The sequence below is a fragment of the Zalophus californianus genome, chromosome 10 (genome assembly GCF_009762305.2).
Source record: "Zalophus californianus isolate mZalCal1 chromosome 10, mZalCal1.pri.v2, whole genome shotgun sequence".
In the NCBI taxonomy this organism is placed as follows: Eukaryota; Metazoa; Chordata; class Mammalia; order Carnivora; family Otariidae; genus Zalophus; species Zalophus californianus.
Genome location: NC_045604.1, coordinates 84140786 through 84581639, shown reverse-complemented (window position 1 = coordinate 84581639; position 440854 = coordinate 84140786). Strand labels below are relative to the sequence as shown.

At 43.9% G+C, this 440854-nt stretch overlaps 8 protein-coding genes, 1 long non-coding RNA gene and 1 other non-coding gene across 36 annotated transcripts; 5 read left to right on the top strand and 5 right to left on the bottom strand.

The window, feature by feature from the left end:
* Positions 1-8178: 8178 nt before the first annotated feature.
* GPRC5B (G protein-coupled receptor class C group 5 member B) lies at positions 8179-28200 on the top strand. The gene is made up of 4 exons (XM_027610284.2): positions 8179-8361; positions 15889-16902; positions 25165-25277; positions 26614-28200. The coding sequence occupies exons 2-4, from the start codon at positions 15897-15899 to the stop codon at positions 26656-26658; spliced, it is 1164 nt and encodes a 387-aa protein (XP_027466085.1). The 5' UTR covers positions 8179-8361; positions 15889-15896; the 3' UTR covers positions 26659-28200.
* Positions 28201-28549: 349 nt separating this feature from the next.
* On the bottom strand, positions 28550-151363 carry IQCK (IQ motif containing K). Of its 4 annotated transcripts, XR_003522934.2 has the most exons (10): positions 151063-151359; positions 142634-142698; positions 140904-141033; positions 139688-139785; positions 116984-117036; positions 116778-116855; positions 95780-95864; positions 65450-65561; positions 30537-30646; positions 28550-30334 (listed from the first exon to the last, which is right to left on the bottom strand). XR_003522934.2 is itself a non-coding variant. In XM_027610285.2 (9 exons), the coding sequence occupies exons 1-9, from the start codon at positions 151247-151249 to the stop codon at positions 30591-30593; spliced, it is 864 nt and encodes a 287-aa protein (XP_027466086.1). In that variant the 5' UTR covers positions 151250-151359; the 3' UTR covers positions 28550-30590. The 4 variants fall into 4 exon arrangements, 3 of the variants coding, with proteins under 3 accessions (XP_027466086.1, XP_027466089.1, XP_027466088.1); XM_027610285.2 differs by having other exon boundaries at positions 28550-30646; XM_027610287.1 differs by lacking the exons at positions 28550-30334; positions 30537-30646; positions 65450-65561 and adding an exon at positions 85392-87778 and having other exon boundaries at positions 151063-151362.
* KNOP1 (lysine rich nucleolar protein 1) lies at positions 151271-188580 on the top strand. Of its 5 annotated transcripts, XR_003522933.1 has the most exons (7): positions 151272-151398; positions 154057-154979; positions 158699-158767; positions 165968-166045; positions 168672-169160; positions 178842-178888; positions 188456-188580. XR_003522933.1 is itself a non-coding variant. In XM_027610282.2 (6 exons), the coding sequence occupies exons 3-6, from the start codon at positions 154059-154061 to the stop codon at positions 168981-168983; spliced, it is 1380 nt and encodes a 459-aa protein (XP_027466083.1). In that variant the 5' UTR covers positions 151352-151398; positions 152076-152136; positions 154057-154058; the 3' UTR covers positions 168984-172814. The 5 variants fall into 5 exon arrangements, 4 of the variants coding, with proteins under 4 accessions (XP_027466084.1, XP_027466081.1, XP_027466083.1 ...); XM_027610282.2 differs by lacking the exons at positions 178842-178888; positions 188456-188580 and adding an exon at positions 152076-152136 and having other exon boundaries at positions 151352-151398; positions 168672-172814; XM_027610280.2 differs by lacking the exons at positions 178842-178888; positions 188456-188580 and having other exon boundaries at positions 168672-172814.
* VPS35L (VPS35 endosomal protein sorting factor like) lies at positions 179528-297971 on the bottom strand. 5 transcript variants are annotated; one of them, XM_027610276.2, is made up of 31 exons: positions 297864-297964; positions 289444-289543; positions 286857-287012; positions 284245-284367; positions 282044-282068; positions 279235-279311; positions 275784-275912; positions 268294-268378; positions 261353-261412; positions 255494-255590; positions 254738-254785; positions 253301-253394; positions 249417-249494; positions 248801-248923; positions 239264-239310; positions 238199-238310; positions 237565-237681; positions 235135-235188; positions 231675-231755; positions 228953-229015; positions 227688-227773; positions 225987-226067; positions 223794-223857; positions 221348-221446; positions 219736-219813; positions 218838-218952; positions 202490-202629; positions 194466-194631; positions 189716-189834; positions 183596-183742; positions 182751-183069 (listed from the first exon to the last, which is right to left on the bottom strand). In XM_027610276.2, exons 1-31 carry the CDS (start codon positions 297878-297880, stop codon positions 182971-182973), a joined length of 2880 nt encoding a protein of 959 aa, XP_027466077.1. In that variant the 5' UTR covers positions 297881-297964; the 3' UTR covers positions 182751-182970. The 5 variants fall into 5 exon arrangements, 4 of the variants coding, with proteins under 4 accessions (XP_027466077.1, XP_027466076.1, XP_027466078.1 ...); XR_003522932.2 differs by lacking the exon at positions 202490-202629 and having other exon boundaries at positions 179528-183069; positions 297864-297970; XM_027610275.2 differs by lacking the exons at positions 182751-183069; positions 183596-183742 and having other exon boundaries at positions 189398-189834; positions 297864-297971.
* On the top strand, positions 197356-211150 carry LOC113931969. Its single transcript, XR_003522935.2, has 3 exons — positions 197356-197700; positions 202026-202142; positions 207587-211150. It is a non-coding gene; the product is annotated as an uncharacterized LOC113931969 (long non-coding RNA).
* LOC113933818 lies at positions 260093-260228 on the bottom strand. The gene has a single exon (XR_003523514.2). It is a non-coding gene; the product is annotated as a U4 spliceosomal RNA (small nuclear RNA).
* Positions 297972-301328: 3357 nt separating the features above from the next.
* On the bottom strand, positions 301329-328003 carry CCP110 (centriolar coiled-coil protein 110). 6 transcript variants are annotated; one of them, XM_027611815.2, is made up of 16 exons: positions 327808-328003; positions 325804-325949; positions 323483-323638; positions 318924-319052; positions 314751-316401; positions 312531-312661; positions 311675-311852; positions 310990-311129; positions 310637-310753; positions 310182-310283; positions 309662-309778; positions 308093-308166; positions 307484-307546; positions 306103-306162; positions 305521-305606; positions 301329-303276 (listed from the first exon to the last, which is right to left on the bottom strand). In XM_027611815.2, exons 3-16 carry the CDS (start codon positions 323621-323623, stop codon positions 303224-303226), a joined length of 3042 nt encoding a protein of 1013 aa, XP_027467616.2. In that variant the 5' UTR covers positions 323624-323638; positions 325804-325949; positions 327808-328003; the 3' UTR covers positions 301329-303223. The 6 variants fall into 6 exon arrangements, with proteins under 6 accessions (XP_027467616.2, XP_027467618.2, XP_027467621.2 ...); XM_027611817.2 differs by having other exon boundaries at positions 312531-312658; XM_027611820.2 differs by having other exon boundaries at positions 315186-316401.
* Positions 328004-329495: 1492 nt separating this feature from the next.
* GDE1 (glycerophosphodiester phosphodiesterase 1) lies at positions 329496-370130 on the top strand. Of its 3 annotated transcripts, none has more exons than XM_027609895.1 (6): positions 329496-329913; positions 346490-346665; positions 349919-350024; positions 352504-352596; positions 354897-355108; positions 369469-370130. In XM_027609895.1, the coding sequence occupies exons 1-6, from the start codon at positions 329653-329655 to the stop codon at positions 369560-369562; spliced, it is 942 nt and encodes a 313-aa protein (XP_027465696.1). In that variant the 5' UTR covers positions 329496-329652; the 3' UTR covers positions 369563-370130. The 3 variants fall into 3 exon arrangements, with proteins under 3 accessions (XP_027465696.1, XP_027465695.1, XP_027465697.1); XM_027609894.1 differs by lacking the exon at positions 369469-370130 and adding an exon at positions 356613-358948; XM_027609896.2 differs by lacking the exon at positions 369469-370130 and adding an exon at positions 356613-358947 and having other exon boundaries at positions 329776-329913; positions 346494-346665.
* TMC5 (transmembrane channel like 5) lies at positions 363051-440617 on the bottom strand. 9 transcript variants are annotated; one of them, XM_027609889.2, is made up of 22 exons: positions 440600-440617; positions 438286-439017; positions 408503-409365; positions 405915-406087; positions 401129-401218; positions 395673-395772; positions 393106-393193; positions 392414-392662; positions 389469-389620; positions 386972-387116; positions 385744-385899; positions 381855-382006; positions 379622-379700; positions 378526-378623; positions 376374-376469; positions 373301-373376; positions 372979-373112; positions 370592-370765; positions 369338-369416; positions 366863-366967; positions 365646-365688; positions 363051-364881 (listed from the first exon to the last, which is right to left on the bottom strand). In XM_027609889.2, exons 3-22 carry the CDS (start codon positions 409291-409293, stop codon positions 364835-364837), a joined length of 3027 nt encoding a protein of 1008 aa, XP_027465690.2. In that variant the 5' UTR covers positions 409294-409365; positions 438286-439017; positions 440600-440617; the 3' UTR covers positions 363051-364834. The 9 variants fall into 9 exon arrangements, with proteins under 9 accessions (XP_027465690.2, XP_027465685.2, XP_027465684.2 ...); XM_027609884.2 differs by lacking the exons at positions 438286-439017; positions 440600-440617 and adding exons at positions 427187-427343; positions 427879-428087; XM_027609883.2 differs by lacking the exons at positions 438286-439017; positions 440600-440617 and adding an exon at positions 431038-431352.
* Positions 384509-385035, top strand: LOC113931983 (ubiquitin-conjugating enzyme E2 variant 1-like; the record flags this gene model as incomplete). The annotated part of the gene is made up of 1 exon (XM_035721998.1): positions 384509-385035. A coding segment is annotated over one exon (393 nt), but the record flags the coding sequence as incomplete, so codon positions are not given.
* Positions 440618-440854: the final 237 nt, after the last annotated feature.

Here is a 440854-nt window from a genome sequence, read left to right as displayed (position 1 = left end):
GAGCTGTTGTACCATGACCAATACTATAAAGAAAAGCAAAGAAAGGAAGTGAAGGGGTTGGCGGTCTTGGTCTTCCCAGGACCTCCTCAGTCCCTGTGCAAGCCATGTTGGTCTTCCCTGGCAGGCGAGACTGACCAGGTGAGATTTGCTAAAATCCAGACACATCAGCTCCCTGTTCTCTCTCTAACTGCAGATGAGTCAGTCCTCAGACCATCTCAGTCACGGGCTGAATGTTGGTGTCCTCCCCAAATCCACACGTTGAAGCCCTACTCCCAAAATGTGATAGTATTAGAAGGTGGAGCCTTTGGGAGGTGATTAGGGTTGGTTGAGTCAGGACAGTGCTGCCCCATGATGAGACTAGAGCCCTTGTAAGAAGAGAGAGACAGCCCAGAGCGCCCTCTCTCGCCAAGTGAGGATACAGCAGGAAAGCAGCTGTCTACGAGCCAGGAAGAGAATCCTCACCAGGAACCCAATTGTGCTGGCCCCCTGATCTTGGACTTCCAGCCTCAGAACCATGAGAAATAAATGTCTGTGGTTCATAAGCTACTCAATCTGTGGCATTTTGCTATAGGAGCCCATGTGGACTAAGACAATCTCCCTCCTAGCAGCCAGAGTGGAAATTGCAGAACATGCCTCAGATGGAGTAACCCTGCTGAAACCTTTGGGGGGCCCCACTGCCCTCAGCACAGACCTACACCCCTTCCCACAAGGCACAGGGTACCAGCCCTTTCTACCCTTCCACCCTCCTCTAGGGCTGCCCCCTGCTCTGCTCCAGCTACCGTGGCCTTCTTTCAGCTCCACAGATGCCACCCAGGCCTTTGCCCATGTGGTTCCCTACACCCACAGGGCCATTTTCCTCATCTTTCACACAGCTAGGTGCTGAATGCACTCAGCCTCCAGGGGTCAGCTTCAGTGTCACTGCCTCCGTGAAACCTGCTCTGATTTCCCAAGTCAGAGATAAGAACCTTCCTCTGAGCACCTGGGGCCCCATGCTACCTCTCTCAGAACAGGTACTCAATCTCTTATAACTATCTATTCATGGTAGCATGAGTCAGAGTCCCAGCAGAAGAGATGACGCATTAGAAATAGGACAGTGTGGAAAATGGGGCTGGGCTGGGCTGGATGTCCAGGTGGCACACTCACATGGCTGTTGGCTGCATGCTCAGCAGGGGCTGTCGACCACAGCACGTCAGTTTGCCATCATGGGGCCTCTCCATGTGACTTGGGGTTCCCACAGCATGACAGCCAGGTTCCAGAGGAGTGTCCCAAGCATGTGGAAGCAGAAGTTTCCGGTCCCAAAAGGTCCTGTCTTGGAAGTTGTACAGCATTACTTCCAGCACATCCCACTGTTCAAACAGATGCAAGCCTGGCCCTGATTCAAGGGGAAGGGAAATAGATTTCACCTCTTGATGGGAGGAATAACCAGAATGTAGAGCTTATCTTTTTTTTTAATTTTTTTGAAAGATTTTATTTATTTATTTGACAGAGAGAGACACAGCGAGAGAGGGAACACAAGCAGGGGGAGTGGGAGAGGGAGAGGCAGGCTTCCCGCGGAGCAGGGAGCCCGATGCGGGGCTCAATCCCAGGACCCCGGGACCATGACCTGAGCCGAAGGCAGACGCTTAACGACTGAGCCACCCAGGCACCCCCCCCCTTTTTTTAATTTTAATTGAAATGCATCTGACATGCACTTACACAACATTGTGTAAATAAAAGGTGTACAACATGTTAATTTGATACATGAATATGTTGTCATATGATTGCCGTTGTAGTGATAATTAGCACCTCTATCACGCTGCCTAATTACCGTTCCTTTTTTTTTTAAAGATTTTATTTATTTGAGAGAGAGAGAGCACATGAGAGGGGGGAGGGTCAGAGGGAGAAGCAGACTCCCCGCTGAGCAGGGAGCCCGATGTGGGACTCGATCCCGGGACTCCAGGATCATGACCTGAGCCGAAGGCAGTCGCTTAACCGACTGAGCCACCCAGGCGCCCTACCGTTCCTTTTTAGTGGTTGGAATAATTGAGTTCCAGTCTCTTAGCAAGTTTGCTGATTATAATACAATACTGTTGTCTATATTCACTAGACTGTACATTGGATCTCTAGGACTTATTTACAACTCATTGCAAGTCTGCCCCCTTACACATCATCCGTCCTATCTCTCCTGCCCCCATCCCCTGGTAGCCACCATTTTCATCTTTGTTTTAATGAGTTTGGCTTTTTTAGACCACATATAAATGATGTCACACGGTACTTGTCTTTCTCCGACTTACCTTACTTAACATATATCCTCAAGGTCCTTAATCCACTACAAGGGTCTATTTACAAAGGAGCCAGTAACAAAGATATAGGTTGGGGGGGGGCACCTGGGTGGCTCAGTTGGTTAAGCGACTGCCTTCGGCTCAGGTCATGATCCTGGAGTCCCGGGATCAAGTCCCACATCGGGCCCCCTGCTCAGCGGGGGGTCTGCTTCTCCCTCTGACCCTCTTCCCTCTCATGTTCTCTGTCTCTCATTCTCTCTCTCAAATAAATAAATAAAATCTTTAAAAAAAAAAGATATAGGTTGGGGGGCCCTCTTTTATATGATAGTGTGTTGTCATCTGGGGTTAGTGGTAGCAGAACTGTTACTACCCCAGGTCTGAAGGGTCACAAGAAAGGAGTGGTTACCAGAACCCAAAGGAGAAAGATCCATGTGGAAATGGCTGCCCCACAAAAATGATTGACTTTCAATTGCAGACCACAGCCAGCCCAAGGCATAAGGAGGGAGCCAATAAATACTTTGACCTCAGTCTCCTCCCTCCCTTCAGGGCTTCCCTTGGCCAGGGCTTCCCTTGGCCAAGCCCAACTAGAAGCTGGAGGACAGGCAGCCCACTGAGACCATCCACAGAGCTCAGCTTCCTGGCTCAAAGAGCAGGGCAGACAGTGGATCTAGAAGGACGGAAAGAAATAGGCACATGTCCATCTTCTCTACCAGATTGGAGACTCCTGGAAGACTGGTACCATTTAATCGGTTGTGGAAGGCCTGGCTATGCTACAGAAACAATCCTCAGTACCCAGTTGCATAAAAGAGCAAAGTTTCTTGTTCATACAAATGGGCCTCATGGGGATCTGCTCACCATGGTTACCCAGGCACCCAGAGCCCCAGAAGGATCCCAAGTCTGGCAGGGCAATCACCATTCTGCACGGTGCCAGAGAAAAGAGAGCACTGGAGGTCTTCAGCCAACCATGAAATCATTTTCCTGGCAGTGACACCAGTCATTCCTGCCACAAGTCACTGGTGAACAGAGGTCACAGGACCTTCCCACCTGCAAAGAGCCTCGTGGTGCAATCCTACCACACATCCAGAAGGCAGCAAGCTGGGAATGTTGGGTGAATAGCTCTAACAACCTGCTTTCCATTGCACCCCTGGCACTCAGCAGAGCACCTTGGTAATGTTTGTTGACTGACTAAATGACTATGATAGCAGGTCCATTCTCCTGTTGGCCACAGAGAATAGATGGGTAAGAATAACTCACTGGGCTACTTGCTCACCAAAGTGACCTTCAGATAGAAAAAGTATAACAGTAAAAAGCATTATAAGAAAATGGATAAATATTCATTGTTTACTTATTCACTCAACGTGTATCTATTGAGCACCTCCCCCATGTGCCTGGAAGTTTCTAGACCCCATGTATTCCAGTATTTGAGTAGGAAAGGCCTCTATCACTCAAGATTCTTGTTTGTAAGCAACAGAGACTGGCTCTGACTAATTAAGCAATAACAGTATTTGGCTAAAAGATATTGGGGGACTTCTGGAATCATCTATACCCAATGGGGCCAGGAGAGAAGTTGGAGTCTCCCACAGCAGGGGCGCTAGGGAGGTCATAGGACAGAGGAAGCCCCACCCTTGGCCTTTTCTAGTTTTCTCTTGCATGGCAGCTGCCCTGGCTGATGACAGACACATTTCCTCTGCTCTGTCCTTTTCTGTCTCCTGCCCCAGCTCCTGGTTACTTCCCTTGTCCTGACTCACTTCACCATCTCTGCCTGTCTCCCCCATTACATAATTGTCTCCTGTCCCAGGGGCCCTTACGTAACCCATGTCACCTCAGGCTTCCATCCCCACCTCAGCCTCACCTGTCTGGTACAATATTTCACAGTTGGGTGGGCCAAGCCCTCAGCAAGTACGTGGTGGGAAGGGGGCGGGGGACGGGGAGGGGGAGGAGGAAGCATTCTTCATCCCAGCAGAGGGACTGGACAAAACTCAACTGGCAGGAACGAGATCTGGAGGAACCTCTTCGGCACACGAAGGCTTAGCGCATGGACTGTTGTCAGAGGGACTCAAGCTGGCTTTCTGTGCCTCAACTTCCAATTCTGTAAAATGTCTGCATCTTCAAATTCACTGCAGGACCATCCACAATAGTCAAGACATAAAAACAACCTAAGTGTCCATTGACAGATGAATGGACAAAGAAAGTGGGGTGTATATATACAATGGAATATTATTCAGCCTGAAAAAAAAGAGGAACTCCTGTCATTCATGATACCATGGACGAACCTAGAGGACATTATGCTAAGTAAAATACACCAGACACAGAAAGACAAAAACTGCACAATCTCACTTATATGATGAATCTAAAAAAAACTGAACTCATAGAAGCGGAGAGGTAGGGGCGCCTGGGTGGCTCAGTCGGTTGAGCATCCAACTCTTGGTTTCAGCTCAGGTCATGGTCTCAGGGTCATAGGATCGAGCCCTGCATCAGGCTCTGTGCTCAGTGCAGAATCTGTTTGAGATTTTCTCTCTCTCCCTCTGCCCTCTGCCCCTCCCCCTGCTCTCTCTTGCAAATAAATAAATAAATCTTAAAAAAAAAAAAGTGGAGAGTAGATCAGTGGTTCCCAAGAGCTGGAGGGTGGGGGAAATGGGGTAATGTTGGTCAAAGGGAAATTCTCAGTTATAAGAATAAGTTCTGAGGATCTAATGCACAGCGTGCTGACTGTAGTTAATAATACTATATTACATGCTTGAAATTTGCTAAGAGAATAGATCTTCAGTGTTTTGACCACAGAAGAACAAAGAGCAAAACAAAACTATGAAAGGTGATTGATGTGTTAATTAACTTGATTGTGGTAATCATTTTATAATGTATATGCATGTCAAATGATCATGTTGTACACCTTGAATATATACAATTTTGTCATACCTCAGTCAAGTTAGAAGAATAATTTTAAAATAAAATAAAATGGGGAGGGGCACCTGGGTGGTGCAGTCATTAAGCATCCAACTCTTGGTTTCAGCTCAGGTCATGATCTCAAGGTCGTGAGATCGAGCCCCACATTGGGCTAAGCGCTCAGTGTAGAGTCTGCTTGAGATTCTCTCTCCCTCTCCCTCAGGCCCTTCTGCCTGTGCTCTCTCTCTCTAAAATAAATAAATCTTAAAATTTAATTTAATTTAAAATGTAATTTAATTAAAAACTGACATTTCAGTTCCACAGTCATACTAGTCACATATAAAGTGCTCAACAGGGATGTCTGGTGGCTCAGTCAGTTAAGCATCTGCTTTTGGCTCAGGTCATGATCCCAGGGTCCTGAGATTGAGTCCCACATCAGGCTCCCTCCTCAGTGCGGAGCCTGCTTCTTCCTCTGCCTGCCGCTCCCCCTGTTTGTGCTCCCTCTCTCTCTCTGACAAATAAAAATAAAATCTTAAAAAAAATAATTAAAAATAAAGTGCTCAATAGCCACACGTGGCTAGTGGCTGCTATACCTGACAGCACAGATACAGAACACTGCCATCATTGGGGCGCCTGGGTGGCTCAGTCAGTTAAGCATCTGACTCTTGATTTTGGCTCAAGTCATGATCTCAGGGTGGTGAGATCAAGCACCACCTGGAGCCCTGCGTGTGGAACCCAGAGTCTGCTGGAGATTCTTTACCTCTCCCTCTCCCTCCCCCTCTGCCCCTCTCCCACCCCTTCCCCCATTCTACCCCCCTGCACGTGTTCTCTCTCTTTCTAAAATACATAAATAGGGGCGCCTGGGTGGCTCAGTTGGTTAAGTGTCTGCCTTCGGCTCAGGTCACGATCCCAGAATCCTGGGATCGAGCTCTGTGTTGGGCTCCCTGCATTGGCCTGCTTCTCCCTCTCATACTCCTGTTCCTTATGTTCCCTTCTCTCACTTCTCTCTCTCTGTCAAATAAATAAATAAAATCTTTTAAAAAAAAAAATCTTGTCAAACCTACCCCAGTCCTCCCTCCACACAATTTTTTTCCTCGAGCTTTATTGATATACAACTGACATATAATATTGTGCAAGTTTAAGGTATACAATGTAATGATTTGATATATGTATCTATTACAAAATGATTACACAATAAGGTTGGTTAAGGTATCCATCACCTCACATAGTTACAGTTTTTTTTGGTGAGGTGAGGTGAGAACTATATATATGTGTGTGTGTATATATATATATATATATATATACACACACACATATATATATACATATACACATATATATATAAAATCTCCACAGCAGAAAAAAGCCCCTGTCCTAGATATATTATATATATATATCTCCATGTGCCAGACTCTACATAAATCACTTTACATTTATCATGTGTTTAACCTTCACAACAACCCCAACAGGCATGTACTCCGAAAGTTATCTTCATTTTGCAATTTGCAAGAAACTGACGCTTAGAGTGAACTTACCCACGTTTACACAGGAAAGGATCTCGGCGTCAGTTCCACTGGGTACCACCAGGTGGCAGTGCCTATCAATTTTCCAATTACGCAGTCCGGCGGGAACGCTGAAGAGGGGTCTTCCCGTAAATAATGTTCGCCTACTGAATGCCAGGCATTGTTCTTAGGCGTTGAGGATACGTCGGCAAATAAAACAGGAAAATTGTTCTGCCTTTCCCTTCCATTTTTCCGTTCGTGGAGGTGTGTAAGTGGCCTGACCAGGAGAAAATCGGCTTGTGTGGGCAGGAACTGAGGGGCCGGAGGCTCGCGGGAAGTGATGAAAATAATTTGAAAGGTCTGCGGTCATCAAAGATCAGGGCATACAACTACCCCCAGGAGGGAATATTATTCTTATTCTGCAGCCCACCTTCCTGCCTCCTTATCCCCACTCCACCTCAGGGAGGTAGGGAGCAGGGGTCACCTCCCTGTCCTGTCTTGTAGGACCGGGATGGGGGAGGAGGGAGGTGGTCTCACTCTGAGAAACCAGAGTGGTGAGTCCTTAAAGTTCTGGGTTTGGAGGGGGGGAGCTTGAACATCTGAAAGTCACCGAGGGAACCAACCCCGTGGGTGTGCTGGACCGCAGCCCCCCAAGCCCCATCTGGGCAATGCTGATCTCGGACAGCCTGGTGGATCAGAAGCCAGACTCAGTGGCGAGGAACGAGGCTGTCTGGGACCCCTCCTTCAAGCCGCTGCTGCGGCCGTCTCGCGGGCGTGCATCCCGACTGTACCCTGAGCGTCTGCGGAGCCAGTGGTCCCCCGGACAGCTGGATGTGTGCCGCCGGGGAGAGTGGTGGACGTGTGTGTACGTGGGTGATGTGTGCAGCGTTGGTGGTGGCGATCCTGCGTAAGGACCTACGTGAGGGGTGCACTCTGTGAACGTGCATGTTTGGGGTAGTCAAGGACTCAAGGGTTGAGCAATGTGCGCAAAGGAACAGGGACAAGTTGGGGCGGGGTGGGGGGAATGGAGTGTGCCCAGGCGGACACCCGGTAGAGGATACCAAGCCGCGCCGGTTGGGATCCTTCGCCACGCGCGCTGCGGGATCCTTTCTGTGTTGAGGACCTGTGCTTGTCGGTTGAGGGGAAGTTACTGTTTGTGAACCCACGTTGGAGAGTGTCATAGGCGGAAAAAAGCCCCTGTACTAGGACACTCGTGGGAGTATCCCTCTGTGTGTGTGTTCCTGCAAATGAATCAACTTGGGGATATGTCCGGTGCGTCTGGACTGCTTATGGGTGCACTGTGGATGTGGAGGGAATGTCTCCAAATCTGGGACCGTGGAAGGAGGTCGTCTCAGCGCTGAGGGCAAGGAGCTTGGGGCTTGCGCTGGTGGAGAAGGTGGAGAGACGCAGAGCCGTTGGCCCTGGGTTCAGCAAGTTGCAGCCTGCTGGGCAGGAGCCATGGGCGGAGCTGGATGCCCCGAGGGGCGGGGGCGGAGGGGGCGGGCCAGCTAGAGGGGCGGGGCCGCCGCGGCTGCAGCAACGCGGGTCCGGCCAGGGGGCGCCTCGCGCGGCAGCGGCTCGCGAGGGCGATGCAGTGAGACAGGACCCGCGGGCGGGCAGGCTCGCGCGGGGCTGGGGCCGCGGCCGCGCTGCAGAGATGTGACTTGAGGCCGAGAACCAGCAGGAGCGTCGGCGCTGCGAGGCCGCGGGGGTCGGTGAGTGCGAGGCGCGCCGATGGGGTGGAGGGCGCTGCTAGGACCCCAGAAACTTTTACCGCCGTGGACTTCGGAGAACTGGGGAGTCTGCTTCTTGTGCCCCTCTAAGCCCCCCCGGGGCGTTAGTCTGCTGAGGAAGATGGGGGATCGGGGAGAGGGGGAACCACAGTGAGGCCGGAGAAGAGCTGCAGAGGGCGGGGGGAGGGGAGGGCTGGAGACCTTTATGCCGGGGGCGGGGGGTGGAGGAGGAGAGGGTGCTGTGTACCCGGACCAGGTGGTGATCCAAGTCTCTGATCGCAGGTAAAGGACAGCTGGGAGTAGTGTGCGGGAGTCCAGCCGTACCCGAGTGACTCGTCGTGGGAGGGGAGCCGCGGGCAGGTCCCGGGGCCGCGTGCTCAGCCCGTGGGGGCTGACCGCAGGGCAGACGGGGAGCTCTGGTTATAAGGACCCGGCTTTGGGGGTGAGCGGCCGCACCTGCCGCAGGGACTGGGGGCCAGGCTCGCAACCGGCGATGCCTGTGCACTACGGGACAAGGGAACACTGCAGGAGGAAAAGAGGCAGAGCTGAGACCTGGGGCTGAGGGGCAAACGAGAGGCGGCTGCATACAATGGCGGGGGGGTTGGCGTTTCTATTCCGACCAGGCTGGGGCTGAGGACTAGCCGTGTGCTGTGGTGCGTTCGCTGTCCTTGGAGGACACGGGCTCCCAGCCCCGCACATCCCGGGATCCCTACCGCCCGCACGGGGCCTGGGCCCGGGGGAGCTGGTTAGCCATCCGGGGAGCAGGGCGCCGACCTTGCCACAGAGGACGGCCCCAGCGCAGCTCGCGAGTTCGTTCCCTGGCTGTCGCTCTGTCACACCCAGGCCTAGCCAGTCAACCCCCTCCCAACTCGTCCCCCGTTCGCTAAGGGGGCGGCTCCTTGGAGCTCGGACAAAGGCCCCTGGAGTGTGGCGGGCAGCGGCGTCCCTGTCTGGGGCCCCGGCCCACGCGCCACATTGGCTACCCAACTGGGCCAGGATGGGGGACACTTGAGCAGAGCCCAGGAGGAACTGGGGGTCCTCGAAAAGACAAGAGAAGTGAGGGAAAAGTGAGGGAAGGACCTGGCACAAAAGCCATGGAACTTCAGCCAGGGACCCTTGATTTAGAAGTTTCCTCGGTGGGGTGGGGGCTTTCGGTGCATTGGGACTTCCAGTGAAGCTGCATGCAAATAGCATGTAAATAGAATGCAAATCATCATCTGTTGGTTGGGAGCCCTCCACGAGGCCAGTTTTGTTTGTAGGCTGTGGAGTGAAGGGTTTTCTATCTGTTCCCTGCTCTAAGTCTGAAAAGGGGTCAGCTGAGTGGAGAAGGAGAAAAATGGAAGGGGAAAGAAGTCGCCATTTGGGGCAGGCAGCAAGACAAGCAGTGTTGTTAGAAAGAGAAGCTTCAAACCCTTACTGCTTAATTTGTTCTTTCAGTAAATGTACCAGCTAGAGATCTGGGGTTGGGGCACTACAGTGTAAAGAATGGACAAGCCCCTGCTCTCAGGGCACTGGCCAGGTGGGTGAACAAATAAATAGCTAAATAAGTAAGTAAATAGTAAGTAGATGGAACTTCTAATTGGGGTAAGGGCTGCCAGGAAAATAAAACAGGAAGATGTCAAAGTGATGAGGGTTCGTGTATGTGGGGAAGACGGTTCTCAGGAGTGATATTTTTGTCGAGCCTGGCAAGATGGAGGGCCCACCTCTGGGAGATCTTGGGGGACCACTGCGCAGGCAGAGGGCACTGTAAATGCAAAGGCTTGGAGGTGGGAATGAGTTTAGCACTGAACAAAGGCCATTGTGGCTGGAGCTCGGAGGCAGATGTGGAGGGGGTGGGTGGGAGAGGGGGTGGTAGGGCAGAGCACGATCTTTTGGGCCATGGAAAGGAGTTTAGGTTTTATTCGCCATGGGCCAGTGAACCCTTGGAGGGTTTTGATTAGGAAGCCAAGGGATCTGATTTTTTAAAAGCTCCCCTGACCTAAACACGGAGATGGAAAGCAGCTCCCCTTTCATTCTGCCTCTGGGGATGGCGAGGCGCCGGGAGCCTCTGAGGGGCTCCGTCTGGCTGGTGGGGACCGTCTTAAGCCTGTGCTGTCCTGTGAACCCACTTGGGGAGCGGCTAGGGTTTTTAAAATTCACTCTCCACTTTGAGGCAGTTCTTGTCCACCTTAAGTGGCCCTCACCCAGAGCCCTTGGCTCCATAAGCACTTCATGCAGAGCTTCCTGGGGGTTCTGAGTTAGTCACATTTTTTTCTCCGAATTACCGCCCAAGAGGAACCATCCACCCCTGAACGGACAGCCAAGGATGCAATTTGCATTTAAATGATTGCTTTTATTTACAGGATTGGAGCTGCTTTGCATATTCATGGATCATGGAGCTTGTGTTCTGGCAACCCTGTTTACTAACCTAGGAGGGTTATTAAATTCAAGGGCCCCCAAATAGGCTGGTGGTCTGGGCAACATTAGGAAATGAAGATAATGCGATGGTATAACTTGGAAAAGATATCAGAGGGTGAGATTGTGGGTCTGGGAAAGAGCTTAATGTCAGGAACCTTGTAACAGTTTAATCTCGCAGAGCAGGGAATGCACCATCGACTATAAGGGAGTGGGCTGCGACAGAGTGTAATGCTGGGGTGCGTGGGGAGACTGTTTCCACAGCCTCATCCTGGCCTTCTGCCAGGTATGGGGTGAGGGCTCAAACCAGAGGTGCAGTGTAAAGGCCTTGGGTCAGGAGTTGGGAGAAATGAGTTCTAGTCCAGCTTGGCCTGCGAATTCCAGTAAGCCTCTGGCCAAGCTGCCTCACCTCTCATTTTCCCAACAGGAAGGACGATGGAATCATGACTGTCTTTTTAATAAGCAGGGATCCTGTGGGCCAAGCACCTTGTGGAGTATTTTTCATGTACTTTTCACACTGGCTTTGTGAAGGCAGCACTATCTTTATCTTTTATAGAGGAAGAGACCTAGGGTCAGAGAGGTTAAGTAATGCCCCATGTCACATCGTTAGGTCTGGCTTCACTCCCATTGAGGGCCTCCACTCTAGAGGAGACTGATGAAAGTATAAATTCTGTGCCAGGCATTCACCCAGGTACCGATCTACTGACTATGCCCAGGAGTAGGAAAACCCCCTCCCCGTCTGCTCATTTTCTTTCTTTCCCTTCCATGTTCTAGCATCTCCCCCATATCTTGTACCTCTTCATATGGGTAGTGGGTGGATGGGGACACTTATTTCCCAAGAGAATGGCCAGTGTCTGGTCTCTGGGTGTCCTTGCTCTGACTTCTTGACAGAGAGACCCAGTTTCAGGGCTCCCAGGCTGGCCTGGGTTTCCCATGGGAAAACCACCTTCACAGTGAGGCTTCCGCTTAGAGCACCTGCTTTGGGGATCAGGTGAGTTTAGAGGTTCCCAGGGCAGACCATCACCAAAGGCATCTCCCATTCGCACCACCTCAGGGACCGCTTTGCCTGGTGTGATGGGGGAGGCTGGAAACCAGTAATGGACCAACACCGGGGTGGGGGGAGCCCCTTTCCCACCCCATCTCCACGGCAACTGCTCCCCCAGAAAAGCAGTCAGCAAAGTTCATAACCTCTGACAAGGGAATATTTGCCAATCATTTCTATTTATTTAACAGACAGTTTATGTAAGTGCTTATCTGTGTCAACCCCACAGGATGGGTACCATTAACACCTCTAGTTTTGCAGAGAAGGACACTGAGGCCAGAAGGGTAAAATCAGTTTGTCCAGGGTCACAAGGTACTAGCAGGTGGCAGGGGCAGAACTTGAAACCTGAAGATCTCTCGGAAGTTCTCCCTGCTGCTAGCCTGGCCTGTGGCCTTCAGGCAGGCAGCACTGTCCTCACACAAGGAACCTTGCCTGCATTCTTTCCAGCCTCTGTAGGCCCCGGCTCGTGGAGAAATGGAGTGTGTTGCTCCACCACCTGCCAGAGGCTTCTGGCCCCTCTGCGGGTGGGGGGTGGTGGACAGAGAGAGAGACAGAGAGAGTGTGTGTGTGTGTGTGTGTGTGTGTGAGAGAGAGACAGAGAGAGAAAGATCGTGTATTTAAGAGCCTCTGAATGAGTCACATTTCTGGGAGCCTGCCTGGCAGCAGAGGTAATTAGTATGTGAGCTGAGGCTTGTGCATTCGTTCACATTTGTTCATTCCTCCTTTTGAGGAGCCGCACGCCTACATCCCATGGGTTTGTTGCCATATATTCCATCCCGTCCTGATCAGCCTTGCCTGCGGCTGACTTGAAACCTCTAATCTGGCATTGTTCAGTTTGGGATTCCTGGAGAACTGCTCTTTTGGTGGGAGGAAGCACCAAGTGCCTGATGCGGCAGGATGGGGCTTACCTGACAAGTGGGTACCACCTGCTTGGTCTCTGGCAGGGTTGGTGAGGCAGAACGTCTGGGGGCCGTGGCTCCTGGCTTCCCCGCTGCATAGGTCCAAGGTTCTCACACCTCGGTGTGGCCAAGCAACTGAGCGCACTTGGGGCTTGCTTGCCGGGCTTGTTGAAATGGAGGGGGCTAGGCGCACCCCCCCGAGAGTCTGCATTTCCAGCGAGCACCCAGGTGACACTGCTGCTGTTGTCCGTCTGAGGATCAAACTTTGACTCGAACCTTTCAGGCCGTCTGTTCTTTCCTCTGTAAGACAGCAATGAGCACACCCGTCCTTCTGGGGTAACATGAGGGTTGAGACCACTTTTACCAATCATCTGGTTCGGCAGCTGGGCTGTGAGCCCTGCCCGAGTGGCAGGTGCTAGTGAGTCAATGCAGAACAAGACAGACAAAGCCCTGGACGTGGGGGCGGGGGGGGGACACACCCAGAGGGTAATAAAATATTTGGAAATTGTGGCACATGCTACAAAGACAAAAATCAGAAGTACTGGTGTAGAGCATAATGGGGGACAGGAGAGATTGGCCAGCAAAGGGCTCACTTACCAGGTGACATTTCTAGAGCCCAGGTCTGTAGTAAGAGCCCAAGTAACAAGAGTACAATTGTTTGCTGCCTGGTTCTACCACTTTCTAGTTGTGTGACCTCCAAAAAGCCAGCTGACCTCCATGTTTTATTTCCTTTAAAACAGAAATCATAATAGTAATTGCCACATGGTGTCATTGTGCAGACTATAAGGCGTTAGTATGTGCGAAGTACATAAAAGCGTACCTACAGTGTGGTGAGCACTATGGGTTAGTTATTGTCATGGTTCCTCTGGCCGTCGTAGAAAACTCTGGGGGGCAATTCTGAACCCCCAGCAATCCTAGATGAGCCAGATTCAGCTTCATCCTGTGAGGCAGTGATCAGCCCTCATGATCATCCTAGACATTGTTCTGTAGAGTGGGGTGGCTGTCACCTCCTGGGCATCCTTAACGACGATAATGATCCACTAGAGACAACTGGACCCCACTAAAGCTCCTGGCTGCCATTGGTTACATCCACATGCCTAGACATTGGGTAGGGAGGACTTCCTGGAAGAAGGGGGGCCACATGATGTGGGAGGAATCATAGAACTTCTTTGTTGGCAAGTAACTCAAACCCAGCTCAGACTGGCCTAATCCAAAAAAGGGAAGTTTATTGGCTGGATGAATAGTGGCTGGACCATGAGTCTTGACGGCCAACATGTGGCTGCATCCTTACCCCTAATTTGCTTGAGTGGAATGCTGGGGTGCATGTTTAAGAAGCATCTCTTGCCAGATGCCTTCTGCTCTGAACCTGCCTTTCTCTCATCGAGAGGCAAAGGTGACAGTCCCTATAGCACAAGGCTCCTTCTCATTTGGCGGCATCAATAATTTATCCCAGTCAATGGCTTCACAGCCAAGGCAGGATCAGAGCTGCTCCTGGAATCCCGTAAAGGAGCAAGAGGGAGAGAGGTGGTCGATACTGCATTTACTTAGGGAAGCCCCAGGGAGGCACCGGAGCTGCCTGGATGTGGCTGGCTACGGTCTCACACCCGGGTGGAGCGAAGGCAGTAGGTCCAGTTTGAGCCGTCTGGAAACAGGCCTGAGAGCCGAGCTGTGGGGGCTGGAGCTTTCTGAAGGGTAGGCTCCATTCAAAAGTGAAGAGCTGGTGGCGGTAGGGGCAGAGGAAAGAGTCCCGGTGAACGAGCCTCTCACTCATTTGACATCCACCAAGCATCACCTCTGTGCCAGCACGGTGCTAGTGCTTGAGTCCACACCAGTGGTGTCATCCTGGTGATTGTGCCCCCACAGGGGACATTTGGCAATGTCAGAAGATTTTTGGGTTGGGGGAGTGGGTGTGCTACGGGCATCTAGGGGATAGAGGCCAAGGGTACTGCTGAGTAGCCTACCGTGCACAGGACAGCCAAGGAGAGTCAGACCCGCAATGTCAACGATACCAAGGTGAGAAGCCCTGGTATACCCTGATGAACCAGACAGTGTCCCTGTCCTCCTGCATCTTGCAGCGGAGAAAGACAGGGAAAAGAGCAAGAAGGGAATGCGAGAAACAAAGTAGACAGGCAAGGGGAAAAAAAAAAAGACAGAGACGATTAGAGCAAAGAAAGAAGTAGAATAAGAGGCTCTGGTGAAGAGGAATGGGGCTGTGACCTTGGCCAAGGTCTGAGAGGGTGACAGGAGGTGGGGGTGAAGAGCAGTTTTCCCAGCATTGGGGGTTGGGGGTGTTTAAGCAGAGGGAGCAGGGAGGCAATATGGGACTTGGGTTAAGCCCGTCTGCCATGGTTGCTGTGTGGAGTCCTGCTTTCATGGGGGCCCGAAGGAGCGCCGAGGGGAATCCTGCAGGGAGGGAGACAGGGGAGAGACAGACAGGGGTGCAGTGAGGATGGGTTCTCTGGAGATCTTTGGGGGAGATCTGAGGGGCGAGGGAAAGGGGAAACCCAGGACACTAGTTCATTTCACCTTCATCATCCGGGTACACTGTGTTTGGAAATGAGGGCAAGCTTTAGGAGCCGGGTGGTATGACCTTGGGCAAGTGTCCTAACCTCCTGGAGACCCTGTTTTGTCACCAGTGTAAGGACTGGATGTGCCCAGTGCCTGGCTTAGAGTGAGGCGTGGGTAAATACTAAGCCGTTACCATTTAGAGACTGAAAAGAGGCAGTGCATACCATTCTCAGCACAGTGCTGGGCTCATGTCTGTCTCTTCAAAGTTTTGTTTTCATTCCCTTATTTTTGAAGAGGTCAGACATAGCACAGAATATAAAAATCAGAGAGTACAAAAGAGTATACAGAGAGAGTGGATCTCTCTCTCTCACCCTCTTCAGCCACTAGCAATAATGATTCATGAGTGTTCACTGTGCGAAATCAAGGTTGCAGGTGGGAGTCGGAATCAGGGTCCTGTACCTCCCCCACTCCTGCCCAGGGGCTGTACCTTCTGGAGAAAGGGCTGCCTTTTTCTGACCCGTCAAAGGTGCCTCATGGGCCAGCAGGTTCGAAATGAGGTGGGTCTTAAAAGAAGTCAGGAAAGTGGGAATCTTACAGTGAACTGGTCTTTTTCTCCCTCCAAACATCTCCCCCGTCCTCAATATTCTGGAACCTCTCCGGCCTCAGAGAGAAAGATGAAAACCCACCAGGTTCTCGCCTTCCTCCTACTCTTCATGATCGCCTCCGGGGCTTCTGAGAACGCCAGCACGTCCCGGGGCTGTGGACTGGATCTCCTCCCTCAGTACGTGTCCCTCTGCGACCTGGACACCATCTGGGGCATCGTGGTGGAGGCGGTGGCTGGGGCGGGCGCCCTGATCACGCTGCTCCTGATGCTCATCCTGCTGGTGCGGCTGCCATTTATCAAGGACAAGGAGAAGAAGGACCCCGTGGGCCTCCACTTCCTCTTCCTCCTGGGGACCCTGGGCCTCTTCGGGCTGACGTTCGCCTTCATCATCCGGGAGGACGAGACTATCTGCGCCGTCCGCCGGTTCCTCTGGGGAGTCCTCTTCGCGCTCTGCTTCTCCTGCCTGCTGAGCCAGGCATGGCGCGTGCGGAGGCTGGTGCGCCACGGCAAGAGCCCCTCGGGCTGGCAGCTGGTGGGCGTGGCGCTGTGCCTGATGCTCGTGCAGGTCATCATCGCCATCGAGTGGCTGGTGCTCACCGTGCTGCGCGACGCCAAGCCAGCCTGCGCCTACGAGCCCATGGACTTCGTAATGGCCCTCATCTACGACATGGTACTGCTCGTGGCCGCCCTGGGGCTGGCGCTCTTCACGCTGTGCGGCAAGTTCAGGAAGTGGAAGCAGAACGGGGCCTGCGTCCTGGTCACGGCATTCCTCTCCGTGCTCATCTGGGTGGCCTGGATGACCATGTACCTCTTTGGCAACGCCGAGCTGCGGCAGGCAGATGCCTGGGGCGACCCCACCTTGGCCATCACCCTGGTGGCCAGCGGCTGGGTCTTCGTCATCTTCCACGCCATCCCGGAGATCCACTGCACCATTCTGCCAGCCCCGCAGGAGAACACGCCCAACTACTTCGACACCTCGCAGCCCAGGATGCGGGAGACGGCGTTTGAGGAGGACGTGCCGCTGCCACGCACCTACATGGAGAACAAGGCCTTCTCCATGGACGAACACAATGCAGGTAAAAGGGGTCGCCACCCTGCGGGGTTAGGCTCTGGGCCCATTTGCCCCCAAAGGACTCCCTTCTCCCTCTCTAGTGGGGATGGGTGGTCCCCGGGGCAGTCCTGGCAGATGGGAGCCGGCAAACATTGGCCCCCCCTGGTACTTCAGCTGGCCCAGAGATGGATTTTTATTCGGCATTTTTCCCCATCTGTTGCCAACTAATTTAATATCAAAATCCAGGTTTTGCACCTCTTTTGGAAAGTCAGCTCTGTCAGTGCTGGGTTGACATTCCCACCTGGCAATAGCTGTCTGGAGCTGATCTGAACCAGTGTATGCTGGAAGGTTCTACCTCTCAGGAGTTGGGGCTGCTCCTTTGTTTGTTTGTTGTCATTTTCATTCCGGTGTAAAAACATACAGTGTTATATTAGTTTCAGGGGTACAACGTAGTGATTCAACAGCTCCATGTATTACTCTGTGCTCATCAGGATTAGTGGACTGTTGATCCCCTTCAGCTATTTCACCATTCCCTCTGCCCCCAACACCCAACCTCCTCCCTGGTAACCATCTGCTCTCTCTAGTTAAGAATCTGTTTTTTCGTTTGTCTCTCCCCCCCCCCCCCACTTTGTTTGTTTTGTTTCTTAAATTCCACATATGAGTGAAATCATATGGTATTTGTCTTTCTCCGACTGGTTTATTTCTCTTAGCATTCTACTCTGTAGAGAGTTGCAAATGGCAAGATTTCGTTCTTTTTATGGCTGAATAATATTCCATAATATATATACTACATCTTCTTTATCCACTCATCTATTGATGTACATTTGAGTTGCCACTGCGGAGAACAGTATGGAGGTTCCCCAAAAAATTAAAAACAGGGGCGCCTCGGTGGCTCAGTCAGTTGCGTGTCTGCCTTTGGCTGGGGTTGTGATCTCAGGGTCCTGGGATCGAGTCCTATGTGGGGCTCCTTGCTCAGCGGGGAGTCTGCATCTCCCTCCCCCTCTGCCCCTCCCCTGCTCTCTCTCAAATAAATAAATAAAATCTTTTTTTTTTTTTTTAAAGATTTTATTTATTTATTTGAGATCGAGAGAATGAGAGATAGAGAGCACGAGAGGGAAGAGAGTCAGAGGGAGAAGCCGACTCCCTGCTGAGCAGGGAGCCCGATGCGGGACTCGATCCCGGGACTCCAGGATCATGACCTGAGCCGAAGGCAGTCGCTTAACCAACTGAGCCACCCAGGCGCCCAATAAATAAAATCTTTTAAAAAAATTAAAAATAGAACCACCCTATGATCCAGTAATTGGATTGCATTCCTGGCTGTTTACCCAAAGAAAATGAACATTAATTCGAAGGGCTATAGACACCCCTGTGGTTACTGCAGCATTATTTACAATCGCCAAATTATGGAAGCAGCCCAAGCGGCCGTTCCTTTAGATGGGGATCCATTTTGTGTTTACCACCCTCCCCACCACTCCCTATTGCTCCCTGACCCAGCTGCTAGAACATACTAACATTAATTCCCTGGCTACCTGGAAGTGTGTGAGTTTGTAGTGCAGGTGCTAGATGGATGCAGGGGATACTGGGGGCAATGTTTGTATCTCCTCCCCACCTCCGTCATTCAGGATTGTATGAATTGGTCCCCGGAGTCAGAGGCCCGGATTCAAGTCCTGCCCTCTGTTCTTCCTAGACGTGTGGCTTTGAGCAAACTGCTTTACCTCTCTCAGCCTCAGTTTTTCCCATCTGTAAAACAGAAATAATGAGAGAATGTACCTCTAGAAGTGATATCCTCAGGGTCTCCCCCAGGACCTGGCATGCTGGATGTGTGTCTTGGTTGGGTTCCCCTGAAAGCAGAGCCTGAGACTTGGGTGCAGTTGACTTACTCGGGAGGTGTTCCCTGCAGGGGAGAGGTGGGGGGAGTGGGTAATGAGACCAGGAAGGCAGAAGCAACTAGACAAGTACATCAATGAGCTGGTTCCCGCTGTGGGCAGCTGGGGCTCGGTCCTGACAGGGATGCATGCAGAACGAGCCTCAGACTTGATCTTCCAAATCAGGGGAGGCTGCAGCATTCGCTGCCTGTCTCCCACTCCCATTGCCATGTCCCCCATTACTCTGGCTAAGTAAGTACTGCTGGCTTCTGAGAGGTTTGGTGGGCACGAGAGGTGGAGGCTGTCTGGGTACCCAGGACTGTCCATCACCCCTGCAGTGGGATTCGGAGGTGAGCCTGGAGGATGTGGTGCAGGCACTCAGAGCCCCTGCGGCAGATGCTTCCCAAGTATCTGTTCGAGTCATTACTTCAAGTGAGTCGGCTAGGTTCCCAGCACTTGAGATTCAATAAAGTTGCCTTTTCTCGGTTGCCTGAGGATTGATCAGGAGCTGTAATAATAATAATAATAATAATAATAATAATAATAATAATGACATTAACAGTAGCAGTAGAGGAGGAGGTGGTGGTCCTGATTACCTAGTATAGTCATTGCTTCCTGAGCATTAACTGTGTGCCAGGTACTATTCTAAGTCTTTAACCTCCCTTGCTGCACCCAGTGAGAAGGTCCTGTTATTATCCCCATCTTAGAGATGAATAAATGGAGACTCTGAGAGGTTCGGTAACTTGCCAAGGACATAAACCTAGGAGGTGGCCCATTTCCAGAGGGCCATGCTCCCCTTTTCAGTGCTGCTCACCCAGGCAGCTGGGCAGTGTTCACCGGCAGGTCATGACTGCAGAGTCAGCCTTGTGGGGTTGATTGCTGAGTGCATCCTGTCTGTCCCTTGCCGACGGGGGGGGAGCACGTCGAGCCATCAGATCCTCAAAGGTCACCCAGAGCCCTCCCCACCTGCCCAGTTTCCTCTGTGCCTCCGGCTCCCCACCAGACCCACAGGAGGGAACACCAATGGCCCCACCCGTGGATAGGGCTAGAAACCCTGGTGTGGTCTTTAACAGAGCTGTTTCAGCCTTACTAGAAAGCCCCAGACCAGCAAGCCCATGTTTGTCAAAGGATTTAGCAGGAATGAGTGTCAGCTCGTGTTGCCAGGACAAGGTGGGGGTCAGGATGGGGATCATCACTGTGAGCCCAGAGGGCCCTCCAGGGAATATCATGAGCAGAGGTCAGGAGCCTGGCTGGTTCCTGGGGTCTGGTGGAACCCTCTCTTCCCTGGCTCCTTCTGGACCAGAATCCTCTTTATATAAGACCCATGGACTCCCCCTGGACCTCAAAGGTAGTGGGAACTTCTGAAATGGATGTGCACTTTTGTACGTTCATTGGGGAATTTTTGTCTATCACTTTGTCAAATTCTCAAAGCCGTCTGTGACCCCCAGAAGGCTAAGAATCAGTGTTATTGAACCTGATGGTCTAGTTTACTTGCAGTGAAAAATGGGGATGCTAGAATGACCCAACTAGTAGGGTCTTCAAAAGTAAGGATGGCTAACCCTTAGCAGGTGCTTACCATGGGCCAGTTACCATTCTGAGCATTTTAGTGGCTAATCTCATTTAATCCCTATGATAACCCATTGAAGTCCATTTTGCAGACAGGAAATTGAGGCACAGAAAGGCTATGTGTCTTGCCTAAGAGGCAGAGCCAGGGTTTGAGCTCACGCAGGCTGGTTCCAGAGCCCCTGTGCTTGATTTGTCTACCACAGAATTACTCATCTTTCCTCAAAACACTTTAGTGACCCTGAGCTCATGATGTACAGGATTACTTGTGCATTGAGGAGACAGGGTTTATCTGTCCCATTTTATTTTATTTTTTTTTTATTTATTTTTTTTTTTTTAAAGATTTTATTTATTTATTTGATAGAGACAGACACAGCGAGAGAGGGAACACAAGCAGGGGGAGAGGGAGAGGGAGAAGCAGGCTTCCCGCGGAGCAGGGAGCCTGATGCGGGGTTCGATCCCAGGACGCTGGGATCATGACCTGAGCCGAAGGCAGACGCTTAACGACTGAGCCACCCAGGCGCCCCTATCTGTCCCATTTTATAGAGCAGGAAACTGAGGTCCAGCTCACACTCTTAAGAGCAGGGAGGGGAGAAGTTGGTTTTCCACTATGTGCATTTTTTTCTTAGGAAAATGCAGCCAATCCTTCCTATCCACATAAGATCCAGAGATCAAAGGGATCTGGGACCCAGGTCAGAACCAGCAGTACCAGGGCTAGCACGCTGGATGATGGGGGTGGGGTGGGGGCCCTAGAGGTGCCCCCACCCCCATCTATTTCACACTGACACATTCCAAAGCCAGGGAAGTTGTCTTTCTGTCCCCTTTCTTTTCCAAAATAAAACCAGTTTTATCATTCCATTTTGGTGACAAAAACTAGAATAATCAAGTATAAGTTTCAGCAAGTAAAAATAACAAAAATTGCTCAAAATCCCATTGCCCAAAAGCAGCTACTGCTGTTTGCTTTCATCTTGCCAGACATCGCTCAGTGAGCACACAGTCTCTCTCCTTCCCTCCCTCTCTCTCTTACACACACACATGCACACACACACAATCCCATAGACTGGTTCTTAACCTAGCTGTACATTTGGGCAGCTTAAAAAAATTACCAGTGCCTGACCCCTCATTCTGGCTAAGTCTGCTTGGGTTTAGGGTTCTCAAGCTCACCAAGTGAGTTGAAGATGTAACCACTGATCTAAGTAGTGTGCTTAAATCAGTATCGTACCAGGTCAGTGACTGCAGAGCTATAGTATCCTTTTCATGATGCAGAGCTTTCCTTGGGCACAATAATTTATTTTTCTGATCCTCAGCTGGTGGCTATTCCATTTGTTTGTGGCTTTCCATATAAGTAATGCTGCCGTGAACAGTCATCTTTGTGCCCTTGATCAATTAACTTCTTGCAAGACAAAAGAAAAAAAAATTCCTAGACATGCATAAAAGAGTCTGCACCTTTAAATCTTGATATATACTGCCAGATGGCCCCCTAAAAGTTAAACTAATTTACTGCCCGCCCCCCCTACTTAATAACTGTATGAGAGCTCCATTTCTTCACTCACCTTGGATATTGTCAGACTTTGTTTTAATAGCCCTGTTTTGGATCATCCCAAATGTGTGCCCACCAAAATTCTCACGGGACCAGGCAGGGTGGGCCCCAGGCAAAGCCAATTCCCTCAGAAAGTTCACATGGGCTAAATTGGAGTCCTGGCTAGGATTGTTGTTCTAGAAACCCTTGCTTTGCTGGCTGGGGAACATCTGGGCATGTTACCTTGCCATTATGAGAATAACTCGTGTCATCTTTGATGCTGACCTCAGCCAGCTTGTATTTTAGGGAACCAGGCCCTACCAGGGCCTTGCCCAGGAGTTACAGTTGGCTCTCTTTATTTTGCATTTTAGCCAGCCAGCCTTTTGGGCTCTCTTCCCTTGAGAGTCAATCCCTGACGTCCTCAAGAGATGGGAAGGGCATTCCCCAGGTGGCCTGTGGCTCAGTCAAGCCCCAGTGGCTTCTGCTCCCAGATTGCCTTACCCTGAATGAGATCCCAGGTGTATACCACTTCATCAGCCTCCTGCTTATTAATAAGTATCAGCCAAGGCATGAGGTATGTGATAAAAGATTAAAATGCACCGAAGGATGTAGCACCTCAGATCACATCTTGGAAAGTGTTAACGAGGCATATTAAATGTTCACCTTTCAAAGGAGCAATAAAGACAAGCATTCTTTCTTTTAGGGGATTTGGGCTCTCAGATCTCATTAGGACCAAGGGCTATTTAAAATCTGACTCTTAGCTTCCCTGTGCAAGGCCCTGAATCAGCTTTGAGGGGAGGGCCAATCTAGCCTCACCTGCAGAGTCTGGATAGAAGGCTGGCATTCAACCTAAAAACTTAGATTCCTGTGGGGACGCTCTTAGGGATGAGCCCTGCTTGCCTTTCACAGCCGACCCAGGTCAGAGTGGGGTGTTAGGTGGGACCCTTGTAGTTGCAAGTAATAAAAAATCTGATTTGAACTGGCTTAAGCAAAAACAAAACGACAACAAAAAGCAAACATACTGGGGATCGGGCTACAGGAATCATTAGGTCAAGGAGGCTCGGGTGATGACCAGATTTGATCTTCCTCCATCTCTTGGCCCTGTTAGGATCATGGCAGCCCACAACTCTAGGCTTACACAGAGTCCCAGTGGAAAAGAGGAACGTTTCCCCAGGATGCTTGAGCAAAAATCCCAGAGTTGGCTCTGATTGGACCTAATTGGCCAGACTGAAATCACATACTAACCTCAGGCCAGGGTAGAAGGCGGTCATAGCCAACACTTGGGGCCAAGGCACCCACAGATGGCCAGTAGAGTAGAGCCTTTGTTTGAGGAAAATGTGTTGGGGTCAGATTCCCTCACCACAGCTGGCCGGGTCTGTGCGTTATAAGGAAAGCAGTGCTATTGGGTGCTCCCTCTCTTCAAGCAGGTGTAGGCTAGGACTTGAGACTAGTAAGAGCCCATGAACTACCTCTTCTGCCCTCTGGTGCTCCTCCCTGGCTCCCCCTTCTCTACTTCCTGGGAGAGGTATCTCCTTGCTCAGCTCATGCATAACTAGCTGCTTGAAGGCTTGGATGGAGCTGCTAAAGCAAAGGAGGTATACCTGTGTCTGGAGACATTCATTACGACCATGCCTGTTTCTTTGGTCCAGCTCGGGCTGAGCTGTCCCTCTCTAATGTCACTTAAACTCAAGTTGCTTCTAAGTAACTAAGTGTGATGGTTAAAAACAGTATTAGAAGCCAGCATCGTGTGATGGTTAAGAACACAGATTCTCTGCCTGGGTTTTGAATGCTGGTTCTGCCTCTTTCCAGCTGTGTGACCTTGGGCTAGTGACTTAATCTCTCTGTGCCCCGTGTAAAGTGGAAAAAAGGAAAGTACCTATTATGCTATAAAGCAGAGTCCCTGCTGAGTGTGGAGCCCCCCATGCGACGCAGGGCTCCGGGGGCGGGGGGGAGGCTCAATCCCACGACTGTGCGATCTGTCGTGACATGAGCTGAAATCAGGAGTTGGAGGCTTAAGTGACTGAGCCACCCGAGTGCCCCTCTTCGGAGAAGAGTTTAAGTGAGGCTTTTCTTAGCAAAGCAAGATTAGTGCCTTCAATGAGAATGAAAATAATAGAGTCTGTGTTACAACTGAGATGGACTTTTGTTTTCAATAGTGCTCCTACATTCTGTATTGGCTTTTAATAGGCTATTTTTTAGAGCAATTTTAGTTTTACCGAAAAAATTGAGCAGGAATTACAGGGAGTTCCCACATGCCCCTATTATTAACAGTTTGCATTAGTGGTACATTTGTTACAGTTGATGAATCAATATTGATACATTATTATTAACTAAAGTCCACAATTTACATTTTAGAGCACACTCTTTTGTTTGTGCAGTTCTGCAGATTTGGATGGATGGGTAATGTCATCTTTGTACCATTATAGTATCATAAAGAATAATTTCACTGCCCTAAAAATGCACCATGCTCTCCACCTGTTCCTCACCGCCTCCTCTCCCCCACAATCTTGAGTCTTTACTTTCTCTGTCCCTTTGCCTCTTGCAGAATATCATAGTTGGAATCACACAGTATATAGCTCTTACACACTGGCTTCTTTCACTTAGCAATATGCATTTGTCTCTTCCATGTCTTGTGGAATTTGGGTCTTCTCTGCAAAAAAGGGAAATTTGGATCTCTCAAAGGACACAGCAAATAGGAAACGCCATTTACCCACCTCTCTTAGGTTAAAAAGTGCTGACATATTTTGCCGTCTCTGCTACGGCTGTCCCTTTTTTCCTGTTTAGAAACACCCTGCCGCGGGGGGGGGGGGGGTTGGAGTCCCTGTGTTCTCTTCCCCGTCACTTTCCCATGAGGACGGCCTCTATCATGTACTTGATGTCCACATTCTTAGGGTTGTCTGCCTCTCTGTATCCAGAAACAGTGACGGGTGTTGAACGGTGTGATGTTGAACTTGGCATGAATGTGGTGAGAGAGGAAACCTGTGTGGTGAGAGAGGAGACCTTTGAGGGATGCAGAGGTGCTTCCTTGCCTCCCAGGGCCTGCAGGGGTTTGGGGGGCAGGGTAGAGGCTCTACCCTGCCCCCCACCCCGGCAGCAAGCGCCCTGGATTCTACAAACTTCCCAACCCCACTGAGATGGGTCATGCTCCAAGAGAGCCAGAGAACAAAGCCCCATTGTGACTTTTGTTTTGAATCTGGCTTGTGACAATGGGGAGGGGTGGGGGGTGAGGGGGTAATGTGTGCCGGGAGCATGGTGTTGATGCAGGGGAAGAAAACAAAATCTCTGGGTTGTTTTTTGTTTTTTGTTTTGGTGTTGTGTTGCTGCTTCCTACCTCCCTCAGCTCTCCGAACAGCGGGATTTCGCAATGGCAGCTTGGGAAACAGACCGAGCGCTCCGTTTAGAAGCAATGTCTATCAGCCCACTGAGATGGCCGTTGTGCTCAATGGAGGGACTGTAAGTATCAAGAGGTGATGTTTTGGCTGGAAGCCCAAGAGCAGTCAGTGTTGGGGGCAGCTTCACTGGGGGCATCCTGCTCTGTGGAGGCTGCTTACGGGCCCCGCACACACACTGGCTCAAGTGGACACCCCTTGCAGCTAGAATGCATGCAGTGCTTCCATTTCTCTTTGCCTCTCTACCCCCTTTCTCCACGCACGGAAGATCCACCTATACTTAGTGAACCATCTGTGGATTCGTTCGAAAGAGTCCCTATTTCTTGGGGCTCTTGTGCCCAGTGAGTTCTGGCTTTCATTATTGCAGAAGGTGCCTAGCCCCCTTCCTGGGAGGTGACTTTTAGGAAAAGCCCAGAGTTGTGAAACCTCTGGCAGATTTTGCTAACACCCAACCTAGCGTACCCCCCCAACCCCCCACCCCGTCTCTGTGACCCAGCTGGGTGCCGGGTTCCCCCACCTCCACTCCTTAAAAGATGTCTTAAGAAATTGGAGTGATTATCATTTCTCTCCTGCGAGCACAAAAACAGGTTTTACTATCTGATGCCAAACAGACCTTCAGCAGAATTGTCATTGTTTACATTTTGCCTCTGTGCAATTACATCATTTTGTTTCTCCAGCAATCCAAAGACACACTGTCATTCCCACATTTAATTTCCAAACATAGCTACATGCTTCTTTCAGAAACAATGCATAAAGCCAGTTTACACGTGTAAATTGGACTTCCATTCCTATATCATGTGCCAATTCCATAACTCAACCTGAGCTTTTTTTCCTTTCTTTTCCTTTTTTTAAATGTAAGTCGGGGATGGTCTTTGATCTCTGGAGGGAACTTGGGTTTTCCTGGCCTTTTGAATGGTATGCGAGGCATTGGTTTGCACTGGTTTGGAACAGGCTCAAAGACAAATAGACTCGCAGATTTGCTTTCTGAAAACCCCCTGCCATCCCTTGGGCTGTTTTATTGTCCGGTGCCAAGACAAAGCTTGACTCGAAAGCATTCGGCCTGTGGTTATAATAAATAGTTAGAAAATGGCCCCATCAGTCACTCTGAAGCCCTCCTGGTCTCTTCAAGGCCAGTGGGTATAAAAACACCCTGGACTTAGAAAAAAGCAAAGTGGGTTTCTGAGTGAGGAGACATTCATTTGGGGTGCATGATTACAGAAAAGGGGACCCGGCCTTCCCAAGAACAGAGCAGCATCACACACACAACGGTTGCCGCTTTTCTTGGGAATTATTCAGCCCCTTAGGAAAAACCAAGGTAATTTGGCACATTGTTAACGAATTGGTTTCTGATGTTGACTTTGCAAAGCACAAAGTTCTTAGTGTGTTATCCTTGTTTCCAGATACCAACTGCTCCGCCAAGTTACACTGGAAGACACCTCTGGTGAAAGACTTTAAGTTCCAGAGAATAAGAATCTCTCTTACCGATTTTATTCCCTGGCTGTGTCTTTCTTGAGGGAGAAATCAGTAATAGTAGCCGAACAAGGCTGCCTCACAGCCAGGAGATCTAGAAATCCTACACAAGGGGATTTCGTGTAAATGTGAACACTGCTGAACCGAAAAGCTAACACCGACTGCCCTCCCGTCCCCTGCCAACGACACACACACGCACACACACACACACGTAATACCAAACCAACCTCAATCCCTGCAAACTAAAGCAAAGCTAATTGCAAATAGTATAGGCTCACTCGAAAATGTGGCTGGGAAGACTGTTTCATCCTCTGGGGGTAGAACAGAACCAAATTCACAGCCGGTGGGCCTGGCTGGTGTTGGTTGATTGTGGGGGGTCCCCACACCATTGCCCCTCCCCAGCACGTGCTGGACCCCAGGTGGCCTTTTGGAGATGCCTGTTTCATTGGGAGGACTAATGGGGACTTTTCCACCAGCTTGCCTGTTGGTTTGCACATTTCAGGGGGCTCAGGAGCAGTTAAGGAGTGGTGGGTGTGATTCCAAGGTGAGGCCCAGCCGCATCACAGGATGAGCTGTTACAGCCAGTAGTTGGGGGAGGGACCCCGGCATGTGCCAACGAAGAGAAGGCTCTCTGGGAGGTGAAGTGACCGTCACATTTAGAAAGTGGTGACCCACCACTGTTCCCTCTGTGGGCCTCCTGCTGCAGGGCTACAGCAGAAAAGCAGGCCTGCCTCCCTCCGTGGTGGAGCCAGAGCGATATTCCTGCTTGGGGCAACAGTCTCTTTCCCTTGATGAGCTCTCCCTCGACCTGCTCTTGCTGTGCTCCCCAACCCCGAGCCCTTTCCCAGTTTTAGTCCCATGTTCATTTCCAAAGCTCAGATGGGCCATCAGCTGACAGCAACCCCCGCCCCACCGGGTTGGCAGGCCAGAAGGCAGGTGCCATAGCGATTCTCCACGATGATGTCACGTGGCAGGGCGTCCCAGGGGAGAGAGCACACGCTGCTGCCTAGCATGTGAGTTCCTGGGTGTTGGGACGCGGACGGAGTGCAAGTTCCAGGGACGGGTGGAGCGCTCCGGGGATTCTTGCTGCTTTTGGAGGGTATGTGGGACATGTTTTGACATGGTTTTCTGTAAGTTCCATGAAAATGGCTCTCTTCAAAGCCCATCGTTTCTGTCATGGTTTCCATCTGTCCTAAGCAAGTCATTCCTTTGTTATTTGGCATTTCGAACATCTCGGCCATTCAAAAGCCCCATGTTCTCTGCACTGTTTGGCCAGCATAATCACTAGCAGTGGGGGATGCCAAGAGTTTTAACTTGACGGCATGAAATGTATAAATGAGGGTGAGCCCTTTGGCATATACTCTAATGACTATATTGCTTTTTCTATAAAACAACCCATAAGCCTTTAACCTTTAAAGAAAATGAAAAAGGTTAGTGTTTGGGGGTGGGGGGAACTGACCTCTTCATAAACCAGTATGTCTGAGCTGTTTTAATAAACCTTCTGATTTTTCTCAAGGCCCTAGTCTCTGCTGTGTCCCGTCCTCGCCACGATCCCCCCTCCCCCCTGCAACCTTGCAGAGCAACAGGGTAAACAAGCCAATTTGGCCCTCCCTATGTGGCCTTCCTCCCAGTTTTCCTTCCAACTAGTGCATTTCCTTGTGTTGCCACGCATGAGGAGGAAAAAGCATGGGACCAGAATGCCACCCCTACCAGACCTTTGGGAAACAGCCCCACCCCTGCCCAGAGCATGTGCTTGCTTCTAGAGAATCAGATTCCAATCCTCTGTTCAAGGAGCGTCATTGGTGGACTGGAAACCGGGCGTATTGGGGAAGAGAGGGAGGGAAAGAAGCTAGGACCTGGGGTGGGGATGGGGGTGGTGGCTGCATGCAGACCCAGCATTGTGAAAATACAGAAATCTCCAAACACCTCGGTCTAGTCCGATGAAAAACGACAGCAATACACATTCTCGTGCCAGGAAATGGTTGCTTACCCGCCCCCCCCCCCCACCCCGCTCTCTGGAGTCCTTTGGAGCGCTCTGATCCCATCAGTGATTCTGCAAGAGTCCCCCCTCCCACCCCTTGCAGAAGGGAGCAATTGACCTGATCGTTTTCTCTCTCAGTTCTTGGTGGTCCGGGCATATAAGGTGAGCACAGCGTAAATGGCTACAGGGGGAAAGTCACGTTTCACCGACATAAAAACGGAACCAGGTTTGAGCCATGGGAAACCTCACTTAATGAGACCTTTTCTCCCTCCCTTTCTTTTTAAATCTCTGATACGTTATTGCACTTCTGGGTTTTGTTTTATTTTGGGTTTAAGGTTGAGAGTGGGCTGGATGCCCTCCCAATGGGGCAGAGGTGGGGAGTGAGAGCAGAGAACTGGTATCTTTCTAATGACTCCACCTAAAGGGTACAAAGAGACCTCTTTGCCAAGAGACTGTGGCTGCCAGTTGCCCCCACGGAGCAAACTTTAAATACAAAATCAAGTGGCACCTCTGTTTATGTAAACAACACTTGTTGAGGGAAAATGACCTGAAGGAGAGCATCTGTGATCAAAATACCTAATTGTAAGCACAAATCTTTCTGTGTCTGGTTATTAAAATCACTCTGGGACTATAACAGCCACGCTTGTCCCCCCTTTTAATAGAAAATGGTCATTCTATCCTGGATTTCTCCACTGGATATGGAGGGTGGGGAGCGAGGGAATCAGCTCAGAGAATTGGCAAACTGGAAAAATCTGGGGATCCCGTGCTTTTAGCACAGATTCCATCAGGGCCCACCGAACAAGGATAAACTTGGAGTGGTCTTCCAGGTCGGCCAGTGCTGAGTTAAACCCCAAACTGAAAGGGAGCGTTGTGGCTTTTATAATCCAATGATGCAATGATTATACCAGCTTACAAGAGTTCTCAGCAGGTGCTTTTTATTAATTGATAAAGAGCTAAAGCTCATTTTTGATAGATAATATATATTTATTAAATGTATTAATGTGTGTTTTATAATGTACCTTTATCCTCCCCTGGCTGACTGTTGCATACTTATTAAAAAAAAATCGTGAAAGAAATTTCAAGACAATCAATGTGTACCATAAATGACTGTATATAAATATTACAAATTTAAAGGTTGTAAAGCATGGGCAGATAGGTTTTATTTTCAAAATGCTGTTCTTAACACAAAAATAAAGGCTTTACTATTTACTTAAGATGTGTGGTAGCTTGTCAAAACCACCCAGAATAACTATGAGGCTTTTGGATTTGCCTGGAGGCTAAGTCTGTGGCATTTTGAATGGGGGAATCCTGGTTAACAGCAAACCGCAGAACAAATGAGGGTAATAAGTTAGCTTACCCAGCAAATGAGGAACTTTCTATGGTACTTTGGGGACTTGATAACCAAAGTCCTTTGTCTGGGTTTAAGTGTCTCAGCTTGTTGGGTTTGCAGTCAGGGTTAAAAGAGTCCGTCTCCTTTGGAAATGGTCGTAGGCAGTATGTCTTTTTTTTATGAAAAGAATACTCACCAGATAAACTTAAAACCCACGGCAGAGGTTTGGGACTTAAATTTAAGCAGCCAAAGTGGGAAACTGGTATCTAAAGCGCTTCAACATCTCTTGGAACTAGAGCTTGTTGTACATTTTAACTGCAGTTGGTGTAGAAGAATATACCTGAAGCACCGAAGAAATAATAATGGATAAAAAATAAAATTTGGAGATAATGCAGAAAGTTTAGATTCGTACTCTCGTAGGATAAACTATATGCACTAAAGCATGTTTGCAACAAATCCTATCTTGTGCAGAAAAGATTCTGTTCACATGTACCAAATCTAGTCGTTAAAAAAAATCAACAAAGAGGAAGCATAATTTGTACATTTTCCTCACGTAGGGTTATCGAAGCTCCGAAGGGAAAAGATCCCACCAGTGGTTAAGGTGGTGGAGTCTTAGGTGCAACCTCCTCCTCATCCTCCATTTTGCATTTCACTGCAAAGAAATGAAAGAGAAAGTCGGAATCGATTTACATACCTAGACAGACTTGTCATTTTGCAAACAGCAAACTTTGATGTGTGGAGGTCCATGACACCGAAACCCACTGAGAACCCGCTATGGTTCTGGCACCACGGATCCACCGGGGAAGAACACAGGGCCATTGTGCTTCAAGGAAGGAATCTAAAGCTTCAAAACCATGTAATGTTTGTGGCCATTCTTTTTTCCCCCAGTTTTATTGAAAAGTAATCGACATACACCACTAAGTTTAAGTCAGATAGCACGATGGTTTGATTTACGTATATGGTGAAACAGTTACTATAATAGGTTCAGCTGACCCCCATCTTCTCATACAGATCCAATAACAAGAAAAGAAAAAAAGGAAAGTCTTGTGATGACAACACTTGGGACCTACTCTCTTCCCAACTTTCCTAGGCATCATAGAGCTGTAGCCATCATGTTGTACATTAGGGTCCTAGTTCTGATTTATCATGTAACTGGGAAGTTTATATCGTCCCTGGGAACCACAAGTCTGATCTCTCTTCCTGTGAGTTTGGGTTTTGTTTTTTGTTTAGATTCCACATATAAATGAGGTCATACAGTACTTGTCTTTCTCTACCTGACTTGTTTTACTTAGCATAATGCCTTCAAAGTCCATCACAGCCATTCTTAATTTAGTTCAGTAGAAGGTCAAAAGTGTGCTTTGCAGGTCGGGGGACTGAAGAAAGGAAGTTTTGCTGAAGATGATGACAGATTCCAGGCTCTTGACTCTGCCCAATCTGTCACCACTCACCTTGCTCCCCCCACCCACCCAAAATTAAAAACTCAGGATAACACTGGGGTGAATACAAGGTCAAAAGGGAATCTTTTCTAGTCTTTCATGGTCTGGAAAAGAATGTGATCCGGGGGATTTCCTGCATCGGCCAAACAGGAAAGTTGGCAGAACACAGGACTGCACAACTTATAAGGGAAATTGTCCCAATAGGGAAAAGCCCCTCTGCTAGAAAAATAGGGAAACCCAGTCCCCCAGGGTGGGGCGGGGATCCTTTTACAAAGACCCTCTCATTAGAAAAAATTTTTTTTAAGATTTTACTCATTTATTAGAAAGCATGCGCTCGTGCAAGTGGGGGGCAGGGCAGGGAGGGAGAGGGAGAGAATCGAGAATCTCAAGCAGACTCTGTGCTGAGCACGGAGCCCAAAGCAGGGCTTGATCTCAGAACCCAAGATCATGACCTTAGCTGAAATCAAGAGTTGGTCGCTTAACCAACTGAGCCACCCAGGCGCCCCCAAGAAAGACCCACTCGTTTTTAGTAAGTCTGCTTCTAGTGCTCAAGTGCGTGTCCTGGACATTAATGCCTGAAGGTTCTTCTGAGTAAGATCACGGGCTCTGGTCACACATGGAGAGCAGTGTTCTAGCAGAAAGGATGTTGTTACCGTGTAAGGCCCAAGCGTGGAGTGAGGCGGGGACACCACGATGTGCAACACAGTTACTTGCTGTTGGAAGTGGACTGAAAAGCTTTCAGCAGCCTAAGCTAGTACAGCAGTCTTCAAGCTGGGGCTACACAAAGACTTTATAAGGGTATTTGGTCATGGTTTGTTCAAAAAAAGTCCCACTCCAAATCCACAGCTGTGACGGTGTGGACTTGCAGTCGGTGGGGTTTATATGTGATCCCCTTTCCTAACTCTCCCAGTCCTGGCATTGCCAAGTGTGGGAAAAATCCCCAGGTGCCAAACAAGGAGGCAGTTTGTCCCCCAGAGTCTCCTTTCTATGTTTAATAACTATCAAAAGCTATAGTGTATTTATTTGGCTTTATGAATTACTACTGACTGTATTAATAACTCAAACCAGAAAAAGTATTTTTAATACTTAGAACCTGTGGTCCCCGGAAATTTTAAAGAATTGTTTTGAGTGTACACACCTTTTTTGTCCATATAATATGGAAGTTCTATGGGTAACCACCGTGAATACCCTATGTGTGTCTAGATCCTGTTGACGACGACGAACCTTCAAAGCCAAGGATGCGCTACACCTCTGTAGGTGCTTTCCCAGGATCCTGCTAATCCATGATGTGATCCGGATGGGAATGTTTAGCAACTGAGTGGGCATGACAGATTCCCGACTTGTAGCATTTGCCAATTTCCGTAGTCGATTTTAAGCTACCAGAGTTGACCACATAATACAGAGTTGGGAGGAGGTCTGCTCCACCTGATGGAACAGCTCAGTACAGGGCTGCTCTGGGTCCGGACAGGGAGGTATGCAGGGAAACCTCAGGGGCAAGATGGTGCTCTAGGCAGGGTTAAGGGGAGCAGCAACGTTCCCAGAATCACTGGGAACCTGTTAGAAATGCAAATCCGCTGCTCCACCCCAGACCTAAAGAATCAGAGACAGTGGAGCCCAGCCAGTTCATGTTTTTAATAAGCCCCCCCAGGTGATGATGGATACAAGTTAGAGTTTGATCCACTGCCACTGGCTTCTCCACCCTGGCTGCATTTAAGAATCACCCGGGCCACGTCTGAAGCCTATTAGTGCCTGTCTCACCCAAGACATTCTGATCTAATTGGTCTGAGGCCCAGGTAGTCAGAGTTCCCATATGTTGCTACTGTTCAGCCACAGTTGAGAAACCCAAACTAGGGTTGGAGTCCCTTTAAAAAAACATGACCATAAAGACCCTCACAGCAGTTCAGAAGAGCCTAGAGTTCCCCTCAATGTCTCAAAATCGAAGCAGTTTGAGTGACTCTCTGGCCTACAGCTGGCTGACAGACGCTAAAGGCTACCAAAAGCCAGAGAGGGAAGGAAGGGTTGGCTGCTGGGAAGAATCCAGCCCTTGGGTTTCCTGTTCCTCAGCCCTGCCCAAAGGAAGAACTCACCTTAGTCCCAGTATCACCCAATTACTGCCCAGGCCTTGATAACCTCTCTTAGCCACCCCTGCACTTCGGCTTCGCCTGGGAAAAAAGCCCTTAATTATCTCTTCCAGATGATTACACAAAAATCTTGAGAAAGGGATGCTAGGACCGCTCCTCCAAATTGAAAAAACACTAGCTAGAGTTGGTGGACTGGAAATAACAGTGGACGTGGAGCCTCATGATGGAATCACCTGGGGAGCTTTGAACATTCTCAATGCCCAGCCCAACCCTGGCCAGTCAGGTCAGTCTTGGGGGTGGGGACTGTCCATTGGTGTCACCACATTAGAAAAGTGGCGTTACCAAGTGAAACTGGATATGCACGCTCCCCGCCGTTTGCACGCCTGCATCCATCCCCTGGGGAAGCGCTTGCACACATGTTCTGGGCCACATGGATTAAGACGTCCATGATAGCAGAAAGCTGCAAACAACCCAAATGTCTATCAACAGCTGACTGAATAAATAAATCATGGTCTACTTAAACGGTGAGTATACGGCAGTGAACATGAATAAACCACAGCTACACCTGTCACCTTAGATTAGCTCCCCAATGTTGAAGGAAAGGTAGAAGCCACAGTGTAATACGTACAGTGCGATTCTATTTCCAGCCAATCTAAATACCAAGGAGTGCCTTTAAAGATGAGAAAAACTCTGAAGAGAGGCAAGAGAACAGGAGGTGCCTGGCTGGCTCAGTGAGTAGAGCATGCGACTCTTGATCTCGGGGTTGTAAGTTCGAGCCCCATGTTGGGGGTAGAAATGACTTAAAAATAAAATCTTAAAAAAAAAAAGGCAAAGCGAACAATTAGCACAAAAGTCAGAGCAAGTGGCTTCACTGGGAGAGGAGAAGCTTGAGAGGTGTCGACAGTATTCTATTTCCTTAACTGGGATGGTAGTTAAAAGTGTTTGCCTCATAGTTATATGTACTTTGCAGTCACTATTGTATGACTATTTCCCCCACCCCCAAAAAACAGGTAAAAAGAAATAAATATGGTAGTATATTACTTGAAATTACGAAGTCAACTAATAAAGGAACAGAAAAGAACAATGTAACTGCTTTGGGAGGGCAGAGATGGAGTATAAGTGAACTAGTCCTCATCTGTCATAGCAGGAAATCAGCAGATAACGTCTAAAATCATATCTATCAGGGGCGCCTGGGTGGCTCAGTCGTTCGGCGTCTGCCTTCGGCTCTGGTCATGATCCCAGGGTCCTGGGATCGAGCCCCGCATCGGGCTCCTTTCTCCGCAGGGAGCCCGCTTCTCCCTCTCCCACTCCCCCTTGCTTGTGTTCCCTCTCTTGCTGTCTCCCTCTGTCAAATAAATAAATTAAAAATCTTTAAAAAAATCATATCTATCATATCTAAAATCAAAGTATCCAGAGAGAAAGAGCTAAGAGTTCAAAGTGATTGCTGTAGCAGAGGGTGACACAAAGATGATGCTCATTATGGCCTTCTGTACATCCTGTACAGCAGTCCCCCTTTGTCCTCGGGGGACAGGTTCCAAGACCCCCAGTGGATGCTCATAACCACAGATAAGGCAGGGGGGGGGGGTACTATCTTTTAACTGTGGGAACCATGTGCAGGGATCACTTTGCTAAAAGTTAAGAAACAGATTAAAGTCTCCCCTTCGTGGTTTTCTTCCTTGTCTTGGCACAACAGAGCCTTGCACACGTAGGTCCGCTGGTGGGTAAAGGGAGGGAGCCAGGGCGGAGGCAGCAGGGGAGAAGCAGGTAGCGATGACTGAAGGAAAGAAGCTGGTTTCCATTTTAGTTTAGAGACATCATCATGGTTGGCCTCCAACACCAACAGACAGATGCCTCCGTGCCCCTGCACCGTCCTTGTCCCCCTCAGCAGGCTGGTGCGCAGCCAGTTCCGGAAGGGCTGGAGAGTGGAAAATCCCAGAGACATGAGCCAGCCCTTCAGCTTCAATTAAAGGCAGTGTGACAAGAAAGGCCCTGCATACTAATGAGACTTGCTTACAGTTTCCTCCCCTCGGTCACCCTCCTTCTCTCCTGTTCCCGTCAGTGGCCGGGCTGAGAACGCCACACAGCTGGGAGAAACTGCCTAAGGCTTGGGACACAGGAAATTCAGGGGCCATGGGGTCATCCAGCCACTCATTTGGGTTGCCCAGATGTGGCCTCAGCATAAAGGGATCACCTGGGACAGACCCCTGAGCTGCTCCAGACCTTCAGAATCAGATCTCCAGGAGTGAATCCTGGGAATCAGCATCCCGCACCTCTGTGCTTTGAGTGATCCTTCTGAAGTGACAAGTTTGGGAAAGAGCACTCTGTCACTCAGCCAGCACTCAGCACCTGTCTCCTGAGGGCCCAGGTGTTAGATGGTGCTGGGAGGAGCAAACAAGACAAGGCCTGCAAAGTGTTTGGCACTGAGTCCGATCCAGAGTTAGGCACTCAGTAAATATTACCTATTATTATTTTTAGGACATAGTCTTTGATCTCAAGGAGCTCGCAGTCCAGAGGGGGAAGCAGAAAAATAAACAGGGAATTATAAGAACCAAGAGATGTGCACACACCATAGGAAGAAGTTGTTCCAATAAATGTCCATCCGTCACACAGCTATGGACCCATAACAGCTCTGCATTCTGAGTTAGTAAGAGGAGCCTGGTTCACACTCTCAAGTCAGCAATATACTTAAGAAGCCTTAAAGCATTAATTTGTTATCCAGTTAGCACAGTTTCTAGGATTCAAGGTAAATAATACAAGCAAACACTTCTGTGGCACTGACTGAGCCCTTTACACGTATGAAGTGATGTAAGTGCCGTGATTTTCCCCAGCCTGACAGACAAGGAGACCGAGGTACACAGGTCATGTGGCTTGCCCAAGGTCACACCGTGGGCTGTCTGGCTCCTGCATTCATGCTCTTAACCCCTGCAAGGTCATGGTCTCTCAGTGTGTCTCGCCTGGTAGATGAACATTTCTATACTCAAAGATACCATAACGAGGCCTGCAGACAAAGGTGTTCGCTAACACATCGTTTTACCACAAAAACAGCTTGGGAACCACCTAAAGGCCCAACAATCGGGGAATGATTAGGTATCTGATAATTTATAAACTTGGTAAAATATACGAAGCCGTGATGCTTTTGCCAAGTTTGAAGGAAGAGGGAGAAATGTCACGTGGAACACAGTGAGGCACATTTTCTGTAAATTTTGATGATGCAAATTTAAAATTCCTCAATACCAAAAGTTAACATTGTCTCCAAGGGGGACACCAAGGCTCTGTCTGTTGGTGTTGGAAGCCAAACGTGATGATGTTTCTAAGGGTAAAATGGAAACCAGTTTCTTTCATTCACTCAACTCTGCCCCTTTTTTACCTCCTATACCTTTCTAAAAAAATTTTTTTTGGAAAACAAATGATTCCTGTTTTATATTTATTCCTGGTTGAGGCCTTCCAAAGTACACCCTTAAAATGTTTTTGGGGGGGCTCCTGGGTGGCTCAGTCGTTAATCGGCTGCCTTCGGCTCAGGTCATGATCCCAGGGTCCTGGGATTGAGCCCCACATTGGGCTCTCTGCTCGGCGGGAAGCCTGCTTCTCCCTCTCCCACTCTCCCTGCTTGTGTTCCCTCTCTCACTGTCTCTCTCTCTGCGTCGAATAAATAAATAAAATCTTTAAAAATAAATAAATAAATAAATAAATAAAATCGTTAAGAAAAAAGTTTTTTTTAATATTTATTTATCTATTTCAGAGAGAGGAAAAGAGAGTGTGCCTGAGCGCACACGAGTAGGGGGAGGGGCAGAGGGCAAGAGAGAGCGAGTCTTTTTTTTTTTTTTTTTAAGATTTTATTTATTTATTTGACAGAGAGATAGTGAGAGCAGGAACACAAGCAGGGGGAGTGAGAGAGGGAGAAGCAGGCTTCCCGCCGAACAGGGAGCCCGATGGGGGACTCGATTCCAGGACCCCGGGATCATGACCTGAGCCGAAGGCAGACGCTTAACGACGCTTAACGACGCTTAACGACTGAGCCACCCAGGCGCCCGAGAGAGCGAGTCTTAAGCACACTGGTGCTCAGCGTAGAGCCCCAAGCAGGGCTTGATCTCACCACCCTGAGATCACTACCTGAGCTGAAACCAAGAGTCTGACAGCTAATTTCACCACCCAGGAGCCCCAAGGGGATAATGTATTTAAAGTGCCTGGTGCAAGGATTGACACATAGTGGATACTCAACTAATGTGACTTTCTTTCTCCTACCCGGACTGTAGAAATATCAGCGGTAATGCTGCTAGAGAGCTCACTTAGCATTTTTATTTTTTTATTTTATTTTATTTTTTTAAAGATTTATTTATTTATTAGAGAGCGAGAGAAAGAGAGAGAGAGCGCATGAGAGGGGGGAGGGTCAGAGGGCGAAGCAGACTCCCCGCTGAGGAGGGAGCCCGATGCGGGACTCGATCCAGACACTCCAGGATCATGAACCAAGCCGAAGGCAGTCGCTTAACCAACTGAGCCACCCAGGCGCCCTCGCTTAGCATTTTTAAAAATTCATAGCTTGTCACTCATCTGCAAGTTATTTCTCTTGCAAGCTCACTATCAAACACAGTTAAGAACTTGAAAGTAAGCAGAAGTCAGTGTAGATGCTCTGAAATGCATGCCCCAAACTCTGCTGTGTTGGTTCTAGGAGAGCCTCTGCAGCCTCTCTCAGAGCATGTGTGCTCATTTTTTAAATCTCATTCTGGCAAACGGAGCTATCAGATATCCCAAGAGTATAACTGAGTTTAGGAACACAATGGTGTGTCCCCACAGCGGATAATCACATGAAAACAGTGTGCAACATCGTTAGATGTCAAGGAAATTAAAGGCATGATGAGATAGCTAGCACACATCCACCCACCCACCAGGATGGTTTCAATGAAAGAGACTCACCATACCAAGTGTTAGCAAGGACGCAGAGCAACTGGAAAGCTCAGGCACCACTAGTGCGAATGGGAAATGGTGCAACCATTTTAGAAAAGGACTTGGCAGTATCCTCTAAAATCAAATATTATGTATACTCCCAGACCCATCAATTCCACTCCTGGGTAGTCTGTAACTGAAGTGAGCCAGAAAACATATACAAGGACATTCATAATAGCAGCATTTTTCATAATAGCCAAAAACTGGGTACGACTCAAGTGTTCATCAGTAAAGTGAATGGATATACAGAATGTAATAATATTCATATGAAAGCATTCTACACATCAGTGAAAAAGAGCAAACTGCTGTTATCCTCAACAATCTGGCTGAATCTTCCAGACAACGCTCAGCAAAAGCAGCCAGGCACAAAGAAGTTCGTCCTAACAATAAAAAAATTAAAAAAAAAAAAAAAAAGAAGTTCGTCCTGTGTTGTCCATTTATACAACGTTAGAGAATAAGCAAAACACTTCCATGGTTTTAGGAGTCAAAATAGAGTTTGCTTTGGGGTTGGGGGCTGCTGACCTGGTGGGGGCACGAGAGAGCCCGCAGAGGGGCTGGACCAGTCTTTATCTTGATCTGGGTGGTGGTTATGCCAGGGTATACATACATAGAAGTTCACTTAAGTTTTACTTCCTTTAACAAATTAAAATTAAATAAATTGGAAGATGGGGAGGAAGAGAATAAAGATCTGAGGACCTTTTAATTCAGATCCAGGGCCAAAAGTCTTAGGTGCCTCTGCAGTCCCTAGGAGGGACTTGCAACAGAATATTAACAATATCACATAATTAATCAAGAAACTTGCATTAATTGAATGCTGAACATTATGTTCATTTATCGTCTCATTCAATCTCCCCAGCCACTCTGGGAGGTAGATGCTATCATTATTGCCATTTTAATGATGAGAAAACTAAGGCTCAGAGACACTAAGCAACTTGCTCAAGATCACAGAGCTAAGTAAATGGGCATGCCAAGATTCTTTTTTTTTTTTTTTTTTTTAAAGATTTATTTATTTATTTGAGAGAGAGAGAATGAGAGAGAGAGAGTACATGAGAGGGGGGAGGGTCAGAGGGAGAAGCAGGCTCCCTTACTGAGCAGGGAGCCCGATGTGGGACTCGATCCCGGGACTCTGGGATCATGACCTGAGCCGAAGGCAGTCGCTTAACCAACTGCCAAGATTCTAAGCCTGGTCTATCTGAGTTCAAAATCCACGGTCTAAACCATCAAGTCATAGCACCACAGTAAGAATTGGGGTCCCTGATCCTGACCCAGAACCATCCATTGGAGCTTACAGTCATGTTTCATACTTTCCAATTAGGAAGGCAGGGGATATACAATATGTGTTACCAAGCTTTTATTTCTCTTCTGCTTTAGTGGACTGAATTTTAAAAATCAGGTTATTTTTCCACTATAAAAACAAAACATAGCCCTTATAGAACATTGGAAGAACACAGAAAAAGTGTAAAAATAATAAACAAAAGTAACTCCATGTCTCCCCAGTGGAAGAACAAATGGTGAAAGATTTTTTTTTCTAAAAAGAAATATATGTTGACGTTCGAGGGGTAAACGCCAGTAGTCTGATAAGTTTACCTCCCTTTCTTAACAGTGTCAGACGTTGGGCTGCATTATTTTAAGGAAAGTTGAGCTTTTTGGAAGCCACAAGGCATTGGGGAGAATTTGACAGTCTTGAATGTGCAATAATTAAGCCTTATTGTGGACTTCTAAACAGTGTTACTAAAGTAAATTCAGTGAAGTCTCCTTGAAGGCAGTATTTTAAATGGGAACATTTGGTGCTGGAAGCGACAACATTGGTTATATTGAGACAGAAACATGGGGATTATCAGATTTTGACCCTGTAAAGTATCTGGATTCCTGGAAAGGAAGATATTTAATAAAAGGCTTATTTTTTTATAAGTGAGGCCCTGATGGGGGAAAGGAACCACCAAGACAAAACCAGTGACAGGGGCATCAGAGCAGAGCGTAGTTGCTCAGAGCACACCTTCTAGAACCAGAATCCTACCATCATTTACCCACTGAGTGACCTGAGCACATCTCTGTAGCCCTTGGAGGCCTCAGCTCCCTCCAGGACAATAACACCTTACTCTCAGTGGCATGAAGGTCCATCACCCAGCACATAGTACGTGCTCAATAAAAATCTTTTTTTTTTTTTAAGACTGTATTTATTTATTTGACACAGACAGTGAGATCACAAGCAGGGGGAGCTGCAGAGGAACAGGGAGAAGCAGGCTTCCCGCTGAGCAGGGAGCCTGATGTGGGGCTCCAACCCAGGACCCTGGGGTCATGACCCAAGTCGAAGGCAGATGCCCACACCCAGGTGCCCCTAAAGATTATATTTTTAAGTAATCTTTACACCCAACTAACAACTCTGAGATCAAGAGTTGCCTGCTCTACCGACTAAGCCAGTCGGGCACCCCTCAATGAAATTATTATTTTTTTAAATATTTCATTTATTTATTTGAGAGAGTGCACACAAGAGGCGGGGTGGGGTGGGGGAGCAGCAGAGGGAGAGGGAGAAACAGACTCTGCTGAGCAGGGAGCCCGACACAGGGCTCCATCCCAGGAGCCCGGGATCATGACCTGAGCCGAAGGCAGATGCTTAACAACTGAGCCACCCAGGTGCCCCAGTGAAATTATTTCTTAATCATACAAGTAATAGAGTATCTGTAGAAAAACTGGAAAATATGCTATTTTCAAACAGATATTTAAATTCATTTTCTTTAAGTCATGTGAGTAAGCTTTATGTGCTATTCCTATGCCTATATCTCTATAAGCATTTTCTCTCCACATCTCAATTCCCGAGGGTAGGTCCATTTAGCTGAATTGCATCAAGACTGGAGCTTCAGCACAGCCAATTACACCGCCACCATCCACTAGGTTGCCCTTCAAAATTCAGTGTCTTCAAAAGTCTAGTGAGTCATGGGTGTGAATGAACAGACGAACCCCATCAGCCACGTCTTGTGACTTTTTAATTTATCTCTGCATTCTCAGCTGCCGCTGCCAAGACTGAGCCTTTAGAAATATCTCCAGCATTTTGAATTAGCCTGGGTATAAACATTCTCATCCAGTTCAGACTGGCAGAAGCTCGAATATTAAATGTTGCCTTTAAGCGAAAAGGAAACAAATCCTCCAGTTTATTTTTAAGCAGTTCCTTTGTAAGTGTAACAATTTAATAACTAATCAAGAAATCATTTCAATCTGTACTGAGGGATTGGAGCTGTATTCACTCATTATATTAGTGCTTGGTACAGAACCCAGAGCAGACAGGGCTCAAGTCAAGAAGCCCCAAGGACTAAGAAACCAAACTTATCAAACGTTAAAAAGGGGGCTGGGAAATAACAAACCAAGAGTTTCAACCACAGTGTTCTTCCTAGTATGAAGAATACTGAAAAGAAAACGTGAATGTTTCCATCCATGGATATTGGTGAGAAACATATTTACCTCCAAACAAAACTCTGTTTTAGAAAGGATTACTCATAACACTTATGTCATTCTTTTTTTTTTTTTTAAGATTTTATTTATTTGACAGAGAGAAACACAGTGAGAGCAGGAACACAAGCAGCGGGAGTGGGAGAGGGAGAAGCAGACTCCCCACTGTGCAGGGAGCCCGATGCGGGGCTCGATCCCAGGACCCTAGGATCATGACCTGAGCTGAAGGCAGATGCTTAACGACTGAGCCACCCAGGCGCCCCCTATGTCATTCTTAATCCATAAATGTCTACTAAATGCATCCACTTCTGTCCATTCCCACTGCCAACCGGTCACTAATCTGTCCCCCACCTGCGGCCACATCCATCTTTCTAAATAGCCCATCTGATGCTGCCACTGCTCAGCTAAAACCCTTTAAAGGCTCCCTGCTGCCCTCAGGATCAAGTCCACAGTCTTTAACAAGGTCCGTGAGGCCATTGCTTGCTCCCGGCTGCCCTGTCACCCTGCATTCTGCTTTTGCCACACAGGCCTTCTTTCAGTCCCCCTTCCAGGCTCAGGGTCTTTACTTAAGTTCCTTTCTCATTCTGGAAAGCCCTCCCTGCCACTCACATCTAGTTAATTCCCAGCTCAATTCTGATCTCAGCCTAGGGGAACCTAGTCAAATTCCCCTGCTAGTCTCTGGTAGCACCCTGAACTTCTTTGAAGCACTCATCATGGTTTGTAATCAAGCACTTGTGTGATTACTGGAATAGTGTCTGGTTCCCCCACTAGACTTTGGGTCTCCAGGAGAGCAAGGTGTTGGTGTATGGTCTCCATTGTATCCCCTGCACCTGGAACTGTCCAGTCCACCCCCAGAGCAGGTGCTTGATCAATTCGTGTTGACCTAATTAAGGAAACCTACCCTAGCTTCCTTTTGTAAGCCCCAACCACCCTCTCTCTCTGCCTCTAGGAAACAAAAGGACACACATCTTTCCTGGGAAAAGAACATCCAGACTTTAGTATCAGAGAGGTGTTTGCATTTGGGCTCAGCACTTACCCAGCACACCCTAGGCTCAGTCATTAACCTTCTCAAAGCTTCTGTTGCCTTGCCTATAACAGTGGGTTCCCAGGCGCCTGGGTGGCTCAGTTGTTAAGCGACTGCCTTCGGCTCAGGTCATGATCCTGGAGTCCCAGGATCGAGTCCCGCATCGGGCTCCCTGCTCAGCAGGGAGTCTGCTTCTCCCTCTGACCCAACCCCCCCTCATGCTCTCTCTCTCTCTCATTCTCTCTCTCAAAATAAATAAAATCTTAAAAAAAAAAACAAAAAACAGTGGGTTCCCCATGGATCTTATTGCACAAGTAATCTTAATATTCAAATACATTAACTGAGGTCACATACAAAAGTCCACCAGAAGAATGATGACACAACAGATACAACAGGTGCATAATAATAAATGGTAGTTCTTGGGGCGCCTAGGTGGCTCAGTCAGTTAAGCGTCTGCGTTTGGCTCAGGTTATGATCCCAGCGTCCTGGGATTGAGCCCCACATCAGGCTTCCTGCTCAGCGGTGAGTCTGCTTCTCCCTCTTCCTCTCCCCCTGTGATCTCTCTCACTCTTGCTCTCGCTCAAATAAATAAAATCTTAAAAACAATAATAATAAATGGTAATTCTTGTCATTGTTCAAACTGCTGTGTACCTGCTTTCCTAGGCTAAGCCCCTTTAGCGCCTGCTGTCTCTACAAAGTTATCCAAAGCAACAAAATATGTTGGGGGCCTGCTGCCTTCCTTTTTGCATTCCTTTGTCAGCCTCCACTGTGTGCTTGTTGATGCTAGCCCAAAAACTGTGAACATGCCAGACAGAGCTATTGCTCTCTTGGAGCTAATCCATGTTTTAATTAAAAGATAAGTGTTTTCAATATGTAAACAATATCTTCCATAGCTACACAAATGGAATTAAACCATCCCATGGCCATTGCCGAGAAATGATTCTAAGAAACTAATCTGAAATACATACAAAGATTTAGGAATGAAGGCATCTATTTGGTGCATGATATTTAAAACCCTGTTCTTTGGCTAAAGTGAGAAACATTTAATGTCCACGCTATTTTTTAAAAAAATATACTCTTTAAAAAATTTTTTTAAGTAATCTCTACACCCAATGTGGGACTCAAACTCAAAACCCCAAGATCAAGAGTCGCATGCTCCACCAACTGAGCCAGCCAGGCGCCCCTAAGGTCTCCTCATTATGATTGCAATTCCCAAGCTGATAGGAAAGACCTGAATGTCAGAGCATCATCTCCATTTCGGCTACCTGTTGCAACTTTTAATGTCGCTAGCAACAGTAACAACAACGATGAAAATAATAATAATAATTATTATAGGAGCACCTGGGCGGCTCAGTTGGTTAAGCGTCTGACTCTTGATCTCAGCTCAGGTCTTGATCTCAGGGTGGTGAGTTCAAGCCTCACGTTGGGCTCCACGCTGGGCATGAGTCTACTTAAATAATAAAAACATAAAAAATAACTCTAAGTACTATTTATTGAGTCATATGTGTGCTAGGCCATTTAGCCCTACATTCCTTTAATCTCCAAAACAACTCTACTATTATTATCTGAATTTTTCAGATAAGAACATTGAGGCTGAGAAACGTTAGTGACTTCTCTAAGTTGCAAATGTGAGATTTGACTGTTATTTGTGCCGATTCTGCTGCTTTTAGGGAAAGCATCTCAAAGTTTGAATGAAAAGATGAATGTTTTCAATTTGTAAAAATACCTCATAGCTTCACAAATAAAATTAAACTCTCTTAGGTATGAAGGCAGCCATGGTGTCAATATTTAGAATGGTGAAGTTCAGAAAGAAGTGTCCAGTAGGAAGATAACTAAATATGTAAAATAAGTTTATAATATATATTTTTCAATGGAGAGTTAGGGACATGCGAAAATACTTGTTATGGAGTATGATTTCATTGATGTAAAATTAAAGATAAAGTTGCATTTTCAAAAACATTGACAATAAAAGATGACAATTGGACACTCAAAGGTCCCTGAATTGCCAAAAACAATCTCAAAAAAAAAGAAAGTTGGAGGACTTGAATTTCCTGAATTAAAAACTTATTATAAAGATACAGTGATGGAGACTATGTGGTACTAGCGTAAGAACAGACATATAGATCAATAGAATAGAATTGAAAGTCCAGAAATAAGCCCTTACATTCGTGTTCAACTGATTTTCAACAAAGGTGCCAAGATCACTTCAATGGGGAAAGAAGAGTCTCTTCAACAAGTGTTGCTGGACACCTGCAGAGCCACATGTAAAAAGATGGAGTTGGAACCTTCCCTTAGGCCACATACAAAAATTAACTCAAAATGGGCCAAAGACTTAAATGAAACCACTTGAAATATACAACTCTTAGAAAAAAATAAATCTCCATGACCTTGGATTAGGCCATGGTTTCTTAGATATGATACCAAGAGCACAAGCAACAAATGAAAAAATAAACTGGATGTCATCAAAATTAAAAACTCTTGTGCTTCAAGACACCAAGAAAGTGAAAAGACAGCCCACAAAACTGCAAATTATGTATCTAATAAGAAACTTGTGTCTAGAATATACAAGGAACTCTTACAGCTCAACAATAAAATCATAATCCAACTTAAAAAGGCAAAGGATCTGAATAGACATTTCTCCAAAAAAGATATACAAATGGCCAATAAGCACATGAAAAGATGCTCAACATCATTAGGCATCAGGGAAACATAAATCAAACCACAATGGGATACCACTTCACACTCACTAGGATGGCTAGAACCCAACAGACAGCTAATAACGAGTGTTGGCAGGGATGTGCAAAAATTGGAACTCTCATCCATTGCTGGTGGGAACGTAAAATGGTTTAGCCACTCTGAATACAGTCTGCCAGTTCCTCAAACAATTGAATCTAGAGTTACCATATGACTCGGCAATTCCACTCCTATGTATTTACCCAAGAGAAATGAAAATGCATGTTCACACAAAACCAGTTCATTAATGTTCATAGAAGCATTATTCAAAATAGCCCCCAAATGGAAATGACTCAAATGTCCATCAACTGATGAAGAGGTGAATAAGATGTGATACATCCAGGCGCCTGGGTGGCTGAGTCGTTAAGCATCTGCCTTCGGCTCTGGTCGTGATCCCAGGGTCCTGGGATTGAGCCCGCATCTGGCTCCCTGCTCAGTGGGAAGCCTGCTTCTCCCTCTCCCACTCCCCCTGCTTGTATTCCCTCCCTTGCTGTCTCTCTCTCTGTCAAGTAAATAAATAAAATCTTTAAAAAAAAAAAAGATGTGATACATCCATACCATGGACTATTATTCAGTCATGTTATGAGCTGACTTGTGTTCCCCCTCAAATTCATATGGTAAAGCCCCAAACCCCTCAAGTGACTATATTGGAAATAGAGCCTTTAAGGAGGTGATTAAGATTAATGAGGTCAGGGCGCCTGGGTGGCTCAGATGGTTAAGTGTCTGCCTTCGGCTCAGGTCATGATCCCAGGGTCCTGGGATCGAGTCCCGCATCGGGCTCCCTGCTCAGTGCAGAGCCTGCTTCTCCCTCTCCCTCTGCCATTCCCTCTGCTTGTGCTCTTCTGTCTATCTCTCTGTCAAATAAATAAATAAAATCTTTATTAAAAAAAGATTAAAAAAGAAAAGATTAATGAGGTCATAAGGGTCGAGCCCTAATCCCATAGAACTGGTAGTGTCCTAAGAAGAGGAAGAGTTACAGAGGTCTCCCTCCACTATGTGAAGATCAAGCTGGGAGGCAGCTTCTGCAAGCCTGTAGGAGAGCTCTCACCAGAACCTGACCATGTCGGCACCCTGATCTCCAACTCCCGGCCTCCAGCACTGTGGGAAAATGTTGTTTAAGCCAGCTAGTCTGTGGTATGTTGTTACGGCAGCCTAAGCTGACTAATACAGGCCATAAAAAGAAATGAAGTATAGATAAATGCTATGACATGGATGGACCTTGAAAACATTGTGCTGAGTGAAATAAACCAGTCACGAAGGCAACTCTACATAGAGACTGGAAAGTAAATTAGTCGTTTTCTGGGGCTGGGAGGAAGGGGGCGGTCTTAGGGAGTTATGGCTAAGGGGAATAGCGTTTCTTTGTGACATGAAAAGATGCTAAAACTGATTGCAGTCACGGTTGCAAATTCTGTGAAAATACTAAAAGTTACTGTCTTGTACACTTTGAATTGTATGACATATGAATTATATCTCAGTAAAGCTGTTTTTAAGAAAGAAAGAAGACCTTTCAGTAGTGGTCATCTCCGGGTGGTGAGACTTGTAATGACCAACTTTTTTGTTCAACTTGCCACAAAGGGCAATTATTGCTTCTTTTTTGCAATTATTACTTTTATAATCCGTTAAGAAGAAAGTTACTTTCAAAAATTTCATGAAAACAAAGGCCAGCAGTATTCTCCTTTCCTCCAAGGCTGATAAAACTCACACCTCTGCAAGAGTCGGGTACACCCTAATGACAACTCCCCCTGGACCAGGCTTCTCAGTGTTTCGTGTTCTTTCATATATACGATCTCATGTGAGATTCACAACTTCTGTGTTGTAAACAAGGCAGATGCCCATTTTCTTTCTGAATGTATTTATATCTTGCCTTCTCCCTAAAAGGATTTGAGATAATTCATGACAAAATATAGTAATAAAAATAGAAAGAAAAAAAAAAGAAAACCAAGTCCAAAGAGAAATGAATTCAGATACAGTAGCCTGAAGAGCCAATGAGCCGTTATACAAGAGCTTTAAATTGAACTCTGAAGTTCCTGGCAGAAGAGGTAAACAGGGAAAGTTAGGGAAGAAGCAAACCATTTCCTCAAGGGAAGCAACATTTTTCCTGGCACCGTGTGCTGGATAAGATTTCTCAGATGAGGATTTATTTATGTAAAAGGATTCGATGGAGTTTGACCCTAACGACATTTTTCCAGAAGATGCCGAAGTACATTCAATATGGCTGTTTCCTAGAGCTACCCTGCTTTCGTAAGCCAAAGATACACAGTTTTGTAAGCCAAAGACAGGGCGAATTCAGGTTAAATCTAAGATCAGAGGACCCGAGTTTATCTGATATAATCCAGTGGTTTTTATATTTGCAAACTGCCACCTACAATAAGAAATACAATTTACATTGCTTTAATAGTACACAAACACACACACCTGAAACTAAACTTTCACCGATGAGCATTCCCTTACTATAAACAATACATACTAATATTTTCTGATCTACTTGTTTATTTTTTAAAGATTTTATTTATTTATTTTAGAGAGAGAGAGAGTACGAACCAGGGGAGGGGCAGAGGGAGGAGAGAGAATCCCAAGCAGATGCCACACTGAGTGCAGAGCCCCACTCAGGGCTGGATCTCAGGACCCTGAGATCACAACGTGAGCCAAAATCAAGAATCGGGCGTTCAACTGACTGAGCCATCCAACCCCTACTCTTTTATTTTTTAAATGCTGTGGCAACCCACTAATTGATTTCACCATCCATAGTGGGAAAATGGCTCTAATATGCTTCAAAATTTGTATGGTTTACAGTAGTCACTGATCATTACTGAGCACCTAATGTGTATGAGACATTGGACCAAGCATGTTACATGCACTGTCTCATACAGGTCTCTTTGGGATCCAGTGAGGGGAGTACTTTTATTATTTCCATTGTACAGATGAAGAAACTAAAGCATAGAGAGGTTCAGTAACTTGCTCAAGGTCACAGAGCCAGTGAGAATCTGCAGGTAAGCGTGAGCTCAAGTCTTTTAACTCAAATGACCTCTCAGTTGGACTTTAAGAGGGGTGTTAATTTCATTTCACAGTTAAAAGATGGAAGATCAGAAAGGTTAAGTGCCTTGCTCAAAGACACACAGCTAGGAAGCTTCCAAGCAGGGTTTGAAGGTACATCTTGGGACTCCAAGCCGTGGACTTTTTCTGCCATCATTAGCTGCTCTCTCTGGACAGCTTCAAACGTCACTTTGAAACCTCTTAAGAGACAAGTCTCTAGATGCCCGAAAAGCAAATGAGGGCAACTCTGATGCACATGGCAACGGGAGGACATTACATAAGACTCAGTTACTGCTACCTCCCTCCTACTCAGATGGGACAAAATAAGGCACTTTTAAACAATTTTTCTAGGGGCACCTGAATGGCTTGGTCAGTTAGGCGTCTGCCTTCAGCTCAGTTCATGATCCCAGGGGCCTAGGATCAAGTCCTGCATCGGGTTCCCTGCTCAGCAGGGAGCCTGCTTCTTCCTCTACCTCTGCCATCAGCACCACCCCCTCCTCTTGCCCCCCGCTTGTGCTCTCTGGCTCTCTCCATCTCTCTGTCAAATAAATAAATAAAATCTTTTAAAAAAAAGTTTTTCTACATACCAAAGTATTAGCGACAGTGTTGGTGGGTAACTTTTCTGATCTCTTGATGCTTTCCTGTATTTTCATCATGAGAATGTATTACTTTGATAAGGGAACAGTTTTTAAATTAGTTTAAAAGGGATCAGCCTGCCCTTCTTAACATCTAGCTTCCATAGCTCTTTACCTTGAAAATTTTCCATGTCCTGGACTAATGAGAGTTGAATCTAGAAATTGGCAAGACACTTGAGCTACTCAGATCCTAAATTTAGATCCTAAGGGCGAATACCATGCCTCAACAGGGCTGGACTGGCACTCAGAGGGAGAAGGCGGGACAATTAGGCGGGCGGGACCACTGTCCTTTAAACTAGGCTAACAGGCATAGAGGGACATGGGCTTCTTGCCCTCAGTGATTTAATCAGAGGTTGGATCCTGATGGATTTCATATGAAACCAAACACCAACAAATTTCTCCCAAGCATTTGAACTCCATAAATAACATCTGTGCATTGCAGCATAATGAGGTGGGGAAGAGGAAGGACTCTGGAATCTGGCTGTCTGGCTTTGCCGCTTCTTTGCTGTGGGGCCCTCGCTACACAGTTCAACCTCTTTGTGCCTCAGTTTCTTCATCTATAAAATGGGGACCATAGTAGTACCCGCTTCACAGGGCTGCTGTGAAGACTGAGTCCCTGTTAAGGAAACACTTGGAAAAGTGTTTGCCTCATAGTAAGCACACAGTGAATAGGAACAGCCTGTGTTACTATTTTAGAAAACATAAATCACCAAAAAGGGAAAATAATCGCCTGCATTTCTATTTTAGGAAAAAAACCCAAAACAGGCAGAAATCAATCAACCCATCAATCACCAGCATTACTACCACTTAGAAATAATCACTATATCAGGGTGCCTGGCTGGCTCAGTTGGAAAAGCATGTGACTCTTGATCTCAGGGTTGTGAGTTTGAGCCCCACGTTGGGTGTAGAGATTACTAAAAAAAACAACAACAACAAACCAAATTAAAAAAAAAAAATCACTATTAACATTTTGGGTTTATATTCTAGTAGACTTTTCTCTTTGCCCATTTATATATTATGTGTAAGCATATGCCTTCCCTTTATTCGTTTGTGTGTGCGTTTGCTTGCTTGCTTGGAAACAGTTCCATTTACTTGTCCTTGGAGTGTTTACCAAGCTAGATAATTTGGGAAGGGGATTATGAAACACAGATTCATTCATTAATCAACAAATAGTTCTTGAGCATCTACCATGTGCTGGGCACTGTTCTAGGTGCTAGGGATAGAGCAGTGAACAAAACAGGAAGGAAAAACAAAAAGTCCCTGCTATTATAGAATTTAAATTGTATGGTTACACAGACAATAAACAAAATAAATCTTTAAAATCCTGGGTGATTCAAAAGAATTAAACACTTGGAAAAAAATTATGAGTAAGTTATGTGTATCACGTAGTCAAAGACAATTTGTAAAGGAACTAGTACAGTTAACTACAACATATAAGCAGCCCCGTGTAACGCACACAGGAAACATGGCACCATCCCAGGAGTCAGCTTCCTCCAGATCCTTCAGCACAGCTGGAAGGGCAGCCATGACTTGTTTCTTTATTCCTGTGAAGCTGCAAAGAAGGGGTGGCACCCACACCAAGTTCTTGATCTATGCCCACCAGACACAGCATGTTGTAATAAAAGTTTGGAAGAGGTTAGCTCTTTTTGAGTCACCCGGTACAGAACATGTTGGATGGGGACAAGCAGGGCAGAGGGGTGGGGAAACAAGGGTGGTCAGGGAGGACTCACTAAGGAGGTGACATTAAGCAGAGACTCATGGAGGTGACAGAGCATCAGCCACGAGGATGTTTGGGATCTGCGCCTTCATTTTTTCTCTCGGTTTCTTTTTTAAAGATTTATTTATGGGCGCCTGGGTGGCTCAGATGGTTAAGCGTCTGCCTTCGGCTCAGGTCATGATCCCGGGGTCCTGGGATCAAGTCCCGCATCGGGCTCTCTGCTCCTTGGGAGCCTGCTTCTCCCTCTGCTTCTCTCTCTCTTTTTCTCTCCCTCTCTGTCTCCCTCTCTCTCTCTCCCTCTGTCTCTCATGAATAAATAAATAAAATCTTTAAAAAAATAAAGATTTATTTATTTGAGAGAGAGAGTGGGGGAGAGGGGCAGAGGGAGAGAGAGAGAGAGAGAATCTTAAGCAGACTCCCCATTGAGTGAGGAGCCCAACGTGGGGCTCGATCTCACGACCCTGAGATCATGACCTGAGCCAAAGTCAAGAGTCAGACGCTTAACCCACAGAGCCACCCAGGTGCCCCCTTTTTCTCTCAGCTTTTTATTGTGGTAAAATACACATAAAATTTACCATCTTAACCATTTTCAGGCATACAGTTCACCGGTATTAAGTATCTTCATATTGTTGTGCAACCATCACCACCATCCATCCGCATGATTGTTTTCATCTTGCAAAAACTGAAACTCTGTGCCCATTAAACAAGAATTCCCCATTCTCCCCTCCACTCAGCCCCTGGCAACTACTGTTCTACTTTCTGTCTCTATGAATTTGATTACTCTAAGTACCTCTTGTAAGTGGAGTCATACAGGATTTGTCCTTTTGTGACTGGCTTATTTCACTCAGCACAATGCCATCAAGTTTCATCCATGTTATAGCAGGTGTCAGAACTTCCTTCCTTTTTAAAGATTTTTTTTTTTATTACTTATTTTTGAGACAGCGAGAGAGGGAACACAAGCAGGGGGAGGGTCAGAGGGAGAAGCAGACTCCCTGCCAAGCAGGGAGCCCGAGGCGGGGCTCAATTCCAGGACCCCAGGATCATGACCTGAGCCAAAGGCAGACGCTTAACGACTGAGCCACCCAGGCGCCCCCTTCCTTCCTTTTTAAAGCTGAATGATATTTCACTGTATGTATAGACGACATTTTCCTTATCCATTCATTTATTGATAGACACTTGGGGTGCTTCCAACCTTTTGGCTATTGTAAATAATGCTGCTATGAATATGGTGCACAAATATCCCTTCAAGACTCTTCTTTCAGTTTTTTTTGTGTACATAACAAGAAGTGGAATTGCTGAATCATATGGTGATTCCTTTTTAAATTTTTTTAAGGAACCACTTTGGCTATTTTACCATTTTACATTCCTACCAACAATGCGTAAGGACTCCAATTCTCCATATCCTCACAAACATGTATTATCTTCTGGGGGATTTTTGATAGTGTCCATCCTGTTGGGAATGGGGTGGTCTGTGCCTTCATTTTAATTTTTTTCATAGCAGCTTTATTGAAATATGAGTCACATACCATACAATACACCCATTTAAAGCACACAGTTCAGTGGTTTTCAGTAGAGTCACAGATGTGTGTAATCATCACCACAATCAATTTCACTATTCCTCACCCCTAAACGAAACCCCATACCCTTTTGCTATTCCCCTCCATTCCCTCAGCCCTAGGCAACCACTGATTTACTTTCTGTCTCTGTGGATTTGCCTATTCTGGACATTTCATATAAATGAAATCATATACTATGTGGTCTTTTTGATGTCTGGCTCTTTGCACTTGCATAATGCTTTCAAGGTCCATCCATGTTGGAGCAGGCACCCATCCTTCATTCCTTCTCATAGTGTGGCCTTCATTTCTCTATTGAACACCTTCCGAGCTTTTGGAGAGCATTAATTCCAGACTTCTCCCTCAGCCTACAAGTCCATGGACTGACTGAAAGAAAGGTTGTGAGAACAGTAAGGCAGTATGATGTTGTGGAAAGTTCTAAATTTCCTCAGCTTTGCCGCTATCGTCTGTACGACCAAAGGTGAGAGACTTTACCTCTGAGACACTCTCCTGCCCTGAAAGATAAGGGTAATAACAGTTTGTACTAATTGAATTTATTGTGAAGATGAGAAATAATATCTGTAAGGTGCCTGGAACATCAGAGGCATTCAATAAATTGAGCTTTCGTGAGGACCATGGATCTCTGAAGACCATCAAGGGTGGGCAGCTCAGGATATAGGCAACACTTACCCTGCAGGCCAAGATACCACACAGCAGCAGGGAATTCCCATTGCCCTCCCTTTTTTAGCTCCTACTTTCATTCAGAGTCACCCCTGAGTGTGATGGACCCAAATATGGTGATAAGAAAGGCCCTCAGTCTAGAATATACGCTTCCTACTCCTCAAATACATGATCAAACAAAAATCTCCTTTAAACATCCCTGTGCTTCCCCCCCAAACTCTCCTAAATGGCCGAATACCCAATCCATCTTTTCCTCTTCCCCCTCTCAACATCTAAACTTCCCAGTTACTCTCTGGCCCTCAACTATCCCACCCTACTCTCTCCAACAAATGCCCAGAATGTTCACCATCTTACTGTTTTTGCCTTCAGTCTTGAGACCAAACTCCCAAGGCCAACCATCACCACCAAGACAATATCAAGTTTCCCAAGGTTTGCATCTGCTCAGCAATAGGCCTCTTGCCCAGGGGGCAGGAGATTCTACAGCAAACACCTATTGGATTTCTTGTTTATAGAGATTTCCTGGTTTATTCCTTCCATTTTTCAAAGGAGAAAGCAAAGTCCATTGACCTGGTAAATTGCCGAGGTGGGCCAAGAACTCAGATCCCTGAATTTTGATCCAAATGAAGTTGCATTCGTGAGAAGAGATTCGCAAAGGAAGATTTTGGGTCCAAAATCTATCCCTATTGCTGGGAACTTGCAACTAATCCACAGTATCAGGATTTTGCTGATGTGGTTACAACACATTCTCTACTAAGAATAAACCCGTGTAATCACTTTCTCTGGCCTCTAGCCTGACACATCTTAAAATTTCTCCCAAGGGATGCTAATCTGCAGCCAGGAGGGAGAACCACTGCTATAGGTAAATTACCTGGAATAAAAATTTTATATATATTTCTTGACAGCTTAAAAAATATTACCCAAACCAGCTACCAGTTATTGACCATTCACTCTGTGCCAGGGGTCTGTTTAATAGCATACAATGGCATTTAATCGTATTTGATCCTCACAGGAGCCCTCTGCAATAGGCCCTAATTGTTCCCATTATAACAGACAAGCAAACTGGGCCTTGAGAGGATGAGCAACTGGCCCATGACCTCACTGATGGTAAGGGGCAGGACCCTGGTTCTGTCAGACCCCAAAGCCAATAGTCTTTTTTTTTTTTTTTTTTTTTTTAAAGATTTTATTCTATTTATTTGACAGATAGAGACATAGCAAGAGAGGGAACACAAGCAGGGGGAGTGGGAGAGGGAGAAGCAGGCTTCCCGCTGAGCGGGGAGCCCGATGCGGGGCTCGATCCCAGGACCCTGGGATCATGACCTGAGCCGAAGGCAGACGCTTAACGACTGAGCCACCCAGGCGCCCCAAAGCCAATAGTCTTAATAGCAGCATGTATTAGCCATATATGGCTAATCATTTATCAGTCACTTCTTATTATGAGCCAGGCACTATTCCAGTTCATTTAGTCCTCCCCAAACCCTACAGGGTTGTTCCTCATATCAGTATTTCCCACTTTACTGCCTTGCAAACTGAGTCAGAGAGAGATTAAGCAAACTTCACAAGGTCACAGCTGTTGATAAGTGGGAAATTTAATCCAATCTGGTTCCAGGAGACTTCCAGAAGTTGGTAGGTTTACCTAGATCCTACCAAAGCATTCTGCATTTACAGAACTGCAAAGAAGAATGCTCGGCAATCAGATGAAGGAACGAAGCTACGGAAGTTGGAAGTATCCATTTACATAAACTTAAATTTGGGATCTTGAACTTGTGGGACAGACCATTTAAAAAAAGGAAATCACCTGTTACTTTACTTTTTAATTTCAGCAGAATAGTAGGAGATCTTTGAGCATTTCAATAGAAGGCATGTCCTAGCTGTGCAGACTTTTACAAATTTTTAATGAAAAAATATGTATGAAAGTTGATGTCATCCAAACATCTCCACCCACCGGTGAGTCTTAAAAATACAACCGATGAAAGTAATATCAAGGCATGACATCACTAGATTTCTTTTAATCAAATTTTTATTTCTTTTGCACGTTAAAATGGAGAAGGAACTAAGGTTTGAGGAGATATAAGAGAAAAAATTAAGATGAAAGTGAAACCTCAGAGTTATTGATATATTTCTTCTTAAAGAGCCATGGTATTATCAAAGCAATGACCTCATTTCGAATTATTCCTGAGGCATAATCATTCTCATTTTACAAGTAGGGAAAATGAAACACAAAGATTACATCGCCCATCAAAAGTTCCAAAGTGGGTTGGTGGCATTAAGGGCTAATTGATGCAACAGTTTTGGATGACAATATGGCGATCACTGTCTAAACTTAATATACATATGTCCTTTGAACCAGCAATTTCATTCCTATGACTTTATCCTATAAAAATACTTCTTTAAGTAAGCAAGAATAAATCTACAAAAATGTCCATGGAAGTATTGTTCATAATACAAACTGAATATCCATTTATAGGGATTGGCTTAAAAAAAAAAAGTATAGTACAGATTTATCATTTTTATGGACCCACAAAAAATGAGAGTGATCTATATATATTGGCATGTGTGATATTGTGATTTATATTAAGAAACGTGTATTTGTCTTCGTCTGCATTTCTGGCGTAGAGCTCCTAAAAACCCTTGGAATTTCCCAAGTGAGGAGGACAGCCGAAGGTGTCTTTTGTTATGTTTATAAGTGACTTTTGGACCCACCCAAGGATGGCTGGTTGCCAGGAAAACCAACCAAGTGATTAGAGGGTTAGAAACTTTCAGTCCCACCCCACTGACTTCCAGGGAGGGAAAAGACACTGGAGGTTGAATCAATCACCAATGGCCAATGATTTAATCAAACGTGCCTATTCAACGAAGCCTCCATAAAAACCCAAAGGACAGGGTTCAGAGACTTCCAGATAGGGATGCCAGAACAATTCAGACCATGGGCCACCATGGCAAGCCCCAAACTCCGTGAGGACAGTAGCTCCTTTGTTTGGGACCTCTCTCTCTCTCTCTCTCTCACTTTTATCTCTCCATCTGGCTGCTGATTCGTATCCTTTAATATATCCTCTGTAATAAACCAGTAATCTAGTGAGTAAACTAGTTTCCTGAGTTCTGCGAGCTGCCCCAGGAAATTAATTGAACCCAATGAGGGGGTTGTGGGAAGCTCCAAACTGCTCCTGCCAGTCAGAAGCACAGGTAACAGGGCGCCTGGGTGGCTCAGTCATTGGGTGTCTTGCTTTCAGCTTGGGTCATGAACACAGAGTCCTGGGATCGAGCCCCACATTGGGCTCCCTGCTCAGTGGGAAGCCTGCTTCTCCCCTCTCACTCCCCCTGTTGTGTTCCCTCTCTCGCTGTCTCTCTCTCTGTCAAATAAAATAAATAATAATAAAAATCTTAAAAAAAAAAAAAAAGCACAGGTAACAACCTGGACCTAGGATTGCCTCAAGTGGGGGCGGTTCTGCATCACAGAGCCCTTAACCTGTGGGGTCTGATGCTATCTCTGGGTCGATGTGTGCCAGAGTTGAGTTGAACTCTCCAGCTCAGCTGGTGTTGGAGAATCACTTCTCGGTGGTGTAGAACCATCCCCCCATGTTGGAATTGGTATTAGAACTTTTGGCATGAAAAGATGTCAATGATGCGTTGCCAAGTGAAGGAATACAGGGTATATAATACAATTCTGTGTATATAAATATATATGCATATATATTTATATATAGATAGATGAAGAAACCCGATGGGTAGACCCACTCAGTAGTAATTGCCTCTGGAAAATAAGTCACTGATTATTTTAACATGTATCATTGTTATGTGATAGATGATGTTTGTTAGTGACAGCGGGCTATAGCTAATGCCAGAATCCACCTCCTGAGCCACAGGCTAGTGTTCTCTGCCCCCGGCTATCCTCTTCGGTGGTGAAGCCCTTCCCTGCTGCTCATCTATAGACGAGCAGGGTATTTGGAAGGAGGGAGAAAAGAACATCCTCATCCTTACCCACTTAGCTCTGGCTTTCTGCTCTAATGGAAATGTCTCCCAGAAACATGTTTATAGATCCTGCAGCCCTGGGACTAGGGACTCAGCCTCCCCTATCTCCAAACCTCCCCTATCCAATGGCCTGTGGCTGTTTCAGTGTTAGTGTGCAGGGTGGCAGGCTGGCCAGATGCTGCCCACCGTCCAGCCTGGGGGTCCTGGTACCCTGCTGGGAAGATTTGCACTGGGTCAACATGTGCTTTTGGGCACATAGGTTCAAATAATTGGACAACATGGTACGAGATGGCCTTGGGTTCCCTGGCATCAGGCAGATCTGGGTTTAAGTCCCTGGTCTTGCCCTACTGGCTGTGACCTTGTGTGAGTCATAGTCTCCTGGCCCTGGTTTCCTCATCTGTACAACGGGGATAATGTCCTTTCTCTGAGAAAGGAGGTGTGAGGAGTACATGGAAACATCAAGTGCTTAGTACAGTGGCTGGCACATGGTATGTGCCCAATAAGCTACAGCTACTTCTTAGTTTCAGACCTCCTTCTCTGCTCTAAGAACTAAGTTCCAGGAGTATCCTAAGGTCATAAGCATGTAGTGTGGCCAAGATGAGGTACTTATTTTAAGACTATCCTTAAAACCCAATCCTAAGAGTTAAGATTTGTCATTACAATCTAAACTTAAAATACTAGATTTATTTATTTAAAAAAAAATACTAAATTTAAAGTCAGAAAAAGAAATTTCTCTGGTTTCTACCCTGACCCTCACCCTAGGCTTTGTCTTTTCCCAGTGGCCTCTTAACGAAAGAAAAAATCTCAGTTCAGGAGTAAGTGTGCTTCCAAGAAAATTCTTCATCTTGGAAGACACAAACAATACAATGATCCTATTTTTTTCATTGTTGTGGCTTCTAGGAAGCTCAGAGCCACATTTCTGTTTATTACAGGAACATTTTCGAGGTTATTAGTCACATTGCATAATGTATTAGGGAAGCGCCAGTTGTTTCCTGAACAACTAGCTTGTCTTTTTTCTTACAGTCACTGTGAATTATGTAACAGATCCTATTTCCCTGTTTTGTCTCTAAAAAATCTTTAGCAAGTATAGGACTTGGAGTATTTTGCTTACTACATTTTGTGGCTTAACTTTTTCTTGACTTTTAATTTTTCCCCAACCCAATTACCACATTTATCTAAAAATGTTATATTATACAAGTTTCTGTAAGATACCGCAAAGCACTCTTGGAATGAGGTAGGGAATAAACAGGTAAGCAAACAAAAGTAAATAACTGATTTCCTTTGACAGGTCAACCTCCTCCATCCCTTTCTTTAAAATATCAGTAAGAAGTGATAAAGTCATTTAAAGAGTATTTACACATATAAAGAATACACACACACAAATGTAACCCTATGTTATAGGAACAATTTCTATGGCTTTTTTCTTCCTACTCATACTAGATTTCAAAATAAAATATGGCCATTCAATTGCGAGGCACATTTGAAAACAATTACTGAGTATATGAAGCTAAAAATAGGCTATTAATCGAGAAGGGATTTTTGACCACATCTCAAAAATGACTTAGGCATTTTGTTTGGAATTACATTGGCTGCAATTCTTGTCACACACATTTTAAAATAATTCCGGCAACTGTCCCGATGGAGAGAGACTCGAGGATAACTTCACACCATTTCTGTCCTAGAAGAAAATCCTGTTTGGGAGGGCCTCTGACTCAGTGTAACGTGAGATGAGCTATATATGACCACGACTCTACCCTGACAGCTGACACTATTCTCCCTCAGACCTCCTGTCTGCACCAAGGTTGCTCCAAGAAATGAACTTGGCAAAATTTATTCATACTATAAATACCAGAACACAATATGGATAAAATGGCATCCAGTCAAAAAACATATTACGTTCGTTTGTTGGATTTGTACACAGATCAGTGTGTGGGTTTTTTAAATAAAGTTGAAAAACCATTTTTATTTGCAATCATTCCATTTTTTTCTTTTCCGCAAGTCTAAAGGAGAGCTAGCATGTGTTTAACATCAATTGCTTCATCAGAGGTCTTTGGGGTCTAATTACAGTGTCACCTTGGCGGGGGGGGGGGGGGGTTATTTTCTAAACCTTCACATTACCCAAATTCATAAGGTTTAAAACAGGAAGTAACTCAGTAGTGCCCGAGTGTAAGAAAATGATTCAGCTCAGCAACACAGGAAGGGAACAATTTCCCATGCTGGGCAGGTTGTACCCTCTTCCTAGCAATTCAGCCCCTACTTAGGGGCTCCAGTTAACACAAACAGCAAGAATCCAAGGCTTAGGTCATAAGAAATAGGATAAGCAGTGTGTCATGTTCAGGAGGATTCCTGAGAGGTTGAGTCTGACAGTAGAACTCAAGGGAGCATCTTCTCTCTCCGTGTCTCTCCCCGGGGTGTGTTAGAACGCTGGACAGTAAAAGGGAACACCTGGGCCCTTTCTCTGGCTGTGTGACCTTGGGCAAATCCCTCGACCTCCTTGGGCCTCTACTAACTCATCTGTAAATGAAGCCCAGAGCTCCATCCACCATACATGTGTAGACTGCATGCTCTGTGCCAGGCCCTGTGCTAGGCTGGGGGACATCACAATAAATAAGACAAACACAGTCCCCTCATGGAACCCCATGGAACTTAGAGTCCAGTGGAGGAGAGCAACAAGGTTGTTTAAAAGCACACAGATATTTTAATAATACTAATCACGACAATAACCAGCATTTGTGGGAACAATGTGCCAGGACTTGTTCTAAAGATCATCTCTTGTAAGCTTTTAACAACCACATTGAGAGACAGGTACTATTAGTCCCGTTTTGTACATGGGACAACTGAGGCTTAATGAAGTTAACTAGATCAGGGCTGCACGCATTCCAAAACCCAGTCCTTTACCCACTGCACTGTACCGACTTCTTCTTGGCTGACCACAGTTCCAGGACAGTGTTTAGCACTGGCTTTTTTACCTGAAGGCCATTTCACAGTCTTATTGTAAGTGGGAAATTTATCCATGAATTCCCACTGGGGCATTTCCTGAACCCCATCTTGTTTGGAAATGATGGCTCCTCCTGGAGCCCTGCAAAGGCTGCAGCGGACGAGCAGCAGGTGGCCCAGATGGGAATGCTTTCAGTGGCCCCCCCCCCATAGCTGGATGACACTCACTAAATCCCTGCTGCTCACCCTGCTACACAGCAAGCCAAATCAATCTGTCAACCGACAGCAAATCAACTCAAAAGAATAAGAAACAACAGAAATAAATAGGCACGCTGCACTTTCCCTGACCTTTAAACTGATTACAGCCTTGATTGTCTTCCAATTTTGAAGTGAAATGAAACGGCAGTTGTGCATGGAAGAGAGGCCTGAGCTGAGCCTGCCCGCAACAGCTCAAGGGCTAGCAAGGGTTAAACCATAACAAGGCTTTCACACCGCCAGTTTGATGAGCTCTTACTCCGCACCCGGCACTGTCTGTATGCAGGCTCATTTAAGCCTCAGGACTGGACCCGCTCATCCATTTATTTATTCACTCACTTGATCATTCAACCAATATTTATTTGGTGCTCACTTTGTGCCAGGCACTGTCCTAGGACAGGTCTTTGTCCTCAGGAAACTTATATTTTAATAAGGAAGACACATAACTGCCAATAAACAAATAACAGATGGACTTCTCTTGCCCGGGGCTCAGGGCATGCAGGCTTAGAGGATGCCACATTTTACTTATTTACTTTTATTTTTTTTATGAATTGCTCTATTTCATATTTTATTTTATCTTATCTTATCTTATTTATTTTATTTTTTGGAGGACTCCACATTTTAAAGCGAACACAAAGCAACTGCAGACCCGGCACCTCCTTAGGGTATCAACTCTGGCTGACCAGTAGAACCTGGAAACTTAATATTAACACAGACGCCCGGGGCCCATCCCAAAACCATCAGGTCAGAACCTGTGGAGGTGCGGCACTGGTATTTTTTGACTTCTAATTTTGAAATACTTTTGACTTTACAGAAAAGCTGCAATAATCATCCACAGAGCCCCCCAAGTTCACCAGTAGTTTATACTGTGCCTTACTTAACCATTTTTTCTCTGCATATGCATATGTACACGTGTGTTACATTCTTTTTTTCTGCATCATTTGAGGTTAAGCTACATATCATATCCATTGATTCCTAAAACCTTTTTCAGCATGTATCTTAAGAATAAAGTGGTTTCTCTTTTTTTTAAGATTTTGTTTTTGGGGCACCTGGGTGGCTCAGTCAGTTAAGTGTCTGCCTTTGGTTCAGGTTATGATCTCAGGATCCTGGGATCGAGCCCTGCATCAGGCTCCCTGCTCAGTGGGGAGCTTGCTTCTTCCTTTCCCTCAGCAGCTCCCCCTGCTTGTGCTCTCTCTTTCCCTCTCTCAAATAAATAAATAAAATCTTCTAAAAAATGAGGAAATTTGATAGTGCTATGTAGTTATTTATATAAAGCCTATATTCAAAGTTTGCTAATTGTCTCAATGTCTTTCATAGAAATTTTTCTCCATCCAGGATCCAGTCTAAGATCATGTGTTGTGTTTAGCTGTCATGTCCTCTTGGTTCTCCTTTAATCTTGGTCTTTCTTGACATTGGCATTTTTTAAGAGTCCAAATCAGTTACTTTGGTGCGTGTCCTTCAATTTGGGCTTGTCCAATGTTTCCCCATGATTAGATTCAAGTTATGCATTTTGACAGGAATAGTGCATAAGCATATGTGATGAGTGTCCTTCTTAGTATATCATACCAGAGGGCACATTATGTCAGCTTGTTCCAATATTGGTGATATAATTTTGAACTGAAGGTGGGTCTGCCAGGTTTTTCTAATACAGAGTTAGTATTTTTCCCTTTGTTTAATGACTACTTTGTAGAGGGATATTTTGAGACTCTAAATATCATATTCCTCATCAAACTTTCACTCAATGGTTTTAGCAAGTACTGATGATTCTTGCCTGAGTTAATTATTTACTAATATGGTTACAAGATGGTGACTTTTTAATTTCATTCTACTTTCTAAATGTATTAGTTGGCATTCCAATGTAAGGAAAACTACCTCTTCTCCCTCACTTATTTTCAATGAGTTATAATTCATTGCTGTCATTGTTAATTTTTTTAAAAGATTTATTTCTTTATTTGAGAGAGAGTGCACGAGCAAGGGGAGGGGCAGAGGGAGAGAGGGAGAGGGGAAACACACTCCCTGCTGAGCGGGGAGCCCCACGACACTGGGGCTCCATCTCATGACCCTGAGATCATGACCTGAGCCAAAACCAAGAGTTGGATGCTTAACCGACTGAGACACCCAGGAGCCCCACCGTCACTGTTAATTTTGACACTTAAATTGTCCCAGATATGCTCACTAAAACTCCTATCAAGCTAGAGCCTGTATTCTTTTCCCATGTCCCCATCTTTATTTTCTAGCATAAGATGTTCTAGGCTTATCTTCTACTTTCCTTGCCCCAGCCCTGGAATCAGCCATTTCTCTAAGAAACTAATTCTGTTTAGAATGAGGGGTACTTAGAAACCAAGATCTGGGTACTAAGAGTGCTCATTGCTTCTAGGATTTTCTGTCAATGGCACTGGTATTTTTAGAAAGCTCCCAAGATGATTCAAATGTGCAGCCAGTACTGAGAACCACTGTCTATGAAGAAGGGGCCCAATCATTACCTAAGTCGATGGCTCTGGGAAGGAAAGAGGGAGAAGAAATTATAGGATCTATGGAGTAGTGGACCAAAGTAGTATTTTTCAAAGCATGAGTAAAGACACATTGAAGGATAAAGGCCATGAAATTGATTTACTGGGTCATGTCCAGCATTAAAAAAATCAAAAACAAAACCTCAACAGGAGAATATATACTAGATTCTAATATGAATTACAATAAATTTATTATAATAAATTTCTTACTGGGTCACAGCCCAAAAAGATTGAGAATTACTGGCCTAAAGAAGAGTACTGTGCTTTTCTCTCCTCTCTTAGACAAGAATGGGTGCTTCCCCCAACTCAAGTCCTAAGGCAAGGGAGGGAAAATCCAAGAGAACAACTTAAAAAGATTGAAGGTGTCTCATTATTCGGTTGAACAACTGCTTTGAGGGTAGATTTACATCCAGATCATTCCTCTATGCCTATCTGAGGAGGGTCAATGTAATCTGGGTAGACACAGTGGGGCAGAGAGAAGGAGGGCCATGGAGAAGTCTGCATGTCCCCCACTGGTTTCCTGTGGGTCAGGCAGACACCGGGAGATCACTTAAACGATCTTCGTAATGCCCTGACCAAGAGGGCTGGCCACTGGGTAAGGAGACCCTGGGAGCAAAAGGCTAGGCAGAGGTGGGATCTGAAGTGGTGGTGGTAGAGGTAGAGACAGAGCCAGATCCCCACAGGGGTGTTTTGCCACCTACTGTTTCCCCCCCAGGAAGAATCATATGAAATACAGGGGTCAGAGAGTCAGCATGGAGACGCCTGCCCACAGGACACGAGTGGTAGCCTTAGCCAGGACACAGTAGCAGCCAAGGGAGGATCACAACAGACAGTGAAGAGATGGATGCCCCCTGTATCTCCCTCCTTCCCACCCATCCCACTGGAGGAGAAAGGGATCTGGAAGAGGCCAGTGTAGAAGTGTGAAAGATCTACCCTTCTTTCCCCCACTCCCATCCCCACCGATGGAGGGCAGAGGGGGTTGGGTAAGCACTAAATTAGATCTGAGATTGAAATTTTAAACTAGACTGGGCTTTCTGAAATTAGAACATACTGAAAAGACACAGAATCCACCCCATATGCAAGGGATTGGAAAGAGAGGTTCGAGAAAACACGGTTGAAGACAGTTTCTGGGGAGAAGAAGCAGCTTTTGTTTAGAGCCAGCCATGCTGGGACTGTTCAGTAGACTGGTTCCTGGTCCCTGGGGAAGACCCCTTGAGGAGGTAATGCCCCAGGCCTGGAAGATGAGAAGTAGCTGGGGATGGGTGATTTGACAGAAAAAAAAAACAACAGAAAGTACAGAGTCCCCCTGGTGAGGGAGGCACTGGCATATGACAAGAACAGAAAAGTCTGGAAGGGCTGCAGCCTAGTGATGGGGGACAGGTACAGGGCAGGATGGGGAGGTGAGGGGACTCAAAGTATGGATGACCTGTAGCCTGCTGAGGTGAGGAGGATTATTTTTTCATAAATTGCAAAGTATCATGAACTTATTTAAAAGATTCCAACAGTGCACCTCTTCCACCCTTGTCCAAATCCTAAAGGTGACTATCATTACTGTATTCTTCCAGGCTGTTTAGACATCTCCATGTTTCCATGTATATACTTTTAATATGGCTGAAAATTTATGTTTCTGTGATTCTTTCCCCTTGATAATATATCACGAATCTCCTTCCATGTTGTTGGTTGAATAAATGATGCTAAATCCATAACATGCAATTGTTAAACTTCATGATACTACTCTCTAGTTGTGACCAGAATGATGTTCTGAGTATGTTCAGTGACAAGGTAGATTATGTGACAGAATGTAACAATGTAGAATCCAACCTTTAATAAAATATGTGTGGATATTTATTTGTACCTGTTTGCACTGGAAAAAGTATAGCAGGATATATACCCAAATATTAACAGTGGTGGGATTTCTGTTTGTTCCCCTTTTCTTGGCTGCTGTTTTTCTAATTTTCCTATTGTAAATATGTAGTAACTTAAAAGTTTTATAATAAAATATGTGGAAAGCAAATAGGACAAAATGGTGACACCTGCATATGACAGGTGACAGGTGCTTGTTATTCTTTGTACATCAGTGTGTGTGTGTGCACATGTTTAATTTCTCACAAAAGGGGAGAGAACAAGCATAATGCATCATTTCAGTTCAGACACACAATCAACAACTTAAAACAGATAACCACCCATCACACTGATGGACACCGTGCTTCCAAACTGAGGGGTTATCCTTGATGTCTTATAGCTTAAACAAAAAGACCTGCAGACACAGGATGACACTGAGTTTGTCCCTGAGTGAGGCAAATAGCCTGTAAATTATCACATCACCTCTGTCATTCCAGAGCAGAATCTTAATATGCAGCCACTTCCCCCCCCTCCCCCCCCCCCCACACAAACTGAGTTCCCTGCAGACGCAAGAACCCGACAAGAACTCAGAGGGCTTCCTTCTTGAGCCTGGGCTAAGACGCAGGCTTTCCTAAATAAACTAAGGGCTGTGAATCAAACAACTGACCTTTCTGTTCTTGTTTGGCCCAGAAAATCTTGACTCGCTCGCGAATATGCTTGTCTTCACGCAGTTTCTTCTGCCACTGACGCAACTCTTGAATCTCAGGATCACACCGAACCTGGAAAACGCCCACAAAGCTTTAGTTCATTTTCAAAAAATACCTCTATGCATTAGCTTGTTAACTTTGCATGGAAAATCATTTACAAACTAATTGGATATGCTTTGGATTCTAAGTGAATCAGTGTTCTAAATGATTTATCTAAACTCCTACAGCTTATGTAATATTTGAGTGTAAATGAGGTTGTGTGAGGATTTGCTATAATAATGGTAGGTTGAGAACATTCTAGATCTGTGCTGTCCAACAGAAACATGATGTGGCCACCTGTGAAATTTTAAATTTCCTTGCAGTTTCATTTTAAGGAAAAAAGAGCTGGTGAGATTTTTTTTTTAAAGATTTTATTTATTTATTTGATAGAGAGAGAGATACAGCGAGAGAGGGAGCACAAGCAGGGGGAGTGGGAGAGGGAGAAGCAGGCTTCCTGCTGAGCAGGGAGCCCGATGCGGGGCTCGATCCCAGGACCCTGGGATCAGGACCTGAGCTGAAGGCAGACGGTTAACGACTGAGCCACCCAGGTGCCCCCGGTGAGATTATTTTTAAGAATATATTTTATTTAACCTCAAAGATTCAAAATATTATTTCAACATGTAATCAATACAAAAATTATTTATGGGATATTTTACTCTCTGTTTTCCATACTAAATCTTCAACATCTAGTGTATTTTACAGTTACAGCACGTCTCTGTTTGGGCTAGACACATTTCAAGTGCTCAATGATCGCATATAACTGGTGGCTACTATATTGGTTCTAGAAGAATCACAGTCAATGTATTAATCACAGTTCCGTTTAATACCAATTGACTGAGCGCCTATTGCATACTGGGGTTTGTGCTAGACATTGGCAATAAAGAGATTATTGATGATAATTTGAATTATTTAAGTTTTATTTTATTATTCCATAGCTCATATTTATTGTGCACTTATGTTCCAGGCGTTAAGTATTTTACAAGTATTTTAACCATCAAAACACCCAGTAAGACAAGAATGATTATGCCCATTTTACAGCTGAAGAAACTGGGTTTAGGCAGCTTGCTGAGTTGCAGAGCTAAGAAATGGTGCTGAGATTCAAACACAGGCAGACTGTCCCAGCTGCCCTTGAGGGGCTGAGAATCTAGTAGGGGACACAGAGTATACAGGAATAAGATCAACAAGGTGTGGTAAGAGTAAGGATATCGGTGAATACAAGGGAATACGGAGGAGGAACTAAACTCAGCCTGGAGCGATCAGGAAACACTTCATGGAGGAAATGACATCTGGGCTGAGTTTTGAAGCATAAACTAGAGTTAGCCATGGAGAGAAGGTGGGTAGAGTGTAATGGTGGTCCAGTTCTGCTTATTGTGATCATGTCACAAAGCCAGGGCCCAACCTCCTGCTGTTTTAGACCAGCACTGGATCTTCAGACTTCCTGCTCTGATCATTGGGATCCAAGCTTCCTGGACTAGTTTTCGAAAAGTCCTGTTGTCCTCTAGAAGGGTCCTCCCATGGCTTTTTATAACTAGGAAACTTGGGGGGGGGGGCAATGTTGGGTTTGGGATGATCGCAATCCCTTTCCCTTCTAGAAAGTTCCTGAGTTCTTTATATGCAAATTGATACCCTGCACCAGAGCTCTACTCACTAAGAGGCATTTGGAGAGACGGCCTTAAAAATAAAGTCCTTCCTATTACTTCCTCTCCCAGGGCATGGAGTGCCTTGGTTGTCTTAAGAAAACTACTCAAGTGATTTTTTTCCAAAATAAAAAAGACAGTTTCCTGCTGAACTTATAAATGACAGCTATGCTTGCTTAAAGGAAAAGAAAATATACAATTTATCTATAAATATGTATTTTTAAAGTTACACATACAAAGGACCATATACATATATATTTTATATGTATATTGTGTGTGTATATACATATCAAGTACTTTGTATATAAAGTATACACATATACCAGTATAATGTTATGCAAATTTCAGAGAGTAAAATGGCCCTATATTAATGTCATAGAACATAAGGTAATCCCCCAAATCTTTTAAATTACAAACCAATGTTTTTATAGTGTTTCCTAAAGTCTTATGTTCAAAAGATTAGACACCTTCAATATCTCTGTTCTGGGGGCTGAGCAAGCCCAAACCCTCCTGGGCAGCTAAAAAAGGGATTACCCACATCTTTCCCACCAGCTTCTGTTTATTTGGATCCAAGCACACAGAAATCCCCCCATTTCTGCACGGTGACAACTGATACCCTTAATGATAATAAATGTGAAGGATCTTCTGAATCACTAAAGAAAGGTTAACACTAATTATAATCAGCAAGTTGACTAGGTTTTCTTTTATTTATTTATTTATTTAATTTAATTTTATTTTTTTTAAAGATTTTATTTATTTGTCAGAGAGAGAGAGAGAGAGAGAAAGCACAAGCAGGGGGAGCGGCAGGCAAAGGGAGAAGCAGGCTTCCTGCTGAGCAGGGAGCCCGATGCAGGACTCGATCCCAGGACCCTGAGATCATCACCTGAGCCGAAGGCAGTCGCTTAACCAACTGAGCCACCCAGGCGTTCCTCTTTTTTTTTTTTTTTTTTTTTTAGATTTTATTTATTTGAGAGAGAGAGAGAGTACATGAGAGGGGGAAGGGTCAGTGGGAGAAGCAGACTCCCCGCTGAGCCTGATGCTGGACTCGATCCTGGGATTCCAGGATCATGACCTGAACTGAAGGCAGTCGCTTAACCAGCTGAGCCACCCAGGTGCCCCGACTAGGTTTTCTTCTAGTCAAATTATTTCTGCATAACTGAGGTATTCTTAAAGTTTGAAAGGACACACAGAGTGTGGGTTCCTTTAGGGAAGAAGTAAAATGGGGGAAGGGGCTTTCACTTTTTACTCTGTATTTTTCTACTTGGATTGTTTGGGGTGTTTACAATGAGCATATATTGTTTCAGGAGTACAAGTGTTTCAATTTTAAGTGACAGGCTGCTGAGAGGCAAATAAGAGTTCTTTAACTTAAGAATAACTGATGAATTTTTCCTACAATCCTTTGAACTCTCAATTACCTAAATATTCAACAAACAGAAACACCCATTTCCTTCATCATTCCGGAAGCCTACAGTTGTTCTCAGGGTTCTACTGACCAATTTAGGGTGATTTTCCTCTGTGTGGTCAGAGACCCTTCATCTTTTTCTTGATTTCCTTCATTTCAAACCGAAGACTGCTATTTACCAAAGTGGAATACAGCAGCCTTGTTAGTTAACTTCTCATTACCAGGAAAGCCTGGATCCCTAGAGAAGGCTTTTGTGAGCCCTGGGGAAAGCATGCACTCATTGAACTGGGCTAATCCCTGTCATTATAGTCATGATTACAGAATCAATTTAAACGGCAGTGGTTGTGCCAATCAGCAAATACCGTAGAGTGCAGCGTAATGTTTAACACATAAACAATTTCATTGCTTTAAAAAAAAAAAGTGGCTTCCTACTTTTACTTCTTTAAATTACCACATGGAGTCCATCTGCTCTTCCAAGATAGACACACTGAGTATTATACACATTATTGTGTACTTGACTTTGGGGTAAGCCCAGGAAGAAAACTCCATTATTTGGATGTGAATTTCTTAAAAAATGTCCGTGAACCAATCAAATTCTCCTAATTATCTACTATTCTGATGAAAGCCAACAGGGTACCATATTGGTTAAGAGAGCCAACTCTGGATCAGAAAGGCTGAAGTTGAATCTCAGCTCTGCAAATGACAAACTGAGGAATCTGGAGCAAGTTAAACTCTCTGAGCCTCGATTCCCTCATCTGTAAAATGAGAATAGTACAGATATTTCCTTCACTGGGTTGGTGTGAAAACAAGATGAGATATTGTCTGGTCCATAGTAAGCCCTCACTGTGTTAACAATTTCTTAAATCAACTAATATAAGGAGGCACCTGCGTGGCTCAGTTGAGTGCCCAACTCTTGGTTTCAGCTCAGGTCATAATCTCAGGGTTGTGGGATCAGGTCCCAGGTCAGGCTACACTCAGCGTTGGGTCTGCTTGGTATGGTTTCACTCTGCCCCTCCCCTCTCTAAAATAAATAAATAAATAAATAAATAAATAAATAAATAAATAAATAAATATTTTTTAAAAAAGCAATAAGAATAAGAATTCAGCTTTGAGGCTGCATCCTACAATTGCTGGTAGGACATGGAGCCAATTGGCTGAAGAGCCAGTGATTCATAAAACTGGAAGTGAGGCCTCTTCCCAAGGGTTTGCAAAAGATTGAACACATAAATGATTTTATAATTATATAACTTTAGGCAGTGCTCAGCCAGTAGAGGGGTATCAGGACTGTAGGATGGTGACTGCAGGCAGGGAGGAAGAGAGGGGCTACTAGCTGGGACTTGGAAGTCACCCCTCATAGATGTATACTTTTGAATTCCTCTTAGCTCAGTTGGTTTCCTTGCTTGTTGGCAAAACAGACAATAACATAGCAATGACTATTTTCTCTGGATGATTCCCTGGAGTTTTTCTAATGGCTTTGGAGAAAGAAACTTTCAATATATTACAGTTCCTGGAAAGATGCTGGAGAAACAACACAACGGACAGCCCTTCAGTAATGCTGGCAAGAGTGAACCTCCAAGTCAGTGTGAGATACCTCAGAAGGTTATCACATCCCTGACATGACCTGATGCACTAATGATTATATTAAAGGATTTTGTACTTGAGAAAAGTGGATTTCAAAATGAAGGAAAGAGATGTTTGCAAATTCTCTTTCAAATACCTAATGGAAAATTCAGAGTTTCCAACTCTTTCATAAATTCAATTTTCTCTCTGTAAGTAAGCTTTGTGATTTCTTTTCAGATCTTTGGCGAAATGAAACAAAAGTTAGTTTCTCATTCGGGTGGTTATGAGTGTTCCTTATTGTTTGGGGGAACTAATTATAAAAACCTGTAGATATCACATATTTCCTGGTATTGTGGAGGTGTCCCAGATATTCATCTGTAGTATGACAGCATGTCTCTTAGGAGTTGCTTGGGGCTTTCAGGGAGGAGTAAAATGTGTTCTAGAGAAACATTTTTTAAACAGTGTGTTCATCACATTAGTGTATGGTAAATTCAGTTCAGTGGACTGTGAAAAGCATTACAAAAAGTCTGACCCAATAGAAAATACCAGATATTCCTTTATCATTAAGGACCTGCTTTATCTCTGAAAATGTTTTTTTCTCTCAAAGTCTATTTTATCTGACGTTCATAACGCAAGATCACTTTCCTTTTGGTTGGTATTTGTGTTGTATTGTATATCTTTTTCCACCTCTTTGCTTTGGACCATTCTGGGTCATTCTGTATTACCTGTAGCACAGAGGCAGATTTCTTTTTAATCCAATCTGAGAAATCAGAGAAGAGCTCATTCTATTTACATTTATTGTGATCAGTAATATATTTGTACTGATCTCACTCATCTTGTTTTTTATTTGTCATGCTCTTATGTCTTTTTTTTTCCCTTTCCTGCTTTTTATTGCATTGGATTTTTTGAATTCCATTTTTCCCTTCTACTGATTTGTTAGTTCTTATTCTACTTTTTCTTGAATATGTTGCTATAATGTAATAAACGACTTAAAGTAAAAAATGAGTCTGTCCAACTTCCCCTCAAGCAGTTACGGGACTTTAGAACACCTTTAACACCCCACTCTCAACTCTCATGACTGCTGTCCAGCATTTTAGTTTCCTCTCATTTATCCCCCATTGATGCGTGTATATGTGTGTATGTTGTGTGTGTGTATATATATATGTATGTGTGTATATATGTGTTTATATGTACCTATGTGTATATATGCACTTACAGTATATGTCCATGTGTGTATATGCATGTATGTGTGTGTGTGTATATTACATAATAGTCAATATGTATTTAGATCTAGCAGCTTCCTCATTCACTACTGTTTCTTGCATTCTGCTCCCACTTTTTCCTTATAGATTCAATTTCCTTCTAACTCAAGCACATCATTTAGTAGTTCTTTCAGTGAGAGGTGTGTTTGAAAATGTATTTAACCCTTGCTCTTGAGTGTTAATTTAGTGAGCATATAATTGTTGAATGTTACTTTCCCTTAGGGTGTGAAGAGAGTATATATCGCTGTTTTCTGGCGGATCCTACTGCTGATGAGACGTCTTGATCAGTCTCACTGTTTTCCCTTGTAGGCAATCCTTTCGAGAGAACTATAAGGCTTCTTCTTTACTTCTGGCATGCCGCGGTTTGACCAGGTAGCATTTTGCTGCAGTTATGTCCTTATTTATCAAGTTCGGGATTTGTGTTTCTTCAACTGGGATGTTCTTGCCCAGTAGCTCTGTCAACACTGCCTCTCCCCGACTCGTTCTGTCGTCGCCCTCTGCAATTCCTACTAGACTTATGTTTGACCTTCTTGTTCTTTATCTCAACTGCTTTCCCACATTTCCCACCTCTTTCTCCCTGTTGCCTTCTTTCTCCCAGATCTCCCTGGATAGCAATTACTCCTCCAGCTGCGTCTGTCTGCTATTTAATGCACACACAAAGTATGGTCCATGGATCACCACCATCAGCAGTACTTGGGAGCTCATTAGACATGCAAATTCATGGCTTCCACCTAAGACCTATTAAATCAGAACTGAATAGAGAGTAGGGCCACGAATCTGGTTTCAACAAACTCTTCAGACAACCCGATGCTTACTGAAGTTTGAGAAGCACAGCTCTAGCCTGTTCAGTTGTTTTCATTTTTATAGGTTGTACTTAGTTCTTTTTCAAATCCGACTCATTTTATTCTTATTGCCCTGTTCTTTCAGCAAGGTTTATATTCTTTAAAAAAACTTTTTTAGTATAAATCTCTATAATCATCTTAAACATACGTATTTCATAGTCTCAAATTGCCACTCTTGAGGCCTTGGATTTTCCAGTTTGTTGTACTCACTGCCTCCCCGCCTCCATTCCTTGTTGGTTTATTTTTTATTATGAGCTCATAGTCACTGAGGGCCTTAGTTCTAATTCTAAGTTTGCCCAGGTCTGAGGTCATGTTTTTTATCCAAGGGCCAAAAACAAAAAAAAATTTTTTTTAAAGGTCAGATAGTAAATATTTTTGGCTTTATGGGCCATATAGTCTCTGTCTCAATGACTGTCATTATAGCACAAAAGCAATCATAGACAATAGGTTTTTTAAAAATGGGCCTGGCTATGTTCCAATAAACTATTTATAAAAATAGACAGCAGGCCAGATTTGGTCCACGGGCTGTAGTTTGTCAGCCCCTGCTCTGATCCTTGAGTGGGCATTAGAACCGTAGCCCCCAGTTTCCCTTAGTGCTCCTTCTATCTTTCTGTATGTATTACATAACGTTATTGCTTTAAGATAATTCCCTAACCTTACCTGGTGATATTGAGATCACTTAGGGCACTTGTTAAAAGTAAGACTCTTAGGCTCTTGCCTTGTAGGTTCTGATTCAGTCTGTGTGACAATGGAACCACCATGTCGATATGTTTAGCAAGAACCCCAGGTGATTCTAATGATCTGAAAAGTCTGAAACTCTGCTCTAATGGCAGAGAATGTGAAGAATGAACTTAATGTTAGGAGACCTACTACTTTACCATGTGTACATTTTTTGTCTCAGTTCTTACACAATGCCACATCGATTATTGCAAATTCTGACAATCAGAGTCAAGAAGGACGGCTCAGGTTATTAGTGTGCGGTCAGGAGACAGGATCTGTGTGACTCATGAACAGCAGCTGCTTTTTGGTACGGTAGTCTTTTCAATGCAGTTCCAGAAAGGCCTTCTCCCAGGAAGCCACACGTATTTTGTACTGAAGTCCCTTTAATAATAAAATCGTATCGTAGTACATACTTGGAAAAAGCATTGGAATTTCCCCCAACAGCTCAATGATGACAGTTGAGATAAAGTTCATCCAACTTTTCTTGGTACTTGTTTACCCACATAATTAGGGAATGATTAAGTTGCAAAAGCATTTAAGGGATTCGATGAACTTTGCAATGATTTATAAATTACAGCCAAGTGAACGATGCCAAAGACCGTATTACTGCACAGTGCTTTGATCTCTTTGTTACCACTGATACCCAGAATGGACATGTATGTAGTTATAGCTGCCCAGATGTTTCTAATGTGCAGTCAAGGTTGAGAGCCACTGCTCTAAAATATCAACACTTAACCCCTCCACCAGTGGCTCTCAAAGTATGGTTCCCAAACGAGCAGCAATGACATCTCTTGAGAGCTAGTTTGAAATGTAAGTTCTCAGGCCCTATTCCAGTCCTACTGACTCAGATGTTCTGGAGTTGGGGCCCAGCAATCCCTGTGTTAACATGGCTTCTAGATAATTCTGATGTAGGCTTCAGTGAATCCCAGCGCCCTGGATCCCTGTCCTTTTGAAAACCATGCCACTTTTCTCATTAAGTGGGGGAGTCTATTCCCCCCCTTTTGAATCTAGGTGGGCCTCATGACTTGGTTTGATCAAGAGAAGGTAACCAAAGTGTTGCTGTGCAAGTTTCAGAGTCTAGCCCTCAAGAAGGCTTGAGGCTTCCATTTTAGGAATGCTTCTTTCATTATGTAAGGAAGCTGGTCTGACCCACTGGAGTATGACAAGCCAGCCACATGGAGGAGAACTGAAGGGCTCCAGACATGTGCATGAGGCCAGCTTGGACCTTCCAGCCCAGCCCAGATCATCTAGGCAGAGAATACCATCATGCTGCTGGAAAGGTCCATCACGGCCAAGAAGGGCCCAGTGAAGGTGGTACAGATGAGGCTGGAGTGCCGGACCCAGAGCCCCAGTGTGGAGCTGCATGGGGACATCCCACAGTTGAAGTTCCCAAATGTAGTGTTCACCATTAAACGCACCAACCAAATATAGCCGCGTGAGTGAGTCAAGGAGAAATAGCGGAGGAACTAGCCAGTTAACCCACAAGCCTGTGAAAAATAATCAATTGCTATGGCTTAAGTCACTAAGATTTAGCAGCAGAAGGGAATCAGATTACAGCTATACAATTTACCCATACACTTTGCCTTGAAGGAAGACTGATTAGTCCTTTAAAGAGAAAGATTCTAGAAAAGTGAATTTGGCTGGTACTAATTGCCAGGTGCATCAGACGCACCTAGTATGTGGGGCTGGCTTCAGGAGAATTGCCCTGGGCAGTCACACAGGCCCCATGCTTACAAGGGCCTCACCTTGTTTTAATACTCTTGCTGTCACCATCTAGAAACTCTTAAAACTTTGAACAAGGGGCCCTGCATTTGCATTCTACACTAGGCCCTACACATTCTGTAGCCAGTCCCACCAATATGTAGCTTCCTCACTTACTCCTCACGACACCCTTGGAGTCTGGTTTATCAGCTTCCATCACATATTTGGGATATGCTGCCACTGAGCAAATAAAAAGGGGGGGGTGTTTGCAGACAGTCTGGCAAGTTGGCAAAGCATTTTCTGGGCATATTAAGAAAAATCCACTTGCAGATATAACCCAGAGTATATTTGAACAACCACAGGACCAGGCAGGGGGAAGGTGAAGAGGGTCTGGCCTGGGAAGCTAGGCCCCAAGCAGCCGAAACTCACTATTTATAGTGCTGTGGCCTATTTTGGCCTGCTGGGTGGCCCTGAAAAATTGCCCTGAGAACTGGGCCTGGAAACTGATGATGGAAATCAGGTGCCTTCAATCTGGAGTATCGCTGGCATCATGCTGGGCACAAAAGGCCTTTCTGATGAGCTCAAGGACATTTTGCAAAACAGGACTTTCTTTGATGGGATTTTCTTTGACAGGGAATAAAAAAAAATTAAGGTGAATCATCAGGAAATTGATCAGGAAATATTAGGGAAGAAAATGCATGGATCAGATCAAGTCAATAAAGAGCTAACACTTAGGAGGCCCTAACCATGTGCCAGGCACTATGCTAAGCACTTGACTTGCACCATTTCCTTTTCACCCTCACATATAACCCTGTGAAGGCAACACTATTATTATCCCCATTTTACAGAAAAGAAAACAGAGGCTTAGGAAAATTAAGTAATTTACTGAAAGTTGCAGGATTGATGAGCTGGGATTCAAACCCACATCATGGTACTCCAGCTACCAGCTCTGCTTCTCAAACTGTCGCGTGCAAACACTCACCGGGGCATCTTGTTAAGATAAAGGTTCTGATTCGAGAGGCCTGGGGTGGGGCCTAGATTTCCAACCAGTTGTCACGTGAAGATGATCCTCCTGCTCTATGAATCCCAATTTGAGTAGCAGGGACATAGATACTGTAATCGTTTTCCTGCTTCTATTTTTTTTTAAAGATTTATTTATTCTAGAGAGAGAGGGAGCAAGTAGGGAGAGGGGCAGAGAGACACAGACTCTGCACGGAGTGCAGAGCCCCACGTGGGTCTTGATCCCAGGACCCTGAGCCGAAGGCAGACGCTTAACTGGCTGAGCCACCCCGGCGCTCCTCCTGCTTCTATTTCTATCCTCCTACAGTTTGCTCTCTCCACAGCAGCCTGAGTTATTGTGTTAGTTTCCCTTACTGCATAATAAATGACCCCCCAAAATGTGGTGGCTCACAAGAACAATGAACACTTATCTCACACAGTTTCTGAGGCTCAGAAGTCCAGGCGCGGCTGAGCTGGGTGGTTCTATTTCAAAGTATCCCATGAGGTTACAGCTTGGATGTTAGCTGGGCCTGTAGCCACCTGAAGGTCTGATTGGCTGGAGGAGTTGCACCTAAGGCTCACTCACACAGCTATGCACTGGGTCTCCATTTCCCGTATGTGCGCGTCTCTGTAGGGCTGCTCATGACATGGTAGCTGGCTTCTCCCAGAGTGAACGGTCCAAGACGGAGAGACAGACAGAGAGACCAAGGCCACGGTGTCTTTTAGAACCTTATCTTGGAAGTGGCACACCATTATTTCTGTCATATTCTATTAGTTACACATATCAACCCTGGTATAGTTGTGGGAAGGGACGCCCTGGGAATGTGAATACGAGGAGGTGGGGATCACTGGGGAGTCATCGTGGATGCTGGCCTGATGAAAATTAAGTGAGAGCATGTCTCTCTTCTCAGCTTCATTGATGTTGGGCTTGTCCACATGACTCGCTTGGGCCAGTGGAATGTGTGGGGAAGTGGCATGTCTCCAGGCTGGGTCTTAAGACTGTATTTCCCCTCAGTGCTTTGATCAGAGCTTTTGATCTCTGCTGTAAAGGAACATGCCCTTGGTAGCTTACTGACCTCAGAAGAATGACAGACCCTAGACAAAACTACACAGAACCCAACAGCCTAGATCCAAGTGTAGCGAGATCCAACCTAGAAGAGCTGAAACCTGGCTGAGCTGCAGGCATGTGAGTAGGATATAAATGTATGTTGTAAGCCACTGAGTGTGGGGGTGGTTTGAGTGTGGGGGTGGTTTGTGAAGCAGCATTACTGGGACAATTGCTAGCTGATACACTTCTCAGCATTATATTACATATTTATTTATATTTGTTTATAGTCTATTGCAAGAATGCAAGCTCCATGAGGGCGGGGACATGGTCTTATTCCCTGCAGTATGCCCAACATCTAGACCAATGCCTGTCTGCCACATAACAGGTCCCCAATAAATACTAGTGAATGAATATCAGTGAATGAATTGATCTAATTATAGAGCATGCTTGCTTAACCTTTATGCTATACTGCCTTCAAGTTAGCCTAAAAAATCGCGAAGTATTAAAAAAACAATCGTCTTGAACAGGAGTTGTAGGCAGCATATCCTTTACAAAGAAAATGTGACTCGCACCAAGTTGTCTGCCATTGTCTCTGTGCCAGATGCCAACCTTCTTCACCTGGACCATTTCAGACGTCATCCAGAAATGACAACCAACCTCTGCCTGAGAACGGAAGTGCTGCTTGAAATGACACCAGCTCACCTGGTTGGGTGGCTGTGCCCAGAGGGAAGCCAGAGAGATGGCTAATGACACACACAAAGGGAGGAAATGCACTCCACCCCCCCCCCCCCCCCCGCCTTCAACAGCTGCACCAGGAGACACCCCTCTCTGGAAAGGAGGAAGAGGAAGTCAAGAAGGCTTACAGCTGACCAACAATCCAGGGAAGCCAACACTCACAAGAAAGCAGAAGGAAAAAGGCTGGCCCTTAAAGTCAATGATGTTGGACTTGCTGAGGAAACAGAAATCGATACCAACCCCTAAAGTTTCCCTACTGCCATCTCAGGGCTCGCTTTGTGTTGGGAGTATTTTGAATGAGAAAGTGCTTGGTCAAATTCCTCCCTGCCAACTACATTAATAGAGTGTTTTCCTTCAAATACAAATGCTCAGAATAGATGTACGTGTAATGATGTGGAAAGCTATTCTCAATGCTAGATGAAAGGCAGGATGCAGGCTGTAGAGTGTGAGCCCAAACTTATAAAAGTAAATATCCCATGTTTATAAAAAACACAATATAACATATATACATACATAAATGTTCATATATACAAAAGAAAAAACATTAAAAAGATACATGCCAAACTGTTAATAGCGGTTTCGCCGGGGAAACAGGTTTAGAGTAGGACAGGAATGGAGAGTTCCGCATTTAACTTTAAAGTAGTACTGAATGTGTTTCTCCAAAATTCGTATGGTGAAGCCCTAACCCCCAATGTGATGGTATTAGGGGTTGGTAATTAGGATTAGATGAGGTCACCAGGGTAGGATCCTCAGGATGGGATTAGTACCCTCACGAGAAGAAATCAGAGAGGGGCGCCTGGGTGGCCCAGTTGGTTAAGCATCTGCCTTTGGCTCAAGTCATGATCTCAGAGTCATGGGATTGAGCCCCATGTCAGGCTCCCTGCTCCAAGGGGTGCTTCTCCCTCTCCCTCTACTCTTCCTCCTGCTCATGTTCTCGCTTGCTCACTCTCTCAAATAAATAAACAAAAATCTTAAAAAAAAGAAGAAGAGGGCGCCTGGGTGGCTCAGTCGTTAAGCGTTTGCCTTCGACTCAGGTCATGATCCCAGGGTCCTGCTCCACGGGAAGCCTGCTTCTCCCTCTCCCACTCCCCCTGCTTGTGTTCCCTCTCTCACTGTGCCTCTCTCTGTCAAATAAATAAATAAAAATCTTAAAAAAAAAAAAAGAAGAAGAAGAAATCAGAGATCTTTTCTTTCTCTCTCTCTCTGCCATGAGTGGACACAGCAAGAAGGAAGCCATCTGCAAGCCAGGAAGGGGGCTCTCACCAGACACTGACCGTGCTGGCACCTTGATCTTGAGCCTCGCAGCCTCCAGAATTGTAAGAAATAAATGTCTGTTACTTCAGCCACCCAGTCTGTGGCGTTCTGTTAGAGTAGCCCAAGCTAAGACATTATTACTATACGGCTTGGTTTTTGTTCACAATGAGTATCTGCTATTTTACAATAAAAATATCAACGAAAGAGTTTTTTTCATACAAAGATGGTCATTCCTTTCCATACCCAAACCAACACGGTGCTCCTTGCAGTATGTGCTGAGGTGGCCAGATGTGGTGGTAAAATGACCTCTTGTTTCATATGGTGTTTGCCCCTGACAAGGGGCCTTCTCTCACTTGCTCTGAGGTGAGGACTGGATGATCAGGAGCTGCCCGGTAATTGTATCCTTGGCGCCACGCCTCAGCTTGCCTTGTCCTTTCAGTTACATCAGTGTTTGCTTTTTGCAAATGTGCTGACTTAACCCTTCCGGCAGAAGACCATGGTCTCCAGCCATGCCCAGTTCTGCCCACATCCCCGCTGTCTCGGAAAGGCGTGTGTTTATCCCACTTCTCATCTCCATCTGTCTGTTGGCGTTCCAGTTACTCTTATACATCAGGCAGTCTTCTAATAGCACACATAAAATCGACAGAGAAAAGACTGCTCTTTCCATGTGCTCTTGAAAACCTCTCTCAGTGGTTTAGGAAATAGAACCTCTGGTACATTTCAAACAGGAAAGACACGGAGGGATCATTACATCCATATTGATACCGTTCATTCCTGCAGCTAGAGTTCCCAGGACACTTTCTCATACGTTGCCACCAGAAAATATTTTGATCCTTATGATAACCTGGTGAGCTGGACTGGGCAACTATTATTATTCGCAACTAGAAGAGAAAGAAATTGAGATTCCAACGGTCGTGATTTGTCCTGGATCACCCAACTGGTAGGTCTCAAAGTGGATTCCAACTCATTGGTGGGTCTTAAACCTGGCTATATGTTAGCATCACCTGGGGGGAGGGGCTTTTTAAAAACTGCCCATCTCCTGTTCTCATCCTGGCCAGTTGAACAAGATCTCAGGGGAATGAGGCCTTGGGTATTAGAATTTAAGAATAAAATCTTTCCAAGGATGACCCTGATACATGGTGAGGCTTGAAACCATTGCAATCCGTAGGTATAAATAAGCCAGTCTTCTGTTAAATTCATAACCAGGATTGGGAACTCCCTCTTATTGGGGTGTTACAGCGGCAGGCTGCTCGACAATAAAAAGGAAGAGGCTACTGATACACATAACCACGTGGAAGAATTTCAAATGCACCAGGTCCAGTGAAGGAAGCCAGACACAAAGGCTATGTATTTTAGGATTCCACTTACCTGACATTCTGGAAAAGGCAAAACCAGAGAAACAGAAACGGATCCGTGAGTGTCAGAGGCTGGTGGTTGGGGGCAGGGGTTAACTACAGAGGGGCAGCCTGAGGGAATTTTGGGGGATGATATAAATGTTTCTATGCCTTGATTATGGGGGTAGTTACACCCTATGCATTTGTCAAAATTAAAAGACTATACTCTACAAAGGGTAAATTTTACTGTGTGTAACTTCTATCTTAATAAACTCAATTAAAACATATGCACACACTTGGGGCGCCTGGATGGCTCAGTCGATTAAGCATCCGACTCTTGAATTTGGCTCCAATCATGATCTCAGGGTCATGAGATCGAGCCCAGCACCAGGCTCTGCGCTGGGCCTGGAGCCTGCTTGGGATTCTCTCTCTCTCATTTCCCCTTACCACCACTCTCTTTCTCTCTTGCTCTCTTTAAAAAACAAAAACAAACCAAAGAACACATGCACACACAAAATGAGGTATTATTACACACCCACTAAAATGGCTAAAATTAAAAAGACTGACCATAACAAGTACAGGTAAGGACATGGAGCAATGGGAACTCTCATATATTTCTAGTAGGAATGCAAAATGGCTTTGTTTTGTTTTGTTTTTAAGAGAGACAGGGTTCTGAGGACAGTCAGACCTGGGCTTAAAACTCTGGCCTTACCACTTATCACTGTGTGATGCTGGGCAAGTCAGTTAGGGTTTCTAAGCCTTGGTTGGTTCATCTACACATGAGATAATAGTAGTACATACTGGCTTACTTTATAGGGTAGCATAAAGCATAAAGGAGACAATGCTTGTAAAATGCTTAATTCGGTGCCTGGCACATAGCAAGTAACCAAAAATACTAGATTTTGCTATTTTTTTTTAATAAATCAGATTTATGTACTGATTTTGAGAGAGAGAGAGTGTGTGTATGAGCAGGGGGAGGGGCAGAAGGAGAGGGAAAGAATCTCAAGCAAGACTCCTCACTGAGTGGGAAGCCCGATGTGGGGCTTGATCCCAAGACACTAAGATCATGAGCTGAAATCAAGATTCGGCTGTTTAACCGACTGAGCCACCCAGGCACCCCTAGATTTTACTATTCTTTTTTTTTTAAGATTTTTATTAATTTATTTGACAGAGGGAGAGAGAATGGGCACGCACACACAAGCAGGGGGATTGGCAGGCAGAGGGAGAGGGAGAAGCAGGCTCTTCACTGAGCAGGGATCCCAGGATCCTGGGATCATGACCTGAGCCGAAGGCAGATGCTTAACCGACTGAGCCACCCAGGTGCCCCAGATTTTGCTATTCTTAATATTATTATCATTTTTCTTGTTATCGCTGCCTCTGAACTCAAGGGACAGATGAGCTCTGTTTGTAAAGTACCCAGCGCTGTTCTTGGCAAGCACTAGATTCTCAGTACACATTTGTCAAAGTCCCGCATCAGGCTCCCTGCTCCTTGCGAGCCTGCTTCTCCCTCTGCCTCTCTCTCTGTCTCTGTCTCTGTCTCTCATGAATAAATAAATAAAATCTTTAAAAAAATAAAAAATAAAAGAGTGAACAAATGGAGTCAGTCACACATCAATGGAAGGCATAAGGCCTCTATTTGAGTGGAACTGGCAGAAGGGTTGATGGCAGCCATCCTTGGGAGCATTCCACTTCAAATGCTAGAGGTCTAATATCAGAATCCTCAGCTTAAAATCAAGACCTCTATAATGCTGAGAAGTTCAGGAGTTTTCTTCCACTCAATCACAGGAACTCGTAAAGGTGGCCTTGACCTCCCTAACAGTTTATAAACATTCTCCATGTGTTAGAAAATTGCTCAAAACCAATTTCACTACGTAGGATTCACAAATACCTCCAAGATAGCCCGAAGGAAAGGGCTCTTTGGGATTTGATCTTCTGGTTGGGAAGGTAAGGTGAAACAGACTGAAACTATATCCATGGGCCAGCAAACACCAAGATGATCCCACAAGAAGATAAATCTTTCCATGTGGAGCTCCCACTAGAGGAATCCGGGGCAGAGATTGCTTATCAAATCACGAAGGTCATGACCAGCCCCTCTGAGGCTATTGAGACATGGCTGTGCCCCATCAAGAGGAAAACTGGGGGTAATTTGATGCAGTGCCCCATTTTTAGCATTCCTTTTGCACAATACAATGTCTGACTTTTGCCAGCAAAGTCTGCCCACCTGCCAGCAGATATCAGCACTCAGAAGAGAAATTCCAAACCAAGAAAATCTTTTCTGTCCGATACGCAGATGAACTAAAGATACCCACCCAGTGAGCCTTCGGCTGATGCTGTCCTTTCAAGCCTGCTTGGGAGGATCGTAATTTCCCATAGCACACTTCATTTCTTCATATTATGAGGCTTGGTGCAGAGGTAGTTCACGAAGGGCAATGCTAAAATGAATACACTTTTCTCAAAAGTAATCTCTGGGGGATTAACGAGCACAGCTGTTGAGTTTGAGGATCCTGTGACAAAGCACCTCCCCACAGAAGTCCCTGTTTAAGCGCCTGTGTAAATCCCAGAGAAGGGCTTTGAAGATGGAACCAAAACAGTTTTTTCTTCTTTGTTTTCAAACGCCCTCATTAGGGAGATCATTTAAGGGATTCAGTTATTCACTAAAATACTTATTATGTATCTAGTCTGTGCCAGACAGTGTTCTAGGGGCTGGGGATATAGGATGAAAAAGTCAAGCAACCTCTATCCTTCTGGAGCTCACATTCTGGTCAGGGTGACAGGCAATGGACAAACAAATGAATATCCAATATAATGTCAGGTAATTGGTAAGTGAGAGGCAGAAAAAAAAGCATAGTAAGAGGCTGGAGAATGATGAGTGCGTGCTCTTTTTGAAAGGGTAACCAGGAGAGACGTTCAAGAAGAATCCTGAATGAAGCAAGAGAAGGTACCACGATTGAGAGTTGCCAAGCATAAAGAACAAACAGCAAGTGCAAAGGCCCTGAGACAGGAGCATGCTTGGTGTTCCTGAGGAACTACAAGGAGGCCACTAGCTGGCTTTTTAAAAAGATGCTCTGGGGGTGCCTGGCTGGCCCAGTTGGCAGAGCATGAAACTCTTGATCTCGGGGTTGCTTGAGTTCAAGCCCCATATTGGGTGTAAAGGTTACTTAAAAAAAAAAAAAAAAAAAGATGCACCATGAAGTAAGATGGAATCAGTAATAATAAAAAAATGATAACAGTAACAACAACAGCTAATATTTATTGTGGATTTACTATGTGCCTGGCACTGTGCAAGGCCCAAATGTGGACTAACCATCTGATTCCATCTTCATAGATGGGAACCATTAATAGTCCCATTTTACAAGCAGGAAAGTGTCATTCAGAAGTTACATAACCCACCCAAAGTCATCAATAAATAGATCTGTCTGCTGATAGAGTCCATATTCTTAACAAGTGGCCATAGGGCATGATTTACATAGAATAAAACAAGTTTTTCCACTCAGCCACAACTTTCAAGAACAAGAAAGTTAAGGCTAATGATGAGACCTTCAAGTGATCTTTCAAAAACAATTTTTTTTTTTTTTGGTCACGCCTAACATCCCAGCCCGCTGCCTGAAGTGGACAAAAATTTCTCTTCCTCTAAGTACAGAGCTTCAACTTGGAATTTCTGCTTTCTGCAGAAAAATATGGGAGGAACCACAAAACTTTTTCTTTGTATTCTTTGAAGTCTTTTCACAGTTGCTTGGTTTTTATCTTGGGCTGTTTTTGTCACCCATTTCCTCCCTAACTATACAGGCCATCTCTAAATAGAAAGGAGTGGTTTTTTTGGAGGGAAAAATCAAGTTAAATCAAATCAAACACAGTTAACACCCATCTCTTGCTTTTTCTTTTTTTTTTTTAAATTGTGGTAAAATATACTTAACATAAAATTTACCACCTTAACCATTTTTTTTTTAAAGATTTTATTTATTTGACAGAGAGACACAGTGAGAGAGGGAACACAAGCAGGGGGAGTGGGAGAGGGAGAAGCAGGCTTCCCACGGAGCAGAGAGCCCGATGCGGGGCTCGATCCCAGGACCCTGGGATCATGACTGGAGCCGAAGGCAGATGCTTAACGACTGAGCCACCCAGGTGCCCCCACCCTAACCATTTTTAAGGATACGGTACAGTGGTATTAAGTCCATTCACATTGTTGTGCAAACATCACCAGCATCCTTCCCCAGGACTCTTCGCATCTTGTAAAACTAAAACTCTGTAACCATTGAACACTAACTCCCCATTTACCCTCTCCCCAGCCCCTGGCAACCACCCTTATACTTTCTATCTTTATGATTCTTACTATTCGAAGTACCTCATCTAAATGGACTCATAACAGTATTTGTCTTTTTGTGACTGGCTTATTTCACTTAGCCTTATCCACGTTGTAGCATATGACAGATTCCTTTCCTTTTTAAGGTGGAATAATATTACATTGCACGTATATATCACATTTTCCTTATCCATTTAGGTGTCGATGGACACTTGAGGTGCTTCCACCGTTTAGGTCGTGCCAATAATGCTATGAACACGGATATACAAATATCTATTCAAGACCCTACTTTCATTCTTTTGGAACTCACAACACTTTTTATTTAGAATCTTCAGAATGCTCTGAAGAGGGAAATGCCAATATTCCTCCCTTGCCTTTTAAACTGCCGGCTGATCCGATGGGTTTTCTCTAGTGAAGTCTAACACATGTGCTGTGAAAGGCTTTCTTTGTTCGTGAAATCAAACCATATTCCAAATGACTTGTGGTCTGTTGTTTCTTGTTAATTAAGACTGTAACAGGAGAGCTATAGGCAAAATAATCAAATTTCCTTACAACCTAAAATATTTGAGCATAAATATCTAGATCTTTTCTACACACACACACACACACACACACACACACACACACACACACACACACACACACCCCTAAAAGAGGCTCAGGAATAATAGTCTAATGATGCCAAATTTGAACTAAAGAGGAAGAGGGTACAAAAAGTATCATGGTTGAATGTAGGTTTCCAAGTCTTTATTTAAATAATGTTTTTATTCTTCTGTAAAAACAATATATTCTTTGTAGATAATTTGAAAAATAGAAAAAAGCAGAGGGCAAAAATGTCACCCCTTATCCTATCTCTGAACAACTACAATATTATTTTATATATTTGTTTCTAGTGGACTATCTACATATCCATATATATTTTTAAAATATTTTATTTATTTGATAGAGAGAGACACAGCGAGAGAGGGAACACAAGCAGGGGGAGTGGGAGAGGGAGAAGCAGGCTTCCCACAGAGCAGGGAGCCCGATGCGGGGCTTGATCCCAGGACCCTGGGATCCTGACCTGAGCTGAAAGCAGATGCTTAACGACTGAGCCACCCAGGCGCCCCTACATATCCATATTTTTAACATAATTATAAGTAATCTACATATAAGACATTTTATTCTTTCTTCACCTAATATCCTATGGCAATCTCCATCTTGTTACTATGCTCTGTTTATTATTTTTAATGTTGACATAATAGTCCATTGAGTAAATGCCCAGTATTTATTTTATAATTACTATGTTATTGAATATTAATTGTTTTACATTTTACTTAATCTAAAACTTGCCGCACGCTTTCAGGAAGAAAACTCTGATTCTGGATTGTAACTCTGATTCTGGTAGAGCTTCTAGATTGTATCACAGATACAATCTTCACTTATCCAGCCTCTAGCTATCAGAATAGGTCAAGAGATACCTAGGCCAGTGGGATTAAAAGAAAGATAAAACAAGTGGTCACTCAGTCACCACTTCCCAGGCTTCTTCTAGACTCAGAGGTCTGCTGTATTGGTAGCAAATGGTACTCCCCAGAGTTGTGCAGTAGACAACCCATACAACTGTGGACACATGGTTTTACCTGTTTATACACTCCTGCACAGTGTCCATGCAACTCCAACATCCTTAGACATACTTCAGGTCCCAGTCTCTTACTTCTTCCTCTCTTTACTCTCCCAACAAGACCTACACCAAGGCACACTTGTATATATTGCTGGTACATGTAAATAGGTCTAGAGGCTAGTCTCTAGCCTCTGTAGAGGGTAATATAGCAGTAATTGGCAAAACTCTGAAAAAAGGTGCTTACTTTTTGAGCCATCAATTCCACTTCTAGCAATTAACCTTATAAAGAGAATCAGTTAAGTGTTCAAGGACATATGAACAAGGATGTTTTCATAATATGTTTTCTATAGAAGAGAAAACTGGAATGTCTAACTCTGGTTAAATAAATTTCATATCACAGAGCCATTACAATTTGTGAGACAGACCTTTGTGTACTGACAAAAAAGGAGATCCCCAGTATGTCACTAAGGGGAAAAAGCAGGCACAAAACAGTGTTGGCCTCACAATTTTGCTTTAAAAAATTCCTATATGAACGGAAAAATTCTAGAAGGATGAATACATTAAAATTTTTTTAAAAACTTCTATGTATTATCCTTTTTTCTACAATGGAAATGTATTATTTAAACAATAAAAATAATAGATATGTTTAAAAAAATTTTGCTCCTTGGGGTAGGCTTCCCCTCTCCAGCTATGAGCAAGTCGATACAGGACACAGTCTTTCCCTGGGACAAAGTGGAATGGTTTCTCTGCACGAGTGGACCCAGATTTTTATTTTGTGCCAATATCCCCCCTCATGTGCAAGTAATCAAGAGTCTAGAACTTTTTGTGTTGAAAACAATCATTGTCAGGACTCTAGATTGTGACAGAAATCCATCTGGAAGGGACGCATTGGCACCGCTAAATCCAGGTGCTCCACGGCCTTAAAGTCTCAGCCCCCTCCTCGCTCCCAGCTCCCTTGCCTCTGCAGTCACTTTTCTGTCAGGTTCTTTACTCAGTGGCAAGATGTTTGTGGACAGTCTGGCCTCCCAACTACCCCCATGCAAAGCAAGCTGCTCTGTCTCAATATCTCCTGTGAGATCCCAGGATGGTTTCACTAGGTATGACTGGCCTGATTTAGGTCCCTTGCCCATCATGAACTAATCCCTGTAGCCAGAGGGATGTGATACTCCAGTGGCCGAGCTGGCAGAGACCCACCTCTACAGCCAAGGGGAGAGGGACTGTCCAACTCTAAACCTGTACTCTTTGTTTATAACAAGCTGTTTCTCCTTGGGGGTGCCTCATCCACCCCAGCTCACTGCACAGTAGACAAAGGTATAAGTGCACAGATTCTCATTGTTCTCTGCAGGTGGAAATCGGGATCGCCAGTCTTTTTTTTTTGCAAAGCCACAAAGGAGCTGCTGGAGCAACCTTGCACTGTATTGTTCACCAAATGAACAAAAACAGTAATGATTGATGGGCTTTGTGACTGTCAGCTGTCACAGTGCCTGGAGGGGGCGTTGATCCTGGGAGGAGGGGAGATTGTATGCCACCCTGGAGTCTAGGCTAGTTAGACAGAATAAAATAAAACAAATGCGCAGAAAGCATAAAACACCTGAAGCTTATTTAGACAGAATCAATATTCAGTGGATTTATCTGGTCTCTGCCTCCTAAATCATTAAAGAAATTTCAATCCTTATGGCCCATGGGAACCTCATTTGAACTTCATAGTTAAAATAGAGAGCAGAGTTTTCTCTATTCCCTGTAACATCCAGTGTTTCAGCGGCAGAAGAGCACCATTGATGTGGTAATGCAGTTTATCACCAATCACACTTCAGAGAGTGTTCAGAGGACCAGCTTCATTCACAATATCGAAACAGCTTTAAAAAAAAAAAACATTCAGTTTTGCATGTTGAAACAATCTGGCTTTCTAATCATTCGTTAATCTACTATTTTGGAAAAAAGGAACAAGAGCGTGTCACTTTTACAGATGTGTTTAACATCTAGTAATAACTACCAGGAACCTATTTATAAGGCTAATTATAAAGTCAAAGCTACCAAGAATGGTTCACTACACATAGCTTTTCATACCACATGACATTTCTTTTAATGTGGTAGGTTAAAATATATTTTTATGAGATGTCCAGCTAGTTTCATGATAACAAGCGAGGATGTCAGATTTCTGGATTTTAAAACTTCCTGTCAAGAATATTTTTCAGTCTTAAAGAGGAAGGAAGTTCTGACACATGTGACAATATAAATGAATCTTGAGGACATTAAGTGAAATAAGCCAGTCACAAAAGGACAAATACTGTATGATTGCACTTCTATGAGGTATCTAGGTAGTCAAACCATAGAGACAGAAAGTAAAAGGGTGGCTGCCAGGGGCTGGGGGAAGGAGGGCATGGGGAGGAGTTAAGTTTCAGTCTAGAAAGATGAAAGTTCTAGAAATGCATGGTGGTGATGGCTGCACAACAGGGTGAATGTGCTTAACGTCACTTTACAACTAAAAATGGTTAAAATGGTAAATTTCATGGTATGTATAGTTTACCATACAAAACAGTTTTGTGGGGGGCTGTATTTTTCCCTCATGGTGTTTAAGACAGTACAAGTAACGGTTTTCATTAATTGCAAACCTTTCATGCTAAGTGCAATAAAACTACGTGGGAGTGTGTAAGGAGAGAGAGTTCGTGCAAGTGCTGCCTGTGACGGAACACTTCACAAATTTCTGAAAATCCCTTTTTCTGGTCTTAGGATGTTTCATTGTTATAAAACCAGGCCAAGGGGCACCTGGGTGGCTCAGGTGGTTAAGCGTCTGCCTTCGGCTCAGGTCATGATCTCCAGGTCCTGGGATCGAGCCCCGCATCAGGCTCCCAGATCAGCGGGGAGGCTGCTTCTTCCTCTCTCTCTGCCTCTCCCCTTGCTTGTGCTCTCTCTGTCTCTCTCTCTCTGAAATGAATGAATAAAATCTTAAAAAAAAAAAAACAGGCCAAAAATCAAGAACTTGTGTCAGAAGAACACATGGTTAAAAGGTATAAAATGGCTTGCTTTGTATTTTTTTCCCATAATTATTCATTCGTTTGCTTACACATAATTTACATAACATAAAATTCACCCCTTTTACAGTTTACAGTTCAGCGGTGTTTATTCACAGTTGTACCGCCATCTCCATCATCTAATTCCAGAACATTTCTATCACCCAAAACAGTGCCGTTAGCAGTCATTCCCCGTGCCTCTCTTCCTTGGGTCCTGACCACCACTAATCTGGTTTCTGTCTAGGGATTTACCTATTCTGGACATTTTATTTAAATGGAATATGTGGCCTTTTATGTCTGGTTCCTTCTCTTTAGCATAAAGTGTTCAAGGTTCATCTACCTTGTAGCGTGTATCAGTACTTCATTCCTTTTTATGGCTGAGTAACGTTCCACATTTTACATATCCATTCATCAGTTGGTGGACATTTTGACTGTTTCCCACACTTTGGCTATTGTGAATAATGCTTCCATGAACATTCCTGTACAGGTGTTTGTATGGACAGATGCTTTCAATTATCTTAAACATATACCTAGGAGTAGGATTGCTGAGTCATGGAGCAGTGACTCAATGTTTAGATTTTTGACAAACTGCCAAACTGCTTTCCAAAGTGGCTGTACCATTTCCCATTCTCGCCAGCAGTGTGCGAGCCCTTCCAAGATCTCTACATTCTTGCCAACACTGTTATTGCCTTTTGGATCCTAGCCATGCTGGTGGATGTGAAGTGGCATCTCACTGTGGTTTTGCTTTGCATTTCCTACATCTTTTCATGTGCCACTTGGCACATTTGCATATATTCTTTGAAGAAGTGTCAATTCGAATCCCTTCCAGTTTTGTAATTGAGTTATTTGTCAGGCTGTGAGAATTCTTTATATATTTGGGATATTAGACCCTTATCTGATACATGATTTGCAAATATTTTCTTCCATTCTGTGTTTTGTCTTTTTGTTCACTTGATGGTGTTCTTAAGAGCCAAAAGTCTGGGGTTTTTTAAAGATTTTATTTATTTATTTGAGAGAGAGAGTGTGCAAGCACAAATGGGGAAGTGGGGCAGGGGCAGAAGAAGAGGGAGAAGCAGACTCCCTGCTGAGCAGGGAACCAGACATAGGGCTCGATCCCAGGACCCTGAGATCATGACCCGAGCCAAAGGCAGACACTTAACTGGACTGAGCCACCCAGGTGCCCCAAAAGGTTTTTTTTTTTTTAAGATTTATTTGTTTTTATTTTAGAGAGAGAGTGGGGGGTGAGGGGAAGGGGCAAAGGGAGGAGAGAGAGAGATTCTCAAGCAGACTCCCCGCTGAGCACATCACCCAATGTGGGGCTCGATCTCATAGCCCTGAGATCATGACTTGAGCCAAAATCAAGAATCAGACACTTAACTGACTGAGCCACCCAGGCACCCGAAGAGCCAAAAGTTTTTAATTTTGACGAAGTCCGATGTCTTTTTCTTCGTTTGTTACTTGTGCTTTTTGTTATGTAAACTGTTGTTTAATCCAAAGTCATGAAATTTACACCTATGTCTTTTTTTCAGACTTTTATAGTTTTAGCATTTTCATTTAGGTCTTGGATTAATTTTTGTATATTGTATGAGGTAGGGGATCTAACTTTATTCTTTTGCATGTGGATATTCAGGAGTTCTAGCACTATGTGTTGAAAAGACTATTCTTTCCCCATCGAATGGTCTTGGCACTCTTGTTAAAAATCAATTGACCATAAATGTAAGGGTTTATTTCTGTACTCTCAATTCTATTCCATTAATCTATGCCACTAGCACTTTTTTTTAAAAGATTTTATTTATTTATTTGAGAGAGAGAGAATGAGAGATAGAGAGCATGAGAGGGAAGAGGGTCAGAGGGAGAAGCAGACTCCCTGCTGAGCAGGGAGCCTGATATGGGACTCGATCCCAGGACTCCAGGATCATGACCTGAGCCGAAGGCAGTCGCTTAACCAACTGAGCCACCCAGGTGCCCTATGCCACTAGCACTTGATTACTATAGCTCTATAGTAAGTTTTGCAATAGAGAAGTGTGAGTCCTCTATTTTGTTCTTTTTTCAAGACTGTTTTGGATATTTGGGGTCTCTTACATTTTCATATGAATTTTAGGATCTGCTTGTCAGTTTCTGTTAAAAAAAAGTCAGTTGGGATTTTGATAGAGATGGCACTGTATCTGCAGATCAATTTGTACTGTCATCTTCACAATATTAGGTCTTCCAATCAATGGACACAGGCTGTCTTTCCATTTGTTTGGGTCTTTCTAAATTTTTTTCAGGGATGTTTTGTAGTTCTCAGCATACAAGTCTTGCACTTCTTTTGTGAAATTTATTCCCAAGTATTTTGTTCTTTTTGATGCTATTACAAATGGGATTGTTTTATTAATTTCATTTTCAGATTGCTCATTGCTAAGCACATATAAATACGATTGATTTTTTGTGTATTGGTTTGGTATCCTGCAACCTTGCTGGACTTGTTTCTTAGTTCTAATTTTTAAATATTTCTAGTGAGTTACGTAGGAATTTCTGCATAGAAGGTCATGTTTATATAGAGAATAGAGATAGTTTTACTTCCTCCTTTCTGATTAGAATGCCTTTTATTCCTTTTCTTTTATTTTTTTTTTAAGATTTTATTTATTTATTTGACAGAGAGAGACACAGCAAGAGAGGGAACACAAGCAGGGGGAGTGGGAGTGGGAGAAGCAGGCTTCCTGCAGAGCAGGGAGCCCGATGCGGGGCTCGATCCCAGGACCCCGGGATCATGACGCCAGACGAAGGCGGACGGTCAACTGACTGAGCCACCCAGGAGCCCCTTTATTCCTTTTCTTGCCTAACTTCCTTGGTTAAAACCTCCAGTGCTGTGCTGAACTGAAGTAGAGAGGATATCTTTGTTTCATTCCCAATCTCAGGGGGAAAACACCCAGTTTTTCACCCTAAATATGATGTTAGCTGCGGAATTTTGTAACTACCCTTTATCAAGTTGAAGTTCCTTTCTAGTCATAGTTTGTTGAGTGTTTTTTTTATCATAAAAGCCTGTTGGATTTTGTCAAATGTTCTTTCTGCATCCATAACATGGTTTAAATTAATTTGAAATAATGAAAATCACATTGTATTCTCTTTGTAAAGACTTTGTTCAGTGTATAGAAGGCTACGGTCTCCTTAATTCTTTCCCAGCCACCCCAAGTTACCCACTATTGTTAGATTGCTCCATTTCCTTTCAGGTATTTTCCTATCTTATGTGTGTGTGTGTGTAGCTGTCCAAAATATATGTTTTTTTAAAAAATATTTATTTATTTATTTATTTGAGAGAGAGAGCACGCATGCATGTGCACAAGTTTGAGGAGGGGCAGAGGGAGAGCGAATCCTGAAGCAAACTCCCCACTGAGCACAGAGCCCCCCATGCAGGGCTCAATCCCAGGACTCTGAGATCATGACCTGAGCTGAAATCATGAGTTGGCCACTTAACGGACTGAGCCACCCAGGCGCCCCTATACAGTACACATTTTAATAAAAAGTGGTATAATATATATACGTGTGTGTGTGTGTGTGTGTGTGTATGCTATTTCTCCTTGAGATACCATCTTGTTCCCAGTAGATATTCCAGTGTCCCATCTTTCTTTTAAGGATGAGATCAAGTCCCTCCTTTTTTGTGGAAGCTTCTGAGGTCATCCCACATATCAGACATCTTTCCTTCCAGCAACAACTTAGGATCTTACCCTCTACTTGGCACTCTTCAGTAATATATATATATATCACAGGAGATGTTTGTGATATTACATATTATATAATATAATTATTATATATTATATATACATATCACAGGAGATGTTTGGATTTGAACAACCCGAACTCTCACACAGCATACACTTGCTCCTACACATCTTTTGTACCATAAGGAACATTTCTAGCTATTGTGTGATGATGGTATTATAACCAGTTAAATTTTGAGCCACTGTGACATCTTTTTATATGGCAGTGTTTGTTGGTATGATGAGCTGAATTCAGCTGTCTTATAGACTACAGACAGTCCCCAGCTTATAATGATAACACTTTATATGATGGTTTGAAAGCCATATGCCTTAAGTAGAAACTGTACTTTAAATTTTGAATTTTGATCATTTCCTGGGTGAGTGATATGCCATACGATACTCTCATAATCCTAGGCAGTGCAGCAAGCCACAGGTCCCATTCAGCCAGCTGATCACCAGGGTCAATAACCAATACACTGATGACCATTCTGTACCCATGCAATTATTCTATTTTTCACTTTCAGTGCAGTATTCAATAAGTTCCAGGAGCTATTCAACACTTTATTATAAAATAGACTATTTTATAGGGGATGATTTTGCCAAAATGTCAGCTAACATAAATGTTTTGAGCACATTTATAGGCTAAGCTAAGCTATGAGGTCCAGTGGGTTAGGTGTATTAAATGAATTTTCAACTTATAATATTTTCAGCTTACAATGGGTTTATCAGGATGTAGCCCCATGATAAGTAGAGAAAGATCTCTCTGTTTTTCATGCTCTGCCCGTAACACAGGCTCCTGTGTGTGAAAGTCTTACTGCATGGGAGAATCAGGGACAGAACCTCCCCTTTTCCTGTTAACATACTGGTTATATTCCAGGCTTCTGAGTATGATTTGGTTTGAAGAAAGCGCTTTGCTGTTTTAAAGAAAGGAAATCTGAAAATCACTATTTATTGCATTTTGCTCTTACAGTTTCATTAAAAGGATCAGAAAGTGGGAAAGTAAAACGGCTAATTCTAGTGTAACAAGTGTAAGTCTTACAAATGAAATACACTGACGACAAAGGCGGAGCTCAGAAAGCACTGGAAGCCAGGAATCTTTGACCTCGGTTGGGCGTCCCTGAACTTAAGCTACCCTGCTGATGTTCAGTTATGAAGGAAAAAGACCACAGGTATAAAATATGTATGAAATGCTGAAAACCTATGTCATCACTAGTTTTATCTAAATCGTGGGGTATAATAGAGGGTTTTATAACTGGGTTTTAACTCTTTGGGAACAAACTGCTCCTTATAATGTGCAAGTCTATTATTTATAAACTTCCACACCCGACTTCGACCCATGTGTTCAGGAATGTGCCATGTACAAAAGGAGTGGAATGACTGGACGATATTGCCTGAGACAATAGGAAGCTCCTTGTAATCAAGGACAGTCCCATTTAATGGTCATTTAACAAATATTTTGCTTGATGATTTATTAATTATATCTCATTAGAGTAAATCTAACTTCTTCATGGAGAATTGCTTGCTGGTGTGTTCCTTTCAGTCTACTTCTCCTGTAGTAATTCTGAGGAGTGCATCAATGTGCATCTTTGGCCTCCATGTAAATCCACTGAGACTCTTCCTTGTGGCGATTTACTACCTCTGAAATCAAATCTAAACTCATTCCATTGACTTGGGTGGAGACATGCTTCTACCTAGAATGGGTGCTTCATGTTTACCTGGAAGCTTCTTAACATTGATACTCTGCCAACAAGTTGAAGAGGATGTACGCTTTTTTTTTTAATTTTTTATTTATTTGACAGAGAGAGACACAGCAAGAGAGGGAACACAAGTAGGGGGAGAGGGAGAGGGAGACGCAGGCTTCCCGCGGAGCAGGGAGCCCGATGCGGGGCTCGAACCCAGGACCCTGGGATCATGACCTGAGCTGAAGGCAGACGCTTAACGACTGAGCCACCCAGGCGCCCCAGGATGTACACTTTTTATCACGAGATACACATGCCACTCTCATATGTATTTGGTAAGAATTTTTCAGAGTACATCCTTCCTGAAGGGCCACATGACAATATAGATCAGGAACTTTAGAAAGGAACTCACCTTTTGACCTAGAAATTCCACTTCCAGAATTCATCCTACATAAACAACCAGACAAATGTGCGAAGATGCCTGCACAAAGATATCTATTACAGGGCGCCTGGGTGGTTCAGTTGGTTAAGCGACTGCCTTCGGCTCAGGTCATGATCCTGGAGTCCCAGGATCGAGTCCCACATCGGGCTCCCTGCTCAGCGCGGAGTCTGCTTCTCCCTCTGACCCTCCTCCCTCTCGTGCTCTCTATCTCTCATTCTCTCTCTCTCAAATAAATAAATAAAATCTTTAAAAAAAAGATATCTATTACAGCATTTATTATAATAATGATAAACTGGGACTAACCAATGGCTAGGAAAGACAGGTTTCAAAAGAAAAGGTTACTTCTAGCATATGATACGTGTTTATATGTTATTCTATCTTTTCAGATTTTTTATGCTTTATTTTTTTCATTTTAATTCCAGTGTTAACATACAGTGCTATATAAGCTTTAGGTGTACAATATAGCCATTTGATGGTTCCATATATGACTCAGTGCTCACCAAGATAAGGGTACTCTCAATCCCCTTCAACTGTTTCACCCATCCCCCACCCTATCCATTAAGACTTTTAAGGTTTGAAAAATTTCACACCAAAATGCCAGCAATGATTATTTTGGGATAACCATTTCGGTGGCTCAAAAAGTTTTATTTGCTCTACCTGAGTAATTTTCTTTCTTTTTTTTTTTTTCCTAAAATGAACACGGTATTGCTCTTTGTATGTATATAATATTATTTTTGGGGTAATACAGGCCAGTCGACCCAACATTAAAAGGCTGGAGGGTACTTTTAATGACAATTGCAATGTAGTGTTGGTAAAAATTCTAAATCACTCTTTGAGATGTATTTTGCAGAGAATCCTATTTCTGAGGTTTGGATGTTAGCTATTACTATAGCTCTGTTTCAAATTCATCTAACAGTTTTCCCATGGGCCCTCCACATCACAAAAATTCCCCATCAGACCAAATGCCATAATTGCACATGACTCTTACCAGATAGGCTCTCCAGAAGGATTGAATGCACAGAGCTGCCTCTTCTTCTGTCAGCAGGAGGGAGAGTGGGATCGGCGGCCGGGGACTGAAAAGCAATAAAATGGTCATATGCCCATGAGAATCCATCCTTCAGCCTCGGCAGCCCTTTGACAACATAATGGCCTCTCTGATTAAGTGCCTCATCCATTTCCATTCTTAGAAAGCAGGAATGCCATTTTTGATAGAAAAGTTTAGGCTTGACTTAGCATGTTTTATTTTAAAATCCAAGATGGATTCGTTTTGTTTTGTTTTTAACCAGTGTGCTCTTAAATCACTGTTAGCCTGTTCTGCTTTGAAAGGCTCAGGCTATTAAAGCTGCATGTGAGTCCTAAAAGGTGGGACATCCATAAGGCTCTATAGACATAAAACAGGAGACAAAGCAGGGCGACTTTTAAATACTGCATTACGACTGAGACATAATAAAGGATTCTTTTTCTACCTTTCTACTGAAGGGAAATTAAGCAGCTCATCTCTTTCCTGAAGGCAAAAATATTGGAATTTATCTCTGATAAATTGTGTGTGCATTCCAGTTTAATGTGGCTTGAATTCAGGCATATTTTTAAGTTAAGTTCTGCTACTACATCTTAGTAGGCAATACAATATCTCAAGTGCTGGGTCATTTGACGTTCCTTGCTCTTGTGGGATTTTTCAGATTGTGATGGGATGTTTGATCATAGATATTACGTTTAAAAATCATGGTGAAATGTTCTTTTCTCCCCGCCCCCCCCCCCCCCCCCCCCCGCCAAAAGTTGCATAGAGATACTAATTCCTGACAAGTTTTTATAAGTATGATTTGATTCTGGTTCCTTATGTTTCTCTAAAGCACAGTTACCTCTGAAAACCCCAGTTAAGCCTTTTTAGATATAGTACAAAGAAATAAACCTCAGAAAGGATGTGGGTCACATGGAGGCTGCTCCCAGGACAGGATCCCCAGAAGTGACTTTGCAAGTGAGGGGTTCCTAAGTTCCCTGGCCTCAGAGTTCTCCCTAACAACAGCCATCATTTGAGTTTATAGTAACTCCCATCATACAGAGAGGTTGACTAACCTACCCAAGGTCACACAGCTTGTAGATGGCCTAGTTGGGATCTGAGCCCAGACTCATAGGATCCTAAAGCCTAGGCTTCCCTCTCAGTGCTCGGCTGACACCAGACTTTCACTGGGCAAATACTCGCAGATGTGGAGCCTGGCACAGACTGCAAAGCTAAGTGGCAACATTGCATGATTCTCCAGGATGTGTGGTTTTATTTCTCTCTAAACTCTGATTTAAAAACAACAACAACCCACCCTTGATATAGTATGTTTGTTTGAATGAATGAATGTGCTTTTGAATTATTCCAGAATCAAAGAAATCAAAGCCCAGAAGAATCCTGAGGTTACTGAGATCATTTCAAGGGAGTGCGGTGTTGTTGCCAGGTTCTGGGTCCTGGACTGGGCAGGTCCTTTCGAAGAGACCAAGTAAAGAAGATTCTTCTATTTCTTTGGAGAAATAATTACACACTCAAAATGACAGCATTGTTAGAGAACTGTCCCTAATGTTCTGTTTCCATTTTTATTTGCATGATGTGGTGGCTTTTTAAAATTTTTGTTTGGTTCTCTTTACGTTTTCACTTCTTCTTGCCTAATATCTGGCTCTCTGGGCTGCAACAGATCATTCATATTTTGCTGGAGGCCTGCTTTCTACATTAAATGTCTGTACTCATCCGTTGTCCTTAATCTTGGAACCTTAGTTGTGTGACACCAACAAACCACATCCCTGAAGTAATTCTCTTTCACTAGGTAAAAATCAATGGCTTCTAGAGAGACCTTGGTGTTTCTAAGGAGACCTTGGTGTGCTGGCAATGGTTTTACGAGACTAACGTTATCATGCATTAATGCTAGCTGATATTTACTAAGAGCTTTCTGGACTCCCTTCCTATAAGCATTGCTCCTTGTATTCCAGCCATGCTGTCCTTTTTCATCTCCTCAAAAGTGCCCTCCCACCTCAAGGTCTTTGCAGAGGGGCTTTCCTGTGCCTCTAATATCCTCCTACCCCTAGCCAGGGGCATTGTGTATAGCTGTGCAGGTTGCTGCTTTAAAGACACCCAGCGGGTGGGCCAGAGGGCACTGAAACCCAGCCTATGCTCTTCCCGCTAAGCCATGCTCAGGGTGTGAGCCCCGTCCGCCCTATGGTAGGGGTTCAAAACCTTAAGGTAGCAGGTGAGGGGGCTGACACTTCTTCCTCCTGGTTCACTCTCATTCTTTCTTCTGATTATGGAAAGGTGTTCTTTGATTAGGTTAGGACCTAGTGGAGCTCTGTGTAATTTTCCTTCCTAGTCCTTGGCCCAATTCGGAGATGTAATTCTGTGTGGTTATCTAATGAATGCCCCAATCCTCAACTGGACTGAAAGCTCCACGAGGGCAGAGACCAGGCCTGTGTTTGCTTCTCTTGGTAGTCCCAACGCTTAGGAATTATTCCAGAACCAAAGACATAAAAGCCAGGGAGAACCTTAGGGGTAGGGATACCATTTCTAGTGGGTACTTGATAAATGTTTGTGGAATGAGCCTCTCTGCCTGGCACAGCGTCCTAAGCACTTTCCATACATTATTTCATTAAATCCTCACAATATGAGTAATGAGCGATTGTTATCCTTCTTTTAGATTGAAGAAACTGAGGCACAGAGGTGTGAGGTGATTCATTCATGTGAGGTGATATGGTCAGTGACCATATCCTGCTGAGAATCTTTTGACCCAGGAAGCACAGGGAGTGGCCTAAGGAGAAGAGAAGGCAGCTTACAAGGTCACTGATGTGGAATTCAGGGTCTCGCAGCTGTGCGTGTTTAATAGAAGAAAACACAGTTATTTGCCTAGATGAAAAAACTGGCGGGGGGGGGAGATATAATCATAGAAAATGCCCTCTTCATTAACTCTTACAGTAATAACTTGGCAGGTATTCATTTGTCTGACGTTCCACAGGGAAATCTGATGTCAGGACAGCAGAACAAAGTGGAGTTTGTCACTTGTATCTGAGGGGAGATTTGATGGCGCCTTTCTGTTCAGTGGCATTTTTTCTGACTTAAGTATATTTTTTTCTACTGATGTCATGAAATCCTCAAAGTAACAGTATTCCTGTTTCGGAATAGCAGTAGGAAAGGAGAACTGCAAATCTTGGGACAACAGGCTGGGCCAGCCTGACAAAGGGCTTTCACCAGTAATGAAACCCCGAATGGCTTTGCATCACAATGAATCTCCAAAAAGCAAAATGAGATTTCTAATAGGCCTTTAAGCAGTAATATGAGGCCACCTTTAGTGACATCCCTGCTTTCATGGCTAAATAATGGGGTGCTGTCTCGTTCCCAAACCAAGAATAAGTATGAAAGAGCCAGTGTAAATCAGGCCAAATGAAAAGGACTTAATCTTCTGAGAGTAGTCCCTGGAAATTATCAATCATTTCAGCAGGCCAGCTTGAAGGGATAGAAGCCACGTCAGGCCCTTTTCTCTCTTTTGGAATCAGTGCAACTGGCTTCAGGTCAAATAAAAATAGAGATGGAGTAGAGGCAACCGCTCATCATTGCGGAACTCGGGAGCGGGACAAGGGGCCATGACAATCAAAGGAGAAGGCAGCAGCGGAAGATCCCTCTTTAAGGGATTCCCCAGAGCGGACAGGTTTGCGTGTTTCAATGGGCAAAATTGAACCACTGAGTATGTTTCCAACACCTGTCTTACTGGTAATGCTCATTAGTGGTGTCCTTTTCCTTTTTTAAGACTTATTTATTTTTAGAGAGAGAGCATGAGTGGGAGTGGCAGAGGGAGAGGGAGAGAGAGAATGTCAGGTGGGCTCTGACGTGGGGCTTGATCTCATAACCCTGAGCTCATGACCGGAGCAGAAGTCAAGAGTCTGATGCTCAACCAACTGCACCACTCAGGTGCCCCCCTTTTCTTTTTTTCTTAAATGTGAATCAAATATATTTGAATCATAAGAACTGATGGTATAATTCTGAGGATTTATTTTTCTAATTTGTGTGTATGCATAAACACACACAATTGCTTCCTCCTTTTTGGGTGCTAAGTAAAAGATTTGCAGGACCTAAAGAAGATACACAGTATGCTTTCAAAATACACAAGGGAATCTGAGAAGTCTTTATTAACTTCTGCATCCAGTTCTAAAACAAGAGGGACCATCCCAAAGTGGCAGAATAACAGAATAATTAAACAGAATAAAGCAGAAAGGAGAAAAGCTTGCTTTATATTGAAAACTGAATCTTGGAATCCAAATTCTATCCGCTTTTCATTAGGTAAGAGATTAATTTGTTTTCTTGGAACATGAGAGCACAATCCTGATGCAAAGCCATTTACAAAATGACACAGGCCCTAAATCAACCATCATTTATACAGCCCTTCAAGGGCCTAGTATTTGATAACATCTACCCATCGTAAAGAGCAAAAGAGATTATCCAGTCCCTGCCCTCGGCCTTAACTGGTTTCCCAAACATTCTGTTAGAGGCATCAGTCTTGAGTAATAAACTTCAAATATTTGGAAGAAGTACAACAGAGGTTATCTGGAATGGGGCATCCAGATATACGGTGACCAGCCATTAGGACAGACTCTCATAGGACTCTTTTCTATGATGTGAGGAACAGCTCTGAAAACCAGTAGGGGAGAGCCAGCTACATTACTCTCCAGCAGCCTTAAAGTGTGTTTAGAAACCATGGTTACTAGGATGTGATCTGGCTTTCGCCCCCTCACTAACTCCACCCTGGGAGACAGACAAGCCGTTATTACCCCAGCATCGAGCTGAATCACCCTCCTAAGTTAAACATAGAATCCACTCCCATTTTACCAGGCCCATCATCGGGAGTGGCATATGGGTCCAGTCAACAGAGCTCACCTAATGATGCGAGAAGGCCAGGAGCCCACCCTGCAGGTATAACCATCCTGAAAACCAGGGTTGTGATCTCGATGAGCTTTGATAAACATGCCCAGAGTGCTGCGTCATTTAGTCTCTTTTTAATGGATTACATGTTTTCTCTAATGTGACTCAAGGAAAACTTGAAGGAGATCTGCCTCCTTCCCATTCTCCCTCTTCCTGCTCCAGAACGTGAGCCTGGGCAAGGGTGGGTGTATGGGAAGGGCAAACCACCTTCCTCCTCACGGCTTCCAAATCACTTGCAGGGGTCTTAACTTGTTTTGTGTCATGGGTTCCTTTTTACGCTAGCAGTTTGGATTTCTTCTCTAGATAATATATAATAAAATATGCAAGTAAATGTTTCAAAGCAAACCAATTGTATTGCAATACAGTTTTCAAAATATTTTTAAAAACCCAATTGATGACATAATAATATATGAGCCTCTAGAGTATGCAATAAGTAAGAAGAGCTAATGGCAGGTCAATGAACTACTGTTATTTGGAAGAAGTAACAAGAGTAAATGATATTTCAGGATCACTGCAACAACTAGATTGGGGGGGGTGAAAAAATGTGATTGCTATTAGTGATGAAGACACTGGTACTATGGACTCTCCTGAGGTTTGTTGCCTACATTCATAATTAAAAGTGAGGCTAAATCTCAGTTAGAGGCTAATGAAAATAGAGAGGCAATTTGTCCACCTTCAACGTTCAGGGACCCCTAAATCATTGACAGTTGTGGCTGGAGCTGTGGAAAGGGGCGGGGGGAGACGAGGTTTACATCTAGGATGAGATTGAGGACTAAAGATTTTAAAACTAAATGGGATGAATCCAGTGAAATGAGACGGTCTAAAAACAGAGTGATAGGAACTTATGGAATTTGTCCAAAAAGTTATTTAAAGGGCTGCCTCCCAGATGGAAGGGAGATCCACTGTGAGATGGTAGGGCAGTTGCTGGGGGAAAAATAAGAAGGAAGTTTCATATTTTTTAAAAAAGATTTCTTTATTTGAGAGAGAGAGAGAGAGCGTGCCTGAGCACAGACGTGGCGGTGGGAGTGGGGGCCGTGATGGGGAAGGGCAGAGGGAGAGAATCTTCAAGCACACTCCTTGCAGAGTGCAGAGCCTGACGCAGGGCTCCAACCCACGACCCATGAGGTCATGACCTGAGCTGAAACCAAGAGCTGGACACTTAATCAACTGAGCCACCCAGGGGTCCCGAAAGCTTCGTATTTTTATTCCCCCAAAGTTGTCATTTTTCTATAAAGCCCTTAAATTTTCCAGAGCTCTAATTTCTGCCAGTCCATTTCAGTAACTGGCTCCCCATTCAGCCAGTTGCTCAGGCCTGAAATCTCCAAGTCATGCTTGACTTCTCTCTCACCCCACATCCAATCCATCAACAAGTCTTCTTGGTTCCAACATCAAAATATCCCAAATCCAACCTCTTCTTGCCTCCCACACTCCAAGCTGCCATCATCTGCCTGCCTGCACTAGGCTCCCCCACTGGCCACTTGTACTGTTAGAGTTGAATTCAGTCAACTCCCCTGCCAGCCGCCAGAGTGATCTTTTTTAATAAAAAGACTGATTTATTTGAGAGAAAGAGAAAGAGAGAGAATGTATGTGTGAGGGGGGGGGGCGGGGCAGAAGGCAAGGGAGAGAGAATCTCAAGGAGGCTGCCTGCTGAGCTCGGAGCTTGACGTGGGGCTCTATCCCAGGACCCTGAGATCATGACCTGAGCCAAAATCAAGAGTCAGACTCTCAACCAACTGAGCCACCCAGATGCCCCCAGAGTGATCTTAAAAGATAAATCAGATTCCCTTCATCTTCTGCTCAAAACCCTCCAATAGTTTTCTGTCACGCTCAGAGGAATAAAGTAAAAGCATACTCTTTACCATGGTCCCCAAAAGCTCACCTACCCAAGTTGGGCACAGCCTAGCCTTGCCTGTCTGGCTTTATTTCCTACCACTCTCTCGGCCTCCTTCATCCCCTCTGGTCTCACTAGCCAAGTCTGTTCCCATCTCAGGGCCTTCAGAGTGGCTCGTCTCTTCACCTGGAACACTCTTCCTTCTGATCTTTGTAAGGTTGGCTTACAGGCCCCTGTGCAAATGTTACCTCCTTCGAGAAGTGAACCTTCCCTGGCTTCTCTAAACAGCAGCAGGCCTCACCGCAGCCCTGGGATGCTCTATCCACTTACACTGCTTTAGTTTTCCTCAGAGCTCCTGGGTCTTCTATACATTATATATAGTATGTTTGTTTGTTAGCTTACTCATTGACTGGCTTCCTGCTAAAATGTAAAGTTTATGGGGGCCAAGACTTTCTCTCTCTTGTTCGCCACTCTATCTACAGTACCTGGAAAAGTGCCTGGAAAAAAAATAAGCATTCAACAAATATTTCTGGAAGAATGAATATTATTTCAGATAAGAAAACAGGGGCGCCTGGATGGCTCAGTTGGTTAAGCATCTGATTTTGGTTTCTGCTCAGGTCATGATCTCCTGGTGAGATCAAGCCTTGCATCAGTCTCCCTGCTCAGGTGGGAGTCTGCATCCCCTCTCCCCCTCCCCCTGCTCGTGCTCTCTCTCAAATAAATATATAAATCTTAAAAAAAAAAAAGAAAACAGAACTTTCTTTAATGTCAGGATTTATCAGTGGCAGAGCAGATACTTGGTTTTGCTCTTGCTTGGTTATTCTGCTATTCACATTTCATCTTGCTGAAGTAGTGACTACTATTCTCCTGAGATTAAGGATAAAATGAAAGCGGTCATTCTTTGGACACCTACTATGAGCCCTCTGCAATGGATATCTTTAATTTTTATCTGCTCATCATACTCTCCCCTTTCTTGTGGTATCAGCCCTCAGATTTTGCTTTGATAGCTCTACCTCCCTGTATTGGGGGGGGAACGTGGGTCACAGCACCTTGCCCTCCCATGACCAAGGAGTGCGCCTGACACCCAAGCTTAGCCAAGCAGATGCTGTTTCCCTACAATGCGAATCTTGAGTGGACTGGTAGAGACTAGAGGATTCTTCCTGGCAGTGTTTTCATGAAAACATGGGTCTGTGCTTCCTGGATCCCTGTACCTGCTTTCTAAGGCCAAGTCCTTACCTTTTCCTTCATGTTTGTGAGTTACCTTTTTTCTTCCAGTATATACCCTTTTCTTTAAGTAGCCTTTAAATTTCTCTTGCTTGTAAATAAATAAATAAATAAATAAATAAATTTCTCTTGCTTGTGACAAAGCACTCTGATACCATCTTAAACCTCATGGCCACCCTGCAATGCCATCCCCAAGTAACAGAAGAGAGGGACATGTCTTGTGAAGGGATTATTCCAGGTTGCCTGACTGTGGCAGGCTGCCTAAGAGTTTCCCAAGATGTCCTCATCCAATCCCCAGACTCTTGAATATATATGTCCCTTTAGATGGCAAAAGACACGTTTTAAGAAGTGACTAAGTTAAGAATTTTGGATTATCCTGGGTTATCCAGGTGGGCCAATGATGTAGTCACAAGTAGCCTTGTGAGAGGGATGCAGAGGGCGATGCCACATCTACAGAAGATGTGACAATGGATACCAGAGGTCAGGGTGATGCAAAGTGGTCATGCGCCCTCCGGAATACAGGGAGCCTCCAGAAATTAGAGAAGGCAAGAAAACAAGTTTTCCTCTAGAGGCTCCAGAATGAATTGGTTTTGGACTTCTAGCCTCCAGAACTATAAGAGAATAAGTTTGTGTTGTTTTAAGCCACCAGTTTTGTGGTGATTTATTAAGCAGCTATGGGAAACTAATACACCAACTAATAAATGGCAGAGCTCACTTGGGAACCCAGACGTGTCTGCCATGCTGCTTCCCACAGGCTCCCTGAGCTTATTCCCAAATAGTCACCTAGAGACAACAGGAAGGAAGCAGGACTGAGTGCCGCAGAGAAAGGGCCACCCTCACGCCAAACTTCCAGTGAGAAAGAGGCGCTTAGAGGACTTATGCATCCCAGCATGTCCTGAATTCAGGAAACAGCTCTTCTTCCTTCCTATATGCTAATATAAAGAGCAAAGATGATTTATTATCCTTATGAGACTCCTGGCCTCTTAAGTTACCTGTCTATAAGACAAAATTAAATAAAATGAATTTTTCCTGGAGCACCTGGGTGGCCCAGTTGGTTAAGCATCCGACTCCTAATTTTGGCTCAGGTCATGATCTTGGGGTCACGAGTTTAAGCCCCATGTCAGGCTCTGCGCTGGATGTGGAGCCTGCTTGAGATTCTCTCTCTTCCTCTCCCTCTGCTCCTCCCCACTTGCACACTCTGTCTTAAAAAAAAAAAAAAGATGTTTTCCTTTCGACAGGGCATGACAGCAAATTTTCTGCTGTGCCATTTAATTATGATCTTTAGTGCTACACGCATGCTATTTCCTGTGCCATCTAGAAGGCACGAGTGTTTTTCCTTCCCACTGTTAACTTTCACACAAACACACCATCATATGACTGGTGCTTGTCCTCAAATGGCACAGTGACACTTTTGTTTTCACCTCAGCTTTTGGTCATAAGATACCTTTTACTGACATGTAAGTATTGTGATTTTTTTTCTTTTTCTTTTCTTTCTTTTTTTTTTTTTTGTCTAAGGATAGAACTTAGCTGAAAAGACATTTCACCCAAAGCAAGTTTTCTTTTCTAAAACACAATCTTTGTCTCACTGAAGGTCTCAGCTTTAATGATGTCTTTCATGAGCCTTCTCCCCCGGGGCATGGGACCAGATAGGCAGCAGGGCACTTTTGTTCCTTGTGCTTATTTAGTGATTTATTTTTGCAAATGAATCTGACCAATTCTTTGCAGTCAAAATAAAAAGTGAAATTTTTCTTGTTCTCAATATCATAGCAAATAGTTTCATTGTTTCTGATTGGCTGGTTGAGTCAGGACTCTATACTGCGAAAGAGGATGATGACAGATTGATAAATAGGAGTAAAGCCATCAGGCAATATGATGTAATCCACCACTGTTGAAAGGTAGGGAAGAAAACACCCTCATAGAGCTCTGATTAAAGCATGTGGTAGATTGCGTTATTGGTCCCAATTATTACTCTTTTCCCTGGAAGAGAATTGTGCATCTCTACTCTGCCATAGGGCTTGCAGTTTCTACTGGGGGTGGTGTCAACTTCCCCATAGCACTGCTATTCAGCTTGGCTATGGACTTGTATTGGCCAATGAAATGTGAGCAGCAGAAATGCTTGCCCCTGCATGGATTGGCCATTGCTCTTCTCTCTCTGCCATGAGAGTGAGGGAGCGGGCTGTTCCTTCATCCTGGGTCCCAGAATGAAAGGGGAAAGGAGCAGAACCAAAAGTGACATGCAGCTAACAGAAAAAAGGGTGAAGAATAAATGTTTGCCATTCTAAGGCACTGAAATTTGAGGGTTATTTGTTACTGCAACAGAACCTAGAGAAAGCTGACTAATTCAGAATACTGGCAGGTAGTTGGGGCAAAACCATGTAGGAGCACATATAAGTCAGGACTCTTTAATTTGCAAGTATTAGAAACTTAACTCAAGCTGGCTTAAGCAAAAAATTAAAAATTGTAAAAAAGGCTTAATTAAGGGATAGGGTTGGCGTTAGGCATGGCCATATAGAGAGGCCCAAAACGACGCCATAGAAATGCAGGCTCTGGTTGCCTCTCAGTTCTGAAGTTATCTCAGGCGCAGCCTCTTCAGGTGGTTGCCCCTCCGCAGCTCAAGGCTTATGACCTCAAAGCTCCAAGTCTACAGGAAGAGAGAGAAAATCTTTCCTGGTTGCTTCCTGAAAAATCTTGGGGTTACAGGTGATTGAACCAATTTGGGAGCAACAGCGGTGGTCAGGGGGGTTCACTGCTCTGAGTGGCCAGGCCTGGGTCACACACCCAGCCCAGAGCCAGGGGTGGAATCAGCTCCCTGTCCACACGGACTGAGAATGGGAGACAGGTGATCCTTCCAGTTACAGGGAGTTCTGTAACCAGAAGAAGGAGGAAATCAATGCAGCGGGGGGGGGGGGGGGGGGGGGGGGGGGGAGGGGAGTGGGGTGGGGGTAGGGGTGGGGGGGGTGGGGTGGGGAGGAAGCATAAATGTCTACCACAAAAAGCGAGAAAATGGAATTTAAAAAGGTAGAATAAATACCCTCTAGTTTTGTAATTAAGATAATTTCAGAGAGAGAAAGAGAACGTGAGCACACAAGCAGGGGGAGGGGCAGAGGGAGAAGGAGAGAGAATCCTAAGCAGACTGCCTGATGTAGGGCTTGATCCAGCCACCCTGAGATCATGAGCTGAAATGACGAGTCGGACGTTTAACCGACTGAGCCACCCAGGCCCCCTTTGTTTTGTAATTGTTTTTAATTCTTAAAGTAACTCTGTAGACAATACGAAAAACTACAAAATAATTTAGAAAAGAAAATAAAAGTTGTGTTCTGGCCCTTTGGAGTGAAACATCCTTTTGAAAGATTTTTGAGTCTAGAGTTATTTAATTCTATGATTATCCTTGATTTTAAACATTTCCTTTTCACCATATAGTTTATTTAACAAACATGTTTATTTTGTATGTGATAAATCTTATTTTTATAAACCTAAGAAAAAATGTTAAGGGTTGTCGATGTCTATATAAAATAACTACATAAAATGCAGTTATTTAAAGAAAAAAAATCACAGAAAAGAAATGGGTAACTGCGAAGGGATGGACAGAGTAAAGAGTATGCTAAATTATGGGGAACCTGTAGGCAAAAGGCCCAGCATTTATGTGAAAAGCGATTGGCAGCCACCCGTGACAAATGATCCTAACCTACCAGCTGTGATCTGACAATATAATGACATCAAGCAACAAAGACAGCTGGGCTTCGTAGAATTTGTCTTACCAAGAACATTAAAATAGAGCCAAACTCACATTTTAGATGGCTCCCCAGGCTGGTAGATGGGGTTCTCTGAGGCAATAAATGCTAACACACACATAATATACAGAGTTGTATCTTCCACGGTAGCTACACTCTGAAATCAGCACATAAGATGTCAAAATTTCCCCTTAGCAAACCTTAAATTACCCATAGCATCTTTCAGTTAGTGTCACAGAGCCAGTGTTCCCCCTGTCTGAGCCCTGATCACTCTAAGTACCAGGTGATCTAAGAGGTAGTGGAGTAGATGGATTAACCACTCTTCATGGCACGGACTCAGCAGCAAGGCCGCCTGGGTTCAATCCCAACTCTTCTTTGCTAGCTTGTGACCTCGGGCAGGTATGTTATCCCTCTGCCTCATTTCTTTCTCTGAAATACGGCTGTCACCGGGACAGCTGGTACTCATGGACTATCCAGTGTTCCCTTATGGATCTCGGCCTCCCTCTCAGTTGGTTTGGGGTCAGCCTGTGTGAGGAGAGGCGAGAGGGTTAAGAATGTCCTAGACTGAGAGGGTTAAGAGCTAGGGTGCCTCCTCCTTTCTTTCTTTGCTTCAGTGACCTCAAAAATCGTATGTTCTAAATAGCTATAAACAAAAGGGCTGTCCAACCTGCATCAGTCTTTGTACGAGCAAGAAGTAAGCTGTTATTGATATTTCAGTGCTGTTTAGAACTGCAACTTAGCCTAACATAGCCTGACGAATACAAGGGGGACATAAAATTTCCTACTCTGTAGGGTTGTTACCGAAGTTAAATTAGGTCCTAGTTATCAATTGTTCAGAATAGTATCTGAGTAAACATATAAATGCTTGGTTGGCAGGTAGTTACTAGGTAGACAGACACATAGATGGACAAATAGAAGGAAGCAGTTGCCTTTTGAGCTGCTCATGTTACAAGGGGCACATAACACTGGGAACAACTAAGGAAAGAGCTGAGTCATGTGCCCTATTTATGCTGTACCTCCAGAGTGGAATGGCAAGGGGGACTGCTTAAATTTTCAAAAATCGTATTTCTCTTTCTCTCTCTCTTTTCCCCAAAAGCATAAATTAGCATAAATTAAGTACATGCATACTGCAATCCAACTATACACAAAAACTGTTCATGAAGACAGGGACCATGTTTAATTATGTCAAATTTCCATGGCACAGAGTAAGTATCCAATAAACAGTAGCCAACCAGCTTATGAGTATGTCTGCTTTGTAACTTTAGAGCACATTGCAGCATTCAATAAATATTGGCTAAATAAATGAACAAATAAATAACTCCCTTAAAATAGCTGCAACATAGCTGTTTGTATATGTACCAGTTCTGGAAAGATGGTAGCCCCTTCACAGGTGGCACCAGAATTCCTCTTAGGTAAAGACTTAGCTTTGTTTAGATGAAAGACCATTTTACAGATGAAAAAACTGAGGCTCAGAGAGGTGAAGTCATCTTTGCCCAGAGACACACAGCTCGAAATGGTGAAGCTTGGTCTGGAAGGTGGAGATGTGATTCCAGAGCCCAAGTTCCTAACCCCTACACTTCCACTGCCGCCACTTTGTCCTCTAGGACATTCTTACGCCACGCTTGATGGCTCCCAGATTTGACTTACTGTCATCTTCTCCAACCCACCCCCCACCAGCCTTCTCTCATACTCCATTATTCGAACTGGTGACACCTCTAACACCATGGCCTCCTGCCCTCACGATTCCATGACCCCTGTCTCCCCTTGTGTCAGTCACTCAATAGAACGGCTACATCTTAGGATGGGTTGTCCCTGAAGACCGTCATATCTCAATGTTCCAAATTCCCGTTGTGATCGTAACCTCCTCTATCCTTCCATCTTTCCCACTTACTCACATGTATTTATATTTTTAGTCCTTATGCAAGACTGGGATTTGAGAAGATTACTGGTATCTAGAACAGGGCTCAGCAAACTATAGCCCATGGGCCAAATGTGGCCCATCACCTATTTGTATAAATAAAGTTGGACTGGAATCCAGCCATCCCTGTTTATTCACATACTGTCTATGACTGCTTTCATGCTACAATGGTGCAGTTGAAGGAATTGTAAGAGAGACCGTATGTGGCCTGCAAAGCCTAAGAGATTTACCCTGCTCTACAGAAAAAGTATTATTAAAAGAAAAAGTACTACTGGCGCCATGTTCTTAGGGCAAGCCCAAGGCTCTGATCATGTTAACCCTCCTTCTCATTGGTGCTGGAGAGAAGTGGGTTTGGCATCAGAGGAGGATGTGAAGGGAGAATGAGGCTGAGGTAAGGGAACTGCTGGTGAGTCATGCACATTCAGAGCCAGGTCTCAGGGTGACCAAGGTCTCCCCAGCACCGTGAGGCTTCTCACTTGGGTCCACACTTGCTACTCTCTCCTTGTCCTGGGGCCATTTTCCCTTCATACCATTTGAGTTTCTCAGCATGATCACATGAAAACTCAGTCTCCCCCACTGTCTGTCACTCCAGCCACCTTCAGTGGAGAAGAGCACCCCTCAACCCTCCTGGTTGACTTTGCCAGTTAATAGATACCTCCTTGCCCACGGCATTCATCCATCATTCAATCAAGCGGTCAGGAGGAGCTTTGAAAAATCTCATTGTTTCTTTTCCTTTTAATTTTTTATTATGGAAAATTTCAAAGATATAAAAAAGTAGACAGAAAACAAAAATGAACCCATGTCACCGTCAGTCAGTTTCAATTATACTGTGCTGCACGTCAGTTATTCGATGTCATTCCCCCCAACCCTGTCCACAGACATCATATCATTTCATGTTTCATTCATAAATATTGTAGCATGTTTCTCTAAAAGGTAATAACTTTTTAAAATCATGACTATGAAATGATTATCATACCTTAAGTAAAAGAATAATTCTTTACATCAACTATTTATTGAGCATTCAAATTTCCAATTGCCTCCTAATTTTTCTTTCTCTGAATCATGACTCAAATAAGATTTACCTATTGAAATTTCAAAAACCATATGGACCCCTACCATCCCCATTTTAGTGTCTCCAAGTATGGTACAATTTTTGCTCCCAAAGTAAACACATAATGTAGTGTTTCTCTCTCTTTCTGAAAACTGGTTGTTAAATCATTAACAGAATTTAAAAAATATGGTAGTTTTTGAGAAAAAACTAAGATATACTTAGAAAAGTTAACCATGTTTTCCCTTTATTTAAGATCCCCTAGGCCCAGTCTAGACCTTTCACTATGTTAGCTTTGCTAGTCTTCAACCCTGACTTTACCCAACCATCTGTTTTCTCCACCCCCTTTCCAGGGTTGCAGAGGGTTGCTGGTGATAATCACATAAGCAGGTTGTTTATATGCACCACAAATTCAGGCCATCAGCTGGGCCATCCCTATTTATCTCTGGTTGATTCCCTATCAGTTTCATGACGGCAGCTGCTGCAGCACCCCCTGGGTCCCCCACAAGCCTCTAGAACCTGCCTGGGCCTCCCTCTCAGCAGATGTCTCCACACCTACACAAACAACCAGAATGATAGGACCCACCATGAACTTGCTCAACTTTTCCCCTTCTACCTCAAATTTCCTTCCACTCGTAGTTCTGGTCTCAGAGGAAGACATACATCTTCTTATAACTAATATATGTGTATACATGCATAGAAAAGTCTCTGAAAAGAAGTTCACTAAAATGTCAACAATGGTTAGATTTGGGAGGCAGGCTCTTAGGTGATTTGTACCTTTATCTTTTTGCTTTTCTGTTTGCTTTTACTTTTTTCTCTGAGCATGTATCATTTTTGCAAAACCCATAATACCATTTCAAAATGTCAGTGATCCCCAAGAAAATGTAGGTGATCCCTATGAGTGAGGGACTTTCAATTTTCCCATATTCTCCATTACCCTTTGAGGTAGGCAATGGCGCCTAAACATGTCCACATCATAATTCCTAGAACCTTATGTTACCTTTACAACGGCAAAAAGGACTTTGCAGATGTGATTAAATTAAAGACTTGAGATGGGGAGAATGTTCTGAATTAGCTAGGTGAGCCAATGTAATCATAGGAGTCCTCCTTCACAGATGAAGAGGGAAGCAAAAGAGAGTCAGAGAAATGTGACTAAGGACACAGGATCAGAGATAGGCAACGTTGCTGGCTTTGAAGATGGAGGAAGTCACCATCAGCCAATACAGAAAGCCTCTAGAAGCTGCAAAAGGCAAGGAAATGGGTTCTCCCCTACAGCCTCTGGGAAAGAATGCAGCCCTGTCTACACCTTGATTTTAGCCCAAGGTGACCCGTGTCAGGCTTCTGACCTCCAAAACTGTAAGATAATAACTTTGTCAAAGCCACCGAATTTGTGGTAATTTGTTACAGCAGCACTAGAAAACTAATATTCTCCTATTCCCTCCCTGCTGGTCATTCAAATCAACATAAAATCTAAGTGGAAACACTGACTTGCTTTGCAAACAACTAGAAGACTAGCCATGGTAACCACTGCCAATCACATGACTTAGAGTAAGTGCCTCCTTCGTTGGACCTCTGGAACCAACTCTGGGGTACTCCAAAGTTTGGCTGTGGTCCATCTCAGCTCAATCTGTACATCTGACTTGGGAACCTTGATTCCAAAATCAACATTTCTCTCCAGACCCCACTTCTGAGCTTCAGGCCAATGTTGCCAATATGGATGTCCTAGAGGCACCTCAATCTCAATGTGACTGAGATAGAAATCCTCCTCTTTATCCTTGAGCCTGCTTTGCTGGTGAGGTCTTTTTGCTTCTATCATGGGCCTCCCATTTGCCCAGCAAATCTCGCCTTTTCAGGCACACCTCTTCTCCACCCCCAAACTCATCCCATGCATCCATCCACTCTACCCATCCCAGGTACCTCCTTTTCCATTCCTGTTGTCCCAGTTCAAGACCCGAGGGCTGTAACCAGGCTTTCCCCAATCTCACATATCCCCTGCATTCTTGGGAGTTATCTTGCCAAAACAGCCTGCTCACATTACACCTCCGCTCCAGAATCTTTTAAATACGCTCTCTCGCTTATGGAATAATGCCCAAACTTCATTGGTTTTACTGAAAACCAAAATCCACCCTCTCACTCCCTTCCAGCCTTATCTCCTATCTCATCCCTGTATCTTGGCATGCTCTGTGAGCCAGCTACACTGGTTTCCTGTGCCTGGACCAAGTCCTGCCTTCTCCTACCTTCCTGCCTTTGGCCTTGAGTACCCTTTTCTGCTGTATCTCTCTTCCTAAGTCCACAGTGTCCTTTGATGGCAATTGTAGCCACTAGTAAGCCATATGTTACTACAGGCTGGCCCCCTTTGCGATTTCATTTGTAGGTGCATCATTTTGCTGCGTCTTCCTAATTTTACTAACTAAACATTTTATTAATGAGGATATGGAGGCTTACAGAGTGACCTGCTGTGGTGCTTTTAAAACATGTCTGCACGTGGTTTGATACTCCTCCCTTCAAAAGGTGGAGCTTAGTCGCATTCCCTTTGAACGTGGTACTTGAGCTGTACTTAGAGACTCACTGCTAATTAACTAACAGAATGTGGTCGAAGTGCAGGTGTTTGGCTTCCTAGATTGGGTCACAAAAGGCCCTGCAGCTTCCTTCTTGGTCTCAAGTCTCTCATCCTGAAAGAGGCGTGAGGACCCTCAGCAGCCCATGCATGGAAAAGCCCATGTGGGGAAAAACTGAGGCCTTCAGCCCCCACCATGTGGGGAAGCCAACTTGAAAGTGGCTCCTCTGGTTCAGTCACGCCTTCGGAAGACTATAGCACCTGCAACGCCTTGACCGTGGCCAAAGAGAGACCTTGAACCAGAAGCACCCAGCTGAGCTGCACCTGAATTCCTGATTCAAAGAAACTATGAGATAATAAGCATTTATTGTTTCAAGCCACTAAATGTTGGGGTACTTTGTTACACGGTAAAAGAAGCTAAAACACCCAGGGTCATGAGACTAATAAGTGGTAGAATAGAGATTTGAATGCTGGTTTGTCTGTCCCCGGAGCTCATGCTCTTAACCCCAACCCAAAGCCGCATGAAGTGCTAGTTTATGTTTTGCTTCCTTTATAAAACATTGACATAGTCTTCCCTCAAAATCCATCTTCCTCCAATCTATACCTTTAAGCCCTATCCAAAATGCCCATTTATTGTGCCCCCAAAATCACCATATTTGCCTAAGACCTACCTCACTTTATTTGCAACTTTCCAGCTCCTTTCAGCTTTAGTACCTACATCTTAGGGTTGTCACTAAGATTAAATGAGTAATACATGTAAAAGTGCTTAGCAGAGGGATGACTAAATTATACTATTTATTACCTCAAGTATACTATTTATTAGTAGTAGAATATAATTATACTACTTATTTAGACACAGCATGTCTTCTGCTATAGGGATGAAGTGTCAACTCTGGCTGTATATTAGAACCACCCAGGAAGCTATTTTAAAAAAAATAAATAAAAACCAAAAACAACAATGCCTAGGCAATACCCTGAATTAATAGGTCTCATTTACGAAGTCTTGGGTGAAGCCAGGCAACAAAAACTCCCCAGATGACTTTGAAGAGCAGCCAGGGTAGAAACCCACTGGATTAGGTCAGAGGTTCTCAAGCTCTGGGGCTACTTTGTTGGCTCCTTGCCCCACTCAACCCTTCATACCTCTGACATTTGCTAGTGTCTGGAGATATTCTTGATGGTGATGGCTTTAGGGAGGTGCTATTGGCATCTGGTGGGTGGAGGCCAGAGAATCTGCTGAACATTCCAGAATGCACACGCCAGCCCCACATCAGAGAATTATCTGGTGCCAACTGTCGATAGTGCTGAGGTTCAAAAACCTGGATTAGGTATTGTTTCCCAGCTCCTACCCTCGTTCCTACTTGTCTGACTCATCTGGTCAAAAATATCTTTGAGAAGGATACAGCACCTGAGTCCTTGCCTCTCAAAACCAAATCTGGGCACCAACCAGCTTGGCCACTGCCTCAACTGGGCTGGCTCCAGGTCTGTTGGGGGGTCTGTGAATAGTCTTGTGCTTCCCCATTTCCCTTCAGTGCTTTAACCTGTATTACAACACTCACTACAGGAACCATAGTTAGTTGTAAACATGTCTCTCTCACCCCCAGAGCCAGAGCCATATTTGATTCATCTCAATTTATTCCACAACACCAGGCTCTGTGCATTGCACGTGGTAGGTGTTCAATAAATAACTACATCAAATTAGATTAATATAACTTAAAGTTTTAACATGCTTCTTGGCATCTCTTTGGAAGGTTATGGAAATAGTACAAATGCCAGTTAAGGTGAGAGCTCTTACGTTTCTGTTCTTGTGGAGTTAAAGTGAAATGATTGCTTTGGCTACTTCTCAGTATATTTATATGAGCGGCCAGCAGAAGATAGCAACCATTTTAAATTAAGATATTTGTATAATAAATGACTAGGGATTTGAGAGGACTCTTCTCTAAGTTCTTATATCTTTAAGATTCTTTCTCATTGGTTATTAGAAGTGGGAAAACATTTCATTTTCAAGGCAAAGCAACAACTTGGAAAATGATACTGAAAATACCTGGTCTTAGAAAAACATGCAAATCTTCCACTTATTAATCATTTATACTCAATACATTATGGGCCTTCCATTTTCATGGTGGGCAAAATTAGGCATAGGTTTAGAAGCTAAATAAAAAAACAAGGTTTTCCAATATCATTCTCCTTTCAATGTGTAGCTGCTCTCAGATTTTTAAAAAACTGGTAATGGGGTGCCTGGCTGGCTCAGTTGGTAGAGCAGGTGACTCTTGATCCTCAGGGTTATGAGTTCGAGCCCCATGTTGGATGTGGAGATTACTTTAAAAAAACTCTTTAAAAAACTGGTAATACCTGGGGTACATTTAATTCTCAAAATTAAGAAAGTCAGTCAAGAGTCTATTCAACTTGGCATTCTCAAGAAGGGTAATTTAAGTAAAAAAAAAATAGTGTCATTTGAGGGTTAAGGGTCTAATTTAAGGTCTTTTATTTGGTTTAAAATGTGGTTTTGCAAGGCTCACTTAATTTTCTAATGCCTCAGTTTCCTGACATTATTCTTGCGAAGGGCTGGCATGAAAACATTTCAAAGCAACAGGTTAAATATATATCATTTTATCTAAATGGAGCTACTTTTCTTCCACCTATGCCTTAAAATAGTGGACCACTGCTTAAATGTCATCTTCCAAGTGAGATCTTCCTTGACCACCCTACGCAAAAATTAAGCCCCCTCAACACTCTGTATTCCCCCCTCTCTGCTTTATTTTTCCCTATAGCACTTAATTGTTTGTTTATTGTCTGTCATCCCTCACTAGGATATAAATTCCATTTAGGCAGGGATTTGGGGCCACTTTGTTCAATGCTTTACCTCCAGCACCCAGAATGATGTTTGGCACATCGCAGTACTCAATAAATATTTATTGTATGAATGAGTCCATTATGCAAATTTAGAAATGAAATATATTATAACACCATCAAAGGCATGAATTAGATGTAACTGAATCAACAGGGCTAGATCTCAAAAGCGTATACTTGAGTCAAATAAAAGCAAGTTGCAGAATAATGCATAAATTTCCTCATCTGCAAAACAGGTCTGGTAATGGCATTGTTATGAGGATCAAGTTAGTTTACTAGTGTTAAATGCTGAGAACAATGACACAAGCATTCAGTAAATGTTATTTGCCATCATCATCATTACACTGATGAAAATTCACTCACAGCAGCAAATAGTACTACTAATTTTTTATGATATAATCTAATTTTACATAAATAACCAATTTTAAGAACTCTGGAAGGATGCACTATAGACTAAACTGATTACGTTTGTGAGGAGAGAAGACTCATATTAGAATGATGGTCAAAGACAGTTTTAACTTTATCTGTCATGTTCTAGTATCTTAAATGTAGAATTGATGCATACAACTAAAAATTAATATTTAGAAAAGTTTCTTGAGACATAACCTCTTGAGAGGGGGTGGGGAGGGAGGGAGAGATAACAGAGAGATGAATTACTTAGGATAAGAATTTTTAAAAGTTTTCTACTTTATTTCTGAAGTGCTTCTTGAATAATCACCACATGGATAGGAGGTTCTTCGCCTAGACTGAAAATAACTAGAGACAAGAGCCACAAATATAACTGACCTGGAGCCCTGGGTGGATTACATGAGTTAGTTGGATTGGAGAAAACTATCATTAACACAATCTTAAAATAGGAATAAATTATTTGAGGTCTTGTGTTGGTACTTACTGATGCTTCAGCCACTGGTCCACAAACGGAATGGAGAAGAATTCTGTGAAAGCCTCCCTTATCCTCTTTGGATTTTGACTGGTAACGATGCCATATGTTTGATTGACAAGAAAACAATAAGCAAGTCAATTGTTGCTATTCTGCTTGCAAATTAACACTATTGAATCCTTAGGGTCATTGAATATTCAAAGACATGCAAAACTTACTTGTATAACCACTCGGTCAGAAAATCACAGGCAATGAACTTGGTTCTTTTTCTCTAAAAAGAAAAGAGAGAAGAGAGAATTAAATTATACTCTTTGTCCACATGTCTGAGTAGGACAAAGGAAGAGAGGTTAATTGATTTTTTTGTGTGTTAGGTGAAATATGCATGAGCCTTTTATGAGGTTTATAAGTATATCAACAAACAGTAAATTGGGGCGATGCAAAGACTCCTGAAGACATTTCTCTAGTCTTTGGACAAGCATATTTTCTGACAGCAGGGACTAATAAAAGTGCACATAGTAGGGGGCTTACTACATGCTTTTGGAATTGTCACAGAAGGATTTTATTTAAATCTGGACCTTGAGGAGCACCTGGACGGTTCAGTTGGTTAAGTGTCTGACTCTTGATTTCAGCTCAGGTCATGATCTCAGGGTTGTGGGATTGAGCCCTGTATAGGGCTCCTCACTCAGTGCAGAGTCAGATTGTCCCTCTCCCTCCCCCTCTAGCCCTCCCCCTGCTGTCACTCTCTCTTTCTCTAAAATATATAAATAAATAAAATCTTTAAAAAAAAATCTAGACCTTGATTCTGAATAACTGTATTTATTGTCCTCCCCCCGTCCACTCACATCCTCAGAACAGCACTACTTCAGGTCTAGCTACCGTGTTCTGATGTGGAAGCCAAACATGCAAGCGCCATTGGCCAGTGTGGCCAACTTGGCCAGTTGTCCACCCAACAGCCACTCTCCACTTCATCCTGATAAAACAGAGAACCTGATTGACAAGCAGCCCACAGGGGGAAAAACTGTATTTTCCAGCCTCCCACATAGCAAGGGATAGCCATGACACAATTGTGCCCTATGAGATAGAAATGAACAGGTCTTATGGACTTCTGCAAAAGTCCTGCTTTCTTAATTTCTGCTGTCCCTTCTTCCTTGAAGTTTCCTTCTACTTCTTTCAGCCTGTAAAACAGATGTGTGCCTGGAAGTGGAGCAGCACCTTTCAACAATGAAGCCAAAGCCACATGCTAAGGGTGGTAGGGCAGGGGGTTAGAAGGAGCCTGGGCCATTGAAGACTTCCTTAAGCCTCTGTACCAGCTTGGGCCTGACCTACTCTGAACATCCTGATATGTAAGGGGAAATAAATGTCATTTGGTTTTTCAACTAAATTTTCATTACATGCCAGTGAATGCAGTCCCTAAGAGATAGATAGATAGCCAGTAAACCACAAGGGAAAGAATATCCTAGAGCACCTGGGGAGAAGGCATGCTAAGAAGGCAATGGGATGGACCACCAGGTATCTTGTCTCCTGGATCCACTGAAAGTCTTTGTAACCCAAACAGAACCAGTCAACTCCTTTAAGAGAACTGTTATGCAAACTGGGAGATAAAGGGTTGCTACCTCTCCTTTTAAGATAACAGGGGCTAAGCAATGTCCACAATAGCCAAACTATGGAAAGAGCCAAGATGTCCATCAACAGATGAATGGATAAAGAAGATGTGGTATATATATATATATACAATGGAATATTATGCAGCCATCAAAAAAACCCCGAAATCTTGCCATTTGCAATGACGTGGATGGAGCTAGAGGGTATTATGCTGAGCAGAATAAGTCAATCAGAGAAAGACATGTATCATATGACCTCACTGATATGAGGAATTCTTAATCTCAGGAAACAAACTGAGGGTTGCTGGGGTGGTGGGGGGTGGGAGGGATGAGGTGGCTGGGTGATGGACATTGAGGAGAGTATGTGCTATGGTGAGCGCTGTGAATTGTGTAAGACTGATGAATCACAGACCTGTACCTCTGAAACAAATAATATATTATATGTTAAAAAAAAAGATAGTAGGAAGGGAAAAATGAAGTGGGGGGAATCGGAGGGGGAGACGAACCATGAGAGACTATGGATTCTGAGAAACAAACTGAGGGTTCTAGAGGGGAGGGGGGTGGGGGGATGGGTTAGCCTGGTGATGGGTATTAAAGAGGTCACATATTGAATGGAGCACTGGGTGTTCTACGCAAACAATGAATCATGGTACACTACACCAAAAACTAATGATGTAATGTATGGTGATTAACATAATAAAATAAAATTTAAAAAAAAAGATAACAGGGACTAAGAACCAAAAGTCCAGAGGTGTTGGTTGCCATGTGAAAAGATCCTTCCCAAGAATGTAGACAATACAGAATCTGCTAGAAATTCTCTCTTTTTACCTCCAGGTCTACCCTTCTCCTCCCTGCTCTGTGCCTCAGGAGGCTGATTTTATGGTTCACTTCAACCAGGTTCCCTTACTCACTAGGTGGGTCCAGCCAATGAGAGGTACCAGCAGGAGATCCGAGACAGGGAGGAGAGAAAGGCAGGGTGCTATGGATTGAACTGTGTCCTCTCTGACCCAAATTCATATGTTGAAGTCCTAACTTCCAGTACTTCAGAATGTGACCATATTTGGAAATAGGATCACTACAAATACGACTAGTTAAGCCCAGCCATCCCTGAAGGACACAGCAACTCCAAAGAAAATGAATAAATTTTGGGTTCTATTAGCAAGGAAGCAGGGAGATGCTGCTGGCTAGACCATCAATGGCAGATTCCTAACGATATTGTACTAGACCCTGGATCCAGCTATACCCAAAGCCCAAATCCTCTGGCTGATATCCTCAGGTACATGAGCCAATATATATATATTTTTTTATTAAGTCAGTTTGCATTAGGTTGTTTATTGCTTACAACAGGAAGAGTTGTAACTCCTATTCCTTTCTTCTCTAATCGACTAACCCCCACTTGTCCTTCTAGATGCCTCCATGAAGGCCTTCTGAGCAGACTGAAGCCTCTCTTCAGTCTAGAGTAGGCTCCCCCAGTTCCCTGTGTGCCCCTGTCAGAGCATCTCAGACATAACGTAACTGCTGGCGCACATGTCTATCTACCTCACTGAACTATAAACTTTCTGAGGACAGGGCATATGTCTCTTTTCCTTATATTCTCAGGACTTATTTGAGTGCCTTGCATGGAGTAGGTGATCAATGGGTGGTGACTAATTCAACTCGCCATTCAACTCTCAAACATCAAAGCAAGAAAGAACTCATTTACAAGAATTCTGACATTTAAAAATAGGAATTGCTGATATAATTCTGGACAATTTCTCTTCATTTTCTTCTCATAATATTTTACCATGAAAATTTTCCTACTTTTTCCCCCTTCACTTCAAAATAGCCAAATCAGTTTTATAACCTTAGATAAGGTTGAAAAGATGGTTGTGAAATTGATTCTCACCAAAAAAGAAAGTGCTGCTTAAGATTTTTTACTGAAAGCTTTACTCCAGCTGTTAGTAAATAAAATATGGTGGTGCCTGAGTTACTGGAGGTTGTTTGCAGTCTTTTACCACCTTGATGATAGCCTTTTATTAAAAAATTGAAATACTCCTGGCCAGGGTAATAAAATTAAATGTACCAGCCCATGGAATGGGGTTTCCTAAGCCTGCCTTGCAAGAGTAGGTTATCCCTTCAAAAAGCCATCTTTAACCAAAATAAGAAAATACTTATACAACAATGCAAATATGTATCTAGCATGAATTGCCATATAATAATTTAAACAATTCAGCAATTGTAAGATGGCAGTGTCTCTCTCTCCTGTCCTACAAAAGATGCATTGTTCCCCTGGCATTTACCGCACCGTTTGGTGGTAAAGATTTCTTCTACCAAGGGAATGCAGCTTGACTTTCTCTATTAAACAGACTTTTAAAATAGCCAAATGGTCTGATGTATGAAGGTCATGCAGACAGATTTAATCACTTTTGATGCAAAGAAATAAAATGGAAGAAATTGTGTTTTCCTTCTGTTCTGGGCAAGTGTGGACGTGCCATGCATACTCAGACACATGGAACAGTGGGGATATTGTTCAGCTGTTGTTTAGTTTAAAAATTATCTGCCAGGGAGCTGAAAAAGAGAAGGGAAAGCAAATGAAAAGTTGTGGTGAGTGAAGAGATAAGAGAGGAAGTAATCGAGAGAAAAATTAAGGAGTGAGATTAGGAAAGTGTGGGCACCCAGGGTTTACATAATGTGGAAAATACACTAAGTTCATGATTGTTAAAGGGTGAGTATATGCAAGTTTGGGCAAGCAGAAGAAACAGTTAAGACCACCTCAAACAAGGTTAAAAAGCAATTTTTAAAATCCAGAATTAAAAGGAAAAAGACTTAATGTCAAAAGACATCATCACGTCATCGTGAGTCGGCAGCTTACTTTAAAATGCATCCAAAAAAACAAGGTAGATGAATAGAGGGATGGACTGATGGATTGATGGACAGATATGCAACCAAGCAAATAAAGCAAAATGGTAACTGTAGAATCGAGGTGGTAAATATGTGGGTGTTCCCTCTGAAATTCTTTCAGCTGTTCTATATGCTGGAGAAATTTTGTACTAAAGTTCAGGGAGGCGTTGCGGCGGGGGCGGGGGGAGAACATCATCATAAAAGACTGAAACCCCACAGGGAGAAAAGACAGAACCTGGAGTTCAATCCAGTGGTCATGTTGGGTACGTGTATAGGAGGCAGACTGGAGGTGCAGAGACTGGGGAGAGAAACTTCTAGCATTGGAAAGGCAGCAAATCTGCATCAGGTAATGAATGTAATTGCACCCCAGAAAGGTCAAAAGCACATGCTGTGAGGTTAGTGAATTGAAGTGTGGCTTGCTATGGCATTGTGTTCATTGAGACTCTTCGGGTTTGCAAGGGATGGAAATATGCTCGAGTTACCTTGGTTACTGGGGTTTTTTTACAAATCAGTTTAGGATAGATTTTTGCTGCAACAAACAAGCCCTGAATCTGAGAAGCTTATATCAACCATGATTTATTTCTGACTAGCGATATATGAACATTTCAATCAACTATGGCTCTCTGCTCCATGTTGTCTTTACTCTGGGACTCAGGCTGACAGAGCAGCCTCTCTCTGAAATATCACTAGTTATCATGGCAAGTGAAAAGACTATGGTGAACCATGCTTTGACTCTTAGAGCGTCTGTTTGGAAATGACGTATGTCACGTCCATACATTGCTTTGGCCAAAGCAGTCACATGGTCTCTCCATTAGAGAGAGCCCACAAACATTTGTGAACACTAATATATTCTATCTGGCACAGGGGCATAATGTAAACATAGAAGGAGTGGAAGGAAAATGGGAATTCCTCTGACTAGGGGCAGGTCTCAGGGAGAAGTGACCAGTGTCCACAGCTGTTCAGGGCACAAGTCTGGCTAACTACAGTAGCTTCGTCCATCAGTAGCTTTGTGGCTCAACAACAGTTTTTGTTCTTGATCTATGTGGGATTTGGCCCTTTGGCATCACTACTCCCCAGAAGGAAGAATGTGACTGGGCTGGTAAGGTGGTACGACTCAGGATAGGCCATCCCTATTGGGCAGAGCAATTGTATCAGATCATTTCATAGCCACTTGGCATCCTAGAGTGGCTACCTACAGGGTATGACACTTATTCCTGGCTCTATCACTTGTAGCCAGGGTGATGGGGACATGGACAAAGCAGGGACAGAGGGCTGAAGTTGAGGCTGTGGGTATGGCGTGCACTTAGAATATCACAGCCTCCTTTCCCACATAGCTATTCTCCACAGTAAATTTCCACATGCCAGAGACCCCCCAGACATGACAAAAGTGATAAATAATTCGTGCTAGAAATGAGTACATACTTCGACTAGACCCAGAGGCCAAAATACTTATCACAGCAAACTTCAAACAGAAGTTCAATTTTTCCCCAACGCATTAGAATTTCATTGGAGAAAAACAGTACTTCTCAAAAGAACTTAAAAATATGTACTCATAACACAAAGTATTGACCAAGACTTTCAGCATGGGCCATGTGGTCATTTCTAAAAGTGTTCTTAATTAAAAGGAGTAATGCTAAAATAATTCTACCACACCTTTCCTGTGAGAATCTATTTTTTCCACTCCTTAGAAAACTTTTCCAAACAAAAGCTGATGGTATTTCTAATTCCCTTATTAGTCAAGGCCAGGAAATAAGAGTTTCTTCCTTCACTGACCAAAGCCCTTGCACTTTTTAAAGATATTTGGGTGCTTCACTCAAAAAATAAAAAACTACAATAAATGACCATTAGATGGCAAGGACTCTAAGAAGAAATAGAAGATTCTATTTTACTGAATTATTCATAGTGGCAAATTTTAGTGTCATGAGATCACCAAATGCCTTATCAGGAGTTAGAAACAGTTTCCTGATACTAACTTTTGTTTACAATACTCTTCTTTGTAATGGAATTTGATGAGCAACCAAGCGAAAGGGAAAATTTTATGCCAAGTGGGATAGGATAGGAAAAGAGGTGGAAAGTCTTATCACCTCTATCCAGACTCTGCATTTAATCCATATTTAAAGCTGAGATAAGCTTTATCTTCAGGCATCATTTTACTCATGCAAAAAACTCCTGATTTCTTTCCAAATTATGCAAGGTGTGCTGTTCCAGTTTGGCCCTATTTGGTAACCTTTACTGAGGACCTACTATGTGCCAAGCCTGTGCTGAACACTAGAGATAAAGAAATGAGTAAGCCATGGCTCCACTGTGGTTATTAATTCAACATCCAGCAGCCAATCCCCGGCTGGGTAGTAGCTGTGATGAGTAGAGAGGATTAACCCCCTCTCCAGCTCCGGGTGTGAACCCTGATAACACAGTCCAGATAATCCCACCCCACCTGCCACCGAGACCTAAACCAATCTGGTCCACATTTATCCTGGCCCAAGGGATTCACTGAATGAAGAATGGGTGCACAGTCAATTTCAGACTGATAAGGTATGAGAGGAGATGTGCTGGGGCTTCTGGGAAATCTTTTCCTTTGCTTTTCTAAACAAGCTCGATCATTCTCCCCTGGTTGCTGTAGTAGGTGGGGCAAAGCCTAGGCCAGTGGCAGTAGCTGTTCTGTCGCTCTGAGGGAAGCCAGCCTGAGGATAAAACCAACTCTGCAAGAGGCCAACCAGAGATGCAGAAGAGAAGCAAGTCCTCGATTACAACACTGAGCTCCTGAATCAAACCAATCCTGAAATCTTCCTTCTCTACCTCAGAGCTGTCTAGTTTCGTGAACCAATGAACCTCCTTCATTACTTAAGCCAGTTTTCTGCTATTTGCAGCATAATGAGTCCTAGCCAAGATAGCTGCCCAGTATCCCTTCTGCCTTCTTTTGGTAACTGCACCGAGTTCCTTTGGGGGATCTACCCTTCCCCAATTCTAAAGCTATGTGCATTGGGTTAGGGATCCTTCCCTTTGCCCAGTAGCCCACTGCCCACTAAATTCCCCTAGTTCCAAGGACTGACTCCAAAGTAAGTAATTGACCTGAGTCAGTTCAACTAGAAACTCTGGAAGAGACTTTCTCTTTCTCAGGTACCACTTGAGCCTTTAAGACATAGGCTGGTGTCATAGATGGGGACTGTTTGAGGGTAGAGCCAAGCCAGAGGAAATAAAATCAAGAGATGGAGAAGGAACCGAGTCATGAAGACATCATCTGGGCCCCCAGATCAAGCTGTGGAAGATCTCCCCATGGGAAAGCATGTACACAAACAAACAAACAAAAAATCTTTTTCACTGAAGTGAGTTTGAATGGGGTTTTCTGTAATTTGAGGGACTGGCCCTGAGAGTCAACTAGCAGATATGGGACTGGTTAGTTCTGCATACTTAACACATCCAGCTAAAACAAAACTCTTTTGACTTCACACTACTTTTTACTGCTAACAATATCAACCTTTTATCAAAAACTGCTTATAGCAAAAATTATTAACCTTACTCTGAGTGCCCAAAATATTTTCAGAGATGCATTGGAAAGAATTTCCAAGTGAAGTTTACCACACAGCCACTAAGCCAGCTTTGTTCAATATATCAGTCCAATTAAGTTCTCATTAAGTTCTGGTCTCTCATGTTCCAATTAAGCTAATCCAAAGGCATGGCTTGATGTCAGGGGATCACCAAGAACGTCGAGCCAGCTGTAATGTCTAATCTTTATGATGATATTTATGTGTCTCAAACTTAATTTGCTCCAGTGGAATACAACCCAATTCATGACAGAACAGGAATGGTATTGTGGCCTTTAATCAACCTTCAGTCTGAGAAAGGTGCTGAAGTTCTATCTCAACAATTGCACAGTTGATTTCCTGCCTTAAGACCTCTCCCCCCTTCCAAATCACATAGACTGTGGGCAGCCCAGGGGTCCCAGGGAAGGCAGCTATACTATAAATAGAAGACCAGGAAGGTCAATGTCAACAAAGATTCAACAAGGAACAAGCAAGTCTTTGTGAAAACTCTACCACCATGAAAACTCCGGTCTCAGTATCGAAATTATTTGCAACCTAGCTTCACAGATATGCCTCCAAGAGATCAAGGTCCTGGAGCACTCCCTTCAAGCCCTGCCCTCTGCTCAGAGAAGATGGAAAAACTGGTCAAGGCCTGTGCAAAAGGAAGCTTCGGGCAGAGGCTCTGATGATCCATCTCACTACTCCTGCCTGAAATAGGATTTATTCTTTCTTTTCACTGTCAACCTGGTCCCCTGTTTTCTCCCTCTGTTTTCTCACTTCTTGAATCCCTCTTTCAAGCCCAATCCTGAATAACAACGGCTACCCCTTAGTGAACGCTCACCCTGTGCTAAGTGCCATGCACACAACTTACTCAATCCTCTCAAAAGCCCTGGTGAGGTGGGTACTATGATTATCACCCTCCCCATTTAACAGATAAGAAAACTTGAGACTCACGGTTTAAGGAATCTTCCCAGGGGCCCAGAGCCAGCAAAAGTTGGAGGGGGAGATTCAAGCCCACCCGTGTGACTCCAGCACCCCTACCCTACCCTTCATCACTGTATTCTGTCAGAGCCCTCCACATGTCTGAGTCTAATCTCCCACCAGTCTTTAACTCCCCACAGGTCCAGTCTTCAGTCCACCTCTTCCTTACCTACTGCCCTCAGTTTTAGTTTTCCCTTCCAGCCCTAAGGAACCTTTCTCCAATTTGATTTTGTTCTTATGTTATTGCTACTTTTCACTGTAGCTGTGCCAGTTACTGAGCTAAACACTTTAAATGCATTATCTTATTTAATTCTGATAAACTCTCTTACTACTATGAACAATTACTATTATTATTACTTCCTATTTTATGGAGGAGAAAACTGAGGCTCAGGAAGATTAAAATTACAAGGTCCCAATGCTAGCAATGTCCAAAGTCACATATCTAGAAAGAGGTAGAACTGGGCCCTAAATTCAGGTGAGCAGAGTTCCAAACTCTATGCTTATTCATGAAGCTTCCCTTCTACTGCCTCCCACGTAAGAGTAGCAGCTACTACCACAAAAATCTGGGTAGTTCCAGGTCTTCAGAACACGGGTTGGCAAACTTTTTCTTAAAGGACCATTTGTAAATATTAGACTTGTGTCACAACTATTCAACTTAGTTCTAGTTAAAAAGTACAACAGTGCACTTTTAGTACAAAAGTGGCCGTAGACAATCTGTAAAGGAATGAGTGGGGCCGAGTTCCAATAAAACTTCATTTACAAGAACAGGCAGTTGGCCATAGGCCATAGTTTACAGACCTCTGCTTTAGAACATTATCAATCACCGATAGATGGATGATCCTTCGTGTGGAAGCATGGAAAAATCCACAGTACTTGATCTCGGACAAAGAAATGTGATTTTCAAGAAAGCTCTGTTTCACCTATTTCCTGGATAACCCTTTTATTATTCTAAGAGATTAACAGTTTAAACATCTGTTGGATCTGTTATTAGTTTATGATGTGGGTTTTCTGGTTCCTCAAAAGTAGCAGGAGAAATTGCAGCTCTCTAAACAACCAAGAAGGTCAGTGACTTATTTTAAGTTAGGTTCTTTTAAAAAAGAATCAATTGAACCTTATTTTCATTTTTTTTTAAATGGCTTCCAATCCTTTAGACATTAATTCTCAAGAGAAGTTTGGGATACTTGCAGTCTTCCTTTCTTTCTTTTTTGGTTACTGTGGTAGTGATTCTAGCAGCTTCTTCAGACTTGGAGGGCTCTTCATAGGGCATTCTCAGGTTCTGAGCTCACCATATTATTTCCAAGAGTTATGTTTAGATTTTTACAAATATACATTATGTTTAAAAGGCACCAGTATTTTTAGAGTGATGAGGAAAGTCCATCCTTGGCCATCTGTAATACCCAGAAATTAGTAACAAGGATGCCGCCTTCCATTTATTCAAGCAACAACTGGTCACCCCGTCGGGACCCTGGGGAGTAATATTCCTGTTGCAGACTCGCTTTTTCCCAGGCATCATGTTAATCGTGTTCACAACAGTTAATGTGTGCTGAGTGTTTTCTCTGTGCCAGGCACTCTTTTAAATTTTACTTAACTCATTTATCCTCATTGACAGCTACACATTATTATTATTATTACTATTATTCCCATTTTACAGATTAGGAAACAGGGACACAGGAAGGCTAAATACCTCACCCAAAGTCCCTTACTCATAGATGGAAGAGTATGAATATGAACCCAGTTGTACTCCGGAGCTTGCTCTTTCACACGTTACCTCTTTAACCCTCTCAATAATCCCACCTGTGCTTTACAAATGAGGAGAGGAGGTAGTTGCAGACAAGTAATGTCCCTGAAGTCACTAGGCTAGAGCCAGAAGTCAAACCTGCCACCTGCCGCCAGATCCACACTAATTCTAATACAGCGTATGAGGTAAATTACAAAAAGTGCCACCGTTCTTCACCCATCCCTGGACCCACACCCTCTGTGATGTAGTTTTATAGTTCTTCCCATCAAGAGGTGGAGTCTATTTCCTTACTCCTTGAATCTGAGCTGGTCTTGTGACTTGCTTTGGCCAATATAATGCCATGAAAGTAGCAATGTGCCAGTTCCAAGCCTCAGGCTCAAGAGGCCTTGAGAACTTCTACTCAAATCCTCACACCCTTGCCCAGCTACCACATGAACAGTCCAGGGTTCATCTGATGGAAGCTGAGAGACCAAGTCGAATAGAGATGATGCATCCCAGCTAAGGCCATCCTAGAACAGCTGGTACCCAGCCTGCCTGGTAGCTACCCACAGACACATGAACAACATCAGCCAAGGCCAGGAGAACTTCCCAACTGAACCCAGTCCAAATTGCTGCCTTGCAGGAGAGTGAACTAAATAAATTGTTGTTTTAAGCTGCTAACTTTTGAGGTACTTTGTTATGTAGCAAAAGTTAACTAATGCCATGTATAATAAGTGAAATGCAATTCATGCCCAAATGGTAACGTTCTCCCTATTTAGTAGCCGGACAAGGCTGCTACCACAGCCACCTGGCACAAAGCCATGCCCCTGAAAGCCAGAGGACAAAGCTTCAGAGTAGAAAAGGAAAATCCTGTCACAAAGCCACTGCCCTTTATTTTGTAAGACAACCATGGGGTCACCCTCAGGTCAGAGCCTGTTGACTTTCTTTTTAAGGCCTTGTCTTTTGAGGATGACTTTGATTTTCAGAAACAAAAGCAACTCCTAGCCAAGTTTGGGAATGAAGTGATCAATGAATGTTGCCATTGTTAAAAAGAAGAAAGAAAAGAAGCATGACTATAAAGTTATAATAAGATTTTCTTGCATGGTTTACAAACTGGATCTGACAGCAATTCCAAGAGCCTCAAAGGGAAGTATTTTCAACACTCATAGCCTTTTTTTTTTTTAAGATTTTATTTATTTATTTGACAAAGAGAGAGAGAGAGTACAAGCAGGGGAAGCAGCAGAGGGAGTGGGAGAAGCAGGCTTCCCGCTGAGCAGGGAGCCCAATGCAGGGCTCGATCCCAGGATCCCAGGATCATGACCCGAGCCGAAGGCAGACGCTTAACGACTGAGCCACCCAGATGCCCCTCAACACTAACAGCCTTATTGACATAGAGCAGTCTCCCCTTATCCACAGGGGGTAGGTTCCAAGACCCCAGTGGATGCCTAAAGCTGTGGATAGTACTGAACTCTGTATGTACTATGTTTTTCCTATAAATACATACCTATGATAAATTTAATTTATAAATTAGGCACAGTAAGACAACATCAACTATAACAATATGCTAAAATAAAAGTCATGTGAATGTGGTCTCTCTATCTCTCAGAATATTTTATGGTCCTGTACTCACCCTTCTTCCTTTAGTGATGATGTGAGATAATAAAATGTCTGAGTTACGAGATGAAATGAAGTGAATGAGGTAGTGGTGTTAGGCTACTCCTGACCTTCTGATGACTGTCAGAAGGAGCATCATCTGCTTCTGGAACACGTGTGACCACAGGTCACTGAAACCTCAGCTTAGGGGGCATTGCTACAGTGGGACTGAGTGCCTGGCTCGGAAGCAAGACTTCTGGGCTCCAACCCTGGCTCTTCCTCTGAGTAGCCTTGTGAATGGGGGTACTTCTTGAGCCTCCATTTCCTCATCCACAAAATGGGGACAATAAAACCACCCATTCCAAGGGTTGCTGTGATGATTAAATAAGATCACAATGTGAAATAATGCCTGGCATATAAGAAGTACTCTATAAATGATTGCCATCCATCACCACTGATTAATCACTTAGATGGTAACTGGTAATAGTAGATGATTAAGAAATAGCCCTTAACTTGGAGCCATATTTCATATTTAGGTATTAACTTCCAAAATGTGAAATTGGGATCTGTTGTCTGGACCAACTTCAATGTGATAATATTCAATCAAACGTAACAAGATCAGGTAAAAACCTAGTTTCCTCTACTCAAAACCTACCCAAGAGAAACGAAAACATATGTCCATACAATACTTATATGCAAATGTTCATAGCAGCATTATTCATAATAGCCAAAAAGGAGAAACAACCCAAAACAAAATGTGGTATATCCATACCATTGAATATTATTCAGCAATAAAGATGAAGTACTGATATATGCCACAACATAGATGAACCTCACAAACACGGTACTGTGTGAAATAAGCCCAATGCAAAAGACCATATGTTATGTGATTCTAGTTATATGAAATATCCAGAAAAGATTTACCAAATCTATGGAGATAAAAAGTAGGTTAGCTGTTGCCTGGGGGTAGGGGTAGAAATGAAGAGTGACCAGAAATAGTCACTAGAGATTTTGGGGGGTTTATGGAAATGTTCTAAAATTAGATTGTGGTGATGGCCGCACAACTCTGTACATTTGCTCCTGTTAAAATGAGTGGATCTTTTAAAATCACTTTTTTAAATTGTGGTAAAATATACATAATATTTACCACCCTAACAATTTTTTAGTGCATAGTTCAGATGTGTTAAACACCTTCACATTGTGTAACGTATCTCCAGAATTCCTCTCATCTTGCAAAACTGAAACTCTACCCATTAAACAACAACTCCCCATTCCCTCCTCCCCACAGCCCCTGGCAACCATATGCCTCTTTCTGTCTCTATGAATTTGACCACTCTAGGTATCTCATGTAAGTGAAATCATACATATAAATCATACTTTGTATTTCAACCGATGCTGTGTTTTGTTTTGTTTTTTTGTGACTGGCTTATTTCACTAGGATAATGTCCACAAAGTACATTCATGTGGTAGCATGTGACAAGAAGAGTTCCCTCCTTTTAAAGGCTGGATAATATTCCATTGTATGGATATACCAAATTTTGTTTATCCATTCATCCATGATGGACACTTGGGTAAAATGAATGGATTTTATGGTATGTAAATTATATTTCAATAAAGCTGGGTGTTTTTATTTTATTTATTTATTTGAGAGAGAGAGAGAGAGCGCGCACAAGAGGGGATGGAGGGGCAGAGGAAGAAGGAGAAGCAGGCTCCCCACTGAGCAGGGAGCCCAACATGGGGCTCGATCCCAGGACCCTGGGATCATGACCTGAGCCAAAGGCAGATGCTTAACTGACTGAGCCATCCAGGTGCCCCAATAAAGTTGTTTAATTTTTTTTAAAAGATTTTATTTATTTGGCAGAGAGAGAGAGACAGCGATAGAGGGAACACAAGCAGGGGGGGTGGGAGAGGGAGAAGCAGGCTCCCTGCTGAGCAGGCAGCCCGATGCGGGGCTCGATCCCAGGACCCTGGGATCATGACCCGAGCCGAAGGCAGACGCTTAACGACTGAGCCACCCAGGCACCCCTTAAGTTTGATTCATACATCTCCCTGTTAACGGACTTTAAGGTCATTTCCATTTCTCTATATTTGGACCAATGTTGCATTTAATGTTCTTCTTCAGAGCTTCTTGTTACAAAGACTGAGTTTTTCCAGCCATAGTACAGATTTAGAAGGGAAATTTTTAGGTCATAGAGTGTATTTTCAATTTTACTAGGTTTTGCAAATTTTTCTCCAGGAGGGCAGTACCAATTATATAGTAGAACATGACAGTTCCAGGGCACCTGGGTGGCTCAGTCCATTAAGCAGCTCAGGTCATGATTCCAAAGTCCTGGGATTGAGCCCCACATTGGGCTTCCTGCTCAGCGTGAGTATGCTTCTCTGTACTCTTTCTCACTCTCTCTCAAGTAAATAAATAAAATCTTAAAAAAAAAAAAAAAGAACATGACAGTTCCTCTCCACAGCTTCATCCATTGCTCATATTGCCAAACTTTTACATGTTTGCCAATCTGTGGCATTGAGTATCTTTTGATTTGGCTCTCTGGGTCTCCCCTTTTGTGAACTTCCTGATCATACCCTTTGTCTATTTTCTTATTTCATTGTTCTGTTGTGTTGTTCTCTTTTTTTCTTATTGATATATAGGAATTCTTTGTAGTCTTAATACTAACCTGTTACATATGTTGCAAGTATGTAGGACAGATGAGTGGATAAAGGTCAAGTCAACTAAAGGCAGAGATCAATAGGAATTGGAAAGTGCCTGGAGTAGAAGATTAACGGGGTTTTGGGGCCTGAGATCAGGGCCACTGTGGTATTCATTATGATCATCCTGCATGTGCTTATAATAGGACCCAAGAATAAGAATTATAGCAAGCTATTTATTGAGCACATGCTATGTGTCAGGTGCAGTGCTAAGCAACTGATCTAGCCTGATGCTCAGAATGAGCCAATGAGGTAGATATTATTGTCCCTCTTCCATGTATGAGAAAACAAGGGCTCAGTGACATGAGGTTATTCATATAAGTAGCTCAGTTGAGATTTTAACACAGCTCTACCTGATTTTAACATCTTGCTCTTAAAAAATGTTTTAAGTGTATTCTGTTTGGCATGCTGTATTTTACCTTTTTAAAAATTGTCAACAGTTAAAAGGACAGTTCATGGTAAAATATGGATTGGGGATTTTTACTGGAAACTCAGGAGATAGGGTCATACTGATCCCATGTTCCAGCATAGTAACTATCAGTAAGAAATGAGGAGCACAGCAGCTGCCCCTGTAATGCATGAGCTTGCTTGGTGGCCACAGTCCCCGCCACTCCTTGGTGTCCCCTTGTTATGCCAGGCCTCTTTCAGTGCCTCCATGGCCCTGCAGTCCTCTGAATGTTTTCCTCTTAAGATAAACAGTGTTGGGACACCTGGGTAGCTCAGTCGGTTGAGTATCCAAGTCTTGGTTCGGCTCAGGTCATGATCTCATGGATCGTGGGATTGAGCCCCGGGGCATCAGTCTCCATGCTCAGTTCAGAGTCTGCTTCAAGATTCTCTTCCTTTGCCCTCCCCTGCTTGTGCTCTCTCTCTCTCCCCCCCCGCAATTAAATAAATAAATCTTAAAAAAAAGAAAGACAAAACAGTGTTGATACACTGGGTGTGGCTGAATAATGGCCCCTCAAAAATATCCACATCCTAGCCCCTAGCTCCTGTGGATCTGTTACCTTACATGGCAAAAGAACCTTGCAAATGTGATTAAAGATCCTGAAATGGGGAGATTATCCAGATGGGCCCAATGTAATCACTGGGGCGGCAGAAGGCGATGTGATGATGGAAGCAGGCGTCCAAGCGACGCTGCTGCTGGCTGTGAACACAGAAGATGGCCTCAAAGCAAGGAATGAAGGTGGCCTCCACGATTAACACAGTCCTGCAGACCCATTTTAGACTTCCGAACCAGAGATGTTGTATACCCTGCAATGGGCAGGATAGTCCTGCACAAGAAAAAACTGTTCTGCATCCTAAATATTTTCAAATATCCCACTGGATGTTTACTAGGTTAAAAAACTGGTTTATAATCAATCATCTGAGTCCAGAATGTAGCTCCATTTTAACATACAAATGCAGGCAGGGTTTTTTTTTTATGATTTCAATATATATTTATTGTTCTAGGAAAGCAGCTACCATGTATGCCAAGAGAAAATTGTATTTTGTTGTATTCAGAACCTAAGGGTTTCTCACCATTTCAGAAAAATCCTGTCACCGTGGACTGCATCACTTACAGTGAGTGAGTGACTGACGCATCGTGTGTGATCCAGTCTGCCTTTTGTAGCTGTCATAGTCATGGTGATTCTACGTATACGTACAAGTGAGTGACTACTCAGATCTTCTAGTGTAATTTTACCTGAGCTTTAAAAAATTAAATAAATATTACTTATGTTGTGAATGGTTTTCATTTCTCCCTTTATGCTATAGTCCACTATATAAACAGCCACTATATATATTTGAAATTACTGCACAGATAGATGTGATAGACTATTATGCTAACGGGCACCTAATTAACCATGCCTCCTAGGTCCATGCCCCTTAGCAATGTGACCTTGCCACTTCTTCTAGAGGGAGTCTATTTCTCACCTACTTATGAGTTGCTTTTTGAGTTGCTGGCTTTGTGAATTGCTTTGACCAAAAGAATGTGGTAGAAGGGATGCTCTTGGAGTTCCTGAGCCTCGGCCTCACACTTCTGCCTTTGCCCTCCTGTAAGGCTGCCCTGAAACCACCAGGCTGTAAAGGAGCAGGGCTGGCCTCCTAGAGGATGAGAGAGGCATGTGGAGGAGAACTGAAGTGCCTCGCGGACACCAGCACTCAGGCTCCAGCCCCGTGCACGAGGCCAGATGGGCCTCCCAGCCCTGCCCAGTCACCTGCTGAAAGCAGTCACCTGGTGAGACCAAGAGAAGAGTCAGCCCATAGAAATAATAAATCATTGTTTTAAGCCGTGAAGTTTCCAGGTAGTTTATGATACAACAACACAGCAATCAGGTAACTGATAAATAGGTAATAAATATTATCTAAGCATTTCCTTTCAGGACATGAAGAGGGCTCTATAAAGTGTGACAAGGGGGCATTGGACCCAGTAGGGTAGAGAACCACTGCTCTGATGAGTTCCCACTGCTCCTAAAATAAAACTCACTCTTTACTGGCCTATATGATATGGACGCTGCAGAGCGACCTTGCCCACTTCACCTCCCATCTCATTCGCTTGCTCTGCTCCCTCCATACTGGCTTCCTTTTTGTCCCTGGAGTAGGGACTGAATTTGGCAGTACTGGGTCATCAGGAAAACTTAAGAGGAGTTGTACCAGAGGATTTCAGTGCCAAAGTGCCACAAGTTAAAAACAGAACAAATGGTAAAAAGATGGAGCTGAGTGACTTACTCAGTGTATCAGTGAAAATGAAAAAAAAAAAGAAAATCACCTAGATGGGGGAGCAAAGTTAAATATATGGGTGTGAAAATGTTATTTATTTATAATTTCTATTTTTTATAATTACAAAAGTAATTCACACTTATTTTCAAATATTCACAAAATTTTCAAAAATTACCAAAATACTTTGGAGCAAAGGCCTCCAAATTTTCATCTCTCCCCCAGCTTACATGTTACTTTCCACTTATTGGCTAATAGATTTAGATACTATCATTTATATTCACTTACCTTTGGTTTGGTCTGTGTACCGCATATGTCAGTATACACACAGGAAATGACTGTACTGTATCTACTGTCAATTCACAGGTGTAATTCCATCAACTATTTGTACAAAGTAATCATTTCCCATTCTTTATCTTTCACAGAGTATGTTTAACACAATATAAAATATTGTTAGCACCCAGCTAATGTCACAGCAAAACTAAAAGGCCCATTGACTTTCTTTATAGATGGTCACTTTAGTGCCCTACAGATGCCACCTACATCTCTGTGACCTTTCTTTTTTTTTTAAGATTTTATTTATTTATTTTAGAGAGAGAGAGAGCACATACATGTGCGCGCACGAGTCGGGGGGGGGAGAGGGAGAAGTAGACTCCCCGCTGAGCAGGGAGACTGACTCGGGGCTCTATCCCAGGACCCTGAGATCATGACCGAAGTCAAAGTCAGACACTTAAGCAACTGAGCCACCCAGGCACCCCTCTCTGTGACCTTTTTATACGTAGTTGAAAACAACTATCTGGGGAATGATTAAATAAATCTATTTCACTTGTTAAATTCATCTCAGGAAATGCACAGGGTCTCCATTTAATCTTAAGGCTGAGATAATTCATGGGAATCGTTCCTTTAAGGTTTAGTCTTCCAATTGTAATCTCCTCCAAAAATTAAGGACTAGAGAAATATTTGCTTGTTAAATAACCTGAATTTTATTCTGAGCATTTAAAAGATTAAAATATCTAATGATGAACAAACCATTTGTTTAGTGTCTTTATGAAATTCACCAGAGTTCCATTCATAATATTTAAAATGACATGGATAAAGGAATTGAATTATGAATTAATCAAAATCAAAATCATCAAGCTTACGCAGCTTGTCTGGGGCAGAGTCAGGTTGGAAGCAAAGTCTGCCTGATTCTGGAGGCTCAGTTCTGAACCACTGGACCATGTACCATAGACTGCCTCATTCGTGTGTGTGTGTGTGTGTGTGTGTGTGTGTGTGTGTGTGTGTGTGTGTGTCTAATTGGCCAAATGCTCTATGGCATAACAATGAGGTGCCACTCATTATTCTCCCTGCCCCCCTTCTGCTTTATTCCCTCCAGTTTTCCTTGGAGTGTCATGGTACTCGCAGGACAATCTAAATAAAAGATTCTGCCCCACGAGGCCTGCGTGAGGGCCTGGTCTGGGTGACTGCCCCAGATCCACCTCACTTCTCACTCCTTTTCTCCACAGCTTCCAGACCCATTTTTCATATCAGAATGTGCCCTGTGCTTGTGGCAAGCCATTGGACTGACCACCAGCGTGGTCTGGCGTCAAACTCCTAGACTCAGGAAGAAGAGTACTGCTCGGCTTGAATCTTGGCTCTACCACTTAACTAGCTGTTCCCTTGAGCTTGTTGGTTAACCTTGGCACTGCAGGGTCCTCATCCGTAAGACTGAAATAAGAGCACCCACATCAGAGGGTTGCTGGAAGATGAAATGAGTTTCTGCAGATCAAATGTTTAGAACAATGTAAGAGCCCTAAAGTGCTAGAAACTGCTATTCTTCAATTCCAGCTTCTTGCTCAACTCTCTGGCTCTCCATCTGTTAGGAGGTCCCTTCAATTTTAGAGGACAGGCTCCTTACTCAGCTCTAGCTCTAGGGGAAGCCACTCTACAGTCTACCTTCCTCCAGAGGCAGTAAATGGAGACACTGCAGGTACAGTTAGTAAATTAGCTCTTGCGTGTAATAGCTAGGGCAAACTGACAAGCGCTCCCATAACTTAACTGCTATCTTAAAAATTGGCCCTGACTTTTGAGGAACCGTATTCATTCATCAAACAAATATTTAGTAGGTCCCTACCACGTCCCAGGCACTACTGGAGCTACATCATAGAACAAAACAGAAAATAACGAAAGCAAGGAAACCTAACTCTAAGTCAGCATTTTAAGGGCAAAATACAAATCAGCAATTATTTCTTGAGTGACCTAATATAAATGCTGTTTCAAGATATAATTTGAATGGCCCCAATAAACAATGAATCATGCTGCTGGTTAAGAATCATTCGGATGCGAGTTCAGTTGTGGGTGACAGATAAGAATGCTCCAGTTATGTAATTTTGGCTGGAGGTTGGTTATCATTCAGTTTAAGCATCTATTCCCACTGACAGGATGCGAGGAACAGCTGAATTGAGAAAATGCAAATCTGTTGTGCAGATCTGGGTAAGAGAAGCTCTACTTGGGTCTGACAAATGTTGCTGTAATTTTCAAGCCTTCAAAAATAACCCACAAAAGACTACATGACCAGGGGGTGAAAAAGGAGGGAATTAGATTTAATTAAGAAATCTTAAATCAGGAAATGAAAGAAGTTAATGGTAATCCACCCATCTTGCATATTTGTAGTATTCAAATTACTGAGCTTTGGGGCAAAGCCTGAGGGAAGGCTGGGTAGGACGCTAACCTTCCTTGGTGCCTGCGAACCTCATTAAATGCTTCCCCTCATCCTCCTGGTAACAGGGGCACCTCTGCCATCCCCCGCCTCCTTTTTTTTTTCTGCCATCCCTTTAATAGGGGAGGAAACAGGCTCACAGATCACTTAGGGTCCCACCACAAGGAAGCAGTTGAGCAGGACTTTGGACTCCAGGGTGTCTGGCTGCCTTGAAAGTTTATCAGTTTTTGCAAGCTAACAGTTTTAAGAACCTACATTTTCTACATTCCTTGATCGCTCATTACAACATTTAAACTTTAATGCTCCATTCAAACACCCTGCAGCATTTTATGTTTAGACTGGTTTCATTTAGTCCCAGAGGCAGCTCATCTGCAGGACGTCAAAGATGAAATATGAGTTGGCACAAGGATGCCTCATTAATCTCTAATACAAATAGAAATATCTCTGATTCTTTAAAAGCATTTTATCATTGCCTGGAGGCTGGAAACCATTTCTAGCCCCCTCATTACAAAATTACTTATGGGCAAACAGTAGAGATATAACCCTCAATGTAAAATCTTAATTACTGCCCTTTTAGCTGATTTTTGTGTCTTGTGAAAGGGTATAAATTAGAAGAGTAACAGCTGAAGAAATTAGAACAAAGCCTGCACAGTTGACTGTAGCTGTGTTCAGGTCTAGACGTGCATTCACAGCACCTAGATCCACTCTTGTTGTTTCCCCACATCCATTCTTATTTCAGAGAACAGATACAAAGGGAGAAAAAAAAAACCCTTCAGCTACCAAAGGCTTTACTGCTCGTTTGTGGTTTTCTTGAGGACAAGGCCATAGCTGGTCCTCTCTGTGTCCCTCCCTAGGGTCTGGCCCGGTCATCAGCACATAGTAGGATTTAATAAAAATTTGTTGAACAGAACTGAATTTGGGTGACTTAATCTGTCTACGGATATTCTTTACGCATATTCAAACACAGGTTATTTCCACTGTGCTCATTTCATTGTTTATAATCATTGTGTGCCATTCTTTGTTCAATCTAATAAAAGGCACAGCACACTGAATATACTTTGGCCAACAGCAAGATTAAAAAGAAAGATCCCTGAAATGTGACTTGCAGGACAGTCTGGTCTCCCTCATTCAGCAGCAGGACCTGAAGCCAGAGAGACAAAGCCACCTGACATAAGCAGGGTCAGGCTAAGGGCTCGGTTCTCTGGCCCCTGGCCTCACTACCATCCCACCCAGCTGCACCTTGCACCTGTTAGCACCACACAGTGGAGGGGAAGGTCAATTATGAGTGGGGAACGGACATTAAGCCCTCAGGAGAAGCCAAATGAGCAAATGAAAAATTTATAAGTGGAAACAGTTCAGATTTTATAACCTACGGCAAGTAACAAAACTGTTCTTCAAAAAACAGATACGGATTTTAAAAAATCAGTATTTCCTGGAGCTATTTAGAGGACAACCTCCAACTTCCATTGTTTGGGAGGGATGAAGTTAGGATTATCTAGGCTATGGGTATGTATGTAAAAGCACCATCCGGGCAGTATGCACCTCTTCTCAGAGAGACTCTGTGCTGAGGGGCAACCAAACAGTTGATACAATTAGCTGTGAATGCTCTAAAGACCCTGGGATGTGGCAGCTGACTGAGGTTTGCACTGTAGTTAAATTGCACCACCAATTTTTGAGTATCATTTTGAATCATAACCTGGATCTGAATGCTAACTCTGCAAATTCATCTTGATCACCTTTCTAAATCTCTTTGTTCTTCTGTTTCCTCATCTGTAAAATGCAGAGGACACTAACAGAAGGAATCTCAGAGGGCTTTTGGAAGGGCTGAATGAAATAACGAATGGTCAAGCATTCAGCAAAGCACCTGGCACAGAGTAAGCTCTTGGCCAATATTAAATATTGTTGCTATTTTACTCTCTTCATGTGGGCCATTCAAAATTCTAGTATTCTCAAAACTGTGCAGGGAACACACACACCCCAAAGTATCCTGTCAACTGTAGAAAACAGGGAGCCTCCACATGGGTATTTACGGGAGGGTGCGCCAGGATTGGAACTCCATTCACACAGAAAACTGGCTGCAGTGTGACCATGACTAATGCTCAGCGAGCACTCACTGTGGGCCAGACCTCTCCTGAAGCAAGCTACATGCATAATATTGAGCAGGAAGTGGAGTATGGAGAGGCCAGAGGTGGGAAGATCAATCCAGAGTCAGATAAAATATAAGGAGAGCTTTAATCCACACACACAGTCAACGGGAGCCAATAAACCTGGTAGATGCCAGTTACCCTCAGGAGAAGGGCAGGCAGGGAGGCCAAGAAGGCAGAAAACCTCTCTGGAGCCAAGCAGCCAGACAGATGGCAGTGCATGTGTGTGCACAACTAGATGTCATGGCTGGAGTTGAGTGACCAAAACACAGCTCTCCCTCCCAAAGGGATTGTTTTGAGAACGACCACTTGATGGTACTGAGATAATGAGGTACCATCTGATAAAAATGAATTACTGAGCATTTAGAAATAAAGAAACCCCACAGAGCAACTGACCTCAAAACATTTTTCTTTCTTTGCTTGGTGAAGCAGGCTAGCCATTCCAGGAAGCAGAACTGGAAAGATGAATGTTTCCAAATATTCCTTGGGGGAACCTAAATCAAGCCAAAAAAAAAAAAAAATCCCACTGAAAATCCCAAATGGCCCAGATGAATCTGGGAGAAATGTTTGTTTCTGAACCAAAAAAGACACTGTCCATGAAATAACATGACCTTAAATGTTGCATTTTACTCCAGACTGCTGAGTTAGGCTGTATTATTAAAGAAACTTAAAATATCTTTCTGAGCCTCTGTGGACTGGTGAGGATGTAGAGGGGTCCTGCACCAGGCCAGGGCCATAGGCACAGCAAGGAGGCCAGTGTGGCTGGAGGGAAAATAAGCAAGGGAAATATGGTAGCAACGAGGCCGGAGAGGAACAGGGTGGGGGTACAATGGATTGCACCACAGTAATGGTGGTGGTGGGTGCCAAGGCCCAAAGCACACTAGCAGAGAGAACAGAACAAAGGGGTAGGAGAGGTCTGGCATCAGGGAAGGCCAGAGGAACTGGGCCCAGGGAGAAGATGGAGAAAGTCTATACCTCTGATTTCAACCCACAATGCAGGGCAGCGTGATACTTTCATCTATTTTTTACATTCTCCCCTTTGATTTTAATGTGGAATCAAGGTATGCTTGCTGTTATTTATTATTTTTATTATATTTCAACCTTAAAGAGAAACCAGTGGGATAAAAGTATTTCTCTTAAAAATAAAAATTAAGGGGTGCCTGGCTGACTCAGGGTTGTTAGTTTAAGCCCCATGTTGGGCATGGAGGCTACTTAAAAAAGTTTAAAAAAATAAAATTCTGATACATATTTAAAAAATAAAAAATAGGGGCGCCTGGGTGGTTCAGTCGTTAAGTGTCTGCCTTCGGCTCAGGTCATGATTCCAGGGTCCTGGGATCAAGCCCCGCATCCGGCTCCTTGCTCGGCGGGAAGCCTGCTTCTCCCTCTCCCACTCCCCCTGCTTGTGTTCCTGCTCTCCCGCTCTCTCTCTGTCAAATAAATAAAATCTTCAAAAATATAAAATAAAAAATAAAAAAATTAAAATTAAAATAAGAACATATTCTTTCGTATTTTTGTGGTCTCCCTGAGGTCTGTCCACCCCATCCCCATCCTCTGGCTTTGCAATGTTACAAGCCCCAAATTATAAAAGACAAAATCTCACTTCCTTACTTACATGTTTTTGGATCGACTGTTTCCAACTTAACTTGAGGACAGGGTAAATGCAAGTCCATGATCAAATGAGGAACTGAATAAAGGTACTCTGTATTGAAGCCATGGAGAACCATTTCCTCTAATGGTGAAACCTGATGGGGGGGGGTTGGGGAGGAAATCAATTCATATAAATAGCTTAAATAACTGTATTTTCCTGTATAACCTAACAAAGGATAAAATTCTGTATTAACTTCAGGTTCAAGGGGCATAACGAGTACAAATCTTTGTCCCTCTTCCTTTCTGAGACACCTATAAATGACAATCAAGGAATAAAGCCCTAACAGAGAAAAGAACAGGAGGACCATTAGTGGATGAAAGATTTGACATTTCCAAAAGAAACAGGAATGAAGCATATGGTCAAATAAGAAAGGTAATGGCAGCCCAGGATCCAGAGGAAGAAACTGCCCCAGGGGATAGGAGTCCCTATTCCCATCAAAACTCCAAAAGGCTTCGATTCTTAGGGGTTCAAGTCCTCAGAGGATGGGAATGAAAAACAGGCGGGGTTAAGTGGAAGTCTGGCTGGGGCTCCACTGGCCTGCTGTCTACACTCCCCCTTCTCCTGCTTCTGCCCCTTTCAATATACATAAAGCTCCATTCCCACCAGCATTTTATATCCAGGTCTCCCTCCTTCCCAATGATTCCAGTGATTTCCAATGACTCCAAGGATTGGCCAAGCTGGTAGCCAAAAGGAAAAAAAAAAAAAAGCTCACCATTGATTTGGAGGCTCTCTGCCTGCAACCCTGAAGAAGTCTTCCAATAGACAAGCACTCCCCACAAGCTCCTAGTCAATGTTTCTACTCATAGAGGAGGCTCATCCAGAAGACAAACCCACATGTACAATAGAAGAAAATCATACCAGCTACATAGAAAAATCCACTCAGATGCCCATTTTAAATTTTGAATAAATAACAAAATTCTCTACACAGATAAAGAACATCAACAGCATAAAAGACAGAGATCAGGATCTACAAAGAACAACTGACTGGAAGAAGCACCAACAATTCAGGGAAGGGAACTGTAATTGGTATCTGCGGAGAAATTTGAGAAAGCATTAAATCCACAGAGCAAGAACAGGACGCTATTAAAAAAAGAACAATCACAGGCCAAGAAATTTCTTAGACACAGAATCTCTACTAGTGGCAGTTGCAATAAGCTACTGCCAAGTCTAGAGACTTAGGTTTGGGTCCTATCCCTGTGACTCTCCTCAATAACCTGACTCTCTCAGAGCCCTGCTCTTTTATTTTAAACTCCATTAAGCCCCTATTTTACTCCAGGCATACTGCCTGAGGGCCCCCCTTCCTGGCTGCCTTGTCCTTGGCCCTCTTAGTACAGTCTTTTTTATCCTACCCACACTGGCATGCAGAGAGAAACATGCTCTATCCCCAACTGTCCCCAACATGGACATGTGTTGACTCCTTTGTAAAGACCTTTCTCATCCAGGATCTCACTTGAGACACACAGAGGTCCTGTGAGTTAGTCAAGGATTATCTGTTCCATTTAACAGAGGTGGAAGCTGAGGCTCAGAGAGGTTATATGATGCCCTTTAAGTCGCACCATTAGTAGTAGAGCTAGGGCTGGCCCCAATTTCTGGTTCTAATTCCAGTGCCTTCCCTTTCCCACCTCCCAAACTCATGATGTCACCATTCTCACATAAGAGCCTTTCATTTAGGTTGGGGCCTGGGCGATACTCACAGTAATCATAGCTTCTTGTTTGACTTTATATCCCTCTGGAAAGGGAGGCAGCTCAGCTTCATACTCTAAAGGGAGCAGGAAAAAAATCCTCAATTCCACACTTCATTGCAGTTTGTGATGCAATTTCCTTTCCTCTGAATAAAACATTCTTAAATTTTATTTTGGTTGATGGTTTATAAAGACAACCGGCTACTATAGGTTAATAATTCCTGTGAACCACCTTACTTAAAATGGATAAGAGATGATTGTTCTCTTGTATGACAGACTCAAGGCTTTATGTAAGAGTTTGACACTCTTTGGCTGAGAAGGTACAACTTTAGATTTTGCCCCCAAGTTATAACTAAGGGGAGACACCAGTAGCTACACAGAGAGGAGGGGAGAAAAGAAAGAAGAGCAGCACATGATGGGAGGGCAGAATAAAAGTGACAGAGAGATGAGCTGTCTCTTGAAGTCATGAGGATGAGCATGAAGGTAGGATGGCCTGACTGGGGTTTGCATCTGGAAGAGTAACCCCATAAAGACCTTGCTACTCAAAGTATGCCCAAGAACCAGCAGCACTGGCATCTCTGGGGAGTGAGAAATGCAAAACCTCAAACCCACCCAAACCTGCTGAATTTGAACCTGCCTTTTAACGAGATCCCAGGTGACTTGTATGCACAAGTGGGAGTGGTTCTGCTGTCAACTCCAGTAGCTTGCTACCCTGGCTGCACGCAAAAATCACTGTGGAGCTTTTTGAAAATACCAAAGTCTGGCCCAACTCCAGAAATTCTGATTCAGTGGGTCTAGGGTGGAGGCCTGGGAATCAGTATTTTTAAAGCTTTCCAGCTGATCTAATGTGCAGTGAGGTGGAGAATGATTGCCAGGTTTCAAGGCTGTTCACAGCCAACCTGTTGGAGAGCCTAATGCAAAGAACAGTCCATATAAGTTCTGCAGGGTAACAAGAACTATTGCTCAGAGAGGGACAGAAATGCTCATGGGCTATCTCAGTTACATCCCTAAAAGAGAGTGGTAAAAATATTTCTGGAAAAGCCAATGTTTTAAAGGCAAATGCATAGTCGCTTTGCAGCAATGAGGAAAAACGGTTTTTGGGCAAGATAGTATGGATGGAATGAATAAAATTGTATTGCACCTATGTTTTGTTCTACTACCTGGTTCCTTGTCAGTGAAACATCTCTTGGCTTTTTTTTTTTTTAACTCCTAGTTATCAGGCTGGGGACCAGTATGTCAGGCTGTAGGTTGCAAGCAATCTTGATTCCCAGGACCAGCTATATTAGTTTTTAATGCTATGTAACAAATTACCACAAACTTAGCAACATAAAACAACACAAATTTATTATTTCACAGTTCCTGTAGGTCAGGAGTCCGTGGGTATGGGATCAGGCTCGAATCAAGGTGTTGGCCATTCATGGCTGTGATCTCATCTGAGGGTTGGGTCCTCTTCTAAGATCATTGGTTGTTGGCAGGATTCAGTTTCTTGTGGCTGTAGGTCTGAAATCCCCATTTTCTTTTTGTTGGTGGGATTCTCAGCTCCTAGAGGCCACCCTCAGGTCCTGTCATGGACAGTTCACACCTTGTTATTTGCTACTTCAAGGCGAACAGGAGTCTCTTCTGCTTTAATGACTTTGACTTAAGGGCTCACCTGATTAGGTCAGGGCCACCTACAGTGATCTTCCTAAGTCAAAAGTCAACTGATGTCAAACTTCAATTACATCTGGAAAATCCCTTGAAGGCAATGCCTAGATTTGTGTTTGATTGAATAACTAGGAGGTGTGTGCAGTAGGGAGTGGGAATCCTTGGAGCCATCTTAGAATTCCGCCCAGTGTAACAGCTTGAACTCTACTACTTTGCTTTCCTCTCAAACAAGCATGTAAATTCACTCTTCTTCCCCAAACACTTTGAGAAACACCAACAGGGTGTGAAAACTGTTTATTCAGATTTAGGATATATACATTTAGAGCTTTGTCCGATTACAAAAGCAACACATGCCATTATGAGGAAATTCCAAAAAATACAGATTTGTCTTATGTAAAGAGTGTAAGTCACATCCAATCCCAGTATAACCCATAACCACTGTATTTTCAACGTATTTACTAACATATGTATATAATGCACAAATACATTTATTTACTTTAGATCTCCTAGACCACGTCAAATCACCTAACTATAGAACCTCATAGCACAGTCCTTTTTCTTCATAATTCTTATCAGTTTTATCCTTATTTGAAATTTGTAAAAATTAATGACTGTGCGTTTTGCGAGGGAAATTGTCTGGGTCCGTTTATGCTCACCATCATATTCCCAAAGAATACTTGCTGAATGGATGAACAAAATGAAGAATAGTTTAACAAGTTACTTTTGATCCTTTATTCATTTGTTCATACTTAGTGAGAGCGTACTATGTGCCAAGAAGCATTTTAGGTGTTGAGTCTTGGACATCTTTCAAGGTTGCTACATATATGATATGCCACAATTATTTAACCAGTGTACTTGGTGTCTAGGTTGTTTCCAATTTTTCATTATTACAAACAATGCTGCTAGGAGCATCACTATATACACATCATCAATTGGAAAGGAGGTATTTTTATAGGATTAATTCTTAGATGTGGAATTGTTCTGTTAAAGGAAAAAATAGTTTAAAATTTCAGCCAAATTGCCAAATGTTCCTTCAAAAAGTTTAAAACGATTTATACTCCTAATAGTAAGACTGTCTGTTTCTCCAGGGTATTACAAATCTTATCTATATTTAAAATGATATGTTGCTTTTATTTGCATTTCTTTGTTATTTATGTTTTTTCTACTTAGATTTTTTCCAAGTAGATCTCTTAGGAGTCCACTTAAATTTGATGGAAAAGATACAAACTTTTTCATCATATGACCGCAAAAGATATACAGTTGAAATGATTATGTAGAAATACAGGAAAATAATATTATCTTCAGGACAATATGATGTGTTTGTGATTTTAAGCCTCTATAATGTTTGAGAATCTGGCATATTTGAGAACTTGTCGCTTTTGCCTTGTGATTTCAATTTAAAATATGTAATTGATTACAGACTGATGCTTTTTACATTGAAAACCATATGAGCTTGTATGAATTTGACTAAGTTTGTAGAGTATTGAACTCAGTAACTTCATTTACCATAGTTTGACTCACTCAATTTTTTTTTAAGATTTTTTATTTACTTATTTGATAGAGAGACAGCGAGAGAGGGAACACAAGCAGGGGGAGTGGGAGAGGGAGAAGCAGGCTTCCCGCTGAGCAGGGAGCCCGATGTGATGCGGGGCTCTATCCCAGGACCCCGGGATCATGACCTGAGCTGAAGGCAGACGCCCAACGACTGAGCCGCCCAGAAGCTTTAACAACTGAGCCACTCAGGCGCCCCTGATTAATTCAATTTCTAAGAGCTGCTTCAGTGCTTAGGAAATTTGCTTGTCTGTTTAGCATTAGAAATGCTTAAGAAAACCAGGTATACTAAATTTATAAATGTTTACAATTTTTTAGTTATCGAAGCTTGTAAACTGGGTTAATCGATCAGGGGAATTTAATGTTATATGCACATTCAGTGAATACTAAGAACAAGTCAAAGTGGTTACTCATTTTATACAACAAAGGCAATATTCTGCAAGAGGCAGAGCAGAAAGAGCTTACAACCCCATTGGCAGAGTGGAGCCTTTCTGCCAAAATTGGAACCTGTCCCCTCTATGTTCCTAAGGATATGAGATAATGAAATGTCCTTTTTGCTCAGGCCACTATTAGACTGTCTCTGATTTGCTGCTGAACATGTTCCTAACTGAAACAGCAATTAAAATACGATGTTTAGGGCGCCTGGGTGGCTCAGTGGGTTAAATGTCTGCCTTCGGCTCTGGTCATGATCCTAGCATCCTGGGATCGAGTTCTGCATGGTGTTCCCTGCTCATCAGGGAGCCTGCTTCTCTCTCTGCCCCTCCCCACCGCTTGTTCTTTTTCTCTCTCTCAAAACTAAAGAAATAAAAATACTTAAAAAAAATACAATGTTTACCAACAGGGGCCTATTGGAAAGGGATGGATCAGGAAGGTGGAAGAGGTGGGAGTGAATCTAATGAACACCTAGCCAGCATACACTACAGCGAGGGGTTGTACTAGGTGCTGGATGGATAGATGCCTAGTGCGGAGGAGCTTATGTTCTGGTGAGGGGATGAACAGTAATCCGGTGCCTCTGAGATGTGGACATGCTGCTGGAGGGGGCTATGCCCAGTGCTCTCTCAGTGCAGTGAGGAGATAGGGCTTCAAATCAGTGTGAGGAACGAGATAAGCCTTTCTAGAAGGGGGGGCCACTTAGGCTAGGTCTTGAAAGATAAAGATGAGAAGGCAGAGATGTTCCGGTAAGAGGCAAAGCTTGGGCAAGGCAAGGAGGAGTAGAACAGTATGGCTCATTGGAGGAATTAGTTCCTGTGGCTAAAAGGACACAGTACAGGACAGTAGCACTGCGCTTTGTACCTCACTTGGAGAGCTTATTTAAAATGCAGAGCTTAAGGACTCACTCCCAAGAGGTCCAACTCATCAGGTCCAGGACAGAGCACAGGAATCTGCATTTTAACAAGCAATCCAGATTTTGACGCAGGTGCCCCAGGGCTACACTTTGAAGCGTGCTGCATGTTGTGTAAGGGCTTGGATTTGAGTGACACACACATCTGAGTTCAAGCCTGGTTCTGTCACTTACTTCGGGAAAGTTTCTTTAACTCTCTCTGCCTCAATTTCCTCCATTTTGCCTGTACAACAGGGAAAATCCTCACTGCGTTGCTATGAGGTTTAAATGAGAGGAAAAACATCTAGCACAGTGTCTGACACATAGAGCAGCTCAAGAGATGTTGCTATTAGTATGATTTGAGCAAATGGTAGGTGCTGAACCTAAAAAAAAAAAGACAGGAACCAGATCATTAAAGGGCTTAGGTCTTAAGCTAGAGTTCGTTTACCATGAAAGCTATGAAAATCATTGTAGGTCAAGGCACGATGTGATCAGATTTGAATTTTAGAGAGGGTCCTGTGGAAGAGGGTCTGACAGGGGACTTCTGCATTTAAAAAGTTGCAGCACAATCCAAACAGGATGCGATAAGGGCTTGACCTAAAGCAGGAGCCATGACAACAAGGGGCTGAGGATTTGGGGCTTATAAATGTTAAGCAGGTACAATCTGTAGGGATTGGAGAATGTACGTGGGGATCATGAAAAGTGAACGGGAAACATGTTAGGATGAATCTCTGATTTCTGGACTGGGTAGCTGAGTGAATGATGGGGACACTCATCGAGATGGAAAGTTGTTGGGTGTCTAGAATAGTGCCTGGAGTCATTCCTAGCCCAGCACTTATAACAGTTCCCAGCATGGGTAGATATGTTGACAGAAGAGATGAGAATAATTTTACTGGAACAATGAGGTAATTAAGAGCTAGTCTGCACTGGGTTAAGAGAAAAGGAATGACAGTGGTGTGAACAAGGGCAGTGTGTTCTTTCCAGAAGCTTGGCTGAGAGAAGAAAAGGGAGAGATAAGAGCTAGAAGATAATACGTGCTAAGGGAGAGGTTTTTCTCAAGATGTCAGACCAAAGGATGTTTAGAAGGAAAAGTCAGTAAAGAAGTGAGATGTAGGAGAGGGGGTGACAGAGCAGGATCCTGGGATGGCAAGAGGGTGGTACCAAAGCAAAGATGTAGGCTGAGCTGTTGGTAGCAGGGTATGTGTGCAGATGCAAATATGTTTATTGGTATAAGGAAGTTGAAGGATCCCCTCCCCACTTCTTCTCAGTGAATGCCCCCTACATTTACTAAGTGGTATCACCCAACATTTGAGGGAGTGTGTAGAAACCTGGGGCTAGCAGATGGGGGCAATGGAAGAAGACACTGAGGGATGTTGACAGATAGGCACTGTGAGAGCCCCCGGGGCCATTTTTCTCTAGGTGTACTCAACTGCTGGGCTAGGGTTACAAGCACTGATTCAGAGCTGGTCCCTGTTGGTACCTGGCAGGTGGGATGGAGGAACCTGATTTTACAACAGTTCTAAGGGTTGAGGTTGGAGAGTGTTTGGAGTCATGAACCAATGGCAATAATGAGGATGTTGATGAGAGTAGTAACAGCAAGATCAAAATAGAAGACTGTAAGCTCCCAGTACTTTGACTCAGGCTTGGTTAAAACAATAGTTAAAAATCATGTCAAAAGCAATAATAAAATTTAATTAGAAGCCTTGGCAGGAAAGACCTTTATTGATACTGATACAAGTACCTTTGAGGATACAAAGCTCAGAGGTAGTCATCACTGGAAAGTTGAGAGAGAAAATTAAAGAACAATTACAAGTAAGTCATCAAGTCATTCACACACACACACACACACACACACACACACACACACAGCATCAGCCAGGTAGGACAGTCTTAAGTCAGGTATCTACCTATTCTGTATTTCTTCTTCCTAAATTGAGTTTCTCACAGGTCTATTTGCTGTGATAAGTTGCTTTTTAAATGGAGATATACTAAAAGAATGTAATACTTAACCTCAAACATAGGATTACCCCAAAGCCTGTTTTTCATGTTTGTCGTGAGGCATTAAATTTTTACTCACTATATGTTTGTTATAGAAAACTGCATGTTAGAATGGTTAAGAAATTCATCTGGGTTATAATAATCATGACCCGAGTCAGCACCTGAGTATATAATTCACCATCTTTGACCTCATTAACTTCGTGATGTAACTGTCACTTTGTGAGTAGCATCAATTCACTTGCTTTTTAGAGAGCACCACACTTCTTTGTCTTTGCTTTCTCCCTTCATGGCTATTTGACCAAAATAATCTCATGACTTTAAAACACAATGCAAACCATGTTTCGTTGTTAACAACAATGAACATTTATTGAGCTCTTTCTGAATGCCTGACAGTATGCTAATCACCTTCACATCTATTATTTTACCTGGTCCTCACATCAGCCCTGTGAGGTAGGTAAGCAGTTTCCCTTAAACAACACACCATAATAAACTCTATTACAGAGAGCTGTCTGGCTTGGAGAAGTCAAAACGTCTTTCACTTTTTTTGGGGAAAAGACATCCACAACTACCTTCAAATATGAGTGGATTTTTTATGGGAGAATTCTCACAGGTCTATTTGCTGTGATAAATTGGGTCACAGCACCAAGGGGGTAAGGAACAAAGGGTAGAAATTACAAGGAGAACGTTCAAGATGAATACATTTTTTTAAATATAATGTGTTTCTGGAAAAGGAATTCAAGCACTGGATGGGAGGTGAAACAGCCGCCGAGGGTTATCTATGAACTCTTGAGTCCACTATTCTCTTCCTCCTCTGTATTTTCCACTTCTTTCATATATTGCATTTACTCTTTTTTCCCATTCAATGAACATTTACTGGCTTGTCCAATATGGTAGCCACTAGCCACGAGTGGCTATTTAATTTGGTAAACTTAAATAACATAAAAAATTTGAGTCCCAAATGCACTAACCACATTTTAAGTGCTCAAAACTGTATGTGTCTAGTAGCTACCACATATATTTGAGTTCTGACATTTAATTAGTTTCAAGTGTACAACATCATCAATCAATAGGGCTACCATACTTGAAAGTTCTGGGAAATGCTGTTTCAGAAAGCTGACATAGTGACAGTAACCACAAGAATGAAACATCTTGAGTTCTTGACCTTGAGGAACTTATAACCTAGGGGAGAAAAAAACCCACCCAATATTATTTTTTCCAAGCTAACACTTATTGAACTCTTGCTGGAAATCAGGCAGTTTGCTAAGCACTTTCTGTGACTATTTAGCTGCAATGCTCCTAACACCATAAAATAGATGTCATTATGCTCACTTTACAGAAAGGTCAATAACTTGCCCAACATATGTGAAGAGTACTGTAAGGCCTCATGACCAAGAGTATGCGTAGGGCCACGAAATAAGTTGAGCTAAACTCCATTTGGGGATTTTAAGGAAGATTAGAAGTGGAGAAGGATTAAAACCCACATCTGTAGAGACCCTGTTTACTCAACATGTGGGCTACAGACTTAACTACATCGGAATTACCTAGGATGCACGTTAAGAGCGCAGATTCCCGGCACCTGATTATGGGATCTGTGCGCAGGAACCAAGCTCCCCACCCCTGCTCCCGCGATTCTTTACTATTCATTAAGTGAGGTTTGAGAGCCGCTGTCCCCCTTTGTTCCGCTTTCTCCTGGGTCTCCTGGCTTTAACCTGACTACGGATCAAGGTGGGAGACCCCGCTGCGTAATCTCGGACAAAAGTCTCGGAGCCTCAGTTTCCCCGTCCGTGAAATGGAGATCCCCGCGGGCAGGCGGCGCGGCTACCAAGGAGGCCGCGCACGTCAGGCGCCTGGAGCACAGCAGGCGCCCAGTAAACGCGGCCCCCCGCCTAGCGAGTCCCGCCCCTCTCTGCCGGCCCGGGCTGCCTACCCTCGCAGATCTGCTCCCACAGGTTCTTGCCCGGAGGCTCCACGCCCTGTCCTGGCGAGAAGGGTAGCTCGGGGGACACGGCGGACACGATGGGCACTGGCTTCCGGACAGTGTCCGAGGACTCTGCGGGGCGGGCCGGCTCCTCGCGCTGGGCGGTGCGACTACTTTCCGGACCCGGTGCCGCCATGGCCGCGGTTTCCACAGCAACCGCTCTCCCCGCGAGGCTATGACCCGGAAAGAGCTGGAATTCAAGGAGGCGGGCCAGCGACTCGAGATTAACTTCCGGGTCGCGGTAGAGCTGGCTTTCACGTGGAGGCGGGGAAGATTGGCCTACGGGTGAGTGCTGAGGAGCGGCACTGGCCGGGCGCTGTGGGGTCTGGAGATTGCGCCTGGGGACTTGCGCGGCAAACTGAGGGGAAAGTGGGTGGCCTGTACCCCAAATCCACACATTCCCCTCACCCCAATCGCATGTATGCGCTCGCTCAGGCCTGGAAGTTCTCCCGCCTTGGAGCGGGGCCGGGATTCCGTGTAATCCCTCCCTGTGTTTGTGCGGAAGCTTTGGCGCGGCGAAGCCTTTGAGGGACCGTTCTCGCCTCCTGGGTCCTTTGCTTCCTGCTCGTGAATCTGCGGCGGCAGTGAGGTGTTAGTTCCATTGTGCAGAGCGCGGGCTCCGACGTCCTGCGGGCTGGGTTCGAGTCCTTTTTGCCACTTGCTGGCTTTAGGACCCAGGACAAGTAAATTCAAGTCTCGAAGCCTCATTGAGTCTGAGATGGGGTCTTCACACCGCTCCTCACGAGACTACCGCGAGATTTTAAAAGAGGTTTTGGAGAAAGTGTTTGCTTTTGCTGGAGACGCACTGTGAGATTCTTTTCTCGGAGCCAATATATTTGGGGCCGCAGGGTTGAAGAAGAGGATCTTCAGTGCTAAAGAGGGAGGAAGCTACAGTGATTACGAACGGCCGAAAGGCGATTAAATTGACTACAGTCTCCCTTTAACTTCTTTGTTCTAATCAGGTCGCTTGACTACTCCCGCCACCTGAGGCACTCTTGGCTCTCTCGACTGCACCCTCTCCAGGTTTGCACCTTCTCGCCTTCCTTTGCAGGCCCCTCTTCCTCTGTTCTCCGGTTTCCCTGAGATCTTGTCTTAGGCTCATTCTGTTTGAGACTTAGTTACCATCCATATATTTACAGGTGTTTTTTGTTTTGTTTTGTTTTACCCATGTTAGCCCGGTCACCCGTGAGCCTCAGACTCACATATCCACCTGTCCACCGAATATCCTCCTGTCCACTTGGATAGCTCAAGGCATCTATGTAAACCAGCCTGTCTCCTGCAGCCCCTAATTACCTGCCTTAAGTTCCTTTTTTTCAGGGATTAACACCACCATCTTGCAGTTGCCTAAGCTGGAATCCTCTGTTCTAGAAACTTTCCAGACAACTGGTAGGCCAGATTAGATGAACTTCATTGCTGTGACGTCACCACTAGCCTTGCTTTTATTCACTATATTTTCATTATCACACCTCTTTTCCTCCTACACCTCCTTGATAGCAGGTGTTTTATCTTGTTCATCTCTCTATCTCTGGCTTTCATTCATTGAGTATTTATCGAACACCCCCTGTGTGTCAGGTACAGAGCTAGGCTTTGGGAATACAGCAGAAAACAGGACAAGAGTGAATTGAGAGGGTGTACCCTTGACTTTCCAGGTGCTCCTGGCATGAGTTATAAATGAACTTGAGCCATGGCTTAGTCCTGGCCTGGCTCTTTGAAGCTGCTAATGGTGAGCCAGGTCCATTGTGGTTCCCCAGGGCTCCGAGGCTGAAGTGAGCTTCAGGATAGAGAAGCTCCTGACCTTTCCCTCCCACTGTTCAAACTTCCTGCGAGGGGGTTATTTTGTTTCTGGATTCCCTGGGTGTCTCCATGTCACCTAGTGCAGGGAGCAGCAGCAGCTCGGGTGGTGACTGGAGAGAAGTGGCCCAGCCGGAAGCTAAAATGTACTTGATGGCACCAGCCCCTTCCCACACTTGCCTACATGCCAAAAGCTGGGCATTCTAAGTTGCTCTGTGTCATCTTCAATTGTTATATGTTGGTAATTAATTTGAAAATTTAGAAACAGTGAAGCAAGCAGGGCTATGGCCCCCAACACCTTCCCCTCTCCCTGGCAGCATTTGATCTGGTTCAGTTCCTCTTTATGGATCGGGAAACTGAGGCCCAGAGAAACCAACACTATGCAGCAAGAGGGCATCAGTCACCATTTGAACCTAGGTCTTGTCAGTCCTAGCTGGGGCTCCTTTCATCGTATCATGTTACCATTCTTACTACTCACCACGTGGGAAGGTAGGTAGGAGGGTAAGTCATCCAGGTTGCAGGTGGGGGGAATTAATTTCCACACAGAAAGGAAAAGAGCTACTTAGATGAACCAAGGTAAGGGGTTAATTGTGCCATAGTTACTGCATCTGGTGGGAATCGGCAGGAAGAGTTGACCTCAGGATTTCTTTCCCCTTCATTCAGTAAAAGTAAGCCCCTGAGGACAGCACCTGGTCTGTCTGATTTGATTGCAGTTGAATCCTCAGTGGCTGGCACACGGTAGGCAGTGGGTAAATGTGTTGAATGGGTCACCAGGCTCAGAGATTTAAGGAAGGGGGTGGGAAAGAATCACTTTCCACGGATTACTGGGTATTCTTTCCAATAGCCCTTTGAGAAGGAATTGTTATTTCCCCCCATTTTCCAGATGGGGAAATTAATGTTCAGGGAGGCTAGGTGACTAGGGCTTAAGTTAGTGAGGGAGCAGTTTGAATTTGAACCTGGCGTTGTCTGAATTTAAATTCCATTCTACTTCTTTAATCACATTTTCCTTGGTTCCAAAGGAGTTACGCGCCTTTTCCCATCCCCTAACATTTCAGACTAGCCACTCAGAAATGTGGCTCTTGGCCCTAACTAGCCGAATTGTACATGGAGTGGTTTGGTGTGGAGATAACTTGTATCAGTTTCTCTTTTCAGGGATGATCACCAAAACCCACAAAGGAGACCTGGGCCTTGGGGTCCCAGAGAAAAAGAAGAAGAAGAAGAAGGTAGTCAAAGAACCAGAGACTCAGTACTCAGTTTTAAACAGTGATAATTATTTCACTGATATCTGTCCCACAAGAGCCACATCCCCCTCAAAGAATGTGGTCTTAGGGCAGGCATCTGAGATGCCTCTAGTGAAGAAAAAGAAGAAGAAGAAGGGCCACAGCACCCTCTGCGAGGAGCACCTAGAACCTGAGACCGTATTACGTGCTGGACGGACAGAGAAGTTGTATAGCCCCAGGAAGCAGGCTCTTGGTTCATCTGAGTTCCAAAGTGGGGAGAAGAAAAAAAAGAGGAAGTCCTTAAGGCCTCTGGCCATGCCTTCTGGCTCAAAAGTGAAGACCTCCCCGGACACAAGACAGGGCGAGGAGGTGACCAGAGTTGGCAAGAAGCCCAAAAAACACAAGAAGGAGAAAAAGGCCCAGGAGGCTGCAGCCTTCTTAGCCAAGGACCCTTGGTTCTGTGAGTCTGGGGATACTCTGTATACTTGCTCAGTGGAGAAGGATGGCGAGGAGCAGGCAGCCTCAGGGCAGAAACGGAAGCAGGGGAGCCCCAAGGAATGCAACGTGAAGATGAAGAAGAAAAAGAAAATCTACCAGAAGGGAGATACCTCCCTAGAAGAGCATCTTGAGTGCTCCAAGTCCGTGGAGAGCAACCCTCGAAAAGGAAGTAAGAAGCCAGTCAAAGTTGAGGCTCCAGAATACATCCCAGTAGGACATAACCCCAAGTCCCCTGCAAAAAAGAAAATGAAGTCCAAGAAAAAGGTAGAGCAGCCAGGCATTGAGGAGCTAGCTCTGAAGAGGAATAAAAAGAAGAAGGAGAAAGAGAGCAGAGTAGCAGAAGAACCTTGGGAAGAGGTAGGCTTTTCTTCAGAATTAGAATCTGCTTTGGGAGAATAAGGGTGGAAGGTGTGTGGGTGGGTGGGGGTGTGTGTGTGTGTGTGTGTGTGTGTGTGTGTGTGTGTGTCTGTCTGTCTGTCTCATATTTGTAGCTCTGTGTGTGTGTGTGTGTGTGTGTGTGTGTGTGTCTGTCTCATATTTGTAGCTGCCAGAACCCTGAGTAAACTGATCTCAGCCAGAAAAGGGATTTGTTGAGACCTGTAACTGGAAAGGTTAAAAGCTGTTTAACTTCAGGTATGGCTGGATCCAGGTGCTCATGGAATATCCTCAATAGTAAAGGTATCCCTTGTTATTGAAACTCTACCCAAGTCCTCACTATCTTCAATCAAGATCTAAATAAATTGGAATAAAATTTTTAGATGAATCTCCCTTTCTGAACTCTTGCCTTTTGATGTCCAAAACTCAGGAACCAAATAGTTTGAGATAACATGGTCTGTGGCTGTCTGAGCTTATTTTCTGTGCTCAGTGTACGTGATTTAGATATCAAATAGATTTGGATTGCAGGAGATGCCCGTGTGGCTTTCCCCAGCTCTGGGCTTCATTGGTTTTGGTCCCAGACAGGCACCTCCCACCTCACAGCAAGATGGTCTCAGAAGCTCCAGGATTTCATCCTAATAATTAGGCTGCCCCCAAAGGGAGAGAGAGAGTCCCTCTGAAACGATTACAGAAGTCGTCTCAGAGCTGCTCTCACAGGCCTCGATTGGATCACACAAGCCAGAATCCCTGATCTGAAGCCGGCGGGGGAGGGGCAGGGGCCTAGGGTATCAGTCCCACCTGAACCCCACTGTCTTGAGGTCGGGGGGAAAAGACAGTTTTTGGGAGGAAAACCCAGTCCTAATTCCCAGGAGGAAGGGAATGGTTGATGGTCTGATGAAGACAACAGAGATCCACTGTCTCCCTTCTGACAAGCTTCCTTGAGTGGGGGAGGGGGGGCGGGGAAGGGAGGAGATGAGCCAGAACACTTGGACTCCATAGGCCCATAGCCTCCCCTGTCTGTGCCGGGGCCACACCTCTATCCCTGTCTTTGGGGTATGTCTGTGTGTGCAGGGGGTTAGGTGGTACATGTCCTACTCCAAGCAGATGTCTGGCTTGTTGGGGTTGTGATGGCTGAAATTTTTTGAACACTTACCGTATGCGTGGCACTAAGCTAATGCTCCCCATGTATTAACCCGTTTAATCCTCACATCAGTCTGGTGAGTTAGCTGTTGTGGTGGTCATCCTCATTTGACAGACAAGGAAACATACTCAGAGGAGTTAAATACCTTGATCAAGATCACCCGCCTGTTACAGTGTGGGGCTGGGCTTTAAACCCAATCTGGCTTCTGAACTTGAGGTTTCATCCTTTCTCAGAAGCTGCCTTGTAACTTCTCATAGATGCCAGTATCATTAGAGCCCAAGAAGTGACTGTTTTATATTGGAACAAGCCCTGGATTCTCTTCCCAGTTCTGCACCAACCAGCTAGGTGAGCTCAGACCAGCCACTGCCCCATCGTCCTCAAGTAAGAATGATGGCTAATGTGTATTGAGCACTTACTGAAGGATGGCCCTGGCATTGGAGGGGCTCAGTTAATACTGACTGATGGATGAGCTCCCTGGAGCAGGGTCATCAGGAAGGTGTCTGTGTGGCTTGAGCTCAGCTTGGCCAGACAGGGTTGAGGAGGGCAAAGGTGGCTTCCATTATCAGGGCATTCTGGTTTCTGGATTTTTCCCAGTTTTGCCCTAGTCTATTAGATTTGGTTTTACTGGTCTCTCTTATTCAGAAGCTCTTAGAGCCAAGAAGAACTCAGAGGTGGGAGCCTAACCCCCGTCAGAATCTAGAATCCCTTCTCTCCGGAGTCCAGTGGAAGGTGGTCAGTCCCTTCTGTTTAACATCTCCTGCGATGGGGCCTCTGCTGCCTAGGACAGACCACTGAGTCAGGAAATGCACACATCTTCAAGGTCAGGATTGGTGATGTGCATGAACAGAGCTCTTCAGGGATCATCACACGTGATCTGGGTGTCAGGCAGAGCCCGCCTACAGTAAGGAGGCAGGAAACGTGGCAGTTGTCATTACCAAAGGACCAGGGAAAGTGGCTGGCCTGAGGTCTCACTTTCGGAGGGTCCCATGGGGGCTGAGGCCAGTGAGAGAGCGTGGCACGTGTACACATGCCCAGGGCAGGCCCAGTGAGGACACCACATGGGAGCAGAGACCTGTGAGGGGTGTCTGCCGTCGGTCATGCAGAGGGAACAGCAAGCGCAGAGGCCCTGGAAGGAACAAAGACAGGGTAGTGGGAGCTGAGAGTTTAGGGGGCCAAGTGCTAGAGACCAGAGAGGCCACGGGAGCCTAGATTTTTGTGTAAACAAGATGAGAGCCTTTGGAGGGTTTTGGGGAGTGGAGTGATGTGATCCAATTGAGTTACTAAATTCTTATTAAGATTTTTTTTTAAAGACTTATTTATTAGAGAAAGAGAGCGTGCGCACACACAAGCAGGAGGGGCGAGGGAGAGGGAGAAAGAATCTCAAGCAGACTCTGCGCCAAGTGCAGAGCCTGATGTGGGGCTCAATCTGAGGGCCCTGAGATCTGGACCTGAGCTGAAACCAAGAGTTGGATGCTTAATCTGCGCCACCCAGGTGCCCCTTAAATTTTTACTTTTTTAATTGAGATACAGCAGACATATAACATGGTACAAGTTTAAAGTGTATATATAACATGTTCCACTTGAGTTTTTTTTTTTTTAATTTTTTTAAAAGTATTTATCAGAGCGTGTGTGCACACTAGCAGGCGGGCGGTGGAGCGGGGAGCAGAGGGAGAAGGACAAGCAGACGGTGCGCTGAGCGTGGAGCCCAGTGCGGGGCTTCGTCCCACAACCCGGAGATCATGGCCTGAGCCAAAATCAGGAGTTGGACACTTAACCGACTGAGCCACCCAGGCGCCCCAAGATTTTATTTTTAAGTAATCTCTATACCCAGCGTGAGGCTTGAACCTACAGCCCCAAGATCAAGAGTCTCATGCTCTGCTGACTGAGACGTCCAGGTGCCCCTCCAGTTGAGGTTTTAAAGCTCACCTGAGCTGTTCTGCATAATGCAGCAGGGTTGAGGGTGAGGAAGCAGGTGTTAAAGACTTGTGGTTGTCCAAACAGGAGAGAAGGCAGTGACTAGGAGTGGGGTGGGGGCTTGGGGGGGCACTCTTGAGAGAACTGGGTTTGGGTTTGCTGGCAGGGTCTCCCTCCCCACCCCCCAATCAGGGCCCCGAGGCCCCGAGCCCACCTGTCCCTTGCTAGTTTCCCTCCCACCATCAGCAGGACCCTTGGCCTCTCTCCTCTTAATGGTTTGGTGCCATGGGAGGTTAAGATGATGTCTGTGTGGCAGGAAAGGTACGCCAAGCCTAAGTCAGGAGACCCGCATAAGTGTCATCCCTGTCCCTGAGCTGTGGGGGTGACTTCATGATGGTCACTTCGCCTCTCTAAGCCTTAAGTTTCTTCATATGTCAAATAGGTCAGTGCCATTGTTTTGAGGGGAGAATTGGTGAGAATTGTGCCACGATTCCACAAGAGGATGTCAGAAGTTCTGTAAGTGGCAGGGGTTGAGGTGGTGCTGCGGTCTTGGGTCTTTTCTGGACTCTCATGATCTCATTTGCTGAGCTGCTGGGGCAGAGGCCATCCTATGCTTGACTTTTACTCCCTTTGCCCTTTTGCGCAGGAGCCTGACACAGACTTAGAGGTGGTGTTGGAAAAGAAAGGCAACATGGATGAGGCGCACATAGACCAGGTACGGCCCAGGTCCTCACCCCCCTTCCATGTGTCTTGCCACCCGCCAGGCACACATTTGTCTCCTACAAGGCAACAAGATCCTGGTCCCAGAGGTGTCAGGGACCCCAAAAGCCACCAGCCAGCCTCTGGCACACTTCCAGTGGCAGGAACTTGTGGCCTCCCCCACTTCATGCTGGGAGATGCCTTCACTACCACAGCTCTGACTGAGGGGCCATCTGGTCATTCAGAATCCCAGGCTGAGGCTTTCCTCCTTGTAATTGCTGCAGGGAGAGACGGGAGTGTGACCCCAGGAACTGTAACCAGGGCAGGGAGCATGTGCTCAGCCAGGCCCATGCATTGCCATCTCCTGGCCTCGATTCAGGAGTGTTTAGAGAAGTTACTCTGTTGTGCATCTGCTTCTGCCTCTGCCGTGCCCAGATCCGTAGGTAGATGCATCCTTTACTGGAGCTTGACTTTCTGGAATTGGGGTATATGTATGGTCCTGAACCAAATGAGGCCTGGCAGGACAGCGTGGTAACAGCATAGGCATGGCTTTGGGCTTTGGGCCATTACTAACGAGGTGACCTGGGGCAGTCACTAATCTCACTGACCCTACTATAGGTGGCTGCGAAGACCAGACGAGGTCGTGTTTGTGAGGCACTCAGCAGGGGCCTGTCTGATATCTCAGCTTAAGAAGTGGCAGCCATTACCCTGACCACATCCTCTTGCTTTGTCAGCAAGTAATTGTTGGAGAGAAGCAACAGGGTGTGATGCAGAGATGACTCCTGTCCCATGGCCCTTCTCCAGGAGAGAAGGGAACCAGAGAATACTAGCAAATGAGCGGAGTGTGAGGAGGCCTGTAAGATGCCACAGAAGTTCCAAATCTAATGCCTTTGGGGCACTGGGGAACTCTCCCTGGAGGCCGCGCATCGAAGTGGGGCCAAGAAGATCCGTGAGGTGATGCTGACTAATGGGAGCTCCCCAGCCTCTGGGTCATAGTCACACTGCTCCCCAGAATCAGGGCCAATGGTAATGAGCTGGGCAGCCGCACAGAGAGAACAAAGGTGGGGCCCTGACCTGTCTAGGACCTTCCATCAGTTCCTTTCCCAGGTGTCCTCCACCACTCAGGATGCAGCAGGTTGCTAGAACTCAGTCCTCGTGCCTGTGTACTTCTGTGGGTAAGGCCCGCCAACAACCCTTTACTTCTTTTTTGTGCCTGCTGAGTACTTTGATTACTTGACAATTTTTAAGAAAACCTTTAACCATTTTGGGTGACACATTACCTCAGTGTAGTGAAGCTTTGACCTCTCCTGTTTTCCCCATAAGTGCTAAAAGTTTACTGTGTTAAAAAATTGCAACCTGAAAAGAAAGGCAACCTGAAATCCTACCATCTAATAATGATCATTGTTAGCCCTTTGTTACATTGTTCCAGATTTTTCTTCTGTAACTATGTATGTGTAATTTTAAAGCACTGTGCAATCATGCTCTGTATACTGTTCTTTTAACTTTTGTCATTTAACTGGTGATTGCTTTTCATTTTGGTATATGTATATCTGTATCATTCCACATGTGGATCATGGTTCTACTATAGGAATATGTCATCATTTTCTCCTTTTTACAGCTGTCACTTTGTTTTATGTAGTTTTAAACTTATATAAATGGTCACCTTGACTCGTAGCCTGTGGCAGATTAGAAGGGAGGAGGGGGACACCTAGGTGGCTCAGTCAGTTGAGCGTCCAATTCTTGATTTTGGCTCAAGTCATGCTCTCAGTCATGAGATTGAGCTCCATGTTGGGCTCTATGCTGGGTGTGGAAGCTGCTTGAGATTCTTTCTCCTTCTCCCACCTCCATCACCACCACCCCAAACTCATACATGCACGCGCGCTCGCTCTCGCTATCAAAAAAAAAAAAAAAAAAAAACGGAAGAAAGGCCACAAATTGGGACAGCTGAAGTTATACCTAATCCTTAGAAGGGAGGACAAGGCCCTGGAAGCTTTTTTTTTTTTTTTGTGGTAATTGAAGTGTAGTTGACATACAATGTTACAGTAGTTTCAGGTGTACAACCTAGTGATTCAGTAATTACGTATTTTATGAAATGCTCACCACAATAAGTGTAGTTACCATCTGTCACCATACAAAACTATCACAATATTACTATGTTCCCTGTGCTGTACTTTACATGCCTGTGACTTATTTATAACTAGAAGTTTGTACCTCTCAATCTCTTTCACCTATTTGAGCCTATCTGCCTATATGCTCCATCTCGCAACCACTAGTTTTCTGTTTTTATGAGTCATTTCTGTTTTGTTTGTTCTTTTTTCTGTCTCAGTTATTTCACTTAGCATAATACACTGTAGGCCCATCCATGTTGTTGCAAATGGCAAGATTTCATTCTTTTTCATGACTGAGTAATATTCCACTGTGTTGGGTGCATGTGTGTACGTGTACATATGTGTACACATACCACATCTTTTTGCATTCATCTGTCAGTGAACACTTAGGATGCATCCATATCTTGGCTATTTGTAAATAATGGTGGGATAAACATAGGGGTGCATATGCATATATCTTTTCAAATTAGTGTTTTCCTTTTCTTTGGGTAAATACCCGAAGTAGAATTACTGGCTTGTATGGCATTTCTATTTTTAAATTTTTGAGGAAATTCCATACTGTTTTTTAGAGTGGTTGTACCAATTTACATTCACACCAGCAGTGTACAAGAGTTGCCTTTTGTCTTCATCCTTGCCAACACTTGGTATTTCCTGTCTTTTTGATACTAGCCATTCTGACTGGTGTGATGTGATATCTCATTGTGGTTTTGATTTGCATTTTCCTGATGGTTGAGATGTTGAACATCTGTTCATGTGTCTGTTGGGCATTTGTATGTCTTTGGAAAAGTGTCTATTCAGGTCCTCTGCCCATTTAAAAAAAATTTTTTTTTTGGTATTGTATGAGTTCTTTATATATTTTGAATATTAGCCCCTTATTGAATATATTATTTGCAAATAAGTTGATCCTTGAACAACATGGGTTTGAATTGCACAAGTACATGAATACATAGTTTTTTTTCAATACAGTAATGTAAATGCATTTTTTCTTCCTTACGATTTTAACATCTTAAGCTTTATTGTAAGAATACAGTATGTAATATGTATAACTTACAAAATCTATGTTAATCAACGGTTTATATTATTGGTAAGGCTTCCAGTTAACAGTAGGCTACTAATGGTTAAATTTTGGGGGAGTCAAAAGTTGTATGTGGATTTTCAACTGTGCAGGGAATCGGTGCCCTCACCCCCACTTGTTCAAGGGTCAACTGTATCTTCTCCCATTCAGAGGTTGCCTTTTCTTTTGTTATGATTTCCTTCACTGTGCAGAAACTTTTTAGTTTGATGTAGTCCAAATTGTTTTTATTACCCTTGCCTGAGGAGACAAAACCAGAAGAACATTGCTAAAACTGTGTCCAAGTGTTTATTGCCTATGTTTTTTTGTTTTGTTTTTTTTTATTCTATTTATTTATTTGAGAGAGAGAGAGCATGAGAGGGGAGAGGGTCAGGGGGAAGCAGACTCCCCACCAAGCCGGGAGCCCAATGTGGGACTCGATCCTGGGACTCTGGGATCATGACCGAAGGCAGTCGCCCAACCACTGAGCCACCCAGGCGCCCGCCTATGTTTTTTTTTTTTAAGGTTTTATTTATTTGAGAGAGAGGGAGAGAATGAGCAGGGGGGGAGGGGCAAAGGGAGAGGGACAAGCAGGCTGCCCACTGAGCAGGGAGCACGATGGGGGCCTAATGCTAGGATCCTGGGATCACGACCTGAGCCGAAGGCAGACACTTAACCGACTGAGCCACCCAGGTGCACCGCCTATGTTTTCTTTTAGGACTTCTATGGTTTCAGGTCTCCCATTTAAGTCTTGAATTCTTTTTGAGTTTATTTTTGTGTATGGTATAAGCAAGTGGATCAATTCCATCCTTTTGGTATAGCTGTCCAGTTTTCCCAACACCATTTATTAGAGACTATCTTTCTCCCATTGTATATCCTTGGATCCTTTGTCATAGATTAATTGACCACATAAATGTGGGTTGTTTTTTTTTTCCTGGGCTCTGTATTTTCTTCCATCAGTCTGTGTGTCTGCTTTTGTGGCAGTACCATTCTGTTTTGATTACTGTTGCTTTGTAGTATAGTTTGAAATCTGGGATTGTGCTACCCCCAGCTTTGATTTTCTCTCTCAAGATTGCTTTGGCTATTCAGAGTCTTGTGGTTCCATACAAACTTTAGGATTGTTAGTTCCAGTTCTATAGATAATGCTATTGGTATTTTGATAGGGCTTGCATTGAACCTGTAGATTGCTTTGGGTAGTATGGACATTTTAACAATATTCTTCCAATCCATGAGTATGGTATATCTTTCCATTTATTTATGTGATCTTCAGTTTCTTTCATCAGTGTCTTTTAATTTTCAGAGTATACCTCTTTCACCTATTTATTCCTAAGTATTTTATTCTTTTTGATGCAGTTGTAAATGGGAGTGTTTTCTTCTTTTTTAAGACAGAGATAATGAATGGGGGGTGGGTGGGTAAAGGGAGAGAGAGAATCTTAAGCAGGAGATCTCATGACCCTGAGGTCATGTCAAGAGTCAGACGCTTAACCAGCTGAGCCACCCAAGTGCCCCCAGGGGTATTTTTCTAATTTCTCTTTTTGATAGGTTGTTATTGGCGCCTGGGTGCCTCAGTTGGTTAAGCGACTGCCTTCAGCTCTGGTCATGATCCTGGGGTCCCAGGATCAAGTCCCGCATCAGGCTCCCTGCTCAGCAGGGAATTTGCTTCTCTCTCTGACCCTCCCCCCTCTCATGTGCTCTCTCTCCCTCATTCTCTCTCTCAAATAAATAAAATCTTTAAAAAAAAAATGCAACAGATTCTTTTTTTTTTTTTAAAGATTTTATTTACTTGACAGATAGCAAGAGCAGGAACACAAGTAGGGGGAGTGGTAGAGGGAGAAGCAGGCTTCCCGCCAAGCAGGGAGCCCGATGTGGGGCTCGATCCCAGGACCTTGGGATCATGACCTGAGCCAGAGGCAGATGCTTAACAACTGAGCCACCCAGGCGCCCTGCAATAGATTCTTATATATTGATTTTGTATCCTGCAGCTTTTACTGAATTCATTTATTAGTTGTAATAGTTTTTTGGTGGAGTCTTTAGGGTTTTCTATACAGAGTATCATGCCATCTGCAAGTAGTGACAGTTTTCTTTCCAATTTGGATCCCTTTTCTTTTTCTTGTCTGCTGTGGCAGACACTTCACTACTGTGTTGAATAAAAGTGATGAGAGTAGATAATTTTGTTTCTCCTCTTAGAGAAAAAGTTTGCAGCTTTTCACCATTGAGTATGATATTAACTGTGGGTTTATCATTTATGGCCTTTTATGTTGAGGTATGTTCCCTCTGTACCCACTTTGTTGACAGTTGTTACCATGAATTGATGATGAATTTTGTCAAATGCTTTTTCTGCATGTATTGAGATGAATATTTTTATTCATTTTGTTAATGATGATTGATTTACAGATATTAAACCATCCTTACATCCCTGAGATAAAGCCTACTTGATCATGGTGAACGATCCTTTTAATGTATTGCTGAATTCAGTTTGCTAATGTTTTGTTGAGGACTTTTGCATCTATGTTCATCAGGGATATTGGTCCTGGAAGCTTTTATATCAAACAGCAGGGTCATTAGTCCACTGATGGTGGCCTTGAGCCATGCTGACAGCATTGTATAAGACATACCTACTGTGGACCAGGCACTCTGTTAGGTTCTTACATTCTGCACCCAACAGTTTCATGTGGGTTAGGGGGTTCTCCCACCCCAGCAATTCTTAGCCACCAGCTGGGTGGCCTACCATTCAGCTCAGTTCTGACACTGTATATCTGGAGATTGTGTCACATCCCACAGGTTAAGGACTCAGTCCCACCAGACTGCTTTTCACCCATGCCCCAGTTCAGATGCCAGTTACAAGCTGGATTGTCACCTGTGCTTCTTACCAGGCTGTTATAGATGGGAGGTTCTGATAACCCCCTCCTCGGGTTTTATTAATTGCTAGAGCAGTTCACAAAACTCAGAGAATCCTTTTACTTACAAGATTGTTGTTTATAATAAAAGGATATAAATCAGGAACAGCCAGATGGTAGTGATACATAGGGCAAGGTATGGGTAACTGCACTTAACTTGCTTGCCCTCTCCAAGCATACCACTGTCCCCAAATCTCCATGTTTTCACCAACCCAGAAGCTCTCTGAACACCCCTCTCTTTTGGAGGTTTTATGGAGGCTTCATTACATAGGCATGATTGATTAAATCATTGGCCGTTTGGTGATTGATTCACCCTTCAGCCCCTCTTCCTTCCTTGGGGGTTGGAGATGGGACTGAAAATTCCAACCCTCTAGTCACAGAGTTGGTTCACCTGGCAACCAGACCCCATTCTTAGGTTCTTTCAGGCATTCACCTCATTAACATAACAAAACATGTTATGAGGCATTCACCTCATAACATAACATTTACAAAGCAACTTGATGACTCCTCGCTTTGGAAATCCCAAGGGGTTTAGGAGCTTTGTGCAGAAACTGGATGAAGACCAAATATGTATTTATTATGAATCCTATTACAATTGTGCTTCTCCCATTTATCCTCCAAGGTAGCTGATATTTCTATTTGCAGATAAATGGAAGTACACAAAGGTTAAGTGACTTACCCAAAGCCACACTAGTTAGTGGCAGAGCTAAGATTCAAACTAACCTGTGCCTGACTTCAGTGCTGTTTCTAGAAAACAATGCTGTCCCGAAAGTTAACTACGGTATCTTCTGTACAGGAAGGCAGGGCTTCAGGCAGTATGCTTTGGGAAGTTTCTACCCAGTATGGCTATTACAGACAAAAAAGGTTGTGGTGCTAAAGGTGGATAAGCCTCAGTTTGTAGGAAAGTTCATTCTTAAAAGAAAAGTTCATTCTTAATCCAAAACAAGGATTAATGAGGCTGCCCATTTTAGGCCAAGGCATTGCAGCCTTGGGATGCTTAGAGGATACTTTTGACAAATGCCTGCCCCAATTTGCAGCAGAGGGAACCTGCTCTCCCTCTTGTCACCCTCCTGTCCTCCTGCCTGTCTCTGCTCGATTTTAAGCTCAAAGGAAAACAACTGTGTCCCATTTCCCTCTTTTCTTTCCTCTCCCTTGCTCAGGTGAGGCGAAAGGCCTTGCAAGAAGAGATCGATCGTGAGTCGGGCAAAACAGAAGCTTCTGAACCGAGGAAGTGGACAGTAAGTTTGATGCTCAGGCTCTGGTCGGTTTCATACCCTGGCACCCTGAGTCCTCCTTCTGCATGTTGCACCATGAAGAGCAGAGTGCTGGGAGACCATGTTAGTCCAGGCCCCCGAGGCTCTCCCCGTGTGCCTGCTGGCTCTCTTCACTGCAGAACTTGTCCTGAGCTAATTTCCTTCCTTCTGAAAGGGGTGCTTGCCTCCCTCCTGGAGAGCTGGCCAAGCAAGATAAGCAGCCTGAACCTTTGTCTCCTGCTGTGGATGGGTGGGGTGTCCCACACATTAGTCACTGAGAGCATGTAAGAGGCGCTTTCCAGCAGTGGATGATGACCTCAAAAGGCTGCTTGGACCAGGGCAGGAGGCAGGGGTGAGAGCGGTGTGGTGTGGCGGCGGCCTCTCTCAGGACTGCCTTCGAGGTCCGGTTGGAATGGGAGATTTCCAAACCAGGCCTGAGGAGATGGGACAGGAGAGAGTGAAGCACAAGGACCACGAAGTCAGGCTGAAGAGGGATGAGAGGGATGTGGGCAGGGCAGTGGGCCATACCAGGCCAGCCTTGGTGACCATCGTAGGGAGCGTGCACTGGGCTCTTACGTGCTGTGGGAGCTGCTGGAGGGCATTTATGTAGGGGAAATGGGGAATGGGTTAGATGGCTCAGCCTGCAGGCCTGAGGACTGGGATGGTGGCAGAGGATAGAGAAAGAGAAGAAAACAGCTTCATAATCCAAAAAGGCTTGTTAATAGATTGGATTTGGGGGAGAGGGAAAGAAGGATCCAGACGACAGGGAAGCCTTGCCTTTCTGCACTGTTAAGTCTTCACAGTTTAACATAGGAAAGAACAGTTGATTTGGATCAAAAGACCTAAGTTCAATATTTCTGGCTCTGCCACTTTCTAGTTGTGAGACTCAGGCAAGCAATGTCTTCTCTCTGAGCCTCAGTTTCCACAGCTGTAGAATGAGACTCATACTCTGGTCCAGTGGGATATGGAGAGGGGCTTTGTTCTGTGTTTTCCCTCTGGGTATTCTCTCCTTTCTCCCCATCCTCTTTAGCTGAGCAGAGCTGATAGAAACCCTTATTGACTTGAGGAAGGCAAGAAACACGACAGCATCATTCAGAACCTTTGGCTCCAGGGGCTGTACCTAGAAGGACCTGATGGGGGAAGGGGGCTCCTGGGGCCCAGGGGCGGCATCTGCTGGGGACACTTTAGGTGGCATTGCCTCCCAGGACCTAGGGCCACTTGACCGCCGAGGCATATGGTGGGGCTTCCAGAGTGGCTGTGGGCCCCTGCGGGAGGGTCCCCTTTCAGTGGGTCAGCAGCCCTTGAAGAGCTAGCCTACCTATGACTGGTCAGCCTCTGGCAGCACTCTCCTCAGACCCAGTGCAGGACTGTCCAAGCTGGTTTCTCATCCTAGAAATTGTAGACCCGGGAAGCTGTAATTATGCCTACTGGGCATAACTGGGCCACTATGAAGCTGGGAGAATTTGTCACTGCTTCACTCGGGGCAGGTGTAGCAGTGACTGGTTCTTACTGTTCTCCCAAATCTGACCTAGAAATAAGTGCTAAGCTGGGATTTGGCTTGCAAGTGGAAAGTTTCCAGGCAGTATGGAGGTCAGCAATTGGGGTGGTGTGGGAAGAATGACAAATTATCAAGGATTTAAAGTTGCCAAACATTGTGCTCTGGGTTGTTGGTGTAAAATGTGATTTGATCCGTAGCTGAAGCCCTGTGAGAAGGGTATTACACTCCTATTTTATAGGTGACGACATTGAGGCTCAGAGAGTTTAGGTGATTTGACCAGGGTCACACAGGTAGGCTGGATTCTTGGGTATCTGTGACTTTAAACCCCTAGTTTTCTTAAGCCGGGTTTCTTGTCTCTCTCACAGATATGGGAAGGACAGGGGTCTTTTCTTATGCAGCTTCTTTGAGGGACTGTCTTGAATTTTCTTGAACATGGATGATTTGTGTATAGGTGGTAGAGTACTCTGGACAGGAATTGGAACCTCCGAGTTTCTGGAGTTCCTGGGCCAGTTCAGCTTTGGACTCAGCTGTGTGACCCTTGACCTTTCTGGGCCTCCATTCCCTGCTATGAAATGCACTGCTTGTGTGAAGAGAAGTTCATTTCAGATTCCCACTTGCCTCCTCCTCCTTCCAACTGTCAGAAACCTTAGGCTGAGGGAAGAGTGGGTAGCCGGCTGGTGAGGCGAGGTGAGCTGTGCTGGGAGGTGTATAGAGGTATGTTGGGAGGTGAGGTTGTTGGAGGTGAGGGGAGGGGAGGTGTGCCATACTCTTTGCCGTGAGTGAGGGAAGGAGGAAAGCAGACAGGCAGCTCCATGTGGGCCCTGGTGTAGGCCAGACCTGAGATAGAATTCCAGCAGGGTCGTTAATGAGGTTTGTGCCCCCAGTTAAGCTGCAGACCTCCCATTTCCTTATCAGTAAAATGGAAATGCTAACAGTATTCCTCATAGGGCTCTTGTTAGAATTCAGAAGACAGTCCATTGATGTGCTCATGAGCACTGTGCCTGGTATATAGCCAGCATTTAATCAGCTGGATCCTCCCTGGTGGGGCTGGGGTTGGGGAAAGGGCAGGGCTTTGGAAACCAGGAAAATAACCACCTCTTTTTCTCTCTACAGGGAACTCACTTTGGCCAGTGGGATACTGCTAGTTTTGAAAACGAGGAACAGAAACTGAAATTTCTCAAACTGATGGGTGGCTTTAAAAATGGGGCCCCTTCATTCAGCCGCCCCTCTAACACGATCGGAAGGCCCAACATGGCTCTCAGCAAGAAGGCAGCCGACACCCTGCAGCAGCACCTGCAGCAGGACTACGACCGGGCCATGAGCTGGAAGCACAAGCGGGGCGCTGGCCTTGGCTTCTCCACCGCCCCAGACAAAACCTTTTATATTGACAGGAATGCTTCCAAGTCGATCAAGTTTGAAGATTAGACTCTACTGTCTTGTCCTTCAAAACAGTGCAAATTGCTTTTATTATTCACTTATGCAGTTGAAAGCCATCTGACAACTGTCTCAGATGAAACCTCTGCAGAGATTAAGGAAAACTCTGCCTATGTGCTTGGACGAAGTGAGGTCAGGGAGCTCATGTTTCAGAAGCCAAGAGAACATGTGAGTGGCTAACACCTACTATTTTGTGTATTAAGCGTTCCATCCCTGTGTGAAGACATCAGCATATATAAATAATAGCTAAATTTGCTGAGTACTTAGTATGTGCCAGGTACGTACTACTGTGTTTCCCTCGCATTATGTAGTTAGTGATTATGAAATAGGTGCTATTATCCCCATCTTACTGATGAGGAAACTGAGGTTCAGGGATGAAGTAATAAAATTGCCCGGTTCACCCAACCAGTAAGTGCCAAGTGTTGGACTTCTGTATCCCACATCCTGTGTCACTGTTCACTACTCCGAATGTCCCCTTCTAGGGAATTTCACCAGGAATACTCATGGGGGATGAAAATCTCTTGATTGAAGAGACAAAAGTTTTGTGAGATGTCTAAATCTCAAAAAGGAAGTAGAATTGTTGGTAAACAGATAAGAGCAAGCTCATTTTCTTTTCCCATCCTGAAGACAAATAGGGGTCTGAATGGCCACCAAGCAGATGTGGCTGAGCTTCCTCTGTGGTTGGGAAATGTGTTTCTAAACCAATTTTGCCTTTTCTGGCTCTCCTGCCTTCCATCCTCAGTGTTGAGCTTGGATTTAATCTTCATGCTTTAACTGAGTTCTGACCAAGGCATTTTAGAGAGACTGTTAGTCTTAATGAACCGATGGCAAATTCCCAGGGATATGTTTATTAGAATCTTTGTGACCACAAGGGAGAGAGTCCTAGGTGACTTGTGTGGTGGAGGTCTAATGCCAGGAGGCCTGGGATGACACAGGAAATTGCCTCATCTTGACACTGCTGCCATGCCTGGACCCTACAACCAGCCTCACAGAGCTCCAGATACAGTGAACTGAGTGACAAATGACCACCTTCTCCATTCACCTAGCATTTTGCATCTGAAAATACAGGTTCTGAGTGGGACATTTTCACATCACTTGGCCTGAATGCCTCCTATAGATATCCCAGCTCAGGTAGGCCTAACTAAATAGCCAGGATATTCAGTCTCTCACTGGGCAGGAAGTCCTGATGTGTAGGGGTTGACTCAGCAACTCAACAAGGAAACATTCTTTTCCTCTCTGCTCCATCCATCCTATTGGCTTCATCAGGCTGCTTGAAAGAATAGCTGTAGCAATTCTAGGTGGGATATCAAGATACTAGAACATTCCAGAGGAAGAAGAAAAACCTTATGGCTCAAGGAAAGTTCCAGAAGACCTTTCATCATCACTTATTGCCTAGTAGGGGGTCATATGCCCATTTCTGAGCCAGCCCCTGGTGTGTGGAAGAAGAGTCTCCTCAGGCCAGTCATAAAGGAAGAGTGAGGGCCAGGTGCTGGCAAGACAAACATGGAGTCCACTACTGCCCCACTGGGCAGAGGTGAGGCGGGCCTCCCTGGGTGCTGCCTAGTAAGCGTGGGCCAGGGAAGGGGTCGCACAAATCTATGCCAGCAGTGTTTCAGGTGGGCCCCTTCACTCAGAATGTGAATTGGGCCTTTGATGGATTCAACCGTGAGATACGTGATAGAAGAGGCCATATAAGTGCCTGGAAGGTAAGATTCTGTGTTTGAGTTAGCTCCTTCAGAGCACCTCCTCTTCATAGGGGGATAAATCTCTCCTGGCCTTAAATCTACACCACAGGAATTCACTCACGGTATTGACTGCTTCTCTCATTCTTTTTAACTTGTCAAGAGATCACTACAGTTTGGGCCTGCCTTGGCTCGTCAGGAAGGGTTGTGCTCAACCATGTCTTGGGTGGTTCTGGAGATCAGTTGATTAGTTGTCCACTCTCTTGTCCCCATAGTGATAGTTCTCATTAGCAATGTGATTGTCAGGCCTTTCCCCTCCTGTCATTTAGTATAAATAGTCTGTGTAATAGGATTTGACTTTCAAACTTAATGTATCATCATTGGCTGAAGAGTTCCACTGGCTTAGGAGAAGGTTTATAGTTTGTTTCTGAAGCAGGGTCTAACCAGAGCAGATGGAACAGCCCAGACAGCAAGATGGCCAGTGGCCTCAAAATGGACTTAACCTTGGTCTTGGCAAGAGTGGCAGAGACACCATTTTCCAAGTGAGCGGGTCTTTGTCCTGTGGCAGTGTGCAGTCCTGGGAGGATTTTCACTCTGAGCTTCCTGTGTTAGCTGGGCTCCTCTCTTTCGTAAATTAAACAACACTGACTTGTGCCACCTCTGCCCCTTTTCCCCATGTTCAGAGCCATCAATTTGCAAGGGTTTTTTTTTTTTTTGGTGCGATTTCCTATGTTCTTGGTGTCTTGACTCTGTAAAACACAGCATGTCTCCACTGCAAAAGGTGGTTTTGGGATTTTTTACTCAGAATCGGGGCAGGAGAGGTCTGGCATATAGCACAGCCAAGGTCTTAGTTGAATATTTAACAGCTCTGTTCTCATTTCTCCCTTGGGGATTTCTCACTCAACTGACCCTCCTTCTATTGGCAGGGTCCTTCTCTCCTTCAGTTGCCCTTATCTAGCTATCTCTGAAACCTTTATGATACTTAATTACTTTATCCTTTGCAGTGATTCCTGCTATTTCTGCCTTAGCCTACTAGGCCCTACCCTGAGACTTGCTTTCCATGACTAGACCGGTCCATCAAAAGTATTTGCTAGATAGACAAAGTTCTCCTCAAAACGAAATTGTGTATTCAGCTCTACAAACTTAGAATTATTCAGGTTTGTGATTGGCAGAATAATTGCCCCCCCCCCAAGATGTCCATGTCCCAGTCACCAGAACCTTATGAGTGTTAGTACACAAAACAAAAAGGAGTTTAGGGTAGCAGATGGAATTACAGTTGCCAGTCAGCTGACCTTAAAATAAGATTATCCTGGATTGTCTCATTGGGCCCAGTGTAATCATATGGGTCCTTAACTGTAGAAGGGGGAGTCAGAAATGTGGAAGAGACTTGTAAGAAAAGCTCAACAAGCTGTTGCTGGTTTTAAGATAGAGGAAGGGGCCACAAGCCAAGGAATGCAGGTGGCCTCTAGAAGCTAGAAAGGTAAGAAAACATTCTCCCCCCTGCGAATGGAGCCTCTGAATGGAACAAAACCCTGCCCTTACCTTCATTTTGAGGGTACGCCCCCTGAGACCTGTTGGACTTAGGAAAAAGAGATCTGCAAGGTGATAGAATTGTATTGTTGTAAGCCACTAAGTTTGTGGTAATTGTTAAAGCCAGCAATAGAAAAGTAATATAGGTCTCATGCAGAACTTTTCCTCATTGTTTTTTACCTTACTTCCTAAAATTCTTTGAATTTTTATTGTTCGTTGTCCTTTGTAATGACATCCCCAGTAGGCTGTGGTTTTCAGAGATTGGCTAATTGATTCAGTAATGGGTTGAGGAAAACCACAAAAGATCACAGAAAATCTAAGCCTTTGCCTGGGCCTGGTGATAGATGGTTCCAAAGCTCCTTTGAGGTAATGCATTACTCAGTATGAAAGTTCAAATTCATGTCAATTTAAGAACATTGTTACTCAGGCTTGGGAACGAACGCTGTCTGATATGAACAGCCTCAGAGTAGAAGAAAGGACTTAAAAGCAGGTAATTTGTGAATTTGCCAATTGTGTTTCATTTAAACAGTATCATATAGTAACAGTGGTACATGAAATAATTTTAATGGAAATAATTTTGTGAAATAAAGGTCACTTGATAATATTTGAGTAATACCACCATGTTTTCTGAATTTCTCTATGTTTTGTTCAGTAAAGGGGAGCAAAAGTGTTATGCTTCAGAATCCGCTGTTCTTTAATGTAGGCTCTTTTCTCAGGCTGGGGGCTGGTGGTGGTGGTGGTGGTGGAGAAATTAACAATTAAGTTGGCCAGAAAATCCATATATATTCTTTGGTCCTAAACTGTTCGGTAAAAATATGAGTTTAATATAAATTTATTTTCAAAAATTATTTTAGCCACTTTTACTGAGATTTACTGTGTGAACTGTAATCCTACATTTCACAGGGTAGAGATGAAATGTAATTTACGTCCAGTATATATCTTCCAGAAGTAGAAAAGTTTGGGGCATTTTAATCTACAACTTGGATTAAGTGGATGCATTTTCCTGAGCACAGGCTTGGAGGCTTTGAATCACTACCAATCAATATTAATGCTTTTATTGATTCAAAATAAAATGTCAGTGGAAGCTCATTAGCAGTAATACAAGAATCAGATTCCAGATTCCAAAAATCTGGTGGTAAAACAGTAGAATCACATGCAGTTTAGAATTATGGCTGCAAAGCAAACAGGGCAGTATGTTTAGACAAGTTCTCTTCTAGATGAAGAGAGTCAGAAGTAATTAAATGAACAGTCATGAACATAAATGTTCCTTTGGGAGATTTTATTGGTTATATACTTTCCACTGAAGCTACAGAGGGAATTGCAGATTTGACCTCACTTTCTCTAATCCACCACTGTGTTTTTTTAAATTTATTTTTATTTTATTTTTAAGATTTTATTTATTTGACAGAGACACAGTGAAAGAGGGAACACAAGCAGGGGGAGTGGGAGAGGGAGAAGCAGGCTTCCCGCCGAGCAGGGAGCCCGATATGGGGCTCGATCCCAGGACCCTGGGATCATGACCTGAGCCAAAAGCAGACGCCTAATGACTGAGCCACTCAGGTGCCCCTAAATTTATTTTTAATTGTACTTGACATATACTATATTAAGTTTCATGTGTACAACATAGTCATTTGACATATGCCTTAAAAAATGTCTACCAAAAAGTATAATTACCATCTTTTACCCTACAGAGTTATTACAATATTACTGATTGTATTCCCTCTGCTTATATTTCTGTGATTTATTTATTTTATAACTGGAAGTTTGTACCTCTTAATCCCCTTCACCTGTTTCTCTCTTCCTCCCACCCCCCTGCCCTCTGGCAACCAACAGTATTTTCTCTGTATTTATGAGTCTGTTTTTTGTTTGTTCATTTGTTAGATTCCACATGTAAGTGAAATTGTATGGTATTTGTCTTTTTCTGACTTGACTTCACTTTCCATAATCCCTATAGCGTATCCATGTTGTTGCAAAAGGCAAGATTTTATTCTTTTTTATGGCTGAGTAATATTCCTGATGGGTTTTTTGGGTAAACACCCAAAAGTGGATCATATGTATTTCTATTTTTAATTTTTTTAGGAACCTCTATACTGTTCTCCATAGTGGCTGCACCAGTTTACATTCCCACCAACAATGCATGGATGTTCCCTTTTTCCACATCCTCAACACTTGTTACTTCTTGTCTTTTTGATTATAGTTAATCTGACAGGTGTGAGGTGATGTCTCATTGTGATTTTCATTTGTGTTTCCCTGATGATGAGTGATGTTGAGTATCTTTTCATGTGTCTGTTGGCCATCTGTATGTCTTCTTTGGAAAAATGCCTGTTCAGGTCCTCTGCCCATTTTTAATTGAATTATTTGAGAGGTTTTGGTGTTTCGTTGTTAAGTGTTTTTTTCTTTTGTTTTGCTTTGGATATTAACTCCTTATCAAATATTTACATATATCTTCTCCCATTCAGTAGGTTGCCTTTTTGCTTTGTTGATAATTTCCTTTGCTGTGCAAAAGCTTTTTAGTAGTCCAGTTATATATTTTTGTTCATGTTGCCCTTGCCTGAGGAGACGGATCCAGAAAAGTATTGCTAAGACCATTGTCTAAGAGTTTACTGCCTATGTGTTCCTTCAGGAGTTTTATGGTTTCAGGTCTTACATTTAAGTCTTGAATCAGTTTTGAATATATTTTTGTATGCGGTGTAAGGAAGTGGTACAGTTTCATTCTTTTGATAGACCTGTCCAGTTTTCCCAACACCATTTATTGAGCAGATGGTCTTTCTCACCATTGTTAGATCCTTGGATCCTTTGTCATAGGGTAATTGACCATATAAGTGTGGGTTTATTTCTGGGCTCTCTGTTCTCTTCTGTTGATCTGTGTGTCTGTTTTTGTGCCAGTACTGTTCTGTTTTGATTACTGTTGGTTTGTAGTGTAGTTTAAAATCTGGGATTGTGCTACCTCCAGCTTTTTCTGTCCCAAGATTGCTTTGGCTATTCAGGGTCTTTTGTGGTTCCATACAGATTTTAGGATTGTTTGCTCCAGTTCTGTGGAAAATGCTATAGATATTTTGATAGGGATTGCATTGAACCTATAGATTGCTTTGGGTAGTATGGACATCTTAACAGTATTGTTCCAATCCATGAGCATGGTATATCTTTCCATTTATTTATGTGATCTTCAGTTTTTTTCATCAGTGTCTTATAATTTTCAGTATAGTTCTTTCACCACCTTGGTTAAATTTATTCTTAGGTATGTGTGTATTCCATTGTAGTTAACATACAGTGTGATATTAGTTCAGGTGTATGATACAGTGATGGAGTAATTATATACATTACTGACTGCTCATCATAATAAGTGTACTCTTGAATCCCCTTCATCTATTTTTATCCATCCCCCCCACCCCTCTGGTAAACATCAGTTTGTTCTCTTTAGTTAAGAGTCTGTTTATGGTTTGTCTTTTTTTCTTTGTTCATTTGTTTCTTAAATTCCACATCATATTGTATTTGTCTTTCTCTTATTTCACTTAGTGTTGTACTCTCTAGATCCATGTTGCAAATGGCAAGATTTTCTTTTTATGGCTGAGTAATATTCGAGTGTGTATGTGTCACCTCTTCTTCATTCATCTATTGATGGACACTTGGGCTGCTTATATTCAAAGTAATTATTGATCAGTATGTATTTATTGCCATTTTGTTGCTTGTTTTATGGTTGTTTTGTAGTTTTCCTTTTACTCTTTTCTCACTGTTTGCTGGCTTTAATGATCTACTTGGATTCCTTTCTCTTTATTTTTTGCACGTCTATTACTGATTTTTGATTTGTAGTTACCATTAGGTTTGTATATAACATCTTATGTATACATCAGTCTATGTTAAGTTGATGGTCACTTAAGTTTGAATCCATTCTTTACTCCACTCCCCCCACATTTAAAGTATATGGTGTCATACTTTACATCCTTTTATTTTGTGAATCCCTTATTTTTTTTAGATATACTTAATTTTCCTACTTTTGTGCTTCCTGCCTTTCTTCCTCCTATTTATCAGCTTTCCTTTCCACTCAGAGTCCCCTTTAACATTTCTTGTACAGCTGGTTTAGTGGTCATGAATTTAACTTTTATTTGTCTGGGAAACACTTTCTCTCTTATTCTGAATGATAGCCTTGCTGGATAGACTATTCTTGGCTGCAGGTTTTTTCCTTTCAGCACTTTGAATATATCATGCCACTCCCTTCTGGCCTGCAAACATCTCTGCTGAAAAATCACCTGAGTGCCTTACAGGGTTTCCCTTGTATGTAACTGTTTTCCCTTGTGGCTTTTAAAATTCTCTGTTACTACTGTTGGCCATTTTAATTACTATGTGTCTTGGTGTGGACCTCCTTGGGTTGATTTTGATGGGGGCTCTTAGTGCCTCCTGGATCTGGCTTTCTGTTTCCTTCTCCAGATTTGGGAACTTTTCAGCTATTATTTCTTAAGCTTTCTGCCCCCTTTTCTCTTTCTTCTCCTTCTGGGATCCCTATAATGCAGATGTTATTACACTGATAGTGTTGCTGAGTTCCCTAAGTCATTTTCATTTTTCATTATTGTTTTTTTCTCCTTCCTGTCCAGTTTGATTGCTTTCTATTACTCTACCCTCCAGGTCATCGATCCGTTCTTCTGCTTCCTCTAGTCTACTATTTATTCCATCTAGTGTATTATGAATTTCATTTATTGAGTTATCTCTGATTGGTTCTATGTTTTCTATCTCTTTGCCTTACTGAGGTCCTCTACACTTTTCTACAGTCCAATGAGTATCTTTATGACCATTACTTTAAATTCTTTATCTAATGTTAATGTATTACTTATCTCCATTTTGTTTAGCTCCCTTGCTATGATTTTGTCCTGTTCTTTCATTTGTGACATATTCCTTTATCTCCTAATTTTGTCTAACTCTGGTCTGTTTCTATATGTCAGGAAAGTCAGCTACCTCTCCTGTTCTTGAAAGTGGTGGCCTTATGAAGAAGAGGTCCTGTAGTGCCATGGAGTGTCTGGTTTACCAGAACCTAGTGCTTTAGGGGTGTCTACTGTGTGTTTTGTGAGTGTCCTGTTACTGTGGCTGAGCTGCTTTTGCCTTCAGGTGTCTGCAGTGGCTCTTTGCCTGTTGTGGGCAGGGTTTGGTCTCTGTGTTAGTGGGCCAATCTGGGGCCACCTCTGGCTTGAGTTGAGTCAGACCAAGCATTTGCTAGAGATGCAGTAGCACTCAACTACGGGGCACTTTCCTTGTGTTGACCCCTGAGAAGCTTTTGGGCTCTGGCCAAGGGTGCATTGGAGGAAGCAGGTCCATAGAATGCAGGGGTGCATGGTTGTAGCAGGGTTTGTGCAGGTCTGCTGTAGGAGAGGACCTGCAGCCATCTACAACTCCTGCCAAGGCTGCTGGGGTGGAGTGGGCAGATTCACAGAAGCATGGGTATGGGGTGCGCAGTGTCATCAAGCTCGCTGGAAAGTGTGCTCTGCTGGTTCCTACAGATGTCTGTGTATCTTGGCTGGGCACAGGGGAGAGAAATGGCACTCACCACCTCCTTTGTTCTGGAGAGAAGTCTCCCAGGGATCCCTTCCCCTGCAGAACATGCTCTGATTATTAGTAAACCAGTCTCCCTATTGTATATCCCAGGCATTTTTCAAACTGCTACTTCTACATTTTATCTTCGTGGGGCTGTTTCTTGTGTGGCTTACTTAAGGATGGAGTCAGTTTCTTAATGTCTTCTTGGCTCTCCCAGAGCTGAGCCCTCTGATTTTTAAAGTTCCAGGTGTCAAGCTGCACTGATTGTGAGAACTAGCGAAATTATGCTCCTCTGCTTTTCAAAGCTAAATGTTACGGGGATTCGTCTTCCCTGTGTGAGTTCCCCATGCCTGGGGTGCCTGGTGTGAGGGTCTGTTTCTTTACCCCGTCATGCCTGTGGCATCCCTCCCTCATGTGGACAGTCCTGCAGTCATTTTAGCTCCCAACTGGGTCTCTACCTTTCCTACCCTCTTCAATTCGGCCGCTTCTCTACATTTATCTGTGGAGAGTCTGCTCTGTCCTGTTTTACTCTTTTTAATGCAGTTGTAAACAGTATTTTTTAAAAAATTTCTCCTCCTGCTAGTTTATTATTGGCATGTAGAAATGGAACAGATTTCTGTGTATTTTGTATAACTGCAACTTTTATTGAATTCATTTATTATAGTGGTTTTGATTTTTTTCTTTGGTCTTTAGGGTTTTCTATATAGCGGGGTTTCAGGTCCCTTCCCACAGCAGACCTACACAAATCATGTCATCTACAAATAGTGATAGTTTTACTACTTTACCAATTTGGATGCCTTTTCTTTGTCTTACATAATTGTTATGGCTCGGACCTCTGTACTATGTTGAAGAAATCTGGGGGAGCAGACGTTCTTGTCCTGTACCTGATCTTAGAGGAAAAACCTTCAGCTTTTCATTTTTGGGTATGATGTTAGCTGTGGGTTTGGGCTTTTATTATGGTGAGGTATGTTCCCTCTATACTTGTTATACTGTGTTAAGAGTTGTTATCATGAATAGGTGTTGAATTTTGTCAAATTTTTTTTTCTGCATCTAATGAGATCATGATTTTTAATCCTTCATTTTGTTAATGTAGTGTATCACATTGATTGATTTGCAGATACTGAACTATCCTTGCATCCCTGGAATAAATCCCATTTGATCTTGGTGAGTAATCCTTTCAATGTTTTGTTGAATTTGGCTTGCTAATATTTTGTTGAGAATTTTTGCATTGGTGTTCATCAGGGATATTACTGGCTTATAATTAGCATTTTTCCCCCTGTAGTATGTATCTTTATTTGGTTTTGGTATCAGAGTAATGCTGGCCTCATGGAAGAATTTGGAAGCATTTGTTCCTCTTCAATTTTTTGCAGTAATTGAAAAGGACAGGTATTAACTCTTTAAAGGTTTGGCTTTAGCTGTGAAGCTATCAGGTCCTGGACTTTTTTGTTGGGAGTTCTTTGATTACTCATTCAATCTCATTACTAGTAACCATTCTGTCCAGATTTTCTATTCTCGATTCAGTTTTGGAAGATTGCATGTTCCTAGTAATTTGTCCATTTCTTCTAGATTGTCCAGTTTGTTGGCATATAATTTTTTGTAGTAGTCTCTTATAATTCTTTGTATTTCTGTAGTGTCAACTGTAACTTCTCTTTCATGTCTGATTTTATATATTTGAGTCCTCTTTTTCTCTCGAGTGTGGCTAAAGGTTTATCAGTTTTATCTTTTCAAGAACCAGCTCTTAGTCTTGGTCTTTTGTTATTGTTGTTTTGTTTTTGGTCTCTATTTCATTTACTTCCACTCTGATCTTCATTATTTCATTCCTTCTACTAACTTTGGGTTTGTTTGTTCTTTTTCTAGTTCCTTTAGTTGTAAGGTTAGATTGTGTTATTTTTCTTGTTTCTTGAGGTAGATCTGTATCGCTATAAATTTCTATCTTAGAACTGTTTTTTCTGTGTTCCAAAGATTTTGGAACATTGTATTTCCATTATTATTTGTGTCAAGGTATTTTTTAATTTCCTTTTTGGTTTCTTCATTGACCCATTGGTTGTTCAGTACCATGTTGTTCAGTGTCTATGTGTTTGTGGTTTTTCGAATTTTTTTCTTTTGATTGCTAGATCTTGTGGTCTGAAGTGAGTCTTCATATGGATGTCTTTTTTTTTTTTAATCATTCAGTTACTCTATGTCTTTTGATTGGAGCATTTAGTCTGTTTACATTTAAAGTAATTATTGATAAATACATTTGCCCTTGAATAAGGTGGTGGTTAGGGATACTGACTATATCCATGCAGTTGAAAATCCACATAAAACTTGTGAGTGCCCCAAAATTTAACTATTAATAGCCTTCTGTTGACCAGGAGCCTTGCTTGGTAACATAAATAGTTGATTAACACATATTTTGTATGTTAGATGTACTAGTATTCTTAAAGTAAGAAAATCATAAGAAATACATTTTTTTATAAAAAAAAATCCATGTACAGTTCAACCCTATGCTGTTCAGGGGTCAGCTGTACTTCCATTTTATTTGCTTTCTGGTTGTTTCTGTTCTTTTCTCCTGCTTTCGTTTGATGACTTTTAGTTTTATGCTTAGATTCCTTCACATTTTGTGTCTATTACAGGTTTTAGGCTACCATGAGGTTCATATATAACAATGTATTTAGCAGTCTATTTTAATGGTCACTTCAGTTTGAACATATTCTAAAAGCACTACATTTTTACTGCCCTCCCACATTTTATGTATTTGGTGTCATACTTTACATCTTTTTATTTTGTGTACCCATTAACTAATTATGGTAGATAAAATTGATACTACTTTTGTCTTTTAACCTTCGTACTATTATAAATAATTGATCTACTACCTTTACTGTATGTTTTTACCAGTGAAATTTTTTCTTTCATAATTTTCTTCTAGTTATGTCCTTTTACACTTAAAGAAGTCCCCTTAACATTTCTTGTAAGGCTGGGTTAGTGGTGATGAACTCTAACTTTTGTTTGGGAAACTTATTTCTCCTGCAATTCTGAATGATAATCTTGACGGGTATTCTTGGCTGTAGGTTTTTTCTTTTCAGCACTTGGAATAGATCACACCATTCCTTTCTGGCACACAGTTTTTGCTGAAAAAGCAGTTGATAGCCTCGTGGGGGTTTCCTTTGTATGTTATTAGTTGCTTTTCTCCTGTTGCTTTTAAGGTTTTCATTAATTATTGACATTGTAACTACAGTTGACCCCTAACAATGCAGGGGTTAGGGGCACCAATCCCCTGTGCAGTTGAAAATCCACATATAACTCTTGACTCCCCCCAAGTTTACTAATAGCCTACTGTTGACCAGAAGCCTTAAACAGCTGATGGACACACATTTTCTGTTATATACTGTATTTTTAAAGCTAGAGAAAAAATTAAATCAGAAGAGAGAATATAGTTCTGTACTGCATAGAAAAAATATCTACATGTAAGTGGACTTGTGTTGTTAAAAGAGCCAACTGTATCATGTGTCTTGGTATGGACCTCTTTGGATTCATCTTGTTTGGGGCTTTCTGTTCTTCCTGGTGCTAGATGTCCATTTTCTTCTCTAGGTTATAGAAGTTATCAGTTATTATATGGTAAGTTTTGTGTCCATTTTTTCTTCTCTCCTGGGATGTTTGTAATGCAAATGTTCAGCTTGATTTCTAATACCTTGTGTTCCAGATTGCTGATTCATTTTTCTGCACCTTCTATGATATTGATACACTAGAGGGTATTTTTCATTTGTTATTGTATTCAGCTCAATCTTTTTTATATTTTCTATCTCTTTATTAAAGTTCTCACTGAATTCAAGTCCAGCTAGCATCTTTATGGCTGATACTTTGAACTCTTTTATCAGGAAGGGCATCTCTGGTTCATTTTTGAGGTTTTGTTTTGGTTCTTTTGTTTGGAACTTACTCCATTTTGTCTACTCTGTATTTAGTAGGTCAGCTACATCTGGTCTTTAAGGTAGTGGCCTTCTGTAGGAGGCATCCTGTGGGGGCCAATAGTGCTGTCTCCCCTGGCCACCAGAACCAGGTACTCCAGGCACGTCCCCTGTATGGGCTGTGTACGCACTGGTGGGTAGCAGTGAGATTTGGCCACAATTGCTCTGAGCATTGTGGTAGGCGCAAGCTGTGCCTGTTGGGAAGGTGAGTCCAAAGATTAATGCCTGGTCAGTGCCAGTGGTGCTAGCAAAGTAGAAAGTGACCTGCAAACTCTTCCATTCCCAGAGAAAATTCCTACAGATTGTTGCCCCTCCCAGCACATGCCCTAAAATTAGTAAATGTCCTTCATGTGTAACCCAGTACTTTTCAAACTGCTACCTCGGGTCTCAGAGTGATTAAGAGTAGACCCTCAGTTTTCTATAGCCTTTGGCTCTCCCAGAGTTAAGCCCCACAGATTTCCACAGCTCAACATTATGGGAGCTCATCTTCCTGGTGCTGCAGACCCCACCCTATGAGAGGCTTGACTCTTGCCACTTATGAGTGATATCCCTCCCACTTTATGAGTCACTGTGCCCAGGATGTGGTTCTTGACCTTATCTCTGCCCCTCCTACCCTTCTCAGTGTAGCTTTTTGTCTTTAGCTGTGTTAAGAGCTGTTCTGCTAAGTCTTTGGAACTGAGTGAGTTGCATGTTGTGTAGCTGCATCATTAGTGTGTCCGTGGGAAAGGTGAGTTCACAACCTTACTGTGCCATCCTCCCAGGAGTTCCAGTGGGTGCAGTGGGGGTGCCTGCTGGTGGTGCTCATGCATGCCCTGCTGTGCCCACGTATGCGTGAGCTGCTGCACTCGCATCTTCTGTGTTGCCACTGAGAGCTAGGTATAAACCAGTATATTCTGAAGTCCTATCCAGAGCTGCCTTTTGATAGAAAAGTTAATTGCATCATCTACCTTTTATCAATCTTCTGTGGTGGTTTAGGCAACTTTCAATTCCAGACTTGAGGCCCTCAAATTAGGTAACAGTGGCTCTTTAAAACTAGACCCCTTTTCAGGGTTTTTCTAGTTAAAAAACACACGTGACAGATGTTACTTGTGTTCTTCTGTTTCTCAATAAAGGTTGATCTGAAGGCCACTTGCGCAAAGACACTGCTATTCTTGTGAACAAGATTGGATTTTAATGCTCTGAACAATTCCTACTTCTTCACTGTCACAATAATCTGGGTAGAGGCCAAAGCTGAAACCACTTGTATATGTAAAAATAAAAAAAGCAAAGCAGGTCTTTCTGGACTTGACTTCACAGCCCTAGTCAGGTCCTTGTTTGCAGAGGGAGCCTGAGGGCCAGTTCAGTCAGATGACCCATATCTGGTTGTTTGCTTCGCTTTTTGATGTATTCCAGAGTTTTCACCTAGGAGGAAAAAGAACAATCAGTATTCTTTCTGGTTCACCAGTGCGCCAACAAATCAACCATATTGTGAGTTTATGCTTTCTTACAGCTAAAGTCTTTTGAAGGATAGAGGAGGAGAACCAACCAACCAAGTCTTTTAAAGTATGGGGCGCCTGGGTGGCTCAGTCAGTTAAGGGTCTGCCTTCAACTCAGTCATGATCTCAGGGTCCTGGGATTGAGCCCCCCAGCCGGAGGCCTGCTTTTCCCTCTCCCTCTGCTGCTTCCCCTGCTTGTGCTTTCCCTCACCATCTCTCTCAAATAAATAAAATCTTAAAGAGCGAAGTCTTTAAGTACAACTTCTTAGATTATAATTTGCTTCTAAAATCAGATTTTGGTGTGACCAGGAATAGCTCACATTTTTATAGATGTGTATTTTATTCAGAGAGAATAAAAGGAAGGGGAGACCGGGGTTTGTTGAGGCCAGTTGTGCTCTGGCCGGTGGCTCCATGTGGTTTACCAGGACCCACATGCCTTCCCAGTGCCTCACCATGGTCCTGGTATCTGCACAGCCGTGTCTCTGTGCCAAGTGCCACAGGTTGACAGAGAGCTGGTTGAGTCTATTGTTGCGCAGGTCTCCATGTGCCAAGATACTATTAAAGAAGGAAAGGCCCAGGGAGCTTTGGCGCTTCAAAGCCTGAAACAGGAGAGAGAGATTACCATCTGGACATGGGGCCCAGGTTGGACCCAGTGTTGATGCCAGCTCTACCATGCATCTTCCGTAGGGCAAGCTGCTTAACCTCCCAAGTCCCGCCTTCAGCTGTAGGAGAGTAAGGTAGTGCCAGCTCCTCGGCTAAGTGAAGATTGAATGAGATGAAGCATATGAAGCCTTCATTCTGTGCCTCCCACATGGGCATTACTCATGAAATGGAAGCAGAAGCAAGTGATACTTTCATGAGACTCCACACACAGCAGGGTAAAGGAATGAAGTGATAGGCCTTCTTCCAAGTACAAACAAAAACTGAAAGGCTACAATAAAATGTCTTTCAGATGTATCCTGAGCCATCCAAAGGTATGGTCACTGTCTAGGGCAGAAATAAAGACCAACTGACAGCTCCCCATAAACAGCCCAGGCCCAGCTTTCTTAAGACCTATTCTACAATACCAAATCTTGCCTCTGATTAGAGGTACCTAAACAAGCGAAGTCTAACCAAAATGTCAGGGTAGACCAAGCCTGAATTCAACAACAGGCCTTGGAGAAAGGATACAAGTTCTGAAAGCTAAACAGAGGCATGTGGGAAGGCCCAGTGAACAGGTGGGCCTAACCAGCCAGCCAGGTTCTGTCACGGTCCATGGGGACCCTGGACAGCTGTTGACCTGGGCCCTTGCCTCACAATGCAGAACATCAGTGAGTCCAGCAAAGCAGATGAGAAAGGAGCCCTTAAAGTGGGCCAGGTATTCTCCGTGCTTTATACAGCTCATCTCATTTAATCTACACAGCACATCTTCGTGGGAAGCACATTTCTGACCAGCTAGGCACATGTAGGTACATGTTTTGCACTGTCTCCCAAGGATCCCAACCCCTGGTTATTCAAGCACTGTACTGGGTGCTAGGGTGAAGGGACTTTGTAGATGTAATTAGAGTTATGGACCTTGGAGAATCCTGGATTATCTGGGTGGGCCCAATCTAATCCCTTGAGCCCTAAGAGGCAGAGAAATTTCTGAGAGACCAGTAGCAGAAGAGGCAGAAGGGGTGAGTTCACAGAGATTTGAAGCATGAGGATGCTACCTATCATTGATGGCTTTCAAATGGAAGAAGGGGGCCAAAAGCCAAGAAATGCAGACAACTTCTAGAAGCTGAGAACACCTCTAGCCAAGAGCCAGCAAGGAAACGGACCTTAGTCCTACAACTGCATGGAACTCAAGTCTGCCAGCACCCTAAAGAAGCCAGTCAGTCAACACCTTGATTTTCACTGTCAACTCACCAAAATGATAATATAAGTGAGTGTTTTAAGCTGTTGAGTTTGTGGCAGTTTTTTTTAAGGCTGCAAGAGAAATCCAATCCACTCCCATTTTGCAGAGACCCTCAAAGCTCAGAAATCTTTGGGGAACTTGCTCATGGACCACAGGTCTTAAGTACAAAGCAGGGATTTGGGCTCCAGTGGTCTGACTCCAAAGCCTGTGCCCACACCCTTCCATGTTCCACTCCAGCTGATGGAATATTCCCATAGACCCAGTGTTAGCATCACATTAGGAATCCAAATTCTGAAGAGGCTAAGAGTTGCTTTTCTCAACTACTCAAGGTGGACAAAACCAACCTAGTAACCATTGATGTGTCCATCCATCATTCTACAAATATTCGTGGGAGCCAGATCCTCTTCTAACTCCTGAGCCAACTTAATCCTTCCTGCCATCCTCTGCCATGTGAGAATTTACAGTCTCTTGGTGGAGGGGAAAAAAAAACTATCAAGGTGCAGCTTCAAGCACAGTTGGGCAAGGGTGGCTGAGCAGCAATGAAGAGACCTCCATTGCAGGGCCAGTCAAGCCTGCCTTGGCAACGGCCCGGACCTACGACAGTCACAGAAGCAGCTGAGCTGACTGAACGTTACCGTCAAGGAGTGGGGTCATGCCGTGCACTGCCCAAGCCTGCAGGCCCTGGGAGAAAAGCGGCAAGTACCGGGCACAGACTCATTAAGTGGCAGCTGACTGCCTGCTTGGGATCCTCTCTCTAATCAAGACAATGCAGTTCTTCTACCCCAACCAGGAACCTGGGCAGAGATCACCATTCCGTGGGTTCCAGCCCAACCTGCTGCCTGCCTTTCAAACCAGCCCTTGTCTGATGGCTGGGACAACAGGAGGGTGCGTATCTTCAGGACAAAGCTAAAACAAATTCTATTTAAAATACAACTAAAAGAGTCTCCCCGGAGAGAGGTCCTTTAACTACATTTCACTGAAGTGAGAGAGATTTTTTTAAAAGACAAGGGAGACAATATCTAACAACTAGCTATTTCTCTATTCTGTATCTTCTCAGTAAGCATTTTATCTTAAAAAGCCCAATCCACATGTTTCAAATGCACAGCCCATTAAAAGTGAAATCATGAGAGACAGATCTGAGGGATGAGAAGTCATGCCAACCTACATGCAAAGACCCAAAAACCACGAACACATTATGAGAGAACCAAATCAGGGCCTTGAAGCCCCCCTCCTCTTCTCCAGAGGTTTTTAAATAGAAAATAGCTTCTTTTCATTGTTTTCCTATGAGAATTGTCATTTCCAGGAAGCTCCACGGGTCTGGCATGATTCCCAGCTTCACCACACCCAAACAAACAACTTCACGAAGTTCATGAGTAAACTGGCGAGTCCCTTCATGTAGATTCAGAGAAAATTTTGGAAGCAGGGCTGCTCCCAGCATCGAGATGACCTACTCAGGCCTGGCATCGGCACTGGGGGTCTTCAAAAAGCAGGAAGCTTTGCTCTCCACCCGGTAGAGAACTCTGACCCATTTCCCAGGTCCCAGACTCCCAGGGCCCCTGCCATGACGTGCTTGCCTACGCTGAATTTCGCACTGCATTGTTAAAATGAAGGATGGTACGTTCCATTTTAGTTCGGTAAATGTGCATATATGGAAGGACATTTTCACTAAATGTCCCTGGTATTATGTGAGTTGAAATGTTCTTTGGAAGAATTCCAACTTTGCTATTTTTTCAGAATCCTGTTTCAGAGTCAATGCAATCAGTGCCCCCTCCCCCAAGAGAAAAAGAGACATAAACATTAAATACAACCACAGCACTATCCCCCCCCCCAACTGCAAAAATGTGTTCCAAGACCCCCAGTAAATGCCTGAAACCACGGACAGTACTGAACCTGGTATGTACTGTTTTTTCCTATACATACATACCTCTGATAGTTTATAAATTAGGCACAGTAAGAAATTAACAATAGAATTATATACTATAATAAAAGTTATTATAAAATCTGGTCTCTCAAACTACCGTACTGTACTCACCCTTATGATGATGTAAAGGGATAAACTCCATGAGATGAGGTGATGACACAGGCATCGTGACATCATGTTAGGCTGCTACTGACCTGATTAGATGTCAGGAGCGGGGAGAATCTGCTTCTGGACCGTAGTTGGCCCCAGGTAACTGAAACTCCATGGCGGCGGGGGGCGGGGGGTAGTGGTAATGGGACACAACTACTACATACAGTTCTTGGCTTTATTTTTGTGAGCTTGGGGGTTGTGCTAGGCTGTGGTCATTTACGCTGTCAGTGGTCACATCTGATTAAACCCAGCCTGTTGCATCAGGGTGAAGAAATGTATTTTCAAGCCATGTGGCAAATTTTTTTGGGTGTATCTGTTAAACACAGTACTGCTCTAAGAGGTCCCTGGGCTAGAAGTTGGAGCCAGAACCCATGGTTTTAAAAATCAGGAAAAGGCGCCTAAGAAGAATTTTTCATGGCAGAGGCGCTCAAGATAAAGGACCCCATTTCTCCTGTAGGGTAGGAAGAGCTCTCCCCTGAAAACTACCAATACACAGAGACAAAGAAGAGCTGGGTCTTTAGCCCTAAAAGTTTGCCCGTGTTTGAAAAAGGCCTTTTCAGTTGGGGGAGAATTGTCTCTTCTGATACTCACTGGTTTGATAAACCAGTCTCCCTGAAGAAATCGGGGTTCTGATTCTGCCCTGTCCCGACAGGGAAGCGCCCTCCATGTGTTAACTTTCCCAGCCCTGCATCCAGAAGGGTCCCCAGGTCGGTGGGACACACCAACACATGCTCCCTCCCTAGAGAGGGTGCTGTGATGCACGTGGGACCTACTGCTAACCCTAAGGCTGGCCCTAGAACTTGGCAGGGGGCACTGGAGGATGGAGTCCAGAGAAAAATCCCACTCTCTCCAGCACCTGCTTGAATATCCTGGGGATAATGGGAACCCAGAACACATATGTGTATCATACACGTGTACGTCCATACGTAGCTATATAATATTCTTGTGGTTTTCTGGTGGGGAAGGGGGTAAGGACAATGGTGGTATTTCATATAGCCCCGGAAATGAGTATGAATTAAACCTAAAATTCAGTTTGAACTTATTTTGTCTTCAAAGGGTTTGACGGGGTGGGGATAAAGGAGCAAAACCTAGGAACGGGAGAATCCAGGGAAGGGAAGGGAAGGTAGGGGAAGGCTGGGAAGCTACTGGGAAATAGGCAGTCCGAAATCTGCCTTAGCTTTGGCAAAGGGAATTGAGGAGCAGGGTGGCGGGAGAGTACAGGGCCTGCCAGGATGAAATTAGGAATGACACGTGGAGGTGGAAACAGATTCAGGCACCAGCCGACCCATGGAAAGAACACAGAGAAAGGTCAAGCACCAGCTTTGACTCCTAAGGCACTGCCCCCCTCTGCCCCCCTTCCCACAGGCCCCGACTACACAACAGGAATCAGCCTGAACACACTCCCAGAGATGAGCCTAGGTCTGAACAAGCCTGAGACGGGGCCTCTGGGAGCCATCTGTCACCTACATGTTAGGACTGAAGCTGCAAAGGAAGCGGTGGTTGGCATAACTGGAGAAGGGAACAGGTAGGTATGTAGACTGTACTAAATGGAAATTAAATTTAACTATCATCTAACTATATGGAGACTATGGAAAAACTGCTCTGAAAACATAAAAGATGCAGCATCTGACATATCCATGTAATTTGTGGTTAAGAACAAAGGTTCCAGAAGACTGCCTCGACCACACTGCGTAGCTACCACTCTAGGGCTGTCTCCCTGTCCGTACAGTGTAAAGGAACAGCTGTCCCACCTCACTGGTCTGTCGTGAGAATTCAGTGAAATGATAAATGCAGAGTCCTCAACGCTACACTCACATAACAGAGGCTGGATAGGGTGCCTGGGTGGCTCGGTTGGTTAAGCATCTGCCTTCGGCTCAGGTCATGATCCCGGGGTCCTGGGATCGAGCCCCGCATTGGGCTCCCTACTCAACGAGGAGCCTGCTTCTCCCTCTGCCTCTCTGTGTCTCATGAATAAATAAATAAAATCTTTAAAAAAAACAAAGGCTGGAGAAACAACCTCCACTGTGGTGGGACAGGAACCACATGCCACTTCTTACAAGGTAAGTGAAAGGCCTTGGTCGAGGAAGGCAATGCAGTGGCTCAAAGTTCAGCCTTGGGGATCAAGGTGATGACCCCGTTCTATCACCAGAGGAAACCCAGGGCTGTGGAGAAACCTCTCTGAGCCTCAGTTTCCTTTACTGTCCAATGAGAATAAACAGAGCACTTGCACCTCAGGCTGGTCATGGGCATGAAAAAAACCTATGATGTGCAAAATACAGGCAATTTATTCAGCATGTATGGATCAAGCACCTGCTGTATGCGGGCCTCTTTTCAAGGTGGAGGGATGCTGTGGTGAGTGACACACAGGCCCCAGAGACAGGGAGGTCTCCAAGACTCATGTCGCAAGGTCCCAGCCCCCCAGGGAGCTGATATTCTGGTAGGAGAGGCAAGCAACTGAAAAACAGAGCATTTAGTACAGGAGCAAAAGCCCTGGATGGAGCACTCAGTTATCGGTCTGCACAGAAACACATTACTCACATGACCGAGTTTCCTTTCCAGAATGGACCAATGTCCAACCACCCTGGAAACCCGTGCATTCAGATGGAGCAGGCAGAGGGCACCTACCTCATCCTTGGCCAAGGTTTTCAGGTGCTCCAGGATCTGAGCCATCACCGTCTCACAGAGCTTGTTGTTTTCTGCCAGAAACTTGGAGTCTCCCCCATACAGGCTGTCGTTGGAGTCAACTGATGGAACAGACCAGAGCAGTGAGCAAAGCGTGGTCTAGCCATACAAAGGAACATTATGCAATCATAAAAAGGAATGAAATTCTGATACGTGTTGAAACGTGGATGAATCTTGAAAGCTTTATGTAAGTGAAATATGCCGGACATAAAAGGACAAATACTGCATGATTCCTCTTCCACAGGACACTGGAACAGGCAGATTTGTAGAAGGACGCAGAGTGGAGGACACCACAGGCAGGGGCAGGGGGGCGGGGGTATAGGAAGTCACTGTCTATTGGGTACAGAGTTTGTTGGAATGATTAAAAAATCTTGGGTAGGGGTGATGGCTGCTCAACACTGAATATACCTGATGAAAGCTGAATTCTGCACTTAAAAAGTTAAAGTGGTAAACTTTATTTTATCACTATGTAGGTTATGAATTTTTAAAAAATGTAAAAAAAGCCTTAGTACAAAAAGTCCTTATCTTTGACTTGGGGAAGCCATTCCAAGGTATTTATTTTTAAGAAAATAATCCAACAGGGGCGACTGGGTGGCTCAGCTGGTTAAGCGACTGCCTTCGGCTCAGGTCATGATCCTGGAGTCCCAGGATCGAGTCCCACATCGGGCTCCCTGCTCAGCAGGGAGTCTGCTTCTCCCTCTGACCCTCCTCCCTCTCGTGCTCTCTATCTCTAATTCTATCTCTCTCAAATAAATAAATAAAATCTTTAAAAAAAAAAGCCAATTCTTTTAATTAAAAAAATTAAATTTCATGATTTCCTGTCGTCTTGAACCTTCCAGAGAATGGGATGGGAATAAGCACACAGTAATTAATTAATTTCAGATATGCCTTCTGTACATTTCTAGTTGCTATTTCAAGAATAACAACTCTCCTTACTGCTTTTTATTTTGAAAACTGGCAAGGCTGCCGAAAAGTCGGGAAAACAGTACACTGAATACATACCTGTGCTCTCCACGACACACACATACAGACACACAGACACATAACGGAGTTCTGTGGCTGAACCAGTCATAAGCAGATTGCAGACACGTTGCCTAAAAATAAGAACTGCTCCCCAGCAGTCTCCTTGCTCCCCAGCCTCTCTGTGTAAAGGCGATCTCTAATCCACTTCTGAACTGCCTGTGTATGGAGCTGCGTCTCAACTGCTATCCACCAGTCAGAGGAGGACAGCTATTCTCTTAAAAGAATGTAAAAGACTGGGATTCTGGTAAAGGAATGTGATTCAGCCATTCACCACCACCTGAGTTTGCAGGGCGGCAGGAAGGAATTTCTCAAGTCTACTGCTGAGGACCAGAATAGTTCCTGGCATAAATTCTCAGGCTTACTCCGGGTTGGAATCTACTCTCTTTCTGATGAGCTCAGCACTGGAAAAGAGAGAAGGTCTAAGACCGCCCATGGCCAACACACCCCAGGGTTCCTCCCCAGAGGGGCCAGGGGTGTGTTCAGAGCAGGCTGCTCACTTGTGCGCGCGCGCGCACACACACACACACACACACACACACACACACACACACACACACACACACACACACACTCTCTCTCTCTCTCTCTCTCTCTCTCTCTCTCTCTCTCTCTCTCTCTCTCTCTCTCTCTCTCTCTGCCCCTCCTGGATGAGGGCCTGCTCTGCACCAGGTTCCAGGCTAGGAGCTGGGGACCCAGTGGGGGGCAAGGCTGATTCAGTCCCTGCCTCACAGATGCTCACAGACTGTGAGGAGATGCAGACCAGCAAAGAGGCAATCACAACAGCATGTACTGATTGTTAGAAGCGGGCAGTGCAAAGGGTTATGAGCTCCTAAAATCTAGGCCTGGGATGGAACTCTGGAATTAGCAAGATCAGGCTAAGCTCTACAGGTTAAATTCACTAGATGAAGTGCTAAAGGGGGAACGGGGGCGGGATGAGTTTTCCATGCTAACACTTGGTGGTGACAGAGGGAGGAAAGGAGAAACTTGAGAATTAGAAGGAAGTTGGTCAGACCAGTGTGTGCAGTGGCCCTGCGAATCCAGGCGCAGCTCGTATGAGGGAGATAAATGACATCCCTGGCAAGCGGACACTAAGAATAGCCCACAGTCCCTGCATCTGTCTGGCCCGAGGATCATGACCCTCAACACCTCAAGGGCCTGGCAGGTGGCGTGGAGCAGCCAAGGGGCTACAATGGCTCCATGGAGGCATCCTGGGTTTGTGGTCTTCCAGCCAGATCGACGCTATCTGCATATGAAGTAAACATTCAGTACTCCGCCATCCTCCCCTTCCATGTGGAACACGCCCACTCTCTCACAGGCTTGGGTGAAAGCGCTGGGGTTCTTGCTCCAGGTGATTTCACAATACCATCTTATTAACAGAAAAAGAAAGCAGCAAAGGCATCCTTTGGAAATGCAAAAAAGTTGTGACCCTAGTTCTTCAGAAGTTCTAACCTGTGTCAACACTACAAGGCTGCCTAGAATAAGGGATGGGAAAGCAAAGCCTCCTTTGGGCCCCCTGGGCCTCTCTCCTACCAAGACGATTGTCAGGTCACAATTACGCTTCCAGAGTAAACACAGCTGGGCCAAGAAAAAAGGGAAAAAACCCCACCCATCCTTCCGCTTTCTCCTCTAAAAGCTATAAGTCTAAAAGGCTCCTGCCTATCAAACCTAGCCACGCTCCCTTTGCTAGCTAGCACTCCGGCCCCCCAGTCTGCCGTGGCTGTGGTAAGCTTAGAGGGTTAAACGAATCTGCTCCAGAAGAGGGAGGAGAGGGCTTGCCCCTCTCACAGGGCCTGAGGTTTGCAGACCCACTTCCACGTCAGTGCCTGGTCCTCAGAAGTCTCTAGAGTTGCAAGCCCTCAGTGTGCACTTGGCAAAAAAGAGGAAATAAAAATGCCAACAAATAAAGGAAAAGGTGCTCAATCTCATTAGTCATCAGAGAAATGCAGATTACACTTATCAGAAGAGCCAAAATGAAAAAGACTGACCGCAGGGAAGGAACAAAGGGAACCCTCATTCATGCCTGGTGGGGTTGTCAATGGGTACAACTGTTTTGGAAGACCGTGAGACAGTGTCTACCAAAGCTGAACATAAGCAAGTTCCATGAGCCAGCGACTCCACCTGTAGGCACAGAGCCAACAGAAATGTACACCAAGAACATGTCCAAGAATGTTCACGGCCAGAACCAGAACCACTGGAAACATGCACATGATTCATCCGTCAGGGAATGAATGAATTCTGGTACGGTCACGCCATGGAATATGACACGGCAGTGCAAAAGGAGGAATTCGGCTACGCACAACACAGACAGAGCTCACACACGGAATACTGAGTAAAAGAAGCTAGACACCAAAGTATGCATGCTAAATGACTTCATTCACATAAAAGTGAGAACTGTATAAACTAACGTGTGATGATGCTACAAGTCGAGAGAGTGGTGAACCATGCAGAGGAAGTGGTGGTGCTAACTGGAAGGGGGGCACGACCTGGGGGGAGGGTTACCTGGGTGTGCTCACTGTGTGATGAGTCACTGAGCTTTACAGCGGATAGTATGTACGTAGCGTGTTACACTTTAATTTAAACACTGTTCTTTTGTAATTGAGGAGGGAGCATGATACACGCCCCACAGTTCTGGGGCGTAAATTCCACTCCTGTTACTAACTGGCTATCGGACCTTGAGTAAACCTCAGGGTCTGAGTGTCCCCTTACTGGAATGGAAAGTGGGGGCACCCACGCTTGTCTTACACTCTGCAGTGCTATAAGGAGTACAGGAGGAAGATCCGCGGAGTCTGGTGTGCTACCTGGCATGCAGTAGGAGCTCAAGTCGTGGGAGCTGTCATCCTTGACATCAACCAGCCTCCCTAAGTTACATCTTAACGATTAGCCCCCAAATCCCAGCTAGAGGAAGCCTCTGAGAGTCATAGGGGAAGGCCCTCCTGCGAATTTGCTTCCTGAAATTTCCAAGTGTATAGAGACAGTTGCTTAAACCCTCAAGTATGTCATTACTGGCCAAAGCACTTTTAACAATAGGGCCATGTTCTGGGAAACCAGTCACTGGAACTGAGGGTTTGATAAGCGAGTAGATGCTTGGGCTCTGCAGGCAAAGGTCTGGAGTTGGGACTGTCCTGTGTGTCCAGGATATGAGAAGTCTGCTTTCAAATTTCTAGCAGCAAATTCAGAATGGCTGGTAGCACACAGGGGAACAAGGCCACCTCCTTCCTTCTGAGCATCTTAACTAGGGGTTCACAGAATCTCAGCACCACTTGAAGAACTGGGTAAAGTCCCACCTGAGACTGGGGTTAGGGGCAGACCCTGAATGAAGCTCAGGCATGTATGTATGTAACCACCTTTCTAGGTTACTCGTAGTGCACCAGACAGAGCACAGATCCAAAAGAGTGCTTCTCTAAACTTGTCTGACTGTTGAAATGATTTTGGATGTTTGTTCTAGACAAAATTCTCAGGCCTCTTCTTGGGGATCCTAATTAAGAAGGGGTGGGATGGGGCTCAGGAATCTGCTCAGGGAATTCTTATTTGGGCACATTTAGCAAGGCCCTGGAGTAGAAGTTCCTGGTGGGTAAAAAACCCAGATTAATCAAAGAAAACAAAAAAAAATTTCACTGGACTTTTATGAACTTCAAGCTCGGAGTAGTATGGGAGGAGGGCACCCCGCTACCTTTGTCTATGTGGTAGAGGTAGGTCTCCTGGCTCATGGCGGAGAGCAGGTGCAGGACGCAGGTGTAGATGCGGATTTTATCGTCACTGCTGTCCTCCCAGGTGTAGTCCTGGATCACGTTGAGAAGCTCTCGAACAAGAAACAGGACCCCATGTTCGGGATGATCCTAGTGGAAAGCCAAAACAGGAGAATTAATCCTAGATACGAGGCAGGAAGCGGGGGGAAAAGCCCCCAAAACCATGAAGACAGAAGCCCAGGTCCCTCCCGTTCGCAGCTGTGGAGGACTTACAGTGGCCGGCCACTTCCCGGAGGCAAGCCCACTCATGAGCCTGGTTCAGGAATACCGAGAAAACAGAGACTGTTGTTAACCCCACTGATGAGCATGCTCCACTCTTGGGAGACAAGCCCTGAGAGCCTCCTTGGATCCAAGGAATCGAGAAGGCCAAGTTACCTGTCAGCTTAATGGCCTGTTTCCAAAATTACAGTCTTGTTCTGCTATGTGTGTAGCAGTAAAAAGCCCTGTTCCTTCGACTACAAAAGCAAGACTGCGGGTCTTGCAGCAGATGCAACAGTGGAAGCCACCTACTTTGGGTAACCCCACCCCCCCAAATGATCACTGTCACTACCAAAGGCACCAGCTTTAAACATAGCATTGCTCTTCAGGGCGTTCAGTGACATTAACAGCTAAATTGAGGACACTCTCTTGGGAAAGGAAAAACCCAAGAGACACTCAGAGTTTAGAATGGTGTTTCTCAGATGCTGAAATGAACCAAAAGAGGGTTCCAGACGGTAAAAAGCTGGCAGCTGGCTTCCCTTCTGACAGGCTACCTGGGATTCTGGGGCTCTCCTCCTGAACACACCACCCCCCCAGACCTCTACCGCCAGGGGTGAGTGCCCGGGCCCTGCCACCATCGCCTTGCTGACCTGGTGGCCACACCTTTATGGCTCCTGGGACCAGCTGGACCCCCCAGTCCTGCCAGGCCACCGTGGCCTTGGTAGAAGAACAAGGCCATTGCCAAACCACGGGCCAGTAAGCGTGAAGGGATAAATACCCCAAACTTGTTCCACTCCTGCTTCCAGTCTGCGGTCGGTCCCGGCCCCTGGCTGAAACGAGTTGGAGAGAAGGAAGCACGCCCGGGTGACGCAGTCCCCGGGGGCCAGTCTCCCACACCGATCTCCATGGAAGGGCAAACAAAGGAGGCTACAGCCGGCAGCTTGTGTGCCAAGGAGGTCTGGCCTCCCGGCCCTACTGTTCCCTCGGACTGAAATCTTCATCTGCAAGACCTGGCTGGGCCCGCTCCTCGATGGTCTCTAGATCCCATCTTTCGTGCGGGCTCCTCATTGAGGCCTTCCCTGGTCATCCATCCAGAGCCTTCCACACCCCCTCCCCCAGTCTCCATCACAAATCGTCCTTATTTTTTCAGAGCAGTTCTGAAGTGACTTATTTATTCCTTCTGGGAATATCTCTGACGGCATCTCTTGGTTTACGTTTCTCTCTCTTTCATCCTAGCCTCTGAGCCCTGGGAGGGCAGGTACTTCAGCTGTCGTAGTTGCCGATTCACAGCCAGGGCTGCCCAGGGAACACGATGTGATCGGTGCCCCGTCCCTGTCCCTGGCTCTGGGGCAGTGCCGGGCACATGGCAAGCACTCAGTAAATAGTGCCGAACGTATCACAGCCGGAGTGCCTTCTCCGTGCCAGGCGCTAAGGTGGCTACAAAGACAAACAACAGTCGCTAATGTTCATGGTCACCACGGTAGCTTTTCTACGTTCCAGAAGGATACTGTTATGACCAGCCCCTAATTTCACAGATGGCAGATGAGCCCCGGAGACGTCAACGGGCCCCGTGTCACATGGCTGGTCCGCGGAAGGACCAGGGCTCGAGCACAGACTCCTGCTAACATTTACGCTGCCACTCTCTGACCTGATGGAGCCGGCTAACGGGGGCGGAAGCCACACACATACGCCAGCCACTGTGAACACCTGCGCGGAGGACGACAAAGGCTGGGACCAGGACGGCTGGGACCTGACCAGTAGTACACTTTCGACCAGGAGAAGGAGGGTGGAGGGGTGCGAGAGGTTTGGTACAGCTGTTAACATCTACAGGAGTTGTGCCTGGGTATCAGCAAGAGAGAGGACGCACGATGCACTCGAGGCTGAGCGCCTCAGACTGGAGTGATCAAAATCGCCCTCGCTGTGGTCTGCCTTCCATTTAGAGTCGCTCTCAGCTGGCAACTCACTGCTGCCGCGCTCTGTGAACAGCTGTTTCTGACTGGGCTATTTTGTTCTGCTATGTGGATGTTCAAAAATATTTTTTATTTAAGGATCTGCCTTGGGAAGAAACAACAATCTGAATGTTCCAGTCACAATTTCAACCCCGCCATCGTAACTGCAGTGGGAGCCCATTCAGCACACCTCCACCGAGGGGGAAGGAAGGGGTCATGGAGACAGAAAGGTCTGCAGTAAGCCATTTCCGGGAGCTTTTTGCTCATAACTGAAGAGATGAGACTATTTCCAACCTTCTGCACCAGGAAAAAGTTTTCCATAGGATATCCATGCTTCAGTGGTTGTAACATTTTCTTTTTAATTGTACTTTGATACTTCAGTGCCAGCAACCGAAACAAGGCGAGCAAACACAGATTTAAAAAAAGAGGAAGAAGAGAAAGGGGCGCCTGGGTGGCTCAGTTAAGTGGCCCACCCTTGGTTTCAGCTCAGGTCATGATCTCAGGGTCCTGGGATGGAGCCCTGTGTCCTGCTCCGCACTCAGCAGGAAATCTGTTTCAGGATTTTCTCTTCCTCTGCCCCTCCCCCACTCCCTAAAATAAATAAATAAATCTTTAAAAACAAAATTAGAAGAACAAAAAGGTCCTGGATTCAGCTGGCAATGCAAGCAGAGCAAGGTGCCCCCCCCCCGCCCCCCCCAACATCCCTGCTGAGGCTGCCTCCCTGACAGAGCAAACCAGTGCTTATGAGGCAGCTCCCAATCAACTCTCTCTCTCTCCCTCTCAGATGGACAGACAGGTGACCTGGCTTCCACTATTCGCAATATCCCTTTGGGTCCCTGGTTCTGGTCTGCAGGAATCCCTGTATTAAATGCCATTCCTTGGCAGAAGAAGGAATACCCCAGAAATGACTGATTTCCCAGGATCGTGAAGATCAGAGGCGGCAAAGATGCACTGAGCACAGACATCCTGGCTTTTACTCTGGTCTTGGCTGCTTACGAGCTGGTGACCCTGGGTAAGTCACTTCACCTCTCTGTGCCAATGAAGAGAGTAACAGGCCTGTTTGTGGAGTATTTGTGAACTTCTGGCTGGCTCACTGGAAGGGGTGTGTAAGTGTTGGTGATAAATAATAAAGTCCTTCAGAAAAGGAGCCAGAACATGGGGCAGGATGGGGCATGGCGCTGGGAGGAGCAGGGCAGGAAAGAGGGGGAAATGAAGTGGGAGGGCGGGGGACAGAGCGGCATGGGGATGCGAGGCTGTCAGGAACCAGCTCACTGTCTGGGGGACTACGTGGCTCTGCAGGAGCCCACGCCTGCCTGACTGGCTCACGCCCCCGGTGTCCCTCAGCACCACCACAGACGAGTCACTGAGGCTCTCTTCTGGTCCCTCCAATGCAGGGTGTGCCTTCCCACCTGAGGGCCTTTACCCATGCTGCCCCCTCTGCCCAGAATGCCCTCTCCTGTCCCCCCGAGGCCCTTCATTACTAGTCATCCTGTGGATCTCAGCTCTAGCAGCACGTTCTTGGGAAACTTCCCTGACCCACTTCCTTTCAAATCTGGGTTCTCAGAAGTCCCTGTATTTTTTTGTGGGACTTTATACAACTGTAGTTTTAAGTATGTATTTATTTGTTTAGTGTCTGTCTTCCTGAGTGGAGGACACACTTCTCTGGTTCACTCCTGAATTCCCAGATCAGCAAGTATTTACAGAATAGATGGGATGAATGAAGCTCAGCACTCAGACCCCATGTCATGCTCAGGGCTGGACCTCTTCACAAGGATAAGGAGTAGAAAAAGACGTTTCCCTGCTGTGTCCTAGGTGATCAGGGCCAGAAAACTGATGGTAGTAACATTTCCATTGCCTATAAAAGTCAACTGAATCAAAATTAGGCCTCTGAAGTGTTAACAATGAACCTATTCAGTGAAGACTACATGTCCTACCAAAATGTTAGGAGAAATGCATTAGCTCAGTTATATAGAGAAATCTCTCTGCAGCCCACCAAGAGGCTGACCGCGGCGAACACCAAAGCAGAATGCTTCCAAATGCTCCCACACCGGTACAGTTTGCCAGAGAGAGGGCTGGCCTGGGGGAATGTTTATTTCTGCATTTCTAAATATGAATAAAGTGGGCCAGGTGGTTTATTTAGTCTAAAATCACTTCAAGTTTTTTCTCAACAAATAAAATGAATCAAGGCCTTTTAAAAGCCTTGTACACAGTTGGCAGGGATGTAAACTGATGCAGCCACTCTGGAAAACAGTATGGGGGTTCCTCAGTTAAAAATAGAGCTACCCTAAGATCCAGCAATGCCACCTCTGGGTATTTATCCAGAGAGTTGAAATCAGGATCTCTAAGAGATATTGGTACTCCCATGCTTAGTGCGGCGCTATTTGGAGTAGCCAAGATATGGAAAGAACCTAAATGCCCATTGATGGATGAAGAAAACCTGATCTACAACAGATTAATATTCAGCCTTAAAAAAGAAGGAAAGGTTGTCAAATACGACAACATGGATGAACCTTGGAGGCCCTTAAGCTAAGTGAAATAAGCCCATCACAGAAAGACAAATACTGCACGATTCTGCTTATATAAGGCCATCTGAAAGAGTTACGTTCACAGAATCAAAGGGTGGGATGATGGCTGCCAGGGGCTGGAGGGGAGGAGGAAACGGGGAGCTACTCATCAGTGGGCTTCAAGGTTCAATTGGCAAGACGAATAAGCTCTAGAGATCTCTGTCCAATACTGTGCCTGTAGTCAATCCTACCGTATCATACACTTAAATATGGGTTGAGAGTAGATCTCGTTTTAAGTGTCCTTACAACAATAACATTAAATGAAAAAAATTAAACAGTAAAAGCTGTGACATGAAAGGATATGATGTGAACCAGGATATAAGCGGGAGAGGACAGTCGTCTCCACGCTAAACCTCCTCACAACAGACGCACCTCAGGTGCAGCCCATCCTCTGGCCCGGGAGCCCACTCAGCACTTAGCCTCGGCTCTTCAGGCTGAACATCTGGGCCCTCAAAGCCCGCCCGTGGTAGCTGCATCCCATGGGAGGGATAGACGGTTGCTAAGGCTCAAGCTCGAGCAGATAAGTGCACTGTAAACGTTTCAGGCTCAGATGCTGCAGCCAGGCTCCGGAGCGGCAAAGACCTGGGTTCAAATCCTGACTTGGCTGCTCACTAGCCGTGCGGCCTCAGGCAAGCCGCACGGGCTCCCCAGCTCCGGGGTGCCCTAAGTGGACAAGGCACAGTGACTCCTCCCTTGCAGGGCTTGGGGGGAGGAATCCTAGACACTGAATGATGCGGAAGGACTTCCCGGCACAAGGCAATGGATGAGCAGTCGCACTGGGGCTATTCTTCATCTCATTATCTTTACTAAACCCCAGCAAAAGCATGCACACTGATATCGGGAACGAAAAAATCTGCTGAGACCAGGGGGACATTCCCATGAATGCCTAAGGGGCCAATAGGCAACAGAAATGGGTTCAGTGGGTCCGGAGATGCCCACTGGAACTGCAGAGAGGGCACCGCCCCCCAAAATGGGGCAGCTGCTCCCAAGCTGTGGCCAACTGGCCAGGTCGGAGAATGTGGGCCCCACATGGCGGGATCGGATTTTTCAAGAGGAGCTGAAAATCGGGTTTTCCTGTGATCCAACAATTTTTAAATGTGGGTAATTCATTCCAAATGTTTTCCATCATTATGTGGCCAAAAGAGCCTGTTTACGGGCTGGATTCCACCCACTGGTCATCCATGCGCAGCCCCAGGGACAGAGCTTCTGGGTCCCGAAGCACTTTCAGATCTGTTGTTTCATCCAGCCTTACAGCAGCCCTGCCAGGTGGGCATTCTGGTGACATTTTAGAAAGGTGACAATTGAGGCTCCGAAGAGTTAGAAAACTTTCCCAAAGCCACAATGCTGCTGAGTCACTGGGTCAGACAGCACTCAAGTTTCTGACTCCAAGCACGAGGCTTTTGTCAAGGCTCCAGTGATTTTTGACGTGAAGAAAACCCCATGTGCAGAAGGAAAATGCATCCCAATTCACCAGTAAACAATGACATTCATCAGCTGGCTCCTTAGAAACTCTGATTCTTTTTGGTCCCCTCACTTGACAACTGGGCTATCCAAAAAAGAGAAACCGATGATACAAAGGACTAAGAAAGTGATCTGAAAACACTGAAGCCAAGCATTGAGCTCTTGGCCACACCATCCTCTCTCTGGAGAACTTGGGATCTCAACTGCAACACTTGGAAACCGAGTCATTTTTTGTCTCCTCAGCTCCTCCACGAGACCATTCGAATGCCAGACAATTCAGCCACACAAAATGCACACTTCAGTGATAGTATAGTCACAGAGATTTGCAACTATCACCACAATCAATTTTAGAACATTTGTGTCACCCCAGAAAGGAACCTTGTACCCATGAGAGCAGAGTTACTTCCTGTCAAAGTGTGGTCCTAGGACTGTCCACCCCTGACTTACTCAAGAGGCTTTCAAAAATGCTGACTCAGGGCCCAATCCCAAACTCTTCAGTGAGCCTCTCTGGAAGAGGGGTCCCAAGAATCTGTATTTTAACAAGGATTCCTGATTCCTACAGACATTGGGCTCTACCAGGAGCCAGTCTTGTTTTGTGCCTGGCCCTGTCACAGCCTGGTGAAGGCTACGGGCTCCTCAGAACACAATTTTTAATGCAGAAAATAAAATACATAAGACTACAAAGGAAACCAATTATGCTAAAATATACTTGTCAACATATTTTTTCAATGTATTTGTCATATCGTGTTCTATTACTTCTTGGTGAATACATTTAATTAGCCATCCTCTGAAATATGTCACACCTGAAATGTGTTAAGAACATACGGCTGATTTCGTTGGTGACAAAGTCCCAGCTATGTCACTACTATGTGGCCCGTTGCCTATAACTCACAGTGAAGCAAAGGGCTAAGTTTATTCACTGAGATTTGTAAAAATTAAGATCTTTTTTTTTATCATCTAAATTCATGGTTGCCCCCGCCAGACCTTCAGGGAGTAGGCAGACCCCGAGTTAAGAACCCCTGCTAGATACTGAGGGTCCTGGCGCTGGGTCTGGAGAGGGGCCTTGATTCCTGCCAGCTCAAGCCTGACTGCTCGTATGTCCCACGAGAAACCCCAGCACGCTTCCAACAATGTCTCCTTTGACCTCAGCCACCTTGTTTTGGTTTCTAGTAGTTGCCACTGAAAGAACATCACCAACACCTTTTACAGGGCTGAGTATGTGCCAACTGTTCTAATCGCGTATGTATATTCACTCCCTTAACCCTCCCAACAATCCAGAGATAGAGACACTATTATTATTTCCATTTTATAGATGAGAAGACTGCAGCCCAGTCATGGGACACGACTGCCCGAGCCTGCAGAGCTGGAAGGAGGGGGAGCCGAGGTTCCACCCTAGGCATCTCGGTACCAAGACCTGAGCCCTTACCCGGTAAGTGGCACCCCCTTGATCGTATGAGAACCTCAACTAAGACACCCAGGACACATAATGAATGTAAAATACACTGAGTAATTTAGGGGCACCTGGCTGGCTTGGTCAACAGAGCATGTGGGATCTCGGGATCATGAGTTTGAGCCCTGCGTTGGGGGAAGAGATTACATAATAAATAATAGTTTAAAAAAAAGAAAAGAAAAGAAGATAAATTGAGTAATTTAAACATCTGACTAGAAAACCAACACAAAGATACAGATAGGACATCCCTGCACTTTTAGGGCTAAGAATGTATATAAAGCAGATCAAAGAAGGACATCACCTATAGCTCTTCTGGCAAAACGTACCGGAACTATTAATAAAGTAGAAAAGAAATTGCAGAGGAATTCCAGAAGGAATGACTCCGACGGTCGCATCTTTCCATCGATATTAATCATCTTTGGAACTTCTGGAATGAGGCTTATAGCGGCTTTGAAAAAGGCATCAGCTGCAAGACAGAAGAAAAGTCTGTGTATGAGAACTCCGAAAAATTCAGGTTCTGCTTTGTTCTTCACTAGGCCTGCAGGCCCGTCCTGAGAATTCTGTGGAAGTTGGGCCACGTTGAGGGCCCCATACAGTGGACAGGTCCCACAAGAGGGTTTCTGCAACCTTAACCGACTGGTGGAACATTCAGTTGAGAGTTGAGAGGGCACTCCTGTTGCCTTCCATCTCCCCCTCTCTCCCTCCTTCCTTCACTGAGCAACTCAGCTCAAAGAACTGCAAACTGGCTTTAAGAATTAAGTGAAATAAGCAAGTGGCAAATTTTTATAGAAAGCCAAGAAATCACAGCTGTGGGGACTGAGGGCTCAACCTGGACTGGTTGCCGGAACCCTCCAGTGCCCCGCATGGGGAAGCAGAGTCACCGGGCACACTTCACAGACGGGAACCAAGGTGTGGAAGGACGAATGGTCCTGCGTCAGGGTCCTGGGTACACTGAGGCAGAGTAGGGCGCAAACTCCCATCTGCCTGCGTCTACCCTGGCGCACCCTGGATTTGTTAAAGAAATAACTGAGACATCTGAAGGAATCCACACGTGCACATACGTGCACACATGCATACACAGCTTTAGAGACTTCCGACTAGGTGAATTGTTCCAGAGAATCACTTGGGAAATGAAGATATTTTAAAAAAATGTTTAGTATTCCGTAGAACAAGAAGACCTCAAAGGGTGAGAGAAAGCAAGGCAAGGGGAGAGGAAGAGGAAGAGGGGGATGGAAAGAGGAAGAGCTGGGCGGGAGGCAGCAATGGGAGGACAGAGACAGGAAGGAATGGATGGGGAGAGGAGGAAGGACTGAGGTGGGGGCTGAGAGGGAGACAGAGTTCTTTCTAGAACTGCCAAAGCATTCACCATGAGAAAAAGCCTCAAGGTCAAAACAGACAAAACACTGACCTGACAAGTGAAATCTTAAACTACCCAAGAAGATCAAACGTTTGCATGGTCCAAATAAGTACACTTCCACTCCGGAACGACTCCCAGTGATGCGGAGAGGACACGGCACTGGCACACGGCATCCTGAACCCCCGCCGGAACCCCACCCAGCACCCCAGAGGGGCACATGCAACAACAAAGGCCTGCACTTAATGAGAAGAGTGTGCGGCTGCAGCTGGTGGGGGGTGGGGTGCCTTCTCTTCCCTTTTCAAAGCAAAAAAAAAAGACAACAAAAACCACGTTAAGGAAAGGCAGCTCTCTCAGAGCTTTCCAGAAACTCCCTTCCCAGGCTGTCTCTCCCAAACTGAACTCACAACCCTACCACATTCACCAAGCAGTGAACAGGCACTGTGAGCACACAGAGAAAAGGAGGCGAGAGTCGACATCGGGGTGAGACCAACGTGATCACACTAAATAACTATTTTCTCGGAGCCTGTTGTGTCCTTTGGTCGGGGGCAGGGGGGGACACAAAGAAGCTGATGTCCATCTTTCCGGACAGAAAGAGATTAGATACAGGGCCGCTGGGAAAAGACACCTGATGCGGACTCTGGTAGACAGAGGTGGAGGCTGCAGGGTCTCCTGTCTCAGGCTACAGACAGTAGTAAAAGGCAGCGTTGGAGGGAACCAGGGAGACTCCCAGGCCCTGTCGTAAAGCAGTTTGTATTCTTAGTCCTCGGCAGTCCTGTGGGGAAGGCACAATGGTTTCCATGCCCACATAAGGAAATAGGCTCAGAAAGTGAGTGGCCAGGTTAAAGTAGCCCAGGGATGGTCAAGGCCATCGCCCACTCTAAGCAATGCAATCAAATCTGCACTAAAAAAAAAAAAAAAAATCAACCTGCAACTCCTAGATCTGATAAGGGGTTTGTATCTAGAATATATGAAGACATTCTCCAGCAAGAGCAAAACAGGTAACCTGATCAACAACGGGCAAAGGACCTGAATAGACATTTCTCCGAAGAAAACACACAAATGGTCAACAAGCACATGAACGGATGCCCAACATCAATAATCATTAGAAACATGCAAATCAAATCCACAGTGAGATTTCATCCCTAGGAGATAACATCAGGATGGGCACTGCTGAAAATCAGTGACTAGCAGGCGTTGGCAAAGATGTTGAGAAACTGGAACGCCGGTGCGCCGCGGGTGGGGACGTGAAACCGCTCAGCGGCTGTAGGAACTGGTTTGGTGGCCACTCAGAAAGTGACACACGGACCTACCACCTGGCCCCGCAGCTCCACTTCCAGGAGTACCTTCCAAAGAAATGATGGCAGGGACTCAAACAGGTATGTGTGCAAGAGTGTGTGTGGAAGGACAGGTCACAAGGGCCAAACAGCAGCAACAACCCGGGCATCTGCCAGCAGAGGAACAGATAAGCAAAATGCGAAACATCCACACCATGGGATAGCATTCAGCCTGAGAAGGAAGGAAATTCTAACACGTGCCCCAACATGCACGCATCCTGAAAACATCACGCTAAGAAAATAGATCGGACCAGAGGACAAATGCATAGGATTTCCCTTTCCTGAGGCAGAGGAGTCGAATTCATAGAGCAGACAGCTGAACAGGGAGCGGGGTGTAGTTACTGTTTTCAGGGATATGCTTTTCATTCAGTCTGGAATGAGGAAAACGTTCTGGAAATGGACAGGGGTGAGGGGATTGCATGGCATTGTGAATGCACCTAAAGCCAGTGAACTGCACACTGAAAAATGCTTACAGTGATACATTTCATATCACTGATACGTAACCACACTACACGATAAAGAAACAGAGCTGAATTCACCACTGCCATTACCCCCCTTTAAGCTCAGGCAGGCCTGGACCCCACCAGGTCTGGCTGTCTTCCTTCTGCAGGAAAAGCTCTCTGTCCCCATGGCTCTATAGCAATTGCTTTCTGGTGAAAACATTAAGTCCGTAATGAACAAGGTGAAGAGCCTCTCTCAGCGGAATCCAAAACTCTGCTCAGAACAACTTGAAAGACCATTTATTTATTCTATTTATGCGTTTGTTACCAAGTGGCCCCAAGAAAAGTGCCTATTATTATGCCTCATTAAAGAGGGAGCAGCTTTGTGCCTGGCGCTCTGTTCCTCACAAATGCCCCACTCAGTTCCCATTCCAAAGGAGAGAGCTAAAATAAACAGTTATTTAGGGGTTGGGGCAGGCAATGTTCCACAGTGTTGCAAAGCAGATTTTTATTTCTATCCTCAGAAGACTTACTCCATATATAAAATCTTATCTAGGAGACTTCTCAATTTCGACTTTGTAATTAGGGCTCAAATCCTACTGTATATGAAAACAGTTTTTCCTCATGGAGTTTGGAATAATCTCATCAATACCACTGAACACTTTTGTGGCTATTAGAGAGAGAGAGAGCGAGAGAGAGAGCACACACGCATCTCCAGCAGACACCATGCTGAGTGCAGATCTCAGGACCCAAGCCAAAAATCAAGAGTCAGATCCTTAACCAACTGAGCCACCCACGCACCCCTTGTTTTGTTGTAAAGACCTACAGAAAAAGGAGAAATCAGATTGCCATCCACAAAGACTATTATTCCTGTTTCACAAGGGGAAGGAAAAAGCAGGTATATGTACAAGCTTCCCTATGCTATATCTTTTTCTACCTGAATCTTCTGAGGTTTCATGGAACAACCAGGCTTCTTTTCCACAGCCCACTTAAAAAAAAAAAGAAAGAAAAGAAAACCAAAAATACCACTGAGGCCCAGCTGGTCCCACCCTAGAGTTCGTTCTGACGTGTCCTTCAGTGCTGCCGGCTACTGGCGGAGGGCAGACACAGCCAGCATCCCTGCTCCCAGGAAGAGGGACTGAGCTCCTCTCAGAGCCAGTTTTCCAAAACTGCTTTATCACAAGAATCATCAGCCTTGCAAAAAAATACAGGTTCCCAGGCTCAATATCGCCGATGGGAACGTATCACGGTACAGCCGCTTTGCAGGACCCGGCAGCTCCTCTGAACGTACGTGGATGCCACGTACACATACATACAGGCTCCGATATGGGTGAGCCTTGAAATCGTGATGCTAAATGAAAGGAGTCGATCATAAAAGACCTGTATTGTCAGACTGCATTTTTACATGAAATAGTAAGAATAGGCAGATCCAGAGAAACAAAAAGTAGACGGGCACCTGCCTGGAGCCTGGGAGAGAGGAACAGGGACTGACTACTTAATGGATCAGGGACTGCCTTTCGGGGTGATGAAAATGTTCTGGAATTAGTGATGACAGTTGCGCAACTCTGTGAATGCCCTAAAGCCCACCGAATTGTACGCTTAGGAGAAGGATGGATCTTATAATACATGAATCAATCAGACCTCACTAAGCTGTCGTTTAAAAAATATCTATGAATTCCCAGGTGCCACCTTAAATGTATTGAGCCACACTATCCAAGATAGAAACTTGGAAATCTAACTTAAAAAAAAAAAAGCTTTCAATAGGTACTAGAGCTACAGGATTCAAAATGCCAAAGGTAACACTCCTCACTCCCATCCCCCCCCCGCCATCCAGCTACCCTTCCCTGAGGCAAAGCGTATTATCTGCTGCTTGACACCATTTTGCAACTCCCTTCACCCCACCTCACACTTAACAACAGGTCTTCAAGATGATTCCATCACTGGGGCACCTGGCTCAGTCTGTTAAGTGTCCAACTCTTGATTTCCACTCAGGTCATGGTCTCAGGGTTGTGGGATCGAGCCCCAACATCAGCTCTGTGCTCAATGCAGAGTCTGCCTGTCCCCCTCTCTCTGCTCCTCCTCTCTCTCTCTCAAAATCTTAAAAAAAAAAAAAAAAACCATTCCATCATTGCACATAAAGTACACCTTCATCTTTTTTTTATAGCTACTAAGTGAAATCTGGTCCATGTGCTTTTTCTTCTCTTTGTGTGTGTGTGTGGGGGGGGGCACAAAATACATATGACATAAAATTTACCACCTTCATCACTTAGTCCATTTGTTTCTTTAAACAAGCTTCTCTAGTGAGTTTTGGAATTCAAGAGGTTTGCAAGAAACTGTTCTAAACTGTTCGGATAAATGCAGAATATGACTTCCCCGTCGTGACTGGTGCACTCTGAAAGGTTTCACCTGGAGACACTCGGCGAGAAGCACACACAAGTAGTCAGCAGCGAGGAAGCTCAGCCAGAGCTCAGCCTTGTCACTTCATAGATACAGTAAGAGCCAGGGAAGCTTGCAAAAACAATCATCACAGGATTTTTTATAATTTTCTGAGATTTCAGGCTCTCCTGTTTCCCAATCTGGGCAGTTTCAAAGGGTCTGCACAACACCAAAGGAGAATATTCCAGAGGCCTCTGTAAGGACACAGAGAAGTCACACACACCCAAAGCATAAAGCCACCAAAAGGAGAGAATGGTCAAGAAAACAGGTCACTTGCAAACCCTGGAAGAAGGTGAGATGTGAACAGAAGCTGAAATGAGGGCTTAGTTGAAGATACTAGGTGAGCTGTGTGCTGCCTACTAGCTCCTCTCTGAGGACGAAGGTATCTTTGTATCAACTCCAAGCTCAGCAGGACAAACAACGCAGCTATAAGGGACTAGTTAAAACTGTTGCATTGTCATATCGTGGAAATGATGCAGCTAATAAAGAGAAGGAGGTACATCTATCTGTATGTTTGGATGTATAATGATGTCTGTGATGTATTAAGCACAAAACGATATATACCTGTGTATAGCATGATCCTGTCTTTGTAAGAAAGTGTACGTGCTTATGGAGATGCGTAGAAAAAGTGAGGCAATATAAGGCCAAAGTAGTAAGTGTGATATCGGAGTGGTGGCTGAGGGTGAAGGAAACTAGGATCTTCCACTTCCTGCTAAGTTACTGTTTGGGAATTTTCATTTAAATTTCTAAAAATGATTTGAGCACACAAGGCAATACAAGTTTGTTATAACATTTTCAACCCTAGGAGTGTTCGAAACAGAAAGTGAGGCAAGGAGGTAGACAGGCAGATGGTCAAAGGGGTACCTGAAGAGTTCCCCTTCCTTCTTTACCAGAGGCGGGGCACCCACTGCTGTGGGCCTTAGCAACTCCTGCTGCTCGAAGGGACATGCACCCTCCTTGGGTGCAAAAACGAGGCACAAAGGGTGGTGCACGCCTCCCGGAGGCCCAGCGTACTGCTCTGCTCCCCACAGCCAATGCGCCAGGACAGTTCCTCGCAGGTTCGCTGCTCCATGACGTGAGTCCTAATTCAGGGTTCAAGCTCTCTAGATGGCTCCACTTGCAGAGATTCTTCTCAAGGCTTTAGAAGGTCTCACTGTGTGCTCTGTGAGCTCCGGTAGACAGCTCAAGGGCTAGTGGCCTCCCACGGGCATGCTCACCTGAAGAGCCCATTGCTATCTATTTTGCACACCAAGGCTCTGCACAGGGCTCTGTCTGAACAGTAGGGTTCCACGTTCCCGAGACTAAAATAGCCGTCAACTGGACAACTGTTAGAAAGCTTTAAAATGGCTCAGAATTAAGATGCTGGTTGCTCATTGTTGGCAAGAGAAAAAAAAAAACTGGAAAGAGTGCAAATATTTTTCAATAGGAGTTTAGGACAAAAATGGAGGGGGGAGTGGGAGAAATAATTTATAGCACTTCCAAAAAGAAAAGGAAATGAAATAGAACACTTAACAGCCGTTACAATGAGGTAGATTTTTATATACTGACATGGGTAAGTGGGGAGGGGCGGCAGGGGAAAGACCAAGATCTACTGGTAAGTGAAAAAAGCAAATTGAGAAACATTGTGGAAGACACAATCCATTCTTAAGGGTGGTGGGACTGCATGTATATATAATATAGAGAGATGGGGAGGGAAGGAAAGCGGATGAGAGAGCATGAGAACGAATATTTCTAAATGGAGAAAAAAGTTAAGACAACTATCCAAATTGTTAACAATGGCTATTTTTTGGAAGGGAGGAAACAGATTACTGGTGACTTTTATTTTGAGGCTTTTTACGTTTAAGTTCTACATTTATTTGTGGGAATTTTTTCAAATGAGCATATACTTTTTTTTTTCATAAAAATCATTAAGATTTAGAATAACGTCCAGGTTGCCTGTTTCTCAGTGGGAAACAGGACAGTACCCCCAATCACCCTCTGTACAAGAGAACATAAACTCAGACCGGAACTATCACCTCTGAGAGTAAGGTCATCCTTGTGTGTCCCTGGCATTGTCAATACAGAATTAGACTCAGTACATGAATCCTAAGAGACAGTCAAGAAGCAATAACCCACCATCAGAGGCAGTTTTTGGTTTCTTCAATAATGCATTAGGTCAGTGCTAACGGAAATCTTTACTATGCTTCGGAGTCCTAAACTCCCAGGACTAAACAAGAGCTCAGAAGTAATTTGCCCCACTCCCAAAAGACCTCAGGGAAATCACATGCCCTCCTGGAAAACGGAGATGGACAGCTCCTAGGCCAGGGAACTCTAGGAAAGGAAACCTCACAATTTCTTAGGACAAAACGTCACAAGAGGGCGAAAGATTCCCTCTGGTCCCTTGAATATACTTGATTAAAGCAGGATTCTGGTTACACTCTCTCCGTATTGCTGAACATCTTTACCAATCTTCAACATTTCCCATCTCTAGGTAAGTTGAGGTTTGGAGTGGCAATAGCAGTATAATGGATACTATTTATAGATGTAACACCGGGACAGAGCCCACTACCTCAAACTTTGTATTTTGGAGTGAATGTTAAAGTCCTCCCTATGTCCCCAAATTCGTATGTTGAAATCCTACCCTCTCCCCACTACCCAAGGTGGTTATTAGGAGGCGGGGACTTGGTGGTGATGAGATCATGGGGGTGGAGCCCTCACGAATGGGATTAGTGCCCTTATGAGAGAGGCTCCAGAGAATGTCCTCACCCCTTCCACATGGGAGCACGCAGTAAGAAGATGGCTGCCTATGAACCAAGAAAGTCCTCACCAGACACTGAATCTCCTGGAAGCTTGATCTTGGAATTCTAGCCTCCAGGACTGTGAGCAACAAATGTCCATCCCTGAAGCCACGCCATCTGTGGTATTTCTGTTGCAGCGGGCTGAACTCCACTCTGCAATCAAGATGCACCATCATCTTGTTGGGGGCAAGATGCACCATCATCTTGTTGTGGGGGGGGGTTGCCTTTTGGGTAAAGCCTCATGGGCCAAATGGCTGAGTTATTATCCACAGGTGAGTTAACCCCAGAGATTTAATGCTGTTTATTACTAAACTGTGTTTCTGTAATAGACCATTATTACAGCAGATAAGTTTGAGGATTTAAGGGGCCACTGTTTTGATAATATGTATACGAATAAGATTTTATAAAAAATATGAGTGCCTAAAAATAATTAAATACTTTATTCTCAAATGCTTACTTGTTATCAATGACAGCTGAATCTAACCTTGATTTTGCCATCTGGTTTATGCAGAAAGCCCTTCCATTCACGGAGTATCAGTGCATTGTGAAAAGTCTACTGTGGTCATAGAAATGATTTCTCGGTTCCAATATGCCATCCACATACCCGACTCCTGTCTTTGGGGTAATGCACAGTCAACAAACGTTTCTAAAATCCCCGCAGTAGCTCACAGGGGGCTGTAAAGGTGTCTCTGTAGAGATCAGGTTTGGATTTCCCTGAGCAGAAAGGATTACATTTCTCTCACCTTAATTCTGTTCTTTGTTTTCTACATAAGCTTATCTAACATTCAATCTATAATAATTGGCCTCCAGCAACCACAGGCACCCAGGGCCAGAAATAACACTTTGTACTGCGGTTGACAGGAGCTAACGTAACGTCAGGGAAGCCCAGGGGTAAAAAGAGCACGGGAGGTCAGATCAGGTCACTTATGAGCTGGATACTCCTGGGCAAGTCCTGTGACACTTCGGAGACTTAGTCTCGTCATCTGTAAAACGAACATAAATCACCTAGCAAATACTACATACCGAGTAAGACTGGACTGTTTTGCCAGGAATTCAGGTCTCTTGTCAGGCCCCAAACTATCTTCCTAACTTGATCTCCTGCTCATTCCCTCCAGATGCACTGTTTCCAGCCTGCAAGCCTTTGCTTCCACTCCTGTCTCAGCCTAGAATGCCCTCTGCCTCATTTCAGCATATAAACACCCTCCCTTACCCTCCAGGCTCTTCAATGCCACCTCTTTTATGAAGTTTCTTCTTTTCTTTTTTTTTTTTTTTTTGCTCTTCCAAGCCAAGGGTCCTCTCTCTCTCTCCTCTAAAATTCTGTTGCATGTTTTATGAACATCTTGCACATTTATCACAAGCTGCCTTGTGTAAGTGTAAACCGATGTGCTCTCCCCTATGAGCATGCAGTCTCTTTAAGTGCGTTCCTGTTCCGGCACAAGGCTTGGCACAGTGGCTTGCATGTAAGAAATGGCCAAGAGTGCTGGCAGGGGGAGGCAACTCGGAGACATTTATCAATATAAAGAGCTGACTGCACTTATGGGGAGACTCTCCCCTGCCCCTTTTCTGTGGGTTCCATCCATCCCAGGCCCTGATACTCCCTAAAGTGGATGGCCCATGCGTGTTGGGATGTGGGCGACCAGTTTCATGCCACCTGCCCACCTGTGAACTGTGCCAGCAAAAATAACCCACTTTGTCTCTGATCACCAGGGAGGCCTCAAGGTCTGAGAAGACAGTCACATCAGATGTATCCTTCAGGGGACGGTCTGAATAAGTTAGATACTTAGGTCGGTACATAGGTACATAGGTAAACATTTAAAAAATAATAAAAAGATGGGGCGCCTGGGTGGCTCAGTCGGTTAAGTGTCTGCCTTCGGCTCAGGTCATGATCCCAGGGCCCTGGTATCGAGCCCCATGTCGGGCTCCTGGATCAGTGAGGAGCCTGCTTCTCCCTCTCCCTCTGCCTCTCTCCCTGCTCATGCTCTCTCTCTCTCTCTGTATCTCTGTGTCTCAAATGAATCAATAAAATCTTAAAAAAAAAATTTCATGGAGCAGATACTCTTGCAGGGGAGAAAAGCAGACAATTATTTACATATTTACTTGTTAAATAACAACAGTGGTTAGTCCAGTGAGGGCAAAGTCAGGGTAACACATCCTATAAAATAACCTGACCTAACTCTTAGTTTGTTCGGGGGTCGAGATGCCAAGAATGGTGTGCCTTAAGAAGGGGCTTGTGAGCTATGCTCTAAAGGATGAAGTTGCAAAAAATAAATTTAAAAAAGTAAAATTTAAAAGGAGGGGGAGATAATTCTGGAAAGCACTATTAATAATAGTGCAAAGCACTGTTATTAATGAAAAGAACAAAACTACTTTGCTTGAATTGTTTTCTCTACCATTTCATCTTTGGAGGAATCGCAGACCTTTTTTGTTTGTTTTCCCAGATAATTTGGCGGGGTTAATCTTAAAAGAACAATCAGCTTTCCTGTGGATTTCTCAAGGTTTTGCAGATGAGAAGTTTGCTTTCAGAACCCCGAAACCACAGAGCTGTCATTGTATGTAGAGCTCCACAATGTACTTTCTGTCTTTTGAGAGACAGTTAGACAAGGTTAATATTAACTGAGCAGCTACTACGTGCCAGCGAGCCAAGTTCTCTAAATATGTTCTCTCATTTAATCTGCAACAGACAGGTGCCACAGCTGAGATCTCCACTTGACAGATGAGAAAACTGAGGCACAAAAGGGCCAACTCGTCTGGGGCCATCCAGCTTGTAAGTGGCAGAGTCGGGACCAGGGAACCTAAAAGTCACCATCGTGAGGGACGCATCCCGACATCCTGCTGTTGGCCAAACACGCCATGGGCTTTTGCACCTCCCATGCCTTTGCTCAAGCCCTTTACCCCACTTGGAACGCCAATAGCTCCTTCTTCCCTCCCCACTCCTCCCGATAAATGTATGTTCCCCTTCTAAGACCAAGCTTCAACAATACTTCCATTGTAAAACACTCTCCTTTCTCAGATTAGAAACTAGAAAGATAAAGGAACAAAGACAAAAATAAAGGGCAAAACAATCTGTTCCTGCTGTGGCCTGGTAATAATCTTCTAGAAAGAACCGCTCACAAACAAGAACAGAACTTATCTAGTGAACTGGCTGAAAGAAAAGGTCCACAGGCGTCTCCAGGTGAGAAGCACGAGTCCTCTGTTTCTCCTAACTACTGGGGCCAACTGGTGACTTTGGAACAACACCCTTCCCCCACTCCGGCCCCCTGACAATCCACTCCACGTGCTACACCAGTATGTCCAAAGGACCAGAACTGGGCCTCCCCTGTAAAAAGCCTTCATCAGCATCCCAAACGGGGCTGACAGAGTTCAACGGGAGTTTAATGTCAGGCTGGACCCAGTACTGACAAAGACACTGCCCGATAAAGAAGATACAAACTGAGGCTGGATCAGGGAGACCAGAAAATGAATCGGGGGGGGAGGACTGGTTTATTATTATTTTTAAAGATTTTATTTATCTGAGAGAGAGAGAGAGAGAGAGAGAGAGAGAGAGAGAGAGAGAGAGAGAGAGAGAGAGAGAGAGAGAGGGAAAACATGATGGGGGGAGGGGCAGAGGGAGAGGAAGAAGCAGACTGTTTACAGAGCAGGGAGCTGGATGTGGGGCTTGATCCCAGGACCCTGAGATCATGACATGAGCCGAAGGCAGATGCTTAACGACTGAGCCACACAGGTGCCCCGACGGGACTGTTTTATAACCACCGGGGTGGGGGGGGGGGCAGTGTGGAAGGCGGCATGGGGGGGGTGAACAAAAGCGGCCTATTTCCACAAGCTTCATTTAATTTATATGTAGCCTTCCCCTCTTAGTAAATGAGTGTATTATTCATTTTGGCCTGCAATTGCTGCATGTGGCTTTCGGACCAACAATAATAGGCTTTTAAGGTTCAGTGCCATAGCATTTGGAGACTGGAGGAAAAATTAGCAGATAAATTATTAAACATGAAGTGGACGCCACATTCCCGTCCCCCCTGCAGTGGCTTGAAGCGCAGGGTGAGGCAGACGAGGAGTCCAGGGCACGGACACCGAGGGCATCAACCACCCACCCAGCATGTACCAGGCTCTTCTGACACTGTTTATCTCCAGGTGTGGACCGAGGCCATCATGGGGCAGCACAACAGAGGAAAAGCCACCCAGGGCTCTTGTCAAATAGTTTTGGAGCAGCAAATCTTTGATGATGGGGGTGCCTCTATTTAGCTTAAGAATTTTTGTTTTGCCTTTTTTTTTTTTTTTAAAGTAGCATGAAGCCCCATCTGGGGTCCAGTCATAATAAGCTTGCCTGGGACCTACAATATTTTAGATCACGGTCCTTAGTTTCTAAGTTGGGAGAAGAAAGATCTAGGCTTCTAGAGCCTCTACTTATAGTTCATAGGTTTGATATCAGCAGCTATCCGTTCCTAATGTTTTAAGTTATGCAAAACTCGAGAGTTCCCATGTTAAGTCTACTATTCCTGAACTTTTTAAGAGGGAACCAGTTTATAATAAGATTTTAAGTTTCTTACATCAATCTAAGCTAATTAATCAATCCAAACTAATCTTCATTTTGCATAGCATCAGGGTTTTGGTGGTGGCTGTTCATTTTTGTTTCACCTTGTTTCTTGCTAACCCATCGTGCTTACCAAAGCAGGCACTAGGAGAAAGTTCCACGTTTACCAACACACAACAAGGACAGGTGGGGAGGGTGGATAAGCAACACACATACAGTAAGAAAACACACAGATCAGAAGTATAATGATGATCACGAGAGGATGGTACAGAGCATGATAGACTGGGGAGGTGCATTCAGCTAGAGTGGTGCTTCTAGCTAGACTGGACAGCAGAAGCTATCCTCACCAGGGGAGGCTTGATTCTCATCGCCTGCTCGGTAATTAAAAACAAAAACAAAAACAAAACCAAGCAGCCGGGGGAAGATCATTTTAGAAAGAGGGAATGGCAAGTACAAAGACTCTGAATTAGAATACACCTTCCTATGTTCAAAGAAAAGAAGCCAGCCAGTGTGGTTTAAGTACGGCGTGAGATGAGAACAAAAGACAGGCAGGCACCAGATCGCCTGAAGACTCATAGGCAAGGTGTTTGATGTAATTCCACATTTGGTGGGAAGCTACTGGAGTCCCCAGGTGTCAAAAGCAAAACTCAACAGACTTTGAAAAGGCTCGTGGGTAGCAATCACGTCTGAAGGCCTCGGTGCCCATAGCTGCCCCAGGTGAGCGAAGATACAGATCAATGTGCCAGAACTGCCATGCCAAGGACCACTCTCCAACCAACCCAAAGAACCCACCCAGGGCAACGGCAGCCGGTGGCGGATGGCCAACCCTGGCGTTATAAACTGTGAGGACAGGTGGGAGATGGGAGTGGAAGGCAGACCATCACTGAAACCATCGGCCCACCTCGTTCGGTGCCACAGAAACCAACTGTGTGCCCTGCAGATGCTCTATCACAGCGGTGAAGGGCCCGGCCTTGAGTCCAACAGAGCGGGGGCTGAGGGCTGGCTACTGAGCCCCTCCCCGCCGCAGTTCTCACCTGGGAAAGGAGGCACCAACCACAGGACCGCCTCACGTGGCTGTTGGGAGGATGAAATGAGACAGTATGTGCAAACGGCTCGTCACACACAAACGCTCCAGCCACGGTGCCTGGATCTCTGCTGGACGGCTACCTTGCTGCCAAGGCTCTGCACGCCAGCCCTTGACACAGACCGTCCCAGGAGCTGACAAGCACATCCTGTAGCAAACACCTACCTGAGGGCTTTCTCTTGGCTCAAGTGCAGAGCAGGAGAGGGAGCCGGGGAGGTGATGATCTAGAAACAGCCCTCAGTCAACGACAGATGGAATAGAGTCAATAACCCGAGTTCGATCGGTAGTGGGAGCGGAGAGCGGACCCCAGAGAGCCCTGAGCAGTGCCACCGCCGCCGCCGGCCCCAGTCACCATCACTGCAACAGTGAGCAGTGAGGCCGAGACCCAGCAGCCGCCCGCACCCCCCGCCCTCAGCGCTGCCCACACCAAGCCGGGCACCACGGGCAGCGGCGCAGGCAGCGGCGGCCCAGGCAGCCTCACATCGGCGGCGCCTGCCGGCAGGGACAAAAAAATCATTGCAACAAAGGTTTTGGGAACAGTAAAATGGTTCAATATAGGAAACGGATCTGGTTTCATCAAGAGGAATGACACCACGGAAGATGTATTTGTGCGCCAGACTGCCATAAAGAAGGATAACCCCAGGAAGTACCTTCGCAGTGCAGGAGATGGAGAGACTGTGGAGTCCGACGTGGCTGAAGGAGAAAAGGGTGCGGAGGCAGCAAATGTGACAGGGCCCTGGTGGAGTTCCAGTGCAAGGCAGTAAATACGCAGCAGACGTAACCAGTATAGACGCTATCCACGTCACTGGGGTCCTCCATGCAATTCCCACAGAATTACCAGAATAGTGAGAGTGCGGAAAAGAACGAGGGATCGGAAAGTGCTCCCGAAGGCTGGGCCCAACAGCGCCGGCCCTACCGCAGGTGACGCTTCCCACCTTACTACATGCGGAAACCCTCTGGGCGTCGACCACCGTATTCCAACCCTGGAAGGTGATGGAAGGTGCTGACAACCAGGGTGTAGGAGAGCAAGGTAGACCAGTGAGACAGAATATGTACCAGGGTTATAGACCGCGATTCCGCAGGGGTCCTCCTCGCCAAAGACAGCCTCTGGATGGCAATGAGGAAGATAAGGAAAATCAAGGAGATGAGACCCAAGGTCAGCAGCCACCTCAACGTCGGTACTGCCACAACTTCACTTACCGACGCAGACGCCCAGAAAACCCTAAACCACAAGATGGCAAAGAGACAAAAGCAGCCGATCCACCATCTGAGAATGCGTCCGCTCCCGAGGCTGAGCAGGGCAGGGCTGAGTAAATGCCGGCTTACCACCTCTACCATCATCCGGTTTAGTCATCCACCGCGAAGAAATGAAGATGAAATTCCAGCAATAAGAAATGAACAGAAGACTGGAGCTGAAGACCTTAAGTGCTTGCTTTTTGCCCACTGACCAGATAAAAAGAACTATCTGCATTATCTATGCAGCATGGGGTTTTATTTTTTACCTAAAGATGTCTCTTTTTGGTAATTGACAAACGTGTTTAAAAAAAAAAAACTGGTTTTTCTCAATACACCTTTAAAGGTTTTTAAATTGTTTCATATCTGGTCAAGTTGAGATTTTTAAGAACCTCATATTTAATTTGTAATAAAAGTTTACAACTTGATTTTTTTTTTTAAAATCAACAAACGGCAAGCACCCATTAATAAAGGTCTTAAAAAAAAAAGTCAATAACCCACTTTCCCTGCCCCTCAGGTGGGGCAGCACCGAGGCCGTCCCCTCGGTGGCTGACACCCCCTCCCAGAGATCCCCAGTGGGAACGTACCTCAGCTGCCCACAGTGGCACCCCCTCCCAGAGATCCCCAGTGGGAACGTACCTCAGCTGCCCACAGTGGTAACCTGCCCAATAGCGCACCTTTCGTTGGCTTCCTTCCCTTCCCTGTCTCAGCCCCCCATCACGTGACTGACATTCTCGGGGGGGTTGCCTCCCAAATAAACCATCTGGCTCCTCTAACTCGTACAGAAATGGGCCCTGAGCAGAATTTTTATCACTAACAGCAAGCTGTAGAGAGTATTCTTTCCATACTTATTAGCATCTATTTGTAGGTCTCTGGGGTTTCAAACAAACAAACATACGCAAAAAATAAACAGCCATGGGGCACCTGGGTGGCTCAGCTGTTAAGCGTCTGCCTTCGGCTCAGGTCATGATCCCAGGGTCCTGGGATCGAGCCCCGCATCGGGCTCCTGCTCCGCGGGAAGCCTGCTTCTCCCTCTCCCACTCCCCCTGCTTGTGTTCCCTCTCTCGCTGTGTCTCTCTCTGTCGAAAAAATAAATAAAATCTTTAAAAATAAATAAATAAACAAACAGCCATGTGCTGCGATGAAGCAGTCCTAACTTGTAAAATTCTCTAAGCACACCTCTCTGGGGGTGTCAAGCTGCCTGCCCTGGCCTGTGTGAGACAGGTTTCAGAAGGCCTTACAGGAAAATAGCATCAGGCTGCCATCTGTCTGACGCTATAAATGTGGGCACGTTCAGTGTGCTTCCCGCTACAGAAATAGATTTAAAACTCATCGTTTCTCGATCAGTTTTCTTTCCTACTTAGAGGAATCTCACACACACACACACACACACACACAAACCCTACCTACCTACCTACCTACCTCTGAGTCGGCTTCCCTAAGCAGCCAGGAAATGCTCCCAGGAGAAAACAATGGGCTTACCTTGGGAGAGGCACTGGTTGGCCAAGGCAACCTGACCAGAATGCAGGTAGAGATTGAGGCGCGTGAAGATGCCCACCAAGGAGGGAATGGTGATGAAGCAGTATGCAACACAGGCCTAGAAGGAAGGAAAGAAACATGGCAGGTGACGTAAGCAGTACCCTCACTGCAGCCTGGTCCTCCTGCTTTCATCCATCGCATACTTTCAAGAAAAAAACACTGAAAATAACGAAATCTCCTCATTCTGAGCCCCAATTTTCTTTTCTCGCCTCTGCAGCGTAGTCCAGCTGCCTCTGGGAGGAGGAGACCAGGCAAATAAGGGGCATAAGGGGGTGAGAAAAATAAATCTTCATCTGTCATAGCAGGAAGTAAATAGCTAATGCTTTCCATTGACCAAGAAGCAGACTTTTAAACCAATTACTTAAAAATATGGTGGTAATTAGAAGAAATTGCTCGAAAAGGTTTTGAGCGGGTTGGCTCTGAGAAAAGAGGTATGAAGTCAGGGCAGGGACGGTATGCTTATTTCTCACTGTCCTCTTTTTGGTCCCATTCTATTTTTTTTAAAACACAGATATGGATTGCTTTGATAAAAAGACCTTCCAGGTACAGGCACAAGCCAGAGAGAATTCAGCCAGCACAAAACTACAATCTGCCTCTTAACCCCAACACCCCACTCCCATAACACGTATCCAAATGGAGACTTCTTTGATCATTTCTTTTGAAATATCAAGAAAAGTGGTCTGTTCATAGGTAGTTAAGGAAAAATTAATCTGGAAAATCGATACTTAACCACCCCTAGGACACATTTACTTGTCTTTTTCTGGGAAGAGCAACTTAGAAACTTGCAAATCAAACAACTCACTGGAGTGCCAAGTCTGGGAGGCTTATCTCTAGAACATACCCGGACAAAGGCAGCTGTCTTTCTGGAATGATTTCCTTTCATTACTTTCCTTGTTTCCATTGCCAACCGGTTTACACTCTGGATTAATTAAAAAAAAACAGAAATAATTATGGAATGATGGCTGACTCAGATTAACGTCTTCCATAGAGATCTGGACATGAACTGCATACAAGTCAATAAGAACGAGCTATGCGGGGCCAAGACTGGTTAGCTCCAAACCCTGACATGCCTGAGGGGTCATCAGGCCTGATTCAGTCTCAGCCTTGAGCAAACATCTCCAACAGGGTAAGAACAAAAGGCACTCACAGAGTTAGTCATGCCTATCAGCCGGCATAGTGAATGACCATTTTCTGGTTTAATGAATAGCCAGGGTTCACTTCATTTCCAGAAATCCCACACACTAAGGTTGAGATCTGAGAGATCCTAAGAGAAACCTCCAAACCCGAGAGCCACCATACAATTCCCCTATGCAATACTAACATGAAGCGTAAGAACAGAAACAAGACCTACCACATCATATTCACAGCATCCAGGTGCTGTTCTAAGAGCTGTACATTCATCAGCTCCCTTAACTCCCCACGGCCCTACCAAGGTGGGCACTGTTACCTCCCCCCAACTTAGAGAGGAGTTCTCTACCTTTAGGTCTTAAGTTCAGTAATGCCACCTAACCTGCTAAGCAGCAAACAAATATATAAAAAGGTTGCTCTCCTTGGGAATTTACATGAAACAAAGCCATGGAGAATCTTTCAAAAAATATGCAAAGTTCGGACCTATGGTTCCCAAACCATGTACCATGACATCTTCGAGGGTTGGAACAAATTCATAGGTGCACCACAGTTTTTTTGGGAAACAGAGCAATGTTCAATTGTTGAGCACTGGGGAAAGCACCGGCGTGAGGTAGCTCACAGATTCAACACCGGACTGCATCCTGCTCCTCACAGCAATGCCCTACCTTGGTAAACTGGGTTTTCAGCAGCTGCTCTGATAAAAAACAAGTACAATGCAAAAATCAATGTGGGGAAAGAAAAATCAATGTGGAAGAGGGAACAAGGGTAGTGAGGCCAATCTGATGCTAAGGTTTGAGAAGTGGTATAGTGCTCAACAGGTACACATGCTTATTAGTAATTAGAATTATTTAAGAATAAAAATATATTATTTTTCATTCAATTCACATAGATTGTTATTTGAAAGAGTTATCCAGTTGTGAGGGCATAAATATTTAAGTTCTTTGAGTCCAGCTTCTTAATCAACAGAACTGTTTTTTCTTGGCCTGGGGGCACCATGAAAAGCTACCAAGATCCAACAATGCTGGGACTCTGGTTAAGTCATTAGAGCCATAGGTTAATATTTCTATGACTCATCAGTGCAACCCACTTTGCTGCTGGCGTATAGGAATGAGAATATGCTCATTTCAGAGAAAAAGAGGTTAAAAAAAAAAAGTCCAAAGACTTAAGCAAAATTGCAGATTTGAATAACCTTTGAGAAACCACCTTTTATGCCCTAAAGAATAGGAGTGTTATGGGGCCACAAGACTCCCAGATTAAATTCCATGCTTGGCATATAGATAATAAATATTTATTGAGAAAAGAAACGAATAAATGAAAATCCTTACGTGAATCAACTGCACAAGAACAGGTTCCAGGTTGCAAAACATGGACCTAGCCTCAACATAAAAACTGAGCTGTTGTTCAAAATCACGGCCAAAGGAAACCTAGAAGCAAGGGAAAAGATGCTGAGAATGTTATCTCTAGGGACCTCTGAGCACACACCATTGAGAAGAGTTTCCCTGAGCTTCGAGGGGTGGGGCAAGTCTGTGATGACAAGTCACCAAAAATCCCACCAAAATGAATGGGTGGAAATGCCCAAGGTATGCAAGCATGCATACAAGCACGCACGCGCACGCACGCGCACGCACGCGCGCACAAACACACACACACACACACTGGAATTTACTCCAATTAGACTTTACGTGACTTTGCCCAGCATATAACTGCGATATTACTATTACCACCTCCTCTTTATGACATGAGCACTGGAGTAGAACATAAAAAGACCAAAGGGTAACAGAACAGAATCTCAGAATGTAAATCGGATTTCCCAGGTTAGAAGGAAACCCCTGGAAAGGAAATAATGGAATTTTGTTTGTCAGCTGTGGCCTTTTCACAGAACATAAATTTGGTTATTGGGAGCCATTGGTCAGAGGGATTTCCCTAATAAGAGCCACACCTTTCTGCTTCCTGATGGGGAGTCCAAACTCAGCAACTTACGGGTGGTTGCTGGAGCCATAGGTGGAAGTTTCTCCATCAATAAAAATCCCCTCTTCTATTTCTTCAAATTTATGAACAGCTTGTTAGGAGGACAAACTTGACTGTTACAGCAATCATTTTTGCCCAAAGGAGGCTTAACATTGCGATTTCCATTACAGCTATCAGGTTTCACATCTTATTTCCTCATATTCTTTTCCATTCTAACTTGGTGGCTCTCAGACAGAGCCATAAAGGGATAAAATACCACCCGATCAGCACATAAATCAAGGGCAAGGAGAGTCACCCGGTAAAAGGTGCATTTCCCCCCACGACAATTGAAGGGTTAATTCTGATTTTGCATCAGAATGGATTGTTTTACCCAAGGAGTCAGGTGACCGATGACACTGACCCTTTTGTGGAACAAGTCACATTTTCAGGGTCCTTTTCAAAGTGCTCTAGTTATTTTCCTCTTGGTCAGGTTTTGTTTTGACACTTGTATTAAAACAGGACACTGGCAGCAGTTGTTACTTTAGCTTTGTGCACGAAGAATGAAAGCAAAGGTGGTTCTGGCTAGGAAGGGATGGTGGGGTTGTTCCCAAAGAAGGCTGCAAGAACCCCTCCCACTCTGCTTGGCCTTTTGCAGCGTCCCTGTGGACTCTTCCCATCTGGGGGTGGAGTCTACTTCCCCCCCTCTCCAAGGCCACAGCCCCGGTCACTGTTTTGACCAAGAGAATGTAGCAGGATGCGGCACCAGTCACTGTGTGATTACTGGATTTTGGTCTTAGAAGGCCCTGCAGCTTCTGTCCATGCCCGCACCATATAAAAGAGCCCGGCTGAGACGGCTGGATGATGGCAGAACAGCAGAAAGAGGCCACGCCGGTGAGAAATGAGGCCCCAACAGCCAGCACCAAGAGCCCAGACACGGGAGTGGGAGCGAGGCTGTCCTGGATCCTCCGTGGCCCCAATCCTGGTACACGGAGCAGCCTGACTCCACAGTCAACCCCCAGGATTGTTAAGAATTGATAAGACACTGTTATTTAAAGCTGCTAAGTTTTGGGGTGCCTGGGTGGCTCAGTCAGTTAAGCATCTGCCTTCAGCTCAGGTCATGATCCCATGATTCCAGGCTCTCTGCTCAGCGGGGAATCTGCTTCCCCCTCTGTCCTCCGCCCCCCACCCCATCCCCCGGCTTGTGCGCACTCTGACAAATAAACAAAATCTTAAAAGGAAAAAAAAAAGCTAAGTTTTGGGGTGAGTTGTTATGCACCAATTTTGCCCCTCCCCCCAGCATCGGTTCACCATCACCTGATGAGCAGCTCATCGGGTACCTCAAAGAGCCCCTACTCCCCACTCCCAGGGTCCACGTGACTGGGGCTGTGCAGGTGTACATATGTCCCCCAGGCCTGGCCAGTCAGTGTGTTTCTTCCCCCTCACTGCAGCAATTCATTCAGGTGACCCAAGTTCATCTGGAGACTCAATCCCAGGACTTCTGCTGGAGCCCTTCCTGCTGGGAACCCGGAGCTCTTCAGGGGCATGAGCCTGTCTGGGAGGACACCGAGCGAGCGGAACCCCGAGCCCGACACACACAGACGGCAGGTCCTGAGGACACATTTTTTTATTCCTTAAGCCAGTTCGTCTTGGCTCTCTTTGCCCCCAGGGGAGTGCTGGCTAATGTAAGACGTTTTCTAATTTCCTCTTATCTTAATAAAAATGAAAAGCACCAGGGAACATAATGTTAACTGCTTTCACCAGAGTTAAGGACAAACAATTACATCACATTTCCAAGTACCCTGAAACTTCTTCCCCAATACTTACCATTTTTATAAATCCATTAATCAAATATGCCAGCATTCTTTTCTCATCCTCAAGAGTGAGTGCACTAAAATCAATAATGGTACATAATTAACATTGAGGTAATAAATATAAGTTTCTAAAGAATATGTAAGAAGTAAGCAATTTAACAGGTCAGAACACTTTGCATTTTCTAGATTTAAAACACTCCCGACAGGCTGTGTCTCTTCTGATGAAAATGTATCATCTAAATGAACATAATTTAAGTGTGTTTCTCATCTCTCTCAAAGATGATGTTTTCAGGACATATTTATTGATAGCAAAGGAGAAGGAAACTTTCCCTTGGAATTTGGACAGCAAGGTCCAACTGCAAATATTTGTATTCCAGAGAAGTTTTGTTCAACATTTCAGGATAGAAAATTTCAAACAAGCAGCAAAGTCGAAAGAATTTTACAACACCCATATACACACCACCAGGATCCCACCATTATCATTTTACTATGTTTGCTTTATCACATAACTACCCGCTTCCCTCTCCATCCATCAATCCAGCTCATTTTGGGGAGGCATCTTAAAGTAAATTATAGATCGCAATTGCCTTTATTTAATAGTAGTATTAATACAAATATAAATAAGACAATGTCACGTCCTTAAGCTTCGACTACACATGTGAAGGCCTATTAATAGTTCCCCGAATTTATTTTTTTTAACAATTTAAGAGCCTAGAGAAAACAGGAGACAAGTTTTGTGTGTTGGTTTGTCCTTTCCATGTCCCTGGCAAAGACTGCATTCCATCCACTAACAAAGCAATGTTCCTTTCATTCTTTGAGATTCCATTTCCCAGCCCCCTCTGTAGTTGGGTACGACCATAGGACAGTTCTGGCCAATGGGATGTGAGCACAAGTGAGGGTGAGCTGCCCAAGTTTCTCGCAGAAAGAAAACCACTATCCTCCAATGCCTGCAGGCTGTACATGGACATGGTAGAGGTAAGCCAGCTTCCCCCAGCAAGACAAGGGCAACACCCCAGAGGAATGGCCGAACAACAAGACAGAAGGAACCTGGATGGTGCTCTACAGCAGAGTGGCCCTACCCCATCTGATCTCACACCTTTAGCAAGAGAGAAATAAACCTTCTATTTTACCGAAGCTAAAACCCGGTATCCTACTAAGGCAAGTGCCTTTCTGATGTGTTTTGTGCCTTTATTTCTATTTTTGTCCAACTAAAAAGCCTATCGGTTGGTTCCATGTACTAGAAAAAGTCTTGATATTTTGATTTTGGTAACTATTCACGAGGCTGACAACACAAGATCATGAAAATAAAGATTCCAAAATTCAGAAGAAAAAAAAAGAAATACAATTCATCTTGCTGATGGTTAAGTTCTAAAACCGTTTTCTCCATTCTTGTAACATTTTCCAATGACTCAAGCTGCTGTGCTTAAAAATTCTGTGGGGACTAAAATTTCAGCCACAAATGAGCAGGAACTGCTTCAAACACAATCAAATGGAAACATGTAACAGAAAAAAACTAGAAAGCAAAGGAGTGATAGTTTGGCCTCTGATCCAGAGGTAAGGCTAACGCACAGGACTGAGCCTCAGGTCTACCAAACACCTAGAGCCCTTCATGTAAGGAAGAAAAGCTATTTCATTTGAATTTCAAGTAATTGGCTAATAACGAGAAAAAATGTAAAGACTATGTTACTGGATGAGTGAACTCATTATTATTGTATCTGCTGCTCTCAAATCTCCAGGAGAGGTGGAGTTTGAGTTCACGCCTTTTCCTCTCAACAGATACCCCTTTGTAAAAACATCTGCCATCTCGGCACGCCTTGGTGGTGTAGTCGATTGAGTGTCTCTTGGTTTCAGCACAGATCACGATCTCAGGGTTGTGGGATCGAGCCCCACATCAGGCTCTGTGCTCAGCGTGGAGTCTGCTTGAAGATTCTCTCCCTCTGCCCCTCCCCCCGACTCGCTCTTGCTTTCTCTCTCTCTCAAATCAATCTTTAAAAAAAAAAAAGACCTGCCATTTCATTTTCTCAGGAAGGTTACCCTCAGCCTCTCTCTTCTCCTAGACTAGAATGTCCTCATTAGCAAGAATTTTAATAGACCCCATAAAATAATAGTATCCACAGTGGCAGCTTAATGCAGTAATTCCCCAATGTACTCTTATGTGGTATTAAGACCCAATCCATGTTATGTTTCAGCCTTAAGCGTGGCTTACTTTACAGAGTCATGCATGGTCTTGCACACGTGCAAAAGGGCATTCAGAATCACAGGGTCCTTTGTGGGCTCTTGCTGATGCCTACAAGACATTTAAAGACAACAGTATAAGTTATGTCCACTCACAGCAATGAAGGCATGGGTTGAGTTTCTCCTCTATCACATCTATTTGAGAAATAGCAAATTACCCAGTTGGCATTGAACATGTAATGGGCAATGTTCTGGTTTTACTCTTAATTCTTCCTTCAATAACAAGTTTGCTTTTCTACACATATTATAACTTCTCCTAAAATCATGGTAAATCCTACCAAATCATGGTAAAGCTGCTGCATTTCTAAGCCAGGCAAAGGGCAGACCTGATTTTTTTACATTTCTTTCTAAAGCAGTCCACAACCCATTTACAACTGTATTAAGTGCCAGGCAAAATTGTAATTTGGCTTTTCAAATAATACAGAAGGACAAGGTCTTATAACAAATCTTTATGTAAGTAAAGGAAGTATATTTGTTTCCAAGCATATGGAATTAATATTTCAGGAAGACAACACAAGGAAAGCTTAAAACATACATTATTCAAGCAACATCTAACTCAATTTTCCAAACCAGGGTTATTTAAGTTCCATCTTAACACACTTTATTTTACCATATCTATATATTTAATATTTAAAGCAACTTTAGGGGCGCCTGGGTGGCTCAGTCAGTTAAGCACTGCCTTCAGCTCAGGTCTTAATCTCAGGGTCCTAAGATCGAGCCCTCCATTGGGCTCCCTGCTAAGCGGGGAGTCTGCTTCTCCCTCTGCCTGCCTCTCTTCCTACTTGTGCTTTCTCTCTCTGTCAAATAAATAAATAAAATCTTTAAAAAATAAAGCAACTTTAACTTTTTAAATTTAATTCTGTCCTAAAAAAAAATACATGAAAACACCAATTAAACTAGCTGTATATTGAATACACTTTAAATATACAAGTTTTCAAATCAAAATCAAAATCTCTCCTCCACGTGCCACCTAGAATTATTTCCTGTACCACCAACAGTAGGTTGTTTGGGGAAACACAGATTTAGTCAAAAGGAAAGCAACTGAATTTAAAAATCAATCACAAAGGGGCGCCTGGGTGGCTCAGATGGTTAAGCGTCTGCCTTCGGCTCAGGTCATGATCCCAGGGTCCTGGGATCGAGCCCCACATCGGGCTCCTGGCTCAGCGAGGAGCCTGCGTCTCCCTCTGCCTCTCTCCCTGCTCATGCTTTCTCTCTCTCTTTATCTCTGTGTCTCAAATGAATAAATAAAATCTTAAAAAAAAAAGAAAGAAACCCCAACCTTTAAAAAAAAAAAAATCAATCACAAATCTAAGGCATTGAAGACGGAAAGCTTTCTAGCTCTGTGACCTTGACAAGTATGACTTTATTTTTATCTTTTAAAATGTTACTCCCTAAGTAGTTCATTAACAGATTGCTCCTTCCAAAAACACATCCGAATACAATGTAGGTGATGGCCAGGCTCCAACTACTACTTATGGCTTTGTCTTCTTAGGCACTAATTACAAACTTTTATCATGACTGCTCCTTGTAATGTGTTTTTCCTCTCCATGTTATTTTAGATGTTAAATGCATACAGATCATTAGGCCTCCAAGGACACAGAGTGATTCTTATCCATATGCTTCACAGGGGCATCGGGAATCCAAGCTTCTGGTGACACCGTGTTACACTTACTTGATAAAAACTTCCATGATGCACTTGCAAACCTCCACCCGCACACTCTCTTTCTGAAACATGTCCAGAAACGGCAAAAATTTTTCCTAAAAACAAAACAAAAAAAAACAAAACACTCTCCATGCAATTTACACAAGTTGCTGAAGGGATTTGTTGAGTCACTTTTTCTTTGAAGGTCAGAGCAGAGAAAGAGCTATTCATCTCTCTGAGGTAGGTCAGAGGAGGACCCACCTGAAAGCAGGTTTGTGAAAGCTCGTAGGGTTAAAACCACTGACACGCCCCAGGGGTCAGGACTGGGGCCAGCGAACATTTTGGGAACCATCTGGGCAAGCTTCAGATGACCACGGGCTTCTCCAGGTAACAACACACAAGGTGGGCTTCTTTTTTACGACTGTACTGATCAGAGAAAGGAGAGCCAGTTGTTCAGAGTGGCCCCCACAGCCTGACTCTACATTTACTAACTGTGCCACCTAAAAAAACAAACAAACAAACAAACAAAACTGTGCCACCTTACTCAAGTTACTCCACCTCCTCCAGCATCAGTTTTCCCAACTGTAAAGTGAGAATTCTAACTGCTCCTACTTCCTAGCGGTGTTGTGAAAATGGTACGAGGCAACGCATGCAAAGTTCCAGCACGGTGCTTGGGGTATGGAGAATCTCCAAAAAATAAGAGGTTCTATTTTTAAAATAAACAAGAAACAAACAGTTCCGTGAGTGTACATGAATGGAAACCCAAAGAGGGAGGCGTGACAGGGAAGAGAATCCTCTAGATTTGTACTTGCCCAGGGCAATGCAGCCAGTGTGAAGGGGCATCGTGGGGTATTTTAAAATGTGAGGGACACATAACAAAAATTTCAACTGTCAGACAATGAGACAACAATTAGTTCGACGTACTCCAGAGTTTCAATGTTAGACTGTATGTGTGATAAAAAGCAAGTGTCCTGTGAAAATCAGTGTGGAAGAGAACACCCAGTCTGACTCCCAGGTTTGAGAAGCTGTGTGCTGTTCAAGAGGGGCACACATTCCATGAGCGAGTCATGAAAGAAAGAAAGATAATATTTTTCTCTCCGTCTGGGTACTCATTTTTCGAACGCTGATTAAGTTGTTATGCCATAAATACTGAAGTTGTTTAGACCTAACTACTTTCTAAAGGGAACTGTTAAGTATTTCTTTTGGCTTCGGACACCATGAAAACATGACCGAGACACTAAGTGAACCTCTGACTGAGACAAAATTTCCAAAGGTAATTAAGGAATGCTACTTACCACTGAGAAAAGAACGGAGAAATCGTGGAAGTGGGCAATCACTTTCTTAATTATTGAATGAAGCTGCAAAACCGAACAGAAAACACATCATTAATAAAACTTGGATATATTTTTTCAAGATTTTATTTCTAAGTAATCTCTACATCCAACGTGGGGCTCAAACTCACAACCCCGAGATCCAGCCAGGCATTCCAAAAGTTGGATATTTCTAAAAGGCAACCTTCTTTCATAATTTGAAATTACAATTACAATAAGGGAAAGCTGGGTGACTTGGGAACGGGAGATTACTGGGGGTTAAGGTTAGGCCCTGTCTCAGTCTGAGTTTGCCCATTTTACTCTGTAGTCTTGGGAAAGCCACTTCCCAGCCTCATCTTCCTCCTCTGTAAAATGGAGAGCAAAGCAGTACCTGGCTCACTGTGAGGGTTAAACAGGATGGTTCGTGTAACGTGCTTACAGCAGTGTAGTGCCTTTCCTTGGAAAGCTGTCTATTATAAAGTCAGCTATGAATATTCAAGGCGGGGGGGCAAACAGCTTCGTCAAAGGGCCACAGAGCCATTACAACTACTCAGCACGGCTACTGCAGCTCAAAAGCAGCCAGAGAGAGCATGTAAGCAAATGGGCATGGCTGGATCCAATATAACTTTATTCACAATAACAGGTGGTGGGCTGCATTACATTTGGTCTATGGGTCATACTTGGCACACCCCTGTTCCAGCCCATCATGGCCCTGTGTTTTTTGACGACTTCTGTGGAGAAGCAATGAACAGAGTTTGCTGGTGGAGTCAAAGGCCACATCATTACCCAAGGATGATGGCACAGTCTCTAAGGTCAGCTCCAGATACTCACGTACTGATGTCTACCCCCCACCACCCTGAGATACACACAGTCCTGTTGACAGGGAGAACCACAGAGGTGTTTTTTCTAAGGAAAATATAAACCTCCGCCCCCGGTTACTGTCCAGAAGAGAAAATTTACTGACAGGTACTTTTGTTTACACTAAAAACACGGCTGTTGAAATCGTTTGTTTAAATCGCTTAAGACGGGGCTCCTGGGTGGCTCAGTCGTTGAGCGTCTGCCTTGGGCTCAGGTCATGATCACAGGGTCCTGGGATCCAGCCCTGCATCGGGCTCCCTGCTCCGCGTGAAGCCTGCTTCTCCCTCTCCCACTCCCCCTGCTTGTGTTCCCTCTCTCGCTGTGTGTCTCTCTGTCAAATAAAATCTTTAAAAAAATAAAAAAATAAAAAAAAATAAATCGCTTAAGACAAGGGGCTCACAACTCATATGGGTGGCTATCCAGAATGCAGGCTGACCCCTGGGGTACCTTTCATAAATTGCTTCTAGATATGACAGAATTGTATAATGTAATTATTCCTCTCTCTCTCTTAGGAACGGACTGCATTAAAATTATGTTAAAGTCTTCAATTAAATGGGTCCCTAGGAGTCAAGGTCTTACTAAATATTCCTCAACAAAAATTCTAATGCATCTCAGTCTTCATATGCACCCAAGATCTTGCTGACCCACAAGGGTATGACCCATCTCCTTTACACGGTTCATTTACTCAGTGATGCTTACCAAGAGCCTGTTGTGCAAGACTATCACCCGGAGAAAAATGTCAGGTATTCAGTGCCTATTCAATAAATTCTAATGATGAACTATTTTAATTAGCAAATGGTGAAAACACTCTTACCAAAATGTTAGAATTCTAACCTTCTTACAAGAACATGTAATTAATTTTCTTCTACTAAGTGAAGCTAAAAATTGATTGCAATAAGCGCCAGAACGTCATGTTATTAAATAAAAAATAAAATCTTAATTAGGTTGAAAGTTACTTGACAGTAAATGAACCTTCGCTGGATTCTGTATTGGAGGAGGAAAAAATCTGCTATCAAGGACATTGGACTGTGGAGGAGACAATAAGGTATTAATGTTAAATTCTCTAGAGTCGATAATTGAACTGGTTATATGGAGAATGTCCTTGTTCTTAGGAAATATTCATTGAATTCTTCAGAGGCAAAGTAGATGATGTATGCAACTGTTTCTTCCTCAGAGAAGCCAGAAAAAAATTTACACACATATAGTGCATATGTGTACATATGATAATGATAAAGCAAACATGGAAAATGTTTACAGTTGGTGAATCTGACTAAAAAATAATGGGAGTTCAGGGGTGCCTGGGTGGCTCAGTCAGTTAAGCGTCTGCCTTTGGCTCAGGTCATGATCCCAAGGTCCTGGGATCCGCATCGGTCTCCCTGCTCTGCGGGAAGCCTGCTTCTCCCTCTCCCACTCCCCCTACTTGTGTTCCTTGTCTCTCCCTGTCAAATAAATAAATAAAATCTTTAAAAAATAATCATAGTAATGGGAGTTCTCTGAACTATTCTATTTTCCAATAAGTTTAACTACTTCCAAATAATAGTTTAACTGGAAAACACAGGCCCCTTACTTACTGGTGCCAAGCAACTGTGCCAGGGCATCTCATATCATATCTCATGCAATCCTCATAGCCACTCTGAGTGTAGGACTATTAGCCCCATTTTACAAGTGAGAAAACTGAGGCACAACAAGGTTAAGTAGTGGAGTGAAGGGCAGATGGCGATGATATGGCAGAGCTAGGATTTGAACCCAGGATTATCTGACTTTACAGCCTGACCCATGCAACACGCCTATGTGATTCAACAGAGTACAATTCCTAACAGTGTGGAAATCAGGAAAGCAAAGCTGTTACCTGAGGGTAGGAGTCTTCAAATGCACGATCTGGAGTCATGTGCTTGATGACATCAGCCAGAACAGTATTCACCTCTCGTTTCTAAGAGGGGGGGGATAAACCTGTGTTAGACACTGAAAGGCAGTCACTGACCACTTTTCTGGGGCAAAGGACTAACATTTTCAGAACATACCACATACTTTCCAGGAAACAGTTTCAAATCTGCTGGAAATAATATTAAGGGAGAACCCCCACCTATATCATAGCCCTGAAGGTAACTACTTCTGCACCAGGTCAGGACTAAAACATTGTTCTCAAAGGTTCTGGGGTGTTACACTATCCCCGCTGCTTTCCCTGAGTGCTGTTAAAATCAGCCGTGCCACTCTGTCCCTGCCTGTCCCAGGCCGCTCCCCTGGCGCTGGCGGACGGCACAGTGCGGCCTTGTGGGAAGTGTGCGGACTCAGCCCCTACAAGCTGAGTGACCTCGATGCCCACCTTGGCTTTTGTCATCTCTATCAGGGGGTCAACCAACCACGGCCCAAATCCAGCCCTGGGCCTGTTTTTATACAGCCCACGAGATAAAAATGATTTTTACGTTCAAACCAGAAGAGTAATATTTCATGACAAAAATATGAGATTCAAATTTCAGTGTGCATCAAGTTTACTGGAACACACAGCTGTACTCACTCATATATTGTCTGTAGCTGCTCACATGCTGCAATGACAGAGTTGGATACTTGTGACAGAGATCGTATGGACCACAACACATCAAATATTTACTGTCTGGCTCACCACAGAAAAGCTATGCTGACCCCTGGTCCTTATAACAGGAAGAACGAAGCCTCCTGGCAAGGTCTCTCTGAAGCTGCATAGCTCACAGGTAAGGCGCCTGGTATTTGATATTTGTTATCTAAATAGTTGCCATTATGTTTACTCTCTTGCCTAATGCTCATTAAACTCCCTGGCACCGACATGTTTATCCCCCATTTTAGAGATGAGGAAGTGGAGCTCAGAGAAGTTACATGACTTAGCTAGGGTCACACAGCTTAAAAAAAAAAAAAAACTGACAATGGCACTGAAAGGAACCAGAGCTCCTTGGAGAAACAGCTGATGCTGATTAACATGACATAATAAAATAAAATTAAAAAAAAAAAGAAGAACTATGCCAGGGAGCCTACAACATCTTATAAGAGAAAGCAAGGAAGGCATCAAAGACTACGGAGAACATGTCAGAAGGACTCAGGAGCCAACCTGAAAAGCCATCCACTGGACAAAGAAGGGACAAATGAGCGTCAGTAAGAATGATGTAATTCAAGTATATTTAAATCCATGTGCTCCTAAAGACACCAACAACTACTACTCACTGGTCACCTTTGGGGATGCTGAGGAATCAAGCCTCATTCTAAAACTAGTAAGGGAAAGGAAACAAACCAGCAGCATCCCTGCCTTTTCTGCACAAGCTGTACCTCAGGGTAACCAAACACCCGACGTGAAAAGTTTCTCTTTCTACAAGTATCCCAGCTAATGAACAGAGAAGAGTTGATTGTAATTCCAGGTATCACCATTTTGCAGCCCCTGAGAAACAGTGAGATGCAACGAGCTTCGGTGGCTGCCCACGTTATAGAGAGACAGCCTGATACTGTGAGCTTCCCAGGAGAAGCGCCCAACCACCACCCACAGTGCCAGAAACTCTAATCTGAAGCTGATGAAGTCTCTAGAACTAACTGCTGATTGGCAGGATATATTGACAGCAAAAGAACACCATCACCAGATGCAACTAGCTGGTCTAGACTGGGAAACTCTACAGGACAAAGATCCCAATTTTTTTTTTTTTTTAAAGAATATCTATTTTTTTTTAAAGATTTTATTTATTTACTTGAGAGAGAGAGAATGGGAGATAGCACGAGAGGGAAGAGGGTCAGAGGGAGAAGCAGACTCCCTGCCGAGCAGGGAGCCCGATGCGGGACTCGATCCCGGGACTCCAGGATCATGACCTGAGCCGAAGGCAGTCGCTTAACCGACTGAGCCACCCAGGCGCCCAAAGATCCCAATTTCTTCAACAAATAAATCACAGATGGGGGGGAGGGAAAGGAAGGGAAGGAGGGGGGGAAAGAGAGAGAATTTACAGTTTAAAAGAACCCTAAGAAGTCTACGGCAATGTACAGGCTTTATTTTAATCCCAGCTGAACAATAAACTCTAAAAAAAATTGCAAGACAACTGGGGACATCTGATCATTGATTTTTAAGGATATTAAAAGCAGTATTTTTTTTTTTTTAGTTAAGATAGTCAGGATTTGGTTTCAGAAAAGGGAATCTTATATTTTACATATATGTGCTGAGAACTGGCAGGTGAAGACACAGTGTTTGAGATTTGCTTCAGAATAACCCAGGGGTGGAGAGAAGGGGTAAAGATCTAAATGAAACAAGATCTGTCATGAGTTGATCATTTCTGGGTGATGAGTTCAAGGAATATCATGTCTGAAGTTTCCAAAATAAAGCATAAAACCAAAATTGGACCAAAGAAACAAAATCAACAGAGCAGCACTTACATAATGCTTAAAACAAGGCCAAAACCAATTTAAAGGCCCGAATGGTGGCTGCCTTCAACTTCCAACGGTTGGGGACTGTGACTGAGAGCACAGTTCAGGGGACTTCGGGGAGTTATTCCCTGCTTCTATGGACCATGATCACATGGATGTACTTCCTCAAGATTCATTAGGTAGCAAACTTACAATACATGCATTTTTCTGCATATATGCTATACTTCGGTTTTTAAAAGCTGATGAAAATTTGGATTCTGGCAACAGGATTTGAACCCAGGTGTGCCTGCTTCTAAAATCTCTGTTACTTGGCAAGCCCAGTTATTTCCCAAACTAAGATTCCAGTATGGGCACAGGAAAAGAAGTGCCTCTGCTTAGAAAAAAAATTACACACAAGTCAAATATGTGGAAATGGTACTGAATGGACCCCCCAGGGAGAGTCACAATGCGCTTTAGCAAGTAAGCATCTTAAGGTTTCCGATGGTGAAAAAAACTGCTTCCCTTGGTATAAGGGAGCATTTCCCCAATTTACACGTGAGTATGGAATACTTTTGTTACAATGTACATATTCAGGGGCGCCTGGGTGGCTCAGTCTTTAAGCATCTGCCTTCGGCTCAGGTCATGACCCCAGGGTCCTGGGATCAAGGCCCTGCATCCGGCTCCCTGCTCCGCGGGAAGCCTGCTTCTCGCTCTCCCACTCCCCCTGCTGTGTTCCCCCTCTGGCTGTCTCTCTCTCTGTCAAATAAATAAAAATAAAATCTTTTAAAAAAAAATGCACATATTCATGCTCTACGGCAGTGTAACATAAAGGATGTGATTTTTATAAATTAAGGACAATTACCATTGTAAAATGCCTAAATGCCTCAGCTAGCCTCGTTCATTATTATAAACATGAATAAAAACATAACTCTTCCAGAAACAATACCGCAGGCCACACATACCGTGAAATGCTTGCAAGTGTACTCCACCCACACTTCGGCACAGTTAATGTAGTCCTGCAGAGAAAAAGCAAAAATGGCTTGACGATAAGAACACCCTGAGGGGCCTTATGGTAAAAGCTCATCACGTACAAACCCCTTCAAGAGCTCTGACAATTAAAAGAGGTAAGTGATAGGAATTTCAAGACTGGTTGGTTCATCTACAGAAAAGTCTAGCCCACCGATATATTTTACCCTAAGAAGCAAGTTATAGAAATACAGAAGTTGCATGAAACTAACATTCCAGAATTGCTACTTGGGCCAAGATAGAATCTGGGAAGAACTGAAAGGCAGTGGAGATAAAAGTCATGAGTCCGGGCCACACCTCAGCAGAGACATTGATGGTGGATCTGGTTGAAGACCAGAATTAGGGGCGCCTGGGTGGCTCAGTCATTAAGTGTCTGCCTTCAGCTCAGGTCATGATCCCGGAGTCCTGGGATCAATCCCCGCATCGGGCTCCCTGCTCAGTGGGAAGCCTGCTTTTCCCTCTCCCACTCCCCCTGCTTGTGTTCCCTCTTTCACTGTCTGTCAAATAAATAAATAAAATCTTAAAAAAAAATGAAGACCAGAATTAAATGTGATTTTTGCACGTTCTGAGAAAAAAAAAACAAACGGGCTTCCTACCTTTAAAAAATAAACCATTTTTCTGATAGAGGGGTGATGTGTATGTTGTAAAAAGGCTAAGAAAACACTGAAGATTTCAAGTAAGAAATTACGTGTTAGATTCAAGTAGGGGGGAGGGCCCACAGAGAGCCCATGGGATGGTCATGGAAATGGCAGTGGACAGCTAGGTACGGCTGCGTGCCCCAGAAGACACTCAAGGTGGGGAAACCAAGCGCTCGAGTGTGTCTCTTCTGTTCCTATACTTTAAGGGAAAGAAAGAAGAAATGAAGAAGGAAGAAAATAGTTATCTCGTTCACAAAAGAAAAGCCAGGAACATCTGAAGGTCGGACTGGAAAGCGAAGGCTGTGTGAAGTTCAAGACTGAAGAAAACCATCAATGTGGCCTTTTGATGCAAGGTTGCTTGGAAGCACTCACTCAAAGGCATCAGAGGCCCGGGGACTGGACTTTACACATGCTAAATAAGCTGTTCAGTTAGCCAATCACAGTTAAGTTAAACAGTTTAGTTTATGAAGTTTAGTGACGGTTTTGCTAAACTTAACCTAGGTATTTGATTTGGTAAACAAGTCTCTGGTATTTCTAAATTAGGCCAGTATTCGCAATATACTATTGTAAGTGCGGTGACTGGAAAGGGGTTTATAACCGAACTCACTCTAATATTTCCTTCTTGGTAAATGATTGTGTCAAATGTTACGTACCCTTATTGAGTTATTTGCTGGGTTTTGGACTAGATGTTTGCGTCCAAAATGCCTGTGTTGAAAATCCCAGCCCCTCAGTGTGCGGGCATTAGGAGGTGGTTTTGGGAGGTGATAGGGTCATGAGGGCAGAACCCTCATGAATGGGATTAGTGCCCTAATAAAAGAGACCCCAGAGAGCCCACTCTCCCTCTCTGCCAAGGGAGGAGGAAAAGCTGGCTGTCTGCAAATCCAGAAGAGGGCCCTCACCGGAATCTGACCAGGCTGTCACCCTGATTTCAAACTTGCAAACCCCAGAACTGCAAGAAATAAATTTGTTGTCTGTAAGCCCCCTGGTCTGTGCTGTTCTGTTATAGCAGCTGAACTAAGACATGCTGCTAGCAGGAGAGGAACGGTGTGCGGTGTGAAGTCTGCCCAGCCGGTCCTTCAGCCAAAGGCAGTCAGTACCATTTACCTAGTGGCAGCCACAAAACTTGCTGGCGTGCTGCCGACAAGGATGGTGAGATGGGCAACCCAAACCTCGAGCACTATGGTGCTACACACCTTTGGCACCTAACACTGGCTGGTCCATCTTTCCTAGACTCCCCGACCTGAAGTTGGGGGAGAATGAGGCCCCAGCTGTCTCTGCTCAGGGAACAACAGTTCAAGGGACAACAGTTGGAATTCCCTTCTGCTAATTACAGTTTTGACTTCTGATCTTCCATTTAGGAATATCTTACTCAGTTGTTACTTTCAAATCCAAGTACTATAGACAGTTGTACTTTGGATGCTGTTTACAAAGCCAGAGGCCTTTTAAAGTTTCAAATATTTATAATTTTACACTTTTAGTAAATCCTGAAGCCTCAAGAATTAGACATAATTAGGATACAAAAACCAAATAAATATATCTTTAGAGCTATCAATTCTCCACTATAGGTTAGCAAAAACAATTAAAAGAAGTATTATTTCTAAAAAAAAAAAAAAAAAAAACCCAGACATATGATTAGTCAAAAGATAATTTTTTTTAAAGGAAAGAACATACTGCAGAACTTGGACAAAAGGCAGGCACAGTCGATCTAAGGTCTGAATAGTCACCCACCTGTGGATTCTTCAACTTAGTGATGACTTTCCAAGCTTCATTGAGAATCTGGAGTCGATCGCCCTCAGGAGGGTCAGCCAAGGCCAAGTTTAACCCCAATGAGCGAAAAAGGAGATGCTAAGAAAAACAGTGAACCATTACAATACTGGGGATTTTAAATCGGAGCACCTTGAGGCTTAGAGGAGAAGGCTCTAACACTGAGCTCATCTCAGGGCTCATCCTCCAATGATCTTCCTGAAGTTCTACCTCAGGCCTACATGCAAGTCCGACTGAGCTGCTCAGAACAAAGCCAGCTCCGTGTACCGCTCTGATTGGTGGGCCCTAACATTCTGCTGGACAGAGCTTTTCATAAATAACGAGTGAAGATACATTTTTAAAGATGGGGGACTGAGCCTTTCCTAAATACTTCACAGTGAGCTAATTCGATAGATTTAGGACTCGTTGGCAGCAATGACACGTGCCTAACAATCCCAATCACGAACTCATCTTCTATCGTGTTCTTCAGAGACAGAGCCTTCGCCTGTTTTCCTGCTGGCCCGGGCTGCTCCCCCCACTGCCCCACCCCGGCCAAGGACTGTCTCCCTCGACAGCTCTCAGGTAAACAGTGCCTATCTGTTCTCCCACAAGAGCCTACCTTAGGGAAACCTGACTCATCACACTCTTTAATCATGCCAATGAAATCCATGGACCTCGTGGCGATGAACTCGGCCCGGAAAGCTGACATCACAGAATTCAACAGCAAGGCGCTGTAAGACACACGACCCACATCAGCAGAGCTGCCCCTTAATGAAAGCCACTTTAATTTTAAGTATGTACGTTGCTGGGAAGGAGGAATTGAGAACTCTTTAATGGTAAAGTTGGAAAAAAATTTTAAAAGGCTGGCGTGAAAAGGCAACCTCTAGAGAACAACACGATGTTTTATACACATTTGGAACTTGGTAAATGTTGAATTGACTGGATGAATGGGTAGCTGGCTGGCTGGCCGGATTGATGGACAGCAAGCAATCAAATCCATTTAAACAGATGTAAACTGAGCCTTTGTTGGCCGGTGCACTAATAAAACTAAACATTAAGTCACAATATTGATCCAAACTGCAAATATATAAAATACATATCTCCACCTCTTACAAAAAGCACTGTTCTAGGACCTAGGGGACACAGTGACTTAGGGACATCTACCACGGAAGGGAGAGCAGAGAGGAAACCTCATATGCTTGGAAGACAGGAAAACGGAGTTTATTTTGACCCTACCACTTACCACAGCCCCATGGGGAAAGGACTATTACTAAACCCATTTTACAGATGAGGAGCCTGAGGCATAGAGAGGTCAAGTAGGTGACCCCAGTTCACAAAGCTAAGAAAGAGTGGAGCCAGGAATCAGAAGCCAGGAGACTGGACTCAACTTTCCTGCCCTCTGTTGTCATCCTGTCGCTCTGCTGATCCTCTCGCCCACGTGAGCATGCCAAGCTCAAAAAAAAAAAAAAAAAAAAAAAAAAAATCAACCAGCTCCACTTCCAAACCCATGTTTTTTAAATTTTAAAATACTGGGGCACCTGGGTGGCTCAGTCTGTTGGGCGTCCAACTCTTGACCTCGGCTCAGGTCTTGACCTCAGGGTTGTGAGTTCAAGCACCACATTGATCTCCATGCTTACTTAAAAAAAAATTTTTTTTAAATAAATTAAAAAAATAAAATACTTACTTGTTTCCTAGTTTCTTGCATCTATCCATCATCTCAGTTAGCAGAGTCTAAAATTAAAAATAATTATAATGAAAACCATCAGGTTGGAGAATCTAAAACAACATTTCTCACAAAGGAATCTCCAAAGTAATACTCTCACGTAGATGGAGCCACATGCCCATTTCTGTTAACTCTCAGTCCCTGGCCAAGATGGGGAGTCAGGGGTGGGGATGGGGGGTGGAATTCACCTTTATGGCATTTGATATAACAGAGAAGAGCTCAGGCCCTGGCACCAGGCATACTTGGGTTCAAATCCAGTCTCACCAACTATGAGACCTTGGGCCGGTCACCTGACTTCGTGAAGCCTGGGTTTCCTCACCCTTTGGCATAGGATGCAAGTGGTACCATCCCCTGTGCAGTGTTACTACAGGATGGTGAGGTACCTGCTGCGTTCCAGGCACCAATGAGAATGGCAGTTACTTTACTCCCCACCTCTCCCACGACACCCCCGCATTCCTCATTTCACTGAGAATTTGCTAGTGCCCACCGTGCACAGTGAGATGCACTTCGCATGCGTCATCTCGCCTCTCACGCCATCCATGAGGCAGGCTCTCCCACTACGCAGGAGAAACTGAGCCATGAAACAGTGATGTGTTTGGACCAAAGTGACACAGTGAGCTACCGCGGGCCAGACGTGACCCAGGCCATCTGGCATCAAAGGCTACACTCTTCATCACATTTCCTCCCAACGAGTTTTGAAGCCTATGTTTTCCGCGAAAGGAAGTAAATATTTTACTCGCTGGAACACCGTTAATGGCTTTAGAGCTATCTTAAGACAATTACGTATTTCTAAAAGAGCTCCTGTTTTTTGTTGCTGTTGTTGTTGTTGTTGTTGTTGTTGTTGTTTTTCACAAAAAATCAATGGAAGAGGTATCCTTTAGGTCAGTGGTTTGGGGAAGATTTTGAATGGCACAGACGAGGTCAACCCTGAGACTGAAGAGCCACTAACAGCAACCTGGACACTGAGAGCTCGCCGGGCACCAGGATAAGCACTTGCCTTTTCTTGTTGGCTCTTCACAGCAGTCTTCGGAGGCCCGCCTGTTATCCCCACGTCACAGAAGCGAAAGTCAAAGCTCAGAAGCGTTAAGCTGCTTCCCAGTAAGTGGTGGAAATGAGATTCGCAGGAATCTGGCCCCCCGTGGTCTTTAGTGCAATTATACCCCTTCGGGCTGTGTCCTAGGTGTTGCCTGAATAATTAAGGTGAAAGCTGACTGTGGAGATACTGCCCATACCCCAGAACCCCAACTTCATTCAGATTTCTATCTCTGCCCTACAAACATCAGGGTGGGGCCTGTTACAGACTGAATAAGGTCCGCTCCCAATTTGTATGATGAAGCCCTAATGCCCAATGTGACTGACTGCGTTTGGAGATAGGACTTTTAGAGATGTAATCAGTGAGAAGTGAGGTCCTAAGTGTGGAGCCCTAATCCAATGGGACTGAGGTCTTTATAAGAAAAGAAAGAGAGGGGTGCCTGGGGGGTTCAGTCAGTTAAGCATCTGCCTTCAGCTCAAGTCACGATCCTGGGGTCCTAGATAAAGCCCTGCGTCGGGCTCCCTGCTTCTTGTCCCTCTGCCTCTGCCCCTCCCCTCCCCCTGCTCATGCTCACTCTCTCTCCTGCTCTCGGGCTCTCTCTCTCTCTCAAATAAATAAGTAAAATCTTAAAAAAAAAAAAAAAAAACGGAAGAAGAAGAGGAGAGACCAGGAACACACAGGCACAGAGAGACCATGTGAGGACACAGTGAGAAGAGAAGCCTCACCAGAAACCAACCCTCCCTGCCAGCACCTTGATCTTGGACTTCTAGCCTCCAGAACTGTGAGAAAATAAATTTTTGTTGTTCAAGCCCTCCAGTCTATTATGGCAACCTGCTATGGTCTGAATGGCCCCCTAACTCCCAAGGTGATGATATTAAGAGGTGATCAGGTCATGAGGGTGGAGCTCTCGTGAGTGGGATTAATACCCTTATAAAAGGGGCCCAAGAAAACTCGCTTGTGCCTCGTGAAGACGCAGCGAAGACAGACGTCTACGGACAGGAAGTAAGCTTTCACCAGACACCAGATCTGCTCTTATCTTGATCTTGTACTTCCCAGCTCCAGAACTGGACGAAATCAATACCTGGTATTGACAAGCCACCCAGTTTGTGGCATTTTGTTTTAACAGCCAGAACGGACGAAGACACAGCCTGAGCAAATTAACACAGGTCCAAGCTGATCACAGTGACCCCATTCCCTTTGCTAGTGTGGGGTTTAGACAATGGGCACATGACCCATTTCTAGCTGCTGGAATAGGAGTTCTGAGAAGAGGTTCCCTTGTTCTTAAACAGGAACCCAAGGAATTGTAGATTCTTCATCTTTCTGCCTCTGGATGCTGCCAGGTTTCAATGTGATGCCTGGAATGGCTACAGCCACTTTGCTACCTGAGGCTGACAGAGGGGAGACGGACAGAACCTGCCTGGACCATAGCCTGCACTTGCTGTGTGAGAAAAGGCACTGACTGGTTTGTCAGGTTTGCTAGGGCCAATTAGGTGTTTGTTCCTTATAGTCAGCATCCCAACTGAAAATAAAACTGCCAGTATCACAAATGGTTTCCCTAATCCACTCATGGGGTATTTATACTTGAAAAGTCATTCCTGAAGGCCAATATCAAAGTGGTTTCTGGAAAAGATTGAGAAAGAGATATCCTGTAGGAGTGTCACACCAACACTGCCCAACATGCAAAAGTAGTCACTCATTCAATACCTACTTATGGAGCAACTTTAAGGCACTAAGCACTATCCTAGGCCCTGGGAACAGGGCAGTGAGAAAATCAAACAGAAAACCATGCCCTTATGTGGCTTATTCTCTCTCTTACACACACACACACACACACACACAAAAATGAGAGCTCTTGGCCTACCACTTCTGAAAAAAGTTGGTAAATGCCAACATATGGACAAAACATTCTGGCCATTAAGACAAATGCTTAAAAATTTCCTTCACAGGAGATGAATGCATTAAAAATGTATCCAAATATGTAACTTTAAAAAAAAAAAAAAAGCTCGGTCATCATATAGGAATATAGGAAGTACCCGTAAGTGTCCAGGGAGCCACATGATATGGATCCCAGGCACCTCTGTTAGAGGTCAGAATTTTTTTTTCTGAGAAGTAACAGGATCGATTACCTTTGGCAAGAACGAGATAAACAACAGTTCAAACCAGACTGAGACCGAAACAAGCCTGTTGGCTGGGATGAACTAGGAAAATGTGCAGCTTAGCATATTAGCTTGTATACACACATCAGAACTTGAAGGTGCAAGAGACTTGGACGGCCCCTACGTCTCATTTATCTATTCATTTGTTTTTCACAGAAACTACAAAAATAGGGTCGCTTAGGTGGCTTAGTCGAGTAAGCATCCAACTCTTGGTTTTGGCTCAGGTTATGACCTCAGGGTCATGAGATGGAGCCCCACATCGGGCTCCATGCTCAGCGCGGAGTCTGCTTGAGGTTCTCTCTCTTTCTCCATCTGCCCCTCCCTCCCCCCACCCTCTAATAAACCTTTAAAAAACATAAAATAAAAAATAAAATAAAAACTGTAAAAATAAGAAATGCTTATTACGGAAAAAATGCTCAAACACTACCGCCGTGCGGTTAAGCAAAATGCAAATGCCTTCCCTCCCAACTCCTGCTTCCTAGTGATCACCAGTGTCAACATTTTCATGTTTCTTTTTAGGCCTTTGTTTATACCTTGTGAATATATAGCTTTTATTATAAAAGTCCAGTTTGGGTTTTTTTGTCTTACAAAAATGAACAGTCATATACACTTTGGGGCACAACTTGCCGTTTTGACTCAAGAATCCAGCATGGGCTTCACTCTTCCCGTGTAACTACACACACGCATCTGCCTCATTCTTTTTAATGGCTGAGGAATCCCTACCATGCATATAACACTACTGTTCAGATTGCTCCTGATAGATTTTTAAGCCTTTTTTATTTTGAGCGAATTAGACCCATAAAAGATTATAAAAATAATAGAGAAGGTCCTGGGTACCAGTCACCTGGCTCCCCCCAATGGTGACATCTTATTTAACTCGAGTGTGTTATCAAAGCAAGGAAAGTGATGTTGGGATAACACAATTAATTAGAATATTTCACCAGGTTTTCCATTCACACTTTACTACGGGGGAAGGGTATGTCTTTGTGACATTTCACTAACATATATGGATGTCTATAACCACCACCGTATTTAACTACTGGATCTTTAAGGTTATCTCCAGATGAGGGTTATTTACGTACTTCAAAAGTATAGGTAAAACTAAAGAAGTTGAGCTGATACCTCACTTCTGCTTTCTAAACTGAGATGGACTCATATGCAGCTCCCAGATTTGTATTCCTGCTTTTACTACATAACCTTCCAATCAGTATTTACAAGTACTGCTTCATAAAACAAACAAAACAGAGAATTAAGTGATATGTGTATCATATTTTCCTTATTTTTCTAAATGAAGCAAACACGTAAAGGGTGGGCAAAATCATATGCCCCTTCCCTCCAGTCCAGACTTGATATGCTCAAGTCTCAAAGAAAATATTTCAATGTGAATAAAAAGAAATCCTATACTCCAGGAATTAAAAGGAGAAATTTTTAAATTTTTCATCATTTCTCTTTCACTGGGAACTTTTCCTAATTCAAAAGAACGAAAATGATACACCTATACGCATCAGAGGGATTCAGCAATGGCTAAGGCTAGTTTAGACTGGCATTACCAGCCTCACATTTTAGAATATTTATTTATTTATTTATTTTAAAGATTTTATTTATTTATTTTAAAGATTTTATTTATTTATTTAAGAGAGAGAGATAGTGAGAGCACGAGCTGGGGGAGATGGACAGACAGACTCCCCGCTGAGTAGGGAGCCCGATGTGGGGCTCCATCCCAGGACCTGGGGATCATGACCTGAGCCAAAGTCAGACGCTTAACTGACTGAGCCACCCAGGTGCCCCACATTTTAGAATAAAGTGCAATTTATAGTTTGCCCATTAGGTAACAGTCCCATGAGTCGATTTGTTAGTCCCTCCTTAAGTGTAACCAGTAACAAGAGTTATCCAGAAAGAAAGAGTTGAGGAGTTTAGAGAACACATCTGCTGGGTTCAGAGTTACGGCCAACATGGCTAAATGGCTTTGACTCTTTCCAGTTGTGTGACCTTAACAAGTTGTGAGCCTCAGGTGCCTCATCTATAAAATGAGGATGACAATGATACCTAGCCTAGGGAAGCTGAAAATGAAGTAAGGTGGCCCAACTAAAGGAACTAAAACAGGGCTTGGTCCCCAGTGAGCCTCAGAAAGAGGTGACTGTGTGAAGGGCTCTAAAGCTTAGCATCCTCCTCCCTCCTCCATTCATCACACCCAACAAACCCAACGCTGAACACTTCCTGACATGACTGAGGGTCAGAGAACTTCAACAACAGGTATTCGTTTTAACGTTAAGTGAGGGAAAAGCACCATAAAATTATGCATACAAAAATCCTCATCTATAAAATAAAAATACAGAGCTAAAGCCAGAGTGGACAGAGAAATATTAATACGGAAACCTATCAAAATGTTAATATAGCAGGATTTTAGGTGGCTGTTTTTCGCCTTTTTACTTTTCTGTCTTTTCTAAATATGAATACATTTTTTTAATTTGTTTATTTTAAAGAGAAGGAGGGAGAGAGCAAGAGAGACTGAGCATGTGAGCGGGGAGAGGGAGAGGGAGAACCCCAAGCAGACTCCCCACCGAGCACAGAGCCCAGTGGGGGCGATCCCAGGACCCCAAGATCATGACCTGAGCTGAAATCAAGAGTCGGATGCTCAACCCACTGAGCCACCCAAGCGCTCCTCCGTATGTATTTTTATTAATAAATGTTTTCTGATTAGGAAATTCTCTCCTATCCATTCTGTCTCATTTTTTTGCCACAGCTACCAACCCTTCTCCTTTTTCTGATCTGTCTGGTCTGCTTCTGCCAGTTTGATCTTCAAGTACCGCTTGTTTCAAATCATTCTCCTGATCAAAAATCTCCAAGAGCTGCCTCATCTCCACCACGTTATGTTCAACAACCTCTGCAAACCAGCCTAATTTCTCACTCTTCTCCAGTAAGGCTGGTCTCCTTATTATGCCTCTTACTTGCCTCAGTCCCTTCCCTTGGCCCGCCCTCCCCCCCACCCCACCCCACCCCACCCCACCCCTGCTTATTTCCTGATTTTCAAGTCAGCCCAGACCCCATCTGCTTCAGTGAGTCCAAACATAAGGATGGCAGCTGCCCCCTTTGCCTGGTGCCCCCATCCCTTGGCCACGCACAGATGGGCACTATCATGGTCACTCCATGACAGCCCTTCAAGGAAGCTTCTTTTATTAGCCCCATTTTACAGCGGGTAAAAGACGTCAAGTAGCCCAAGGCAACACAGCCATAGTCTGAACCCAGGTCTGCCCAACTGCCCACCCCAGCCTCTACTGGTGCACCTGCCTCTTCACTCATCCAACATTTACAACCTGCACCTCTCGGGTTTAGTGAAGACCACATGGGATTCCCTGTCAGACGAGACTCACCACTCATGTCCAGGACCAGGCCTTTTTCCTTCTACACCTTCCATGCCACCCCCAATGAACGAAAAGCTGCTGAAATGCTGAGAAGCTTACCAAGGGATTTGTTTTCACCACCCAAAACCAGATCTTGTGAAATGGTTACTTTTCTCCTGTGCAGGATGTGCCTGAAATTCGGGGCATAAATCCATTTTTTACTTACTATCATTTTATTTTAGTTGTATAAGGGGGAAAGAAAAAAATCCTGTCTTCAAACAACAACAAAAAAGCCTTTCTGAATAATCACTCCCTGATTTTTTTTTCCTGGGGATTTGGGATTTCAATTTCAATCTGAAATTTCATATGACATATTCGTAGCTGAAGGCTTTTCTCCTTTCCCCCCATCTTGCTTGCCTGTCCTATATATTACCAGCGGCCGTAGCCAGACAGACAATCCCCTGCTTTGGAGGCACAGCCTAACTCCCCAAGTGACACATCCCAGCCACTCGGAGAGTTTTTAGGCATCAGACACACGCATTTTCAACACCACCTTCTACCTGGACATTGATTCTTCTGCATTTTGAAAATGATTAACATTTTTTTAATGAGACGTTGCAAGTTCCTTATTTAAGTGCCCCAAGAATCAGAGTTTATTATTATTCAGGTGACCTAATTTTTTTAATCACTTCTTCTGGCTCTGTAATGATTTCCTAGAGTTTTACTCCCCGGGAAACCTCTATTCCCAGCTTCTGCCATCCTTTGAGATTACTGGTGCTTAAAATAAAAGGAAGAATGCCTTATGACAGGTACCTTTTGTTTTAATCCAATTTGGCCTTTTGTTAAGGAGAAAAAAACCTAAGTGTTCCCATTTTCAAACACGTCAATCCTGCTCCTGTTTCAGTCACTCAGCTGAACAGGTCGGGAGGCTCTCTTTCTACACTCAGGCTCGTGCCCCCCTCTCCTGAAGGCCTTTCAAACAATCTTCCATTCATACTGACTTGATTTAAAATCAACTTAATGGTTAAAAAAAAAAAAGTCACCTGAAATATAAGATGCTCCTATTTTTCCCCTCATACTTTAGGATTTGGGAAAATTAAAATGTAAGGAAAGCAGCACATTTGGTTGGAAAGTTAGAAGGCACCGGTAGGCCAAGAAACTAAGTTAAGATGATGCAAAATCTCACCTTCCAGTGATATTTTGACATACCTCCTCCCCAGTTCTCGCATGCAGATATAAAAATCATGTTTGCAATCCCGACAACACAACAAACGCCCCAGTACTATGTGTGGGGCACTCCACCAAGCAACGCAAATGGATCGTCCTATGCCACCCGTGTAAAAAAAAAAAAAAGAATTAAAGCTCCATTTCACAGATGAAGAAAAAAAGGCTCAGAGTGGTTAGAGACTTGGCTGTGCCTCTGTCCTGACAGCTGTAAGCAATGGATCTGGGAATCAAACCCAGGCATTCCGACTCCAGGGCCCACACTTGAACACTAGGCCATGCTACCACTGAGGACACACAGAGCAAGGTGTATAACCTCCTTTTGTGACTCACCAATTATTGTGAGCACCCTTAGGTCCATATGCACATCGTGGTCCTCCATCATTGTAAGTGGGCCCTGTCACATTTCACTGAATCTATATGGATTCCACAATCTACCCAATCCCCTCGTGATGGCTGTTTCTGATGCTGGGCCAGCCCGAACAACCCACACATCTGTATGTACAGGTGCGTGCCTGCATCTTTATGCACTTGTCCAATTATGTTTACGTGATTTTTTTTTAAGATTTTATTTATTTGAGAGAGAGAGCACATGAGCAGGGGCAGAGGGAGAAGCAGCCCCCCCCCCCCCCCCCCCCCGCCGCAGAACGAGAAGCCCGATGTGGGGCTCAATCCCAACACCCCGGGATCATGACCTGAGCTGAAGGCAGACGCTCCACCGACTGAGCCACCCAGGTGCCCCTCTACATGATATTCTTAAAAGTGGGAGTGCTTAATCAAAGTCAGGTCCTTTTTTCTCTTTCTTTAGGGTGTCAATATGTTTACAGCCTCTGTGAAAAGGCAGGTGTACCTGAATTTTGCTCTGCACTATGCATCCTTGTTTTGTAGCAAGACCCCTTTCCTTCCTCCCCAAAGGATAAATTCTGAACCATCTGTTGAAGAAGCTTCATCCATCATGGTGGTTATTATGCGAACTGGAACTGATGTTCTACTTCTCAGTCTTGGGTAAGAAAAAAATATTTCTGCTATGATTCCGACTGTATTTTAATTCCTAACAATACTTCAATTAGACAAAAAAAAAAAAAAAAAAAGAGGGTTTAGTCAGTTAAGTGTCTCCCTTCAGGTCAGGTCATGATCTCAGGGTCCTAGGATTGAGCCCAGCACTGGGGCTCCCTGCTCAGCCAGGAGTCTGCTTCTCCCTCTCCCTCCCCCTGCTTATTCTCTCTCTCTCTCAAATAATAAAATCTTAAAAAAAAAAAAAACAGAAAAAAATCTTATCAACGCAATCACACACCTGAGTTTCACTTTCCCTCTGTAAAATAAGGCAACTATTATCTGCTCTACCGACTTCCTGGATTATCACAAACACGAGAGGGGGTCATGAAGGTTAGTGAAGAGGTGATGAAACCCACTGGCCCTGGAGCCACACTGCACAGTGCATGCCCAGTCACCACCACCTTCGAGCTCCGCGACCTGTCAGAGGTGTCTGTCCGCCCTGGCTGAGCGTCCCTCCAGCACTGGTAACAAAACAATCTAGGAGAAGCACAGTGCACAGCACCGGCCACCACAGTGAGCCCTGTGGATCGGGTGGCTAGCAGCAGTATGGTTGTCGCTGTTACGGAAAACCCTGTTGACGTGACCGGGCACATAGATGGAGAGGTCATTACGACACTATATGGAAGAGCAGGGAGCCCCAGCATTTCTCCTCCGTGTGAACTTCACGCTGATGCCACACGGCAGTTACCTCGGGGGCATGGTAGGAGATGCACTGGAAGATCCAGTCCATAGCAGGCGAGTACAAGGGCAGGTAGGACAACAGCTCCACTCCCTGGACCACCAGCTGGTTCTGAACCGTATCCCCATGAATCTAGAGGAGACCGAATAAACACTCAGAAAAGGAAGGGAATAATAATAAACGAAGAGCATGTAACTCGCAGACTGTGCATACTTGTAAGCATTTGGATGGCCCCGAGAGAAATAGCCTGGTTTCTCGGTTTTGTTTTGTTTTTTTTTTAAACTAGAAAAAACACACAGAAAGTTTCCCATGTCCCCAGGCTGAGCTGTTTTGGGAATGTGCGCTGTGCAAAGAAATAACCTGATAAAAATGGAGCCCGCAGATGCGAGGAAGAAAGGCTGATCAACTGGAGACATTTCCTGTTAACACATGCATATTAATTCTCTCTGCTTATTCAGTACAATCAACACATTTTAATTGTCTAACAGACTTGAGTGTAATTTTCGAGGGTTTACACATTTAAAGGGCTTTAAGGCAATCTCAACTTAGAAATCCAACTGGGTTTTGTGAATTCAAGATCGTGTAACTCTTATGTCAATGAGCTGTTCTGCCAGTGTTCTCTTACCTGTTTGAATGTGAGGAGGAAGTCAAAAAAGTTCTTATTCAGGCTTTCTTTGAGATGTGGAGCCACTTCCATTCCCACCTGGAGCCAAACAAAAGAAACTACCTTGACTATGGAAAAACAGGTTGCAAAGAATATATACGGTAGGATGTCGTTGTTATAAATTAAAAACATACACGGAAATAAACGTAGGCACAGAGAAGTCCAGAAAGTTTTTATTCTTTTTCCTTATCTGTTTTCTTATTCAAGAAGCATGGATGCTTTTATAAGAAAAACCACAGAAGTTATTTTTAATGGAAAAAAAAAGGCAACATTTGCAGTAATCATTTTTGCAATTTCCCAAAGGTAATGAATGTATTTCTGAATAGATGACCAAGAGAACAAATCAATATGGCACAAAGGAAGAATGTACTCTTAAGACTGTGTATACAGGGGGCGTCTGGGTGGCTCAGTTGTTAAGCGTCTGCCTTCGGCTCAGGTCATGGTCCCAGGGTCCTGGGATCGAGCCCCGCATCGGGCTCCCTGCTCCGCGGGGAGTCTGCTTCTCCCTCTCCCACTCCCCCCACTTGTGTTCCCTCTCTCGCTGTGTCTCTAATAAATAAATAAAATCTTTAAAAAAAAAAAGATTGTGTATACAGCATTCTCTTGCTCTCAAAAAAAATGATAAACACACATGTGGCTGCACTTTTATTAAATGAAGCAAAAAAGACTCTGGTGCGGAAGAGGGTCAGCTGGGACTTCACTGTTACATTGTTAAAATACACAGATTCATTCTTTGCTGGGCAGTCATGGAAGCAGACAAGTTTTTAACGTATTTTAAGCAATTTTATACAATACGAGCATGAAGCATAACAATGCTATAACCCACTTGCTCCCGCATTCATTGCTTAAAAAACAGACTGTAAAATTGCCAGCCGAAAAAAATGTGCTAATCCTAGAGAAGGCAGCCAGAGCCCTGGGGCCGGATGGAAAAATAAAGGTATGAGCTATGGAGGGGAGTTCATGTGTTTCATGTGTTCAAAACAAAAGCATCGTGTTCTTTAAACCAAGCCCCTCAGATACACCTCAATTCCAAGTTGCTGCTTTAGCACAAAAACAACTTTGTAGGAGAAGGTGCTTCTCTGGGACCCGATTTCTTCAAATGGGGACAGATTTCTGCCACTCACCTCCCCCTACTTGAGGTCATGAAGATTAACAATAATGATTTTTTTTTTACAGACTGTGAAGAATTCCTTTGAGAAGAATTATGCGAGATCCACTGCGGTGCTAAATTCCAAGGGCAGCTCCATGGCTATTGAGGATGTTTTCAAGGACAAGCAGTAGATTAAAAAAAAAAAAACTAACAACAAATGTCAGAACACAGTTCTACTGTGTTCTATTGTCTTTCCTTCCACTTAATCATATCGTAGAAGAGACAGTAATTATCTGTTAGGCGACAGCAAAGGAAGGCCCAGTGGACAAGCAATGGTGATGAGCTGAAGAGACCGTGACTTAGCAGAGGAGTTAATCATACTTTCCTTTAATAAACAGCTTCGAGCTCCCCCCCACGCCCTGCCCACTCACTGCTTTTCTGTGTTTTATTTATTTATTTCCATCAAGACAAATGAGCAGCTTGGAAATCTGCTTGGGTCTGAAAGATTTCTACCCAGAGTAGCAAGGGTAGTAGCTCATGATTCCCATCTGCTGTTTCCACCTGCCTGGCATGCATTTCCTATTTCTGGTATCAGCAAGTTGGATTTGTATTTGGGGAAGCAAACCTCCCTCTCAGACCATGAGGTCTGTGGAGGAGCCGGATCCACCCCACCCTGAGGTCCAGGGGTGGGCACATGACCCAGGCCTGTTCAGTGGGCATATCACATCCCATGGCCACAGTCTGTGGATGGGCAAGTAACCCAAAATGGCTCATTGAGAGCCCTGAGACTCTGGCTGGCATTTCTAAGGTTCTCCTTCCACTGGGGTTCAGTTAGGAGGATGGGAGCCTGGGGCTGCTGAATAAGCCACAGAATGAAGTCAACACAGAGGACAGCCGAGCTGAGTGACGAAGGAGAGCACAGTTCTTGACAACACTCTGAAGACCCTGGATCTAGCCATGCCTGAGCTACCCCTAGATTCTTTAGACACACAAGCCAATAACCCTCCTCTTTGCTTAAAATAGTATGAACTGGGTTTTTGCCGCTTGCAGCTGAAAGAATGCAGACTGTCTCTTATTCTTTTATGTCAAGAGACTTAGTAGCTACCCAACCTGGGCAACTGATGCAAAGCCTGGGTTGACAAAGATGATTTCCACAGACAAGACTGCATTTTATCACCAGTCTTCTTGGGATGGGTTCATCATCACCAAAGTTTAAAGTTTGTGCCATTTTATAAACCAGAAACATGTGCCATTTTATAAACCAGAAACATGATCTTTCCCCCAACCTGTGCAACTTACTTCCAACTTTACAACTCAACAGGTCTGCAAAGAATGTACATTTCCACCTTTTTGATTTCTCTTCAATAACCAGAATCATCCTCATTAATACACACAGTGACTCTAAGTCTTTTATTACTCTATTATCCAACTGGGGAGTCGAATAATGTGCTATGTCCGATGAGGGGAAAGGCTGTGGAACACAAATATGCAAATGACAATATCCTTGCATCTCCCCCACAGGACCCAACAGTGTTCTGCACACAGTAGGCCCTTAGCAAACACGGACCCAGGAGGAATATTCATGCTTCAATATATTCCAAAGCTGAAGCTCTAGGAAACATATCTGATATTCCTGTATGAAAAAAACCCACCCCAAGTTTCAAGCAGATGGCAGGGCCTAAACACTCTGGCCTCTGTTACCAACAGGGACTAGGTTGCCCTCAAGTGAAAAGGTTTTTCTTTCCTTCCTGGTATCAGGGAACAGACCTATAAAAAGTGTCCTTCATAAGGATGTTTGCTATTCACTCTGAGGGCACTGTCTGATTTCTTTGCGACATTGACACCACAGGGCTTCTGTCACTTGCTAGATGTCACGTAAAGTCAGTCAAAGGCTACCGGTTCTCGCCTTCTGATTTACAAATAGGAATGATCACTGGCAAGGGCTGGGGGAGGCCCTGTAGCTTTGTCCTCAAAGAAGTCTGCAGTTCATCAGGACCCTACAAAAGAGGGGCATTAAGCCCTCCTTGAGGTGAAGAATGCTGACGGGACTAGCAAGGACGACTCCCAGGGCAAGCTGATGGCTGCAAAGCCCCCATGGGAGTTGAAGAAGAATTAACCAGAAACTCTCCATGGGTTGCATTTTTCATAAATGAAAAAGTCTGAAATAGAAGCTTCATGGTGCTTTGAGAGAGAAAAAGGCTAAGTGATCTACAACCAGGACCACCTCCCCAGTCTGAACAGCTAGAGAGAGAGGCCGGGAGCCCTCTGTGGCTGGGCTGCACAAACCCTGACACCTGTCATTGCAAGTGGCACCTCACCCTGCCCGACAGCCCCCACCAACTCGCACCCTGCGCCAACTCCTGAATGTGGGAACAGAGAAACTAATAAAACAACCCGATCCAAGACAAAAGGAAAGCCGATTTCGAGTCAATGAAAAGCAGCCTATCAGCCAAGAGGCCTTGGGAGCCTCCCTCCCAGCAAGAACTGGAGAAACAATTAATTCTGAAAACCAGTTCATTTGTATGAAGATGACCTTAGACGCACCCTAATTAGAGTGACGGTAAGTGGGCCTACTTTAAAATTAATTTTTAGAAGAAATCCTACAGCTCTGCTTTCCGTGGAAGAGCCGTGTTCTAAAATTAGCTAATGAAGTCCTTCTTGTAGTGACTTGTGAGGTGCCGGGCAGCAGAAGCCTACGTGAAGGAGACGGGCGGCAGCCCCGTCTGTGAGCGCGTGGGGACCCGACGCCACCTACCCGGCACAGATAGGCCCTGGCGTACACGGACACGAGCGGGTCTCCGATCCCGCGAATCATGCACGTCAGCCGGGGCAGACATTCTGAAATCCCCCTGTTAGGAACAAAAAGAGGGCAGCATTACACCCAATGGGAGCAATCACTGTTCTTTTATTTTTAACCTAAAGATAAAGCTACACTTCCTCAATGTAGGGGGGGGGGGCACAAAAAGAATCAAGGTTCAGAGACAAACCAAGGCCAAAGTTGGCATTTTTCTAAGGCAATGTAACAAAAGTCTCTCTGGACACAATTCACTCATTGAGTGGCTTCTATCATCTTTACCATTTGCATGGGACTGGAGTCTAACCTTTCCTTTTTTGCCCGTTTGAGGTCATATTTATTTTATTGGTTTAACAGTTTTCGTCCCCCAGTTATTTTCCATCTGCTGGTCACTCCTGATCTTCTCGATGTTCTCGCCGTGTCTATATTCCTTCGGCACTAACTTACCGTCCTCTGCCCCACTCCTTCCTGGCACCCAACTCCTGGCACCTCAGGCTGGCATCAGCAATCCCCCATCAATGTGAACTGTGACTGATTTATTTCTCCTGCAACCTGGGACTTGCCTCTGCCTCAGGCATTACCTTCCCAAATGGTGAGGCAAAATAATTTCTTTTCAGGGCATTAAGAATCAATTAATTCTGAAAACCAGTTCATATTATTCCTAAAAAATACCCCAGACATCCTTAGATCCAAATCAAGTATATTTGGTACACATTCTAAACCCAATGAAAAGACTTCACTATGAAGCACCAGGAGTTGGCCCCTGGCTTCAGGGAGTTTATTATCTACAGGCTATTCAACATGACCTAGCGTTTTGTTGGCTCTGCAGAAAACAGATCTGGTTTCTCCCAGCCCTGGAAACTACTCTCAAAACAAGGCCCAAGAGGAGCATGGGGCTCAGGGGCAAAGGCTTTTGCTTCTGACAGCATCTTCATCACCATCTTCAGCAGCATCAGCAAATAGTGAGCATAGGCCCACTGGGTGGCAGGCAGTGCTCTCGACAAACCCTCACCGACCTCTTTTTATGGCCTTGTTCACAGAAGAGGAAACTGAGGGTCAGAGATGCTTCATAACTTGCCAAGACCACACAGCTACTAAAGGCAAAGCGAGGATTCTTCCATGAACCACTCAATCACCTTCTCCTAGCTTGAGTTTTCTTCTCCATCAAATAGGAATTATAATGGTATCTCTACCTAATCAAGTTTCCACTTAGATCAGAGGAGAAAATGCACGGAAGGTGCTTAGCACCAGGTCTGCTACATGCTAAGTACCCCAATGAATGATAGCTATTACACTGCCGTGTGTGTGTGTGTGTGTGTGTGTGTGTATGAGAGAGGGAGAGAGAGAGAGAGACTTCTTGAAAATGTTATGGTTCTAGACATTGAAGAAGAGCCTTACGTTTTGGAGAGGAACTTGTTACACTTCAGGATGGATGCTTCCACATAACTACAAAAACATCCTGTTAAGGAAGACATTTTCCAGATGGCCTGTTCCCTATGGCAAAGAGACAAGACCACTCATGAGCAGAACTTAGCATGACTTCTGGACACGGAACCACAATGGCTCTCACCAGCCTAGAGAATTGCATTAGCTAACAGCCTGTGGTTTCCATAGTTGGTTTTCAAGATTTCATACTTATTTAAAATACATTTTGGGGAAAAAATTGCATGCTGATTCACAGTTGCATGCTGAGGTTTTAAACTGTGTTTTGAGCACTTCCCATCGAGGCTTTATGGGGAAAGAATGAACTTTAGATAACCAAGATTCATTTGTGTATAAGTCAAACTCTGTTCTCCAAAACTGGCATCTGTGCAGGGAAGCCTGACCCTGTTCTTTCAAGTTTTTGGAACCAGAGAAAACACATAAAAATGAAGCATTTTAATTGAGAGAATTAATGTGGGAATGTTCCTCTAGGAAACAAAAGTCTGGTACATGGCATCATATTCAAAGAAAGAAAACAGAACACTATTTGGGGAGAGAGGAGTCCAAAGGCTTTGACAATGTGGCTGGCCCTGGATTTTCAAGCTAGCAACCGTAACGGGACAAAATTTTCAACAGGAATTTCAGGGCGTCCCATCACATGGCTTCCATTAATGGTGCAACTCTTTCAGCCTATCTTTAAAATCATCAGACCAAAAAAAAAAAAAAGGATACAATCTTGGAATGAGTTCCCTGATGGAAGCAATCTTGAAAAACCAATTTAAGCATGTTTCTTTGGCCGTGTCATTTACATTCTCTGGAGAGAAGTGATCTGAAATACAAAAACAATACCCATCAGGATCTGTTACAGCTGCCACGGGTCCTGAGATAGGAGAACATTACAATGGACAAGAAGGGGTGGCCTCCCCAGTTCTTCTAGGTCTTTCCTTCCAAGTATTAATATTATTAGGAAACAATTAGTGACAGTGAAAGCTTACATATGAGGCTTTCCAAGTGCTGCTCAGAGTGCTTTATAGACATCAGGTCACCTCATCCCCACAACATCCCTCCACAGTACATACTTTTTTTTTTTTAAGATTTTATTTATTTATTAGAGAGAGAGGGAGATAGCGGGCGAGAAAGAGCATGAGTGGGGGGGCAGGGAGGGACAGAGGGAAAAGGAGAGGGAGGAGAAGACTCCCTGCTGAGTGGGCAGCTCAACGCAGGGCTCGATCCCAGGACCCTGAGATCATGACCTGAGCTTTATTTTACTCTGACAGATGCAGAGACCAAGGCACAGACATGGTTAGGGCACACAGCAAGCAAAGGTCAGAGCTGCGATTCAACCCAGCTGGACACAATGGTGGAACCACCATCACCGACCTTGAATTATGAGAGCAACAAGACAGAAGTCAGGATCCCTGGCCGTAGGCTGGCTGCCCCACCAGCCCTGACCTTTTCATTGTTATTCTGAGTTTTCAGGCCCCGGCACCCAAGCCTGGTCTTGACATGCATCTTAATAAGGAATGGAAGAGCGTATGGAACAATGAGAACAACAATCAGCAACCCCCCACCCCCAAGACTCATCACCAACAAGGCCACTGTGGAACTCTCGCATAGAGAAATGATTTCTTCTAAACCATTTCCACATATTAGATTCCCACCCCACCGATGGATGTGCTTTATACTTCTGGCATTCAATCACAAAGGGGGGGCACCTGACTGGCTCAGCTGGTAGAGCATGCAACTCTTAATTGCAGGGTCATGAGTTCAAGCCCCACGTGTGGCACAGTTTACTTAAAATTAAAAAAAATAAATAAAAATAAAAAAGGGAGAAGTTAATCGCTTTAGAAGACAACAAACGAATTCTAGCTTGTTGTCCTCATCTTCGTTGTGCACAGAGTCATTTCTCGTCCCTGATTCTGCTTTCTGCAACTTGGTGGCACACAATTGAGGTGATCGAAATTCCAAAAGAATCAGCAAAAAGATAAACCTCCAGGTACTTCTTAGCAGAGAACAGTCACTAATCACACTTGCAGATATTTTGGAATTGCAATCTCAAGTATTTATCTATTTTTGGATGTTATGGAATGCGCTTCATTCATTCAAGAACTAGTCACTTGCCAGTTCCAAAGGGAAGGGAAATTACCATTTCCCATTTCCTGCCCTAAACCCATGCACTTAAAAGTAACTTTTTTTTTCAAGTTCCAAGAGATCCAGACAGGAAAAGATAAGGGTTATTCTTAAATTCATTTGTCAATCGTGCCTTGTAAAAAGGACGGGTGGGATTAATTTCCCTTCATAGGACTGAATCATGGGACCTGAAACCCAAAAGAAAAATAAGTCTCTGAGATCATCTAATAAAACCCCTCACTCTACCGACGAGGGAATGGAGACTCAGAAGAGAGCTGGCATTACCGTAAGCTACAGCCCACCAGCCCTGACAAGAGCCTTGTCTGCTGAAGCCCATGGTTGGACATGGGAGACCCCGGGGACACAGAAAGGCAAGCTGTCCTGGGTGTCCACATCGCCTGTAAGCTATACAATAATCTGCACATGCCAATACAAATGCTTCAGGCTTTCCTTCCAGCTCAAGAGATCATTTAAGAGAAAATGATGTTAAGGGAGGACTTTAAAATCCTGTAGCGAAGTGGGGCGCCTGGCTGACTCGGTCAGTAGAGCACGCAACTCTTCATCTTGGGGTCGTGAGTTGAAGCCCCATGATGGGCGTAGAGCTCACTCAAAAACTAAAAAATTGGGATGCCTGGGTGGCTCAGTTAAGCGGCTGCCTTCGGCCCGGGTCATGATCCCAGGGTCCTGGGATCGAGTCCCACATCGGGCTCCTTGCTCAGCAGGGAGCCTGCTTCTCCCTCTCTCTCCCTCTGCTTGTGCTCTGTCAAATAAAATAAAATCTTTAAAAAAAAAAAACTAAAAAATTAACTAATTAAAATCTTGTAGCAAGGTAAATCTTACATGCCTATACTTCATTTACTCAACACAAATGTTTTAAGAACCAACTAAAAGTAGTATTCTAGGCTCTGAAGAGATAAATAATACACAAGACAGACCCTGTCCTCATGAAGTTTATATTCCAGCAGAGGGAAAAACATAATAAACAGCAAAAAGAATAAGCTAGCAAGCAAACAAATCAGGTAATATCCAGTAATAGCCAACACTGTGAAAGATATAAAAGTATTAGACTAGACAGTGACTTTGGGGGTGCAGTTTCATTAGACAGGGTGGTCCCAGAAGACTCTGGCAGAGGTGGCATTTGAGCTGAGCCCTGAATTGCAAAAAGGAGCCAGCCATATTTAGATGTGGAGGAAATGTATTCCAGGAAGAGGAAACATCAAGTGCAAAGGTCCTGAGGTAGATATTACCTCTGGTCAAAGAAGAAAAAAAGCAAGCCAATGGGGTAAGCAGGAAGGAGAGAAGCAGGCACTGCACGCCAAGTCATACAGGGCTGTAGCCTTGGTAAGGAGCTGGAGAGTTTTTCTAGGTGCGACAGAAACTCCCTGAAGGGTTCTGGGCAGAGGAATGGCCTAACATGACATGATTTATACTTTAGCACTTAGGCTGCTTACACAGAGAATGAATTCAGAATGTGGAAATTAATTCAGAGATTTCAACGTAACAAAAAGCAAAGATTCTTCCTTCTATTCCCACTTATTTTTCTTTTATGGTGCTTCTTTTTTCAACCCTGAACTTCTGTGGGTATTTTAGGAGGAGGGAGGAGACCAGTGAGTCTAGTTCTCTTTCCTCTGCCAAGTCTCTACCCCAGAAGCGAGAGGTCTCTTTACATAACGGCGCATATAGGGATGTCATCTTAGTACGCGCCTCAAAGGCCAGGTCAATTAAGGACACTGCTTATCCAGATGCAGCCTACATCAGCCATGTGGAAAAACCGAAGATGGGAATGCCCACAGTTGACGACAGCTGCAACACGACAAACCCAAGTTCTTTCTCCCAAGATGGAAATAGTTACTTTATCACTTAGAGTAGACGGTCTCTCCACACACAGGCTGGATTAAGAAATGGTAGGGAAAAACTACCACATACAGTAGTATGTACTTTCCATGAACCCAAAGGACACTGGTATCCTTCTAAACTCATAAAATAGGTATGCATGCCTCAGTTCAAATTCCTGAAGGTGAAGGGCTCAAAAATTAAATTCACCAGTCAGAACTTGATTCGACTGGAAAGAATGAGTACACATGCCACCAGATTCCTCTCTGTACATAATTTCTTTAGGCAGAATTCCACACAGTCGATTTCAAAAGCTTTCTTCATAATTATTGTTAAGAGACATCCCCCAAATCACTGACATTTTTGAGAGAAATTTGCCCTTTTCCCTCTCAGGTTCTTGGAACCAGAGAACACTACGTGCAGATGAAGATTTTCACTGAAAGAAAAAAAAATAAGAAATTATTTTCAAGAAGAACAGAAGCCTGATTTGCATTGCTCGAGGTAAAAAAAAAAAAAATAGGTATTTTGGGGAAAGAAGAGTTTCCGTGATCAAAGTGCTAATTAATAAATTTAGACAAGGACTGGAAATGAATACAAAAATAGTCTTTTATCTTGAACTTTTATAGTTTAGGTAGGAGGTTGTTAGTAATTTTTCCTTAACTGGCTCTAAAATTATTGTTTGTATCCTTAGAGAAAATTGGGAGGAAGGAAAATTATTGCAGTAGATGTAATCTCAAAGGCCTCTGGGGGTTAGACAGGTAACAAATATTCTTATGTGGTTAGGTGTACAACAATAGGAAGTAGCAGACTGTGTATTAAAAAGCATGTTAAAAAATGCTGTTGGAGGGGCATCTGGGTGCTCTTGATTTCGGCTCAGGTCATGATCTCAGAGTCATGAGATCAAGCCCCAAGTCAGGTTCTGTGCTCAGTGGGGAGTCTGCTTGACATTTTCTCTCTCTCTCTCTCCCTCTGCCGCCCTCTCTAAAGTAAATAAATATTTTGGGGGGAAAATGCTGTTGTAGCAGTCAGTAGAGCATGCGACTCTTGATCTTAGGGTTAGGAGTTCAAGACCCATATTGGGTGTAGAGATTACTTAAAAATAAAAAGCCACAAAAAACACCTATTTGGGTTTAATTCTGCTTAGAGACGAGCATTTACTGCTGCTTACTTGTATGGCACACAAGTTGGCAAGTTTAAATTAAATAGGTGCACCTAGACTTCCCAAATCCTTAAAGCTGACAGAGAAGGCCTTTGCACTCAAGCTGGCCCCTGCCTACTTCTCCAGGCTCACTGCCTTCCAATCTTGAGATGCCTTAGAACATGGGAGGAGTGGTTAATAACATCACAGATGTGATGTGGTGTAGGGGAGGATCTAGAGCAGCACCAACCAATAGAAATACCACGTGAGCCATGTTCAAAGAGATTAAAACAAGTGAAATTTTAATTAGCAATAATCGCGCCTAGGACAAACTTCACTGGCTACGATACTGCCCTGTGCAAAGCTTAAAACAAGTGAAATTTTAGTAAAATGCCTCATTTAACCCAATTCACCCAAAATGTCATTTCAACATGCCATCAATTTTAAAAATCATCAGTGAGATACTTCATGGTCTTTTGTTTCTATTAAGTCTCTGAAATCCAATGTATTTTTATACACACAGCACACCCTCCATTTGGACTGGCCAGATCTCAAATGCCCCACATGACCCGTGGCCGCCATGTTGGACGGCACAGATCCAGCTTAAGAGCAAGGCTCCCACTAGCTGGCGACAGGGCTGAGGGCAAGTCCTTGGCTCTTCCCCCGTGGGTTTGCTCATCTGATACCAGATGACCCTTCCAGCCCCAAAGGTCTGTAGAGTTCTGTCTCTTTCTGAGAAAGAGCTGTATTAAATCATTTTTAAAATAACAGATACAGAGATGGATGAAAGAATTAATGAATAAGTGAACAGGCCAATTATGGGTTACGGTCGCTGATTCCATTATTTGGCTGAAAACAGGAGCAGTGGAAGCAAGCTTGTTGTGGTAACTTGTATGGATGAGAACGTTTCCTTACAGCAGCTCTAGAAACTTGAAAGGAGGGACAAGAAGTAAGAGAAGCCGCTGCTGAGAGTTCCATGTTGCCAGACAGATCGTCACCATTTATGTTACAACAGAGATTCATAATCAAGCTGTCCCATTTTAACCCCCTTAGAATTTAAAATGGATTGGCAATAAATTTAATGCACACATCACTTAAGTATCTGTTATCGATTCCTTTGACATTGTTCTTTAGCATATATAAAGTTGGTTTCTGCAATTTGCTTCTCAGGAGAGAGATGCAGGAAAAAAATGTCAGGCAGTGGAGGGATTTAAGTTGATATAAAAGGTCAGCTGAATCTAGTTGCAATATCTTTTTATTTTCCTGGATTCCAAGTACTTGCCCAAATTCTTAGCCAGGCCATTTGAAAACCTTCTAATTTTTTTTTTAGAAAACTGAGATGATCAGAAATCTGCAAAGGTGTTTCTTCTACTTTTAACACACCAAAAACAAAGTAAATCTTATACTGAGTCTCCATAAATCCTGACTTGATAGAAACCTAATCACAACTCCAGGGCAGAACGAAACCAGTAGAACAGCTCTGACATTACCTGGTAAGACGCTGCGGTTATCCACACACATGGAGAAGATGCGTTCATACACGAGCTTTCCTGGGGAGAAAAGGACAGATGGTGTTAGCATCCCGCTCTTCAGGAGTGAACACTAAATAAACGTTTGTTAATTAGGGACGGAGCCGGCTTGGCCCAGAGCACTTTAACTTGTGATGGTATGCTGCCACCTAGTGGGACAAATTTTAAGCCGCGTTTCTTTTGTTTCTGTTTTTAATAAAAGTGCGGACTTCTACTTTCTGCGAGGCAGAGAAGTCATCCTTCTCCCCTTAGAGAGGGAAACTTAGGGCCAAGGGGACCTCGGGCACCTCCATTCACTCATCAGCAAATCATCCATGTTGTGCTTCTAAGCCAGAGGCTGCAGATGGGCAGCCTGTGGGTAGAATCCAGCCAGGGATCCATTTTGTTTGGTCCACAACACAAAGGCCCACAAAGTGCTTTAACTTTTTTTTTTTTTTAATTAGTTGCCAACAGGTTAAAAACTTCGTTCATGTGAAAAACCCGATTTCCTGCTTCTTCACAAATGATGTGCCAAAAATGGCCCATATCCCTACAGGATAAAAATGAGCTATGACAGGGGCACTTGGGTGGCTCAGTCAGTTAAGCGTCTGCTTTCAGCTCAGGTCATGATCCCAGGGTCCTGGGGTGGAGCCCGCATCACACTCCCTGCTCAGTGGGGAGCCTGCTTCTCCCTCACCCTCTGCCTGCTGCTCCCCCTCCTTGTGCTCTCAAATCTTTAAAAAGTCTCTTTAAAAAAAAAAAAAAAATGAACAAGCTATGACAAATTAGTAGCTGACTCTTCAAATGGCATATATACCACCCAGTTTGTCCCAGCTTCCACCATGCTGTCTCTCAGCAACTGTCTGGCGCACTCATTTATGCGATCTGCCTGGTGCCGAGAAGCATCGAAATTTGAGATTCAACAAGCAAGTGCTACAAGGGTAGAAATTTGGGTCTGTTTTGCTCACGGATATATCCCCAGTACTAAGATCAGTGACTGGCACACCGTGGACGCTCAGTATTTGCTAGATGCATAAACATATTTTAGGTGATGTGGGTCCTAGGTCACTGCTGCAAGGACTCAAATCTGCTACTGTAGCTCAAAAGCAATCACAGACAATGTATAAGCAAATAGATGTGGTTGGTCATGTTCCAATAACAATAACAAAACTTTACTTACAAAAGCAAGTGGGCAGGGTAGACTTGGTCCACAAACCACCCCTTAATCTAGGACTAAAAGCTTTATTTATTCTGTGTTATTTTAGAAAATACTATCAACATCAAAGGGATAAAAATTATAGTTCTATTCCTTTCCTGGAGTCTTCCAAATCACCTTTAATGTCAAAAGTATTTCCCTGAGCCCTTGCGTTATTTTTTGCCCCCATAACCCCATCATTCAGGGAAGCAAAGAAACACACAACCGGTCCTCACATGGAAAAAGAGACAGACAGGAAGTTCTAAGAACGTGAAGTCAAATGACTTCACCAAGAAATGACACCAGGCTAGGGCAAAGGGCAGGAAGCCGCCCAAGAGAAGAGGAGCCATCTGGGTGCCTCTCCCAAGGGGGGACTACTTACATTACAATCACATAAAGACACCTGTTGAAAAGGCACATTCCTGGGGCCCACCTCAGAGCTAGTGCAAAATAGTATTTTGGAGGGTGAGGACTAGGAATATGAATTTTGAATAACCTTAGCTAGGCAATTCTTGTCTACACTCAAGCGTGAGGACCATGGATTTAGACAAGCACCATGGGTCTCACAGCTAAAACTTGCCTTGGGCATGGGAATCTCTAAAAACAGTGACAAGCCCCCTCTTCCCTCTAAACTAGTGGTTCCCAACCGTGGCTAAACACTCGAAGCACCCGGGGCGCCTGAAAGTAGGCTGGTGTCTGTGTCTATCCCCAGAGGTTCTGACAGAAGTGATCTGGGGTCCAGCTTGACCATTGGGAGTGTTTTTAAAGCTCCCCAGGTGTGCAGCCGAGGATGAAAACCCCTGCTCTACACCATCAGTTCAATTGAGAAGCTCGCAGGAAGCCTCAGGGAATAAACCCCAGTTCTCAAAGCCACCTGCCTTTTTCCTCCTGGCCAGAAGTGCTTTCCTTACCTGCGGCCATGGGCTCCCATGGCAGCCACACCTGGGGCCATGATGGGCCTCCTCTTGAGGACCACAGAACATGGCACTGGGACTGCATATAATTTTTACCTTGGGCCATCACACAGCAAGCCATGCTGGTCACCTCTCACCTATGGTACATGGACCAGACTTAAGAGCACAAAACGCCTTTACTTGCTCCACAAAAAGCCTGCCATCCCTCTAAAACCACAATGTGTATAGTGTACCTTCATATGCTAAGGGGCCTTCAACTACAAAATCATTTTTGGCCAAACGAGTTTGGTGAGCATTTTTTTCCTTTGTTAGGTTAGTGGACAGTCTTGAGAAATAATACCTGATCCTAGATTTATTTCCTTTCCCAACTGTCTTACAAATCAAGAACACTAAAATAGATAAATAATTTTCTGAGCACTAACTTTGCGCCAGGTACTTTCAAAGTTGCTTACATGATCCTGCCAGCAAACTCTTAGAAGAGGAAAAACGTTATATGCTTCCTATGTATTCTCTTAATTCCCTCCAGAAAACCCCAGAGGCAGCATCTATTATGCCCATTTTGCAGGAGGAAACCAAGTGTTTCTTGGTCAGATGCACTCGACTCTGGAACAGGACACACAGGCGTGAGGCGTGGGGCGTGGGGCGTGGGGCGTGGGGCGTGGGCCGAGAGACTCCAGAGCCCAGCTCTGTGCTCGGTGACTCCAGTGAAATCTCCCTTGAAGTCCAGCATGCATCTTCCCATCTGCACATGCTCAGGGCCATGTCCCACATCCCTGCCCAGCAAGATGCTCCCACCTTCGGTCAATCCTGTCAACCACTAAACACCAGCCCGCCTACGGTCAAGCACCTCCCTACAGAGCACCATTAGGACAATGCACACAAGCCAGATCACAGCGCTCCGAACTTCCACCCAAGCAAGGCAGACTGCCACCCGTTTTGTGAAAGGTGAAAACATTTTGTTACGGGCAGAGCACAACAGTCTCCTTGAGCACCTGCAGATGCAGTCTGCCTCACAATCCTGAGGAATACTAATCACAACAGGTCCTGACAAGGGCAGCCTATTTTCAGGCGCCCCGGGTGCTTTAAGTGTTTAGCCACGGTTGGGGACCACTGGTTTAGAGGTAAGAGGGGGGCTTGTCACTGTTTTTAGAGATTCCCAGGCCCAAGGCAAGTTTTAGCTCCGAGACCCGTGGTGCTTGTCTAAATCCATGGTCCTCACACTTGAGTGTCGACCACTGAGATGTGGAGGAAGGAGAATGACGTCAAAGGCCGATACCTCATTTGAATGTTCGGTTTCAAAAAAGAAAAATACTCCTGGGGGCGCCTGGGTGGCTCAGTTGGTTAAGCGACTGCCTTCGGCTCAGGTCATGATCCTGGAGTCCCGGGATCGAGTCCCACATCGGGCTTCCTGCTCAGCGGGGAGTCTGCTTCTCCCTCTGACCCTCTTTCCTCTCGTGCTCTCTATCTCTCATTCTCTCTCTCTCTCTCAAATAAATAAATAAAATCTTTAAAAAAAAAAAAGAAAAAAGAAAAATACTCCTCTGATACGAAATTCAAAAAAGGCTGTAGAAGGTATGAGGGAAGTTTCTCTCTGGCCCATCCCCATCCACTCCACGGCCCCCACCGGCCTCTGAGGACTCCCACTGCTACTGAATTTCTTGGACATCCTTCTAAATGTTTCTTCAGGCAAATAAAAGGGAATGTGAACAAGTATTCTAATTTCTCCTCCTCTCTTACACAAACAGAACATACTTTACAGCTGTTCTGCATTTTGATTTTTTCACGTGATGACATATATACCCCGGAGATCTCTCCACACCGGAATGCAGAGCACACCCTCACTCTTTCTTGTGGGCTTCCTATGCTCCGGGGTACAGATGGACCCTCGTTTATGTAACTGGTCCCCCAGTGATGGCCACTTGGGTTGTTTCCAGGATTCCGCTATCACAAATGGGATGAATTCCCAGAGGTGAAGATGCCAGGGTCAAATTAACACACATTTGTAATTTTCATGGAGAGCAACATTTCCCCCATGAGCCAAGTACAAGAGAAACAAAACAGGTCTTTGACTACAGAGAAGACTCAGAATCCCAGGCCTGCCGCTTACTGCCCACCTTGCGACCCTGGGAGAGCTACTTTACTTCTCTGTGCCTCAGGCCCCTCACCTGTGAAATGGGGTCATTAGAGACCCCACCTCACAGGTTGTGATGAAGACAACGTGATGTAATATCTCTAAAGCACCCAGAACAGAGTCAGGCCCAAGGACATTATTTGTTGAGGGTTTATCACTGCTGTTACCAATTCTCAGCCCAGCTAATCTCTGGGATAGGGCAAAAACAGGCATGTGCACCATATCCCGGCCTGCCAAGGGAGGGGACTGGGATGATGCCAGCAGAGGCTGACGGATCGGCTGCCCAAAATTCTCACAAGGTTAATGTCCGGATCTGGCCAGGCTTGTAGGTTAGAAGCTGATCCATCGTGCTAGTCTCACTCAGAATGCTGACTCATGCAGAAGAAACTTGCAGGAGGCAGGTGAGGGAAACCAGAAGGCTGGTGTGTTAACCCACCATGACAAATAGAACTGTCAGGAGAACCAGACACAACCACCGACCTCTCTCCCTGACTGATGTCCTCGCTGCTGAAGGCAAGCTGCACATGGGGACAAATCAAGGCCCAAGGGGCGTATGACTGAGTATCTATTCTGAGAGCCTAACTCACCCATCCATTCTGCAAATCCATTCATTTTCTCCATCTCCGCCATCTCCCCAGCCTCCCACCTGAAGTGCTAGCCACGCTCCCTGAGCCACCTCCGCCCTATAGTCTCAACAAGCAGCCAGTAAAACTTAAATCATCACATTCCTGCTCGCCTTAACACTCCCAGTGGTTCCTTATGTTCTCAGGGTCAAAGCCCAAGTCCTCCCAATGGCCCACAAGGCCCGCCAGGACCTCCAGCCATGTCAGCTCCTGAGCCACCACCCGGCACACCCCCTCCAGCCATCCCAGCCTCTTCAAACCTGCCAGGCACGCTCCTCCCCCAGGGACTTTGCACCCCCTGTCCTCGGCCTAACATGGCTGCACTCTCCCTCCCCCAGAGAGCATGTGGCTCATCTCTCCTCTCCTTCAAGCACTTGCTCAAATAGCGACGTCTCAGCAGGGCCTCCTGTGACCACCCTAACTAAAACCACAGTCTCCTCCACCCCTTACCCTCCTCTGTTTTGTGTTTTCCCTCCACGCTACTGATCATCATCTAACATACAATTGGGTTTACTTACTTGTTTTGTAAATCCCTTTTACCAGAACATAAGCCCCCAAAAGTGAGGATTTTTGTCTCTTCTTGCTGATACATCCTTGGCACTCCACAGAGTGCCTGGGCCACCTGACCCTGATTGGCCGTCACTCAGCCAGGCCATCTCTTCTTGGGGTCCAGTTAGCTCCCATCCCCCTGTCTTCTGGCAACATCATCACCTTTCTTGTTTGGGGTGATCCAGGCCTGGATAATCTGCTAATTCATCCTGCCAGATACCAAAAATGACTCAGAAACTGACTTGTGATCCAACCAGGCCAAGGAGATAGAATTCTGGGACTTTTCATTGTAGGCTTGGAAGAAAAAAGCTCTTCCCTTGTCCTGGGACTACCGGCGGAAGAACTGATACAAGTGGAGAACACCTTGCAGAGTTTGAGAACGAGCAGACCCCAAGGGCAAGTACTAGAAAATACCAACACACTGTTTGAGTTCCTGAATCCAGAAACTACTCCTGGACTTTTCAACATAAGCCAATAAATACCCGCTTTTCCCAAGATTAGGAGTTAGACCTTTTTTATATCATTTGTTCTAGCTACTACACTCAGACCCCAGTCTCTTGTGAAGCAAATGGGGGTCTCTGCTTGATATTTTGTTTTCTGCCATACTAGATCTTTCTATGGGCTTCAGATGAGACTTGCTGGGTTGGGAGTCCACTGGTCCCTCCTTGGCAAGAAAGCAAATGTCTCTGTTCTGATCTGCTAGGTGTTGGGCTCTCAGAAGACGATTCTGTCTGCTAGTTCTTGGGGAGAACCTTGCCACTGAACATCATTTAGAGTTTATAGAGGGCTGAATGGCTTGATGCTCTGGCCACCGATGACCACCAAGGAGCACAAAAGCCCCCTGTGTCTCCAGAGGGGCCCCAGGCTCTTCTCTTCAGTCTAGATCATTCTGCCTGATGGGGAGAGCATGGGACAAAGGGCAGCCGTGACGTGGCAGGAAACCTCACAAGAGCTGTTGTAATCGGTCCAGGCAGGAGAGGACTGTGGCTTGGACTATGGTGTTCAGTGAAGACAGATAAAAACAGACAAAGTGGAGGGACACCCAGGAGACCGAAGAACCTGGTGATGGATTGGACATGGGGCGCAGGGGAGAAGATTCTCACATTTCCAGCTCGGGCACGGGGTACATTCCCTGGGACAGAAACCCACTGCAGGTGCTGGGAAGAGAAGCCGAGTTCGGTTCTGACAAAGTGAGTTCCAGGTACCATGACATGTTAAGGGACGGGAGTTGGTTTAGACCGGATGTGTGCTCCCCAGCTCCCCCATGCTTCACCTGCTTGCTTCACTAGCCTCTCAGAAGGTTAGAAAACAGGTCATTTAGGATTCTCTAAAAACGGCACCCTTGTTAATGAGTGGGGGCAGGGCGGTTGTTTGGTCTTCCTCATGTTTCACCCAACTACTTAAACCACAACAGAAATTAAAGCAACACTACCACCCAACTTCTGGCAAAAAAAAAAAAAAAAAAAAAAAATGTATTTCCTAGATTGAAGATGAACAGGACTAGTACTTACCAAATGTATCAAGTATGTCGGTGATAAGGACAAATTTGCTTGGGTAGAACTGAATAACGCCTGTGTCTGAAAGAAGCTTTGAACACTAAAAAAAAAAGAGAAGAGAGAAGGAAATTCACTGTGTCGTGTCTGACTTGGTTGCAATGCTCCAGGCCTGGAAAATTAATTTCTACAAACAAGCACAGGTGCTTTCCATGTGCCAAGCCCCATGCCAGACATTGGAAACATAATGAGAAGCAAAACCACTGTCCCTCTGACAAGGTGTTGGGGGGCAGACCGCTCACTACAGAGCCTCTTATAGAAACACTCCATCACATCCCTCCCAAGAAAGCCACAGGACTGAGGACTCTTATCCAGAAGGGTCTTTGCTTATACACTGAACGAGGGTCAGCATCAAAGTCACCAAGAGAGGTCAAGGACACCTCTCCCATCAATGTTCTCACAAACGACTCCAGCTTTGTTCCAAGTGCTTTGCAGCACAGCTTCCTCTGGTTTATCTCAGGATGGTCTTGCTTCTTCAACATTCTTTTCTATGAAATGACGCCGTAAGTACATCTCCAGGGTTTCTTAAACGAGCAACTATTTTTTTTTTTAATTGAAGTATAGTTGACACACAATGTTAGTTTCAGGTGTACAACATAGCATTGTTGCATATTATTATACATTATAGACAACTCTATACAGCTCACAAGTGTAGCTACCATCCGTCACCATAAAACATTATCACAATAGCAATGACTATATTCCCTATGCTGTACATTTTATCCCCATAGCATCTATTATTTATTCTCACTTCCAAATTTCCCTCTAAAAGGAAACATGACAAGCTTCAAAGAGCACATTTGCCTGTAACTATGATATGCAACACTAGGAACATTTTGCTCAATCCCTATGCCTGTATCACTCACACCAAAGGGCCCTTGACATGTTCAGATCTTTTTTTATTTTTTAGAGACAGAGCGTGAGAGCGTGAGCCAGGAGGGGCAGGGGGAGGAGAGAGAGAATCCCAAGCAGGCTCCATGCTCAGCATGGAGCCCAACACGGTGCTCAATCCCAGGACCCTGTGATCATGACCTGAGGTGAAATCATGAGTTGGACGCTCTACCGACTGAGCCACCCAGGCACCCCGACACGTTCAGAACGTTTAATGGAAGACTACAGCCACAAAACGTGGCCCTAAACACCCCAGATTAAGTCATCTTTTATGATCAGAAACAAAAAATCTGTTTCTTCTTTGGAGAACAAAACTTAATGCCCTGAAATCTTTACGAATTCAAAAGTAAGCACAAGGAACTAAATAATTTGCCATCTTCTATCATTCCAATGCTTGACCTTTAGATACAAATATGTCACTTAAAAACAAAAGACAGAGTCCGTTAATATGCATTTCCAAAGTGCAAAGATTGGAAATAATGTCTGTCATATCAAGAGGTAGGCTGATATGGGTTTTCCGTTTGGCATTGTCACCCAATTTCTAAATTGTTAAATTCACAAAGTTTCTCCTTAGCATTACAGCCTAAAGGCAAACAACATTTCTGTTTTGTGAAACACCCTCTTACAGCCACATGTTTTTGGGGGGGGGGGGTGTGGGGGAGAGAAGGGCGAGGGAAACGTAAGCTGTTAAAACAATGGTGTTGACACCAAACGTGGCATTTGGACGTTCGTAGAAATCCATTTCCAGATGCCTTGCTTTGTGTTCTTCATATGCCCTTTATGTGAGCTCCAACTTCAACAACTGCCCCATGAGATTTCAGGGCTTGGAAAAAGCAAACAACTCTGAATCCTAGAGACTGTTTACAATACATAGCCCTCGGTTCCTAGGGATGTGACGTCTCCTGAGTTCCAACCCAGAGCCCCTCAGAGAGGAGTTACTGCCCAGTGGTGAGATGAGAAGACAGAATTCAAACAGAAGATTGCAAATTAAACACAGCTGGGGCTTCCCAACATCTGTGTACTGATTTTTCTCCCAAGCTGGTATCACGGAACATACATTTCACACGAGAGAACAGGAAGCGGAATTTTTTTTTTAGGTCCACAGTTAAAGTCGTAATCAGGTCCTAAAATGAAGTTCCCCTTAAATCACTATTTTGAAGATGCCAGATTTTTAAAGCCTTGGTGCAGTTTCCTAAACAAAAATTAGGCTTCCTAGGGTGTGTGTTAAAATTACAGATTCTTGGGGCACCTGGGTGGCTCAGCTGGTTAAGTGTCCAACTCTTGATCTCGGGGTTGTGAGCTGGAGTCTTGTGCTGGGCTCCATGCTGGGCATAGAACCTACCATAAAAAAAAAAAAAAAAAAAGATTCCCTGGCTCCATGCCAAACCTACTGGTCAAAACCTCCAGCCGAGGTACCAGGGAATCAGTATTTTTAACAAGGGCTTCAGGTGACAGCAGCGCTGGAACCCAGGACACACTGCGTTTGTGATAGCCACAATCTGCAGCATACTCCGAACGGACTGAGCATCCCACAGCCCAAGCGTTCTCAGCTCTGGAATCATCTGGGAAGCTTTTAGAAATAATGGCATCTGGGTCTCACTCCCAGAGATTCTGATCAAGCTGGTCTGGGGTGCAGCTCAGACTCAGGACATTTTTAAAGCTCCCAAGGGATTCTGATGTGCAGCCCAGGTGGAGAAGCACCATGGCAGACACTTCCTGAACGGCTGACTGATAAACTACTCTGCCTGAAATACTTGCTATGGAACTGATTAGCACTGCTGGAAAAATACTAAAAGGGTGTTTTTCATTTTTTCCAATTAGCAACATTCTACAAGGACACTAGGCAGTTTCTAGAATTCAATATATATCTACATATATACATATTGGATATGTATATATTTATATACATATACATATATTAAATAGCCCAAACAAAAGGATACAGTAAAACATAACCTAAAGCCGCAAACTAAGAAAGGAAGATGGATCAAAAGAAGCAAGCAAGCAGACTAATCAGAAGACAATTACTACCAAAGATACATGGAAAAAAATCTTAAAAATAAGAAAAATACAAACACCATTAATGGAAAAAATGAGCAAGAAGAATCAACCAAAGCCACTCTATGGAGAAGGAAACCCCAGCAGCCAATAAACATGTGAAAAGAGGCTCAAAATTATAATCAGGGAACTGCAAATTAAAACCACAATACAATATGATTTTATTACCTTCTAAATTGGAAAAATGATAAACAGAAAGTCCGCTCATACCAAATGTTGTGAGGCCACTCAACAGCACAGACTCAAACAGCCCGAGTGCTGCTAGGAGTGCGCGGGGGCACAGCTGCGAGGGAAAGCAATCTGGCATTGCCCGGTCAAGCTCAAGAGGCACATGTCCAGCACCCAAGCAATTCCACTCTCAGCTATGGGTCCTCACCTCCAGAGGGGCCAGCAGACTTGTCCAGGAGTGATCTTGGCAACACCGTTCATAACAAAGAAGAAAAAAGGAAAAACCAGATGCCCATCGACAGAAAGAATGATGCATATTTTATGCATCAGGAGACGCACTACTGTTAAAATGGCAAATCTCTCTAACTGACCTAACAAAGTCAACACAATCCCCATCAAAATCCCAGTTTGGGGGTGGGGGGTGAGGACAGGGCAGGTAGATATAGGCGCATACTAAAAATCACATAGAAATGCAAAGGACCCAGGATAGCCAAAATAATTCTGTGGGGCAAAAAAAAAAAAAAAAAAGAACCAAGTTAAAAGACTTACACTAACCAGTTTCAAAATTTACCATAGGGGCGCCTTTGTGGCACAGTCGGTTAAGCGTCCAATTCTTGATTTTGGCTCAGGTCCTGATCTCAGGGTCATGAGATCGAGCCTCGTGTCAGGCTCTCCGCTCGGCATTTTTTTTTTTTTTAAGATTTTATTTATGCATTTGACAGAGAGAAAGAGCACACAAGCAGGCAGAAGGAGAGGGAGAAGCAGGCTCCCCGTGGAGCAGGGAGCCTGACGCGGGGCTCAATCCCAGGACCCCAGGATCATGACCTGAGCTGAAGGCAGATGCTTCACCGACTAAGCCACCCAGGTGCCCCAGCACGGAGTCTTCTTAAGATTCTCTCTCTCCCTCTCCCTTTACCCCTCCCCACTGCACTTGCACACTCACGCACGCGCAATGTGCGCTCTCTCTGAAATAAAATAAATCTTTAAAAAAATTACCATAAAAATATGGTAATCAAGACAGTGTGGTACTAACATGAGGACAGACTTACACAGATATTTTGGGATTGACTTAAGAGTTCAGAAATAAACCCCTACATTTATAGTCAGGTAACTTTAACAAATGTGCCAAAATAATTCAATAGGGAATAGAAAGCCTTTTCAACAAATATTGCTGAAACAACCAGATATCCACATGCGAAACAAACAAATCTAGACCCTTAGACTAGACACAAAAATCACTTCGAAATGGACCATAAACCTAGATGGACGAGCTAAAATTATAAAACTTCTAGAAGAGGGGCACCTGGCTGGCTCAGTCGGTAGAGCATGTGACTCTTGACCTTGGGGTTGGGAGTTTGAGCCCCACTACGGGTGTAGAGATTACTTAAAAATAAAATCCTTGGGGCGCCTGGGTGGCTCAGTTGGTTAAGCGACTGCCTTCGGCTCAGGTCATGATCCTGGAGTCCCGGGATCAAGTCCCGCATCGGGCTCCCTGCTCAGCGGGGAGTCTGCTTCTCCCTCTGACCCTCTCCCCTCTCATGCTCTCTATTTCATTCTCTCTCTCAAATAAATAAATAAAATCTTTAAAAAATAAAATAAAATCCTTAAAAAAAAAAGCTTCTAGAAAAAAAACAAAGGAAAAAATTCTCATGACCTTGGGTTAGGTTAAGAGTTATTAGCTACCACTCCAAAATCATGAGCCAAAAGAGACAGTTGATAGATTGAATTTCGCTAAAACCAAAAACTCCTCCACTCCAAAAGACACTATTATGAAAATGAAGACAAGCCACAGACTAGGAGACCATCCTCATAGATCAGATACTTGATAAGGAACTTGTATTGAGCATAAAGAATTGTCAAAACGTAACAAGAGGGGCACCTGGGTGGCTCAACTGGTTAAGCAACTGCCTTCGGCTCAGGTCATGATCCTGGAGTCCCTGGATTGAGTCCCGCACAGGGCTCCCTCCTCAGCAGGGAGTCTGCCTCTCCCTCTGACCCTCCTCCCTCTCATGCTATCATTCTCTCTCTCTCAAAAAATAAATAAAAATCTTTAAAAAAAAAAAAGTAACAAGAACATAATGTGATTTTTAAAAATGGGCAAGTCGTATTAAATCTTTCACTGACAAAGATATAAAAATGGCCAATGAGCCTATGAAAAGAAGCTTGACCTTATCGGTTGCCAGGGATTGCAAATTAAAACCACTCATGAGATACCACTTCAAATCCGCTAGGGTGACTGTAATCGAAGTGACAGACAGTAATGCGAGCGTCGGAAAACAAAGGAACTTGAACCCTCACACCCAGCTCGTGGGGATGCAAACGCAAAATGCTTTGGCCATTTCTCAGAAAGTTACACATTCCCTTATCACAGGACTCAGCAATTCTACTCCTAGGAATCTACCCAAGAGAACGAAAGCCCGTGTCCACATGAAGACTCGTACGCAAATGTTCACAGTGGCATCGTTCGTTACTAGCCGGAGTGGAAATGACCTCAGTGTCCATCATCAACTTGTTAATGGGATAAGTAAGATGTGGTTCTCCATTCAATGGCATACTATTCAGCAGCAAAAACGTACAAAGTGCTGATATTGCAGCACAGACAAACCTCAAAAACATTATGCCAAGTGAAACGATCCAGAGGCAAAAGATTACATGTTGAATGATCCCTATGAAATGTCCGGGAAAGGCGAATTTATAGTCAGAAAGCAGATCAGTGGTTTCCTGGGCCTGGAAGTGTCAGGGTCTGACTGCAAACAGGCTTGAGGGAATTTGGGGGAAGGGGTAAGAACATGCTCTAGAGGTGCCTGGGTGGCTCAGTTGTTAAGCATCTGCCTTTGGCTCAGGTCATGATCCCAGGGTGGTGGGATCGAGCCCCGCGTCCGGCTCCCTGCTCAGTGGGAAGCCTGCTTCTCCCACTCCCCCTACTTGTGTTCCCTCTCTCGCTGTCTCTCTCTCTGTCAAATAAATAAATAAAATCTTAAAAAAAAAGAACATGCTCTAAAACTGAATTGGGTAATTAAGTAACTTACTAAAAAGTCACTGAAATACATTTCAATAAATCCACCACACAACAGAATACCTTACTGCAGAGCAAATAAAGTGAACTATGCTCATTTCTCCATACTCTGCCCCACCCCCGATTCTCTTTTTTGGTTAAAGAAGCAGCCTTTCAAGTATCGAAAGTAAAATAGTTACTATTAACCAGATGTGAAGTTAATGAAACACTTCCAAGGTTTTTTTCTTTGAGAAGACATGAATCAAATCTCCAGATGTAAAAACTCTCGGACATCAAGTTCTCTACACTCCAGTCCTTTATGGGGAGATGTTGCCAATAAAAATACTTCGAAAAAGCGCTTGTTAGTTTAATATTTTCTTACTTGAGCCTCTCAGCAAGCAACCCTATCACGTGTATCCAGGATGAGAGGACTCTTCTTCGGGAGTATTTACTTTGTAAACTAACAACAGTGATCGAAGGGAAATGAATTCAGGTTTGCCTCTGCCATAAAACACCAAAAAAAAAAGCACCGGCTATATGAAGTGTCGTCTTAAAAGACTTCAACTACCCAGTGTCAAGACTGCCAGACTCCATCCCTCTCTCCAAATCAACAGGTGAGAAAACAAATGTCACATTGCCATGACATTGAACAAGAACAGGATTATATTTTTGAAATAAAATGCTGTTCTGAAAATCATAATGCACACATGAGTCCTTTTACAGTGTACTTCCGAGCACGTTTTGCCAAGAGACAATGACTGAAGGGTCAAGAAACTGAATAAGCTCTTTTCCTTACAGAACTTGATCTTGTGATCCAAGAGCTGTCATAGGTCAACAAAGGATTCAACAAATGTACCTCGCCTAACACTGTCAACATGTTTTGTCACATAATTATGCAGAATATGAGCCAAAAATGCACATAACAGGGACACACAACCATAAGTCCCAAAAATACAAAGGAAATCTGATCAAGGAACCCAAGACAGTTGGTCAATCTTTAGTTTGTACAAACCATAAATGTGTCGGTGGATGTATCAGGGCCAAAAAACTGCACAATCCAGGGAAAATCATTAATTCTGTAATCCAAGCTGAAGGTCCTGGAATTGTGCAGTATACAACCTGTGCAGCTGTACATGGTGGCCCCGGGATTAGGTATCTCATAAAAACACAGATTCATCATCATGGCCTTTCAAAGGAAGTATGTGAAAATGGAACAGATGCAAAAAAGTAGGGTAAGACCCTGAAGGCAGGCCTATGAAAAACCTTAATTACCTCTAAAGGAGTTTTACATAGGAAATTCTCAGGAAAGGAAAAAAAAAAAATCACTAGACCTGACCTGGATGACTATTTTTAGAGCCTTCACTTTCTGGTCCGAGGCCCAGGCGTCCTTCAGCGACTGGTTGAGCTCCTCAATGCGGTTCACATAATCCTGTTGAGTCAAATTCAACAGTTCCTTTTGGGATCCCTGTGGGCAGAAAGTAGGAAGGTGTAAGCACAAAAAGAAAAACAACATTTGGCCACCACCCTGTGAACAATACTGAGTATTGGCTGAGCTTCGGTCTCTAAGTTTTTCTCATACTCCCAACCAGGACTGACAGTTTCATCTTGTGACTGAAGAGGTTCTTTTGAGTTTTCTGCAAAAACAAGCAGAGCACAGGCACTGAGACTGACCTTGGAGCAAGTCAGACCTAAGTCAGCCCTCAGCTCAATGATTCAGATAATCACTGGGAACCACTGTGTGCCAAGCAGGGGACACCAGATGCCCGAGACAGAAAGATGAGCAAAAAAATTATTTCTGCACTAATGGAGTTTCCTATACAGAGGATGAGATGGATATTAATATAAATGGAGATAAATGCTCCAAAGGAAACAATTCTATGAAAACCTACATCATAGTTCACTGAATCTGAGGTGCCCATTCTAGGAAGCACAATTCTTTGTGTACCACTAAGTTAGAAAAAAAAATGCCACTCACGGACATGCACTAATTGAGAGACGCAGCCCAATTTCAGGGACATTCAAATGTGGGGGAAAAGGTTTATCTCAGAATGGAAGAAATACAGTAACGAAGGAATGGACTCTAGACTGGTGGTCGAGAATGGTTTCCTGGGGGCGCCTGGGTGGCTCAGTCAATTAAGTATCTGCCTTCAGCTCGGGTCATGATCTCAGGGTCCTGGGATCAACTGAGCCCTGCATCGGGCTCCCTGCTCAGTGACAAGCCTGCTTCTCCCTCTCCCTCTACAGCTCCCCCTGCTTGTGCTCTCGCTCTCTGTCAAAGAAATAAAATCTTAAAAAAAAAAAAAAGAATCGTTTCCTGGAGGAAGGGATGCTTGAGCCAAACACTCAGGGGTGTGCAGGTATTACTGGACAATGGCGAAAGTGGGGGGTGGGGGCTGTTAACTAGACCATGGGGAGTGCCTTCAGGACAGAGAGCCGACCACAACAAAAAGCTGTGGCAGAAGGAAAGCAAGATCATCACAGGGATGAAATAAACAATGAATGTAAAGATTTAGCAGAGCCTTTGGCACATGGCACCTGCTCATTAATCCTTGGCTGTTGTTAAGTGCTATTTATTTACAAAGCTCAGAGGGGTGAGGGTCCTGTTAACCCACACAAGACCATGAACTAAATCTTTTTTCTATCAGTGTTCCCTATAATCCAAAGCAAAGAACTCTTTATTAAAGAAATACAAGCAGAAGGTTCAGGAAATTTGGACTGATCCCAACAGATCCCTGAACTGCAGGATAGGGCCCTCCTTGTCCCTTTGCAGTAGGAAGAGCCACGTGACTAATTTGGGCCAACGGGCTGTGAGCACAGTGGCACGTGTACCTTCTGGGCTGAGGCGGTGAGAATAACCCTTTCTCAGCTCTGCGGTGATGACCTTGGAAGCCATCTGTTGAGATGGCAGCATCTCAAGATGGTGGTGTGTCTGTCACCTTCAGTGGATGAGTAATGTGATAAGAAATAAACTTCTGTTACGATCTCAGAGGTTCATTTGTTAGCACAGTACAACCCAGCCTTGCCCTGACTAATAAGCAATGTTTGCCTGGAAGCCAGGGGGCAGCCATCTGCTGCTTAGAGCAAGGAGCAGCAAGAAAATCAATCTTGGAGGGGGGCGGGGGTACAACAAGTACAGAGTCAGTGACTGAATGCTACAGAGAACTGAGAAAGGCAGAGGGTGGCTGGCTAGGTGTCTGGGTGATAATTTAACTCCTGGTTCCAGGCTACCATACCCTTGGGCTCAGGTAGTGGCCTTGTATCCTTCAACAGAGTCCCCATTTGCAACTGAAGCCAGCTCAGGTAACACTTGGATTAAAGAGCGTCGATGAAAATGCTCAGCAATTCCTCTCCTGCTAGCCAAGGTTGGCTGAGGACATGCAGACCGAGGCTCCCGGGCACCCTAATTCAAAACGTGTCCTTTCTGAATTGGGAAATAAGAGGGTGGGCAAATAGACTTTGCTGAGCACCCAACAGCTCTGGTCTCAGAGCTGGAAGGACCCTGAACTGAGGGGCAAGATGCAGGACAGAGCGATGGCACCTGCCATCACAAGGCCCTTTGTGGATTTCAAAGCATTACCACTGTGTCCAAACAACTATACTCTTTATGCCCATGTTCTAGTTAGGGATGCAGATATAGGAAAAGGGAACACCCAAGGGCACTCTGCTTGTCGGCAGTTGAGCTAGGTAAGGCCTCCAGACTCAGGTTAAGCCTGTGCTGACAGCAACTAACAAGAGCACACAGCATGCACTGGGTGTTGGTCCAAGCACTTGATATGCATTAACTTATTTCATTCCTCGAACAACCCTAAGAGGCAAGTATGATGCAGCATCCCCCATTTTACAGATAAGTAAACTGAGGCACAAAGCTGTTAAGCCCCTTGCCCCAAATCCTGGAATTGCCAAACGGTAGAGCCGAGATTCAAACTCAGGCAGTCTGGCTCCCGAGTCTCTTACTCAGGACGCTAGATGGCCTCTCTAAGTGACATCCCAGGGGACGCAAACTCCCCTGCCTCCAGGGGCCAGGCCTGTAGTGTTCATAAGTGAATCGGGACAGGAAGGACTGTATAACCTGGATGGCACATGCCCTGGTTAAATGCAGGAATGTGGACCCTCAGTTATCAGGTGGAATTAAAAACAAAAACAGGGGTGCTGGGTGGCTCAGTTGGTTAAGCGACTGCCTTCGGCTCAGGTCATGATCCCAGGGTCCTGGGATCGAGCCCTGCATCAGGCTCCCTGCTCAGCGGGAAGCCTGCTTCTCCTTTTCCCACTCCCCCTGCTTGTGTTCCCTCTCTGTCTCTCTCTCTCTGTCAAATAAATAAATAAAATCTAAAAAAAAAATAAAAAAACAAAAAACTAGATTTACATGTGAAATTCATTAGTCTTAAGAGTTTGCAAATGAGTCGTGTTCTCTAAAAGCATGTTTTCTGAAAGATTCGTGTGAGCCACAGCAAGCCAGCAGAGGCCTCTGCACAAGGTATGATTCTTTTTCCTGTGCAAGGCGCTTCCCAGGGAGGTGACTCCAGCTGGCTTTTCCAGTTAGACCCTGTCCCCACACGACCTGGGTCTGCTCAGGCATCACAGCGACAAGACACCTTCAGAAAACCAGCCCAAGGCAGGTCCTGCGCACTCAGCCAAGTGCACCGTTGGCCACTTCCCCTGGATCGACTGGTGCCTCGGGAGGAACGAACACAATGCGCAGCTTGGGAATTACCACCAAAACGCATCTCACTTAGGAGAAACAAAAGCGCCGATCCTCCCCGCGCTCGGCCAACAACTTGCTCACTCACCTCTTCAAAGTCATCCAGCTCCTCTAGCCTGGTCCGAACCTTCTCCGACATGGCGGATGTGGCAGTCCCCGCTTTGCCTAAACAGAATGGACTGATGTCACACAGGTGGCTTTCTCCGTCCCCAACACCCCCAAGGGAAGGCATCTCTCACTCTCCACCTCAACGTGAATAAGGGGACCAGGGAACAACTTCATTACAGACAACTCCGAGAGTTTGAAAACCATGTCCTTATATAACCAAAGTTCCACTGCAAACATTTTCGCTCAGAAGCTGCCCCCAGAGCTCAGTGGGCCAGCCTTGAAATGGTTCCACACTCCATTCGGTATTTACAAACTTTTCACTGAATCATTTGTTTTCTAAAGAAAGGCAGACCAGGGAAGGACGCCAAAAATCCATCATGCCATTGTCTTCCACCAACAAAAGGCCCTCTCAGGCTTGGCCTCGGTGTGGGACTGTCACACTCCGATACCCACTCTTCAGGCAAACAGGGCTAGCCACGCCTCCTACCATCACCTGTCAGCCGATTCTCACCATCCCATCCACGGGCTGGCGGGACAGAGACCAAGGGACGCCCTCTGGGGCATGGGCCAGCAGAGTGAGGCTGTCTGTCCAGCTGGCTCTCCAGCGCTCCTCATCTCAGAAACCTTTCCCCATCTGCAAGGGGCTTCTGTTCTAGATCTGAGTTCCCCCTGCTCCTGCCCCCCAAACTCATTCTCAGGATCAGAAGTTCATTCTTTGAAGGCACTGGCTACTTCGGTCTGGTGTTAGCTCAAAGATTTGTTTGGGATCAGGCTGAGAGCATGGTGCAGTTATTTAATTACTAACAAACGAATCCTTAAGTTTCCAAATAATGTTTGTTTTTGTTTTTTTACTTCGTTTCTACTGTTCCCTTCAATTTGAAATACAATATGTAAAGTGCATACATGTACATTTTAATGGATAATTATAAAACCTTGCGACCACCACCCAGCCCAGATACGGTTTTGCTTCCTGTTCACCGTTATCTTTAGTTGATGAAATTTACCCGTGTTGTTACACAGAACTGTTTCCCTGCTGTTTACTATTTTCCACTATGTGAATACACCACAATGTATTTCTTATTCTACTGTTGATGGATGTTTGGGTTGTTTCCTGTTTGGGGCTACCATGAACGATGCTGCTGTGAACATTTCTATGTCCCTCGTTCATAGACACATACATTTCTTCAGGGCAGCGCCTTCTCAGACTTTTACAGGAATCACTTACAGATGAATTAGCATGCAACTCGGATTTTCAGTAGGCCTGGCAGGGCCTGAGACTGCCTTTCTAATGACTCCTAGGTGATGTCAACGCTACCGGCCCTTGGACCACACTTTAAGAAAAACATGAACTTGGGTAAAGGTGGAAAACGTTTTCTGTAAAGGGCCAGATATAAATATTTTAGGTTTTGTGAGTTATATAGTCTCTGTCACAGGTACTCAACTCTGCCATTCCAGCCCCAAAGCAGCTGTAGACAATATGTAAACAACCTGGCATGGCTGTGTTCCAATAAAACTTTATTTACAAGCTTAAACAGATCTGGCCTGCAGGAAGTCGTTTGCCAATTTCTGGCCTACAGCATATCCTAATAGAACTGCTGGGTCAAAGGGTTGGCCCAACTTCAATTTTAATTGATAACCACAAAAGTGCTTTACACAGTGGTTTTATCACTTTACACTCCCACTGGCAGCACAAGAGTGCCTGATCCTATACGTTCTCACCAGCAAGTCATCTCATCAATCTTTCTGATCTTTCCAAACTGGTAGATATGCAACAGTCGGATTTATTTTTTCATGGACTGGGGTCAAAGTTACGGCCCTAACAAAGGTGTTCGCACTCTCCTCATTTCTAAAGTGTTGCTCCCACCTGCAGAGGACGAGGGAGAATTGCAGCTGCCATACTAGTGATCTGCACACAAATCACAACTATGCTCACCTGCACCCCAGTGGCACATGAGCTGTGTCAGGTGCCTTAGAATCACCTGGGAGCTTCAAAAAAGCACTTTGCAGGGGTGTCCTGGTGGCACAATCGGTTAAGCATCCAATTCTTGGTTTTGGCTCAGGTTGTGATCGCAGGATCGTGACAATGAGCCCTGCATTGGGCTCTGCACTCAGCATGGAGTGCGCTTAGGACTCTCTTTCCCTCTCCCTCTGCCCCTCCCCCCCACCACGCTCTCTCGAATAAATCAATCAATCTTAAAAAAAAAAAAGCAATACCTGGCTCCCACTCCTCAAGGTAAATTCAACAAGTGCAGTGGGGCCCCGTGGTATGTGTTTGTATGAAAGTTGCTCAGGTGAGCCTGCTGCAGAGCTAGTTTGAGGTGCACTGGTCCAGAGCTTCTGACCATGTGTCCTGGCAGGAGAAACTGAGGACCGCAGTGTTCACGGACCAGTCGTCAATAAGACTGCGACTCTTGTCCCCAATGTATCTGCCTTCTCACAGGGAGAGGGTAAAGCCTTAAGGCAAAGTAATGGATCTCTAAAAAGGAGAATTTTAACTATTTTCCAGCTGGTGAGGAGGTACTCAGAGAGGAGACTACTACCGTTCTGTAACTAAAATCAGACAGTGAGCTAATGTTTTACTCTTAGAAACTCCTTTGGTCTTTTTTTTTCCCCCACTAATCATATCAATATGTATTTCAATTCTACTAAGTCTGTACATAATCTAGGAAAGAACAGCTTTAATGGAATTAAACACCAGACGGGATACTACAAACTTTTTTCCTTTGTGAAACTATCTAAAGGTTATGCGAGAATTCCCCATTGAGACAGTAACAACAACAAAAACTCACCTTTTTCAGATCCCATAAACAGATTCTGCAGAGGCAAAAATAATTTGTTAATATTTTTTAAAACTGACTAGTTTCTGCAACAACAAAAAACTTGTAAGACACTTTACTCAAGGAGCATGAAGACAACACGACCCATCATTTTCCAACAAAGCTACTTACTTATCCAAATGAAAAACCGAACTATTTAATCAAAGACAGAAAACACAGCTCACGAGAAACTACGGCAGGTTCAAATTTCTACACAATTCAGGATGCTCAAAGTGAGCCAACAAATAGCAAAAATTTTCAGGGCACCGGCATCACGGGGTTGCCTTTACCTTCCTCTCAATCGGGGTTTCACAGCCTTGGTGCTACTGACATTAGAGGCTGGAAAATCCTGTTGTGTGGGGGCGGACCCGGGCACTGGAAGATGTTTAGCAGCGTCCCTGGTCTCTACCCACTAGATGCCAGTCACATCCCCACAGCTGTGACAACCAAAAATGCCTCCAGACATTGCCAGGTGTCCCCTGGCAGGTAAAATTACTCCTGCTTGAAAAATCACCACTCTGAAGTAAGTCAATGCATTCAGAAAATCAGAACAAAACGACTAGTCCAGCGATTCTGCCTGCACCCCCCTCACCCAGCTCCAGCCCTGAGAGGAAGCCAGGAGGGGAGGGATCCAGGCAGAGCCTTCCCATTGCCCACTGGGTCCACCCCTCCTCCCTACTCCAGCCCTGATTTCTGAAGGGCACGCTGATCACCACTTCCCAGCTTCCCTTCCACCTGCGTCCGGCCCATGACGACCTTCCAGACAAATGTGACTGGGTGTGTGGGGGGGGGACTCTGGGAGGGGTCCTCAAATGAGCAAGGGTGCATCCTACTTTCCCCTCTCCTCCTTCCAACAACTCAGATACGAGGGGACACTGGACAGGGCAGGACAGAAAGAGCTGCTGTTCCAGCCCTGGACCACCCACCTCTGAGCTGCTTTTCAGGGTCAAGAGAGAAACGTCACTGGTGAGGGCTTTGGTTATAAGCTCCTGAACCTCGTCCTCAGTAACACGGGCATTCCCCTGCTTTCCCTGGCTGGTCTCAGGTCTCAGCTTGGAGCCAACGACTCTGCCTTGTGGCCACCCAAACAGTGAACTTCCAGTTCTGGAAGAAAACCTGAGCCACAGCAAGAAGCACACCTTCTTCGGGGGTGGGAGCTGGGGGGTGGGGGGGAGCAGGCTCCTCACATCCTAACTCAGACCTCCCCAGAGATGGGGCTCCAATGTTCCAGTTCTTCCCCTGAACTGTGCCAGAGCCCTGATTCTTAACACATTTTTTGAGAAAGCAATGAGCACATTTTTCTCCCAACTAACGCTGACACAATGAGGAAAACGTACGGAGCCCAGGAGTTGGGGCAACATTAACTGTGATGTTGTGATTTGTAAGAAATCCTATTCCTGGCACAGAAGCTCCTACTACCCTTGGGATTTCCCAAGGGATGAGAGTGGTAAAGGTGTCTTCTGTTAACTGACTTTTGGACCCACCTAAGGATGGGGACAGGTTTCCAAGGGAAGCAAAATTAGAACTTTCAGTCCCAGGCCCTGACCTCCAGGGAAGGGAGAAGGACTGAAGGGTGAATCAATCACCAATGGCCAATGATTTAATCAATCATGTCTATGCAATGAAACCTCCATAAAAACCCAAAAGGACTGGGCTCAGAGAGTTTCCAGGTTGGTGAACAGAATGCATCCACATGCCACCATGCAGGACCCCCAACTCCATGGGGAAGGAGGTTGTTTGGAACCTCACTCTAGGTCTCTCTTCCAGTGGACGCTAATTCGGGGCCTTCAATATCCTTGTAATCTAGTGAGTAAACCGGTTTCCTGAGTTCTGTGAGCCACCTCACAAATTAGCTAAACCCAAGGAGAGGGTGGTGGGAATCCGACGCACAATCAGATAGCCAGAAGCACAGCGGACCACCTGGACTCATGACCCGAGGGTGAAGTGGGAGAGAGTGTTGAGGGACCAGGTCCCTATCCCATGGGAAGTGACACAATCTCCGGGTATCTCTCTGTGTCAGAACGGAGTTGAGCTGCAGGACACCCAGTAGGCATCAGAGAATTGCCTGGTGTGAAGGAAAATCCTACACACGCACTTGGAGGCAGAATCATAGTGACGAAAAGCAATTACAAAGTCCAAAGCGGGCCCTGGGGGAAGAGCATACTGGTACTCACGATGGAGAGCTTTTCTGTGGTGGTGTACCGGGCAAGGATTTCTCCTCGTTTGTTGGCCCAGGGCTCGAAGTCGGATCCTACGATGGAGTTCTCGTCTCTGTCTCGTCTCTTTCTAGAGCTGTCCTAAGGAAAGGCAAGACAAGCTCTCAGCCACAGTACTGTTTTAGTCTTTAAAAACAAAGTATAAGAAATCAAGGTGATGGGGCGCCTGAGTGGCTCAGTCGTTAAGCGTCTGCCTTCAGCTCAGGTCATGATCCCAGGGTCCTGGGATCGAGCCCAGCATCAGGCTCCCTGCTCAGCGGGAGGCCTGCTTCTCCCTCTCCCACTCCCCCTGCTTATGTTCCCTCTCTCGCTGTGTCTTTCTCTGTCAAAGTCAAATAAATAAAATCTTAAAAAAAAAAAAAAAGAAAACAAGGTGACTACAGTTGATAGCAAGCTATCATAAAACTGAAATTTGCTAGGAGAGTAAAACTTAAATGTTCTCACCAAATTAAAAAAAAAAAGTAAATATGTGAGGTGATGGGTTTATTAACTAACTTGATGGGGGAAGTGCTTTCACAACGTATACAAATAGCAAATATTCAGGGCACCCCGGTGGCTCGGACCATTATGCCTTGGCTCAAGTCATGAACTCATGGCAGTCGTGGGATCGAACCCCAAGACAGGCTCCATGCTCAATGGGAAGCCTGCTTCTCCCTCTCCCTCTGCCTGTCAAATAAATAAATACTTTAATTAAAAATGAAAACAAAATTAAACAAATGTAAAAAAAGACAAATAGCAAAATCATGTTCATATTTTAAATGTCTAACAATTTCACCAATTATATCTCAAAGCTAAAGGGAAAAAAAAAAGTAAGCAGAAGGCAGACAGTCTTTCATTGCAGAATAACACAAATCTAAAAGGTTTACTAGATAAAATACTTTTCCGGCCAGTTCACCACAAACGGCCAACAGACAGATCAAAAGACACTCAAACACGTTAAGAATCAAGGCAAGGCAAACGGCAAGTGGTCATTTTTCAACCACCAAAATGGCAGAGTTCAAGTGCCGAGAATATCCCAGGTGGCAAGGCTGCAGGAAGACGGGCGCTGCCGGCGGTGCTAGAACACGGTGAGGCCCTCCTGGAGAGTGACGTGGCAGTAGCCCTCAAAACCTTAAACACACATTGCCGTAGCCGGGGACTGAACTTCTAAGAAGTTATCCTGCAGGGGCGCCTGATGCTCAGTCGGTGGAGCATGCGACGCTTGATCTCAGGGTTGTGAGTTCGCGTCCTATGTTGGGTGTAGAGATTACTTAAACAGAAAAGTCTTTAAAGAAAAAAAAAGGATGGGCACCTGGGTGGCTCAGTTGGTTAAACGACTGCCTTCGGCTCAGGTCATGATCCTGGAGTCCTGGGATCGAATTCCGCATCAGGCTCCCTGCTGGGCAGGGAGTCTGCTTCTCCCTCTGACCCTAACCCCTCTCATGTGCTCTCTCTCATTCTCTCTCTCTCAAATAAATAAATAAAATCTTTATAAAAAAAAAAGAAGTTATCCCACAGAAATCCATGCACACCGAGACGTGTGTCTGGTCGAGGCCCGGCATGCCATGGCCAAGACAAGGAACACCAGAAACAGTCCACGTGCCCAGCATCAAGTAAGTACTCGTTCTTTAGGATGCAATGCAGCCATTCGAAATAAAAAGACTGCTCCCTAAGTGTGAACACAGAAAGTTCTCCAAGACACCCTGTCAAGTTAAAAAAAAAAAAAAGTACTCGGAGGTGGGCAATGCCAGCTGAGAATGATGGTTCAGAGTGTGGATTCGGAAGTCAGCTGGGCTGGGCTGGAAGTCAGCGTCTGCACGTTCCTCCTCCATGTGGGCCCCTTCAGAACACCTGTCACATGGCGGCGTGAGCCCGAGAACTCGCTGAGAAAATGCGCACCACACGCTTAGTAGATCCGGTTACTGCTGTAGTTGGTACTCACACAGGAGCAGGGGTATAAATACTCAAAGTGCTACCGCAGATAGATCCCCAAGAAAATACAAAGAAGGGGCGCCTGGGTGGCTCAGTCGTTAAGCATCTGCCTTCGGCTCAGGTCATGATCCCAGGGTCCTGGGATCGAGCCCCACATCAGGCTCCCTGCTCGGCAGGGAGATGGCTTCTCCCTCTCCCTCTGCTGCACCCCCTGCTTGTGTGTGCTCATGAGCTCCCTCTCTCTCAAACAAATAAAGTCTTTAAAAAGAAAAGGAAATACGAAGTGATAGAAGAGACACTGAAAACACTGATCACTGAGGACCTCAAAGGTGGCCAACAGGACGCAGGCTTCGTTGGCAGGGTTTAACTCTTACGTGAAAAATCGGCAATCTACTTATGTAATTACCTAAGAATAAATAAATAAATAAGGGAATTATAAAGGGTGAAATTAAAACCAAAAATGAATTTTGAAACGCCTTCATAAAGAAAGGAGGGGTGGCCTCCGTAAGCCGGACCCTGTGGGCGCCTGGATCAGCTGAACGGTTACAAACATGACGCCCCCCCACCCCACCCCGCATGACCTGTGCAGAACGAAAGCAAAAAAGATGAAAAGCCGCCACCCCCGCCCCCGCAGGACCGACCACCAGCGGCTGCATTACCGTGGCTGCGGGGTCCACCGTGGCCGCGAACATGGAGAGGGGGTCGGTCCCGTCCAGCACGCTGCTCAGCGGGTCTAGCACGGAGCTGGAGGACGAGGAGGACGTGGAAGAAGTGCTACCTTTCCGGCTCACTTTCTTGGTCTTCGACTCCGTGACCTGTGGGGAAAACCCAAGAGGTCAAGTGGAAGTTTCCCAAGACGTTTCCCAGAGATACACTCACATGGGTTTTTGCTCATTCCCTTCACTGAAGCGACCACTGCTTTGGGTAGGAACGCTTACTTTCTGTGACAAACGGACATGACTCAGAATCCCAGCTACGGAAGAAGGGAAGGCACAGAGTAGGGGTGAGTCAGAGACCGGGCCATTAGGACCCAGGAGGTGAGCTCTAACTGCACCCGTCGGGCCCTCTTACTCAAAGCATGGCCCTGGACAAGCAGCATCCATGTCACCAGGGAGCTGCTCAAAAACATGGGCGCTCAAACTCCCTCTGGGATATACGGCATCAGAGCCCACATCTTCACAAGCCTGTCAGGTCACTCACAAGGTGCCACAGGTCTAGGGAGGGTCATGAACCAGGGCACGCCAGATACCAGGCTTGTCACGCTCTGAAGACGGTCTCAGGGGTGCGCCGAGCTGTCCTCACTGCCAAGCAGTGGATGCCCCGCCTTCCTTTTCAGAGAACTTCCCGATGCCACCTGCTGGTGAGTCCTGAGGGGTGGGGCAGGGTGAAGCCATGTCTTTGGTCCATTGGCCTCCAACTCCCCCCAGGTTCAGATGACCAGACTGGGGGTGAACCCTTGAGCCAAGAGGATCCAACCAGAGTCTCTCTGCCTAAAATTTAGGACCAAATCCAGAAGGGCTAAGTTGCCCTCCACTCTCCTCTTGAAATGAGAAAGCTATGAAAACCCAGGGGCCAGGGGTGGAGGGACAGTAACGGACACTTTAGGAAGGTATCCACAGGGAGGCAGAGGAAACCCATCTTCAGAGAAAGGAGAGAGGGGAGGACGGGATATAATAGAATGATGGAGAGGGCTGGATAAAAGAGAGCCTAATGGGCCTTTGTCTCTGGTTCTGGGAAAGGGGGCTCTAGTCCTTGGAGTATCTGTCATTCACAAGCCTCTCAGTCATACCTGATTTATGCTAACGAGATGCCGCAGCGTGGCAGCTGGTCACGAGAAGGACCAAGCCTGTGAGCACAGCCAGGTGATATCAGCCTGACCTCAGGGTTCAATCATGTGGCCAAGGAATTGCTCCACCACGCTCATGTAATAAAATCCCCAATTCAAAGTATGGACACACCAAAGTTCAGTGAGCTTCCTGGTTGGTGGACACACGACATGTCCACAGGCTGAGGGCATAGAGCTCTCTGTGATCCCGAACCTTCCCAGACCTCACCCTAAGTGTCACTCAGCTGGCTGCTCCTCATCCGTATCCTTTATATAAAACTGTAAGGACAGTACTTTTCTGAGTTCTGTGAGTTGTTCTAGCCCATTATCGAGCCTGAGGGAGATCTTGGATATGCAGCCAGTTGGTAAGAAGTGCAGGCGGCCAGTGGCCTGGGGTCCCCCAAATTGGCAGTGGGTGTCTCAAGCAAGGGTAGGCTTATTGAAGACCTTGCCCTAAACCTGCAGGATCTGATGCCAACCTCAGATGATTTGGCAAGGTGCCTCCTACTAGTGCACATTTGTCATTCTGTCTGTCTGGCATCCGGTCCTCTATCTCCCAGGCTCACAGTCCATGTTTTCTTTGGGAAAGGAGCCCTCCCCAACTCTCAGCTTCTACAGGCCTGCTGGGGTGGGCACTACCCCAACCCAATCAGTCAGCACGTTCTACCCCCTGGTCACCAGAGTGGGTCCGGGAAGGACACGTAGCCCAGCTGGGCAACAAACACTGCTAGTGAAGAGAGTCTCTCTGCTGTCGTGTCACTAAGCCACAGGATGCAAGCCCGGAACTGACCCATCGGCGGGTCAGCCATGGCCGCACAAGCCCACAGGGCCTGGAGGGGCCCCAGGAGGCAGAAGCTCCATCTAGGATCTCCTGCTTTAAGTAATGGCCTCTGTGCATTCTCAGGCTCTCCGCCATTAGGAAACTTCATGTCCTTGGTATCCACTGGTCTGTTTCTGTCACCCTCATCCCCACCCATGATGACACGCACCCAGCTTCTACTACTTGCTAATCAAACAGCACTAACCCAGAAGAGAGGGACCATCTAAATCACTTGCCTGCTTTTCGTTTTTTAAATAACTCACAAGTAGACCAAGATGCTAGTCAGGACAGCATCCTCTACAGGTAATAAGAGAGATTCTTAATGTTCCACACAGGCAAATTAAGAAGGTATCTGGTTTACACCTCCACGTCAGGAACAAAGGTGTCGCGCGCTCATGACAACCTCGCTAATATGAGAAAGAGCAGAATGAACATGATGGGGGGTAAGGTTAGCATCACAAAAAAGAGGAAATAAAAAACTAAAAAACTAGTGGAAATAAATGTGAAAGCAGCTACTGCTGGCAAATGGGAAAGACCCAGGAACCTGGTCTGTAATTTCGTGGAGTAAGAACATCAGTTGGAGAGCCCTTGACAAACTTACCGTTATGGGCTTCAGCGGGTGATAGTCCCCAAACTCCAATGGCACAGCCTCGAGCCGGCATGATGCAAACTCAGCCTTGTAGTTCCTGCTCCTGGAATGCCTGGCAGAGAGCAAAACCCAGACAACGATCAGTGGAGGGAGACAGAGAAAACAGTAGAACTGTTTGCTCAGACTTCCTCAAGGATACAGCAGTTTATAGTGGAACGGTACTTCTACCAACACCGAGAAACGCTAAATAGAATTTTAATATTCAGTTCATGGTGTAAGTAGCTGCCAAGGCATCCGGGACCCGTGAGGCCAGATGCCAGAACCAAGGGCACTCAATGAAGTGAAGCCAATTTCCCCTCCTGGCCTCTCCCCTGAGACAACCAGGGCTTGAAAGAAGAGCTTCTCAAGAGCAGGGGGTGCAGAGAAGCGAGAGATCAGGCCCTGGGTTTCCCCGCAAAGTGTTCACAAAAGCTGAATAAAGCCAGAGAAAGAAGCTGAGAGGAAGTAGACAAAGAGCACATGTTTTCATCCATCTTGTGAAGGGATCGCTGACACACGTGGGGAAGACAGACATGAAGCACAGTGAAGAGCTGGAAAGGCACCAAGGGGCAGGAAGGGAAGGTCTAACACACATACAAGTGGTACCCTAAAGGGGAAGAGAAAGAATGGGCAGAAGCAGTGTGTGAAGGGATGACAGCTGAAACTAAAGACATCAAGCTACAGATTCAAGAAACACCTGTGCTCCAAGCAGGACCCGTACAAAAGCAAAACTAAAACCAGACTTAGGGCTCTCATAGTAAAATGGCTAAAAACTAAAGAGAGAGGATTTCTTCGAAAAAGACACCCTATTTTCAAAGAATGATTACTGTCTCAGCAGATGAAAGCCAGCAGGCAAAGGGATGGTACCACTCAAGTCCCGAGGAAATTAACTGCCAACCAAAAATTCTGCACCTACGGAAACTGCCCTTCAGTCATAAGGGCTGAAGAGCTTCGAGGCAAAGAAAAACGGGGGAAAAAAAAAAGCTACATGTGGAAACAAAGTGATCTCAATCAAAAACAAAACATATATATACATAATATGTACACATATGTGCAGGTACATGCTCCTATCACCCATACCTACTTTAGAGTAATAAAAAGTAAAGGTGTGGGTAAAACTAGATTAGTGACTGCAAAAAATGGTAACTTACGGTACTTAAAATACACGTAGAATTAAAACACACGACTAGCACAGAAGAGATGCTAAGTTCTGAAATCCTCACCCCCAAAGATGATGGTGTTAGAGGAGATGGGCCTTCAGGATGTGATGAGGCTGCAAGGGAGGAAACGCGTGAGGGGGATCAGAGCCCTGAGACCAGGGACCCCAGGGAGCCCCCCAACCCGTGAAGACACACCGTGCAGGTGTCAGGATCCCAGACTTCCAGCCTCCAGGAGAAACAAATACTTCTGTTTATAACTGTCCCCATCTGTAGTCTTTTTTTTTTTTATAGTAGCCCAAATGAACTAAGACAGATAACAGGGACTGAGAAGTGGGGGTGTTGCTGTAACAACTACCTAAAAAATGAGGAAGCAGCTCAGGAACCGGAACAGGTTTTGCAAGACAGACTAGAAATGTCATCGCCCTGGGTGGACGGTCACAGGTGATTGTCGCGAAGGCTCGGAGAGAGGGCAGGAGAGCTGCAGAGGAAGCCTCAACCCTCCTCCAACACGCCAGTGGCTGCAGACAGAAGCTGCTAGAAGTTCAGACGGTGGTCAGTCTAGCGAGGCCTCAGATGGAAACGAGGACCAGGTAACTGGACATGGAAAAGTACTGCCTGTCATAACGTGGCAGGCAGCTTGGCTGGACTGCGCTCACATCCTGGTGCTCTACGGGAGGCAGAACCTGGGAGCCATGAAATGGGGTACGGGGGTGAGGATATTTCCAAGCAAAGTGTTGCAGGAGCAACTTGGCTGCTTGAATACTTACTGTAAAAACCAAAAAGAGAGAAATGACTGAAAGCCGGAACGTCTCATCAAAAGGGAAACAGGTTTTAAAAACTTGGAGAACACTCAAGAGCCTCTAAGAGCACAGAGAGCCGGTCACCTCGTTCCTCAGTCTCCACCCCCCTCCCACCATGACCCCACGCCACTCCCAGCCCCCTGGCTTCGTTAGTCCTTGCAGGGACCCCAAATCCAGCTGCACTGTGCTACCTGTCAGCCTTACTCAAGCTCCACTAACCCAGAAACCTAACTCAGTACAAGAGAACGGAGATCCCAGGTCATTTCATGCCTATCCCTTTCTCAATTAACTGTGGCTTTGAGAGCAGGAATGAAGGAAGGCCAGTCAACAATACCAGTAGAGCTCGACTTTTTATTTTTTTGAAAGGAAAAACCCTATCACGATATATTTATTGTGTAATGTCTCTGGGTCACACTCACCAACCACACCCGGTCCTCATCTCCCAAAAATATAAAATGTTCTTCCAAACTCCCTTTGATATGCAGCCAGCCAATCCTTGACTTAAATAATAAACAAAGACCTCAAGAATAAATTGGAGTATTAGCCATTGGCAGCCATAACAGTTTAAAAATCAAATGACATGGCGCGCATGGGTGGCTCAGTCAGTTAAGCATCTGCCTTCGGCTCAGGTCATGATCCCAGGGTCCTGGGATCGAGCCCACATCGGGCTCCTGGCTCAGCGGGGAGCCTGCTTCTCCCTCTCCCTCTGCCTCTCCCCCTGCTCTCTCTCTGTGTGTCTCAAATGAATAAATAAAATAAAAAAAAATCGAATGACACTTTTCCTCCTTTCAGATCATTCTTAACTTTATCAACAGAATTTTGAAAGGTTTAGTAGGATGAGTGGAAATGTAATCGGACCTGAAATTCAGCTGCTAATGTTTTTCATCCCTGTCATAATCGTCAACAAATCAACAGCTAAGTACAGTATCAAAAGCGTAGGGTCACTTGATATGCAGAATAAAAATAATAGTTCTCCCTTGTTATGTGCTGACTGTATGCCGGGATCCATGCCAAGCCCTTTCCCTGCACTCTCTCATTTAACCAACCCCCTGATGCAGGTGCTATTATTACGCCCATTTTCCAGACGGAGAAGCTGAGGCTTAGAGTTGAGGTGACAGCAGCAAGTGCTTAGGGACACAAGCAACCTGAGGCAGCCCGATTCTTGGATGCAGGGGCTCTGGAGACCACCTGTGGGTCATCTTGAGAACCTTAAACAATTGTCTACTTTTGTCTATTTTTTTTTTTCAAAGGACCAAGCTTTGAAATAAATTTTTTAAGTTTGAGGGGAGGGGGGAAAATACTGCTTCTGGAACAACCAAAAAAAGGGGGGGGGACATTTATCCTTTTAGAAATTCCACGTCAAACAGCTGATCTATCACTTCTTCCACTGTTTTTCCTCAAATTTGCTCTCAGCTCCTAACTATTTTTCCCACAATTTGAGATGCTAAAGCCTGGTCCTCAAGGCCTGGATCTTTGGTAAGGCCAACAGCGCCCCCCAACGGGCATTTTCTCACAATCCCTACTTTGCTTTTTCCATTCAGAACAGAGCAGACGCGGCTGATAAAAATCGCCCATCATCCCAGCCCCCGGCAATGCTAAAGGCTCGCGTGGGTCCTTGACGGCTGCCAGGAAAGAAAAACCCAACATTTCCCACCTCCACTCCTGGCTGGGCCGAGCCGCTGGCTACTCAAAATGTGGTCCACAGATCACTCGACAAGGACATCACTTGGGGAGTGTGGAAACACCACAGATCGGAAACCAGATGTTAGCAAAGTCCCTGGGGTGATTTATACCCATGTTAAAGGTTGGCCACTTCCTATTTTCAAATTATCTACATCTGATAACATGGATGCATAGAAATTCCATTACCAAATTAATCTCCTTATGCTGGAAATACCGAAATCCGCCAAATGCTTTTTGCTAGCTGTTTTCGTTCTCAAGTGATTCTTAAGTGTCTAATGACAACCTGGCCAGTTTCTTCTCCCACGATGATATACCCTCCCCACCCCAGAAAAGGTCTTAAAGTGATGTAGAAATTCTTGACTCAAAAGCGAATGTTTTTAAGGGCATTATCACCACAGGATTAAACAGGAAAGGTGATCCACGGTGTACTGGACATCACAGATGTTAGCCCAGAACAAAATATACCAGAGATAATAAAGTGTGGGTCGAAAGAGGCATTCTGGAGAGATCCATGACAACGCAGCGGGGTTTGGGGAGCCCTGCACCCCAAACCCGCAACCCAGGGCCTGGATTGGAAGTCCAGCTGCTGGTAACGGTTAGGAGCACAGCCTCTGGGCTCCAAACCTCAATCTCCTTAAAAAGCTGTACAACTTTAGGTAAACTAACTGCTTCACCTCTCTACCTCCACTTCCTCACCTGAAAAGTGGGGTTGTTTTGAGGATTAAATGATATGCTGTACATTAAGCACTTAACACAGTGCCTGGTGCACACACAAAAGGCTCCATAAATATCAAATTTAACGAAAAAAACCCATTTCTTCTCTGTAGACCTTCTCTGTTTCCTCATTCATCCCACAGAATATTACTGTGCACCTATCTGCCAAGCTCCATGCAAGGCACAGCAAGGTTAAAAATCGGTCCCTTTATTTATTAAAAAATTTTATTGAGAGAGAGAGAGAGAAAACGCACACCAGCAAGGGAAGGGGCAGATGGAAAGAATCCCAAGCAGACTCTGTGCTGAGTGCAGAGCCTGATGTAGTGCTCGAGGTCATGACCCTGAGATCATGAAGTGAGCCGAAATCAAGAGTTGGGCGCTTAACGGACTGAGCCACCCAGGTGCCGCTTGGTCCCTTTAAAGAGCAGCAAGTGTTGGGAGTCGTTAGGATGAACATGTGCTGCCGAAGGAATTTGGAGAGGACAGCCAGATCAGGGGCTTTGCAGACCCCAGGTGTTAAAGGTTTAAAGCACCTCTGTTTGTGATTTAAAGTAAAAAGATCGCAGGTAAAAATGTACTGGGATGCACAGATTAAAATAGCATCTTCCTGGATTTTCTCATTCGAAAATTCCAGACAAGTTAATTGAAGCTAGATGTTTCTTGTTGGTTTTGGTGTTTAAGCCTTAATGATACCCTAAAAGGTGCTTTGCGTGACTAGATCTAAGGAAACTCAGGGGCATCCAATCCTGATTTAGCGTATCAAGACCTTGGAAGGAAGTCGCTGAAGTGTTAGCCAGCTGCAGGGAATATGGAAGGCAGCTGTTTATCAAGCATAAAATCAGAAGGTTGTATTTATTTCTAGAGTCTAGGGCTATGTATTCTTTCCTTTGCTCACTCACTCATTCAAAGTAAACCACTTTACATCATTTGGAAAGAAAGATCAGAAAACGATCTCCCATTAGAAGTCCTAGCTACAGCAATCAGACAACAAAAAGAAATCAAAGGTATCCAAATCAGCAAAGAAGTCAAACTCTCACTCTTTGCAGATGATCCGATACTTTATGTGGAAAACCCAAAAGACTCCACCCCAAAACTGCTAGAACTCATACAGGAATCCAGTAAAGTGGCAGGATATAAAATCGATGCAGAGAAATCAGTGGCATCCCTATATACCAACAAGAGAGAAGAGAGAGAAATTAAGGAGTCGATCCCATTTACAACTGCACCCAAAGCCATAAGATACGTAGGAATAAATCTAACCAAAGAGGCAAAGGATCTGTACTCAGAACACTATAAAATACTCATGAAAGAAATTGAGGAAGACACAAAGAAATGGAAAAACATTCCATGCTCATGGATTGGAAGAACAAATATTGTGAAGATATCAATGCTACCTAGAGCAATCTACGCATTCAATGCAATCCCCATCAAAATACCATCCACTTTTTTCAAAGAAATGGAACAAATAATCCTAAAATTTGTATGGAACCAGAAAAGACCCCGAATAGCCAGAGGAATCTTGAAAAAGAAAAGCAAAGCTGGTGGCATCACAATTCCGGACTTCCCGCTCTATTACAAAGCTGTCATCATCAAGACAGTATGGTACTGGCACAAAAACAGACACAGAGATCAATGGAACAGAATCGAGAGCCCAGAAATGGACCCTCAACTCTATGGTCAACTCATCTTTGACAAAGCAGGAAAGAATGTCCAATGGAATAAAGACAGTCTCTTCAACAAATGGTGTTGGGAAAATTGGACAGCCACATGCAGAAGAATGAAACTGGACCATTTCCTTACACCACACACAAAAATAGACTCCAAATGGTTGAAAGACCTCAATGTGAGACAGAAGTCCATCAAAATCCTAAAGGAGAACACAGGTAGCAACCTCTTCGACCTCAGCCGCAGCAATTTCTTCCTAGAAACATCGCCAAAGGCAAGGGAAGCAAGGGCAAAAATGAACTATCAGGATTTCATCAAGATAAAAAGCTTCTGCACAGCAAAAGAAACAGTCCACAAAACCAAAAGACAACCGACAGAATGGGAGAAGATATTTGCAGATGACATATCAGATAAAGGGCTAGTATCCAAAATCTATAAAGAACTTATCAAACTCAACACCCAAAGAACAAATGATCCAATCAAGAAATGGGCAGAAGACATGAACATTTTTCCAAAGAAGACATCCAAATGGCCAACAGACACATGAAAAAGGGCTCAACATCGCTCAGCATCAGGGAAATCCAAATCAAAACCTCAATGAGATACCCCCTCACACCAGTCAGAATGGCTGAAATTAACAAGTCAGGAAACGACAGATGTTGGCGGGGATGCGGAGAAAGGGGAACCCTCCTACACTGTCGGTGGGAATGCAAGCTGGTGCAGCCACTCTGGAAAACAGTATGGAGGTTCCTCAAACAGTTGAAAATAGAGCTACCATATGATCCAGTAATTGCACTACTGGGTATTTACCCCAATGATACAAATGTAGGGATCCAAAGGGGTACGTGCACCCCGATGTTTATAGCAGCAATGTCCACAATAGCCAAACTGTGGAAAGAGCCAAGATGTCCATCGACAGATGAATGGATAAAGATGTGGTATATATACACAATGGAATATTATGCAGCCATCAAAATGAATGAGATCTTGCCATTTGCAATGACGTGGATGGAACTGGAGGGTGTTATGCTGAGTGAAATAAGTCAATCAGAGAAAGACACGTATCATATGACCTCACTGATATGATGAATTCTTAATCTCGGGAAACAAACTGAGTGTTGCTGGAGTGGTGGGGGGTGGGAGGGATGGGGTGGCTGGGTGATAGACATTGGGTAGGGTATGTGCTATGGTGAGCGCTGTGAATTGTGCAAGACTGTTGAATCACAGATCTGTACCTCTGAAACAAATAATGTAATATATGTTAAGAAGAAAAAAAAAAGAAGATAGGAGGGGAAGAATGAAGGGGGGGTAATCTGAGGGGAGACGAACCATGAGAGATGATGGACTCTGAAAAACAAACTGAGGGTTCTAGAGCGGAGGGGGGTGGGGGGATGGGTTAGCCTGGTAATGGGTATTAAGGAGGGCACGTACTGCATGGAGCACTAGGTGTTATACACAAACAATGAATCATGGAACACTACATCAAAAACTAATGATGTATGGTGATTAACATAATAAAAAATTTAAAGAAAAAAGAAAATGATCTCCCTTTCTGAGATGCAGGGTAGAGTGCACATCCCCAAATAATCCCACTGTGACCATCACAGCTTGCTGACTTCTCGCGCACACACAGCACCAATCCCTCCCAGCCACTCCAGTCACAAGAGCACGGACAGGCCAGTCAGCCAGGGCACGTGCCATTCCTGTTATGGGCTCCTATGCATCCTCCAAAACCCAATTTAAGACTCTGCTCCCCTTAAGCCTTCCCGGACCCCCCAGGGGAGGTTATACCTCATCCCAATGCCTGCTTTGGAGACCGTTTTGTTCTGTGTGTCTGCTCCATTCAACTGTCAACTCCTTGAGGCCAAGGAATATGTCTGAAGGCTCTGCATCCACAGTGCCCAGCACGCAGTGGGACGAATGGAAGCCATTTTACAGATAAGAAAATCAAGAGTCTTCTAGGTGAGCTGAATAGCGGAGGAAACAGCCAGGTGTCCTGTATCATCCAGACTCAGCTGAGTCCACCATTCCCTGCATGCAGCGACCCCAGAACCTGGGAAACAGGAAGCCGGGGAACTGGAGTTTTCTTTAGGAAATGAATGGGGGGGGGGGCGTGAAAGGTGCAGGGAAGGGGTAGTCGGGGGGGAACCAAGATTCCCTCCGTCCTGTCTCAGGGACCTCCTCTGGAGGGGTAGTGGCCGGGTATTCTGTGGTCAAAACCACCCGGGATGCGATGGCAGACTCCGCCAGCACCGCCCGAAGAGAGCAATTCCCATTCACTCGCACGCACACGCTCACACTTCGAAGAGACAGACCCAGACACAGCAAAAATAGCCCCTTCTCCAAAGACCACCCGCCGCTTCTTCCTTACCAGGGAAAGACGGCCATCTTCCCAGTCACATGAGCACTTGTACTGGGGCAGCCAGCCCTTTTCTCCCTCCCAGGGACCGCCTCGCCCCGCCCCGCTCTGGCCGCCATGATTGTAAGGGGCAGATGCTCCCCCCGCTGAGCCTTGCGAGCGCCATGATTGTGAGGGGCAGGAACCCTCTCGCTGAGCTTTGGCAGCGCCATGATTGTGAGGGGCGGACGGACTTCCCCTGGGCCTGTCCTCGGCGCCAAAATTATGAGGGGCAAACGCACTTCCTGTGAGCCGGTCATCGGCACCATAATTTTGGGGGGCACGCGCATCCACTAAGCCATTCGTCGGCGCCATGGTTGTGAGGGGCATACGCACTTCCGTTGTGCTGTTCACTGACGTGATTGTGAGGAGTAGATACCTTTCTTCAAAGCCTAGGCTATACTGGTCCGCTAGCATTATAGTTAAGGAGGCGGGCGCCAGTGTCGCAAAATTCAGGCTCTGCTGTCTGCCAGTGACATGATTGTGAAGGGCAGGTGCTCTCCCGATGGATGCCTTCCCTTACATCCCAGGTTGCGACGTCCACCGGCACTATAGTTATTGGGATGGGCACCAGCTTTGAAGGCCCGAGTCTATGCCGGTTGTGGGCACCGTGATTGTAAGGGGCAGGCACACTTCCGCAGAATGGTCCGCGACGCCAAGAGTGTGAGAGTCAATACACTTCCGAAGCGCGTCTCAGACGCCATGATCGTGAGGGGCCGGCCGACGTCCCCGAAGGGCCCGCCATTCCACGACTGAGAGGGGCCAAGCACACTTCCGGAGCGCCGGCGTAGATGCCATGATTGTGAGGGGCGGTCGTACGTCCACGGACTTGTGCCACCGTGACTGTAAAGACAGATACCCGCCTTCAAAACCCAGGTTGCACCGTCCGCCAGTACTACAGTTACGGAGACGGGTACTAGTGCGGAAAAGCCGAGGGTGTGCAGTTCTCTGGTACGACTGCGAGGGACAGACGCATTTGCGCTCCACGGCAACACCGTGATGAGGGGGAATACGCTTTTGGAGCGCCGTTTGCGACGCCGTGATTGCGAGAGGTGGGCGTACTTTCCCTGCTGTGGTGCCATGATTGTGAGGGGCATGCGGCCTTCCGGTGGGCCACTGAGGCGCCATGATAGTAAGGGGCGGACACATCTCCACTGCTGTATCCGCGACGCCATGATTGTGAAGGGCAATCGTAGGCCCCCGGGAGGCGTGCCGCAGCATGGACATGCGCCGTGTGTAGGAAGGGGCAGCCGGCTACCTAGCCCACCAGCGCCCTCTGGGGGCGCAAAAGAATCCGGACCCGGGCGCAGCGAAGCGGCTAACCGCGGCTGGGGATGGGGAGACAGTGTCTGGGGTTCGCGCGGTTTTACAGCGAATTCGCTGTTTGGCTGGGGTAGGCGCCGTTCTTACCAGGCCGCTGCTTTCCCCTCCTGACCCCTCTCCCAGGACTAACAACCCGGGTCTCTAAGGGCTGCCGTGGACCCGAGATGACCGCCTTCAGCTGGAGCTAAGCCACATAGGGAAGTTGGGGTTGGCTTTTCACCCAACTTGGCAAAGCTGAACGTTTCCGTAAAGGTGGATAGCCGATTCGACCACAGAACTTCTGTGTTGTAGTGTTTTCTCGGGTTAAAAAAAAATCGGGGTATTCTCCTAAGAGCTACCGTTTGCTGCATGCTTTACTGTGTCAGGCGCTGTGCAGCCACTTCACGGGCCCCTCCCAGCAAACCTCTGAGATCAGCACCACGGACCCCTGTTCGGGAGCCACAGCAGGTGAGGTGCCTGAGGCGCCCGAGTGCCCCGAGCGGCAGCGGCTGCGCTTAACCGATCTGGTGGGGAGACGTGTTTAATCACCAGGCGGCGTCTCGTCCCCGCTTGGCCCCCTTTCCTCGCAAGTGGCCTCTGACAGCGCATGAACCACATTCTCGGGAAAATCGCGCAATTATACGCTCTCGGCGGCACGTGGGAGTTCCGCACGCGGGGTCTCGCTGACTCTCACGTGTGGGGAGACGGCTCTAAAACGGCCCGCCTGAAGCTGGGCGTCCGCAGGCCCGCAGAGGATCGTGTTGCACCTTCAGAGCTTTTGTCTGCACCGCAACCTGCTGTCGCCGGCGTGTGCACCCCGGCGCGGGCTCCGATTCGGGTCCGGGGCCGCCGGGCTTTTGCAGCTCGGACGAGCTCTGGGGCGGGGTGAGGGGGGCGCCGAGCGGGGCGCGTACCCCAAGCCGGCTGTTATTAACCCACGGGAATGTGCGGGGTGGCGGGGGGGTTGCCCCACCACCGGCTGACAAGCAAACCACCTGAAGAAACTGAAGAATTGAGAGCCACAGAGAAACTGGCCACAAAAGGAAGTGAAAAGGCAGTATTTTGTTGTCAAGGGTAATTTTGGTTAGACACGATTTTTTGCCCTCAGAGCTGTCCTTAGAACCTAATTGAGGATGTGACTCAGTCACTACACCATATTCCAGTTTGATTTGCTGTATTCAGCAAGTCTCCCTTGTGCATGCGTGTGTGTGTGTGTGTGTTTTAGATTGGGTTCTGGGTTTTGTGGGGCTTTTTTTTTTTTGGAGTATTTTAAATTCCAGTTAACATACAGTGTAATATTAGTTTCAGGAGTACAATATAGTGAGTCTTCCTTGTTTTAAATTATTTTTGTAAAGATTTGATTTGACAGCACAAGTAGGCAGAGAGGGAGAAGCAGGCTCCCGTGGGAGCAGGGAGCCCCATGCAGGGTTCGATTCCAGGACTCCGGGATCGTGACGCCAGACGAAGGCAGACGGTCAAAGGCTGAGCCACCCAGACGCCCCATAAATTATTTTTATAACCCATACCTGTACTGGCTATAGTTCCTCAGTGATAAAGCATTCCACCTCCGTTTGCTTATTTTTGTGTAACTGTTAACTTTTCATTGAGGGTTGGGGCGGGCTTGTTTTCAGCTCCGTATGAGTATTGAGGCCTCCCAGCCATATCCTCATGGCCCCATTCCCAGCAGATGAAATGAACCACAGCTGCAGGGCGGCCCCAGGAAAGGTGAGCGGCTCTTTCAGATTATACAGTGCAGGCTCTCCTCAGAAAGAGGCGAACGTGAGGCAATAACAAGACCTGGATCTTGAAGCGGCGCTAATTAGCAGCAGCAGCTTTGATGTGAGCGTCAACCTCAGCATTCCCTCCCCTTGGCCCGGAGCAGGCTGCTAGCTCCGACTGAGCTAAGGGAGTTCCAGCTCCAGTGAACTTTCCCTTCCTGGAAAGTCCGATTCGTGCAAAATCAAATGCTGGACGAAGCCCTGGTATAGGTTACACATTAAATAGTGGGACATACCTTTCATGGGACTTTTGATTATAAAAAAGATCAATATAGTATTAATGTTTTGGCCAGAGATTTTTCAGTGTTTATCCCTTAATGGTCCTTTCCTTGATAAATAACGATCAAACTACATTTCTTTTAAGATGAAAAGTTTATTTTGCCTTTTGCCTAGAAGCAAAACTAGTGAAAATTAAAGTATAAAAATAAATACAATTTACGTTAATGGACATTCCAAAGTAAAAATAACAAAAATAATGTATATAAATAAATCCATTAAAAGCACAAAACAATGGCACTTTTATGAGAAAAAGCTGTGAACATTAAAATATCTATAAAACACACGCTTTTATTTAAAAAAAACAAACACTCCCGTTACTCAACCTTCATCTAAAGCTATTTTTAACTTTCTCCAAAACATACTATTGGTTTTAGCTAATTTGCATTAGTGCGCACAAAACTTGTAGCATCTGTCTTTCTGGAAAGACCCCCAATGATATGAGTAAGCTGTATCCTGAGTTTTCAGAATGATAAAGCACAATTTATCATATTAAGATATTTTGATATACTTTGCCTACAAATAAAAAATTGGTAACTCAGACATTTTTTACCGTCTTCTGATTTCCTGGCTCACCCATTCAATGAATGATAAATGATACATATCTCAATAAAGAAAATCAAGTTTACACCCAGAGTAGACTATTATTGTCTGTCTTACGGCTGGATGTAACAGCTAAATTTTAAATAGGACAGAAAGTTGGAGAAAACAAATCTTTATCTCCACCTTCTTAAAAGGATATTAAGAATATATATAGTCTGCATTTTCAAAATACCAGTATCATTTAAAATTCAGGTTAGAAAGAGTAAATGTACACAGTCCCAATTTTATATGAGAAGCACAAAGCCCTTTTTGGAAATGGCATGATAAATTAACAGTGACATTCTCTTTCATAAAATCATGTTCCCTCGGTAACATTGTTTGGTTTATGTTTTAAATGAATACATTAGTGATGAAAACCTTAAACATCAGTGCCTCTTAAGTAATGCAGAATTTCAACTCGACAATATTACTATCCCATTGGAAAGTCTGAACTTATTGTTACCGTATAGCCCTTTAGTGTCTTCTAAATCAGGCAAGCTAGAAAAAACAGACTATGAAGGAACAACATACACAGACCACCAAGAAAACAAGTGCATGCAGTGTGAGTCTATTTTACAGAAATGGATGCACTGATTCACTCCTAGGCGCCACTATATTCAAGAAGATTGTGCTACCTCCCTAATTTGTTACCCTCCACAGAGAGATTTTATGACTTAGGAGAAGGGTGTCCAAGAGCACTGGGGTAACCTACATTAAACCTAACATTTCTGCACAAGACAACTAGCGGTTAAGAGGAATGTATACTGTTGACCATAATGGTGGCCCCCAGCTACTTCTGTGGTAAATTCTGGATGGACCACAATCAGCAGGCAAGTGTTTTCTCCTATGAGGTTATCCCATAAGTCCAAGAATATGAAGACTGAGAGATTAATCAGTGTTTAAATTTTACAAAACCAAAGAAAGACATTCTTCTGCAGTAATTTCCCCTCGAATAGAACAGAATCTAATTTATCAAATTTAGCAATCAGTATGCAGAGATGAATGAAATTTGTATTTCCAAAATTACTTGTAATTTATCACACCTTTTCAACATTTTATAGAAATAAACCCAAATGTCCTTGAAATTTACCAAAAAAAACGTCCTCAGCAGACGTCTGGGTACAGAAAACAAACTTAGTTTGTACAGGTTAAGCAAAGAGATGGTCGATTACTAACTACTACTGTGTCTTCACCCAGACCTAATGTTAAGAGGATAATGAGGGTGTAGGGAAGGAATTAGCCAGACTGATCAAGTCTGCAGATACTGCTCAGCCCTTTGATGTCACTTTGCCTGTGTAAACAGTCCAGGGTTAACTAAAGAGTCCTGGGCAGGGAAAACAGTAAGCATGAAGCCCCCCATCCCGCCCCTTGTTTATCCTAACGAATGTTGTCTTCTTAAATTGTCGCAACATTTGGCCGCTTTCTTTGGGTTTTTCCTGCATATACTCCTAAAAACAGAGGAAAACTAATATTATTTCTCAATGTCGATTTTTCTATAATTCCAATTAATGAGTGTTCACTATATACCAGGCACCGAGCTAAGCGATATACATGATCATACTTAATCCTTACATAAAATAATCCCGAGGCAGAAACTGTTAACTACTATTTTAAGGATAATAAAACCGAGACATGGGAGAGTAAGTCACGTGCCTAAGCAGCAGCCAGAAGCAGACTCTGAGAACCCAGTTACACCTGATTTGTTTTACTTAACAACCATTTTGCATGACTGCTTCTACTTTGCTTTAATTAGTGGCTTTTGAATGTCACTATAAACTCCTGAGTCAAGCACAAGACATCAAATGAGCAAATGTTTTAAAACATGAGATCAGAGATTGCAACTTAGTTTGTAAGAACTATAAATAACTTTAAGTGCTTTGCAGCAAACTGTAACCCCTTAGCATCCTACTTTGGTCTAAGAGTATGAAAATCTATCATCACAACAAAAATGAGCTTTCTATAAATTCCTTAACAAAGGGTTCATTCTCCATGCAGATCAGAATAAAGCATAAGTTTGTCTGAAACATAATCCAGGCCATTAAAAATCTAAGCAGGAAAGAATAATCTTTTCAACTGCCACTATGGATCTCTATGTTGAGATTCATAGTAAGAATTTTAATCAGTCATATCCCAAATTTTTAATTTATGTAAAATGATAAAATTTTTAGTCTTTTTCAGTTGTCTAAATAAGGCATTCATGTACGAGTAAATCTTTAGAAAAAATAGGAAATTTTGTACTTGTTTAGATATATAATAATTATATACATTAAGTTCGTTTGTATTTACGTTGCAATGCAATTAAACCACAGTAGTTCTAGATACTGAACTTCAGTACATTACTAACTGCAATGACCTATTCATCCTTCATACTGTTGAGTATTACTTGCTCTTTTTCTTACATTCACGAGGGACAAACAGTGGAGATGAAATGCATGAGACAAGAACATGGGATAGTCGTCACCGTGGCAAGTGGAGAATATCACACAAAACAATACTAATTCCTCAATGAATCACCAACTGGCCAGGATTTATCATAATATATAACTCTAATATGGTAAAAAAATTGAAAAGGTTTTAAAATTCCACATAACTTCAAAGCAACAGATCTGGTGTTTGGTCTGAGTTCTTTCCAGTAACCTTTCAAACCAGCTGATTCTGACCACCTCTGGAATAAGCAGGATCTTCAACTACTTAATCCCCTTTAAAACAACTCCACTGTCACTCACAGCAACTTTCAAAAGATGACCTTTTATATTATACTCTACATATGCAACACCATGAATTAAATTCACTATATACATGCAAAAAGTCAGCAATCATTTCAAAGTTATGATCAGTATATCTCATTCCCCTCTTCAAACTTAGTGAACAAATAGCAATGACACGAGAAAATTTCTTATGTTGTTCATTTCCTACTAATTTGGAGGAAATCACTTAGTAATAAAAACTCTAAAATATGCCTGATTGCATATTAATGGGAAGATCAGAATTGATTAGACACTTAATCTTCATTGCCTAGCGATTAGTTTGTTTCTTTTAAATGTTTAGAAAGCAGTGTAGTTAAAGCAAAGCATTTTGAAAGTATTTTTAATGGATCACATCATTTTTGGTGAGCTTATCAAAGTGTCTTAACAAAGGTACCTACAAAATATTAAAACATTAGCTTAATAGCTTTGCATTTGCTTAATACTGAATTTGTCTTCTTGCCACCATAAACAATTTAAAATCCATAAAATACCAAAAACAAAACTTACCCCCTCCCACCTGGCATATTCACATGTGATCTTGTGGCCAGAGGGAGAAACTTTTCATTGCTTTATGTGCAGATACAAATATTCCCGGGTGATACACTTCCCCAAAGCCGAACAAACACACACTGATTTAGGCATCAGATTATTATACTTTACTCATGTATAAAAAGGTTTTCTGAATTAAGCATGTATAATTCTACACATTTTTCGGATTAAAAAAATGTATAGTGTTTCATTACAGAAATCAAGATCGGACCCACAGGTTTACTATGATCTCCTGACTGCCACAAAATACTAACACAAATGATCACCCGCAGGAATGGCTGTGAATATGCCCAAATTATGGTGGCAAGGAAAGACAAGATAGTGTGGCCTGCATCACGGGGCAGCTCGTGCACGTCCTTCTATTGAACGGGCTTCAGGAACTCATTTGCTACACACCTGAAACAGGCGCTCTGTTAGGCACTCTGCTCTGTGAAGACTTCTGTCTATTTTGCACAACCCCCTTCACTGATGTCTTAGGGGTTCTAATTGAATATAAAAAAATTAATAAGTCACTTGCATTAAGGTCTAAATGTTCAACATTCAAAGAAAGCAACCACAGTGCATCAATGGTTCAAAGTACAAATAAGCTTGAAAAGGACTTAAGTCTCACGCATGCGCACAGCAAAGAAACTACACTCTGCTTCAGCAGGGGACTAGAACCAAGGCTTACACTTTGTTGGAGAATCACTTTGGTGATGCTGAACTTACTGTATGGATGCTTACAATACTTAATGAGCAAAATGGTATGAAATGAAAAGTAAAAACATGCCAACATAAGATGATAATTAAGATATAATACACAACAGTACACCAAAGGGTTATCTTTGATCACAAAGCATTAAAAGATCTTCGTAATGCTATGAACAAGTCACATTTGTAAAATAGTTATCCTTTATGTAAACAGCACTAAATTATGTTTCCTGCTCAAAGCTAATCTTGATTTGGATGTTTTTAAATACCCAGCAGGGACATTCTTACCCTTGTCTACTAAGTAGCCTGTGAACAGGTGCATTCTGTCCTTGGTTTGGCTGAAGGACTCTGTCAACAAAGTAAAAAATTAATTCAAAAGAGAATGACATAAATTGAGTTCCCCCTCCCATTTTCTTATAACAGATGAAAGATGATTAACAATGAGATGGGGGCGCCTGGGTGGCTCAGTCGTTGAGCGTCTGCCTGCGGCTCAGGTCATGATCCCAGGGTCCTGGGATCGAGCCCCACATCGGGCTCCCTGCTCCGCGGGAAGCCTGCTTCTCCCTCTCCCACTCCCCCTGCTTGTGTTCCCTCTCTCGCTGTGTCTCTCTCTGTCAAATAAATATTAAAAAAAAAAAAGAGAGATGGAAGTCATCTATGCAGATAGGCCAATATAATACCACATAGCAAATCAAACTGATTGAAGCATATTAATATGGTACTTATATTTTGCTCACCGAGAGCCCAAATCTTAGGTTTTTATCAGGATGACCAACATAACTGTTTAATTCTTGTGTTTTTAGGTAATTTATTTATATACTTTACAAAAACCAACTTTTCCTTTCAAACATCCAAGATCCAAGTAACATCACTCTTGTAAAAGTAGAAAACAGGTCAGAAATATTAAGCTAGCTTTCTAAGGTTTTTATTTATTTTTTTTAAAGATTTTATTTATTTATTTATTTATTTGAGATAGAGAGAGTGTACAGTGGAGAGGGGGGAGGACAGAAGCAAGCTTCCCACTGAGCAGGGAGCCCGATGTGGGGCTCAATCCCAGAACCCTGGGATCATGACCTTAGCCGAAGGCAGATGCTGAACTGACTGAGCCCCCCAGGTGCCCCTAAGGTTTCTAAGTAAGTATCCTAAGTAAGTCCTGGACTTCAATGAGCTGAACTCGGGACATAGGGGGCTGAAATCTCTACCTGAGATGACATATCCTAAACAAAGCTCCAGAAACATCTGGTCTGACCATGTAACCAGGTACATGACCCAGCGTTAATATGGATCTCGGCCCCTCTTCAATCCTCTAGTCAGCAGGGAGTGTTCTACTGATCTCAAGGTAGAACTAAATCAACAGAAAGTAAGCTTGGGATTTATAAATTTTTTTAAAAATAAATAGCTTCTCGGGTGCCTGGGTGGCTCAGTTGGTTAAGCGACTGCCTTCGGCTTCAGGTCATGATCCTGGAGTCCCGGGATCGAGTCCGCATCGGGCTCCCTGCTCAGCGGGGAGTCTGCTTCTCCCTCTGACCCTTCCCCTTCTCATGCTCTCTCTCTCATCCTCTCTCTCAAATAAATAAGTAAAATCTTTAAAAAAAGATAAAAATAAATAAAATAAAATAAAATAAAATAAATAAATAGCTTCTCACAGAGACGAAGTGATTTTTCTCACCTTGTTTCAGAAGGATTTTGTTTAACCAGAAATTTCTTATTTGGCATTCCCATTTCAGCAGCTCTAACACAACATAAAAATAAGGACAAACAAACAGTGTATTTAGAAAGGGAGAGAAAACGCTTATGGCTGTGATGCGGGACGACAGAAACAAATCATTTACACGTCGCTGTACTACTCAGCTGTGCTCAGCGTACTAGAGAGTACTTTCCAGAAAGCAGCAGCTTACTAAGATAGCTACTAGGATGTTCTTGGCATTAGGTTTCCCTCCCATGAAGTCTTTCACACACACATTAGAAAAAGAATATACTCAAAAGATGTAAAATTAACACCGAATATAAAAATTAACTATTTTTAAGGCTGAGTGGCTATCGATGACACAAGTTGAACACTTAGTGTCACTTAGTAGTTGATACATTTACCTAAGGATGAAATCAGATTTTACCACCTGAATAATAAAACTATATTAAAAAAAGGGATTTCTACCAACTCAGCTGTAGAAAAGTGAACTTTTTTCTAATTTGGATACACAAATAGACCAACAGATGACTAAAATTAATTGCTTTGCTAATAAATGAATTAATGTGACATGAAACAGAGAAAACTTACTTCATGTACTTCTTCCTATCGAGAGATTTCTGTGTTGCAGCCGACAGGGCCACTCGTGGACTTTTCATTTTGTCCTTGAAAATACAAACCAAAAAGCTTTAGTGGTACCAGTAATACCACTAAAATAATATAGGATGATTTCAAACTACATCGAAAAGCTTCTCTTGCTAGTATTTGGAACTTTAACTTAGTCTGTCTTTAGAACTAAAGCAGTCCAAGTTCTTAAATAATTACAATTACTTTTCCCAATGAAATAATATAAATTTAGCTTCCTTTTCTTTTGTCAACCACATTAAAATCACCGATTCAAACCACACACCTCCAACACTCTGACATATTTCAAATAACTCTGGTTTCCAAAAAAAAGGCAAAATCCACATGGTAGTTTTGAGGAAATTCAATCAGGAGCCATGATAGTTTTTCTGTTTGTTTGTTTTTGTTTTTTCAATGATAGTTTTCCATAAATCATCCAAACAACGTTCAAAACTTCAACTCCAAAATCCAATCATAAAACAATACCCAATTCTTTTAAATCTGTCTTCAGAGTTAAGTGTTGCTGGTAATCCTGGGAACTGTCTGCTTAAGAATTGTAGGGAGGGTGCTGAAGTCAAAATAGAGAATGAGATTTGGTATCAATTACCCCAAACCCAGAAGAACCTCATTGTGAAATAAGAATAAATAAATAAACTGGTCTCTGTCCCTGGTTCCTGCTAATATTTGATCGTTGACCCCAGTTCCTAACAAAGCTCCTAAAACCCTTGTAAGCTGAGACGGTGATGGCAGCAGCATCTTTTGTTCTAATATTTGGTCTTTGACCTCAGTTCCTGACACAGAGCTCATAAATCCCTTGGAATTTTCTGGGTGATAGGAGCATCTTTTTTTCTAATGAGACAACTTTTGGGGGCTCCCAGGTACAGGCTATTCATCAGAATGACCAAGCACGAGTAGAAGCTTACCCCTTTGCCCAGAGACAAGAGAGGGTCTAGAGACTGAGTTAATCATTGATCATGCCTACATGATATATCCTCCATAAAAATACTAAAATATGGGGTTTAGAGAGCTTCCAGGTTAGTGAACACATCCATGTGCCGGGAAGATGGCACATTCCAACTCCATGGGGGACAGAAGCTCCTGCCCTTGGGACCCTTCCAGTCTCTATGTGTCTCTTCATCTGGTGGTTCATCTACATCCTTAATTATGTCCTTCATTACATAATAAACCAGTAAATCCCCTAACAACTGTGAACCATTCTAGAAAATTATCAAACCCAAAGGCAGGGTTGTGGGAATCCTGTTTTATAGCTGGTAGAGTCAGAAATACAAATGACAACCTGAGACTTTGGATGGGGAGTCTTAACTGCCTCCTTACCTTGTAGTATCTGACTCTTAATTCCAAGTGGATACTATCAGAACTGAAGTGAATTGTAGGACACCCCACTGGTGTGGGAGAAGTGGTCGGCATGGGGGAAAAAACTCACACATCTGGTATCAGAAGTACCACAAGTTTCGTGAGTGTAGAAGAAATATTTTTTTCTTTTCCATTCATTCTTTATAAAAACATATAACGTACCATTTGCCTGAGCATTTTCTCTTTGCGAACTTCTCGGTCATGATGTAGAATAGACATTCTTTCTGCTGCGTCCATTACAAAGAATATGTCATGAATACCATACAGGGCAGCTCGCAACTAGGTTCAAAAGGAGAAAATATTGTACCCATTTAAAACGATGAGGTTAGTGTTCAGTAATATTAAGTGTACTTGCACTTTTAAGTGAAAAAGGTTAGTTTTAATTAAAACCTATTTTCAGGGCTCCTGGGTGGCTCAGTTGCTTAAGCAACTGCCTTCGGCTCAGGTCATGATCCTGGAGTCCCGGGATCGAGTCCCACATCGGGCTCCCTGCTCAGCAGGGAGTCTGCTTCTCCCTCTGACCCTCTTCCCTCTCGTGCTCTCTATCTCTCATTCTCTCTCAAATAAATAAAATCTTTAAAAAAAATTAAAAATAAAAAAATAAAACCTATTTTCAGTGGCTAAATGAAGGGAGAGATATAAATTTCCATCTCCTAAAAGCCTTCAGGATACATGCATTTACCTGAGCTAACACTCTTTCCTGAAGAGAAGCATCTTGCACTGAAACAACTCCTCTCTTCAATGGTGCTTCTGACTGAAAACTCCTTATGAATTCCATAGTGTCCTGGAAGAAGAAATACTCCTTCAAAAACCAGTTTCCTAGAAAAATTCATGATCACTGGAACTTCCTTTTGATGTTTTTCTCAGCCAATTCAATATTACTAAGAACATAAAACTATTACTTATCCAAAGTCAAACGGCACTCACTTTGAAGAGAGACATCCACAAACTATTTACATACTTAAAAAAAATCATCTGAATGAGATTAATCATACAATTGCCTACATTACAGCAACAAAGAAATGTTTGATCTGCCTAAGTTCTGAACTACTGTGTCATCTGTAGCTAGTGACTAGCGGTCGCTGGACTGAGACACTGAGCCAGAAGTGAAATAGGAACAACGGAGCAGCTCCTTACTTTTACAGTTTGGCGAAGTTGTTTCAGCTTATCTGTCTGCATAAGCCTACGAGTAAGAAATCCTTTTGCCACTGCAGTTATCTTGTTAAATTTTGTTTGTACTTCCAGACTGAAAACCTAGAAGAAATAAGACAGACACAATGATTTAAGATGAGCCTTATACTCCTTAATCTATTACAATGAACTAAATTCTACACACGTATGCTTTGTGTAGGTTCATCTCCTACACAGAGAAGAGCTAAGCTATTTGATGTAGGGCACAAACATCTGTCCTCATTTGTACAACCTAAGATAATGTACCTCTTTAAAAAATATAGTTAGATAGACACGCAAATATCACTAAGTTTGCCCACCTGAGACCATTTAGGTTTGGCCCTTCCAAAAGGCCTTGTTACTGAGAGTTTGGTCAAGCCACTAGTTGATGATCCCCAGAGGTAGAAGGGTGCTTCATTTGCAGAAGCAAAGCTATGCTGCAGGGCAGAGTTTGTGAAACCTAGAGAAATATATGTACAGTATTATACTTGACGGCACATAATCAGAATATGCAGAACAGCCAAATAAACACTTGTGACTCGCTAAGAATAACAACTGCCTCTGAAACTAGTCCACATGCAGACTTAAAATATTTATGGACTTTAAGCTTCTGCACCAGATGGATCTTTTCAACACCAACAGCGTCTCAGGATAATTGAAGATGTGCAGATAAGCTCTTGCTCGGTCTGAAGAATTAGATGTAATTCAAGATCACTGGGGAGACAGCAAACTGTTTTCAGTTGAAGCGTATCACCTACTGCAAGAATAAACAAAGACTGGGCTCTGAGTCAAATTTCCTGGTGTTTTCCTTGCTGAGGTGGCTTTTCTCATGAACACCTGTTCACCAGGCTTTGATCTGCTATCATTTCAGTTTTCGCTAGTTACTGGGCAGCTGGCAAATGGGATTACTTGAAGGATGGAGCTACAGTTTTAAAGTGTGTCAAGTAAAATATCTTACTATAGGACGATTTTTTTCAAACAGAAGAGAATTTTAAAAATATTTACCAGAACTACTTGAGTTTGAAGGATGGAGCGAGTCCACCTGAGACAGCATTGTTTCCAGCAAACCAGACTCACTTATTTTTCTCCATTCTAAGTCCACTGCGTTGTTAATGCCTGATTCAGATGCTTCAGCTGCAATCACCTTCTTCTCTTTTAACATTTTCTCCTGTTCTTCTATTTCCTGCAGATTAAGTGTATTTTATAATGTGCTACATCTTCTGTTAAATTATATCCCAAAATACCATCATTTTAGGCTTAGCTAAAAGTAATGGGTAATTATCAGCAAATGGTTAATTTCAAGTTTTCCTACCTCCAAAGAAATCGTAAAACAAGTATCCTTGCTGTTACAATACACTCTTGCAGAATGCATAGTTCAGCATCAATATATAAAAATCTTTGAAAAATATGGGGTGCCTGGGTGGCTTAGACGGTTGACCGTCTGCCTTTGGCTCAGGTAGTGATCCCAGGGTCCTGAGATCGAGCCCCACATCAGGCTCCCTGCTCGGCGAGAAGCCTGCTTCTCCCTCTCTCTCTGCCTGCTTCTTCCCCTGCTTGTACACTCTCTCTCTCTGTCAAAAATAAAATCTTTAAAAAAAAAAAAGCTTTGAAAAATATTACATGCTTTGAGTCAAGGATTCAATAAAGTATCCTTTTGATAAATTTTGCATTTATTTTTAGATAAGGAGCTAAATATTAAACCTCACATTTTGGCAATATCCATGTATCAAAATCAATCACCCCCTAAGATTAAGATATACAGGGGAAGAAATAACAAGTATCCTATATGTGACCAAAATTCATAGTATCCCCAGCGAAATTCCACTTACCAGCCCCATATCCCTACATTTTAATTCCTCACCTTCTGCAATCTTTCCTGTTCCCTTTCCTGCTCAGCTATGAGTAGTGATAACTGCTGGGCATGCTGTTCTTCTAGCCTCTTCCGCATTTCTTCAAAGGCTAACATCTTGCTTTTTAATATCTCCTCGCCTTCTGAAAAGAAACACATCCCCTCAAATTTAGAAAATTTACTAATATCTGATACACAGTCAATTTAAATGATGCTTCTGACCAAAGAACATTCCTGGATCCTACATAACACAATCAAGGTACAGCCAGGTCCCCACTCTGAGCCACGTTCTCTTCCACCATGCCCTTCGTTTCAAGCTACCAAATGAAGGCCTGCTTGTCACCACCATCCCCACTCACTCAACAGATCCCACCATGATCTGAACCGATGGAGCCAACACTATCTATTCAGTTAAGATTCTCCTTACTCGGGGCACCTGGGTGGCTCAGTTGGTGACTGCCTTCGGCTCGGGTCAGTATCCCAGGGTCCTAGGATCGAGCCCCACATCAGGCTCCCTGCTCTGCAGGGGGAGCCTGCTCCTCCCTCTCCTTTTGCATGCCGCAGCCCCTGCTTGTGTTCTCTTTCTCTGTCAAATAAATAAAATCTTAAAAAAAAAAAAAAGATTCTGCTTACTCAAATTAACTTCAAGATGTGATTCTCGTCTGTATCTCACCTCTATTCTGACTCTGGTCCTTCTCCAGGATCTCTGGTATTGTAGCGTCTAGTTTGGTTTAGTTTTGATTTTTTAAATAAATGTTCCTTTGATAGTGTAAAGCTTCTTAACTTCAGGTTCCAAAAAACATTGGATATTAAAATTTCAGATATTTAAATTACTAACTAAAAAATTTATTCAATCATTATGACTATGCAACTGACTGAACAGAAAGTAGTAAGACACTCTGAGATGTTGAAATACCAAGTATTACACAGATGTAGTACCTATTCATGAACCCATCACAATTTGGCTGAATTCAAAGAATCATTCTTTCCAAATATACAGTCAATGATTTTCACTGAAGATAAGCATATTATATTACCTATCTGCTATGGTATTCCCGTTTGTTGCTAAATACATTTTATTCAGCTACAACAATTTGCATTTGTTCATGTGCAATTTTTCATAGGCAAAGGGGAGCTGGAAAAGTAGGAGTAGACTTACAACTTTCAGCAAAAAAGGACAAAGCTCCTCAGCTCAACCACTCAACCAACAGCGAGAGTCCATTCAGCTCTATCTTAAGAATTTCATAAATGAGCACTGTCCAGGATCTCCTCTGAGAGCAAGCTGGCTGCCTCCGTGACTGGCCTCGCTCCTATTAAAGCTCTGCCAGGGCTGCCCCCTGGTTAGCTCTGTGGACCTCTGGTATTCACAGACGGCCTCCAGCAACGCTGCCCTGTCTGTCCAGATTATCCATACCGGCTCCCCGGAGAGCCACTGATGTTTTTATTACAGTTCTTAAGTTACACAGATTTTCAACGGTCTGTCCCAACCCTATTTTTCCTATCAACCCTGTCATTTTTAGCGTGCAATTTTACAGAATGTGAATTTTTTTTTCAGGAAGATATAGATCACATTAGAGCTGAAATGTTTATGTCCAAGAACTTCACTGACTTGACTCATTTCTTCCATATTAGTAATGAAGAATTATGAACCCCGACAACAAAGGAGTTAGAAGACATGTTTTAATAAGTTGCTATTAACAGAACACTAGATATGAAAGAAATTTGAAATTTTTTTCAATAAAGATGTCATTCTTAAAACACTACTCACAGAGCCTTATTTCTCTAATAATTTCATGTTAAAGGGTTCACTGAAGGACCAACTACATGAATATCTCATTACAAATGGAACAACAGACCGATGAAGATAATAGAAACCACTGTCCATCCAAAAGGAAGATAACATATTAATACACTAGATTAAAACTATGAGCGATGTTTCCTGCAAGAACTTTTTTTTCCCTGCAAGAACTCTTTCTTCCAGTCATTAACAATATTCTCTGTGATACAAAGTGAATTGTGAGATTCATATTTTAAATAAGAGAAGGCTTTAAGAAAGCCTATCAAATGGCAATAAACTATAGCTAATTGTAGGTTATCCGATAAGAGAAATGAAATGAAAAACCCTGATGAACAGATGAAGACAATTCTTATTGTTTTTCAAAATGTCAATTAAAAAGTATTCAATAAAGCTGCCATCTGCTTGGCAGGCATCAAACACTTCAGTTTCCTTACCTTTGGAATTACTGTCTAACATTTTATTCTTGTTGATGTAGACAGATCCCTTGGGGTATCTTTTTTCTGGCAAATGCTGCCTTTCCTGTTCAGCTATTCCAGTTGCTAAGACATAAGGGCAGTTTTCTTTCTGCAAACTATCAATATCTAAATCAAGTCTCCGTTTAACTTTCTCAAAACTGTTATCCAAAAATGGTTCATTTCCACAGGACACTGTAGGGGTGTCCATCTGCTGTCTGGTGTTCTGATTTTGCATCAGTAAAGGAGATGGGTTTTTTACATCATAAGACTTATTCAGTTCCATTTGTAAATTGCAGGCATTTTTCTCTAACACATTGGCTGACTTGAGTGCGCTCACAGTTCCCAAGTTTTGACTCACTACACACTGACTGGTGGCATATGGCTCATGCGATCTTGGCATTGCAGTATACATACCGTCCATTTTGGGTGGTCCTCTCCCATCAGATGTTAACTGACCTTCCACGACAGCAAGTCCATGAATGACCTTGTTTTCTAACTGATTTCCTGAAGACTGGCATACCTGATTTGATTTACCTAAAACCACTTCCTGTATGGCTTCAGATGTATTTTTGCTGACATAAATCTTGCTTGGACAAACTCCTGTCAAATCAACTGGTAACTTTGGCACAGTTTCAGGTACCTTTGTTTTTTCATCAGTATCTTGAACAACTAAGTCTACCGCCTGCCCTTTTCCTTTAGGACTTAACTCACAGGCATTTATTGGGTTATTTATAAGTATATGACATGCTGATGATGGCCTGGAATGCCTTCGATGCATTTTAGGACTCAGGCTTGGCTCTGGACTAGGTAATTTGGCATATGAACCAGTAAGACTTTTGATAACGTTACTCTCAGGAACAAAAGTGGGAATGACTTTAAAATCAGAATCAGGGTCTAAAACAGTGCGACGGCCAGTTCGTACAGGTATGTCCACTTTAGAGAAGCTACCTAAAACAGACGCATTCATGCTGCTTGCTTGAGTGGAAGCACCTTGGAGAAGAACATTTGATTTATTAAGGCTTGGTTTGTCAGGAATCACTGAAGCACAGTGTCTGCTAGTCAGCTGCGCCTTCTCCTTTCCAGAGTCGGTCACTTTAACAGCCTCATGTTCTTTATCTGAATGACTCTCATGAACACGCCACTTCACACTACTTCTCAGGCTGTGCCTATATTGTTCTCTTTCTATATATTCCTTTGACTTTTTCATCAGGTTCTGAAGACTCATTATGTAGGGATCCGGAGTAACTTCCTCCAAAAGTGTCGGGTCCTGTTCTTCACTGGTTGGGAAGAGACCGTCGGACAGAAGACTCTCCTGAGGGGTTGCTGAGGGGGTCTTTGCAGAAGCTTCATTTTCCACAGGGGTAACGATATCTGAACTATCACAGTACTTGAGAGAATTAAATTCTGAGTCCCTAGCTACATCTATCCCATTAGATTTAAATTGGTCCTCATGATTCAATGGCAAAATTCCAGTTATCTTTTCAAACTTTCCTAAAGTAGAGTATTCAGTAGGGCTTGGCAAGATATTTGGAAATGTAGCAGGGACATTCAAGTTTCTGACTTCTGAATCACAGTAAACTGTTTCAGTCTCCCATGGATCAAAATCACTGGCATTAGGTGCTTTTCTAACCTGGAAAAGAAAATTTAAAAATTAGTATTTCCTCACTGCAAAGAAAAGCCTTTGATTTCACTATTTTCTGAAATAAAATTGAAATAGAAAATTCAAATATTTTAATATTTGAAAACACAAACAAAAACTAAGATAACCTTTTTCTATGGTATCCTGTATCACATGGAGCTCAAATTACTATTAAACATATCTACTGATTGAAAAATTTTTAAATAAAATAAAATAATTTAAAAAAATTAAAACATCTATTGGTCATCCTGGCCTATTTATTAAAAGAGTATAAGAAAAAAGGGAAATTATCTGATACAAGTATGTACATATGTGAACGGGTATACGCACACACATATATTCACATATCCAGGCACAATTTAATCTTGGAATAGATGGATTTTTTTTTTTGGAATAGATGGATTTTAACTCTCTTCTATATTATATATATTATTAAAGTCACCAACTGGTTCTCCTATGAAAGCTAAGGATACCGATGTATGAGATAAATAGCAAGTAATTAAATTTCTTACATGAATGACTCCTTCTTTAACAAAGGCTAACTTGCCTAGGATATTAAGCAAAAATAATTCAGCAACAAGACTCCTGCCTCTCATAAGCTTACACCAGATTTTAATTAAAATCCTTCTATATGATGAGGCAAATTTGTATTAAATCATGGTTCAGCCATGTAGCTTAAGTTACTTAGAAATAAACTTTCTGGGGCGCCTGGGTGGCTCAGTCATTAAGTGTCTGCCTTCGGCTCAGGTCATGATCCCAAGGTCCTGGGATCAAGCCCTGCATCGAGCCCTGCATTGGGCTCCTGCTCAGCGGGAGGCCTGCTTCTCCCTCTCCCACTTCCCCTGCTTGTGTTCCCTCTCTCACTGTCTCTCTGTCAAATAAATAAATAATATCTTTAAAAAAAAAAAAAGAAGAAAACTTTCAACCTAAAATCTAAAACATCAAAGCAAATTTCAATTTGATTAAGTGATAGTCATTTTAAATAGCAACCCGTTAATGAGTTTTAGAACAAGCAAAATAAGTAAAAAATTTATAAATTAAGATGAGAACGAACACACAAGAGAGCCAACAGAAAAAATAAAATTACATTTTTCTATCTAAATAATTTGACTTTGTAAAAGAATAAAAAGTGATGTAGGATGGTTTTTAAAGATTATACAAGCATATATTAAACAGACAGAAATTATCATATTATCATATCAATACAGACACCAGAATCCTGAATATTAAAAGATTTTTAGGTTGTTATGTATGTGTTTTTTTTTCCTAGACCATATGGCACTCCTGTTTTACCTTACAAATCCCAAGACATATAATGGTTTCCAGGTACCATGCAATAAACACCACAACAAAGTATACTTAGTCACAACCTCAAGACCAAAAGAAAACAAAAGGGGAACATATTCACTAAATCCATGAACATGTTCATAGCCTTAAGTAAAATAAATTGTCTCCTTAGAATATCTCGCATTTCATACTTAAATATACAGCAGCTACAGCTATGTTTTTTGTACACTACTAAAATGAGCCTTTGGTTAGAGAATTTAAATAACAACAACAACAACAATGTATCATAGAATGATAGGTTTTACAGGTAAAAGAGACTGGAGACATCTATTTGTACGATATAAAATTTCTCTATCTGCATAATTAATTCATTACTCTCTAGTTTAACACTGTACATGCTCTATTAAATGTTGGAAGTTTTAAGACTCAAAAATCTCATGAGTAGTATATTTGATATAATCCCTCACTGGACCAACAATGATATGCCATTTTTGTTTCAGTAATAGGAAACATCTAGTAAACAAAAAAACCTACACTTACTGTGCTACATATTATATATATATATATATATATATTTTTTTAAATCTACTATCCACAGAAAAATGAAGGTAGCAGTTAGTGGGAAACAGCCTAAGGTTCATTGTACATGTGTCATCTAGTATAATATGGTCCATACTAAACTAATAAGCATATGTTATGTATGTTATATATGTTTTTTTTTCCTAGACCATATGGTTAGTTTAGGTCTAAGATGCATCTAGACAATTCTACTTACATAATCTAAATTGCATTTGTGTACTTAAGAGAATTTTAACAAAAAAAATTGGGGACAGTTATTTACTTTAGCAGAGAATGAGAATAAGGTCATTGACTCAATAGTCTGATTAGTTCAGAGGTAAACTACAATGGTCAATTCTCTCATGCTGTCACTGAGAATTCCATGTTTTTAGAGTCATAAGACACAGACAATAAACAATTATATTCAGGGAAGGGTTCCATTGTCTAAGTACCCTCTGATTCAAGTACTGGGAACATTACTAACAAGCAACTGAATGTTCTTTGGAGTAACTGAAATGGAAATATCACAAACCATGAAGATTCTCAAACATAACAGTAAAATATATTGGTAACTAACTAGTAAGTGCAAACATATTTCTGAGAAATTATCATTAATGCGTACCTCATGATTTCTTAATCATAATTTTAAAAAAGCGTACATTACACACCTGAACATTTTCAAGAATTTCCTGGACACGAGTCAATAAAGCCTTCTTCCTATTAACATGATTTCTTGTTTGTACATCAAGCGCTTTCTGCTTTTCTTGTTGCATTTCCTTTCTTTTCTCAATGTTAAGCTGCAAAACATCATAAATATGTAATTATTTATCATAAATATAAAAACATCTTAAAGTCAGGAAGCTTTGAATCAGAATGATTAAAACATGCAAAAGGTAAAACTACAGGGAAAGAAATCTGAACAGTGGGTGTGGGTAATGAGTGGGATGGGGCACGGGAGATCTTTCTGTGGGTATCCGTAATATCCATATGGGTATGTTATACAAGTGTATGCCATATATCAAAACTCATGGAACTTTAGAACTTAAGAGCTGTGCATTCTACTGCATGTAAATTATTCTCAACCAAATAAAAAAGTTAAAAAGAAAAAAACCTGTTCAATTATCAAATGCTCTAAAATGAGAGGTAATGGGACGCCTGAGTGGCTCAGTCCATTAAGCATCTGCCTTCGGCTCAGGTCATGATCCCAGGGTCCTGGGATCGAGTCCCACATCGGGCTCCCTGCTCAGCGGGGAGCCTGCTTCTCCCTCTCTCTCTGCCTGCCACTCTCCCTGCTTGGGCTCTCTGCCTCTCTCTTTCTGACAAATAAATAAATAAAATCTTTAAAAAATAAAAATAAAATAAAATGAGAGGTAAAATAAGCCCTTTGGCCACTGCTGAGCTTTTCATTTGGCAGTATCTTACTCCACAAGGTCAGATTCTTCAATTTCTAATCTTCTAATCAGTGTACATTTTACCTCGTTGCTATTTCAAGAAACTGTCTAAAGGCTTAATGATAAAAGAAAGAGATAATGTTTTATTTGCCTACAAAATCAGAACACATTTGGTCCCAGTTCATTGTACTTTCTATTAAAAATATAACTTACCTAAAAAATTGAAGTTTCTAAGCATTACACCTTTTTAGTGAATTTAAATCTTAATTATTAAGTTCTAAGAGGCTTAGTCACTTCATTAAGAAGTCAAGATTTATTTTAGACTAATGCAAAGGCAAAACATATCATAAAAAAATATTCCAAAATTACACTACTCATCTATCACATACAACATAAAATCATGGATTAAGGTCCATGAGCATCAGATTTTGCTTATAAATCAGTAACTGATGGAGTCATAGACCCTAAACAAGGCTCAGATATTTTGGTCCATATTAAACTAACAAGCAATATGTTATCAAGCAGCTGATAAAAATGTTTTAAAAAATTGTTTTTAAAGATTTTATTTATTTATTTGTCAGAGAGAGAACAAGAGCACAAGCAAGGGGAGCAGCAGGCAGAGGGAGAGGGAGAAGTAGGCTCCGGGAGCCTGACGTGGGGCTCGATCCCAGGACCCTGGGATCATGACCTGAGCCACGGGCAGACGCTTAACCGACGGAGCCACCCAGGTGGCCCTGTTTTAAAATTTTTATTTGCATGGTACCAAAGAATCATTCCACAATTTACTTGCTAATCGAAAAGGGGGAAAATGTATACTTTGAAGAGTTATGTGGCAGTCACCACTTGTAAAAGTGTTCAAACTAAACATCACAAATGGAGGAACAAACAAATTACGTAACTTCTAACTTAACTTCATATGGAGCACAGGACATCAGCTCCAAAGAATTCCTGTCAGATATGCTTAATCTGACTCTAATCAAACTTGTACTTTTTTTCTAATAAAACTTTTAGACTTAATTTCCAGTTTATATGAACTACAGGGACTAGAGGACAAGTAAAATATCACCACAGAGAAACAATTAGACAAATCCAAAATAAGGCATTTTATATAAGATAACTGGTCTGGTCTCCTTAAAAAGTCACTGTCGGGGCGCCTGTAGCTCAGTCGTAAGGCGTCTGCCTTCAGCTCAGGTCATAGTCCCAGGGTCCTGGGATCGAGCCCCGCATAGGGCTCCCTGCTCCGCGGGAAGCCTGCGTCTCCCTCTCCCACTCCCCCTGCCTGTGTTCCCTCTCTCGCTGTGTGTCTCTCTGTCAAATAAATAAATAAAATATTTTTAAAAAAAAAGAAAAGAAAAAGAAAAATTCACGATCATTACCAAAAAAAAAAAAAAAAAAAAATTGGGGGACGCCTGGCTGGCTGAGTCAGTCTCAGGGTTGTAAGTTCAAGCCCCATGATGGGTGTAGAGATTACTTAAAAATAAAATCTTTTAAAAAAATTTTTTTGAGAGGTAGAAGAGCTGTTCTAGATCAAACAGATTTTATTTATTTATTTTTTTTAAAGATTTTATTTATTTATTTGAGAGAGAGAGAATGAGAGATAGAGAGCACGAGAGGGAAGAGGGTCAGAGGGAGAAGCAGACTCCCTGCCGAGCAGGGAGCCCGATGCGGGACTCGATCCCGGGACTCCAGGATCATGACCTGAGCCGAAGGCAGTCGCTTAACCAACTGAGCCACCCAGGCGCCCTAGATCAAACAGATTTTAAAAACATAACAAGCTAATGCTATTTGTGAACCTGACTGGATCCAGATTAGAAAAAAAATAGTTATAATACACATTTTGAGCACAAATGCAGAAATCTAAATATGAACCAAATATTAGATGCTATTAAAATTATTACTAATTTTCTTAAAGTGTGATAATGGGTTTTATGTAGGAGGATATCCTTATTTTTAGAATATGCATATCAAAATATTGAAGGGAGAAGTATTATGCATCCACAATTTTCAAATGGCTCAGCAATAAAATAAAAACAGTATGTATGTATGTATACACACACATATATATATAAAATTATAAACACGATAAAGCAAAGATGACAAAAATGTTCAAAATTGTTGAATCTAGATGGTACATATATGGGTGGCCAAGGTACTACCCTACTTTTCTGTATGTTTGAAAATTTCATTACAAAAAGTTGGCAGAAAATATTGATCTTTAAACTCCTGTTATACATTTTTTTACTGTTCCTTTCAATTATATTAATTTTCTGATTTGAAATAAACTCACATTTTAAAAACATCAAATCAGTATGAAAGAGTTTATAATGAAAAGAGTATCTTCCTTCTCATCCTGTACTCCTTTATCCTTCCTCAGAGAAAGAAATATTCTTATATAAAAATCCAAATAGTTAACATATATATATATATGAGTACCTCCTATGATCCAAGTAGTGTTCTAAGCATTTTACATGTATTAGATCATTTAATCCTCAAAACCCCATGAAGCAGGGGCGCCTGGGTGGCTCAGTCCGTTAAGCGTCTGCCTTCAGCTCAGGTCATGATCCCGGGGTCCTGGGATCGAGCCCTGCATTGGGCTCCCTGCTCAGCAGAAAGCCTGCTTCTCCCTCTCCCACTCCCCCTACGTTCCTTCTCCCGCGCTGTCTCTCTCTGTCAAATAAATAAATAAAATCTTAAAAAAAAAAACCCTGTGAAGTAGATACTATTTTTATCATTTAATAAACAAATGGACCTGTAAGTTCGCACAGCAGGTAAGTAGCAGAGTAATGATTTATTTTTTAAAGATTTTATTTATTTGAGAGAGAGAGATAGTGAGAGAAAGCATGAGCAAGGGCAGGGAGAGGGAGAAGCAGGCTCCCCGCTAAGCAGGGAACTCGACGCAGGACTCAATCCCAGGACCCTAAGGTCGTGACCTGAGCCAAAGGCAGACCCTTAATCGACGAAGCCACCCAGGTGCCCCAAAAGTAATGATTTAAACCAAAACCAGAAGGCTCCAGAATCAGGCTTTTAACCACTATTCTACCCTGCTCCTGAGTGAGAGCATGATGTGTGCAGTGATTTATAATAGACTGTGGAAAACCTTCCATGCCTGCACATTTAGGTGTATTGTACTCGTTTTAACGGCATGAATGAAATCCTATAAAATGGACCACAGTCTGTTAAATTAGTTTACCATTGATGGACATTTAAGTTGTTTGTTAATCTTTTGCTATTTCAAATAATGCTATTGCATAACCTGTATGTACTTCCTCTGGCACACAGACGAGTACAAGTCTAAGATATTCCCAAAAATGGAATTGCTAAGTTAAAGTTATATATACTTTTAAATTCTGATAAACATTACCAAAATCATCTCCAAAAAATAAAGTCAAGTGCTCCTCTCAGCAAAAATGCAGTATAAGCTCCTTTTCCTCACAACCTAAGGAACACTAGGTCTTACTGGATCTTTGCCAGTCAAGTAGATTAAAAAAAATGCTAACTCATTTGTATTTCATTAATTATGAATAAGAGGCATTTTTTTTCAATGTTTATAAGGCTTCTTTTGTTTTTCTATAAACTACCTTAGTGATTCACTATAGAAAAAAGATTATTTAAAAATCAAAGAATGGGGTGCCTGGGTGGCTCAGGTGTTAAGCGTCTGCCTTCGGCTCAGGTCATGATCCCAGGGTCCTGGGATCGAGCCCCACATCAGGCTCCCTGCTCCGCGGGAAGCCTGCTTCTCCCTCTCCCACTCCCCCTGCTTGTGTTCCTGCTCTCGCCGTCTCTCTCTCTACCAAATAAATAAATAAAATCTTAAAAAAAAAAAAATCAACGTTTACCAGTGGAGAAAGCACAGCCACTCCATGGAAGCGAATAAGTGAGATGCTTTCAGACTGGACAGGTAGAAAGCTCCCTGTGGATAGTGATGCCTCTTGGATTCTGGCAAGACTATTCTCACAGAACTTCTCATACTCCTCCATCTTCCCACAGTTACACTATAAGAGAGAAAAATGTCATTTTTAATATGGTGAAAAAACAGATCTTAATTATTTGGCAAATTTTATTGAGCGCTGAAATATTTCTAGAATTCACAATTCCTAAAATTGGCCTTCCCAGAATTTTTTTTGTTTTTACTGATGAACAGGTAATTCTTAAGTATAGGTAAGCACCTCAAGATCCTACTCAGTTAAGCCTTGCTTCATACAGTAAATATGTCTAAACATATGTATATAAACCAATCTTTAAATATGACTGGTTTAAAAAAGTACTAAGAACTCACCGGTGAAAAATTCTTAAAGGAAAAAAAGTTCTCTACCACTTTACTAACTTTAGATTATAAAATAGAATATTGTACTTTCCTTAGCAGGACTTACCTACACAAGAAAAACTAAATCATACAAAAGTAGAAATGCTTTTGTAGCCCAAAAAAAAAGATAAAAAGGCTATTTACGTAAAAGAGGATATTTACTTTTAAAAATTCTTTTGTTATCATGGAGTTCAAAGTCTATTATTTTCACATCTCAAAAATGTACTTTAACTCCCTGGTCACAGGCCAAATGAGTCAGAGGTGGAAAGAGAGTATCTACTGGCTCTCATAATTCTATTGCATTGTGAAAAATTGGAACCACCACCAAACTACTTAAAATAATCAGCCCAGTAATTTCACAATTTCTGGAAAATTGTGATGGTGGCTATAAAAATTCAAGGTAATCAGGAAGAATTAGCCAGCATGTTCGTTCATTTAGGTCATGTTAAATATTTGATTGCCTGTCTCCACAGCATTATGTCTGGCTTTGTTTCCTTTAAACAAGCAAGGGAGAGTAAAAAGACAGACATCATCAGACTCATCAACAGTAAGGTTATGAACTGTGAAAACAGAAAAACTAATACAATAATGTTCCCTTAAGTGTTCATTTTAAAACAATTAATTAACAAAGAAGGGGGGCGGAAAAATTCAACTAATGACGTGGGACATGCAGAGATGGATATTGTCTTAAGCCTCAAGGCACTTAAAAATTCAGTACACGGGGCGCCTGGGCAGCTCAGATGGTTGGGCGTCTGCCTTCGGCTCAGGTCATGGTCCCAGGGTCCTGGGATCGAGTCCCGCGTCGGGCTCCTGCTCCACGGGAGCCTGCTTCTCCCTCTGCCTCTCTCTCTGCCTCTCTCTCTCTCTCTCATGAATAAATAAATAAAATTTTAAAAATCTTTAAAAAAAATTCAGTACATTAAAGTGTCAGGGACAAATTACAGCACAATTAGAAATGAAGAAAAAGCTTCTTATGATTTGATTACGAAAAAAGTAAGATATATTGCTAATTTTGACCAATTGGTAGTCTTCTTATCAACAACACTTCTTCCTACCATCCCATCAATTCTATTTCTATATTTGATTTAGGCAAAGCGTGAGTTTAATTTCAAAGAAATGGATCTCTAAAGTGTAAATGAGATTGTTTTGCAAATTTATATTCATAAAACAAGCAAAAGTAAAAAAACAAAACATAACACCTTCCTACATGACAATCATAGGAGCCTCATTTTTCAGTCTGGATTTCAATCCCCGTTATGCTGTCTTAACAACTAAAATATGCAGAAGCTAAAATGTAAGAGAAATTCAAATGATCCCATTTCTACTAAAATACTCAAAAATATTTTTTAACACAACCCCTGCACCCAGCCTTACAGGAATGTAAATAGATTACTCATACAATGAAAGAAATATACTTTCTATGGATAAGCAAAGCATGAAATTCTATTTTAAAGGTCTGGGAAATGTAAGGAATAAATAAAATATTCTTATGGCAAGTTTTATTTTTTTTCAACAACATCATATAGATATACTTCATTGCTTTGGAAAGTTAAATTCACATCTCTTCAAAAGATCTGTATGTCATGCATATTACAGATGTACAGTAACAGATTATTATCACAGCATAACTATGGCATATAATAGTGCATTAAATACCCATATACAAGTGCTAATATGGTTGATTACGGAAATTACCAAGTGATCCTAGAGCATGACTGAATTTTTCCATTCCTCAGTCTCAACTTGGATGTCCCCGTCCTCGGGCCATCCCTGATGATCCCATCTACATTAACCCTCTATCAGTCACTATCACATCACATTGCCCCGCTGTTTCCCAATTTTCACAGCACTTACCACTATCTGAAATTATCTTGTTTATTTCCTTGGGTTTTGTCTGTCTTCCTCCACCAAAACGTAAGCTCCATAAGCACAGGTACCTTTGCAGTTTTGCTCACCACTGAATCCCCATTACACAGAACAGCATCAGCACACAGAAGGCACTTGATAAAAGTATTGAATAAATGAATTAGGGTAATCAGCTCAAACAATAAACCAGGGAAAGCCAGGAGGAAAAAAGAGTGGACTATAGAGCAAAGAAGCTAGGAAGGAAGAATGGAATTTAGAAAATGGTAGTTTCATGGATGACCCTATTCTCTGAAGAAACTGGTACTCCTAAACTGCAAAGGCAATCATTTAAAAAACGAGCATAATCGGGCACCTGTGTGGCTCAGTTGGTTAAGCACTGGACTCGTGATTTTGGCTCAGGTCACGATCTCAGGGTGGTTGTGAGATCCAGCGCCTCCCCAGGTTCTGCACCCAGTGCAGAGATTGTTTTGCAAACTTGGGGTTCTCTCTCTCCCTTTCCCACTGCCCTTCCCCCTTCCTCTGTCTGTCTCTCTCTCCTTCTCTAAAAAAAAAAAAAAAAAAAAAAAAGAGCATCATATCCTATATGACTAAGCAGGAGGGCACTTCGTTGCTCACACCACAATTATCTGTCAGGAGAGTTTTTTTTTTAATGGAGCCTTGACTACAATGCCACTCCAACCACAAATCTACTGACCCATACTTTACCATCAGGCATTACTGGATTACTGGTCCACTTGAATTAATAATTTGTCAGCTGCATCAAGTTCAGACATGCCTTGTCTTCTCCATTTATACCATGACCCTTCACCAAATGAGCCTCTTTGCAACCCCATAGATTCATCCTTCTGCTACCTACTCCTCACCAGTGTTCTACCAGAAATATCACTAAAGGGAATGGTAAAAGTAATATATAACAGATCTTGCCTTGATTTCAAATCCTAGCTGGTTGTTTACCCCTTAGTGCTCCCAAGGACATAATCTTTTTGTATACTCAATAAAGGGAAGGTTCCTTATTCAGGCACATACTAGCTATGTGTTCTTGGCAATTTATTTACCATCTCTATACCTCAATTTCCTCATACGTAATGCAGGGATAATCAGAGTATCTGTCTCAAGAACTCAATGAACTAATACATGTATGGCAATTAGCATAATGCAGGACACGCAGAAAGCATCAAAAAATGGGGACTGCCTTTATTATTAAGAGGATGGTGATTAATATGATTTTTATCACGAGATTATGAATTCTTGGAGGGCAGCGACAGTGCTTGGTTCCTGGTAGGATTCAAATGTAATTTTAAAACACGGAAAGGGGGACATCCTTCTCATTTCGTTGTTTCCAGACCCCTCCTCATCAATCTCTAGGCGCCTTCCACTTGCCTAAATTGGGGGTAGGGAACTGGGATTACAACCAGATAGAAGCAGAATGGGAACCACCTCGCAGCATCAGGGGCAATCAAGAGAATTTGCTTTATTAGCCTCAAGCTTATTCCCCTGAGTCTCAAAGGCAGAATAAACAGCACTCCTAGCTAGAGGCTTTGGTTGTGGTAACCGGCTTTCAGAATGGCCAGTGCACACCCTGAGGATAACTCCCTCGCCAGCATCTTGGGAGAAGAAAAACGGTCCAGTTTTATCAACAGGAGGTGATTCCCCGGCTCTGTCCCGAGGTTATTTGCCAGGGACCCTCTGCCTTAACCCCGGCGCCCCACGCCCACCTCCCCCAGCTCCTCTGCTAAGGCTCCATCCCGAGGGCCCACCAGGCAGCGCCAGCATCCGAGCATCACCTCCGCGCCGAGTGTCGCTGGTCCCCGGGCACCTGTCTCCTCATACCCGGCGCCTTTCTCTGGGCTCGAAGACCGGGAGCCCAGCATCTGCGTTCGGGTTCCGTACAGAGCTCACCCTCAGCTTTCAGAGAGCCAATTTCGCCTCCCCCGGTGGCCTCGCAGCGGGGACCCACTCAGGATCTGTCTAGCCCCCGCCTTATGCACACACCTGATCTTCCACGGCCCGGTCACGCTTTTTTCCCCTCGCCCCGGGCCTAGTCAGGAAGCAAACAGCTCAATTTATACTGACAGAGCGCAGCTGGGCCCGCCGCCTCCTTCTCCTTCTCCTCCCCGCCATATTACGGGTCTCTGGCGGCAACGCGGGATCCTGGCAACGGCCACCGCCGCCGCCACAGCCCGGACTCCACCTCTTCGGGCGGCACTTCCGGTGGTTGCTTCCGGGGCCGTTGGAACGGTCGGGCCTCCAAAAAACTACAATCCCCGAGTGCATTGCGCGCCCGGGTAAGCGCCCTGGCCGGGTACTTGCGCCCTGGCGAAATACTGGCGCGAAGCGCGATGCACGCTGGGAAACGTAGTCTTTACTGCAAACTAGCGCCTCTCAAATTATAATTTATTACAATGTGAAGGCTCTTCAGGTCTGAAGGCCCCTGAAGTGTTCCTTGAAATTGCTACTTTTTACTTATCTGTAAAAAGATAACCTCTTTCTTTGTGGTCGTTGGAAAACATACAACGATCACCAAATTTTTTTCTCCGTAAATAAAATATTGATGAATCCTAGATATCAACTCTAAGCCTCAAGACATCCCTACCCTTTTGCAAATCAGTGGGAAAACACGTCCAACAAAGAAAGGTAACAGGTTCAAGATGGAACAAAAAGCCCCGAATGCTTTACCAAAGTTTCCTATCTAAACATGTTACTAGTTTTCCAAAATATGTAGTTGCCCCTTCCCGTTTCCTAACTCGATTTAACCTTTTGCCTTTCTTGCTGAAAGTTCTTCCCCTGCCTATTTTTACACATGGGAAATGAGTTTTTAAAGTGCCTATCACCCACCAAAAAATGTGCCTATCACAAGTGTAGTTATGAAGAACAACTGAGATAAATTTCTTGCACGGTGCCTGGTACAAAAGCCTCACTATTAGCCCTTAGTAGGAGGAAAACTGGCTTAAAACTGGGATGGCTTGATGTCAGTCTTGACTGTCATTAATTGTTCAATTCACTTCACTGTTCCTGGCCTCAGTTTCCTCATCCATAAAATGAGGGAATCATTAAAATCCCTTCCAGCTTTAAAATATGATTGTGCCTCTTTTGCTATGCTCTTTCGTTCCCTCAGAATATGAAAAATCCTTCTAGGGTCGACTGAATTCAGTCTCCTGAGATAATACCCACTGAGACTGTTGTGAGAATAAATGAGATAACGCATAAACACTTGCTAGCACAGAACCTAGAACTTGGTAAGCGCTCCACATTTGTGAGCTGTACTCCCTAAGCACTAGTATTTCCTCCCACGAGAATGTAAACCCCAGGAGAGCAGAGACCCTGTTGGTCCTGTACACTCGTGTATCCTGAGCGTCTGGATTGCTGTTTGCACATCTTGAATTGAATAAATACAGCAGTCTAAACGTCCTGCCGCTGCACGGTTCCCCTGGCAGTTTCCTCAAGGGCAAAATGAGGAGTCACTAAGATGCCTTCTAGCCATACAACCATGCGACCGCTCTTGTATTCTACCCGCTTCTGGAGTCTGAAAAACCTTGGTTTAAGTCCCGACCCCAGAATAACCCAAAGCTATTTTGGAACGTGAGCCTAGGGCCTGAGCCCACCTCGGTTGCCATGGCAGCGGCTCCGCCCCCGAGCCCCGCAGATTCCCCCGCCCTGATTGGCTGGACGCCCGGCTCCCTCTCCGGATGCGGCCGCTGCCGCCATTGTGCGGCGCTGGTACCCTAAGAGGGTGCTCTCTACGGCGAGTGTCTTGGGCTTTCGCCCTCGCTTCTCGCTCTCTTGTCCGGGGAGCCCGGCGGGTCCGGGACTCCCGTCCGTGCCGGTGCGGGCGCCGGCATGTGGCTGTGGGAGGAACAGGGGGGCCTTCTGGGCCCCTTCTCCTTCCTGCTGCTGCTGCTGCTGCTGGTAACGCGTAGTCCGTTCAATGCCTGCCTCTTCACCGGCAGCCTCTACCTCTTGCTGCGCCTCTTCAGCTTTGAGCCTGTGCCCTCCCGCAGGGCCCTGCAGGTGCTCAAGCCCCGGGACCGCGTTTCCGCCATCGCCCACCGCGGCGGCAGCCACGACGCGCCCGAGAACACGCTGGCGGCCATTCGGCAGGTGAGTCCCCCACGCCTCGCGCCCCTCCGCACCCCCTGGGAGGTTGGACTTCTGCTTGACCTTCCGGAGGTTCTCCAGTAGTCTCATGATAGCCTTCCCAGTTCCCCATTCGTCCAGAAGGAATATATCCAAGTGGCCCTCGATCCCTCTGAAGTCAGAAATCTCCCAACTTATTTATAGAACACAGCAAATACTTAACATATTTGCTATATGCCAGGCACTGAGGATACAGTCATAAACAAGACAGAAAGGGTCCCTGCTTTCACAGAGCGTGCATTGGAATGTGGGAAATCGGCCTTATTAAACAAGTAAACACATAGATGAGATTCTTTAAGAGAGCGAAAAGTGTAATGAAGAAATAGGGTAACGGGATAAGGAATGACTGGGAGGAGGACTTAACGCTCTTTTAGATAGAGTAGTCAGAGCAGTCCCCTCGCAAGACATGACTTGAACTGAAACTGGGATTATGAGAAGGAGCCAGCCTTGGATCTGGGAGAAAGGTGTTCCAGGAAAAGAGAAGAGCAAGTGCAAAATCCGGAGGTGGAAATGATGTTGGAATGTTCAGGTAACAGAATAGATACTAGTGGTTGAGTTTATTGTAAACGGATCACATTCACAGAAGCTGTCTTTGCTTGCCCTCCAAATTATCCAAGTCATCTTCTTATCACCTTTTTCTCCAAACACACAGTTCATGCCAGACAACCCTGGCAGCTGGACTCCTGATAAATTTCTGCCTCTCTTTTTCACAAGGCTGTCCTAAGACTCTTGCTCCCTCCAAGCTCCTGGCAGTCTCCTGACTTCATAATAATGATAGTTTGCATAGTATGAGAGATTTTCAGTTGTATAGGCACTTTTGCATCTGTGGAAATACATCTGATCCTCACATTTCTTTGAGACATTATTTTAACATTGAATGGGTAGGAAAACTGACTCAAATACTTGCAGCTCCTAGAATTCAGGGTGTCAAGCCCTAGGGCTCTTTGTCAGAGATAAGACTGTGATCCAGGATATAAAAACTTGGACTCACTCTCCAGCTAGAGACAGACAGTATTACATAATGAGCAAGTTACTTAAGCTCTCTTTGTCCTGGTCAGAGTCCTGAGTAGGTAGGGTGTGGAAGCAAGGCACCCTAGGGCACCTTTCTTCATTCTAGCCCCACCCCGACCTCAGTTTCCCTATCTGTAAAATGGGAATGATATTGGTATCCAACTAATAGGTTGTGATTCAATGAGGTAGTCCACAGAAAGTGCTTGGTCCATGATAAGACCTCCACAAATGGAAGCTCTTTGGACCAATAATCTAAAGATGGCTTCATTTTTAAAAAATCATTTCAGGATAAAGGTAAAAAATTTAAGTCTGAAGAAGGAAGGGAGTCAGGAAGGCAGCTGTTAATTTGTGGAGGACAGCTGACTCTGTGTTTGTAAATCAAGGTAGACTTCTCTTTTTTTTTAAAGATTTTATTTATTTATTTGAGAGAGAGCGAGCACACACAACCCAGGAGAGGGGCAGAGGGAGAGAGACAAGCAGACTCCCCGCTAAGTGTGGAGCCCTATGTGGGGCCCTGTCCCAGAACCCCGAGATCGTGACCTGAGCTGAAGTCAGATGCTTAACTGACTGAGCCACCCAGGCACCCCAAATTAGACTTCTCTTGCATGCTTCTTTCCCCTTCGTTCTTTGTGGTGTTTTTGTTTTTGTTTTAAGTTTATTTTTTTTAGTAATCTCTACACCCATCATGGGACTTGAACTCAGAACCCTGAGATCAACAGTCACATGCTCTACTGACTGAGCCAGCCAGGAGTCCCAATATCTTTATATTTATTTTTAAATAGAAACCTAGAAAAGCTGCTGTGTCTCCCTTCCACACAACAAACCAAGGGGAGGGGTGCCTGGCTGGCTCCGTTGGAAGAGCATGCAACTCTTGTTCTCAGGGTTGTGAGTTCAAGCCCCGCGATGGGTGTAAAGATTACCTGAAAGTAAAATCTCAATAAATAAATAAATAAATAGAAATACAAAGATGTTGAAGACTGTATTTTACATTCTAACTTAAATTCAGATAGGTCGGTGAAGTAATGTAGCTACACAGGAGAATTGTCATGAAAAGATAGATACTTATAGGGAAAAAAGTACATAGTTGTCATTGACTTCCATTTCACCTTAGGTTTATGTAAGTTGCCTGAAAGCATAACTCAGTGTTAATTGAACACAGAAGGCATTCCTAAGTGTTTATCAATGATGTGGTTTGGCCAGGAACATGATTGACTGAATATGAATCATTAAATGAGGAAGTATGTATGTGAAATACATATACACATACAGTGTTTCATATCCTGTTGTGTTGCAAGGGAATTAAAGTTAATTTCCGTTCATGTCTTGTATGTTTAGGTTGTTCATGTCTTTAATATATGTAATAATGATAAACATTGTGCCAAGTTCCTGGTCTTAAGAGGAAGTGATATATGATAATTCCGCTCATTCCAATATAAGGTCATTATGCATGAACTTTTTAGCTATAACAGAATTTAGCTGCTGAATACAGACTGCAGAATACAAGGTCGCATCCTCCCTCTTGACTTCAAAAGGAATATGTAGCTTATTTCCATCAAAGTATGTTTTTTGTCCTGTTCTTGCTCCCTTTGTGTGTTTGCAGCTCATAATTCATATTCTTAAACATTTTACTATGTAAACAATCAGGAAAGACATTCTGAGAATGGTAGAATTTCTGATAGAGTATAAAGTAGATACAGAAGGAAAAACTTGAGACAGGTGAAATGGATGGATTCCAAAAATCAGATACATGACAGTGACAGAGGAATTAAATTATACCTACAGTCCATTCCCCACCCAGGAGCCAGAGTGCAGCTTTAGAAGTATAAATCAGATTATATACAGCCCTTATTTAAAATCCTTCAGTGGGAATTCTTAATCTCAGGAAACAAACTGAGGGTTGCTGGAGTGGTGCAGGGTGGGAGGGATGGGGTGGCTGGGTGATAGACCTTGGGGAGGGTATGTGCTATGGTGAGTGCTGTGAATTGTGTAAGACTGTTGAATCACAGACCTGTATCTCTCAAACAAATACATTGTATGTTAAAAAAAAAAAAAGGAAGATAGGAAGGGAAAAATGAAGGGGGGGAATCAGAGGGGGAGACGAACCCATGAGAGACTATGGACTCTGAGAAACAAACTGAGGGTTCTAGAGGGGAGGGGGTGGGGGGATGGGTTAGCCTGGTGATGGGTATTAAAGAGGGCGTGTATTGAATGGAGCACTGGGTGTTATACGCAAACAATGAATCATGGAACACTACATCAAAAACTAATGATGTAATGTATGGTGATTAACATAACATAATAAAATAAAATAAAAATAAAATAAAATAAAATCCTCCAGTGGTTCTCTATTGGAATTAAATAAAATGCAAACACATTCTATCTTATACCCTTCTCAAAACCCCTGCTCCTGTTCCAACCACCCTGGGTGCTTGTTAGGACGCTTTTGGCTTCATGTAATAGAGACTCAGACTTCACATATCTCAAACAATATGGGACGCCTGGGTGGCTCAGTTGGTTAAGGGTCTGCCTTCGGCTCAGGTCATGATCCCGGAGTCGGAGGATCGAGTCCCACATCAGGCTCCCTGCTCTGCGGGAAGCCTGCTTCTCCCTCTCCCTCTGCCACTCCCCCTGCTTGTGCCTCTCTCTCTCTAATACATAAATAAAAATCTTTAAAAAAAAACCACAAATATCTCAAACAATAAGGAGACTTAATATCTCACATAACAAGAATGTGGGAGAGAGGTGACTTCCAGGTTGGTTTTTGGGTTTTTGTTTTGTTTGTTTGTTTTTAGATTTTATTTATTTATTTGACAGAGAGCACAAGCAGGGGGAGTGACAGGCAGAGGGAGAAGCAGGCTTCCCGCTGAGCAGGGAGCCTGATGCAAGACTCAATCCCAGGACCCCAGGATCATGACCTGAGCTGAAGGCAGACGCTTAACCGACTGCGCCATGCAGGCGCCCCCAGGATGGTTTATTTAGCTGTTCAGTTTATAATCATGGAGGACTCGGGTTCTGTTGCGCTACCTGCTCTGCCACCTGCAGCATATTTACTAGTCCTCGTTGTAGTTGCCCCGTGGCCATTGCAGCCCCAGGCATCACATTCTCGAACATCGCCATCCAGTCTCAATCCCTCTTCCATACGTCTTTCCCAGAAGTCTCCATCACATACACACAGAGGGGCTGGAAATAGTTCACTTAACTCTGAACATAAGAGAAAGCTGAACAAAGGGGCAAGAACAGGTCTCGGGGGGCGGAGCAAGATGGCGGAGGAATAGGAGACCTAGATTTCGTCTGGTCTCAGGAATGAGGCTGAATAGGGATCAAACCATTCTGAACACTTACGAACTCAACAGGAGATCGAAGAGGAGAGTAGCAACAACTCTCTGAACAGAGAAGCGACCACTTACTGGAAGGTAGGACGTGCGGAGAAGTGAATCCAAGGCGATATTCGGGAGGATAGACGGCGGGGGAGGGGCCTCCGCCAGCCGCTTCTGGCAAGTGATAGAGACGCGGAGCACAAAATCGGACCTTTTAGAAGTTGGCTCGGCTAAGGGACGTCACTGCAGTGGCTAAGCAGGGGGTGGAATCCTCCCGGGACAGTGTGGTCTCAGGACCCTTGGGGTCACAGAAAGACCGGGGGTGCCTGAGTGCCTCAGAGCTCCCAGGTATCAGAGCGGGGAAGCCGGCTGCAGAGACGGAGCCGAGGCGCGGGCTCTCAGCTTGGGGTTGCCATAAACAGTGATCCGCGGCCCAGTCGGGCCACTACTCCTCCAGCAGGGACCCAACAAGCGGCAGAGCTGGGGAGACTCCCCTTCCTTCCCGGGGAGGAGCGGCGCGGGAACGCACTGCAGGGATCTGCTGGGTTTAGAGACTCCACACAGGGTCGGGTGCCAGAGATAGCAACGCTCGGTCACAGGCCGGGTGAGCACGGAGTGCGGCCGGAGCCCAGGGAGACGGGAGTGACTGCTTTTCTCTGGGGGCGCACTGAGGAGCGGGGCCCCGAGTTCTCAGCTCCTCCGGGTGGAGATTGGGAGGCCACCATTTTTGCCCTGGTCCTCCAAAGCTGTAGCGAGAGCTTGCAGGGAACAAAAGCTCCTGAGAGCAAACCCGAGCAGCTTCCTTAGCCCGGACTGACAAGGGCGGGGCAATTCCGCCTCTGGCAAAGACATTTGGAAACCACAGCAACAGGCCCCTCCCCCAGAAGATCAGCACGAACAGCCAGCAAGCCAAGACCAAGTTTACCGATCAAGGAGAACGGGAGAACTCCAGCGCTGGGGGAATACTGCACATAGAATTCATGGCTTTTTTTTTTTTACCATGATTCATTAGTTCATCAAAGTTAATTTTTGTTAACTTTTTTTTATTTTTCTTTTTCCTTTTTTCAACCAACATCTTATCAATCCCTTTTTTAAAAAAAAAAACATTATTTTTCATATTTTATCCCTTCATAGTAGTTACCCTTATTTTTGGCATATATATATAAGTTGTTCTCTCTTTAAAATTTTGAGATACAGTTTCTTCTAAGAGATCAAAATATACCCTAAATCACTAGTGTATGGCTTTGTTCTAGTCTCCTGCCTGATCACATTCTCCCCTTTTCCTTTTTTTTTATCTTAAATCTTCTTTCTTTTTTCAAACAACTTCTTATCAAGTCCTTTTATAAAATCTTTTATAATTTTCATCGTTACAGTCATCTTCCATCCCTTCATTGTATCAACCCTTATTTTGTACATATATGTCTTTCTTCCTTTAAAATTTTAGGAGGCACTTTTTTCTAACAGACCAAAATACGCCCAAAATCTAGTGTGTGGCACTGATCTATGCACTAGCCTGATCATATTTGATCATATTCTGCTTTTTTTGTATTCTGTTTTTGTTTTTATCTTTTTTTCTTTTTTTTTTTTTCCTCTTTCTTTTTTCTTTCTTTCCCTTTCTTTTCCCCTGGTTTCAGGTCTTTTCTGATTTGTATACAGTATATTTGCTGGGGACGTTGTAAACCTGTTAGCACTTTGTTCTCTCATTCATCTATTCTCCTCTGGACAAAATGACAAGACGAAAAAATCACCTCAGCAAAAAGAACAAGAGGTAGTACCGTCAGCCAGGGACCTACTCAATACGGACATTAGTACGATGTCGGACCTAGAGTTCAGAATCATGACTTTAAAGATACTAGCTGGGCTTGAAAAAAGCGTGGAAGTTATTAGAGCAACCCTTTCTGGAGAAATAAAAACTAAAATCTAACCAAGTCGAAATCAAAAAGGCTATTGATGAGATGCAATCAAAAATGGGGGCACTAACTGCTAAGATAAATGAGGCAGAAGAGAGAATCAGTGATATAGAAGACCAAATGATGGAAAATAAAGAGACTGAGAAAAAGAGAGATAAACAACTACAGGATCACAAGGGCAGAATTCGAGAGATAAGTGATACGATAAGGCGAAACAACATTAGAATAATTGGGATCCCAGAAGAAGAAGAGAGAGAGAGAGGGGCAGAAGGTATATTGGAGCAAATTATAGCAGAGAACTTCCCTAATGTGAGGAAGGAAACACGCATCAAAATCCAGGAGGCACAGAGAACCCCTCTCAAAATCAATAATAATAGGTCAACACCCCGACATCTAATAGTAAAACTTACGAGTCTCAGAGACAAAGAGAAAATCCTGAAAGCAGCTCGGGAGAAGAGATATGTAACCTACAATGGTAGAAACATTAGATTGGCAACAGACCTATCCACAGAGACCTGGCAGGCCAGAAAGGACTGGCAAGATATCTTCAGAGCACTAAACGAGAAAAATATGCAGCCAAGAATACTATATCCAGCTAGGCTGTCATTGAAAATAGAAGGAGAGATAAAAAGCTTCCAGAACAAACAAAAACTAAAGGAATTTGCAAACACGAAACCAGCCCTCCAAGAAATATTGAAAGGGGTCCTCTAAGCAAAGAGAGAGCCTAAAAGCAGCAAAGATCAGAAAGGAACACAGACAACATACAGTTAACAGTCATCTTACAGGCAATACAATGGCACTAAATTCATACCTTTCAATAGTTACCCTGAATGTAAATGGGCTCAATGCCCCAATCAAAAGACACAGGCTATTAGATTGGATTAAAAAACAAGACCCATCAATATGCTGTCTGCAAGAGACTCATTTTAGACCCAAAGACACCCCCAGATTGAAAGTGAGGGGGTGGAAAAACCATTTACCATGCTAATGGACACCAAAAGAAAGCTGGGGTGGCAATCCTTCTAGCAGACAAATTAGATTTTAAAACAAAGACTGTAATAAGAGATGAGGAAGGACACTATATCCTACTTAAAGGGTCTATCCAACAAGAAGATCTAACAATTGTAAATATCTATGCCCCGAACATGGGAGCAGCCAATTATATAAGGCAATTAATAACAAAAGCAAAGAAACACATTGACAACAATAGAATAATAGTGGGGGACTTTAACACCCCCCTGACTGAAATGGACAGATCATCTAAGCAAAAGATCAACAAGGAAATAAAGACTTTAAATGACACCCTGGACCAAATGGACTTCACAGACATATTCAGAATATTCCATCCCAAAGCAACGGAATACACATTCTTCTCTAGTGCCCATGGAACATTCTCCAGAATTGATCACATCCTAGGTCACAAATCAGGTCTCAACCGGTACCAAAAGATTGGGATCATTCCCTGCATGTTTTCAGACCACAATGCTTTGAAACCAGAACTCAATCACAAGAGGAAAGTCGGAAAGAACTCAAATACATGGAGGCTAAAGAGCATCCTACTAAAGAATGAAGGGGTCAACCAGGAAATTAAAGAAGAATTAAAAAAATTCATGGGAACCAATGAAAATGAAAACTGTTCAAAATCTTTGGGATACAGCAAAGGCAGTCCTGAGAGGAAAGTATATAGCAATACAAGCCTTTCTCAAGAAACAAGAAAGGTCTCAAATACACAACCTAACCCTACACCTAAAGGAGCTGGAGAAAGAACAGCAAAGAAAGCCTAAACCCAGCAGGAGAAGAGAAATAATAAAGATCAGAGCAGAAATCAATGAACTAGAAACCAAAAGAACAGTAGAACAGATCAACGAAACTAGGAGCTGCTTCTTTGAAAGAATTCACAGGATTGATAAACCCCTGGCCAGACTGATCAAGAAGAAAAGAGAAATGACCCAAATCAACAAAATCATGAATGAAAGAGGAGAGATCACAACCAACACCAAAGAAATACAAACAATGATAAGAACATATTATGAGCAACTCTATGCCAGCAAATTAGATAACCTGGAAGAAATGGGTGCATTCCTAGAGATGTATCAACTACCAAAATTGAACCAGGAAGAAATAGAAAACCAAAACAGACCTATAACCACTAAGGAATTTGAAGCAGTCATCAAAAATCTGCCAAGAAACAAAAGCCCAGGGCCAGATGGCTTCCCAGGGGAATTCTATCAGACATTTAAAGAAGAATTAATACCTATTCTCCTGAAACTGTTCCAAAAAATAGAAATGGAAGGAAAACTTCCAAACTCATTTTATGAGGCCAGCATTACCGTGATCCCAAAACCAGATAAAGACCCCATCAAAAAGGAGAATTACAGACCAATATCCTTGATGAACATGGATGCAAAAATTCTCACCAAAATACTAGCCAATAGGATCCAACAGTACATTAAAAGGATTATTCACCACGACCAAGTGGGATTTATCCCTGGGCTGCAAGGCTGGTTCAACATCCGCAAATCAATCAACGTGATACACTACATTAACAATAGAAAGAACAAGAATCATATGATCCTCTCAACAGATGCAGAAAAAGCATTTGACAAAGTACAGCATCCTTTCTTGATCAAAACTCTTCAGAGTATAGGGTTAGAGGGTACATACCTCAATATCATAAAAGCCATCTATGAAAAACCTACAGCGAATATCATTCTCAATGGGGAAAGGCTGAGAGCTTTTCCCCTAAGGTCAGGAACGCGGCAGGGATGTCCACTCTCACCACTGCTATTCAACATAGTATTAGAAGTCCTAGCCACAGCAATCAGACAACAAAAAGAAATCAAAGGCATCCAAATCGGCAAAGAGGAAGTCAAACTCTCACTCTTTGCAGATGATATGATACTGTATGTGGAAAACCCAAAAGACTCCACCCCAAAACTGCTACAACTCATACAGGAATTCAGTAAAGTAGCAGGATATAAAATCAATGTACAGAAATCAGTGGCATTCCTATACACCAACAACAAGACAGAAGAGAGACAAATCAAGGAGTCGATCCCATTTACAATTGCACCCAAAACCATTAGATACCTAGGAATAAATTTAACCAAAGAGGCAAAGGATCTGTACTCAGAAAACTATAAAATATTCATGAAAGAAATTGAAGAAGACACAAAGAAATGGAAAAACGTTCCATGCTCATGGATTGGGAGAACCAACATTGTGACGATGTCAGTGCTACCTAGAGCAATCTACACATTCAATGCAATCCCCATCAAAATACCATCCACTTTTTTCAAAGAAATGGAACAAATAATCCTAAAATTTGTATGGAACCAGAAGAGACCCCGAATAGCCAGAGGAATGTTGAAAAAGAAAAGCAAAGCTGGTGGCATCACAATTCCGGACTTCCCGCTCTATTACAAAGCTGTCATCATCAAGACGGTATGGTACTGGCACAAAAACAGACACATAGATCATTGGAACAGAATCAAGAGCCCAGAAATGGACCCTCAACTCTATGGTCAACTCATCTTTGACGAAGCAGGAAAGAATGTCCAATGGAAAAAAGTCTCTTCAACAAATGGTTTTGGGAAAATTGGACAGCCACATGCAGAAGAATGAAACTGGACCATTTCCTTACACCACACACAAAAATAGACTCCAAATGGTTGAAAGACCTAAACATGTTGTTGGTGAGACAGGAGTCCATCAAAATCCTAAAGGAGAACACAGGTAGCAACCTCTTCGACCTCAGCTGCAGCAACTTCTTCCTAGAAACATCGCCAAAGGCACGGGAAGCCAGGGCAAAAATGAACTATTGGGATTTCATCAAGATAAAAAGCTTTTGCACAGCAAAAGAAACAGTCCGCAAAACCAAAAGACAACCGACAGAATGGGAGAAAATATTTGCAAATGACATATCAGATAAAGGGCTAGTATCCAAAATCTATAAAGAACTTATCAAACTCAACACCCAAAGAACAAATAATCCAATCAAGAAATGGGCAGAAGACATGAACAGACATTTTTCCAAAGAAGACATCCAAATGGCCAACAGGCACATGAAAAGGTGCTCAACATCGCTCGGCATCAGGGAAATCCAAATCAAAACCTCCATGAGATACCACCTCACACCCGTCAGAATGGCTAAAATTAACAAGTCAGGGAACGACAGATGTTGGCGGGGATGTGGAGAAAGGGGAACCCTCCTACACTGTTGGTGGGAATGCAAACTGGTGCAACCACTCTGGAAAACAGTATGGAGGTTCCTCAAACAGTTGAAATTAGAGCTACCATTCGATCCAGCAATTGCACTACTGGGTATTTACCACAAAGATACAAATGTAGGGACCCGAAGGGGTACGTGCACCCCAATGTTTATAGCAGCAATGTCCACAATAGCCAAACTGTGGAAAGAGCCAAGATGTCATCGACAGATGAATGGATAAAGAAGATGTGGTATATATACACAATGGAATATTATGCAGCCATCAAAAGGAATGAGATCTTGCCATTTGCAACGACGTGGATGGAACTAGAGGGTGTTATACTTAGTGAAATAAGTCAATCAGAGAAAGACATGTATCATATGACCTCACTGATATGAGGAATTCTTAATCTCAGGAAACAAACTGATTGTTACTGGAGTGGTGGGGGGTGGGAGGGATGGGTTGGCTGGGTGATAGACATTGGGTAGGGTATGTGCTATGGTGAGCGCTGTGAATTGTGCAAGACTGTTGAATCACAGATCTGTACCTCTGAAACAAATAACAACATATTTTAAGAAAAAAGAAAAAGAAGAAGATAACAGGAGAGGAAGAATGAAGTCAGTAAGAGTAAGTCAGAGGGGGAGACGAACCATGAGAGACGATGGACTCTGAAAAACATACTGAGGGTTCTAGAGGGGAGGAGGGTAGGGGGATGGGTTAGCCTGGTGATGGGTATTAAAGAGGGCACATTCTGCATGGAGCACTGGGTGTTATGAACAAACAATGAATCATGGAACACTACATCAAAAACTAATGATGTAATATATGGTGATTAACATTAAAAAAAAAAAAAGAACAGGTCTCTATTAGTGGGGAAGAAGAAGGGGAATAGATTTGGGTAGACAATCAACATTCTCTGTGGCTCCATCCTACATTGTGGTCTTTGTATTATACTTGCTCTTTCTTCTGCTTGGGAAACTCTTCCCCTGGATCTTCATATGGTTAGCTCCCTTAACCATTAAGGTCTCAGCTCACATGTCATATTCTTAGAGAGGCCTTCCTTGACTGCCTTGTCTAGTGACCCCCCCACTGGCCTTAACCTTCACATTACCCTTTATTTTCTTTTTCAAAACATTTATCACTATCAAAATTTACATGTAACATGTTTGTAATCTGTTTCTCCCTAGTGAGATATAAGATCCATGATCCTTTTTTTTCTTGTTCACCACTTTCTCCTCACTGCTTAGAACATTGCCTGATATCTAGTAGGCACTCAATAAGTTTTTTTTTGGAAGGAATGTGATGTTCTAATAGCCAATAAACGCACAAGAAAAGATACTCAACATTATCAGTCATCAGGGAAATGGAAATCAAACCCACAATGGAATTCCCATTAGGGTAGCTATAAACAGAAAACAATAACAGGTGTTGACGAGGATGTGGAGAAATTGGAACTTTCATACACTGCTGGTGGGAAAAACTGTCTGGCAGTTCCTTAAAAGGTTAAACACAGAGTTACCATTCGATCCAGCAATAAAACTCCTAGATATATACATATATCTAAAAGAATTGAAAACATACATCATGCAAAAACTTGTACAGAAATGTTCATAGCATTATTAATAGCCAAAGTGGAAACAACAGAAATATCCATCAGCTGATGAATGGATAAGTAAAATGTGATATAGCCATACAATGGAATAATATTCAGCAAGAAAAAGGAATGAAGTCCTGGTACATGTTACAACATGAATGAACCTTAGAAACATGCTAAGTGAAAGAAAAAAAGCCAGTCACAGAAGACTGCATGTTATATAATTCTATTAAATAAAATGTCCAGAATGAGCAAATCCATAGAGATAGAAGTAGATTAGTAGTTGCCAGGAATGGGGATTGACTGTTAAAGGACACAGGATTTCTTTTTGAGGTGATGAAAACATTCTAAAAGTGATTGTGTTGGTGGTTTCAGAGCTCTGTGAATTTAATTTTTAAAAAACCAGGGGCTCCTGGGTGGCTTAGTCGGTTAAGCATCTGCCTTCAGCTCAGGTCACGATCCCAGCGTCCTGGGATTGGGCCCGGCATCAGGCTCCGTGCTCAGTGGGGAGCCTGCTTCTCCCTCTCCCTCTGCCTGCCTGCCTGCCTGCCTATCTGCCTACTTGTGATCTCTCTCTCTCTGTCAGACAAACAAAAAACAAATAAATCTTTAAAAAACAAAACAAAAAAAACCCCATTGAATTGTACTCTTTAAACGTAAATTACATGGTATGTGAATAGTCTCAAAGCTAAAAAGAAGAAGAAAGCTGTGATTCTGAACTTCGTCAGATTGAAAAATCTCTACCAAAAAACATTGTGCCATTCTGTGTTCTAATAGTGGAATCTATGGTTTTCTTCATTGTCAGTAAACACAAATTAAGTTCTTTCTGTGTATGAAGTTATTGTATAAGGTTGGATATTGAAAAGATACTTTTCAGTGAAACATTTAAAAAGCCATATAAATATAACAAATTTGTTAAAGCAAATACTTTTTAAATCAATTTTATCAAAGTATAATTTACATCAATAAAAGGCAGACATTTTCAATGTACAGTTTGATGAGTTTTGATAAATATATATACCTGGGTAACCATCACCTTAATCCATTTCTATCACCCCAGAAAGTTCCTTTGTGCTCTTTGGAGTTAACCCCCCACTCACACCTCTGCCCCAAGGCAAGCATTGATACTACACTGTGCTATTCTATTACTAAACTATTAGTATAGTTTTTAGGGCGCCTGGGTGGCTCAGTCATTAAGCATCTGCCTTCGGCTCAGGTCATGATCCCAGGGTCCTGGGATTGAGCCCCGCATCCGGCTCCCTGCTCTGCCGGGAGCCTGCTTCTCCCTCACCCTCTGCTTGCCTCTCTGCCTATTTGTGCTCTCCCTATCTCTCTCTTTGTCAAATAAATACATAAAATCTTTAAAAAAATAAACTATTAGTATAGTTTTTAAATAAATTTTTCATTTTTAATAAAATTACAATATTTTTGTAAACCAGTTTATATGAGATTTGTATGTTTAGAAGAAAAAATACTATTATAAGGAATTTCTCTAAATTAAAAGATGAATGTGAATTGTATACTAATATGTGAATTTAATACAGGAGTTTATCTTTTTGTCTCTATAACTGGAATAACAAAAGTATCAGTAAAGAGGGCGCCTGGGTGGCTCAGTCGTTGGGCGTCTGCCTTCGGCTCGGGTCATGATCCCGGGGTCTTGGGATCGAGTCCTGCATCGGGCTCCCTGCTCAGCAGGAAGCCTGCTTCTCCCTCTCCCACTCCCCCTGCTTGTGTTCCTTCTCTCACTGTGTCTCTGTCAAATAAATAAATAAAATCTTTAAAAAAAAAAAAGTATCGGTAAAGAAAGTTGAATGCAGTCATTAGAAGATATGGTCTGAGAAACTCTAATATGGTGGTTCTTTTATAAAGCTTTTGCTTGGGGCCTTAATAAACTACTCAGAAAAGACAAATAAATGAACTCATTAGTTCTAGTAATCTTGCTAAAATTTAGTGTCTTATCACTGTCATTTTTTGTGTTGTAACCAAATAGAGATGGCCCTACTGTATACAAATATAATTGAACCAATTATAGTGCTGGCCTCAGGGAATAAGGATAACATTTGTGTTACAGTGAGAGAGATGCACTATGAATACTGAAAATGTGACCTTGTTGTATGTCTTAAATGATAAAACCCATGTTAATTTACCAGTGCATCATTCTGTCTTTAACTTAGAAAAGATACATTTTAATCTTGTAAAAAGATACACCTTTTAACCAGTGTAAGATGTGAGCACTATTTTAATGACTTTTTCACTGAGATGGGTTTTTTTGAATCATTATAGCTTATGCTGAGTGCCAGCTTTGAGCCAGGCACCAAGCTTGGTAATTTAAATGCATTATTTCTAAATCCTTACGTCTCTTAAGATCATTAGAGAAGTATCATCTTTTCTTTTTAAGATTTTATTTAGAGAAAGCATATGTGTGTGCACACATTAAGAAAGGGAGAAGGGCAGAGGGAGAGGGAGAATCTCAAGCAGACTCTGCTCTGAGGGCAGAGCCTGACACAGAGCTTGATCCACAACCGTGAGGTCATGACCTGAGCTGAAATCAGGAGTTGGTCAGAGTCAGTCGCTTAACCAACTGAGCCACCCAGATGCCCCGAAAAGTATCATCTTAAAAATGATGAAACTGAACCTAGAGTATGATAAGTAACTAGATGATACAGCCAGTGAGTGATGGATTTGGGGTTTTAGAGGAAGAAATCTTGGTCATAATATGAAAATCAAACTTTGAAGCTTAGAAGAAAAAAAGAGTTGTATTGTACCTTTATAAATGGGGGTAGGGAAGGATTTAAATAAAAGAGAATAATCTATGCCCATAAAGGACATGATTGATAAATTCGACTGTATTAAAACTAAAAATGTGTTAAAAAGAACACAATAAATGACAATGGCTAACAATTATTGAATGCCTGCTGTGCATTAGTACAGAGCTGTACGCTGTTTCCGGGTACTTGGGTACTTAAGTGTGTAGCGAATATATGAAGACCTTCTAAGGGAATGACACAGGAATGATGCACATCAACTTTAAGATGGAGAGGAAGGGGGAGAAATCTCCCGGTACTTGTAGTGTCAGTAATAAATATATAGTGCTTAAGAGTGCAGCCTCTACCACGTCATACTTTGTACAGCCCGGAGCAAGTCTCTTAATTCCTGTTTCCTCACCTGAAAATGAGAATCTTAATACTACCTAAGGGTGGTGGGAATCAAATGAGTTAATATATTTAAAGCATTTAGAATAGTGCCTGACTATATAGAAAAGGCTCAGTAAATAGTAACTATTACTGTGTTTTAGGGCAGCAAGAGATTGAAGCAAATGTGGCAAAATGTTAACATCTGTTAAGTCTTCTTTGCTATGTACTGCTGTGTGTGTTTGCCTAATTAAGATTTTTTTAAATTTAAAATCTTGATCATAATGAGCATTTCATGTCTTCATTGTGACAAAGAAGCCAAGGAAGCAAACGTTGGGTCATGTGTCTCAGAGGAACATGCTCAAGTTCTCTTTTTAGATAAATTCCAGTATACCTTATCATGTTTACCAGCTTGTTGGCCAACAGCCAGTGCTGCTTATATAAACAAAATGTAGTGTCCCCTAGAAGCAGGCTTGGTGTTCCCGTTACAGAGGGTGGAGTTAAACCAACAAAAACATGACTCCTCTTGTTTATGCCAAAGTGGTGCATATACAGCTAATCATCAAACACTGGGGAATCATCAGAGATGCTGTACCAAACAGAGTGTAGTAATCAGTGGAATTTGTCTAAATATTTGTAATTGTAAGCCATTAATGGCCCATAGAGTTAAAGCAACCAGAGAAAACTTAAGTTCCAGAAATTTTCCCATATACTACTGTGAGAATGGGAAGAGTGGGAAATTTATTTTTTTTTTAAGATTTTATTTATTTATGGGGCGCCTGGGTGGCTCAGTCATTAAGCATCTGCCTTCGGCTCAGGTCATGATCCCAGGGTCCTGAGATCAAGCCCCGCACCGGGCTCCCTGCTCAGCAGGGAGCCTACTTCTCCCTCTCCCAACCCCCCGCTTGTGTTCCCTCTATCGCTGTCTCTCTCTCTATGTCAAATAAATAAATAAAAATCTTTAAAAAAAATTATTTATTTGAGAGAGTGAGAGAGAGATCATGAGCAGGGGGGAAGGGTAGAAGGAGAAGCAGACTCCCCACTGAGCAGGGAGCCTGATGCAGGACACAATCCCAGGACCCTGGGATCATGACCTGAGCTGAAGGCAGCCGCTTAACTGACTGAGCCACCCAGGTGCCCAAGACTGGGGAATTTAAAGTGTTTGAGGAATCCCTAAGTGTGCAGGTTGAAGTAAGGTTATCAGGAAAAGTAGAAACTGGGTGGGTTGCTATTTGGTATAAGGAGGAGAAGGAATCAGTAAGAGACACTGTCCACTTAGCTAGCACTGTTGGTCATCTTGAGCATGTAGATTGTAAAGTGACATCTGTGGCCACTTGTTATTTATATTGTTGATGTTTTTGTTAAGGCAGCTAAGAATGGAGCAACAGGTGTGGAGTTGGACATTGAGTTTACTTCTGACGGGATTCCTATCTTAATGCACGATAACACAGTCGATAGGACGACTGATGGCACTGGTCGATTGTGTGATTTGACATTTGAACAAATTAGGAAGCTTAATCCTGCAGCAAATCACAGGTTAAGGTAAGTGGTTCATTGTCACTTAAACGTACCTTTCATCTTCTGTTGGGGATCACAGAAAGACACTGGCACTTTCTAAAGACACTGGCATCTTCTGCTCCAGGGGAATTGTTTTGTTGTGTTTTGTTTTGAACTATGTACAGGTTTCCCAAGTAATGAGCAGGGTGCCAGGAACAACTGAAATATGGCATGGATGTTTTTCATCTTTTCCCACTGTGGCCAGGTTTGGCCTGGGAATTATTCTCAAGACAATACACTGTGTAGTCACTAACATTAGTAACATTAGACAGTTACTTTGTACTATCCTATAAATTTTATATATAAGAGATTTATAGATATATCTGTATCTCAGAATTAGTCCTATAAGATATTCCACAAGAAAAGAGTTCTATGATCAACTAAGATCAAGCACTATACTCTAGATGTTCCCTTTAGGGATAAACAGTCCACATCAATCAGTTATTACCTTTAATGTTTCTCAAAGATGTATGACTACAGAACCCACACCATTCCCACCATAAACAGCTATAAACACGTTGGAATGAGTATACTGGGTAATATACTTTGGAATATGATTATCTAAATCCCTCTCTTCTTTGTAATACTGAAAAATGTATGCTCACTGTTACTCATGTTGTATCATTCTCTCGACAATGATCAATACTCTTTGAGTATTAAGTGTTTGACCTAGTGGTCATGTTATAGTCCTCCCTAACAGATGATTCAGACTTTATTTTCCTAGGATCCTGAAAGAAAAGTCAACCAAAGGAAATTATAATTTAATCTAGAAAGAGTATTGGTAACACTTGAAAGTTCTGAGTGTAAGCTGCTGGAATTGCTCTTTGCAATACTCAGATATTTCATTGTTCTGTTATCTGCGAGGGAAATGCTAGTTTTAATATTACAGAGACATTGCAGCTAAGAGGTCAGCTTCAAAGTCAACAATTAAAGCAAAAAATGCTCAGGGTCATCATCACCCATAAAATCCTTTAAGAAGGCATGATATTGTGAATAGATCATCCAGGCAGAAAATCAGTAATGAAACTGTCTTTGAATGACACATTAGATCAGATGGGCATGACAGATATATAGAGAACATAACATCCAAAAACAACAGAGTATATATTCTTTCAAGTGCACATGGAGCATTCTCCAGGATAGATCACATGTTAGGCCACAAAACAAGTCTCAATAAATTTAAAAAGACTGAAATCATATCATGCATTTTTTCTTACCACAGCGGTATGAAAGTAGCAATCACTCACAAGAAAAAGCTGGAAAAAAAAACACAAACACACAGAGGCTAAATGACATGCTACTAAACAACCAGTGAGTCCACAAAGAAATCAAAGAAGAAATTAAAAAAATATATGGAGACAGATGAGAATACAATAATCCAAAATCTTTGGGATACAACAAAAGCAGTTCTAAAAGGGAATTTTAGCAATACAGGCCTATCTCAAACAATCAAACCTTACACCCAAAGAACTAGGAAAAGAAAAAGCCCAAGGTGAGTAAAAGGAAATAATAAAGATCAGTGCAGAAATAAATGAACTAGAGACTAAAAAAACAATAGAAAAGATCAATGAAACCAAAAGCTGATTCTTTGAAAAGATCAACAAAACTGATAAACTTTTAGCCAGACTCATCAAAAATTACCTGTAATGATTCTGGAAATCTGTGGAGGAGAGAAACCACTGTATGAAAATGTTGGAGTCTATCATGTAAGCTGCTACCCTTAAATAAAATCCAAACTGTGGATTCTCTTCAATGTCTAAAATTACAAGGGGCCATTAACTTTAGTAAAAAAGACCATTGGCTTTGCTAAATTCTTCATGATCATATTCCATAATTTTATAAAGTTTCCAAGTTAAAGAAGTTGAATGATTTGGCGGGGGGGCACCTTTTACAGAAGTTTTACAATCACCTTTGAGGCATTGCTATAAGTCTTGATTTGCTAATTGACTTTTGTATGTTAATAGGCTTGAACCTATTAATACACACATTAAGTAATACCTTAATTTGTTTTAGGACTTTCATTTAGTGTAACTACAACAGAGCATATATAAAAAACTACTCATTCCCTCATTAATACACCTAAATAACCATTCACTTTTCCTTATACTCCAGTGCATTTTAAAGAAAGGAGTATGTGAAAAATTTTAAACACATAAAAAACCTCTAGAAAGAGAAGGAAAATCAAATGAGAACCATCCTCTGGGTAATGCTACCAATTACTATGTTACACTGCATCATTCTACCTAGGTTTTGTTTTTGTTTTTTTACTACTTCTAATCTGTATTGAAAAAGAGACATGAAGGACTAATTAAACACCTCTCTCATTTCAAAAGAAACAAGTGCAATATTGGTGTCAGTATACCATCTTAATGTCTTTAACATAGCCAGTCTTTGTCCTCCAATTGGAACTTATTGCATTTTCTTTGTTTGAACACCAGGTGAAGCCACTGGCTTGCGTTTATGGACCGTGTTGTAGGAAAAATAGGTATTTTCTCTAGAATTATCTTCAATATGGTTAGATGCTCATCCTGAGTGGGGGCCATAGAAACTAAGACTGGCCAAGGGAATAGCAAAGTCAGTGTCTCACCTCTCACTCCCAAGGAATAGTCATGGAATAGAATGGCTGGCAGAATTGCCTGTACTATTCAAATTATCTTTATCTTTATATTTTTTTATACCAAGAATTACACTTGAAATTATATAGTTGAGTAAGTATAAGTTAAGTCATATAGAATGAAATTTCATTATGTGAGAAAAGCTGATTTCTTATAAGTTGGGCACTTAACGTTCCTTTTCTTTATCAGAGAATTATGTATAAACATTTATTTTGAACAGTTGCACTTAAGTGCACAACAATACAGTGAACAGATTTATGTACTCCTAGGAATTTCTCCTGCATAAGGTTCTAGTAGGGCAATTACAGTCTTAAATTTAAGTCTCAAGTTCTCCAGAAGTACTCTGCCCTTTGGTGAGTAGAGTTCCTAATTATATTATAAATCTAGCGATTTCTTAAAAATCGAGTGGTTTTGTTGTTGTTGCTATTCTTTGGTCAAGGATATCTGATCTGGTTCAAGGACATTAAGTAAATTATCCTTAGACTTCAGTATGCTTAAAGAAAGGAAGTTAGGGAAAACACTCTTTTCTGTTGGTTGGGAGACATTTGTCAAACGTCTGTTCACTAAACTTTTATCTTTTTTCTCTTTCCTACAATATACTATTCCTTTTCCCTCTCTTATAGGAATGATTTCCCTGATGAAAAGATCCCTACCCTGAGAGAAGCCGTTGCAGAGTGCCTAAACTATAACCTCACAATCTTCTTTGATGTCAAGGGCCATGCAAATATGGTACAGTTTATACCATAGACTTCACTTTTTTGAAAAGACCTCTTATTTAATTGCTAGTCATTTCCAAAACCAACTATAGATTTTGCTACTTCTCATTCTTAAATTATTTTTACAAATTATATTTGCTTATTAGAAGTTTATAATGCAAAAATCACATCTTTAAGGAAATAGTAAATTATGGAACTCTTAACCTTTGATGGAACCTTTGAACAACTCCTGATATTCTATAACTAATACAAAATAGAGTTGGGTTTTTCTTACTTGCATAAGTAGTATTTACAAAAAATAATAAATAAACCATAAAGAGGCACTTCAACTGACCTTATAAGAAAGAATTCAGGAGTTAGACACAAGACCAGTTGCATCTGGCTATAAGTTAATGGTTTTAGATGGACAACTGTGGACTGAATTTAAAGAGAACTCCCATACATAAAGTTTCTGACAGCTAATAGGATATTTATCTTTTACTTAGAGTCATCCTTCCTGTATGATTTCTATCCCTTATGTATAGTTTTGTTATTCTATGATTTGAGTAGTTATACTTTTATGGTAAAATTACTATAATTTTTTCAAATATGTATGACATTCCTAAATAAAATTTTGCTTAAATTTTAGAACATATACTTTTATTCACAAAAATATATTATTGGAAATATATTATTTCCCAATGGAAATCAATGGGAAAATATGGTTTAGATTACATTTGTTCACTTATAACCAGCTTTTCAAGTACAAATACTTTTTTTCTGCATTTGGACAACTTACAGGTATTTTTCTCCCTTGCAAGTTATAATCAGTAATGGCCATCTACTGGTGGAGAATTCTGATGTCAATTTTTTTTATTCATCCTGGGATGTAGTTGAAATAGTTGTTAAAACCTGAAATAAGAGCCTAAGTATATATTCTAACTTGAGCACAGGAAACTCTCATTTTTGAAGAAAGGAGAATGATGCTCTGGCTCATTTATTATTCTGGTACATTCTGGTATTCTGATGTATAGTTGTATACATCTAGGTTTTCCAGTCAGTCTGCATCAGAATCACCAGGAATACCTATTAAAAGTACGAATTCCTGGGCCATATCACATAGAGAAGAAATTCTGAAAATGTCTAGGATACTTGATCAAGGAACTTGTATTTTTAATGAGCATCTCAGGTTTTGTTGATGATACTGCCCACGTTGGGATCCCTGATAGGTCCTACATCTCACCCATGGTGTACTGACCTTCATGCTTATCCTTAGAATAAAGGGAAAAAAGAAGGAAAAAAATTTTTTTAATCCAGCTATTTGAGCTTTCTGGTTGGGTGCTCACAGATGGTTTGGGCAACATTAAACATAGTGATCTAATTCACCAGAATGGTAGGGTAAAGGACCAAGTGTAGCAAATTGGAGCTAGTAGAACACAGGAGCCAAGATTATGGGCTTTGGAGTCCAACAGACTGATTAAACTCTCTCACTTACTACAGTGAACCTTAACCTTGATGTGCTTCAGTTTCCTCATGGGGGAGGGGGCGGGGTGGGAATAATAAAACAAATGTCCACAGTGTTGTTATAAGAATTAAATAAATAATGTAGGTGAAGAGTCAGATACAAGGCCTATGTTAGTTCAGACAGCAAGACAACAGCTTTGGCTCTGTAGCTCACACTCCGTCACATTAGTGAAGGGGGGACAGGACATGAGTAATTTCTATGTCCTTTTTTCTTCTTTGGAATGCATTTTGTTGCTTACATTTGGTTATAGGTATGTGTGACTTTCCAAAATTTAGTGATATTTCAAGAATTATAATATAGTGACATTACATTCCACCAAATGCCTAGTCACCTCTCTTGTTAGCTGCTGTTGATGCTCAATGGCCAAATCTGTTAATTCACTAGAGGTTACAAAATGTCAGTATTTTAGTTCAATCATTTCTTCTTCATTCATTTAACTGGAGACTACTACAAAAAGAAACTTCTCTTCACCTTGGGAAGCTCTTCCCAGTTCCTCCCTTATCCCATTATTCCTGCCTCCATGTTGGTGATGAATGCCATTTCCTCTCAGTCCCCTGGACCGAGAACATCTACACTTAGTAGTTCCCAGGCTGGTTGGCTCATGCTTCTGCCAGGAAAGGCAGAGGATAATAGAGTTGTGGGTATAAAAAGACTTTTCCTAGTGGCTAAACTGGGTTATAAGGAAAAGGTTTAAAATTTTGCTTCCAGCCTCAACTGGCCTGCCGCCTGCCGTGCTTTCCAAAAAGTCTGACAAAAGGGATGAGCCTTTCAACAGAATAGTAAAGCAACAGTACTCCCACTTTCCCCCTATCTGCTGTAGATGTGAATTTAAGAAGGATCCAAATGGATGATGGAATCTTCCAATACTCCTTTCAGCATCCCCATATATTAGTAAAGTTCTGATTTTTTTGATAGGGTTGTACTTAGCATGTAATAGTTATTGGCTGGGACTCTTACATTTAAATACATGAATCTCTATGCTTTGCAGGCTACTGATGCTCTAAAGAAAATATATAAGGAGTTTCCTCAACTATACAATAATAGCATCGTCTGCTCTTTCTTGCCAGAAGTTATCTATAAGGTAAAATTCAGGATTTGTATTGTACATAATACTGTGTTAGTTGATGGTGATAATAGAAATGGGCCAAGTAAGCATAAGATAGATGCCGGTTAAATGGAACTGAATTTCAGTTAAGAAATTCCTCTTTTGAAGTAAGTCAAGCAGAGAAAGACAATTATCACATGGTTTCACTCATATGTGGAACATAAGCAATAGCACGGAGGACCATAGGGGAAGGGAGGGAAATCTGAAGGGGGAGAAATCAGAGAGGAAGATGAACCATGAGAGACTATGAACCCTGGGAAACAAACTGAGGGTTTCAGAGGGGAGGGGTGTGAGGGGAGGGGGTAACAGGGTGATGGGTATTAAGGAGGGCACGTGCTATGATGAGCACTGGGTGCTATACATAACTAATGAATCATTGAACACTACATCAAAAACTAATGATGTACTATATAGTGGCTAACTGAACATAATAATAATAATAAAAATTCCTATTTTAACAAGAGAAATTCAGAAATGAGAATGAACTCATACCACATTTTAAAATACCATGATTCCTCTTTAAGCTCCTTTTATATTGTTTACAGGCTCATTCAGATTAGTAAACATTCTCAGAACAAAGAATTATGTAGCTCTTCATCTCACTAAGTAATAGAATATACCTTTTAAAAAACAACTCTTAATGATGGAGAATTTAAAATATGCACAAAAGTCGATGGTAGTAAAATAAGCCCCCGTTTAACTGTGATCCAGCTTGTTTCATCCATACCTCCATTCATCTACCCCAGTGTTATTTTGAAGTAAATTCCAGACATCATTTCATCCATAAAAATTGTTAAGTATCTTTAAAAAGTGATTCCCTTTTTTAAAAAAAACTATAGCCACAATACAGTCATTACCCCATCTAAAACTATTACTAAGTCCTTAAGATCATGAAATATCTAGTCAATATATAAATTTTTATTTGTCTCAGAAATATAAACGGGTTTTTGTTTTTCATAATTGTTAATTTGAATCAGGACCCAGCTAAAGACTACATACTATAATTTAAATCTTAGAACCTGTAAGTTCTCCTTTACCCCCCCTTGTGATGTATTTATTGAAGAAACCAGGTTGTTTTGTAGAGTTTACCCAAGTCCAGATTTTGCTTCCTATGTCATGATACAGTTTAACACATTCTTTTTCTGTATATATTTCCTATAAATCAGTAGTGAGAGCAAAAGGCTTGATTAGTGGAGGTTCAATTATTCTCGGCAAGATAATCTCATAGGTGAGGGTATTTTTTTCATCAGGAGACACTTAACATCTGATTAACTCTTTTGTTGTTGTGTTGTTGTTTGCAACGTCAGTGGCCAGCTCTCAATTTACTAGGGGTTGCAAAATCTTAATATTTTAATTCTATCGTTTCTTCATATATTATTTAGGGGTGCCTGGCTGGTTGTGAGTTCAAACCCCACATTGGGCGTGGAGCCTACTTAAAAATAAAGAAAGAAACTGTCATTTACTATTTAGTTATGCATTTGGCAAATAAATGCTAATCTTGTCCTTTACTTACCAGTTTCCAAGATAATGTGTTGGTTCTGTAGCATTCTTCAACAGTGACCAACAAGAGTATGCATTTAAAATTTTACAGTAAGGGTGGAACCTATCCACATATAAACTGTCATTGAGATGAATAGGGTCATGGGGCTTTCAGACATTTGGATCAGTGTTTCCCAATCTTACTTGAGCACAGAGGCCTTCAAAATGTTTGCTACATTGTCCAGAGGAGCACAGAGCATAGAGTGAAACATCCACATATTCCTGTTTCTCCTTGTCCTTCCCCAACCCCTGCCCCTACTTCTCTCTCTGCTCTCCTCACTTCCTTCTCACCCCACTCCCCCCGCCCCCCAACAAGCCTTTCTCAGTCATTTTTCTCTGGAAAGGATCAAAAGCTAACCAGCCCATCTGGAAATGATCATAGTTCCATCCTCACTGAGTTCTAATTACTTATATCTGGCCAAAGTTTAAATTGATAACCAACCGAAAGTTTGTCTTGTGACATTATGAAAATTTGACCCTGAGATTGTAGTTTACTCATTTTAAAGATAAGGACTTCGTGAAGGAAGTGTTCTTATTTATACTGTATATTAAATGTTTTACATCCATTACATTATTTACTCAAAGGATTTATGTCTATTTAGTAGACATGGGGGCCAGGGCACCATTATGGCCACTTCATCAGAATGAGTAAGTAACATTGGCTAAATCTAAAGAAAAATGAGAGGTATTGGACTTAAGATATGATACTTATTTTAATTTCCAAAATTCCTTTTCAGATGAGACAAACAGATCAGAATGTAGTAACGGCTTTAACTCATAGACCTTGGGGCCTTAGCCATACAGGAGATGGGAAACCACGCTATGATGTTTTCTGGAAACAGTCCATGTTTGCAGTAATGGACATTTTGCTCGATTGGAGTATGCATAATATCCTGTGGTACCTGTGTGGAATTTCAGCTTTCCTCATACAAAAGGATTTTGTATCCCCGTAAGTTGGAAGGTTTTTTTTATCTTTTCCTGACACATTTCCTGAAATGCTCTTCTTGGAAAGGAAGGATTAACAGTGGGCATCCTGGATTGGATTTCACCCACAAAGCCCACCATACCTTTATTAAGGTGGAATGCCACGAGCTTCTTAGGTGGGAAGAGTTCAGGCATATTTCCCTGTTTCCAAAATAAGTTGGTCGAATGTTCTTAGTTTTTAGTGCACTTAAAAATATATATATACCTAAAAAAAAAAAAAAATAGAGGTGCCTCGGTGGCTCAGCCATTGGGCGTCTGCCTTCAGCTCAGGTCATGATCTCAGGGTCCTAGGATCAAGCTCTGCATCGGGCTCCCTGCTCACCGGGGAGCCTGCTTCTCCCTCTCCCTCTGCCCCTCTGCCTCCCCCTGCCTGTGCTCTCTCTCTCTCTGTCAAATAAATAAATGAAATCTTTAAAAAAAAAAAAGAAAAAGAAACCTTCCAAAATCTGACGAAAGAGAGGTTACATGTCCTTGTGACTGACTCCCTTTGAAAACCAACATAGAATCCAGGGCAGAGCCACAGTGAAGACATTCTGTGAGTGCCTGCCTACTTTATCCCTCCTGCCTTTCTTCCTGCTCTGCTCTACACTACAGAGACTTTGCGCCATTGCTTCCAAGAAAACTTTCCATTCCCTACCTGCTAGCAATCTCTGACCTTTACTGTGGCAATTTTATAGCTGTGTATTTTAGCTGAGTAGAGTTGCTAGTTTCATATTATTTCAGGCATGCGTGTGTTCAAGTCAGTCAATGTTTGGTGTATGCCCACAGTATTGCAAAGTTTATATTAAGAAGCTGAAGATGCTATGGTAAAGAAAACCATGGTCCACCCTCACAGAATTTATAGTCGAGTAGAAGAGATAGTTGCTAATCAAATTAAAAATCCAATAAATATAAAATTACAACTAAGATAAATGCTACGTAGAGAAAACAGTGTACATATATACTATGTAATTTGACCTAATCAGGGTAGTTAGGGAAAACATCCCCAAGGAGGTGACAACTAAGCTAAGGTTAGGAGGGTGAGTAGGAATGGGGTGGGAGGGTGGAGATCCAAGTCAGAGGGGAAACACATGCAAAAGTGTTATGGCAGGAAAAAGCCTAATTCTTTCAAGGAATTGAAAGAAAATCCATATTCTGTCATACAGAAAGGAAAGGGGAAGTACAGTATAAGAGGAGGCCAAAGAGAGGGTGGGGATAAGCCAGGTACAGCCTCCAATAAGACCTTTTTTTTTTTTTTTTGGTGGAGGGTGTCTTTAGCAAGTCACTGAAGTGTTGTAAGCTGGAACAGTGTGGAAGAGGTTCTGGTGCTGGGTTTTGGAACATTCCCTCTGATTGCACGCAGAGGCCCGGTTAAGAGGCTCTTTTGGGGCACTGTTACTACTCAGTGAATGCCATATTTAGTGACCATTATAGATGCCTGGAACAACTGGTCCTTATTCTAACAGGATGGGGTTTTCCTCTTTCTCCAGGGACTACTTGAAGAAGTGGTCAGCCAAAGGCATTCAGGTTGTTGCTTGGACTGTTAATACCTTTGATGAAAAAAGTTACTACGAATCCCATCTTGGTTCCAGCTATATCACTGACAGCATGTTGGAAGACTGTGCATCTCAGTTCTAGAATTTTCCCCCAGGGAGGAAACATGGGTACAGAAGCTGCCTGCTGGCCTCATGCAGGGATATCAAAATACCCTTTGTGCTAGCCCAAGCCCTGGGGGATCAGGTGACTCACACAAGCAATAGTCGGTATTTGCATTTTTACCTGAACCAGAGCAAAACCTGGTTTTGCTTTGCTTGCTCCATGGAATGCCTGAGTTCAACAGTGTTGCTCTTGAAAATCTGGGTCTGCAAAAAGGCGTAACAGCTCCTGCCCCGACCTAGCTGAGGCACACACCGAGACCCATGAGGATAAGCACAGATTGAGTTGTGCAGTTTGGGGATGCAGATGCAAATGCATGGGAAATGCATGATCACTCAAAGTTGCCATTTTAAAACTTGACACACTTATGTAATTTACTTATTTAAAATATTTGTATTCAGCTACATTATCAATGAACTATAGACATCAAACTTGTGACGATACTAATAAAATCATTAAAAGGAGCACTAAGGGAAAACTGTACTAAGCATCATGCCCTGAGACATAAGCAATTTAGGGAAGCTGCTCCCTGCAATCCAGGGACCAGAGGCAACAGCCCCTGCTGAGGCAAAGAAAATGGTAGGTAAGTCTTGATACCAGTGCAAGGGATTGTTTATGGTATCTTGAAGTAACTACAGACCACTAGAGGGCAGGGTTATATGCTCATTGTGGCAACTCTGTGATGGATAACAATGGAACTGCAAGAAACATCCAAGAACATCTAGGCTTATTCTCCTTTTACAAATAAAACCAAAACCTGTGGAAGGAAAAGGTCTTTCTTCAGATATGACACAGCTGGTAACATAGCAGAGCCTGATCTCATAAAACTGAAATTTCCTACTCTTTGCCGGGAACTTCAGTGGTTTAACATGTATCATCCTAAACCCCAGAAAATCTTAGAGGTATTACTCTCTTTTTATAAATGAGGAAACCAAGGCACTGCAAACTTAGTCACTTACCCAAGGTCTCAGAGTCCTTGGTGCAATTGAGATTCAAAGCCAAGCCAGTCTAACTCCAGAGCCCTTGCTCTTAACCACTTGCCCTGTCTGCCTTTATAATGCAGAGCCCTTAATTCCCAGCTCTGTGCTCTTTTCCACTTAAGCTTCCAGGGGTCTTCCTGTGTACTTAAGTAGCAGTATCTAAAATGAAATTGAGTGGGGGTGCCTGGGTGGCTCAGTCAGTTAAACATCTGACTTGATTTCAGCTCAGGTCATGATCTCAGAGTGGTGAGATGGAGCCCCGCACTGCACTCCTCGCTCGTCGTGTAGCCTGCTTCAGATTCTCTCGCTCCCTCTGCGCCCACCCACTCGCACATGCGCTCTCTCTCTTGCTCTCAAAAAACACTTCAAAAATTGCGAAGCCATCCGTCTCCTGTAGCTGTCCCTGCTCCCACCTTTCAGCCCCATCTGTACCACAGGCCCTCAGCTCAGTCATGACTTCCCTCCTGAGCCCCACGGGTCACCAGTCTCACACTCGCAGCTGCCAGACCACCAGTCCACACAGCTAGATGGCAGATGCACAGGCTGTTTTGCTACAGTCGGTGTTGGCAAGGGCACGATGGATGGGGCTTGGGACGTTTTCCATCAACATTTGCAAAGAAGTTTTCTTGAATCTAAAAACAACAGGACAAAGATGTATTCGATGAATGGAACAAATATCTAAACTGTGTGTACTTCCATATCACACCATGATAGAGTGGCGAGAGGAGGCCAGGAGCACAAAGACCGAACACTTCTGCAGACTGAATCCCCGCTTTGGCAAGCGGACTACACAGCAAGCCACAAGGGATTCTCGGGGGCAGTAGAGAGATCCCTTCTGTTGAGGGAATATCTTTTGAGAGCCAGGAGTTCTGTTTCTTGACCTTTGTCCCAAATCCATTGTGCCCTTGACTCAGGCCCAGTGAAGGATTTAGATCCAGTGCTAAGATGTTGGGTCCTTGAAGAGTGGAGAATTTGGGTGAAGAAAGGTGTTAATATTATCATTAAGCATTGGAAGGCTTAATATAGGGATTAAAAACAGAACTTGGGATCAGGGAAAACTCAATCCGATTTTATGTTTAGCAATTTTTTTTAAAGATTTTATTTATTTATTTGAGAGAGAATGAGAGAGAGAGAGAAAGAGGGGGGAGGGTCAGAGGGAGAACCAGACTCCCTGTTGAGCAGGGAGCCTGACGGGGGACTGCATCCTGGGACTCCAGGATCATGACCTGAGCTATGTTTAGCAATTTAATAGCTCTGTGACCTTGGGCGAGTTCCTTATTATCTGTAAAATAGGGACAAGATTTTATTTATTTACTTTTGAGAGAGAGAGAGAGAGAGAGCACAAGTGGGGGGAGGGGCAGAGGGAGAAGCAGACTCCCCGCTGAGAGCGAGCCGGATGCGGGACTCATCCCAGTACCCTGGGATCATGACCAGAGCCCAAGGCAGACACTTAGGCGACACCCAGGTCCCCAAAATAGGGGCAGTATTGGTACCACCCTAGGGGGTGGCTGATTAAATGACCGAGTGCATGTAAAAGGCATGTAAAATGTTATTAATAACATTTACGGACTCCCTAACATGAACTAGACACTTTCAAATACTTTCCATGTGTTTGCAACAACACTGTGAGGTTGCTACCATCACAATCCCACTGTATTTTTTAAAAAGATTTATTTGAGAGAGAGTGCCCTGGGGAAGGGGGTTGCACAGAGGGAGAGAGAATCTCCAGCCCTCTCTGCGCTGAGCACAGAGCCTGATGCGGCGCTCAATCTCACCACCCTAAGATCATGACCAGAGCCGAAACCAAGAGTCAGATGCTTAACAGACTGCACCACCCAGGCGCCCCACAATCCCACTTCACAGTGAAGGAGACCAAAGCACAGGGAAGTTAAGTGACTTGCCCAAAGTCACACACCAGTAGTAGTGAAAGGATTTGGTCCAGGTGATATAATTCCAGAGTTCACACTAACCCCCTTCCTATCCTCGCGTCCAGCCCATAGCAAGGACTCACTAATGAGAAACAATCATTCCCAACACCTATTATGGTGCCTGTCACATAGTAGATGTTCAATAAATGTTTGTTGAAGGACTAAATTATAGGATAGCCAAGTGGAAACTTCTCAAGGAAACTAGAGGTACAGACCTAGTGTGAAGTGGGAGTTGTAGACAAATGATTCAGGATTCAGCAGCATCAAGGGGTCATCCAAAGTCCTGATAGATAGCATTCTTTCCAAGAAAGTCAACACAGATAAAAATTGCACCCTCTGCTGTTCATTCAACTGCTCCTCGGCCCTCAGGATTCCACAGACAGGTACTGGGAAAAGACTATCTCAAAAGGCTTAAGAAATCCACTACTGAGTTAACAATACTCATTTTCTCATTTGGAGATCAGTGTCTGTAATCCTGTTTTGACAAGAATTTCACCAAGACAAATACTCCATTTTTGTTAGATGCAAACTTCTAAATAAAATTATACCTACCATTTCCTAAAGTGGGAATAGTGTTTCAACGGGACAATAAACCACAGCTTTGAGGACAAATAAGGGTGAGAATGAAGTTTTCCAAACATCCATGCAAACCTTTAGCTCGGAGTGGTGGTTACTATAGTGCAAGGTTGTTTGGTTTCTTTGATCACAGCTACTGAGAACCGATGACCTTGTATGTTCTATTATCAAGCTAAATTATGCTCAAAATCTAACTGATTAGCTGAGTTTTACCTGTATTACCAAGTATTACAAACACGTTGGAGATCAGCTAGGCACAATGGTTCTCAAAAGACACTGTCCTTTGAGACATTTATTCAATATCTGCTTAAGGGGTAACTTGTTAGAAATGCAGATTCTCAGAGCCCATCCCATAACTACTGAACCTGGAACTCCGCACATCGCTCAGGATCTGTTTCAACAAGCCTTCCAGGTGGTTCTGATACTTGCTCCAGTCTGAGAACCACGAAGCCAGAGAAAAATCCAAAGTCCTCAATTCTACCACTAGCTATGGGACCTTAGACAAATCACTTAACCTGTGTGTGCCTAACTTTTCATCTGTCAAGTGGGGATCATATTTGCACTAATTGTCTTAGAGCAATGATGGATGTTCAAATGAGGGGGGGAAATGGAAGTGATTTGAAAAAAATGTGTTAACAGTGTAATATTGTTATGAAGATAAAAATTAAAAATGTGGAGGTGCTCTAACACCAAACTACTCAGGGCGTGGTGCTCAGACCCACAGCACTAGATAGAAACACAGACTCTCGGGCCCCATCCCTGACCTCACAAATTAGAATCTGCTTTTTAACAAGAGCCCAGGTGATGGAGGTGGGCAAAGGACTGCACAGGTGGAAGGCGTTACTTGTACCAGGTAGGTGTGCAGTCATGAGCCAAGCCAGAGGGGCCCCCCTGCTCCACACCTGAGCTTCTCTCAGCTGGCCATCTCACAGTTGATCAGATATGTAAATGTCCTGGAAGAGTTCCAACTTTTGAGAATTTAGGAAGATGTCTGTGAAGTGCTACAGTAGGGAGACAATCGCTATTAATGAGCTGACTTCTTACCACCTGCCCTCAATTCAAAGATTATAAAAACATGTCAATCATATACTATTTTAGTCACTCCTTTTGTAATTGAACTTCAAACAAAATCATCTCATTGCCTAGAAATGAACTGGGCCATTCACGGCGGCCACATAAAGGATCAGATCCTGCAGAAATTTAAGAGGCTCCCTTTTTTTATACTTAAAATTATAGGGGTTATCCAGGTTTCAGGTGACTGTTGGAAAGCACAGGTTCCTTTTATCACTTTGTACTAATTAAATAAGGGTTGGAAGAGGAGGATGGGGACTGTTCCCTAATGCAATATCGGGTTGCTTTTTTAAAAGATTTATTTATTTGAGAGAGAGAGCCGAGCACGCAAGCACGGGGAGTGGAGGTGGGGGGGTGCAGAGAGAGTCTTAAGCAGACTCCGAGCACAGAGCCCAACACAGGGCTCAATCTCATGACCCCGAGATCACGACCCGAGCTGAAACCAAGAGTTGGACACCCTGCCAACTGCTCCACCCAGGTGCCCCTCCCTAATGCAATATTCTCAGCTCCCTATTTGCATGTTCAGGTGGCTTTTATGGTCAGGCAAGTTTGGGAAGAAGTAGAGCAGTGCCCCCTTAACCCTGGGCGGATGCCTGAAGCCCTGGATAGTACCGAACCTGATATATACTATGTGTTTTCCTAGCACACACATCTATGATAAAGCTTAATTTAGAAATCAGGCCCAGTAAGACAATAAAAACAATAACAATATGCTGTAATACAAGTTCCATACATGTAATCTCTCTCAAAATACTGTCCTGTACTCACCCTTCTCATGATGCGAGGTGATAAAATGCCTGTGTGATGAGATGAAGCGAGGTGAGGGACGTAGGTGCTGTGACAGAGCGTTAGGCCACTAAAGTGACCTCCTGATGATTGGTCAGAAGGAGAATCATCTGCCTCCTGGCTGCAGTTGACCATGGGTCACCAAAACTTCAAAAAGCGAAACCATGGATAAGGTATTTTAGATCCTGGCTCACTAGTTCTCAGCCCTGGCTTTCCACGGAAACCATCCGGGGAGCCTTAAAGAACAAGTACAGGTGCCTGATTTAGTTGGTCTAGACTGGGGCTTGGGCCTGGTGGTCAGCTGCCCCCAGTGATTCTGAGTGCAGCCAGCACCGAGGACCCTGATGCCTAAGTCCCTGAGAAGACTTGGGATAGTTAACCCCTATTATAAAGCTGAATTGTATTGACCCAAAATTTATATGCTGAAACTCTGAACCCCCAAATGCCTCAAAATGTAACCATATTTGAATACATGGCCTTTAATTAGATGAATAAGCTATATTAAAGCCATTAGGGTGGGACCTAATCCAATCTGCACAGGGTCCTTATGAGTAGAGGAAATTCGGACACATAAAGGTACATGCAAAAAAAAAAAAGGCAAAAAATGAAAAAGGTACATGCAGAGGACACCGCAAGAAGGTGGCCATCTGCAAGCCCAGGAGGTAGCAGAAGGAAACCAAAACTGTGGACGCTGAAACGGACCATGACCTTGGACTTCCCCACCTCCAGGAATGTGGAAAAATAAGATTATGTTGTTTAAACCAGCCCATCTGTGGTATTTGGTTATGGCAGCCCTAGCAAGCCAACATATTCCCTATCTCAAGCTCAATGGTTTTTTGTTGTTTTTTAAATTTTTTTAAAAGATTTTATTTATTTGAGAGAGAGAGAGCATGAGCCGGGGGGGGCGGGGCAGAGGGAGAGGGAGAAGCAGACTCCCCACTGAGCAGGGAGCCCAATGCAGGACTCGATCCCAGGACCCCGGGATCATGACCTGAGCCAAAGGCAGACACTTACCTGACTGAGCCACCCAGGCGCCCCTCAAGCCCAAGTTTTAAAAGCATCTTCACATCCAAATGTGTGTGATACCTACAGATTAGATCTTTCTCCTTTGTTTATAGCTCCAGGAGAAGCAGGAATTGACCCAAGCCATGGAGGCAAATGGAGCATTCCAGATATAAGCCCTTAGCATAGAGTAAATAAGCAAAAATGCTACTTACAGAAGGAATTCATATTTTAGTGGAGAAGCCAATGAAGCACAAAACAGTTAAGATGACACAGGGGGTAAAAAACCACTTCAAACATCAATTCAGTGGGCTGCCTTCACTGACCCCACCGACAAGTTAAGTCTCCCCATCGTCCCCTGGGCTTCTCCTTCACAGCATCTATCACAATTACAATTAATTACTATTTAATTATTAATTTCCTGTCTAAATCAATCTGCTAGACAATGAGCACAGGAGAGCACAGACTGTGTCTTGACTTGCTCACCATCTTGTTCACAACTACTTGGCACGTATTTGTTGAATGAAATGAATGAACACTACTAGCAACCACTACCAGGGGATAACACCAAAAAAATTAAATCAGCTGATGAAATTTAGTTGATGAAATGAGCTAACGAATAAATAAGTGAACGAAAATGTGAGTCGATGACTGAGCATTGATTGGATGCTTGTGTTTCAAACACATGTTAAATGTTTTCAAAATTCAGTTCCAATTACATTTCATGGTAGTGATTATGCAAGAGGGGACTTCTCCCCTGAGTAATATGGTCAATTCTACCTTTCTGCTGGATGCTTCAATTCTAAGTACAGTCACATGCCTTGTGAATCATTTCGCAAATCTGCAAAAGAAACTCTATGTTGGAGCATCTGGCTGGCTGTCAGAAGAGCATACCACTCTTGACTTCAGGGTCCTGAGTTCAAGCCCCACATTGGGTGTAGAGATTACTTAAATAAAAACTTTTTAAAAAAGAATGCTCTATATACATATGTGTGTGTATACACACACACAAACACACATACATATTCATTCTACACACACATATACATACATACATGTTTCACACATCACCGCTGATTTCATGTTCGATTCAATATAAGACTTTGATGCTGACTCATGTATCAACCTCACAAGGGTAGAGTCCCAGTCTACACCCACCAACCCCAGGTCAACCCCAAAGACTCATACTTGATATGCAATAAAGTTTGTAGATAAGACCTCTCGTTGTAGTTCACCTTTGGGTAACATAGGGTGGGACAGATGTAGTTCAAAGTCACAAACAAATGCAGGTTCCCCAATTCAGAGCCCTCACATCCCTGACTGAGGATCCCATTTTTATTCAGGCTGGACCATTTGTCTGAGCACCGGTTTCCAAACCTTTGCCAGGTCTGGGAGGAGAGTTTTCTAAGGACCAATACTTCATATGCACATCTCTTAAAGACTGAATACATAATTCCCAGGTTATCTCTTCTGGGTCTTTAGGAACCAGTTTAAATGTTACAATAGTCTTTATTTTAAAATCCTGAATATTTTATCTTGGAAAATCAGCAATCCAGGTATAATAAACCAGCAGGGAATGGCCAAATTTGCTTGAGTTATATACACTGGGGTCAGCTTCCCGTCCTGGCTAATGGCTTGAATTCCCCTCCTGGGAAGCTTAGAAAGGCCCGAGTGTCTTTTCATTTGATCGGTGTCTGGCTGCAGCAATAAACATCACGCCTTTGAATTCTCTTCTTGAACTGATCGCCTAAATCGCAGGTCTAGGTTGGACACGGAAAAGAGAAGTTAGCCCAGATGCACACTGCCTCATGTCTCCAAGGGAAAGACCAAATTTAAGATCCCATGGCTTCTCACACCTCCTGCCTTCTGTTACGGTTCTGCAATTCTCCCCTCGAACTCCCATCATTGGGTGCCATCAGTAAATGCTATCCCAAAAAGACGGATGGGTTTGTTTGATTCCTCCCCCATATTCATTCCCCTCTGGCTTCAGCTCCTGATTTTCCTTGGGAAGCCACCCTTCCCGAACATTCTCAGTAGTCCCTGTGGTCTGTTTGGTTGTACCACCTCTATCTACAGATCTCCAATCTGGCCATTGAAATCATCACATTTTCATGGCCACAGTAATTGGTTCATGGATGTGTACATCACCCAGTCAGATCCAATGGAACACACTGAGAATTCTGGGTCTCTCATTCTTTCCCACTAGATTTGAATCTGAGAAGGTACAAGAGGCTGATAAAAGCATCTTGCAATTGTGAGGAAAAGCCTATTTGAGAAAGGAGCTAACATGGAAAAGAATGGAACAGAAAAAAAAAAAAAAAAAACAGGTTCTGGTGACATATTGTGAGTCTCAGCTTCTGGCCATGCCTCAAGAAAGAATTATTCTTGGATTTTTGCTAAAGCCAGTTTGAGTTGGTTCTTTCAATTGAAAGAGTAACTGATGCATGAGCAGTTGTGACCCTCTATCTTGGGATATATCACTTGGTTATGCCGGGTCTCCTGCAATGCCAGTTTGGTTACTCACCACGAGCAGCATCACGTTCCCCGACAGGTAAAGGACCTGGTTGCTGAAAGGGAATAAAACAGGTGTCCTCATCACTGGAAAAGAATTCGACTCAGGTCCTGTTGCATAGTTGGTGGGATTTGTGAGCCCCCACCATTTTAAAATTAAGATGTGACAGATGAAAACCAAGGCTCAGCCACAGACAAACCAAACGTGTTTTGTTTGGTCTTTTAGGGAAAGTGATTCCATTAATTTATTCATTCATTTCACAGATATTTACTGAGCATCTACAATATGCCAGGTAATATATTAGGGCCCAGGGCTGGAAGGGTACAGACAGGGTCTCTGCCTGCATAGGATTTAGAGTGAGGCCTCTAGATCCTATATCTACATCATGCTGATGGTATTAATTTGCATAGATAGTAAATGGCATGGCACTGTCCTCTGACAAGATCCTAATTTCCAAAAACTAGCGGCATTTGAATTAAGGTAGGTTTACTATTTATCTATGTTTTCCAGGACACCAAGGAAGCCAGCAAGGGCTTTGGACTTAGAGCAGGGTTTCAGACACCTCTTACACCCTCTTGGTGAGCATGAAATTGGTAAAATCTTCTTAAGAGCATGATATGATAATATCTATTAACATTATCATGTGCATGCCCTGTGGCAAAAATACTCACATAAAATAATTAAAACAAAAATTTTTCACTACAGTTTTTAGTATTAGAAACAAAAAACCTGGAAACAATCCAAAAGTCCAAATATGTACAGACTGAAACAACGTCAGAAATATAGCATTAAGCGATGAGGGATGGGGTTATGATATTATGTGTACAGTATAGCCCCACTTTTCTAATAAATTAATAAACAAAAGTGCTAGTAGATGCATGTATATTTGCAGAAGCCTAGGGGAAAAGATCTGGAAGAGTCTACACTGAACCATTAACACAGTGGGGTGAGATTTCAGGGTACTTTCCTTCTCTGTGGGATGTACTTCTGGATGATTGGATTATACAAAAGATGCATCCAAGCCCCATGAGGGCCTTCACCATAACCCCAGCACAGAGAACAAGGGTCAGCATGGAAAGGGTTGAAAATTTTATTCGTTAAATAAAAAAATACAGAAATGTTTAAACATAGAAAGTGAAGTGCCCTTATGTTATTCTAGTTTTCTGACATACATTTCATAAGGAGGCAAGTCTGTGTCACAAGGACCCCAAGGCGACCTCCTGTCTCACCTCTACATCTCTCCTTTCCATTGTGAATGAGCTGGTGTTTGCTCTCTTCTCCATATCCTGCAGCTTGGTCAACTTTTCTATCAGGAACATTTTATCTTTGCCCTCCTGCCAAGAAGGAAAACAAAAAGAACAAAAACATGGAAGATGGTGTGAGGTCAAGAAGCAAATGATGGAAAGAAGATTGATTTTTTTAGGCAGGTAGGGTCCCAGACACAGGATAGAGACTGCCACTGTGTTTTCTGGGGTTTCTTTATAAGATTTTTTTTATTTATTTGAGGGCAGTGGGGGAAGGGCAGAGGGAGAGAGAGTCTTAAGCAGACTCAGCACTGAGCACAGAGCTCGATGTAGGGCTCGATCTCATGACCCTGAGATCATGACCTGAGCTGAAACCAAAGTTGGAGGCATAACTGACTGAGCCACCCAGGTGCCCCTGCCATGTTTTCTCTTAATAAAAGAGAAGAAATGTTTCACAGCGAAGCCAAATTAGCCCCCATAACCTTCCTGAATTGTAACATTCTCCTCTAAAGAGCGTCTGACGGCCCAGGACAAATGGTGTGTAGTAGCCCCCTTTTTGGCATGCCCTCTGTCTCTCTGAGTGGGTGCTGGGCACCCAGCATTGCTGCTGTGTCCTCTCACTGAGCATGTCAAAGCTTATAGCTCTGCATCTAGGGACATCAAACATATTTCACTTGTCACCTTGCTAGGTATAGTGGGTTTAACAGTATCTCTCTTTTATTTATTTTTATTTTTTTCAATATCTCCCTTTTAAAAAGATATGTCCAAGTTATCCTAACCCCAGTACTTGTGAATATGGCCTTGTTTGGAAATGAGGTCTTTGCAGATGTAATTAAAGATTCTGGGATGAGATCCTTCTGGATGAGGATGAACCCTAAATTCAATGACAAGTCCTTAGAAGAGAAGGAGAAACAGGCACACAGGGAAGAAGAACTTGTGAAGATGGAGGCAGAAACAGCAGGTAGGAAGCCCTGAGCCGAGAAACAGTCAGGTGAGCCAGTGGTCCCCAAAAGAAGCTAGGGGAAGCATGGAGGAGATTCTCTCTCAGAGCTTCGGAAGGTACCAACCCTGCTGACACCTTCGATTTTGGACTTCTGGCATCCAGAACTGTGAGAGAATAAATTTCTGTTATTTTAAGCCACCAAGTTTGTGGTTATTTGCTATGGCAGGCCCTAGAAAACTAAGACACTAGGATACCAACCCATCATTTCAAAAACTGGTAAATGAGGAAAAATCATGCATCTATGTTGCCTTTCCTCTATAAATTGTATTACAAGGTAATCAAATAGTTGGTGAGCAAAAATTCCTTTTTTCATGGAAGAATTCTAGCCAATCAATGCAGAAGAATCTCTAGGAGTAGAGTACCACTATTTTGTCATCTCTAACGAAATCAGTAGGTCTTCTAGGCAATATTCATCAAAGATTACAAAATCCATCAGGTGAAAGGCGGATGGGGAGCCTTATGAAGGGTGGGTCAGGCCAACAAAGCATGGACCCACTGGTTACTTTTAACATCACACAAAAATAGACAACTGGACATTTTCTGTCTCAAGGTGATGCTATTAGAAGTGCATAGCACCATCTATGAAGTATTCTGGCTAAAACACTGAATCTGGATTTAATCAGGTTTTTAAATCTCACCACCAGGGTACAGGAAATAAAAAGAAAAAATAAACATAGTAAACACCACGGCAAGGCCACAAATCAGATATATCCAGTAAAAACTACAAGACAAATGACCTGGTTTCTTCAACAATAAATGGCAAGAGAAGAGAGGAGGGGTGAACGATTATAGATGAAAAGAAACAAGAAATGTATCAACCAAATGCAACCTGTGGCACTTTCTCAGACCCTGATTTGAACAACCCTACTATAAAAAGACACCTCATGGGACAATCGTGGAAATTTGACCATTGATTGCATATGAGCTAATAGTAAGGAATTATTTCTTTTAGGTGCAATGATGGTATTGTGGTTATGTTTTTTAAAAGTTTCTATCTCTTAGGTGCATAGAAGTTTCTACAGATAAAATGATATAAGTCTAGGATTTGCTTTAAAATAATCCAGAGATTTGCAGTGAATGGTTAGTGTAGATAAAATAAGAGGATACAGGCACGCCTGGGTGGCTCAGTCAGTTAAGCATCTGCCTTCAGTTCAGGTCATTATCTCAGGGTCCTGGGATCGAGCCCCAAGTTGCGCTCCCCGCTCCGTGGGGAGTCTGCTTCTTTCTCTCCCTCTGCCCCACCCCCACTCACGCTCACTCTGTCTCTCTCAAATAAATAAACAAATAATCTAAAAAAAAAAAAGAGTACACACATGTTGATGGTAGTTGGCACTGGGTGGTGGGCAGGTGTGGGTTCATCATACTATTCTATTTTGGAATATGTCTGGAAGTTCCCATTATAAAATGTTTCTAAAAAATGGTGAGAGGAGAAAAACAGAGGGACTAATGGAACTTACATTAATAATCTGTTCATGGAGCAGTCGGATCATAATCTTCCTTCCCTCTGTGATCTGCCAGTAAAGGTAGGTGATGATTCTAGAAGAGAAGAAAAGAAAGAATGACAGACACTTTTGCCAATGTTTTGCAGGCCCCAAATTCCAAAAGAGTGCAAAGAAACTGAGATATTTGCCTGCAAGTGGATTTTGGCCCCACAGTGTTCCCGAAAAGTTGTGTCTGGATGAGTTACAGGTTAAATACATCACAGCAGTGGTTCTAGGGGCGCCTGGGTGGCTCAGTCATTAAGCGTCTGCCTTCGGCTCAGATCATGATCTCAGGGTCCTGGGATCGAGTCCCACATTGGGCTCCCTGCTCAGTGGGGAGTCGGCTTTCCCTTCTCCCTCTGACCCCCCACCCCGCTTGGGCTCTTTCTCAAGTAAATAAAAATAATAATTAAAAAAAAAAAAAAAAGCAACGGTTCTCAACCTGGCTGCACGTGGAATCACGAGAGATGGAAAAAAGACTCATTCCTGTCTGTGCTTTTGAGTTGTGTCTCTCTCTCTGAGGAGTTGCAATTTCCAATGCTATCAGGGCTAGGCTTCTAAAGAGGGACATCTATTAGCCAACCAACTGTTCATGCAGGAAGATGAACCCGGTCTTGGCAGATCTGTTTTTTCACAAGAAGTCAGAAACTGGTTCAGTCATTAAGCGTCTGCCTTGGGCTCAGGTCATGATCCCTTCCTGCTCGGCAGGAAGCCTGCTTCTCTCTCTCCCACTTCCCCTGCTTGTGTTCCCTCTCTCGCTGTGTCTCTCTCTGTCAAATAAATAAATAAAATCTTTAAAAAAAAAAAGAAGTCAGATATTGATCGTTTTTATTTGGAAATGGAAGAACGCTATCCTATGTACCAACAATGCCCAACCCATTTGAACGTAATCACAATCTCAGAAAGAATCACACATAAAATTTTCCTAAGCAGTCTCAAATCAAAATTTTCATTTTGTTTTCATGTTATTTCTTAAGAGGGGGCACAGAAGATATTGCTTTCTTCATGAAACAGGCAAAAAAAAAAAAAACCACAGAAAACAAAAATAAAAAACCTAGGACAAGTTGATAGTAAGTAACTTTTTAAAAAATTCAAGGGCAAAATCAGGAGCATCCAGAACACTGAGCTAACACTGTAGCCCTTTGCCTTCCTGGCAAATCTCCCCAGACTATCCACCAGCAGAGTTAAGGGTATGTTTCCCCCTCCAGGTTCCCGAGGTGCTCCACTTACAACACAATGAGGGTGAGGATGAAAAAGAAATGCACACTTCCGATGAGGTTCTGGTAGATCCAAACAACCCACAGGTAGCTGGGCCTTTTACTCAAGGTGTCAATCCAGCCGTAGATGGAGTAAATGAAGAAGGGCAGACCTCGGAAGGGGCCACAGTCAGCTGAAGGTTTCAATCTGGTAAAACAAGGGACAGAGGGGCGCCTGGGTGGCTCAGTTGGTTAAGCAACTGCCTTCGGCTCAGGTCATGATCCTGGAGTCCCGGGATCAAGTCCCGCGTCGGGCTCCCTGCTCAGCAGGGAGTCTGATTCTCTCTCTGACCCTCCCCCCTCCCAGGTGCTCTCTGTCTTTCAAATAAATAAATAAATAAAAATCTTTAAAAAAAAAAAAAACAAGGGACAGAAAAACCTCTCTAGCACAGGACTCAGGTATAGCTTTTTCTAGAATCAAACTGTCCTTTCTGGGCTCTGGACCTGGAACCAGCAATTCTTGCCTGCTGTACATATACCCTCCTTCCGGAGGAAACCCTCTCCCCCTCACGGCCTCAGCTGGGATGTTTTATACTTGTGACCCACACTCTGAGGACCTGCTCCCACATGGCTTCTCACTGGATCTACTGGTCACCAATCCAAAGAGCAGACAGTGAACTCTGTGATATCCTGGCTTGAAGAAATGAACTGGGTAATCAGATTCTTTTTCTGGGGAACTTGAACTAAGAAATATGAAGAAGGGACCCTGTGATCTGTGGAAGCTGAAGTTGTGGCAATGGTGGGCACGTGTAGTCAGTTGTTATGAACTAGCAGAAACTAGAGGGAAACTAGGAACTGGTTAGGAAGAGAGAGAAAAGAGAGATACACAAAGACATCATAAAGCAGAGGAGCCTGCCCTGAAGCCACTTGAGTTCCTGATGGTTCCAGTTCTGCTTACATCCTAAAAGTCAACTCCTTCATTCGTTCGATCATTCATTCATTCATTCACTCACTCATTCATTCACTCACTCGTTCATTCATTCATTCATTCATTCACTTATTCATTCTATAAAAGTTAACTGCACCTGTACGAGGTGCTGTGCTACATACTAAGCCTTGGGGATTCCATAGCAAACAAAACAGACATGGACTCTGCCCTCTCGGGTTTTCATTTTAGTAAGAAAGATGGACAACTAGGGACACCTGGATGGCTCAGTCAGTTAAGTAGTCTGCCTTCAGCTCAGGTCATGAACCCAGGGTCCGAGGATTGAGCCCCGCATCAGCGGGGAGTCGGTTTTTCCTCTCCCTCTGCCCCTCCCCCTGCTCGTGTGCTCTCTCGCTCTCTCTCAAGTAAATAAATAAAATCTTTTAAAAAATAAAAAAATAAACTGAAAAAAAACAAAGATGAACAACTAATGAGTAATGATTAAACAAAGATTCAAATGAAGGCATTTCTGACCACGAGCGATGGAATGAAGAGACAAGAGGTGGAACTGACATAGCTAAGCAGGGTCACTTCTGAGCCAAGAACCAGAGGGTGGGCAGAAGGCCACCAAGCAAAGGGAGTCGGGAGAACACTTCAGAGGACTCCACCCCATGTCGGGAGGGGCTCTCAGGGTCCCAGGCATGAAGCAAGAGCCATGAGGATGAAGGAAGGTGGAGCCAAAGTGGGCTGAGGTTGGAGAACTAGGAGGGAACCAGCTCAAGCAGGGCATTTCTGTTCATTTCGCTCAAGTTCTGTCCCCATTCTGGGAAGTTGCAGTCCTTCCAGGAAGTGAGGAAGCCATGCCAAGTCGCCTGAGGGGTGGTGACCGATCCAAGAGCTACTCCCTCCCTTGGTTGTTGTGTCTGCTGATTTCCAAGGGAACCTGGGTTAAACAATGTACTAAGCATTGTCTTCTCACTCTGATGTTTTGACATCTGGGGTCTTATTGACCCTGGAGAGATAATCCTTGATCCAGAGCCCATATCCCACCTTCCACCTACTCTATGAGGCTCTCACACTCAGGGTCACTATCCCCCTGCCTTGATCACCCCAGAGCCAGGTCCCAGACAACTCCAGTCAGCCCCTATACCTCAAAATCCACTGAAATTGTTCCAATTAGCCAATCCTAAACCTGCCTACCCCACCTCGCCCTTTCCTTCCCACCGAAACCACAACAAAGGCTCTTGCTCACATTTTCTCCTCACTCCCTCTGCGTCCTGACCAACCCTGGGGCTTCCTCATGTGGCCCTCTGTGGCGCGGTTTTCCCACCTGCCACCACCACTTCTACTGGGGTCTGAGAATAACAAATCATCTTTCAACAGCATTCGCCTTCTGATCGCTAGCCTCACCATACCTTAATAATAATAAAGCCGACGTGTTAAAACACTCACCCACCCCATCTCTAGGACCTCACCACAAGGCCACTATTTCCTACCTCCAAATGGTGATGGCTAGGGTGCACAAGACCCCAGTAAAGGATGGGAAAAAGAGCAAGAAGATGAAGAATGTCATCATCTGTGAGGCTCGCCAGGCTTTGCTGGGAGGCTGGAAATTCATCATCAGGCTGATCTGAAGAGAGAGAAACGGCCACCTCCCATCTGTGGCCAGAGAAGCAGGCCAGAGGGACCCCAGCCAGGCACCGGCTTCCTGACCCCCTTCCCGGCACCACCCCCCGCCGCCCCCAATCCAATTGCAACCACCACGGGGTCACACGGGACTGAGAGAGGCTAATCAATTCCAACTTCAGACTGACTCACATTTTTGACGTAAAACATGATGAAAAGAGTAATCATTTGGATAAAGGGCAGCAGAGGGCAGAAGAAGGTTCCAATCCTGTAAGGGAGAAAGAGTGTCAGAGGTCAGGGGGAGACACGCAGAGTGGGGAGTGGGGGCAGATACAGGGTGTGCAGGGAAGGGAAAGAGGGTGTTATGGGGTGAATCGTGTTTCTCCAAAATGCATACGCTGGAGTCCTAACCCCTAATACCTTGGAATGTGATTATATTTGGAGATAGGGCCTTTAAAGAGGTACAGTGAGGTCACTAGGGTGGGCCCTAATGCAATCTGACTAGTGTCCTTCAAAGAAGAGATTAGGACAGATACACACAGAGGAACCATGTGAGGACACTGGGAGAAGGTACCATCTACAGGCCAAGCACAGAGGTCTCAGAAGAGACCAACCCTACGAACACCTTGATCTTGGACTTGTAGCCCCCAGAATCGTGAGGAAATGTTAAGCCACCCCCTCTGTGGTACTCTGTTATGGCAACCCTAACAAACAAATACAGAGGGAGAGTGCTCTGTCCCCCTGCAAACCAGGTAAGTCCCCACCGTACCCAGGATCCTCAGCTGCTCTCTTCCCAGCTTTAGAATAGAGATTTTGCAGAAAGCACCACCCACATACCACCAAATGGCCTTCAGCAAGCCCTAACCTAGGTGTCCCAAATGTGGGACATGTCCCTCTTCTCCCTCCATGGCAGTAAAGAAGGTCTGAGCTCCTGCAGGGACACTCATTAAACTGCACTGGGTTACGCATGAGAAGGACATTCCCCCTCAATTCTCCCTAATGCTCCTGAGTAGAGATTTCCAAGAGAAGAAAATCTCACTTTGGTGGGCGTAACACTTGCCAACCTCCCCTTTTTTCCTAAAAGAAAGGGTGAGGACAAGCTTTAAACTGAGAACCTTGGCAGACAGCAGCACCCAGCTAGAATCTGACTGTTTGTGATTGGCTTGGTTTTATTTTATTTTTTAAAGTGACTGACATTTTTCTTTAAGTGATCTCTATGCCAGAGATGGGGCTCGAACCCACGACACTGAGATCAAGAGTCAGATGCTCTACCGACTGAGCCAGACAGGTGCCCTGGTTTGATTTACTTTTCAAGTTACTTGAAGTTTCTCTCAAATGACACAGGTTTTCCATTTATGGTTGTAAAATAAAGACTCCTTTAGCAATGTATTTAGGGGCATCTGGGTGGCTCAGTCGGTTAAACATCTGCCTTTAGCTCAGGTCGTGGTCCCAGGGTCCTGGGATTGAGTCCCATGTCAGGCTCCCTGCTCCGCAGGAAGCCTGCTTCTCCCTCTCCCACTGCCCCCTGCTTGTGTTCCCTCTCTCGCTGTGCCTCTCTCTGTCAAATAAATAAATAAAATCTTTAAAAAATAAAATAAAATAAAACCAGTACAGGTGATATGTAGACATGCCAAAAAATAGACACGGTGGTGTGCAAAAAACACTTACCTCACCTCATCTCTACCATACCATTGTCCCTAACATACACTCCCTTTCTGTTGTCTTCTCTTTTGTTATAGAGAGAGAAAGAGTGAGCGAGCAAGGGAGGGGCAGAGAGAGAATGCCAAGCAGGCTCCACACCCAGCACGGAGCCGACAAGGGCTCGATCTCACGACCCCGAGATCATGACCTGGGTTGAAACCAAGAGCTAGATGCTCCACCGACTGAGAAACCCAGGTACCTTTCCCTTATCTTCTTTTAAAGCTCATCAGCAAAGGCAATATTCTCCTAAAAAGCACAGAGGTTAAATCTATAATTGCCATGGGGAAAGGAAAAGATACATGTGTTTTCAGTTGTGCTTATTTACAATTTATTAACACAAACCGTAAAGGCCCAGAAGTAGTAATGGCCACCTCTGATTGGAACTTTTTCCCCCCTCATGGCTAACATTTCCCTTTGGAACCTTCAGCAAGTGGTCAGTAGTATAAGCACTTGGTTTCTAGAGTTCAAAAACCCAGCCAAAGTAAGCACTCGATAAATGGAAATATATTGTTATTATCACATCAGCTGATTTATGAACATCATTTATTAAAAAATCTAAAAGGGTTGGGCGCCTGGGTGGCGCAGTTGGTTGAGCGACTGCCTTCGGCTCAGGTCATGATCCTGGAGTCCCAGGATCGAGTCCCGCATCAGGCTCCCTGCTTAGCAGGGAGTCTGCTTCTCCCTCTGACCCTCCCCCCTCTTGTGCTCTCTCTCTCTCTCATTCTCTTTCTCTCAAATAAATAAAATCTTAAAAAAAAAAATCTAAGAGGGTTCATATGTGCCATAAGATTGAATTGAAAGCAGGGTCTCAAAGAGACGTTTGCATACCCATAATCATAGCAGCATTATTCACAGTAACCAAGAGGTAGAAGCAACCCAAAGGTCCATCCACGGATGAATGGATAAACAAAATGTGGTATATCCATACAATGGGATATTATTCACTCTTACAAAGGAAGAAAGTACTGATGTATGCCACAATATGTAGAACCTGAAGAACATTATGCTAAGTGAAATAAGCCAGGCACAAAAAGATAAATTCTGGGGCACCCGGGTGGCTCAGATGGTTAAGCGTCTGCCTTCGGCTCAGGTCATGATCCCAGGGTCCTGGGATCGAGTCCCGCATCGAGCTCCCTGCTCCTTGGGAGCCTGCTTCTCCCTCTGCCTCTCTCTCTCTCTCTCATGAATAAATAAATAAAATCTTTAAAAAAAAAAAGATAAATTCTGTATGATTCCGCTGACATAATGTATCTAGAGTATTCAAACTCATAGAGACAGAAAATAGAGTGCTGGTTGCCAGGGGCTGGGGAAGGGGGAACTGGGGAGTTCTTGCTTAGTGGGTAGGGAGTTTCAGCTTTGCAAGATGAAAAGAGTTCTGGAGATCTCTGGCAGAGCTATGTGAATAGACACGACTCAACTGTACATTTAGAAAAGGTTCAGATGATATTATATGATGCATTTTCCTACCACAGTTTTTTAAAAAGTGCTCATAAAGGTAACAATAGCCACAATATCCCCACTTACAAAATATTTCTGAGTCAGTCTGAAGGTTTTCAAAACTTACCACACCAGAGTTTGTGCATAGATCAGTTCCAGGACGTTCCTGGCAATGTCAAACTCTTGTAAGCCAAGACTTGTGATAAACTGCATTCCAATGAGTCTGTGAAAACATCACTGAGTTTAGTACCCAAATCATCAACTCTCTCCTTCAAAAGATTCCCCACAATCGGGGCGCCTGGGTGGCTCAGTCTTTAAGCGTCTGCCTTCGGCTCAGGTCATGATCCCGGGGTCCTGGGATCGAGCCCCACCTTGGGCTCCCTGCTCAGCGGGAAACCTGCTTCTCCCTCTCCCACTCCCCCTGCTTGTGTTCCCTCTCTCTCCGTCTCTCTCTGTCAATTAAATAAATAAAATCTTAAAATAAAAAAAAAAAGCCAAAAGATTCCCCACAATCAACAAAGTAGAGCCTCACCAGTTTGGGATAAAGTCCTAAGTTCCCTTGCAAATGTTTGAAAGGTTCCAAGTACAAGCATATTTTCAAAGAAATAATTGAAGGAATTGAGGGAAAATGGAATTAATACAATGCATTTGAATAGAGGTACTGCTGAAGTGGTTTAAAAAAATTCTAGAGGGGTGCCTGGGTGGCTCAGGTTAAGCATCTGACTCTTGATTTCGGCTCAGGTAAAAATCTCAGGGTTGTGAGATTGAGCCCCGCATCAGGCTCCATGCTGGGCATGGATCCTACTTAAGATTCACTCTCTCCCTCTCCCTCTGCCCCTCTTTCTAAAAAAAAGAAAAATTCTAGAGAACATTATTTAAGTTATCCCTCCTTTTATTTAAATAGTTAATTATAAGCTAACAATAGGTATTAAATGAGATCATTATTAAAATTATCCTATTATCTCATTTATACCACTCTTTGCTAATTCAACCTTTTTCTCAGGGACCAGATAAATTCAGAACCTCCGAACCCAAATAAACTGAACATTTTTCCATTTCTGGTTACTGCTATTGGATTAATAGTGCTTGCCCTGTTTTCTAAATCCACAAGAAGAAGCCAAGGTCTCCATTTATTCGGAGGAAACTTGAGACCACTTTGAATTCTTCATACAGAGAGGATGCCAATTGAAAAAAAAAAATTGCATGAAAAAAACAAAAACAAAAAAACCTCCCCACCTTTACGTCCAGACCCTGGATAGAGGCTGTAAATGAAAGTGAGTTTGGGCAGACTGAGTGAGGAGATTGGTCATGCAACCTACCCACTGAGGAAAGAATCTTTATGTTATGCCATCTTATCATGGGGGCAGCTCAAAGAAACGTGTGTCTCTAAGGAATGAGATGCTTGGCATATTATTAACAAATAAATGAATAAATCAATAAAAGAGGACTACATATGGGCCAATGATTACACTGCCTCAATTCTGTATACCTGGCATCTAAAATAACAATCAGCATAATAATCAAATTCAATTAAATGAATCATGACATAAATCTAGATGTACTGTTAGGGAAAGATACCACAGCAGAGTTTTAAGATTAATAAGAGCAAACACCACAATGATTTTCATTGTGATCCCATTTTTGTCTTTGAAATTATATAATACACACACACATACACAAAGCAGTATGTGCACAGAAAAATCTGGAAGGATATACACTAGAATTAAAATTATCTACGGCGGAGGGGTGCCTGGGTGGCTCAGTTATCAAGCGTCTGCCTTCGGCTCAGGTCATGATCCCAGGGTCCTGGGATCGAGCCCTGCATCGGGCTCCCTGCTCCGCGGGAAGCCTGTGTCTCCCTCTCCCGCTCCCCCTGCTTGTGTTCCCTCTCTCGCTGTCTCTCTCTCTGCCAAATAAATAATAAATAATCTTTAAAAAAAGAATTATCTATGGTGGAAAGTTCTCAAATGACTTTCAGTTTCTATGTTTTATTTCTAGCCCTTTTTTTTTTTCCAAGAGAAGGTTGTAAAGGGCTAGCTGAACCAAATGAACTTGGACAACAGGACTGTCAGATAAAAGTGAAATATCGGTGAATTCAGAAAGAATCAGTATCCCAAAGAATGAAAGGCAGACTTCTAACAGTGCACACTACAGTATATAAGGGATACTTATGTACTAAGTATATAAGTATAAAGGATACCCATACTTCCTGCTCAGCCAAGCCTATGGCTCTAGTTCCAACATCAGGTGTTAATTACTCAAGGCTGACAAATATTTACCTCCTCAGGAACTCGCCCAGGAAGGAATCAGCTAAAGAGAACACAAAATCCATCAGGTGGAGTCGGTAGATTTCCTGGCCAATGAGGGTTTCCCAACACTGAAAGGCAAATAAGAGTCAGGAGATGCGAAGCGGCTTTGCTTCTTGCCCAATTTCCATCTGTTCCTGGCATCCTGCACTCATCAGGACATGGCTGGTGGATCGGTTTGACCGGGTCCTTGTGTGCCTAGAAAAGCAGACCTACTCTGGGCACCATTAACTTGTTGAGTTTGTTTTCAAGGGTGTTTATTCCCTTTCTGTGCCCCTTCTTTCCCCAGTAAGTCTTGCCCACCACATGTACCCCAAACTTTCCCTTCTCATTATCTCTCCTCTTAAAACTTTTCCTCCCTGTCCTCCGCCCTCTGGATCCCATCTCTCAGCCAGGGACAGCAGAAGGCATCGATGGTAATAATGCCTTCACTCTTTTTATTAACCTTATGAAAATTCATTAATATCTGCCTAAGAAAGTGCCCTGGGGGGGCACCTGGGTGGCTCAGTCGTTAAGCGTCTGCCTTCGGCTCAGGTCATGATCCCGGGGTCCTGGGATCGAGCCCCGCATCGGGCTCCCTGCTCCACGGGGAGTCTGCCTCTCCCTTTGCCTGCCGCTCCCCCTGCTTGTGTTTTCTCTCTCTCTCTCTGTCAAATAAATAAATAAAATATTTTTTAAAAAAAAAGAAAGAAAGAAAGTGGCCTAGGAGTTTAGCAGGCTAGCACAAACTGGAAGGCTGAATTAGTCAGTTCATGAAACTGATAGCCAATTAATTACCTGTGCAGGAAGTCAGTGCTATGAGCTGATGGACTGAGAGCTTTTAGATTTGGCTGAACAAGGAGAAGGAGGTTTTGAGTGCACAGCCCAAGGATGGATGGAGGGATGGATGGATGGAGGGATGGATGGATGGAGGGATGGATGGATGAATGGATAGATGAATGGAAGGATAATATGATATCTACTCTAAGATCATGAGTAGAAACTCTGAGAAACCAGAGAAACTCACTTCTTCCCTGGTGGTCAAAGGTTAAGAAACCAAACTCGAGGCAGAACAGCATAGGAATCTCACCTCTTCACCAGCCTGGGCCACAATGTTGAGCCAATAGTAACAAAGAATTCCAATGATTGATATTTTCAGAAAGATGTTTCTAGATAACAGAAAACAGCTATCATTACCTTCCATGACAATCATTAGTACTGTTTGCCAATATGTCCTTTTGGTCATGTGGTAGGACCGAAATTTCTGCTCCCCTCTGGTTTGAGTGGAGCCATAGGGCTAGTTCTGGCAAATGAGTCGTGAGCAGAAGTGATGTATGTCACTTTGTGTCACTTCTAGGCTGCAGCATTTAAATGCCAATGAGACTCTCTGGAACTCACTGTCTTCCCTCTGAAATGGCCATCAGCAACATTTGAGATGGTTGCTGCTCTCAGCCTGGATCCTGACATGACCAAAACCCCCTGCCATCCACAAGGGACATATAGTATGAGCAAGAAATAAATCTTTGTGTTCTAAGCCACTGAGACTGAGAAGAGAGGGGATGTGTGTTACTGCAGCATAACCTAATTTATATCAACTGATATACCCTCTTTCAGTGCCTCTCCAAACTATCTGATTTCACTTCTCATTGATTGTAATAACAGTAAACATACATACTATTCACTGGGTGCTGACCGTGGACAGTACACTGTGTTAAGAACTTTACTGAATCACCTTAGTCTTTACAACTTAATGTTTACAACTTTATAACTCTTAATACTTACAACTCTATCATCACGTAGATAGCATTTTATGTCTATCTTACTGATGAAGAAACTGAAGCTCAGAGGTGAAACAATTTGTCCAAGGTCACACAGCTTCCGAGGGGCATGACAAAGATTGAAACAGAGGACCATCTGCTCTAACCCCCTGAGCTCTTATACCCAGTCATTTTGCCTTAAATCAACATCTGCTGGTTTTAATAGGGCTTCAGCATTTGGTGTGCCAACAATTGTGTGCCACTAGACCAGTCGTTCTCAAAGTGTGTCCTCCAACCCAGTAGCATCGGCCTCATCTGTAAACTTGCTAGAAAGGCAAATTTTCAGGTCCCACCCCAGAGCTACTGAATCAGAAACTCTGGGGACAGGGCCACATAATCCCTTCAGGTAATTCTGGTGTATGCTGAAGGTTGAGAATCATTGTGTTAGACAGTAAGTTTCATAAAGGAAAGAAACTGGATCTTTTTCAATGCCAGATCCCTAATCTCTTGCTCATACCTAGCTCGCAGTAGACCTTCAATATCTCCTGGATTAATGAGTTAATGTACCTTTACTGCAGGGTAGCTCCACATTAAACTTGAGAAAACATACTCATCTAAGCTGAGAAAAGCTCATCTTATATCAAAAAGAATTGCCTATTTCGAACCTTTCCCATTTTCTCTTCATGCAGAGAAGATTTTGAACTATTGAGTATTTTGTGAAGCAGTACAAATGGCTGATGTCTACGAAAAGTCCATTAACCTCTTTATGTGATCAGGAAAAACAAATAGCAAAGTGATTGGTTCAAAATGGCCCACTAAGCAAACAGGTCTACCACCCCTCCATCCAAATTCTCCAAATGATGTTGGAGAGCTGGTCAGGACTCAGATCTCAGAGGCATGGAAGGCAAAGGCTCTTGAATTGATCAGTAAAGAATCTCAATTTGCATTGTACAGACCTATTATTATAAACACCACCATAACCAGGAACTGGTCAGGGAACTATCCAGAAGAAGGAATAAGGACAAAATTTGGGTAATTTTATGCTTTGTTTATCGAAACCCTGGGTTCACCTCTAGCGCAAAAGGCACACCCTCCCAGCCAATGAATTGCCAAAAGTACCCTCTCTACCTCCATATGGGTGTCTGAATTACAAAAATGCCGCTCTTCCTCCCAGCTGAGGCAGTGGCTATCCGGGCTCACAGCTTGACTAATGGGAACACTGGATAAATTTCAGTCCCCATGCAGCTCCTCAGCCAGGAGCCTTTCTGCAGTCCACAACATACACATCTGTACATCTCATAACTGAGACCTATGTTAAACCTCAGGCTGATCGCAATCAGGAAAGATAAGCCTTTGCTTTGAGCAAAAGGCAGTTGGACTTCTCTGTATTTTCTGAGCACCTTTTGGATTTTCTGGCAATGAACCCCCACCACACGAACACACTCTGTTCTTAGAACTTTTTCTGGAAAACAGCACTTTGGTACTTGAGCCTAACCCTTTCTAGCTCCCACCTCATTGCCCTCCATGGAAATAGAGGCTGGTGTTGGAGGTGGCGGACACACCTACCGGATCAGGAGGGTATAGACTTCGTGCCGTGGCATCTCGTACCACTCCACGAGCTTGAACAGGGAGTAGAGGCGTGGCACTGCCAGGTTGATGCAGGACACAATGAAAGGCAGTAACAGTACTGCCCCAGGGTCCTTGTGCTTCTTCAGGAACTGCAGGGGATGGAAGGAAACAACTGAGAGGCCGAGCGTGCACTGAACTCCTCTCGGCCTCCCACAGGAGACTGCCCACAACAGAGAAACCCCAGGAGTAGCTCCTCACGGGTTCTTGAGCACTCACCCTGAGCCAAGCATCACCCACGTGACTGCGTGTAATCCTCACGACAGCCCGGCAGGTAGATATGAATAGACTTACCTGATGGGCAAACGGAGGCCCAGAGAGGCAAAAATGCTTGCCCGGGGTCACCCACTAGGTGCTGGCAGATTTGAACCAGGTCGATGTGTCTTAGGGGCCTGAACGCAAACAGCCATCCTGTGAATTTACCATCCTCAGCAAGAGGTCTAGGGCCACAAGAAGGTGCTCCCTGGCTGTCAGAGCAAAACCTTAAATCTGCTGAAGCTACAGCACCTTGGTATCGATCACTGTAGCATGTTTCCTTCCCTATCCTGGGTGGCCCTGTTCATTTTCACTGGGCTTTGCTGTCCTTGGGTGCTGAATTAGGGGAAAGGAGGGCCTCTGCCAGCCCACACCGTACCTTTGTATGAGGTCCAGAGAGACACCCCTTCCTTCATATGGATGTGACACGCTGGCATTTGGTTCAGAGTGGGGGCTAGGGTGCCCCTCTGCCAGGCATCCTTGGAGTAAGGGCTTCCAGTGGATTTTTCTTCTGTCTCCCACTACCCCGTCCTCCACCCCAAGGCCTGACCCTGCCTCCCTTTACCTCTGGACGGTTTTGGAATGCCCCGCTTGCACTTTTGGCAGTATTTCTGTAGCCATGGATCCAAACGCTGCCCCTTCCCCATGCTTATAAGCCGCATGAGGAGCCAGATGCATAGCTTCTCTGAGCCTCTTTTCCCTGTCTGTATAATGAGGAGATTATCGTGTAACCCATAGAGTTATTTGAAGAATTAAATGAGAGCAGGGGCACCTGGGTGGCTCAGTCTGTTAAGCGTCTGACTCTCAATGTCGGCTCAGGTCATGATCTCAGGATCGTGGGATCGAGCCCTGCATCCGGCTCCATGCTCAGTGGGGAGTCTGCTTAAGATTCTCTCTCCCTCTGCCCTTCCCTCCACTCTCCCTCTCTCTCTCTCTCTCAAATAAATAAATCTTTAAAGAAAAAGAATAAAATGAGACCAAATAAAGCAAAGTCTGGCCCCTAAATAACACAGGTAGGACACCATTCACAGGAAATGATAGTTGCCAATGAGTATAACCCCTGGAGTGGTACAAAGTTGTTCCTGCCTGGCATACAGCAGACGTTCAAACAACAGGAATGACTCCACTCTGCCTCCTCACCTCCTTAGCTGCCCTCCTTCACTTCAGGTGGGTGTAGAGAAAAGCTTCCAGGTGAAGAAGAAACTCAGAAGTCTTCTTTATGCCTATAGCTGCCTGGTCACAGTTTGCATCCTAAGTAGACATTGCTAAGCCCTTAAGCCTTGAGACTTAATTTCCCCTCTTTCAGGGCACACCTTAATATGGTTAATGGCAAACCCTTAGATTTATATAATCCCACAACCATTTTCTTGCTGGCTTCTCCTTTACTTATTCAGCCATTTGGTTGAGCACCTATTATGTATGAGGTATTGAGTCTGGAGCCCAGCTACCAGACAGATGTATAAACAGGTACTTTCAATACCACACATGACAAGGGCACAGGGAAAGCCTGCAGAATCAGGAACACCCAACTCAGTCTAGTGAAGGTGATGGTGGTGAGGAAATGACCCTGTGCTGAGGTCTAGAGAAGGAGAAGTTTGCCGGATAACAGAATTAGGGGAGGCGGGGTGGAGAATGAACTGCATTTTCCCACCTAGAGATAAGGAAAGGCATGATATGTTCAGGGAACTGTGTTCAGTTCAGCATTTAGTGTTGCTGGTGTGTAGGATATGGGTAGTTGTGGGGTGTTGAGACTAGAGATGTGGGCAGGGTCAGATCATATAAGATCTGTCAAGCATGCCATGGAGGATAGATTTTATATTGAGGGTAACAAGAAGCCATTAAAGAAAGTGACATGGGGTGCCTGGGTGGCTCAGTCATTAAGCGTCTGCCTTCGCCTCAGGTCATGATCCCAGGGTCCTGGGATCGAGCCCCGCATCGGGCTCCCTGCTCAGCAGGAAGCCTGCTTCTCCCTCTCCCACTCTCCCTGCTTGTGTTCCCTCTCTCGCTGTGTCTGTCTCTGTCAAATAAATAAATAAAATCTTTAAAAAAAATTAAATTAAAATTAAAAAAATAAAGAAAGTGATGTAATCGGACCCACCTGTACCATAATTCAAGAGGTCAGCAAACTGGCTACAATTAGCCCCATTTTCCAAGGGATTTGAAAGCCAAAACCTACAGAAAAGCAGTACTTTGCCCAGATCACCCAGCTAATTAGTCTCCGAGTTCATGTTACTAGGAAAAAAAGGGAAAAAAAAAAAAAAGCTAACATTCCTTCATCACCCACAGTACTGGACACTGAGGAGATTCTTCACATAACTCTTCTCTGGTCCTGACCACACACCTACAAAGCCGGGTCCGATCATTCCTGTTTTGCAAGTGAGGAATACAGGGCTCAGAAAGGGAAGAAGGGGCCAGCCTTGAGTGACAGTGATGCAAGATGGCAGCCACCACGGGCTCGGACAATTTATGAAAACCGAATATGCAGCCATAAAATAGAATGTGGACCTAAATACCCAGAAGCACCCCCCTTTGTAAGATTTGTAACAAAAATTAATATGAATGGAGTTAATAGTTCTAATGGAGTGGTGGACCCAAGAGCCATATCAGTGCTAGCAAAATGGCAGAACTCATATAGCATCAAAGTTGTCCTGCAAGAGCTCCAGCGCCTAATGATGTCTAAAGAAAACATGAAACTCCCTCAGCTGCCCGAAGGACCGTGTTACAGCAATTAATCAAAAAGAGAAACCACAGGGGCGCCTGGGTGGCTCCGTGGTTAAGCGTCTGCCTTCGGCTCAGGTCATGATCCCGGGGTCCTGGGATCGAGCCCCGCATCAGGCTCCCTGCTCTGCGGGAAGCCTGCTTCTCCCTCTCCCACTCCCCCTGCTTGTGTCCCCTCTCTCGCTGTCTCTCTCTCTGTCAAAAACTAAATTAAAAAATTTTTAAAAATTTAAAAAAAAAGAGAAACCACAGGCCCTCCCCCCTCCCCCCCATTCGATTTAAGCAGTCATTTTCCACAGTAGTACATTTTCTAGATACTTCTTGTAGACCTCAAAGTACTGGAAAGGACGCTCCCATTCAAAGGCAATTTATCTTAAGATACTGTAAACAATACTAATTTTTTGTCCATTTGAAATATATGTTAGTTGTGCTATAACAACAACAACAAAAAAAGAAACAAAGGTTAAATCGTTCACAAAAGTCCATCAGATCACAATACTTCCTGAGTATCTACTTAGTGCCAGGGCAGTGGGAAGCATTAGGGATATAATAATGAAAGAAGAAACCCCAAATCCCAGGTCTGTGGTCCAAGTGTCCATCTCTCCACTGGCCCAGAGCTTCTCTCCTGAGGTGTGCACACACATCACCTGGGGACATGGTAAGGATGGATTCTGAGTCCATGGGCCAAGGGAGGGACCCAAGATTCTGCATTTTTTTTCACAAGGTTCCAGCTGATGTCAATGCTACTGGCCATGGAGTCTGTGAGTACCAGCTGTACACTGCTCTCCCCTCCAGCATCCCATCCCTTCACCTGGTTCTGTGCTCTGGACTCTGGGGCTCCCTCCCCTGTGGTTACCTCTGAGTTGTTCTCAGCCAGGTAATAAACAGCTACGCAGCAGGCAACCGCCACTCCAGTAGAGACAACCCAGGCCGCCAGGTGGGCAGAGAAGCGGATCAGCTGCTGATTGAGCGTTAACTTGACATTCTCCTGACGGATTTCTGACAGGTTTTCCTACAAACACAAGGAAGTCAAGCTGGTTCACAGGACCCTCTCCACTGTTAGCAAAGACTCTCCGGGTGAATCTTTGTCACTTCGAAACACAAACCCACAGAAGAAAGAAAAGGGAAAGTTCATGTCAGATGTGGGCGATGAGAGACCCATAATTTCCCAATAAAGATCGGGAAAATCTCAAATGGACCAAGAACCCCCATCACGGCGTCAAACACTTTTTCCATCTTAGAGGATTGGGACCATGCTCTTGAGGAAAGCGCTTTGAAGTCATGAAGTTCTCTTTTGAAGAACAGTCTGGGTATCTACACCAAGGAAGTTAGCATCTTCAAACCTCTTGTCAAAGCCCCTTTGCTAATAAATTCTGCTTGCTCTTTTTTTTTTTTTCTATTTCACCCAACCTCCCATCTGGCAACCACCAGTTTGTTCTCTGTATTTAAGAGTCTGGATTTGTTTTTTTTGGTTTGTTTATAGGGTTTTTTTCCTATTTCTTTTTAGTAAGTTTTTTTCTACAGACCAGGGTTTCTCAACATCGGCATTAGTAACATTTTCAGGCCTTTCTCTGTGTTGTGACAACTTTCCTGTGTATTGCAGGATGTTTAGCAACATCCTGGCCTCCACCCACTAGACACCAGTAGCCCCCTCACCCTCACTGTGACAATCAAAATAGTCTCCAGATATTGTCATATGTCCCCTGAGGGGCAAAACCGTCCTGAGTTGAAAACCACTGGAAAAAATAGTAAACTTGGAACTGTGAGGTCAAGAAGCATTTACACTTAACATTTTGATATAAATCCCTCAACTACCCTCCAGTAAGCTCGTACCAACTACAGAGCCAGCATAGCATGTGAAAAGGGTCATTCCCTAAACCATCACCAGCACTGGGCATTAGGAATATTTTTAGGTGTTTTTGGTTCAGTTTGTTTGTTTCTTTTCTTTCTTTCTTTTTTTTTTTTTTGCCAGACTCATGGACCACCAAAAAAAAAAAAAAAAAGTCATTATCACTTCAAGAAAAGTTATAGACATACTGAAGGAAGTTGGCTGTGGGAAGGTATGTACAGCAGGCTCGCCTTACCCTTATTTCAGTGCTAAGATTCTTCTGTTTCAGCTTCACAGCTTTTTCGTGAGTGACGGTGAAGTCCCAGCAGAAAATCAGTTTAGCAATTCCTCGGGAGTAAATGTGGGGGTTAATGAAGTTGTTCCGGAAGTACCTAGCCATGCTGGGGAAGGCAGAAACCAAAATACTCAAGAGTTATTGGAGCAGGCATTGGGGAGTGCAGGAATTAAACAAAGGAAAGTCTGATCATCAACAGCGAAAGGCAACATGGCAGAGCCAGCCCCAGGTTCTACTGAACAGTGCAAGTGCAGACATAATGGTTAAGAGCATTGGCTTCAAGATCCGACAGGCCTGGCTGACTATCCTGGATGGCCACCTGGGGGATCTTTGTTGTTTTCACTGCTTTGAGCCTCAGTTTCCAACTCTATATAATGGGGATAACCATAGGACCCACTCACAGAGCTTTATGAGAATTGTGTGAGTTTCTGTTAGCTGCAGTACCAAATTGCCCCACACTCAGTGGCTTAAAACAACACATGTATTCTCTTACTGGAAGTCAGAAGTCAGAAAATGGTTCTAAACCCAAGGTGTCGGCAGAGCTGTGTTCCTTCTGGATGCTATCGGGGAAAAGCTGTTCCCCTGCCTTTTCCAGCTTCTAGAGGCTGCCCATATTTCTTGGCTTATGGCCCCTCCCATCTCCAAAGCCAGGAGAGCAGCATCTCCCAACCTCTCTTTGACCCTCCTGCCTCCCACTTGTAAAGACCCTGATGATTAACTGGCCCATTTTAAGATCCTTAATTTAGTCACATCTGCAAAGTCCGCTTTGCCAGGTAAGGTAACATATTCACGGGTTCTGGGGATTAGGACCTGACATCTTTGGGAGGCAGGGGGCAGTGTTCAGCCCACCACGCGAGGCAATGTAGCAGTTAGAACAGTAAGCACTCTAGAAAGGCAGGTGCTAATATCACGGCGACGTCAGCAGGACTCAGTGACGTCAGCCCAGGAAGCATTTAGCACTGAGCCTGACATGTAAAAAATGCTGACTAAATTTCACTACCTCTCCAAAATTTGCCACCGCTGACTTAACAGCAGCTTAAGAAACGTTTTGTAGTTTCAATAAAATAGAACAAAACAAAATCTCATTTTAATTTTTGAGTTATAGTGCTGGAAGTGAGGTTGTTACGGGCTGAATTGTATACCCTAAGAGTTTGTATGTTGAAGTCCTAACCCCCACCATCTCAGAAAGCGACAGTATTTGGAAGTAGGGTCTTTACAGAGGTAATTTTGTTAAAATGAGGTCATCAAGGTGGGCCCTCATCCAATATGACTGATGTCCTTATAAGAAGAGGAGATGGGGGCGCCTGAGTGGCTCAGTCGTTAAGCATCTGCCTTCGGCTCGGGTCATGATCCTGGGGTCCTGGGATCAAGCCCCGCACTGGGCTCCCTGCTCGGTGGGGAGTCTGCTTCTCCCTCTCCCATTCCCCCTGCTTGTGTTCCCTCTCTCGCTGCCTCTCTTTCTGTCAAATAAATGAATAAAAATCTTAAAAAAAAAAAAAAAAAGAGGAGATTAAGACTCAGACATGCACTGGTGGGAAGACTATGTAAAGTCACAGTGGGAAGGTAGCCGTCTATATGCCAAGGACAGAGGCCTCGGAAGAAACCAACACACCAACACCTTGACCTTAGACTTCCAGCCTCCAGAACTTGAGAAAACACATTTCTGTGTTTAAGCCACCCAGCCTGTGGTACATGGTTATGGAAGACAAAGGTTGAACACCTGTACCTCCTCTTGGACAGTTGTCCCTTTGACAACTGTCCAGCCATGCCCTTCTTGTCATAGAAACAGTTGGGTCGGGGCACCTGGGTGGCTCAGATGGTTAAACGTCTGTCTTCGGCTCAGGTCATGATCCCAGGGTCCTGGGATTGAGCTCCACATCGGGCTCCTGACTCAGCGGGGAGCTTGCTTCTCCTTCTCCCTCTGCCTCTCCCCCTGCTCATGCTCTCTCTCTCTCTCTCTCTCTCTCTGTATCTCTGTGTCTCAAATGAATAAATAAAATCTTAAAAAAAAAAAAAGAAATAGTTGGGTCACTATAACCTTATTTTCAGACTGACCGATTTCTTTGAAAGCACACAAAAACCTCTCTTCTTATCCAAATTTATTTTTTTAATATATTTTTTTAATTTTTTTAAAGATTTTATTTATTTGAGAGAGAGAATGAGAGAGAGAGAGTATGTGAGAGGGGGGAGGGTCCGAGGGAGAAGCAGACTCCCTGCTCAGCAGGGAGCCCGATGCGGGACTTGATCCGGGGACTCCAGGATCATGACCTGAGCCAAAGGTAGTCGCTTAACCAACTGACACCCAGGTGCCCCAGTCTGTGTTTTAAAACAGGAATGATCAGACAGCAATAGGAAGTCAAAATTGTAGAGAAACTGTTTCCTGGGTCGCTTTTGAGTCTCTTGAATTTTACCTAAATCTAAACAGAGCTTAGAATCAAGAAATGCAGATGCTCCATACCTGAATAGCAAACTGAAAAAACAGATGACCAAACATGCTCCGATTGTGAAGAGGTAGGCCAGCTGCATGTTGTAGGATGCCCCACCGTTCCTGTGCCCAATCGTAGAATTGGTGTAAAAGCCATAGTACATCACTGTGTTTCTAAAATAACCCTGAAAGGGACAATAAACCCTAGGTCAGATGGATCTATCGAGAAAACGATGACTATGGTCAGTCAGCACAGTGCAACTCTCCTATCTGCAAGAAACTTGGATCAGTCAGTTGAGACATTTTATTTGCAGAGAAAGGGCACCCAAGGCCGTTGAGAATGTAGACATTTTATCACTAGGCTCTTCGAGTTGGAAAGGACTCTCAAACACTCCTTACAATGGAGGAACCCAGCTGTCACCACCTGAAACAGTGATCAAAGCATGACTAAAACCAGGAAAGCCAGCCATTATGGGCCTCTGTCATCTGTGAAGTATTATGGTCAAACATGTTCAATAGGAAAGGAATCAAGCCATTAGGTCTAAATTTCAATTTATGGGAAATAAGGGGTCAGAGTAACAAATCAGACAGACCATAAGGAAACAATCAGACAATTCCAGAAGGTAGGACATTGGTGTCCGCATGACAACTGGCCTGGTTTCTGCAACAATGTCAAGAAAAAAGGGGGCTGTGTCTGGAGAGATCATTCTAGATTAATTGAGAATTCAGAGAAAACACAAGCAAATGCAAAGTATGGGCCTTAACTAGATTCTGGTCTGAATGAGCAAGCTAGGAAAGACATTTTGGGGACAACTGGAAAATTTGAATATGCTTTGGATTTTAGATAATATTAATTTTTAATTTTGCTAGATGTAAGAACTGCAGAAAGTCTCCTTATTTTTCAGAGATGCATGTTGAAGAAATTGGGAATAAAATGTCCTGATGTCTGTAATTTACTGTAAAATGCTTCCAAAAACTAATAAGATAAAACAATATGGCAACATATTAATAATTTAAAAACCTATGTAGTGGCTATATGAATGTTTACTTACTACTCTTTACTTTCCTATATGTTTGAAATTTTTCATAATAAAATGTTTCATATATACAAATATAAAAAATATACATCAGGGGCACCTGGGTGGCTCAGTTGGTTAAGTGTCTGACTCTGATCTCAGCAGAGGTCTTGATTCTCAGGGTTGTGAGTTCAAGCCCTTTGAGTTCCATGCTAGGCATGGAGCCCACTTAAAAAAAAAAAATACACACATACATACACACACACACACACACAACAAGGAGAAAAATGAAGGTGAAATTTACACAATAATTCCACTTCAGTGCACCTATCCCAAGGAAAATTTTTTAACAGAAAAAGAAATTAAAAAGATAAATGGAAGAACCTGACTTTGAACATTCTACTTCAAGAGTCAGCAAATTTTTTCTGTAAAGAGCTAGACAGTAAATCTCTTTGGCTTGGTAGCTACAGCAACTCCACTCCACCATAGCAGGAAGGCATCATAGGCACATAAACAAAGGGATATGGCCATGTTCCAAAAGGACTTTATTTATGGGCACAAATTTTAATTTCACATATAATTTTCATGTTTCATAACATGTTATCCTTGTTTTGATTTTTTTTCAACCATTTAAAAATGTAGAAACAGGTGACAAGCCACATTTGGTCCCAGCTGTCATTTGTCAATCCCTGGTCTATAGAATCCCAATGGCAGGAATGTCTTCTAGAAGGTAAACTCACAAGACAGGGGCCATATGTCTCTCAGTAGGGAGCTGGGTAAATAAATTATGGCTGCTGTTAAAAAGGATACTGCGGATCTATATAGATGCTCAAGATACATAGCGAAGCAAAAAATGTTGCAAAGTAAGACCTGTAGCATCCTGGGTTTTTTTTTTTTATTATATTTTTAAAGATTTTATTTATTTATTTGAGAGAGAGAGAGAGAGCACAAGAGGGGGAAGGGGCAGAGGGAGAAGCAAACTCCCTGCTGAGCAGGGAGCCCGATGCGAGACTCGATCCCAGGACCCTGAGATCATGACCTGAGCCAAAGGCAGAGGCTTAACCAACTGAGCCACCCAGGTGCCCCATCTTTTTATTATTATTTTTTAAATGTTTACCTATCTACCTACGTATTGACCTAAGTATCTAACTGCATATGTTTGTATGTACCTATCTATCTATGTCCATATAGAAAGAAAACGGTGGACAAAGATACGCTCTGAGCTGGGGCATTAGACAAGGGAAAAAGGCTAACATGGACTTTCACTTAGTTTGCTCTCTTCTACAATAGGAACCTTTCAAAAGGAGCACTGTATATTGTAGAAAGAAAAATAAGAAAGAAAAGGTAGCTCTATGAACACCAATATGAGATGTCCACCACAGAGCAGGTGAAACAAAGCAAGTCGTAGGCGGTATATATGAATAATTCATCTTTTGTTAAAAAAAAAAACAAAAGAAAGGGATGCATATGTACATGTGTATGTATGTGCATGTGTGTGTGTCCGTATGTGCACAGAAAAAGAGATCGTGAACAACACAAACTATTAACACGGCTACCTCTGTGTTGTGTGTATGTCACTTGGGGGGAGAAAAGGAAACAGGTTTTAAAGCCCCACTTTCAGGGCACCTGGGTGGCTCAGTCGGTTAAGTGTCTGATTCTTGATTTCAGCTCAGGTCATGATCTCAGGGTCCTGGGACCGAGTTCCATGTCAGGCTCTGCACTCAGCATGGAGTCTGCACGAGATTCTCTCTCTCCCTCTGCTTCTCCCCCCCTTCTCTCTCATTCTTTCTCTCTCTCAAATAAATAAATAAATCTTTAAAATAAACAAATAAATAAGTAAAGCCTCACTTCTCCTATCAACTAACTCCCAGGCAAAGTGAGAGGTCTGGAAGGGTGACCGGCAAGATATGTCCAGGGGATTCCCAGCTGGTGAACTCCGGGTGGGCAAAATGAAGGACTTACCACCCCAGTGAAAAACTCCAGTCCGGTGAACTGGAGGGTGTTCTTCTCAGCCACCATAAACTGAGGGATTATGATAAAGCTGAAGGTCACAATGAACGAGAAAATGTTGAACTTCAAAAGCCACCTCAGAAAGTTAAAATAGGAGAGGACGCTGGTTCCGAACTTGCCTCCGATGACCTTGAGTGTCTTCTGCCATAGGCTGACGGAATCGAGCAGTTCTGACAGGCTGTTCTTAGATCTCCGGTACGCCTGGGGTAGGGACACCAAGCATGAGGCTTAACATTCCCTCAACAAACACCTACTGAGTAGGTTCCGTAAGAGCAAAAACGACCACTGTGTCTAGAGCATTATAACATGCCAGGCATGCGCTAAGCATGTTTGTTAAATGTTATCTCATTTAATCTGCAGGACCACTCTTTAAGGTGAGTGCTATTATTACCTCCCCAGGTTTGCTGTCGAAGGTGACACTCACAGTAGCTCAGCTGTCCAAATAACTCAGCAACCTCTTAGACGTTTGCATCCCCACCTGGTTTCTCTGCACCTAGACTGACCCAATTTCTACAGCTTTCAATGAAAGAGCCCTGAATTTTGCTTTCTCTTCCCCTTGGGTCCCTTTCATTCCCACTCTGCCACCTTACTGTTTTTACTCTCCTGTTATGCCCATTTTATTGACTGCAATAGAGGCCTCTTACCCGTGAAATGGAGTTTAGACACTGAGCACAGCAGTTGAGCTCAAGCATACGACGGGATTGCTTACTTTTCTCTTTGTCAACCATTTTCCTGTGGGGAATGGCAGAAGAAAGGGAGAGACACCCATGCTGTAATGATTTCATTCCCAAAATATTTACTGAGTGACTATGATGTGCTAGGCACAACCCAGGTAGCGAGACGAAAGAGAATGATTTCCCCGGCTCATGGAGCAGACATTTTTACTAGTTGGGAGAGAAAGACAATAAACAATAAATAAAAGGTGCACTATGGAAAAGAAAAAGGAAAATAGAGCAGGGTAAGGAAATGGGAAATGCTGGAATGGGGACTGCGCTATAGTTTGAAATAGCACAATATTCAAGCAAACTCCTCTAGGAAGGGAGGGGTTAGTTGTATGGATAAGGGATTGTTGTGTCCATAGGGAACAGCCAACCTGGGACCCCAGGGAGGCTGGGATGGCTAGAATGGAATGAGCAGGGGAGAGGGAGGAGGGTTTGAGTGATAATGATTACAGGGAGATAGGGAAAGGGTCCTATAAGTCAGTGGTCCTCAACCTGGGGAGATTTTGCTCCCCAAGGGACATTTGGCAATGTCTGGAGACGTTTCTGATTGTCAAACTCTGAGGGAGAAAGGCTTGCTACTAACACCTAGTGGGTAGAAGGCAGGGATGCGCTAAACCCCCTACAATGAACTGGACAGGACCCCACAACAGAGAATGATCCAGCCCCAAATATCAGGCATACTGGGGGTGAAAAATCCTGCTGTAAAGTCTTTGGGGCCCTTATAAGGCCCTTACCCTGTGACAGAGGCAGCCACGCAGAGTTTGAAATGGAAGAGTGTTTTCAGAAAGATCCAGCCACAATTGGCTTCTTTGCCTTTCCATGAATTCATTGCATCTACCTTGCTCTGGTTCTTTTCTGGTTTTCTTTGTCCATCCAAACACCCACCCCCACATCGCGGTCTTCCAAGGCTCGGCTCACATGCCCTCCTGCTTCACCCAAGCAGCCTGTATCACTCCAGCTAGTCCTGTCACTGCAGTCTCCTCTACCTTGATTTGGCCTGATTTCCTTTTTCTCATGTGTAAGTTACTTATTGACAAATCCATCTCCCCTGTCAGACTTTGTAAGTTATCTTTGTAGCCCCAGAACAACTGCATCATTGAATTATTTATTAGCTGTTGTTGCATCCACTCCACTAGTTTCCAAGGGTACAAATTGCAAAAGAAAAAGGATGAGGAACAGTACATGTGAAGTCTGATGGCTAAAACAGCCCTCATTCTTTCACTCTTTTTTTTTTTTTTTTTTAGTTCCTGCCCTTAGAAAGCTTCTGAGGACTTCTTCTTTCTTTTTTTCTTTCCAGTAAACTTTGAATTTTAGAGTAATTTGAGATTTACAAAGAAGTTGCAAAAACAGTACAGAAAATTCCTATACACTACTCATCAATATTTTTTCCTATTAACGTCTTACATTTATTTATTTATTTATTTATTTATTTATTTATTTATTTATTTATTTTAGAGAGGGATGGGGGAGTAGCAGAGGGAGAGGGAGAGAGAGAACCTTAAGCAGGTTCCATGCTCAGTGCGGAGCCCAACTTGAGGCTCAATCTCACGACCCTGAGACCACAGCCTAAGCTGAAATCAAGAGTTGGACACCCAGGCTACTGAGCCACCCAAGCACCCCAACATCTGACATTTCCATGGTAGCTGTCAAAACTAAAAAATCAACATTAGCACATACACAAGTACCTAAACTCCACACTATTCTGATTTCACTCGTTCTGCCACCAAAGCCATGTTCTATTCCAGGACCCCATCCCACATTCTACTTAGTTTTTATGTCTCTTTCGAATCCTCTAGTCTGTGACAATTTTTCTGACTTCCTTTATTTTTGATGACCTTGACAATTTTGAGGAGTACTGGTCAGGTATTTTGTAGAATGTCCCTCCACTGGGGTTTGCCTGATTTTTCTCTCTGGGAATACTGGGGTTATGGTCTTTAGGGGAGAGTACAACAGAGGGGATGTGCTCTTCTAACCACATATCTCTGGGGATGCTAACCTTGATCACCTAGCCAAAGGAGTGTTGGCTAGACCACATCACTGGAAAGTCACTCTCCCTCAGTTCCCATGCTCCACCCTTTGAAAGCACATCACTAAGCACAGCCCACACTCCAGGTGAGAAGAGAGAGGAACATCTATATAGATTATTTGGAATTCTTCTGTAGGAAGATTGTCCCTTCTTTTGCATTTATATATTTATTTTTCTTTAAGATTTATTTATTTATTCAAAAGAGAGAGAGAAAGAGAGTCCGAGTGGGAGGAGCAGAGGGAGACGGAGAGAATCTCGAGCAGACTCCACACTGAGCGCAGAGCCTCACGTGGGGCTCAATCTCACAATACTGAGATCACAGCCTGAGCCAAAACCAGGAGTTGGACACCCAACTGACTGCACCACCCAGGCACCCCTGTTTTTTATCTTTCTGAGATGGGACAAAGTAGAAGACTGAAATTCATTTGAAATCTGAGAAAGAAGAAAAGCTTTGGGTCCATACTTAAGGTTCCTTTTCTCTTCCATGGTTCTCGGCTGATTCCTGATGGCTTTAATTCTGTCTCTAGATGTCATTGGTATCAGAGATGCGATTAACTTTTGTCCTGTAGAGGAAAATATATGGAGTTTAATTTTGTTTCCTTTCACAGAATATCAGCATTTTAAAGTATGGCACTGAACTTCAAGCATGTTTATTTTTTATAAATTTTATTTATTTATTTGAAAGAGAGCAAGCGAGCGTGCAAGCGCAAGAGTTGGAGAAGGGGCAGAGGGAGATGCAGACTCCCCACTGAGCCCGAAACAGGATGTGGGGCTCGATCCTGGTACTCTGGGGTCATGACCTGAGCTGAAGGCAGACACGTAACAGACTGAGCCACCCAGGTGCCCCCGAGCGTGTTTTTATAAGAGCACAAGGAAAGAAGAATAAATATATGGATTCAGTGATCCCCAAGCCACAAATGAAAACAAGACAACGTGGTTTGTTGTTTTTTTTAAGTAGGCTCCATGCCCAGCATGGGGTCCAGTGCAGGGCTGGAACTCACAACCTCAAGACCTGAGCTGAGATCAAGAGTTGGACACTGAACTGAGCCACTCAGGCGCCCCAACATGGTGTATTTTTTTTTTTAACCTCAAAGCTAAAGCAAATGATAATGTTGCATGCAATTCCAATTTGATATTTTTCTTTTTTCTGTGACAAGAAGCATTCAGTGAAGCCACAAGCCCCTGCACGTCTGGTCAGGCTCACCCTCCTCCCCTACTTGAATGTCCGAATCACTTTCACTTGACCCCCGCACTCCAGGCCCAGGCACCTTCTTTACATTTCTTGACTAATGTCGTATGCTCTTCCGGCCCCTGGAATGACTCCCCCATCTTCTCCCGATAACTCATATTCACATCCTCACTCAGCATGGCAGATATCGTGGGTCACCTACCCCAGTCATTTCTTCTTCTTAATAGAATCCTGATTTTGTTTAGGAATCTATCCCCTCTTTCCCAAGGCCCTGAGCTTCTGCAGGGTGGGACCCATCTTCAGGCACAGGGGGTGAGCCCCATGAGTCCAAGCTGATCCTTGCAGGTGACTGATTTGGGCATAAGCACGTGACAAGATGTTGGCCAATGTTCTGTGATGGGTGATCTGCTGAGGAGTTTCTTGGAAAAGGTTTCTTCCTTCTCAAAAAAGAAAAACTAAAAAACCCCCACAAAAACTCCAAGACAAAGATCCACCTCCCTCTGGATGTTGTTGTGGCCACATGTGAAGCCTGGAACTGCGATCACCATCTTGTAACGATGAGGAAGCCAACTGGGGGGCTGACCAGGGCAACAAGAGAGGCAGTGGGCTGGCTCCCTGGTTGAGTTATTGAGCTGAACTCTTCACTTGACCTAGTTGAGGTGAAAAGGAAATCCCCAAAAGAAGGTCACCAAACTCACTCTGCTGAAGACGAGAAATTTGTGTCTGTCCTGAGAGGGAAGGGTGGCTCAACAGAGAAGGAAGGACAAAGAGGAGGAGGAAAGAACACAGAGATGTGGGGAGACAGCAGCATGAGAGGAGACACCCCAATCTTTAATAAAGGGGTTCAACCCACAGAATGCTTTAGTGTGAATGGATTTTTTTCCCTCCTAGACATCATTGAGGCTGGACTTGATGTCTGCAGTATGATGGGATGACATAGAAACAGCAGTCAAGAACCCAGGGTTTGGCCTCAGGAACAGAAAGGCAGGGAGGCAGCGTCAGCTCAAGACCTGGTCTCATGGCGGACTTGGCAATTAAGGCCATCCTATGTTGCCGAATCCAGGGTGGGGAAGGAACTGGACCAAAGCAAGACAGCGGTTAAAGCATCGGGCTTGGAAATCAGGCAGACCTGCGTTTGAGCCCTGGTTCTGCCAAGGCTCACCAAGCAAATGGAAGTGATTTAATTTAATTTAATTTACTCACCAAGCAAATGGAAGTGACAAATGTGCCCACCTCAAAGTGTGGGGAATAAAGTCAAACTAAACTCAATGGATAACAAAAAGGAAGTGTTTGGCAGAGTGCTGGGCACAGAAAGTGAGCTTGATCAAGGTGAACTCCTTTCTAGGTGTTAGACGCTCCCAAAGTGACCCCTTCCTGGGTCTGTCACATCCTCAGATGATCTATTAAACTTCAACCTACTTGATGTCTTAAAACTAAATAATCCTGTAGACAACTTGGAAGCCTTTCTTGCTCCCTTCCTAACTCCTTTCTCCCAGGGTCTCACTACCTTGGATGTTTTCATGTGAAGTACAAGGAGTGTCTATGCCCACACTTCCTGGGCTATGAAGGGTCTGAGAAAATGATTCATTCAAAGATGTTGAAAACCACAACAACTGCTTGCTCTTTTTGTCATTCGGGTTGCTGAAACTCTGAGAGTCTGTCACATGGATGTCAGAAGCGGATGAGACCATGCGAAAGCTTGAGTTCACCAGCGTCTTTTCTGGAACAACCCCAGATGGAACATTCTCAACCTCAACGATGATTTCATTCACTTGGTCATCAGACAGCATCTCTTGCCTCCTCCCAGCTTTGTTCTCCACCGGAGCGGCCTTCCAGAGCAGTCACACTGACATTGTTGGGAGCCGCCAGGAAAAGTGATGACAATCACAGAGGGATGCCCCATTCACACTTTTTTAAAGACCAGGATGAGATTGCCAAAGCCAGCCCTACACAAATCACAACATAACTCCCCACATCTACACCAGAGGGGTCTCTTCATGAAGAGATGTGTTTTCCTGCAGACACCTCTGTCTTGGTAGCTAGGTAAGAAACTGGAAACAGAATCCTTCATTAAAGACAATAGGGTTCTAGAAACAGAAGGCAGAGATTCTTCTAAATGACTCATAACCAAAGGGCAAGATTTTCCTTTTTAATTTGGTGCCCCTGGCCTAAATCTTATATTTTATATTTATAATTTTACATGCCTAGATAAACCCAGACGGGTTTATAGTAATAACAATTATTATCTCCTGACTGCCTTGGGTAGCCAACCCTACCACTTGTCTGTACCCCCAGAAGCTTCCTCTCCTGTGTAGGCACTGGGCTCAACTAAAATTCTCCTAGCTTCCTTTATGGCTAAAGATGGGCTTGTAACCCCACCATTCTGGTCAATGAGACATAGAGCTTCCAAGAATGCTTTTTAAAAGGTGACAGTCTGCCCGGTTCCACTTTTTGCCCTTCACCATTTCTCCTTCTGGCTTACCAGAGGCTGCCATTTTGAAAACAAGAGGATACACATTCAGCTGTGAAGGATGGTGGAGAAAGAAGCTAAGAAGGAGCTCAGTCCTGAGAGCATCCTGGGCGGAGCTGCCATCCAAACTGTGAACCCCCTCCCGCAACACTTCTTGTTACATGAGAAAAATAAATCCCTTTATTGTGAAGCCCTCCTACTTCAGTGCCAGGCACTGAACACAATTCCTACCCAACAGACCTGATTTGGAAATCACCTCAGCCACGTCATTTATTTAATAGTTGGGGAAACTGAGGTGCACAAAAATAAACTGACCTCTACTCTCATCATACTCTCATAAAATGGCAGAATTGGACCAGGACTCTCTTCCTTATCCCCATCAATGATAATTAACAGTAACAATACCTGTCATTACTACAGGCCAAGCACTTTAGATTATATAATTAATTTTCATTATCACCCTATGCATTATGTACAATAACCCCCATTTTATAGCTAAGAAAAGTGAGGCCCAAAAAGGTTATTTGCCTAAAGCCACAAAACCAGCAAGTAGCAGAGCTGTGAGCTAAACCCAGGTCTGTCTGGACCCAAAGCAGGGCTTCTTAATCCCTTCACCCTGGCCCCTTCCTCTAACGAGATACTGATGTATCATTTACTCATTCACAAATAAATGAATATTTATGAGTACCTACCATATGCCAAATGCTTCATAGGTGCATAGCATAATCCATCAAAGTGACGTTTTATCAGGACGCTATCCACCATCTAACTGTACATGGTTTGAGAATCCAAACCAATGCAAAGCAAAATGGTGAAGAAAACCAGATTCATCTCTGGGTCTTCTATTTCTTTAATTCTCTCTGCCTTCTGGGACTCCCTTTCACCAAAGCCCCAGCCTCAGGCTGGCTAGATAAAGCAGTCCAATGAAGTTAAAAGCCATTTTCTTTCCTCAATAGTTAAAGTCACTTTCTGCTCTAGTGGGAACCAAATGGAGAGTGTGATCATTTATACCTCCATGGTTTTCCCTCCCAAGTAGCAATAACCAACCCTTGTAGAAGTTATACCTCTTTTTTTTTTTTAAGATTTTATTTATTTATCTGACAGAGAGAGACACAGCGAGAGAGGGAACACAAGCAGGGGGAGGGGCAGAGGGAGGAACAGACTCCCCACTGAGCAGGGAGCCCGATGCGGGGCTCGATCCCAGGACCCCGGGATCATGACCTGAGCCGAAGGCAGACGATGAACAACTGAGCCACCCAGGTACCCTGAAGTTATACCTCTCCTTAAGAAGGCTCTTAAAGAATGAGGCTAGGGGAGCCTGAGTGACTCAGTCAGTTAAGCCTTCGACTCTTGATTTCAGCTCAGGTCATGATCTCAGGGTCATGGGATCAAGGCCCATGTCGGGCTCTGTGCTCAGTGTAGAGTTTGCTTGAGCTTCTCTCTCTCCTCCTGCCCCTCCTCCTGCTCTCTCTCTCAAATAAATAAAAAAAAACTTAAAAAAAAAAAATGAGGCTAAAGGCTGTCATATCGGCTAGAGTGCCAGAAGGTGAGACATGGTTTTAGGTCATGAGGCCCTTCAATTTGCATTATTGTATAGAGGATCCCATCAGTTGGTTTACTCCTTGTTGTTCATAGATTTGCCTCCAAGTTTCAGCATTCCCTGGCCTCTCTCCTCTTTTGCTTCCTTTTTATCTCTCAGTCTCTGCCTCTGATCAGACCTTCATGACCACACACAGTGATCCTTACAGGGCTTCCTAACTGATTTCACAGCATTCTGTCTTTCTCTGGTCCAACTTCTCCTAAACTCCAGCATCATAATAATTCTACGGTTATTCAGAAAAATGTTGATCAATGCAGACTCAGAGGCCCTTTTTCCTATAACTCATTCACAAATTAATTCAACAAATATCTCTGAGCATCTACTATGTGTCAAGCTCTGTACTAGGTCCTGCAAGGTAATTCTACCTTCAATTAGCTTCCCCCTGTCCTTCCCGCCACATGAGCCAGTACATTCACCTTGGGCCCACATGAGTTGGGTTTCTTCACATGAGACCAGAAGAGCCCTGATGAAGGCAACTTGATGTCCAGGAAAGAAAAAAACTCTGCATATCTACAAGAAAACCCCCATTATGGTAAATTAAGCAAGTACTGCATCAGTTACCACACCAGAAGCCTAAAGGAAATAGTGATGTTTGCATTGCCTTGAACACATTTCTCTCTAGGGTTGACTTTTTTTGGAGACCACCAATTTAAGCCTTACCTTGAGGTGACTTGTGCCAGTCGCATCCAGACAATGGTGGGTTTCCATACGCCGGGCAGGGGCTACTTTCACCCACATAAGCAGGGTTCACTGGAATGAAGAGTTAGGACACATCACCAATTAATCCCACCATACTAGATACTACTAAGCACATAATGGTCAGTAAGACCCCAGCCTTGACCTTGAGGTCCTAACAGACTAATGATTGAGTGCTTGGGTGGAAAATAGGTCATAAATATGGAAAGAATGTTATTAAGCACAAACAGCTTCAATCAATGGTTTTCATTTAAGTATAAGCCATGGTTAAAAATAATTGTTACAAGGGAATATTACTCAGCCATAAAAAGAATGAAACCTTGCCATTTGCAACGACATGGATGGAGCTAGAGGATATAATGCTAAGCGAAATAAATCAGTCAGAGAAAGATAAATACCGTATGATCTCACTCATATGTGGAATTTAAGAAACAAACAAGCAAAGGGAAATTAGAGAAAGAGACAAACTAAGAAACAGACTCTTAACTATAGAGAACACACTGATGGTTACCAGAGGGGAGGTGGGGTAGGGGAGTGGTTGAAATAGGTGATGGGAATTAAGAGTACATTTATCACAATGAGCACTGGGTAATGTATGGAATTGCTGAATCACTATATTATACACCTGAAACTAATATAACACTGTATGTTAACTATACTGGAATTAAAATTTAAAACTTGATAAAATTTTAAAAATTATTACATTAAGATCCAGGACATACCTACACATATGTAACTGAAAAACAAGTTTCACTAAACAATACTCTGTTTGACTACATAAAAGGCACTCCAATATATTCTTATTCTATTCCATTCCTTTTTTTTTTTTTTAGGTATGCTCCACGCCCAGCAGCTCAGTGCAGGACTTGAACTCATGACCCTGAGATCAAGACCTGAGCTGAAATCAAGAGTCAGATGCTTAACCTGAGCCACCCAGGTGCCCCCTATTCCATTCTTTTCTATCTCATTTTTCAGAATTAATTTCACAACTTGTTAATGGGCTACAACTCGAGTTTAAAAAATACTTGTCTAGGAGGTTGAGATAAATAGAGCAGAGGATGTTTAGGGCACTGAAACTATTCTATATGATACCATAAGAGTGTTATATGTTATTACACATTTGTTCAAACTCATAGAATTTATAGCACCAAGAGTGAACCCTGATGTTAACTATGGACTAGAGATGATAATGATGCGTCGATGTAGATGCATCAATCATAAGACATGTATCATTCTGCAGCCAGATGTTGATAATGGGAGAGTCTTTGCCATGTGGGGAAAGGAGTTCTGTGGAAAATCTCCGTACCTTCCCTTCTCTCAATTTTACTGTGAACCTAACACTGTTCTCAAAAAAAATTTAAGACAAAAAAAAAAAAAAGACAGAAACTTGTCTAGATGATTATAGAAGTTCCTTCTATTTCTAACATGTTATGATAATGCATGAATAAATTTGAAAGACGGCATGATTTCCTTAGGGACAGAGTCTACTCTCAGCATCTACACAACAGTGTCATATTTCAGTATATTTTTATTCAGCCCACAGTAAACATTAAAAGCTAAACTCCACGGGGCGCCTGGGTGGCTCAGTCGGTTAAGCGGCTGCCTTCGGCTCAGGTCATGATCCCAGGGTCCTGGGATCGAGTCCCACATCGGGCTCCCTGCTCAGAGGGGAGTCTGCTTCTCCCTCTCCTTCTGCCTGCCTCTCTGCCTATTCTTTCTCTCTCTCTGTCAAATAAATAAATAAATAAATAAAATCTTTAAAAAAAAAAAAGCTAAACTCCATGACAGAGAAAATGGAACACAGTTTGATGTGAACAATGCACAAAATTACATCACAGGAAATTCTGAACTTCTTGCTGGGTATCAGTTCCCAGCTTTGTTACTGGCTGATGCCCTCCAGCATGTTACCTAACCTCTCTGAGCTACAATATCGTAGTCTGTAAAACAGGAATAATGATGGGAGCTTCACATGGCATTGTTGAGGGAACCACATCAGTTAACACATGCAAAGTTCTTAACATAATCCTGGAACATAGTAAACTATTGCTATATATTAATTATTGTGGTAGATCCATTGTTATTCAGCATATATCACACCACCATTCCCTGGACACCTCCCCTGAAGTTGGGCTTGGTCATGTGACTTTGATCAATGGAACATGGCAGAAGTGACCGTATGCCAGGTCCATGTCAAAACCTTAGATACATTGTATGTTTTTGCTTGTCACTTCGAGCACTTCCAGCTTATGTCATGGAACAACAATGCCCCCAAGTGGCTCCCTGTTTCAAGAAGAAGGACACTAGGCTCTAGACACAGAACCCATGACCTGGAGTCAAGCACAGCCACACCCAGCCTAGTTCAATCAAACTCCAAGCAAACCTGAACATGTGTGAGTGAGAAATAAATGCTTCTTTATTGTACAACACTGGATTTTTGCATCTGTTTGTTATGCAGCATTACTGTGGCAATAGCTAACTGATACATCCTTACCAATATTGTTGCTATTAATTCATTAGCACTGCTTTAGCACCTACTGTGGCCAGGCACTGTGACACTAGGAAAATCACCTAGAGCTTTAAAGAATACATGGATGAAGATGGGTTCTTAATGAGGCATCATCTATAACGATGGCATAGTATGGACAAGTGATTGCCAAGGGCTACAACCCTGGTCCTACAAAGGAGTCCAGAAAAAGAAGTCATACTCAACTACTTTTTTTTTTTTTTTAAGCATAAGTAGTCAGGGGCACCTAGGTGGCTCAGTTGGTTAAGCATCTGCCTTCAGCTCAGGTCATGATCTCAGGGTCCTGGGATCGAGCCCCATGTCAGGCTCCCGGCTCAGTGGGAGTTCGCTTCTCCCTCTCCCTCGGCCCCGCCCCCCCGACTCATGTTCTCTCTTACACAGTCTGCTCTCTCTCTCTCTCTCAAATAAATAAACAATCTTTTTAAAAATAAATAAATAAAACATAAGTGGTCAGGAATCTTTTTGCATTTGCCCTGATCCTACCCAGCAATAATACAGGATAAGTAAGAGTCAGGCTTTGGGTCAGAGAGACTGGTTCTTTCAATATAACAGTGAGGTGATCTTGGGCACTGTGCCTCTGAGCCTCAGTTTTCCCATCTATAAATAGGGAGACCAGTAGTGGCTGTATGAAAGGTGGTTGTTCAGATTTAAACAAGACAATAAAAGTAAAGTGCTTGGCAGAGGTCTCCAGGGCATGGGAAACACTCAAAATCTGCTCGGCATTATTAGCTCCACCTGCATTGGGGTAGGGCTGTGTTTATCAATCTTTTTTTCATTATTTCATTTATTCATTATTTCATTATTTGCCCCCTAAGGAGCAGTTATCCTCCCCCCATGAAATTTTAATACTACAGCTATACTGTATATCTGCTTATGTATGTGTATCAGTAGTTTATATATAAAAAGAGGAAGACTTTTCTGGCCTTTCAAGAATAAATTTTACTGGGGCACCAGGTGGCTCAGTCGGTTAAGCATCCAACTCTTGGTTTCAGCTCAAGTCATGATCTCAGGGTCCTGGAATCAAGCCTTGTGTCAGGCTCCGTGCTCAGGAGAGAGTCTACTTGAGATTCTCTCTCTCCCCCTCCCCTAACTCTCCCCCCACTCATGCACGCACAGGCACTCTCTCTCTCTAAAATAAATAAATAAATCTTTAAAAAAAGAATAAATTTTACCCCCTTGGGATTTATATTGCTGCCCACCACCCCCCCGACCCCGCCGGAATTGAGAATGCATGACATAAAGGTTTGGAATAGACCAAATGAATGTATTTCTATGCAAATGTGTATTAGTCAGTGTTTTTCATTAGTGCACGACAAGGCATCCCATCCTTTCTTCTCAGTCTGCTTCAAACTCCTCCCCATCCACCCTCTCAGGCATAAGGAATCCTCCATCAGCACCAACCAGCACTCGGGTCCCTCATTCTGTTCTTGGCTGAACACACCTTCTCTTTTCTGGATCCCACGGGGGGGGTGGGGTGTGTGCGGCTCTCGTGTAATGAACTGGCTCCCTTTACTAGACAGCAAGTCCCTATTCCCTCCTGGAGGATAAGAACTTTAGAATTTCCTTTGCCTCCCAGAGCTAAACCTTTGCACACAGTAGATTCTGAGGATGACATGATTGTTCATATATGAATAGTCTGCTTGCTAATTTTTTTCTCAGTCTTGACATGCTGGTGTCACCCCTCCTTATGTTTTAAGTAACTTGAGGATAGAGCTGACTCTTACTACCCTTGTCCACCCAGTAGGTTCTGAATACCCACTTGCTGCCTGTCTGAACAGTACAGACTAAATCTAGCCCACAAGTGATTTTGTTTGCCCAGTGCAATGTTTGATTTTTTTTTTTCTTTATTTTGGAGCATTTAAAAATCAGGAGGTTTCACATAAAAACCCAGATTTCTTCCTTCTTTAAAAAAATCTGAGGATTTGGTCATACTGAGCCCACATTTCCCCATAACCCCAATGGGCCAAATATGAACATCAGTCACCTCACGTAGGCACAGGGTGTGCACACTCTCATTTTTCATAATCCCTAAGCAGGCTGCTTTGACAAGTGATGATACTGCTTGTCTTTTCTAGACCCTCAATGTTCAGCCTTTGTAAGGTGGGTGTTTGAAAGGGGAGGGATAAACCAATTCTTCTCTTCCTGGAACTGTTAAATAACTGCTCCCCTAAGTCTACCGATTTTACTTTCTTCCCAGGATGTGATCTTATCTTAACAAATGCTTACCATAGCCATTGCCAGGAGCCCCGGGCACAGAATCGTCATATGGATTTGCCATCCCCATGGATTTCATTGCAATGCTTTCAGGGTCATCTTCATTCTCTCTCTCAAGGACGCCCAAGGGGCCCTCACTAGTATGACGAAATGAGGGCCGGTTTGAAGATGTTCTGCTGAGCACCCTGAAATCCCAAAATGATGGATCAAGATTCACCCAGGAGCATAGTAAGGACAGTCATCCATTCATCATCCAACCATCCATGCATCCATTCATTCATTCCACAAATGCTGACCGAATGCCAGCCATATGTTAGGCAAGGTCTAGGGGGTGAGAACACAAAGATTAAAAACACGAGGTGTCTACCCTCAAGGAACTCTCAATCCAATCTGGTAGAGCTTCTCAGACACAGTTAAGCAATTATAATACAAGTAGTAACTGGTGAGTACCTGAAGACAGGCCCAAGGAGTTCAGAGGAAAGAGAAAAGAATTCTGGCTGGCAGTTTGGAGGGAAATCTACATGGAAAAGAAACATTGCACGTAGGATTGGAAGGATAAATTAATAAATAAAGGGGCACCGGGGTGGCTCAGTCGTTGAGCATCTGCCTTCGGCTCAGGTCACAATCCCAGGGTCCTGGGATTGAGCCCCGCACCGGGCTCCCTGCTCAGCAGGAAGCCTGCTTCTCCCTCTCCCACTCCCCCTGCTTATGTTCCCTCTCTCACTGTGTCCTCTTTGTCAAATAAATAAATAAAATCTTTTTTAAAAAAAATCATACATAAAGTTAGGAGGAGAGCATTCCAAGGATGAAGAACAGCAAAAATAAAGGTGTAAGACCATAAACAGAAGTGCTGAATATATAAAGGGAATACTATAAAAATGAATTAACCTGGAGCAATGGTCTCAATTTTAGGTAACTGCCAATTTCCAGTCCCTGCCCCAGACAATGACCTCAGAAGCTCGGGAAGTTGGGTCCAGGCATTTGTATTATTTTTAAAGTTCTCCAGGTAATCAGGTGATTCTAAGGTTCAGTCCAGGTCAAGAACCACTGTACTAGAGGAAGGGAGGGGATAGGGAAGGTGGGGAAATGGGAGGAGGTCAGTTAGGCGGGTCTTCGGAAGCACTTTACATTAGACCAGTGCATCCTACTTCTTAAATGTTATCATAAGCAAAGCAGTGTGGCCTTTCTTCCAAAGGTTATGGAAAACCATGGAAGATCAAAAACCAAGGAGTGAGGGGCGCCTGGGTGGCTCAGTCATTTGAGCATCTGCTTTCGGCTCAGGTCATGATCCTGGCCAGGGTCCTGGGATCGAGCCCCATACTGGGCTCCCTGCTCCGCAAGAAGCCTGCTTCTCCCTCTCCCACTCCCCCTGCTTGTGTTCCCTCTCTCGCTGTGTCTCTCTCTGTCAAAAAATAAATCAAATAAAAAAAAAAAAAAAGGAGTGAGAGAATCAAAGGTATATTTTGAAATGATGAATCAGGCAGAGGGGTAAGGCCAAGGAGGCCATTTTGATCTGGTTCTGTTAATCCTCCTATTTGGGTTCTGAAGACATTTGACCCTACTGCACACCCAAATCTTATATCCTTATTCCTCAAGATAAATACAAGCCATTAGCTTTTGTTGAATTTATACATATTACTAGTAGAACTAGTACATGCCAAATGAGACACATATTGCTTAAATTTTCACAGGGTAAAATTTTTATAGATTAAAAATAACCTGACTAAAGAATCACATCTCGTTGACAACAGGAACATCGAAAACTTACCCCAGAAAAAAATCAGATTTGGTAGAACTAAGTCATCCAAACTAACACTGTCAATGTCCAGTATTGTACTTAGTAAAATTTGTCAATGACCAAAAATTGCTGGGAAATTAAAAAGATTTTGGACAAAATTTAGATCTACAAAATCTGAACTAGGAAAAACTGGACTTAGTTTTTTAGAACGAACTTAAAGGAATACCAACAATGGGGGAAATTATGATTGATAAAATCTGATGACTACAACAACAATGTAGAAGATCAATAAGCTAAATCTGCCATAAACATGAAAAGTGATCAATTCAGATGACAATAATTATAATAAAATAAAAATGAAAGTGGAAAGAAATCAGGAGTGGTTCAACCACCTTGAGTTAAAAAAAAAATGAGGAATTAAGTTGAGTTCATGGAGTTAGATCTTCAAAAGATTTTCTTGGTTAAAAATGCATTCCTGTGGATATAATTCTGGTTAAAATGTTTGGGTTCATAACTATCAAGTCTTAACCCTAACTTTATTGGCAAAGTAGCAGGGTCAAAACAATGGGAATCTAAATGTCTTGTAGGGATTATAGGAAGAGGTAGGAGACTGGGGAGGGTGCAGAGGTGCTATCCAAGCAAGAGGTGATGAAAGATTATGTTCAGGTAAGGGCTTGAAAGCTCAGACTGAAAGTCCATGGCCCAGGTGAGGTCTACGGTAGGTATGAAAGTTTCCTACAACTTCAGGTCACAGAAACCATCTTACGTGTCCCCCACCCAAACAACACCAACCAGGTTCCATTGGCTTGATGAACTATCATTCAGCACGCCCCTCCAAATGGACGGAGATGCTTGCACTTACTGTCTGGTCATTTCTGAAGTCTCAGAAGAGCCATAATCATGACCATTCTCAGCAACTGGGTAATCAGGCTTCCCCCAAAAGTTTGGAGAGTTCTGATAGTCCTCAGCATTGGGATAGTCTGGTTCCCCAAAAAAGTTTGGAGAGCTAGGTTGATTCTCAGCTCCTGGATAATCAGGCTCTCCCAGAGTGTCCATGTATGGATTGATTCTGGAACCAGCATATTCTGGAATCCTTCTGGTACCCAGATGGTTGGAATTTGCCCTGGAGCCAGGATGGTTAGAGTTTCTCTGAGCTCCAGGGTAGTCTGGTTCTCCCAAAGAGTCGAGATAATCAGGATTTGTTCTGGAGCCTGCATAGTTTCCACTGCTTCTGGAATCTGCAAAGTCAGAATTCCATTGGGATTCAGAGTAGTCTGGCTCTCTGGATGACCATGGATGGTACGGTTTGCTCCAAGATCCAATATAATCGGGCTCTGCCAAAGATATGGGATAATCTGAACTTCTTTTGGAGCCAGCAGAGAATGAGTTGCTTCTGGTGCCAGACTGGTATGGATTACTCTGAGATCCAGGGTAATCTGGTTCTGCTAGAGACCCAGGATAGTCTGGACCTGTTCTGTAGTCAGCAGAGTATGGGTTGCTCCTGGTGCTAGGGTAGCCTGAGTTGTTCAGAGCATCTGAAGAATCTGGATAATCCTGAGTTTTCAAATGCCCCCATGTACGGTTCCGAGATCCTGAAAAGTCAGGGTAATCTGATTCTTCCTCATACCCATTATTCCTGTAGTAGGCAGACATGCTGGCACAGATTCTTCACCCTGGAGTGTTAAAACGTTCCTGCATTTGAGTTACTTAGGGATCTTTTTTAATCTGAAAAACAAAAAGAAGGAAACATTCAGATCTTTTTCTTCCCTGCCGAGACTGCTGGTTATCTTCCACTATCTGTTCTCCTTTCTTTCACAGCTGGGTGCACAGCTGCCCAGAATCAGTATACTTCCCAGTCTCCTGTGCACCAAGATGTGACCAGGAGACTGGACAATGGGATGTGAGCAGAAGCAATAAATAAAACTCCCAGGTTTGTGCTGTTTAAGGCAAGGGGAATTTCTCCCCTTCTTGGTCTTCTTACCTACCTCCTGTGGACTGGGATGTGGAAATGATGGTGTGCCCTCTTGGGCCATGGACACAAAGGTGGCACCCACCCTAGAGATCATAGCACAACAGATGGAAGAAGCCTGGGTTGCTGATGACATCACAGATCAGTGCCAACATATCAGCTTGGGCTTTTATGTAAAAAAAATAAAATAAAACTTTATCTTGCGTAAGCCACTGTTGTGAGGGGAGTCTCTGATACATGTGGCCAAACTTAGATCCTAACCACTACATTCCTTTGGTTGTGGGAGAAGCAGAACAAAAAGCGGAAAGACTGGAAGAAACAAGGACTCTTTGAGCACTTTGAATGCACTTGTGGTTGCAGGATTGATCAAAGCATAAATTAGTATGAGTGTGCAAAGGAAGAACAGTTGATGGTAACTAGAGGAATTGAGTAAGAAGACAAATGCTACCACTCTTTCCAGTTTGAAAATATGATTTTGTGAGTTCTCTGAGCTCTAATCTATAGACATGGTATACTTTCCAAATCAGAAAAAATGGGATTTTAATTTCTAAGTGTGCTGGATATCTGTTGCTTTTACTAGCCTATTATTCATTTCCCCCTCTTTTGGCACCAATGCCCTGATTTTCATCTAGGCATCTGCCCCTCCCCATTCCTGACGCCAAGGACTGTCACATGACCCAGGCCTAACCAATCAGCGTCCACTATGCCCCTGGCCACAGGGTTTGGCTCAGGAATGGGCACATAACCCATACTGGTCCTCCAGGATCAGATTAACTGGGAAAGACGCACTCTTAGGTCACTAGGTTGCCATGGTGATGAAATATGAGCCTGGAACTGCTGGTATAGTGTCCATAGAAACAGAGAAGAAAATAAGTAGGGGAGAAAATAGAAAGGAAAAATCAACAGAATTTGTGGGACTGACCAGATATCGGAAGGGTGAAAGGTAACTCAAAAGACAAAAATAGCTCCACAGTTTCAAGCCATCGTGATTAGATAAAGTGTTGATGTAATTGAAAGCAGGAAGTATACCATTTTTAAAGTTCAGCCAATCTTGACAAGTTTATCTCTATGCAAACGAAAAGGGTTAGACTCTTTGTTGACTAATCAGAGCTGAAGAATTAACTGTAGTCTTAGAATGTTCATTTGCCAACTCAATTCCAGATTCTTCAGCATAGTGGAAGTCGGTTGTTTGTTCTTTTGTCCCTGCTGAGCATCTATTTCTCTCTTTTATGATAATACTTTTCCTTGAGTAATACCTCTTCCCCCTCTCAATCCAAATGGGCCACATGTGGACATATAACCCGAGTAGAATTCTTTTCTTTCTGGCCACAGTGATTGGGTCAGGGTACATAACCCAGTCAGAGCCCGTGAGATTCAATTATGGAAGTTTTGTAAGAAATGTTGGGAAGAGAGAAGCTCTCTCTCGTGGCTGGACTTGAGGTTAGGAAGTTATAAGACTGAAGCTGCCAGTGGTCACCAGTGGAGGAGGCCTGTCTGAGAGTGATGTCAACAGGGAAGAGATAAGAGTCAAGAGATAAACCGAAAGATCAAATACTGATGACAGTGTTCAAGCACCTGAATCCAGCCATGCCTGAAGACAGCTGACCACTGGACACCTGAATCATTACATTCCCTTTAGACTTAAGTTAGTTTAAGTTGGGTTTCTGTCATTTGCAAATGAAAGAGAAGAATTCTGACTGATACATCCAGTTTTGCAAACAGAAACATCTACGTGCATACACACACACACACACACACACACACACACACAGAGAAACATCTACACAAACTGTGTCACAAAGACTAAATGCTATGTGATAATGCAAATTATTTGCTTATATTTAAGACTACAAGTTAATATATTTATGATCTAGGATTTCCATGGCCTACCAAAACCCCAGCTATCACATCTAAAAAGCTAACCGATGCCTTCTAAATTCAAGAAAGTGAAACCTGGTACAGTACAACCTAAGAGAAATGAGTATGTCCACCAAAAGGCAATAAGAGCATTCACAGCAGTTTTTCCATACATGCCAGAAATTGGAAACAACAAAATGTCCTTCAACAGCAGAAGTCAATAAACTGTAGCATATTCATACAATGAAATACTACACAGAAGTAACAAAGACTGACTATCTGTTAGATGCAAGGACATGGAGGCAGCTCACAAATGTAACAATGACTCTAAGAGTCAGATACAAAAGTGTACAGACTGAATAACATTTACACCAAGTCCAAGAACAGAAAAACTAGTAAATGGAGCTAAAAGTCAGAATAGTGATTACCTTGGGGAAGGGAGGGGATGGGAAATGACATGAGGGGGCCTCTGGGTGCTGGAATGTTCCATATCTTGATCTGGGTGATGGTTACATGAGGGGGGGGGTGTACGTGTGTGTTTGTGGGAAAATTCATCAAATACACTTGAGAATTACGCACACCTCTGTAAATATATTTGTCCTTAATATTAAAAAGAAAAGGAGGGGTGCCTGGGTGGCTCAGTCGTTAAGCGTCTGCCTTCGGCTCAGGTCATGATCCTGAGATCGAGCCCCGCATCGGGCTCCCTGCTTGGCGGGAAGCCTGCTTCTCCCTCTCCCACTCCCCCTGCTTGTGTTCCCTCTCGCTGTCTCTCTGTCAAATGAATAAATAAAATCTTTAAAAATAAATAAATAAATAAATAAATAAATAAATAAATAAATAAATAAATAAATAGGAAAGGAAAGGACAGGAAAGGAAAATGAAAAAGACCTAAACTGGAAGCCATAACACAAAACCCTCTATTTCCCCACGGGGCTATGAAAAAAGAAAAAAAGAAGGGTTCCGGCTTACAAATATCCCCAATTTTCTTTCTTTTTTTTTGTAAAGGGATACAGATTTTATTTATTTATTTGGGAGAGAGAATGAGAGAGAGAGAGAGCGCACATGAGAGGGGGGAGGGTCAGAGGGAGAAGCAGACTCCCTGCTGAGCAGGGAGCCCGATGCGGGACTCGATCCTGGGACTCGATCCTGGGACTCGATCCTGGGACTCGATCCTGGGACTCCAGGATCATGACCTGAGCCGAAGGCAGTCGCTTAACCAACTGAGCCACCCAGGCGCCCCTCCCCAATTTTCTTTTTTCTTCCCTGCTCAGCGGGAAGCCTGCTTCTCCTTCTCCGTTCCCCCTGCTTGTGTTCCCTCTCTCACTGTGTCTCTCTCTCAAACAAATAAATAAATAAATAATATTTTAAAATCAAAGTGGCTAGGAGCCCAGCCCTTGGCATCAGGTATAATGGGATTTAGTTTCCCTCTGCTCCTGTGGGGACATGGGAAAGCCTCTTAACCTCTCTGAGTCTGTTTCCTGGCCCATCCAATCCTAACAATAATATCTCATAAGGCTGTTGTAAAGAATGAACGAGGTAAGGCAAATAAAGCAGTTGACACTGAGGAAGCAGGAAGCATTCACTGAAAAGAAGCTATTATTTACCATGATTTGTATTTATGTGTAATATAAACCCTGGCAAGTTCCAAAAGAGAAGGAAGTTGGTAGATAATAAAAGTCCTGCACTCAACCAGGAAACAATTAAAAAATAGACAATGTTTCTGGGATGCCTGGGTGGCTCAGTCAGTTAAGCAGCTGTCTTCGGCTTGGGTCATGATCCCAGGGTCCTGGGATTGAGTCCCGCGTCGGGTTCCTTGCTTACTGGAGAGCCTGCTTCTCCCTCTGCTTGGCTCTCTTCCTTCCCTCCCTCCCTCCCTCTCTCTTTCTGACAAATAAATAAGTAAAATCTTTAAAAATAAATAAATAATAAAAAATAGACATTTTATTAGAGGGAGGAGCAATTCTGCATAATTCCAAGACTGACGTAGTGAGTCTACCCGAGAATTAAATTTTGCTGTGAGCTTATTAGTCCAGACTGAAAGGGAATCATGAAAGCCTATCTAATACTCACTACTTGTGAAAAAGAGGAGGTATACCAGTTCTCCAACAGGGCCACACTTTTTCCCAGGATGAATTTCTTAAAAGAATATATCATAAGAATGTTTCCAAAGGGATCGGATAACCACACAATACCACAGAAAAGGACTGGAAAAGAAGGAGGAAATAACCACAAGGAAATAATCTTGTATTGATTGTCAAATGTAGTGGGAGTGAGTGATCTTCCAAGAATCCTACTCATGGTTTCCTATTAACTCTTAACCGAAACAAACGTCCGCCCTTTCAAAAGAGCACTTTCGCTTGTGCCTTGGAAAAGCACAAAGAGGATACTACATATATATTTTTCCCCTCCAAATTGTATTGCTCTACTAACTTCCCGATAAGGGCTATTGAGCTATCTATTCGGAGTTCTCCTTTTGACATCAGATTGACATCCATCTCATCCTTGACGTCCCATTTAGGATTTCGCACTTCACAGTTTCAATGGTTTTTCAATCACATTCCCAAACATTTATAATGCCTTCTAAATCTGTTCATTGTAGACTCCCTGTTTGATCTTGCAAGGCTTCTGGTTTGAATGGGTGATCCTAACAATCCTGCATTTGTCATTCAGCTAGTCCAGGAATGTTCAGGGGACGAATTACCACCTACAGTCTTGATGAGGTCTCATTCCGGCTACTTCATCTGTTTGTCAGCTAGCTGCCTCTTAGCCTTCCCAGACTTAAGACAACATAAGCCAAGGCAAGCCACCTATAAGCTCGTTTCTGCAGCCACCAAAGTGGCCTCACAAATCATAGGGACATGGAGGCATTAGGGTTGTCAGGCCAAGTTTTGTGTGTGATGACAAAAAACTGGAAAAAATCCAGAAACCATGAACAGGGGATGGGCCAAAGCAGTGACAGCACATCTGCATAGTGGAATATCATGGAGCTATCAAAAAGAATGCTTGAGATCTTCACAGAGCAGCAGAAAATAGCTGACTTTGTCTGGCCCCTCTCTCTAATCTCCTTTTTCCGTCTCCTGCCCCAGGCCCAAGCTAGAATCGTGACCATGCAGATGTGAACCACACCAAGGTTAATTATGCTAATTGAGGACAGTTATTACCCAAAAGAAAAGGAAAAAGAAGCCAATGGCCTTGTAAAACAGCATGAAATGCAGAACATCACCCCATAACATCACTGCCAAAAATTCTAATTTCAGCTGTACATTTGATTTTTTTTTTTTTTTTTTTTTTTTTTTTTTTTTTTACATTTGATCTTTTACAGAGGTGAACTTTGGGGGCACCTGGGTGGCTCAGTCAGTTAAGTGTCTGCCTTCAGCTCGGGTCATGATCCTGGGGTCCTGGGATCAAGCCCCTTCATCGGGCTCCCTGCTGAGCAGGGAGTCAGCTTCTCCCTCTCCCCCTCCCCCACCCCCAGCTCGTGCTTGCACGTGCTCTCTCTCTCAAATAAATAAAATCCTTAAAAAAAAAAACAACAGAGGTGAAGTTTATTGTGCCAACAAGTGACAGGGTAAACCTTTCAACGTAAGTGAATGTTGCCTATGTTAGCTACATCCCAACAAATGTAAATGATATAAGATACATGCATATTAAAACCAACAGTCAAAATTACCAAAGTAATCCTGTAGAAATTCATAACTAGTTCCAAAGAGCCACCATCTGTTTGGCTTGAGTGTTTTCAATGTCACCAGAGATGGTCCCCAAGTAGCTGTCCTAATGTCCAATGGCTGCAGGTAGGTAGCCTTTTTACTTGCACGTTCTCACCCCAGAAGGACAAAAAGGAATACTCCCCAAACTGATCTTTCTTCCTTTTTGCTGAATTACACCCACTCAATCCTATATGCAGCTTGCAAAAAGTCAAGTGCAAGATGCTAATATAGAAAACAAGAATGGCAGGATTGGCCTCCATTAAACTAGGTTTTCTCAATCTCAGTACTGTTCCCATTTGAGGCCAGAGAATTCTTTGTTGTTGGGCAGCTGTCCCGTGCATGGCAGGATGTTCAGAGTACCCCTGGCCTCTACCCACTAGGTGCAAGAGTTCCTCCCCCAAGGTGTGACAACTAGAAATGTCCCAGGCATTGTCAAATGTCCGCTGGGGACAAAATCACTACTCCTACTACCCCAGCCCTGTGTTTCAGAACAGCCGAGTTAAACTGATATTAATGTGGGAAGATCGAGGGGCACCTGGGTGGCTCATTTGGTTAAGCGTCTGCCTTTGGCTCAGGTCATGATCCCAGGGTCCTGGGATGGAGTCCTGCATCAGGCTCCCTGCTCAGTGGGGAGTCCACCTCTTCCTCTCCCCTCCCTCATGCTTGTGTGCTCACTTGCTCTCTCTCTCTCACGCTCTCTCTCAAATAAATAAATAAAAATTTTTTAAGAAAAGGAAAAGAAAAAGGATGCAGAGCCAAAGGAGACGTTGTCATAAAAGAGAGAGGAGAGGACATTTTGGATGAAAGTGAAAGCTAAGTGAAGAAGTGAAGTGGACAAAGTAAGAAAATGTGTACTTCTGAGCCAGGAAGTGAGCAGAACAATGTATATGCACACTCTCGCTTCGTTTTCACTTGATTCAGCATGGAGACTCTCCATGCTCCCATCTTACAGATGAGAAACTGAGGCTCAGAAACACTTGGTAACTTCTCTGAGTTCTCACAATTAGTAAGTGGGGACAAGGAATAGAATATAAGTTTCTTAACTACTACATTTAACCACCTCCCACGCAGATGGACTTTGTCATTTTTTAATTTACTTATTTAATTACTTACATATTTGGAACAATCAATGAAGATTGCTCAAGCAGAAAGGGAAACAGGCGGCACATTTTTTCCCCTATTAAAGATAGAAAATAAAAACAACACAACTCTGATCCAGGTGAAAAGAAGCCTTCTTTGCAGAAAGGAAACAGTAAACAAGCTGAATAAAAGGAAGCAAGAACTGGTATAAACACAGACACATAGGGGCACCTGGGTGGCTCAGCCGGTTAAGTGTCTGACTCTTGCTTTCGCTCAGGTCATGATCTCAGGATCACGGGACTGAGCCCCACATCAGGCTCTGTGCTCAGCATGCAGTCTGCTTAAGATTCTCTCTCTCCCTAGCCCTCTGCCCTCTCCCCCTGCTCTCTTTCCAAATAAATAAATAAATAAATAAATAAAATTTGGGGGGCACCTGGGTGTCTCAGTTGGTTGAGTGTCTGCCTTCAGCTTGGGTTGTGATCTCAGAGTCTTGGAATTAAGCCCCACATGAGGCTTCCTGCTGATGTGGAGCAGGGAGCCTGCTTCTCCCTCTCCCACTCCCCCTGCTTGTGCTCGCACACGTTCTCTCTGTCAAATAAATAAATAAAATCTTAGAAAAATTAAAAATTAAAAATAGAATTACCATCCGATCCAGCAATTTCACTGCTGCATATTCATTCAAAAGAATTGAAAGCAAGGTCTCAAAAAATATATATATATACACCCATTTTCATAGCAGTATTATTCACAAAAGTGAAAAGGTGGAAGCAACCTGTGTCCATCAATGGATGAAGGGATAAACAAAATTTGATATATCCATGCATTGAAATATTATTCAGCCTTAAAAAGCAAGGAAATTCGGGGAGGCTGGGTGGCTCAGTCATTAAGCGTCTGCCTTCAGCTCAGGTCATGATCTCAGGGTCCTGGGATCAAGCCCTGCACTGGGCTTCCTGCTTGGGGGAAGCCTGCTTCTCCCTCTCCCACTCCCCCTGCTTGTGTTCCCTCTCTCACTGTGTCTCTCTCTGTCAATTAAATAAATAAAATCTTAAAAAAAAAAAAAAGCAAGGAAATTATGACACCTGCTACAACATGGATGGACCTTGAGGACATTAGGCTAAGTAAAAGAAGCCAGTCACTAAAAGACAAATATGTATGACTCCGGTTATAGGCGTTTAATCTAGAGTAGTCAAATTCACAGGCAGCAGATAGGCAGCAGAATAGTGGTTGTCAGGAGCTGGGAGGAGAAGGAAATGGGGAATTGTTATTTGTTGTTTGATGGGTATACTGTTTCAGTTTTGCAAGATGAGAAAGTTCTGGAGATGGGTTGCACAACAATGTGAATGTACTTAACATTAGTGAATGTATACTTAAAAATGGTTAAGATGAGGGGCACCTGGGTGGCTCAGTCGGTTAAGCGTCTGCCTTCAGCTCAGGGCATGATCCCAGGGTCCTAGGATAGAGCCCCACATCGGGCTCCCTGCTCAGCGGGAAGCCTGCTTCTCCCTCTCCCTCTGCTGTTCCCCCTGCTTGTGCTCTCTCTCTCTCTCTCTCTGTGTCAAATACATAAATAAAATCTTTAAAAAATTGGTTAAGATGATAAATTTAATGTTATGTATATATATTATCACAATTTAAGAAAAAGGATAGTAAAGGGCACCTGGGTGGCTCAGTTGGTTAATCATCTGCCTTCAGCTCGGGTCATGATCCTGGGGTCCTGGGATCGAGCCCCACATCAGGCTCCCTGCTCAGTGGGAAGCCTGCTTCTCCCTCTCCCTCTGCCTGCTGCTCTGCCTACTTGCGCTCTCTCCCTATCTCTCTGTCAAAAAAATAAATAAATCTTTAAAAAAAAAAGAAAAAGGATAGTAAAGACAAAAAAAGGAAGCAAGAATTTTTCCAAATGAGTCGTTTCAAAGTGAAAACCCATTTTCTAAAAAAAAGTAAAACACTAAAGCACTGTATCTGGGGGAAACGGGAGAGAAAATGCTGGAATAAGCTGAATATGAAGGCTTTCTCCCCCAGTTCCCAAATAGGTTACAGAAGCTCTAAAATAAATCAAAATTTGCTACAATCAAAGCATATTGAGATTTTAAACTGTGTCATTTCCTTAAAGCCTCAAAATAAGCACAATAAAACCATCACTGAAATGTTGAGCATAGCAATCATCCCAGCAAGGAAAGGAAATTGAAAAACCGACAGCCCCAAACACCTTTCCAGCCCCACCTGCACTTGACAAAGACAGCTGACAAATGGGACACTTTCAGTCCACCTCCTCTACCAGGGTGGCAAGGACCAAAGGAGAAGCAAAACCTGGGGGTACAGATAAGAGTGAAGAAGATTCTCTTGCTTATCCAGAGGAATGCCCTTCCTGGGGGCTCCAAAAAAACTAGACCACAAGACAAAGTTAAAAAGCACAGAGAGAGAGAGACTCAACAGCTCCCCAACGTCTACCCCAACTCTGCTCAATGGCTTTCCACTGAATCTAAAATAACATCTAAATTCCTTACTATGGGGGCACCTCGCTGGCTCAGTTGGAAGAGCATGAGACTCTTGATCTCGGGGTCATGAGTTCAAGCCTTAGGTTGTGGGGGTAGAGATTACTTAAATAAAACCTTAACAAAAAAAGTAATAATAAGGGGTGCCTGGGTGGCTCAGATGGTTAAGCGTCTGCCTTTGGCTCGGGTCATGATCTCAGGGTTCTGGGATCGAACCCCGCATCGGGCTCCCTGCCTGGCGGGGAACTTGCTTCTCCCTCTCCCTCTACTGTTCCCCCTACTTGTGCTCTCTCACTCTCTCTGTCAAATAAATAAATAAAATCTTTAAAAAAAAAGTATTAAGAATAATAAATAGGGGCACCTGGGTGGCTCAGTCGGTCAAGTGTCCAACTCTTGGTTTCAGCTAGGGGTTGGCCCGCAGGGGACTCCACACTGGTTGTGGAGCCTGCTTGAGATTTTCTCCCTCTCCTCTCCTTCTGCCACCCCCCCTGCTTTTGAGAGACAATGCCAGCAGGGGGAGTGGCAGCCGGAGAGGGAAAAGCAGGCTCCCTGCTGAGCAGGGAGCCCAATGTGGAGCTCAAGGTGGGACTCCATCCCAGGACCCTGGGATCACCACCTGAGCCTAAGGCAGACCTTAACTGACTGAGCCACCCAGGCGCCCCCCCCCACACACACACAATTTTTAAATAAGTAAAAATAAATAAAAAATAAACTCCTTACTATGGTGTGAAAAGTATCCATGAGCTGGCACCTGCCTACCTCTCCCCTTGTTCTTCATCCTCACTTCATTGACACGCTTTTTCAGTAAAGAATCAGATAGGAAATATTTTAAGCTTTGTGGGCCATACAAACTCTGTAGCAACTACTCGACTCTGTTACTATAGCACTAAAGCAGCCCTAGACAATATATAATTGAAGAGGTGTGTCTGTGTTCCAATGTATGGACACCAAAATTTGAATGCCATATAATTTTTAGATGCCATGAACTATTCTTCTTCTTTTGATTTTTGCCAACAATTATAAAATATAAAAACCATCCTTAGTTCACAAGCCATATCCGAACTGAGGGGCATAGTTTGCCAAGTCCTGCACTAAACACACTGGCCCGTTTTCCTGGGTCATGGCCTTTGCATATGCTATTCCTTCTGCCTAGAATGCTTGTCCCTTCACCCTTGGCCTGGCTAACCCTTCATTTTAAGGTATCAGCTTAAATGCTGCTTTCACAGAGAGGTCTCCTTTACTCCTCCACATGCAAATAGTTCCCCCTCAGCCTCTATCATAGCATCCTGTTCTTTTGCACATGGGACTTATCAGTTTGTAATTATATATTATACTTTCTGTGCTTATATTGTTCAATATTTGTCCTCCACTAGACTGAAAGCTCTGTGATGGCAGGAGTTACACTATTTTGCTCATTATATGCCTGGCATGCAAGAGTACTGAATTAATATTTGTTGAGTGAACAAACGAAGGTTGTCCTACAAAGTTCTCATTCATCTCATCCATCACCTGGGGCCCATCATGATGATGACACCTCAACCAATGGGAGGCAAAACAAACCTACACCCGGATCAGTTGGACTACTCTGGGGGAAGGTGGGGGCGGGGGAGGGTTCACACAGACTAGCATTTCTCATGCCTGGGTCCAATTTTTGGTACAAATATATCCCATTTATAAATTGAGAGTTTGGGATCAGTTCAGGGATTTTTGAAAGGATCATTTCCCTTGTGGAAAATACTAAGGAATCTCTTGGTGATCATTTCTTCCTTCTTAATTCCCATTCAATATTTCTAACTAACAACTAGGTAAAGTCTCCATTGGTGCTAATAAGTCTTTAACACCTGTCTGAATTTGCCATTGTCTCTTTTTCAAAAAGACAGAGCAAAGCTCCAAGCTCAGAACCCTCATGATGCCACAACTTATGACTAGAATTTATTTTATTTTTGAAATTAGCATGCAAAAAATATCTTTGGTGTCTAGTTCTACAAGTTTGAACACATGCATACCACTACCACCACTGGGATACAGACCAGTTCCATCACCCCAAAACTCCCTCATGCCACCCCCTCTGTGACCAAGCCCTCCTACCACCCTCTGCTCACCACTGATCTATTCTCTGTCCCTCTATCTTTGCATTTCTTCAAAATGTCAAATAAATAGAACCACACAGAATGTAGCCCTTTGGGACTGACTGCTTTCACTCAGCATAATCTAGCTAGGATTTAATAAGATGGTTTGGTTTTCCCTGTATGTATGTATATATATTACTGTGTAGTCACCTATATTTATAAGCAAGTGATACAAGTTTTCCATTTACAATAATGACATGAGTTTCCTTTTAAAATAAATCTGTTAGGTAAAAAGAATAGATAAATATTAGTATGCATGGTAAGAAAAGGGGCAAAAATCATGAAGGTGAAACACAAATGACTAAATTCTGGGATACAATAGACATTAAACAATAATATAATTGTATTACACTCCCTTCCCCCAACACACACACACAAAATACCAGTCTGTAATTCTAAGAATTCCTGAAAGTGGAAAAAAAAAGAATTTTAAAAGAAGAAATGGTCCATTCCCAGGCATCTCATTTCAAGCAAGCTTTCATAATCGCAGAGCTTCCATTCCTTTCTCAGGCACCTGATCTTGGAAAGACAATTCCAACACAAGGAGTGAAGGCCACCACCCATCCCTGAGCAGTTACCAGGGCAGGAAGCTATCCTATACTAAACACACCCACATTTCAGCAGAAACACAGATTTTGTTGGGCGCCTGGGTGGCTCAGTTGTTTAAGCGACTGCCTTCGGCTCAGGTCATGATCCCGGAGTCCCAGGATCGAGTCCCGCATCGGGCTCCCTGCTCGGCGAGAAGCCTGCTTCTCCCTCTGGCCCTCCCCCCTCTCATGTACTCTCTCTCTCATTCTCGCTCTCTCAAATAAATAAATAAATCTTAAAAAAAAAAAAAGAAACAGATTTTGTTTATGTTCTTTGTTACCATGTTAGCTTAATAATTACCTTGGCTGTCATCATCCACCACAAACAAATGCTTTAGAATCTTTAATCTGCAGTGTGTAATGTTTAGAACAAGGAAATAAGGGGATTTAAATCGTATCTTAGAAGCATGTGAGGGCAAAACCTTGAATCATCCATTTCTCAAAACCCTCTGGTAACTAAGCATTAGTTCGTGCCCCACGGGACTTCCCAGAGACTTTCCACCTTTGACCCAGGTGCAGTCATAACTATACATTTGGGTCCTTCAGAAAACAAGGATGTTTGCAAAAGACCAATATCAAAACTATGAATAGGAAGGGAAAATATAAAGAGAGCTATGTGGGTATATCTTCCTCTTCTTTATTCATGTTTCCCCTTCATAAAAGAATTTACTTAATTTTTAAGACATTTACTTACTTCCCAAAGAAAGGTAATTATATTTTATGAATGCAAATAGAGGGGCACCCGGATGGCTCAGTCAGTTAAGTGTCGGACTCTTAATTTCGGCTCAGGTCATGATCTTGAGGTTGTGGGATCAGGGCCCCCCATGTCAGTGGGCATGGAGTCTGCTTGAGATTCTCTCTCCCTCTCCCTCCCCCTCTGCCCTTCCGCCGCTTTATAAAATAAATAAATATTTTTTTAAAAAAAGAATATAAGATTTTTAGCTTGCTGAACATGTGAGAAAGAGTCAGAGGCTGGAAAATGAACATGAACTTTAATCTCATGAAGTGCATCACCCAGACACGGCAAAAATTCACCCAGAGAATGGTCTAAGGTGCTGCAGTTACCATGGAGGTTGCAAATGCTTTTTATAACACCAAATTAAGATGACTCTAACATATTTTTAAAACTTTTTGGGAAATGGGATCATATAACTGACAAATATCACCAATTAAACCTCAGAGGAAAATTCAAGGAAAAGCTAGAATGGGATCATTCTTTTATTTGTGTGGATGTTTTGAAGGCTCTCAAATCTCATTACACTAGCTAAGATACCTCCTTTTTTACTACAATCCATTCTTGGTGAGAAGTCTCTGGACTTTCCCAGAACTCTCCAAATTGTTTCCAGCAGTCTCCCTCTTACTATAACCAAAACCCATCTCCATGCAAATGACATTTAAAACTATATTTATCGTGGGGCTCAAACTCATGACCCCGAGATCGTGCAGGCACCCTGCAAATGACATTTTGTTACAAGACTTTCTTGTACATACGACTGCCCCCAAAGTAGGTGAGGCCCACAGGCCTTAGATGTAAAGCAGACTGATACAAGGGAATTGCAAGATGACATTTGCATTTAGGTGCCAACGCTCTATTTGAAGTGCAGGGTATATGGTTGACTTTCCTTCTTTTATAGAAAGAGATTGGTAGAAGCCATGTGTCTAGGGCATTGATTCTCAATCAGTGCAATGCTGCCCCTAGGTAGCACATTTCACGACATCCGGAAGCCTTTCTTGTTGTCACAACTCAGGGTGAGGTGTGTGATATTGGCATCTAATATGTGGAGGCCAGGGATACTGCTAAACATCCTACGATGTACAGGATAATCTCCCCAAACAGAGAATTATCTGACCCAAAATGTTAATAATGGTGAGGTTGAGAAAGCCCATTCTAGAGGAGATCGATCATCTAGGGCAATACTGTCTAATAGAACTTTCTATGATGATGGAATCATTCTTTTTTTTTTTTTAAAGATTTTATTTATTTATTTGAGAGAGAGAGAATGAGAGATAGAGAGCACGAGAGGGAAGAGGGTCAGAGGGAGAAGCAGACTCCCTGCTGAGCAGGGAGCCCGATGCGGGACTCGATCCCGGGACTCCAGGATCATGACCTGAGCCGAAGGCAGTCGCTTAACCAACTGAGCCACCCAGGCGCCCTGATGGAATCATTCTATACCATGCTGTATAATACAGCAGCCCCTAGCCACACATATATACCGAAGTACTTAAAATGTGGCTAGTGCAGGGCGCCTGGGTGGCTGAGTCGGTTCAGCGTCTGCCTTCAGCTCAGGTCATGATCCCAGGGTCCTGGGATCAAGCCCTACATCAGGCTCCCTGCTCTGCGGGAGGCCTGCTTCTCCCTCTCCCACTCCTCCTGCTTGTGTGCCCTCTCTCGCTGTGTCTCTCTCTGTCAAGTGAATAAATAAAATCTTTAAAAAATAAATAAATAAAGCTTCGCTGATCAGGGGTGCCTGGGTGCCTCAGTCAGTTAAGCATCTGACTCTTGATCTCAGCTTAGGTTATAACTTCAGGGTCGTGAGATACAGTCCTGTGTTGGGAGACTCTCTCCTCCTTTCCTTCTGACCCTCCCTCCCTCTCTTCCTCTCTCAAATAAATAAATCTTAAAAAAATAAATAAAACTTCATGGATCAGTGCACATCACAGAGTATCAAGCTGAGGAGCCCACGAGACTCACTTGGGAGCTTGCTGGAGGCCTTCAGATGGAGGATCATCAGATGACCAACTAGTCCCAGTTTACCCAGAACTTTCTTGGTTTTAGCACTGGTCTGGGATGGGACCTGGTAATTTGCCTCCTTATCAGGTTCCCCAGGAGATTCTCCTGTACGCGAAGGTTTGAGAATCACTGCAGAGCAGACAGTTAATGAAGGCTGCAAGATGCAGGTGGAGGGAGGTGGAAAGGGAAAAGTGGTGGGTTGCTTGCACCTTGGCAGCTCAGTGCCTTCTTGCATGGCTGGCCTGTTCCAACTTGTCCCAGAAGAGCAAGGAACCCTCTCTGGGAGAGCCAGAGACAACACAAGATACATGTAATGGCTCTTGCACCCACTGAGAGCTGCTAGAAGCAGTGGCCTCCTCTGCAACCCAAGGAAGGACCTCACTTCCTGGAGACCTACAGGCTGTGGAAACCCCTCCTCATCCCCTTCGCCATCATCCGTGTGCTCAGACTCCTGCCAGGAGCAGTGGAAAATGATAAACCTTAATATCCCCTGTGGCTAGGATCCCCTACCGCTTTCTCTACCACTGGGTCTCAGAAAGGCAGGAGAAGACAGTAAAGCCAGGGTGAGCTCTATCCATCCCTGGGTCTGTGGCAAACCTCTCTCTTTGAGAGGAAAAAGAACTCCTTTCTGGATCCACCTCTGGGACTAGAAGCTTAGTTCTTAACCAGACTAATTGAGATCCCTATACTAGTCCTTATAATGCCGATTTAAGCAAACATTATATAATACAACCCAAGTATTAGGGTTCCAGATTTGGAGAAAGAAAAATAGAAGCAGAAACCAAGGATAACAAAACAACCAATATGTATGTGCCAGACACGATTATGAGAATCTGATGGGTATTAACTCATTAAATCCTTACCACAGCCTTAGCAATGAGGTACTGTCATTATCCTTATTTTACTGAAAAAGACATTGAGGCACAGAGAGGTTCAGTAACCTGGCCAGGGAACACAGCCGGTAAGGAGTGGAATATGGTATCGTAAATATCCCTTCCTCTCAGGGAAGCAAATTTTTCTCTTTTTCAACTCATTTTTTCAACATCCACATCCTGCATTTAGCCATCCTTTTGCCCATGCTGGGTAAGCATGATGTTAAGCTTGGAAAGTTTCTAGATTCAGTGCTAAATGCAGAATGGCCAGGAGCAGGGTGAAGCAGGGTGAGGAGTTTTCATGGGAGCCAAATTTAAGGGGGAGTACCAAAACTCCCGGTAACCTAAACAAATACTATTTTATGCAATATTTTTAAAAGTAGGAAATAATGCAAAAATGCATAGTGAATAAAATATCAACATTTTCAATAAAGAACAGGCTTGGGATTTTTTTTTTAAGATTTTACTTAATTACTTGAGAGAGAGAGAGAGAGAGAGAGAGCATGAGCAGGGGGAGGGACAGAGAGAGAGGGAGAAGCAGACTCCCTGCTGAGCAGGAAGCCTGAAGCCCAAGGCAGGGCTCGATCCCAGGACCCCGGGATCATGACCTGAGCCTAAGCAGATGCTTAACCGACTGAGCCACCCAGGTGACCCAGAACAGGCTCAAGATTACTGATATTTGTTTCTGTTCCAATTTGGCTCGGTTCCACAGTGACTAGCAGAGAGGACCCTGCAATTCAGGCATTCATGAGGCACTCCAGGAATGAAAGTTCCAGCAGGACAAATTAAACCATCTTCCTGGGCGCCTGGGTGGCTCAGTCGTTAAGCGTCTGCCTTCGGCTCAGGTCATGATCCCAGGGTCCTGGGATCGAGCCCCGCATCAGGCTCCCTGGTCTGCGGGAAGCCTGCTTCTCCCTCTCCCACTCCCCCTGCTTGTGTTCCCTCTCTCGCTGTGTCTCTCTCTGTCAAATACATAAAAGCTTTAAAAAAAAAACAAAACCATCTTGCTGGGATTTCCACCTACCTCCTCTCCTGCTAAGGGCTTTCCTCTGATAAAATTTATAAGTCCAGTCTCTGCCACAGGAGAAAACTCCACCTCTCCATTGGAGAGCCACAATTTTTCATTTATTGTGGGTGCTAACAAATGAAAGATTGTGAACAGCAACTCTGGACCTCCAATTCTCCCTGTGAACTTATAGAAATAGGACTTCCTGCGCTTCTTTTAAATGCTACCCACCCTGATTCAAATGCCATAGAAAATGGAACTTGTTTGTTCTGACACTTGTAAAAATACAGAAATCTTACCCAGCCCCTTACTTTTTTTCCTATATATAAGGAATGTTCTTTCCACAAATGACCCTACTGATGATTAGCATTGTATCAACCTGGGTTTATCTCTGGGAACATTGAACCTGACGTGGCTAAAAATAGCCTGAGCAGTAATCTGATCCAATCTCCTGGCACTCCATTCTGGGAACTCTTGGCAAACATAAACCACGGAGTCATTCCCTGAACTTCTAGAGAGAAGTGTATACCTTCAACCTGACCCTTCCTCCTGGGGAGAGGACCCTGCCTGGCAAAACATGATTATACACCCCACTTCTCTGACATCCATATCCACTAAGCAACCCTTTGCCTCTCCAGGGCAGAAGGAAACTAGGCAGACAACACCTATATCAGCAAGCATAAAGACAGCACCATATACTGAGCACCTTCCTGGGGGCCAGGCACCATGCTATGCCCCTCACATGCAGTAGCAATTACATCCTCCAACAACTTTATGGAGAGGTATTATTATCCCCACTTTATGACGATTATATTGAGGCCCAGAGAGGGTACAGTAATTTGTCCAAGGTCACATAGCTAAATAGAAGCAGATGGGATTCTAACCCACGCATCTCTGACTGAACTTGGATCATGATCATCATCCTCATTGTTATAAGAGGAAGAAGAGAAGGGCAAAGAGGAAGAGGGGGAGTTAGAGATGATATTTATTGAGTGGCTTACAGTGCACCATACTTTCTTATTAACCCTAATAGCCACCAGGAGGAGGTGGGAGCTCTTAGCACACTACCCATTCTACAGACAAGCCAACTGAGCCCTGAAAAGTATAATAACTCACCCACAGTGGCACAGTAGGACCCAGGGAAGCCCAGATTTTGATTCAGGCAGACAGCTCCAGAGCTTGTTGAGCCAACATGCTCCCTTGCTTCCCACTTCCCCATAGTCATTCTTTCCTCTGACAAGTAATGATCGTGCATTCACCCTGGACCTGGCATCTGGTGATAAGCAAAAGGACAGCCTGTTTCTGCCTCCTCTCATGGCATACTCCCAAGGGTTTTCTCTATCATTTCTGTGACCCCCCACACCACTTTCAAAACACCTTTTCTTGGGGTGCCTGGGTGGCTCAGTCAGTTAAGCCTCCAACTCTTGGTTTCGGCTCAGGTTATGATCTCAGGGTCCTGGGACTGAGCCCTGTGTTGGCTCCATGCTCAGCGCGGAGTCTGCTTGGGATTCTCTCTCTTCCTCTCCCTCTCCCTCCCCACTTGTGCACGCACACACACTCTCTTTCTCTCAAATAAATAAATAAAATCTTTAAAAAAAAAAAAAAAACCTTTCTCACCTGCCCTCTGTCCCAGCATTTCCTCTCCACTCTGCGGAGACACGAGTCCTTTTTTTTTTTATACTAACCCATAAAGCCCATCGTCTTGTGCCTGAGATACAGCTCTGCTTGCTCTCTTAGTCACCCCCACTGGGCCTGGCCATCCAGCTTCTCTCCCCTCATCGGCCAATAAATAACCAGCTCACACCCACCTAAAATGCAGATCAGCCCGTGATCCCCAACATCATGGTTGTGCCATGGCGTCTATACGCTGGATCTGCAAAGAAACCCTGCCGACGGGGAGCCTGGGTGGCTCAGTCATTAAGCGTCTGCCTTCAGCTCAGGTCATAATCTCAGGGTCCTGGGATCCAGCCCCGCATCGGGCTCCCTGCTCCGCGGGAAGCCTGCTTCTCCTTCTCCCACTCCCCCTGCTTGTGTTCCTTCTCTCGCTTTGTCTCTCTGTCAAATAAATAAATAAAATCTTAAAAAAAAAAAAGAAAGAAAGAAACCCTGCCTAGGAGTTCAAATTGTGTATTTCTTTCTTCCTGAACCCCAGCCCGGCCCTCCCAACAATGTTCTTTTGGCATCAGCACACTGAAAAGAGCAAAGTCCTTTCTAAAGGTTATTTTATCTTTGGTGACTAACATAAGATAATAAAATTAAAAAAAAAAAAAGGTTATTTTATCTCTTAGGCACCATAAGGAAGTAACTAGGTTGATTTTTTTTTTTTAATCCCAGAGAGTGAGGTGGAGAGGAAAGAGCCTATCTTTCATGTATTCACCAAAGTATTCTTCCACAACATGATGCTCCACTATACACCCTCAACACGGGCCAGTTTGTTTTGCAGGTATGGCCCCTGGGGCAACATTCACACCTAATAAGTTAACTCCATGATTATGATGGCATGATCCCTCCAGAGGTAAAGGACAGGCAGCATGGAACCAGCCCACAATTCTCAGCAAGCTCACTTGCATCAAATCCTGACTCTGGTGCTCTCCAACTCTACCCCTGTGAGGCTCTACGATTCTATTCTTTTGAACCTCAATTTTCCCTACCCTCATCTGTGAAATGGGGACAATATACTCTACCTCCAGTGGGTTTAACAGCCCCCAGAACCGTCATCTCTGGGGCGACTTGTGGAATGCCTGGATTGCAGAATCCTGCCTGCCAGTCAGGATGGAGCTGAGCCAAATCAGAATCCAAATCAGCAACCAAAAATATCTCCAGGAATGGACAAGTAACCTCTGGGAGGTAAGATTGCCCCCAGCTGAGAACCACTGCTGTGAATGATATAATGTGCCACAAACTTTGCATAGTCTCTCCCAATTCCCATTGATAAGACAAAGAAATTAGTACCTCAGCATTTTTCTCTAGGAATATTTTTCTTCCCCTCCGTTTCCCTACTTCTAGAAACTATACCATATTTTTACATATTGCACCCATCCTACAGATCAGGGAACTGAAGCTCAGAAAGCAACTTGTCAAAGTCCCAGAGCTGGGAATTACTCCAAGACAATATCTGAATCCAGATCTAGCCAGAATAACTAGTATGAACTGTCCCTTTGCCACCTGAAATCCTCCTCCCAAAAGCCTCATCAGCTGCAGTGGGTAATGCACTAAAGCAGAGGACCTTGTGCCCTCATACAACAAAAGGCTCCCAGCGACAGCCTCCTTATACACTAGATGGAGACTAGGATACCGGGTGACACCCCTCCCTCTGCACTGAGTGTAGGGGGTTTCTTAGGAATGTTCCAGATAGCAAACAGGGGCCTGGTTCCGTGAACTACACAGAAGGCAAGAAAGCTCCTTGGTCACCTTCTCCCTCCCCTCCCACTTCCACTCTCCCCTCTGCCTTCTCTAAATGAACATACCTGCTGTACCAACCCTCTACTCTTGTAGGGGAAAAATCGTAGCATTCACTGTAGCCAGTGTTTATTGAGCATCTGCTAAGTGCCAGACACTGTTCTGAGTGCTTTAGGTTTATATGATCCAGAAGAAAACCACAGAGGGTAGTTATCATTATTGTCCCCATTTTCCAGATAAGGAAACTAAGACCCAGAAGAGCAATAACTTGCCACATTCACTCAACTAAGCGATGATGGAACTTGAACTGAACGTCAAGAACATGCAAATTTTATGATCAACAGACCTTGGTTCAAATGCTAACTCCTCTACCAGCCACCCCTGTAACACCCAGCAAGTTACCTAACCTCCTGAACCTCAGTCTCCTCATCAGTAGTATGGGGCTAGCAGGGACTGTTGTAAGAATAACAACTAGTATGTGTTTCTCATCCACTCAACAAGTGTTTACTGAGCATCTACTGTGTGCCAAGCACTGGGGATATATCTGCAAACAAAACCGCAGAAGGATCCTACCCTTGTGGCATGCACACTCTAGTAGAGACCCACTTATGTGTGTTAACTCAGTTAATCCTCACCATAACCCCTCACAATTACATTATTGCACCCAATTCACAGATAGGGAGAAGGGGTCTCGGAAGCAGCTTTCCCCCACCTCCCTTCAACCTTCTAAGAAATAGTGGGACATGGATTAGACATTAATGCCCAGTCTCTGGAGCTCAACTTCTTGGATTCAAATCCTGCTGTTTCCATCTAATTGCTGTGGACAAGTTACTTAACCTGTCTGAGCCCAAATTTCATGCATAAAATGGAACCCGGAGGCCTATCTCAGGAGACTGTCCCAGGGGAAAAACAAACACCTAACATTTAGGAAGCGCTTCTTGGGTCCCCAGCACACACAAGGCTCACAGAAACCCTAGGACAGACGTCTTATTTTGAGTCCCTTTTTATGGAGGTGAACACTGGAGCTCAGAGAGGGTAACTTGTCCAGAGGCGCAGAGCGCATAAACAGTGCAATTCCAAAGCGAGCTCTAAATCACGACCCGGCGCAGAGACAAACTCAACGGGTCCAGCATGGTTCAGTGAGTGCCAGATAATTGGGTGCGATTATTCTTTCCGTCCTGTAGCTTCGAGGCAGGCTGCACAGGGCTGTGTGCGCTCTTCAGAGGCTTTCCTAACTCAAGTGGTCAGCGCAATGCAGCCCGAAGCAGGAGCCGCCGCCTATATCCTCCCATTTCGAGATCCCAGCCCCGGGATGATTCTCCCCCCATTTCTTGTTCCCCATCCCGGCTCGCTCCCCACTCCCTGCTCCCCTGCCACAGCTGCCACCCGCCCTGGCCACTCCCCTGCCGCCCCGAGTTGGGGAGAGACCCCGCTGGGGCGCCTGGCTCTTCCCATCGATCCCCTCTCTCGGAGCCAGGGAGGAGGCTCCGCCAAAGCCGCTGAATCTCGGTGGATACCCGGGAAGACAGTCCCAGAGCTGGCCCTGAGACCTGGCGAGCCCGCCTCACCTCCAGTCGGCTTTTGCGTTCCCAGCGCCTGGAGCTCTGGCCACTGCCGGGTCTGCTCGCCCACGCGGCACAGCGACAACCGTGGAGGGGGCAGCGCATACCTACACTGCGTGTCCGGACTTCCTGCCTGGAGGGGAGATCGCTTTCTTGGAATCTAGCCAAGTTCCTGCAAGTGCTGGGTTAGTACACCTGTTGGCATCGGAGACCTCTATTCACAGTCTCGGGTCTGCGTTCGTTGTTTCCTTACATCCAGCAAACCTTGCCAAGCGCCCACCGGCTGCTGCGCCCTGGCACCCAGAGGATCCCAAGGGCGCACAGGCTGAGGCTGCGCTCTCCAAAACATTGGCCACTAGCCACGTGTGGTTATGCAACATTTAAATCATGGCACCAATGAACTGAGATTTTTTTTTAAGACATAGGATTTAAAAAAAAAAAATAAAAACAAAACTAAAACTAAAACACAAAAAAACACATTTTTCAAACTCATTAAGAAGTTTTAAAATGGGGGGTGCCTGGGTGGCTCAGTGGGTTAAGCATCTGCCTTGGGCTCAGGTCATGATCTCAGGGTCCTGGGATGGAGCCCCGGTGCCCAGCTCCCTGCTCAATGGGGAGCCTGCTTCTCCCTCTGCCACTCCCCCGCTTGTGCTCTCTCTCTCTAATGAATGAATAAAATATTTTCTTTAAAAAAAAAAGAAGTTTTAAAATGATTGCATGTTAAAATGATAATATTTTGGATACAGATAGTTAAATAAAATATATCATTACAATTATTTTCTCCTGTTTCTCCTTTTCTAAAATACAGCTACTAGAAACTTTAAAAATTATGTGTCTCCTATTATACTTCTATTGGATACTGCTGGTTTGGGGAACCCATAGGATGTTCCCCAAACACCTCTCCCAGTTCTCTTCTAGAATGTATTCAGCCCTTCCTTATTTCCTTCAAGAAACACTTGGTGAAGTCTGGTGGGAACCAGGCATGGTGCTAGTGTTGGTTTGCAAATTCAGGAGCTTCCCAGGTGAATTTGAAATTGGCCCTGTCTACAGAGGGCAAAAAAAGACCCAAGAAAGAGAGAGAAACCACTCCAGATTGATAGGTGGCAGGTTTAATAAGCAAGGGAGCTTATATACAAGGCTTGTTTTAGACAGTTGCAAGACAAGTAGATCCCTGCACTGCCTCCCAGAATCTTAAAAGTTTATACAGAAGCCTTAATGGGGTTCAGTCATGTATCAAGTCCAGATATTTCCAAAACCACCTTACTCTCTCAACTTTGCATTCTTGAAACCAGCTCCTACTGTGGGAATAGTGGGCAAAATGTACATACCAAGGACAGGGGAGAGAGTGAGGAGCCTGCAATTACCCGGGGCCAGCTCAAGGGCCAACTAATGTCCATGTCGTCTCCATGACATCCTCCAACAGCTAGACTTGGGGGAATAGCATGGTAAGCTAAACAGATAGGTCAGGTCAGGTGAGAGAGGTCTATTAAATAAAATGTACAATGAGTAGAAAAGGCAACCTATGGAGTGGGGGGAAATATCTGCAAACCTATGTATCTGATAAAGAGTTAATATCCAGAATACATAAAGAATTTCTACAACCCAACAACAACAACAAAAATAACTAGATGTTAAAATGGGCAAAGGATTTGAATAGACATTTCTCCAAAGAAGACATACAGATGGCCAACAAATACATGAAAAGATGCTCAACATCATTAGTCATAAGAGAAATGCAAATCAAAACCACAATGAGATATCACCTCATATCCATTAAGATTGCTACTATCAAAGCAACAGAAAATAGCAAGTATTGGCGAGGACGTAGAGAAAATGAAACTCTTGTGCACTGTTGGTGGGGACGTAAATTGGTGCAGCTATTATGGAAAACGGTTCCTTAAATAATTAAAAACAGAACTACCATCTGATCCAGCAAATCCACTTCCGAGTATACATCCAAAAGAATTCAAAGCAAGATCTCAAAGAGATATTGCATACCCATGTCCATTGCAGCATATTCACCATAGCCAAAAGGTAGAAGCAACCCAAATATCCATCAACAGAAGACTGGATAAAGAAAATATGATGTGTACATACAGTGGCATTCTATGCAACCTTAAAAAAGAAGGAAATTTTGATACATGCTGCAACATGGATGAACTTCGAGGACATTATGTTAAGCGAAATCAGTCACAAGAAGGCAAATTGTATATCATTCCACTCATATGAAATACCTAAAGTAGTCAAAATCATGGGAACAGAAAGTAGAAAGGGTGCAGAGAGGGAGAGGGGGCATTAGTGTTTTTTTGGTATAGAGTTTCGATTTTGCAAGATGAAAAATTCTAGAGATCTGTTGCACAACAGTGTGAATATACTCAGCACTACTGAACTGTGCACTTAAAAATGACGATGGTAAATTTAATGCTATGTGTTTTTTACCACAATTTAAAAAACTGTTCAGTGATGTAAATACAGTGGTGAGTATTGCAACCAAAGTGACTATGACATGCCGTAAGAATTTATAACTGGGGGGTTTACTGGGTGCAAGGGAAGGTGTCCATAAGGAAGTGATGCTTCAGCTAACTTCAGAATCAAACAGGAGAGAAGCGAGGGCGGCTTATGCAGAGGCAGCAGCCCAGGCAAAGACCCCAGGCCAACAGGTCATATGATGAGTCTGAATTTATTTTATATAGCACGCCTGTCTCCAGCTTGCCTGCTTCATGAATAGAACCCACGATCACGATGACAATGATACCCAACATGTACTATAAATTACTTCACTTAATTAATTACATAATTAACATAGATGTTAAGCACAGGGATTCTGAACCAGTCTACTTCAAGTTAAATTCCAGCTCTGCTATATCCTTAGTAGCTTCATAATCTCGGGCAAGTTCCTGAATCTCTGTGCCTCAGTTTTGTCATCTGTAAAATGAGGACAGGGGCACCTGGGTGGCTCAGTCGTTAAGCATCTGCCTTTGGCTCAGGTCATGATCCCAGGGTCCTGGGATCGAGCCCCACATCAGGCTCCCTGCTCGGCGGGAAGCCTGCTTCTCCCTCTCCCAGTCCCCCTGCTTGTGTTACCTCTCTCGCTGTGTCTCTGTCAAATAAAATAAATAAAATCTTAAAAAATAAATAAATAAAATAAAATGGGGACAATAACGGGACCTATCACACAGGGTTGGTGTGAGGACTAATAAGGTAGCATGCACTATGAGTTAATATTACATATATGGTGCCTGCCACACAGTAGGGGCTATTAAGTACTTGTTAAATAAAATAAAACTTAATTACATGTTGGGCAATTGTGCTAACCACTTTACATGCTCTGATATATTGCAAATTGGTCACAAATTCCTCCCATCCCTGTAAGCGTACCCTTTTGCAATGTGACTTGCAGAACCAGAATCCATCTTCCCACGTAAAAGTAGGGTGCATCCCAAACCCAACAGCACTAAACTTGATCCCCAAGGGTCCTTCCTCTACTCTGTCTTTCCTACCACCTCCCCTCTCAGGAAGCGACAGCTCCATTTTTGCAGATAGTTGCTCAGCTCAGAAACCTCAGAGAAATCATCAATGGCTTTCCTATTTTCACTCCTCACATCTGCTCTGTCAGCAGGTCCTGGTGGTCAGATCTCTATGTCCAGAATCTGACCACTTCTCACTGTTTCTACCCTGCCACCTCCCTGGTCCAGCCCATGGTCTCTTGATTACTGCACTGGCCCCTTCATGGTCTCCCTGCTTGTGTCCTTGTGCCTCTAGAGTCTATTCGGGAGCCAGGAGTCCTAGAACAATCCTGCAGAGGCACCTCGGATCTTCAAAGCTCTAGTTACATCTGCACCTTGTCCCGGCCTGGGTTCTCTCCCTACTCTTTCCTGCTTATTTTTTCCCAAAGCACTCATGTTCTGACACATTATAGGTGCAAGTGTGCCTTATCTGCCTCCCTCCACCAGAATGGAAGCTTTTTGAGAGCAGGGACTTGTGCCCCCTCTGTTGTCTGACTGTTGAATCCCCAGGGCCTAGGACAGAGCTTGGGCCACAGTGGGCACTCAATATTTGGTGAATGAATACAGTTATGGGACTAAGAGTAAGAAAGGAGAAGGAAGGAGACCTACCCACAAATTCAACGAGGACCCTGCAGCCCCTGATATTTCCTCACCATCATCAGCATCTTCAACTTTGTCAGCATGCCTCCTCCACGTGTGTACCTCGCTTTACAGTTTGCAAAGCACCTGCACACCTGTGTCACATTTGATACCTACACAACCTCAGGAGAGGGATATTAGTGGAGTGAAGAGTCACACTCTCCCCAGACCCAAATTTTTCATGGAGAAACAGAAAAAAACTGCTGACCCTTGCCCACAGCAAATTTACTCAGCGGTGAAACAGCTGTGATTCAACCATGACTTCTGACTCTGAGTCCAGGAGTCTTTACCTCAAGCAAAAAGGCTGTATGTGCAGTGGTTAGATGCATGAGCTGTGGAGTCTGGATAAACAAGACTTTGAAACTTGCTTCTACAACTTCCTAGCTGTGTGATGTTGGGAAAGTTGCTAGCCCTCTCTGTGATTCCCATTTTCTCAATCATCAAGCAGGGATAATGATAGTATCCCCCACATAGGGTTGTTCTGAGGGTTAAATGAGATAAGATTTGGTATGTCATGATTAGCCAGCTTTATTTTTTGAAAAATTTATTTATTCATGTATTTATCTAGACAGAGAGAGAGAGAGTGCACACACGAGTAGGAGGAGGGGCAAGAGGGAGAGAATTTCAAGCAGACTCCCCCCTCAGTGTAGAGCCCCATGCAGGGCTGGATCTCACTACCCTAAGATCATGACTTGAGCCAAAATCAAAAGTCAGAAGCTTAACTGACTGAGCCACCTAGGTGCCCCATGATTAACCAGTTTAAAAAAATACTTTTGGGGCACCTGGGTGGCTCAGTTGTTGGGCATCTGCCTTCGGCTCAGGTCATGATCCCGGGGTGCTAGGATCGAGCCCCGCATCGGGCTCCCTGCACAGCGGGAAGCCTGCTTCTTCCTCTCCCGCTCCCCCTGCTTGTGTTCCCTCTCTCGCTGACTCTCTCTGTCAAATAAATAAATAAAATCTTAAAAAAAAAAAAAACTTTTGGGGGCACCTGGGTGGCTCAGTTGGTTAAGTGTAGGACTCTTGATTTTGGCTCATGTTATGATCTCAGGGTCGTGAGATAGAGCCTCGTGTCAGGCTCCGCACTGGGCATGAAGCCTGCTTAAGAGTCTCTCTCTGTCCCTCCCCCCCTAAAAAATAATAATTTTTTTTTAAATATGAGCATGTTACTTTGTGTTCATTCAAACACTTTTTTGACTGGCCCCCAACTGTGCCCAAATTTCTCCAGCTAACTTGTTAGGGAGGGAATGGAAAGTATGATGCCATCTATTTTAAAGGTGGTGAAACCAAGGCTCTTGGTCACAAAAGGGCTTTGACTCCGTGCTTTTGGGAAGGGAACAGTTGTGAAAATTCCATAGCAATCAGAAGGCAACCTCCCCAGAGGCAGAGCAGAGCTGCTGCACCCCCTGGAGCACTCATTATATTCACGACACAATTTTATTCTGCCATCTCCTGAGAGGATGGTGTTTACACACTGCAGGGATATTTGTAATGAATACAAAGGTGGCATCTGAACCTCCACAGCCCAAGGGCGGCAGTGCACTCACACCTGCTCACTTGCGCCCTCTTGTGGGCAGTTCCGCACTCTGTCCAAAAGGTGCGGTGACAGCAATCGTCGCTAAGCTAGACTGAGTACCTCAGGCTAGGAGTCTGCCTGGCACCTGACATCATGGATGACCTCATTTCATATCTCCATGAGGTGGCTTTACAAATTTGGAGACTGAAGGAGAGAGATTAATACAAAGAAAAGCAAACCTTGCCCAGCGTCACCCCACTAGTAAGCATCAGGGCCAACACTGGAATCCAGACGTGTCTTGACTCCAGAGCTCACAGACTTTCCCCAACATTGCATTACAAATTTGAAATGGAGTCAAGCCTACTGACCTATGTGGGGATCAAACTTTGTCACGACTCCATTATTCCATTCCACATGAAATCGCAAATTATTGGGGCACTGGGGTGCTCAGCTCAGGTCATGATCCCAGGGTTCTGGGATCCAGTCCCACATGGGGCTCCCTGCTCAGTGGGGAGTCTGCTTCTTCCTCCTTCTCCCTATGCCCCTCCCCCCACTCGTGCTTGCGTTCTCTCTCTCTCTATCAAATAAATAAAATATTTTTTAAAAAGAAATCGCAAATTATGAGAACATGCCCCTGCCTCCTAGAAAAAAATCTCTCAATGGTCAGTCCTTGGGGAGTGAGGAGGGACTGGAGACTGTCATCTAAATGCATTGACATAACATGCATGATTTCCAAGTAAACTGTTGAACCAATTTCTAAATCACTCACCCGTATGTACAGTAGAATCCCAATTATTTAACACTAGTATAACACATCTGTAAATTAGGATAAAGTGGTCATAAGAATATAAACTTAATAGTGGTTACTCCTAGGGAGGAAAAGAGACTAGAGTATGAAGAAGGGTGATACTTTTTATTCTTCCTGTTTCTGTGTCATTGGGAACAAGCAAATGTTATACATATTTTTGTAAAGTTGAACAAGCATTATTTTCATAAATTTAAAAACCATTTAAAATTATTTTAGGGGTACCTGAGTGGCTCAGTTGGTTAAGCGTCCAACTCCTAATTTTGGCTCAGGTCATGATCTCAGGGTTGTGAGATCGAACCCTACACTGGGATTCGAGCTGGGCATGGAGCCATCTTGGGATTCTCTCTCTCCCTCTCCCCCCATTCTCTAAGAGAATATATATATATTTAAAAGATACTAAAATTGTTTGAAAGAGCAATATTAAACTGAAAATCCCATAGGTGATTCTGAGGAGCCTTTTAGGTTAAAGATGGAATGATTATTGCCTTAAAGATTGTGACAGTGAGGATGCCTGGGTGGCTCAGTTGGTTAAGCGGCTGCCTTCAGCTCAGGTCATGATCCTGGAGTGCCGGGATCGAGTCCCACATCGGGCTCCCTGCTCAGCAGGGAGTCTGCTTCTCCCTCTGACCTTCTCCCCTCTCATGCTCTCTATCTCATTCTCTCTCTCAAATAAATAAATAAAATCTTAAAAAAAAAAAAAGATTGTGACAGTGATATGGAGTTGAAGAAAAGGAAAAAGCTACCCTGTGGGCCAATAATATCAAAAGCTAACATTTATAAGCACTTACTGTATGTGGAGCATTGGTCTAGGATCCTTTCCATGTACTAATGCATCTCATTCCCACAATCAACCCTGTGAGGTAGGTACTGGTGGTAGCCAGCCTGCAAGATGCCCATCAGTGATCTTCATCCCATGGTATTCACACCCCTGTATAGTCTCTTCCCACACTCAACAGTACTGATCTGTGTAACCAGCAGGAGATTGTGGAAATGACAGTATGTGACCTCCAAGGCTAAGTCATAAAAGATATTGCCACTTCTGCCTCGAGCTCTCTCTCTTGAATCACCAGCTCTGGGAGAAGACAGCCGCCATGTTGTGAGGAAACTCAAGCAACCCTGGGGAGAGGCCCACAAGGATCATGAGTGGTATTTAGTTTCATGCCTCTTTATTCTTCTTTAATCTCCTTTTCCTTTAATTTTAATTTGTCCCATTTTTTTTAAAGACATTGGCATTTTTGAAACATCCCAGCCAGTTGCCTCTCAGGAACGCCCCACAATTTGGATTTGTCTCTATTCCTCCTGAATAGATCCAGTTAATGGGTGAGGTTGTATCAGATGAGGCGGTTTATCCCATTGGTGTCATTGACCTGCGTCTCTTCTTCAATCGGGGGCTCACAAGTTTCTCTAATGCACAGATACTGTTTGTTTCTTGCTGATGATCACAAATCACTCTGGTATTTCACCTTTTTTTGAAATTGCAAAGATGCGACTGGCCCAAATCTTGACCCTGAGAAAGGACCCTAAAGAAGAATCATAAATGTTAACAAAAGGAATATAATTTACAGATATAAGCAGAAAGAGTTAGGGGGTCCCCAGAAAAAGCAAGATGAGACATAGCTTTTGTGATGCAATAGAAATCATTTTAGACTCCCAGCTATTTTCCGTGATCTATGCCTTACTGGCATTTCTTCGCCTGGCACACTTCTTGCAAAACTTCCTAGGTGTGAGAACAAGGAAATGCAAAAACCTCAGTGGTTAAGGATTTTAAGGGAACAGGGCGCCTGGGTGGCTCAGATGGTTGAGCGTCTGCCTTCAGCTCAGGTCGTGATCCCAAGGTCCTGGGATCGAGACCCGCATCGGGCTCCCTGCTCCTTGGGAGCCTGCTTCTCCCCCTGCTTCTCTCTCTCTCCCTCTGTCGCTCATGAATAAATAAGTAAAATCTTTAAAAAAAAAAAAAAAGAATTTTAAGGGAACAAAGGGAACGCAAAAACCTAACAGTCCCTACCAGGCCAGGAAAAAACCTAACCATTATCAGACAAGAGTCAATCAATGGTAAAACTCCCAGGGCTGTTTCAGAAGTAAAGACTGACCTAACGCACATTCTCCAGTTGTTTTTGCAGGACTGAAACCGTGCCCCATGGGGTTAATGAGGTTAAAACTGCTGCCACCAGCACGACCCCCACTGACCCCGCTTCTTCTTATCTTCTAGAGGCAAACAACAAGGAGAGCTCTGACCAGCCTAGACCAGTTTGAGCTCTATCTACCACGGACTCACACCAGCACAGAAGGACCAGGGAGTATCCCACAGTGACGTCTACCTCATTATAATGTTAAAATCTCCACCCAAGGGGCACCCGGTTGGCTCAGTCAGTTTAGCATCTGCCTTCGGGTCAGGGCATGATCCCAGCGTTCGGGACTGAGCCCTGAGTCGGGCTTCCTGCTCAGCGGGGAGTCTGCTTCTCCCTCTTCCTCTGCCCCTCCCCCACCCCCGTTTATGCTCACGCGCGCTTTCTCTCTCACAAATCAATGAACAAAGTCTAAAAAAATAAATAAAAAATCTCCACCAAAAGAGGAACACAGGCTTTTAAGAACACAACATAGGATACATGTATGGGCATGTTTTCTAAGTACGCCTGCGCAACCTTTTGCCTGCCTTTACATGCATGACAAGACTCCCCTTTCTGAATATTCATCCTAACCCTAAAGAGAAGAAACCCACTCACCCCTACCTGAGGAATTAAAGTTTTGCAAGTTATTCCCCATGATGTCCTATTTACTACAAATAAAATTTCCTCTGTATGACAACCCCACCTGGTGTCCTCTCTACCTATAACCCACGAAGGAACGAACCTGTCACCAGCTAGACCCCAAGGCCTGACTTTTACGGTCCACCTGCTTGTACTTACTAGCCTTTTTCTGGCATTTTTCCTTAAGCTCTTCCTTCCGGTTTATCTGCTACCTCAGGCCAATGAAACCCGAAACCACCCCTCCGGGGGAGGGCAAGACCCTTGAGAAGACCTCCCGTTGGCCAGACCACCCAGACCCTTTGAGCTAAACCGCCTAGGAGCCTGCACAGATGGACCGGGAACGACCCACCATTACCTTCATCTCATTATGATACTAAAATCTCCGCCTCACAGAGCATAAAAAGGCGCATGCGCGGTCTTATGCCCACCTCTACATCCAATGACAAGGCTTCCCTATCTAAATAGTCATCCTAATCCTAAACCCAAGATACGCGTTCGCCCTCTCTTGGAGAGTCAAGGCTTTGGAAGCGATCCCTTGCGATCTCATTTGCTGCAAATTCTCTTTGCCACGACTCACCTGATGCCGTTTCTATGACTCACCAAGGTGTGA

What these genes read in the sequence shown, in the direction of transcription:
- TMC5 (XM_027609889.2), bottom strand. Translation starts at nt 409,293, where the DNA reads ATGTCTGCCTACTACAGGAATAATGGGTATGAGGAAGAATCAGATTAC. An exon ending in GGCTCCTGGCAATGGCTATG is followed by an intron (nt 401,219 to 405,914) that starts GTAAGCATTTGT and finishes TCTTCATTCCAG; the next exon opens with TGAACCCTGCTTATGTGGGT. An exon ending in TGGCCCAGGCTGGTGAAGAG is followed by an intron (nt 378,624 to 379,621) that starts GTGAGATTCCTA and finishes TTTGCCTTTCAG; the next exon opens with TGTTGGGAAACCCTCATTGG.
- VPS35L (XM_027610275.2), bottom strand. Translation starts at nt 297,970, where the DNA reads ATGGCGGCCAGAGCGGGGCGGGGCGAGGCGGTCCCTGGGAGGGAGAAA. An exon ending in AGCTGGATGACTTTGAAGAG is followed by an intron (nt 275,913 to 279,234) that starts GTGAGTGAGCAA and finishes TTCTGCCCACAG; the next exon opens with GGATCCCAAAAGGAACTGTT. An exon ending in TCTCCTACCATGCCCCCGAG is followed by an intron (nt 239,311 to 248,800) that starts GTAACTGCCGTG and finishes TTTTAATTTTAG; the next exon opens with ACTCTGCTAACTGAGATGAT.
- GPRC5B (XM_027610284.2), top strand. Translation starts at nt 15,897, where the DNA reads ATGAAAACCCACCAGGTTCTCGCCTTCCTCCTACTCTTCATGATCGCC. An exon ending in CATGGACGAACACAATGCAG is followed by an intron (nt 16,903 to 25,164) that starts GTAAAAGGGGTC and finishes TACCTCCCTCAG; the next exon opens with CTCTCCGAACAGCGGGATTT. An exon ending in TTGTGCTCAATGGAGGGACT is followed by an intron (nt 25,278 to 26,613) that starts GTAAGTATCAAG and finishes CCTTGTTTCCAG; the next exon opens with ATACCAACTGCTCCGCCAAG.
- KNOP1 (XM_027610280.2), top strand. Translation starts at nt 154,059, where the DNA reads ATGATCACCAAAACCCACAAAGGAGACCTGGGCCTTGGGGTCCCAGAG. An exon ending in CAGAAGAACCTTGGGAAGAG is followed by an intron (nt 154,980 to 158,698) that starts GTAGGCTTTTCT and finishes CCTTTTGCGCAG; the next exon opens with GAGCCTGACACAGACTTAGA. An exon ending in ATGAGGCGCACATAGACCAG is followed by an intron (nt 158,768 to 165,967) that starts GTACGGCCCAGG and finishes TCCCTTGCTCAG; the next exon opens with GTGAGGCGAAAGGCCTTGCA.
- CCP110 (XM_027611815.2), bottom strand. Translation starts at nt 323,623, where the DNA reads ATGGAGGAGTATGAGAAGTTCTGTGAGAATAGTCTTGCCAGAATCCAA. An exon ending in TGGCTGTGCTTTCTCCACTG is followed by an intron (nt 319,053 to 323,482) that starts GTAAACGTTGAT and finishes GATGTTTTGCAG; the next exon opens with CTTAACATTGAGAAAAGAAA. An exon ending in AACTTCGCCAAACTGTAAAA is followed by an intron (nt 310,284 to 310,636) that starts GTAAGGAGCTGC and finishes TTCTTCTTCCAG; the next exon opens with GACACTATGGAATTCATAAG.
- GDE1 (XM_027609894.1), top strand. Translation starts at nt 329,653, where the DNA reads ATGTGGCTGTGGGAGGAACAGGGGGGCCTTCTGGGCCCCTTCTCCTTC. An exon ending in GCAGCAAATCACAGGTTAAG is followed by an intron (nt 346,666 to 349,918) that starts GTAAGTGGTTCA and finishes CCTCTCTTATAG; the next exon opens with GAATGATTTCCCTGATGAAA. An exon ending in TGCCAGAAGTTATCTATAAG is followed by an intron (nt 352,597 to 354,896) that starts GTAAAATTCAGG and finishes ATTCCTTTTCAG; the next exon opens with ATGAGACAAACAGATCAGAA.
- IQCK (XM_027610285.2), bottom strand. Translation starts at nt 151,249, where the DNA reads ATGGCGGCACCGGGTCCGGAAAGTAGTCGCACCGCCCAGCGCGAGGAG. An exon ending in AACAGTCGATCCAAAAACAT is followed by an intron (nt 139,786 to 140,903) that starts GTAAGTAAGGAA and finishes GGCTTGATTTAG; the next exon opens with GTTCCCCCAAGGAATATTTG. An exon ending in CTGACCGAGTGGTTATACAA is followed by an intron (nt 116,856 to 116,983) that starts GTAAGTTTTGCA and finishes CATCGTTACCAG; the next exon opens with TCAAAATCCAAAGAGGATAA.